Source organism: Melopsittacus undulatus, chromosome 7 (assembly GCF_012275295.1).
Source record: "Melopsittacus undulatus isolate bMelUnd1 chromosome 7, bMelUnd1.mat.Z, whole genome shotgun sequence".
Classification (NCBI taxonomy): domain Eukaryota; kingdom Metazoa; phylum Chordata; class Aves; order Psittaciformes; family Psittaculidae; genus Melopsittacus; species Melopsittacus undulatus.
Window position 1 is genome coordinate 26,843,616 of NC_047533.1, and position 569,006 is coordinate 27,412,621.

General features: G+C 39.4%; 10 protein-coding genes across 19 annotated transcripts; 3 read left to right on the forward strand and 7 right to left on the reverse strand.

Annotated features, from left to right (window-relative positions):
• Window positions 1-1,078: 1,078 nt before the first annotated feature.
• On the reverse strand, window positions 1,079-39,787 carry GABRA4 (gamma-aminobutyric acid type A receptor subunit alpha4). Of its 2 annotated transcripts, none has more exons than XM_034064573.1 (9): window positions 39,759-39,787; window positions 39,487-39,605; window positions 30,118-30,185; window positions 27,499-27,719; window positions 27,314-27,396; window positions 25,408-25,551; window positions 23,866-24,018; window positions 20,507-20,766; window positions 1,079-1,612 (listed from the first exon to the last, which is right to left on the reverse strand). In XM_034064573.1, the coding sequence occupies exons 1-9, from the start codon at window positions 39,785-39,787 to the stop codon at window positions 1,079-1,081; spliced, it is 1,611 nt and encodes a 536-aa protein (XP_033920464.1). The 2 variants fall into 2 exon arrangements, with proteins under 2 accessions (XP_033920464.1, XP_033920463.1); XM_034064572.1 differs by having other exon boundaries at window positions 39,697-39,779.
• An 18,269-nt stretch (window positions 39,788-58,056) lies between these two features.
• GABRB1 (gamma-aminobutyric acid type A receptor subunit beta1) lies at window positions 58,057-184,816 on the forward strand. Its single transcript, XM_034064574.1, has 9 exons — window positions 58,057-58,168; window positions 58,251-58,342; window positions 58,425-58,492; window positions 125,040-125,260; window positions 155,407-155,489; window positions 175,483-175,620; window positions 175,725-175,877; window positions 177,188-177,438; window positions 184,469-184,816. Exons 1-9 carry the CDS (start codon window positions 58,083-58,085, stop codon window positions 184,814-184,816), a joined length of 1,440 nt encoding a protein of 479 aa, XP_033920465.1. The 5' UTR covers window positions 58,057-58,082.
• Window positions 184,817-191,508: 6,692 nt separating this feature from the next.
• COMMD8 (COMM domain containing 8) lies at window positions 191,509-205,529 on the reverse strand. Of its 2 annotated transcripts, XM_031048895.2 has the most exons (6): window positions 205,503-205,529; window positions 202,537-202,563; window positions 197,917-198,332; window positions 196,760-196,915; window positions 195,665-195,817; window positions 191,964-193,979 (listed from the first exon to the last, which is right to left on the reverse strand). In XM_031048895.2, exons 3-6 carry the CDS (start codon window positions 197,959-197,961, stop codon window positions 193,791-193,793), a joined length of 543 nt encoding a protein of 180 aa, XP_030904755.2. In that variant the 5' UTR covers window positions 197,962-198,332; window positions 202,537-202,563; window positions 205,503-205,529; the 3' UTR covers window positions 191,964-193,790. The 2 variants fall into 2 exon arrangements, with proteins under 2 accessions (XP_012984492.3, XP_030904755.2); XM_013129038.3 differs by lacking the exons at window positions 202,537-202,563; window positions 205,503-205,529 and adding an exon at window positions 191,509-191,954 and having other exon boundaries at window positions 193,824-193,979; window positions 197,917-198,127.
• A 3,506-nt stretch (window positions 205,530-209,035) lies between these two features.
• Window positions 209,036-261,037, forward strand: ATP10D (ATPase phospholipid transporting 10D (putative)). 4 transcript variants are annotated; one of them, XM_013129037.3, is made up of 24 exons: window positions 209,036-209,109; window positions 220,427-220,735; window positions 221,496-221,690; window positions 227,028-227,232; window positions 228,761-228,846; window positions 229,901-230,007; window positions 230,733-230,864; window positions 231,694-231,821; window positions 231,963-232,215; window positions 235,675-235,910; window positions 236,474-236,659; window positions 238,645-239,260; window positions 240,710-240,816; window positions 241,229-241,355; window positions 243,531-243,715; window positions 247,339-247,645; window positions 248,273-248,349; window positions 248,882-249,007; window positions 249,472-249,672; window positions 252,446-252,526; window positions 252,995-253,099; window positions 254,477-254,664; window positions 255,158-255,336; window positions 258,926-261,037. In XM_013129037.3, exons 2-24 carry the CDS (start codon window positions 220,467-220,469, stop codon window positions 259,009-259,011), a joined length of 4,182 nt encoding a protein of 1,393 aa, XP_012984491.3. In that variant the 5' UTR covers window positions 209,036-209,109; window positions 220,427-220,466; the 3' UTR covers window positions 259,012-261,037. The 4 variants fall into 4 exon arrangements, with proteins under 4 accessions (XP_012984491.3, XP_030904753.2, XP_030904751.2 ...); XM_031048893.2 differs by having other exon boundaries at window positions 247,450-247,645; XM_031048891.2 differs by having other exon boundaries at window positions 232,032-232,215.
• Window positions 260,938-397,767, reverse strand: CORIN (corin, serine peptidase). Its single transcript, XM_034064575.1, is given in 25 exon segments — window positions 260,938-263,025; window positions 263,608-263,741; window positions 264,907-265,178; window positions 267,297-267,471; window positions 269,007-269,056; window positions 270,941-271,063; window positions 284,454-284,583; window positions 286,457-286,567; window positions 288,724-288,837; window positions 293,152-293,259; window positions 296,468-296,613; window positions 303,708-303,939; window positions 310,175-310,276; window positions 312,395-312,511; window positions 313,363-313,461; window positions 313,464-313,472; window positions 315,050-315,157; window positions 324,188-324,248; window positions 324,250-324,279; window positions 324,281-324,303; window positions 334,330-334,511; window positions 348,802-349,012; window positions 368,872-369,324; window positions 380,299-380,443; window positions 397,615-397,767. Coding segments are annotated over 25 exon segments (3,393 nt in total). The 5' UTR covers window positions 397,690-397,767; the 3' UTR covers window positions 260,938-262,842.
• Window positions 397,768-400,697: 2,930 nt separating this feature from the next.
• NFXL1 (nuclear transcription factor, X-box binding like 1) lies at window positions 400,698-447,367 on the reverse strand. The gene is made up of 22 exons (XM_005149096.3): window positions 447,066-447,367; window positions 445,565-445,735; window positions 445,109-445,218; window positions 442,710-442,840; window positions 440,561-440,739; window positions 440,232-440,393; window positions 440,026-440,126; window positions 438,739-438,853; window positions 438,222-438,346; window positions 437,147-437,269; window positions 435,112-435,202; window positions 432,259-432,379; window positions 431,499-431,655; window positions 430,704-430,795; window positions 429,585-429,606; window positions 423,421-423,561; window positions 420,859-421,025; window positions 420,041-420,110; window positions 411,697-411,801; window positions 410,372-410,458; window positions 407,769-407,822; window positions 400,698-403,705 (listed from the first exon to the last, which is right to left on the reverse strand). Exons 1-22 carry the CDS (start codon window positions 447,223-447,225, stop codon window positions 403,532-403,534), a joined length of 2,658 nt encoding a protein of 885 aa, XP_005149153.1. The 5' UTR covers window positions 447,226-447,367; the 3' UTR covers window positions 400,698-403,531.
• Window positions 447,368-450,359: 2,992 nt separating this feature from the next.
• On the reverse strand, window positions 450,360-454,897 carry CNGA1 (cyclic nucleotide gated channel subunit alpha 1). The gene is made up of 7 exons (XM_005149175.2): window positions 454,786-454,897; window positions 454,425-454,491; window positions 454,018-454,050; window positions 453,812-453,913; window positions 452,820-452,927; window positions 452,567-452,673; window positions 450,360-451,783 (listed from the first exon to the last, which is right to left on the reverse strand). The coding sequence occupies exons 1-7, from the start codon at window positions 454,895-454,897 to the stop codon at window positions 450,360-450,362; spliced, it is 1,953 nt and encodes a 650-aa protein (XP_005149232.2).
• An 11,589-nt stretch (window positions 454,898-466,486) lies between these two features.
• Window positions 466,487-478,204, forward strand: NIPAL1 (NIPA like domain containing 1). The gene is made up of 6 exons (XM_034064785.1): window positions 466,487-466,575; window positions 470,426-470,692; window positions 471,831-471,887; window positions 472,342-472,432; window positions 474,105-474,265; window positions 474,400-478,204. Exons 1-6 carry the CDS (start codon window positions 466,530-466,532, stop codon window positions 475,002-475,004), a joined length of 1,227 nt encoding a protein of 408 aa, XP_033920676.1. The 5' UTR covers window positions 466,487-466,529; the 3' UTR covers window positions 475,005-478,204.
• Window positions 478,205-480,145: 1,941 nt separating this feature from the next.
• On the reverse strand, window positions 480,146-500,785 carry TXK (TXK tyrosine kinase). Of its 2 annotated transcripts, XM_005149173.2 has the most exons (15): window positions 500,755-500,785; window positions 495,606-495,660; window positions 495,281-495,383; window positions 494,262-494,467; window positions 493,403-493,468; window positions 492,658-492,712; window positions 491,752-491,831; window positions 490,704-490,831; window positions 489,435-489,509; window positions 488,311-488,482; window positions 486,821-487,037; window positions 485,821-485,885; window positions 483,902-484,020; window positions 483,295-483,452; window positions 480,146-481,354 (listed from the first exon to the last, which is right to left on the reverse strand). In XM_005149173.2, exons 1-15 carry the CDS (start codon window positions 500,768-500,770, stop codon window positions 481,286-481,288), a joined length of 1,584 nt encoding a protein of 527 aa, XP_005149230.1. In that variant the 5' UTR covers window positions 500,771-500,785; the 3' UTR covers window positions 480,146-481,285. The 2 variants fall into 2 exon arrangements, with proteins under 2 accessions (XP_005149230.1, XP_030904790.1); XM_031048930.1 differs by lacking the exon at window positions 500,755-500,785 and having other exon boundaries at window positions 495,606-495,685.
• A 908-nt stretch (window positions 500,786-501,693) lies between these two features.
• On the reverse strand, window positions 501,694-552,458 carry TEC (tec protein tyrosine kinase). Of its 4 annotated transcripts, none has more exons than XM_031048929.1 (19): window positions 552,290-552,457; window positions 537,400-537,519; window positions 533,890-534,070; window positions 520,270-520,371; window positions 519,200-519,281; window positions 517,749-517,877; window positions 516,226-516,266; window positions 515,660-515,838; window positions 514,700-514,765; window positions 512,930-512,984; window positions 512,690-512,769; window positions 512,040-512,173; window positions 510,718-510,792; window positions 509,776-509,947; window positions 509,401-509,617; window positions 508,823-508,887; window positions 507,787-507,905; window positions 507,269-507,426; window positions 501,694-502,789 (listed from the first exon to the last, which is right to left on the reverse strand). In XM_031048929.1, the coding sequence occupies exons 3-19, from the start codon at window positions 534,025-534,027 to the stop codon at window positions 502,712-502,714; spliced, it is 1,890 nt and encodes a 629-aa protein (XP_030904789.1). In that variant the 5' UTR covers window positions 534,028-534,070; window positions 537,400-537,519; window positions 552,290-552,457; the 3' UTR covers window positions 501,694-502,711. The 4 variants fall into 4 exon arrangements, with proteins under 4 accessions (XP_030904789.1, XP_030904787.1, XP_005149151.1 ...); XM_031048927.2 differs by lacking the exon at window positions 552,290-552,457 and adding an exon at window positions 538,600-538,648 and having other exon boundaries at window positions 502,593-502,789; XM_005149094.3 differs by lacking the exon at window positions 537,400-537,519 and having other exon boundaries at window positions 502,593-502,789; window positions 552,290-552,458.
• Window positions 552,459-569,006: the final 16,548 nt, after the last annotated feature.

Here is a 569,006-nt window from a genome sequence, read left to right on the forward strand (position 1 = left end):
CTCTCATTCACTCAAAGATGTGCCATGGGCACGCTCATCAAAGCATAGGAAAATCTGTTTTGCTCGATTTTGAAGCCACTTTTATAAACTGTTTTGAAAATTTAACTTGACACAAATATATATAAAGTGGGGGGCGGGGGGAAGTGAGGGAAGGAATATGTGTTCAAAGGAAATCAGAGGAAAGTAATTGAAAAATGGGGAGGGGGGTGTGATCCTAAACCCCAAAGCATCCAAAGATAGAACAAAAAATTCAAATAAAAAGTTGAACATTGTGGGCCTGGTCTTCATCTACCACAACTGATGTAATTTAGGAATAAAGCCACTCAAGCTGATCAACCAGGTCAAAGAAGAATCAACACTTAAGATTACCTTACCAAACCAAAGCTTCCAATTTTGAAAATTACACCAGATTTCAGATTTTACAAGGTTCACTCATTCTTATTTTGGGTGAGAATTTCCCAGGTTGCAATGCAAAATAATGCTTAGTAAAAATATACGGAGCTCTACAACTCCTTTGCATAACTTCTCTGGAGTTGCACTCTCCCAGGCTGGACTCTCTTTTCTTTTTCCACTGTTCATTTTCTTCCCCCCAGTCTGCCAATTTTAATCTAGCAGGGAAAGTCCTTTTTCTATCAAGCACTGTCAAAATATTCAGGACATGGACCTTGCACTCCAAGAATGCAATGCTCTGTCCATACAGCAGTGCTGGGTGCCTCAGGGATCTGAAATAATCAACATGCATATTTCTAGCAGTCAAGATGTGTTCCACTGCACACCTGTGCACCTCTGCCTTTGATTTGTTCCAGGTGCATGCTCCTCCCAAAGGCAAGTTTTGTGTAGCCAGAGTAGTCTGAAGAGAGTGATGGTTCACTGCTGGCTGAAGGGAGGAAGATAAATCTGTTACCCGTTACCCTGGTAGGAGTCAACTAATTATCCCCAATAACTCCAGCCTTTACAATGGGAAAGTAGCACACAGCTTTTATAAATAAGAATTATTGACCTTCTTTTAATAGTTTCAAAAGAAGAAACTCTGCATCAAATGTGAGTATAATTTAGGAACTACTACATAGCAGCAAAACTACATTAGACTTTCCGATTTTTCCATGGTATCCTTGGATAGATACACCACCCAGTAGACCATGTTAAATGCTCCGAAGGTAACAGGAAATAAAATGCGTGCATATTTGTCTATCTTACTCGTGCCAGAATGGGAGGCGGGGGGAGCAGGTGGTGTGACAGCAGATGGCTTTGCAGATCCTCCTAATGTATTAGGTGTGGTGGTCTGAATCTGCTCCAGTCTAGATCCAAGCAAGCGCTGAATGGAAGGGGATCCAGCTGTGGCATGCTGGGATACAAATCCAGTTAAAATTGGGGTAGAAGGAGGAGCTGGAGGGGTAGCTCTTGCAGAAGATAATGTCTCTGATGCATTGATCCGTGTGAAAGGGTTGGGACTTGATGCAGAAAGGGAATGGGGTGTAATGTCAGAAGACCCCTGAGCTACAGAGGGAGGCTGGATGGAGCTATGCCTTGTGTCAATTCGGCTCCCACCATCAGCTTCGGACTGTACTGTGGCATTTGTTCTTTTCCTCACATTTGAGTTGGCATCTGTACTCTGCAAAGTCAAAAAAAATACAACATACTAGTCATTCTTAAAATAAACACACAGAACCAAAGGAAACTTTATAATCAAGCACTATCAGAATAATACTCACAAATATAACCAATAGCTCCATCCTGAAGCACAAAGATACCATGTGGTCATGAAAATAGATTTATTAGCATATAAAGTGATAAAAAAGAGTTTCTTTTACCTGTGGCTGAATACCAGGGTGAACACACCCAATGCATCATATGCCATGTGATGTGGTACCTATGTAAATTCAGTATCATGAAGCTAAGGATTCTTGCACTAGAGTCCAGGTTTGGTTTTTTTCTTATTTCCAGGCTTATTCTCAGAACAAAATTCTCTGATGTTTACCTATTTTCTCATGATATAAAAATATTCTAGAGGCAATTTACCACCATGATGGTTTAGTTATGGCTTATATCTCCAGAAAAGTAACTACCATATATAAGGAACTCTAGCCTGTGTTCTAGAGTAGATGCTATTAAAATGCAAATATTTATAAGACCAAGTTACCACGCTGCAGCTCTTTCAGAAATAAAGACAGTGCTTTTTCACATCAAACACAGGCAACAAATTCTCCAGCTGTAATTGCTATAGTGAGTAAACCAGTCTTTCATCAACTACACCTTTCCATTAATTAAACTAAGAAAAGTGGTAAATTCTCCATCACTTGATGTCTTCAGGCAAGTCTGGATGTCTTCTGAAAAATACATTTAAGCCAAATAGTACTTATTAGGCTGGATGAGAAACTGAAAGACAGACAATAAGTACAGATGGAAAATCCAGCAGAGTAATATTTTACTGACTTCTGAGAGTGGAACTCCAGCTCTGCCATTCTTCTCTGTATCTAAGAGAAAGCCTAACATCTCTTGAACCTCCTTTTGGAAGGGTACCTGAAGACCACTCTTTTGAACCTTCAGCCCTGCAAGTAAACTATTATATAATACATATTATATTTTAAATATAATACTTGAATATATTTTGTGCAAAGACTCACTGCTTTCCAAAACACAAAGATATAATGCAGGTAGAGTACTGTCCAGGTTCAGCTTTAACCATGACTGGTACATATACACAATAGCAGCAATACAGGTCTAAATACAGGGAGAACCAAATAATCACTTGTTATAGATCACAAAAAAAAATCACATTTTGCACCTCTCTAATGATACTGTTCCCAAGTATTGCTCTGCAACACAAGTACTGTGCCTTTGGCTCTCCTTCCTTTCACCCCTACCAGAGAACCCTGACAAAGCTCACAGCACAAGGAAAAGGGAGAGGAAGTGGGCAATGATTTCTTTCTCTCCTTCATCCAACAGCAATTCTCTCCAGCTAAGTGCCAGAGCAGTAATGGAGAACAGCCCAGGTGTTACTCAAGGTACTAACACCATGAGAAGTGAGTAGTGAGATGAGTAACAATCAGGTCTGTTTGCTGCATCAGTTGTGCTTAGCTGCTTTGATCAAAGAAACAGAGAGATGGAGCTGAGAAAAAAAATTGAAAAAAAAAAAATTAAAAAAAAAAATCAAATCACTGGACATCTCCAGTACTCCCACCATGGTCAGAATGCTGGTCCCACATCCTGTTAATTGCAGTACAAATCAGTCATTGGCAATACTGCTGGCCTGAATTTATCTGAAGCTGTCATAGCTATATGCCAGTTCATGGCTGATGTATTTGTCAGCTCATGGTTGATAGATGAAAGAATTCCTCTTAAGTTTCACTTAGCTTTCCTTCCTGCATAGAAGCATGTCAATCCCTTTTATTTATTTTTCTGCATCTGCAATCCAAAGAAGCAAAGGACTGGAATAAATGCCAGAGGAAACTGGATTTCCTGAAAGAAACACTAATTGTACTGTCTGAAAGAGAAGCCTGAGTCACTCTTGGGGAAGTGCAGAAGTACACACAGGTGTGCAATTTGGATACTTTCACACTAGGGTTGTTCCACACTAGGTTTCAAAACTGCTACATTGAAATTATAAAGCACAATCAGGACAGGAGTGAACTTATTCGAGACTTGGTAATACCTAGCAGAGTATTATGTGTTACTTGAAGGCTTGCAAAGCTAAGCAGGTGCAAGTCATTAATGTTCACTGTCCAAAACAATAGTTCTGTGCTATGGAGAAGCTGGTACTGGAGTCACTGACAGGAGAAGAGTTTTACCTTTTACATGCATCTCCTTGTTCAACTGGCTTTGCTCAGGTAAGATTCTCCCATCATAAAGTTCTCAAGCAGTGCCTGGTGAGCAAAAGTCCTTGAGCTGGAACAGGGATTGCAAAGTCGATCTGCACTGGAACTAAGACATGTCTCACTTCACTCCTGGTCTCTGCCTACATTAGCTTAGAGGTAGTGCCATTGCAGAAAAGTACCACACCTTCAGACACTCCAAGCCCATCCATAAAAGAGTGGTCCCAAGAACAGAACAGAGAACTGAATGAAGTTCTCAGATGCACCAATTCAATGCTCCTGCTCACTTGTACTGCAACCTGTTTTCAACAACCATCTCAGTGCATCATCAACCACAGACACTGGTAAGACAGACAGGTAACAGCCATGCTCATTCTCTCTTCACAGTCATCTTCATTTCTTTAGTGGAAACTTTTTTCCCCATTGATAAGTTTGCATAACATTTCCTCTTCCCCACTTCGGCCGTCTTCTAAGTGCCCAAATGAGACCTGTTGCTATATTTAATCCACTACTGATATCCCATTACAGTGCTTATTCTAAAATAAAATTGTATATATACACACATACACATATATATATATCACATCAAATGGTCAAAACATATAACTGCCTAGAACTCCACAGGGCATTCTCTTTCTTTCCACTGATACACAAAGCTTCCAATATTTCAGGTACCTTAAGATTAGAGAGAAACCCAGTTTCCTCGTAAGTATTACAATGTACACATAAAGCCCAAACAGATAACGTTGTAAGATAACACAACATACCACTGCATAACATGCCCTAAAAATATGGGTACTTACTTTTTTAATTCTCTTGAAACCACCTTTCATGTGCTCAGAACATGGAAATTAGAAATGTTATTTCTACCCCTACGTTGGAGATATTCAAGGCCTGCCTGGATGAGTTCCTGTGTGATGTACTCTAGGTTACCCTGCTCTTGCAGGGGGGTTGGATTAGATGATCTTTCACAGTCCCTTCCAACCCTTGAGATTCTGTGATTCTGTAATTCTAATGTGCTCTACAGAGAACATATCACTGCAACCTGTTTTTTCTTGCATAATGTAATTGTAATACCGTGGTTTTGTGTTCTTGAACTGAACCTTGCCCTTGAAACATACTGAAACATATACTGGAAAAAGCACATTCCATACAGAGATGCTACATTACACATAGAAAGGCAGGAGCTTTTGGCCAGTACTAGAGTAGCCCTGTTTACCATTAATACTCACTCTAACAGTGCTGGGAGCAACTTTAATATTGGACATAGAAAATCTCCTGGGTTGGTATTCAGTTTCAATACTTTACACACTCCACAAGGCCCTGCCTAAGGGGAACACATTCAAACTCCCATCCCCAGTGAGTTTTGCAGAATCAGCATGCAGCAGCAAATCAAGAGGCAGTCAGCCTGCCTCACTGCTTCCTTTTTTAACACAGCAGCTGTACTGTTCCCACTGTGAATAGTGAGTACCCAGCTCTGTGCCCTGTCAAACTGAGCAGAATGCACCCTCACTGCCAGGATGGATTCTCCAGCATATTGCCCACCACCTACCTTCCCTCATATAGCCTTTTCTTGCTCTTGCCTCATTCAAGCCTATATCATGACAATAGCTCACTCTCTGCCTTTGGGTGTCTCTCTTTTAGGTTTGTCTAGTGGAAAAGTTTCTAGCAAAAATTTTTGTTGGTGGCTGTATTCATACAATTCCTATATATTCCCCTAGTCCTCTTTTATAAATATAACTAATTTCTTCCTACATTAGTCTATTCCTTCTCTGTACTAATGCTATTGCACAACTCTACATCATCTGAAGATCAGTGCCAAGGTCACTAACAAAAAATATTAAACAAGTCTGATTCCACGGCCAAGCCTAAACAAACCAAATTCTATTGATATCAGCAGACATCAGGTTAAACAGTACATTGCAAAACATAACATTCAGTTTGTAATAAGCAAAACATTCCACACACACTTCAGCAATGCTGCATACCCCTAGCAAAAGGTTATTGTGATAATGGCAATCTGACCAACAAAATTATATACATATTTAAAGCATTTGCTGCCTTTGCAAAATTATTTTATTTAGTTTTTTTAAAACAACAGCAAGAAACACAAACCTACTGTCTATCAGCAGCTTTTAGTTGGGAGGCACTGTATTGGGTTTGCGTGGCAAGGTTTTGGTAGCAAGGGGGTACAGGGTTGGCTTCTGTGAGAAGCTGCTACAAGCTTCCCCAATGTCCAACAGAGCCAATACCAGCTGGCTACAAGACGCACTGCTGGCCAAAGCTGTGCCCATCATCAACAGTGGTAGTGTCTCTGGGATAATGTATTTAAAATAGGGAAAAACTGACTGCACAAGAGCAACTTCAGTCATATAGAGGAGTGAGAATGTGTGAGAGGAACAGCTCTGCAGACACCAGGGTCAGTGCAGAAGGAGGGGAGGAGGTGCTCCAAGCACCGGAGCAGATTCCCCCGCAGCCCATGGTGCAGACCATGGTGAGTCAGGCTGTGCCCCTGCAGCCATGGAGGTCCATGGTGGAGCAGAAACCCACCTGCAGGCCATGAAGGACACCATGCCAGAGCAGGGTAATACCCAAAGGAAGCTGTAATCTCATGAGAAACCCACACTGATGCAGGTTTGCTTCTGGACTTGTGACACCGCAGAGGACCCACTCTGGAGCAGTCTGTTCCTAAAGGACTGCATCCCATGGGAGGGATCCCATGCTGGAGCAGGGAAAGAATGTAAGGAGTCCTCCTCCTGAGGAGGACGAGATAATGTGTGATGAACTGAACAACCCCCATTCCCCACCCCCCTGCACTGTTGGCAGGTAGAAGGTATCAAACATCAGGTGTAAAGTTAAGCCTCGGAAGAAGGGAGGGGTGGGGGAAGATGTTTTAAGATTTGCTTTTATTTGTGTGATTGCCCTGCCCTGATTTGATTGGTAACAAATTAAACTAATTTCCCCAAGTTGAGACTGTTTTACCCATGATGGTAATTGGTGACTGATCTCTCCCTGTACTTATCCTGACTCATAAGCTTTTCAGTGTATTTTCTCTCCCCTGTCCAACTGAGGAGGACAGTGATAGAGTGGCTTTGGTGGGCTCCTGGCATCCAGCCAGGGTCAACACACCATAGGCACAAAACCAAGTAATAAAACATTAAAATCAAGTGGCAGTCAAATTATAGTGCAACCCAAGAAATGAAGGGATTATCCAACTAAAGATTCCTTTCTGAGTACAAGTCAGGAAACCACTCAATTATTCTGAGCTGACAGAGAGCTGCTGTGCTAGTCCAGATGGGACTCCACAGGAAGTACTGAGTCCATGTTTTTTTACATTCTCACTCTAGATTGAGAAAGAATCTGATTTTCTGGAGGCATTTCAGTGAGATTTTTGGGAGACATTTAGAATGGTGTAGCTCAGGAATGCAAAATGGGAACCTGGAAGTTACCATAAAACACAGCATATTCCAGCATGCAATGCCAGCCTTAATATATTTGGTAAAGATTGCCTTTCTATAAATACAACAACTTGCTGCTTACGTAAATGACGCCTCACCCTTCCTTTGAAGTATTTATCATTCTGACTTGGTCCAACCAACTCCACACTTCACAACCACTATGAAACCAGAAGCTGCAAGTACTTTGCTTTGCTTTACTCTCCTTCTAGTGGAAACCTTGCTATTCATTCTGCTAGGAGACTTCAGCCTCTGAACATTAACTGGCAGAAATACTATGGACAAAAGTTTCAAAATCCTGGGCAACCTGATGGCACAATTCCTGTCCATATATAGACAAAGTTCTCCAGAGCTCTGATAATAATTTAAGAATATATTCTTTACTTTAACTGTAGGACATCTTCATCAGATAAAGCTCTGTGGTTTGCTGGGATATATTAATACCAAGAGCGTACAGCACTGATCTCCTATTTGATTTTTAACAGCCAAAATTTGCAACAATGAAAGTTAAGTTTCAGCCTCCATGGGACTTCAAACATTTATCACCAAGATTTAGGGACACTAAAAGGTACAATATGCCAGAGGTAGATAGGTGAGTGCACTAAGAAAGCCAGTGAATTGATCAAACATTGAGAAATGCAGGCCCCAGTCTTTTCCAGAAGAGGTTGATAATCTCTCCTTCTTTCTATTCAAATGAATATTTCATTAGTCCATATAACTAAAAACCAAAACAAAACTCAAAAGTGAGTACAAGAGATGTAGAAAGCTCTCATCCTATGCACACTTTACTACAGAGGCAGAGGGGGGCATAGGATAGGAGGTTCAAATTCTGTCACATAAATTCCATCATACAGCATGCCCTATACAAAAGAGCTTTTGAAATATTTACTGTATTACAAAGTATAGAGATCTTTGTTAATTTTTGCATGGGTTTTAGCTTTAGAAGAACAGAAATAGAGAAAGATACATTCAGTACAAATTCTTCTTATTTAAAAAGTCATGATGTAAGACGCCCTTTTGCTAGTCCCAGAGCAGAATGTCCATTTTATTTGGCATGAAGATAGGATAACTAAACCAAACTCTTTGCAGGCATATGTAAAACATAGTAATTAACGATGTATCCTTCCCTTGACAAGTGGATTCACTTTTGCAATTGATCATGTGCAACTGACCACGAATAATATAATGAACGATGCTGTTAGTATACTTCAGGATAAATCTACATGATTTATTATCAAATACTGTGGCAGATTTGTGAAGCAAGTCTGATGGTCAACTTCTGTGATAGAATGTACAGAACAGAAAAACCTCTACAATTATCCTATTGCCAAAAATCAATTTATAGATCATATGCTTTTCCATTTAAGCTCAACTTTGATAGATACAGTTGTTTACTACTGCACTAAAATGATACACAAATATGATTCAATCTAAACTTTTCAATATTTAACAAGGTTTGCACACTATAAACAGCTGCTCACATAATGTGGAAATTCTGAAACTTTCTATAAGCCTATATAAGCCTTGGCTTGAGAAAAAAAAATAAAGAACTGGATTGTTTTGTATGTATTACCAGTTTTTGACAAGCAAGCCAATTTTGCACTTCAATGAAGTCAAGATTGCAAATTTAGCATGAACTGAAGTACTGTGCAGCAGCTGAGCTGAGATTCAGGGGAAAGGGATCATCAGCACAGCAATATACAATACTGAACTTACAAAGTCAGTCATCTCGTTACAGAACAGAGAGCTGGTAACAATCACAGTGCATATTCCCTATGATAAGGCCAACATGTAGTATGCCAAGTCCTGGGGAGAATGCAGCAATGATAAAAGTGATTACCAGGCGTCAGGTAGCTTCATCTTTAGGACTGTAATTTAAGAACGTAAGTACAGGGAACACTGCAAGCTGTGAGAAATTCTTGTGTTGGTACAGCCCTGCAGCACTCAAGAACATCTTTCTATAGCCTGTTAGTGCTCGACATAACAGCTTTAAATCAGTCTCTGCAATTTTAAATTGCTTCATAGTTAGGGATGTAATTCAAAATAAGTGGTTCCTACTGCCTAAGCTAACAGACAGTAACACTCAGCACTGAAAATCCCCTTCATAAGCTTTCTGGCCACTAGGAAGCTCAGCCATCATCAACTGCTGATAAACAGGTATACATTAAAACTAGAACCATGTATCCGCAATGTAATTCAGAGGCATTCTTCTAATCCGCCTCAGCACTCTTTGAAAAATAGTTTGCCAGTCCTGAGATTGGATATATAGAGGGTTCTAAAGACCTACACCAGTCTCATCTTCCAACAGACCTTTGCAGCAACATTGTGCAAGGTCCAAAGGCTTCTTTTGCACCATTTGTTTACTTAAACAGAGAGTTCATTGCTGCAAGTCAGTAGGTTTTCTAGGTCCTTAGCAGATCTTTGACACAGGATAATCACTAGTGCTATCTCTCTCTGGGACAGAGGCAGTACAATATTTAAAGCAGTAGCTTCTATTTTCTCAGGATAAATTCAAAGCAGAACTTACAAGTCACAACACCACCATCTGGTATCAGTCTCAGCGAAAGAGAACTAATGCTTGGACATTCAGCATGCAGCTGTCAAAGCTGGAGACACATGTCCTGGGCAGGATCACAGCATAAATTACACGCCTTTGCAGGAAGAGCCATCCGACTGTACCCAGCACTTTCAGCACTGAGCTTTTTCCTGAAGCTAGACAGCTAAGTCACACTTTAGAAAGACACAAAAAGACTTTGTCAGTGACCAGGATGGGAACATTGGTTTGGTGATAGAAGACCTCTTCTGAAACCTGCCCTGTCACAGGGGTATCAACAGAGGCCTCCCACATCTTATGCACTTTCCCACCAGGCTACTGGATATTCTACAACAAGTGGTTCTCATTCCTTGTCATAGATGTTGCAATCTGCCCATTTCAATCTCTCCCTCCCACTGCAGCACATGTACAGACAAGCCAGCTCCAAAATCCACTCCTTTCCTTCTCACTGTCCCATATAAATTATTTAATAAGAGCAGCTTCAACAGGAGCTTAAAGTCCCACAGACTACCTAGTAGTCTGATTACGAATACAATTCTACAAGACGGAAGTGTCAGGACTCAAGCCTGCTCAGACACCCCCATAGGGTTTGTGGGAGGCTGTATCCAATAGCCATGCTGGCCATTCAGATGAAACAGCAAAAGTATTTCTCCACCTAAGATGTATGGCAAACACTTTGGAAGCAGCAATTCTGTTCTGTACATGCCTACCCAAGGAAATGTAGTAATCATGCTTTTTAGGTGCCTAATCACCATTTTGGATACTTAACCTTCTTGGGAAGAAAAAAAAAAAAAGAAAGAAATGAAAACACAACCAGCCAAAAAACACAACCAACCAAACCTGAAAAGGGTAGGGTACCACAAAGCAGTTTAATAACTGCATAGAACAATTTTAATTGTTTACTAGAATAATCAAGCATATAACAAAGAGGTGTTACTATAATGAAATGAAAACGAAACAGTAAATAAAAATCTGTATGCTTCAATGTTAATTTTGCAAGACTAAGATTAGAGCTTTCCATAATAGCACCATTAAACCTTCAGCAAGTCACAAGTTAGTACACAGGAAGGCCAGTGATGTGCTGTATGAAAGCATAGGTTTCTTAAACTGAGAGATCTCAACTAATTCAAACAAAAAATCATGCAAAAATTGGAAGGCTTAAAGCTATCAAAAGTCTGGCATTACTTACTGTTTAGCAGCAACATGAAAATTGTTTGTGTGGTAATCTAGTAATATTTTCCTATTAAATTCTACCATAGCGGTTTTTGTCCTTACCATTCCTTCCGCAGAAAACAGTCTGTTCTTCTGGGAGGACATTAGATAGTCTGCCAAATTCACACCATATGACATTTACCAGGGAAGTAGCATGTTGTCATCAGTGTAAATAATGCTGTTTGTCCCAAATCCCACTGAGTCACCATATTGCCGTGCTGCTACCAAATGCACAAGCTGGAAGAGAAATCTACCATGGTTTACTATTACGCTGTAAAGCCAGTCAATCAAAATCTTACTGCAATAGTACTAGAGATTTTGTTTTGCTTTACAGAGCCCTGGAATATGACCAAGTAAAAGCTCCACCTGCCACAAAATACAGTGAATTCTAGTTCATGGCTTTAGCAGTGCAAAGAGCAATGCAGATTATTTGAAGAGAAAGAAATGAGGGGACAGAAACTATGAGAGCCAGTGCACCATCTGTGCTGCTCATACTGCAATCTGAATCATGCAATAGGAGGTAAGAGCAGCACTCCATTATATGTTTTACTATTTAACACTTTTATTGGTGACACGGACAGTGGGATTGAGTGCATCCGCAGCAAGTTTGTCAAAGACACCAAGGTGTATGGTGTTGTTGACATGCTGGAGTGAAGGGATGCCATCTAGAGGGACCTTTACATGCTTGAGAGGTGGGCCAATGCCAACCTCATGAAGTTCAACAAGGCCAAGTGCAAAGTCCTACAGGTGGGTTGGGGCACTCTCAATCACAGATACAGGCTGGGCACAGAATGGATTAAGAGTGGTCCTGAGGAGAAGGACCTGGGGGTATAGGTCAATGAGAAACTGAGCATGAGCCAGCAGTGTGCACTCACAGCCCAGAAAGCCAACCATATCCTGGGCTGCATCAAAAGACGGGTGACCAGCAGGTTGAAGGAGGTGATCCTGCCCCTCTACTCTGCTCTCGTGAGACGTCACTTGGAGTATTGTGTGCAGTTCTGGTGCCCTCCACATAAAAAGGACATGGAACTGTTGGAACAAGTCCAGAGGAGGGCCACGAAGATGACAGAGGGCTGGAGCATCTCTCCCATGAAGACAGGCTGAGAGAGATGGGCTTGTTCAGCCTGGAGAAGAGAAGGCTCTGGGGAGACCTTAGAGCAGCTTCCAGTGCCTAAAGGGGACCTACAGGAAATCCGGAGAGGAACTTTTTACAAGGATATGTAGTGACAGGACAAGGGGGAATGGCTTTAGGCTGAAAGAGGGTAGATACAGGTTAGATATTAGGAATAAATTCTTTACTGTTAGCGTGCTAAGGCACTGCAACAGATTGTCCAGAGAAGCTGTGGTTGTCCCACCCATGGAAGTGTTCCCAGGTTGGATGAGGAGCTATGTGGTCTAGTAGAAGGTGTCATTGTCAATGGCAGGGGGATTGGAACTAGGTGATCTTTAAGGCCCTTTCCAACCAAGTAACATTCTATGATTCTCTGACAGGCCAAAAAGTATATGACATGAAAGACAAGTGAATTCAAGGTTATTCAAGAGACATAATTAGAAGTACCATTTTTTGAAAACTGGATGCCAAATAAACCTATCCACCTGTATGATGCTTAAGAGCCATATACATGTATAGGGTTCTTAAGCACTGGCGTGCACAATTCTTGGAGATTTATTTATATCATGACAACAATGAAAGAGCTGAAAGCAACATTGGGAGAATAAATCTATTAGGAGAGGTCATGTGATAATCAGCTGTGGAGGTGCTCTGTTTAACATCTATGAAAGGAAGAAGAACAGCTGATCAGGGACAAAAACCCTTCATTATTTTCTGTATCTTTCAATTTTTGGTGACCTTAAAGCTGAGTTAAATTTGCTTCAGTGGTTTACTGAAAATGCCTTGAACACTCATTGCCTCATAGATTTTCCCAAGCCTCTCAACATTTATTTCTTCTGACTCCGATCTTCACAGTGTAAAAATGAAATCAGCTAGAAATCTCACACACAGCTGTGAAACTCAATTGCAATTTGGTGTCATTGGGTTCACTAGTACTGAAAACTCTGTATGGAGGGGAAACAAAACTGAAATCTGAATATAAATACAGAAAAAGGCTTAAACAGAAAATATGAAGAGCCTCGTACTCAAATGCATCTTTTCAGACTAATGATCATAGGGAAAACTATGAATTCCCTGACAACTGTAAGGGATGCTGAGAAATCTGAAAATCTTACCCCTGTCACCATTCAGGTTTGTTCTGACGTGGTGTTTCTGAACTGCTGCCACATATGTTTTGAGTCCTTAACATTTGCCTCTTTAGAAAAAAAAAAATATATATAAATAGATCCATAGCCCTATCTTAAACCTTGCTACTGACATTAGTATGAAAATAGCAAGAACATGTATTGTTTAAGGACAAAACCATAAGGAATACATTTTTTTTGGAGCATGGCTGAGGTTTTTTTCCAGTAGACCAGCACAACAGCACAGAATGGCATTTAAGAATATATTTAGAATTAAAGACAATAGAGTTTAGTATTTTCTAGAATAACCACTTGAAAGACTGACATGACTGAGCTTTGGTCTCCAAAATGAGAGCCTTATCCTAGTACAATTTAAATTAAGTCTTCTAGCAACTATAGTAATCACTGTCAGCTATTTGAGCATGAGACGAATAACAGCCAAGCATATCCCTCATATTCCCTTGCCTACTATTGTGGTAGTTCATTATGATACTTATAGAAAATTGAAGAGTGAGCAATTACCACACTTCCTAGCAAGGGTTGGGGGAAATAGCAGGATTTTTTGTTTAGTTATAAATCAGGTGTTGAAAATAAACTTCTGCGGTTTTATGCATATTAAAAAACCCCAACAAACAAACCAACACCCCAACAGACAAAGAAAAACCCTCATTCCCCAACTTTGAACTGCAACACTTTTGTTCATCTTATCAACAGTCAGCCATTTTTTACCTTCATTATAACTGAATTCTGGAATTCAGTGTATTTTATAACATGGTTGAGTCAGACTCTAATCCCAAACCTAATACTATGTTGTATACTTCCAGTAATTACTCTGCTCACTTTGCAGTAGGCAAATGTTTCTACTTCCAGTATAAATTTATTCCACCACTCAGCCATGTTAAAGGTAGAGCAATATTGGGTTCTTGGAAAGAGACCAATTTTTTTAATATAGCACTTTAATTTGTGCTATTTAGAAAGACATACAATGTGAAATATTAAGAAAACCATTGTAAATTGTACACCACACATTTATGCTTCAATTGTATTGTTTGAGCACATATTTAGCTTTATACACTGTGAGTTGTGTCACTTGCTGGGTGGGACTGCCTAAGTCTAGAGAACTAAGTTAAAAAAAAACAACAACAAAAAAGAAGCAATCAGAAGGAAAAATAATATGGGGTATGGGGAGGAAACAACACAAAACGTTGTACCTGGGCATCGTAGTTAATAAGATATTTTAAGAACCAGTTTGTATTTATTCTATCTTCGGGTATGCAAAAATTCAAAGTTCCCACTAAGTCAATGCCACCTTACCCTAGGTAGCTATTAGCTCCCATCTTTCAAATAGCATTCGGTATGAAATGTTCTGGTTGCTTATGACTTGCATCCACTCCCATCCTACCTAACATGATGCTAGCATATTACGACAGTAAATAATTGATAGCAAAAATGCTGACTAACAGAACAAGAGTGACAGAAAATTGTTCATATATCAAAGAAATGATTCATATGGCACAGCAGTCTCCCTTTGTATGGTCCTGTCCTTACATCTGCATGAACTCTATAAGCATTTCTTGAATCTGAAGTCCTTCATTAGGATCTGAGTTTTAAATGTCACTGCCTTTAAAAAAACTGAACCATAACACCCAAGGCAGTGACAAAGCAGTGAAGCAGCAAAAAATGATTATTATATTTAAAAACTGAAATGCTGTTCCAACAGCAGGACTACTCAAGTCACATAGAGGAGGTAGGCTATGCATCCATACAAGTTCAGTAAGCAGATCATCACCTTGTGGTCCAAGTACCACCATTAAGATCTAGATGCTTTACAGGTAACTCCCTCCACATATGAGGGAAGTGGGCTTAGCTCCACTTCTCTATTTGCTGGGACAGAGAAAGCTGTTGTTTTACCAGTCCCAAGGTAGAAGCAAAGAAAAAAAAAATTGCACTGCTCTAGATCTGGTACATTTATGTACCTCTCCATTACAGAATATGTCTACATGGTCAAAAAGAAGTTTTGGTTGAAAGGTTAATATTTCCACTTTCACTTACAGTCTAAGCCTTAGACACAAGAGTGTATCTGCTGCTGTTTCAGCATTAATCAACTCTAGGGAGTAAGAATAACAAAAAAAAAAAAAGCCCAGCATACACATGCACTAAGAGAAGTATCCAGCCTATAGCCTCTGGATTGTACCCAGCCCATCAGAGCTATCCAGAGCTGAACCGTGCTCTGGAAGTCAGGAGATGAGGCAGAGAGCTGGGCACGAGCTAGATTAATTTCTCCAGACAAATTACTCTAGACATCTGCTCACCAAAAGCTGCCAAAGGATCCCCACTTTCCTCCCACCCCCCATTATATCACTTGAGCTCTGTCCACCACATGACCACAAAGGAAGCCACAGAAAATACATCTTGACCACGTATAAAAGCACATATGCACGTTGCCCACATGAAAATGTTTCTTGTAAACTTGTCAAGTACATGCCAATCACATATCATCCTACTAAGGAGAGGAGTGCACACCTACATGGCAGTGAGGTTTGACCCTCCAGCTCCTCCATTAGATGCTATGTGGCTCACTCAAGACAACATGACACTTAACTGTCTTCAGAAAGTAGGAGAGAAATTTGAAAGTTACAATCTACTTGTGATTGAGTTTAATGAAAATATTCCATTCAAAAGGGTCTTCTGAGTCTGACCTGTTTTTTCCCAAGTTTCACACCCTTTTAACAGACAGCTGAGGTTGAAGCTCATGTTAACAGTGTTTAGGAGACTGTTTTTTGAAGACTACCTTTCAGTAGCATTCTTCATCTCCAAAATTGGGTAGGTATTAACTCCAGCCCAGACGAAACCAGGACATCTTTAAAAATAAACTTCATAGGAATACAGTGAGAAGGAAATAGTGCAGAAGCATAAAAATAGACTCAGAAGTCCAATAACAAACTATAAATCATTAATTTCCATCACACATTGACTTGCATGACATTTCTGCTCTTACTAAAGAAAGTAGTTCAGAACATTAGGGACAGGTTTACAGAATCACTAGGGTGGAAGGGAGCTCTGGAGATCATCTAGTCCAACCCCCCTGCTAAGGCAGGGTCACCAAGAGCAGGTTAAACAGGAAAGTGTCCAGAAGGCTGTTGAATGTCTCCAGAGAGGAAGACTCCACAACCTCCCTGGGCAGCCTGTTCCAGTGCTCTGCCACCCTCAATGCAAAGAAATTCCTTCTAACCTGAAAGCATTTTAACTTGTTCCAAAGACAACAAAATCACATGAGACCATGGTGTAAGTCATCTGTCTTGGCTTAGACAGATTCCAGTATGGTCTCACTGTGTGTGAAAGAAGGGATGAGTGAGGCTGTCCAAGTTCCTTGTGAACTCAAGGTAGACCTAAAGCAAGCTTGGACCCTACTCATGGGATATCTATTGCAGAACTGCACTCTTTATGGGGACACATTGAGTTTGTAGCAGAAAGTTATAGGCAACAAGAAGAAAGAGTTGAAATGAGGCAGAGAGAGGAGGAGGGTAAAGAGAGATTTAATAAGACCATGGCTAAAACCAAATCAAGTGATAGAGGACACCTGCATCTGCAGGCACTACAGGCTCACTCCTGCCACCCCAACCCACTAATTTTTTGTTGGAGTTAATACAATTCAGGTTACTTAGCTAGCCTCCAAAATTCATTTAATGCTTACTGTAATCAATACATTGATCCATCACCCACCATGAGGGTTCAAAAAATTAAATACGATTACACTAATTAATAACCTAGAAAAGAATATAATCCACATTTGCTACAGTAAAGATGTACTGGTTGTAGTGAATATATAATATGAATTAATACTCCCCAAATCATTTGATCATAACAAGAAGAGCTGTCTTTGATCTCAAACAACTGGAAAAGTGTTCCTGATCAAAAAAAAAAAAACCACCAGCACACCACCAAGAATTCTAATTAACGTAATATATGAACTGATTAGTATAGAAAAGCCACTTTAATTCTATGGTCAGAAATCAGTCACATACATGTTAAAAAAGGACTTCCAATTATGTGCAATTTATCTTTATTTTACCAAAATGTACTATTAATATACCTAATTTCTAGTACTATTGCATAGTAAAATCCCCATGTTCTATAGGGAACCCAGTTTCACAGACAAGCATGCTCCATCCCAGAAGCCCTCTAGGACAATCCAACCCTGTTACTTGAGGGGAAAAAAAAAAATTACAAATCAAGTGCATGTAACCACCCAGTGAATAATGCAGAAACTACAGCCCACAAAATTAAGCCCTTTAAAAGTATACTTTCACCTTGTTTGGTTTCCTTAACAGCTTCAAGTGCTTTGGATGTTTTATGTTTTCAGGGCACCTACACAGATGGGACCTCAACCATGAAAAGCCAGTGCAACCTTCTCTATGCCAGCTCAAGGCAGGCAAAAGTACAGGACTACAAGGTGCAAGAGAGGGAGTTCTCCCCCTCCAATTTTAGAAGATCCAAACCAGGTTGCAAATGGCGAGATATGCACCAGAAAAAAAAAAAACAAACGAGTATGGCCTAGGTATTTGGGCAACTTTTTTCCCCAATTTACACACCTTTCCCCCGTGGGCCAAGTAAAAATTTTTAATTTTGGAATACTGACAAATTTACCAGACTAGTCGAAGTCTCTCTGAAAAGTTTTGAGTTTAATCTAAAACTTTCCCTTGAGCTCTGTCAATTGTATTGCTAACAACAGAGTTGCTCATACAATAGTGACAATGTAGTGCAGACTGTTTTTTAAACATAAAATGGGTTAAGATATCAAACCCTATCATTTAGCTATGGAGATGAAACTTGTAAGAAACAATGCTCACAGATTACATGCTACAGGCAGGCTATTGTCCTATACTCTTTTGCAGGATGTCAGAAATAGCTGAAGGATACCCAATCAATGGAGAAACACACCATTATGGGGTAATAATGAAAATGGCTGTCAGGAAAAAGCCATCCATGTTTATGGGTTGCCCAGGGAGGTTGTGAATGCTCCATCCCTGGCAGTGTTCAAGGCCAGGTTGGATGAAGCCTTGGGGGATATGGTTTAGTGTGAGGTGTCCCTGCTCATGGCAGGGGGGTTGGAACTAGATGATCTTCAGGTCCTTTCCAACCCTAAGTACTCTATGATTCTATGATTCTTTGCACCACAAACCCACAGGAAAACTGAGATTCTGTTACCTCTGATAAATCAGCACAGATTAGACAGTATATGTGCAGGGCGGGGGGGGGGGAAGTCAGATTCATAATAAGGCATAAGAAAATTCTAGATTAGTTTTTCATAGGCAAAACTAAACATTTTAAGGAAAGGACTATATTATATGTTAGGTTGAAAAGCAAAGTCTAACACCCATATAAGCTTCTAACAAATTAGAACAAATTAGTTTCTGTTCTGTGCAGCGGGAGACCAGACCAGAAGTTATTTTTTACTTATGGAAAGGACTGCATGGTAGCTAAGTCATTATAACAGTACCCGTGATCTCACCATGTACTCCTGTCCTGGAAGAGCAAAGACTCAAGTCTTAGCATAGGTGTAATTGGAGAAAAAGCCATTAAAAAAGCCCAACAAACAAACCAGAACAAACCAACCAGCAAACACGCACAAGCATTCAACATACAATCAACATTATTACTCACTCACATGCTCATAACATTAATGCGTAACCCTTCAAAAAGTAGATTTTTCCCTTGAGGGCTTTCAAAATCCCCAAATCTGTAAGCACACGACTACTTTTATCACAGAATAATTAATGAAGCAGTGGAATGGAACTATTCACTTCTCATTTTACCAAGCTCTCAATTTGGATGTATTCTGTTAAACAAAAAGGGGGGGGGGGGACGGGGGGGGAGAGGAGGTTGGTAGAAGAAGAAATAGAAAGAAGAGTTTTTCCAAAACATGTGTACAAGTGGCTAAACATGACACAAGACTGACACATCAGTTCTGACCATGAATCAAAACAATTCTGTTAAGCCTCCATAGTTGCTACCTGAGAAAACTATTTTTTCCCTTTGTTTTACTCAAATCTTATAAATAAACCTAGGATGAAACTGTTCTTGTGCAATTTATATTCCTATGGACCCACATGAAACCTGACTATCACCAAAAGCAGTTTTTATTAACCCTCCTCAGGAGTGCATGAGATATGAAACTGCACGCTGTACAATCGAGAAGCTTAACATAAACTAATAGCATTAACAGCTCTTTGTACATGGCCAACTCCACACTACCATAAACGTACTTTTTCTTGTTCCCAGAGTGATGAGTAACACACTCTTCAGGAGGCCATCTATGCAGAAATGGGAGCTAACAGAACAACACAGCCAGGAGATTGAAAGCAGTAGCACTCTATGGTAGGACAGGAAAGAAGAGAAAGAAAAATGGAAGTGGGAGGACAGCAGCTGAGCAGCAATAACAAATGGAAGGGGTGGGAAGGCAAAAAAAAGAGCAGATAAATAGGAAGGGAGACAAATGAGATATGAAAGAGACAGAAGACAAAATTACCAAGAGTCAGTCTAAAACAGCAGTTCTTAAATTATGGCTCAGCCAAAGGAAACTACAAAGTCAGCCTGACAGGAAGAGTAAATTACATTGCTGCCCTCAGCATCTTCTTGAGTGGTGTTGCCAGGAGTCAGCCATGGCTTGGAATTACTGGCCTGCCATATGTCAGTGCAGGTGCTGCAATGACTTTGTTAGCTAGGTGTCTCATGAAGAAAGAAAACTCTGAATATGCACTACATGCAATGAAAGGAGAACTGTGATATCTAAGGAAGTGCACCAAGGTATTACTGCAGTGCCTTAGCCTATTTTAATTCAAGACATTAGCTACATAAGATATCATGCTTTCCTTAAAATATGTAATACCTTGGTCTATATAATCAGTCCAATCAAAATCAATGTGCAAAGGAAAAGGAAGTTTTCTCAAGATGCCCATTCTAACTGACCTTTGCCAAAACACAAGTAAATAACAGAAGAGACTGCAAGTATGGATGAACACAACCTTCTTCTCTCCCGAGTTAATCTAATAATGCAAGCAAGAATTAAGTCATGTTTTACAAGTTTTCATCATTTAATATAGTGTAGCATTAGCCTTCCATTAGGCTGACTTACTGCATCATTAGCTCAGAGGAAACCTGGAAGGAAGTTAAAGGCCTGTTTTTACCAAGAAACTGTGCCAAAAAGATAAAAAAGTTAACGTACACTGAAAACCTACCGTGAGTGTCTCTTCTGTACTTCTTTTTCTTTGTAGTGGAGCAACTGGAAATTCAAGAAGGGATTTTACCGTCTTCCTTTTGGCTTTTTCCATTTGAATATTAGTAAAATAGTTGACAGCAGCAAACTCAATAAGAGCAGAGAACACAAAGGCAAAGCAGACTGCTATGAACCAGTCCATGGCAGTAGCATAGGATACTTTTGGCAGTGAATGTCTTGCACTGATGCTCAGTGTCGTCATTGTCAACACTGTAGTTATTCCTTCAAAGAAATAAAGCAAAAGCATTGCTGAATATGAGTAAAACAAAGTGAGAATAGGCAAGCAGCTTCAAACACTTTTAAATTGCTCAGAAATCTCTCTGCTGCTTGTGAACAGTTCATTAGATTTAAGTCATGGCAATAATTATCTATCTCTAAGCAGCTATGCATACAAAACAGTTAACCAGATTTTTACAGGAGCCATGGAAAGCCATGACTTCAGCAGATGATGTACAGTTCAAATGAAGAAAATGTGGAAGCCTTCATTTCACATTCTTTTTGTGTCAAATTCAGTAGAATTTCCTAAAACAAGTTATCTCTTAAAACAAATTATTTTATAAACATCTGAACATAATTTAAGTTGTTAAATCATGTCTGTGCTCCTCAGACTGCAACAAAACTATGATTTTTCCTGTAATCGGTTCAGAATGCCAACTATTAGCCTGTGTCTGTTCCTATGATCTCATTTATAATCTAGGTGCCATTAAGTCATGGCAAATTATTTTGGTGCTAAGGAAAACTAGAATATTATGTTAATAACTCTGTTAATTAAGAAACTATCACCTTATTTTTTAAACCCTTCTGCTACTACTCAACCAATGAAATTTAATTAGAATTTAATCTCCCCAAAAGAAAAACTTTTTAATTAAAGTATACAGGCATGAATACTGAACTCAAAATATGCCCACTTCATGGGAATACTTCAAGTACAAATACATGCTGTATAAAACCAAGGTATGAGGTGGGATTTTTTTTTTCCTTTTTCATCCAAATTATCCCATATCATGCAAACGTAATACCAAGAATATAGTGAACACTGCATAAGTCCTACTATGATAATGGCAAGAAAGACTGACTACAAATGGAGATGTCTTTACTCTTATGAAAAGAATATTGTATCCATTTTAATTCAAGATGGAATGCATATATTCAGAAGAATTAAAAATAATTAAGAGCATAGTTTCCAACAGGATCTTCACATGCCCTGTTCCTTAAGCAGTGGTATTGCATATGGGTAATCTAATATGAAAAAGTTTCACCTAGACACTGCCATACAGAGAACTGGACACAAAAAAAAACCCCAGTCCTTCCTACTGAAGAATTAAAAAAAAAGGAAAAAGTAATAGCCAGTTTGTGAAAGCACAAAGAATATCTCAGAGCAAACTCAGCGGGATAAAAACACAGATGCAAGCTCACAAAACCTTCTTCAGTGGGAAGGTGTTGAAAAACACATCACTAAAAATATTTAAGTCTGAGTTAAAAAAAAAAAATATGGAAAGTTATTTTTTTTCCTGGAAGAGACCCATTCCTGATTAGCCCTATCCTTACTCCTCCTACCTTTGTCCACTAAGCAAACAGATTGTCTGAATTTTTTTTTAAGACATTTGTTTAATAGATGTAATAGGATGAAGTGATTTGACTGGACAACCATTCTCCAAATAGAAGGAGAAGCAGGCAGGCCATAACAGTATCACAGTTTATTGCCATAGTCTTTATCAGTTGATGATTAAATCATTCTTCTGGGAGACTTACAGTCGCCACTGCAATTGCTCTTTAATACGTGACACAGGGTTTTACAGGGTAGGAAATCAGGTTCTGGTAAAAAAAGATACTATATATACACATGAACTGCACATATTCAGAGCTAAATACTTGCAAGCGTCTGCAGTGTCCAATGGAAAGATCTTTTTTTGGATAGCCTCTTCTCACAGTTCCACTAGAAAGCTGGTACTATAGCAGGTGTTCTGGCTTCATTCCTATCTCTTGCCTATCTTTTCTTCTAAGAAAACCTTTAGAAAACAAGGTCCCTGTTGGAATTTATCAGAAAACTCAAAGATACTTTTTAGCCATACTTTAAGCCATTTGCTTTCAAAGGCATTTTAGAGAATTATCCGTAACTTAGTGGATATCCAAACATTATTAACAGTATTTGTTTTCAATGTGACATATGGATATAATGATACATATTACATCTATTGCTCTATAATTTTCAATTATCATATTTTGTCTGTAAATACAGATGCTACCTTTCCAGTTCATTGTAATACTCCCTTCACAAAAAGTTCCATTATTCAACATCCCTGCAAAGGCATGTGAAGTGATATACTACTTTGCCTAATATAATGCTTGAGTTCTGAGCTAGTATGGTTCTTATTAGGTTTGCAGGTTATTTCTCCTATAACTAATCATTAACGTTGTTAATTTGTGATACTGAGCAGTGTTCTGACTCCACTTACGTTGTTTGAGCTGGCTGTCACGTAGAAACATTAATTCCCATCACTCCTGCCAGCATCTATCTATCTATAGAAAGGCTTTTGTAGAACATTCTCTTCCTGATTAGTCCTGCTTTAGACTACAGTACATTATAAAGTCAAGACATTGCTCTATAAAGAGTCCTTTTAAAAATGTTTTTATCCTACTTCATTGTTAGGAACAGTATTTCCATTTAATGTCTTCTGCTTTGTCTTCCATCGAAGCTTTTTTGTTTTCATTTTCAGAGTCACTGTACCATCTCATTCAAGCTGCATTTTGATGAAGGCAATTTTAATATCTTGCTATCATTTTGCTTTTTTAATTCATTTCCATAATGGCAGTGGCAGAAAGGAGAGAAAAGCATTAAACACGAAATTACAGGAACAGGATCTAAGCCTTACTGATAGCAAGCTTTCACTAATGACACAGACATAACAAGACATTGGTACCTCTCACACACTCCCAATCAAATTGTTTTAAAATAAGTAATTACACTACTGTCCACTGAAGGACAAAATTGTTCTGGATGTGGACTAAGGACTTGACCATATTACTCAGCTCTTCACAGTTTTCTGGAATTCTACCCAAGCTGGTAGAACCCCCTGAGATATACAGCCATTTGCATGGGCAACCATGACACCCTTCAGGTTATATATTCCAAGTTTCTCTTCAATTCCAAGGATTCACAGAGCAACATTCTTCATACATTGACAGAAAAAAATCTCTGAATTTATATGATCCCTTGTTTCTGCACTAGTATGGAGGCAGTATATCCCGATGCACTAAAAAGGCTTATTCTAGTGAAAGTCCATAAAGCAGTACAAGACAAAGGAAAAAAGAAATAATTACCAAACACAGTTCTAGCTGGAACAGATTCCTTATTTATCCAAAATGAAACTTGAGAAAGGATCACGGTCATAATACATGGGATATAGGTCTGAATCATAAAATAACCCATTTTCCGTCTGAGGTGGAAGTAAACTGTCATAACAACATATTCACCTAGAAAAAATATGTAAGTAAAAGAAAATATTTTTCTGACTGTGCCAAAAATTTGTGTTCAGAATAACTGTTTCAGATTATCAACTAGTATTGTTTAAGGTGATGCTATTCATACCACTTAACATGTATAGAAAAATATGTTCCTTAAAGTCAAGAATGAAAGTTTTAAACAAATATCCTGGAAGTAGTAAATCCTAACAGTAGGATTCAGAAGCTGATATCCAAAATACTATAAATGTACAGCTAATATTGGATGACATTTTATAGCATTAGCATGATTTTAAAAATTCTCTTAGCAGCTGTGCATGAAAAGAGCCCAAAGACACAAGCTACCTACCCATCATAGCATCCCTAATATTGTGGTACCTATCCACCAAATAAACAACAACAATGAGACACATTAAATGTTATGGAAGCATCTTAGTTTTTTCACTAATATTCTATGTCAGCACCAGTATAATAATGAAACAAATGCAAAAATCACTGATAAGAATTAAAAATACTGTAACTTTATCTAAAATGTTAACATTTGTATTAAACAAAAAATAATTGCTGATTCACCATAAACTGAACAAACTGTCTAAATAAAGCACTACAGAACAAGCATTTTGGGAACAGTAAGGAAATTCTGTTGTTAACGTATAATAATCAATATGTTGAGAAGTAAACTGCTAGTGTATTGCAAAATGCTATTTTATCTTTGAGAAAAACATCCATAGAGCAATACACCAAATATATTTATCTGCTTCATTTTGACCATTTCACAACACCCAAACTTGCTGATGCTTAGGAAATTATTCAAAATTTTAAAAACATTTTTGGAATATGCTTGTTTATCACCATACTACTCATCAGTGATACTTTGCTTATTTCAGATGCCTGTAGTTGCCACTGCTTTACTTCTTACAGCACAAATCGGCAGAAGTATCTATTGTGACTAATGCATTTGTGCCTATCCTTATCTGACTAGAGGGTTTTTATGGCTTTAATAACCCATTCTGTATGCTGTACTTCTATCTTGAGCTGTTTGCACCACCAAACAAAGGAAGTCTTTTGCACATAATGTGGATACAGTACTGAGAAATTACTTCCTTACCCAGGCATCCTCTTGACTCTTCAAACTGCATTTTAAGCAGTGATTAAATGCTTATTTTGTCTCTTGGAGTAATGATCTCATTCTAGCTTTCTGAAAGACCATAGCAATCTACTGTAATGAATCTGCAAATGTAAATCTGAAGGGCAGAAACTTAATCCAGATTTATGCCCTCAGCCCTTCATCTATACCCTATGACATTCAGTAGAACACATTACAAGAAGGAAAGAAAGATTTTGGACAATGTTACAGGGTTAGTTTTACCTCAAGATGATTTTTACTGACGAGATTCCTACCTGTAATAGATTTAATGGTTTCAGTGGATACCGTATGCCCAAGAAGGTCATACTGAACTAAACTGGAAGACTCCTCAGGAACTTCCACTGACTTCTCAGGTCCTTTTGTCCACGTATAAATCATTTCACTCTTTGGATAAGCATCTACAACACAGCATCAGTTTGTTTAAATAGGAAACTTCTTCTCACACCTTACAAAAAGCCCAACCCGAACCTACTGAAACCAAACAGTTAAGGCTCTCACTAACAACTTTCAAAGATACCTTTCTTATTAAGTTAGCCCCAAAAGCCACCCTCAGAGGAGAATAAATAGCATCTAAAGTCATACGTCAAGTGTCACACACAAATTCACTGTGAATGTGAAGTCTAAACATGAGTTCTTTCTGGGTTAGCCTTTATCAGGCATGTAAAGTTTATCATTAAATTACTTTGAAATTTTTATCATTAAAATATATTCTTTATAAATAGAATATGTATCAGGAGCATATATTGTGGAGACTAGGTGCACGTTTCTTTACAGAAAAAAAATTATTATACTAAAAATTATAGTATAATATACTATATACTAAAAATACAGTATACTAAAAACTTTAATATTTTAAACTTGTGTTTAAAATATTTGCCAGAACTGAAGCTCAGTAAAAAAAAAAAAAAAAATCACAATAGCCCAAAAATAAGTACACCCAAAGAAACATTTTACATTTAATACAAAAGACATAACTTAGGGCTAGTATTCAATCCATACACAGCCTAAACTCCTGTTACAATTAAATTTAATCAGTCTTGCTTTGAAATGGCTACATCTTATTTCATGTGTGACTGAGGAAAATACCAGGTTAGTGCCAAGCACAATTTCTGCTGGCTGGTGATTCTGCCTGAAGAAATATGCCTGTGGGGAAGCCCCCGCTACTAAAGCTCCTGCATAGAACATCTGATACCAAGCCAGACCTGGCAGTGCCTGGTCTCCAGTCTCACCATAAAAGGGATGAAAAACCTTATCAGAGCAGTGTCTTTAAAACACTTTTTTGGTTGACTACCCAGCTGTGTAAGTTAAATTTATGCTAAGGAAATACTATGAGCAGCTTCCAGCCATTTCTAACCTTACCATTCTGGGGTCAAAGAAAACAGGCTAATATCGAGGCACTGACCATACTCTAGCGTAAAGCAGATGTCCGTGACTGAGGAGGCTTAGAAGAGTGACCAGATAGTTAATGTAGTGCACTAACCATCCCCAGGAAGTCTCAAAGGCCTCTGCTGTGAATTCAAATTGGCGAATCATATCTACCTCAGTTGTTAAGCAGTATGTCCCAAAATGTTCCTGCTAGTCAAAGTTTGGAGATTATCCAAAAATCTCTGTCAGTCTTCAAAGCAGAAAAGGAAAGTTACCTGTGCTAAGATTCTTCTCACCAGTCTAAAAATTATCTAGTCTAAACTTGCCATGCAGAATCCTGTTACAGGCCAGGAGTAAAGATCAAATCTCTGCACATAACCTATATATCTACCATAGGATGTCAATGTGCCTCCACTAACTGCAGAGAAAATCAAATAACCTCCTTCCCTAGGTGCCTTTCACCTGGCTGTTGTAAATTGAGATGGATCCACCCTCATTTTCTTCTCCAGAAATCTCACACTTCACTGAATATCTCCCTAAGAAGCAAGAACAATTAGGTATTTCAAGAAGCTGTGTAGCCAGAATAGTGGGGTAGTAGCTGAATCACTGCCCAGTTTTCAATTCTCTGCCTGGAATTAATTTTTGAGGCCCTAAATAAAATTCCCAAGGAAATTAACAGGAGTTTTGTCTGCATAAGGATTGTGTATCAATATTCAGAAAGTTTAGTAATTGCTCAAAATCTACTTCTACTATTTAAACTCTGTAGTTACAAGAAATTTCATAATTGCAACTTACAACTCCCAAATTTGAGAGGACAAGCATGACCATCCATGGGAAAATCCACTAATCTCATGGGACACTCTGCACTTATTGTAAGCCTATAATGGAACAAATTAAATAGTCTCTGGTTGCCATTTTGTCTAGGCAGCATAACTTTTGCATACAATAATTGTAAGAAGCCAAACAAACAAATGAAATACCTCATTGTGTACAGGATGGTGCCATTTCTCATTATTCTGAAGAGTTTATTTGGGGCTGTCATGTTATGTGCAACAGACTTTTTCCCATTCCTGAAGAAAGTGTCAGGAGTCCACACCTTTGAAACCATCAAGTTGTTAAGTCTTAAAATTTCAATAGGGCCATCATATTTTAATCTTTTGTCTACCCATGTCTGACGGAAGAAGACATCCATTGTATATTCCTGTATTAAATTTGCAGAAAAACAAAAGATCACATTTGCTTGTATTTCCTGTAAATAAAGAAATCCCTCAGAAGCAAAGAAATCAGTAGTAAAGAAAATGCTAAGCCCACCATACAAACTTATTTACACCGATTAAGGTGTGTTATGTACTCCTTAATAGCTTAATTTTCCACATTAGTCGTATCAATAAATTGCTACACATATTTAACCATTAGGGAATCATTAATCTAATTAGGTTGCAGGAAGAGGGCAACTAAATTTGTAGTCGAGCATATAACCAGAAACAAAATGATGTCTGACAATAAGTGTCAATAAATTCTTAAAGAAAAGGCATCCATGGATTTTCTGCTGCTGGCTAAATTAAAAATATCATGACAAAAAAATAATTCCATTTTAAATTTAGGAAAGAAAATTTAATTTCAACTCATAGAAAGCAAGTTTTTAACTGAGGAAAGCTAAATATTTCTTTTGCCATGCTCACAAAACATGGATAATAAATCATATATACTCTTACATATATACACATTTGGCTTTAACTACGTAAGTATCCCAGTAAATTCCTCAGAAAAGCTCTAAAGAAAACATGCAAACAACAACTACAGAACTGCAGACAAAGGCACATCATGGGAAATCATATGTGAATGAATGGACAAAGGAATGCATTTCTCACCTTGGAAGCTAAAGCATGTCACAGAAAAAGTAATCATGTAGCATAGAAAAACCTTTAACTCCTTTCTAACTTACAGCTGTGATTTTGTTGTTAAGTCAGTGTTTTCTCACTTAATTTGAAAATCTTCAGCATGACATTACCTTTGAAACTACTTGCATGACCATATCTGTTCTCACTATCAAGGAGGAATGCCTACTAATGTAGTGCATCTCAGAATTATGTCTGTCTTCCATGGCTGCATCCCCCACTTTGGTTTATACTTAATCTATAAAAAGTCTTATCTAGTGTAATTTCTTGCTGGTGTAGCTCATAAGTAGCAGTTTCTGTTATTAGCTTCTACGTGACAAATTTTGTAATATAAGATTTCATAATATAACATTTAAACTGTTTTCATTACACTGGGTACCAAAGTAACCCAGCTCCAAAAAGACATTCTGATCATCCCCTGTACCAAGACTGCCACTCTTCACTGTTTCAACAAGCTTCATGAATGCCGCCACATTCAGATCACATTGGGTCACTAATGGATACATTAACTAAATTACTCTATGATTCTATGATTCCAAAGCCAGTTCCTGTATCCCTGACTAGCCTCGGCTGTAGTTTCCTTTTTCCACCTTCTCACTGACCTTCAGCCCATGTTCTCACTTCTGCGTTCTCCAATATAACTAATAATTTCCCATGCAGCACCATGTCAAATACTTCAATAAAACCTGAGATGCTGTGCAGCCTCCATTTTAGATTTGAGGCACACATTACTGGATTTTACTGGGACCAGATTCTTGTACCCCTTGTCACACCGAACAGTATCATACTGTACGTGACAACCACCAAAGAAGTAAGATGCATTTCAACATGAGACTGCTGTCATGAATGTAGCCCTTGAAAAAAAATCTCTTGCTATCACATATCTTTCCACATGATAGAACCAGATCAGTTCCACCACAAAGTGCACGGCAGTACTGTATGGCAAGAAAGTTACTGTCTCAAAACTGCTTTTCCCTTAAAGAAGTTCTGTTCAGCAGATATGGCTATGTTACTTCCATGGGATTTCTTGGATATTCATAGAAAGAGAAACTACTGTATGATTAAAGGTTATACCACTGGATTACAGAAGCTGACGAGCATTCTGCTGGATTTGACCTCAAATGAATGCAGATGTTATTCAGGCACAAAAATCAGTACATGGAAATGTAAAATTTCTCTTCTGTGACTATTTCATGCATGTCACTTTGATGTTTAATTCCTGCAGACATTTATGAAAACTCTTATCAGTCAAACATTTGCTGAAAGCGATGCTAAAAGGGGCACAAAGATCAGCAAAGAGTATTCATCTGAAGTGAAAATATCAAGAAGTATTTGTGAAATGGTGTCATTATTATTCCCCTGAGAATAACACAAGCTTCAGAAAGGTAAACCAATTTCAAAGATATTACACACTTTCCCCACAGTAGACTGACTTAGATGCTCCCCATAAGGCCTGATTCTGCCTCTACACCAGTCAGTTTTAAATCCTATGATCTGAATTCTTTAAGCCACCAAAAGCCAGTGAAAGTGTGACCAGAATCAGGCCTGATTTATCTAATTATAACCTGTAAATTAAGCTGTTACTAATCTTGCCTACTTTGCATGATTGACAGAACAGTACAGATGAAGCATCCCCCCCTTTAGTGCAGTTAATGGTTTCTCAGAACCAGGAAATGGCATTTTAATCCCAGAAATACATACCATTTCTACATCAGAAACAGGTCCAAAACTGGTGACATATATATCTGTTTTGACTTCAGTAACAGGACCTAATGTATGAAAAGGAAGTGAGCAAGAAAATTTGAATTTTGCAGGTCAACAATTCCCATAAAGGATCCTGATGTGTGAACAGTTACTGCTTTGAGGGTTCTGTGGACAAGCAAGAGCAAAATGCAAACACAAGTCATTTCAGATAAGTCTCTAATAACAAGTGCTGCTCAATTACCACATAAGTAAATCAAAAGCAGAATTTCCATGCAAATCCCCATCCAGAAAACCAGTATTGACTCAATGGATAAGAAAACAGATGGCAAAGAATTAAAAGGCTCACTGAAAACACCACACTAATTAACAACAAGCACTGAATTCAGGAAATCCAGATTCTCAAAGGCATTTATTACTAACATTTGGTCCTGCTGGTAATAATGGGACTACAGGTATTAGCATGCCATGCACTGGGTAATTCAGTAATGCAGGATCAAGAATGGCACCCATATACTAAGATGTCCTTAAGTGCTTTAATATTAAATATTATAAATATTTATACAAATAAAAACATATATAGGTATATATAAAATATATATAAAAATAAAAATATAAATAAAAAATTGATATCTAAGCTTTTTTGAGGGTCTGAACCTAAGTACACATGCTATTACAAAGCCTGTCATGAAAGAACTGGTGATAACCTCAGACACTGTTAAAAAGAGTGCTCTGAGCAGTGGCCTTGCTTTCACAGCTGGATATGGCATGGCAAACATCAGAGAAAGCAGATTCATTTTAACGTATCATTTTGTTTACTACAGGACAAAACACCTTGAAATTTCAGATGGACATTCACTCTACAGTCCCCCTTAAGCCAAAAAACACATGCACAAACTAATTTCACTGGAATTTAGGTCTGTTCCCAATGTAAAAGGCTAGAAAGCTACTAATCATTACCAGTTATTACGATAACTCTGCAATCAAAGCATTAGCTAATGGTTTAGTTCAGATAATTAACTCACATCATAAACACATCTGTTTGGGAAAAAAAAACAACCCGTGATATACAAATTCATAACCACAGATTCTAAACCCTACAGCTCAAATTTCTACAGAGAATAATTGGCTTGAGTCTCCTAATTCAGGCATTATCATAGTATTTGCGATCTAAAAATGAAAGAATGACTTAAAGACTGTTAGTAGCTGTTTCTCTCAAAGAAAAACAATATTAAAATACTGTTGACAGATGTCACCAAATCAAACGGTAAAGGAAAAAAAGAAATAAGCAACTGGAAAACAGGGAACCCATGCTTCTTGCACCTAGAACAAGTGTTAAACTGTGAAAAAAAAAGTAAAATAAAGACATGTAAAATTATTTCAGTGAAAAGTTTGCAAGTTTCATAGAGAAGAACAGCTATGAATTTTTAAGCTAAATGTCAAAAACCAACTTTGCTGGAAGTTAACAGCTTCACAGAAGGACATTTTTATGAGATAAAATCTGAAGGAAATTTACCCACAAGAGTTGATGGCTCAGTGGTACCTGGAAAGTCATACAGTTTGGCATGACTGTCTTGAAGAGCCTTTAAGAAGAAACTCCCAAGTTCCAGATAACAGACTTTCATACTGTGCTGTTTGTTTTGCAATGGGTTGCTCTCTAAACACGTCAAGCAGAAGCTGTGCTCCTTCTACAAATAATGTTCATCAGGTCAGGGAAATCCATGAGTGTTTAGACCACTCATTTTACTGATAACATAGTCCAGTGACATCTCCTGAATATAATTATTTCTGGAGAGCAGAAGAGCTCCAAGAGATTGGAAAAACTCATAGTAGAGCTGTCAAGATACCAAAAGTGAAGACATTCTTCTGTATCATTAGAAAACAGGCAAGAAAAGTCTAATCATACTTGTACATAGAGACAGAAAAGATCTAATAATATCTGACCTCCCATAATCACAACTGTAATTTATCTAGGGTTGGTTTAAATATATAAATATTTATTTCATCTGAACTTAAAATATTTATGAAGTCAAAGTTCTAGAAAAACTAAAAAGTTATTTTCCCATGTAGCTCTAATAAGAAAATGCAGGAATATTGCACTCAGTGCCTGAATTTCTTTCAGAAACTGCTTTGTTAGTTCTAGGAAACTAAATATGAATATTCCTCAAACCTTTAACTGTCTTCCTCTGGCAATGCCTTATTTTCTTTAGCTCAGAGAATACTGTGATTTTATAATCATATCAAATTGAGCAATGGGACAGATTTTCCCCACAGGCATGAGCTGCCTCTCCTCAGGCATTAATTTCTTTTGTTTTATTAAATGATTGCAGCTTCACAAGCAATAAATGTTCAGAGGCTTTTTGCAAGTTCATTTTTTGGAGTTTCTCAGAAAGAAGGGGAGAGCTAAGATCAAGAAGTTAATTTCCAAACCAGCAAGTCAGTAACTTAAATATATCAGAAAGCCTGTAGCAGGAGCACAGGACTAAAACTATGTTTGAGTTCATTCTTCAGTTAACTGCTATTCTGCTCTCAAACCTTTAGTTATTAGTAGGTCCCATGAGAAAGAAGGAAGCAGGAATTCTCAGAGAATAATGAAACCACAAAATAAGGTGGAAATTAAAGTTTACTTTGGTTGCTTGCCTGACATGATGGCAGTACAATGACAAAATAAATGTTAAAATCACATTTTAGGCCTCTAGAAAATGGCAGATGAATGAAGATCTAGAAATATTTTGGACATCGTAACAGTTATCCACCTAGTACTGACATGCAAATCCTCACTTTGCATTCAAAACCTTGGTCAAACACTAAAATGGTTGGTAGAAGTGATGACAGCAGTAAGGGACAGTGAAGCTGATTATCTCCCTAAATCTTTTTCTCCAACTGCAGCCCAGTTGTGCTCCACATCTTCCACCTGCATTGTCAGTTCATCACTGTTAAGGCCAAATCTTGTATTTTCTAGCACATCCAAGTACTTAATGCCAACTCAGGAGTACCTATGGCAACACCAAAACCTACCCCTTATCTTCTTGTTCTAGAAGAAAACATAACTCCAGTTGGTAACAATAGTGGGGGTACAAATAGTGAGTCATGCTTCTTATTCTTTATCCTTTTTTTAACTATTATTAATTGTGGGAATTCCTGTCAATGAGGAGGCGATCTGCAGTCACCTAACCTACTTTTACTGGTGATTTAAACAGCCCTCCAAAAGGAATGTGTTGCACCACTTAATCAACCCAGGCTCTGCAAGTAGAAGATCCTATTAGAATCCTTAACACTATGTTATTGGCAGTAAAATGCAGTGAGTTGTAAGAAGGCCAATTAACTTTAAATATGACCATTTGGGCTTCATCCCTCAGTGGATGTTCAGAAAGTACCTATCAACCATAAATCTTCAGGAATGCTGAACAACTATTTATAACATACTGGTGTGTATTTTTATGTCAATGAAATAGGAGGAGAGTCCTACACACTGCAGTGGGAACAGTTAAGTCTGAATCACTGCTTGCAAGATAATACACTTTAAAGAAGATCGGGCAGGATTAAAAGCAACCCCTGCAAAAAGCCAGAATAGTTCAGTGTTAGAGATGTTACATGTGGGCTGAAGAAGTGATGCCAGGCCCTAACCCTGTGAAGAGGTACCTAAGACAGCTCTCCCATGCATTTTATGCCAACATATGGGTTGAACTGCGGCACAGCTCCCAGTGAAAGACTTTGGGCTCCATTATCCCTGCGTCTCCATAGGCAACTGTCACTGCAGAAATCTCCACTGTATGTAAACAGTCAAATCCTGCACAGGCTTTCTCTGTATTGCAAATTTTGCCATCAAGAGTCACACAACCAATCAGGAACATTAGCAAACAAGCCTATACAAAGCTTTCAACACATGAAATACAATTTAAATGCTAAGTGCAGTTATTTCTGTTATTATGAGATCAGTCCCAGGATACATAAACTATATGAAATTATATTACATCAGTTCTTACAGCCACATCTAAAAAAAAAGGGTATTTGCTATAGATTTATTTTTTAAATATAACTACATGTGACAGATTTGGTGTTTCCTTTTCCAGATCCTTGCTGCCTGGACAGGATTAATCTCTTTTTTTTTTTTTTTTAATTTTTTCTTTTGTTTCACTTAAAGCCATCATACGAAGTGTGTTCTCATTTCATTCTATCAGAAAGAACAGCTGAGGACACACACTATATGTAAGACTTCTGTTAGGAAGCCAAAACAACTAGATGGGGCATTTTAAAAAAATGAATTCAAACACGTGAAATTCAAACACGTGGGCTACATTCCCTACCAAAAGAGAAACACAGCAGCACAAAATAGCCTTTGTCTCTACATATGTTCATCCATCAGCATGTATGAACCCTGAAAAGAAAGAAAACATACTTCTAGAAATGAGATTACTGTTCCTTTGACTGCTCATCATCAATAATCTCTGCTAAAAGAGCCAAGAAGCTTGATACTGGTGCCAGTTTTCATGATGTGGACACCTGTCTACTAAGAATTGGACTAAGAATATCACCAAGTTTTATATAGGTCACTGCACAACAGACAGATGGTAATGACTTCAAGCATTACTAACCTGGGCCAAATTCAAATCAGCCAACTACAGGTATCTAATACCATATCCTGTTAAGCCTGAGTCATCTACTCTCACCAACTGAGGAAGACTGGACAACTGACTGAAAAAAAGAAACAATGAGCTTCACTTTACAATCCTCACTTCAAGTCCATTTGTAATCTAAAAACAACCACAAATAAATGACAATATCTATTATGCTGAGCAATGGAACCTTGAAGGTCCACATGCATTGCTAATAAGAGCATGACATAGATATTTTTATTTTCTCTAAAAACAGAAAATTGCCTTTGCTCTCCAAATTTATTCTGTGTTTATTTTCTGACTAAAGTCACTCCTCCTGTAGTGACAGGAAATGAAACTCTTCAGAAATGTTGTTCGTCAGCTGAACGTCACACAGCCCAGAAGGGGCAGAGAAGTCCTCTCCTTCCCTTCTTAGGGGAGACAATGGGCAACATATCTAATTCTAACAAGTACTCAGCTACATTTTCACAAGATCCTGAGAAAGAATATGAAAAGAGAAAGAAGAAGGAAAATGGATTAACACAGTCCTGTTCCTTCTAATTCACAAGCCAGTGTACGTGACAATTTCCAAACAGAAAGCCATGGAGCTATCCCATTTCACTACCTGATAGTGAGCTCATATCAGACTCTAGCTCACACAAATAAACAGAACTCAAAAGGAGAGAGAGCTCCAGCTTTCACCCACTGATGGACAACCACACCACAAACAGTAACATGCTGTGGGTGATACTGTCTGCTTCATCAGAGCTGCCAGCGGGTTTTGCAGTCAATCTAAGAGTATTGGGCAGGAGGGCAGTCACACACCACCTTCTTTTTTTGGTCTGGCCATACAACTGGGCATTAAAAGCAAGATGCCAGAGATGAGATGTTCTCAAAAAGGCACAGCTCACTGAAATTAGCACACGATGATGCTGCCCTCACCAGCTTCAGTCCCCCCCATTCCTTCTTACTTCCCTTAGTGCAGGCTGAAGTGTGATGAGTTACTGTATCATGAAAGTTTCACAGACACCACTACATTTTTTCAAACTACAAAGATGCACAAGTTTGAATCACATCTCACAGGCCCTTCTTTACGTCAAGAGCTAGCTGCACAGGTAAAGTCTGAACCCATGCAAGTGTTTAAAATGGCAAATCATACCCAGGCCCTTTCACTTAAAGTAAATAATGCTAATTTTTATAAGTCTCTGGACTTCTACCATCGATTTGACACTAATCAGCAGGAGAAAGGTAAATATTTTCAGGGAAAATACAGGTTTTTGCAACTTCCCATAATTTTCCTTTGCATCATACTCAAAATTTTTAACGCAGATGAAAACTGGAGCCAAGGTATAACTAGAAATGCTTTTACCTCAAAATTTTACAGCTGAATCAAAACAGCACTGCAGTAACACTCTTGAAGTTTTCCAGCAGGTAATGCTTTTAGTTAATTACTGAATCATTTAGGTTGGGAAAAAACCTTTTAAGATCATCCAGTCCAATTGTAAACCACTCTAAATCCCACTACAAGTGGCTTCTGTAAACACCCCATTCTTACAAAGTGGTTTAGACCAGTAAACCAACATACATTACAAATTGCATTCTGAAATCCAGGATAAAGACACAATGGGGCATACAAGTGCAGGAAATGGAACTGACTTCATTTCCACCACACTAATTTTCAAACATCTTACATTATTACTTTATACATTAGTCCCTAAGTTCCTTCCCCCTACTGAAATTCAAAACTTTTGCATTTAATGTCTTCCTGACAGCAGCGAAGTTGTTTGTTTGGGGTTTTTGGGGTTTGGGTTTTTTTTTCTTTCCTACAGGAAAGTGCCTGTTCTGCTTTATTTCATCAAATTTCTAGGTGAAATTTCTTCGTTTCTCTCTTGCTTCTTTAGATTCCCTCTTCACCTGCCCAAACTTAAGTGGTCTTTAATAACCTTTTTCCTAAACCTTCTGGATTTGTTTGTTAGACTACCAAAGCTTACAGTGCTTACTAACTGTCAGCAAGTTCTTAGATTTTCTCAAGTCCGTTTAATAAAGTGAGTTTGCAATGCAAGGTGTCAATCCAAGGACACAGAGAACTCAATTCTTGTATTAACCCTCAATATATGCCATGTTTCTGCATGAAAAGTACTTAGACAAGCTTCTGCTGAGGTTCAAAACCCTCCTGAGAGGCTATTCCCATATTTGTAAGCATGCTCAGGTGATTTAACTTCTCTTCAGTAACCACCCAAAATTGTGCTAATTCACAATTCATGGTGAATTTGGATCCAGTTGTAGGAAATCTCCAAAATCTTCCAAAGTCTTATACTTCACTCTGCATGTAAAAAACCTTCATAAATTATTATTTGTGGAAACTCTGTAAGATGCCAGCAAAATTCAGAATTTGGCTACTTCCCCAAGTCTGATTTTAAACATCATTTGTGCCAGAATTGGAAATGTTTTCATTAATTTGAAGTTTAAAATCAGCATCAGTCAGACCTCTATGCAGCCTTTTGTTCTTAAAATAAAACCTTCATTTCATTTCGAGCCACGTGAAAACTAGATGGTGAATCAGCCTCAAGAATAAAACAAAAATAAATATTCTGCTCTTCATCAGAAAGTGATGCAGTTTTAACATTACCAAAACACACTATACTTTCCACTTCTAAATATTCCCATCCCCTCAGACATTTTGTTTCCTATACTATAAACTAGTGAGTGACCCACTTTTAAGATAGAAGTCCCATTTGTCATTAAGGTTTATCAGGAAAAAATACAGAAAACTTGATTTGGATAGTGTATATTTTAATAACTAATCCATAGTTATTACTCTGAGGTATGCCAAAAAATCAAATCAACTGCAGAAATGTCTTTCTTTGGTTGATTTTGGTTTGCTGTCTTTAAAAGTTGCTCTTGACAAATCAGGTGAAGGTAACTTTTGTGGTAAAGAGTTAGGGAGGCAAGCATCTTCAAAAATAAAGCATTTTCCCCTATGTTTTACTTAGAAGTTATAAACTCAAAGATGAGTGGAAGAAGCAAGAAATAACAAAATATTAATTTTGTGAGATATTCACCCAAAATTGTTTTTCCCAGGCTGAAATCTGATTTTTTTTTTCTTTCTCTACCATTTACTTCAATGTTCTCATTATGAAAGTTCAAGGAGATATAATGAACTTTTTCTCCTTGTTAGCATTTTGCTGAAAGCCTGCAACGCTTCTCGGGAAAAAGATCTTCTCTTGCAAAATATCCTGCAAAAAACAACTTTATTAAAATAAAAATCAACATAAACTGTAAATCATATTACATATTTAGTAGTAGTTTAATTTTGGAAATCTGATAATGCTCATAAAGCATCTTTGCTAGATGACTAATTAGTTGGCATTCAACCTAAAATAATGCCAAACATAGCACATCTCTTGTACGCTTGCAGAAGTGTCTGTAACCTCTTCACAGGGACTAAATTGCAAAAGGCTACCAGTTCCCAATGATTCCTCTGGGTGCTAATAAATTTAGCTCCCTTCTCACTTAAAGTGTTAGCTAACTTCTAGAAGGCCTCATACATTCTGTACACTCAAAATAATAAAGAAGGTGATCACCATTGTCAGGTGTTGTCCTTTAACAATCACGATCATGCATGTGAGAACTGTATATGGCATGGGGGAACATGTTGGCACTCATGACAGTGTAGATGGATCACGTGTATCAAGAAGGTACTTTCAGAGAAGGAAGAAAGTACACAGAAGCATAAACCCACACAAGGATCTCATTCAGTCCTGCATAGGAAGCAGTCTATAAAACTATAAAACACTTCATGCATCATAAGACGGGTTGTAGCATTTCTGTTTAAATCTTAAAAAAAAACAACCAAAAAACCTAAAACCTAAAACAAAAAAAAAACAACCCAACCTCCCTCCCAAAACCCACTTTTATTTCTGCATGTTTAATATCTCTATTACAGATTAGAAAATAAACTTTTATTTTGTCTAAATCTTAATGGCTTTTAGTTTCAAGTCCCTACGCAACAACATCAAATCCAATAAAGAACTTCAAGTCTGGCTGCTTCTTCAGCAGCACAAAACTGCATGTTAACAGCCTGGGGCATGAAAAGGGGCTCACCTTCCCACCCCCCCACGCGGAGCACAACTAAAGGCAAACTCAAGACTCCTCCGTTTCTAATACGGCAAGTAGGTTTACTACGTCTAAATCAAAGAATCCGAGCAACTGCGGTAAAGACTGGTGTGCTCACGCACCTGATCTCTGGTTTTCCCTTACTAGTAGAACAGAACCCATCAAAGACCTGACCTTTTAGGCTGATAAAAGTACGTTTGTTTCTACTAGGACCCGGTCCGTGGCATTCAGGGGTCAAAACTCTACGGTTCTATGAATTGGGATGTTAGACAGGTTCCTCCATCTCCGTCAAGCCAACGCGCACCGGCTCCAGGGTTTTCCTCCCCCCCCGCCAGCGCGGCAGCCGTAGCCGCCCGAGCCCGGGCTGTGGGCAGCACAGCGGAGAGGGGGCTGAGCCCAGGACCGCCCCTGCGCGGCCCCCACAGCCGGGGCTGCTCAACCTTCCCCCGCGCCTTCGGGGCCAGGAGCTGTACCGCTGCCGACCCTTCCCTGCTCGCAGGCTGGGACCCCGGAAGCGGGGAACGGGACATGGGCGACAGGGGCGACGACACACACGTTTTCGGTCGGCAATGGATCGGTACGAGCGGCGAGTGCTGCACTCCCCCGACCCTGCCAGGCGCACCCCCCCTCCTCCGCCGGCACCGCACCGCCACCGTACCCCCGAATCCCGGTCGCAGCCGGTTGTCATAGCCATCCAGGAGGCTGTTCAGGATGCTGGTGAAATTCTCCGGCCACAATTTCTCCTCTTTTTTGATCTGCCCTGGTGGCCCGGTGAGACTGCGAGGCAAAGAGAGAGCGGGTGAGAGGAGCAGTCGGGACCCCTAGTACCGGCCGGCCCGGGCCCCCCGCCGCTGTCCGGGGTACTCACCACGTCGCCAGGCACAGGTAGTGCAGGAGGGCGATGGAGAGACCCGAGGACATGGCGATGACTGGCTCCTTGGCAGAAACCATCTTTGCATGCCATACTTCACGCCTGGGCACGTTAAACGCCTTGTCCGGGGCGGGGAAGGGGACGCGGGGGCCCGGTGGGGGTGGGCGGTGGCAGCCCCCGGCGGCCCTACATGCGCGGCGCCCCGGTTGCCAGGCGCCCGGCACGGGCGGAGGAGAGGCGCGTTCCCCCGCTCCGTTAACTCTCTCGGGGCAACAGGCGCCCGTCCCCGCTCCGCCCCGCCCGCGGCCCAGCGCTCCGCCCCGTGGCGGAGGGCGCCCTCCGGGGCGCAAGACCCGCCCGTCCGAGGGCTGCCGGCGGAGCGGTGACCGCGATGGACACGTCTTCGTTTGTGCCCGTCATGTCTGCTCCCCGAGATGGGGATAATCGCACCAGGGAGGGGGTGCGATTGATGCCCCAGCGAGAGGGGTTCGGGAGCAGGAGGGTCCTTGTGCATCGGTGTGAGAGGAGCTGCGGGCAGAGGGAGGGGACAGGGAAAAGAGAGTAAGAGGGAGAGAAGGGAGAGGAAATGGAGAAGGAAAGAAAAAGGGAAAGGGAGAAAAGAGGAAAAGGAGAGGGAAAAAACAAGGATAAGAGACGGGAAGAAAAGGAAAGGGAAGGGAGAGGGGAGGAGAGGAAGAGGGAGAGAGGGAAAAGAAAAGAAGAAAAGAGGACAGGGAGAACAGACGATAAAGAGAGGAAAGGAGAGGAGAGGGAAAGGGAGAGAAAAGGAAGAGGGAGGGGGGATGAGAGGAGGAGGGAGAGAAGTGGGAAAGGATTTGAAGAGGGGTGAGGGAGCTCCAATTTCAAGGTTAAAACACAGCGCACCCAAAATGGATGGGAATGAGTAGATTATCCCAGGTTTCTAAAAACTAAAATGCCAGAATAAGGGAATGGTTTCACATTATAGATCTTCGTGGGTTTTTTTTTCTTTTCTTTTTTTTTTTCCTTTTCATTCCTATAATTAGGAAGCAAGATTTGGTGACCCAAATAATTCCCATTATGCAAGGTCCAAGGGATTCTGCAACAGTTACAGTAGTGTTCCTAGTCTGTCACAGGCTGTTGGGATGGTTGGGTGGAGCAGTGAAGAAGGGAAAAAGAGGAGAAGGGGGAAAATCCCACACACTATAGGCATTAGCAGTAAACAACTTATTCTTCTCATCGAGAGTGCTTTAAGTACAATTGTTTAGGGTTGCAAATCAATGTGCACATCAGTTTTAATGAGGATGGTGAAGTTCATTGTGCGGGAACACATATAGCTGGTATTGTAATTGACTCCAAGAATACAGTACTGTCAATGCTGACACAAAAAGGCTTTATTCATTACTTGCTACAGTATCACCAAGCATGAAAATGCCTGATTATCTCCCAAACTACTATACACTTGAAATCTTCCTAATTGTACTTCAGAGCTTGTTCCAGCTAGGGTGACCTTTGCTGCTGGTTCCTTTGAAAAACAATTAAAGCTGTGCTTGAAATCCATTTAGCTTGCTGATGCTGTTTATCTTTCAAAAACTTTGTCTATGCAGTAAGTTCTGCATCCGATTTTAAAAGCCCTATTAAGGCCTCTGCAGATTACTAGCCTGCTTCCTGAGTTTTGACAGGATCCTCATCTCCCAACTGCCTTACTGGAATGATAAATGCTCTGCTGAAACCTCATGGAGCAGGCAGTCTGTCTACAGACATCATCCACGGTCCATGCACTATTTGCAAGCCTTCACAATGCAGACAGTAGGACATCACACCAAGGTCACTTCAGCTTTTGTGATAAGGCTCTGTGAGCAGCCTCTTTAACTCCACACACAGGTGAAAGCCAGCATGCCAGGGAGACACCGCTGCCCTGGCTCCATTAGCAGTCTGATCAGGAGCAAAAGAAGGATGGATCAGTAGCTCTCCAGGAGTCTAATTTCACCACATCAGATAAGTTTGCCTGGGTTAATCAGCCACTTTTGATCTTCTATAACATGATGTAATTTGTTTTTCTGGACCAGTCTTCTGCTATAGCATGGACTATGCCAACACGATACTGTCCTCCAATTCTACAAGTCTCTAGTTCTTCTGTCCCTTTCAAGAAAAAGAGTAATACCTTGTTGCAGAACATTGAAAATATTTCTAAGTGAGGTTATCTGATCTAGGGATACCTCAGAAAAATTTTGCTGGCAGAAGCGAAACTCACATAACTAAAGTGAGGGGAATAAATGGCAAGTGAGAACTCAGAAGAATCCTGCTGGCTACTCACAGACACAGAGCAAACTGTGGCTCTACAGAACTGCTACTTCTGACAGCTGCTGTGGAAGAAAGCCAACAGCACTCTGGCAGAGCCAGGAACACCTTTCAGTGTAGGTTGTTTTGTTACCTTCTCCATATGTATAGATACCTGCACAAACTGAAATAGAAAAGTCGGGGGGTGTTCACCAGTACTGATCTACCCACATGAATGTCCTGTGTGTTATTACTTGAGCCCCTCTCAAATCCATGCCTGGAGTCAGAAGGAACATGGATGTCATAGGCCCATTTGCTCTGCTACAGGTAGAAGTCAGATAAACTCAGCCTCCTTCCAGCAATTTTAGGAACGATTCCTGGATTCTTTAGAAGAATAATATTATTGATACCTCTTGTCTCTTCAGTGCAGGTACATCAGTAAAGGTAACATCAGGTTACCTAAGAAGATATTTGTGTTGTTTTTAATAAGAAAAAGTAGACATAGTTCCCCTCTGTCACACCCTCCCTGATGTAGGTTGTATTGGTGTAGGGTCCAGGTTCCATCTGTGTGCATTTACTCCCTACGGTGCTAAAACTAAGTGAGAAATCACTTTTTCTAAATCTAGAAAATGAACTCAAACACTTCTCAAAATTATCAGTGGTTAATATCTCCCTTAGATCCAGCAGTGACTATCAATAACTCTGTAAGGTTAATACCAAAACCAGAGATTATCATCCCGAAAAACTGTGTCATTTGTATATTGCTCAAACTTTTACACAACTAAGCTTGAAAGAAACATAAACCAGTTAAAAAAAAAGTTAACCATATTGAAAGTCAGATATATCACCTCTGACTACTTGTTTATACCTTCTGACATGTGCATTGCCCTGGCTAATTTCAACATTTTTTGGAATTACAACTTAAGAGATATTCTGTTCCTTTTGTAATGTATTTGTAGCATGGACATATACAGAAACTCCCAGGGTGCTTCTATGTCACCAGCAGATACATGCTGATTTTAAATATACTGCTTCATTGGCCTTTGATCACTTCAAAGAATTTCTGGGTTATATCTCTAAAAGAGCCTGATGACTCTAAGAGGGATTTAGTGGTCACAGGCTGGATTGATGGTCCCTAAAAATGTTTGCTGAATTCAGCAGTTTCTCAGCTTCTCCAGCTTTTACCACCAATTCTTTCAAGATTTCTCTGAAGAAATCTCACCCATCGTGAACTATTGTAAGAAGGGGACTATTTTTGCCCAGCTCCATATGCTCAGAAAACACTTGAATACTTTAAATAGATTTTCTAATTTCTTTTTTTTTACTGCCCCTATGCTGGTGTATCCTCCTAATGATTTTTGATGAAGGAGACATTCTGGCCATGCCTCAAAAGCAGTTTTACCCAAAGCTATGGATTTTCAAGGATAGCTTGATCATTTTTTATTTATCACAACACACAAGCAGAAATTTTTTCATCATTCTTTTCATTTCCACTTTACCATCAGATTAAGGCAAGAGAAGAAGGAGGTTGGTACCTTTCTTGTGGAAGGCATTATCTAACTTTTCCAGTTCTTTTTTGTAAACTATAGGGTCCACCAACATTACAGTTTATATGGGTAAATTACATGTTACATCCTTTTCCCCAGCACATTTCATTATTTAGCTGATTTTCACCCAAGTTACTCCTAGCAACAAATTCATGAAGTCAGCCAAGCTTATATGGAAAAGACTGGGAATATCTTTAATGCCCAACTATATATTGCATAGTTAAAAGGCTCTAACACTTAGAAAAGAGGAGATAAAACTGGGGTCACTGCCAAGCATCTAATAATGTTTCTTTATGTGACTAGCTAAGTCATTGATTTCTTGGACTCTTTATGGTTTCTGCCAATATGAACAGAATTTCTTGGAGTCCTGATCAGATGGCTTGTCTTCACATATATCCTTTTTAAAGGTCAGGGGTTGAATATTCATTCTTTGGAAAATGTATAACTCAATCCTATTCTGGGTTGATGACCAAGAAAATATATGAATACCTTTTCTGAACAGCTAAATAGAAGGTCTTTCACTCCCTTCCTTGCAGCCCCTCAAGGGTGCAAGGGGTCTTTTGCTCCCTTCCTGCATCCACACACAATAAAGAATGGTGGGAACCTATTAAAAACACCACACCTGCCATTGGCTTTATCAAGACTTTGATCTGGAGCTCAGAAGAAGCCTGAACTACCTGTTCAGGGAAGAGTTTTGATCAGTGAGGATGCCAGGATACTGTGGGCCTTGACTGAACCTCTAGCAATGTGCTTATGTTTAAGGAGTATAGATTTTGATCTACTGATTGCAGTCTCTCTAGCAGCAGTAAGATAAATGCTTAAGCTCTTTCTGACTCTTCTTCCAGTCCAGCTTTCCCCTCCCGCTGTAGTTCCAGTAGTTTTCTTTCCAGCTTCTTATTTCAATATCTGATTACAAAGTTGTTTACCTCCAGGATCCAATTGCATTGACTGAAGCAAATATGTTACCAGACACACTTCCTTCTTTCAAGAGCTTAGAGACTAGATAGACTAACTAAGGACTGAATGCAAGAAGAGTACTATTATTTCTGGGTTGCTGGGAATTCATGCAAAAAGCTGAAGTGGCAATACAACACCATAAAACCATGTAAGAAATTTACAGCCCAACAGGAGTTTAATTCCAGGCTGCTGTTTCCCAGATCAGTTCTCTAATCACCCCCTTAGCTGTCAGTTCAAAGCTCAGCATAAGCTCTGTGTAAAACTGAACCTTCAGCTGGCCCAGCTTTGCTTCACTTCCATGTCTGGAACTCCTACGAAACTGCAGGAACTGAAGCCGACATGCATTTAGCCGTGTATTTTTTCCTCTGACATATGGTATTTACAAGACTGTCCTACAGTACCATGGTTATTTTAACACACATGTCATTGATTGCTTGAAATAAGATTAGAAAATCCTTTGAGTACCAAATATATATACATGCACACACATACATATTGCTATTACTGATTGCAATAGTATTCATGTGGATTCTTCTAGTGATTGACACATGGATGTTTAAGGAGGTAAACTGTGAGCTTCATATTTAAGGGGCCCTCGACACACTGCAACGGAAACGTGTCTGTGGAAGCACTCATTGCAGAAACTGCCAGTCTGGGGCAAAAACTGTTTTTAGCAAGAAAGCCATAGAGAATTCCTATGCCTCCATGTCTCATTTCTCATCTAACTCTACCACTTCTCCAGCACACAAACTCATATAATCAGGCACACCACTGACCGATATCACACCTGCAGCAGGAGCCTTGTTGGGATGCAAGGGCCATCAGGGCAGGTCACAGTCGCTTCCTCGCTAGCAGAATAGGAAATAAAGCAGATCTTCTGATTTCTGTCTCTAAAATGGGCATCCCCAGAAAAATACTATAAAATCCCTTCATGCAGGGGGAAATAGAGATTTTTCTAAAAGCACTACAAGGCTATTTCTGTTTCATTGAGGTGAAGGACATGGAAGCTGGGGTTTTGAGGAAGAATCTGGGAAACCAGCACCCTTGTTCCTTGCCTTCCCCTATCAGGATCCCAAATTTAATGCAAAATGTATCAAAAACTTTGGCTGTCTTTGAGCAACAGTAGCAAACCACCTGCAGCTTTCAGAGAAGGCCCACAAGGTGGAGAGAAGGGCAGGGGACTGAGGCAGGGGCAGTTTGTGGGGGCTGCCGTGGCTCAGAAGGAGGGAGGAAGGCTGGGTGTTCCCATTTGTGGTCTCCTTCAGGTTCCTGATTTTGGGCATGCTCCTGCTCTGCCACCTCATTTTAAGACAGCTGCATCCCACTGCTGGCCCCTGGTCTCAGAGGGAACAAGAGAGGAGAAGTACCAACAAATTGCCTCCCTGAAAGGCTTCATGTTCCTGATCATTACATATCTGTTAATCCCAGAAGTATATGAGTCATGGGCAGATGCTGCAGAATGAGTTAAATATGTCATGGGAGCCATAGGTCTGGCTCCTAAAGCACACTGAAGCCGTTGGTATCAGCTCCAGTGATTTTCTGCCTGCTTTCATGATGCTTGGCTTGCCCAGGTCTCTCAAAGGCAGGAGGAACTTTATTTTTCTCTAAAAGGAGAGTAAGAATTGGAAAGTATCTGGATTGTACAGTGGAGGAGGAAAAAGCTGACCAATTGATTTTACAAGGTACTGCATACAGAGCCCAATATCATGCAGGCAGCTAAGCAAAACTGAGAGTTCTGAATTTCATGACCCCTGTGGGTTTGACTGTTGATTCTCAAAAGTCTGGTACTAGCAGTACTGATGAGGCTTTGTTTATGCAGTTCTAACCTCATATTGCTGTGCTGGGGGGATTGGTGAGCCATGTTCAGCACCACCTCTGCACTTACAATAATGTTAGGAAGAGACACTTAGCTTTGATTTGGTTCACTTCCCATCACTGCTCTCTTTGCTGGTGTCAAGCACACACATCAACAGAGAAGCCTTCCTTTCTGCCTTGGAAGAGATATATCCTTTATGTCATGACATTTAAGAAATACTAGGGCTCCAGAAGGAGGAAGGCATCCAGTCACCTAAAGGTGTTCTGCATCTACATTTACAAGGCATAGCTTGTATAGTTGTACACAAACTGTAGTAAAAAACCTTCTTTATAATGATAACATCTCTGTATTAAATATTAATACCAGCATTTATGTGTTATGTAGAAAATATTACTATTAAAACATTTTAGGGTAAAACCAAACAGACTTATTTTATATGCAAATAGAGGTGCCAAGCAGACTTTTACAGCAGCCCGGGGTCTGTAAACAGCTCAACAAATTGGCATTTAGATCTGTACTTGTACACTCTGCTTGAGAAGACAAAATTTGCCATTGTGATTATACACTTTCTCTACAAAAGACACACAACCAGTCTGCTCTTCATTACCATCTGGTGGTTGTTGGATGGAGTGGCATTACTCACATCTCAGAAATGGGGAATTTTCATATGGTCTACAGAAAGGAAAGGGTGCTGTAGCAGCAGTGGGCAGCACAAGGGGGCTGGTTTTGTCTTACAGGCATTAATAAAGAAGCATCAGGCCCAGAAAACACTGCCAAAATGAGCAGGTAGAAAGAGAAAATGAAGAAGCATCTGATGGTACTTTAGCATTTCATCAAGTAATTTAAGGCGTACCTGAATATCATTTGCAAGGAGCTGAGAACTGCTTGGAAGCATAGTGCAGTGTTCCCTCCCACCGACAGCAATGGCAGCTGAGACCATTTGGCAAGATATGCCATTAACCACTGCTAATAACTAGTTCCCAGATCTCCCTTACTACCTACCCAGAGAGTCATCTTACAAGGGATATCCGAGCAGGGGCCCTGTGTCCTTGGTGGTAAGCAAGATAATCCCTTTCTACGCTATATAGATAACTAGGTCTCCTCTCACTCTGTTCACGCTCTTCACTTTATAGTCTCTTCCCCTTCCCACCAAATGGTTTCATAAAAGGGAAACCATGTGGTGTGATTCAGCTTGGAAGGAACTTTTAGAAATCATTGATCCAAGCTCCTGCTGAAAGCACAGTCAGCCTCAAAGTTGGATCTGGTAGCTCAAGGCCTCTGAGGAGATCCTTACCCTTTTCAATCATCTTGGAGTATTTTTAATGAAGGAAAGGTAGCCTGCTCTTATACCAAGTGAAAGAAGTATAACTGATGCAGTACAATACCCTTTTCCTTTCACCTAAGTGTATGGATCAACAGATAACTGTTATACAGTGTCAAGTCCACTCTTAAGTATTTTGCAATAGAAATACAATCTCCTGGCCACAGTCACAGAGGGTGCTAGTCTGGATACACCATGTATCCAGGTTAATCAAGTACAGCTACAATCATAGTGCATAAGACAATCTCCTGTCTTATGTACTAGATTGAATTTTTCAAGTATAGCATGAAATAAAATAAATTAATTATTGCAATTAAAATATTCAAAAACCATAACAGACTTAAAAACAGAAATAGTTTTACATCTCAGTTGCTTTTTACCTTGACAGAAGATATACTCTTCAGTTCCTTTCCCAGCTCAGCCACTGCTTTCTATGACTTTGGATAAGTCATTTAGGTCGAATCTTCTCAACAAGTGTAGCTAATACTAAGTGCATGAACATATATGAAGGCTTTTATATGTAAGCGTGACACAGATCTTCTGGAGGTCAAATGCCCAAATCTACATTTAAAATTTTGCTCTCCAGACCTCTGTGATCTATATATGATGCAGGGATATTTGAAGGTATTAATTAGTTCAAATGCACACAGTGCCTTAAAAATGTAGAGTATATAATTACTATTACTATCAAATAGGCCAGTATTTAACCAATACTCATGTCCTTGTTAGCTTACACATTTTGTTGATTTTGTGTCTCATTTTGGATATTTAATACATACTCAGCTTTCTAAACATTTCTCTGCTGGACACAGGCATTGGAGTACATGAGATTAATGCTATCTGAGAAATAAACCCTCCTTAGCCAATACACTGTCTAATGCACAGGCCTCCATAGTCACCTCTTTGACCTCTTAGCCCATTTAAACACAAGAAATTAAGGACTTCCACTGCTGATGGTGAAAATGGATGGTGGAAAACCCAGGGGACAAAAAGAAAGCTGAATATTTTACAGAGACAAATACACAATTGCAGAAGGCAGACTTCACAAGATTAATGGTTTTAACAGGATGGATGAGGTCTGCACTCACAAGTGCTCTTTCTTATCTTGTGGAAAACCATCTCTACCTTCCCTGTCTTATTACTCCAGAGGAATACATGCTCTTTTCCCTGCCGCATGGTTCAGCTCACAGCCCAAAAAGATAAAGTACAAATCTACCCTGACTTAGGTATGATTTAGACACCAGGGTCATTTATGTCCTGTTCCAAAACTCACTGAAGTAAACTAAAAACCTGCCACTCAAGTCAGGTATTCTGGATCAGAACCAGACAGCATTTTTCACTCTAAGTTCCTGACTTACTCTGTTACGGTTTTCTCTAGATTTATATTTTGTTTTCTTATAGTTTCATTGTTGCAGTTCGTTTTTTTTTTTAAATCCTATTATGTTCTACTTCCTCACCACATTATAGACAGGCATGCAATATTTTGCATTCATCAAAGGGTGATGGACAGGAATTTGACTTGGCTGGCACTCTTGTGGCTGGCCCCTCAGACTGGTCTAACACAGAGACAATACTGAAACACATTTTGCAGACTTCTTTAAATTAAAACCTTGATAATGTCCAGAAGCTGAAGTAAAATTTAAGCCCTAATGTGCTAGGTGAAAGGAGAGAAACTCTCTGATCCAAGGAACAAGTCACTTAAGGAGACACTTGGCAAAATGACAGGGAAATGCTTCCAAATTATAAAATTATGTATATTTTTTATATTTCTTCTTTTGGCCTCTTCTGCCTATGAAACTAAATCTTCTTTCTACCTCTTTCACTTCTGTCCAGAGCTGGTATTAGAAAATATCTGAAGCTAATACTACTAACCACATAAATGCTTGCCGCTGCCAAGGGGAGCAAGAGGATACTCCTTCATTCTTTATCTCACCTTTTACTGCTTCCTGAGCTTTCTAGTTCTGCTGATTGCCCTAAAAGAGGAGGCAAGATGGTTTTGCCCTCTGGAGTGGGTTTGAAGGCAGCCACAAACAGTGCAGTCTTTTCCACAGTGCATTAACAGTGAATAAACCAATACCTCCTGTTGTCCAACAATCCCTCCTGCTGGCTTCTCAGAGCAGTCATCTCCTGAGACAGCCTCTGTGCCCCTGTGCCACTGCAGTGGCAAGAGATACCGACAGGGGCTAAAAAACTAGTAGCATCCCAGTTTTGTGATCTGGCTGAGGAACCTCTATCTCTATCTCATGTATTTACCAGTTATCTTTCTCTGTGCTCAATTTCTTTCTCTTCCAATTCTTATCTTTGCACTTATATTCTGGGTTGCCTCAAAAGAAGCGTGACCAGCAGGTCAAAGGAGGTGATCCTGCCCCTGTACCGTGCTCTTGTGAGGCCTCCCTTGGAGTATTGTGTGCAGTTCTGGTGCCCTCAACATAAAACAGACATGGAACTGTTGGAACAAGTCCAGAGGAGGGCCACGAGGATGATCAGGGGACTGGAGCACCTCCCATATGAAGACAGGCTGAGAAAGTTGGGGCTGTTCAGCCTGGAGAAGAGAAGGCTGCGTGGAGACCTCATAGCAGCCTTCCAGTATCTGAAGGGGGCCTATAGGGTTGCTGGTGAAGGACTATTCATTAGGGACTGTAGTGATAGGACAAGGGGTAATGGGTTGAAATTTAAACAGCAGAGGTTTAGATTGGATATAAGGAAGAAATTCTTTACTGTGAGGGTGGTGAGGCACTGGAATGGGTTGCCCAGGGAGGTTGTGAATGCTCCATCCCTGGCAGTGTTCAAGGCCAGGTTCGATGAAGCCTTGGGTGATGTGGTTTAGTGTGAGGTGTCCCTGCCCATGACAGGGGGGTTGGAACTGGATGATCTTAAGGTGAAACTTAATAATAAAATTTCACTTAATAATTAAACTTTCCAACCCTAACTATTCTCTGATGCTACGATTTTAGCCTTTATTTTAGGGCTCTTCAACTATCTAAAACCAGCACAAATGATAGGGCACAATCTATTTCTCAGTTTATGGACTGCTTTCAGTGACTTGCTGCCAGCCCACACAACATACATATATCATGGATTTTAGACCTGGAGCCCTGCAAAGAGATAAGTAAAATTACTTGTTGTCTTACACCTCCCTGTTGACAAAGTGACTCCCAGCTGAAGAGATTCACATGTGCTCTTTATTTCAGCAAGCAAGAAACATCCATCTCACTCTTCAAATGTGCTCCTGAGACAAGAAAAGGAGTGTGCAAGCAGCTGTTGTGTAGGACTATTCAATTTGTTAAAATCATGCCCACTTTGTTTTCTCCTAGTGTAGGTATGACTCTACATGGTTATACATATCTAATGCTGTCATTTTCATGGCTGTAAATCTACTCAACAGAATTCCAGAGGAAATTGCCATCAGCAAAGAAATCAGCCTGGAAAATTTCAGTCTGGCAGCTGTTATTGTTATATTTTGCTTGTTTTCTAATAATCACTTTCAAATGTGAGAGATGAAATATTTTGTAAACATATTCTTGAAATACAACACAAAATTTCCTCCTTGTCACCTTTGTCCCTGGAGGCAGCAGACAACCTTGATAATGAGTGGAAATACAATATGCCTACCCTTCCTAAGCCAGATACAACAAAAGGATAAAGAACCATGTCTATAATTGATGACCCTTCTTGGCTCTGTTCTAGATTTTTCTCTTTAGGGCCTTACCATAAACAGACACAACCTCTTAACACCATATGCAGTCACAACCTCTTAAAAAACAAATACTACCCAATCTTCACCAAAACATCTGTTTCTTTTCTTACTGAACCTAACACTTTGAGAAATATGTGATTTGGAAGCTGCGTCTCCAGTGCACTGAGGATACTTTCAATTTGATGTCATTTTAAAACTGGAAGTACCTGCCAATGGGAAAGGCTCACATTCAGCAGTAGTTTTTATCCTAAATCTGACCTAAATCAAATCCCCAAAACTTTTAATACAAAACTAGTTTTGAGGAAAAACTAATTAGGACCTTCAATCTCCCCAGCAATGTAATACAGAATATAAGCAGGGGCTACTGTAAATTACAGTCTCCATGGAAGAACTGCAAATCATAAGTAGGGGCAGAAAGTGATGCTACCACCCTTTAGAGTAACAAGATCACAAAATAATTAAAATTGGAAGGAGATGTTATCTAGCCTACCTCCTGCTCAACTGCAGAGCTGAGTTCCACTCCAGCTCTGAGTTGCACTAACCTCAAAGCTAGATCAGGTTGCTCAGGGCTTTGAAAGAAGTATCTCAATTCTAAATTTCTTGAGAGTAAATAATGCAGAAATCTATCTTTTCTCAAAGAAAAGTTCATTTTGACTGAGCATTTTCCTTCTTCTTCCTGACGACAGAACACTTTAATCAACATGCTTATATGCAACTATACCGAGAAGTTGCTTTTGTGACTGAATTCAGCCATTCTCTGTTGCTAGAAGTGAACAAGCTAGGCTCTTCTTTGACTCACAGCTCTGTAAGTGTACGTAGCGAGCGCATCCCATCACTGAAATGGGACAAAGAGACACATTGCATTCTAGTGGCTCAGTGTGGTAAAATAATTCTAAGTATGAGCATACTACTTGTATTTCTCTAGTCACTACTTTTAAAAGGACTTATTTAACCTGACAATAGGGTTTTGTAGTGAGCTGCTTCAGAAAATAATGAAAAGGCAAGGCTGCAGAAAATGAACTCCATTTATCAGAAAAATAATTTTCTGGGACATTCTAGTAACAGTATTTCATTTCTTAGGCCAAAAAAAAACCCAAAACCAAACAACCACACAAAGACAGGACCAGGTTTAAAAAGCATAGAAGCAAAGGTCTCAATCCTGTAAATACATATACAATTTGCCATGGTATGCATCAGCCTGTTCAAATCAAGGGAGCTGCTTGCAATGGAAAGGTATATTTGTGCTCAATTTCTACACAATACATCAGGTATTAAATCTTTCTAGCCTGCTTCTGACATCCCACCAGCACTGACAAACCTGAGTTGTTTGGAACTATATAAAAGGAAATACCTGAAATATCTTTTAATGGGAATCATAACAATATCACACTTAATGTCTCTGTTCTTTAACTATCTCCTTAAAAGTAGCCTCTGCAGTGTTGTCTACAACTGCCTTAATTTTTTCAGCAACATGTAAGACTACAGAATCCTTGTAGTTAATATGCGTACTATATAAATGCATGCAAACGAAATGCTGTCTTCACCTTCTTCATGTCTGTCCCAGCACTTGTTCCTAACTTATCCTGGATGGTTTGTTCTCTAAAGCCAGTACTGTCTTTTTGACAATCTGGCACAAAGACATTAATCTTTAACCTCTTGAGCTAGCATGAGAGGGAGAAGGTGCTTGTGAGTCTCCCAAACCTGGGTTGAAGAACTCATAAGATCAGCAGAGTTGCTTCCCACAGGTAGTGAGGAGGGGGGCAAAGAAAATCTGCTGCTGGGGACTGTCTCTCATTAGTCATGCAGTGCTGGACTCACATGCCTTGAGAGATAGCAAATTCTGTAATGCTAAGAAAGGATGTTGGATAAGTGGTGTAGACAGAAGGCTGGGAGATACAAAAAGGGATTTCAAATGGGTGATACAGATGTTTGTCTGACAGGATTACAGACTCACTAAATTATTCTGGCTGCAGATATAGGATAAAAAGAATCCCATAGCTCTTATAATATATTCTAACTTTGATTATTACAGGTGATAACTTCAACTCACAGTTTTGATATTTAGTTAATTCTTTAAAAGCACTGTCCTAAGTGGTTTACAGGCTCTTAAAAGAAGCTAGAACCTGCACTAAGATCTTAATTGACAGCATAAAAAAGAGGGATAAAAATGGGGCACAAGGGCATGAGTTTTGAAGTGTACTTTTTTTTATTTCCTGCAGGATGGGTGAGGGTGTTGAGGCTTACTGAGAAACCTTATGGAAAGCAAAATGGCTGGGAGGATAAAATAATCTGAGTGTGGGACAGCATCATGCTGCCTACAGATCCCAGGGTAAAGCATACATTCAGTGTGTCACTCCACAGCTCTCTAGATCGCTTTTGCAGCTTGCCCACTGTGCTGAAATCCCATAAGCACAGTGTATCTCCAACTTGCTATTTTCTGCTATCCAAGAAGACTGCTTACAAGCAGTAAGGGATTACTGTAGGTATAAAATGATCATAGCATCATCACTAAGTAGATGAAATATGCTACCTATTTCTTTACCTGCCTCTTTTCTGTAAGTATAAATATTAACAGGGTTTGGTTTTTACCTGCACAAGTAATTTCACAGTTCCTAGTTTTCATTTCATAGCTTTCAAACTCAAATCATTTATCTTAATTTTTAAAAATTTGAAAATTTGATCTAAAATTTCAAATATATCTTATTAGTACAGTTATTGCAAATTGTCACCTGCTCATTGCCAAGTAAGAAAAAATATATACCCATCCTAATTCTCCTTTTTTATATTTCCTGGGGTGTATGCAGTATAAAAACTCACACAGCCAAGAAACCAGTGGGGCCCAGATACCTGACAACAAGTAATCCAAAGATCCCAAGCCTGGTTTCCTGTTCTATTTTCTATGCACACTGTTACACTATAATGGAATTTCACTAATTAATGATGCTGCTTTCACACTTAATATCAGTCCTGCTTCTGGCCTGTGGCTGGGGAACCTGTTCCCACAGTAGTTCTCCCCAGTGACTGGAAAACTGCAATTACAGTTGGACACTTGGATTAGGAGTATCCTGGGTCTGCAAGTCCCTATTTCAAATTACTCAAAGAAGTCAGTAATACAAATATCAGCATTTTCAGTCATCCCCTCCACATACAAAGTGCAGAGTGTGAAACACACAGCTCTCCTTCTCTAAGCATAATCACAAAGACATACCTTCCCCCACTCTACATTTAAGAAAGCACAAAGTATCACTAGAGAAAGTCTGCAGTCACCACTTTCGCATTTTTCCCCCTAGCGACATTAAAATTTGTTGCCTTCCCTCCCACAGGTCCTATCCAATGGAAAACAGGAATTCCCCCCCCCCCTTTTTTTTCAGTGATCTTGCATTCTTTTTAATCATTCAATATTGTCTGGGCAGGACATTATCTTTGTGCACTTTCTGATTCCAAATGAAAATGAGCACTATGAAAAAGATCTTTAATAAACTGGAAACATTTTTTTTTGTGTAAGAAAAAAAGGTTCCCTCCAGAAATTTTATGCATAATGAAGGTGAAAAATTAATATGGAACTGGTCCAGATGGTTTCATGCATCATGCTGTGAGATTGTATTATATGTCTTGCTTCTTGCTTTTCTAATATGAAAAAAAAAAAGCAAAAAAAAGAATTCATGTCTACTATGTTGGAACCAGTGAATTTCAATTGCTTTAGTTTACTAGTTCTTATATATGTTTACTCAAGATGAAAATATTTCCAACCCAAAAGGTCTGACTTCCCTAAGACAGCCCAGAAAAAATATTTTTATAATCCTATTAATAAGATATATGCCTATCTCATAGACCCTATAAATACTAAACCCAGCATAGAAATGAGAGGGAAAAGAATTTGGCATGATGATTAGCAATGTTTTCAAGAAGAGAGACTACGGAATAAGATATATAAGAAAATAACCACAAGAAAAGAGAGTAAGAGCAAAAATTGAAGCCACCACAGTGTCTGGTTGTCTTTAAAAATACTGCAAACTAGTGGCAAAAATATCCAGATTAACCTTCTAGGCTTTTAGGCACAAAGCACCCTGACACCCAAAAGTACAAAACAGCACATCTACTTATGTGCCTAAATTCTGGGGTGCTCAGCAAGTCCCAACATGCCTAAAAGTCATGTTGGGTAGCCATCAGGTTTCATTCAGCCTGAGTGAGTGAGCAAACACCACTGGAGTGGATAGAAAGACACACTGCTGTATTTTTAATCAAGTTTATTGACTGCAGGAGAAACTGCAGTTTGAACCACATTTGTAAATCACACCACCAGTTGTCTTCACCAACTGTAAAAACTTCTAGAGAATGTTTATGCGCAATGGTGGTAATATCATGGCTTTGAAAGTTTGCTTCTGCCATGGTCACTCATTTTGGACATCACCTGTTCTTTGTAAAAGGGGTTGTTAAAGAGTTGCCAAAGCAAGAATTGTGTCACAAGGGTTATTTTTATCAAAATTATGAAAAGATTCTTCTGCATTGGTTGCCTGGAAAAGTATGCTCTATTTTCCTATAAACAGATCTTCTGCAAAGAAAGCAGAACTTGAATTTCTTGAACTTCAGATAAAAATATTGATCATTTTAGTTGGTAACATGTGGGAAAGTGGAAGCCCTGCTGGTAATAAGTTATCTTTTTTAGTCCTAGAAGCAACAGAAAACAGGTCCCAGATATGTTTCCACCATCCACCCAATGGAGCAAAAAGGAACCTTACCACCCCTGCTGTAGCAGTGTAATGTCATGCAGCTCCTCCTTTGTTGGAATACTACAGTACCGCATAAACCTCTTTGTTTCCAGGCCACAGCTACTGAGGGACCTTTACAGTATTGTCTCGACACAGCAGGATACTTGCTGTTTCAAGACCCTAGCTTAGAGCCCAGATCTCCCTAGTGCTCAAGATGAACAAAATTGAGTTGAATTTCCACAGTGTGCCACTGGGGAAAGAGCTATGGCTCAGTAGTCGCATTTTTAGGATGCTCAGTGAAGGAAGCTTGACACTGGTCTGCAGAAGACAGGACAGCTCAGCTGGTAGAGCTCTCAGAGGAACCTGTTTGCTGAGGAGAACATCCTCACCCTCTGTGGAAGTACATGTGTTGGGCTGAAGCACCCTGAAGAGCAGGAGACTGGCAGGGCAGGTTTAGCTCATGCCTCTTCCAATCACATGACAAGCTCCGGAAATGCACAACGTACCAGACTATACATAGTCTAAACTAAAGCTACCCTGAAATTTACAGAGAATGATGAATTCATATAGAATAAACCCTTGCAATTATGCCTTAAGACAGACTTTGGCAAGCCATGATAGCAGTCTCCCTTCCACACAGGCATATCTGACTTTCACATGGATTATGACAAAACTAGAATTACCTATAATGATATAATGCTGCATGCCACTAAAACCCAAAAGGGACTCACCCCATAGAATATTCCCATGCATCAGAGGAGCCTGGCAACTTTATTACGGCTATGCTTTCTTAAGTGCTACACCATATTATAATTGAAGACTACTAAAATACGTTAATCACAATTAGCAAATTTTAAAAACTTCCCAAACAGCAATGCTGAAGTACCATTAGTTGACCTGGGAGATCACATTTGTCAGCAACTAAGGACTAAAATAGGAAGAAATCAAAGATTTGTTCACTATAAAAATCTTCAAACCAACTGAAAATATTTATTACACTGCTACAAACCATCAATAAAAGAATTCTTTTTATAAATTTGTACTATCATGGTTACAGGAAGTAGCTGTTAAGTTGAAAGACTCCTGCAGGAGTGTGCTCCTTCTCCAAGAGGAACAAATTTACATAGAAACATGCATTGTTAAAATGACAAAAAATATCATTAGAATTTGTGTCACAAAATATCTGTTTCAATACTCCTGCACTTTTCAAATATGATGGCATATTTCAATCACAGAAGCACCCCCAGAAGTCTGCATGACACTGTAGGAGCCTCAAAACCATCAAATATGTATCCCAAGGTCACTGCACTCAGGAGTGTATAGCACAGATGAAATGCGTTGAATTTGAAAGGGATAAATGTTACCTGTGCTGAGCTACTGTGCTGGGAAACAGACCAGCACCATCAACGTCATAAATTGCTCAAGGGGCCCCAGGTAGTCAGGGTGTAATACTGCTCAGAGGAGTCAGTCATGGGAAACATGAGGTCAAGCTACATTAGGGCACCAATTCTTAGTCTTTAAAATAAAAAAGTCCCCGTCTAAATGCAAGACCAACTACTTTATTAAACAGCAACTAAAAAATCTGTTGCTGTCCCCTGCGTGTGCCACAGTAGGTATTTGTGGGGCTGCCGCAGCGACAAACCTGCTCAAGCAGCAGCGCTCAGGTCGGTGTGTTAATGTATGAATGGTTGATGGATGGAGGGATGCGCCGTTAAACCTTCACAGCTGGACAAAGCATCAAAACGTGCAATTGCTTTCCACTTTGCCAATTCCCCTTCACATTATCGGTAACATCAGAGCCCGTGTATGTGAATTTTCACAGAGAAGTGTTCTCAACGATTATTTCCTCTCGAGGAGAAGTTCGCGCCCTGGCGGCAGTGGCAGCCCCGGGCTTCGCTGCCCGCTGCGGCCCTGCCCTCAAAGCCCGGTCGGGCCCGATCCTGCCGGTGTCACCATACACGGTCCGCGGCGGGCAGAGGTGCGCTCCACTCCGCGCATGCGTTCCGCAGTAGGGAATTGTTGCTCTGCTCCTCACCAAGTTCAGTCCGCGGCGCTGCCCCCGTGAGGCGGCGGCGGGATGGGGTGCGCGGTGGCGGCGAGACGGGATGGCTCGCGCGCCCTGTTGCTGCCGCTGGTACTGGCTGTGGCGTGCGCGGCGCGCAGGTGAGTGCCGCCGGGCCGCGGTGGGGCGCAGGAATGGGGTTGCCCGGCCGCCTCCCTCACCTGCCTGTGCTCCTTCCGGCAGCGCCGACGGGCCCAGCAACATGTCCTACGTGAAGGAGACGGTGGACAGGCAGCTTCAGGGCTACGACATCCGCCTCCGGCCCGACTTCGGAGGTGAGGCGCCCGCGCTGCCCGGACCCCCACCCAGACCCCCGAGCGCGTCCCTCCGCTTAACGCCGCCCCGCTCCCCCCGCAGGTCCGCCCGTGGATGTGGGCATGCGGATAGAGATCGCCAGCATCGACGTGGTCTCCGAAGTCAACATGGTGAGTGCTGCCCGCAGCGGCGGAGCCCGCCGCGCCACAGCGCCGCCTGTCGGCCCCTCTGTCCCGCCCCTGAGGTGAGCGCCCCCGTGGGTGCGCCCAGCCCCGCCGGCAGCACAGTCCCGCGGGGACCGGCTGCAGAGGGGAAGCGAGCATCGAGAGCGAACACCGTGACATAGCCAAGGACATCGCGGTTGCTAGGAAAAGTTAGTTGAATTGTTGAGATAATGCTTGCATGCCTGAATGGGCACTCCAGAAGTGCTCCCTGCCTTCCTGATCAAAATACCTGCTGCAGGTCTGAGGTTTGGGTGCTGCTAGCAGTGGTTTGCCCTCTGTGTAATCTACAGCTGTCTTCAGAAATGGAGTTTCTTGACCTGTAGGAGCAGATGGACAGGTGTGCTTTTCTTTCTGTTGAATGATTTAAAGAGTTAGACACTTTGCAAACTAGTGGTGTTGAGTAAAAGGTGCAAAAAGAAAAGAAGAAAAAGCTTCTAGAAAATACTCATTCTTATAGAAGGAAAAAACCCCAACACTGCAGATTAAGTCCATGAGGACGTTGCCTATCCAGCTGTCAAAATTAGAAAAGTCTCCTAGCTACAGGTGTGAAACATAGCTGCAGTTGATGCCAGTTCTGCTGCTGGAAGGAATACAGACATACAAGCTTAAAGAGAAAATATATATCAGTATAGTGCTTGCCTCGTTTGACAGCCTTTTCCCAGAAGAAAATAAAAAAAAAAAAAAACCAGGTACAAGTTTGAATATTTACAAAGTCATCTTGAATTAGAATGCACCATGGGTATTTTGCCCTCACTCTCTTACACTTGGTGTCATGAAAATCTAAGATGCTTTCTTTCCATAGGGGAACACCTGTTTAGTTAAAAGTTAGTTAAAAGACGCTAGAAACCTTACATTTCCATCCCGATCACTTTATTTCATTCAAAACGAAAGTGGTATTTGCCCATACAAAGTAATTTACTCCAGAGTGGGGATTTTTCCGTGGTATATTAGTAGTCATTAAAACAATCTCATCAGAGATTGTTCCATCTTTATTTTTTTTTCTGTTTGTTATCTATACACAGAGTTCCTGTTTGTGTGTAACAGTTATATTTGCTTATAAATATGCTTGGCAGAATGGGGAGGAAAGGAGATCTGTAACACTCCTGTAGACACCAGGCTCTGCAGAGTGTTAATACCACACAAAGACAACATTTTTTGTTTCAGCTCCTGAAGTTCTTGTTACTGTATTGTACTTTCAGGGAGGATTATGGCAGGGACTGTGCATATGAGACAAAGAAAACAGAACATTAGACCTTTTCAGAACAGTCAAAGAACAAACCTCTTCCAACTCCAACCAGTTTCTGCCATCCTGTAATGGGATTGCTGTTTCTACAAAGCGATACACCCTGGGAAAGCCAAACACAGGAAACACTACCACAAAAATACCTGCCCTGAAATGTCCAGAACTTACCTTGTAAAGTCTCAACACCTGAAACACTGTTAATTTGAAGGAAATGGATGTGGCAGTTTCCAATGGCAGTGTCACTGCAGGGCATTAACTCCACTGCACCAGCTCACAGCATTTCTGCTTATCTGATGGATCTAGCATGTGAAATCCCTCCTCCATTCCAGTGCTTACACAGCCACTTGGAAACTGTAATTTGAACTTTATGGTTTTTAATCAAGGGAATTTACAATTTACGTGCTAGATGGATTATTTGACTAATCTCCACTTGCAAGGGGCAGCTTGACTAAGACTGGCAAAAAATGTGTTTTCATTTCATAAAATGTCACATCTCTCACGGGAAGAAAGCAACTATTCCCAGGTACAGGCAATTGAAAAAACAGTCCCCATTCCGAATCAGTCTGAAAGGAGCTTTCCCATATTGCAGGTGTTTAGCTGTACATACCCATGTCTAGAGTGGTTTTTGTTGCAAGGTCTTTATTGTGTTGCTGAAGACTGTTACATAGTCTTTTGGACAACAAACAATCATTTCATCTGTCTTTGCAGAAAGGAGGGGACTGATACCTCATCTTAAGAAAAAAAAAAATCCCTAGTAAAATAATGCTTTATTCTGGCATTTTTTTTTTCTGAGAATCACAGCCTTGAAATGCTTAATATTGCAGCAACCTGTGAATCATTCACCTTCTCTCATTTTAAACTGGTAGTTGTAAATTACTTTTTGTTTAGTAAAAGCTACCATTCTGTGGCTTCAGAGCCAGAAATGTTTACAAAAAGATGCTGGTGTATAGCTTCTGTTTTCTATAGGGCAGTTTTGCTGCTGAAGGAACCGGTAACATGAGCAGAGAGAGCAACACCTTCGTACTGGGAGCTCCTCCTGGCAAGAATCTGGTTGGACTCCACCAGAGCTCTGTTCAGTCAGTCTCACCCCAGCAGTATTGGAGTGAGTTGTCTCATCCCTCGGCTGTCCTCAGGCACATGAAACCTTATTTCCAGAATGACAGAGGCAGCTATTCCGAATCCTGGTACCCAGAGACAGGATTAAATTTTCTATTCCCATCTCAGTGCTTAAACAAGAGCAAATATTAAAATAATTACACACATATATATATACACACGCTATATATATATGTATATATAATACACCTAGCCTATGAAGGAGGTGTACCTCTTTGGTGTATTAGCTGAGAATTTGTAATGTAGGCTGTCTGCCAAATCAACAGGCTGATCTCTACGTCCAAGTAAATCCAGTTGAAGTATAGACAGCAAAGCTATTGTGAATTCTGTGAACACCATCAGTAATAACTGCTCACACAGCTTGTCTAGTTGTAGTGGCTTCTTCAAATATAGTTAAATGTTGTGAAATACTTTACTAGTAGATGAATCAAGACTTGCACAGCCTTGAAGTCAACCTTTCTGTTATTTCTCCTGAGTACTTGGCCCTCATCTGTTCAGCTCTTTATTGTTTTATAGCTGCCTGGTAGTTCTATTGAACTATTATACTGTAGTGAGTGGCTATAGCAACTTTTACAGAAGGATTATTTGAAGCTCTCATTATTGTAACGCTCTCATTTGGCATCAGATATATTGTCATATATTGATTTTTGCAGGTAATAAGCTGAAGAGCTTGTCAGACATCAAACAAGCAGAAGTAGAATGTAAAAGCCCTAATGACCGTTGCCTGGTTTTTACTGTACTTTCTTCTGAATACCATAAGTTTTGATCTGTTTCCGTGAGATATTTCCATTCTTGCTATACTGACTGCAAGCATTCACTTCCAGAAGTACAAGATGACCCTTTGCTTTATCTTAGTTAATGGTTGTTCAGCTGCTTTCATCCATGACAGATTTCCTTAGAAGTATATCAGACATTTACATGAATACAGAGAGTTCGTTAAGAACCATGCTACAGTTCTTAAGCTGCTGTGATGTGAATTACCTGGTTTACTCCGATACCTTTACATGGTTAACAGAAGGTGCTGCTCGTACATCAAAAATAAAGAATATTCATGATTCATGAAAAAGCATGATTCATGGTAACTACTGTCAAACTTCAGGGCAAGCAAAAAAATAGCATGATGGTGCATCTACTAGGAGACAATCAAGAAGTAGCTGGACTCTGCAAAGAAAATTCACATGCAGTACATGACATAATTTTCTCGAAAATGCTCCTCCTGAGCAGGTGGTCAAACCTTCATACTAGGCAAAAGATAGATGTACATGTTCTAAAATTTTGAAAACTAGTGTACATGATAAAAAAACCTCTTAAAATGTAGTTAAAAGAGACACCAATTTTTTTTTTTTTAAATCCCATTATTGTAGAGTGGGAGCCGTGTTCCTAACCTACCATACTGATTACACTGATGATTTGTTTTATATGATAGCACATTGAAAGCTCTGTGTCACAGCAAAAAAAGAGGGTAAAGAAAACACAATATGTAATTCTTCTGTTTCTGTGCACCCCAATTACTTTTACTCGAGGCTCTTACATTTATCTGATCTCACAAATAAGTCACAAATCTTCCAGAGAAGCAGGATCTCATCTGTTTCCTACTGTTCAAAACTCACTAGTTGGTTCTCAAGATCTCTCCTTAAGTAGTTTCTTTTATGCTGCCAACATCCCAACCTGTTGGGTAACATCTTTTGGCACCAGAAAAAAAAAAATAGTTTAGCTTAAGGGACTTACTTTCTCTGTCTTTTTGAGAAAACAGATAATTAAACCAGCTGCATAGATTTTTTTTTTTATTTTCTTCCATTTCACATGATAACACCCTCTCAGATTCTGTCTCAGTCCTTCTAACCCATATGATTATATGTAAGGAATTGGACACAGAGACAGCCATCGTCTTCTGGTGCATCTTTGACACCATGGCTTATGCTGAATGATGAAGTCGTGTTTGAAGCACAGAGTAGAGCTGCATGTTACGTTTGATCCTTTACTCTGTCATAACTGCAGATGATTATTAGTTTGGAGAATGAAATTTCTCCCACAGTGCTTAAAGCTCCACTGCCTATGTTATCAGAGACCTTTTTCAACTACACCTGTTTATGATTCCCTGGAAGCAATATAGTATTTCTTTTTTTTCCTTTTTTCTTGCTTTAGGGCTTCTCCCAGGCCTGCTGCTGAAACACTGGCTTACATTACAGATTGAATCCAAGAGAAATGCGTTTTCTGGTATACTAGAAGTTACAGATATGTTACTTTATAGGCTTATAAACAGTTCCATATCTGAAGGCTTGACTATATTAGTTAGTTCAGAGCATCTTTCTTTGTTCAGTTTGGGTAGTGAACAGTTCTGTGTGTGGAAAAATTAAGAGCAAACCTGTGTTTTCACACCACATGATCCCTAGAAGGAATTTTACTGATTTTCAGAGTGTGTCTTTCTCGGATACTTCGTGCTATGTCTGAATTTTTACAGAATAATTTTGCATACAAAAGTGTTGATGTATTTTACTTCTTTTAGGATCTGCACAGGTTTGCTGTATTTACTGTTTATCACTAGTCTAACTGTTCAGTTTCCTTTAAAAACTGACTGAAATCAACAGAATATGTTCCAAACAGTCTGAACATTAGAACCAAGCCAAATGTATAAGCAGTCTCTGTCTGAGCAAATACCACTCTGCAGGTTGAAACAGAGGATTAGACTTTTGTTGAGTTGTATAAACAGTAATAAAGAAGAACGTCTGCATTCACAGCTGCATGAACAGGAGCACAGCCAGTAGGCTGAGCGAACTGGTTATCTCTGTTTAGGACTTGCTAGGTGACATATAGGTTCTGTGTACTAGAGAGAAGCAGAATGCCCAGGGAGACTTCTACAGTCTCTATCCTTGGAGGTCTGCAAGACCTGATTGGATCAAGCTGTGAGCAACCTGGTCTGCCTTCATAGCCACATTTTTATATTTTATAAAATAATAATTGGTTAACACATTCAGGAGGCAGAACTCCCCTTAACATTAATAAACACTCACTGATAGTTCACTGTGCCTACTCTCAAGAGTTCTGAGACAGTCACACAAGGTGAATTTGACAGAATTAATACACACACAGAAAAGTTTTCAAATTTACCTATAAATCCAAAGCAAGGATATAGATGCCTTCAGGGCCTAAAGGAATGGAAGGGTTTCACCTTACTTTAGGACTGATGCCAGCCCAGGTGACTCTGCACTGACTCCTGCACCGGTAGGTTTCTAGTGGAAAAGTTAAATCTGTGGGTTTAAACATTCAGGCTAAGTAAGGCTTAGAACCAAGGCACTGAAAGTTTGCCCATTAATCCTGGCAGGCCAGTGCTCATCCACATTGGACTCCAATGTTATGAATGATAGACTTTCATGTATGGGTGCAGGTTACCTTAAGGCACTTTCTGTAGGCTGAGGGAGGCTTAAGATTTGTTTATAGACATAGTTTCACATTCGTTTTGTTCTTTTTCCGTGGTTGAGAATTTAGCATGGTGGCTGTTGTGAAACTCAGTGTAGGAAACAGTCTACGCTAGGGAACCAAGTCAGCATTATGAACCCCATCTTGTACCCCTTTGCATCAGAGCAGCCAAGTCCATTTTTTTAAATCTTGAGTCTCGTTCCTGAAGAACTGAAAACTGCTTCAGCTCAGCCAGTGAGGCAATAAAAGTGATCAGGGTAGTCACAATGACAATGAATAGTCCTTAGTCTAAATGTATTTGCCTGAATATATTCATACAGATTAAAGTGATTTTTAAAAGTGACATAAAGCTCAATAATTGTTAATAAAAATTTGCTTAGCTGTAGTGCAGAAGAAATTAGTACTTTTCTGTTACATGGCAACTCTTCTGAAGAGCATGAAGGACATGCAAAAGTCCTTGAATATTAATAAGAATGTTCAGCAACTGATTTTACTTTTTTTTCCAGCAAATACAGAAAAACTAATCAAGCAGTAAAACATAAAGGTCAGATCATTTCATCATTGTCTATTCCAAACAGGAGTAATTATATTAAAGAGTGAAACATGGAATGAATGTATAAATAGGCAGCTTGAGGTTAAATGATTGGATTGCTGTTACTGGATGTTTTCTTGGGTTTTTTCAAATTGACTTCATGAATCAGTGGCTCTTCAACAAAATTAACAGGTAGGCAAAAAGGACAAAGCAATAAATGTTGTTTGATGTAATTCAGAAAATGGATATATCTCGATTTTTCAAAAGTTAAAATAAACTGAAACTAGCTTCAGCGTTGATACAAGCTGTAGTCCAGGTCATCCTTTTAGCCTGACGGGTACACCACTTCCCTGATTTCAAGGTTTAAACAAGCTAGGTATGAGTGCCCTTCATAAAAAAGAGGTACCATTCTTTTATCTAATGTTAAACTCACAGTTTCCTACAAGGGCAAGCTAACTCCCTCAATTATTTCTCTTTCTAGCCACTGCAGGTGGCTTACCTTCAATTTCCAGCTTCTCTCAAGAGCTGATAACCTCAGTTCTGACCTATGTACTTTACCTTTTAGCCCAGATTTTACACCTGACACCACTGGCCATCCTGACACATCTGTAGTCCAGCCATATAATATAACTTGTGCAGAGTTTACATTTCTGAAGACAAAAAATAAAGTGGTCATGCTTCCCATTTGTTTAAAATATTTTATGAGAATAGCATAACAAAGGACAGAAAATTAAGACTCATTTTAATTTTTAACATAGTTTCTTTTTTTGGTAAGCTGCTGCTTACCCTCCTGTTTCTCCTAAGCATGGAGTCAAGAATCCAAAACAACTGCAGGTCTGACATATGATGGTATTACTGTGATGAACTGTCAAAAATCTGTTCCACTGGAGTGACTACCAGCAAAGGAAAAGACCATGTTTTCTTAACCATGCCTTAAACCACTTCTCCAGCCAGGTCTGTCACCTTCCCTGTTTAGTGGAAGCTTTAAGCACCCAGTTTGGGGTGTCTGGGGATTCACTTAAATAAGGAGCATACCTGTAGTGAGATACTCTTTTCTGTTAGGTGGATGAGGAAATCCAGGGTTTTCCCCAGCTCTGCCTTCTTGTGGACTGGCATCAAACAATATCAACTACTCTGTCACTACCTTAAACTTGCAGCTTCTGGTCTTCTAATGTGCACAAACCCCACGGTTCAATGGCACGAACCTTTTGAAACATTCAGGGTCCGAAATGATTCTTCAATAATGGAAAAGTCAATGATTCAAACAAAAGACCCGTTCCCCCAAATTAACTGCTTTCAAAATCTATAAAATAAAATTTTAAGTTCTTCTAGGAACATGAAAGATGTTCCTTTTCTTGCGTGTGACAGGGGAAGGGCTTAATTAAAAGCTTTCTTTTTCATTTTCTCCTGTTGTATTGCCTTTTTACTTCTGATTCTGGACAGGAGAGAATATCAGAATTTTCCAAACTAAGCATTTTTCTTTATAAAGAAGTTTAAGGGACACATTTCAAGTGCCTGCAAAACTTAGTTGGGTTTTCTTTTTCTGTTCTTTTTGATTTTATTTTTCTTTAATCAGCTTTACTTTGTACTCTATAGCCTGAAAAGTATTCCTTAACTCCCCTAGGCTGTGTTTATAAATTCTTTACCAACTGCAGCTCAGTACCGACTAGGAGGTGAAGCTGTGCAACCAAGAGATGCAACAGTCACACCACCAGTTCTCCTTGTAGTGGGAAAAGATCCCAGCCTCAGGGGAGCAACAGTAACAAGCTCCTAAGCTAGTACCAGAAAGACTTGTTCCTATTCACAGGATGCTAAGTACTCTGGGACAACAGCTGAAACTGTTAAAACAAATCCAGAGATTGCCATTATTCAGAAGTATCTCTAGCTGATGTGTTTTACTGATCACTGTATGCCAAACAGCAGCTGCCTGGAAGAGTTCTCTGGGGTCTCATCCTCTATCCATCTAAGTGTGCTGTATTTTAAAGCATCAGTAAAGCCTGAAAAAAAACCAACTATAAGGGCTTCTAGCAGGTGATAAAAGAGTCCAAGGTGGCTACCAGAAAGATTTTGTACTTTAATGCTCTTTGAGATTCCTTTTTTTCTTGTAAAAAAAAATAAAAAATCAGGATTTCAAGGTACACACCACCATTCTTCTAGAATTCCTCTTCCCTCATATACAATACTGCCTGTAAGTCTGGCAGTGCTCCAGAAAGCATATTGAAATGAATTTTTTTCCACCCCAAAGGCTACACTATTGCAGGTATGTTCACAAGGAAATCTGTAGTAGCATTCACTGCATAATCTAGCTTAATAACACCAGATAATGCAGTTTGGTTTATTTTTTTTCTTGAAGCAGTAGCTCTGTATTAAGATTTACATGGGCTGAAGAAGGTAGATTAAATTACGTGCCTATCAACATTTATGATGACCTCTTAAGATTAAAACACTGCTTTTGGCCAAAGCAGTGTCACACGGAGGTTTCCTCCATCCTCTGCTGGGGTAAATCCTTAAATGTTTTGTGTTATGTCATGAACAAAGGAAAGGTAATTTAAAATGTACAAAGACAGCTCCTAGAAAGCTGCATTATCACACACACATCCATCCTGTAGTGAGATTGAGTTGTAAAGCTTTAAGTCTTCATAATAGAGTGCATAGTTTCAAAGCAAAAATTAATGATTTTAGACTGCCAAACTTAATTAAAGGTTGGAATAAATGTTCTCCATTAAAATTCATCAATCCATTTGGCTGAGATGGAAGAATTTCAGTCATGTCTTTTTTAATTGCCTGTAGAAAGAACAAGAGATAGCAAAGTTAAAACTGTTGTAACAGATACATGCTGTCTAAATATTATTCAGGAACTTAATCATATTAAAAGAGGAGTGAAATTTATTCCCCAGCATATTTTTAACCTGAAGAGACTTAAGTTTAGCTGAAGTAACATGAGTAGCAGTCAGCTGCAGGTAGATACATTTCTTCCTGTATTTTGGGAACTTCTACGCAATATTAATACCACAAAGTGCTGCGGACTCTGGTCCCATGCAAGCAGACTAGATGCTGATAGTTCAGTTGGTTTCAATGAGTATGCTCATGGATTAAGTTTCTCAAGAGTAAAATTAAGTACATATTAGCTTTACCAGCTCAACAGTTTACTCAGCACTTTGCAGAAGCCGTCCAGCTCTGCGGTTTGCATCAATTTTAAGGCACTGTTTCCTGATAATTTTCTGTGTCATTACTCTCCAGCATGACAGAATAACCAAGGCTGGGGTGATACCCTCCCAACCTTCCATGATGATTTATCCTTTTTTTAACCATTTTTTTTTAAACTGTTCACTGCTCAAAATACACTGGTCCAGGAGAGAAATGGATGCGCTTCAGAGGCTTCATACATATACTGTATTTCACAAGCAGTGCAGCATTGTCACCAGTTTCTTGTGGAGGAAACAAAACATGGAATTAACAGCCACCTGTAAATTCTGGGTTTATTTTGTCTACTGTGCCAGGAACAACTAGGGGAAAAAAAAGTAAACTGCAAAACTTCAATAACATGTTGAGAATCAGATCTGCCATGGCAGACTTCACAGCTTGTTCAATGCTCCATGGATTCCTAAACTAAGGGGGAGCAAATACAGTGTCATTATGCTGTCAATTGGAAATGAATCCTGAACTTAGATCTTTTCAGTCCTTACTCTCAAGAGAAATTAGTTTGTTTTCTAGAAGCCCAGTGGGGATATGAATTTCTGAGATCTTGAGGAACATTTATATTCCAGATATCCCATTATTTTAATTACTCCTAGTAGAAACTCAGAGTAAGCACAGAGCAGAGAATTAGAAGAACTAGCATTATTTCAAGAAAATGTAAAGATAAACATAATAAAATAGTAACCATATAACTCACAGAAGTCATCCTGGTGCTTCTCAACAATGTGACATGGTCTAATGGAGAAGGTTGCTCTTTGAGGAAGTTCTTGACCTGGATCAATTCAGTGAGCCAATTTCAAATAGCAAGCTAAAAATTCTAGAGTGAGACCTCATTCTGGAGCATCTCATCCAATGAACATTTTATCATGCCAATACTGAAAATATACTGTAATGCAAAGCTTTCACTGTTCTTTCCCAGAAACTTACAATTCTAAATGCAGTTTAAACTGTTCTGCCCTTTAGATAACATCAGGGAAATACTGCCAGTGACAAAATAGGGAAATGTGGTCCGTGACCAGTCCAGCCACTGTCACCCTCTGGATTTGGTCTCCTCAATCTCTTGCTTGAACATGGATGTTTTGAATCATAGCAGCCCTCCAGTATCTGAAGGGGCCCTATAAGGATGCTGGGGAGGGGCTATTCATTAGGGACTGTTGTGGTAGGGCAAGGGTTAATGGGTTTAAACTTAAACAGCGGAAGTTCAGGTTAGATATAGGGAAGAAATTCTTTATTGTGAGGGTGGTGTGTACTGGAATGGGTTGCCCAAGGAAGTTGTGAATGCTCCATCCCTGGCAGTGTTCAAGGCTGCATTGAACAGAGCCTTGGGTGACACAGTTAGTGTGAGGTGTCCCTGTCCATGGCAGGGAATTGGAACTAGATGATCTTAAGGTCCTTTCCAGCCCTAACTATTCTATGATTCTGTACCATCATTGTTGGTCTCTGGCCATTTTACAGTGTGGCATTGGTACAATATCATTAAACCACTCACTATGAAACACCATGGTTTTTAATTTAGTTTAGTGCCTTCAAAGTACTTATAAGTGCTCCAGTTAGTTAAAGAACAGATGTTAAATACATACCATAAATTACTTATTATGGGATATTAATAAATATTAATTCTTCATCTCATCATTAAGAGTGAGTGCAGCACTGGCAAAGAACAGCAGAGCCACCAGTAGAGGCCTCAGTGTCAGGTGTTTACTTTTCACATCTGCAGAAGTCAGAAGCAATTAAAATTATAGGTCAACTCCTGAACTGCTTCCTTCTCTCAGAGAGTAACACAGAACAAAGGACCATCCAGAAACACTGCTGATTAAGTTGTCCAATTTAAAGGTTGTTTTTCTTTCTCAAAAGGAAAGAGAAAATTGACTTCTTTTTGTTTTGTTTTAATTGGTTTACAAGTCACTTTTTCTCTCAAGCTAATAACACTCCTGTTTATACCTACTTTTCTCCTGCGGCAAGGTAGCTGCTAAGCTACTATCTTATAGGGAAACAAATACATTTTTTTTAAAGATTAAATATTAATCTGCAGATGATTCAAACATGTATTATTCAGGCAAGTTTATTACATTAATTTATTGTAGGACCTGATGGTTTCAATGTCTTTTGCACAGCTTGTATTCAGAAATCCAGGCAACAGTGGTGCGCCAGATCATAAAGACCAGGCACAAGGGGAGCTGCTGACAAGAACCTATTGTTTCAGGGAGCAAAGTTAGCACCTGACTCTGCAGGAGAGTACTGCTGGCTCAGCAGGGACCCCACTGATCTCACTGCTACTCTGCAGGGCCCATCAGGTCAAGCTGCTGTCATGACAAATGGCTAATTCTTATCATCATATTTAAAGCAGGCATACTGTGGTTTAGATAAGTTTTTATAGGACTACACAAAACCTTTTACAGTGCAGTCAACATTTTTTCTAAGTTTCAAGATTGCTGTATTTCCAAAGATGTTTGATGGGCTAGAAGGGAACTTGAACTAAAGCAGGTAGATCTATATTCCTTACTTGTGGATTTTTTTTCTAATCCCCGTGATTACAGTGATGGAGAGTTCAGCAGAACATTGAGGGAAAGGGATTAAAAAGTATGGAGCTCTGTACTTAAAACATTATGAATCCAATATGCTGATTACAATGCATAATACTGCACTTATTAGTATTTATATGCCTTTCAGTTACAGAAGTGATCACTATAACACATCGTAATATTCAAGAACTCTGGAGCACAAATCTGGACAAACTTTAGGCAAAAGTAAGCCAAACCCCATTTGGAACCAATACACTTCGATTGGAATACTTTAGTCTGCTAATACTTAGCTATATCCATGTGCTCCTGAGTCATAGAATCATAGAAATTCTGTAGAAAAAAAAAAACGTATCTGAAACCTAGATAGGGTAAAAAGTGTTCCCATTTATTAGTTGTTCTTCCAATGAATATCAGCTTCAAAGGGCTCTTTTGGAGTACATGGAGCACAGAAGTGCTCATCCCACGTTGTCCTTTGGTTAGGTTCCACTGAAAACAGTGAGGATGAATGAATCAAACCAAACTTACTGAAGCTGATTGTTCTTTCCTGCAGTAATTGCATTTTCTTGCAAAATGATACCTGTAACATTAATAAAATCAAAGCAAACCAAACTGTCCTTAACACACAGAGACATCAAGGAAAATCTTTTCAAAATGCTAAAGTTTTATGCTAGAGCTTTTGAGATTTCAGTAGCAAATGCAAACAAATAAAAATGAGCAAGTGAAAAAAAAAAACAAGAAGCCTGTTACCCTCACAGGAATATATTCTCTCTTATTTCAGTCTTGGCTTGCAGACAACTTGGTTTTTCTTACAAGCTTTTCTACAATTTCCCTGCCACTATATTCACCCATCCTACCCTAACGTTTAAATGTTGATATAAAAAGCTATCAGTCTTTCTGACAGTAATCTGAGATCTCAGTCTCCTTAGTCTACATTGAGCCAGCCTCAGTGGAAACAAAATGAAGAGCTACCTATGGATCTTCTTTTTTATTATTTGCACCCACAGCTACATTATCAGAATGGATATGAGAATTAATCACTTCTGTGCTCTGTAGGTATGAGTGTTCAGCTACCTTTGATGTTATTTGTATATTTGTCTTTCAATTAAGAAATCAGAATAGGTCCATAATAGGAACTTAAAGTTTTATGCTGAATTGAGGAAATATGTGGGTGTTAACACTTCTTCCTCACAGCAATCATGACACTCATTGTAGTGGCAGAACAAACCTGCAAGGGGAAGTCCCTATTCCAAAGGAAAAGGCAGTGATTCAGCTGGCTTGGAGCAAGATCAGAAAGTGTTTTGGAGGTGGGTACAGAAACCTTAGATTTCACTCTATTCAGTGGGAGATAAGTTCCTGAGGCAGTTCTATATTGTTGCATTATAGAAATTAAAACAAGTCTCAGGGGAGAGATCTGAGGTGGAACCAAGGGGTCAGTTTCTGTTCCTTAAACAAATTTGTTCTTTTTTCTGCATGACTGTAGACACACAGCAATTCCTTCGGCCCTCAGTTTCTCCTGTGTTATGATTCCTACTAGACAGGATATTATGAGAATTAGTTGCATTGAATGAGTGTTCATTTGGACAGTGGGCAAATTTCTGCACACTCCGGTGGACAGAAACGGCATAGAGCCTGTAGCTAAAAAAGAATATATCCCCTGTGACCAGTAATTTCAACAGAGCATCATGGCTTATGACCCAGCTAGTCTGTTCCTACATCTCTACAACAGTATTCCTACAGTACTGACAGGAATTTATTTCTTCCTTATCTAGTGAGAAATCCCAAGACAGCACAAGATGTTGCATGGTAATTACATTTTCCTCAGTGGGATTACTGAATGACATACTGTGATATATCAAGAGGCAACTGTGAATTTAACTTGAGTCAGCACAGTAGATTTTCCCCAGTACAGTAGGTTTCAAGATGAACATAGTGTGACTGTAAGAATAAAGGGAAGTTTCTGAATACCTCATAGCGTCATGCACACTCTTGTCAGCATTAGCTTTCAAAACACACATGGTTCTGGGCTGGCTTGGGAAAATTTAATGTATTCATTATTTACTCAGCTTACACATTCACTTTACTATTTAAGAACGTATTGTTTGCAGAATGAATTCATAGCAGAAGATAACAGTGATATTCATTTGTCAGAAGAATCAGTCATGTCAAAATCAAAACTTACTTTTACTTTCTGTTTACTCTCTGATGACACTAAATGCCTATTTCTTGAGAGTAACAGAACAGGTAAGCAACATGCATGACTACTCTGTAAACAGGCTATTTAGTCTCATTAAATTCTAGATCATTATCTGCCCAGTTTTTGGAACGTGAGAACAACATGCAGCAGCAGATTGGCTCTGCCAGTTGTTAAAGAGATGGGCAGATTTTCACTTGTATCCCTCCATGGTTGCATTGTCTTCTGCAAGAAATGGTACTTGGGGAGGAAGAAGTGATAGGGACTGACACAAATTCTGTTCTTTGTCTCACATATCTACCAAGGCAGTTAACATGAACAGAAATTCCGTTCTGTGGAAAAATTTTCTGTGGAAGATAATTTTTTTTTTAATTTGGGTATTTGTGGAAGACTTTTAGTGCACCATAACAACCCGTAACCTTCATGCAAAGTGTGCGACTTATCAAGTGGAAGAAGTCTTCCCTGACTGGCCATTCCCATTTCTGGAATGGACACCTACTTCACCGAGTTCTCTGTCAGTGCCATACCCAGTATGCTCTTTAAAAAAAATAAAATAAAATAATTGTCCGTAGCAACTCTGCATTGGAGTTTCAGCTCTTTGGCCTCTCGGTTATGTTTTGTGGTGGGAGCAACACTTTTAAAGTCAGTCATCCCTGCAGGGCACAAGAAGACCATACTCAGCTTTAGTTCCTGGGTAGATGAGCAAGTCAAGTACTTCAATTCCAAAACAGTGCTGTTGATGTGCTGTAATGAAGGCTGGGTATGGTAGTGGCGTGCATCTTCAGATGCTATCAGTCTGCTCACCAGGGAGGTAATGCAGGTTGCTTAAAGTACCACAGAGGGAAGTTTCCCTCTATCCTCTAAATACTTTGGTTGAGGAATCCTACTCTCTCTATCCATTAATGCTATCGTACATAGTCTATGCAGATATTCCCCAAGATATTCCAGATATTCCCCAGATATTCCAGACAGGCAGTATGAAGACCTTGATAAAGATTTTCTTTTTTTTTTTTTTTTTTAGTTCTTGATTTATAAACTGTTACTCCTTAAATTCAAAACAAGGAGCACTTTTTCCCCCAGAAATCCTTAACCTCTTGCTTCAAGCATTATCAGACCAGTTACACAAAATAATTTAGAGACACCTAAAAATGTTATGGTGTGGTTTGGAAGGTAAAATTTCTCCTCTCTTGGCCATGTCTTTGCCGTAAAGACCTGTCAAAGGCAACAGAAAGTAATAGGGCTGGTGTGTGCCAACTAGAAATTTCCACGCACTTGGCAGTAATTCCCTGGATAACTGGGTAAACTGGTGTTATAGCTATATAAAAATATTGCATAAGTAACAAGACCTAAGCAAGGACAAGATATTTAGATCCATTACAAAAACTGCTACATTTGTTAGGAGGACAGTGTAGAAATTAGCATGAAATGAGAGAAGTTACTTTACCTATTTCATCCATTTGAGTGAGGAGAATCCTACCCTGTATTGTGTATTTTCTATGCTTACATCATGAGCAGTCCTTCCGTGTCTCGGTCAGGGTGTTCCACTTGTACATTATTTCTCCTGTATTCACTTTATTACTTTATATCCCACTTCCTTTTCACATAAAGAAAAGTTATTTTGTGTCTTTTTGTTTTGCATCTCAATCCTTCTTTTTTTCCTCCAGGTTTCCTCTCATATAATACCCTTAAACTCAAATAAGCCTTCTCACAGAGGTCACTTAATGGAAACACTGGCACATCCCATCAATAACCAAGCTTTGTATTACTTCCAGGATACTCTACATCTTGCAAAGTTATGCCATAAATAGCTGTTGAACAACAGTTAAGGGAAGAACAGTAAATAGAATCATAGAATAGTTAGGATTGGAAAGGACCTCAAGATCATCTAGTTCCAACCCCCCTGCTAAATTCCTCTGTGAAAGAGCTAGGAGTAAACAGCTTCAAGATGCTTTATCACACAAGATGCTTTGTTAGCATAAATTATTTCTAATCAAGTTCTTAGATACTCAACCTGAGGCAAGTTTTCAACCAGTCATTGAGATAAGGCTTAAGATACAAGGCTTTGACCACTCAGCCTGGGCATTATTACAGACCTGAAACAAACAAACTCCCAGAGAGGTGGTGTATTTCCCACAGTATGACTTCTAGTAGATAGGCAACTCCTGTGTTGCTTTCCATATAAGTGCCACAAATGAATTTTCATGCAGGACTGAACAAAAATGTTACAAGATGAGTAAATTCACATTTTCTAATGTTTTCCATCCAGCTCATTTTTTCAGGGTTAGATTTTCCATTGAATGTGCTGCAGTAGGCAATCACCAAATTTATTTTTTTTTTCAGATTCAGAATCTTTTGACACATGAGATGTACATGATGGGGCAGCAAGCTGAGGGTTCACTGGGTATCTGATACATTATCATGGAGGTCAGCAAACCAAGCACCTGCATGGCAGATGAGAAGGAACACTTCTGGCAGACAGTAGGAGGATGCCCAGCTGGAATTTAGTTATAGAATCATATAATAGTTAGGGTTGGAAAGGACCTTAAGATCATCTAGTTCCAACCCCCCTGTCATGGGCAGGGACACCTCACAGTAAACCATATCACCCAAGGCTTCATCAAACCTGGCCTTGAACACTGCCAGGGATGGAGCATTCACAACTTCCCTGGGCAACACATTCCAGTGCCTCACCACCCTCACAGTAAAGAATTTCTTCCTTATATCAAGCCTAAACCTCCCCTGTTTAAGTTTTAACCCATTACCCCTTGGTCCTGTCACTACAGTCCCTAATGAATAGTCCCTCACCAGCATTCCTATAGGCCCCCTTCAGATACTGGGAGGCGGCTATGAGGTGTCCATGCAGCCTTCTCCAGGCTGAACAGCCCCAACTTTCTCAGCCTGTCTTCATATGGGAGATGGTCCACTCCCCTGATCATCATAGTGGCCCCACTCTGGACTTGTTCTAACAGTTCCATGTTCTTTTTATGTTGAGGACACCAGAACTGCACACAGTACTCCACGTGAGGTCTCACGAGAGCAGAGTAGAGGGGCAGGATCACCTCCTTTGAGGTCCTTGCAAAATGCAGGATCAACTTCTGTTAAAAAAATAATTCTAATTTAAATTAGTTTTCTTTCCTCTTGACTTCAAGTTGTTTTTACTTTATGAAATGGTTTACTGTCTAATGTTTAGCTGAATGGGAAAGGGTTGGCCATGAAAATTTCCCTTTCAAAAGAGGACACTCCACTGTTACATGGCTTCCATCTCTGCTGTATCAGCAAATGATAAAAAGCCAGAACTAGTGTTTAAAAAACTAGTACTGAGGCATTCAGCTCAGGTAGCTTCATAGCCAGGAGGATTTCATTAGAAGTATAGTTACGAAAACACCATACCAAAAAATACTGCATATATTCATTTATTTATTTAGGGGTGAGCAGCAACGTAAAAGGTCAACAAAAGGCTTAAGTTATTCTGAGGACTGGGGAATGGAATGGGATAATCTAAAGCATCGGTTTATTCTCTATTATTAAATAGATATGGGAAAAGCAAAACTCACAAAAATTGTGCCAGAGATGAAAACCAACCCTGTAGCGCTCTGCCATGATTGTGAACAGATGTTAGCTTTGGAACTGAAACAGATTCACAACTCTACTCTAGAGCTTTCTTGCTCTAGGAAATGTTTTATAAACAAGCAGTTACCACTTCTTGTTTTGTAAACCAGAAGGACCAACAACTGAACATGATATTAAGCAGTGTTACAAGAACTACTCTTGGCTTTGCTACTATTTCTACATACAGATACAAGATTCAAAAATAAATGTAAGAGTGACACTAATCAAAGTACTGCGATTCAGTTTCTATCTAATCAAAATACTGTGAACTCAACTTTTGTCTCCTTTTGCAGTGTTCCGTGGCAAAAACCAATGGGATTCCCGCTGTGGGCTAAATAGCAAATGATGAAGTAATACAGTATGGAAATCCAAGTTTTGTCCTGCAGGTTTTATATACCACTCTTTTGTACCTGTTTCTTTAGCATGGTTTGAAATGGCTATTATTAGTTCTGTCGTAGGATCCTCTGAAGCCTTCTTCACTTGGAATTTCCTGCTTACAAATTGTCAGTGTATGAAAATCTGTTGCAAAAAATACTCCAAAACCTGCGAATCTATCCCTTGCCTCCCACAATAGCTATTTGCAAATGTAAGAATACAACAGTTGACCAGCAGCAGGAAAACTGAGAATGTATTGCACAGAATTCCCCAAGCAACAGAAACCAAGAACAAAAGGTCTTGAAAAAAATTCACTGCCAAAAGAGCTAAGAATGGCTGGCCACATTATTTAAACATTTGCTTAGACAGAATGATGGGTCAGGCAGAGAAATGATAGATCAGAATAAGAAACTGCACAGGACAGCAATCAAGCTGAAAGTTTAGATATTAGGAAAAAATTCTTCACTCTGAGGGTGGTGAGGCACTGGCACAGGTTCCCCAGAGAAGTTGTGAGTGCCCCATCCCTGGAAGTATTCAACACCAGGCTGGATGGGGCTTGAAGCAACCCGGTCTAACAGAAGATGTCCCTGCCCATGGCAGAGGGGTTGAAACTAGATGATCTTTAACATCTCTTCCGATCAAAGCATTCTAGGATTCTATTATATGTAAAGTTATTAGGGACGTTTTAAAAATCAGTATTGTTTTTCCTTGAACCAGCTTCAGAATTATTCATTTCTCTGTGGGACATATTTCTACCTCTGTTTATGTTTTGTTAAGTGACTGATTTTCTTCTGGTATTTTCAAGTCATGGAAGAGCTTTTTGGCTTATCATTCAAGTTACCAGTCACTTGAGAATTCATTTTTGTTCAAACAGTTGGAGGAAAAAAAAAAGAAAAAATGGTTAAAAGGATTATTTTATGAAGGAAAAACACCTAATAAAAGATGCATTTTTTCCATAAAAATTTTCTTCTGTCCAGTTGACTATAAGCCTAAGAGAATTATGTTAACAGTGTTTACTGGACTTGCACACATGAGCAAAAATGTTCTTGATTTTTATGGAGCCTTCAAGTCTCTGAATGTTTTGTCTTTTCTCTGAAGTTTATGGAATCTGTAAACCAATTACAGAACAGTAAGAAAAAAGTAGGGTTTTTTGTTTTTACTGAGGCTGGCAGGTTTGTCAAACCAGTGATATCATTTGCTTCTGTGGTAGACTGCAGAGGCAACTGTTTTTTATTTTCTTTCCATTCACCATCCACTCTGGAATGAAACCAACTGGAAGCAATAGCAAATTAAAAATGCCTCCTCAATTAGACCAAGGGAAGGCTGTCCAATGTAGGCAGAGAAGAGCAAGATCTGTTGGTAAAGCATTTAGTTACACTGTTGTCTTGCATTTACTGTTCAGTAGGCCATTTCGTTTAGCAAGTTCTTCCTGTGTAGACTATTATTTGGTCACTTCAGAACATTACAAAGTACGGAATGATGAAAACCTGGAGGGAAGGGCATGAAAGGGATTCAGAATTGCTTATAATTAGTGTAATTTTGGTCATTTCAGAAACACAGGGCCTCCCTATCTCTACATTGGTGTATATCTATTTCTCCCCCCTCCCCTTTTTATGTTGTTCTTTGTCAAACAGTAGAAAAGGTTTCATCCACTATTTTTGCCCACCTTATGAAAAGCTCTGCCTCTCTATTACAGTGGTATTGGAAGGTTAGTTGTAAAGAAGAAACACAAAGGGTGTTTTTAACTCTTCAGTAGTCCACTACATGCATAAATATTGCTATAACTTCATTTCTCAGGGACATCAAGGTGATGTATCTGACAGACAAACATATATAGCTCACCAAGAAAATAAATGGTGGCCATCTTATGGGGTGCATGTCTTTAAGATCAGACAGAGAGATTAAACTTTCCATAAAAATAGAAGCCTGGTTTTCACCACTGTGTTGAAGGAGCCATGTGTCAGGTTCTCCAGATGCATCATGGTCTCAGGGATGTTCACCTGTGACTGGTGGTTCTTTGCTGTGCAGGATATCATCTGTCGGTAATCATTCCAGAGTGCAGTCATTAGGTTCAATGTTTGTTTTGTGTTCATATCTAAGGAAATAGGTTATTGTCCATAAATTTGCCACTGGGGAAGGAGCACAGAACGTATTTTTCAGTATCTGTACAGATCTTCTGAAAACATGTAATCCACCTGCATCAAGTCTTCTGGCAAGCAACACACAAGTACAGTTCTACATTAAAGCCATCAGCATCTTTTAATACCTTTGATGATCAAAGATGGGATTATTAAAAGGTGGCAGTGATCCTTTTCAGTAACTAAACTTGTGTTAAAAGGTGACAAGGAGCGTTTGCTCATGTCTTACCAGCATTGCTTTGGGGGTGTGTAGAAGGAACTGCTTTCTTCTCTGTTCAGTGTGCTATTTTAAAATAACTAAAAATTTAGCACAAATAGGTGAGAAATGGAAGGACACTGCTTTCTCAACCAGTTCAGAGTCTCTGTCACTCACATAGTGTTTGGACTATAGCCCAGACAGAGGGTAGCAACAGCAAAGAATGGATCACAAACAGAAGGAACTATAATCCTATTCCCAGTCCCATTCCAGTGTTAACAACATCAGCAGGGCTTAATTCTTACACATAAATCAACAATAACTCCGCTTATACCAGGGAGTTATACCAAAAACAGAGTAATTCGAATCAGGCTTAAATGCTGTAGTGATAGAATACTGGCTTCTGTAGCATTCTGAGGTCATACAGAGTGCTGATGCTATTGTGATGTTGCTGTTTTATCAATACAGCTATTAAATGCCAGGAAGAAATGAATAAACTACTTGATAAGCTTGGGACACAGCTATTCTTTTATTGAAAAGACTTCTAAAGAAGCTATAGAACAGGATCAGTGCTTTAAAATTCATAGCCCAGTTACAATGGCATGACTTAAAGTATTAATTTATCTACACCCCCAAAACAGTGATTTCAGGTATATTTCTTAAACCTCAAAAATGTCCTTTGTTAAAAAGAGGATTTTTTTTAATTAATCACATTAATCATTCAACTGCATTTATGAAAACCATTAGAGACTTTAAACAGAAATTTTACGACTGAATGAAAAATAATTTCATACTGCCTTGAATATAGAGAAAGCAGGCAAAAAAAAAAGGGAGTGATTAGAGGCTGAAATTTATATTTCAAGTTTTAGTTGGATGGTTGTATTGTAAACGCCTCAGATTCATTATGTTCACACTGCCAAGAATTACTCTAATGTAGTAGATTAGAATTGCTCTAATCTATTACTGTTGGCTGCCAGCAGTAATTCTATTAATTCAAAGAGCTAATGACATTTACTAGTATTGCCATGCTGTTTTATTGCATCTTTGAAAATAGATGGGAATACTCAATGGTGTGTCATTCTAAACAGGCTAAATTTAGAGCCTTGTTCTGCACTCTTTCCAGTCTATTTTGTGAGACCAGTTTGAATAGCAGCTCTTTCGGTCTAATTTGCAGTGGTGCAGTTGAGTAGGTGAATGGCACCTGCACTCCTGAATTACATGCTTTGCATCATATGTGGAGAATGTGAGGTGTCCGAGATGATACTCCATCACAGGATGAGCCGTAAGCTAATCATCAAGCTAATACCCTTCCAGGTTTCCCTTTTCATACCATGAAGATACTGGTTTAAATCTAGAAGCAGGGAAGCTGGATCTTTCAGCGCTGTGCCCAAAATAATTAGTCCAGACCCAGTAGGAATGACTAATTTGGGCTTGGCATCCACAAATACAGCTGTACCATTTCTATTTCAGAACATCCATGGGTCAGAAGCAGTTTAAGTTGCCCACACCAAGACCTGCAGCAAGACACACATGCACCAAATTAAAGCACGAGGTCGGCCCACTAAACAGAATCAGCCTAACCTTGTCAGATAGAAGTCGTCATCCTAACTCTGAATGCTCACAGTGTCAGCATCCAAGGAAGATGTTTTTCACAGAAGAGAAAGGCACAGTACTGTTTGCCTTTCACTTGACTGCCTATGGGCTTTTCAGCGGTCATGCAAAATAGTTTCCCTGTTCCAGAGTAACTAATTTCACACCTTCTTGAGGAGCAGTCGGAACAAGGCTACCGTGGTGTGAGGCTAAGTTGCTTCTGAAGAAGCTGTTGCATGTTTTTGAGTAAGAAAACATGAGGGGAAACTTATCTGGGGTCCAGCCCTACCTTAGTAAATGCCTAATATTATATACACTGTTTTCAGACAAAAGTATTTGCATGTGTAGCACTAGTGGGAATTCTCTTTCCCTAGGAGTTAGACAGAAATCCAGGGAAGTTAGAAAATAGTAATATATGAAAACTCAAAGTTTAAAAGGTCTGTCTTTACCTCAGCAAGAAACAAGGACAGGACTGACGCTTCTTCCCCTATCTAGAAATCTTACATAGGTCTATGCACATACCTGTATTACTAATTCTCAGTACAAAGCATTTACAGGGCCACATTTCCAACAAAGGCAAGAGTAACAAAGAAACTAAATTAAGATTTCTTAAAATATATATATATATAAAATAATATATTTCTCATCGGGAATCCATACAGTGAACTTTTAAGCCCTCGCTAGAAAGACAAACCTGATTACAGGATTGTTTGGGTAGCTGAAATCCCTCTTTACCAAATGTGCACAGACAGGCTTTGTTTTTCAGACAACTGATCTCTTAATATGAAGTCCATCCTCAAACAAAAGTGCTAAAATCTAACAGCAATACAGCAGTAGCCACCAGGAATGTAGACAGGAACATGTCTGGCAGTAACAAACTTGTTACCTTTCTCCAGTCTTGTAGCAGATTCATCACTGAAATACACAGCATCTGTAATTCCAGCTGAAATACACACTCAGCAACTCTGCATGAGCTGGCTGTACTGAGAATTATAGGCTGGAGCACCTGCAGCATCCTGCTCCTTTGTGGCTGCATTTGCTAAAAAAAGAGTGGAAACAGGAAGTTAGTAACTCCCTCCAAGTCAGGATTCCTTATAAACTGCAACAGGAAATTATTCCCAAGTGTTGGTGCTACGAATGGGAGAATAGCCTTTACTCTGTACTGGCTTGTAGTCCCAAAACAGTGTAGATTAAAAGAGTTTTGAGGGCTACAGTCAGTGATGGTGAAGGCACAAGCAAAATAAGAGATTACCTAAAGTAAGTGAGTGCTGGACACAGCCAATGTGTAGGAGTAAGCACAGGAGGTAAATCCTTTTGGTCTCATGACAGTGACCCCAGCTCTGTGCTAGGTTCAGGCTGTCTCTTTAAGGCAGCTCATTCAGGTGCCTTGCTCACGCACCTCTGAATGCGAGTGCTTATTGCAACACATCCCAGTGCTTGTGCTGAAGGAAAAAGCTGCACATGTAAAGCTGTTTTGGTGGGCAGAATGGGGGGATGCAGAGGCAGCTGGCTACCTTCTCACCTTCCAACAGACAGTGGGACAAGGGCTATCTACACAAGCTCAGTATTAGCAAGGGAAGCAGCAGCTTTATATACAACTGAATACACAGACAGAGCACCAGGAAAGGGAGCTCCTTCAGCCTTTGCTCCCAGCCCACATAGGTAGATGGTTCCTGACAGAGCAACGCTCTTGTGGCTGTGAAACTGAATTTTGTCAAAATGAGGACGTTATTTTATCTTCTCCTCAAGGCAGTAATATTTAATTGTGCTTGCACAGATACAAAACCTGCAGCCAACTCAATATGTGGGCAGATGCAAAACAGCTCATGATGCATCTTCCATGTACTTTTCACAGCAGAAGGCTACAGATCTTGACACAGCATGCATTGCCACAAGGAGAATCTGTTTGCTGTGTCAAACATTTCCTCTATAATTAACAAGACGTGACTTCACGGTACTGAACATGTAAGACCAAGGAGCAGTTATGTATCAGATACACTTAAATATCCTATGCTTAAATTTCCCTACAGCCTACCCTGTAACTCCAGAGGTCTTCTCACACACTGATTTTGGCTGGTATAAGGGTTAGCCCTGAAGGAACAAGAAGCCTGTACAAATACTCTCAAATCCATCCTAGAATAACTTCAGTCTCCTAAACAGAACATTGCAAGAGAATCAAGAACATGAACTGATCTTGCTGTCTGCTACCCCAGGAAAGCATCATCTCACTGCAGGGTTAGGCTTTGTTTCCAAAAGAGAATTTGATGCAGCTATTAATGATGTAAAACTAGCTTTATTTTTTAAATAAGTTATTTTTCATTTTTCTGCTACCTGACAAAACCCTTTCAGATTATCAAAAGGAAATCATGAAGTCCAAAGATGTATAAACAAAACTACTCACCCACTGTGAGTGTTGTTTGCGTTCTACCAAGGTGGAGATTTTCAGGCCAAAGCACAGCCCCCTAGCTGTTAGGAATCTGGTCCAAAACAGTGATCTGAGATCACTTGTACTGTCATCAGAGAAAGACATGCCTTACGAGCAGGTTATCAGTTAATTCATCCCTATTCTAAAGTGTGTAAGATGGCTGTAAAAGTTGTGATGAAAGGTTCTCCTACTGCAAGTGAAATGATAGCTCACATAAAATAAAAAGTGATTTAGTGGGGGGGGCGGGGAGGGGGGGAATTTACATGAGATAATGAGCAAGGGAAAGAAAATTAAGTGGAGAATCTACAACAGAAAGTCTCAACAAGCCAAGGTAGTTCAAGCAGTCTCAAATACTATGTGACATTTTTTCCCCACTCCCAACTTAAAGCCTATTTGGAGATCCTCTCCAGTTCCGCACTTGTCACCTTGAAATGGCGTGACAGAAACACACTGATGTGCATTTAAACACACACCCACATGCAGAGTGGTCCCACTTACATAACAGTGTAAAGCAGTTAAAGCCTCTTGTAAAGAAATAGTGTTATGTATTTCAGATCATAGAATCATAGAATAGTTAGGATTGTAAAGGACCTCAAGATTATCTAGTTCCAACCCCCCTGCAATGGGCAGGGACAATTTCATGGCTCCTTGTGCACATCAATAAAACATCACTAAAGCCATCTTTCTTGTGGAGTTTAAAATATGTTCATATGAATGTAATTAAAATGGACAACATGAGCTTTAGAACAGTTACTGGTGGTATAAAGAGGGTATAAAGATGAACGACCGTCCGGGGTTTTTCCTCATGTGTTAATGCTGACTATATGAAATGCTTGAGCTGCCCATATAAAAGCCAATGAATTAATTACCATTTTTACTACAATGAGCACAGAAGAATTGTTGCCAAGCAGATCATTTTCAATAGACATTAGTTCATTACAGCATGATGGAGCTTACTTCAGATTTCAGTGAACTGTGTTTTCTAAAAGAGATAGGGGAAAAGAGGAGGACAGAGCAATTCTCCCCAGCCCTCAACATGTTGAAAATGTTACTATTCATTATTAGCTTCTTTATTATCTCTCTTCTATTTATACCCATCCCTCACATCCCTCCTTACAGCCTCAGCCTCAGTGTGCCCAGCCAGACCCATCCTTGTGGTGGGAGGGGGCATTTCATCCCAGGGCTTCAAGTCCCTGTGAACACATCACTGAAGCCAGGGGATGGGCAGGAGCGCAACGTGGTTTCTCCCTGCCCTTGGTGCAGGGAGTGCTTTGCATGCAGTTGATTTCTCAAGCATGAAAACAGTAAAAGGAAGATGGAACAAATCCCACTCATTTCAGGTGTTGTCATGCTTAATTTGTAGACTTTATTTGCGTAATTAAGTCATAGAAGCACTAGGTCTTAAGGGCACCTGGTGCTGTCAGACTTGCTCTGCTGAGTAAAGAGAAACATAAATCCTGTGTGCATTTCAAATTAAAATTACTGTCAGCTGAAGAAAACTTTGTCACTCAAAGCTTATGGGGCTGAAATTTGAAGGAATGGTTTCAGTTAAGAGATCCATCATAGCATGGCTTACAAAAAAGCAGAAACAACTTTATGTAAAAAATAAAATTGCTTATGTCACACAAAAAAGGATTATATTAATGGCATTATATTTGATAGGCAAAAATGCGCTTTGGTGCCCTCTATACTTAAGTAAGTGTTAATGATGCAAGTGGTAACACTTCATTTTTGTTGATAAGCTTCAAAACAAGGAGGTATGTCCATTTCTGCTTGAAAAAGTCTGATTCTACAAGTCAAGCCTCTGGCTGGATTGAATAGACTGTGTGTATATGTGTTGTCACAGGGGGTTCTTTAAAATAGTTTAATCAATGAATGAAGCAGTTTCTAGAGAGAGAACAATAAAATTTCCATGTAAGAAACATACCATTTGCTCCAAGCTTGTTTTCTTCTATGTTACCCAGGACTTCATCATGGATTTTACTAGAACTAATACTATTCCAAGAATCTTCTTTAGGTCCATACATCTGACAGGTCTCTCTCCTTTTTCTGTCAAGATCCTCTGGTTGCTCAGCAATTAGTGTTCCTAAGTCACTTTTTAAGGTTTTTGCTCTCTTTCAGTATAGTTCACTGGGCCAAAGGAAGCATTTCTAACTAGTTTATCCCTCTCCTGTGAATGAGAGCAGCTTCCCCAGTATGATCATATGTTGTAATCTAACCCTTAGCTAGCACTGAGGTCACTCTGCCCAAACTGTTTTATCTTGGATCCAGCTTCTGTCCTCATGTGGAGCAACAACCACTGATACATGATTCACTAAAGAAAATCAGATGGCAAACCAGGTGTATCCAACTCAAAACAAGTGGGTTCAACATTTAAAGTCTTCAACTGATGAGCAATGGCTTCAGCCCCCTTCCCAGCTTCTTAAAGACTTAATTTTTCTTCCACCATTGCTATGATCCCTCTATCTTCTTTTTCTACTATGCCCTCTTTTTTCCCCACTATGATGTCCCTTCACAGACAGCTTGGCATCTTGATTCATCTGCACAGTGGCTGGCTGACCAGTATGCTGAATAGCACAGTGTGCATCATAAGCAGCTGGCTGCTTTCATATGCCATATATTGTGCATAACATTGCTTAAAAGATAAGATTTATTAAAAGTTTAACTGGAAATCAGACAATCAATTAATCAAACTCTGCCATTCAGAGCCATTTCCAGAATGAGTGCTGTACTCACTTCTTGCCAAGTACTTGACCTGATTAATTGACTTGACTGACTAATTAAACTGATCCACTGTCTTAGGTACTCTGATCAAGTGAAAGGCAAGGGAGAAAGTACCAAAGAGAGACCACAGCCTTCTTTACAGAGCAAAAACGCATGTGCAAGACATAAATCAAACAGTAGGTGGAAGCTCTGACTCAAAGACATTAGATCACAAGACTTAGTATTTGGATAAAGGAAAAAGTGAGCCAAAAGAAAAGTGTGTGGGAATCCATCTTGTATGAAAGAACAGGGTTTTTTTCTGCCAAGTCCCCATCATTCTAGGTACACAATTTAAAATGAGTGGTCTTGATGACAATTTACCACCTGCCATGGCCAGATTGAAAGACTATGTGTCATCATAAAGGGGTTGAAGAAATTATCTATAGGAAGTTAGAAGAGGTAATAGAATAAAGGGGAAGGAGGGAGTGAGATGACCCCAAAAACAAGATGTCAGCTAAGGATGGCCCTGCAGCTCTGGTAACAGAGGCATATTTGAATTGTGGAGATCATTCTGTGTGTATTTAGGACCCTTTCTTCATATGTTATTGTAAGCTTTTAATGCTGGGATGTTAGGAATTGGCATGGATAGATATTTGGTAATTTAAAATAAAAGTATCCAAAAAATATGTTATCTTTCTTCCTGCCTCTTATCAAGTACTATCCTAACAATAAGATAATGCTGCTATGCATATTGACACAATCCTAGAGGAGCCTAAGAAGGTCACATAATTTCTTTGGATGCTGTAAGTCAGGGTTAGTGGTGGTGAAATGCCTGTAACACACATTCACCTAGTATTTGCCTTCACTTAGAAACTGCCAGTGGCTGATTCCCTGTAACATCCTGAAGCAACTGATGCAAAACAAAACCAAACAAAACAAAAATGTACCCTTAGTATTAGAAAAGTTTTCCCCTTACTGAAATCTACCTTGCTGCAGTCTAAGTACATCATGTCTTGACTTCACCACTGAAGTCAGAAGCAGCCTTTCATGTATTTGATTTGACTGATGCCACACCCCACCTATGTCTTCTGTATACCATGTTAGATACAAGATATTGCAGGTTCTCTTTCTCTTTACACGTCCCCAGTACACATAAGACCTTTTTTTCCATTCTGCAGCAGACCTGACATTAGCCCACATTCATTTTGTGAACCACACACCCTTTTGTTCAGAGCTGTTGTCTATTACCTGTCCCATATTTTCACTTTCAATATTCCTGTTGTGTACAGAAAGGAATTTGAATGCATTCTTAGCTGAATCACATCCCACTTTTTCAGACTGTTTCTTGAGTTTATCAAGATCTCAACATAAAGACAGGGCAGCTAAAGGAAGAAGACAGAAATCACTTTCCTTGAAGTAACATACTTTCAACATTGCATGGTCAGGGTAGTTATCCACCATTTGCCTACTCAAATAAAACAGCAACACATATGCTCAGAGCCAATATACTCAGAATAATTCCACTGATTAAATTGGGAGAAAAAGAATACAACATGTACTTGTCAAAATAGGTTTGAAATCCTTTTTACTGGCTTCCGTAGCTTGAGCTGCTTGAAACACAGGCTGAAGTCTGCATGGAACCAAGAAAGGCAACTCACCATAACTGTCCAGATCATCTGTTTTGGGAAGGACAACTTAACATAATAATTACCTCTCATGATACGAATTCAAAAATGATGATTTATATGCAACCCAGAGTACTGGTCTGGTTTAAACTTCTCAGTCAAGGGGCAGCCTGCAAAATGCATTAATAGTGTATCTTTCCTGTCCTTACAGTCATTGCTGTAAAAAGATTACAGTTCTTCATCACAAAACATGTTTAAGGTAGAATTCACTGCTATTGTGACAGACTTGTGTGTCACCTTCTCCATACAACCTTCTTACAGAAGGTGACAATTCCTAGTTAAATTTTCTCTCATAGAAAAAATGCTGAGAACCCACCAAAAAAAAAAGCACCAGAATAGGACCTCAGTCTTCTCATGGTCTCTGATACTCAGTTTACAAGTTCCAGTTAATATCAAGTCACTTAAGCATGAGCAACTCACAGATCAGAATGTTTTACTGCCACAGCTGGCGACTTCAAAATGCAAAATTCTTTTTTGAATGGCATCTTCTTTGGGGATGTGATGTCTGTCAGCTTCTATAGGGAAAGCTTAGCTTGTTGAATTACTTGAACTATAACAGAACCCAGAGTCCAGGTCATAGTACATCAAATCGAACTACTTACTGAAGAAAGAGATGCCACACTCCATCGGCTTATAATAGAATGAATGGAAAGCAATTAAAATGGTAATGCAGGAATGAGCACAGATTTTTTTTCCATATAGTATTTAGGATAATCATAGAATCACAGAATAGTTTGAGTTGGAAAAGACCTTAAGATCATCCAGTTCCAACCCCCTGCCATGGGCATGGACATCTCACACTAGACCAGGTTGCTCAAAGCCCTGTCCAGCCTGGCCTTGAACACTGCCAGGGATGCAGCATTTACCACTTCTCTGGGCAACCTGTTCCAGTGCTCACCACCCTCATGTCCAACTCCCTTTTTACAGTACTACAGTGTACACATCTCTGTCCACAATCAAATCCCATGTCTGAGAACTGTATAGAGGTATAGGAAGGCAGCATTTGTCTGAAATTGAGATTATCTCCACTTACTAATTTTGCTACTGAGCCTGAGTAAAGGTTCTTCACCTTAAGACGGTGAAGTTACAGCTCATAATCATCTCTTGAAACAAAAGATGGAAAGCAGCTTATAGGTATGGGAATATATGCGTATCATTGTCCATTCCTTCTCAACCTATGCAAGAAAGAAGGAGGAAGGTTGAGTAACAGCTGCCGCAGATGCTTCTCCATAGAATTATAGAATTATAGAATAGTTAGGATTGGAAAGGACCTCAAGATCATCCAGTTCCAACCCCCCTGCCATGGGCAGGGACACCTCACACTAAACCATGCCACCCAAGGCTTCATCCAACCTGGTCTTGAACACTGCCAGTGATGGAGCATTCACTACCTCCCTGGGAAACCCATTCCGGTACCTCACCACCCTCACAGGAAAGAATTTCTTCCTTATAGCCAGTCTAAACCTCGGCTGTTTAAGTTTCAACCCATTACCCCTTGTCCTATCACTACAGTCCCTAATGAATAGTCCCTTCCCAGCATCCCTGTAGGCCCCCTTCAGATACTGGAAGGCTGCTATGAGGTCTCCACACAGCCTTCTCTTCTCCAGGCTGAACAGCCCCAACTTTCTCAGCCTGTCTTCATATGGGAGGTGCTCCAGTCCTCTGATCATCCTTGTGGCCCTCCTCTGGACTTGTTCTAACAGTTCCATGTCCTTTTTATGTTGAGGACACCAGAACTGCACACAATACTTCAAGTGAGGTCTCACGAGAGCAGAGTAGAGGGGCAGGATTACCTCCTTTGACCTGCTGGTCACGCTCCTCTTGATGCAGCCCAGGATACAGTTGGCTTTCTAGGCTGTGAGTGCACACTGCTGGCTCATGTTCATTTTCTCATTGACTAACACCCCCAAGTCCTTCTCCGCAGGACTACCATGAATTTCCTTTTTGCCCAACCTGTAGTTGTGCCTGGGATTGTTCCCACCCAGGTGTAGGACCTTGCACTTGGCATGGTTAAACTTCATGAGGTTGGCATCAGCCCACCTCACAAGTGTGTCAAGGTCCCTCTGAATGGCATTCCTTCCCTCCAGCGTATTAACAGAACCACACAGCTTGGTGTCATCGGCAAACTTGCTGAGGGCACACTCAATTCCATTGTCCATGTCAGCGACAAAAATATTAAACAAGACTGGTCCCAACACCGATCCCTGAGGGACACCACTTGTTACTGGTCTCCAACTGGACATTGAACCGTTGACCACAATGCTTTGAGTGCGGCCATCCAGCCAGTTCTTTATCCACCGAGTGGTCCACCTATCAAATTGATGTATCTCCAATTTAGAGACAAGGATGTCATGTGGGACAGTGTCGAACGCTTTGCACAAATCCAGGTAGATGACGTCAACTGCTCCACCCCTGTCCATCACTTTTGTAGCCCCGTCATAGAAGGCCACCAAATTGGTCAGGCAGGATTTCCCCTTACTGAAGCCATGCTGGCTGTCACCAAGCACATTTCTCTTTTTCATGTGCCCTAGCATGCCTTCCAAGAGAATCTGCTCCAAGGTTTTGCCAGGCACGGAGGTGAGACTGACTGGTCTGTAATTCCCTGGTTCATCCATTTTCCCCTTCTTGAAAATGGGGGTTATATTTCCCTTTTTCCAGTCATCAGGAACTTCACCTGTCTGCCATGATTTTTCAAATATGATGGCCAGTGGCTTTGCAACTTCATTCACCAGCTCCTTCAGGACCCGTGGATGGATTTCATCAGGTCCCATGGACTTGTGTACATTCAGGTTCTTAAGATGCTCTTGAACCAGATCCTCATGTACAGTGGGCCCAAGGTCTAGGTTTTCACAGTCCCTGTGTCTGCCTTCCAAGACTCGGGTGCTGCGGTCAGAGCCTTTGCCAGTGAAGACCGAGGCAAAGAAGCCATTCAGAACCTCAGCCTTCTCCAAGTCCTGTGTAGCCAGTTCTCCTGAAAGTTTCCGGAGGGGGCCTACATTGTCCTTAGTCTGTTTTTTAGCCACTACGTACCTATAAAATCCCTTCCTATTATCTTTAACATCCCTTGCCAAGTTCAGCTCCAATTGGGCCTTAGCTTTCCTAACTTGGTCCCTAACTACCCTGACAACATCCTTGTATTCATCCCAGGCCTCCTGCCCTTGCTTCCACCTTTTATAAGCCTCTTTTTTCTTGTGAATTTTTCTCAGCAGCTCCTTATCCATCCAAGGAGGTCTCCTGGCCCTCCTGCTGCACTTCCTTCTGGTCGGGATGCAACACTCCTGAGCTTGTAGCAGGTGATCCTTGAATATTAACCAAGAGTCTTGGGCCCCCTTGCCCTCTAGGGCTATATCCCATGGAACCCTGCTAAGCAGGTTCCTGAAGAGCCCAAAGTCTGCTCTCTTGAAGTCCAGGTCAGTGAGCCCATCTCAGAATCCAAGCAGGTTGGTAACAACACAAAGAACTAATCCACTGTCCTTGCCTTGCTGTGCAAGCAGGTAGGGCAAGAATAATCTGGGCTGTCATGATTTAATATCTGCCAAGGATACTACTGCTCAGAATATACATTTGCAGTACTGCCCAGTGCAAAATTTGTGAAGACCAACCATGGTGTATACATGACATCCATGACAGGATGGATTTATAAAAGACAGCTCTGAAAAATTGCTAGGTAACAGTGTCTTGTCCCCACCACTGCTGAGCAGTGATGATCTGTTCTCATGATGCAATGCTGCAGCCTAATGCCCTTGCTCAAAATTTCAGTGTATATAGGGTTTAAACTGAAAAAAAATATATGAGCTGATCACTCTAATTTACAGAATGTCTCCTTTGCCAGCTTTCTAACAGTCTGCCTGATCCATCACTCTTATACCGAACACAGCTGTTCACATTTCTGGGAAATCACAGCCTGTTTCTGAATGTCCACTCTTTGTGTGCAACCACAAAGGAGATTTTACAGCAGAAAGCTCACCCCTCTGCCCAACTCCATTAAGAGAAGACATGACATACAATCTTGCATTCAATGTATCCATTCAGTCTGGTGTCAGCTCCCAGTCAAAATAAGTATTACAGCAGCAGATATAGGAAAGTAACTTTGAAGTTTATGGACCATCTGAGAAAAATCTCTGCAACAGAGCTCTCAGAAGACCTGAAACAGCCCAGAGGGAAAAAAAAGGTGGTAGCACCAAACCAGATCCAACTAAAAGGCAAATTCCCGACAGCCCACCATAAATAATAGAAAACATCTGCTGCAGACATAACATCACTGGAGTCTGTATGATTGACTATGACAGCCAGGGAACTCTGACATTGACAACTGGGCTTTGTTTTTTCTTAAGCATGTTAACATGGCTTACCCACTGGCTTGCTTCATTTCACTGTGGCATTTTGTCCTTCCTCTTGTTTTTAAAAGTAGAGTAAGCAATACATTATGTATCATTGTCTTCCCAAGTGAGAATTTCAAGGCTAAGAAGTTACCCTCTGGGGAGTGAACTGCTACAGGAGCTCCCAGGGCCCTTATGTCTGGGGTTGAAACAAGGTCTCTAAAGAAGCAGCTCAGCTGCCCCATTGTTCACTGTAATGCTTTATTCTCCAACAGGGCAGGCAAAAGCTATGAAAAACTGTTTGCAAGAGCCAGGGGAAAAGAAATAGCCCTAACTTACTATGCAGAGAACTCTTACAAGCCACATATCTTCAGTCAGATCCATTCTAGTGGGAAACAAAACTGTATCTCAGGTTGATACTTAGAGTGATCCAAACTGCTCGACACTGGTGTCAGCATCCTGCTAGTAGCAGTTTCAATCTGTTCCAGACAGAAAAGTTATTAGCTTAATAAATTCTGTTCAGCCAGAAGCCAAGTATTCTCAGAAAACATAGCTTTTTGGAAGTAACCACCCCAATTTTCTGCTGGTATTGCCCTAAGCATTTGTTGTACTATCTAGCTGTAATGGCTCCACACTGAAGATTCTCTAAAGGCCAGCAAAGAGTTTTCAGTTACCTTAGACCCTTTGCAGCAAGTGCTGCAATTCACATGCATCTGAAACCTCCCTCATTTGTCTTACAAGCACTCTCCAATGGCAACTTGATTTTCACCAAGATAAAAGCTTCACAGCCATTAGTTGCCAGGATTTCATAGAAGCACTCCTCCACCCAGGACACACTGTGCCTGAACCTCTCAAGCCAGAGCCTTGCAGCTCTACCAGGATTATCCTGCTCAGGTAATTCATCACATCCTAATGCTGCTTTGGGAACCTGGTTTATTAAAATTTCTTCATAACAAAGTTACATAGTAAATGAAGTAAAAGGCAATGGCATGTCTGACAGCTACTAAACCATAGTATTTCCTTGAAATTTTTAAGTTCAACTTCTTTCAGGCATGAAATGGATTCAGTGACTGGCTAGCCCCTTCCCCCCTGCAAATTCTCTTTTCAGTGCAGTGAATTTCAGCATCTTTCCAAACACACCCAGACTTTCATAAATACTCTCTTTACCATGGGATCTTTCCAGTTCTTCAGAGTACACAAGAGTTTTCAACTTTACCAAATGCTGCTTCCTTGGGTGTCAGATCTTTAGTCAGCAGCACCCAGTCAAAGTCTTTCAGGACATGCTGAGCTGTTCCTTCACTGCATTATTGTAGCATCATTAACCTGCATAGCACATTCCCCCATTCCAGCGATCAATACCTTGGTCATCTGTCCACCAAGCATTTGCACACCAACCACATCTTTGCCTCCTAGATGAAATGTAATATTTTTTAAAAGCTGTTGTTACATGGTTTAGAAATCTCCCGTCTCTGATGGTGCATGAATCTGTTCCTTCTAGCTACAAAGGCTCCTGTCTTGACTGAAAAAATACCCTGGACAGATTTTTCTATCTGAACCTTTTTCAGGGGTGATATTAGAGGCAAAAGGAAGAGTTCAAAGAGAGCAGGGACTTCTCTTATATCCATCACAGCTGTAGATTTCCTGTGATTCTTGCTGCTGCCATAGTGCTCTTTTTTCGTTATTGTATTACATGGTCTGTCATCAGCTGCCACTCTTGGGTCAGGTTCAGCTGTTGAGCTATTTGAGACACTAGTCTTGAAATAACCTGTATGTAACCAGGTATTTCACTTAACACAGCTGCACACTGTACTATGCAATTCTCTGTTTCTCTTTTGAAAGCTATTCTGTAGACATTTCAAATCCAAAAGAAAATTCCTATATTTCCTACTGTTCACTAAATGGTACACATTAAAGCCTTCTTTCAGTGACCACTACTGGCATCTCTAGACTTTTCTCACTTCACAAAAGGTGATTAAGTAACATCACTTCGACATGACTTGCTTGATTAGTACTAGATTTATTCTTCCTTGCACTCATTTCAATTTTAGACTACTCAGTACAGTTCTTTATTACCACAGATCTTTAACCATTAGCCTTGCTAGAAAGCACCACAGACCCAACACTTCAGAATATAAATCATTTGTCTTGTGTATTAACATATTCCACATGGAAAAAAAAATGCTGCTCATTTCATAATTTTTAATCTGTTTGAAATAAAAGTGATGTCTATGATTTTTAAGTAAATAGAAAAATCTAATTAAGCTCCCTTTCCGTATGAGTTTAATTCCTATCATACTACTGTTTAGAGCTGTTCATCTCTGTATCAAATACACTTCAGAATGAATCACCCAAAGGCTTCCTGGACACATACATAAATGCTTATTTTTAAACAGCCTGTGTTCCAAGGCACAACAACAGAGCATTATTTTCAACATCCATCAATACCAGAAACAAAATTACTATGCAGATTGCCATCATTTTCCCTGAACCACGGAGGTCAAACCAAAGAGTTCGGAACTCTAAGAGCTGCCTTGGCTAGTGAAGCTTCTCACATGCCCAGTGTGTTCCCTTCAGTGAATGTCTCTGCCACTGAAATTCTGAACTAGAGTCTTCATAAAGTGCAAAAGTGTATCTGGGGTGGGAGAGGGGCAGAGGTGAAGGCAAGTCTCACAGGTAGAAATTTCACTGAAGTTAAACAAACAAAAACATTTGCAAAATAAGGTTTCAGGATTTTCCTGTTCTAAACAACGCATGCCTGAAATTTCCCTTGGTCATAATAGACTCCTGTTAATATCCTATGTGAGATTGAAGTCCCCAGAGCAGGTCACATTCTTGTTCATTTGCCTGCTTTTGTCACTTCCCAGCAGGCTGTGATACGAAGGAAAAGGGTGTATGGATTATTACTGTTCACAAAATGTTTCTGCTTTATCCCTTCTCTTTTAAAGCTGGTTGTTAGTTCACACATTAACACTAATTGCAGCAGCAGAGGTAGCAGCAGAGGTATCAGATGTGGAAAGCCAATTCTCTACAATAACCAAGTCCCAAAACATTTAGAGCTTTATAGGGTAATAAGGCAGAAAGCAGCTAATGCAGCATGCAGTGTGCTCACAGAATGTGTGAAGCAGTAGAGCTTAGATGAACCCATTCAAACCTAATTCACCTTTTGGGTGAGCTCAGTAAATGGTTCCATCTACTGCATAAATATGTATTGCTGAAGGGTGATTATGTAAGTTTGAAAGGCCAAATTCTCCTCAGCAGTCAATGTAGCTGCACAAACATACAGGATTTAAACCACTTAAAAACTGCAGACTTCTAATAGACTATACACTAATAAAAATAACAGAATTGTTGGGGTTGGAAGGCACCTCTAGAGGTTATCTAGTCCAGCCTCTCTGCTCAAGCAGGGCCACTGAAAGCACTCTGTGCAGGATTGTGCCCAGATGGCTTGCAGATCTCTCCAAGGATGAAGTCTCTGTGACCTCTTGACAATCTGTATGAGTAAAAAAAGTGTTTCTTGTTGTTCATGAGGAGCCTTCTGTGTTTCAGTTTGTGCCCATTGACTCTTTTCCTGTCACTGGGCACCATTGAAAAGAGCCTGTGTCCATCCTCTTTGCACCTTGTCTTCAGATATTTATATCCATTGATGAGATCCACCTGAGTCTTCTCCAGCCTAAACAGTCTCAGCTGTCATGGTCTTTCCCCACAGGAGAGAGGGCCTGTCCCTTTGTCATCTTTGTGGCCCTTTAGATGAACTCTTTCCAGTAGCACTATGTACATCTTCTACTGAGGAGCCTAGAAGAGAACACAAGACTCCAGTTATGGTCTCACTAGTGCTGATTAGAGGGGAAGGCTCATCTCCCTCAACCTGCTGTCAATACTTTGTCTAACCGCCCAAGATACTGTTTGCTGCCTTTACAGCAAGGACACATTGCTGGCTCATGTTCAGCTTAATGTCGACCAGGACACTCAGGTCTTATTCTACCAATCTGCTATTCAGTTGAGTGTCCCCCAGTTTATACTGGTGCAGGGGGTTAATCCTCCCAGGTGAAGGTCTTTGCACTTCTCACAGAAGTTAATGAGGTTGCTGTTGGCTCAATTCTCCTCATCCATACAATGCTTCACCACTTTCTCTGTGAGGATCTTAAGGAAGAATGTCAAAAGTTTTACTGAAGTCCAGGTAGACAGTATCTACTTCACTTCTCTTGTGCTTATTCCCATATTTCCAATTCCTTCTATGCCAATCTGAGAGCAAAGCATAGACTATCCCCCTTAGCTATAAGATAGCTGAACAAAGCCCACAAAAATAATGATGTAGTCATCACCCAGGGGGTCTACCTGATCACAGTCTTCCAACAGCCTTGTCTAGATTTTCCTTTTGTTACAGTGCAATATGGTACCTCTACATTTTTAGAATTCCTAACACCTTTTTCCTGTTGGCCTCTTGGAATAATGAGCATCCAGGCTTTTCAGACCTTGGACAACACATCCTCCTTCTATAGAGGCATTCATCAGTTCAAACCGAAGGGTGTCACTGTGAGTTATCAAAACACATTTATGTGCATATATATATTTCCTTCTGTGATTTACATTAAGGAACAGCAAATTCCTTAACCAAATGTTGATCCCTACTGCAGGGTAGCTGCAGGGAGTGTTTTAAGTAAAAGATACTAATTGAGAGTAACTGCTATATCCAAACTACATCAAAGGATGAAAGCAATCAAAAAAATTGCTTGAGATTGCAAGTGTACCAGAAATCCAAGTAGAAATGTACTAAAACCCTGTGAGCCTTCAGAGAAGCCACATGCTTGCAGATCCCCAGGCAATGACAAAGGGAGTTTGTTAAAAAAAAAAAAACCCAAAACAAACCCAGACCAAAACCAAGCCTTTCAGAAAAGGTAGTGAATACAAAGACACCATTTCTAGTACCAAGAGCTATAGCTTTCCAAAGGATTCATCTGGCATATCATAAGTAGGTGGCAGATTATCAGGATGCCTTCAGTATTTGAGTCCCAGTCCCTCATTTCTAGGCTGAGGATGCTGTGCCGTCTTTTGTTTTATCTCTGGTTGGCAAAGTCTACACATTTCTACTTGAAACAAGTCTTGCAAAATTAGCAGGAAAGGAAACATACTGATTTTTTTTTTTCATTTCTATTCCTTTCTGCTTCTCAAATTACTCCTGCAAAGGTAAAAACACTTTCAAGAGACGTATCCCTTCTCACATATAGTCATTTCTTACACCAATTACTGTGTGACATCTTATATATCACAGTATAATAACTATAGTTCTTTAAAGAGTGCAATTAATTAAGCCTCGGAAGAGCCATGTGAAATAGCCAAGATATATAATTTTACAGGTGAGTGAACTGAGGCATAGAAAAGGTAGGATCAAGAAGAAACATGAGAAATACTTAGTATAAGCACAACACAAATACTGTAAATTTCCACTTCTTGATTCCAACAGCTTATTGACTTGCAAGAAGATATTCAAAATGTGTAATAGGACCAGTTTTGAATAGTCTGTTATAATACCCCAAGACCCCTGCCCATTCACCTTTTTCTCCTCCCTTCAGAGCTTAATATATAGCTTGAAAGTCTGGATTTTTTAGCATCTGAAGACACCCGGTATGGATGGCTTCTGAATGAAGGTCATTCAGACCTAAATATAACTAAGAATATATTCAAGACATTTCCTTAAGTGCTTCAATAGGTAACAATATTTTTGTTAGCAAGTCCCCAAAATTCTGCTGTTCTTGAAATGCTATCACTGGGTTGTCAAGTGCCTCCTTGGTTGTTATCTCATGCCTGTGGTCCTTTAAAGGACTCACACACAAGATGTTCCCCATTGTTTTGAAAGTTTGGGTGGCATGTGTCACACCAAACCTCCCTGACAGCTTGAAAGAAGAAATCTGAATCAAGCCTCTAGTATAAGAGATGTTGATTAACAGGTGTGTACACAATTGAGCACAAACTATAGGCCTGTGCACATCCCAAAAAATGGTAACCAGATTGTTCAGAAACAGACTCTAAGGGTTGCCCAACAGGTAAGGTGGAATGGGCAGGTAATTTAGTTTCAAGGCCACCTCACTACAGATATAGAGAGGCAGCTCCCAATCAGGAGTCATCGTCATCACTCAACTGGCCTCACAGTACGTACAAAGATGGCTTAATGAGAAAGGTACAGAGGGTGTCTGTCTATGGGCTCTCCACAAGCTCATTAAATCCTCTCCCCCCCAGCTCTCTATTGTACACACTCTTCAGTCTTAACAAAGCTCAGCCTCTGTGCTAGGGAGCTACAATGCTAAGCCTATGAACACCAAAGCACCCAGACAGCAGAGGGTCACCTGAAGAGACTGTTTAGAGAGTTTGTCTTCCTTTATGCATCTTGCCACTGTTCTTACAGAAGACGACACCCTGGCAGCACTGACTGCTCTCAGCACATCTATCTAATTACTGTGGCTGAGTCACCCTTTCTTAGGCCAAGTCCCAAATTAAATTACATGCAGTGATTATATAAAACAAAGTAAGGGAGCTTAAATGGAGACTTATTTCTTGCTAAAACTTTTACAGAGTCTTTTAAATCGCAATGAAACAACTTCAGATTCCCCCATGTTCTGTTCTCTATTGAAACAGATTCACGATTTTTCAAAAAGTTCTAGAACCCACAGATCTGCTTTTTAGGACTGTTTCAGTACCTGGCAGGTATCAGGATCTGTGTCTGGCTTTTAAACTCCTGGGTGGAATTGTAGAATCATTAATGGTCCATGGAATTAAGGCAAAAATAGCTGATATATAGTAAAAGTCTGCACAAAGCCCCATAGTATGTCAATGAAAAGACACTCAAAGAAAACAGATCTCTGTCAGGACATTTTTGAGGGATTATTTTTCTACTTTCCCTTTCCAAACCACAGAAGCCTTAGAGAATTTATCCCAGAAGAGATGGTTGGTATTGTGTTAGATTCCTGATGTGATTGCCCAGAGTTTTGCTCTGAAAAGACTCCTTTGTAGAAAGAAATAATGACATCAGGATAACTGGACTGAATCTAAACTAAAAATGCCTGTCTCAGTTGTATGCTAATCAAAGGAGTAGCAACATCATATTCTGCAAAATAGCCAAATTAAGTGTTCATACTTACAGTGTGCAATTTAGTTTTTGTGTATCTTTTTAATTTCCTACTTTTCTGAAAACTATTTCCCCATGTCCTTGGCACAATGGTTATGAGCCCATTCCAAAGACAGTTATCACAGGGATTTGACTCAAATCTCTGTAGACAGCTTTTAGTGCAGAGTTCAGTTACAAAACATTTGTTTTAACATCTGCCACCATTCAGATGAGGCTGTTGTAAAAGTCTTACAGTGCCATGCAGGCCTTTTAGACTTTGTCATCTAGTTTTATAGGTGGTCCTTTCTAAACTCCTTTCTATTTGTGTACTTGTTCATTATAGGGCTGAAGTTCATTCTTTCAATGAAGCTACCAGGAGTTTGGACAGCATGAGTATAAACCCAAGATTTAGTGAAGAGGAATATCCCCTAAATCAGCTAATAGTCATTGAAACCTCACCAATGAAGTCCTTGGTGAGTCTGTTTCTTTCCAGTAAGCATGTTCATGAAGAATAGCTTACTACGAGATGAAGTGTACATGTGGTAACACACAGTTCTGATGCCCTTATGTCTTGGTTTCCCAAGAGGACCACACAGCATCTGTCACTGCTACAGGCACGTGGAAGGGCAAATCTCATGAGTGATGGGGAAAGGACCACCTGTAGATTAACAGTAATTTCTCCCATTTCTCCTGGAGTTGTAAAGAACTGTAGAGAGATGATAAAGTGATCCTTCCATACCAGTCATTGGACCGTAAACAACGTGTAAGGTTAATATGCTGAATCTTCTACAGATTGTTCTCACAGGAACTCAGTAACAGACAGGGCTTCTACTTATTTGTTTGTGGCACAGCTGTTTCTTAAAGGCATGCTTCATCTCAGATGGCTGCATACTCTCTTATCTCAGGCCTGCTTCCCTCACTTACATAGATATATGATTTTAATCAGGCTGTAGACAAGCAAGTGACCAAAACTTGTCTTTTGTTTGGTGGGTTGTTGAAAATATACATGAGACAGAAAAACACAGAAATCTCAAGCCATATAGTTGAAGAGGCAATTTGTCCTACCAGTGCCAGAGGCTGAAGTTAATTAAATGCAAACTAAAGACAATAAATCAAGCTGATATGTACTGAACACAAATGAAAAAGCAATTTGCCATAATAAGCCTTATTATACTTTTAGACTTTAATATAAAAAAAATTAAATTACAACTACTTCTGTAACAATCAGTATCAACACAAGATGGTTTTAATTTTTTAAAGTTCCAGAAAAAGTGTGTACTCCTCTCCCTGAATCTCAGAAAGCATTTGCTGCCCAGCACCACCCCAGCATCCATTGGGATCAAAGTGAAGGAGCAATTCCCATAACACTTCTGCAGCTTCCAGACAGCCAACCAAGAAGTCCCTGAAGGAGCACACCAAGAAATAGCTCAGTATAAACTCAACAAGAGCAACTGGAAGAAACATGGTACAGAGGTAGGGCTAGATATCTTGGGCATGTATTTATAAATTGTATTCAGCAGAGAAAGAGTAAGCGTGGAGATGTGGAAGTGGTAAAAGCATGATAAAAGAAAAAGTCAACATTTACTACTTTTTCAGCTTATGACTGGATTTTTTCTTAAATTATGGTATTTAAAAAGAAAATGTTACCCACAAAATAATTCGTGTGTTGTCAAAGAAAAGTAGAACCCTTACCCAAACCTCTGAAACATTACCAAACAACTACACGATTTGGACTCCTCAAATACCATAGAGAACCTAAAAAACATGAAAACGGTGACTTGTTTCCTCCAGGAAACCACAAAGCTGTTCAGTTCAAATAATCTGCTTCCATTATTTATGGTATTCATCAAATATAGATATGTTTGCTCATCTCTGTTGATCAAAATATACAAAAATACTCAAGACTACTCACAAAATGAAGTCCAAGCCTGAAGCTGCTCCCCTCACCGTGACAAAGAGGGGACTTCGGGGTGTGCTAGCAAAACAGGTCCCTGTACCAAGGGCTATTCCCAGAGTAACCCTTCCTATAGCACACTCACCAACAGATCACAGATGTGCCAGTGAGTTGAACAGACCTGCCTGAGGGGCACAGGCACCCTGTTCCTCACCCTGCTTTCCAGACCACAAATGGGCTGCAAGAAGATCACAATGACCCACCATTTCTCCAGCTCACATGGGCTTCCTCTCAAAGCTTATGGATGTAGATAAATGAAAGTCACTGTCTGTTTCAGTAGATCCTATGGCTGGGATGACTGGTAGACCAGGACTAATGAGAGGACAGCAGAAAACACCTGCTTTGTGTAGGATGAACCAGAGACAGTGCGGCACAAGAAGGCAAAATTTCAGGTCCCTGCCCATTAGGGGTCTGGAGACGAGTACTTGCTCCTCCAGTTTCACCTACAAGACCACTGGGAACCAGGGCACTGGCTGTGGACTCCATTATGCATATCCATAATAATGTTTCCCATTAAGATGATGCTGAAATTAAATTAGCATAAAAAGCAGGGCTAAACATGACATCAATTTGATTTAAGGCAAAATTGATGGAAATAAGGCATTTTCTACTTTCATACTCAAGAAAAATTACAATTATCCAATAAAGCAAACACTGCTAAAGTATGTTAGATTCAGAGGGGAAAAGTGAGTTAGGATCATAAATTGGAAACCTCATTTCCTTGAATTCCATAAGCTGTTGTGTATTAAAAAAACTAAAACAGTATGTTAGAGTACTCTTCATATTTTAAAGGTCCAATCATGTGTTCACTGATGGGAAAGAAATCCTTTGTCAAGCTGATCTGGAAGTTTTTGGGTTCAGTGAAGCTTTCTTCAGGGGAGGATTAGCTGAATAGCAAAATACTTGACCTTCTGCTCAATAGAACAAAATAATATTCCTTATCTATTCATTTTAAATGAAGTTAACTTTGACCAGCACTTCTCTGTAGGATTACTTTTTCCTTCATCTTCTAAAATAGCTACTATCAAGTCTGTTGCAAAACAAATTGTATAAATGGATTTGTCACAACCTGGATTTTCACACTGATCATTTCTGTAGCCAGTAGACAATAATGTTTATGATAAAGGAAACTTTTTATATCAACATAGTAAAAGGGTGAAAATGGAAGAAAAAGACTATAAGAGAGGAATTTAGGAAAAAATAAGTGAAATTAAAAAAAGGAATTCCGAAGAAATGAAATTCTTAGAGTCAAAAAGGATAAAAAACCTTTATTTTGGTAGTAATCCTACTACTCCTCACTGCAGAAATATCTGTGGCAAGCATAGAATGTATTGAGAAAACATTGAGAATTCTCTTTTTCTTCATGTGTGATACACTCTTAAAGGACATTTTTAGTATTTGTACTATGCTTTAGGATAAAATACTATACCATAGTGGAACTGATAAGGTAAGCTATTGTGGGGTGGGGGAGAAATACCATTTTACTCCAAAGCAGAGCTCTTCTGAATACTATCTTTGTAAACACATTCCCATGATGGAAGTTATTTTGAAGTTCCCCTTCCTAAGATAACAGCAGATCCTTCTAGTCTGTTCAGAACTAGTCTGTTCACAAGTGAACTTCATTACATAAAAGGCATCAGTAAATTCCAGAAATTCAGGCCAATTGTTTCAAAATTCATGTGATCAGAACAGTCAAAGCAGTATGCACAGGCTTTTTAATTTACCAGAAATACAGCAAAAGAAACATCAAGAGTATTTCTCTGAATTCTATACAATTCTCCTATTTCCTTTAAAGGTCCTTATTGGGCATAAGTCTGTGCTTACCTAACACAATTTATCCGGAACAAAGCATTCAGGAAATTTTTCTTCTTTCTTTTCTGTACATACAAATTATAACTTTTCTTGATAGGATCATTATTCAGTAGTTCTTGGTAACTCGTGAACCTGGACTAATCGCTTTAGAGTGGGCTAATTAACTCTGCTTTGATTGCAAAGTAGGGTTTTGAAAGTTCAATATGCACAAAAAGGCTTAGCAAACAAACATGTATTTAACTTGCTAGACAAACAGAAGCACAAAGCTCACAACAATGATCAGGTGGCTAACTTGCATAATCAACAAGATTTAGTGTTGAATTCTCCAACAATATCCCCCAAAGTAGACTTACTTGTGTCTCTCAGCAGGCATTTTCAAAATTGCCTCCTTACTATAGAACAAAGAGCTGCATATGGCCACACGCAGTTGAAAGTGGCAGCTAAAGGAAGGATTATAGGTTCCCTTAATTAAAACATTGATCCAGTCTGGCATCAAAAGCCAAATTTTAGATTTCGGCATCTGTGAGATGTAAGAGTTGTCTTTATTAGATCAGGAAGGTTGCCTAGAACTGATATCACCAGCCATTATATATTAATGTATTTGTCAGAAAATAGCATTGATTTCCAAAGGCAGTCACCACCTGACCTTCCCAGTTTTTCTGTGGAAAGCTGGTACGCTGCTTAAGGATCTGTGTGAATCCCATGTTAAGTCTCTTATACTAATAATTTTCTGGTTTTACTGCTGGCTATATTACATAAATCTTTCCTCTAAACTGCAGATGTTTGCAGACCCCCACAGAGTGGATAAGACAGAGCTAGCTAGCCCAGTTCTGCTGGGCATAGCAAAGTTCATAGTTACTTGCTCATCAGAAATAGTAACGTGTCAAGAAAAGGGCCTGGATGTAAGTCATGCTGAGTCAAAATTAGGTTAAGGAAAGAAAGGAACAACTTGGCTTATGATTGAGTGGCAGCAGACAAATGCTTTGCTCTATATGAAGGCTAAATATTCCTCCAGACAGCAGAGAGTAAAATCAAAAAGAAAGTTACAGACAGTACCTGAAGAAACTCATGGCAAAGTTCAGTAGATCAAAATATGTGTTCTTGTGAATGTCCCTGGAGTGCACATTAGAGCTTGCGAAGCTCTAACAGAGCAATTCACTATTTTAGACTAACAACGTATAAAAACCAAGAGGCTCAGAAAAAATTCTTGTAAGACACTGACACCTTCCTAAATTTACAATTCTTCTGATGTTTCTCCTTTAATTTCTTCTTCCAGATTTTCCCAGGACTGAAATAAGATCTTCCCTTTTTTTCTGCAATACCGTCTTCCTCTTTCCCAGCATCTCCATGAGCAGTTTTGCTTCCAATTTCAGTTTTCTCTTTGTCCCCATACAAATGTTATATTGCCTTAACCAACAAACTCTTCTGTAGCCTTTGTCTGCAATCTAATTGTAGAAGCTCTATAAGCCTGTGCAAAAGGTAAGCTGCCCATTGACCTAACTGAAGCAGTGTTTGTAGACAAATTCAAGAGGCAGGATGCATTGTATTCAGAATTTGTACAGGTTCCAATTTTACTCCAATTCTTTTAGTGGCTTTACAGCATACGTTCAGGAGATGAAGAGAGCTGAGCTTGAATAGAAAGTATCTTATTAGTCATAGCTAAGCTAAACAACCACGTCAAAGTAAAAAATTATATTAAAGAATATTGGCAAAAAGATGAGAAAGTAATGCAAACAGTATCTTAGTCCCTGTGGTTTCTATAAGGAACCTTTATCGTAATATCAGACTGTCATCTACTACCGAAATGTGTCCTCTTCATTAAAGAAATACGATACACCTTATACAGAGAAAAGAAAGGGAAATGAGCTAGTATTCCAAAATCAAATGTCAGATCTTCCCCTATCTAAGCTTGCAGATGATTATGAAAAGCTTACCTGGAAGGCAGTTCTTACACCAGGATATATACTGAAATATTCCTACAGACTTACTTGAGCTACACTTTTACTTCTGTGGTATATACCTGAACACTGGCAAGAAAGAAATATTATTTGCAAGCACCAGTTAAATAAAATGCTGAATACATTCTTAGATCTCAGTAAGCAGGTAGGTACAAAACTTGAGTCCAAACATTTCTTTGCTAGAAGCATACTGGCAAAGGATGTTTTTCCTTCCTTCCCCTCCTCTACCCCCCCCTTTCCTCCCCAGTTTTCTTCACACTTGGGAATATGACGAGAATCTAAACCAAATTAAAATATGTCTGACTTTTAACAGCTGTTATTCAAAGTGACTCAAAGCTTTCACTATTATTTGCTTGAGAACTTAATCACAGTAAAATGTTCTAAATTAATTCTTTGTGAGGTCTATTCCTGTCATTCGTCTGCTGAGACATAACAGCATTTCATGGTGAAAGAAATTAATCTTCAATATTATTTCCCAACACACCTTAAGGAAAAAAAGAAAAAATATCAGAAATACATACATGCTATTACTAGAACATTACAAGGTAAACTGACAGGGGAGATTTAAATTAGACATTAAAAAGAAATTCTTTACTGTGCTGTTGTGGTTTAAACCAAATCCTCACAGTACTCTCACTCACTCCCCCCCTTGCTCCCCCAACTCCCAGAGAGTTAGGAAGGAGAATCCAAAGAATGTAGCCCCCACGGGTTGAGACAAGAACGATTTAATTGCTAAGGCACAACCCAAATCACTACTGCCATTACTACTACAAATAATAATGATAAAGCCAATAACAAGCGAAAAGAATACAACACCCCACCAGCCACCGACCCATAACTCACTCCACCCTGCCCAGCCGAGCACCGCGTGCTCCCTCCTCCATTTTCCTCTCGAGCTACACCCCTCCAGCTCTCTCTCTCCCAGTTGCATCCTGGGCATGACGTGCTATGCTATGGAATACCTCATTGGCTAGCCTGGGTCAGGTGTCCTGTCTCTCCTTCCTCCCGGCCTCCCCTCCTCCCCAGCAGAGCACGTGCTCAGAAAAGGCCTTGAACAAAAACACCCTCAAAACATGCTCGCTATCAAGCAACTGTTCCCAGCCCAGAAGTCAAAACACAGAACTGCACCAGCTACAAGAAGGAGAAAAAATGACTGCTACTGCTCAACCCATGACATGTGGGGTGGGCCCAGAGAAGGCGCCCATCCCTGGCAGTGTTCAAGGACAGGTTGGATGGTGCTTCAGCAACCTGATCTAGTGGAAGGTGTCCCAGCTCATGTCTGAGGGGTTGGAACTGGATTAGCTTTACAGTCCCTTCTAACCCAAACCATTCTGTGATTCTATGAAAATAATTCAGGGGATTACCTCAGAAAAATACCTTATGTGAATGAAACTAATTTTCTGGGTTACCTTTACATGAATGGGATGCAGATGTTCCCTACCAGCTGAGGGTTTAAAACCACTGACCCAACCCATGTCTGTGAGACCTTTCTCTTCCCCTGTAGGTGAAGATTTAGGAAATCGCAAAAAGCCTTCTGATATACATATTTAAAGGTAAGCATTTTAGACAAAATTTCAAGTATAAACTCAGTGGAGCCAAAGATATTTTAGAGATAATTACAAGACACTTGAAACGTTTAACCGCAGGTTGTCTTACAGTCACATATAATTCTACTTTAACAGGATCTAAACACTGACAAATTTCCTGCTCAAAAAAGAATGTTAAAACATCAAGCATAAATATATAAAAAGAAATTAAAAGTCAGTATCATTATGTAGTATCTTTAACAATCAGCTCTAATGAAGTTTTCAATTCAGTACATATGAGCTTTTTGTATTTAACTTACACAGGTCATGGAGATAGGATAAGAGACAGGGAGCACACACTGGTACGTGAGAAATGCTGAGAATGTAAGGATAAAGATTTTCCCTGTGGGGGTGATGAAGCAACAGAATAAGTTGCCCAGGGAGATTGTGGAGTTTCTATCCTTGGACATATTTAAAACTTAACTGGAATAGGCTCCACGAAACCTGATGTAGCTGGACAGTCTGTCAGCTGGAGGTCTGAGCTTGCCTCCAACCTGCATGATTCTGTTATTCATATATAAAACCTGCAGGCATAGCTTAGAAAGAGACTGAACACCCGCATGCTTTGAATCATTTAGGTGAAACTCTGGGAAGGTCTCTTGGAACAGAAACATTTAAAAACATTAGAAACATTTTAAAAGATATTATGTTATGAATTCTCATGTTTACGAGATCCTCAACCTCCCTAGTATATAATATACTGCATCAACTGCCTGACAGATTGATTTTTGAGACTATATTTTAAAGTATGTTCTTCTATAGTTATGATAAAATTGTTAAAAAAAATGTGAGGTGTAATTTGCTTAGAAACATTTTAGAGGAATTTTCATTTCGTCAAGAAAATTGAAGGGTTTAGGTTAACAAAACAATAAAAACCAAGCAAACCCCATTCTTCCTTTTGATGCTTTCCAGTTCTCTCCCCCCACATGCTGCACAGTGAGCAGCTATATGGGGCTTAGTTCCCAGCTGGGGTTAAACCACAAAACTGTTCTTGCACCAATTTCCATCTTCTAACCAATTTAAATTGTGCGATCAAAGATGTTCTGACGAGCAGCAGATAGTTGCCATCCACATTTCTTTTATCTAGCAAATCAGTTATCAGAGAATAAATAAGAAGTGACATGGTGTGCTGTTGCTGAGCACATGTTGCATTTTATTGCATCACCAGCTGTTTCTATTTCTGTTCCTTGAGGTCTTAGAAAAAGAAAAAAAAAACAATTATCATCATTCTTAAGGTTCCTCTGAGCAAAGCAAAGCAAAAATCTACAGGGCAAACAACAAAGTAGTTAACAATTACTCATCTCAGGCCTCAGATACAAATTAAGCTTCATCTTAAAACAATATATCCTTTTGAACATCCTCTATCTAAAAAAGTAGCAGCAGCTGGTTCCTAGTTCATACAGCAAAACAAAACAACCCCAAACAAACAAAAAATACCATGGTAAACACGTACCAGCTGCTTGAGATACAGTTGACTTACAGTTATAATGTTCAAAGTCTTCCTCTCTGGAGAAAATTCTACATCCCTTATTATATTTATTATATTTGGGGAAAAGAAAAAAAGAAAATACAACAAAACAAACATCCTAATTATGAGTCATAAAATGGAAGGTTACTTACAATAAAACATTATAAGACTGAAATTTCCTCAGATCCAAAAAAATTAATATCAAAAGAAAAAATAATCATATATCTTTTGGGAAAATGTGGTCTGCTGTTGACAGCTGTAACACAGAAGACATTGCAAAGGGATTTGCTTAAAGATTTGATTAAAAATTCTAGTTCTCCATTTCATTAAGAAAAAAAAATCTAGAAAATAGGTATTACAGGATAATGAGTCCTTCAAGATTAGCAAGTAGTGCCATTCTGAGAATGCAATAAAGAAACACATTGTCACATTTTCTGATACAGTTACTTGATCTGCACTAGTTGTTATACTCATGTTTGAAATTCATTTTCTGGGAAGCTCTAAGCCACCTTTTCCAATTCATTAAGCTTAAAGGCAAACCTATACAACTATGTATTGACATGAAATCTGAAATGATCCAGATTAGATAGTCCCCATCCAGATTTACTCCTGTGCTTGAGCCACAGCTAGAAGAGACATGTGCCAGTATAAAAGCATTATTTGTTCAGATTTTTCCTATTAGATTTGCCCCTGAACAGAACCCCAGTACTGCTCTAACAGCACACAGGCAACTATGTTCCTCTAAACAGCTTCCATTTCAGCAAGAACAGTGGCATTTGAAATCAGCCACAAAATTAAATGAATTACCAATCATGGCAGGACCAGTAAAAATCAGTATTGTTTCCAGCCCCACATAGGTTCAGTAGGTTGAAACAATGGACAATCAAGCACAGATCTGCATTCCGATTTCAGTGCCATGAGAAACTTAAGCCTAAATCTAATTTTGCACACAAGCCACCCTCTTAGAGTCAATTAGTATACTTCATGTTATACAATGGCTGGACATCTCAGCAAATCTCCCAGCACTATTCTGGTCTTGGGTTGTTAATTTGGCTTATGGATGCATACCTGTCTACTAGAGAGAACTGTGGTAAGTCAGCAATTTTCCGCCTTCCATAAGCAATTGGTTTGTATTACTTGCTAACTGGGGTGAGAAACCTTAATACAGGAAATACCAACTGTCTGAGCCAACTCTCTGCTGTAGGTTTATGAAACTCTGGTGCTTCGTAATGTTCATAGCTCTCAATCTAAAAATGGCCCACAATGATATTTGCAGCTGGGAATGAACCAAGCTTCAATCACTTCTTTTGGCTGACAGTGTTGACACAGACTGCTAACCAGGTGGTAATTAAATCTTAGATTTCTGACTTTGAAAACGCAAGAGTGCTTTGAGCTCTGTTTTAAACTAGTGTGTACTCTTTCACTTCTTATGTAAGCAACCAATTTATAATAGCAGACCACTGTCTTACAGGCAAAGCTTTGCAATGGGATTATCTAAAACTGTCAATGTCACTTAACAGTTGCAAACATGATCCCAAATGTCTATAATGTAAATATATATTAAATATATATTATGCTACAAGCAGGATGACTTACATCTTGGACTCATGTTATGACCAGGTGCTGTAACTATAGTGATTTCCCCTTCAGCTGCTAGACTTCCACTTGCCATAAAATGCAGAAGGAAAAGCACTGGGGAGAGATTTAGACATTTCACCCAGTACTGAACTGACACCTACTGCTGAACATACACTGATGTTGTAGAAAATAAGCATGTTTATGACAAGCAATCTTTGCCTACAGAATTTGAAGAACGAATACAGTTAAAAAAAAAAGAAAAACCAAACAAAACTGACTGAGGGTTAAAGAACTGGAATTGTTCCGGTGAATAAAAAAAAGAGAAAACTAAAAGCAGTCTTCCCACACAGAGCACTTATCTTCCGCCTAACAGATACCTCATCACAGAAAAGCTTTTCCCAAGCACCAGGCTGGTGATATAGGAGAGGGTATATGATAAAAAAAACCCAAGTGCTGGGGAGGGATTAAGCTTTCTTAGCTGTCCCCCTGAGATGAGACATAAAAGAGTATTATCCATGCCACAAAACAGTGGCAGCTACCCTTACAGCCAGCAGCATACAATACTCGACTAAGCCTACCAAATTTCATTTTGCTACAGCCAAAACAAAGCTCTTCTCCCATCCTGCCCCTACACATTCTCAGTAAGATTACATATGCTGAAATAACTATATCCCTGTTTCTTGCAGAAGGTCCAGAGTGCTCTCTCATCTGCAGCTATTTTACTGCTAGATACAGACGTATGTGTGCTTGTTTTGTCACATCTGTAATCCAGGAGAGACCTGAGAGTTAACATTCATCTGGTTGCCTTAGAGCAACAGAGCTGTCATGCTGCCAAAGACTCGAGGTCCATTTAGACTCTTAACTCCAGTGATGACCAACATCAGATACTACATAAAGAGACACAAGAATCCTCCAGTACACAGAAGTGGAATAATCTCCCCACAGCATTATTTTCCATTCTGACCCACAAGAGGGAAGTTATTTTACCCTGAATCATGTTAGTTTATATTCCTCCCAAGATTTATTTACAACACAGTTTCCTAAGCCTGTTTTCACACATGCAAATTAGGTGTCAGCTTCACTTCTATCATTAAAAATAGCAAACTGAAAAGTATACCAGGAAAATAATCAATTTCACTCATTTTAATCTATGAGAAACTACAGGAGATCTCTCTCCCCAGGAGCACTTCAGTGGTGGAGTGAGACCTGCTCCTGATCCTGTGGGGTTCAGAGTAGCTGGGAAAGGAGACAGGACTATCCATTTCTGATGATCTGCTAACACAAATTCCTAGAGCAAGCTGCTCAAGTCCCAGAGTCACTATCTGATTTCCTGTTCCGAAGAAAATGGATTACTGCATCTGGCAAGTTTGCTGTAGGGTGTGTCAGAAAGCCAGTCTGGTGAAAGGAATAAAATACAAGGGTGAGAGTTAGCAAAGAGAGGCAGAGCTGTCCCTAGTTATTTCCTAAAAACCATTCTCCACTCCATTCATTTGCTTTATGATGACTGTGAAGAGTCAATCTCCAGGGAACAGATGCTCATATTATCCTGAGGTACCTAGAGATTTGTAATCAGATGAAAGCAAGCAAGAAGATAAATTATTTGGTAGTTCAGTCAGTTTATTACTGTAACAAATACAAAAGCCATTCCTGCTACAAATAAATGAAAAACTAAACTTCCACTCAGATACAACTGATGTGTCTGGAAAGCCCTGTGACTAGCCAGGATTTTTCTCTCTACACATTCAGCTTCTACTGAGGCAAACCTATTAATTCTGTATGTATTTAATCGAGGTTTATGTGACTGGATAAGGCAAATAACAGGCAATATATGGAAGAGGTTCATTCCACTAAAGCCATTCTTCATTACATCTACACTACAGAACCATGAACCTTAATTGAAGCCATTTGTCATATTGCTTCAAAGTTGCTGCATGTCATGGAGCCATATCCTATTTTGTGCTGGAACATGACATCACCTGTAAGGGCCTGTCCTGGTTCAACAGTAGCAGTCATTTTTTCTCCTTCTTGGTAGCTGGTGCAGTGCTGTGTTTTGACTTTTGGGCTGAGAACGGTTGCTGATAGCAAGTATGTTTTGAGTTACTGCTCAAATGTTTGGTTTGTCCAAGGCCTTTTCTGAGCCTCATGCTCTGCCAGGGAGGAGGGGAGTCCGGGAGGAAGGAGAGACGGGACACCTGACCCAGGCTAGCCAAAGAGGTATTCCATACCATAGCACGTCATACCCAGGATGTAACCGGGAGAGACCCGGAAGGGCTGGAGCTCTGGGGGGATGGAGGAGGTATCGGTTGGTGCTCGGTCGGGCAGGGTGGGGTGAGTTATGGGTCAGTGGCTGGTGAGGTGTTGTATTCTCTTCACTTGTTATTGGCTTTATCATTATTATTTGTAGTAGTAGTAGCAGTAGTGATCTGTGTTATGCCTTAGCTATTAAACTGTGCTTATCTCAACCCATGGGGGCTACATTCTTTGGATTCTCCTTCCTAACTCTCCGGTAGTTGGGGGAGTGAGAGGGGGGGGGAATGAACGAGCTGTGTGGACTTGGTTTAAACCATGACAGGGCCTTATCCCTGAGTAGAAGTCACCAGGTAGAGCCATTTAATCATACTGAAGAGCAGTGAGACTGACCACCATCACCACAAAGAAAAAAAACCTCCCCTTCATCTCAATCATTGTGTTCATGCCATGAACAACAGCATTAGTCACCTCTGCCATACACCAGAATTTCCAAACAGCTGGTCTCCTGTCACAGTTCAGTTTCTTACTGTCATTCCCTCCTTGCCAAAAACCATCTTTGTAGGTAGCAGGAGAAGAGCTACATCTGTCCCATAAGAAGTGCTGCTTCACTGGTATTGGTTTCCATTCATGTCCACAAACACCTAATTTATCAGTGTTATTTTCAGAAAAGCCAAGCACCTCTGGACCTCTACATTTCATTCTCCTCTGACACTAGTGTCCTGCATTGGCTCTGTAATAAGTTAAGCAATAAATCCTATAAAAAACATATGTGGAATTTTATTGTTTTTTAGCTTTAAACAGTAGTGGAACAGACCTAGGCTTCACATAGTTTGGCCAGCAGCATGTGGAACATTTCTGATTAAACATAAGTGTGTTTTAGTGGAAAATGAGCCATTCTACTCAGTGGAGCTATTAAGGAAAAGTGGCCATATTTTAGAAGAAGGAATAAATGCACAGGCACAATCTGAAATGCTTGTTTCACTCCTGAAAACACACTGAATTTCTATTCCTCTATGGGATGGAAATTATCTGATTTGCAAAGCAGTGAAAACTTACCAGTAACAAGCAGTTGTTTGCTTTTTTATTCAATAAAAAAAAATCATGAGGACTTTTAGCTGACATGATTAAGACACTGCAATGACTCCAGAAATTAAGGCCCCAGAAGAGAACACGTGGGGCCAACAAAACCCATGGATTCAAGATCCCTCAACCGTCAGTAGCCCCTCTAGCCTACATCATGTTAGCCACTATAAATTAGAGACACACCAACCTATATGCCTTATGTGTCATTGATCATTACATACGGGTCAGTGTGAGATATTTTAACTTCACCCTTCATACTGTGACACAGCTGCCCCTAAAGAACACCAACAGAAGTGATGTGCAAGAGTGCTGCTACGTTTACTTCTGCTGACATCTCAGGATGGACCAAGAAAACAAATATTTTAGAAGAGGGGAGGGAAAAAACAAACAAAAGACCCAACAAACCAACACCACACTTCTCTCAGTAAGGCTTTCAGTCTGCTCTTCTCAAAGGTCAAGCTTCTCAACAGTGCCTCAGTGTTCAGTAGTAAGCTACAGCAAGCAAAGAACAGCTGAAGGGTCATAGTGGCTTTCCTTGTCTTCTCAAATATTTTGGATACTATTTTTTTCTTTTTTTTTTTCTCCTCAATTAATAAACAAGAGCAAAGAAAGGCAATATAATACTGAAACAGCTGACTGGCTGCTGAGCTCTTGCAGTATCTCAGTGCTGTGAGAACACTAATAAACTTACATAGCCAATGTAAGATAGCAGGTAGGCCACTAGATACCAACCCACAGACCTTGTGTCACTATCATTTGACAAGTGTTGGTGGACTCCCAGCAACAGAGTCATAGAATCATAGAATAGTTACGGTTGGAAAGGACCTTCAGATCATCCAGTTCCAACCCCCCTGCCATGGGCAGGGACACCTCACACTAAACCATGCCAACCAAGGCTTCATCCAACCTGGCCTTGAACACCACCAGGGATGGAGCATTCACAACTTCCCTGGGCAACCCATTCCAGTGCCTCACCACCCTAACAGTAAAGAACTTCTTCCTTATATCTAAGTTTTAACCCATTACCCTTTGTGCTATGACTACAGTCCCTAATGAGTCCCTCACCAGCATCCCTGTAGGCCCCCTTCAGATACTGGAAGGCTGCCATGAGGTCTCCATGCAGCCTTCTCTTCTCCAGGCTGAACAGCTCCAACTTTCTCAGCCTGTCTTCATATGGGAGGTGCTCCAGTCCCCTGATTATCCTCATGGCCCTCCTCTGGACTTGTTCTAACAGTTCCATGTCCTTTTTATGTTGAGGACACCAGAACTGTAGATCTGAGCTGCTTCTTGTCAATCTGACCTGAAGCTGTAGAACAGTTTTACACACCTAATAAACCAGGTCTCTGCTGTATTGCATAAATGGTACCACACTGCAAACTCATTCTGGTTCATTCTGGCCTTCCACAACTAGCAAATATGAAAAATGCAATGGCATTTGCAATGGTCAAGAATGGTGGTAAGTGTGCTCTATGGAAGTCTTAAGAGCTTTCAGAAGTCCTTAAGTTTTTCTTTCCTATCCTTTCCTGCCCCAGCTTAAGTAGACATGGTGGGTATGGGATCAGGGAATTTATCTACATCCAAAACCACCACACCAAAATAGTAATGGGTAGGGTTCATTCCTAACCCAGATCAATTCCCTTCCTATTTATTCAAATGTGTGCTGGCACACAGGAAGGGATGGAAGAGGTAGCTGTCTTGGACTTCAGTGAGGTGAAAGCCTTCCGAAACTTTAGTCCCAGAGAGAGGTTTTATTGCCATAAGCATTACAGAAAACCAATTTGTGGGACTGCTTAATTTAAAATGTCATTGGCAAGAACATACTTTCCCAGATTTTCAGTATATTGGTGCCAATCTCAACTTTCTGCACTAAGCTGCTCAGTTCTCCAAATAATTACTATTTTTATAGTCTCCTCTCCCTAGTTACATATTTTGTAGGAAGGAGAGGCTGGACTTCCATATCCCAGTCAGTCCTCACAAGTATCATTCACATGCCTTCAAACTGATGATTTGCTCTTGCTTTGTTTTTTTTTTCATCGCCCATAAAATGCTTACACATACTATAAAATGTTTTGAAATGTGAATTCCCACGAAACTGGCAATGGCACTGGATTTGTAGGCTTCTAATCAGATTAATCGTTTAAAATTGGCAAACTCAATTAGTTATCTAATTGGTTATGGTAATAGTAGGATAAAAATAAAACAGGGTCCTTTATTATCAGCACTCTAAAAATACCCTGGATTCTGGTCTAAGGATTTAGAGTCAATGATCATGAACACGCATCTAAAGGCAATCTGATTCCCCTGAAAAGCCAAAAGCAAGCTTTCCACAGAAAATTTGCATCAGTGCTGTAAATTCATCAACTACGTTAGACTGCCATGTAAGCAGCTTAATATTTAAATTATGCAGCTCATGAGAATTCACACAGGGAAGCTTTTTCTCCAGCTGCCTTTTGTAGAAATATCCAGATGCAAAGCAGGTATTCACAGCATGCTTGGTTTGCAACGACCACAAGATGACAGAATTCAGGATCTGGAGAACAGCTATGAAGGTGAGCAGCAGAGTTAGAACTCTTGGGCTTTAGGATAGTAGAATTTAGTGGAAAGGGACCTGGGGGTGCTGACTGACAGATGATTGAATATGAAGCAGCAGTGTGCCCAGGTGGCCAAGGCAGCCAGCAGCATCCTGGCTTTTATCAGCAATAGTTTGGCCAGCAGGGCCAGGGCAGTGATCATCCCCCTCTACTGGGCACTGGTGAAGCCACATCTCAAATACTGTGTTTAGTTCTGGACCCCTCACTGCAAGAAAGTTATTGAGGTGCTGCAGCAGATTGGTTAAGCAGCAGCTAAATTCAAGCCACCACGTGCACTCTCATCATATTTAAACTTCGTGCTAACTTACACTGGCAGGAGTGTGGTCAGCACAGAAGGAAGTTATTGACCTCTTATATTCTGTAATGGTATGGCTGCACTTAAAACAGTGTCCTGTATTTCTTTCCTCCCCCTCTTCAAGAGAGATACTGAGAAACTGGAAATAGTCTAGTTGAGAGTTATCAAGTCCAGGGCTTAAAGCATGGAACCTATCAGGAGAGACAAGGGAGCTTGCTTTGCTTAGCCTGTCATACAGAAGACGCAAGAGAAAACCCCATTGTAGCCTACACCTGCCTGAAGGGAAGATGGCAGTCAGACCACTCTCAGTAGTGGCAGATGATACAATGAAAGGCAACAACTACTAATTGCACCTTGGGAGGTTCAGGGTGGATGCCAAGACAGACTTTTTCCACCAGAAAGGCAGTGCAGCACTGGAAGAGGCTGACCATAGTGGCTGTGGAATTCCCATCCTTGAGGGTCTTTCAAGGTTTGCCAGAGAAAGTGATGTCTGACTCAAGACAGTGTTGATGACAGTCCTCCTTCAAACAGGAAACTGGGTTGGAAATTCCCGGAAGGCCTTCCAACCCACATGTCAATAGTTTATCACACTATGACAATGTCACTAATGCCCTTAGTGTTATTAGCTCCAAGTGCAAAATAATTCCAGTTTGTGCGTTATTATAAAGCAGAAATACCATGGTGCTCCTGTGTTCCCAGTTTCCAGATACAGCACAAAACCTTATCATCCTTCACCTGAAAGTACCAATGAGACAGCTTAGCTTTGTGATTTATGGGTTAGAATTGTGTGAAACAGTCGACAAAAATTCCAATATGGTAAGAATATTTCCAGCCATGTAGTAGTCTTCAGTATCATCACCGTTTTACACAATGCAATTGAAGCATAAGCATCATGAACAATGAAACATAGTCCTGAGCAATTCAGAAACAAACAAAAAAACCCAACACAAACCAAACCCTCCCCCTCCAAAACCAACACAAAAACACAAACACCACTCAAAACATCCAAACAAAAAACCCCAAACATGAAACAGTAGTTACATGCAAAGAAAAAATCAACCAACAAAAGTACCAAATCACAGACAAACAAAAAGTTAAGAAACCCCCAGTGAGGTACATACTGGTCTAAAGATCTTGCAGCTAAGTTGTTACTATTTCTATTCCAGGGAGAACCAATGACTCACTGCATGTCACTTTGATCTCCATTCGCTTCTCTTGAAACTAAAGAAAACTGATGCAGTAGAGTGACATCTGAGAGCTAGGCAGAAGGAATCAAATAGATCTCAATCACCAAACCCACAGAAACTCCTACCTAATCTGTAGTAAATTGTTAAGAAATATATTACATATATATGTATGTTAAGGCATGAAAAAATAATAAAATTAGTTAGCCTCACCTCATATGAAGATATATGTAACTTCCCTCCTACATTTTTGAGCATCTTCTCAAACAGAGACTGGCCATAGCTTGCTATCTGATTTCTGACTCATAAGGTTTGCTTAACACAAGTGCCTGCACAACACAAAGTTAAGGGTTGTGGGCCTTTTTCTTTTACTGTACATGCTCAGCTAGCTTGTCCTGCAACTCCAATTCATTTTTATACTGCTGACATTCTTGTGCTGGTATTCTCTTCAACTTTATGCCCAGTGCTTCTATCTTCCTGATACTGTTATCACTTACACAATAGCATTCAAGACAAAATGCAGCAAACTTATAGAATCATAGAATCAACCAGGTTGGAAAAGACCTTTAAGATCATCCAGTCCAACTATTCCCCCAGTACTGCCAAGACCACCACTAACCCATGGCACTGAGGGCCTTGTCTACATGGTGTGTGAACACTTGCAGGGACAGAGACTCCAGCACTGCCCTGGCCAGCCTGTTCCAGTGCCTGATCTCCCTCTGGGGAAGGAATTGTTCCTCATCTCCATCTAAACCTCCTCTGGTGTAGCTTGAGGCCATTTCCTCTTGTCCTGTCCCTTGTTCCTTGGGAGCAGAGACCAGCCTCCTCCTGGCTCCATTTTCCTGTCAGGCAGTTGTAGGGAGTGATAAGGTTCCCCTTGAGCCTTCTCTTCTCCTGAATAAATCCTCCCAGGTCCAAGTTCTCCCATCTGCTCCTAAGCTAGCAATTGGTTCAGCTTCACCTGCAGCACTGTGTACTGACACCATGAGGAATTCTTCTGAGATCTTAGCACTGTGTTGTTCTCCTTAGACATTCAGTGCACTTCATAATGGTCTCAAAGTTACCCCTGCTGAACTAGCTGGGAATTACAAAGTTCAAAAAAGGAAATAATCAAGTGCTTCAGAAACAACCATTATTAGCAAAAAAGGCTGATTTCCAATTCCCTTGCTTATAGGTTGCAAGGGAAGTGTGGTTTATTTAATTCTCTGCTCTTCCACAGTGTTTTGCCTTCACAGGAACTTTCAAGTGCTGTGTCCTTCCAATATATCTTTTTTTCTAGTTTACTTTACTTCTGACATCACATTCAATGTGGTAGACCCTCAGACCTGATCTATGCCCACCTCATTAGGATTCAGTCCTCTAGTCAGTGAGGAGCCATCTCCATGTAGCCCATGCAAGAACCTGGGAAGTAGTTTTCTCCCAGATGCCCAGTCCCAGTCCTGTGTATTGGTGCTTCCAGTCCAAAATGGTTGAAGTGTTTTGAAACATAAGTTAAAGCCTGAAGTTTCTTTTCCTTGGAGTGCTTGCTCCACATGCTTTACAGAGAGCATGAGAACAGCACTACTTGGGCACACTATCACAGTACTTAAGTGTCATCCCACCATTCCCTTTCAGACCTGCATATGATCAGACAAGTTTTTTGCACAACTCGTAAAAGGAGAAACCTAGAACATTCTTGACTTTTGCACAAAGCGGCATATAATACCTAGAATACCTTTGCACTGTAGCTGCTAATACCTGGACATGAACACTAACTGGAGTCCTCAGATACAGACAAACAGGTACGGACCACCTGGACAGCTTGGGTTTGGTTGGATTTTTTGTCAAAAATTTGCTTTCAGCTGCTTCACGGGGAGAAATGTCTAAAGAGAAAACATGTTTGTCTCATTGCTGTCTACATTTGTTCTTAAAAGATGTATCAAGACATGAATTAACATATATTAGTCTGTAGGTTACTTGCCAGTGAGAAGCTTTTTTGTTCCTTTGTTTTCCCTTCAGTTACTCTTTAATCAACCCCAGGTACTCTTACTGAAGCCAAAATATAAAGGATGGTTACTTACTGCCTGTAAAAAATATACACACATTGACCACAGTTACCCTACATACCAGTACATTTGTATTTGTTTACTCCAGCATTCCTTACAATGTCATCTTAAACACATGCCATATTTTTCCTGTTCTCCACTCCTCCCCTCAAGCATCTTTATGGCACTATTACCATCTATACTGAAAAGATAACCAGCTTCAAAAGCAAAATAGAATAGCATGGGAAGGAATAGTTGTCATTCTTGTTTCCTACGGGTACAAAAAGCAGTTTACGGATCTTTCATGGAATATGAATCATACCATGGACATGTTCTGATTCTTACATTGGCAATTAGCATAGCATTACACCAGACAATAGTATTAACTTGCACTGTGAGCAATGTTAACACTGGTGTATCCCATTGCTACCCCAGACTGTGGGTTATGTGGCTGGAATTTTTGAGTGCAGCTGGAAATGCTACAGTGGTTTTCAAGCTTTCTTAAAGGACTTTCTAGCATGCAGTGAGAATAACAACAACATATCCATAAGGCTACCTCATCTGCTACCTTCCTTTCCTGCTAAGTAAGACCACTCCTAATCAAAGCAATCCATGCTAGTATTTAGTATGTTGATATTTAGCAATATCATTTCTTTTCTTCCTATACAAGGAACAAGTGGCACATTGAGGCCTCACAGGTTAGCAAGGCTCAAGAGAGGGAAAAAAAAACAGAGGGCAACACAATGCAATATTGATCCAAAGCTCAGAAGTCCTTACTCTTCCTCTCCCAAAGAGGCAAAGTTAAGGATAAAACACAAGATAAAATTGAGGTTTTTCCCACCTCTGTGTTAAAGGACACTAAGTCAAAGAAACAAAATTATTGTAACCCATTTAAGAGTCAGAAGCAGTAATAAATACTTCTTCTAAACATAATTACTAAAACACCAAACAAGATGCAACGAAATACATAGTTTGATGTTGTAACTGAGAAATGTTTTGCCTTTTGGTTTGTTTTTTCAGTAATGATTGAAGACATTGGATGTAATTCTAATCCCATTGCAGTTAAGGGGACTTCTGCCTTGACTGCAAAGAGTAATATTAGATCCCAATACAGTAATGATGAGTTCCTTCATTTCCAAAATGCTACTCTCATAATGAGTCTAATCTTGTTCCTGGCTGTGCTTTGAGCAATAAATAGCGACCTCAATACAGCTATGCAGGCTCCTGCCAGATCTCTGCTTCTTTCTGTAAGACACAACTGTGATGCCACATAATTGTGAAGTTATAAATGCCAGCAAAGTTTATGAAACATTTCTCTAGAGAATTGTCAGCACATTTCAAAAACAGAAATGCGAGGCACTTCAATAGCAACTACAGTGACCAACTGGATCAAACAAAATAATAATACCTTGCACAACTTTTTTTCCTACAGAAATCTCAGATCTACAAATTATTTGCAATTTACTGACAGAAAACATGATTTCTGCAAAACTGAAGCTTGCTGTGGGTAAATTTTGTTTCCCCTGACAGAAGTGTAGTTCATGAGAACCACAGCCTCCTGTGAATCAGGGCAGTGCACTGAAAAATTTGAGCCCCTCTGCCTGCCACTATTACACACTGAAGAGGGGAACTGGAGAGCATATGCTGCATCAGTCTTCACTGAAAACAAAACCAAAATGAACACTGAGCTGTATCCATAGAAAGGAAGGCAAATACAGTTCATCCACTAGTGTGCATGTCGCTAACTCTCTGGCTTCCTTGTCTGGCTGGACCACAGACTTAGGAAAGAGATATAGCTGCCCTGACATTTTTATAGAAGAGCATAAACAGAACCACTATTTTTTTCCTCCTTAACTTCAGTTACAATATTTTCTCCTGATTTCTGTGCAGTATCTCAAATCCAGCATCAACTGTGTATTTGAAATTACAAAGGATTAAAAAAACAAACAAAAAAACCAAACAAAAATACCCAAAACCAAACCCCAACAACAAAACCCATGAAAAACAAAATCCCACAAGCCACAAACAACCAATCAAAAAGAACCCAAAATACACCAAAACCCATGATCTCATACTCAAAAAAAACCCCACATCACCAATTGTATTCTCTTATCCTAAAATTACTCTTTTGCAGGTGAGGATACAGATCTTCCCAAGAAGTACCAGATAGGACAGCTAACTCGCTAAACAAATGCTAACAGCTTCTTCTGATGTATTAGCATGCTTACAACATATGAAGAGGTATTCATCTTTACAATTTCCAAATTCAGCATTTACCATTGTCTCAAAACTCTGCTCTTCCTGTTCTTGTTAGGATCACATAAACACAGAAAATTAATGTTGCCCAATTAATAACAACTTGCAGTTAGAGCAGGATTTATATGTATTGCTGTTCTACATTTATGGCCTTATTACAGTTGATATTAATATTTGCTCCATATTTAATTTTAAATTGCAATTTCAGTTATGTTTGCCTTGATTCAGTTATACTCTGTTTGAATTGCAGTGTATCTCATTTTCTGCAGTGCTGCCAGATATTTGATTATTGGATGGTTCCCAAGGATATAATTTTAATTTAAGATCTTTTGGGTATACAGTATGCATCCCACAACTATCAATATACACTGTTGTCTATTAGAAGTATGCTGTGTTTCACCTATTTGTTTTGCTGCACAGTGCCTTCATGCACAAACTCATCTAGAGATCTAACATTTGACAATGACTTGACCTAGAACAGCTAAATAGTCATAAAATACTCTTCCATTTACTAACTTGTTAAGGAGTGCATACATAGGGTTAATTTTTAGGTGGTTGAGACTTCTGGCGTGTGCTTTGACATTTGGTTATTACTTAAATATATCACAATGTGCTAAACTGTTTTCAGTGCAGTGATAGCAGAACTTAGGTTGAGGCCATCCTGGAATAATTTTTACATTTCTAGCTTGATACAAAGAAGTAAGAAATTTGCACAATTACTAAGAAGGGAAAAAAAAACCCCAACATCTCATGCTAACAAATCAGAATTAATCACATTAAAAACGGAAACAAACAGAAAACAAATCATGCACACAAACCCAAATTTATCAGTGGTGCCCAGACATTTAACACTAGGAAGGTTGACTACTCTCTGGAAAAACAGGGAGGCACATGTAGAAAACCTAGAAAGCTCAATTAAATCTACTGAAATATCATGATTCTTCAGCAGCATTACAGCTTTTTTATCATAGGAAGTACAGTTCAGCAAGAAATATTCAGTGTGCTTCTAAAAAAAAGTGAAATATTTTTAAAACAACGCATTTAAAAGAACAGTTACCTGCAGAAACAGATTCTCTTTCTTAATTTTACACTGGGCCCTCATCTTTTAAGCTCATGATCAGAGATTCTTAAGCAAAAAAGTGAAACAGTCTGCTTTTTTGTTCATATCTAGACTAATGCTTGAGACCTTGGGAAACTGCCATAAAAAGCTAAAAATATTCTGTAGCCAATAACTCCTGTAGATATGAAAGATTATTCGTATACTCTAAAGCTTGAAACTAGAAAATCCCCAGCAGATTTTACAGGATTAAAGGCAAGTAGTCATTAAATCTCCATTTCACTCACACCACTGTAAAATATAAACAATATAGTACAGAACCCTCCAATATGAGACTAGCCATATGGTTTGCTGATATCTCATTCTTCACTGATGAAATGTAAGAAAGGTAAGGCTGTACTCTTTTAAAAAAGATTCTAAAAATGTGTAACTGTATAATTTGGATTATTATAGCTTAGATACATTTGTTTTTCATTAAAATAACCTTTAACTATGCTTTTTAAAATAAGAATTTACAGCAACAGGGACTCTCATAATTATGACACACTCTTCATTTGCCTCATTAAAATATTGGGTGAGTAACTCCCCCATGTTCTGGGGAATGGGAGAAAATAGATAATTTTCTGAGTTAAGAAACACTAAGATTCCTTTGAATGAAACTCAGGTTTTTTTCTCCCCATCACACTTGTTGGTTTGCCACATAATTCTACATGCTATAGCACAACTGCAAGGAAGGAGATCTCTGTACCACAGCATTACCAACAGCAGTGTTCTGTATATAACACAACTGGATGAAGTAAAATTTCTTGTGCAAACTACAATGCTAAAAATAGCAACTCATTTTTTTTCTAGTAAGCATATCGAACAGACAGAGTTTCTTTTTCTTTCACTTGATCGCATCCTCTAAGATCTCCTGTAGCTTTCCTTGCCTAATCTTTAAGAACCATCACATAGGCACTGCTCTCAATTTTTAGCTTTTTTCCAGGACAACATGACAGTTCTACAAAAGCAGCTCTAAGACCTAATGAAAATACAAAAGAAAGCAGGAAGGAAAAAAGATAATTATATATAATTGGAATTTCTATTCCATCTGTGCAGCAGACAGCATAGGCTCTGCTGAATCAGGTGGATGACGTAGAAGATACCAAGTTAAGCACTGAGGATTTAACTTGTATGAGCCATGTATGAAAGCTTTTCTATCTGAAGTTGCTTGAAATAAGGCAAGCTAGGAAATAGATACAACATATGAAAACTGCACCAGAATAGCATTGTTTTAGTTTGGTTTTAATTTTTATTTTTTCCTCATTCAAATCCCATCTGGTCTCTGAGTCTGTATACGCATAAAAGGAATAAAGGACAGGGATTTAATTTCTCTCTAAGTGTCTGCTTCTAACTCAGCTCTATTCAAATTGTACATTCAAAGGCTTTTCTCCTTGGGTTCATGATTCTCCATACTGTTATTTTTAATTATAAATCACCTATTCCGCAGAGCACAGAATATACCCCATTGCAACACTTAAAAGTTCCATGCTTCACCAGCATGGTCTGAAAAGCAAAAGAAGTTGACCTGATCTTCTCCTAGTTACTTGGGTCAGGAAAAAAAACACCAACAAAAACTTATGCCTTTGGCATGCCACCTCCTGGCTCTGTCGTTTGTAACCATCTTCTTTCAGGCCTGGAAAATGATGTATATATGAAAACCTTGAAAACCCGTTCTCACAATGGACATAACTGTCCTATTGTATGTGACCACTGATCAAGTAATGGAATTACCTCCATGCAAAACAACCACTGCAGGTCCAGTATTTTCATTAACTTCTTTTACCAATAACTGTAGAGCTTATAACTCTGCCAGATGCAACATTTCAGACAGAAAGTCTTTTTGAAAGGTAACAACTCTGCTTTGATTTCATGGGAACAATTAAGTCTTAAGAGACCACTGAAGATGAAGAGAGCAAATTATGTCGGGCAGCTTTTATGCTCTCTATTTCTTCACAAATTACGGTCCAGGCTAGGATTGCTGAGGCTGATTGATGCAAGGCTTTCTCTCACATAAAAGAAAATCTTAACCCTAACTAATTTTTTGAATAATACCTATAATTTTGCTGCACTTACACTCTAAAAAACATGTGACAAAATGACCTGCCACTTGAAAAGAAGGCCATGGGAGGACATGGGAAAGAGAAAACTGTCTGTGTACATTCCAGTCATCTCTTAAAAAGTCCATCAGCTACAAAGTACATGGGCTTTTCCACTTTAAAAAGAACTGACTACCTTTAGAAATCATCGAATTCCCAGAAAGACAGACGTAAGAGAGTAAATCAGGCCAGAAGCCTTTTAGAAAAAATTATTTTCAGACTAAGTGAAAGCTGAAGGACTGCACAAATTGTACTTTACCTGAGCTACAGAGTGATAGTCAAGAGAAGAGGTTCATTTTCTATTTGGTAACACCTGATTGCTAAGGACAGAGAACACCATGTTCCCTGGTCTCAGGTGAAATGTGTCTCACTATCTAAGGTCATTACATCTGGCAACTCCAGCAGATGCAGAATGGGAAGTTGTCTGTTATACATTGTGAGGTCTGATTTGCTCTGCCTCAGGAGGCTGCTGGCCTTTCTGGATTGTGTGGGGAAACTTTCAGGATGAAGAGAGGAAACATCAAAAGAAAGTCCTCAGTATATGCAATGGTATTTGGCAGATGTCAGATAAGCCCTACTTTTTTCAAATAAAATTAAAAATCAGACACCCACAATGATGCGAATGTGATCTACAGACTGGAGACCCAAATGCACCATGCACTCCCTCTGACTCAAGAGGTTTTGAAAGCCTGTGACAGTCTCCAATTGGCAATAGTGTGAAGTTTGACATTAACATGAACAGGCCAAGACTTACAGTCATGGTTAATGACAACAATATCTTAATGACCTTTAAACCTCCTATTGCTACTGATACTTAGTGACCGAGTGTTACCTAAACATAAACTTTTGTTAAGCTAATCATTATGCAAAATCCAAAAAGTCACTCTTATTTCTTCCTTAGGACTACACCCTCACCATGTACTTCCAGCAGTCCTGGAGGGATAAAAGACTTTCTTACTCTGGAATACCTTTGAACCTAACTCTGGACAACAGAGTGGCTGACCAGCTCTGGGTTCCGGACACGTATTTCCAAAACGACAAGAAGTCATTTGTCCATGGGGTGACAGTGAAAAACCGAATGATTCGACTCCATCCAGATGGGACAGTCCTTTATGGCCTACGGTATGTTGTGTTTTTTAATCAGCTGTGTGGCTGTCCTGGCAGAATGCACGTTGTTATTGGTAAGCTCAGGTAGTACCAATGCTGCTCTCTTCTCCTTTTTCCTAGTTTCTGAGTGCAGCTTAATGAGTCAGCACATACTCTATCCAGACTGCCACAATACACTCAAGAATTTTCCTCAGAGCATCAAAACTACGTTTGGTAACTAGCAAAGCCCAATACTTCTGTTTCTTTCAGTTCTTTTGAGCATGTTAACACTACTGATGAGTTCTTTGTTATGGTTCTTACCTAGTAATTGATCACAGCCTAGAGAAACATTCCTTCCTTCTGAATTTCTCCAGCAGTTCTTTAGAACAATATAAAATGTAAAACTGGGAGTCACCTGAAGAAATGTGACCAACATTTGGTAGGGAGTAAAAAGAAGGCATTTGTAAGTTTACATGAATTATTTAAATATTACCTATATGCCTGGGTACAGGTTCTTTAATCTGCCTTGGTTTATCATTGCCTCTTCATGCCACAACTGCTTCTTCATACAATGCAACCTATATTCACCCCTGTAGATAAAAATATGTTCTAAAATCTGAACAGTCACAACCTAATGATAAGGTCCAGAAGTGTGAAATTAAAACTAGACCAAGATATTTGTTATATTGAGATTGCTGCCGAGCCTGAGCAGGCTTTCCATTATTTCTTAAAAACTTAAGGTAGTTCTGCTTAGGGGAAAAAAAAAATAATAAAAACCCAATCCCCTGAAACAACCTTTGATCACTGTCAACAATGCAAATAATGTCCAGAGAGCATAAACCTGAATGCATACTTCAGTTAAACAGAAGAAAGAAAAAGTAATAAAGCAGAAAACCTAACTGAAATACTTCAAAATCGTACCTAAGATAGGGTTGGAAAAAAACAAAACTGCTGCAGCAATTCAAAATGAAAACAAAGATTGGAGAAAGTCAGAGCTTGCTGAAAACAGAACTTTGAAATGACCTCTTGGCCTATAAAAATATAACCTTTATAACACAACACTATCCATGCACTCAAAGCCTTCCAACCCATAAATTCAAGCTTGACAAGACACAAAAAATAATATAAAAATTATTATTTTGGTTCATCATGCTTTCCTTTGAACTTTTTAGACTTGCTGGTAATGCATCAATTGCTACCAATGATCACACAGGAACTTTGATACAGCTAGATATGTACTGGTGCAGAAAAACTGCTGCTTCAGTTGTGAAGAATAAAACAGAGAACCCATGAGGAAATAGCTGATAGACTACAGGTTGTCATTATCATCTGCTAGAAAGAGCATTTGAAAAATACATCTTTCCCATTGCCTTCAGACCTTCGATACTTCCTTTCAATCAAACTGACTCCTGAAAATCAACTTAGCAGAGCAGTTATCATTAGAGGATTTTGGGGCATGAAAAGTTTTAGAACTTAAAAGAAAATATATATATATATATTTTTTTTTTTTCTTGCTGCCAGGAACCAAATTTATTTACATTCCAGGATTTGCGTAGTGGCAACAACATGTGTTAGAGCCAAGCAGTCCCACACAGGCAGTTGTAAACAACATAAACTACACCTAGAAATGTACATCACACAAGTGCTTCCATGCACATGCCATACATCTGTTATTAATACTGTTCTTCTGAAAAAATATCAAAAGAAGCTGGGACACACCTGGTGACTCTGCTGCAGGTCCTCTCATGTGCTTCATCGACAAAGCAGCAGCTTGGCTGGCAACATTGCCCAAGCATAATGCCTTTGCTCTTCCTTTCAGAGGTGGTCAGGAAAACCTCCAATGCAACAGAAAAGATGGTTACCTTCAAATAACGAGGTTGCTAGATCATATGATTAAATAACCATTCACACTTGAATTGGATAAGCAGGAGCCATGCAACTGCAACAGCTGCAGCTATTCAACTTAATACCCCATCCAATACCTCACCGCTTTCAGTAGGAAAACCAAGCAAAACCAAAACCCAAACAAAAAAGCACCCCACACTAAAATAAAATGCAATCTATATTCCACACACTTGCAGTCTAGTACTGCAGTGGAGAAGCTAACAAACAAGCAGAAGAAAAATGAACGTAAGGGATGCCGAAGCAGGTTTCATAGAGCAGACCACAATTATTGCACTAAGTCAGTGGTCACTTTCCTCACAGTAATAAATGTGTTTCTGTCACCTTACAGATTACCTTTAGATCATACAAACAACAATTTCTTCATATACCAGGTAACACATACAGCTCATAAGAAATAAAACATGAGAAAACACAGCATAAAATGTTCTCAGGTAAAATTCCGCATTGCCTGTTAGAAATTTTACAACAGCTCCAATCTTAGTCTAAAAAGTAGAGAAGAAACTGCAAAAGATCAGCTTGTGTTTAGCCTCTGTGCAGCAGAGAGCATGAAAACAGCATAACCAAACATCTCTTTTTCGCTTTCAGTACTGAAGACAGAGCATTGACCTGGCACTACTTGAGCAAGACAGACAGCACCAATTATGCTGCAGAACAGTATGTGAGCTCCTAGCAAAATAGGCAGGGCCTTAAACCATCTCTCAAGGATGATTTAAATGCTTGCTTTCCTCAATGCCTTTAATTCCCCACACATTTTTCTATTTTCATTCCAGACTTAATGCTTCCTTTCAGGCTCAGATATGAAATTTTACTGGCATCTTTAAACACAAATTGAAACAATCACAGCAGTTCTAAATAACTTACTTTGCTTGTATCCATGTACTCGGCAGTTTGGCATTAATGCAATGTTCAGTCTCAGAACCGAAGAAAAATAAACCAAGGTCAATCTTCTGGCTTTACAGATGAATAAACAAGAGAAACTTACAGTGAATATGGTGGACTGGTTTTAGATCATATAACAAAGCATTATCACACTTCAGAATGTCTCCATCCTGATATTTCTATAATGAAATAACCAGTCCCTTTAGCTATTTTTTTCCAGTAACTTTCAGCTGCTGTATCCACACAGTTTAAAGAATGATGTGTGCATAAACTTGTGCAGACACAGAATACTCCTAAACCTTCTGGCTTCTAAAATAGTGCATTGCTGTCATGTCTTATTGAAAATGCTACTTCTCTTAATTATTCACAGTAGTGAATAACGCATAGCATTACTAAGCAACTCTTTCATCCTATTGCCCAAGCAACTAAACATGTTTAACTCCACATTAATATTTCCATTTAACTCCATTTCAAATATGCCAGGAAAGTTGAGTGTCACTGTTAAGTATTACGGACTTGTGATTTAACCCCAGCCAGCAACTGAGTCCTACTCAGCCACTCACACACCTACCCAGTGGGATGGGGCAGAGAACTGGTAGGGTAAAAGTGAGGAAACTCCTGGTCTGAGGTAAATACAGTTTAATAGAGACAGCAAAAGATGTGCATTCAAGCAAAGCAAAACAAGGAATTCATTCACCACTCCCCATCAGCCATTTCAGGAAGAGTAGTGCTCTGTCACGTGTAACAGTTAGGAAGGCATGCCATCTCCAAATGTCCTCTTCTCCCTTCTTCTTCCCCCCAGTTTTATATGCTGAGCATGATGCTCTATGGTATGGAATATTCCTGTGGTCAGGTGGGGTCAGCTCTGCTGGCTGCGCTCCCTTCCAGCTTCTTGTGCACCTCCTACCTCACTGGCACAACATGAGAAACTAAAAAGGCCTTGACTTTGAGTAAGCACTGCTTAGCAACAAATAAAACATCAGTGTGTTATCAACATTATTCTCAGAATAAAGCTGAAACACAGCACTGTACCAGCTACTAGGGAAGAAAACTAACTATCTCAGCCAAAACCAGGACAGCTACCATTATTTTCTGTGGTGTAGCCACCAGCTTCCTAAGAGAAAAAAAATGCCTTCAAGTCAATATGCGAACACACAGCACTATAAGGCTGGTGTCTGAGACAGCTCTAGCTTGGTCCCAGTACAGCTGGCAGAATACTGTATTCTTTGTTATTCTTCCCCCTATTTTTAATAAGTCATTAAATCCCATTAGCTATAACCCTTTTGGCACTAACAGTGTGTCTAATGCCTCATTATTTTCATTGCTTTTTCAGGTAAGATTCTCTAGAATATCTCCCAAAGATCTAGATTCTCAAACCAACACATGTTGCTCTTTCTTTTGCTTGTCTTTTGTCCCTCTTTCCCAGGTAAGATGCTAGACATGTAATTTGTCTTTAAGATATTTAAGGAAAATTTAATAATTTATTGTACTGAATTACATATTAAAATTCTTATGATGCTGAGAATGGAAGTTCTGATTTAAATAATCCTTTCCTAGTATTTTTCTGCTGTGTCTTAATTCTTCTGATCATTTCATTAGCAGAACAATGACAACTTGTTGCTTCTTAAGTGTCTGTTCTGTTTATTTTGAAGCAATGTCATGATAATATCAGCAGAAATTAATCTGGTTTTGGTAAAGGAAGCAGATCTTCAAAAGGATTAGTTGTTAGGAAGTGCAACATGCCTTTAGTGATACCTTTACATAGATTTCCCTCCTTTCCAATGTTCACACACAAACCCATCTTTTATCAGAGCAGGTGTTCATTTATTTAAAAGCAGGGAGTAATATCATGACAAGGAGTGAAGATCTGGTTTGAAGCATGGAAAATTTGGTTTTAGCAAGACCACACATTTTTAGACCCCTGTAGCAGAGGATGCTACTTTTCAAGGGGACAGGGGACAGAATGATCTTTGCCTCCAACATAAGGACTTAGTTCACTTACATAAAGAAGGTGTTCTGTGGCATACATTGTCAGACAACATTGTCAGACACACCCATCTCCCACAAACCAATTCAAAAACATAAATTGAGCCATACAACGTTTGATTTACTAAATACTTATTCACATGATATCCATTTTCCATTAAAGTGGAATACAAGCAAGCATATATTTAAATGCAGAATGCTTTGGTTTTAAATATAATCTTAAGAGTAAATTTGAGTGCAGACTTCCCTTCCTGACTCTCTTTCAGTGATATATCTGAGTATTAATAAAGGAATTTGATAGCTACCAGTTTACATCTTTTAGTGCAGTGAAAATTTACTGCTTTATGGATTGGTTTTGTATTGCCATGATTTGGGGCTATGAAGTTTTAGGTTTCCTCCAAACACCTTAATGGATTTTATTAAAGAGTTGAAGTATTTTGAGGACATCCCATCGTGGCAATAAGCAGCTTGCTTACACTGGTACTTAAAAGATTGCCCTCACCTGTGTTACTAAACAGATCCAGCCAAAAAAAGCAAAATAACAGAAATTGCAGTCATACTAAGTGATAAAACCCCATCTCATCTAACTGAAATATAAAGCTACTTTTTATTTCACTCTACAGACAAATACAGAACAATTTATAAAGCATTCTTTCATCAAGCATAGAGCAGTTTTGGAAATGATACAAAAAAGCTATTTCTTCCATGTTAACAATGCTGAAAGATGTAGCAGCAGGCATCTTAAATGTAGTAGTGTCATGCTGGAGTAAAACATCCAAGGAGGGGCAAGACACTAGATAACAACTGACACAGAAGATACTACTTTTTCTACTTGTTATTTTCATATGTGGTTATATGTGAACCACATTGTGGTATTAAGGCTACAAGAACCAATTTGAGACTTCCTTTATGTTTTTGAAACCTGAAGATATACAAGAACTTTGCAAAAGCAAGTCAATCAAATATCTGTCATTTTTCTATGTCCCAAAAGATTTGTGTCTCTGAGGGTCAGTTTTCAGGATTCACAGGCAAATGAATACATTCCTCAATGTACAGCTAATGAGAGGTACAGATGGGGTAAGCATTTCACATGTGCATTGTGCATGCCAGTTCAGCCTGCCACAGGTCACACTGGACCTGCTGCAAACTTTTTCCCAGTAGACTATGTTTAAACAAGCAATCACACCTAATGGGCAGCCAGCATGGTCCTCATCACAGGAGATGCACTGCTAGGACCACTTCTTTAATCAGAACAGAAAAAAAAAAAGAGGACACAGAAAATTGATCCTGAGGCTGATGGATTTTCCTTTTAGTTCTTCCTGCTGCTTGCAGACCGAATTGTCTGTAGCACTCCGTCAGTCCTACTGTCATCTCCTCTTCCTACTTCATAGCCTTGGGCATAGATGGCTGATGCAAGATCATAGAATCATTTAGAGGGGAAAAGACCTTAAAGATAATTGAGTCCAAGCATTAACCCAGCACTGCCAGTCCACCACTAAACCATGACCCTCAGCACTTTATCTACACATCTTTTTTCAATACCTCCAGGGATGGTGACTCAGCCACATCTCCAGGCGTCTGTTCCGATGCCTGACAACGAAAGGTTGTGAAGAAGGGGGTTGTTGTGACTTAAGTGTAGGGCCCCACACTGGGCCTTGTTGTACCTCATACAATTGGCCTTAGCTCATCAATCCAGGCTGTCCAGATCCCTCTGTAAAGCCTTCCTACCCCCCAACAGGTCAAAACTCCTACGCAGTTTGGCATCATCTGCAGACTTACTGAGGTTGCACTTGATCCTCTGGTCCAGGTCATTGATAAAGATATTAAACAGACCTAGTCCCAGTACTGAGCCCTGGGCAGCACCACCTGTGACCAGCTGCCAGCTGGATGTAACTCCATTCATCACCACCCTTGGGGCTCTGCCATCCAGCCAGTTTTTACCCAGTGAAGAGCACACCATGAGTAGCCAGTTTGTCCTGGAGAATGCTACGGGAAACAGTGTCAAAGGCTTTACTAAAGTCTAGGTAGACAACATCCATGGCCTTTCCCTCACCCACTAAGTAGATCACCTTGTCACAGAAGGAGATTAGGTTAGTCAAGCAGAGCCTGCTTCTAGAAAAACCCATGCTGACTGGGCACGGTCACCAGGTTGTCCTGCACGCGCTGCGTAATGGCACTCAAGATGATCTGCTCCATAAGCTTCCCCTGCACCAAGGTCAGACTGACAGGCCTGTAGTTCCACAGACCCTCCTTTAAGTCCTTCCTAGATGAGTGAGCAATGACCACTACCTTAATTCACGGGGAGAAGGAAGTTGGTAATAATAGTCTATGCATGGAAGATGGTATGTGTGGCCAAAATACAGTTGCATTTATTAACCGTGCTTCAGTAGCTGTAGAGAAAGGGCTATTTGTTACCCTTAGCAATTACCAGAGGGGAAAAAAGAAGAAAAGTTCACTTATGCTCATGCTTGAACAAGGACTCCTCCAGCCTCCATGTTTATGAAGTCAAAACAGAGAACATCTGTATTTACCTGACTGATGCAGCACCCTTAATATCTGGTGTTGCCATAAGCAGAAATGCATTTCCAGGATTGTTCTTAACATGTGCAAAACCAATTAATTTGACAGTCCATCTCATGTCATTTCCCACACACTGCAGTTAATTTGACAGAGATTGCAATCTGGTTTGTATAATACATCCTGAGAAAATAAAGAAATATGTAATGTCAATACAGCTACATTCTGGAATTTATTGCATGAGGAACAGTAGCACTCAAGCAGGCACTGGCATACCAAGATGCAGCTTATTTGTCACACAGAAGATGAGGGATGGGCTTCTCTAAATAATGCTGAAAGCTCAAGGAGACAGTACAGGTGTAGTCTGTCTCGTAACTCTGTGCAAGAACAGTGAAGGAGCGCCAGGGGGTGAGACACTCTCACCATTACTCATTTTTACTGAATGAGTGAGAAAATTAACTGAAGAACAGATATATGCTCTATCTGAGGGGGGAAAGTGTGGAACAGAAGAGAACCCTGCAAAAATTAAATTTGCTTGCTTTGTTTTACAGATGTAAAGAAAGGTGTATTTATATTCAGGCATCAAACAAAAATAGCAAAAATAAAGAAAATTTAACCATCCACTCCTAAGCTCACGAAAACAACACTGCAGTCCTGTAGTCCAAATAGGAAGTACTCTGTGATTTACTGTTTTTAATGGTTGTCTCCTTCCCAGGCTGGGTCTCCCGTGCAGCTGTCTCACTTGCTAACAGCAAGAAACACAGCAGAAGCAGCACAAAGCTTTACTTCCCCACTGGGCCTATTGCATTTCAGAAACATTTCTCCAGGTCCAGCCAGACTTTTCTGCAGCATAGATGTTGAAGCCCATGTTTACACTCCGTGAGCTCCTCTCCAGGTGTGAACATTTCTCCCCAAACCTGACTCCTCTAACTCCTCCTAGGGCTCTTCATGCCCAGCCTGTACACCTAATGTACTAATATTGGAAAGGACAGAGTGCTACAGGGTGTTAAGGATGATAAATCAGTGGGAGACCAGCACATTTAGTCCATTTGCTGCATGAAGCTCAATTCATCATTGTTTTACTTCTCTAGTATTTAAGTTGAGCACTAATGGGAAACTATGTACCAAGTTGCTCTATACCCATCCCTGGAGGCAGCTGTGCACTGATTAATGCCAGAGGTGGAAATCAGATACAGCCTCAGTTCAACCTCCTCATTCTGGAGTGGATGGATTTGTAACCTTTTTGCTATGTCCACGTAATGCTGTATATACAGTGAAATGCAAATTACTTTACTCACACACCTGTTACACACAATGTAACATACCAGTCAATACAGGGTTTTATAATTTCTTTAACATCATTTGATGAAGAATACACAGACTAAGATGATTGTAGTAATTTATAACTGAAAGCACACAGACAAAACTGAGGAAATTTAAGTGAATAAAGCTCTTAAACATATGGGGTATCATTTCTGTATACCTTTATTACCACAGGTAAACCAGAAAACCTGCAGCTGTTTATAGGCTTCTATGTGCAAACAAAAAAATGCTGCTTCTGAAATACTCTGGTTTTACTCAGTGTCAAGCACAAAATGGAGCATCCCAGGCTTGATAACATGAAGTGGTAAATTGGTAGTTAATAAATAGCACAAATGGAAAAGAAAGAAAACTATAAAACCAAAAATGAAAAAAGGTCCTCTCTGGCTGCCAGGGCAGGTTAAGACATCCTAGGTGTAACTCAGAGACAGGCTTGCTGTCTTCCTTTAGTATGAATGACCTCAAACAGCCAGGAGGAAGGCACCAGCTGCTCATCCCAAAGAGAGATGCTGTCCTCATCACTGACAGCATGCAAACAGAAATCACTTCAGTAGCATGCACTGCAAATCTCCCCTACCTCTTACCACCAGAAAACAGCAGATGTGGCAGAAACACCCAACTCTGCAGGAAACAACTTTTCATAAACTCCTACTGAATTGTCATATAATTCTCTGTATTTGATTTGGAACTTCTTCCTCCAATTGCAGCCAACGTATTTTTTATTACATTATCACACAGTATTTTTTTTTATATTAAAATAATCTACAGAAGGTGGGGAAAAACTGCAGGTTGAATGAGTCCTATACAGAAAGCATAAAAATACCCCAACAAACACATAAGTACTTAACATGGACTCAGCTTTAAATATGCGAGCAGTAGCTCTTTAATCCATAGTTAAGTACATAAGCAGTCTGATAGAATCAGAACTGGGCTTGAATTTGAACACAAACTTTAGATGCTGCAACTGGTTATAGCTATCAAACATAGCATTTTGAAGAACTGAATTATAAGCATTTTGTAGAGCAAAGCTTACTAGGCTTTATTCGAAGACCACTTAATCAAGCAGATTCTAGATCAAACTTAGATTACTGAAATTATGTCACCTGTTTAAATATCTTATTGTTAAAATACTACTTCACCACATCAATACTATCCAAAGAACAATACAAAAAAAATTAGACAACTTTTAACAAACAATTTTAAAGTTGAAGGACACTGACAAGTATGGATTATGTATTTTCCATGCAGCACGTCATCTCTTACTGTTTTGGTTTAAATTGGTTTTGGATCAGTTTCTTCACTGTTACACAGACTATGCTCTGCCTACAAAATCTGAGCAAGCTGTCCCTCTCATATTAGAAGCAGAATTTTTTTCCAACAGCTCTGTAACTGTCAACCTAATCTGTACCAAAAATGTACTTCTAAATATAACTGCCTTTTAAAAATAAGTAAATAGTAAAAAAAAAAATTAAAGAACTCCACTCCCACCAAAGCTCATCTTTAGTGCATTTAAACAATTCTATTGCTTATAGTTGCCTCAAATACACTGGGAGACAGAAATTAAGTAAATATAAATATAATGGCAGAGATTAATACTAAAGTACATTTGATCAAGAAGAATTTCAAATAAATTTACATACAATCTTCGAATCACTTCAATCAATAACAGCGTGGGCAATTTTTTAAGAGTATGTCTTTCTTTAGTTGCCTTTGGAGGGTTGGTATCAGATGGGAAAGGAGCTTTTGTATGTTTACCATCTCAGCTTTCTCCTCTCACAAGCCATAAAAGCTCATGCCTGATAACTTGTTAGGTGCACAGATGTCTTATACTTGAACAATAAGAAAGAAAATCCAAGCTTTTCACAAGTGACCTATGTGACTCCTACTCTATCAGCGTGGCCAGTTGCATACTGACCACTGCAATACCACATATTTTATCTTCATACTCCAGAAGTTAGTGCTTAAGTTTGAATAACTTCATAATATTTGTTTTTTCTCTGAAATGCTAGTTTCTTAACACATTTCTTGCTGTTTACATTTGGGCAAGAAGCACCAAGTGGATATAAAAGTTGCACCGCTTCCGTTTTGGAAATAAAAAGGCAAAAGCTTTTCTAAAAAACACTGCAATTTAACTTACAGAGCTGGTATGTATTGTTAGCAGTACAGATTATTTAGTACATGCTTTTATATAATGCTATGTACAGGTACATAACAGTACAGATCCATGCTGAATCCACGCTGATAAGCTAATATATTTTAGTACATTTCATGTCAGCATATGTACATACCACAGTTTGTGTGTTTTCCAGGTCTGGAAGTTCATTAAAAAGCCATTTAATAAAAAGCAAATCCATTTCTTTCTAATAATAAAAGATTCAAAGGGACAGTAATTAAAGCTGTACTTTGCTGCAGATTTCCAATTTGCATGCTATTAATTTTGAGCATGCTGAGAATAATTATGATTGAGGGAGAAAGTGTAAGTTCATAGCTGATGAAAACCAACCTCACATTTAATTTATATTGATGCTGGCTTGTGACACAGGTGAAGTACCTGTTCAACCAAAATCAGAGGGGCTATCGGTGGGGAGTAAGTCTGTACTTTTTATACAGTAAAAGCATCAGGCATTTAAATTAAGGTCCTAAAGGAGGCTATATTTTACCAGACCTGCACCAAATTGATGAATGCATTTAGATCCACAAGGGGGGGGGGAAGAGAGGAGAGTGTCTTAATGTTAGTATTCTCTCTAAGAAACAGGAACTGTTCTAATGAACACTACCGTAACGCCGCTAAAATCCTGAACAAATACTGGGACAGCCCATTCAATTAATGACCCTCAAACTGGAAAAGGAAAATTAATAAAAGGTGCCAGACTGTGGGGGCTGCTGCTTCTCAAACACAACCCCTTGGCTCACTAAACTCAGTTTATCAGGCCATACCTGCTCTCTGCCACACCATATAAAATGCTGGCTTGTACCATATCAAGTACTTAAAGGTATCAGCATCAAGAATAACCCCTCCTTGATTAATTCACTAAAGCAGTCAAATACAGTGGTTTTAAGTAATTTTAAGACAGATTAAGAACTGGGGTTTGAGTACAATGTTAAGATGCAAATTATCATGCATTTTAAAGAAAATGTTTTCAGGCAATGTATTTTCTCCTTAACCCTTGGTCTTCTACAAATATCTCCACTTAAAAAGAAGATTAGCCTTATTTTCTCAAATATCATTGGCCTACATTAGAAGTAGCAATCTAGAAAATAGCCAAGCCTTTGAGTATAATAAAATGTAAAATTAACTACTCTATAAAATACAACAGTACATTCCTTTATTTGGCAGCTTTGCTGTATATCAGCATACACGGTCTCATAACTGCTAGGCCAAAATAACCTCATTTTAAGAGGCAAGAGGTATGACAACTATAACATTTTCATTTAAAAAGCTATTAATAAGGTGAGATTACCAAATATTGCTATAGCATTGGTAATACAATCCCACCTGAAACTGCAGGTCTGACTTCATGTTAGACTAAGAAGTCAACCTGAGCAGACATGAGGAGGTAGGTACTTCAAATACAAATTTTGTAGTTTTAGATGGTACATGCGATTGGATTACAAATGCACAGACAAAAAAACCAACCAAACAAACAAATGCACAAAAAAAACAAACCAACCAAACAAAAAACCCACACACAGATCCTTCCTAGAGTGAGGTCAGTAAGAATGTGCACTTCTCTTTGAAAAGACAGCTACAGACAAATCAAAACAGGTACAAATTATATGAACTTATTTTTTACAAAACTGCATTTTCCACATATAAAAACTCTCCAGTTTTTCACAGTCATGAAAAAATGAATTTTTCAAACCCAAATGCATAACAATAGGCTTGATCCAACAAGACACCAGACATATTCTGAAAAGATACACATACATCCTCTTATATTACCATAATTTCTACAGATCAGTCAGAAAATTTTATCATCTGAGAAGGTAAGTTACATCCAAAGGGTAAGCTGACATCTCCCATGCACCATGCCACAGGCAGAAGAAATCTGGGGATATTTAGACCCCTTGGCTTTTCTCGGACTGAGAAATTTAAGTGCCTGATGCATGCCGCTGATGTCTCTTTTAGCAGAGCCACTCTAGCCACCTCTGAGAGCATGGTCACAAGAGACTGCAACTGCAGCATTTTTCATAATCCTTAGATAGATGGACTTGTAAACTACAAAAGACAGTGTGATCAAGTGGTTCTATTGGAAACATAAATCTAGTTACAGTCCTGTTCCTAATATATTTGTGTAAATGAAGAACCCAGAAAGTAATTCTGGGATAGAATTCTTAATATTTTTTATTTTATTAGGTGATGAGGGATGTTTTAAACTTGCTTTCAGGTTTTATGACAAACATTTTTACAAAGGAAAGGCCATATCTCTTAAGGTTATCTTTTTTTGGTAAAATGAGAGACAGTATTAAAGAGCTTTTAAAAGGCCTCACAGTTTTCCATATAAATCGCCCCTATGTCCATAGTGCTGCATTTATTAGTTTTAGTATGTGCTGATCAAGGGACAGAAAGAAAAACATTGCACAGGTTTATTTTATTGGTAAGGACTTTGTTCATATAATGTCTTAACCCATTTCCCATTATTTTCTTTTGTCAGAAAATGTCTGTGGAACACATCTGTGGAGTCCAATTAAAAAAAAAAAAAAAAGGCAAAAATAATGCCCCAAACCTCAGTTTGTGTTTTATTAGCTCATAAGCTGTTCTACAAGAGATATTTCATTACTTGAAGAAATGTAGAATGTTTCTGAAGAAATACTTTTGATGATTCTCTACTTGCATAGTTTAGAAATTGGAGGAAAGGATAAAAAAATGTCAAATTCTTTCCTAAGAAATACTCCATTGACCCCAGCTAGGTTTGTTTGAAATACAGTTGCTAATGACTGACTTGTCTCCAACTGTTGAGTTTTTCACGGCAAGAAATAAAATAACACTAATTTTATAGCTGGTTTGTATATTTTTAGGGCAGGTTTCTAGGATGGTATATCAATTTTGCAATTTTTAAATTACATGGGACTGATAATTCTGCTCTTAATAATACAATTAATGCTGCCTCTTCTTGATACAGGATACACAATCTGTTTGTAGAACATTACTAAAATGCATAAGGATTTCAAGCTCCTTCTTGGATGTTAGATGGTGTTAATTGGCACAAGACCTATAGCAACCAGATTTGTGAAAGATCCAAGGCAAAAAATTCAGCTTTTTACCATCTACCTTTGGATCCAAGGAATAGCAATTCCCACTGAAACACACTAAGATGAGCCAAAAGATTTTAGCAACTAAAATATTCCTTAAATATAATGCTTAAGAAAAAAAAACAACTCTAAATAGTAATTAATCTCAAATTCTAGCAAGTTTTAATGCACACAGCTATCATCGAAGTGTGGGCAACTGGTGCACATTGAATAATAAAGATTTCTCAGTGTTACCTGGGAGCCCCCTGCTGGGACTGCCTGTAGGAAAGAAGCAAAGAGAAGATGCTTTGGAGGTATGTCACAGGTGTTTTAGTAATTACTCTACATATGGTATATTACTGTCCTTAAAGTGACTGAATGCTTAATTTCTCATAAGAAGATCACTACAAGGGAGAATTTTTTTTCTCTGCATAACAAATGCTTGCATTAATTAAATTCTTAAAATATTTTAAAATATTCCTAATTCTGGGAAATGCATGAAAATTCGAGAAGACAGCCTGTGTACTATATATAAAGGTGCTAAACCAGCAGGTAATCTGTGTGGCTGTCATTAATGATGCCATAAACAAAATTAGATTTATACAGTTTGATTAACAAAAACAACCCCAACAGACAACAACAGCCAAGACAGAACAAAACCAAATCAAAACTTACTAAAAGACTTTCAGGAGTGCAGGAAAAGAAAAAAAGCCAAAATTAATCTATTTTATGGAAGAATAACATTTTTATTGCACCATCTAATTTAACTGCAAAAAATAAGATAAGCTTTCAGGAAAGTTTTCAGGCACAAAAGCTCCCGTTCAGGTCAAAACAAAACAAGAAATTTCAGGTAAGGTACATTTTAGAACAAGTACTCTGAACTCACAGATCCATCAGAATGTTCGTTCCTGACAAAAACCATATAAAATATTTCACCCGTACTGTAGTTGCTACCTCCTCTGTTCCATCAAGTACAGACTTGAACCAAGTTCAGATCTCTGGCAATTAAACTACCTGAGGTTATAAGCAGCAGCTTTATTCACAGGTATTTTGTACCCATATAATTTTGTTCTTCCCATTATGAATGGTACAGCCACAAAGCTTAGTTTCCAGATACATCTTTGAGGATGTTTTGTAGATCTCCCATAAGCTCAAGATTGAGATGTCAGTGGTGGAGTGCCTGCTTCACTGTAAATGCTTTCTCAATGGCAATGGGAGTTTCTGTCTTTTGTGAGCACTGAGCTGATGGCTGTTTGATATATATATGAGCTTTCATTCACTAGTGATCTTTTATTCCATTTCTAATTCCTTTTTTCCATTATTTCTTAATGGTAAAATGTCAGGTTTATTTTGAAGAATCCAGTGAAAATATCAAGGCATTTTCTTGAAAAAAAAAATCAAAGGTCTACATGCCCACAAGATTATATGTAAAGCTCCCTGAATACTGCACAGCGCTGTCCATGAATTTTCACCCACATGGGGAATAAGTCAATTTTCTGCTATACTCAGTCACCTGCATGAAATTTTATCAGTATAAGCAAGGTATTGTTTGCCAAATTGAAGAGCTATTAGCATACTCAAAAAGACAGCCCTGGCCATAGCAAAAGGAGTTGAAAGATCAAAAGAAAAAAAAAAAAAACTTATTATAGTTCTTCCCACTATGCCAGGCATGCACTGATTTTGTGTAAATGTGACAAAAAGTGAAATCTGTATGTAAATAATCTTCCTCCCAAAACAGCCTTAAATTAGACCCAGGAAAATGTATTAAACTAGTAGAAGCTGCAATATATAGAGTTTAAAATACAGTATTTCCAAACCCATTTTTGAATCCCTCTCCTGGAAAGGTTGTCAGTTCCTTCCTTCAATACAAAAATAAAGTGTCCGTTCAAGGAAAAGAAATCATTTTATGAAATCACTGAGTAACTGGTATGGAATTTGAATGCAGTGTGATAGCTCCTATAGTGAACCATTTACAGCCCACAGGAGAAGACAAAAAAAAGGGCAAGCAGCATTAAGCCTGTCCACCCACAGAACTCACACTCAAATGACTTTGAAACAAAAATAAAAGGAATAAACCCAAGGTCCATTTTTTTCCTCCCTATAAATTACATAATTATTTTGCAACTGGATCTGCTGGGGGTAAGAGAGGAACCACTGATCTCTGAAGTAAGCCATCTTGCTATTTGGAAGTCTAGAGTTCATGATAATCCCGTAAGCAGTCATCAAAGCTGTAGATTATTAGAGCACCTTTCTTGAGGCTTGTCCAAACATTAAGCCTTAGCAATAACATGTTATTTAGCTACTAAACATGCGAATACTACCAAAAATTTTATAGAGGATGGAAATTAGAAGAATGAGTTTCAAAACATTACAGGTTGACATGATGTCTTCCATGCTTTCAACATTTTCATTAGCATCTTGATGAAAAAATGCCCACGTGATTTATTATGGCTTCCGTCATTAAAACATTTCAGGGAAAAGCTTCTGAACTATGAAATCCAGAAGAAAATACAACTGAGGACTCAAGCAGCAGTATCTTACTCTATTTCACTTCTGTCTCACAATAAAAAAGCAACCAAAAAAAAAAACCAAGTAAAATTACCCAACCACTTCTTGGAGCTCCAAGAAGCCATGCAACACAGCAAGGTTCTGACAAAACAGCCCAAAGTGAGAATTAAACATCCTAAATAACCTGATTTTATCAGAAAATTCTCCTTAATGAGTCAGACAACTTGAGCAGAAAATAAATCTGCTTGTATAAGCTTCAATCTCAATTCAGTATTTTAACATTATGGTACAAAACATCTCTGTCATTTAAGGAGATTTTTGCTTATTCTGTCCTCATGAGCACTGCATAAATAAAGGCACAGAAGCATTAAACAGAGTCATGCCGTGCTCTTAAAGCCAAAGATGGAAGAAACAAGCACAATAACAGATACTGACTGTGATGAATTATTTGTCAACTATTTGCAGAAATAAATGCAGATGTGTTTCTTGGAGAGAACAAAGGCCTACAGACTCCAAGCTTGCAGAACATTAAATACACTTACTTTGTTTATTTCATCAAGGCTTTTATGATCTCTGCAGGAAGAGCCAATAGTTAATACATCCCCACATTCATATAACATCCAGCTTCCTTACATTTCGTAAGTGCATGTGAAATTCATCTTGCCAAAAGTATTTGCACCACCATTCAGAACACAGGTGACATTTGTGATTTTAGTGAAAAATCGCCTGTTGTCTAGCCAGCCTTTCTATACAAGTATCCTAAATGCAGTTCTACAGTCAAAATGAGTATGTAGGATATTATGAGATGCCATTCATACCTCTTCCTGAATTTCAGATACAAATTAGCACAGTCTTCATTACAACCTCCGAGCCCTATAAAATGCTAACTATCAAACAACATGTCTATACTGTATGTTAAGGCATGGAATGGGCAACCTGAACTTTAAGTACTTACTTGGAGGTTTTACTCTCCTACATAAACAAGTCCACCTCTCCATGTCTCTTGTATTGCATCCATTTGAAAAATGTGCTCTGCCAAGGAGAAATCAGAATAACTAGTGGATTTGAATACCTAACTTGGGTGACCAGACAATCTTATTGTGAAACTTTTAAAAGTAATGTGCAAGCTTTGGAATAAAAAATAAAATTTAAATAATTAGGGGAAAAAAGTCAAATAGACAAAATATGGTGTTCCAATATATGGAGAAAGCATTTATAGAAGAATATCATCTACAGGACATACACATTTCTTTAAATTATGAAATATATATTTAATTCATTAAATAACACTCTATAACAAGCCATGTGCTCTGTTTATGAGGGATGTTCAGGTTACAGAGGAGCAGTGACAGATGAACATTCAAGATGCTATACAACTATACATCAGTCTGCTGGATCACTGGTGCACACAGCATTCAGTGAATATGAGACAGCACTAAGTATTATTTACAAATAAAAAGACATTTAATTTTTAATATAAATGAAGTCTAAAAACAACCTAGGACAAAGCATTAATGGAGCAAGTTGTTCTATTAAAATACAAATAGAGTTAAACAAGCAAATATATGTATACTGCTCTAGAACAGCTTACAATTTTTATGCCTTTTTCTTTCCCATAAAACATTTTGGCATACACAACTGCTACCCGCCTTGTAAAACAACTACTGCTACTGAAAGACAAAAACACTGAAGACATTCCCTCTCCACTACTACCACATTCAAATACAAAATATCCATACCACACCAGTTCAAAATTATCAATATTGGGTTTAGTTATCAGATCTTTTAGGACAAAAGCATCTCTTTGGCACAAACCCAATTTTCTTTTCCAAGAAATCTGCTTATGACTCATCAGTGCTGGCAATCAGGAGAAACTAAATGCTCTAAGTGTAATTAAGTTTCTCACTGGAGCTTGTCAATGTGCTCTATCTTATGCAAGCCCAGCTGAACTGGGTGAAAAGGACAAGCTCAAATTAAATTCACACAGATAAGCCCACATACGTACACTTACATTCTCTCCTAAACTAAACTGTGCTGTTTTAAGATCTCTCACAATCTACTCCCATCACCATTTCTCTGCTAGAGATTACAGCTCTCTCATAGATGCTAACTAAGGTTACTTTGGTGAACACTTCCTAACCTATTTTGGTCACTATGAGCTAGTTATCACCTTACCCAGTTTAACTGCCAGCTAACAAAAATAGATTCACAAAGACTATTCAAGGTATTTCCACACCAGCAGCTCTGTTGATAGATAATAATGCATTTTAATTTTCAGGGAATGGGGATAAACTAGAAGATGGTAACCTCTTCATTTAGTGCTAATGCAGCTGGGAAAGGACATGTGTCTACTCTACAAGAACAGAGAATTTTTTTTTCACCCAGCAAAAGAAATACTGAAGGGAGATGCACTTGTCCAGAAAGGGAAAAACATTAGAGGAAAGTGCTGTTTAAGCTGCAGGACAATACTATCTCAATAGCACAGGGGTACACACCAGCCATAAAACAATTCAGACTGCAAATCAGAGGAGTAACTATCAGAAAAATGTGGTTCCCAAAAACTTGCTATATCTTGCCCTATTACTCTCAAGTACTTTAAGAAACATGTTGATCAGAAAGAAACATTATGAGGCAGTAGTTACAGTAGTACAAACAACCCAAAGATCCTTTCTTTCCCACTGTGTCCCAAATCTTGTTTTCCAATTAAAATGAATGACGGGGTATAACTTTTACTGCTATGTTTAACTGAAGCAGCAGTGCAATTCACAAAGAAAAATAAGGCATAAGTACTACAGAAAAGCTGCATTGGAATAAAACTGGGGACAGCAGAATGTTTCTGTTATTTCAATGTTATAATTAATTTATGCTCATTCAAAAAGTTATGGGAATTAATAAGATGTTGTAACTAGAAATCTCTTTGAAGTAATGCATGCCTTAAACTGATTCACTGTCACAGAATCAGTCTTGGGCCTCATGCTATGAAAGCATTAATTTCTTCTCAGATTTATCTTGTTTTCCAATTAAGATCCAGTGAAAGGGCATAATCATCAACCAGTTTCCTACACAAAAATCACATCAACATTCCTTCCAAGTCATGGGTGTGCAAAAATGCAATCTAATTTCTTCGTTCATGCTTTACTCTGCCATTAGGGTCAATATTTTGGCAAAGATCCTCTCATTAAGGTCCTACTGCAAAAGTTTCAATTTACTTCCAGTTCTCCACTAAAATTAGTCATTGTATATGGTAGATTAATCAAGCTCAGCTTCAGACGCACTCACATTTCCTCACAACATATGTTTCAAGATATAATTATGCTGCCAACTTCACTAACTGGAATTATTAGCTTTCACATTCAACAACCTATTTGGAACAAATGGGGTGTGCTTACTCTCTGGTCAGGATGGGAGAACATGGGAAAACACTAAATACAAGAGACCTAAGAAAAACCTTCAGAAATCAATCACACTTTAGAATAAGAATTGCTTGGATGGTCTGTAAAGCCTTTATAATTTAAGATTTTCTCTGTATGTGGTAAAATCATATTTTAGTGAGTATGAGATCTTAGAGTCAGTGACAAACATGAAGGATTACAATGCCATATTTTAAGAAGCCATTTCATCCTGCTATTACAATCTTTCCTACGTGATACATGTCATTAATAGATTTTGTAGGTGAGCCCATTATAAAGAAATGTGACCATAAAACTAACCACAGATTCAAGGGGAAGCCTCTTTTCCTTTGCATCACAGTTCCTCCTGTCTCTTACCTATCATTCTTGTCTCCACAGGATGCCCTATAGAAAATGCTGCTTTCCCTCTCTGTTGCACACTCTTAGGAGCAGGGACTATAGTTTCAAACAACATAGAAACATGAAGTCCTAAAAATCTTAAGTCAAATTTTGCTGTAATTAATCAGTTATTATATTTCTCTTCCTTGTTCCTTCCTCCCAAATAGACACTTGGACTGGCCAGGCATGCATTTCCTCAAAAAACACAGAAGTTCACCACTTATCTACCTTCTCTGCTGTATTTTTCCAAGCCAGCATCCCTTTCAGTTCTTGGTTCCAGAAGGAGATAGACATGGAGCCAAACACAACCAACAAAAAGAGACAAACACCTCCCCAGGTGCTCCCAGTTACTCTCTCAGAGCCCTGCCCTCTCTGCTGGCCTGGACAGGTGTTGATCAGTAATAGTAGCAGCATAACAGAGAGTCAGAGGACGTATCAGTTCAAAACAGTTCTGTTTCTCACATGTGCTTTGCAAAATCAAAACAAGATTAAGCTTCTCAACTATGAAGGAGTTTCTATGTCACCCATGAAAGCTTATAACACCTCATTTCTCTTCATCTAAAACCACTAGATCTCTATGTCTCTCAGCCAAGTTTATTTATTGGAAAACCCAACAGGCCAGGCATCAGAAGAAGGCAAGAAATATGGAAGCAAGAAATCATTTTGATCCTTGCTTCCCTCCTGTGACTGCAGGCTTCTGTTTGAGATGCACTGATATAGGTAATGTTGATATGTAGTAGCTACATGAGAAAACCCAGTTCCTGAAGAGCCACACAGCGCCTACAGGGAAATAACAGCACTCTCTTCCAGCCTCACTCCTGCTTCCAAAATCCAGAAAGATCTTCCTTGGTGTCTTGGTTTAAACCCAGTCAGCAACCCAGAAAAATCACGCAGCCGCTAGCTCACTGCCCTCCACTAGTCCCCCCTGCTCCCAGAGGGATGGGGAGGAGAATCAAAAGAATGTAATTCCCACAGGCTGAGATAAGAACAGTCCAGTAATTAAGATGTAACACAAATCACTGCTGCTACCACCAATAATAATAATGGTAAGGGAAATAACAAGGGAAGAGAATACTACCAGTCACCATCTGCTGACTGATACCCATCCTGACCCCAGCAGTGAGCTAACTCTTCTGGGTAACTGCCCCCAGTTTATATAGTGGGCATGATGTGCTGTGGTATGGAATACCTCTTCGGCTAGTTTGGGTCAGGTATCCTGTCTCTGCTTCCTCCCACCTTCCCCTCCTCCCTGGTAGAGCATGAGACTCAGAAAGTCCTTGGTCAGACTAAACATTACTGAGCAGTAACTAAAAACATCAGTGTTATCAGCGCTGTTCCCAGGCTGAAAGTCAAAACCACAGCACTGCACCAGCTACTAAGACAGAGAAAAAACTACTGCTACTGCTGAACCCAGGACACTTAGTTACAAGAAAGATAGATAGCAATGGGTCAATATGAAGCATGTCTGATCCCAGAAACAATCTGTTCTTCAACAGTTATTTTGACCAAGCACATCCCAAAGCCTTCCAATTACAAACCAGGCTGGGTGTGGATGATGCTGCCTAGATTCTTTTTCTTTCAAAAAAGGGGAGACCTTTGAACATGCACATGTCTTTCTTTTGCACACACACAACACATAGCTTCGTGTCTGGTTTGGTTTTATTTTGGAATAAACAATAACAAAGCAAACAACTCAAAAGATGAAGATACCAAATGATACTATCATCACTACTACCATCTAGCAAAACTCAATTCCCTCCTGAGTAGGATATTTCAGTCTGTAGATATTACTTCCATCTAGGAATTTCAGTAGTAACATCAGTCTTCCTATATTTAGTAACTTTTAGAAGGTTTGTATAGAGATACTAAAAGAGTTACAAATTTAGCACCATTTTTTTAATTTTAAAACCCGGTCAGTTATCTGACTTTACTTCCCTCTTGGACCTTCCTTTATGCTAAGCTCATCCCATCTAGCTCACGCTTTTTCTTTTGGCTTGCAACATACTTGCACTGTCAAGCTAAATTATTTTTTGCAGTAAACTTCAGCTCCAGCTCTCAGGCACTTTTTATTGAAGCATCTTGTTTGCCCTGGTATAGTTATAGTTCTCTTTGGATTTATATTATAAAATTTATTTTCATGGGTTCATAGCTGTACAGTAAAAATTCTCATTGCAATGAAATTTGGCTTACAAGCACCAAAGAAAGAGAGCTTTTTTGCTAATATTTAAGAAGTTACATTAGAACATTTTAGTGATTTTTTTTCTATTTCTAGATCTTTACAAGTGGATGTTATTGTGTTAGGTTTTGCTTTGCAGTGTTAGGCACTTTTCATGTCTCTTCATTCAAAGATTGGGTTCATTGTGAACCCGCTCATGTTCAGGGATAAATATAAAATCATAGAATCATAAAATAGTTTGGGTTGGAAGGGACCTTCAAAGGTCATCTAGTCCAACTCCCAATATCCCAATACCCATTAAGAGTTTAATATAGTGTTTTTAATATACACAACTTTCTTTTACTGACTTAACAACTTATCTTCATATCACCAGCTGCTAGCCCAAGTCAAATTTTAAAATACACTGAGCATGAGAGTGTAGTGATAGATTTCAATGGGGATCACCAAATAAACTCGAAATTAACATAATGCAGGCAGTGAAGGAGTGTAATGAACCCTTCCCATCAAGTTCTCACCTTGACACCTGACATGCCATAGCCTGGCCCACCCACACCAACCAAAAATTTCTGAACCTGGGATCCTTAAAGGAAGACCGCAAGTGACCTTTTCCAGCAAACAGACCTTCATCATCATAAACCAAAATAAATAAAAAGACCAAATACAATAAATACAGCCTGTAAGAGGGTAAAAAGGAATGAACAGCAGATGGATAACAAGTTTCAAACTCCAAGTCAGTTCAGTTCAGCAAAAGAATATTTACACTTAAATAAATGGTAGCACAAAGCTGAATCTCATACTGTAGTCTTTAATAGTTCACTCAGCCTGAAAGTCTGGAATTTCCAGAGATAAAGATACAGCGCTGCAGCTCTTGTGATTTGTAGCATGCATTAGTTATTTACACCTGCTCCAACTCAGCACAAAATGCCAGTGACTCAGCCTCACACCATCATAAGCTTGCTTACAAAGGCATAAATGAATCTACAATGCACAAGTCCAAGAGCTCTCCTTTTTAATTTTGCACGTCTTGCCATTGTGTATATCTAAAAAAGAACTAAGTTTTGAATTTTTTTTTTTTTTAGGTATTTTGTAACTATGACCACATCTCATCTGTCTACATGATCCAGTGACTCAGGCTTTTTAAAAAAATCAGTACCATACACACTAAAGATGTTACAATGCACTGCACCCACTTCTGCTTGCCCTTTAAAACTTCAGGTCACGGGTAACTCAGCAGAAACACTCATAACTAGAGCTCTAAACACCCAACAGTGCCACGATTTCTGCACAGGTGCAACAGACCAGATCAAGTATTCAGAATAGAAAACATTTCCACCCATTTTCTAGAGTGTATTAGATCATGTGAAGGAAGTTAGACCTTGCTTCCCTGAGAAACACTACCCCAAACTCATTTATTGCACATGCAGGCTATGCATATAAATGTGCTGGGTGAGTTGGAAAGAAAGGATTCAGTGAATGACAAGTAGCCTGAGACGGACTACAAAGTGGTGAAGGGTAGGCCTCCACTTAAGTTGTTAACTTGGTCACAGGTCATAACATTAAAAATTCTAACAAAAGGCCAAACCTAAAGCCCATTAGCCTGTTTTCTTGTCCCCAACAATGAATAAGGGCAGGTATCTTGGGAAGAGTTTAAGATTATTTCTGATTTCTTGCTTTACCTTGCCCTCACCACCAAACTACTAGGTATTCTTAGAGAGCTCATAATTTTTATTAAGTGAAAAAGACACCGTTCACTGCATAGCTTTGTAGGCAGAAAAAACAATGTAAGAAACTAGTGCCTGGATTATGTTAAAGAATATTAATTGAAGCAAACCGAAATTGCAAGACTATGTGCATGCTTACTGTAAACCAATATCCTCTGCATCAGACCTGGTAACTGTCTGGACATATAAAAACCCACTTGCAAATCATTCTTTCTCTCAGATGGATGTCACACTGTGCATTAAATTAGTGGTTTGCCCTTGCCTAAGACATATTGAGCATACCCCACAGGATTAGGCTGTACTACCATGATTGACGGGAAAGATTATTTAATAATAGCATTTTGACTCTTCCAGGACTTCTGTCTGAAACAAAGCTCAAGCAGCTTACCAGCAATGGGTTGACCTTGGCAATTCACTGATGCATAACACTGACAATGGAATAACATGACAAAATTCACTGTGTGTGAGCACTGCCTTCATCAGTCCTTCATCATCAATACTCTCTTCAGACATCGTACCATCTTTGGGGCTCAGCAGTGAGCATAATCGATTAAATGATCCATGTTAAACCAACTTGACACATTTTTACTGTCCTCATCTTTGTGTGACTTAACAGGTCACTTTACCCAATATAAGAGAGGTTGTTGGGCCTTCCTTGAGCAAGACCTGGTTCTCAGCTGCTTACAGCTTTATCTCTTTGAATGTTATATTTCTCTGTACACATCTTACTCAACACACTTTTTATTTTTTCATGTTTATGCAATGCTACTGTTTCTCTGAGCAACATTAAAGGGAAATGTGTGTCATACTTGCTAACCTAAATCCATACAAAAGCTCTCCTTGTAAACTTGAGTGTTATCTCAAAATATGTAGTCCACAGCAGTGACCTAGGTGTTGACAGCTTGCCTCCCTAGAGTCAAAGATATAAAAAAGCGCCCCAAATTAAAAAGTAGCCAAAATATAATTGACAGATTCTAATAATTTCCAATCTAAGAAAAATTGTTTTCTACATGCTGATGTACTCATATCTAAAACTAAGTATCTACATTTTTTTACTGTATCTAGCTCAGGACACAATATTCCATTTTTCTCTCAATTTCTAATCAGATCTGTGAAAATATTATTTATTCACCTGTTGGCCCTTCCCAATTTTACTTGTAACTTCTTTTTAATAGGGTTTGACCAGACAAGCAATAGTCAAACATAGATTTTCCAAGTACACATGACATTATATAATATATACACTACCAACACAAATAATGCTAATGCTCAAATGTACATCCTGTAAATCGTCTCTTTCAAGCACTACAAGTTGCGCATGTTTGCAGATTCAGAGCTGACATTTTCTGCCAGGGTCAATCATTCAGGCTTTGCTTGGAAATTTACAGTCTTAACAGGCCTGACAAGTGTAAACTTCGTACATGGCATGGACAGAATAAAAAAAATGCCAGTAGAATGCACTGTTTTTTTCTGCCATCAAATGTACATTTCTTCTGCCTTCCTCTGTTCCTTCAATAACTCTCCCTAAAAGACATCCCATTAAATCTTAAACATTAAAGTTCTTCCCAGTTCCAGAAAAATTATGCAGATTACACCAGGGATATGGTACTGGGTTCTGATGTCAAACAGTTGCTATGGGATTAAGTTCCCTGATACCACTGAAGTTAAATTAACACTGATTTCATAAAATCAATGTTTTACCTGGGATATGAAAGCCTATTTCCAGTGTGTACTGTAGTTCCAGCCATGCAGTGGTTAAGAGAAGCATGGCAATTCTTTATTTGATTTCAAGATTTTATTTTGCTTTAAAGAAAAAAAAATAGTCCATCCCTTTTCATAACTTCATATACATTTATAATTTATGCTCTGTTGACTGAGAGAAGAAAGAATGAACATATTAAAATTTGAAACCTGTCCTCCAAATGAAGGAAACATTTCACAACAGAATTTGCATTGTTTAGCTCTGATCATCTCCACATTTTGTTGTCATTGCTGTCTTAAACATTGCTTCTATTTCTACTTCAAGAATTGAGACACAGTTTTTTTACAGCATTTTGATGAAGTGCTCTTGGTACTGAACCGTAACTCCACTTCCTGTATTCATTCTGAACTTACTTTAGCTGCTCACTGAGGACTTAACCCAAAATATTCTTCACTATTCATTCCTACAAGACTTGCTGCCCTGCAGAGAAACCTTTGACAGTATTACCTAAGGAAGTCAGTTTTGTACATACTGGACATCACTGCTTTCTTTCGTATAATTTTTGGCTAAAAATAACTTGACTATACTGTAAGAAGACAGTATTCAGAGAGTCAGACATCAAAATGATAGCTAAGCAGTGGATCAAATAACTTGAACTCAAAGCCAAATAAAACAAAAAAACAAACACCAAAACCAGTTAATTTTGCTTTTTTTTTTGCAAATGTTATTTATCCTGCCTGTTAGTAATGCAGACTTCATTTCAGTGTGTCTGAGTACTGACATGAAGCAAATGAAGTACCATAATGATATATTTCCACCAAACTGCTTGTCTTCTTTGTATTCCCATTTTTTATCATTTGATTATATTTTTTTCAGCTTTTGTAAATTATATGTTACATTCAAAAGAATCTTAAGAATGTAGAGATCACAGGGTAAAAGGCGCTGTACAGACAAAACAAATTAGCTGCAATACTGGAACTTAAAACATATTTTAAGAATGGAAAGCCTGGAAGAAGCATATCCTACTCTGAGATATAAATAGCTCTGCTTCAAGTGTCAGATTAGTCCTCCACTTAAACTTTTACAGAGCCTCATGATATTTCACCATTTCCACAAGCTACTTGTGCCCAGGGACTTTCAGGACTAATCCTCCTGAACACAGATTTATTGCAGCTTTGCCCTATCTTCAGACTATTCCATTCCCCTTCCTGCCATTACAGCCTTTGATGTATTCTGCATTTGAATGTCTTCATTTTTAAGCTTCTGGTGCATGTGCAAGCCATCAGTTATTGTCTGCACTGAGAGTGCAGCCAGTAACAGGTTTGGGATTTTATTCTACTTATAATAAAAGACCTGATTTATTTTTTTTAATTGAGACAGCAATCTGAGTTTAATTTATGTCCTTAAACAAGTTTTGTGGTTATCCAGACCATAACGCCACTAAAAATTTTACACAGCTGAGATCAATTATGAGGGAGAAAGATATGCTGAAATGCAGATTTATGAACTACAGGTAATGAATGTTGATGGATCCTAGAGCACTCCTACTGCAATTACAAGTAGCTGTTTTCCAGAAAGACGAAGGTTCCCAAGAAAGTTTAAGTGCTTCCAGCTTTAGGAGGCATCATACTGTGTTAGTAGGTTGGTGACTCCCTCTCCTTCCTCCTGCCTTTTTGCATTCACACTGGACACAGGTCAGGCCCAGCTGGCTCTGGAAAAATCCTTGGGCAAATGCTGCTCATCATCCCCCCTGCCTGGGACACTGTACTGGTTCCACAGTTGTGGGTCTACAAGTGAAGCAGGATCCTTTCTCCCGCTGCTGGAAACCATATCCAAGCATCTTGAGAGCCACACTCCACTGCCTGCTAGACAATAGTCTCCAGTTGTCCAGTTGTCCTTCCCATCTCGTGTTGTGCAGCTTTCATCTCTGCAAAATTCAGCTAAAACCCTGTCATTCCCCTCTTCCCTGGAAGCAACTGCTTGCTCTTGCAGTAGAGAGCCGCAGTAGCTACTAAGGGGTTAAAAGAGTCATGAGACTGCTCACCGCCACCACCTTTGACTTTCCCCAAGGTATGTAGACTGGTATAGGGACTGCCTTACAGGCCCTATAGGAAATGCAAAGCAGAGCTGGTGGAAGCAGAGAACATAGATCAAGTGCTTCTGTTTTACCTTTCCTTGTAGCATAGAGACAATGAGTGATTAACAAGGATGAAAGATGAGAAATTACCAATCTACAAACTAGTAGATTTGTATCACTTACTGCAACCAGAAATCAGTACTAGAGGTTTTATTATCTTTCTTCTGCATACTACAAATACTTCCAGACCTCAACACCAATTAGCAATGCAGTGTCTTAATCATACATACATTCATTTTTGTTCTTAGATTATAGTAGTGATGAGTCACACCAAACTAACCGGTGCACCAAAATGTGCACAAATTGAGAGAAGACAATACAATTGTCAGAATTACAGGAAAAAATATGTAGAATATGTAGATCTCAGGTATGCAACAATTGCATAATTTACTGCTGCACAAATAATTTGCACTGATGTTATAAAGTGCAATAAATTACCATTTCTTATGTAGCTTATGTGGGATATGCAAAACTGCAGAAGTAAGCAATACAGATATGCTGGCTTTTAGGAAATAGCTGGCCACTGTAACTCCATGGTCTAGGAAATACTATGTCAGTTTCTACTTCTGGATACACATGAAAAAATCTGGTTGATATAGATGAACTAAATTACCATAAAGGCCAACTTATTAATTGGGAACAAAACACTGTTCTATGAAACCTTCATTTAAAAGCATTTAACTGTAACTAATGTTATTATACTGTTATGTGTGATCTTAAGCACTCCTAAGTAGCCATCTGACAAATGATTATTGCACATCTTCTCAGTAAGGTATATTTAGTACATGGCTGAACTAAATGAGGTCCTACGTCTGCTGACGCCCCTGACCTTTTCTATGACAAATGCAAAACCTGTTAAGAAACATGCAAATCAGCCTAAGGAAAAGGATAAATATACCGTATATATATATATATATATATATATATATATGTATATATACTTTACAGTATTCTAGAGTAATTGCATGGACTTGCTAGATGTTCGTTATATGCAGCTAGAGTGATGGATTTTGTAGACTTAGGATAATTTGAGGAATGTCATAGTAATGAAGCATGTGGCATTTTTTTTTTCTTTTAATAATGTCAATTCTGTGACAGCAAACATGATGACACAAATACAGATGTAAGTGTGCTTGGCTTTTAGTACATCAAAAGTAAAATTTCCAGATGCATTCCTGTGGCATTAATTGACAAGGAACTGGAGGACCAGGACCAAATCCAGATCAAGAAAATAGGTTATTTGCCCTCCTCAGGTGGGAATTGCTGGGGGAGAGGGAGAACAATAAAGTTGCAAGCCAAGTTTGCCCATCCACAAGTACAGAAGTTTTATAAGGGTTTAAGAACACTTCTATCGCAAAAAAAAAAAAAAAAAAAAGGTAAATGCAGGTGATAACTTACTGGTCTGAGTCTGAAAGCACCACTGTGTCTTTCTTAAATGGATATTTAAAAGAATCTATAATTTGACCATTGTCCTCACATAGTCACTTAACCTTTCTCCCAAGGGTTATGGGCTTAACAGCAAGTATTTGCTTAGATGCTCTGTAATTTGCAATGCAACAGGAGGAGAGGAACAGACTTGTAAGAAGGCTTAGGCTATGAAGAATATCTTCAGGGACCGAATATAAGCTCACATGCCTTCTAGAAGGAGCAAAGATCTGGAAGATCTCAATGCTACTCTCAATGTTCATCAAGTAACCACCATATAATATTGTATTCCATAAGTGATAGCATCCTGCCATTTTTAAGAGGTAATGTACAACAATCTTGTGAATTAACTTGTCTAACAGTTAATGATAAACTGTTTATGAAACCATAAAAATAATCAGATATTCCCAATATTTCCACAGCATGAATGAAAATGTACATACCTACCAAACAAAATTAAAACAGCAGTAGGTGACAACAAAATGAACAAAGAAAATTGTCAGCTGTCCAAGTTATAAATAAAATATTTTGCAAAACAGTTTGAAGATGTCTGAATTAAGGGCATTAAAAATAGGATGTCCAAGTAGAAATTTCACTAAATGTTCTTCAAAACACTGAATGCTTTAGCACATGAAGTTTGCAGTCAAGATTCTGTTCTACGATATTTAGCATATAACAGGATGCTTTATACCGTAACCAGTATCTTGTGCAGTGTAAATTATTTAACCATGTTTTACAAGATATGTAAAGCCTGTGTGCCAGGAATCCATGTGCAGAACCATTCTGTATTTAAACAAACAGAAAAGCCACTATACAAAATTTTACCTTCTTAAAGAAGTAAAATGTGGTTTCAAAACTGAATATTTTTTTCACCCTCCTCTTTCAGAATCACAACAACAGCTGCTTGCATGATGGATCTACGCAGATATCCTCTGGATGAACAAAATTGCACACTAGAAATTGAAAGCTGTAAGTTACTGGAGGGAGAGGGTTGGCCAAATGACAGCTGTGGATTGAAAGACATTCACAGTTTAGGCAAAACAGGAACAAGTTGTTCAAATACTGTGTGTCCAGTGAGCTTGCACACTGAACATATCTAATATATTTCCATAATACATAAGCCAAAATATCTTTAATTCACAACACTGGTTAATCCAAGATTGCAAGATGTCTTTCAAAATCTCTTGTCAATGAAGGGGGAAGAGTATTTCTTGATGATTAGATCAGAGGACAGCAACTGAGCACTGTCTATCTTCAGTGCATAATCACCACAGAACTTGAATTAATTGCTTCACCTCAGTGCATTCAAATCTAACATCAAGATTAACAACTACTCCACATAGTGGCGGCAGGATGGATCAATGGCTTTTACCAAACACCTGAAAGTTATAAAAGGAAACAAGTTGCTCTTTCAGCACCAAGGTCAGTGACAGCTTTGTCAGCGTCTTCCATGAGCACAGGAGCAAGGTGCCATTGTCTTTGTATTTTTTATAATGCTAGCATTTAGAGAAATGCCTGTCTACGTTTTTTAAAGAATTTTGACTGTGTCATTGGTCAAACCAGCTGCTGCCACTGATCACAGAGCACTGTCTGAGCAATCTGATTAAGACTACGTAAAGTCCAAGGCAAAATAATGCATCATTTTTCTAAGAATTCCAATTTTTCACATTACAACTGTTGCACTGTCAGAGCTAAGCAATATTTTATTGTCATAATACTTCTCTCCAAAGTATGAGGTTTTAGGAAGGATTAACAGATTTCCCCAAATACAGAAGCTTGGTTCAATTGACTGATGAGTGAGAAAAAAAATCTTAGTATTTGAACTTCTGCTTTGATGGATAGTTTGGAGTGTTAAACAAACAGAGAACCGATCTAATCCAGGATTAACCCAAATAATTTCCTAATACTTATGTCATCAACAGAAGTGATGTTTTCATTGTTTGTAGCACATCCCATTCAAGGAACTGAAAGTTTTCTCACAAGCCCAGTAAGTACAGTTTTCATTCTGCAGAAACTCGTAAGATTTTGCTGTGGATCAAAAAGAGGTTAAATTCCTCATAACCCAACTGCATCAATATTCAAAAGCATTCCATTAATCTTCAGTTGCTTAGATTTGACAAAAATATTTTCACAGTGTCGAAACAGTGGAATATTCATGTATAAGACATTTAATAGCATTGCAACACAAGCATAAAATAAACAAGTCTAAGCCAAAGCCGAAGTCACTTTAAGTCTTAGAAAATGTAGCTGGGAAACAAATCAGTTTATTCTGGAGTGCAGAGGTTTTCATCCCTTGTTTATACATAAATGTAATATATCTCAAAGTATCTATGAGATAGCGACTATCAGGCACTGAGAAAAGCATATAGTCAGTCTAGAGCACTGATGAGACACAAGATGGGCTCTTAGCCCAGTGTTTATACTTGTTTATAATTTATATTTGATGGCAGCAGAAAGATGCCTTATTTAAAGCATACCTTCAAAATTACTTTGCATAATGAAGTATTTTTTGCTTTTGTAAGTGCATAACCAATATCAGCCTTAACATAAGTCAGTGGAGATTCAGCTTTTCACTTAGATTTTAAATTGTTTGGTAAGAACCTTAAAATGTTTTCTCAAAAATCATTTGCTTTTCCTCCTTTTCCTGGGATGTCATTTTATAGTGATTTCAGAGGTTCTTTGCCAGGTTGAGAACAACAAACCTTTTATTTCACCAGCAAAAGATTTCAATCAAGTAAACATTCACAGCAGGCTTAATGAAAATTTATTTTAGAGAACATTGTCTGAACAGAACCTGCCTATTTATTTTTTTAGAGATTCAAAAATAATGGGGTTTAAGTTTAAAATCCTAGTGTTTTGGCACTGCAGGCAGACATCTCGGAAAGAGAAGCAGAGAGACAGTGTTGTCAAAGTTCCCTGTGAAGCACTTCAATAGCTGCAGTCCTGAGTCACCACAATAACTTATTCTCTCTTCACTATTCAACACGCACATGGATGTCTCTGGAAGGACATACTGGTTATGCACCATATTAAACCCCCTCAACAGATGCGGTAGCATGGCAAGCTAGGCCAAGTCGATATACATGTAATGAATACTTTGTGTTAGGGCAAAATGCATTAAATTTCCTTGTGCACCTCCTTTCAGTTAGCCTGTCCATATCCACATTGCTCTGAGTGACTGAAGCACCCCAAACCCACACCCCTGTGTATGAACACATTTTCTTCTCATTCCTGAGAAGCAGAAGCAGTAGGCAATTGTAACTTCCCTTTTCAGTGCTTCCCATCACATTACTGATCTCCCCAGTTACTTTCTACTAGTGCAAAACTCTCAGTCTCATAGTCCATCACCTCACAGGACCTACAGAGATGCTCCTTAAGCTGCATGGCTGTCATACTCACCCTAGGGCTTTGCAGTTCCCTGACGTTTCTGGCACAAATCAGTTTTCTTGATGTTGCCTCCTGCTGCTTGGCTCATCTTACGGCTTAAACTTATTAAGATGTGCAATAGATCCATTTGGAGAATGAGTCATATTTTGATTTTCAAAATAAAGGTGCATAACACACCTCTTAACTAACTTTTCTATCCAATCAGCAGAAGAAATTAATATACATACAGTACTACCGTAATCAAAATGGAAGACTTCATACTGAAGTTGCCTTCATACTGAATTCATACCTGAATTTATTTGCTGGGAGATAGTTGATTTGAAGTCTTCAGTCCAGTCATGACTAAAGCTGATCAAAGTACATGAGCTTTTATCAGCTAGCAGCCCAAATAATGAAACCAGACTGACACTTTTCTGGCTCATACCTCTTTTCCATAAATGAAGCTTTGTAGGGATGAATGCTCAATGGGAATGGACTTAGTAATATCACTTAGGCCTCATCAAGAATCAAAATTAGCATCTGACAGAATAAGCAATTAAAATGGTAACACAATCAGGGATGAGAGAACACAATGTCACCCATGTAGCCAGTCACACATCTCCAGAAGAAAATTGCTTTTCAGATCTTTTGAACACTTGCTATGAATAATTCATGTCTGTAAAGATATATATGTCAATATATTAATCCTTAGTAAGTCGATCCAAAGAAACCAATAAAATATTTATTCACAGTTTGCCAAGAGGTCAAAATTGGCAGAGTTTAGTACTACTAAATACTATCAGTATTTAGATCAGTTCTATTAACAACTGAATGATTTTCCAAAAGGATTAATATACTAAGCTGCTACCTAGCTCTCAACAGCACATAACCTAGCATAGACATAACAGGTCTGATCTTCAGCTAGTGAAAATTGGCATGGCTCCATTTTTGTCAATTAAGCCACCAGAACTCACACTGAGAATCTTCTCTATCTGCTTTTTTATTAGGTGTTTTGAATGTTTGTTCCAAGTGGATGGCTCTTTCCTCAGCCCACCCTTTAAATTAGATCTGATCAGCAGAAACACAGTAAATTAACTCAGAAATCAAGATACATGTTCATGAGGAGTGTTCAATGTCTGTAGAAAGTGCACACAATTTGGATTGTGAGCAAAAGACAAAGGGTGAATAACAAAACAAGTCAAAGTATGTATGGGCATGTAAAATATCTATCCTGCATTTAAACAGGAGTAGTTACTAAAATTATATCCACTCTCCTGCAGATTTAAATGCATATACCTGCAGGTGCAATCACAAGCAGTGTGATTGTGCAATAGAAATAGCAAGCAAAAGCCGAACAGCTAAACCAATACTGAGACACTAGACCATGACAAAGATAAATCATATGATTTTTACACCATTGTTAAAGTCCCCTAAAAAAATGAACTTTATGAGCTTTATGTTTTTCTAATCCCATGCACAAGGACACTAGGGCTGCTGAGGGGTTCCCTGAATAGCATCCTTTGGAAAGCACGTTGGTTAACAGAATTTACACACGGGTTCACAAGTACTATATGCTATGCCATTCTGTCTTCTTGTCTTTGAAGCCCTGTATACTTCCTCAAGGCAGTCTCGCTCATTTACCCAGGGTCAGCTGGACTGTGCATGGATGTGAGCTCAGAAGGCTGCTGCAAATACAGCCCACTCTCCCTCCTCAGCTCCCCCTCAAGGTGAGAGCTGCAGGACCTCCATCCCTAAGGGGTGGCAGGAAGGTGGCATCAGAGTGAGTCCTCTCCCAGTTCCAGGGTGCTTCCTCACCTCTAAACCAAGCAAGCTGGAGAAACATTTTCCTCTTCAAAAGCTCAGTTCTCCCCAGTGCATCCACAACTGCCCTGTGGCACTGTCAGAGCTCACCAATACTGTAGCACATATAACCTGGCCCTCTTTGAGTTCCCCAGTGCTTTTAAGGGAAACTTATTCTACTGCAGAAGGGGCATGCTTCAAAGGAACCAGCAGTCCCACAGGTGAATTGCTCTTAAGCTACTCAAAGAACAGATGAATGAACATAGCACTACTTGTAAACAGAAAGGCAGTGAGTCATTATACCTTTCAGGGATGCTGTGGAAATTAGCCAAAGAAAATCCCTGAAAATCTAAAGTGATAAGAATTGTTCCTTAATAATATTTACCAGTGAACAATCTAAGGTATTGCAAATAGCAGCAAAATAACTGTGCTACACAGGAATGGGAAAAGAGCACAATGAATCAAACACTGCCCTATTATCAAACTTCTCCAGCAGAACAGCCAATGCAGGGATAATACATGCCTATACTGAGCCAGCAGATTGTTTTCATTAAAAAATTACATTTCCAGCTTTTCTGAAGCTATTTTACCTGACTGCAGCAGCTATGTATGCACTGCTGACAGCCAGAGAAATGTATACATTTAGGAGGGGGAGAGAATTTTGGCTGCACGTGTTCCTTCACATGCATTTTCACAGCTTTGCTCAAGCAGTTCACCTCATTTCAAATTCTGCAAATTGGGAGACCATATCAGAAACCTTACACCTGTTTCAGTGTCTAATACCATGATAGCTACTGGAAACTTCCGTGTATAATATCAAGGGATTTTATAACCAGAACTGCTTCATCAGCAGAGCTGGGATCTGTAACAATCCATTTCTCACAGATTAGCACATACTGGGACAAAGACTTAATACTTGGCTGAAGGTTACCCAGATTGCTTGGCACTCTCACGTGAGCTCTGATGGACGTCAGCTTGGCAATTTAAGGTGTTAAATCCCCCAGCTGTTAGTTCTGCTGTACCACGTAGCCTCTGGCAAGGCATAAAACTGCTACAGCAATTCACAACCCAGTGCCTTGGCACAAGCTCACTGTCCCTGGCAGCAGCTGCTGTAGGCTCTGGCCCAGCATGGGTATGATGCAGACACAGACCTAAGCTGATAAAGGAGCAGACAGGAGGAGGAGACAAACATCCAGGAACAGTAGAGTCAAACTGCTACAGCTAATTCACTAAGTGCTTGTCTGTCAAAGACTTCTGACTGCACACAGCTGCCCCACTCTAACATCCTTCATTACAAATACAAGTGCTGGTCTCACCACATCACCTAGAAGATAAGACGGGATATTGTTATTACTCTAATACTCTTTGTCTCTTTTAAATCACCAATATCACAATCATGGCATGATCTTGTGGACTAAGATTACACCTAGCTTTTACTCAGAGGAAAAAAAAAAAATATGTTTTGACAGCACCACTTTGACAATAAATTAAGTCCCCATTTGGGGTTTCTCTTCCAGCACCCTCCAAGCTTAAGTGAAATATGTTTCACTGTCACAGAAGTCACAGGGAGGGCCAGGCTGAGCTCCAATTTGGCAAAATTATTTACTTATTGTCAAGCTACTATGTGTTTTAAAACAGGTCTGAGCAGATTATCAGAACTGTCCCTTTGGTCTCAAAAATCTGTATCTCTATGACAACCGTAATACTGCAGCATGAATCAGAGATCAACAATGCAACACTGAACCATGCCTTAGCCTTGTCAACAGCAGTCTTAGAAACCACTTCACTTGTGTGGGTGAGCTGAACAAGTCAAAGGAAACTTAAACAGGGTGAGATGGGGAAAAGAAGAAGATTTATTTAGTCAGCTACAGTATAGAAAATGGCAATTCTGCCTTGAATCCTTTGGGTTTTTGTCTGTCCCTGCTTCAAATAGAAATAGACCTAACAATAAATGTATGTAATGCTTTGATGAAAGTGCAACCAACTTTAAGTGATATTACAGTGAATCAATAAAATACTCCACTTGAACCTCCACATAGTTTGTTGCCAGAAATAACAACAACTGTGTTCATACCTAAACATTCATTATCACCTCTGTTGGCACAGAGTGGTCTGACAGAATTAGATTTGAACAGATTTATCACAGCTCCCTGCTTGAGACAAGATTGCATTGATCCATGGTATGATTGCATTTGAACTACTGAGGATGTAAGAACCTACACTTCAAACAAAAAGGGATATTTTTTTAGGGATGAAAAACCTGTCTTAAATCCAAGCTTTCCCAGACAGCTTTTTCTTTTCCTGTCTGCAGGCACCAGATATCTAGTAATTTATTCATGCTTGACGATAAAAATTCACTAATGATTACCACTGTGCTGGTATCTGAGGCAGCAGGAGCTTTAAGCTAGATTCACCCATGTCTTTTCCCTAAGTATCCAAACCTACTAAAAGGGCATTTTTTCTCATCCTGCTTCTTCTCACCAGGCATATCACATTGCTTCCAGAAAGCATAATTTCTCCCCTCCTAAAGGAGTTCATCACTCAGAATATTCTAAAAACTAGTCGTAAGGCTGCTTTCAGATAAAACCAAAAAGGCAGGAAGGACACTCAACTCTATGACTTTTTTTAGGAGGTACCATCTTTCTGATGCACCTAATGAAGGCTGCTCTCACCCCTCACAGTTGCTTAGGCTCTGCCACATCTGCAAATGAAGAGCTTCTCTGACTCACCCCCTGTCAGACTCCTTCTGCTTCCCTAGGAGATATGTCAGCCATAAAGTCATGTCCCAGCATGTGCCACTTCCCACAAGCCCTGCAAACCCAGGGTGGGGGGAACCTCATTTTCTGCACTTTGTCTTGTCTCTGGTTATTACAGGGTAGCACTGGGAATAAGAGCTCTCTTCTGCTTTCAGCCAGTCCCTTTAATTGCTCTAAAATACATACTCAGCCTTAAAATTCTTTCAAACTTGGTGGGCCATGAAGAGAGACAGCAAGGTATCCATTCCAAAACTCAGATCACTCAGTGGGATCTTTCTGAGATCATTAACCACCTGAATGCAAAAGGCAGTAAAGTTCCTGGCAGCCCATTCTGACTTAATCTACCATTTTTACCAGTTATATGATACAAGGTTCTTAGCATTTCATCCAATGCACAGCATCCACAATTCACCAGTGTGCAGGTAGATCTCCATCCATGCCTTCTGTACTCCCATTGCTTTCCACTCTATGACATGCAGGAAATGCCTTATTTCATAAGGGCTCCACCATGGATCAAATGCCATATTCAAGCAGCTAGATTCCACAAATCCTAGCAAAAAACAGTTAACACCTGAAAAACAGGAAATCACACAATATCACAGCACACTCACAGGACAAGCAAGACAGCACCACTGGAAATATCCCAGCAGGTGCAGGAATGGAGATCAGCATACATAGGCTGCTGGTGTGATCCCATATACTGCCCACTGAGACAGCAAAGTGACTTTTCTCTGGACCACACATTTTGCAGTTTGAAACACACTTTAATCATTTCTAAAGCCACTCAGATAATACATCCTAGGTCACTCCATATAGCCTAAGAAGAATACATACACTGAGCTTGTAGCACTGCAAATTCACTCTCAGAAGCATCACCCCTGGAGACTCTGCAGGCACACAGCAATCTGTAGATGCACGTTAACTTCTGACATAGCTGAAATGCCATCCTTCTGAGCTGCACAGAACATGCTGGCAAGCAAAACAGGAATGGCTTTAAAGTTACAGCATGAGCATCTACAGAAGCAGATTTAAACATCACAGGGATAGAAAGACTACCACAGAGCTATAAAGCTGAGCAAGATTTCAGATACTTTGAGAGGCAGATTCACAAATAGCTTGTTGATACTGAAACTGAGAAATTAGCCAAGTATGTTTCTTTCTTTTTTCCACAACAAAATTTAAAATGTATTTTTGGCTCAGTTTAAGTCATTCCTTACCACTCATATTTTAAGTCAGTCACTAAGCTAAAATAATTCATTCTTCACAGTACACTAGTGCTAAGCCATAGCTACTGCTCTGTTTCCACACTTTGGAAAGATTTCTTTCCACAGAAGACTATACACCAGTTATTTTACTTTCACAATGTATTTTTACACTGCATACAAATTTAGAAATTACTCAGATGCTGACAGTATAGTCTATATGAATTTCCCTTTTTAGTTTCAAAAAGATGGATAGTTTGTCTCTATATGGATGCATTAATTTTAATAGTAAATACTTGACACTTGAACACAGGAAGTTAGCCAAGTCACCTATCTGCTGTATCTTAAGCACTCTTCTCTTCCACAAAGAGGAATGCAGAGTTATACTTGCCGACTTCTCCTTTTAGTGCCACCTCAGTAGCCTCAGAGGCATCAATACAGAATTCAGGCTGTCCCCAGGTGACAGCAAGAGGCAGGAAAGCTGGGGCTGAGCCCCTTCCCAGCACAGCCTCATCAGGTCTCAGCCTCCAGCCTCTGTCAGTCCCTGGGTGAGGGGAACAGCAAAAGGAGATGCTGGGCTTGCTCTTCAAATCAGGATTCTTTTAGAGGAGAGGCTGATGTCTCTGGAGACAGCTGTGCTCTTAAATCAGTATGCATTTCTGCAGACAGAACAGCAGGAAAAATAATCTGTGCACCTGGTAACATCACATTTCTGAAAGAGTTGGCATATAATGTTTTGAGAAAATGCAGTTGTCCTAGGACATTACAGCTGTAAGTGCAGTTTATGTATATTTTTGTCTTCTAACAAGGTGTAGATTACTGCATAAAATATTCATGCAGAAAAGGCATAATGCACGCACAATACATGTGCATTGTAAATATATTTTCTAAAAAGAGTTGACTAAAAAGATTTTTCTAAAAAGAGTTTGACTTTCAAAAGTCAAAATCATTGGTATTTTTGCTCAAAATTAATTTTGTTTAGAAAAACACTTTTTTAAATTCAATTATTCTTAATTTGGCATGAATTTGGCCTGAATTAAAATGTTCATGTAGCTCAATATACCTTTAAATCTTTCTACAGTTGTTAATGAATTGAAAATTCAGCTGTTTACAAAGTCAGAACAGTGAGTGACACCACCATGAACACCTCGTTCTCATAGTTTTTCTAAAAAGCCCAAATACAGTGGCCCTGTAGTTGTCTCCATATTTACCTCTGAAAAATTTACACTCCTAAATTAAGTAATTAGAATTCTAAAAGGGAACATCTCAGACAAGGGAATATAAAATTGCAAAGAAGTATGAGGTGTACTTGCATAAGCCATACCAGCGTAAGTAAGAAACACATGATGTCCTGATTCATCTGCAGGCTGAGACCTGTTGAAAGCAGAGACCCTATTGCCTTAAATGAGAGCAGGTTTTGGCCTGACAGGCTGCAGTACAAACCAGATGGACCTGGATTTCAAACGCCTTTTTCACCAGCTACAACAGCTGCATCTAAAACTGGGGGAGTCTGCCTGGCAACAAAATTGGAGCACTTAGGAGTAGATCTTCATTAGTGAAATGAAATAAGTGCTCAAGGGCAAGATGTGTTTACAATATGAGCAGACAAAACTATGTACCATGCAATATTGACTGAACTAAATTAATTGAATGCTAAGCAGCTGGACCTCTGTTGCTGATGTTTACATAATGTGCTTATAAATAGCGTTGTTATCTTTTTAACTTTGTAAAGCAACTCAAGTCAGAAAAAACATTGAGGACTATGTCTCAGACTGGGATAGCCATCTATTGTACAGCACCTCCAGATGAGAAAGAAGGGGAAAATGGATGACACCCCCATTTTCAAGAAGGGGAAAAAGGATGACCCAGGGAATTACAGACCAGTCAGTCTCACCTCCGTGCCTGGCAAAACCTTGGAGCAGATTCTCCTGGAAGGCATGCTGGGGCACATGAAAAACACCAAGGTGCTTGGTGACAGCCAGCATGGCTTCACTAAGGGGAAATCCTGCCTGACCAATTTGGTGGCCTTCTATGATGGGGCTACAGAACTGATGGACAGGGGTAGAGCAGTTGACGTCATCTACCTGGACTTGTGCAAAGCGTTCGACACTGTCCCACACAACATCCTTGTCTCTAAATTGGAGATACATCAATTTGATAGGTGGACCACTCGGTGAAATAAAGAACTGGCTGGATGGTTGCACTCAAAGCATTGTAGTCAATGATTCAACGTCCAGCTGGAGACCAGTAACGAGTGGTGTCCCTCAGGGATCGGTGTTGGGACCGGTCTTGTTCAACATCTTTGTCGCTGACATGGACAGTGGGATTGAGTGCACCCTCAGCAAGTTTGCCGATGACACCAAGCTGTGTGGTTCTGTTGATACGCTGGAGGGAAGGAATGCCATTCAGAGGGACCTTGACACACTTGTGAGGTGGGCTGATGCCAACCTCATGAAGTTTAACCATGATAAGTGCAAGGTCCTGCACCTGGGTTGGGGCAATCCCAGGCACAGCTACAGGTTGGGCAAAAAGGAAATTCAGAGCAGCCCTGCAGAGAAGGACTTGGGGGTGTTGGTCAATGAGAAAATGAACATGAGACAGCTTCAGTGTGTGCTTGCAGCCCAGAAAGCCAACCGTATTCTGGGCTGCATCAAAAGCAGCGTGACCAGCAGGTCGAAGGAGGTGATCCTGCCCCTCTACTCTGCTCTTGTGAGACCTCACTTGGAGCATTGTGTGCAGTTCTGGTGTCCTCCACATAAAAAGGACATGGAACTGTTGGAACAAGTCCAGAGGAGGGCCACGAGGATGATCAGGGGACTGGAGCACCTCCCATATGAAGACAGGCTGAGAAAGTTGGGGCTGTTCAGCCTGGAGAAGAGAAGGCTGCGTGGAGACCTCATAGCAGCCTTCCAGTATCTGAAGGGGGCCTATAAAGATGCTGGTGAGGGACTATTCATTAGGGACTGTAGTGATAGGACAAGGGGTAATGGGTTCAAACTTAAACAGCAGAGGTTTAGATTGGATATAAGGAAGAAATTCTTTACTGTTAGGGTGGTGAGGTGCTGGAATGGGCTTCCCAGGGAGGTTGTGAATGCTCCATCCCTGGCAGTGTTCAAGGCCAGGTAGGATGAAGTCTTGGGTGATATGGTTTAGTGTGAGGTGTCCCTGCCCATGGCAGGGGGCTTGGAACTGGATGATCTTAAGGTCCTTTCCAACCCTGACTATTCTATGATTCTATGATTCTAAGATTAAACTCTACATAAAATGTGCTTCCAACAGCACTGCAGGCAAGTTACCTTGGTCTGGATCATGTGAAGGTGCGAAAGTCCTTTAAGTTAGCAAAGGGAGTAAGGGACTGCAACACTGGGCTTCCAGTAGAGATCAGGTCTTGACACACAGAGGTCTCTTATTCTGAGCCAGGCACTCCCACTGTGCTGCCAGGACTAGAATAGAAAGGGTTTGTGGTCTGCATTTTGCTGCCCCTGAAAACTGATGCTTTCCCCTTCTCATCAAAACAGAGGGGAATGAAGGTTAGAAGGCAAAGGGGGGGGGGGGGGGGGGGGGGGTTAGGGTTAGGGTTTCTCACTTGCTACTGAAAAGAAACAACCCCCTGTTCCCAGCTCTGAATTCTCAAGGACAGTCTAGTACCAGCAACCAGAGAACCTGAATGTAAGGCAAGGAACTATTCGGGTTAATCTTCTCATGCATAGCCTCTGTTCTGAGTGATGTTGACTAGCCTTTAGACAAAACCATGATGGTGTCACTTCAGAACTTGCTGGTTTTAACCCCACAAGAGAAGGGGGTTCAAGCAAGGAAGCAAGAAATACAGAAGCAGTTCAACAAACAGATCCTCAGCAGTTGCAACTGAAGTAACTAAAGTACCATTTTAAAACTTCATGCTTCAGAGCCACTCAAATTAGATAATGAGAAACTAACTGCAGGTCTGTAGAATTTGATGTATGATGGCTGTACTCATCAGGGCTCGTCTGTTAATAGCTGCTTTGCATCTTGTATACATGTTCCAATTACGCAAGAATCTAGTTTACACAAGAAGACACTGATCAGGAGCACATGCTCAACACTTGATTTGTTAAAATGTTAAAAAGCAGTATCATTGCTGTTTATTTTGAGAGAATAGGTCATGAAAATGTCTCAGGTCCAAAGTTAAATCACTGGCACTGCTCACCACTGAGTTGCTATGGCCAGGTTGCTTAGTACTACTCAAAATATGTGGGCATGAACAAGGTTTTCTAATCCCAATTTAATTTACATTAATTACTCAAAGATGGGTAGAGTCAGAGGCTCTCAACATCAGGCTAAAAATCATCACTCCAACGATGAAATAAAAATATGAGTTGTAAAGGTGAAAGACATGAGATGGCACAGTCAGGCTGCTGTGGAATGTGTCAGACCCTTTACTGCTGTACTGTCTCAAAACAAATATCTACCTCGCCCATCATCTTGTCTCTCACAGTGGCCAGAAGCACATAGCTATGAAACCAGAACAAAGCATAAGATATACATGCTGCTATTTCCCCAGTATACTCCTCCAATAAGTGTTCTGCACTTTGCTACCTCAAGTCAGAAATTGTATCACTGTGTTTAATAACCTGGATAGATTTTTATTCTGTGAATATAGGATTCTACATACACAGATTTACGCTTCTGAACAAGCAAAAAATTCTGACACATCACCTTGTGCAATGAGTTCTGCAGTTTATCTGTACATTGTATTCCCTTTTGTTTCTTTCAAACTAGCCACTAGACATATAATTTGTTACCTCCATGGTCTGGAAGCATGAGGGATTGTGAATAAGTCACGTCCTGTTCAAGCTCACCATGCTAACTTAGCATCTTCGAGGCTTTTATCACAACATTCCCTCAGCCTCCTTACCTCCGGACTGAAGAATCCTGTCTCAGTCAGTCCTTCCTTCAATGGAAGCAAATCTACCCTTAATCCTTTATCTCTGTGGCTGTTCTATGTAGCCTACTCAGTACGGTTATTTTGGGGAAAGAAAGAAGACTGCAAATAAAAGTCAAGAAATAGCCATTAGTTGTAGAGCACATGAAAATGCAAGCAAATAATTTTGTGTTTGCCTTCCTTTCTTTTCCTAATAATTCCTTGGTTTGTTTTTTTTTTCCTAGTTAATGAGAATAAAACTCTCACTACTGAACAGAAAAAAAATTAAAATATCAGTATGCTTTGTAAGAGCTACTCTTGCACATGAAAGCTATGCAAGATAAAATATATTAATGTGTATTTCTGGTTGTGCACTGTGTTATATCTATTTTAGGCTCATTAGGTCCTTTGACATGGCTGGCATAATCCAGTAGAAAGAGACAAAAAAAACCAGCAAGGCATTTTCAGTACAAGTCTGACTACTTACCCACAAACCTTTCAACATTTCCATCCATTGAGACTACAGTGATACTGAGAAGTCCTGCTGTGTTAGTCATTAAAGAGATATTAAGCAAAACAAAACAACTCCTTTCCCAAAGGACTTTCAACCTGCTATCAAGTCTCACTGGCAAATGAGATTTAAAAAGTTAAAGGGACAAAAAATTATAACAATGATAACAGGTAACAATGCACTGATATTAAAAGTGTTTGCACAGTAAGGCAAGGCTATAATTCACTCTCTGAACAAGATTAGTATGTTGCAAGAATGACTTTATGCTGTAATAACATTTATTTTCTGCTTCTAATGGGTAGGAAATGATGTCTCCAACTGGGATGAAACAGATTGCCCCATATGTTAAATTTATTTTTATTTGAAAAACCTTCTTAAGTAACTGACAATTTGTAGTACTCCAGCAGTCTAACCAAGTTGTCATTTGGGTCAGTATTGCTTAGGCTAAATCTGACTCATATCCCCAGTTACAATTTGCCATCTGCCTATAGAAATTTTTTCTCAGTTGAAAACAAAAGTAACTTAGAAAAACAAACACCCACTCAAACACGGGAGACGGGGAGACTTTTCAAGCAATTCTGTCACCTTAATGTTAACTGGTGACATTGCTTTCCAAAACATCTTCAGATCTGCTGTGCCCCAGTCACGTGTTGGGTTTAAGTTGAAATAGTACTATAGATTTACCACTGTGTGGACCCCCTTGGTTGTGTGCAGGGGAAATGCGTTAGGTTCCTGTTTGAATACAGCCATAGGAATGACAACAAGAAAACTTATATTGCAAGAATACACTTAGCAATGAAGACTAAGTTGTTAGGAAAGGGATGATCCAGTAGTAATGGAAAAGGTTGAGTTGTAGCCTCATGTCCTTACACATGGCCAAATGATTTGGGGCACACACAGTGGAAATATTCTTTTGAAATGTCCTATTTACACCCAGATCCCTAAGGCAGAGACCCTGTTACGGGGTGTTTCAGAGCTGCCTACCCTGGAGAATCAGAAGGAAAATGTGGCTTCATTTGGACCTCTCTGTGGAATTTGGTAATAGTGGTAGAACCATGACTTTTCTTGTTAAGTGAATGTGATACAGATCTTTATTTATCCCAGAGGTGTTTGAGATGGTAAGTGCTGAAGTGAAAAAGAAAACAGCCTGGTGACATTAACATCTAATGCACTGTTAACCTCAGCTATAGCACAATGTCAGCAACATTTCTAAAATATCTTTTTTTCTGGGAACAGAAAGCTTTATACATAACCTATTTCTTGCCATGTTTGAATCTAGTTACTTTATAAATCTGTGGTATTTCTGCATGTGTTCTCACTTAAACTCCCAGCTGCTGGTCTAGAAGGAAAACAAAGTGTTGGCACATCAAGGGATGTATTATCATTTCTAGACATTATTTTCTAGGAAGCAGAAGTTTAATATCTCATGCTGGGCAATTAAACCTATTTTAGAATTACAAAATTACTTAAGTTGGAAAAGACCTTTAAATCATCAAATTCAACCATTACCCCAGGACTGCCAAGACCACCACTAAACCATCTCAATGAGGGCCTCATCCATACAGGTTTTGAAGACTTCCAGGGATGGTGATTCCACCACTTTCCTGGGCAGCCTGTTCCAATGCCTGATCACCCTCTGGTGAAGAAATTTTCCCTAATGATAAATATAACCCCTCACCCCATACCCCCACCCTCCCCCCGGTGCAGCTTGAGGCCATTTTCTGTTGTCTTATTGCTTGTTACCTGGGAGAAGAGACCAACCCCACCTCACTACAACCTCCTGTCAGGCAGTTGTAGAGAGCGATAAGGTCCCCCCTGAGCTTTCTCTTCTCCAGACTAAACACCCCCAGTTCCCTCAGCTGTTCCTCATCACACTTGTGCTCCAGGCCCTTCACCAGCTCCATTGCCCTTCTCTGGACCTGCTCCAGCACCTCAATGTCTTTCTTATAGTGAAGGGCCCAGAACTGAACACAGGATTTGAGATGTGGCCTCACCAGTGCCCAGTGCAAGGGGATGATCACTGCCCTGGCCCTGCTGACTACGCTGTTGTTGATACAGGCCAGGATGCCATTGGCTTTCTTGGCTGCCTGGGCACAAGCTGGATCATGTTCAGCCACTGTCAGTCAGCACCCCCAGGTCCTTTTCTGCTGAGCAGCTTCCCAGCCACTCTTCCCCAAGACTGGAGCATTGTATGGGGTTGTTGTGACCCAAATGCAGGACCTGGCACTTTGCCCCATTGAACCTCATACCGGTGGCCGCTGGCCAGAGGCCACAGGTTTCGAAGATGGAAAAGAACATACCAAGCAGATAATGGCTTAAATAGATCAAATAATTTTCATGGGACCTTTATTAATAAATAAATAAATAAATAATCACTTATTATTTAGGTCAACAAAATCACATGCAGAAATCCTGGGAAAATTATTTGATTAAGTGAGCTAGCCTGCTAGGGATGACAGCCCAGCAACCAGGCCACGTTTGCTCCAGACGTATTGAGCATTTAATAATCCCAATGCACCCTCCACATGAAGCCTAGCTGTTAAACTCCACCGTTTACACCGAGGGGCTCCGCTCCCACCACCACCGCCCCGCCCCTAATCCCGGCTCTCCGCTAACGCGTGCTAGTCGCTGTCCTGCCCAGATTAGGCGAGCGGCAGAACCCCCGGCGTCCAGGTGGCACGTATGGGGCCGGGAGAGCCCCGTGCCGAGGCTCCAAGGGACAGGCGAGCAGCGCTAGGGCCAGACCCGGCGGCGGAGCGCGGGGGCCCCCCGGTGGCCGTCGAGGGTGAGGACAGTGACAGGCGGGGCTGGGGAGGCCTAACGCCTCTCCCCGTGCTCCCTCCGAGTCGCCGGTGCGGCCGCGGAGAGCGGCGCTGGAGCTCGGCCGCAGGCGACTCCCGCTCTGAGAGGGTGGTTTTTAGGGAAGGGGAATAACTGAATCAGATAAACTCATGCTGTTAAATCAGTTAAATGTTATTAGTGGAAATCATTCTAGACTTTGCCGCTGGAGTTGAGACCATTCCTGACAGCTGTTATAAACATTATTGGAATATTTCAGGTTCCCAATATCTGACTTCTATGAAATCTGTGCTGAGACATCACTGCCCAGTTGTAAATACTGATACTTCTGTAACAACAGCAAAAATATTCCCTTAGAGCAGTGACATGGAAATATATGTAGAGGTAAAAGGATCACATGGAAAAAAAAGCTGTTGAAGGAACACCTGGTCAGTATACATAAGTCCAGGCAACAAATCAGCATATTAGCACTGGCCACTGCACAGACCACTGCACAGACCACATCCACTTTCTCTATCACTGAAATAGCTTTCTGCCATTGTAAATGTTAAGGCATATGCTGTCAGAAACTAGGGCTTATCATTGCCTGCTGGCCAGAAGGTAGTGCTGCTCCACACTGAATGTGTCTTCATTTATATCACTGTCACTCCGCACTTGAAGGCACTGTTCACTTCAAATAGGAGTGATCTGTCCTCTGCTAACTGTGCAGAGCTGAGATCAGCTCCAGTCTTTAAACTGCAGCCACTGCCTTCCTCTCAAGTGTGCTAGTTTGGAAAGCAAAAGGCAATGTCAACACTTTTGGAACACGAGGGCCTCCAAGCTCTGCACCTGTAAGTCACCATCAGATGTGAGACCAACACCTCTCACACACAACTACAGCAATGTGCAAAGCACATAATGAAGGGCATCACACAACAAAAATGGTATGCCAGCAGGAAATGGACTGCCTGGGGAGAGTTTACACCTTGTTAATATCTGGCAGAGTTATTACAATGACTGTCAAGGAACTCATGATTGTACTGAGGTTCTCTCTATACAAAATCACAGGAAGATATTCCATCTCAATTACTCTTCTAAAAACAGAGCTAATAAAGTGAATGCTCCTGATTGATTGAAAAACATCATTATCCCTTTTTCACCATTTCCCCCACGTTTAACTGGAGTAAATTCAAGTAACTAATCAGCATATTAGAAAGAATAGGAGTTCACGCTAGTTCTATTTTTTGTTGTATTTGGAAGTCTTTCTTAAACTTGTAAAGGTTAAAGGCATGTCCTGCCAGCCATGATAGCTTGTCATCAACTGAAATCTTCCACTTGCTTTTGATCAAGTGACTTTGTAACCTTGTAGTTCTATTTTTCATTTAGTAGCCAAAGTCATAGAAGCCTTTCCAAGACTAGTGAAAAGCACACTTGCCTACACTACAAAACTCCCTTAGTTCGCTTTTGTGAGGGCCCAGCATCACCACACACTGCACCAATCACATGCTACAATCGTTCTGCAGGAAGTTGTGCCCTTTTTCTCTCTGGAATCTGCCCTGTGATATCCCAGGTGTTGATTTGGTACCACTGTGGTTTTAACAACTAAATCTACAATAATTCACCTTTGGGGAAGGGAATTTTATCTGCAATAAGGTGCCCAAACCACTCCCTCTTTCATCAAGAAGGCAGAGGGACTGCAGAGTGGCTGGCAGGGGCTGCCTGAAGAGACAGCAAATAAAGTCAGTATCTGCAAGCTAGTACAGCAAGTATCTGTGTAGCATCTAGTTAGTGCTGCACCTTTTTTATTCTAGACTCTAAAGATAAAATAGCTATGAGTGTTACCTCACATAGAGATTATCTGTGTGCCTACACGTACAGAATCAATACCATTTCTGTATGACAGTTTACCATTTCCTATGGTTTGATCTATCTTTTTTAGAAAGAGAAAAGATTCAAGAGAGATGTTTTATAATACAGGTTCGAAAAAAACGAAGTTAACACTTCCCTGACAATCTTAGTCTTGTCCCTTTAAACAGCCTTAGCAGTCACCATTCCTTCCTTCAATCATTCTGCATTACACCCTACATGTTGGCCTCTGTGGTTTGTCTGTGATGCCTTTAAAGCAGCAGCTGAAATCCCACTACCAAGAAGCTACCTTGACCTTTTGCAGTGGAAAGCTTTTGGCTTCTACCTGGAAGGAATGAAAAACAGTCATGCAGAGAGCCCTGTGTGACAGCCCTGGGATGGTTCATTTCAAACAACTCAGTATACATATTGGGAAGCACAATTTTAAGCAAACAGTAGTGATCCATATTAAACAGGCTACTGTGGTTTTGGGAGCAATTCTGATAGTTAGCAAACCATGGCACTGAGCAGCTCACAAATTAGCTATGTGAACAGTTAACCTTGTGCAGCCCATCACTGTGTGTTTGCATCAAAAGATAGCTGTTCAATAACTGTAGACTTTCCAAGCAGTCCCTTGAACCTGGCAGCAAGTTCTAAAAGCTTCTCTGATTGTCACCAGGAAAACTATGCATCTGTTCTGCATGTGGTCAACCTTCCAGAGATGAGTTGTTACCAGGCATTACCATAGGCAAAGGCATCTCAAGACTCATTTCCCTTCCTAAAAAGTGCATTATTGGTGCATCTGAAAGGATAAGTTCCCAACTCTGTAGAGGCTTCTGATGGCAAAACTACTGCCAAGTTTTTTAAAGCTTTGGGTTCAAACACGGTTTTATTTGATCTGTGTTATATGATTTAAACCTGAATAAATCTAACACCTGAAGGAAAAGTCTAAAAATAGATGCGATGTTGTTCTCTCATTTGGTAGATAACTGGAGAAGGTAGTAAACTGCAATATACTTGAATCAGTTTAAATATTAGTTCTAAGACATCATCAATTGTGAGGCATTTTTTTTAACTCATTCATTCTTGAGTTTAATCTAGGTTTTCAAAAATGGTAACATTGCCAGTGATAGAATGGGAAAATAATTTTTAATTACATAATTATGATGATATATGATAATAGAATTATAAACGTCACTGATAAAAGGAAAAAGAAAGGTGCTAGCTTTGAAGTCAGTAAAAAATAGTTCTGTAATAACAGAAGATCAATGATGCCACAGTCTAATTAAAAAATAAAATGTTGCATGAATATCAAAGGGACATCTACAGCTCTGACAGACATTGTCAGGTATTAGTACAGGCACTCGAGTTCTTCTAGAATCCTCTTTGTCCCCACTGCCTCCAAACTCTGTATTTTGTCACAGTGTTCATAGGAAATCAAATGCAAAGCTGGGAACTGAAACTAGTTTTACTGTCAGAGCTCTTCCTAGAGATTTCAAAAGTTTTGCTGATGATATACCAGTTTGTTGGTAAACTGAGCAACTCAAGCCTGAATGAAAAGTAGTAGTATTAGAGATAGATAAAAACTGACTTTTAATCTTATATTCTGTCCCTGTTTTCTGTCTCCTCCTTTTCCACACCTAGAAGCTTCCCCTGAGTACAGAGGAGGCTATGTACAACAGAAATGTTACACAGCAGGAGGCTGAATTCCTGATTAACAACAGCTCCTTCCAACTTTAACCACAACTATTTAAACCAAGAGATAAAAAGAAGAATCAATAATCCAATTGTACTTCTGTTGCAGATGGATACACTACTGATGATATTGAATTTTACTGGAATGGAGGAGAGTCAGCAGTAACAGGAGTTGATAACATTGAACTCCCACAATTTTCTATCGTTGATTACAAGATGGTATCAAAGAGAGTGGAATTTACAACAGGTGAGAACTGGCTAGTTAAACAAGCTTCCCCCTCTTCCCCAGCCCAGAAATATTAGTGTCTAACTTCATTATGCATTAGTCATTACATGACTTCTTTCTTTTAGGAGCATATCCTCGATTATCACTGAGCTTCCAGCTTAAAAGAAATATTGGATACTTCATTTTGCAAACCTATATGCCTTCCACACTCATTACAATTCTGTCGTGGGTATCTTTTTGGATCAATTACGATGCCTCTGCAGCCAGAGTTGCTCTAGGTAACTTCAAAATCACTGAACTACATAGATACTTTTTGAATACAGTACCACGAAATCCAGACAGCTGATAGCAGCAGCATTAATTGTGATCTTACACATGCAGCACAGGGTCTTCATTGTCAGGAAGGTGTCACCTTGCCTACATCTGAAGTTCTTGCTTTGTAGTTAGGATGGGATCCTGACTGATTTCCAGTTGCCATAATGGTCTTCAGATCAGGCTAAAAGTATCTTGCTTTCAAACTGAAGCATAAAGGTCTAATTCAGGTATTTATGCCATGGTGCATCAACATATCATTGATGTTAGAAAGCATCCTTTCAGGCCAAATGTGTGGCTGGAATGAACAAACAAGATCTTACTGAAGTGAGTGAAGATATACTGGGTTACAACAAATAAGCCTGGTTTACCTACGTAGTTGGTTCTTTCCCATACCATGTTTCTTCCTACAAGTTTCCTTAATAACAAAGACCTTAGAATCATAAAATCATAGAATAATAGAATAGTTAGGGTTGGAAAGGATCTTAAGATCACCTAGTTCTTCTGCCATTATCTGCTCTTTAAGGCAGATAGGCTTTTCAAATGATAATGCCAGAAAGCCATTTTGTCCCACCTCGATTTCCACCTCTCTGTAAATTCAGCTCATTACACCTGTGCCTACAGCTGTTGCCTAGATGCATTAATGACGTAGAAAGAATCATGCAATAGTGGATAACACAGTGATATGGAAATTATTTACTTTACTTCAAAGCACCTCTTTAACAGGAAGAGCTGTTTTGATACAAGCATATATATCACTTTCTCTTCATCAAAGACCATCACTTTATCATAAAGCTTCCCTTTCTCCTTTCAATCCTCTGTTTTCAGTCAAAGGCTAGATACTTATTCAAGTTCCCCAGAGCAATGCAAGCCACCCTATGGGGTCATGCAGGGCTATTGTTTTAAGTAAAGTGAGAAGCATTTCCTCAGATAGAAAGAACAGTGATCAACTCTGCTATTCAGGTCAGGTAATACCACATTCCCTAGCACAGTTATTGTAAAAATTAAGACAAGATGTACCAAGATAGCTTGGGTTTTTGAAGGCTATTTCATTCACCCTTCATTGCATGGAAATCCAAAGAAGGTGATAATAGCAGGCCTGCAAGGATATCTTCATTTCCAGTCCTGCAAAATACATTCCCTTGGCTGTTTAGAATCTGATCATGTCAGCCTTAGAAGAGCATGAGAAGTGCACAGCAGGGGGCAATGCTGCCATTACACCTTTCATACTCACTTCCCATTCTTATTAGTCAATGTCTTTTTCCTCCTTTCACAGGAATCACAACTGTGCTGACCATGACCACCATCAGCACTCACCTCAGGGAGACCTTGCCAAAGATTCCCTACGTAAAGGCAATAGATATTTACCTGATGGGATGCTTTGTGTTTGTCTTCCTGGCCTTGCTGGAATATGCCTTTGTAAACTACATATTCTTTGGGAAAGGACCCCACCATCAAAAAAAGGCAGGAAGGAGAGCAGAACATGCTACAGGCAAGAAGAGCAGACTGGAAACAAATAGAATCCAGGTAAAAAGTTTAAGCTAATTTTTCAAACATTATTTCTGCTGTGACAATGTTGATGTATATGATAGTAGAGATAGATGGAATTTAAACACATATGTAAAAGCACTTAAAATTGTCTAGAGAAAAACGCCATTTTAAGGAGATTACACCAACATATGGTTTATTCCCTCTTCAACTGAAAACAGGGTAAGAAACTCCAGAAAATGCAAACAGATACTCAGAACAAGCATTTCTTTGCAGCACGGGAGAAATACAAGGGGTACAAAGAAGTTAAATATTTACAATTTCAACTCTATATTTCTTTGCTGTAGAAGGTGGTATAGAAGAAATGTTTATTATATAGTCCCTCTTTACACACAGAAACTTCAACAAAAAGTAGGAAACAAAGACAGACACTGTTGCTTCAGTGAGTCTTGATTGAAGCCCACACCACTGAGCTTCCAGAAACATAAGGAGGATGCTGCTAGGTTCTAACAGGTTTCACAGATGTCAGAATTTTTCCCTCAGGCTAAATTCAAGCAGGCCACAACTACCTCCAATTAAAAAGCAAGCCAGATGAACTCCAGGAAGTAATATTATGGACAGTATTTTTATCTAAGAAAATTTACCAGTACATCACTGAGCACTTGCAAACTTCTATAAAACTGTTCAATTTTTTCCCCAGTTTTTCAGAAATAAACACTTCCCTCGGGTGTATTTTGCCCAGTCTGACTCAGAAGAAACTGCATCCCCTAATGAGCCTAAAATTTGCTTCTGTTCTCTGCTTTTCTTACAATACATTACATCCAAGTATGAATGAGATCTTACCCAAGCTGTCCTATAAACTCCTCTATCGTTGTGGCCTGAGGCAACAACATTTGGACAAAACTATATTGAACCTTGTGTTCAGCTTGAAGAACGAGACTGACACATAAAACTCTGACTAAAGGTAAGACTTCAGCTTGATGGATGTTTGCAATTTCACATACATGCCAGGAAGTGCATTTCAGAAACTGATATTTTATTAATTTTAGGGTTGTGTTCTTCGTGTCCCAGCAGCCACACCACTACAACTAAGCGTCACTAACTGAGTCATCATGTCCTCAGTGTCAGTGAACTCATGAGTCCATTAAAAGCCCTTTCCTGCATTCGCCTCTTGTCCCAGTGTGTAGGAGATGCTTTATTACAGTGGGTACATGAATTCAGTTCAGGCTTGAAGCAGTCTTCAAGGTCCCACAAAGTATTGTCCTCCACAGAGCAGAGGAGATAAGCCACCCTGTTATGGGTTGTTGTGTTCAGATATTATCTATCCATTTCTGTGGAAGTTAAGGAAGGGAAAAAAACAGCAAAACACACGAACTCTAACCAGACACCTCAACAGCTCTGGAGATAACCCAGCCTAGGTGAGAAGAAGCACAGCAAGGATTCATGATGAAGCAACATTTCTTCAGAGGTCAGCCTTGGCTACATGAGCCCTAGTGCACAGAACTAAGGATGAGAAAATGTAAAGGATAAGATGCAGGTAAGCTCTTTTTCCTACATATTTGGAGACCTAACTAAAAAAAAAGTCTTAACTCATGACTAAAAGCTTCTGTCTAAATGCTACACTGACGAAGATTATGCTGAGACCAGTACTCAGAATGGGACGGAAAGTATCTACAACCACACTTTAACTTTTCAGAGTACCACATGCACGCATCAGCATTTTTCTGACAGAAAACAGAAGGCATACACGCTTTGTACCAGGACTTGTAAGGGTTCACACTTCAGACTTAAATTCCATTCTGAGGCTGTGAATGCTTTAAATGAACTGCTTTTTGCCTGTACAGTGCAAGCTTGTGATTTTAGATACGCATATATATGCACATGGGCACACGCATGTGAATGGATATCAATAGATTTTGCTATCCCACTGGAGATAACTGGTGTGGGACCCAGTGAGTATTCATTTTACTCAGCATGGAAGTGCAGATGTCCAACAGCTGTATTTCTGTCTTCAGCAGGAAGAATGCATATGACCAGAGCAGTGGGACATGGTAAGGTTATGAGACTTCTAATGAACACAGCTCCCAGCCCCCTTCCTTCATGTTTTGAGAATTTTCACTGGTGATACGATACCTGTACTGGAACACGGGAAAGATTTTTTTGAGCAGAAAGGAAGTACAGGCATAAGTACATACAGCTATAGGGTAACTTTTTCCTTTTACTCTTGATCCATACTACTTATCCTTTCAGGCACCTCTAAGCAATAGAAGATATGTAACAGTGCTTCTTCTCCTTGTGCCAGGTGAAGATATTTCTTGTTGCCATCTGACATATGTGACTAAAAGAATTCAGATTCCTTCGTCAAATAACAAAAGCCTCAGATGTGAGCAACACTCTGCAAACTGACTGTGATACTAACACAGTATAGAGAAGACCAGGTGGAAAAGGAAACCACACTGCTGTTTCACATGTGGCTGTTCTTGCTTTACAGTCTGAAGAAGGTGGAAATAAAGCCTCTCCCATTTCCTAATTTATGCCATTTTAATTTTTAATATGAAAAAAAATAGTTTGTAGTAAACAAGCTTTGTTTCTCTGAATAAAGCATAAAGACTGTTTATATCTCCTTGTCCATTTTTCAAAACTAGGTATCACTGAGGAAACTTAGCCAGCAAGAAAATGTTTTGATAGTCTATGTATATAACCACTACTGTTTCCCCAATTATAATGCAAATAATCATTACACAGAAGATGTCTCTTCAGCATGAGAAAGAGAGAGTATGCAATCATAATGCGAGTGAGAAAGGGACTGAGACATCAAGGGGTTCATAAACGGCAACACAAGGCAAATGATTGATGGTCTCTTCTTCCCCAGTTCTGCAGAGCATCACACCTTCCTTTCAACCTTTTGTGAACCACAAAACACCTGGAATGGAAAGCAGAGACGAGCCACTGGCTCCAAGGAAAACATGCGAACTTCCAGTATGGTGGCTACTACTGTTTTCTCCTACTGAAAGGAGAAAAAGGAATGAGCATATAATCACACAGCCAGCTCAACCTTCAAGTAAATCCACACCTGAATAAGTACACCCCTGCTGAGCATAACCTGTTTCTTTGCAGATCAGATTGTGATAATGCTACTGCATATGTTCCAACGAGACAGCTCGTATGAGTAACATGACCCTGGATCTTTCGTATTAAAATAAAGGATGTTTTTGTATTGAGACTAAAGAAAAGTTCTTAACCTTTTATCTCCCACCAGTTAACATAAAAAAAAGTAGAAAGTAGGTAGGTAAAAACCCATTCTAGACAGCACTAAGTATTTGGGGCTCATCCTCTGTCATGGAATGCCAACATGATTTTACCCTAAGGCTGACTGACTACTTTTTATATGGTCAACACATGACTATCGGGTTAGGATTATTTTATTACTTTAATTATTTTATGCTTACAATATCAACTGATGCTCCTAATCAGGAATTGCATTTTCTAAGTAAACATGCAAGGCACATTATTATTACTTTTTATGATTTTTCCCGAGCACACATCAAAGCTTTTCCATCACTGATAAAGATTAATATCTGTGCTGATTTAGGCTTTAGGTAGGTTCACTGCAGCTGAAGAATTAAAAATCTACAAACTCAATAGGGCTACAAACATCATTACAAGAAGCACCACCACATAAATGCATCTGAAGAATATTTAAACTATGATAATTATAGCAGATGACTAGCATGTCAGCTTTAGGTGCTTTAAAATCCACCTTACATATTCTTCATGATATGTTAAAAAGACAGAAAAAAAGCCCAAAAAAACAGTTCTTCAGCTTTCTACAACTTTAGGCAAAATTTATTCATTGTACAAAGAAGGCAAAATGTATACATATGTTCATGTCTACCCACATTTATTCTCTGAATATCTGTTAAGCAAGAAATCCTGTTTTCATCTGAGCAATGGTCAGTTTATGTAATAAAATTTAGGACATTCCAGTTAAAGAACAATAAGGTGATATTTGAAAGAATAAATGCATTGTATCTGAGCAAGGAAAAAATACTCTGGGTTTGACATGGCCCATCTTTCCTACCTATAAGTGAGACTGAGATACCCTACTCCCAAGCAGACAACCAGCTAGGGAGCCAGAAAATGGGTAGACATTCCATCCAACACAAATGTGTCAAAGACTGTGTAGAACGGCAGTACATTTCTGATGTGGGGAAAGAGCCTCATCATGGTGACATGGAGTGGAATGAGTTAAAGCCTGCTGGCTGTTTCTGATGCACAGAACCTACAGCAAGACCCAGGTAACCTCATATTAAGTAAGGGCAGAAAGATTTTAAGACAGCAAATTTACAGCTTTTACTGTGTGCATATTTGCTGTTATTTCATTCTAGCATTAACATAAAGACATGTAGTAGCAAATCTCTTTTGTGTATCCCTTAGCAATTTGTACATTTTCCAGATTCCAGACATGGAAACTGTTAGAATTCCTATGCTTCAGTAACAAAACCTCAGCTGCACAAGTTTTAAGAATATTTTGGAGAGAACCTCAATGAGTTCTGAAAGGGTTTTTAATAATGTGGGAAATTAACTATTAGTCCAATTTCATGTTGCAGAAGCAGAGAATTTGACCCAGGTATGTAAGAAGAGCCTCTATATTTTTCTGAGCTAATTTATTCAAGATCAGTGAAAGGTTCTTTGCTCTGAATTGCAATGACTGCAATTCAAACACTGGATTGCTTCATGATGTATACAAATCATCCTGCCTAAAATGATTTAAATAAAACTCATTCTAAAATATATTAAGTTCATTCATAAGACTTAAAGTGGGAATTCATACACTGCTTGGCTTACAATAAACTGTCAGGGCATATTAGTTTAAGAAACAGCCCCACGAATTTAGATTATAGGCAGTTATGAGTTGTCTTCACAAAAGAGAAGCCATAATAACTGTTTAATGATGCTTGCACTGCTGCTACTATTATAACACTAAGGTCAATTAGATTAAACATTAGGTTATATAATCAAAGACAGCTCAAAGAGCCAGGGAAAAAAAAATGGGAAAATACTGGAAAACATTGACCTACCAAAACTTCTGAGGATTAAAAAAATATCTCTTTTTACATGGAGATTGTGCTTTTTCCACAGAAAATGTCAGAACTTATGAGTAACGAACAGTCCCATAGTTATGGCAGTCCTCTGGAGAGTAGGAAACCCTAGCTTAGATCTTCCTTCTGCTTAAATTTGAATTTATTTTTTTTTTCTCAAGTAAAGATTGCAAACACCATGCTGATTTATGACCAGCTGGCCTCTCTAACCCAGAATATGCAAGCTTTTTCTACAGAAACAGTGGTGGGAAAAGGGATGTCCCCACTGAATGCTTATCACAACATAAACAGAACAAATTGCTAAACCAGACTAGTGCATTTTCTATCTGTGGTGATTTATTACTCCATTTAGAAGACTTTTTTTTTTGTCTCACAGTTCTCCTGTGTGGCTTTTGTACAAATAGCCCCTTCACTTCTTTGTTTTCAGTTAGTAAGTGCTCAGCCTGGCACAGTGTAAATACACAAGCAGTCATCATGCAACATTTTCTCCTTCTGGCAATGGGAAGGAACAACTTCCATGCTGCCAGGTGGAACCAAGGCTTCTCTGGCTTCCAGCTTTCCTCTGCAGCAATCCCCAAAGACTGGATTTCCCCATGTGCTCTGCTTGGAGTTTTTTCTTGAACATACTTCAGACCTACTGTAGATTATTACACAATTTCCTAGCTCTGCTATGACTTACTATAAATTTAGAGCTCAGTGTGAACAAAGTATTGCTTATCACTGGTGCTTCACAAGATTCTACATTGTCAGGAATTACTTTTTCCTTGGTATAAAGCCATTGCCAGACAGCCATAGCATAGACTGTAATATGTAATATGTAATATGTAATAAATAGACCTTAATGTAGGTCCAACACCACAGTTTACAACAAACAACTTTAATACTCTAGTCTCAAGTCAGAGTCTTTGAAATTTCACTTAAAAGGTCTGTGCCCTAATGTGTATTTCCCTCATATGAGCTACAGTGGACATTTAAATATCTGGGAATTTGAAACATCTAGGAAGTCTCTATTGGAGAAATCAGGAGTCATTCTGGGAACACCAAAAACACTTTCTAAAAGGTTTTACTACAGATAAGCAAAAAACTAAAGATGAGTGAAAAGTAAACACTTCGTAGTAATGTAACTATTAATGGTTAATTACATGCATATGTGAAAAATGCAATGATATTAAAATATTGTTTCTATATGTCTATATGTCATTGTACTGGACATGTATAGACTTGTTGCAGTTTTCAGTTCCTTGCATAAAACAGTGCCCTGAATAACTAACAGCACAAATGGAGTGATAAGAATATTTGAAACAACTGCTTCTGGTACCGACATACAAAAATGCAACTGAATATAATATTTCATTGGGTAAAACGGATTATTCTATCTGCATATGGGCAAGTTAATGGTGTGCTATTGCGAGCAGTGATTTCCATCTCTGTAGTATAGCAAACCTCCAAAATTCATTCTCATCAGAAGCATTTTACTGATAAAATGCACATGTACCTACATGCTCTTCATACAATGAACCCATTGTTACACAGCAGGTTTTGAAACTAACCTACAGCACTAAAACTGCATAGTTTTAGGGACGAGACAGCAACATTTGATTTTTACCTTGAGTATTTGAAACCTTCAGGTCACCAGACGTTAAAAAAAAATCAGTATTTCATAAAGACCATGATCTAACTTAAAGATAAAATTAGAAAAGTCTTACTTTATAGGGGATGAGATAAAAGGTCCCAGTCCAAGGAACCAGGTCAGGATGGAAGGCATTTAGATGTGTAATAGCTAATTTCACACTAGTCAAGAAAGCATATTTAGTATCTTTCCACCTTTGCCAACACTGTACAAAACACAAATGTCACTACAGCCCCAGGAGCACCTCAGCAGTAGAGCCAGAAGGTACCTGTCAGCCTGGGAAACACCTTAGGCTGACTGAGGAACCTGACTAATTCACATTCCTTCCTTGACACAGGTTGATCCCTATGGAAGCATGCTTCTTAACCCACCTGAAAAACGAAATGACATCAGCTGCTCAGACGTGTCCACGAGCCTCCATGACATCCACACCACCACGTACACATACGACAGTGCCAACCTGCAGTACAGAAGAGCCACTTCCAGCAGAGACCTCTACAGTAGGAGTGCTCTGGATAGGCACAGGCTTCATAAGAAAGGACACTTACGAAGGAGGGCATCCCAGATCAAAGTCAAAATCCCTGATTTGACTGATGTTAACTTGATAGACAAGTGGTCCAGAATGGTCTTTCCCATCACATTTATTCTTTTCAATGTTGTTTACTGGCTGTATTACATACACTAATTTATGCATTACCACAGACTACATAATTAGACTTATTGGACTTGTTACTTTTCTTTCTCAACTTTATTAATTGAAGAACTGCAGGAGCCGTAATGTTACATGCTCAAGGTAAGACCCAGCTATTGAATACTAAATTCAAGCTTTAAAAAACATAACAAAAACAACATACAACCCAAATCCAGCCATCCAGCCTCATCACATTCAGAATAGTGTACATCTTCAGCCAGAGCACTATACCTCGACATTTCCAAAGTGTCTACACATCAGCTTTGATCTTTCTGTACCCACTTTCATCTATTTAAGTGGATTAAAAATTAGTCTTACTATATTTCTTATCACATATTGGCAGCCCACAGCAGCACGCTTCCAAACAACACTGTAAAGCAACTCAAAGAAGTAGTTATGTCAGTCTTTCAGCATTTAATGCACAGAAATTTGAGGAAATAACTGTTTGAAGGATTATAACTGTTACATAATACATGATTTCAAAGTTAATAGTTACATTGGGAAGAATTTCCATAGCATCTGAGAAGTATCACTCAAGGAGGAGTTAATTAATATATTCAGAGAGGTGAGGATCTTCAAAAGAAAGAGTAGCAGAGACAAATCTCACAGTTTCCAGCTTAGGAATCAGCTGACTATATCTAACTGGAATTTTGTTATTTCCACGAAGTAGCTGAGTTGAAACTGATGAGAACAATTGTGCTATCTGTAATTTTGTGTTAAAAAGTAAAAAACAAATGTGTTCATTTCTAGAAGCAACTACTGAGGGATACCACAGGCCAAGAGTGGCCACTTTTCCTATGGCTGGCAATTGCAACATATTCTCCCAAAAGTTGGCAGATGTCTGGGAAGAACTGAGGAGATTTCTGCATACCATTTCCTACAGATTTCCTTACATTGCTGAGAAACACAGAGATATATCTGAGCCTTACAGCATGCTGGTGATGCTGGGTGCACTGCTCTTGTGGAGCTGCCTCTCCCAACCCAACTGCTTATCACTTGACAACTCCAGCCAAGGAGCCCCAGGCAAAGTATTAGCAAAGTCCATGCAACTGAGAACCAATAGGTCAATCACCTCCTACCTGTATCAAATCCCTTTCTCTATTGCCAGCTTTTTCCTAATAGAGTTTACACTATGTTGCCTAACATAACAATTTATCAAAGCATAACTATTAACAGTTACATTTTGTTTTGAAGTGTTTCATACTTGTAGGAAAGTGGAGATATACAAGCCAACAGTCTATGTAACTATCAAGCTGATTGTTATCAATACCACCTAGTACAGAAAGAAACATTGATGAGGACAGCAGGCAGCAATACACAAAGTTAGGACTTAATAGGGAATACAAACAAGTGATGTGGAAAGCTTCTTCATCGGTTCCCCATTGCCTGGCAGTAAGGTCAACAGATGACCTTATCCAGCTGACACTGCAACTTTTTAATCAGAATGTAATAATAAATGAAACATCCCTACATGTTAATGTTCATCATATCCTGCAAGACCTAGACCTCTTAACAGTTCAGGACCTGTCATCCCTGACCTTTGTGCAGCAGCCTTCCGCAGAAACAGTCTGGAATGATAAATCACCAGATAAGAAAGGGTTTAAATTGTTCATTATAAGGTCCCTTCCAACCCTAACCATTCTATGATTACAAACAATATAAGGCTGCAAAACAGGCATTTGACATTGCTAATCTAGGGGGGTCCTTGAGACTATCAGTTTTATTTGTGGGCTCGAAAGTCTCAGTCTCATCCCAAGCTCAGTGGAGTAGTGGACTCCTAGCATCTGCATACACATAGTTTTTTAGTTTATGGATCATCCAGCCACTTTGTTCACAAATGTTAGGCAGGTGGGCTAAAAGCACCTATCTTGTACCATTTCAAGCAAAAAAAAAAAAGGGGGGGGGGATATGGGGCAGACAAAGGGCCCTTAACAAACCTAGAGCAGTGCAAATGCAAAATTCCACAAAGAACAGCGTGCTCCAAAATAGCAGGGTCTACCCCTGTGCATCAAGAGTCCTTCAACACATGCCACTGATACAAACCCCAGCCACGCTGCTAGTTTTGAACGGCACACACCAAGCCCTGGCTGCACCAAGAGCTGGAAGTCATGCTCTTGGGTCAGGAAACAGCTGCCAGCTCTTGGCATGAAGTTTTGCAGCATGGGCTAATAACCCAACCACATAATGAGATAAGAGAGAGCCCCTTAATGCAGGCTGGCAATACCTTAGCCCAGAGCCAGTATCTTCTGTATCCTGCTGAGCTCCTATCCACACACTTAACCACTAGCTCTTGTAAAGAAAACAGAATTTGGCATACAAGCTTGCAAGGCACACTGGATTGAAACTAAACCCGCTTTCAAAGCCTCAAAAGGGAATTAGAACCAAAACTTGTGAACAGGGTATATGATCATAACTAGCACATAATCCCTCTTTAAACTACTTTCAGAGAAAAAGCAGAAAACATTTCTCACTTGAGAGCAATAACTTGGCAGCAAGGAAAAGGCAGTGGTTATTAGAGGCACAGGATGAAAAAATGCACCTATTTATGTAGATTGCCATCTGGAGCTAGAAATTAGTGAGTACTAAAGAAACACAACCTCTTCTCATCAACATATTGGAGTGATTTGGCTGGCTTTTAGCAAGAAAGGCGAAATACACAGTAATGCTAAGCTCTGCCACTGTTGTACTTTAGTAGTTAGTTTGCCTGCCCTTAGAAACCACACTTCATGATTAACACAGATAAGGTCCTACTGCTAATTAGGTTTTTGCTAAACCTGCTTACAATCTATGTAGCTGCCTCATGCAATTTGCACTCGGCATCCTTCTTAGCTAGGTTTTCCCAAGGATACGAGCTTCTACTGTCCTAGGCTGCATACACTTGTCTCCCAAGGGTACTTGAATCCCTTGGCAATTTCAACCAAAAGGTAACAGAATAGGAAGGATCTGCAAGATGCTACATTCTTACAAGTTTCAACAAAGCAGCTAGCTGAGCAAAGGACAGAGCTCAGGTTAATCCAACCCTCTTGTGTGGCAGAAAGGGACTTGAACGGCAACCTCATTAGTCACAAAAAATATTTTAAATATCACAGAAACATTTCTGACAACATTCCTGTGCTTTATGCTACCACCAAACAGCACAGAAATTGCCACTTTGGAGTTACCCTGTTCACCGTTATACAAAATGTTTCAGCCCCTTGTACAGCAAGTGAAGGATTTCTTGAGATGAACAATGAGGAAAATCATCCAGGGCTGGGGCCACATTCCACCAGCTGCTTGTTTCCCATCACTGATGAACCTCTGTCCCTTCTCATGAATTCCCATGTACTGAGGATATGATCCTAAAATTGCCTTTAGTCAAAAAAGGGCTGTGTTTTACCTGTTGTGTACAAAAGTGTTTTAAAATTGTTTTGGCATTACAAAGCATAAAACCCCCACAGCTACGATTGCACAAGTATATTTCTTCCTGCCCCCATGGGCAACCATCCCGTAGCCCAAAGAAGAGAGATCATAGAATATTGAATTTCAGAATGTAATAATACCAAAATGTACATGCACAGAGTGAAAGAATTAAGAGACAAATGAGAAATATGGCATTTCTTAGAGGAAGAGCAGGTGACTTTGGTCTACTTATGGTCCTGGACTGCAGAGTGATCTCTAATTATATTGTCTGCTCCTTGGTGTGATTATTTCTTTACAACTTTGTAAGCAATTTTGAGTCTGAAAGTTTTATAAAAACATCACCTCTTGTCTTGTGCTGGTACCAATCTAAGAAATGGCCTGGTAGTTACACATTTTTATTCTTAGCAAACCACAATTGCATTTGAGTATCAGTACCAACAAGGACCTAAAATAATTACATGACAGCAGAAGCACATCACCTCTCTGGAGATGGTCTCTGACCAATAATGTCTTTTAACTCATCACTAGCTATCTGGAAAGTCTCCCACGAAAGTATAAAATACCAATCACACCGCCAAAAATGCTCAGAAAGATGGTTCCTTTGGTAGACGATGCATTTCAGTGAGAACATCAGCAACCTTGTTTGCACCTGTGAACATACCAGTTTCCTTGTTCCCATCTCTGAATCGTCATTTGCTGTTTTGATCTAGCTGACAACATATTACTTGATTTTTTTAGATTTTCAGAGGCAACTAACTTTGAATATTGTGTGCTGCAGCAAACAGCAGCTTTACAAATCAAAGCCAGCAAATCATCGTTTCAAGAAAGAGCAGAACAAGACTTTGGCATAAGTAAAGAATTCAGGATTGGATTTTTACAAAGGCAGTTAACAGCAGTTCTTGTCAACACTTGTTCCGGCTCCCATTTAAATCAGTACCAACAGAAATATGGGAGATCACAGGGGAAAAAAAAAAAAACCAACAAAAAAAGAAACATTATTTGATCTCTATAATGCTAGAAATCCTTCCCCAAAGACAGTCTATCACCAAAGCAGTCCCTGTGGACCTGTAGTAGGTCCCACTTAGAAAAACCCGCACACCTTCCAGTGCCTTTCGTTACTGTATTAGTTGAACTAACTAACTAACCTGATGCTAAAGAATTGCCAAAGCCTTCTCTACATTGGACTTCCATGGGAGCAAGGGCATATAAAGAGTACTTTTGAGTAAATTTCCCAAACATAGACAATGTGAAGGGTTGAACACCTTCTATAAAGCAACTAGACCTAGAGGAAAGGGAAAAGTAGCATCAAGACAAATATGTCTATGAATAAAATAAATACACCTGACCAATTCATTCCTTACACTACTAAAAAATAGCATGCTCCTGAACTCACCACTGGACAAGCAGCAGTAACTCTTTCCAGAAATTTTATAAAGCTAAAATCAATTCCAACCTGAATATTTTAGCTTGAATTTTGTAACACTTATGTAAGGTCTTCAGCTGTTATCAGATCCATTATCAAATTCTAGTTGTTTATGTATATTCAAGATGATGATCAATCCCTGTTAAAGATTGCAGTCTTTTCAGTGCAACACATTTTCCAGTCTTCCATTCTTACGCCTCTTTACTCCCTTTTTCTGATCTTGAATTGCTGCCACTGAATAAGATGCGCATCTCGCTAAACGTACCAGTATGAAATAAAATGGAAACAGACTATATTTAATACACACACATTTTTTTTAAAATGTTCTGACCAATAAAACTTCTGTCCTAGTTTTAATATTAGGAACATATATTTAGGTTTCCTATCCCTGAAGCCTGTTAAAATCTTTTTAATAGATGCCTTTCTACAACCAAGCTTCTTGTCCTCCTTCTGTTCTCTGAAGTCCAACTTTTGTAGGGACATATTTTACACTTTGCTTACATGAAAACCTATGTCACAACAAAATACAGTGGAAGGAACTCAAGACCTGGATTTCAGAACTATGGAGAAGTCATCAATACTTTGCCTTTTTTATACATATAAGGCATGCATAAAATACACACACATGAAGTGTGCATTTTACACTTGATGAGAAGCACAATTAGTATTCATGTAAACATTACAGATAAATTGATTTTTACATATGCAATAACAGTTCAACAAATAGTAAAAACCGTAAAATTTCTGGTGTATTCTTCTTGTGTTACAGATTCTAACTTTTATTACATACTACAACCAAAACTCAATCTCATTTCAGAAAAGTTTAGACTAGGATTTACCAGTTATCTGCTGTATTAAATAGGCTGGGAATAGCCTTTTCACAGTTTACATAGGTCAGCTCCTCTCCAGCACTGCACCGCCTTTTGAAAACACTAACTTATTGTCATGGTTTAAGCCCAGCCAGTAACTCAGAAAACATAGCCACTTGCTCACTTCCCCTTCCTCTTCCTACCCCTACTCCTGGAGGAACCGGGAGGAGAATCAAAGTACTGCAATTCCCACGGGTTGAGATAAGAACAGTCTAATAACTAAAGTATAACACAAAACCATTGCTGCTACCACCAAAAATACAAATAATAAGGGGAATAACAAGGGGAGAGAATACTACCCGTCACCACCCGCCAACCGATACCCAGCCTGACCCAAGCAGCGATCTAGCCCTTCCAGGTAACTGTCCCCCAGTTTATATACTGGGCATGACGTGCTGTGGTATGGAATACCCCTTTGGCCAGTTTGGGTCAGGTGTCCTGTCTCTGCTTCCTCTCAGCTTCCCCTCATCCCTGGTAGAGCATGAAATTCAAAAGTCCTTGGTCAGAGTAAACATTACTGAGTAACAACTAAAAAAATTCAGTGTTACCAGCGCTGTTCCCAGGCTGAAATTCAAAAACACAGCACTGCACCAGCTACTAAGAAGGAAAAAAATGACTGCTACTGCTGAACCCAGGACATATTTAAGTGAACAGCCATCAACTAAGATTAAAAAAAAAATACAAAAACTAAGCCCCAAACATTACTTTTGAGCAAAGCCCCCATTGCTTTTTACACAACTTCTGGGCACTGAAGAGGTTGCCTAGAGATTTTGTGGTGTCTCCATCCTTGGGAGATATTCAAAAGCCACCTGGTCTTGTGCAGCCTGCTCTAGGGGACCCTGCCTGAGCTGGGGAGTTGAACAAGATAACCTCCAGAGGTCCTTTCTGACCTCAACTAATCTGTGATTCTATACAGCTTTGGTTTGTAAAGCTGATTTTTCCCAGCATCTAAGAAGATTCAGTTCAGTGATTAACAAATCAAGAAACAACTGCAATTATCCATACAAAATCAAGTGTTTATTTACTATTTACAAGTATAAACAGATTAATGCTACAAGTACTCTGTGATGTTCTTCATCATCATGGCACCTTAGATAAGGACAACATACGCAAGTAAGCCTTGGTTTTATCAGGCACCTGTACATGGCACATCATAAGTGATGCTTTCTCATACTTCTAGACATCTTTAGTACTAAAGGCAATTGAACATTGGATTTTTCTATTTTTGGTCAAACAGATACAAGATTCTATTATTTTTATCAAAAGATTAGTTGCTTATTTGGGCACAAGTCATAACCTTCTCACTTCAGTATTTTACAGTATCAACAACTTCTGGCTTTGCAGAGAACATTTACCTCCTCCCCCCCAAAGTCAGTCGGGGAACCATCGCCATCAGATACTGTGAACAAGCTGAAGTCCATCATTTCAGTTGCAAGACAGCCTTCAAAAAGAAGAAATAAGATTAAAGTTGGATGAGACCAGAACTTAAGCAGTTTAGGAAACACAGCTTTGTGCTTTCTGTTACAGAAGACATTGCAACTGTATAAACATGTCTTTCCTCTGGAAAATACACCATCCCTCTCTCAGCTGTCTTTTACAATCTCACACAACTCTCACTTCCAACAACCTTCTTTAGCATTTAATGTATGCAAATCATTCCTCAGCTCCCTGTAACCAAAAAGCAGAACGGTAATTTCCAGGTCCAGTGAGATTCCTTCCACACAAAGTAGAACCGAGGGACCATTCCTAGAGTGAATTCCTCCCTGTGTGCACGTAAAACTGAATAAGGAGATTACAACATCCCACAGTTTCCATACAGACCTTCAAGCAGAACAGAAGTCATGCGGAGACTGAAGTTTGTCCCAGAAGAATCTCTGTTTGCATAGTGCAGAGTTCACAAGCTACTGATTTTGTTTAGTTTTGGAAAAAAAAAATCCAGTGGAAAGAAAGCTGTTAGCTCTCATTCCACAATACCCATCACCTATATCTAGACTAATACATTTATCTTACTAGGAATTGTGTAGTTAGTCAGAGGTCTCTTATCAGCCTCATTAAAGCAACAGATAGACATAATTTTAGTGTATTTTGTAATTCAAAATATTAACAGTGCTATTGTAACTTAGTTTTAACTTTATGAGCTATAAAACTATTATTTTCAGTTGTCACATACTGACAGTTTTTCCTAAATGTTCTACAGATTCCAGCTATAACATCACATTACATAAAACATCTAAATAAACCCCTTACTTGCTAAATGTCATGAAGCAACTAGAAGCTGCTAATTTCTAGAACATGTTGATACACTTCCACATCCATCCTGCAACATGTCAGAGAATTCCATCTCTCAGATAATACACAATAAATATTTAAGAGATTTTCAGATTTAAAAAAAAAAAAAAAAAAACCACCCCAATTTTCCTTTTTAACAGAGCCAGAATTAATACTGACAGGTAACTGAACAAGGAGGGGCTCCAAGATTCAGTTATCACCAGGGTGCGAGTCAGGTGACACTTCCCCCAACAATTTTTCTTCAAATTATCACTTATTTTAGTCTTTTCTACTAAGAAATCCAAAACACTCCAATAAAAGTTTCAAATTATTTTTCTTCTTGGGTTACTGTAGTGGAATCTTTGTAGCTTTCCCCGATTTACTATGCCATGGAAATTAAAGCACACTGTTTCAACCAAACAACTCTCCCATATACATTCCCAGCCACTGAAATTTTGTGACACTGGGTGAACTCTGGAGCTCTCTCCAATCATTCAAAATCAACTCTCATCTGAGATTTGTCATTTCATTTTCTTCTCCTCCTATTCTCCCAAGACTTTAAGGTGGTCTGAACAAGTCTACAATGCTTACCAGGATTCTAATTACATCTTTAAAAAAAAAAAAAACCCTGTCGTAAATTATCACTGAAGTCTACCCAAGACAGCCTTCCTTGTGTGTGGCTTTCTGTAACTCTATCATTTTGCCAATGTTGGGTTCATGTCGGGTTTTCATCAAGATACCCAGAACAAATAATGCGGCTGGTATCTGCTACAGGCCACCTTATCAAGGGAAGCCTATTGACAAAGTCTGTTTATTCCAGCTACAGGAGGCATCACCCCATCCCTGGACACATTCAAGGTCAGCTGGATCAGGCTCTGAGCCACCTGATCTAGTTGAAGATGTCCCTGCTCACTGCAGAGGGACTGGACTAGATGACCATTAAAGGTCCCTTCCAACTCAAATTGTTCTATCATCCTATGAATTTCAGTTAAACTCAGTACATGAGAAGTCAGGAAGAAAAGATGGTATCAGTAAAAACTACCTTGTTAGCAGCTTCCAGTGAGTTTATTAGGTTCTGCAACTCCTCCTTATTCATCTCTATAGACACTGGTTTAATTTCACCATTTTCTCTCACATCCAAATCAAGATTGAGAAGTGGCATCTGAAGCATGGAGATCTTATCACTGGAAAGAGCAAGCTACGCATATTGATGAAACAACAATAACAACATGTAAGGTGGAACCATTCAGCTTTCAGTCTTTCACAGCATCACATCTGCACTTTGTATTGAATGTGTACTACCAGAAAGAACAAACATCAGCATGATAAAATTAACTTTTCATAAGTCACCTCTGCAGGTTTTGGTTTTGTGGTTTTGTCATGTATCTTCACCCCCTCCCCAGCTGGGAATTTTGATTGTTTATACCAACAACACACTGAAATACTAAACCCCCTCTTCATAGCAATACATTTGTCAAAATGATTTGTTAAAAGTATTGGTCTGCTATATTTTTGCATTCCAGGTGAAAAGAGAGGATACATTTGATCATGGCTCTTTAAAAATTAAGTATATGAATTCTGAAGTCATTGTATTCAAATAGTTCCGGTAATCAACAAGTAGGAAGAGTCTTACAGAAGGGGCAGTTGGGAGAAAGAGGACACCTTTGTGCATTTTTCAACTCTCTCTACAGCTGATAAAATACTTTGTCAAATATTCTATTGGACAAGCACTGATGAAGAGGATTACATACCAACAGTGCTTTCTTTATTTGTTTACTATGATACTCTAGTATAACTAAGGCTTATTAAATATATTAAAATCAAAGATTACTTGGTAATACAGTAGATATTCTACACACCCATCTTATTTATTTGAGATCAGAATGTGATACAGCAGAGGAGACAAGGAGACAATGCCCTTGGTAGGATTCAACTATTGTAAGCTAAAAAATCCCCAGTGATTTAATGCAAAATTAATAGTTTGGACATGTAACAGAAGTCTCCATTACAAAATAGAGATTTAATTAAAAAAAAAAAAGAAAAAAAAAAGAAAAATCTTTCAGAAGACAAAGCTAAGTGAAACACAACCCCTACCCAAGGGTTCACGTAAGTCTACTCTCTATTTCTGTCAGCACAAAATTCAGGTAGTAAGAACAACCCCCTAATAACAGTTCATCTGAAACACACTAAATGCCATATTTGCTCTTGCAAAATCTTGTCTATTGTAGGCATTGCTCTTTCATTTCCAAAGCTGTTTCCTGCACAAATTGTTTTACACTCTTGTTGAAATGGGAAAGCATTTAACAGCTCTACAAATCTGTTTCACAGCTCTCATGGACTAACTAAAAATATGAACAGTATGTAATGTTGTTAAGTCTTTGATACAATTTAATTTAAAGCAGCTGTCTTCATAAACCCAAATTGTAGACAACACAGTCATCATTGGTTTATTATCAAAGTAAGTCTAATGATAAATAATTTCAAACTAATTAATTGTTTATTGCAGGAATCTAAAAATATGAAAAAGTCAGGGAAGCACATCCTGAATCAGTGCTCTACTCCTGAAATTAAATAAATATTTCTTCTTCCTTTGACTAAAAATACTGTCTTTTGAGGCCTCAGAACCAAAACTTTCAGGTGTTCCTGAATAATGCTCAATTTCCTTTTAGGAAAGAGATTGGTATTGCAGCTTTGAAAGAAGGGGGGCAGAATTTTACAGTTTATACAAATTTCAGGCAGATATTCAATGTGTTACCATGAACATGTTTTTCTGATACCTAAGAAAATTTAACTATTCTCCAAAATAAGCAGGCCTAAGGGGTCTGTATCAACATTTATTTTCTTGTAGAACACTTCTTTCAAATATCAAGGCAACACTCTCACCTTTAACTGCCAGTCAAAATCCTGCAGCTGGGCAGAAGAGATTGCATTTACTCTTTCCACTAGTGCATTCCTGATTTCTTCCTTTCTGCCTCTTAGACATTTTGTGATTGCTTCTTGATAGCTTGAATTTAATTCATTTATCTGCTGAGCAGCCTACAAAAATAAAAATTGTGATTGCTTAAACTATGAACCACAGAAATACCATGTATCAGCTGTAACAGCTGTGCTCCATAGATACCAAAGCTTCTACCCAAAGAGCTGTTATACTGGACTCCATAGTCTCATCTTTCTTATAATCTCCTCAGTGACTGCTCTGTCTTTGATATTTAAGAGTTGGTATTTACCACAGCAAGGTATAAATAAAGTTATTTTCTTGTCATCTACATTATGAAAGACTAAAGAATGGAGGCCTGAATGGCCTTCTTAGATGCCACCCTAAAAATAAAACAAAACAAAAATGACACAAACAATGCATATTCAGCTCTGAAGGTTTCTGAAAAATCATAGTGGAGACAAAATACATTCGCTTAGCTGGAAAAGACATAATTATGTACAGATTTTCCAGTGGCTACACAAGTATTTTTCTTTGATCTAGCTACTATCAGGCAGCCAAAACAAGAACAACACACAAAAGACGGGAATTAAGATTTTTGATAATGGAACAAGTTTTTCCAAAGCTTTTACACACTGGAATGCCCTGAATATAGTCCCTGTCCTACATGGTGCTCCATTCACAGTCTAGATTTTTTTACTATTATTTTCATACAGTCAATACTTTAAAACACTTCAATGCAGTAGTAATGAACCAATAAAGCCAAAAAGAGTGTGAATGGGTTTTATTACTGATGAACAGCAATGACAGGTTATAAATTTTAAGGAAAACAGATTCGGTGACACTTGAGAAATCAATGTCAATTTAGTTTTTTCTTTTAAGTCTTTGCAGTGTATCTCTACAGGCAGCTCACCTACCTACCTGAGTCTGCTGCTATTCAAATGCTACACAATAAAAATACCTTAGGACTAAATAAACTACAAGACTAATCACTCCAGCATTCTGTCTCTCAAAGTGAAGCCCAATCAGTTATGAGCCCTTACCTCTTCATCAGATATGTTTTTGCCAACCGCAGTTTTGAAATACGTCCCTGTTTCTTCTAAAACCTCCATCCACTCCAACAAGCTCCAGATATTGCCATAATCTTGGTATCGAGGATACGCACGGCCACATATGCCATCAACTACTTTATGAAGAAACTGAAACAATGTGATATATAACTTAAGAACATAATTTTATCACTGATAACCTACACCAGATATAAGACTTGATCAGGAAATTCACTTATAATTCCTCCCTTGGCTGGGTATCGTCTCAACGCCTGAGCACAGCCAGTGCACATTCTATAGTCATAAAGAGGTTGTCCCAGAATATTAAGTGTCCTCCTCTCACAAGGTTTGGTAATATAAATCACAACGTGATTCAGATTCACCCTGGACTTAATAGTTTTGTGTACAACTATAAGGTACTGCTGAGCAGCAGTGCTGCCACACCAAAGGGCACCTCAGTCATCTCCCCACTGGCACTGTTGGGATGAAAAACACAACTCAAAAGCTCTGAGCTCTAAGCTTGTGCCTGCGGATCTCTCTAGTCTCCCAAGCCAGTGTCCTCTAGCATAAGGCTCTTCTACACGCCTACCTTCCTGGCCTGCTATAGTAATCTTTCTTTGCGCACAGCAGAGAGGCAAACGCAGCCGGCCACAGCCCCACTGGAGAGACCGGAGCTCCCGCACACGGGCCATACCCCTCAGCGCCTGTGCTCGGACGGCGGAAACCCTACGCCGTAAAGAGCTCAAGGGTATGTTTAATCACCTAACAGCAAAGCGAGAGCAGGAACACCCGCTGGGTGCATGTCCGGCACGTTTCTAGCCTGTACTTTCGCAGTCGCTTTGCAGAGGCCACCGCGGGAGGGAGCGCGGTGGCGGCCCCGAGGCGCCCTAAAAGGGGAGTTCCCTGTCTGCAGGCCCAGCCTCCCTCTAAGGTCCGGGAGAGGCTCCTCTGCCCCCGACCACCGCCCTCCCCAGCCTCGGCGACAGTTACCGGGATGCACGCGCCTGCTCCCGCCGAGCCCCACCCTCTTCCCAAGTTCGCTTCACGACAGGAACCGCCCGAGGGCCCCTACTTAACGGTCAGCAGCCGCCCTGCTGGGGGGGGAGGCGCTGGGGCCCGCCGCTGCCCGCCCGGGGTCGTGGGGAACCCACCTTGAGGGCCTGTCCCGGCGGCAGCTTCTCCAGCAACCGAAGCATCTCCCGGACTTCCCGGACTGCCCCACGCGGGGCACGTGACCGGACCGCGATCACGCTCTTCCTCTTCGGCGGTGGCGCGCTTGCGCAAGGGCAAAGCTCGTCTTCCTCTGCATAGTGTGCAGGTTCGAGACTCAGTCCTGGCGCCGCGGGGGTCACTTGAGGGGTTAGTGAGGGAAGTGGCAGTTCTGTCCAACCTTCAGTTACATGGCGAATGAAGTCTTACCCCTCAAAATGTCACCATCTGTTATATGTGCTATAAACTGTTTTTATATTCTGCCTGCTTTGCAGCTTTGCCTTTTTGTTCTCAACAAGGTAACCTTCCTACTGGTGTCACGGGAGGAAGTTCAAGGCTACAGCAGGTGACACATTCTCTGACATTAAATGAAATTGAGGACATTAGGGGAAATACTAGCTACAGAGTCCATGCTGCTGGTACAGTGTCTACTGCAAATAACTCGTTTCTCCTTTGCCAAAGGGGGGTTCAGTGCTAACCACCCTTTGGAGGAGGCTTATGGAAGAGGTTTTAGCATTAGCAATGACCTTGCCATACCTTAAAATGAATTGAATGTGAATGTGAAGAAAGAAAAATTTCTTGACCACTGGTACAAGAAAATCTATAAATTCAAGTCCCAACAAGAAACTGATATACCTGTAGGCAGATCTTATTTCACTGAAATCCATAGGCTAATTCACAATTATGTATGTAAGTAGAAGATTGTGACATAAGAATATGAAGGCAGCTACAAGTCTTTACTTGTGGAAATAAGATCTGAGGGAAACCCCAGTGTGGTTAAGTCAGTTTGCAGCACTTGATCTCCAAAGACAGGTATGTGGCCTTGTAGGAGCAGTGTGGCATGGGGGAGTTTTGGAGAAGAAGCAAGTAGGGAAGAACTGATTTCGTGGTTTGCTGACTGTAAACTTTCAGATCCGCCTGATTTCTCTCATGGTTTGCTATGGTTAGTAGATTCGATTCTTAATAAAGACTTTGGAAAATGTATTAAATTTTATTATGGTGAAACTACATTAAGCTACTGTTAAATTCATTAGTAGCTGAAAATGTAAATAAAAACTATATTCTTTTCAATAATAATTTCCTGCAATTTCCTAGAATTGGTTTTCTCAGATAATTGGAAACCTAACCAGTTTCTTATCATCGTACTATGTTGCATACTGCAAAATACAGCACCAGGGGGAGCTTCTGCTCCAAACAAAACAAACCCAAAGACAGGAGAAATTTAAAGACCATCCAGACTTAGAAATAAATAATTTACAGGGAATAAGGAGAAAGGTAACAACTCTACTCGCTTGTTTGATCCCTTCGAAGGGATCAAACAAGTGACAAATGCAAGTGAGCAAACACATGGAAGACAGGAACACATAAAAGGACCACATTCTCTCTGACACGATCTCAGTGGACACTTTCAAAGCAGCTTAATTTTTGCAGGTCTGAAGAACAAAAGACTTTAATTTTTCATAGCTGTGTAGTTTAGAATAATACTTTGGATTCAGTCTAATTATATAAGAAAAGCAAAACCAGACTGTGAAAGGAAACCACGGCTGAGTAACCTAAGCCCATGTTTTAGAGCCCATGTACAACTACGAAGTAGAACATACAAAGCAGGCCTTTAGCAGTTCAGAGTTTGTTTGGACTTGCATTGTTTGGATCCACCATCAAGTCGTATGTCTTAAAAATACCTGCTCTTCTTGCTTCTGTACCACAGACGCAATAAGCCACTCCACCCCTCTGAAGCTAAGCTACCAAATAACCACAAAAGATAGAGACAAGGAGGGAAACTTTTACAACAGTTAAGTAGGTAGGCAAGAAACTCCAGAGCAGCAAAAAAAGAAGCAGCTTTATGAAAGAGAAAAGTGGAGCGAATGTTGTATTATATTCTTCACATTGCTGCTGACTTAGAGAAGTTTTTACTTGCTTTTACAGATGACCCGCAAACTAAACTGCACTAATTAAACCCATTTTAAAAGAAATCCTTTTCTTGTACTTGGTTTTGGAAGAATGGCAATAATTAACAACTGGGAAGTAATTTAATAATCAGAGGTTCTTAATATTAAAGGTGTTTTACTTTGCTCTAAATATCTGCAGCTGGGGAGAGCAGCTGAGTACTAGTATAACTCTGTTCCCCCCAGGAACTATAAAATTAGCATGTCAATATAAAGAATAGATAGCTGTGTATTTTACCAACCTGGAGGGAGCAGTAAGTGGGCTTTTTAAATGCAGATGAAACATGAGGTTGCAGTTCAGATTATGGTGAGCTAAATGCAGGTTGCCATGGAAAAGGGAGATCTCACTGGTCCTCTAAACCCTATTGCCAGCTCTGCTTCCTCTCACCATCCCTCACACCAGCACTAGGGTGCCTGGGCTGCAGGATGAAACTGCAACTGATATGGCCGAAAACTAATTGTTATTTCTGCACAGATTTTTTTTTTTTTCCATGGGTTAGATTTCAGCCAGGTTGGAACAGAGCACCACTTCTGACAGAAAACACCTTTGTTGCTGAGACCGAGGGAAGGACAAAACTACCCCTTCTGGCAACCCACACTTAGGTGAGATGAAAGATTAAATTGGTGCTGAAACTACAGCTTGACATGAGTATCAATCAGTGAAACACTTTCATTATTAAACCAGGAATCTTGAAAGCTTTTGTAGAAGCTTACACATAAACATGTTCACAGTGATATGCTACAGCTGAAGGAGATTGAAAATACTGTATGTCTACTTTTTACAATCTGAGCAGCCAGTGAAGTTCATAGTAAGACTGGATGAACAACATGACACTCATGTGCAGAACATATTTTATCAGCTATTTCCTGAACGAGAAATCAGGGTTTTAAATAATTTTACTTGTAAAATTTAAGCATATAAAAGCATGACAAGTTTTGGTTCTTACCTCCCCTGTTTTGTAAATATAATACTCATGTATTCACTCTATGAGACATGAAAAATACTGTATGTCATACACAGTGGATACAGTCTATGTCCATAGCTTTAGACTTTTATTTATCTTCTCTGTCTTTTTCTAGTAAAGAGATGTAACAAGAAGGATTACCTTAAATGTTCTTGGTTTCTCACTCTGAAATTTCCAAATCATCTTGTTGCTTTCTGTAGTAGTTCTACCCTTCCTACAGATTGCACTGAAGACCTAGCAATAGTTGTGAGGCACACGCACGGGGTTCAACATCACCTTAGAGACACACAATTTATATACTGAACTCTGTACTGCCTTTCATAGACAAGAACATACTAAAGAGATCATTCAAAAGAGCTCTGCCACACTGCAAGAATTTCAGTGAGGAACTGCTATTGGCAGAGACTCTCAGAGCATATTTTGAAGCATCAGAGGGGAAAAAAAATCTTGTTTATATTCTAAATAAAACAAGTTAATATTAAAGGGATTTTTAAATATCTGTACTGTATTGTCGTGGTTTAAAAACCAATCTGCACAGCTCGTTCACTCACTCCCCCTCTTGCTCCCCCAACTCCTGGAGAGTTAGGAAGGAGAATCCAAAGAATGTAGCCCCCATGGGTTAAGATAAGAACAGTTTAATAGCTAAGGTATAACATAAATCACTACTGCTACTACTACTACAAATAATAATGATAAACAAATAACAAATGAAGAGAATACAACACCTCACCAACCACTGACCCATAACTCACCCCACCCTGCCCGACCGAGCACTCCATCCCCCCAGAGCTCCAGCCCTTCCAGGTATCTCTACCAGTTACATCCTGGGTATGACATGCTATGGTATGGAATACCTCTTTGGCTAGCTTGGGTCAGATGTCCTGTCTCTCCTTCCTCCCGGCTTCCCCTCCTCCCTGACAGAGCGTGAGGCTCCGAAAAGCCCTTGGACAAACCAAACATTTGAGCAGTAACTCAAAACATACTTGCTATCAGCAACCGTTCCCAGCCCGAAAGTCAAAACACAGCACTGCACCAGCTACCAAGAAGGAGAAAAATGACTGCTACTGCTGAACCCAGGACATGTATACATCTTGACACCTGCCTAGCTGAGATAGTGGAAGGGCCAGGAGCTGGTATCACACCTAGTACTTTGCAGGACAGAGGCAGGGGAATAGCCTGGACTAGAAGAATCTGTAGTTGGCTTGAGCCATATACCCACAAAAGTAACATCTCATAATTCAAGACAAACTGGTGTCAGTAACTGGGACTCTATGCTCATGAGGATACTGGTCACCGTCTCCTGTCCACAGCTGGGCAGGCACAGGTTTTGTCTTTCCTCTCCTGTCCCCAAGACACACTCCTTTGCATGAGCTTCTTCGACAGGACTAGGATGAGCCTCCATCTCCCATCCTCCGGAGTCTCTATGAATATTCTCCCAACTCTCCTTTCCCACAATTCCAGCTCATTATTTTATCCTGTGCTCAGGGAACATACAGAGAGTTCATTTTCATCCAATATTTTGCTACAATTTTATAAGGAAAAATCTGTTGTTACCATTTCTATTCCTCTACGTTTCTATTCCTTTCTTCATGCTTAAGAGTTCTAGGTAAACTAAATATCAGGTACACATCAGGGCTGGAATTTTACTCACCATATGCAGGTCTAATGATTGTAATGGCTGGAATGCAAAAAGGCAACAACAACAGAAAATTAATAATCCCTTTTAGGGCAGATGCAGTAAAACTGAAAACCAAATATTCCTTCTCTAAGCCTAACTTTAATATTTTAATATAAATAGTAAATGATGAGAGTATGTTGGTGCTTTGCAAAATTTTTTTTACATCATAAAGATAAAAGAAAATGCCCTCTGGGTAGATTATGGTGACTCTTAGCCTGGCTAGTAAACAACAATTTGCAGGCACTGGAATATGTTGCATAGCAAGTTGCACCACACATCATAATAGCAGTGGGGAGAAAGTATTCCTAAAATAGTAAACACACTACCAGGGACATCTCCCATCATTCACACAAGGAATTCATAGACTGTATTTATTAAACTACTTTGACTTGAGAGCTACTATGATAGCTACTACAGATTTTATTTTTATCACATAGTACTTTAAGATAATGAAAACAGCTGTTGGTCAAATAGTTACTCTGGCAAAACTGGTTAGTTTTTTTTCTGACAGAGGCTGTTTCAAACAAATGCATATAAAGAGAAGGTAATTTTAACAGACTAAGAAAAAGCATTGTTTGTTTATACAGCTATGTCCATGTTAAGAGTACCTTTGACAGTATGGCACAGCAGTGCTTTTTTACCACTTGAATACCTTCCAGGACAAATACAGCCAACTTGCTTTCAAGGCAAATGGCCTTGGGATTTACAAGTCTTTCTCAGTCTGTCCAGTTTGGCAGCATATCATACTGCCCAGAAAGCCTGGAATTCTTTGGGGTCTCTAAATAACAGATAAGCAGCAGCTTTTCACATCTACCTCCTACTTCTGCCCTTCTCTTTTCCATGGAAAATAGCAATCAAACAGACTTCACTGAAGATGTTCCGCTCCCATTGAAGAATAAATCCCATCTCTCCATGCCTGTATCCAACTCAGGAAGGTGGAGTCAGTTAGTACACTTTCGATATGATACTAGGCTTGCTAAAATTAGATTAACTATCTTATGAAAAAACAACCATGGATTTTCCCTTGTGGAAAATACCCAAGAGAATTGAAAGTTCAAGTGGCATCTTCATATCTATCTGCTGAATTATTTTTATTTGTTAAAGAAATTGATGTAATAGATATAAGCAACTATGTTAAAATAGTGACAAATTTTGTTTGGCAAGCTGGAGTAATCTGTTAATCAGAAATTATGAGTTAGAAAAAATGTAAAAGAAAAGTGAAAAAAAAAGTCCTTGAGGAAAATTGCAACCCAGACAATAAGTTTTTACAAGCAAAGAGAAAAAGCAACATTTACAAAATAGCTCATTTCATAACACTGACTCAGCTCATTTTACAAGCCAATAGAGTGGTTTGGTTAAAAAAGATTCAGAATTAAAGTTGTTTTATGGACCAGATAAAATCAACAAGTCAACTTGTTTATATATACAATGGAAAGGAAGACACAGAAGTACATATCATGAAAGTGTATCAAAAGTGTTCTGATGCACAATAAAACTGTAGCAGTGTAAACAAGCTAATAACAAGTTTACAGCTGTAGATAAGATAAGGCTGAAGATTAGCCATGGGAAATTGCCACACCACAGTAAACAGAAAAAGAAAGGATAAAGTAATTTATTCAAGTGCATCAAAGCTGCCTATGTGAAATTCCACTTGGCTACTACTACTTTCCAACCATACACACTTTCCCATCATCCCAGAAGTAGCAGATTATGTTCCTCTTTAGAGTTACAGGTTTTTTTCTTCTTATTCAATAGGCCCATGTTAGTTCAGCAGAACAGTGAACCTCGGTTAATAGAGGCTGGAGTCTCACTACAGATTACCAAGTCAGCTTCCTTCGTGTAGAAAGTTCTAATGCCAAGTAGTAAATTCCTGCTTCATTAGGAGCTGCAGTAAGATGATGATCATAGAATCATAGAATAGTTAGGGTTGGAAAGGACCTTAAGATCATCTAGTTCCAACCCCCCTGCCATGGGCAGGGACACCTCACACTAAAACGTATCACCCAAGGCTTCATCCAACCTGGTCTTGAACACTGCCAGGGATTCATTTAAGATAATTTTCTGCTTTTCCTGGTAATTAGAGCCCCTTAAAAGTGCTCTTTCATATTCTTTAATTCCAGTTGATAGTTACTTTCTGCAGAATGGGCCACAGAATGAAAATCCCTAGAACAACAGAAAGTTTCATCATCTTAGTGGATGGAAGTTCCATCCAACTGTTACAAAGTAGTTCCATCAACTAAGACTTTCAGGATGGAAGTTCCTAATACACTTGATGGCTAAAACTCAGTGAGTGGTATATCAGTAAATGCTACATCAATAATAATAACGACTACTGACTGCTACGAATTGTCCTCAAGAATGTGGATATAAAACAAGCTTCCTGATGCCTGGCATTCTGCAATTGGCTAAACGTAATGGTATAAACCATAGGCAAAGCATGAGGACTGCATGAATGAATACTACAGTTACTCCCTTAAAACTTGTCTACACAAGCTACGTCATGGCAACTTATCCAACATTAACTGAATGGATTTGTTAAACTACACTACACCTTTACTTTTATTCAGAATTTAGTTAGCCTTCATTTGGTTTGATATAAGTCATTCTTATCTGGTTTACTTTAACAAAACAAAGGTGGATGGATAAACACCAGGAACAAAAAAGAACTCTTTAAACCATTGAAACAGTGATCACTACTAGTATAAGAGCAAATGGTATGAGATTGGGTTTAGAAGCTAATTTCTAACCCTCACAGCAACCATACTCTGGAGCAGTTTTCTAATGCAGTAATATGAGCAAAAGACCTAATTATTACTTTAAAGATAAAGCTCAGTCAATTTATGAACCAGATTACATGGCATGCTTGCAATAACAAGGGAATAGAATCAATGACCCAGAAGGTGCCTTTCAGAAAAGTTCCCGTGATAATATTTACATACCTATTCCTCTCAAGATCTGCCAGAAGTACATAATTTACACAGAACATATCTTGCCCTGTAAAAATAGAAAAAGAAGTTAGCTCTTTCAAACTGAGCAGGTAGTCTCAGAATCACTAGCAAACACTTTCACATTGTGGTGTTCCTTCTCCCTTGTTTTATATTTTTTTCATTTGTAACATGGAAGTAGCAATACTTTCTGGTCTCACAGGAAACTGTGAAGGAATATTAATGAATATTTATAAAATACTTAGTCAAGTGATGATCAGAATTTCCTCATGAGGAAAGCAAAACAAACGTAGATGGTGTACAGTAAATAAAGGTTATAGCCACACACAGAGTCGAACAAATAAACAGCTGCCTCATTCACTATTCATCCATCATCCTGTAAACTGAGTCAGACTGGAGTCCCATCAGGAAACACATCTGAGGATCCTATAGTGAGAGACTACCTTAGTACAAATGCACAACAGACAGCTTTAATTTGCACTGTCAAAATATTGGATTTCTCATATAACATTGGTTAGGACTTTAAAAGCATCATTTAGCCAATGACCTTTTAAACAATAACACAATGTAATCTAAAATTTAAGGGTTTTTGGTGAAATCTCTGCTACAGTTAAATTATCTGGGTTTACTGCAGGGCTAAGGAGGAAAAAGACAATCAAATTACTGGGTGATAATCAAGACCCTTTCTGGCTACAAATTATGACTAATAAGCTACCACATCTTCAAAGATATTTAAAGCAAAGTGCATATCATAGTATATCACTATTTACCTGTATGCAGGTACTTCACTGACCTGATATGAATGCACTGTTATTCACTAAGCTGATTCAAGAGCATTCAGGCTGCAATAATGATAATCATCTATGTCTACAAACACAAATCCCTCCTGGCACTGCTATTTATGTGGATTTGACACTGAAATGTCTGGGGAATCATACCCAGATCCTTATTATCTTGATCCTTCATTATCTTGAGGTACTCTGGGAAATGTTTCATGGCATGCTGTGACAAATTTCCCTCTTCCTTCCAGGTGTCTGTGGGAAAGTTTTCAGTCTGCAAGCATATTTAGTTGACAGTTCCCATGATATAGTTCCTCTCTTTCATTTGTCCCAATCAATGCCAATGTGAACACAGCTGGAAGAGCTGCTCATGCTTGTACTTGCAGGGTTATTGCAGCCATGAACAGATTGAGAGTTTCAAGAACACAGGAGACTAAAGAGCTCTCCAATTGTTCCCATCAGTGTCTCTCACATACCCATAATTCTCCCTTTTCATGTGGCAGTTCAGGAGCTAATATGAAAGACACTTGCAGACCTCTCTAGCAAAAAAACGATATATACTTGTGGATGACACTCAGTGTTATTACCTCCACACAGAAAAGCTATCAGTGAGATTTCTCTATCAAGCATTATCTCTGGTGACTATCTTCTTTGTAGTTACTCTTCCATAGGATACTCAGTGACAGTTTAATTACACTTTAGACATGCTGGATGATTTGCATGCTTGGGATCAAGACCATTTATACTGGACAGGACAAAATAATAAAAGTAGTACAAAAGAATAAAAGTGAAAATATGTGTGTGTGATGGCTAAGCAAGAACCAGTAAGGCCTCTCACCCACCCAATCAGACCTACCTCTTCGAACAGCTCACATACCCTGCTTCAACACATCGAATTAAATTGCACAGCGCTGCACTAAGGCAGCTATGCTCTTTCTGGTAGCCAAGCCACCTCATTTATGGTTTGGTATTTTTGCAGCACACTGAGGTGCAGGCCTAATCAAGGCAACTATTACTGTTACAACTGGCAAACAAGGAAAACAAAACTAGGCCTTCTGTAGCTGCAAGCTTATAGAATGGACCAACATGCATAAAAAATAGGAAATGTGGGACTCTGCATACAAATTATTTACACCTCTGATATAGTAACAGAAAAGGTAGCTATTTTGTTAAAAGCTGTGTGGTCTTTTTCCTAACCTGGAAGTTCCGATAAATCAATATGTTAACCTATGAAATATTAAAGTAACTTTTCTGACAGGCCTATTATCACCTTGTGTCTTGCAGCAGCTTCCTCTACCCTACCCAGAGTTGCATCTTCTTTCCTACAGCACCTGAGCCAGCAAAGGTGGTAGATCCTGCAAAGAGACAGAACTCCGTATCTTTTCCTGCCCAGAAGAATGAACATACTTAATTTCAAGGCAGCAGTTACAGACTTTCTTCATGTAGGTGTATTTTTATTCCACCAATATGCTCAAAATTCCTGCTAGGCATACAGGCACTTGAAAGAACAGCCCATCAGCTGCTGTTCACTGAAACATAACCAAAGCATTTTCAGTGTTTGGCCATGGGTGCAGGGCATGCTAAAATACAGGACAACAGTGGAAAACAACATCATATACATGTGAAGGAGAGTGCAAGCAACTACAGCAGCTCAGCATAGCCCTCCTGGTAATCTGTTAGGAGCTCATTGGTGATACTGGACAAGTACCTGTTAACTCCAGTCCACCTCAATAGGGACCAAGGGGTCTGCAAGTAACTGTTTGTTTACGTCTTGTTTTGGAGGTTTTGTTTTTCATTCTTTTTCAACAGAAGATGATCTTTGAGTAGGAATCTTCTCACTTTTGTGTAAAACTCCACCCTATTTAATCGGAAGGAGCAGCCTTCAAGAGTACTCCCGGAGGCAGTAAAAATGACAGTGTGAGGCTTTAAAAGGGCTATTGATGAAGTAACTCACACGATGGCAGTGATTTGTTTAAGATAATTTGGGCAGTTTCTCGATAGCCTGAGGCTTACATCCTAGAAAGCATGAGAGACTGTTCGCTAACCTTGATTAGCCCAGTGGCTAGAAAACTTGATGTTTAGACAGGCTGAGCTGCCTTCAGTGCCAGACTGTCCTGGCAAAATATCAAGAACATCAATTCCCTTGACAAGCTGTCGAGAGTGTCAGGTTCTGTCATAGCCGCACTCCTGCCACAGCCTCCATCTGCTGAGGCCTCAAGGAAAAGAAAACACACAAAAAGCCTTTAAACAATAACTATCCTTTTGATGGGCAAGTGCTGCGGTCGACAGAGACTGCAAAAGCAACTCAGCTCCTGAGCCTGGCAGGAGTAAAACTGCTGATGCCTGGCCATTGGGGCATCCTGCCTGCCTTCAGCCAGCCGTGTTTGCCCCCGGCTCCAGGAACGGGCTCCCGTGGCAGTACCTGACCTCGCCTCCCGAACTGCCAACCAAAGGCCCTTACAGCAACGAGGAAAGCTTCCTCTCCTTCACCTGGAGCCGCAGGCTGCTGGAAGGGTCCTCCGCGCAGTCCGGCGCGGGGGGTCCCGCCTCAGTCACTCCCCAGGAGAGAAAGACCCTAGCGGGAGAGCCGACAAGAGCGGCAAAATGCCGGCAGGTACGAGCCGAGGTGCGTTAAGACTCAGAGCGATGCCGGGGAAAGGAGGAGGAAGGCGGAGGCGGGCCGAGCCCGCGGAGGGGCGCGGCGCAGCGCAGCGCGGGAGGGCGGGCAGGCAGGCAGCACCGGTGGGGCGGGGCGGCAGCAGAGACCGGACGGGAGCGGTGGGGGACGCGGCCATTGCCCTGGGATGTGCAGAGTACCACCGGTAAGCCCGCCAGGGCGGGTAGGGGTCAGGTAGGCAGGTTGGCTGCGGGGCCGGGTTCGCGGCTGGTGAGGTGGGAGGACACCAGTACCAGGCTCCTGGGCCGAGACCTTACGAGCGGGAAACGTGGAAGCGCAGGGCGTGGAGGAGTGCACTCACGAGGAGGCTGCGGCGGAGCCACCCGCGTTGCCGTACGCCCGTGGGGACAAACGAGCCCGCAGCAAAATAGGGCTGCCGCCGGCTGATGGGAAGGTCGTCACCGCCGCCTGCCTGCGGGAGTCGCAGCCGGCCCCGACTCCAAGGGCAGTCAGGAGCCCCCAGGACGGAGCTGAGGCGCGAGGGCCGGGTTACTGCTGCCGGGCAGGTGCCGTTTCTCGGCCTGAAGCGGGTGTGGAGCAGGTGGTCAGAGGCCCGGAAAGGCAATGTCGTCCCCGGCGACCTGCCTGTTCTCTCCTCCAGACGTGGAAGGAGGTCCTCTCTTGCTCACGGCGGGTGGCGTTTTGAAGGCATCAGGGGGCTCAGCCGGGGAAGGGCTGTGAAGGCCGAAACGCCCCCAGCAAAACCCGGCGGCGGCTTCGCGTCCGTCCCCTCGGCGGCTGAAGCTCGGTGTTACCGCGGCCGTTGTGAGTAGTGGAAGAAGGTGGTTTATGCTATTATGCTTTTAAATGCCCCTTCCCCTACTCCCCCCTCCCCCGTGTATGGTAATCTCATCGACTAAGTTGCTCTGGAAGTAGATCAGAAAGAAAAGGTAAGTAAGACCTTGAGTCTGGTAACAGAAGCCTTTGTTTTAATAGTTCATGGCAGTGATTGAGAGAAAGAGTGTAAGATTGTACATATTTACAGATTTATGTCAAGGAAGTAGACTTACGTCCATCTAAGTCACAGGGAAATGCCTGAAGCTTCGGGAAAATTTGGAGGAGTGCATGGTGCACATGGTCAGTTACGCGATTAGGCCTCAATAACAATTACTAGGCTTAGTGATGAAAAAATGTTTGCAAGGATGAGAATGAAAAATCAAATTCGCTAAAAGGAAATTATTTTTCTTTAAGAAGTAAAGTTGCTAAAGTAAAATGTACTTTTAATATAAAAATTACTAATATTTTCATACTAAAGTAATAGGGTATTCATGTCTTGCCAATGACCATAGTATTGAGAAACCTCGTATTTATAAAACATATTTATCTTCATATCATCATTAAGAGATAACAAAATTGTCATTATTCCTCTTTTCAAAGTGATGGAATGCAGCAGTGATATGGTTTAACCCCAGCCTGCAATGAAGTACCAGGCAGCTATTTGTTCATTTCCCCACTGTGATGGGGAGGAGAATTGGAAAAAAGGTAATACATGTGGACTGAGATACAAACAGGTTAATTAAAATAAAGTAAAATATAAAAATAATAATTGTAATGAAAGGGAGAGAGACGAGTAAAACCCAAGAAAACCAAGCGATGCACAATACAATTGCTCATCATCCACTGACTGATACCCAGCCTGACGTAAGCAATGATAAGGCCTTCCAGGTAATTCTCCTCAGTTTATACACTGGGCATGACATGCTGTGGTATGGAATACCCCTTTGGCTAGTTTGGATCAGGTGTCCTGTCTCTGCTTCTTCCTGGCTTCTTGTGCCCCTCCTCACTTGATAGAGCTTGACAGATTGAAAAGTCCTTGATCAGGGTAACCATTTTAGCTACAACTAAAACATCAGTCTTGTTATCAACCTTACTCTCATCCTAAATCCAAAACACAGCACTAGGAAGAAAATTAACTCTATCCCAGCTGAAGCTAAGACAAGCAGAGAGGCATTAAATGCTTTCCCCAAGGTCAGAGCAGAATTTTATTCTCTTGACTTCTTTACATAGCCCAAAAGCTGGTCTAAAGACATTGTTTTAGACTGGATATTTACTGTGGGCAGTGACTATTCACAGGAGCAAAAGCTAGGACTGACAGACAAGGATCACATTTATTTGTTAACCACCACTACTGCGGGTGATCTGGATTTCAAAAGCAATAGCCACAGCTGATACATATTTCTAACTGAAACTAGACCAAAATCAGGACTGAGTGTTCTACATAAGTACTGGGAGACACTCACTCCAATCTGATATTTCTGTTCCACTATCCTGTGCCAACATCGTTACTTTCACAGCTTCAAACTGAATCAGGAAATCAAACAATGTTATTGTCTTTTGAGTTAGTAAAAGGTCTTGCAGATCAGTGAGTTGAACCATGTTCAGTAAGTACCAGATAAATTACGAAGGATGGAACAAAGCCAGGAGCAGGAGGTAGGAGATGCAAGAGCAACTCCTTTCAGTGCTAGCTTTTAATTCAGTTCAGCTACTCTCAGCACTGCTTCTTTAGTGTCTCACAGTTTTCAGGTTACTAGAGTCAGAATTTGAGCATTCTTAACCCCTGCTTTTTTTTTCTTCTTTTTCTCCTCCCTAGGCTCCTCTGTATTTTGACTTCATGTATAATAATTGCAGTTTTAAAGGTTTAATTTATAGTTGAGCCATGATTTTCTGTAGGATACTTCTCTCAAGCCTGAATATCTTCTCAGAGGCACATTCTGTAGTAGTGCAGAAACTTTCTAGTCCTTAAAGTGGATTCATGGGTTATTCCTGTCAAAATATCCCCAAGCAGTAGTTAAGTTTTATTTTTCCATAACAAATACCTGATTGTGTTCCTGAGGTTATAGAAGAGTGAATTCTGTCCAAAATTCACTGCAGTGTTGGAAAATTATGTTCACTGCTGTCTTGAATTCTATTGAACAGTGTTGTGGCTGATGACCACCTGTATCACACCTAATTTAAGAGATACTACAGAAACCACAAAAGCCCTGTCTTGTCCATATAAAGCCAGAAACCATCAATATATGCCGATACGCTATTTAAAATGCATATAAATACCAGTATAGTTTCTGCTGTCACATTAATAAAATGAAAATATGTTTATGTATTTAAGTATAGTGGCAATGCACAGTTGGACAGGAGTTGAAATCAGTGTTAAGAAATAAGTGAAGTCTGCAAAATCTGAGCATAGTTTTACATCTGAGTATAATAAACAGTACAGGAAGAGAACTAAAAAGACAGGGAGCATGAAGATGATTGAGAAGGGCAAGGACAGAAACAGCAATACTAAATGTCAGAAAGGAATTTATGAGGCTGAAATGAAAACTGGACACCTGCATAGTTTGCGTCTGACCATCAGAACTGCCTCTGAAGGGATCTCCTGCTGAAAATCTTGAAATGCCAAAGGAAAATGTGATGCACAGCTTATGTTCTAAAACTGCGCTGTCATTTGCAGCTGGACTGCCTGTGAGGAAATTGCTTTACTGGTAGAAAGTAAGAGCTGTTCTTATGGACAGCAGTTGTTGCTGAAGCTAGAATAGAAATACACTGGATCAGCACAGCAGCATTGACAATCAAGGTGCTGCAGCATTACCATCCCTTTCAAATACACAGGTACCTCACATCTGTTGTAGCTATTGTTGCAGCTTCTTGAAAATCAGAAGACTGTGTGTAAATTGTTCATATTTAAGTACACTTTTGGTAGGTATGATTGCAATATGCTTAAGGAAAGTTTAATCTGTTTTGCTAGAAAACAGTGAAGCTGCACAGTTACAGACCTTGACATGAGCCATCTAATTCTGCAGAGTACTTGAAGACCTTCATGGGAATTTGTACTTTTGTGGCTTAACTGCTGTTAGTTATCTAGATATTAAGTAGCTCATGCCCACATGTGTAGCATCCACATTTCTGGCTTCCAATGTTGTCAAAAAAGTCTGATAAAACCAGAAAGTCTTTAAGATAAAATCAAATCTAGTACATTCATTTAAAATAAGCTATGGAGAGTTGGTTTTTTATTATTGGAGTTGTGTTTTTTCTGTCACCATACATATAACTTAATTTCCCGGAGCCTTTGAAGATCTCTAGCGCATTAAGCCTGGAAGCCTCTCTGGATGCCTTGGGAGTTTCTGGAACCGTTGAAGAGCTAGCTGATAATGTAGGTGCCTTAGAAAGCCAGAAGAATAGGACCTAGTATTCTAGGAACTTAAGTACATTTTCTTTCTGTAACAGGAACTTCAGTGTAAATTTCAATGACTAACCTAGACCTTGTCTACACAACAAAGTTCTGACCCTTTAAAGAAATCACCATAGTTACAACCCAGTAATACTGCCAATATGGATCCATTTCCTTTAAAACTACTTACTGCAACTTAGGCAGCATACACTTGACTACAAAAACAATCACATCCTATTGCACCATATGAACACCAGTATAAATTTGTTAACATGGCCCACACCTTAGTCTTACTGTGAAATTAATGTGAATTCCACATGTATCAAAGCCTCTGCAGCGATTAAATGCTGCATGACCATAAGCTAAACTGGTGAGAAAAGATGGTCATAAAAGTGTAAGACAGCCTGGAAGGTTTTAGTTTACAGTTCTGAAAGACCACTGTTGCCTATGATAATGGGGCATAAATGAATAGAGAAGAGGATATAAAATATTTGCACAAATCATAGCTCTCCAGCAGTCTTCACTTTTATTTTGAAACCAGTTACCTGTAGCAGAAATACATGATTCATGTGAGTTTTAAACCTAAAATTTGGTAGTGTATGGTTCATTGTGCCTGTAGGTACAAGACTTGATTGACATCGAAAATAGCTTTACCCAAGATGGAGATTTACTGCTCCCATGCTGTAGGACATTAACCAGTACTACTGCATGTATGGTTTATTATTAAATTAACTTGGGACTGACCTTGTGTCAGGACCTTGACATTTAGTGGGTTTAAATGCAGCCTGCTGATTGTTTTTTAGTTGTGAAGAGCTGCCAGTGGCTAGCTTAATGTACTCACAACCAACAAAACAACAAAAGACATTTTCAAGAATAAAAAATGTCAAGGCTTTCAGGTTTTCAGCCTTGCTCATGCCAAGTCAGACTTTGTAGGTAGGAGTGCATGGGAAAGCACTGCCGTAGTATTTCACTTTTCATAGTAACATCTGCCTTCCAGTTTAAAACCAAGAGTCCTTAACATTCCCTTTGTGAATATAACTCATAATACATGGTTGCAAATAACCACTTTTTTTTTTTAGAATCGAAATTTTGATTCTTGCAGGTTTTTGGCTGTTTGTCCCATAAATTGGCAGCACAAGTCTCTTATCCAGATCTATTTAGCGTATTAGGGTGTCTCTGCAGATTTCATATTGACTTGCAAAGACATGTTCCAAATTTGTGAAACTGCATGTTACAGAGAAAGTAGCAAACCTTAGGAGACAAGAAATATTTGTTCTTCACAGTGTTAATCTTTAGGCCATGGCTCCCTTAAACTACTTCATTATCTAATAGCTTCTGAGTTTTCAAAAATGATTAAGAGGTGTTTTTAACATTTAGTCTGGATAGTTCTGTCAGTGTACTCCAGTTGTAATGTAGCAATGCAAGTGTTAGTAAGCCTGTGCAGTAACACTTGCCAAGAGATTTAAATGTGGCTTTCTCTGGATCAGGGTTAGTCTGCTCTTTAATAGCTTGGCATAGCATCACTTCCATCTGGGTTAGCATTTTTTATCTTCTCTGATCACCCCAGAACCTCAGACCTGCAGAATATCCTGAAATATTCAGGAAGAGAAGTAAGAAAAGGGGTATTCCTGGAGAGATGCACTGTTTGAATTGCTTCCCTTTTAGGTGCTCTAGACATTTTTTCAGGTAAGCTAATGCAATTTTTTTGGTTGCATTTCTGTTTGCCAAGAATTGAGTTATAACTTTTTACTGGTAACAGCCCAGATGACACAGAAGGCCTCCTGCACATTGTGTCCAAAGACTGTTACTGAGGAGGAACATGGTAGAAACATGTACCATACATATGCATGTGCCAGTGGTCTGAGGAACATTCTTGTGAAATATATAATTTACTAAGTGTATTTAACAGAGAAATTTCTGAAAGAAGTATGAGGACTAACTATTTTGAGATCACAGGAAAAGAGAAGGATGTTGTCAGAAGGGAGGAAGTGGTCAAGAGAAGCTGGGGTAAATGGTAGGGCATTTCACATGACATGTGAGCAAATGACCACAGTGTAATAATAAGGTAGAGTTCCAGAGCAGTATAAACATTGGCTAAATTATCTACATATCTGTTTTACAGTCAGTCTCAAGAAAGAAAACTGAAGGCTACTGACTAGCACCAAAAGCTACTGAATAATATAATTGGAACTAAGAGATTTTAAGTCAGCTGCATCTTCTTTCAGGAAAGCTAGGAGCAAAGGCTTTCATGCAGGTGTGAAGGTGGCACTTCATGGAATTGGGAGCTGATAAAGTTTACAAGAGCCAATGAAAGGCAAGTGATGGGAAAAGAAAAAGACTTTTCAACATGAAATGTACATAGAAGAGAATGCTTATACTGGTCTTTATGATGAAATACCCTTCATTCAGTATGTGGACTATTTAACCTGAGAGTTTTCTTGGCACTGCCACTAGCAGAGAGTTATTAAAGGTTTTTTTTTTTTTTTATTGTGGTATAGGATGTTCAAACGTGGATAGTGTAAAGTGTTGAGCTGTCCTGTGGTAAAAATGACACTGTTGTGCCTTGCTTTTACAAAGATTTGACAACCAGCTATTGCACATTAACCGTATCCAGTCCTTGCAGTTTTCCGTATCTTAAAGTGCTTTATAAGCAGTTTAAAGAATTGGAGTACACGAGGGAACCTGAGGTGAAGAGAAAGCAAATATGTCCAGTGTCAGATAATTCTCTTCCACATTTCATCATGATCATGTGACATTAGTGAGGTTTCTGCAATATCTTGCGTTTTTTCATGTAAGTCATCCAGATTATCTCTGTATCAGATATTGCCATCTAACAAGATGAACTAGTATTCACTTGAATGTGTAATGCAAAATGAGAACAGCCTAGCTTGTGTCATGCTATCCTCAAGACTTAGTGTGTGATCATTTAGGGTTCCTGTATTCACATACATGAACATTATTCTTGGGGTTTTGTTAAGCATAAAGGTCTTTATTGTTTTTGTTTGGTGTTTGGGTATTTTTCAGATAAACCTTTAAAATACTGCTTCAAAGTAATTCATCTCATGGGTGTTTTCCAGTGTTTAAAGAAACATCTGCCATTTTTTATTACTTTGAATTCATGTAAGCTGGAGAACTCAAGAATTTACTATGAAAAATGACATGGCAAGAGGGTAAAATAATGTTTTAGGAGAAGGGATTTAATAGAAAAAATGCTTAAACCAGCTTTTATTTGATCTTTGGCAACTTCATGCTTTACAATATCTAGCATGAAATTGATGAATCACCTTTTGTCCTCCTTCTAGCTAACCAAAGAAAAGGTGCTCATTACTTTATGATCCAAGTTTAAGAGGAAGAAGAAAAATTCTCAAAAGATGAAAAAAAAACCCAAAAAAGGTTTCTAAAGTTTGCAAACTTATGAAATGCTATTTTAAAATGGAAGTGCAAATGATTAAAACAACGACAAAAAAACCCAAACTTTTTTAAATGGTAGTTCAGTCAAATCCCAGGTGAGTCAGAGGGTGTTGTGGCAGAGTATGAGATCCATGTATTTTCTTTCCAAGATGCTGGTTAATTGCCTGATTCACTGTTTTGACCATAGCAGATCATTTGTTTCTTCTCATAAAGCGATTTCAGTACAGTGCAGTTGCAGTGGTTTTATGTTACTTATATCTTGTCCATACAGTCTTCTTCAGAGTTTTCTTAAAAGTTGTTAAAATAAAATGCTGGGGCTAATGGCAGAAATACACAGTGCACACAACTGAACCCAATGTTTCCTGTTCCTTTTTAAGCTGTGATTCTCTGAAGGAGGGTGAGGAAGGGTGGGGCAGAGTTTTTGGAGCTGTGTCAGGAGTCAGGGATGTATATGCAGTGAGAGGTGACTGCTCTTCAGCAGCACTGCTTATGCAGTTTGAATCTTCAGCTCCAGTGGTGAGGAATTTTGTCTTAGCATGCTGTCATGCTAAATGTTCAGTACTCTCCCCATATTCCATTAAAGTGGTCACCAGGTATCAAATGCTATAGAAGGTAATAGATTATGAAACCAAAAAGAGTTAGAATTTAGAAGGTCTTGAAATTTGTCAGCTTTTCATTTTTGTTCTTCTTGATTCTCAGCTCTCTTTTCCCATCTTTATTTGCATGTTACTGATAACATAATTCTTAAGCTTTTAAAGTTGGTTTAGCTTTAGTAGGTTATTTTGCCTACATAATTTTCACTGAGTGAACAGGATCTACCATTTAAAGCCTTTGCATTCCCATTAGCCCTAGGAGTTTGCTTTGAGAAAGTGTTTCCTTACTTCTGCTGCTGCTTCTGGTCACAGAAGTCACCAGTATCAGATGTTTGTTTGATGGTCTTATGAAAACCAGCATGATTTTCTCTACAAGTCAAACCTATCAAGTGCATGGTTCATGGCATCTAGAAATATTTTGGGGTGTTTACTTACTTAAGTTTTCTACAGGATATTGCACATTGTAACAGCATGTAGAGATAGGTTGATTTACTGCACTTGGGCAAAGAATTACTGTTTCAAGCAAAAGTGTGGGTAGTTATCACACCCTGTATGATTCATGCTAAAGGTGGAAGCTGGAAAGGGATAAATTTAACAGAACAAAGAAGAAATCTTGTTAAAAATCTCCCTGATAATCCAGCATATTGTTAATTAAAGCAAGCCATTCTTTAAAAGGCTTCTTATTGCCTAAGATCTATTTGTGAAGTTACTGATTTGTCACAGTATAGAGACAGTTAAGTGGTGTTTCCTCAAAATGGTTAAATCTTAGGGATGTCATCGAAAATCTAGAAATTTAGGTTGGTGGGGTGTTTTTTTTTCACAGCTCAACTGCTAAAATTCATTATTGTGAAAGAAGAGAGTTCTTCTTTTCAGCCAGTCAGCTTTTCAAATGCTGTTTAATATTTAATACTAATATTTAATATCTTAATATGAAGGTCTTTGTTGTTTGTTTCAGTCCTGACTCATGTAGATGTGTTGGTTTGATTTTTTAGGAGCCCTAGGTGTATTGGAGAGCTCTGCATAGCCAGGTATGAATTCCACTAGCAGCACATTCTGCAGTTCCTGAACATTTTTAAGACCTGGCTACCTTCCAAGCTTTAGACTTGTTCTCAGACTCAGTGCAAAAGAATTGAAGCATCTCATTCACATGTATACAGATCAATATTCGCATGTCAGATTTCTACTATATGGTAGCAATACCTTAAAAGTATCCTGTTGTTATGAAACAGCTGCTTGCCAAGGTCAGAGTTTGCATCTCTGGAGGAAAGACTGACCCTGATTAAAATGGGGTAGTAGCCTCTATCCAGAGGGCAGTCCCTTTCGGTACTGTACCCCAGGCAGTACAATTAGAGAGAACAAAGACACGAAGATGTCACATTTTGTGAAAATAAAGAGAATGCCTTATATTCTGGAAAATCTTCATAACCTCCTCCTTGTTTCTCTGAGAAGTCCCAGACTTAACTGCCTTTCTGTGCAGCAGTTGCTTGCCTTTGGAAGTCTGGTGTTTATTGGGACCACAAGGTTTAGCACTGAGAATAAAGGGAAGTCTCTTTTTCGCAAACTGGTCTCATATCACCTGGGGAAATGCTACAGAAGAGCCTTGGGAAAGCAGTAATTCATGTGGGAACCACTAGGGGATGCTTAGAGGAGGTGCTATATAGAGGTTTGTTTTCCTTTCCTTGTTCCTCTTCTCCCTTCACATGCAGATCTTGGTTTCTAAAAAAGAACAAGAGTTTCTTGTATGTGGTGACAGTCTTCAAAGCCATTAAGATTGTAACAGGCAGTAACTATTCATATCTAATGATGATAGGACAAAAATATACCATCTTAATTTGGTCAGAGGGAGAGACCAGTTAGACATTAACAGAAAGCTTTCTAAGCAAAAGGGTAGTGAGACAGTGGACCAGGCATTTTAGGAAGTTTGCAGAACCTTCTTTTTAAGGACAGTGGGTTGATGTAGATGTATTAATAGTAGCTCAATGCTAAAGGACTTGCTGAGGACGTTGTGCCTGTGTTTCAAGATTTCTGCAGTTGTAATAGAAGAAAGGAAAAATCAAGGAAGATGTATGTAAGAGAAGATATGATAATGTGAATTTGATAGTTCAAAAAATTACTTTTTAAAGCAACATTTTGGTGGAATTTGAGCAACAGAGGGGCATTTGTCACTTCCAAGATACATGTGGATATAAGCGGGACGTGACTGAAGCCAAAATCAGGAGTAGTTTGACTAATCAGATAGTCTTTACGAAGGTAATCTGTAGAAAAGAAATTTTGTTTAGAAAAACGCAGCAAGTGTTAGAGGCAGCATTTGGTGGGGGAATTTAGGAAGAACATTATAGTGAAAAGATAATATATGCGGATAGTAAGATCCCAGATGGAAGGAAAGTAATCTGCAGTCGGAAGTAGCTGTACTGATGATTCAGGCCTCACACAGGTTATAGTTTTAAACAATTATGAGACGAGCTGTTCTATGGAAGAATTACTATAAAAAGTGCAGTAACTGTTGTTTGTAAAAACTTGTAAATTATAAAAAACAGAAATTTTGGCCTTCTGTTAAAACATAGTTTGTGTGTGTAAAAGTCCTTGTCCCTTTCTAACTGCACTGGGTGGTTTGGTAAAGTGAGCATCATCTCTGCCTATGAATTTTAGCTTTCTTTAGGAAAACAAATTCCTGGGTAGATTGCTGGAGCTTAGTAAGGTGAAGGAGGAGAAGCATTGGCATGAAGTTTATTCATCCTTTCTCAGCTGGTAAAAATCCTCAAAACTGTTTCTAATTCAATAAAGAGAGGGGTTTTGTTCATACTGCTTAGTGCCTGTCACTGGCAATTCCTTGCTTCATACCTAAAACTGTATTCAGGTGCCTATTGTTGTATCATTGACTCCTGAGTTTAATAAAGGTTGTTAACCATCAGCAAGGATTGCAGTGTTTGAGATAAGGATTCCTTCAAAAATGCTGTTCTCTGCAGAATTAGCAGCTTGTCTATTTCCTTCACCATACTGCATCACAAGAAACTGGTGGGTGGGCTGCTTGCAGGAGGTGCTATTACAAAAATACTGTGCATTTTAACAGAGTAATCAAACTCTAAGATCCTGAAAGGATGGATGAAATTCAGATAAATTCAACCTTTGAAGCAGGGGTTCCTGACCTCACATAAGCTATTAATTATCTGTTTGCAGATTTTTATGTAAATGATTTTTTTCCTAGTCTTGTTCAAAACTGTAACTGTGCCTTTTTAGTAGAAAAACCGTTATAGAATTATCATGTAACTTGCTGTCTTCTATCATGCTTCTAGATAGAGGACATTCCTTGGATTGTAAAGCATTCCAGGCACAATGGCAGATCCCATCCGCTGGGCCCGATACCGTTGGCAACGACTGATATCTACAGAGGGCAGAGAAGGTAGCAGACCCAGCAATTCAAGTAACAAGTACCATCAGTCATCAAAAGCCATTGGCAAACATAGGATAGTAATACCCTGTTTGGGACATTTTAAGGAAGAGTATGAAAAAGTATCAAAACTGTACATGAACAACAAAATACGGACTACTAAGTACACATTATTAAATTTTTTACCACGGAATTTGTTTGAACAATTTCACAGGTAATGAACTCCTTTTTCATTGTGGTCATTCTTCTGAAGTGGAATCCTTTTATTTAAATGTGTTGCTTTATAGACAGGTGTTAAAACTTATTCTTCCTCCTGACCTGCTTGTCACTCCTGATCTGTGTTGTTTGGCCAAGTCTCTTGAGTATCATCAGTGTTGGGCTAATCCTTTTCTCCATAGCTTATGTAATTTCTGCTAATTTTGTCCTTCAGGTTATTGAAATGTTTCTTACTCTTGGAGCACTGCCACACAGCAATCTGCAGTAGAATTTTCAGCTCATTTCCTGCAAATGTATTTTTCTCCTTCCTCATGTCTTTGTTGCCAGTTTTTTTCACCCTCCTTCTGCTTGGAGGACTGCTGATTTGTAAAGTCATACAGGGAGGTTGTAGGATGGCTTCCTTTTAAAAACATGTTATCTCCCCCGGAGATGATAAATTTAAAAGACCTGGAAATTTGAGAGAGTGCAAGTTCACCAGAGTATCACTAGAAGGCACATGCCTGGAGCACAAGTTTGAAAATACATAAAAATTCTTGTTTTCTGCATCTTTTGATCATGCATATTAAGCAACTGTGCAGCTAAGTAATCTATTGACCAGAGAGTTAAAACTAAGTTCTGGATACTTAGTTCTTAAATTACACTTGGGCTGAAGAAAAGATAAAGCCCTGCTAACTTAAGTGTCTGTATAGCATGGAGTTGGAAAATAAGGACAACTGTCTGCTAGCACAGCTAACTCCTATATTTTCTTCTTGTTTCAGAGTTGCCAATTTATATTTCCTATTCCTAGTTGTTCTAAATTGGGTTCCTCTGGTGGAAGCCTTCCAAAAAGAAATTGCGATGCTACCTCTGGTAGCAGTTCTGACAATTATTGCAGTGAAAGATGGTCTGGAAGATTACTCCAAGTACAAAATGGATAAACAGATAAACAACTTACTAACCAAAGTATATAGCAGGTAAGAGGCAACAGTCTTTCTGGTTCATTGCTATTATTTGATTATATGTGGAAAAGACTGTGAAAAAGTCTAGTCCAACCCCCTGCTCAGAGCAGGTCTCATTAGATCAGGTTGCTCAGGGACTAGTCTAGTTGAGTTTTATCACCAGTTTTGCTAAATGGATATCGAATTAGTATAAAATTTGCTGAAAAAAATTTTTTGGTTGAGACAGGTGTTCATGCGTGAGTTCATACTGTATTAACCATGGTAGTTTGACTAGTTAAGCATTGTTGTGTATAGCATTTGTTTTGAAAGGTATATTTTTAATTCCTCTATAATCACTGTAAGCATCATGGAAATAAAAAGGCAGGAACACAAACTGATCATATTGGAAATTAAGAGGCAAAAAATTATTTTAGTACACATCAGTGCTGCCCACATCATTTTCTTTTATATCTTTCAAGAGGATATTCTAAGACTCATTCAAAGCCTGTAAAATACAAAAATGAAAGGAGTATGGTCATGTAGGCAAACAGCTGTTTTGAAAAACACCTTGTGTTTTTGTAGTTTCACTTGTAGGAGAGGATTGATTAGTATTTAGACACTAGCAAATTCAGTAAGGTCCAAGCAATAGCAGACACAGTACACATTTAAAGGTTCCTCTTTTCATTAAAGACACACTTTTTCCTAGTGGAAGCACTACACTGAAAACAAACTTTTCTAAAATATTAATGTGCTAGCTTTTTATGCCAAACCCTAAACCCTGTAGTATAGGCATGGCCTTAACTGGCCTGTGCAGCAGGTTTGCAATCTGGTACTACATAACTACTGTTAAATGTATTGTGATATTACTCAGAGGATGGAATTTCCATCTTTCTGGCATTTGCCATACTCTACTACTATTTTAAGAGCTAGCATATAACCATGGAAAAAGTCTGGAATATCATTTTATATCATCAAAGGAAGAACAAGCAACTTTTTGTTCTGCAACCATGAATAAATATAGCAGTTTTCCCAGAATTGTTCTATTCAACCTGTTGAAGCAAGTAGTTGGACTATTAGGGGAGATAAACATTTTCTTTCTTTTTCATGTCTGCAGAGAAGACTTAACGGAGAAACTGGATTGTTTCTGCTATGAATAGCCATGTACCCTGAAAGAATTCATTACCAGAATGCTGAAGCATTCAATATCCATATCCCTAAAACCTTTGTGTTACTTGCAATCACACAAAAATGTCAATAAGCAGAATTAATTTCTTATCCCTTCTGGCTGGATTTGTTCCTCATTACCAAAAATGTGTAATAATCAGTGGCCATATTAGTCATCTGTAAAAATTCCTTCTTGTACTTCTAAGTATTTAGGTTTTGTAACTTTTTTTTAAATTCTTTAATTTCTTTATATTTCTTTTATATTTTATATAGTATAATCTGGCTTTAAAAATAAGTTTGGAGGCATGGTTTAGGATGATTAAATCTTACTGGTCCAAAAATGATCAGTCACTACATGTGAGCTGATTTATCTTGGACTTCCATTAATCTCACATTAGGATTCAGAATTTCTTAACTTGTCTAATAAGAATCCCTTAGAAATTGTAGTGACTCTTCCAGCGCATGCATTAAATAAAGTATGGTCATAAATTGTAAACATGATGAACTAGCTAATGTTGAACACAGTTTCCAGGGGTTGTTTACTGTGCATTTGTTCATCTGGAGAGGTTGTATGCATTGTACATGCTGTCTATGTAAGTTTACGTGTACGTTAGATACTGATAACCTACATGGCTGCTGAGAAGTGCCCAACATAATGGCTTCTCTTGCTATCTCAAAATTTAACTAAGCAGTAGTTGTCATGCTTGAAAGCTGGAAGGCTTCCTGTTGGTATCTGAAGATAATATGCATTATTATTAGACCAGTCATCCTGAAATTGAACTCTTGTGAGGCTTCCTTTTGTGCAAAGTGGTGTTCATAATAGAAACTTGTTGTGCTGTGGTCTCTTATCCCTGACAAAATGTGCCAGTTTCAGTGCCTTGATGAATCTATCTGAGTGACTAGATGTTCATTTCTGTGTGCTAATTTTTCCAGGAAAGCTTATTTCTGTCTTGAAAATTTGATAAAACAAGGGTTGCTTAAAATGTTTGGGTTTTTTTTCCTGCTAATCTCTCTCTTGTGGAGTAATAGAACGTATCAATAAACAATAAGATGTACTAATGTGCAATTTAATTTGGGTTTCAATTGCTGCTAGGATGTTAAATACTTAGTTATCAGTCCTTGTACATTTTGAGTAAGTTCGAGTAGTTGGATCTTATTAAAATAGCCATGAATCACAAAGTATGAAGGCACTTCTGTTTGAGCATCTATTAAAATCAGCAGCTCGTCATTTCAGTGGAACTGTGGTGCGGTGATCATGGTGGAAAAATCCATTTATTCCTCTGCTGACCTGCTACTAATGACAGTTTAATTTTTTTGTCTGACTTTGTGCTGAACTGAATAAGGAATATGTGCATAATTCATCCGCTGCATCAGCAGTAGGGCATATAACGTTGCTGTCTGATACATTTTTATTTTCTTATTTCCCTCTTCTGCAGACCTCTCAAGTATATTTCTTCTTCATTCCAGGCCTTGCATGTAGGTGCAGGTACATCAATTAGAAAGAAGCATCATATACTTTCAGTACTTCATTTATTAAATAGCAAATACTTCTCTTTTAAATCACTACCTATCTCCTGAGGGCTTATCTCAACACTGGTGGGACAGACAAATAGGTTTTCATAATTTTTCAATAAATACCCGGTAGTTAGAAAGAATATGGGGAAGTGAGAGTGCCAGTGCTTTTCTTCTTTTTTTTTTGTGTTGGTTTTTTTTTTTCAGTCTCCAGTGTATAATTACTTCAAGGATAAATCTGAGGGTTGCTTTGTCACTAAATCATTATTTTCCAGATATTTTTGTGGTTTTGCAAACTCCAGTTCATTTTGAAAACTTCCTGTAGAAATCAGTGGCAGAAATTGGCAACATTTCTACCTGGTATTTTTATCTTGCTACATGTATATAATACAGTGATGCCATTGCTTTCTTCTCTTATGAGGTTGTTTTGCCTTGTTTACCTTTCTGTTTCCATCCTTTCTCTAACTTTTCTAGATAAAAACTGGCTGTGGAAATAATCTTCTCCCACTACCCTCCTGGTTCTCAAATCCTTTCCATCCTGTTTGGAGGGTGAGGTAAAAGGGTGCTGTTTTGGGGTGGCCAGGGGATTCTGCTCCAGTTGGTACTATGCCCTAATTGGACTCACTGGGCCTTCATAGCAGGATAAATTGGCCTACACAAACAGTTATGCTGATAGTTATGCTGATGTAGTTTTCAGTACCTGAGGAGTAGTTCTTAAAAATCACTAGTTTTCAGCTCACTATGTCTCCCAAATACATTTACTTTATCAGCACCTTTGCAGCTATCAAAGCTAAAGTTGTATCTTCAGTATCTGAGAGTGGCATCCTGTTTCAGCGACTCTTACTTCCCTTTTCCTGTTTACCTCTATTATTAGTTGGGTTTTGTTAATTTACTTTAAAAATTTTTCATTCAAGTCTTTTTGTTGGTTTTTTGTTAGTTTCTTTGTTTTACCCCCTCAATCTATTTCTTTGTTTTCAAGAGAAAATATTTGTATATACCATGTACTGGTATGAAAAGTTAACAAAGTTAATTCCTAAAGTAGTTTTTTTTTTTTTTAGTCCATCCATCTTGTAATAGGTTTGGCTGTAGCTTTAAGTTTTACATGCTTTCCATTGTGCCATTTTCTGTATTGAAAACTAGTGAATGTGCATCTTAAGGAGAAAACAGATGTGCCTTTTATCACTTTCATTTTATGTCAGCTTTTGTTGCTTCCTGGTTTTGATTTCTTTGCACTTAACTGTTAAATAACATAACCAGCTTCACTTTATCTTTACTGGAGAAACTGTCATCAGTACACTGATTAATTGGGCAGGCTTTGTGCCTTCTGTTTATAGGCAGGCATTTCCAAAAGGGTACTGTCCGATAATGCAGGTCTGAAAGATATGGCTGCAAAGTTTCATGCAAGAAATATTTTTCTGATTTTTTTTTTTTGGTCATTAGAAGTGTCTGTTTCAGTATTTATCAGAAGCACTTCGGTTAAAGCTAGTAGGTATGTGCCAGTCAAGACACAACAGCCATGTCACGAAGCATCTTAGCTCATTTCTACACTGTAGAAGGTAGGTGCACTTCCCAACTCCCCAGTGGGAATGTGCTTCTTAGCTTAGAATGAGATTCAGGGAAGGAAACACAACATGCAAAACAACCGTAGCACAGCCCACACTATATCACAGTCTGAGTAACTGCAACATAAGGAGTGTGGAGCATACGTGCTCCTCTCCTTAAACGTAGCTCTAGGGTTAGACTGTGCAAGGCAGAAAAATCAGGGAGTCACTGTGGGCAGTAGTAGCTTGTACACACATGTGCTGCATCCAGACTTGTGTAGTTTGTAACAGCAGCTGTAATTGTGTTTCATCACCTGTGTTGCAGTACCCTACTACTGTGTGCCTCCAGCTAGCTCATCATACATTCTTTGTTGCTTGTTACCTTGCATCCTATTCACCACTCTAAACCTGGGTTTGCAATAAACTGCTGTGATTATATTAAAGGAAGATTCTTCATCTCAACTGAGGACAGTACAGCAGCTATAAATAGAAAATTGAAAACAGTTCAAACTTACATATGTCATGCCTGGATATTTCTAATTAATAAAGAATTTCAACTCACTTGACAGGCCTGAGCTTTCCCTGACTGAGTATTATAGAGTCTTGGTACCTTACATTAAAAATAAATAGTAAAGGTATAAAAAAAAAGCTATATATTTTATGAAGATATAAAAGCCTGTAAATACAAGTATTTCTATTGAGAGCATCAGTGAAGGGATTGCTGGATATTCTTGGCTTACTGGTAAACATTCATCATCTTGGGAGACAGACATTTTTGAAAGGCATTATCAGAAGTGAAAAAGATTTGCTAGTTTTAGTTGCATAATTGCAATAAAAAGTGGTGACCCACAGAGAAATCCTGAAAACACTGTTTGCTCTCTTGGAATAATGAAAACACAGAAAACAAGTGGGCTGAATTTTAAATAGAGCTAAAATAATTCTGGGAGGGTATCTGGAATGTAATTTCCAGAAAAACAGGGCTTGGACCACAGAGCTGATTCTTTGTAATTTATATTCACATTGAGCTAATAGACTACCTCAACAGAGATTTTTTAATGACTTTGAAGCATAAACTGTTAATTTTCTAGTTGCAGTGCATTTGAGCTTTCACTTTATGCATTTGTAAAAGAAATTACTGTTTCTGTGTGTATTTCAGGAAGGAGAAGAAATACATAGATGAGTGCTGGAAGAATGTCAATGTTGGGGACTTCATCCGGCTTTCACGTAATGAAATCATTCCTGCTGACATGGTGCTGTTATATTCTAGTGACCTGGATGGGATCTGCTACATTGAAACGGCAAGCCTTGATGGAGAAACCAATCTAAAGCAGAGGCAGGTGGTGAGAGGATATTCAGAGCAGGTGATTAGTTGTGCATTTGTAGTGGTATAAGAAAGTTGACATGACAGATAGTCAACCCAAAAAAACCCCAAACTGCACAGCCCTCTAGATTACCAAATTCTTGATAGCTCAGCAACCTCCATCTGAAAACAAGATAACTAAGTAAAGCAGTTCTAATTTGTTACTTGAATTATTCTGGGGCAAATCTTTGTGTTCTCTTAACCCAGAGTAAGAAAGATCTATTTCAAGTAATGCTAGCCAGTAGAAATAACTATTCAGGTAGAGTCAAGAAATAATTTATGGGTGTGTGTCATGTCATGGGTGGAATTTCGTAGAAGGGGGTTCTGTGCTGTATAAAGACCTAGAGAGAGAAGCACATGCTATCTTCTCTTTTTCACTGTTTTTTCATATTGCAAACATATTTTTACCTCCATAAAACACTTAGTATTATACCTAGCAGACAAAATGCTGAAGGCTAGCAGAAAGAAAGTGATATCAAATGAACAAAGAATCCTGGCATTAGTGCAACCCTCAGCACACCTGGTGCTGAGTCCTGCTGCTGAAACATCATGCAAAACAACAGCAGGGAGCCTTTGTGCTGTTGATAATAACAGACTGTTTAGTCCTCTGGAGATAAAATTACCTGAACTGCCTCTGAATTGTCAGCAGTTGCAAGGAAGTGAGAAGTACTACCTTGTGAGCATTAAAACTCCCCTGCTACTTAGCAACTATGGTAATGCCAAAGGCATGATGTGATATCCATAAGCAAAGCTGATAGCATACCAGCTCCTGCTGTGAGATCTGATTTCAGTCTCACTCAAGAAAGAGATTGTTTTATCTGTTTCCAGAAAAAGGCGTATCAAAATGCTAGGAAGAGTCATACTGTCCAAAAAAATTTACAGTTCCTTTACTGTTCAAGACTGTTAATTTTGTCCTCAAATAAAAACAAACAAAAAGTCATTGTAGAGTCTTCTTGTCAGAACTGCATTGTTTCTGCATGTAGAACCATGGTCTGCTTTACAGACCTCTAGTGTCCTGCCAACTGAGTTTCAGCTAGCGGCTATGTCCTTGTAAACTCAGGCTGAGTAAGGCTGGCAGTGCTGCATAAGAGGCATTACCCCAGATAGCATCCTGGTCATGGTATCAGGGACAATGGCAATGGCTGTTTGGAAGAATTTCTGGTTGCAGAGAAAACAGTGTCTCTTCTTTTTCCTTATCATGAAAAAACCCCTATGGGAAATGTCCGCATTTCAGATGTTCGTGCAGTTTTTTTTTTCTTTTTTCTCATTCTTCCATTCTCTCCTCTCCAGTGTTCTCAAAATATCAGCAATTCAACTGATACTTTCCAGGGTTAGATATTTAGTAGTAAGTCCTTCCATGCTGTGTAAGTCTGATTTATGGTGAGTAGCAAGCAGAGCATCCACAACACCAGCAACTTACAATTTCAAAGCTAAATTGTTAAATAGTTAAATTTATATGAATTTATAATGTTTTTAAGTTACATCACATTTTGTCTGAGTTCTCTCTTTGTTTGGGTTTATGGCTTTAGGTCTCTGAAATTGATCCAGAAAAATTCTCTAGTAGAATAGAGTGTGAAAGTCCTAACAATGACCTTGGTCGCTTCCGAGGCTTTGTGTAAGTAGACTCGTGGCTCTTGAACTATTGTCATTTGCTTTGGTGCTTTTAGTAATTTTCAGAGAGCTTGTAATGTTTGCTTAAAAAATCAATGACAATATGCACAGAAGTCAGCTTACACCACTACATTTCTGAGTATGGCCCAACAGAGAGCGTTCCAGAAGGGCTTTCTAACAGCAGATTGTGAACTGGGCAAGACCGCTAGTGCTTTTTATTTTGAATTGAATGCTTTAAACATCTGAATTCAGGCTATTTTGGAATTGTGTAGTCCATATTTGAAACAGCTGTTTCAAGTCTGCTCTTAATAACATGTGTTACATACAATATTTGATCTGGACCATGGCCTGGCTGCATTGCTCAGAAATGGAAATTGGAAGGAATGGCTTCCTCTCTTAATCTGATTTGTTTTGTGTAACCATCAGTGACCTGATCAAGCTCCTTTTGACTGATGTGCCTATCCGTGTCTTTTCTTCCTATAAGTTTATGTTTTTTGGTAGACAGTAGGAATACAAAATACTATTTCATGGGGTGACTTATTTTCAGGTTTTAAGAGTTATAATGTCAATATTCTTCCATGTGGGCACTGACAAATTAGAAAAATTAAAAGAAAAATAAATACATATGAATCTTAGTCTCTGAGAAAAGACTTTGACAAAGAGTGGGCCTACCTTTACTGAAAGTATGCTACAGGAGTAATGATGCTCACAGTATATTTAAAATGAGATTTTATATGTTGTTGAATTTTTTTTCTGATATTGACAGTACAAGTAGAAGTCTTAGGCTTTCCGACTTCCAGTGTTTGTTTTTAGCTCTTTTCAATAGTGTTGCCTACTTATGCTTGTAAACACAAGAAAATTTTAATACAGTGCCTGCATGCCTGGATTTTCAAAGGTGATCTGCATGCATGTTATCCCATTCTTTTGAAAAGTCCAATTGGAAATGTCGGAATGGCTGTCAGAAATTAGAAGCTTCTCTGGGAAATCTGCTCCCTAATGGCTTTGTAAAACCTGAGTGGTGATTGCTAGAGCTGAAATAATGTACTTTTGTTTTTTAGTGAGCATTCAAACAAGGATCGAGTGGGCCTCAGCAAGGAAAACTTACTGCTCCGAGGATGCACAGTAAGAAACACAGAAGCTGTTGTAGGCATAGTGGTATATGCAGGTTAGTGAATCACACTGGCTTTCACAGGCTGCCTTGCAGACAAGATAGAGTTATGTGCCCTAAGATACAGTATTGCACAGATAGGAATTGAGAGTGTCAAGCCTAAGTCCAGCCAAAAGCAGCCTAGCTAGAAATGTTAAGAATGCATATCTGGATTAAGTTTGTTTCTATTTTAACAATATAAATAACTGATACATCTGATGATTCATGGAATGGCAGCTCTGTTCTTTGTGAACAGGCTCTTGTCCTCAACTGTTAGTTGCAGTGGTAAAGCCAGATTTTGAAATGGGGATGGAGATGAGTGGCTTGCTTAGGTTTTTTTTTTTTTTTTCTGGTCCAAATCTGAAGCTAATGCTCATCTTCAGTGTTCTGTATTAAAGGGTAGGGTTTTTCAACTAATCAATAAGATGTATCCAGATATTTTCTACAAAATCCTGCACCTGTATTAAACATTTCTTATATTGTTTATAATAGTCAAGAATGAGATAATTTTTATAGGAAGGAATATTATAGACAGTATAAACTTTAAATGTGTATGTGACAGATTTTGTTTTAGCTTCAGGTTTTTTTAGGACAGAATTCATATATTGTAGGAGCAGTTAGTTTGCTCATATTTACAATATTGGTCTATAGAAATGTCTCATTTCTCAGACTTTTACAAATAGAAAGAACTTGTGGTTCTGATACCTGCTATTAGAAAATTTCAACCTGTGTTATGGTTACAGGTCATGAAACCAAAGCCATGCTTAATAACAGTGGCCCTTATTACAAGCGCAGTAAATTGGAAAGAAAAGTGAACACTGATATCCTTTGGTGTGTTCTGCTTCTAATTTTGATGTGTTTAACTGGTGCAATAGGTAAGTAAGACTCAGCAAACTCATGTTTTCCTCGCACAGCCTTTAACGCTTGGTGTTTATTTGGGGGCTGGTTAATTTTAACAGCACATCTCAGAAGCTGCCTTTATTCAAGCATTATTCTCCAGCAGCTGGGGATGCTGCCAGGTTTTAGTTCATGTTGTCATGTTTGATCTGGAGTGTGGTGTGAATTTGGGAGTTTGGAACTTGTTCCTCCAATTGATGTCTTTTTTTCTCTGGTTGATTTGTCTTTTCTGTCAGTAATTGCTCAGCAAAACTCCTACTTTCTTTTAGGATTTTTCAGTTAACATGAAATGCATGTACAGCATTGTGGAGAGGCCTAGTGTGACTTGAGCTGTAAGGACTTGGTATTCTAGGGATTGATTAAATAGTGAGCTTGAGTAAATGTAAACAGACTAACTTTATGACAAATCAAAAAGGTGTTTAAACATGTCTAAAAAACTTCTTCAGACTACACTTAATGATGATGTGTTCACATGTTAACTAAAACCTGGACAGGCAAGGATAATACAATTAATTGTCAGAGGTTTTTCTGCAGAAAAAAAAGGTGTTTATCAAGTGTAGTTAGTATTCCTCTAATTCTGAGATATACTGTATAGATGTCCTGTTGATAGAAATGCATGTAAAGTATTTATTCAGATGTGCATTGATACTTACTTAATTTTAATGGGGTTCCTGCTGAAGAAAAAATCAGGAGATAAAATGGTATTTTAAAAACAAAGTAAGAATTGCAGAATATAACACCTACCACTATGACCCTGAATTGTAATACAGTTTACATACAACTGACTCACTTTATCTTGTTTTTAAGGCCATGGAATTTGGTTAAGTAGGTATTCAGAAATATCTTTTTTTACCATCCCTGAGCCAGATGGGAAATTGATTCCTCCAACATTAGCAGCATTCAATGTGTTCTGGACAATGATCATCTTATTACAGGTAATTTTGGTCTGCTTGTTGGTCATATTCTGATCTCATTCATATCCTTGATGTAACTCTTCAGCTTCAGTAGAGCTGCTTCATGTTTGTAACTCACCAAAGAGTTTGGTTTTATTTAATCCCCATATTTTGTTTTGGTAGGTCTTGATCCCAATTTCTCTCTATGTTTCAATTGAAATTGTCAAATTGGGACAAATTTATTTAATACAGAATGACATTGATTTCTACCATGAGAAAACAGACTCAACAATTCAGTGTCGAGCACTGAATATTGCTGAAGACCTTGGCCAGATTCAGTATATCTTCTCTGACAAGACTGGAACCCTCACTGAAAATAAGATGGTTTTTCGGAGATGCAGCATTGCAGGACAAGAGTATTGCCATGAGGAAAATGGTAAGACACTAGGCCTGTGTTCACAATGGGTCATTTTTTTCTTCTGAGAAGCTGAAAGTTTTGATAGGGGTCCAGTGGACTTTATGAGGTTTACATGGCACTACACACTCACAGAAAATAAGAATTTAGACTGATCCTACTAATAGCCATGCAGCTTTTCCCATTTTTTAGGTCCCTTCATATGTAGTGTGTTCCAAGATTTGAAGGCTGGATATAATTGTTGCTTTACAGCCAGTTTCAGTGTATTTGATACCACAAACAACATTCTTTACTCACTGTGAAAGAAGTCATGCGTACTGTGTTTTGCTTCTCTCCTTGCAATATTCAGAACCCAGAACATTGGAAAATACCCATCTAGTCTTTCCCTCCAATTTTTTTTTTTTTTTGTTAACTAGAATGCCAATGCTTGCCTAACATTTTAAGGTTCAGATATCTGTTGGCTGCCACAGATACACAACCTTTGTATAGTGTATCTTAAGGCTCCTGTTTAACATACTGTTGTCCTTTAAGATACAGTAATGCAAATAAAATACATGAAAAGTTAGAGCTTTAACAATAACGTTTAAACACAAGTCAAGCAAATAAGTGTACATGTGTTCAATACCTCCGTCAAAAATAATGACTGTTGCATTCTTACTTACATCTCAAACAGCTGTTTCTTGTTAGGCAAAAAGCTAGCAAGCAGTGTTGTGGGATAGATGCTTCCTTATTGTCTCATAGTGTAGCATTTTCATTATACATTTCATGAGAGCCCACTTAAAACTTTCTACTAGCCCAGAGAAGATACGAAAAGTCAAAAGAGAAAATTGAGCAGAGTGACATGAAGTCTTTGATTACATTATCTATTTTGTTAATTAGATAGAACCACAAAGTTTCTATTGCTTTTACTGTATATAAGTATTGTGGCTATGGACATTTACTATTTTGCTGGTGGCCAATGTAAGTATTCCATAGGAGATCAAAAGTGAGGTGCTGCCACAGGCAGCCACACGCAGCAGAGCTGTGTATTAAGCTCCCCCTTGGGGTTTTGGTGGTTTTGCTACTAGATAGAGCTCCTCACAACTGCGAGCAAAAGGCACACCCTGCTGGCCACAGTATGAGTCAGTTCAACTCTTCTGTTGTGTCCCAGGAGCCGATGGTTCCAGACCATTTTGCAGTAATTTCTGCACATACTTTGAAAATCTTAAGGTCAGCATGTGCAGGTGCTTCTTTAGTTTTGCATAATTGTACTGGGAAGGATGACAACAACAAAGTGAGAAGAAATATTTTTGAGTTTTGAACTTGGTGAATGAGCAACTTAAATAAAAAGTAGAATATATTTTCAGAGCTCTGTCTTTTACCTGGAAGGTAAGCATGTGCTTCTTTCTAACAACAGAGAAATTATGTGGGCCCTGAAAATCAGTTTGAAAAATGTTGGAGGTCCTGTGTTTCAGTTCTGTTTAACATTTGTTCAGTTGCAGAAAGCTGCTGTTTGGAAAGCTCCTGCTACATATGGTAAGAGTTGCACTGCAAGACAGTACAGTCTTTTGTATACAAGCCACTTAAACTTTATATATATTTTTTGTATTGATATCTCTATTGCCCAAGGTAAAGCAGTGCACATCAGGGAAGTACACAACAGCAATAACTGTGAGTCACTATAATCCTCCAAATAAGTGACCCCAGGCAGTTCTGTGTAATGTAACGTGTACCTCTTGGACCATGGCAGCAGAGCAGCATGCTGTTATATTAAGAGGTCCGCAAATGTTACTTCAGACAGAGCATGCAGGCTTTTCAACAGCCTGGAAAGAAAGCAGAATGGGCATGTGTTGTCCAAAGCTGCCTCTACAAACACTAAGTCACTGTTGCTGCTTTCTGATAAAAGATATCAATAGCACACGTGCCATATTGTATTTGGTAGTTGTCAAGAGCCAGTTTGTTACGTTCCCACCTATTTTTTTAATAAAAGATATTAAATTCATGTTGACATGTCCCCTGAGGGACATGGCCTGCCAAGGAAACTCTGGTCTTCCTGCTTTCCTGGACTCATCAGAATAGCAGTGCCATGGTTTAAGCCAAACCCAGAACAAGCAGGATGAGGGACAGGAGGCTTTCATTTATGTTCCAGAAACAGAATAAAGCAGGAAATAAAGGGAACTTAACAGGCTAGAAAACCTAATAGCTCATTTCCTGAATATAGTTGAGCTCCTGGGCTTTGGCTGGGAGGGAAAGGACTCGTGAGCGATATAATAAACCTATTTCCATCTCATTTTGAGCACTAGAGCTGGAGACAACTGTGAATAGGTTTCCTATTCGCATAAAAGAGAATATTATCCCACTGTTCACTTCTTTCATGTAAAGTAGCTGTCACATTAAATAAGAGAAAAATAGGGAATTAGTGTTGTTGCAGATGTCTGTATGTTAATACTGTTTTTTCCTAAGATGCCATTGTTTATAATCACACTTTAATGAAATATATAGGCAATGCACACCATTTCTTTCATGTGGTCCAGCACTGTCCCAGAACTGCAGTGCAAACACTTGAGTATGTTGTTAACAAGCACATGATAGCGTAGGCAATGTTTCCATTTGGTACAGAGGTTCTTTATACCACTGATCTTCCTAGCTAGATTTGTGAGGCACAGAACTGTATTTGTATCTTTGGTGCAAAGGTGTTAAACATATCAATATGAAGTTTTATTGTTTAAGCCTTCTTTTCAGTTAAATACTCAGGAAATGTGTGTGTGTGCGAGGGGATGTCCAATACAGAAATTACTGTTTCAGTGTGTTACTTTTAGCAGCTGTACATACCAAACCAATGGCATACAATCATGATCAATCTTCAAATAAATTGGAAAACTTATCAGGAGGTACCTGGTCCCATTTCTCTGGGCTAAGGCAGAGTTGTTGCTATTATTCTTTATGAATTTTTTTGTTTGTTTGTTCCTTCAGAACCTCCGGTGAAGTCCTGCTCAGTGCTTTCTCAGGCATTCTGTTCTAGTATGTCACATCAGACATCTAGAATGTCTTCTCAGACAGAGTTTCGCTGATACCTGCGCTGAGTCTGTCACAATCTAGGGCCATTATTATCCACAGCCTGTATAAAAAACAGGCTATTTCCTTTTCTCTTGCAATTGCCCTTCTTGTACTTGAAGACTATTATTTGGCTCCCATCAATGTGCCCTTCTGGAGGCAATGTAACTCCAGCTTATTTTACTGTTTCCATGCCGATTGTGTTGTCTAGAACCCTGATCATTCTTGCTCCCTCTTCTGGGTTCACGCTAGAATCCAGAAAAATGGCTCTTGTAGTGCAGTGTCTCAAACAGAAAGTCAGCCTGGTGGTTTATTATGGGGTGGGGTTTTTTCATAAATAACTGTATACTAATCTCTTACTTAAATTTGTTTCCTGAACCTCCAAGCAGTGTTTTAGACAAGTTTCTTCTTGCTCGTGGAACAATAATTTTGTTTCCCTTTCCATAGCAAAAAGGCTGGAATCCTATCAAGAGATGGATTCAGAGGATGGAGATTCAGCTGATCATCAGTGTGGCTCTTCGATGCATATATCAAAATGGGAGGGGGATGACTGTAGAGCTGTGAATGAACCTTTGAACAGAAAGTCTGTGAATCTGTTGTCTGGTAGTCATTCTGCATTGGGAAGGGAAGATGGAGCAGGTGATGCTCCCCATTCAGGACACGTTGCTTTCAGCAGTCCCATTGTAAGTAAAACCTGTAGGTTTTGATGCTATATTTCTGAAGTAAGTCGTGAAGGTATATCTTTTTGCCATTTAAGAAATCCTTTCCCTCTTGATAAAAACCAGAGCCTCCCATGGTTGCTTGGCAGCATCCTATTTGCACAGATGTTTGTTGGGTCATGAAGATGTATGCTTTAGTTCTTGCTGCTGTGAGTGCATAATTATTCCAGCTAAAATGACCAGCTTCATCTTAAAAACAGTTTTTAATTTAAGAGATTTCTAACATTATCTGGTTTTAATGGGAAATACCTGGATGAACAATATTTATTGGAAGTTTTAGAGGTAAAAACTCAGCTTCTCTACCTGAAGATGTCTAATTAGCATTCATCATACTTAGTCTCTGGAGGTTAAATCAGTTACAGATGAAATAGAGTAACACTCTGGTGTCTTCACTGCCTTCTGTTAGCCCACTGAAAATTGTAAGCTTCATGCCCAGATAGGTAAACAGTAAAGCCACAGTTCACAGACACATCAACTCAGATTAAGTTTATAACCTAACGGACATGTTTTGTTCACTTCATCAATAGGAAACAGATGTTATACCAGACACACAATTGTTGAAGAAGTTCGGTCAAATTTCTTCTCATTCCTGTGATCAGTCAGAAGCTAGCAGCAAGTTATCTTTGGAGACAATGTACATCACTGACTTCTTTCTTGCTCTGGCAATCTGTAATACTGTGGTAGTTTCAGTCCCCAGTCAGCCACGTCAGAAGGTAACAAGGTCTTATTTTCGGCTATTTTGCTATATTCATAAAGAAATTGGCTTCTTTTGGGTTGATGACAAAAGGAAAAAACAATTATCTGATATTTAAAAAATTACTCTTTTCTCTTCTATTGTTTTTTTCTCTTAGAAAGACTGGAATTACTGTAAACCCACAAAGTGCTATCAGTTAATATGTAATATAATGCTGGTAGCATTTTTCAGAAGCAGAAAAACTTGGCTTCAATGTTTTTGCTTCTGCATATAGACAGTTCATAACTTTTACAAGACAAATTTTGAGATTAAATTGAAGTGGTGTTTTTTTTTCTATGTTCTAGTTATGTTTTTCTAGAGATGTGCACAGCTTCCTTTTGGGGTACCCCAACACTCAGGTTACCTTTACAAATAGGTTATTATTGGCTGAAAGCTGAGAATAATCAGAAGACTCCCATAGTATTGAAATTGATAACGGTCTTATCCATTCCCTGACTATTCAATTAGAGTTTCAGCAAAAGTATGGAAGGTCAAGTTTCATATATGTAATAATCTGAAATAAAAATGCTTTGCAATATGGCATAAAGTGGTCTCATTGTGAGTATATGGTGCATTTGCTAGACTGTGCTGGTTCAGTGGTCTGGGATGTGTTTAAGTATTCTGAGACCTTTTGTTTTCAGAGCACACAACCTAACAGTTTTTTACAGGCATGAATATCTTTTTCAAATCCTCTCTTTTTTTTTTTATGGGTTGTTTGGTTTTTTTTTTGTGGGTTTTTTTTCCCCCATCCCCTGGTTATTTCCATTAATTGACTTCGATTTTGGTGTCCATCTAGGCAGTGAACATCTCCATGGCTGGTGATATTCCCAAAAGGTATCCTGTGGAGTATAAAATACCTCCTATGTATAAGAGAGGCTGGTATTTTAATGTGCTTCCAGGCATTCCCAGAAACAGGCAGCCTACAGGTCCATGTATGGAATGGGCAGCTGTGTTTCATAGTTACTAATCAGTCATTCCTTAAGGATGATACAGAAAAAATAAGGCGAGGTTCTTGGTTTTTTGAGAATTATATTTCTGGATGAGTTGCTAGCAGGGGAGATGATCTCCAGGTAGTAGTAGGTAGGTTGGGAGGGGCAATTTGGCATGAAGTTTCTGAGTTCATGGGAAATGACATTAAAGAGATCAAGGCAGTCGAAGTTTTCAGTGTTTCCTTAGGAAGAGGGAATGAAAGGATGTTCCTAGTCTCTATTTCCATGATGCTGGATACAGACACGTTACAAATTGTGTGCAGCTGTGGTAGAACTGAAGCCAGAGTCTGTCCTTGCTTTATGCTTTTCAGTGGCAAAGGAGAGCATGCATCCTGATGACAATTCAGTCTTAACTCTTACCCAGTAACGAGATTTTAATAACAAGCTTCCATGCCTTGTTCTTTGTTTCTGAGCTGTTAACTGCCTGACTGTTCTGAGAAACAGTAAACCAATTGTTTTTTAACATTGATGAGAGAGGAACTGTCTTTTGTTTTAAATTCAGATATTAAAGAAGTATTGATATGAGGTATTGTATTTTTTTTTAGCTAGTTACTGTGGGAGGTATGGAATTGCTTTATTCTTCACAAATATCTTGCTAATTCAGAGCAAGAATTAAAAAGTGTTTATTTCCATTTGCCACAAGTTTTAAAAGTTATGTTATACTAATGCTTTCATTACTGAAATACTTCTAAAGAGGAGTCACGAAGCAAACTTTGAATGCATACAGTTTTCAGATCTGAAGGATTTTATAATTCTTTTGGTTGGAATAATTAAGCTCTTCCAGAACTGTTTAGTGTACTCACATGGTTATATGTTTAATTGGGCTGGCCATCTTCAATACAAACAATCAAACTCATGGTAAATTTTAAAATACTACATTCCTTAAGAAACATACATGGTTTGTAAGCTGTCCTTCTTCAATTTAGTAAAATACAAGCAATTTAACATAAATGCTTTCTCTAACTGTTTGTTCCAGATGAGACTATCTTCGCTGGGTAGGATGCCTATTAAATCACTTGAGGAAATCCGGCAGATGTTCCAGAGGTTGTCGATCCGGAGACTAAGTTCTTCCCCGCTTCCAAATGTGAAGGAGTCATCATCTGAAAGCCCTAGTAGTTTTGTGAGCAAACTATCTGTTTTCAGAATGAAAATGGCTTCACCTGCTTTGGATGAAACTGCTCAAAGGGCTGCTGAGCTTCACAATATGGACAGCCCAGAAAATTCCCATGTGCCTCAAGAGTTAGATATGGTGAATGTAGCTGCTTGCTGTGAACACAACAGTGCTACATCATCTATTGAATTGTCTCCCTTACCTAAACTTTGTTATGAAGCTGAGAGTCCAGATGAAGCTGCCTTAGTTCATGCTGCTAGGGCTTATAGATGTATTTTACAGTCTAGGACTCCAGATCAAGTAACTGTGGACTTTGCAGGTCTGGGATCTTTAACTTTTCAGGTTTTGCATATCCTGCCTTTTGATTCGGTGCGGAAAAGGATGTCAGTTGTGGTTCGGCATCCAGTCTCCAACAAAGTGGTGGTGTATACAAAAGGTGCAGACTCAGTCATGATGGGTTTATTGAGAACTGCATCTGAAGGTACGTACAGAACTTTTAATGATTTTCTCACCTTTATCTTTCTTCAGTACAGTTGAACAGATGGCCAGGTTCATGAGAAGAGACAAGTAGCCAAGCAGAGCTATTTTCTGTGAATAGTTCCTTATAGGGAACCCAGAAAGGTCTTATTGCTTGTCACCTAGGTATGTCTGTGCTGTGTGCTGGTGTGGAGACTAAGAAGAGAGAAACAGCTGTTATTCAAATAATTTAGTTTGTCTAAGCAGATCCTTTGGGCAGGTCTGAAGTATTTCCAGTTACAAAGTAAGGCCACCTGCTCAAATAGGTGGCATCTGCTGCCCAGCAGGAGGTGTTTATTAGAGTAAAATACTTCCTAGTCTTTGCCCGTGTTAGTGTTTCTGAGCTGTTTGAGAGAGGTATCAGTAGCAGGTGTCATCAATCAGTGCTTTTTGAGCCTTTTTTTTTCCCTTTGATTACTATTTCTGTGTTTCTAGGTGTAATGATAATACCTGCAAATGGTGTGGTGCCTCCTCATGGGCCCTGTTTTTAGGGGGCAAACGTGTTTTGAATGAGCTACTGGAGGGATGCACCATGTTTAAGCACTAACTGATTTGCTCATACACTAGTGAACAGTCATTGATTTCTAAAAAGAAAGCATTATTTGTGTATCTTAGAAATAAATACCTAAATATACTTAAGTTCCTAAGATGTTCCAGGTGTTTGGGGATTTTTTTTTATGGTTTGGAAATTAACATAAAGGAATTAATTTTTAAAGGCTTGCTTTTTTGCGAAAGGGAGTTTGGTTTGTATGTTCCGTGGCTGGCTGATCTCAGTAAGGAAGAGGGGTATATCCAGTTCCAAGGGTGGATTTTAACTCAGCCAACATTAGCCTTTTAAATACTAGACAAAAAGCTGCTGTAGGCCAGGGGGCAGAAATGGTACCTCTAAAATCTGTCATCTTATTAGGGGGGTAATTTTTATGTCTTGAGATGCCTTTCCTTACTTACATTCTCAAGGTAAACTTGGAACCTAACTTCTACATGTCTGAAGTTAGGCGAGTTGAATGCCTGTCTGAATAACCCACTCCTTAAGAGGTATTTTTAAAAAAGCTTTTCTATGACCGCCCTTTTAGCTCCCTGCCACTAGACCAGTGACAGTAAAGCTGTTTGGGTGTCTGTGACCCCCTTCATTTTAGAAAATGATCTTATATTAGAAAAACATTTTGACATATACTACTGGCATCCAAAGATGTATCAGTACCAGATAGATTGTCCATCACTGCTGGTGCCAGCTGCTCTCTACGGATACAGCCACAGTACGTTGTGCAAAGGTGAAGTTACTTTCATAGGTAAAATAAAATCTGTTAATAGTTTGGTTTTTTAAAAACTTATGTAGACCTTCAACATTTTTTGCTTAATTTAGCATAAGAATGCATATTTCGAGTTGCTTTCTCTGCTTTTTGTGTGGTAATAGATACTAATAATTCAGAAGTGGAACAAATGAAGATTAAAGAGAGAACTCAGAAGCATTTGGATGACTATGCCAGAAAAGGACTTCGCACTCTGTGTATTGCTAAGAAGGTAATCCTTTTAATACATATTTTTAGGAATGTCTGTGACCAATCTGAGTGGTCCAGTGGAACAGACACTGTTTCTAAGCAAATGCTTCCATTGCCACACTTTGTTTATCCTTATGTTCTATATAGGAGGAATTTGTAAGTTGACCCAAATCAATTCCTGACTTCTGTTAGCTTGTCATAGCTGTTGTCAGCTTAGGATGCCAAGCAGCTTAATATCTTAATTCTAAGGCAGGTTGTCAAATAGTTTGGTTTTAATTCCAGAGTCCTGAATGAAACTTGCCCTGGTTGGAATTCCAGACACAGAAAACAAATAAAGTCATACCTGGTTTATTTTGTTTCACAAATAGTTTGTAGTATTATAAGCTCAGGATGCAAAACTTAGGTCATGCTATATGTTTTCTCTCCCTCTGCAGGTGATGAGTGATGCAGAATATGCAGAGTGGTTAAATCACCATTTTTTAGCAGAAACCAGTATTGACAATAGGGAGGAGCTGCTGCTTGAATCTGCCATCAGGCTTGAGACCAAACTAACTTTGCTCGGTAGGTAGAGAATGCTGGTAACTCCCAGGAAACTGCTTATGGTATTCATAACTGGAATTACTTGCTAGCCTCAATTAGCTTTCTACGGGCCTAGAATTTATTGTCATTCCTAAATTTCCATAAATCTTCCTGGTAACTTTGTACGAGTTGTAAAACGCACTGAAGATGGCAAGTGTTCTGTTATTTGTAAAGGGTGAAGTTTTATTAATTGTTGTTTGGGGTTTTTTTTTTAATTTGGTTTCTTTTTTTTGTGCTTATCAGATTTTTTTAAGTGTCATCATAATAAGCACAAGAAATGATAGAAACAAACCAGAGGCCTGCCTGGGCAAACATACGCAGGGTTCCCACTTTGGGCATGTTTTCCATCACTGTTGCATTTCTGGCTTAGCAGGTATGCTTGTGCTGTGTTCTCGCTAGTAATAACATGGAGATAAGAAATCAGAAATGCTTCTTCAGGAACCATTCCTCTGGTGGTCATTCAGCTGTACAGAAATGCGGAGGCCAAGATAAAATGAAAAGCGTTTGGTTTAGATGTGTAAATGGTAAACTGGAGGCAGTATTGGATAATAGCTCCACAGGACTGCCCAGCAAATAACATTTGGAAAACAAAATGCAAAGATCTGACTGACTGACTGGGATGGTAAAGGCAGCTCATGCTAGAAGCTGAAGAAAGATAGATTCTATTGTGTGGAAAGCTGTTACTCCATTCTGTGCTACATCTGCTCAGTGCAGATGCCATAAATGTCTTAGTATGAAAAGGAAGGGAGAGTTAAGTGTATAAACTGCCCAAGTTAAAATAACATTTTTCTTTCCTTCCCCAATGCTTGACAGTGCCTCTCGAAGCAGTTTGCATCAAATAGACCCCAGCTTCTTCTTTTCTGTCACTTTTGTTTACTTGCATCAAAATGCAAGTAGAGCAGAGATCAAGGACCTGGTGGTTTTTGTCTTCCCAGTGACCTGAGGCCATGAGCTCTGTGCAATGCTGGGAGCTACTTAAAGAAGAAATTACTATAGCATCAGAAATTTGGTTGACCTTTTGGCTCTTACCCATCCTCATATGACAGTGCTTTGTATTCAAATTGCTGGCTACAGGCCCGCACTAGAAACATGGCAGGAGGGAAAACTTTGCTTTGATTTTTTTTATTGTTTGTCTTTCAGAATGAGCCTAGCTGCAACTGTCTGAAGTTTCTTTTTGAGAAACTCTCTTAGCCTGAGAATCCCACAAGACAAAGTATGTCTTCTGGTTATGATTTAGTACCATTTGTGTTGTGAAAAAGCAATAAAAATGTCCTGTACAATAGTAAATCACTGGCACTGCAGCTTTTCAAAGTTGGTTCTGGTTTGTGCTCATGTTGTGTTACCCATTTTTACCAGAACAGAAGATTTTGTTGAGCTGGTTTCAGGGACACAGTTCTGCCTGCTGTGCACAGCAGAGAAAAGGACATCTTTCTTAAAGTGTCTGTATTTTTTTTGTTGAAAGTCTTTCTTTAACCTGTAATGGTTGTGTATTAGAGCAGGTGTTTCCTCCCTGTGGAAGAACATGGCAAGGCTGGCAGTGCAGGCAGGAGGAAAGGCAAACCCAGAGCTTAGTACTATTAATTGAAAGAACCTGTGACAGCAGGTACTTGCAGCAACGAGTAGGGAAACCTGATGATGAATGTAAGGTCTTTGCAGCAGTGTGCGAAAACATGACATAAGAAAAGGGGATTTTGGTGTGGAAAAGGTGAGGTATTGGGACAAGAGGTACACAGAATTCAGCTTGGGGAGCAGAGTTGAGGATAAGGAAGAGAAGTGGGGTGATAAATGAAAGAAGGTTTGGGGTAGTCTGGGGTGGGAGAAACTGAGAAAAATTGAGTATATTTTTCATGAGAATTGTGGGAGTCTGCATCTCACAGCCACTGGGGAATGTAACAATTGTGAGAACAAGAAAAGCTGGCGTAAAAGGGTCTTCTGAAGAGTTGGAGGTCCCCAAGGCTGTAACCAGTGTGTGTGTCAACAGCCTCACATGTGATGAGCTCTGGGACAGAAAGATGTGAAAGGGAGAAATTCCCAAGCATATCCCAGCAGGGTGTCTGTTTTGGGATGTGAGTACACACAGGGGACCATCTTGTCCTGTCACTCTGCAAGTACTTTGGTTTTGGAAATACAGTAGCACTAATCTTTGTCTAAATTAAGGTGCCACTGGCATTGAAGATCGCCTGCAGGAGGGTGTTCCCGACACAATACAAGCCTTACGAAAAGCAGGAATAAAAATATGGATGCTGACAGGTGACAAGAGAGAGACAGCTGTCAACATTGCCTATGCTTGTAAACTGCTGGAACCAGATGACAGAATCTTTACTCTCAAATCACAGAATAAGGTGAGTAGAAAATTACACTTTTCTTCATGTTATGTGTCGTTTTGGGGTTTTTTCTCCACTGAAAAATTCAGCCAGGCTTTATCACAGGGCAGTACAGAAAAATAAAATGTTCTCTGCTTTCCCAACCAACTGAAGACAGCATGATTTCCTGGAAGATGAAAATACTGGAAAGCCGGCAGTTTGCTGCCTTGCGGGTAAAATATTAAATTCTTTATATGTATGTATCATTGGTTTCTTTGTATACAGTCCCTAAATTATGCTTAACTATTTTAATTGAATAAACAGCTTCCTTTCTTTTTGTAGGTGGGTTAGAAAGTTGACATGACCTCAAGTTGCATCAGGGGAGGTTTAGTTTGGATATTAGGAAAAATTGCTTCACTGGAAGGTTGGTCAAGCGTTGGAATAGGCTGCCCAGGGATGTGGCTGAGACACCATCCCTGGAGGTGTTTAAAAAACATGTAGATATGGTGCTTATGGACGTGGTTTAGTGGTGGACTTCACAGTGCTGGCTTAGTAGTTGGACTCCATGATCTTCAAGGTTTTCTTCCTACCTAAGTGATTCTACTGCTCTCTGTAACTAGAGATTTCAGGTGACTGTGACTTACAGCATATTAACAATGTAAGAATTATGGTCATATAAATTCTATTGTATTAAATTTCATGTTGCTTTGTGTAGAATATTCCCTCAGTCCTGCTTGTCTTCCGTGAATGTACAAAGAATTGTCCCATGAAACCACATTTAAGAAAGATAATCTGCCAAGAATTTTATCAGAGAGAAAGTTGCCTTCTCCCCACCACCCAGTAGTTCAGTCATTGACAGAGTAGTTAAAACTGCTGCTCTTTTGGGAGGCAAGATTTAATCCTATTTGATTGTTGTGTCCTCTTGTGGATGCTTATAATCAGCAATTTTTCAAATCTTGATTTTTATCAGTTTGAGGGTTCTTAAGAGAGAAATTACTAACTGTAACAGGTAATCCAAGGAATGAAATGTCCAGTCTCAGAGCAGAGACATGAAATCTGAGACTTCTCTAAAGGACTGGTGGAATCTCACTTGTGAGCTACAGTGACTGTGCTTGGTACCCTCATGGGGATAATAATCCTTTTCCTTGGAGACACTGGACTTGCTGTTTTGTGTGAGTGCAGTGACTAAGCAAACTGGTACTAGTCTATAGAAATATCTGGAGGTATTCATGCTGGATCTCCTGAGGGAACTGTAATGGGTCTGGATGGAATACACCCATGGGTGCTGAGGGAGCTGGCAGAGGTCATTGCTAGGCCGCTCTCCATCATCTTTGGTAAGTCGTGGGAAACGGAAGAGGTGCCTGAGGATTGGAGGATGGCAAATGTCACACCAGTCTATAAGAAGGGCAAGAAGGAGGACCTGGGTTATTATAGACTGGTCAGCCTTACCTCCGTCCCTGGAAAGGTGATGGAACAACTTATTCTTGATGCCATCTCTAGACATATCAAGGATGAGGTGGTCATTAAGAACAGCCAACATGGTTTTACCAGGGGGAAGTCATGTTTGACCAACCTTATAGCCTTCTATGAGGAAGTAACTAGGTGGAGGGATGATGGTAGAGAGGTAGATGTGGTTTTTCTTGATTTCAGTAAGGCATTTGATACTGTCTCCCACAGCATCCTTATAGATAAGCTAAGGAAGTGTGGGCTTGATGATCAGGTAGTGAGGTGGATCAAGAACTGGTTGAAAGGAAGAAGGCAGAGAGTTGTGGTCAATGGCACAGAATCTAGCTGGAGGTCTGTGACTAGTGGAGTCCCTCAGGGGTCGGTGTTTGGACCAGTGCTCTTTAATATTTTCATCAATGACCTGGATGAGGGAACTGAGTGTACCCTCAGCAGGTTCGCTGATGACACTAAACTGGGAGGAGTGGCTGACACACCAGAAGGCTGTGTTGCCATTCAGCGAGACCTGGACAGGCTGGAGAGTTGGGCGGGGAGAAACTTGATGAAATTCAACAAGGGCAAGTGTAGAGTCTTGCATCTGGGGAAGAACAACCCCATGTACCAGTACAGGTTGGGGGTTGACCTGCTGGAAAGGAGTGAAGGGGAAAGGGACCTGGGGGTCCTGGTGGATAGGAGGATGACCATGAGCCAGCAATGTGCCCTTGTGGCCAAGAAGGCAAATGGCATCGTAGGGTGCATTAGAAAGGGTGTGGTTAGTAGGTCAAGAGAGGTTCTCCTCCCCCTCTACTCTGCCTTGGTGAGGCCGCATCTGGAATATTGTGTCCAGTTCGGGGCCCCTCAGTTCAAGAAGGACAGGGAATTGCTTGAAAGAGTCCAGCGCAGAGCCACAAAGATGATGAAGGGAGTGGAATACCTCCCTTATGAGGAGAGGCTGAGGGAGCTGGGTCTCTTTAGCTTGGAGAAGAGGAGACTGAGGGGTGACCTCATCAGTGTTCACAAATATGTAAAGGGTGGGTGTCAGGATGATGGAGCTAGGCTTTTTTCAGTGATATCCAGTAATAGGACAAGGGACAATGGGTGTAAACTGGAGCATAGGAGGTTCCATGTGAACATCAGGAGGAACTTCTTTACTGTAAGAGTGACAGAGCCCTGGAACAGGTTGCCCAGGGGGGTTGTGGAGTCTCCTACGTTGGAGATATTCAAGGCCCGCCTGGACAAGTTCCTGTGTGATGTACTCTAGGTTACCCTGCTCTTGCAGGGGGGTTGGACTAGATGATCTTTTGAGGTCCCTTCAAACCCTTGGGATTCTGTGATTCTGTAACTGGCAGATTCTTCCAAGACCTTTCGTATTTTGTTTTTTTCCTGCTTATATGTTACTTTAGAAATTCAGTTTGTACCTGCCATAAAAGGTAGTGTGACAAGTGGCAACTGTGGGGAAAATAAAGTGAAAAAGAAAGGATTTTTAGTCCAGTTCTGTTTGGTGAAAGCTTGATTTTTGCTAACACTTCTTTCTTCCATTTTTCCTACAGGGGAATGAGTGTCTTACTTAACAGTAAGAACTGAGTCCCTTTTGCAGAAGTGCTCATCCTCCCTCTAACTAAGCTTTGAAATAAAAATAGGCAGTATTCGATACTGTTGCATTTCAAAGGAAAATAAGAAGATTTAAGAACATGTATTTTCTTCTATGTAGCATGCACATTACATATATTGATACCAAGAATTTTTTTGCTATCTTACATTGATTCTGATGAAGTAAAAAATTCAACAAGGCCAGTTCTTCAGTAATTCATTGCAGCTCACCTATAATGTGATTTGAAAGGCACTTTTGGCTTTGCATGCCAGACAAAAGAAGTGTGGAGAGCAAAGCTGTATTTATTTTACAGAATCCTTATTTTTTTTCTTTTTTCTGCTAGTCTTATGAACATTTTCTGATTTGCTTCAGTTTTTTCCCTTCTAGTACAATACCCAATGCAACCTACTTAGCAAAGTTAAATCACAGGCCCTTTTATTAACAACAGACTGCATCCTTTGTGATTTTAAAGAGTTCTTCAGCTCGTGTCTGACCCTTTCTATATTCAAGTGAAATGCTACACAAGGGCGGCATCTGACTTTTTCTCCATATGTATTTCATAAACTGGGAAGGGAGCCAGAACCCAAGCAGTATTTTAGTAAGTTGCCTTACTCTGGTCTTTAATTAGGATGCCTGTGCCTTGATGATGAGCAAGATTTTAGAAGGCATCCAGAAGAATACTTCTAAAAAACAACCTGGTCACAAACTTGGGAATGTCTCTGCAACTCTCTCCACCCAGTCTCCAGGGTTCAGTGCAGGCCTTGTTATTGATGGAAGGACTTTGGAGCATGTACTTCATGACAGCCTACAGAATATTTTCTTGGAACTCACAGAAAAATGTCGGGCTGTAGTCTGCTGCAGAGCCACACCACTGCAGAAGAGTGTCCTGGTCAGACTGGTGCGAAATAAGCTAAAGGCAATGACATTAGCTGTAGGTGAGTCCTGTGGTTATTGCTTATCTTCTTTTCTCTGAAAAGTAGAAACTAATTTCTTCTCTCCTGTTTTTTTTTTTTTAATGTCTGTCACAAAATTTACTTTACAGAGGATAATCCTTTGAATTGTAGTTGTCTCTGGTGAAAGATTATGTAGTATTCTGAAGTAGCAAATTTAGTCCATAAACATTCTCATGGTAACCCAAAGCAACAAGAACAGCAGCAGTCCTCAGTGTTATGTAGCATGTGCAAAGGAGCAAATAAGGGTTTTTTTCTTGTCATTCTTCATCACAGCTCCCCAGGAAGGGAGAGGGGAGATGCCTGGCTGAGATTTTAAATACCCATATTTTCTGTTCCAGCATACCAACTACATTCTAACAAAATGAACAGCTAATATCCATTTGGAAAATATAGCTCGTTTCAGTGAGTTCTTCCCCTTACTTATCCTGTTTTCTGTAGGGTTTTCCCTAGGCTGCACTTTTGGCCATAAAAATGCTTTTCTCTGAGCTCTCTGGTCGTGTATATTTGTCTTTTCCTGCCACCCCCATAGTGATGCAGTAGCCAGCAAAGCTGCCTTCAGATTGCATTCCAAATAAGAGAGTTTATAGTTTTTTGTTCTTTTCTCTGTAGGTGATGGTGCCAACGATGTCAGTATGATCCAGGTGGCTGACACTGGTGTGGGAATATTTGGCCAAGAAGGCATGCAGGTAGTATATACAAAGACAGCTGCAAATGACATCAGATTCCATTTTAAATTCTTTCAGAGTTTACCCTGGAGGCCCAGTGGCTCCACAGCCCATTACTGAACACAGGCAAGATTTTGCAGCCTGAGCTCACACCCAAGCCTTAGCACTCTTCCAGCAGTGCTCGAAAGCTGAGTGCTTCAGGGATTCAAACTCCAAACAACAGAGCTTGCTGAGTATCACCAAACTCCCTATTACTTGTGTTCTGCCAGGAAACAAGCAGCCTAAGCGTCAGGGATTTCTGTGCAGTTGTGTGGTAATAATAAAGACAGCCGCGTTCCTCCCTGTGTTGTTGGGCTGAGCAGTTTGTATTAGTGTAAAATGTATGGAGGGGCTCAGATCTGAGCGAGGGTAAGACTGTAAGCACTATGCATTAAAACCCCCCCCCCATAGAATACGACTTTCCATCAGCAGCTAAGTTGCTCATTTGGCAGTGTCTGAAGCTTATCTTTAACACCCTGGAAATGACATATCCTTCCCTTCATGTGCGTTGCAGGCTGTGATGGCAAGTGACTTTGCAGTCTGTCAGTTCAGACACCTCAAAAAGCTGCTGCTTGTCCATGGTCATTGGTGTTATACCAGACTTACCAACATGGTGCTTTACTTCTTCTACAAGAATGTGGTATGTAGCGGTCCCATCCCAGGGAAATCGCATTTTGTGTATTTGAGACCACTGAAGGTTTAGTGGGGCTTTATAGTCTTTTTTATTTTGTTACTGTGAGCAGTTTCAAAGTGTCAAACAACTCATTTTCCAATTTATGTCTAGAGAGACCAGAAACCCTTATTCCTTGGACTGAATTTCTTACTCAAGTTATCTGATTAAACAGCGGATAATGGGTGTTACCAGTGTAGTGGTAGCATGAGTATTTAAACAAGTCATGTCCAAGTGTGAAATGTAAAGCTGTGACAAGTTTGAAATGTGTGCTAATTAAATATAATCTTGAAGTGTAGGATTGGAATGAACTCCATAGTATTTATAATTCTTTTTCCACAGAATACTGTGGAAAAGATCTGCCTGTTTTCCTCCTGGCTTTTAAAACCCTTGTCTATGGGTAACATTTTGTCATGCCGTCTTTGACTTTCCAGGCCTATGTGAACCTCCTGTTCTGGTACCAGTTCTTCTGTGGGTTTTCAGGCACGTCAATGACTGACTACTGGATCTTGATTCTTTTCAATCTTCTTTTTACGTCGGTGCCACCTATCATTTATGGTGTCTTGGACAAAGATGTGTCTGCAGAGGTACTTCTGCAACTCCCACAACTGTATATGATGAGCCAGAAATCTTTGGTAGGTTAAAGAATGCTTGATCTGAAGCAAATTGGAATAGTCAGCATTTGAGCCTTTTCTGTCTGTCTTTCCTTCATGGTTCACATCAGGCAAACATGAAGTTTAAAACCACTTTATTAGAAAGAAACATCTAGGCTTGTGCACATAAAACAAAAGCTGTGTTTTCAAAAGTTTTTATAGGCTCTTTTCAGCCATATACACCTGATCTTATAAAATATTTGATGATAAATTACAGACTTCAGGGGAAGCTTTGTACTAGATAAACATTGTTATCAGCTTGTTCAATTTGATCACTGTCTCAGCTGTCAAAATTCTTCCTCAAAATGCATTTCTTCTGAGAATTTGGGCTTACTTTCAAAGAGAAGGGCCCTAGATACAGTTTTTTTCACTGTCATTTAAAGGTCTCATCTGCCACACTATTGAGGCTGGAGGTGCACAAGAAATTGGGAGGGGGGACATAGCCGAGGCAGCTGACCCCCACTTGACCACATGGATATGCCATATCATATCACATGCTGAGCATCATGCTCAGCATATAAAGCTGGGGGAAGAAGGAAAGGGGACACATATACACACACACACATTTGAAGTGATGGTGTTTGTCTTCCCAAGTAACTGTTACTCATGATGCAGCCCTGATTTACTGGAGATGGCTGAACACCTGCCTGCCCATGGGAAACTGTGAATGAATTCCTTGGGTTGCTTTGCTCACTCACATGTGGCCTTTGCTTTCCCTCTTAAAACTGTCTTTATCTCAACCCAGGAGTTTTCTTTTATTCTTCTGATTCCCTCCTCATCCCACTGTGGGGGGAATAAGGAAGTGGCTGTGTGGGGCTTAGTTGACAGCTGCAGTTAAACTGCAACAAATGCTTAATTAAAATCATATTTTTATAACAATTGAAAGCAATGGCATACTGAGCCTGAGACAGAATAGATAATGGTATCCTAGAGAGAGGAAACACTTGAGCATATGAGTCCTATAAAACTCACCATTTTCTTTATGATCATAGCTTTTCAGTGATAGACTTGACATTAAGAATCATTTCTTTACAGAGAGTGGTCAAACAGAGAAACATGCTTTCTAGAGAGGTGGTCCATGTCCCAGGCCTGTCAGTGTTTGAGGCATTTGAACAATGCCCTTCATAACATGCTCTAAATTTGTCAGCCCTGAAGTGGTCAGGCAGTTGTAGATCTCTTCCAAATGAAATACGCTGTGCTGTTCTATTCTGTTCTAACAAATGGGACTAAAAAAATGAGCTATGACATGCAGTTTCATCTGCATAATCTGGCAGAAGTCTAGGTCTGGTTTACAAGGGACAAAAAGATAAACAGTGAGGAAACAATTTGTTCTGTTTGTTTGTGGACCTTTAAATTTCTTTTTACATATCCTTAAGTACTTTATGTTGCTTGGTTTATGATATTTTTGCTAAACAAAGTTGTCTTTTGGTACAAATCTGAGTCCCTGCAGAGTGGCTGAGGCATATCTGTGCTTTGTCAATCAAAGAGAGTTTTGACTAAGTAAAGGTTACAAGGCCTCAAATTTGGTCCTTTTTTGTCTTCAGGATATGTACAGTGAAGTGAGCTGAAGGTTTTAAGGTAGCATAATCACAATTACTGCATTACTGAAGTTCCCCCCCCCCTTTTTTTTTTTCCCTTTCATCAGTTTTTCTCTTTAGTCCATCATTGCCTTGCTCTGTGGAGTTGTTAAGTAGCAAATCAGATCATTTCTTGCATGGAAGCACAATGAAATAATTGCTTTTATTAAATGCAGTATAGAAAAGCAAGTGCAGTATAGAAGAAATAAATGCTTTTAAAATGTAGTATCACAGTATTGCACCATGATATCACAAGTGCACAGATCTGTACAAGCTATAAAAATGGACAGTAACTTGGATTCATGTTCAGTATTTTAAAGCACTTCCCTGACAGGCCGTAAATAAGGTAAATTTTCCACACCACCTCCAGAGGGCAGTTCAGTTCTCGAAAGAGCTGGATTGCCTTTGGAGAAACACATCCCTCTCCACTAGTTGTAGACAAAGTTCTGGGTGACTAGGTTGCTCACCTATGTGTCTCAATCTAGGGCCTGAAGGAATGGGATATACTTTAGTCAGGGCAGATGCAACTACATGGTTTCATAAGTGGTTGAGCTGTCGCAGCAATTTGCTGCCACTAAGTGAGGAAGGCTTGTTCCTTCTCCTCCCTTCTTTTGTTTCCATTCCCTGTTTTCACCCACATAGTTAAACTACATTCCTTTTACCAGCTTGATTGTCCCATGAGATCTTCTAGGAGCTGATTTAGCTCACCAAAACAGCAGTGTGGTATTCCAGCAGAAAAGCAAATTAGTTTCTCATATTCCAGTGAGTTAGGTTATCTCAGAGGAGTCCAGTCTGCCCAGAGAAGTCAGCCAGCACAAATTAAGAGGCAGAAGCACATGTACTGAAAAAGAAGGGGGTGGAGATAGAAGAAAGTGGGATTTGGTGTTCAGTGATGGTAAGCTGCTAGGGTAATTCACTGCACCCTGTCCTCCCTGCCTTAGTACTCAGGTGAAGGCTCTGGTAGGTCTGTTCTGGCAGAAACAGCTGTAAGAACAGTTAGCTGCTTGTGTGGAGTGAGATCTTTATTCTATTACCATAACACAGAAGATTCCTCTTCATTGAGAAACTATCTGGAATTATTTCTGAAGGTAATCTTTCCTCAGATCCAGATTAATGCTAGTTAAGGATGCAGCAGTTTGTTCAATTTGTTTATCTGCCATTATCTGTTTTTCTTACAGGCTTACTTGCCTTCAACATTCTGGATAACCTTGCTGGATGCTTTTTACCAAAGTATTGTTTGCTTTTTTGTGCCTTATTTTGTAAGTGTTGGACACGAGACACATTTATACATTTTGATATACTAAAACCCCGGACAAATTAGAGAACAAAATCATTTAATTTTACTTCTTAATATATAAATGTGTACTAACAGGATCATCATTGGAATTGAGCTGAACTGCTGACAGAGGGGAGATTTAGATTAGACATTAAAAAAAAATTTTTCATTGTGAGGTTGGTGAGGTGCTGGCACAGGTTGCCCAGAGAAGCTGTGGCTACTCCATCCCTGGAAGTGTCCAAGGCCAGGTTGGACAACCTGGTCTTTGGGCAACCTCATTTACTGGAAGGTGCCCTGCCTATGGGAAGGGGGTTGGAACTAGATGATCCTTAAGGTCTCTTCCAACCCAAACCATTCTATGATTGTGTGGTATTGAAAGTGTTCTTGCCACTTTAAGTGTTAGAACTATATGTAAAGAATGTATTATGCTGACCACTGGCTTCCTTTACAGACTTACTATGGCTCAGACATAGACATTTTTTCTTTTGGAAACCCTATAAACACAGCAGCGCTCTTCATAATACTGTTTCACCTTCTTATTGAATGCAAATCTGTGGTGAGTACTTTGTTTCTGAAAGAGTATATTCCTAACAGAGAATGTGCATACAGCTTTCATTAAAATTAACAGAAGAAAAAGCTTCATATACAAAACAAAATAACTATAAAAGTGCCAAAACCTAAACCAAACATCTCATATATGTGACCATGCAAGCATTCCTAATGCATCTGCCATTGGAGCCAATAGGATTACCCATATTAGTAAAGTTAACAAAATTTGGGCTCAGAATTATTTGTCAATAGTGAAAGGATCCTGCCTTGTTAGGATACAGTGGTTTTGAAAGTGTCAGTTTTACAGATAGTAAAACCAGCCAGCAATTTGCTGAGCCTTCATTAGTTCCCAAAGCTTGTATCTCAGTGTGAACTGTTGATACTGAATGCTTGGAACTGATGATCTGCTTTGTGTCCAGGATAAACAAGTCAAAGGTGTGTTTTGGTACCAGAACTAGAGAACCAATACACTACAGAAATGCTATTCCAGTTTTTAATAGTCTGTGCAAGCTAAAGCATCTGCTTTAAGTGTTAAAGCATCTGCTTTACCTTGGCTAAATTTACAGCCCTTAAAAGGGTAATACTTGGCTTTCTTGCATAATTTTTAAGAAAATAAATACAATAATATTTACAGTCCATTAATATTTAGGATATAGAGTAATGGGGTTTATTTTTTCTTTTTCTTTTTTAATATATATATATTTTAGGATTGTTTCATAATGGATGAAATTTCAAGTTGGGATTCAGTCTTTCCTTTGTTCTTTTTGAGAGCATGGCAGCAGTGATAAAATGCCTTTATTGAGACTATATGGGTAACGTGTGTCCACACTTAGAATAGAAAACTAGTATTTAAATTAGTTTTATTTGACATTTTTCAATGTTGGCAAGCTGTCAGATCAATGACAGTGTTGGTTCCATAGGAACTGTTACAGCAGTTTAGGTACAAAATTACAGAAAACTCAAATGTAGAACTAATCACTGTCTCAAGCAAGATACAGAAGGCTGGTGTCATGGAAAGATCTCACCTCCATTTGCTGGAGAAGGCTTTCTCTGCTGCCGGTGGATGAGGCGGTCATCTAAGACAGATGGCACAAAAAATGTCTTTCCCAAAAGTATCAAAAGCTATCTGTGGGGTAGAATAAAAAAAAAAACCTAAATGGCTGGGTCACTGATATGCTGTAGGAAGAAGGCTCCATTCTTCCTGGAATGTTTTTAATAAAATTGGGAATATTTCATGAACAGATCTATCCTCTGTTACATTAAGCAGCTATCCTTGGAGGAAGAACGTATGCTTGTTTATGCATGCATGTGTACACACTAACACATGTTACAGGTCTTTCCATTTGCAGCTTAAATCTGATTTCTTTCCTTTTCTGAATTGCAGACTTGGATACATACAGTAGTTGTAGTTGGCAGCATCTTGTTTTACTTTGTCTTCACTCTGGCCTTTGGGGCAACCTGCAAAACTCACAATCCATCATCAAATCCTTATTGGATTATGGAACAGCACATGACAGACCCAGTATTTTACTTAGTTTGCCTCCTGACTACTTGTGTTGCTCTGCTGCCAAGGTGCGTTTCTGTTTTGTAATGCCAGATTGCTGTTGTTAGCAAAATTAGTTTTCTTTGAGTCAATGATGCTATAAATCCCTCTGGCTAGAGGTCTTCCTCTCCACCCCCAATATAAAGAAAATTTCACAACTTGACCGAGCCATATGACCTAATATGCAGAAAGCTTCACTTCCAGTGTAGTTGTGACCTCAGCCGTTCACTGAAGTTGCAAGTGCGCAGTGCTGCAGTAACATCTGTAGGAGAACAGCATTCAGGACAGAAAAGTGGAAGCCCTGAAATCAATATCTGTCTGTAAAAATGCCACTTTTCAAACATGTTATGGTGCTGTTGCTGGTCTTACACTTTATGCTCACAAAACAGCACCTGCTAGAACTTTTAGAGGCTGCTGCAGCCTCATGGTTGCTTGAATGGTATTTGTTTTTCTTTAGTGTTGCTGGAAACTGTTTTGAGTGTGCTTCTAAACAGTTTGTTTGAAACTGTGTTCCTTTTGTAGGTATTTGCTGAGAGTTCTCCAAGGAACATTGTTTCCATCTCCAGTCTTGAGAGCCAAGCACCTTGACAGATTGACCCCAGAGGAGCAGAGGGAAGCAATTAAGAGATGGAGAGATGACTCTGTTGTAAACTGTAGAGTGGAACTCCACACTATTTCTGGGTCTTCTAGCTCAGTCACAGGTGCTGTGTGAGAAGAGGAAAGCATTGCCAGTGTTTTGCCAACATCTAAAACACTGTTATAGGCCTGTTCAAGAGATGAGTTAGTAGAGGACACCTCCTTCTTACCAGACATTCAGGATGAGTCTGGGAACACAAATGGCTTGAACTCTGAGAAGATGGAATTCCTTAATTAATCAAAGGAAACTAATTCAGACTCATTTGGCAGTAATAACTCATGTGCCAAAGTCTCTGTGTGTGATTCTGAAGGGGGCAGCAGTGCTGTTTCTGTAGCATAAATCAGGTTTGAATTCTTTTGTATGAAGAAAATGCTTCAGTGTATTTTACAGGGTTGGAATGCTAACTATTTTAAAACTCAAGAGTAATAACTGCTGATTTATGCTTCATTGTGGTTTTGTTTTCTTCAGCCAGAGATGATGCACACATATCCTTAAAAGCATTTTTGTTTATAAAGATTTTCTGTAATTTATTTAGATGTTCAAGATCTAAGCGGCTTGGTTGCTTTTTATATTTTTTCAGTCAATAGACTTTGCATACTGCTTATTTCTTGTATGCAAGATTGCACAATACCTCATGGTGTTCTGGACAGGATGTTGCAGGTAGGCCAGCCTGTTGCCTTGCATTGCTAAGCCTACAATCCTAGCATTCCCTGGGACTCACCGCTTTATGTATGTATGATGTAAGCAGAGGGGCTGCCATAGCAGGGGGGTTGGAACTAGATGATCTTAAGTCCTTTCCAACCCTAACTATTCTATTATTCTATGATTTTATGATGTAAAGTTACTGGTTGGCTTGTTGAAAGACTCCTGCAATATAGTAATTTTATAGTAATTACTGTAATACAGACAGTGTTTTAACCACTGGGGTCCAGTTTGTTTCCCAGGCTGTTGCACAGGCCATCTCAGTGCTGGCCAGACATGATTTTAACCATCAAAAGGGCAGCCCAGATGAGGCATATGTGTCATGCACCTCCCTCACTTTCCTCTTCCACAAAAAAACCCAAATCCTAGTGCATCCTTTTGTTCTCTGTGACAGTTCATACTCCTGCTGCATCCCTCCTTTTATCTCCATTGTGCTGTTTCATGCAGTCTGCCACTGACTGGACTTCTTTTCTGCCTCATCCAGTTCAGATGCTGGTTGCCTGACTTTTCTCTAAACTCTACCTCATGCCTACACTGTAAAATTGTCTGCCAGCGGCAGTGGGTAGCTCCAGTCTGCCTTCAGGTCTTTAGAAATAGCAGCTTCTACCTGATGACATTACCCTCTTCACTCTCAGGTGTTTTACATTCCTCCAGGCTTTTATAATGCACAGCTGAAGTATCTTTAGAGGCTGTTAGGAAGAAGGTATAACTCATTACATGTCCCAACTTTGAGCTCTGTTGCTCATCTCTCTTGCAGATGTCCTGCCCCTACCAGTTCCCACTGCTCTGCACACTGCATAAAAGCTGGCTGAAGTGCATGTGGAGTCTGGGTTCCAGACCAACACATTGCCTCCTTATTACTCCTTTATCAAAAAGTTACATGGCCAATTTATGGAGGAACTTAGGAAACTGTTTGGATCTACTAGCACCTGTTGAAATAAACAGTTTCTTCTAACTATAGCTGCTAATGAATTCTTAGTATTGAGCCCATTTTTTGGTTCTGTTTCATTCTAAAGCTTTCTGCTTTCAAACTGCCAAGATTTGTGTGTTTAGGCACTGTGTTTGGGGCAAGGGCACTGCTTTTTAATTGAACCATGAGCTTTCCATGTTAATGATCAACGTTAAATATTCCACATCCTTTAAGATCTTGGAAAGAATTTAAACAAACGCTGTGAGGTCTGAGACAGCTGCTGCTATGCAGGGCAGATACTGCAGGCATGCTAAGTTCATTCAAATGAAGGTCACCACATGTTACCAAACGTTGAAAATGGTTCTGTTTTCAAAAGGTAGAGTGTAATTAGGGCTGACTCCATCCCTAGTGTTAGTGAACAGAAAAATACCCTTTTGTTTAGCCTATAGAAGGAAAACAGTGAAAGGAGCCAGTGATGGCGGCCATTTCTGCAAATACATAGATATATATATATATTTTTTAATTTGGTTCAACATATGACAAAATATTTTTTGTAATGTGCAGCAGAAGGTTAGTGGGGACTTTTGAAGTGATGGCAGGCATTCAGATTCTAAGATCATGTGGAGCTTGTTGGTTTGCAGTTATGATTTTCAGATGTTTGTCTGTAGCCTCCTCCTTGCTGTGGGGGCACTGTGCCAGGAGTGGGCTCCAGGTGTCCCATGTGAAACATCTTGGCTTGCTCTGCAAGCCATGGGGACTTGTGAGGTGTCCAAGAGGAAGATGCAAAATGGTCAGCAGGTTGTGCAGGGAGATCAGACAGTACGAGGGCAGAATCACACACAGACTCAGTGAAGTCATCTGCTCTGCTCCACAGCCCCACGCAGGCTCAGCTTTGCCATTATTGTTCCCGGCGGATATTCTCCTGTTGTAAAGAGCTCTGGAGAAGCAGGCCAGGCCAGTGCTCTCCTGTCCTCAAAGTCAAATACTGGTTTTGTTTCTGTTGCCTCACCTGCATGCTTTTATTGTGCCTTAAATCTATGGGCTTTCTTCACCTGTGGCCACAGAGAAGGGGTTATTCTATTCTGTGGTTTTACAAGTCTGTAACTGAGGCATGCTGAGCTCTCAAGGAGTAGCTCAGGGACTTGCAGTGAGATGAGGGAGCACAGGGCTCCACTTCTCCACCTGCCACTGTAAAAAGGAGTGTGGGGTACAATACTGGCCTGTGACTGTTTCTGCTGCAGGAGCAGAACCTGCCAGTGGATTTGGCAGGTATCTGATTGTTTAGCCTCGGGAGGTTGCATGTGTGTCACACAAGAAGTGTAAGCATTGCAAGTACCATCTTCCAGAATCTTCTGTGAGTGTAAGCCATGGCATTTAAATACCTGCCCAAGAAACGTGACAGTCACCTGTTGCACATGGGGCTGGCTGCATGGTATCTCTGGGACGCTTGGCTTGCTATTCTGTGGCTTCTACAAGCCCAGTCACCCCCTGCTCACTGCTCGGTGTTGTGGAGCTATTGCAATGGGTTCTGGAATTGGATGAGGATCATTCCATCTGCATGTTGAACATGCAAGACCCTGCAGGTTGCCTTGAAACTTCAAGTCCAACCTGTGCTGAGTTTATAAGTACGTACTCTGGTACCACTTGAGGTGGTCCAAGATAACATGCACACATTCCATTTTTTCTGGTTGTATTGTTTCATTGATGGTGTGTGTTGCTTAAAATTGTCTGCTACAGGTTGTGTTCCTTTAGAGGACTTTGACAAACAGTCTAAGTGCTGACATTATCTGCTGTGTAAAACCCAGTCCTTTTTTTTTTCCCTTTTTTGTTTGTGTGGACAAACAGCAGAAATCTCTAACACAGAATCTCTGCTGTGATCTCTTGCTGTTTTTCACTGAAAGGAAGATGGGGGTAGCGAGTCTTTAGTGAAAGCTTCATGATGTTAACTGACCATATCCAAAGGGTCAAATTAAGGGTGCAGACAGATCACTCTTTCTTTGCTTCTCAGCAGCTGAATGTTGTTTCCTTTATTTCTTTTTAGCATTGGAGACAAGAGGCTCCCCTGCTGGCTTCTGCACTTTGGCACAGCATGACCTGACTTTTCCATTTCGAAAACAGGCTTTTTAAGATCATCTCACAGGTGCCTTCCAGATGTGAAAGAAAGTACAGCATTTACACTTCTGTCAGCTTAAAATAAACCAAACAATCATGTTCAGCTCTGCCAAACCTTGTAGCTACACCTATAACAGCTTTAACTCATTTTTTGATGCAATATTTGATTTACAGAATGATTTTTTTTACTATTTTTTTTCACATCAGCCACTCCATTTGCAGGTGGCAGGAAGCCACCACCTTTATAGAGCAAGTGTCTTTGCAGCACAGTGAGCTTTGGTCTATACCTGGGGGGTAGATGGAGCTGAATGTTTAAGCCAACTGTGTCTTTCCCCTCAGCCCCAAGGGCCAAGCATGGGGCTGAGGACCAGCCAGTGTGGATAAGCCACTCCTCCTGCTGGACCTGGCTCTGACACTGGCCAGCCCAGCCCTCCTCTCTGTACAGGCCAGTGGCCAAGTTCTGAATGTGACGATGTTAAGAACATTCTCATAGCTGAATTTCAGTATGGGTTTTGTATTATTTGTTCCTGGCTGATTCTGGTTATGTTACTCTTACCCTCCTGGTTCTGGATGCCTTACTGTTGACCGCAGTGAAAAGGCAAATTTTAACTATTGTAAGTTTCTGGGTGCTTAGTATTTTGAGTTCAGCATGTGCCCTTAAAATGGTGGATCCCAGTTAAAACAAGATGGTTATTTCAAACGAATTGTATTCCTGAGGAAGGCCATACAACAAAATGTGTTCAGAGAAATTTGACTGCATTTTTAGTTTTATTTTAGATTTTTCAATCCAGAGTAGTTGTTGGCAGCAGTATTATTGATAATGCTCTGTATTAGAAGCATACATGCAGAAGAAACTAGAAGTCGTATAGTGGTGGTAGTGCCAGAACCTCCACAAGTCTTGCAGTGCCAATAGGGCTGTCAGGGCTGCTTAAAAGAGCTAGATAAGGGCATGCAAATAACTTTTAAAGACTATTTGTAGGCACTGTTGCACAACTCTGTATGGGTGTTGAGTCTCCCTCTTGATTGAAACACACTTTCAACAGAGAAGGTTTTTGGAAAACTACCATAAATTTTTATTAGTACAGCTAGAAAAAACCCCACATCTGCTTGACTGTGACATTGTGTGATAAAAGTAAAGCAAACAGTTGTTAACTTACAGTGAGGCTACACTTACTTAGAAGAGAAACAGCATAGTTGTGATGATAGCCATCAAGTCAGCACACAGGGAAGGACTTGGTACAGCAGAAGGAGGGCTATGCCTATTTTGTGTGCACACATAAAAAAAAGCAGTATAAAAATACCTTTATAAAATTACAAATTTATTCTTTACATGGAATGTTGTGTCAGAGACAGTTGTGGGGAAGGACAAAACCCAACTGCTCCCTCCTAAAACCATTTGCGATGGGTCTTCAGACTGATCCTTTACCAGGAGGGGGCTGGACTATAGGTGGAAGTGGTCTCATTTTCTGGGGGACACTGCTTGGAAAGTGAAGGCAGGCCAAACCCAGTCAATAAAAATGTGTAATTACATATTATCATTTGGTAGCACTCATGTCTACATGAAATGGTGAGATGGATTCAGTGCTTTGCTTCACAGGATTCAAAGTTGCTAACCATGTCAGCTGGTAGAGAGCTGTCGGCTGGGCTGTCCATTTCACAGAAGCATCTCTTTGTTTTCTGGAAAACAGACCTTGCTGAAACCTGTCAGGAGACACATCAGATGGTAATGGACAGGCTGGCTCTGACAGCCTCTGGGCAACCTCTCCTGGTACCTCTCAGTAACTGGCTCTGGGACATTGATCAGTGCTTCCCTACAGCTGCAGAGGTCCTGCCCCAGAGAAAAGCTGAAGTGGGGACTGAGAGCTCCAGCTTCCATGTCCTTGAGGAAAGGGTGTCAATAATCTGTTTCATCTGTAATCTACTTGCATTGGAAAAACATGGTCATAGCTTCCTTCTCTCATTTACAGCTGGGGGAAAAGATCATTTATATATTATAGTAAAAACGAAGTCCTTAATATATAATAAAAAAGACCCAAACCTAGCGCAAAGCCTGGAAGGGTTTTCTTTCTGAGCATGAAACAGTGATACAATAGTCACTTAAAAAGAGGTTCAGAATCCATAACATAGTTACTGAATATTAATGTTGTCTAGTCTGTCTAACGTTAAGCATGTTAAAGGAGAAGATAGATCTATCAGTTGTAACATGATTAATGGTGCCTGAAATGTCTGTTACTGAGCTCTTTTAATGCATGTTTCCACATACGGCAGTCATGGTATTGATAAGTTCCCATCATGCTTTCATGGGGGTGTGCCAGAGGTAGCAGAGAGAGTGGTTTCATGCCTTTGTCAGGATTCACAGCACTGAAAACACAGTTTTTAAACATACCAGTCCTGGTGGAATTTACCCTGTAATCCTGGGTCCTGGCTCCTCCTGCTCTGCTTTCTCAAAAGCTGAGTGCTGTGCAGGACAGCACCTACAGCAGATGGTAAGATGCTTCCTCACTAGCACCATTAAGAGGTGCCAAGCTCCGTTTAAACGTTTTTGAACCAGACTCTCTTGGAGTCAAGGCACAGCCTCTTACCTACCACAGAGTGCCCCACTATCTGGCTGCCAAGCATGTGAGCTGATGTGCTTTGCTTAGTGTCTAATATTCATTTGACCAGAAGCTGCAATCCAAGTCTTCTGTCATTCAGATTTTTTTTCCCTTCTAATTGTTTAGTCTTGCTAAGCAAAATGAAACTTTCAATGCAAGATACTATAAGAGACCTATCAAAAATTACCCAGTTTCCCAGTACCTGGGGTACTGTTCACACTGCATCTTTTGCTGTACTGAAAGCTGCATTTCCTGTATTGCACCAGGTGTTCAAACTAGCTTACTGTAGGAGGGGAAACCATTGCAGTGGCATTGGTTTTAAAGGGCTGGAGATAGTCAATGCACGCTTTGAACCCTGAACACATGATACAAAATGAAGGAAAAAACAAGTGGGGCACAGGTCTGACAAAGGTGTCGTGCTGTCAAGACATCAGTGGTTCTCGGACATGTCAAGACATTGGAAGCATCAGAAAATGAAATGGTAGAAACTGTCCCAGGAGTCTGAAGAGCTGAATTGTGGTCTTAGGTGCCTCAAGTGGTAGTTACAGGTCTGTTGTACTGGTCCCTCTGTTGCCGTGCAGATGCTCAGGCTGGCTCTGGGAACAGAAGCTGTGCATCAAGATGGTGCAGGGTTATGTCCATACACATTAGCTGCGCTGAGGGACAGAATGCTTTAGCTCAGGCACACCATGAACACATGGCTACACATCTGTGGAGACTGGCACGTGTACCTTGATGTGTCTGTGCCACGTGGATTCACAAACTTGTCGACCTCTTCCATACTCTCCAGCATATGGCATGGCCATGATCAGTGTGGCCCTTGTGAATAAGTGTCCCATCTGAATGCACAGAGTTTATTCATCATGACAAGTGAGTGAAAACGCATATGCTACTTGAATAGTATTAAAATAGGTTATTTAAAAAGGTTTTTCTACTCTGTGCTACTGCTTAGTTTGAATAGCTGAAAGGCAGAAAGTGGCTGATTCTTTTCTTTTAAGCCTTTTGCTGTGTTTGGAATAGCACCACAACACAGTTAAAAGAGAAGTCAAAAGGATTATTAATTCTACTCCAGATTATATTCACCAGCAGAGGGTTTACCATTAATATACACTGTGTATTCCATACTTCCACATCAAGAATAGATAGAACTTGAAACTCTGTTTCATGAGTTTCTGGACTGCAAACTCTTCAGTGTTGAAGTGCTGATTCCTGTTTTTCTTTTGTCTGTCAGCACAATCCTTACCATCTGGAGTTAGTTTAGCAGAAAGGTGTGGATGTATATTTGTCTTTCAATCCACTCAATAAAATGTGACACATTACTGTAAACTCCAGGTCCCAAAACTTTGGAAAAGCAGACAGAACCCCAGGATGTTAAACCAAACAAAGTCCAGCGCCCTGCGGGTTGCTCACACACAAGTGGTCCTCCGCTGTCACCCTGCAACGTGAAAGAAAAATAAAGTCTACAGAGGCTACACGTGGCCAGCAGTCGTGGTTAAAGCTCTCTTGGTTCCCACAGCGATTTGCCTTCAGTAAGTACCTCAGCTGAAAAAACTGTCTGCTCTGCTGGACAGTCTTGGGCAATACTGTCTAGTGAGACATCCCTGCCCATGGCAGGGGGCTTGGAACTAGATGATCCTAAGGTCCTTTCCAACCCTAACTATTCTATGATACTGTGATTTTCTGTGATACCAACAGCACACAGTGATACCAGTATTTATTCCCTGTTGTATTTGTACAAAAAATTACCTACAGAAGGCTCATTAAAATAACATAAAATAAATTAAAATAAAAACTTAGTATAATAGTTAAGGAATACAGATAAACCTTCAAGAGTCATCAAGCAGCATTTCATTATCATAAACTGAAGCTGACAACTATACCAATAATAATGAAAGTTGGGTTAAAATATGTAAATAGGCACTTGTGATTCCTGTAGTAGCTGAAGTATGCTATACCTAGTAAACATCACAGTACTTTGATTTCTAAAAGCAATTTTTTGGCTGTTAGTTTCTCCTACCATGCAAGAGTCCACAGTGCCAGACTCATAGCCAGCACACAGCATCCTGCTGGTGATGGTTTTCATGTCGAAGTATGACTGGCATTGTTCTAAGGAAATGATGCGAACCTCTCCTTCTTGAAGCTTGAAAGGCACTGGAGAAACAGTTAGGCATTAAACTATACCCACATAAACACACAAATACTTAGTTATGATGCATCTTTGAGATATCTGTTATGTTTGTGTAAATTTGACCTAGTACACCAGGGAATCAGAATTCAAAGGTCATTGATAATAGCACACTCAGGAGACAGTAAATTGACTTCTTCGGGGTGTAAACAGCTGACAGAACTCGAATTCTAAGGAAAGTTGTTCTACTTACAGCATGAAACACTAAATGCTGTGTAGCCATCTACTTTTAGACAGGTGGAACTGCTAGTAAATGGCCTATCCCTCACATGTGCAATTTAATTTTTGCCATATGTCTGGCCTGGCTACTTGAAGTGAAGTCCCACCTGAAGCAATTCTGAAAGGAAAATTTCCTTCTTCAGTGTGCAGAGCAACAACCTTCCCTTGTAGTTACTATAATGGTGAAGGGAGAAACTCAACAGCTAAAGCATTAATAGGGCTGCGACCAGGATGATTTAAACATGATTCATGCAGAAATATTCTGTCTAAATAAGCAACTTGATCTAGTGGAAGATGTCCCTGCCCATGGCAAGGGGGTTGGAACTGGATAAGCTTTAAAGTCCCTTCCAACCCAAACCAGTCAGTGATTCCGTAATAACATCCGTTCTTGTAATGGGACCAATGACTGCAGTGGGCACAGAACAAGAAAGCACACTAATGTTCTGATTGGAGAGACAAAACCAGCACTTGTGATTATGCCTTTTGATTCAAGAAGTTCATTCAGCCTGTATGCCAGTGTTTCCAGTGCATTCCACTTTCACTGAAGTAAGAATGTCCTCCCCCCTCCAGAATATCTAATACCTTCTCAGTACAGTTCTGAATACAACCTAAACCAGTAAAATAACCTATTCAGGTGACTTTCTTGCTATGAGTTTCTAGAGCCTCAGTGTTTTTTAAAATCAATCCACTTGTCTCAGTAAGGATTAAAGAGCATAAATTCAAGATGCTGATTTGAAAAAGCTAGGCTCTAGTCACAGCTAGATCCCTTCATGAGTAGCTACAGTTCCCTAGTATTTAATAAGGCCCAGTAATAATATACATGGATAAAGCTTTCTAAGAGGATTGCTTATTTGGTTAACTCAGTAGAAGGTTAACATATTTTTCCAAGGGTCCCAGAAATATTCAACTTACTTTTGTTGCCCATGTGTCCCCAGCCTGTGATGTAGCAGTAGGTATCTGGCCGAACCAGCTGGTCCTTGCTGGGCAGACAGACAGGTCTTACATAGCTTGTCTCGTTGACATCCTCATCTAGTTCCACAATGCTGATATCGTAGTCTACCACTGCTCGGTTGTAGCGTGGATGGAGGATAATGGTCTTCACTAGTCGGGTCTGCATGAAGGCTGATGGGTGATCAAGATTGCTAATCCCAAACACTACTTTCCAAACAGCTGCATTTTCTCTCCTTTGAAAAAAAAAAAAAAAAGGAAAACTTGGGGAATTGCAATCAAACAAGAGCATTCTTTTAAACTAAAATACCCAAGAATTTTTTCTCCCTGACATTTTGCAATTACACTTTGTAAACAATTATACAAAAAATGCTACAAGAAAAAACAAATCCTTAGGCATCATTACTTACAGCTAAAATCTGAGCAACAAAATGCAATGCTTTCCATTTCCTTCCTGTCTGTTATCAAACAAATTAAAGCTCATACCTTCAGAAAACATATGACCACCAATTACTTGGTGTATTACATGCCAAAGGCTCTCAAAATCGTTTCTTGGAGCTTGCCCAGGTCTTTGATGCTCCCATACTCATGGCTAGGCATGTACAAGTTTCACTGGGGCAACAGCACTGTTCAGTAGTGAGCTGCTGATAGCCATGAGTTTCACTGGAATCCCAAAGAGTCTCAAAGAAGCAGTGCTATTACAAAAATTACCTCTTTTACAATAGCCGTGGGAAAAGTCCCTTATTTATTGGGCATTCAATCTGTGCCAAGCATACTTCCTATGCCTTACATCAAAGGTTGCTTTGACTCCTACAACTCTTAAGACTTTTGCTGAACGTATAAGATCACAAAAAAATGATGCACATGATGCCAAGTGGGAAGTCTGAACAAGTGTCTGTTGAGATACACAAGAAAAACATAGACCTTATGAAAGGCTTTGGGGGTGTAATCTCATGATCATAACTGGTCACAGGATAAATCACAGGTTCCTGATTAATCTGTGATTCTAAACTCCCCCCCAAGTCAGCATTTTTCACACCTGATGAAATACAGTTCCATGTAACTAAGCTCCTTTGACAAGATGAACACTTCCTCAAAGCAGTGTAAATCAAAGCATGCGAAATTTCAGCTTTTCACAGTACTCAGCAGGACTGTAATTTCTGTAACTTGTAGAGAGATTTGACTGCTAAAAAGGGTATTTTTGCAGTATCTTAAGAGTTGCATGAAAATTCTGGTATTTCAGACTAAAATGATCATTTCACCATCATGATCAGTTTGTGAGTTTTTCCCTAAAGTTCCAAGACTAAGTGCTAAAAATATTCACTTATTCCTGCATTGTGAACACCATAAAAATGTGTTAAAAAAAATAAATAGCAAAGAGCTCAGTGTCTTAGAAACACAAATATAAAACTGAAATTATTTCTGAAAAGGGGGATGATTAATATTTTAAAGAAATACCAGTCATGAGACACTTGCTTACCACAGAATGGCTGCTGGCTTGAGCAGGAGTAAAGGTGTTTAGTGTAGTCTAACATAATTTCCAATGAGCAAGTACCAGTTTAAAGCAGGATTAAGCACTGATGACAACCACCTAGCAGAGAACTACTTGCTAACTACAGCAGAAAACACACATTTCGGCTATGTTTAGAAACCCAACTGAGTATAGGACAAAAGAAAGGAGGTAATAAACTTAACTCCAAAATCTGTAGTTCATTAAAATTAAATGTTTATCAGCACTGAAAAGGTGTCAATGACCAAGACAATTCCCAAGACACCGGAACTTGCTCTGCACTCCAGACTGTCCATCTACCAGACAAACTCAGATACCAGGAGGTACTGAATAGTTAATACGGACTTTTTAATGATAGCACCCCTAATAGAGGAATGGAGTCTTTATAATTAGAAAAGGCAGTGACTTCAATATGTCAGTTGCACTGTAAGTAAATATCCAGTTTCTAACTAGTGGCCACAGCATTTTCCCAGGGTTATTTCTATATATATTTCTGGTGTCCAGAATTACTTTCTTAATCTATAGCAGTTGTATGAGAGCTATAGGATTAATGTTTTGCTCTTCATTTTCCTGTTTCCTGATGAAAGTCAGAGCATCTTCATTTAGCTTTCATTAGTAGAGGTGCCAGCAATGAATAATAAAGCACATGAAAACTTAAGCTGATGCTGGTTTATAGCATTCACTTTCTTGTTTTAGTCTCCTAAAACCAGGCCTCTGTGATTTGCCTGACTGTCATTCTATAAAGGTCGCTACCTACCCCAGTGTGTTTGGTAGAGGAGGGAAAACTTGGTTAATTCATATGTGCAAATTTATATGAACCGCAAAACTCTCTGAGCCCTCTCACCCTTCAAAGCAGTGTGCTACTGTCAAGACCCATCTCTTCGCAATCAACACACAGCCACATATGTGTCCGCTTGGCTCACTCTGCAGGGAGCATTGCCATGGCCATCGGCCTGGGCGACTGGTCCTACCACCAAGGATCCTCTTGTTCATGCGAGCAGCTGGGCGACGGCCACAGTCTAGTGAGGAACAGATGCAGAAGGGAGTTACCACAGTGTTACTATTGCTGTCACGAAGGCAGCATGTACAAGACCTTCTACAAGGAAAATGTCGACAGAATTATATTAACAGTCATGAAATTACACTGAATAACAGAGAACATTAAATCCTGAACAACCACACAATAATATCACAGAATCATAAAACAGTTTGGGTTGGAAGAGACCTTCAATATCATCCAGTTCCAACCCCTGCCATGGGCTGTGACACCCTCCACTAGACAACGTTGCTCAAAGCCCCATCCATCCCGTCTGGCCTTGAACACTGCCAGGGATGGGGCAGCCACAGCTTCTTTAGGCAACCTGTGCCAGTGTCTCACCACCCTCACAGGGAAGAATTTCTTCATAATACCTAATTTAAACCTACCCTCTCAGTTTAAATCCATTCCCCCATGTCCTATCCCTACATGCCCTTGTGTGAAGTCCCTCTCCCACTTCCTATCAAACACACTGAGCCATTTTTATCCTTCCTTTATATCAAAGGATTTTCTCTCCTGATACTAATTTAACCAGCTCAGCCTGAAATATTAACCAAGCTAAGCTTGGGATCCTGACTTCCCTTCTGTCAGGGATTACCAGGCTGCCCTTAGGAAGGTGTCCTGGGTTTATGTACTTGTCATTCTGTCAGCTAGCAGCATGTCTGAGCTACTTTGTACTATCCATAAGAACTGATTCTGGAAAACTTGCTCAGCAATAATAAGGCTTTTCTTAAGCAAGGTGTCAGGTGAATGTCACACTGTTTACTCAGCTACATGGCAGCAATCTTGCTTGGCCTATGGAAATTACTAAGGGAAGAGATTTGAAAATTTGAAGACATTCCAGTATGGTGTTCATTCTACTCTATAAGCCACTTCCACTGGAAATTACTCCAGATTGCCATCTGCCAGGCAGTTACTTTTCTGAAATAGTTAGCCCTCCTCTTTTGTTTCACTTTTGTATCCTGGATTTGTAAAACAGCAGACATTATTTATCCTGTTTATACTAGGTCTGATTTAGAGATCCAAAGAACACCACCCGTTTCTGCAATCAGCCTCCCAAGGGAGGAGCAATAGTTATTTGTAACCTATAATTCTTACTGTGTCCACTTAACTTCAGAGGGCAATGGGTTTTAAATATACTTAAAGCAACATATGTCAGAAGCAAACACCTGTGACAGGCTCATATAAGAGCTGGGGCTTTTTCTGATCAAAGTAGTAAATGTTTTGATTAGTTTCCCATATTTAGGTCATGTTTTGTCATTAATTTTCCCTGTGTCAAGCTAATTCATAATTTAAGTGTTCTTCAACAAAGCTCTCACAGGACAGGTAGCCTTGTAGTCAAAGAAGAAGAAAAGATGATGAAACTTAATAGCATAAAGGGGGAAAAACACTGCAAAACTGGATGTTGCAGAAGTCTAGTCAAATTTCAGAATGATTCCACACTAAACATTTGCATTTGTTAATGTAATGTAGCACATCTCAGAAAATATCTTTGTATTATACGCACTTCTCTCTTACCTGCTTTAGTGCAGAAGAGAGCCACTTTGCTTCTGCTCCGACACATCTGTCTAAATATTAAAACAAAAAAACAGTGGAAATTTCAATTAATGGATGTAATTTTTGTCAATTTGAACATCAGCACAGGTACTCACTGCTGTGAACCAGCTGTGGAAAACCATACAAACTGTAAAAAGAAACATAAAGAGATTCTTATACCAGATCATCTGTGATTTCCAGTGTCTTCCTGGAGGTAATGCAAAGTATTAGTTCAGCTTTATGATGCATTTTGTGAGTGGGTGCTACATGTTCTGTTTTGTACTTTGGTGACTAAACAGACTATGACTGTGGACCTGCCTTTGCATTTGCTAATGTGTTTATTCTTGAATTATCCTGGAGAAAAGCATTTAGATACCATTAGGCTAGCGGAAAAAGTGAGAAAGGAAAGGAGTTAAAAAGATTTCCAGGTATTATGCACCATCCTGTAATTGTCTTCTTCTAGATGAAGAAATAAAAAGTAATTTAAATGAATCATAAAATCACAGAATCATAGAACCGTTAGGGTTGGAAAGGACCTTAAGATCATCCAGTTCCAACCCCCCTACCATGAGCAGGGACACCTCACACTCAACCACATGACCCAAGGCTTTATCCAACCTGGCCTTGAACACTGTCAGGGATGGAGCATTCACAGCCTCCCTGGACAACCACTTCCAGTGCCTCACCAACCTCATAGTAAAGAATTTCTTCCTTATATCCAATCTAAACTTCCCCTGTTTAAGTCTGAACCCGTTACCCCTTGTCCTATCACTACAGTCCCTAATGAATAGTCCCTCCCCAGCATCCCTGTAGGCCCCCTTCAGATACTGGAAGGCTGCTATGAGATCTCCATGCAGCCTTCTCTTCCCCAGGCTGAACAGCCCCAACTTTCTCAGCCTGTCTTCATATGGGAGGTGCTCCAGTCCCCTGATCATCCTTGTGGCCCTCCTCTGGACTTGTTCTAACAGTTCCATGTCCTTTTTATGTTGAGGACACCAGAACTGCACACAATACTCCACGTGAGGTCTCACAAGAGCAGAGTAGAGGGGGAGGATCACCTCCTTTGATCTGCTGGTCACGCTGCTTTTGATGCAGCCCAGAATACGGTTGGCTTTCTGGACTGTGAGCACACACTGAAGCCGGCTCATGTTGAGTTTCTCATCAACCAACACCCCCAAGTCCTTCTCCACAGGGCTGCTCTGAATCTCTCCTCTGCCCAACCTGTAGCTGTGCCTGGGATTGCTCTGACCCAGGTGTAGGACCTTGCACTTGGCATGGTTAAACTTCATGAGGTTGGCATCAGCCCACCTCACAAGCATGTCAAGGTCCCTCTGGATGGCATTCCTTCCCTCTAGCGTATCAACAGAACCACACAGCTTGGTGTGATCAGCAAACTTGCTGAGGGCACACTCAATTCCATTGTCCATGTCAGCGACAAAGATATTAAACAAGACCGGTCCCAACACCGATCCCTGAGGGACACCACTCGTTACTGGTCTCCAGCCAGACATTGAGCCATTGACCACAACTCTTTGAGTGCAACCATCAGCCAGTTCTTTATCCACTGAGTGGTCCATCTATCAAATTGATGTTTCTCCAATTTAGAGACAAGGATGTCATGTGGGACAGTGTCAAATGCTTTGCACAAGTCCAGGTAGATGACGTCAACTGCTCTACCCCTGTCCATCAGTTCCATATCCCCATCATAGAAGGACATGAAATTGGTCATGCAGTGTTTCCCCTTACTGAAGCCATGTTGGCTGTCACCAAGCACCTTGTTTCTATGATTCTATGTGGTGGCATTTATACATGGATACCTTGGAAAAATAAAGAGCTTGTCAAAGGGAGCTTATCATCCTCCACTGATAACTGATTACCCACAGCAGTGAAACCAATCTCATTTATCTGTTACTTACCCATTCACTAGAAGAGCATGTAAAGTTGATGCATTTTTTTTCTTCCAGTCTGAGTGCAGGCTCAGCCATTTTTGATTCTGCATTTCCTCATTCTCTATTACAATTTCTGTTTTGGATGGTCCCCTGAAACAAATGAAAGACACTCATAAATCTTCCAGTAGGCTTCTATGTTACACTAATGAAGGTGAAGAGGCCCTAATGCCTCCTGTTTACTCTAAAGATATACAGCTGAATGTTACGTCAAAGCCACTTGTGGCAGAGTCATAATTAGGGGAATGAAATCACCCCAAGAAGCCAGGCCAGCTAACATATTACTGTCAGTTGTGCTGTGTTTTTTGACGAGAACCAGAACTGGAATCAGAAACACTAAGAGCCTTTACTGTAACACATACATTGTCATACTGTTTCCAGCTTCTTGTCTCCAAACAGACAAAAAGGAATACAATTTTACATGTATATTCATATTTTCTTACATTCCTATCTTTGCAAATCCATTAAAATTCAACAGTATGGAGCAGTCTGGGTCTTGTTAATAATATTTGACAATATCTCTAAGTCCAAGTTGTTTGCTTTGCAAAATAGAACAAATCATGGATGACAATGTCAAACCTATCCTTCTGCAACAAATTAACAGAAATATGAAAATAAGTTAGAATGCTTCACCAGGAAATGTTTTCATATATCCACTTCCTCAGTTTAGTTATTGACTGATACACTCAAGCCACTGAAGAAATTGCTGTTTTAGTAAATCTCAAATACAAAATGGGAAAAAGAGTATTTTTTAAATGGCTTTACAAGTCATGCAGCTTTCCAGCACAGAAGCATCCATGATCAATCTCTGTTGATGATAAGGACTTTCAAGGGGTGCTTTTCTAAACCCTGGTCAAAGGCCAAATTCTAAATCCTAGTTCATCAAAAAGAGAATGAGAAAGGTTCAGAAAAACTGAGATGAGTCCCAGCACTTGCCTCTGAACCCTATATCTCAGGGCAGTAGCTAGAAATGCCAGCCAGGTTATGAGCTTGTTTTTATTTCCAATTTCAGTCTTAACTGTTTTTCTTTTTAAATATTTACAAAAGTGCAGCAACCTTTACTCACTTCATTGTATAAATTAACAAAGATCAAAGAATTCTCTTATGCTAAAGTTGTCAGTGAAACCACATGGAAATGTTTTCAGCAGGGCTGGCAGAACTGACTAGATCCTGCCTGTAACATGACTTATTTTTCAGAACCTTCTCTGGGCATATTAAACAAAACTTATTCCATGATCTGCTACTGAGAATGTGCAGGCAGATATAACAAGCACTTTTAAAGACTGCATTTTTTCCTCATTTAGAGAAAGCTGTTTGCTGCAAAAAGAGCAGCACTTTCTTCCTTAGTGCCTGCTTACAGCAAACACATAAAATTCTCCTTTCTTCTTTTCCAGCATTTGCTTATTTCTCACTCTCTTCCCACCAAACATACACAAACCTTTTCTTCTTAAGATGACATGCTGCCTTATGATCATCTGGGAACAATTATGTTTACCATTTCATAATTGTGTGCAGTCATATTTCATGTAGATGTAAAAAGTGCCTGATCTACAAAATGTGTAACTCAAAAAATGTGCTAAAAGCTGCAAACATTATGCCATCTGATGGATCCAAATTCTACATTATCCCACATATCAAATTATTTTGCTGAAACCTGCAGTTCTGAATTACAGTGTGTGATGCTATAATCATCATTAAGCAGACATGTACTTCCAAACCAGGGCAACAATATAAAAGACACTTAACCCTGTATGAGGTTTTATAATTATTAATACAAGCTATTGTACTTAGTAAAATTATAGCTATGCCTTTTCTCCTTGGCAGTCACAGCTTGATGTAATACGCTTAAAATCCGTAGCTAATTTACATTTTAAGAACACTCTCTGTAAACATTTATAGAGCATTCCCCCCCTTGATGATTTTTATTCATGGTTTTCTTTTAAATAGGCAAGGGCCACCGCTTCTAATTAGCAACAGGAAGAATAAAAGGGACCTAAGAATCTCATTTCTAGCTAAAGAAAGTTGGAGTCAATAGCTAACATCTGTAGAGAGACCAGAGCATTCTGGCAGTTGCCAGAGAGTGAGAGAACACAAGTTAAATATGTTAGAGGAGAAGGACATGGGCTGGTCTGAGATTCTGATTCTAAGACAGCATCCAGCAAGGGGCTGGTATGCCAAGTGCATATGTTACACCAGGGACTGTAAAGCACTCAGAGAAAAGGAGGTATATATAGAGTACCAAGGACTCATTTTAGCTAGACCCTGTGCTGCAGAAATGCAGCAGGTTCTACACAGCCCCTCCTGGAGCTGTAGCACACAATTTCTTCTGTGGACACACTCTAAGGAAAGGGAAGAAGGATCTTTCAATGGGCAGAGGCACATCAACTCATGGTGTATAATTTCTTCATAAGAGTATTTTGCTTTACTGAGTTTCTTACAGACAGGGCTATAGCTGCCAACTGAGATACCAATCTACTATTTGAGTTCAAATTTAGCTCTCTTGCCAAGTTTTTTTCTTTTTTAGTGGCCTGACAAGGTTGACCTGGATGAAGTCATTCTGCATAAAAGTCTTGTGCGTGGCCATATGTAATATCTTTCACAGTTTCAGGCAAGCAAAATAAAGAACCTTTTTTACTAAACACTTTCAGAAAGCTTTGCAGCTACTTGAAGAGGAGTTAAAATGTGGTGGAATTAAGCTTCTCTCAGTAGTCCTGCAGGGTAAAACAAGGGGAAATGGTATAGAGTTGCAGCTCTGGACATTCTTATCAGATGAAAAATAAATCTTTTTTCACTAGGAAGGTGGAGTAGCCCTGGACAGAGAGATTGTGGAGTCTCAATCCACCAAGGTTCTCAAGACTTGGCTAAACAGCAGTGGCTGAGCCTATCTCGTTTTGCCAACAGTCATGCTTCATGTGGGAGAAGGACTGGATGTTCTCCACATGTCTGTTACAATGGGGACTTTATGATTCTGTTCCTCAGTACAAATACTCTATACTGACCAGTACCTATGCTGAAGAGCTTAATCTTAAAAAAAATCTAACAGTTACTTGAAGAGGTTTTTTTTGTACATAAGAGCATCTTTTGACACTACAATACAGTCACTGAAATATCTGTATCACTTCAGTACATTTGTTAGTTATATCTACAAACATAAGACATCCATGACACAGTAACAATAATTCATGCCTTATGAGTGATCATCTTTAGACGAGGTCTTCCACCATGCTTTTAAGATAAATTACAAATCTACCTGAATCCACATGACTTTGTAACATCTTGTGGTGCTATCTGGGTGGAACCATTTGAGTACTGAAATATTATTTTAAAACCAGTGGGATTATAAGAATCTATTATTGAATAGACCACATAAATGTAACTGTCTCATATGTGTCACATTATATATGCACAGTAAATCTTTATATCCAGAAGAATGATAGAGCTCCTGAATTCAAACCACTCAAAATACTCAACGAGTATTTAGGGTGCCTATAATCTCAGTCTATGGACCTCTCCAAGATCATACCAAAAAGTGACATAGTTCAGTAAGTTTACAATAGACACGCAACCAACAGCAATGTTTTATCCTTCCGCACACACTCACATTTGATATGACAGAAATATCAACCTTAGAGGTGAAAGATAATTTGTTTTTCACCTAGATTTTCACTAGATCCTCTGCAGTGTTATCAGGAATAAAACAGGACTAGGACCTATGAAAAAAATCCTTCCACAAGGCTTTCTTTCACTCAGCAGCTAACCAAAACAGTTAACTATCAGAAAACTCAGATGAAAGAACTCTTATGAGGCCATCTGATCCATTCCCCTAATCCAAAATGAGATCAACTGTATCTAAATTCTTCCTGACAAATATCTGTCTGCCCTATTTGTAAAAATCTCTAGTGATGGAGAGAATTCTCAGCATTTCCAGGCAAGATATGCCAGGATTTAGAGTTAGCAATTTTTTTTCTCGTGTTTGTTCTAAATCTTCCTATCATTTTAAGCTCATTATTTTGTTCTTATTTCCTCCAAAAACAGAGAAGAGTTTATTCCTTACATCTCTGCATCAATATTTTACATGTTTGAAGGTTCCTATACTTCCTGACCCCTGACTGACCACCCAGACTTTTCAACTTTTCTTCATGGACCACGCTTTCTAGGCCTCTGGTCATTCCTGCTGACTTATTCTGAACTCTCCCCATCTAATCAAAATCTAACACAAGCTGAATACGCCAGAGGGATAACTCATAAACACTCTTGGCTAATTCAGGCCATTTCTCCCATCTGTCAAAAAAATGGTTAATTTCTTATCCTGTCCTCCAAAACGCTTTCAGATCCTCCCAGCTTGATGCTGAATGAGAAATTATTAAGCATGGTCTCCACTCTACCATCTGAATGACTCATGGCAACACTGAATATCATCCTAAATCCACTGCGATGTGTTGAGCCCTCCACCAATATATCTTTATGTTTTGAAAATGAATCAGCAGTCTTGTATCATTTAATCTCTGTTCACATCTCCTTACTTATGTCAAAAGTCATTTCACATAGCAAGAAAGTGAAAAATATATCACATTTACTGTTTGTTCCCTATCCACGATGTCTCTGCCTTTTCAAGGAATAAATTAAGGGAATCTGACATGACTTGTTATTGATAAATATATTCTGCTGTCATTAAGATCCTATACTTCTGTAATTATTAGTTAACAATTGAAATTAGGTAACTAGCTTGTAAATCTCTGCATATTCTTTGTCCCTTTTTAATGAAATATGGCATACCTAAGAGTTCTCAGCCTTAGGCAGCTGGTCACCACAACTTCTCAAAACTACTGGCTATCGCTATTGGCAGCCATAATTGAGATCTGCCATAGCCATAGATCTTAAAAGCTCTTGGACAAATTTCAGCAGAAATAACTACTTTGAAGAGCAATGTACAACCTATCATTTTCTTACTTTAGCCCTAATTCTTAAGTCTTTGCCATCTTAGAAACTGTAACTTCGAACTACATCTCCACTCTCACTGGAACACCGCTTCCAGCTTCAGGTCACTGTATAGCTTCTGCCTCAGCCAAGTTAGTTTTGTTGCTAAATCTAGCATGTCTGCTAGACCTGATGAAAATCAAAGGGCACGTATAATTCTAACATTTCTAATTTCTTTAATCTAAGAAGTTCCCTTTAGTCTAAAGCAATTTCAAAAGAAGTTACTCAATGATTCTACAAAATCAGTCACACAAAATCAGAAAGGCAGGACATTTTAATTTGCTGCAGCACTTATGTCTACCTGAATGGGAAATCTAACTTAGATTTTTGCTAACTTTGCAAATTTCAACTTTAAAATTAGAATATTCCTTTAATACATTCCTTTAAAACTATGGATTCCCTTCTGTGTGTTTAAGAAGGGGATTTTTAGAATTAAAAAAACAAATGAAACCAAATTTGTCTTCTACATTACAAATGTGCTCACAATAGGGCAAAGTAATGTTTAGGGCAATTTCATTATACAAGTTGTGCAATGGAAATATAAAAGAAACAGTTTTCAAAGCATTCTAGCCTGTTATCTGCTGATCACTCTGCACAACATTCAAAGTTTATAGTATAGTTTATAGTGGAACACAAGCAGCATACTTAACCGTAATGAAAAAAAGAACACCAAAACCAAAAAGACCAAAATAGAAGGGAGAGACTAATTTTAGGTTATGAAGTTAATATTCTGTTTATCACTAAAACTAACATAATTTGGGATACATATGTACAGCAATGGGGTTTTGTTATACCTCATTCTCCCTGGTTCATTGTGGAAAAGTCTTACACGTATTAAATTGCAAGTCCAGAATAACGTATAATTCATAAGCTGGATTCCTTCTCCCTTCAAGGTAACAGTAATATTCCTCTGTGCAGCTTCTGTAATTTGATTGTTTTAAGCCTCATCTGACAGCAGGCTTGAAAAAGGAAGCCTTGTGTTCTGCCAGAAAGTAATGAATAATGTGTGTATGGGCACTAATATAAAACAAATCAGGCCTATTTCAGAGCTGGAACAGCATCTTTTTCCTGCCTGTATTTACTTACTGTTTGAGATGTTTCTTGGTCTTGAGCAGAATTCTATGAAGCTGTCGTGGTTTAAACCAAGTCCCCCAACTCCCGGAGAGTTAGGAAGGAGAATCCAAAGAATGTAGCCCCCACGGATTGAGATAAGAACGGTTTAATTGCTAAGGCATAACACAAAACCCCTACTGCCATTTACTACTACAAATAATAATGATACAGCAAACAGCAAGTGAAAAGAATACAACACCCCACCAGCCACCGACCCATAACTCACTCCACCCTGCCCGGCCGAGCACCATGTGCTCCCTCCTCCATTTTTTCTCCAGAGCTCTCCCCTCCAGCCTTCTCTTTCCCAGTATGCATCCTGGGCATCACGTGCTATGGTATGGAATACCTCATTGACTAGCCTGGGTCAGGTGTCCTGTCCCTCCTTCCTCCCGGCCTCCCCCTGGCTGGAAAAAAAACCTTGAACAAAAACACCCTCAAAACATGCTCAAACCATGACATTATCCACCCCTTATTCCATACCATTCACGTCATGCCCAGATCCCACATTTTCAATACACCATCACTCTTAAGTCCACCCCTCGATCATGAGACATCTCTAAGTTGCATCTCTGGACTAATAGCCTGAAGTATCTGGGCCCACCAAAATCATTCACCGTCCCCTTCAGCAGTTCTACAGCTTGCTGCTGGGGACTCCATACAGCTGCCTTCCACCTCCAATGCTTCCAAAGCACTGGAGGGGCCCAGTGGATCAGATACCCGGCTATACTGTCCCACATGCCCTGCCACTCATGACTGTCCAGACTTGGGGACAGTCTCCTGGTGCTCCTATATACTTGTCTAAACTTAGACAAGACCCAGACCTGACTCTGCTTAACTTTTGGGATCAGACAAAATGGTTGTGGATGGAACACACTCTGTGTATGGGCCACCATGCCGAAAACCATCACAATCAGCAGGCAGGTCCCAAGGGCACGCAAAAGCCATTCATAACCGTCAGAACTCTCAGATGATGCTGCTGCACTTGTCACTGGGGCTGATGTAGCTGCCCTGCTTGCCAGTTCTCCCACTATCAGCTTCTCTTCTCCCGAGTCTGGATCCTCCTCCTCTGCCTTGCTGGGAAGTGCCACGTGGTCTCCTGCATCCTGCTGGGGCTCGGCGGGTGACTCCCGGGGAATATTCTCGGCCGCTGCGGGGTTCGGAACGGCGGCAGGACTCGGTTCCTCCTCTGCCTTGCTGGGAAGTGCTGCGTAGTCTCCTGCATCCTGCTGGGAGTCGGCGGGCGACTTCCGGGGGACACTCTCGGCCGTCGGAGGGTCGGGAACGGCCGCAGGACTCACCCTCCCCACAGCCTGATCCCCCTGCTCAGCTACCGCCCTGCTCCGCTCCTCCCCCGCCTGCTCCCGCTGCTGTGCCACAGCCGTTTGGCTCCCCGTGCCGCTCTCCCTGGCAGCCTCAGCTGCCGGCAGCTCCCGGGGCCGCTCCTTCCTGGCTTCACGCAGCTCCACACAGACGACGACGAGGATAAGGACAAGGACGGCGAAGAGCAGCGGGACGGCCTGGTACAAGTCCAAGTCCACGGCCACGTCCATCCCCCCCTGCTGCCGGAGCCCCACCGTATTACAAGCCTCCGACACAAACACAAACACATCCAATCCATACACCAAGTACCCGGTAAAATCCCGAAACAGCGAGATCCAGAGAAAAACCTCTAAGAGCCAATAAATCAGCATTGTGACAAGAGACCATAAATCCGCTCAGATCTGTTCTTATCTCAAACCCTCGGGCCCCACGTTGGGCGCCAAAAATGTCGTGGTTTAAACCAAGTCCCCCAACTCCCGGAGAGTTAGGAAGGAGAATCCAAAGAATGTAGCCCCCACGGATTGAGATAAGAACGGTTTAATTGCTAAGGCATAACACAAAACCCCTGCTGCCATTTACTACTACAAATAATAATGATACAGCAAACAGCAAGTGAAAAGAATACAACACCCCACCAGCCACCGACCCATAACTCACTCCACCCTGCCCGGCCGAGCACCATGTGCTCCCTCCTCCATTTTTCTCCAGAGCTCTCCCCTCCAGCCTTCTCTTTCCCAGTATGCATCCTGGGCATCACGTGCTATGGTATGGAATACCTCATTGACTAGCCTGGGTCAGGTGTCCTGTCCCTCCTTCCTCCCGGCCTCCCCCTGGCTGGAAAAAAAACCTTGAACAAAAACACCCTCAAAACATGCTCAAACCATGACAGAAGCCATGGCTGTGCCATAGAATATGGAGGAAAACATCAAATTGATTGAAATCAGAGAAGTTTGAAATCTTAATATGAAGACATATGAAAATGGAGATTAAAAAATTTCAGAGCATCAACACAACATTAAAATGGCATGATTAAATAGTTCTTTATATATTTAGTGGAAAGCAGGTAATCTGTGTGATATTTCCAGGTTTCAAAATGTCTACTGCCTTATGTCCTAACTGATAGACTACTTGAGGCTATCAAGAATGAGTTAATATGTTATTATGCTGAAAAAAAAATTGCTTGCTTTTTCACTGTGTGCTGGTTTTGGCTGGAATGGAGTTAATTTCCTTCATAGTAGCTGGTATGGAGCTATGTTTGGAAATTGTGCTGGAAACTGTTGATAACACAGGGATGTTTTAGTTACTGCTAAGCAGTACTTACACATCCTGAAGGCTATTTCAGCTCCTCATCCCACCCCACAGCACACAGGCTAGGGGTGCACAAGCTGTTGGGACAGTTAATCCCAAATGACCAAAGGGATAAGCAATACTATATGGCATCATGCTCATCGCATAAAGCTGGGAGAAGAAGGAGGAGATGGGAGGATGTTTAGAGTAATGGTGTTTGTCTTCCCAAGTGACCATTACACATGATGGAGCCCTGCTGTCCTGGAGATGGCTGAACACCTGCCTGCAATGGGAAGTAGAGAATTTCTTGTTTTGCTCTGCTTGCACACGTGGCTTTTGCTTTCCTTATTAAACTGTAGTATCTCAATCCAGGAGTTTTCTCACTTTTCTGATTCTGTCCCCCATCCCACTGTGGGGGTAGTGAGTGAGTGGCTGCTCACTTACTTGGGATCAGCTGCTGACTGTGTTTAAACCACAACACTGTCATTTGAGTCTCTGTAAGTTATAAGATTCAAGTAGCTAAACTTATAAAAAGAACATTCTGGGCCACTTAAATTGAAAACTTCAAATAAAATATAGATTTTATTAGAGGGAAGTCTTAATTCAATTTCAAATGAAACGCAAAGTTAAAGAAGTTAATTAGCAGTTAATTTTAAAAACATGGGCACTTTTTGTTTTTAACTAAAACAAGAAGTGTTTCATTTTAAAATCTTCAGAACAAAATAACTTGATTTCTCAGACTTTTTTCCCTGCTGAAACTATTCACTGAATTTGCATAAAATCTGCTGTTATTTTTGTTCAACATTTTCCTTTAAAGAATTATTATTCACTAAGAAATGTTCCCATAGTTGTTCTGGTCATAACATATTAGTCTGAAAAAAGCAATTCAGCTTGAAGATTCCAGAATGAATTTTCAGGACCGACAGATGTAATATCTGCTTAGAGCTACACTGAATAAATTTGACTTGGAAGCCCCTTTTGGAATAATAAAAAAAGGGGTTCATAATGCCATTTGTACAAGCTGTGATGTAAAAGAGTTTGAAAAAAGGACTTGTGATCAGCTACTACAATAAGAACATTTCTTTGGGTTGGCAGTATTCATGCATCTTTCTATTTCTTTTAGTCAATAACAGAATGATTGAGGTTGAAAGGGACCTCTGAAGGTCATCTGGTCTAACCCCTTTAGTCAAGCAGAACAACCTACACCCAGTTGCCCAGGAGCACGTTCAGAAAGGTCCAAGGTTGCTGGAGATATTAAATGACTAATAATAATTATCTTTTTATTTAAAGAAATAAAAACTAGCCAGTCATGGAGCTAGAAAGTATTACATGAGGTAAGTGACCATACACTTAATTACTATTTGAAGCAATTGCTACAATTTGTAAGGAAATACTAGGTTGAAAATTCTTTGAAAAAAGCCTTATCCAAATAATAATTTTTTTAAATTATATATGTACATGAAAGATGAGACATACTCTATCAGATTTAAGCTAATACAACTCTCATACACTCATTAAAGTATATGTAATTTAATACTGGTTTACGGTTGCTCAAAATTACTAAAACAGTCTTCCACAGCTTGTAATGTCATTTTCAGTAAATTTCGATTGCTATTTTGCTGCTGTTCTCAAAAAAAAACCCAAAAAAACCCAAAACCCAAAACCAAAAAACATGTAATCAGAAGAACTTGCTATTTTACTAAATCCTCTAAAGATTTAATAGAACACACTGCAGCCACGGACAATGTGTACGTATTCAAGGTAAGTCAAGCAGATTTTACATCTGGTTGAGTGGGTCTAGATATCCACATGGAATTTATGAGTTCAAATACTTCATTTTGGCACAGAATTTGATTTACTAAATGACATTTTTATTCTTGGAGGAAATAAAGTAGGTTAAATTCAGAAGTTCAAATTTCTATGGTGGGTAGGACAGAAGTATTTAATTTTTCGTTTCTGTGATGTTTTTAAACAAATAAGACATTAAACTGAATTTCCATTATTTCTGTTGTAGAATTAGAAAGTAATTAGCAGAATAATTAATGTGAGAACAAAAAGTTATTGGTGTAGCAGCTTGACTGCTTAGTTGGCAAATATTATTAAAGAATGCTGTACCAAAGAAAGAGTGCGGAATATATTCAGAACGGCAAAAGGCCAGGCAGCATAAAGAAATTAGCCTTTCCCATTCACAAACATACACACAGTAGGTGCTCTGGCACAGGATACAAGGAAAAGGAGCTACCTGTTTTACTGGATCACCAATGGCACAGCCTACAAGAAAGGGAGCAACAACAGCAGGAGAACGTAGCAGAGCTACGAAGTTACAAGTAATTTGGTGAACAGCTGTGATTTCATGCTAGACCAGAACAAGATCACCTCAGATTCCTCTGTACTGTGCTGAGTACAAGCTGATGAAGCTTATCACTATTACATTTGTTATCTCATTGTATGCAGGAAAGAATGAAACCATTACACTAACAGAACAACTCTGCTGGTTTTGTCAAAATTCAGACCTTAGCAGACCCTGGTTTTATGATGACCATTCCATTAAAAAAAATGGGGACTTCAGAATATATGAAAGTGGTTTTCCTCAACTACACATCAAGACAAATCTACAGTCTTCTAACATAACATTTTCAACCTGCATAGTATGCCCATCCTCAACAGCATACCCTCTGCAGCACACACTAGGATATAGCTGTCCTTTATTTGAGACACTGATGGTGATTGCTGTTCAGTTCTCTGCCTGTGTTAGCAGGAAGCCTAATTGCCAGATGTTTTACTGTATTTAAATTTGGGACTCAAATAGAGGTCTCTGAACAAAATGTTCTGTCCTGAGATGAACAGGCATTCATATCAAGTGATATGATTGCCTCCTCTGGCCATAAACCAAGAAAGCTAAGACTTGAACAAAGAGCTTCCATTAGGCTCTCAGTATATAGACAAAAGTTTACTTCATTTTTAACATTCTTTTTGCACTAGAGGAAAACATAAGAACTGTTAAGGACACACACTGCATAACTTGACCAACAGCCACCATTAGGCCAAAGCCTTTCAGACAATGCTTAGAACTCTCATGGCTGCATCACACAAAATATTGCATACATTATGCTGTGAAACACTGGAGAAATACGTATCTGTGGAATTAAGAGTTGAACAACAGCCAGGAAAATAGTTCGAATTTCATGAAATAGGCAGAGCAGAATTACTTTTGATGTTGCTTCAGGCACAATGCTTATACCTCCCAAATAAACAGACTTATACTCTGTAAAATGTGTTACCACTGTCAGCTGAACTAACCTAGCTTTAAGCACATTGTTTAATTATCTTCATTTTTTCCAGATTAATTTAGGCTGAAAAATTAAAAAATATCTACAAGCTGTTAGAAACACACTGCTTTCATATTTTAAACATTTCCACATTATTGGGTGTTGTCATTTGGGAAAACACCAGACATGGTTATGAAAAATAGTCTTTTACAAAAAATAAAAATACCATATGCTACCAATCCCTGTAACTCCTGGTCTAAGGTACTGAGAAGTCTCAATTTTGATATATCATGCTCCTACTCATGCTAATTTCAGTCTAGGCACACCTCTGAAAAAAGGAAGCAGTCGGAGGTCTTGTTATACTTTAATACCTTTTTCACTTTCCTAGCAGCAAGCACTACAGGAAAGTTAAGCAAATCTTAGGTTAGGACTATGAGACTGAAATATTAAGAATAAAATATTTTTAATGTTAAGACCATCAGTTTGTTCTTAGACAACAAAATAGTCATTAAAGCAATAGCTATTTTGGAAGGTATCAAAGGAGTTTAAGCTTATTAGGATGTTACAGAAGTTAGAGCATAAAGACAATGTCAACATTACTTATACTAAACCAGCTAAAGGAGTAAGGAATTGTTGGGTGTTAGAAGTGCAGGCAGTCCATTCAGTACAGCTGGTCTTGGATTCAGGGGATGTGTTAGAACTGATGTCAAGCATCCATGCAGTGCAAGGTAATACAGGGCAGGTTAAGTACAGACGCTAACCCAGAGTCGTTACCTTTCTGTGGTTTTAACACAGGTACAAAGAACAAGATTGCACGTCAGTATATGTAGTGGTAAAAAGCAGAAAGTTTGGGGTTCAGACACAGACAAAAGATACCTTCTATGCCATCTGGCTGTCTTCCCTATTAGGAGAGAGCTTTGGATATCAGAGCACTTGGGGTTTATCCCACAGTTACATTTTGCATCAACTATTCCATAAAACAGCTATTAGTTTAGTGTGAATGCAACAACAAAGATGCATAGAGACTTTTTTTTTTTTCTCAGTTCCACACAGAGAGCTTTAACATTTCATTTTGTAAAGATACCCAAGTCAAACGTACCTGCTGGCCAAGCTCACAGTACTTATTGCAGAATAAAAAGGGATGCAGAGGAATTTTCCTGTGTTTCCTAAGACAAGTCCACTTTCATTCTTTAGGAAGACACAGTCTATCACATTGCCAAACAATTATGAGCTTCAGCAATAACAGCAAGTTCAGATATCAAGGTCTGGCAAGACCACAGGATCTTTCCAACACACTCTTTTAATATCAATCAAGTTATAATTATAAACTGGTGAAAGTCCCTAGATTTTAGTGAGCTTTTGTTCCTGACATAGTTCACAAAATTTCATTTCCTCTTTTCTCTATGAAAATTTCCATACTAGGTATAGTATTGCAGCCATCAACAGCCATTTACATTTAACTCCAGCACTCTGATTGTCCTAAGAAATTCATCAATGCTACAAACTACTGACCTTACCCTAAACCCATCTGATCGCAGGCCAGTTGGCTTAAATTTTCTTGCCACTCATCAGCACAAACATGGTTAGCAGCAGCTGACCTGTGAATGGTCAGGAACATCAAGGAATTCATGTTTTTAGACAGGGTAACTGCAAAGAAAAAGAACAACTTCACTATTATTTCACATAGTTTTATAAATGGCATACTGAAAACATACATTTAAAAGAGTTTTCCAAGATGCTGGCACTTTTGTTGATTTTTTATGTTCAACAGCTATGTAATTTAAAACCAAGGCAACCATTGTTATTAGAACCTTGCTAACACTGAGCAGCATGAGGCACTAGGCAACAAAAGCATCTTGAAGATTAGAATAAAACAGAATACTCTTGACTCACCAGCACAGGTTTACATGGGTTTCTGATAGCCTTAATGTTGTTAAATGTTTTACCCCACAAATAGTCCAACTAAAATCACTAAAGTAATTTGTGAGGTGAATTCTGATTGACATATGGGTGATACCATCATTTGACTCTCAGTAATATGCACTATTCCTGCTGTAACAATATGTGGGTGTGATGAGAGAAAGAAAAAACAACTACTGTTTACAAGAAAGATCATGACCATTGCTTCTCTGTTAATCTGTTTATAAAAGTGTGTGAACTGCATTTATTACACACATAATGCTTCTTAAAATGGTCCAAAATTGAAGTTTACATCCCTCCCTTTCTGGGATTCCTTAGAAGAGGTTGGCTTGTGCATATCTTCCCCTCATATATACCGGTTTTAGTTGAACTGTTCCTGATTTTTGCTTTGGTAGTAGCAACCGTAACACTTTCGTTACACATTTTTCTGATATGCTGAAAATGCTCTGCTGCTCTCCACATGAAAAAGGTACATATTAATCTAGATTACTCATTTTCAAACATGCATCTCTAGACTAGTTCTTCTCTGTTGCATAGGTTTTATTAATTCTGTTGTCATTTAATATTCACAGAATCATAGACTAGTTAGGGTTGGAAAGGACCTTAAGATCAAGTTCCAACCCCCCTGCCATGGGCAGGGACATCTCACACCCAAGACTCCATCCAACCTGGCCTTGAACACTGCCAGGGATGGAGCATTCACAACTTCCTTGGGAAACCCATTCCGGTGCCTCAGCACCCTCACAGTAAAGAACTTCTTCCTTATATCCAATCTAAACTTCCTCTGTTCATACAATGTTAAGTGTTTTAAAATATTTATAAAATCTACTTCAATATGAATACAAAATATTTGCTTCTGTAAGCCACAGTATACCTTTTTCCTGTATTTAAAATTACACACAAAGCATCTCAAAACTTAGTAGTATAAACTACTGTCATGTACAGAAATACACATTAGCTCAGTGAAATCTCAAGAGGACATACTACCACTTTCTAAACTGCTTCTTTTCAGTGCAATATTTTTGAAGTCTATCTTTATTTTTATTTAAAGATTTAATTAATACTTCAAGAGCATTATTTTAACAACAGATAAAATCATGAGGCCTGATCTGATTGTATATAGCAATAGCAGGTTGCATCACTCTGCTGGTCTTTAGCCAGTGCAAAGGGGACATAGTAGGACTATCTTCTTCTCATAAGCTCTGAACCTGCACCATTTGAGTTAGTGGGAATTTCACAGTTTTCACAAGTACAGAATCAGGGCTTAGAAGTTTTGCCGACATGAATTCTACATCTGAACATCCTTCTACTCCTTCTTCTATACACAACACTTCAGATTTTACACACCATCTACAGATTCTGCAAGTTCCCTGCCAACTCATTTTTCTTGTGTCTTTGTACTGTGACACTTTACACTGAGGCTTTACTTTCCCTTTTGCCAACTTTCTTGCACACCTTCCCAACCTCAACCTAGACTCCCTTTGGTAACGAAGGGAGCCTCTCTCCACTACTGCAACTGCATTCTAAATGAAATCACCAGTGAGCACTACCATCACCCAAACACAGCTTCCAGGCAGAGAGCACCGTGGTGGAAACTTACCACAGTCCCATTCATCTGAGCTGTCACTGCAGTCTGCTTGCCCATCACACCAGAGCTCACGTGGCACACATTCATGGTTGGCACATTCAAGTTCGCTGTCTTCACAAAATGCTGCAAGGACATGTTTTATACTGAGAAAGAAATCGTCAATGTGAAGTTTACACTGAGAACGAAAGAATGAGGAGGGTAAAGGTAGGCACAGATCAGATCTATGGAGCAAGACAGTGAGACAGATTTGCAACAAAATTCAGGACAGACATCACTGAGACAGAAGGTGGTTGCTGCCACACTGTGGCAGAGGACACCACAATGCAAAGGGAAGGAAGACTGATATTGCAAGATCTGTGATTACTCTGTATCACTTGAAGTCTTGTCGCATGAAACATGTCTAAGCCTCTCAGAAGCTTTAAATGAAAATACTGATAAATGCTTTTGAGGAGACTTCTTCATGTTCCTGGAAAAGTATTTTACTTTTGTGCGTATGTATTTCCTCTCATCCACAGCAAATCTATACTCACTTTTGGATCCCCCTTTGCTATATAAAATGACAGAATAATTTTTATCTCCTCTTTAGAGATGGGAAACTGCTGTACAGATAGACATGTTCCAGTTTACAGCTGGTTGCCAGTTGGCAGCATTAGACAGGGATTTCCTGAGCTTCTTTCCAATGCAGGAACCAAAGAGCATCTACAGTATCTATACTGCCATACAAACCAAAGATTTATTTGCAACACTAGTGCAAAAAAGGTACTCCACAGTGAAAACCATAGAGAGAGAGAGGGCAGTGCTGCCTACTCTTGACACCAGTGACCTGCCTGGCTCTGGAGCAAAGTGCTCAAAACTAGAAAAAGCTCTCTAACTCTGCCTCCCAGAGAAAGCATATTTCAAAAGCAGGAAGCCTTTAGCTGGAAAAACTTCTGCCATTTTGGAATATTCAAAGCCTGACACAAAATCAGAGAGGAAATCCAGCCTGATAATTACAGACTAGCTTAACATGAGCACTCATCAAATTTTTTTCTCTGACATGATCTTAGTGTGTGATCATGAGCAAATCACTTTAATACCACCTGCCCTTGTTTAGGTTACAGTACACAGACTGACAGGAAATCAGATGGTATAACCTTCACACTGAAAAGCAGATTAAGAAATGTTCTGTGAGCTGCCTCTTCCCTAGGTTAGATCTAGGGATATATGCAGGCTGGCAGTTGTTTCAACAAATATATTCATATGCTCTACGTAGCACATAAAATGTGTCTACCATCTTGTCCCTGCCAACAGAACTCCAGAGGCTTGGAATGATTTTTTTTTTTTAATTGTAAAATTACATCCTACTGTCCCAGCAAAACTGCAGAAATATGGGGATTGCCCAGAGAACTGAAATTTCAGCTTTCAAACAAATTTACCAAGCATCTCTTTTGTGCAGGCTGTTACCCAGTATGTCTCTGCTAATTCCTTGTCCTGGGAACATGCCCACACACCAGGTTTCCTCAAAAGAGAAGTCAGTATACCACTAATATATTAATGAAAGTGAAGGTAACATCTCACAGCATCAACTCCCAGCTTCACAGGTAGGGTAGGAGCTTGCAAAGCAGCTGCCTGCCATTTGCAGCTCCTTCCAGATCCTCCCAACCCACTGGTCAGCTGCAAAAACACTGGTCAGAAACAGAACACAGGGCAGCTCCCACAGTGGACCAGCAGGCCTACCGCACACTGTTAGCACTTTGCGCCAACTCACACTGTGCACATGGACAATATGTTCATACCATTGGTGTAACATACTAAATTTTGTATCTCTGATATTTATCATGGTTTGGGTTGCAGAAGCCAAGATTCTGTCCTGTGGAGCTAAGTGGGGAGACATAAAATTTACTGAAGAACAGATCAGAGCAAAAATCAAGATGAAATCAAGGAAAAAAGCAGTGAGCAGTTATACCTACATGAAACAAAGTTGAAAAAAAAATGGGAAAGGAAGTCAGCTTACAAGGAATGAAGAATCACAGACACAAGAAAGAGGAAGGAGAGGGAGAAAAAGAAGAGAGGACCAAAGCGATCAAGGGCACAGAAAGGATCCAAGGATGTGAACAACAGATGACACAAGATGAGGAAAGAGATACATTGGTTCCATAGAAAAACTGAAAAGGAAACTGAAGGAATAACTAAGCCTTTCTGTCGGTAGAAAACCTTTTTACTTTCATTTATTTTGCACCCAAAGATCCCCAGAACGTGATCAGTGCTTTATGGGACTAACGAACTGCGCAAGCCCTTACAGCAGTTCTTTTCATCCATCATGTCAGGGCAGTCTGGGAAACCATCACAGATCATGGAGTGCTTGATGCACAGCTTCTTCAAAGGACACTCCCAAAGACCCCTTTCTATACAACCTAGAGGCAGAGAAGCACAACTTTGAAACACTTGCATGGATATATCAAATCAATTGTTTTCTTCTTCCTTAATAATCCTGAAACACCCAAAACGTTTTTACTTCCTGTATAAACTTTAAATGGTACCAAGAACAGTTATTAATAAAGAAACTGAAATAATATTGTCACAGTTTGCACTTAATAAATGGGTATAAATTGTATAACACTTCATAATCCTTCAGTGCTTTTAAAATATTACGCTACACATGTCTATAAGTAACAGTTTAGGCATTAGCTCAATTAGCTCAAAACCCATATACCAGTACTCTTGAAACAGATTTACTAGTAATATATAAACTTTTGTCATCCTGGTCTATAGAGTTTTCTTTAAGCTATTGACCATAAAAGATTTCCTGGTTCCATTATCTCAGACCAAACCAGTTTGAAAAGATTAGAGACTTAATGGCTGTATGTATCTTCAAAAGGGTTCATCATTACACAGGAATTATTGTCTCTACATTATTGTCTTTACAAAATCCTGCTAACCAGCCTGATTTCAAGAGGCTTCTCATGTTTTATTTCACTATTTATTGCCATCAACTAATACAGCACTTAATTATGATGTCAGTTTAAATACTTTGATGTCCTAATACTAATATATTAATGTCCTGCATATCTGACATTCTGGTTTTATAGGAAGCCATAAAACCAATGTGCTCACTTGACTGAACCAGATGGCTTGAATTCCTTCTTTGCTTGTTCTATAGATGATTATACCAGTTTTCTTTTTAATCCAAGCTCTAATTCAGGTGACAACCCTGATGTCCCCAAATGCAAATAGTTAAGATATAAACTCCCAAGACTACATTTGAAGCAGCACCTCTGTTAGCCTGAACTTGGAATTACAGCAGCACACAAGCAGTTCAATTACTAAGCAGATTATGTTGTTTCCAAGAAGTGTTATTTTAGAAGTATTTTAAAAACATGAACCAGAGAATCACTACTACCTCATATGATTCCTGGGAAAACCTACTCATGTTTTAGCTGGACCTGGATGTGTGGAGTGGTTGATTTTGCTTAGATTCAAAAAGCCATGTCAATAAATGCTACAGCCCAGAGAAGTAAATAGCCTTGATATTTAGCAAGTTTAAGTTTTTTAATGAATTAAACCCACATGATCAAGAACTTTCTTGGGTATCACCACTTCCAGGTCTTTCTACTGACAAAATTTGTGATAACTATTAATGGAAAATTAATTGAAACCAAACAAAACCTTTACCTCAATAAAGAACAAAGCATGTCAGTCATATTAGGAATTTCATATGAAAATACAATAAAAAGCTCAAAAATATATAATTTGTGAACTTTGCATTTTTTTAGCCGTGTTTATAATTAATTAAATACATGTTTACTTTTCCCCTTCAACACACATTACAGCGTTACACTGTGAAGTGTACCGTGACTCTTCAAAATTTATCTTTGAGTACAATATAAGCAAATATAGAGACAGTTCCTTAGGAAAAGATCCCTTTTACTGAATTCAGTGTTCAAATATACTGGGGTTTTGGTAGAAGCTATCTGCTCTTTGGTGTGTTTATATTTCTTCTTTTAATATTTGTGTGACATATATTTTTAAATCAATGACAAATTGATGTGAAAATTGAGGTAGGAAAACTTATGTCCATATTTACATTACCCCCATCTGAAACATATTTTCTGGCAAGAGACAGAGATTCATATATGATCTTACCTTCATCCTTCTTCAAAATGTGAAGCAAGTTACCACTTGTTATTCATATATGTATTCCCCATGCAATTATTATTGCCATTAAGACCACCAGGTTTTTCTCTTAACTAAAATACCATAGTCAGAACTCACTGCAGAAAATAGTAAAGGACAATATTGGTTTTGAATGTTATGTCCTCAATTTCTTCAGTACTCCTCCAGAGCCCTATTCTCCACCAGAGGCACTGTGCAGTAGTCAGTAAATTAAGATCAACTATAATCAAGCATATTTAATACCACAAACTCTTTAGACATCTATCAGTTTTCAGAAATTATCTTCCTCAGACTTTACTGAAATTCACTTAGAAGTCTCACATTCAGAAACATGGGTCAAATTTCTCCCCAGATCCTAGTTTAAATGGTACTAAAGTCTTAGGAGTTTGCTGCAATTGCATGGGTGAAATTTCCCTCACAAAGATCAAGTGAAAGTATGACAGGGATTCTTAACAGGAAGAGACAGTAGGTGCTGAATACAGCTGTATGCTGCATGGGTAGAGTACACTTTAGATTCTTTGGGCTGCTCTACCTCATATTTTTGGCCAGAGTAGCTTGAGCCTCCAAGAGCTGTAGTTAGTCTTTTCCAGCCCCTCTTTTCCAGGCCAGTTTTTTCCATGCCTGTGATTTAAGGCACTTCAAATATATGGGTTTCCGTTTAAATACTGGCAGACATTTAATAGTATAAAACCAATTTCAAAGGATAAATCTAATAAAATGTAAGCTAGCCATTTACACATTGAAAGATCATCAAGTTTTGATTTTGTCCTGCACACATGGAATATGAATGAGTCTGAGACAGCTACTTCTGGATCTCTACAAGGACATTCTGTTCTTCAGCAAGAGTGTTACCCCTGGTCAATGTAATGTCACTCTGACAGAGGTGATTGCCTAGCAGATACAGTCCTCTATATTTATAGAACTGATAAGAATTCTTCTGATTGCTAGTGACATTCTGTCTAGACTGTAGAGACAAGGAGCGATCCACTCGAGAAATTAATGTTATATATTAGAAGAATATTTCATATGCTAATGTGTAGGAGAATAAAATTATCCTAAAAGACACCTAGCAATTACTGTTCTAAGGAGTGAAGAACAGGTAGCAATGAAGAATATTTGGCAGGAAGGACAATTGAGACAATTGATTCCAAGGTAAAGAGATGACAGGCTGATCACTGTGATCATCAGCTCTGCCTTTCCTTTACAACCCAAGCAAGGGAATGACCTAATACCAGATCTTCCTTCAGTGAGCATACTTTTTGGTTTTTCTTTTTTGCTTTCTTTTTGCAGGGGGATGGGAATGGGGCAGAAAGAGGACACAGAATACAAGTGTGATTTGAAAACTCCCAGATATTGAGAATACATTGTACCTTAGGGATAAGGAACCCCTTGGTTACTCCAATCATAGAAACAAGATGCTTTTTTAAAAACTAAGCATTTCATGGAGCTGTCAAGCTTGAATTTTAGCCTCACTTCAGCTTTCAGGTGTTGGATCTCATTTTATTTTTGTGCAGCTGAGTCAAATCTTTTATTGCCATACTTTTGCTGCTCACAAACTGCTTTCATCTTTGCCTGCTCTCTGTTTAAAAATAAACCACAGGTTGTTCACTCTGCTGGAAAGTTTTGCAGTCCTTTTCTCACATTCATACCTCTTGTCTAAACCCTTAGTGATTTATAAGTATTCTCTTGGTCCCTCGGAATACCAGGCCATCATGCAGAACTGTAAAGAGGCTACACCTCAGTCACCTAAAGACAGTATAAACTTCCTTCTCAAAACAATCCTGCCAGCATATACAAGGATAAATAGTGACCAGATTTGTTTTTCTCAGGTGCAACACATCTCTTTGAGTTAAAAGTCAAAAGCATTTCCACCATAAGTAAATTCAGAAATATTTTGGAAAATAAACTTCGTGGTTGTCACTTTATCCTTGTACCTATGGCTTGAGCTTGATCGATCTGAAAAAAACACGTAATTCTTGACTTTTGCAGTACAGAATCCACTTCAGCAACACAGATATTTTGTTAACACATAATAATGAGAACATTACTGGGTCAAAATTTAAAATCATATTAAAATTATAATTAAAATTATATTTATGATTTCAAAATTTAAACTGCCAGGAAGCTACCCTTTAGTTCAGTAGAACCTCCAACAATATCAAAAGAATTAAATCTGCGGCACTTTTTATCTTGCTTACTAAAGGAATACTAAAACATCTTGGAATACAGTTGGCAGAACCTAAGTGATCAAATATCATGAGTTGTGTTGGCATTAAGTAAGAAGGATGCTTGGTGAAGTATTTGTACTGCCTCCATTTAAAAAAAGAAAAACAACAACAACAAAAAAAAACCCCGCAGAAACAAACAAAAAATCCCCCAATTTAAAAAAAAAAACCAAAACCAAACAAAAACCCTGCACTTTCAAAACCATTTTTTCTTACAGAAAAAAGGGCTTATCCTCTGAACTGTTAAATAACTGAAGTGAAAATAAAACTCATCTTCCAATGCTGCAAGTACTCTTCATTTAAAAGATCCACCTCATCAAATTTATTTACCACAGCTATCCTCATCACTATCATCCTCACAGTCAGCTTGACCATCACATCTTCTGGATGCCAGGACACACCTCCCAGAACGGCACTTAAAGTGACTGGGTGAGCATTCTGTCAATGACAAAGAACAGGGAGAAACAAGAGTTCATAAACTACAAGCTAGATCACCACGTGGGTACTTATTTATCACCGTGTCTGTTTCGCAAGGGTAAAAGACAGGAATAGAAAGTTTGTGCAACACTAAACTAGAACCATGTAGCAGGCAACACTCAACAATTGCACTCCATACTGGGTGAAACAATATTTTGCAAAGCTCTCCTTCACATGTTACCCTCTGTTGAATTTCAAAGCTTTGCCAAATAATTGTTGTACAATGTTACAACTGTGGGCATGGATCTTGCAGCTACTTTTCTCACAGTCATGGTCTTGTCTGAAGCAGATGATGTGATGTGTTGAAATGTGTATAAGAGATCCCCAGGACAAATATATGTATGTATACATATATATATATATATATATATATGTATACATACTGGCAATTGTGTGGCTATTTGAATTAATAAAACCACCTGTAAATGTCCACTAAATTAATTAACCATTGCTTCTGCCTCACCTTACAGGGTACAATTTTGAGAAAGCTTTACTTAGATGGCTTTGAAAAACACGCTCTTTTTATCACAATGTACATGTGTCCTGGGTTCAGCAGTAGCAGTCATTTTTCTCCTTCTTAGTGGCTGGTGCAGTGCTGTGGTTTTGACTTTCAGCCTGGGAACAATGCTGGTAACACTGATGTTTTCAGTTGCTGCTCAGTAATGTTTACGCTGACCAAGGACTTTCTGAGTCTCATGCTCTGCCAGGGAGGAGGGGAAGTCGGGAGGAAGCAGAGACAGGACACCTGACCCAAACTAGCCAAAGAGGTATTCCATACCACAGCACATCATGCCCACTATATGAACTGGGGGCAGTTACCTGGAAGAGCTAGATCACTCTTTGGTCAGGCTGGGTATCAGTCAGTGGGTGGTGAGCGGTTGTATTCTCTTCCCTTGTTATTTCCCTTATCATTATTATTATTGGTGGTAGCAGTAGTGGTTTGTGTTACGCCTTATTTACTGGACTGTTCTTATCTCAACCTGTGGGAGTTACATTCTTTTGATTCTCCTCCCCATCCCTCCAGGAGGTGGGGGCAGAGGAAGGGGGGCAATTGAGCAAGTGGCTGCGTGGTTCTGAGTTACCAGCTGGGCTTAAACCACGATGACATGTCACTGATTTTGATGTACAACCGCCATCATATGTTCCTTTTTTTCTCCTTATGACAAAATCTCTCAGATATTTCATACCATGTGGTTTCTTGGGTAAATTTTATCATTCAATAAAGAATTGTACCAAAAATATCAATGAACTGAGAAGCCTTAGAAAAAAATCCAATCTAATAATAAAAGGCATGTGAACTATTCTGCTAACACTTAAGAGTAATTCATTATGAAAATAACTGAGTTGACAATTCATACTCTCTTGGCCAGCAGTGTTCTTAGATTCAGCATGGATTGGAAGTAATTCAGCACATTGTAAAAACTCTGGTGATTAAACCTTAAGCTGCAAAATCACTTATATTTTGTAATCATAAACATTTTTGTAATCATAAACATTTTAACTGCTTGTGTGAGTTGATTTCTTTGCTGTTTTGGGTTGGTTTGGGATTGTTTGTTTTTTTCCAGCAATATTTAGGTAAGATTCTAAACTTTCCAAGGCAGAATTTCTAGGCAACACTGGTAGTCACTGGGAATCTGAATGTATCAACATTAAGTTCTTGCAGTAAGTAAACCCAAAAAGCCTCTTGTAAGACCCCTTAATGAGTTACAGTTTCTAAAAGAATACCACCCACTTCCTTTTATTTTTATTTATTTCTTTTCCAGAAATATCTATTTCAGTGCTAAAATAACGAATGAGCAGTGGATCAGCCTACCAGTAAGAATCCCTCTAATTAAAGTGAGATTTTTGTAAGTGGCCAGAATTTGTCTCAAGAAATGGAACACACTTGTCCCATATGCAATAGTATATTTAAAATGTAACCATTCTGTGTTGTATTTCAAAGCCAAATGATCTAACAACACAGAGAGGAAGGGCAAAAGACATTTGATACCTGAGAAAATTAATTCACATCATTCTTCTTTTATTCACCTTGTTGTGCCACAATCTTACTGTTCCTTTCCTACACAGTGCTGTGTAACAATGGATAAATCCTTTCACTCAGCTCGCTGCTGTGGAGGGAAGTTATCTCCTTGTCTCTCAAAAGCGCCACAACAGAGGATTTCATTACTATGTTATTACACCTCTTTATAAAATCCTCACAGTGATATCTGTGCAAATGGACTTTGCTTGAGGAAATAGTACTGACTGCTATATATGCTTCACTGTTTTTTTTCACAATTCCTTCACTATATCCACAGCACTACATCTTAACTAAAAGAACTGTAGACAAAGCAGCTTTTACCCATTTGCTTTCTCTGAGCAAGATCAAGGCTGTTGAAATACCATCATCATCATGTAGGTGAGCAGAAGAGTTAGAACTGAAGAATATCAGTGCATTGCAGGCACTGTAGCACACCCCATCTCACTACATACCCAGCTGTTTTACTGTCATTTTGGAAATAAATAGAAAAGACATGTCAGAACCACCACAGATACCACATCTGATGAAAACTGCAGAAGGAAAAGCTGCACAGCTTCTCTCTTCATACATATAAACAATATCTAGAAGCACTTAAGGAAATTTCATTCTTTTGTTCCATGTTTGCATCCACCCACAATGATTAATATTATGGTTGAATGCAAACCCCATAATTTGTCAGTTGCTACTGAAGCTGGGTTAGAACAATTTTACAGAACTTCCCCCAAAGAAAAACAAAGAATAGCTGGCAAAGACACTAATATTACAATATCTTTCTCAGAGCTGTCACAGGGCTTAGCTTTTTAAAATTGCCAAGAGTCTGCCTCCTGGTTAGAAAAGCATTATTAGAACATCTAAATAGGCAAAAATGTGAAGTATAAACACAAGCAAGTACTACGTGTGGTGTTAGTAACAAATCTCAAACCCTGACTTTCACAGATTGAGGGCAATTGATCCCTCCTTCAAACAAACTTCTTATGAGAACTTCCTCCTGTGCAAACTGTAAGTATCCAAATTCCCTGAAACCTGGTTTGGAATAATTTCCACAGTTTAAATACCATAATTTAAAAGAAGAGGTATGTAAAGAAATCAGTGGCTTGGGGAACCTAATTAAATGTTTAATTTCCTGCTTTATGTATTTATAGGAGTTACCTTCTACACCTTCATCTGGTGTTAGACAAGTTTCATTGTCTGAGTTTTCATCTGGAAACTGAGTGCAGTCAGTATCTTCTGGCCACTGCAGACCTACTATCCCAAGCACAGACTCACAGCGTTCCTTAGACTGTACACATAAAGTCCTGAGGAGACAAAGTGGAATAGAACAGAGTAACTGAGTTAAAGTCTTACAAATTCCCAGCTACTGGAAGTTAATTATCCTAGCCAAAGTTAAAGATGAAGATCAAGGAAAAATCAGTTTATCAGATTTCTTTAAATGTAAAAAAAAAAATCAAATGTTAGAAATATAGAATCACAGAATAGTTAGGGCTGGAAAGGACCCTAAGATCACCTAGTTCCAACCCCCCTGCCATGGGCAGAGACACCTCACACTCAACCACATCACCCAAGGCTTCATCTAACCTGGCCTTGAATACCGCCATTCACAACTTCCCCAGGCAACCCATTCCAGTACCTCACCACCCTCACAGTAAAGAATTTCTTCCTTATAGCCAATCTAAACCTCTGCTGTTTAAGTTTTAACCCATTACCCCTTGTCCTATCACTACAGTCCCTAATGAAGAGTCCCTCCCCAGCATCCCTGTAGGCCCCCTTCAGATACTGGGAGGCTGCTATGAGGTCTCCACGCAGCCTTCTCTTCTCCAGGCTGAACAGCCCCAACTTTCTCAGCCTGTCTTCATATGAAAGGTGCTCCAGTCCCCTGATCATCCTTGTGGACCTCCTCTGGACTTGTTCCAAAAGTTCCGTGTCCTTTCTATGTTGAGGACACCAGAACTGCACACAATACTCCACGTGAGGTCTCACAAGAGCAGAGTAGAGGGGCAGGATCACCTCCTTCGACCTGCTGACCATGCTGCTTTTGATGCAGCCCAGGATATGGTTGGCTTTCTGTAAAATGTTGCTACTGTTAAATCATTATTTAAGTTACTGTATGCAGACTATTACCTGAGTTATAATAGCTAAATACAAACACTTACAAACATCCACTCATCTGTAAGGGAAGGCAGACAACTTTTTTTAAGAAGCATTAACTGCTCTCCTTCAAGAAAAAATCTGAATACATTTCATACCACTGAAACGGTACCTCTTCTGATGATGCTACCTCAGAAAACAAGTGGGTTCAGAAGGACAAAATATTTAAGCCAGCAAACTATAGAGCACGGAACTCCCCAGCGAATTCAATAAAATTAAAAGTCTGGGGCAAATCAAAGCACAGGTCAACCTAGTCTTAGTTTGCTCTCAGTTAGAGCAACAGAAGCTTGTACCATACCTGGAGAAAGGCATGAATATAGAACTCCTGCTGCTGACCATAGAAAGTTAGTTCACTTAATCTAGATTAATATCCTGTTTCCCAAAAGAGCCACTGTCAAAAGTTTCAAAAATACAAAGAGTATTTTGCATAATAATCCCCTATTATTTTAAACATTATTTAAAATATTTAGCAACTGCTTTTGCCTGAAATCATAGCTGATGTGCTGTTCAATAGAGTAGTCTTTTATCTGTGGTATTTTTTAATCCCTGGTTTTTTCAACTTCCTTTTCTTTTTTAATTTTTGTGGAATATTAAGTAGGCAGTACAGGATTAGGAACCTCAACATACTTTTCATCTTTTCCTCCAAACAAAAACACATGTCATGCTTAACAGATATGCATCTAAGCTGCTCTTAAAAACTCTTCAGTTGGTATGATTTCATATACCATCTCGTCATTCATTCTCATACACAGGTATCTATTATTTTCCTTCTCTCTGACCTATAGCTCTGCTGATGTATTTTAAATCCATTGCTTCCTGGTTAACCTCAGTGAACATGGTGAACAATCTCTTTCCTCAAGGAAACTCATCTTCACCTATTTGAAGTGTTAGATGTCTCCCCAAGCTGTCTCCTGTATCTAGACTCAGCAACTCATTTAGTTGCACATTTTAGATCACATTTTCTAAATCAATAATAATTTGGACTTCCTCCTACCATTTCAAAGAAAATTCTCTTTTCTTCTTATGCACTAAAAACTATTCAAGAATAGTATCCCAACCATTTCTACATATATGTTTGGTTTTTTTTTTTCAGTTTCCTCCATGTTGTTTTAAATCTGCCTTTTTTTTTAGTTTGTTGATTTTTTCCAGATCTTTCTTTTGGAAACAGACTCTTCTTTCATGGAAGGCATTTTATTCCACCCATTTTCCTTTGATCTTTTGACAAATGGACCATTTTCTTTTTCCTGCAATAAGCTTGGAGAAATACAGTGACCAAAACCAGGCAAAAATGTCCATTTAGTATGAATTATTTTATGTTCTTTTGAGAAAACAATACATTATTAATCTCCCCAAATTTAATTTTGCTTTGGGGGACTTAATGAAAAACATTCAATTGGGTTTTTTGCACCAAACAATTCACCATTGAGTGGAGCGCTGGAAGGAATGGATGACTGGATTGACATTGGTTAACCATGCTGAAAGTACTGATTCTTTCCTTTTAGACTTTCCTGAATATCAAAAAGTTTTACTCTCACCAGTTTGTAACCTGAGCTTTCTGAATGATACAAATTTTTATTTACCTATGGCAAAAACCCAACAACAATATGATTCTATGATTCTATTGTAAAACAGCTAGGAAACTGTAAGAGCAATTGGCACTTCCCCCTCCCCCCAGTCTTTTCCCCATTTGCATAGTGAGTCTCAGCTGGGCTTTCAGAATACCTTGGTAACAGACTTCCTTATTTACTTCTCAGTCAAATCTCATCTGTGGTAGTCTACAAATTAACCTAACAAGTTAACAGCTAACAAGAGTACACATCACAAAGCAGAAAAATCTCTCCCTTCCTGGTATGAAAAAGAAATTAAGGTTAGCAAAAAAATGTGCCAACACATAAGGGACATGAGATTTGACCAAGATTATTCTTCATACGCATCTGAAACAGTTTTGAAACAACACCAAAGTCAGCTGGAGACTCCTTACATACACAGATATCATCATCTCCATGACATTGTAGGTGAACATGACTAAGAAGGCATTTACTGCTCCCAAAATAAGGGACATTGATAAACTTTTATTTATATTGATATATTAAATGTATTTAATTTTTTTCTACAGATCTGTTTTACATTTATCAGTTAACTCAAGTTTATTGGTATAAGGCTATACGTGTTTTCATTTCTAGAACATTTTTACATTTTTACATCATATCTGTGTCTGAAATTCTTCCCAAAATATTATTTTAAAGCAAACACTATAGATCTCAGTGGAACCCTCCAAGGTATCCCTTATTAATAAAATCACTCTCTACTTGGAATCTAACATAAAAGCAAAACCTGAAAACAGTTACAGAAGTAGAGCTTTGAATCCTGGGATGTAAAATTTTATCTTGCATATTCAATCTGATCTAAATATGATGTTACCCTGTTTTGAGGAGGAGGTTGATCAGATGACTTTCAGAGGTCCTCTTCAAACTAAATAATTCTATGGCTTCTACAAGTTGCTCTTTGTCTATTTAATACCTTAAATTTGAAAACCATGCAACTATATTATGATACTTCTTAAAATCTGTTAGCTAGGTATGCAGTTGATGAAGCAAAGAACCTATACTTTATCTTTTATCCCTGTACATTAGAATAAGCTAGCCAAATTTTCATAGAATCAGAATGATTAGGATTGGAAGGGACCTTACAGCTCATCTACTCATTCTTATAAAAAAGTCCCTCACCAGCTTTCTTGTAGGTACACTTTAGGTACTACAAGGCTGCTATAAAGGCTCCCTGGAGCCTTTTCTTCTCCAGGCTGAAGAAGCCCAAACCTCTCAGCCTGTCTTCATAGCAGAGGTGCTCCAGTCTCTGATCATTTTGTGGCCTTTCTCTGGATTCACTCCAACAGGTCCATGTCCCTCTCATGTTGAGGGGCCCAGAGCTAAGTGCAGTATTCCAAGTGGGGTCTCATGAAAGTAAAGTAGAGGGCAGGATCACCTCCTTCGACCTGCTGGTCACGCTCCTTTTGATGTAGCCCAGGAAACGGTTGGCTTTCTGGGCTGCAAGCGCACACTGAAGCTGGCTCATGTCCAGTTTCTCATTGACCAACACCCCCAAGTCTTTATCCTCAGGACTGCTCTGAATCCATTCTCTGCCCTGCCTGTAGTTGTGCTTGGGATTGCCCTGACCAAGGCAAGTCAACCAGGTCTTGCAGTTGGCCTTGTTGAACTTCAAGAGATTTGCACCTGTAAAGGTCCCTCTGGACGGCATCCCTTCCCTCCAGTTTGTTGACCATACCACACAGCTTGACGTCATCAGCAAGTGTGCTGAGGGTGCACTCAATCCCACCATCCATGTTACCAACAAAGATACAGAATAGTGCCAGTCCTAACACCTGCCCCTTTGAATCACCATTCCTCATTGGTCTCCATGTGGGCATCGAGCCATTGACCACAAGTCTTTGAGTAGGACCATCCAGACAATTTCTTATCCACTGAGTAGTCCACCTGTCAAATCTATGCCTCTCCAGTTTAGAGACAAAGATGCTGTGCAGGACAGTGCCTTGAGGAAGTTCAGGTAGATGACATCAGTGGTTCTTCCCTTATCCACCAACGCCATACCCTGTCGTAGGAGTCCATCAGATTTGCAGGCACTATTTGCCCTTAGTGAAGCCGTGTTGGCTGTCACCAATAATCACTGATGTATCTTAGCAGAGTTTCCAGGAAGATCTGCTCCATCATCTTGCTGGGCTCTGAGGTGAGACTCACTGGCCTGTAGTTCCCATCTTCACTTTCCCCCTGTTTAAAAATTTGGGTTATTTTTCCCCTTTTCCAGTCAGTGGAACTTCACCAGACTGCCATAGCTTCTCAGTTGCTGCTCAGTAATGTTTACGCTGACCAAGGACTTTCTGAGTCTCATGCTCTGCCAGGGAGGAGGGGAAGTCGGGAGGAAGCAGAGACAGGACACCTGACCCAAACTAGCCAAAGAGGTATTCCATACCACAGCACATCATGCCCACTATATGAACTGGGGGCAGTTACCTGGAAGAGCTAGATCACTCTTTGGTCAGGCTGGGTATCAGTCAGTGGGTGGTGAGCGGTTGTATTCTCTTCCCTTGTTATTTCCCTTATCATTATTATTATTGGTGGTAGCAGTAGTGGTTTGTGTTACGCCTTATTTACTGGACTGTTCTTATCTCAACCTGTGGGAGTTACATTCTTTTGATTCTCCTCCCCATCCCTCCAGGAGGTGGGGGCAGAGGAAGGGGGGCAATTGAGCAAGTGGCTGCGTGGTTCTGAGTTACCAGCTGGGCTTAAACCACAACAGTAATGTTATCTATTTGTCAACAATGTCACATGGTAGGAAACCTTAGGACATGTATTGCAAATTGCAATGCACTTTTCTGTCAAGACAGTAGATGTTAATTGATCAATATCATCAAGGTAGGCCCATTAAAAGATACAGAAATACAGTACGAGAAGGCTTTAGCAGCCATTTGCTCAAAGAGCTCCTCCTGCTGATCAGATTTATTAGCTCTCCTAATCTGCAACAACTGCTGCTACCAAAGTGACAAGATTTACAGAACATAGTCTCTTTTGAACATAACCCTGAAAAGTACAATCATATGAATTGATAAGGATTGTAGAAAAGTTAATCTGATGAGTAGAAAGCCTAAGTTAGTCTGTAATTCAGAATGATGCAGTACTCTTCTAACTTAGAAAGGTAAGCATGCATTAAAATTTCAAGTTTTGTTAATGGTATTTGGATAGGGCTTTGCATAGTTGAAGTGAAATACAATTGCAAAAAAACTATTAAAAAATGCTGATGTTCCATATTAAATTAGTTGATTCTGTGTTTAAATACCCTTTATAGTGGTGCAACTCTAATCAAACACAGAAATGGACAGTACTTTGTACAAAGCTTACAGCAACCTTCTGGACATGTTGTCCAACTGTGAGGTGGGTGGGTTGAACAACTGACTAAAGAGCAGAACTTAAAGGGTTGTAGCGAATGGGGCTACATCTGGCTGGTGACTGGTAATCAGCAATGTTCCTCATGGTTCAATTCTAGGGCCAGTTTGGTTCACTGAATTTATCAATCACTTGGATGTAGGAGTTGAATGGAGCAAGTTTGCTGATGATACCAAACTGGGAGGTGCTGTTGACACTCTTGAGAGACAAAATGTCTTGCAGAGGGCTTTAGATAGATTGCACTATTGGGCAACGATTAATGGGATGAAATTTAACAAGCTCAAATGCCATATTCTGCACTTAGGACAGAGTAATACCAGGCACAAGTATAAACTGGGCAAGTAGTGGGTGGAGAGCAGCCATGGAGGAAAAGATCTGGTGCTGCTGGTCAACAACAGGCTTGATACAATTCAGTGGTGTTCCCTGGCAGCCAAGAAAGCAAACTGCACCCTGAGGTGCATCAAACACAGTATAACCAGCCAGCCAAAAGATGTCATTATCCCACTGTATTCAGCATTGTAGGGCCTCAACTTGAGTGCTGTGTCAAGTTCTGGAACCCAGTTTAAGAAGGATGTGAAGGTCCTTGAATGAGTTCAAAGGCAGCAAAGCTGGTGAAAGGGCTGGAAGGAATGTCCTGTGAGGAGCAGCTAAGGACTCTGGGCTTGTCTAGTTTGGAGAATAGAATGCTGAAGAGCAACCTTATTGTTCTCTACAGTTTCCTGAGGAGAGGAAGCAGAGAGAAGGTGCTGATCTCTTCTCCCTGGTACCCAGTGACAGGACACGTGGCAGTGGTTCAAAGTTGAACCAGGGGAGGTTTACACTGGAGATTAGGAAGCGTTTCTTGACAGAGAGGGTTGTCAAACACTGGAACAGGCTTCCTAGAGAGGCAGTTGATGCCCAAGACCTGCCAGTATTTAAGAGGCTTTTGGAAAATGCCCTTAATAATATGCTTTAACTTGGTGAGCCCTGAATTGGTCAGGGAGTTGGACTAGATGATTATTGTAGGTCCCTTCCAAATGAAAGTCTGTTTTATTCAATATATATACTTTGAAAATTATTGAACTGCTATTCCTCTCCTTGTTTTGAGTACTTCAGATACTAATCAAATCACTAATACACAAGTGTAATGAACTGAATTTAATGACCTTTTAAAATATGGTTTCCTACCTTTTGCTATGGAATTGAATTGCATACCAAAATTTCTGCATTCTGAATAGTAACAGAAAATTGGGAAAGACTAACATGACGGACAATGTCAGTCAAGAATTAAATGAAGTATAGTGTAGTACCTGCAAGGTGGGATCCGCTGATTTGTATGGGGGTCACATTTTGGTACTAAGATTGTACAGGCAAAAAACATAAGGTACTTGTAGCAGTTGGTCTGAACCAAGGCTGGGAAAAGAGAAGACTCCCAGCTGATAGAAGCTTCCTTCTGCGTCCTGTGTCCCAGGTAGTTTGGGTAATAAGTATAGTTGTAAGGCAAGTTCATACAGAGCTCCAGAGTAATTGATTCACACTGACCTTTCACAGAAAGAAAACAAAACAAAACAAAAAGAAAACAAAACAAAAACAAACAAACAAAAAAAGAAACACAAATGGTGTGAGATGAAATGAAATACAGAAGAAATAATTTAACAAATTTATCAGTCAGGTGATTTCCTCAAAGGCTTGAGAAACTTCAAAGTTTCAAAGCTCAAGACCCCATATAAGTAAAGAAAGGTGGGTTTGACTTCTGACTGCCTAATAACCTATTCAGAGACTTACATTCCCTCACCAATATGCATTAACTTCCTGAGTAACATCTTAAATTTAACATGGTACAATAAACCATTCTTTAAAAACAGATTTATTCTTTTCAAATTAAATTTCTGATAATTTTCAAGAGTTCCTATACCGTAAAACAATAAACCCATAACACAACTCATACTGGCAGGACAACTGTCAAAATTGGAAAGGGTCTCAGGAGGTCTCTAGTCCAATGTCCCGCTCAAAGCTTTGTCAATTCTGAGGACTGATCAGGTTTCTCAAAGCTGTGTTTAATTGGGTCTTGAAAAATCTCTAATGACAGAAACTCCACAATTTCTCCTTATAGAAAGCAGAAGGCAAGTTTTTTTATTTTTTGCATCCCAAGATCTGAAGGAAAAATGAGGACAATTATGTACTGCAAAAACACTGAGTAAGAGATAGTCTACATGCTAATAATTAAATTCAGATAAGGTGTAATTGATAATAAAGAGAATGATAAGCAAGAACAAACTAAATGTAACAGCTACAAGTCCATATGATCACACTGACTATAGCTATATAGTCATTCAGCTTTTAGGGAGTTCATCACAACACATACTAAACTGACCAAGTATTTTAGATTTAAAATATCTTATAGCTCTTGTATTTCTTTTTAAGCTGGTAGTCAGAAATAGCTACTTTTTAATTTTCCACCACAACAGAAAACTTTTGATGAAAAAGTGCTAAAAAAGTACAACAAAAAAGTAATTTGCTACCAAAAGACTGCAAGTATATTTGCCTGTTCTGAAAGCAAATGTGTCTTAACATGATTAATATTGTCTACCAGCTAGTTGTAGCAACTGTGTGATTCTATAGCTGCACCTTTGGGAGGAAGAAGACCCACCAGTCAGTTAATCAGCTGATCAGCTGAACTGTCATTCTTGGACTGGCGTTCCCTGTTATAACCTCTTTTAGTATTTACTTGTAATCTGAAGATTATGAATTTCATTTTATATACAACTTTTCCTCTCTGCTAAATCCTTGCATACTGCACATACTTCTGTCATCTCAAACCACTTAGTCCCAGCTTTGGAGTATATGAGGTTCAAAGACTACAAAAATCCTCATCACACTACAGTGATTTCCTGTTCCTTTTGAACTCTTCCTTGTCCTCTGTCATGGGTTCAGCAGTAGCTCATGCTCTGCCAGGGCAGGGAGGAGGGAGAGATAGGGCTCCTGGTCTGGGCTAGTCGGGGAGGTATTCCATACCACAGCACGTCCTGCTCGGGGAGGGGACTGGAAGCTGGCCAGGAGGGGAGGGGTTAGCTCTCTCCTCCGGGCTGGGCTCGGAGAGGGAACGGGAAGGTGGCCAGGGGGGTAGGGGTTAGCTCTTTTCCGGGCTGGCCTCGTGGCGGCGAGTGGTATCGTATTCTCTCTCCCTGTTTGTCTCCTCTAACATTGATTTGTTATTGGTAACGGTAGTGATTTGTGTTATACCTTAATTGCTGGACTGATTTTACCTCAATCCGTGGGAGTTGTATTCCTCTGGCTCCCTCCGGGAGTGGGAAGGTGGGGGGGGGGGGGAGGGGAAACTGTGCAGATTTAGTTTAAACCACGACATCCTCCCACACTTCAGTTGCCCAGATCAGTTTGGTTTTGTCTTTTTATTTTTCCCCAGTAAGCATCTTTTCTTGATGTGTACAGAACATTACATGCTCAACAGTATTTCATGATGAAACCCAAGTAAATGGACCCAAAAGCATGTGCAGAATTTTAAGTGTTTGTATAACATAACATTTGAAACTAAATGGCAGAAATGCTCATGTTTCATTCTCTCATTTGTTATGACTCGTATTTATAGGCATTTAGGTGAATTCCAGGAGAAAATCTAGTCCACTGTAATGCCTTTGCAGGATACAGGTTTTCACTTTACATGTTTTTAATATGATTACAACTCCTTTTTTCACTGCGTTTAGAAAGCTTCTATTGCATTATATGCAAAGATGTCATTGTAGGTTTGAAAATAGTAACCTTTTACTTTTACAGCCAAGTAACAAACAGAATATACATTCCAGGGGAACACCTGATGGAATTCAAGTAACCCAAATGTTAATCTTTCCTTCTTATATCTGTCCTACAGTTTATCTTGCTGCTCCCTTATTTATAGTACATATAAGTACAAGCTAGTGAGTAGGAAACAAGCAATAAAATTCATTGCATCTTATTCTAAAGAAAAAAAAAGCAAATAACAAAAAACTTCACACTAAAAAAAAAAGAAATCAACCCAAAAACAAACCCCAAGAAACCCCAAACAAACCCACACAAAAAAAAACCAAACAAAACCCCACAACCAAAAAAAAAAAACTCATAAACCATCAAATTATGCCTGCATTTAATATCTTCATGTATTAACTTGCTCTACCTACTATACAGAAGTTAGTTCCAAACATAGTAACAGAAGTGAATGGGGTATTTCACAGAACTGTAGAAGGGCTGAAGTTGGAAGAAACCTCTGGAGATCATCTGGCCCAATCCCCCTGCAAGCCACGGCCACCTAGAGCAGGTTGTGCAGAACCATGCCCAAACAGCTTCTGACTGTCTAGGGAGTCTCTACAACCTCTTCCAGACAACCTGTGTTCAATCACCCTGCCAGTAAAACAAGTGTTTTGTTATATTCAGTTATCCTTATGCTCCCATGTTTCAGTTTGTGCCTATTGCTTTCAGTTCTGTCACAGAGCACCAAAACAACAAAATAGCCTGCCTCTGTTGCCTCAACACTCTCCATTCAGATATTTGTTCTGTTATACTAAGTATATTATTACTGCTTTATAATGCCAGCTTAAACTGATCAGACATTATCACTCATGCAGAATGTCCACTTTAACCAATACTGCGAAATGTGGCCTATGCTTTGGAATTTTCCAACTACAGTGTTATTTGGGTGAGAAAATACTTCTTTGTCAACACTGACATTTTTCAGGGGAATTCTCATGTCTCACCAAAGATGAAATATCTCCGATCAAAATATGAACAGCAAAAATAACATGAAAAAAGACAACATTACTTCCAGATGTTACGCAAGAAAAACCTCTCCCAAACTCTCTTGCTGTTCCATTGTGTATAAACAATTAAATATTCACTGGACCAGAATGGGAGAGAGATGATCTGCAAATCTAATTCAGATTATGTGTTACTCCTGTTGAGAACTATGGGCTGTTGCCCATAATATGCCAAGGAAGTATCTTCACTAAAAAGCTCTTGGGCTTCTTATGACATGGAATAGAAACATTGTTTTAGAACTCAAATATCACACATCAAAAAAAGTTTTTTGCTGTCTTGTAAAATAGTGCCAGGCACTCAAACATTTTCCAAAATTACTTTCCAACACATACAACGGATACAAAAATTTGCATTTTTCAGAAAAGATTTTGGACAAACTGTTCTGTACCGCAGTCATTCTCATACTGATTTATCCACAAGAAAGATGAGTCCAAGAAAGAAAGTACACTTTCAGATCTCTCCTTTTGTGACAGTAACTGAATGGAGTCACACTGCTTGAAAGACTGTTGCCTTTTAGAGGGCTGTAGCTGCTCGTTATGAAAGGTAATCTGCTTAAGAGAGAACTGCTCTCTGAGGAGGTAAGAACAAGAGGCTGCTGCAGGTATTTCTATATTTTTGTATTTGTTGGGTAAGGCTGCTGCTGGTGCCTTTTGCCACCGAGAAGACCTGTCTTATGGACAACTGGTGACTACACAGCCATCAGCTGTGAATCCCATGCTGTTTCTGTCACAATATATCAGATACATTTTACATGGTCTTTACTAAGCAGTTTAAGTATTTAAAAATAAATACAATTACAAAATACTGTCTTTTTTGACCTGAGTAAATATAAAGTTACTACTTTATATTTATATTTATATTTAATATATAAAGTTACTACTTATATATTTAATATATAAAGTTACTACTTTATATTTATATTTATATTTAATATATATATTACTTTATACTACCACTCTAAACATATAAACCAAGGTTTAGTGTAATGACTGTTAACTTTTGGAAGCATTATGAGTAAAACTCTGAAACAATAAATAGAAGTATGGAAGCCCCATTCCTGGGCAAATCACAGCTTTCTGGCAATGTCAGTAATGTTCAAATAAAAAGCTGATCTTCAAATGGAGAAACTGAGAAGCAACACCTGTTCTTAAAGGCTCAGGATGCTAAAGCTGATGCTTCTTCTGCAGACAGAGAGATCTGAGACTAAATATCCTTCACTCCCTTGAGCATTCAGCCTTATCACACTGATTTAAATTTGTGACTAGCTAAAGTGGAGTTATTCAAGTCAGCAATTATATCACAATCAATACCTGTGTATTCTGACCTTAAAAGATCAGGAAAATATGACCTTCAAGTCTCACCAAAGGTAAGGAAAGATTACTTGAAGTACTGTTTTCTGTGGAGATGCCAGAAACCTACAGTTTCAAGGGGTTTCAGCAGGAACTGCACATGTGGTCAACAACCAAAGTAATTTGATCTGTTGTGATAACTCATGTTTCATTTCTCATTTTTTTTTAGTGTATGTATCCCATGTATATTGCTTCCCTTTCACCAGGAGAGGGATAACCTCTCACAGGAGACAATATTGCAAGACACAGATGAGAAAATGACTATGATAATTCAATGAAGACACCTGAGATTTCAACAACAACAAAAAAATATTTAAAAAATTAAGATTTTAATACAAGGGTATTTTTTTTTAAAAAAGTGTATTTTTGTTAGCTTTGTGTTATTTGGATGCTTTCCTTCCCATTTCATAACCTTTTCTAAATATTTCCTGGGGTTTGATTCACAACAGGCAAGTGAAAAACCCCAACACCTACTACTCCAATCACCTTAGAAGGCTGCTTCTCACCTGAATAGTTTGATTATGGATTAAAGGCCAGATTTACACAGGTGATGTACATGACAGACATCTTCTGCAGACCACCTTTAACAAAAAGAGGAGGTAGATGAGCCCTTCTTGAGAGTTGAGGGTACCTCCTGATTGCAGGCCTGGTACTTATGAGAATTTTATTCGTGTTGATATCTGCTTGAAGGACAGCAAGTTGGTCTTAATGCAGAGCCTCCTTAGAGCACAGGAGTCCATTCTAATGCAAAACAAGTCAAGATGATTCTATGATTCTAAGTGCGCTATAAGAACACCTTGGCTGAATGTGATTCTCCTGACCAAGCTCAAACACAAAAAAATACACAGAAGACATAAGAGGGGATGCAGCACTGAAGTGGAACATGGAGAAATTTCCCAAGCAAGAATGGAGTTAGAAAAGCCAAAGCTCAGATAGAGTTGAAACTACTGGACAATGTAAAGGGCAAGAAGAAATGCTCTTGTAAGTATACTGGCAGCAAAAGGAAAAAAAAAAGTGGGTCTGCTGCTCATTATGGCAGTGGAGCTAGTTACAAGATAAACAGAAAAGGTAAAGGTACTCTGTGTTTTTTTAGCCTCAGTTTCCAGTGAGGAATATCACTGGAAGGCTGCTTTATATCATATATCATACAATATGTATTGATCAGAAGAATAAGTAATTTTGCCAGTTTGAATATCAAAATTACTCCTTCATAAAAGGGCTAAAAGTTCTCCAACCTACTAAACACATCTCATGTTTTCTTATATATTGAAATTAAACCAGTAGCTTCTGCTTTACACTTACACTGTGTTGTTACTTCATGTAAACACTGAATGTCAGTAGATGTTAAGAAGCACAACTGTAGATAGCCTTTAAGAACGTATCAAAAATTCACAGAAGGGAAAATATCTCAATGTCAAATGTTATTAGGATCTCTAAATACATCAATAATAAAAAGTTATGATGGAAATTCTGTTTTGACTTTGCCCTTTTCAATACTTAATCATTACGCATGTGTATTAGATAGTAAATTAAAGTATTATTTACCATGTCCTACCCTGCATCCTCATTATACTCTAAACCACCCTAAAACAGTGACAGTGCAAAGCATGTGACCTACTTACTCTGCAGTTTTGTCTGGCTGTTTCTCATCTCACAGAGAGAAGTTCCACAGGATTCAGGACAGGAAGTACATCTCTGGTCTCCCTCCTGACAGAGGGTTTGACCTGAGGAAAATAGAAATTTACTATTCTAATTATTTACCAGACTAATAAAAATTACTGAAGTGTAGCAATGAGAAAAATGCAGAGTTTTTACATTACAATTAAGTATTTACTTTACATAATTAAGAACCCATACAGCATTTCAAGTGCAGCAAGTAAATGTTATAAGCAAGGAAAGCCTGCAGGAGTGTCCAGATGTCACTTTTCTTTACCCGTATACTTAACATAAGAATTTATATCCCAGTTTCCGATTGAGAGGTATGGATCTCTGAAAGCCATTTACCACAATTCTGCGGAAAAGTATGAAAAGTCATATAAATCAGATTTTGGAGGGAACAATAGGTTCTAGTTGAAAGAGAATATTTTCTGGGAATCATTCCTCAGGGCCATTCAGTTGATCTTCTTCTCATTTTATGATTGTTTTGGTGGACAATAAAATCTTCCTGAAGAAAGGTCATCAAAGCTGAAGTGCCATTGTCCTTCTTTGGCTGGTTAAAACACAAAACAACAAGAAACCCCAAAAGGCTACGGTCCTAAAAATGGAATTCAGAGCAACTAAAACCAGCATTTCATCGGAACATTTCTGAACGTATTACCTGGGTAGTTAGTTTCTCTGACAAATCCATGGACTTTTCTGTGTGTTACAATGGTGATAGCTCCTTTCCAAACCACTAAATTCTCTCTTCAATGTGACTTTTGCAAAAGCATTCATTTAATTTACTATTTGGTACACAGAGACTGAACAGTTTGGATTTCATCATCTCATCTTCTTTAAAATGGGTTATTACAACTACTACTTAGTGTTTGTATTGCACTACACAACTGATTATTATTGAATATTAATCATTCAGTCATGGCGTCCTTATATTGGGGTAGGTACAGAAGATGTTTAAAAACATCTTGGTTTCAGTGATCTTGACAACAGCCTCATCCCAAAGAACTGACAGTGCAGTAATGTGGATTTACTTCCCTTCATACATGTTATATATTGAAGCAATAGAGGTACTTTCTTAGCTGTAGCAATTGATTGTCTTATTTAACAGGTGCAGCTGATTGCAAAATTGAACTTTAAAAATAGGGGAAAACTTCTTAAATTCTAAACTTATTACAAATAATTACATTAAAATTAATTTTTAAGTTTGCTCCAACTCTTTCTTATCCCACAGGAGAAGAGCTTCTCAACTCGCTGCAATGTAGATTCCTTTGATCTGAGCACAGTCAATGCTGAATTTTCTATAAGCACTCTTTACTCTCTCTTTTGAAGGGACCACAGAACCAGCTGTGTATTTATCTTATGATAACAGGTGTGTTCTACTCTAATAACTTTTGAATAGGTTATCTTATTACCACCACATCTGACAACACTAGGGTTTTCTATATAAATTTAACCAATTTCTTTAAAAATTAAATTTGAAAGAGTATGTCATTAATAATTCTCACATTGAAGGGAAGGCTGCTATCTGAACCTACCTTACCATAATCAAGAGAATTACATGTAAAAAATATCCTCAAATATTGTGAAATTTTCACAACATTACAGCATTTCTTTCCGAGTGTCACAATGTACCCACAGGACACAAGTCTTTGGGGAAACATGTTCTGGGGCTCAAGAAAATGCCTGGTTTCCTTTGTTTCATATAAACCATAATGAGCCAGCTATCAAGTAGATGTGAAAACTCACATTTTCATACTTTTTTCCTTAGTCACACTAAATCATTAATTTGTTTAGGAAAACATCCTTTCTCTGATTCCCAAGTACTGAAGAAAAATAATTTTCATGAGAAAAGTCCTTCTCAAATGGCACCAGTTCCTGTGATGGTAGCTTATAATTGCTGCAGGACAATGGTGAATATATATCAATTATATAGTAAGAGCTCATCATGTCAGATAACCAAAACCTAAACTAAATATCACCTCCATTTCATTAATTTTTTATATTTTTAAGAACTAATAAAGCTCTGCTTACAGATCCTTGTGTGAAAGCAGACACCAGAGAACATTAGCAAGTGTTATTTACAAAGGAATGAAAGTAAATGTCAGACAGCTTTAACTAAAGACACTTCAGAACAAAGCAGTCAAAGGTAGGTTCAGTAAGAACAGTAAAATGGGGTATACCCTTACTTTCACTGCAGTTTTCTTCATCACTTCCATCTTTACAGTCATTATCTCCATCACACTGGAATGCACTAGGAATGCACTGCCCATTTCTGCACTCCACTAGACCCTGACTGTGACACGCTAGAGAGAAAAAACATGATGATACACTGGTTAACTTAGATTAATGAAGGTCAATTATTTTTGAATGTTATCTAGAAGTTATTTCAGGAGGAGCTAATAACGCTGCTTAGCACTCAAAGTCACTAGAAGACATTTTTCATTGTATGTAGGCTATGCTTTCAATAGCTTACAGATACAACAAACCAATAAAAGCATAATTTTTACTCAACCAGAAATTCTCATCTTTTCTTTGCCCGCTTACTTTCATTCTTTAATTCAGAATAGATTCTTAGGTTTCAGGGAAAATTCTAGGATAGTGGTTGTGAGGTCAAGCACCGAATGGCAGCAAGAATCAAAGCAGTATAAGCATATCTCTTATGACAACTTTAATCACATTAAAACATATGCTAGTTCCCCAAGGACTGATTTTACAGTCTTGGCACTATACTAGGGTAGTTGTTTTGCAGCTATATACCATTATCATTGGAGAAGAGAGAAGTCCAGACTCTGACAAGCTTTGATAGGTTGCATACAGACACATGAGAAAGCTGTCACAAACTCAGAATGCCTACAGTTTAAAGAGATTATATATATTCATTCATTATTCTTTAAGGGGAGCATCACAGTTAACAAAAAGGTAATTCTGTAATTAAGCTGAAACACAAGGCAATGCTGGGAGTTCTCAACAATGGCAACAAATGTTTAATTTGCTGCAGCTGTCTTCCAGTATGGACGTTTATCAAGTGCAGACTTTGCAAACCAAATAAACTTGTAGTTGTGCCTTACAAGTAGTAAGTAAATATACTACTTATCTTACATTATTTTTCATTTTTAAAGAAATAAAAGCTGATTTAGAAATTAAAGGAACTTACAGCAATTGATTTCATCTGATTTGTCTATACAATCATGGTCACCATCACATACCCAATCAGCAGTTATACATCTCCCATCTCCACATTGATGATGTGTCACGGATTACAATCTAATTAAAATTCAAATGTGAGGAAGAAAAAAAAAGGATCAAGTTACAATTTGTGTATTTTGTGATTTTGATGAATTGTCCTCTGCCTATAAGCTAATCATTCTTACCAATGAGCCATTTTGAAGTTGTAAAATACAAAAGAGATTTTTCTGTTCCTGGAGATTTGTTTTGGCAGATTTTAGTTACATATAGTTCTGAATTCCATTGCCTATATAGATAGTGATGCACTTTCTCCTTCTCTCAGGTGCACAGTTGTTTCAATTTGCAAATAAACACATTTCTAATATTGTTGAGCAGATTAAAGATCTTCTGTATTCCCATAATGAAATGCCGTTCAGTTAGCCAACATTTCCAGTTGCCATCAGGGAAAGTCATTCCCTACATTTATCTTTTACTATGAAGTAAAAAAAAAAAAGTTTCATTTGCCATTTTTGGCACTTAATCAGAAATTTTTTTTGCATACACTCAGAATTTTTCATAAGAATGATCTACAAGGAAACTATTCCAATCTTCATCTTACTTTTCCTACCTAAGTTCTTCCACAAATAAATAAAAGCATTCTTTTGAGCAGTCTGATCTTACACCAAATTAACAGTGTAGACAGTCTGATATGAGACCTACTTATAACCTGTACAAAAAGATAGATCTTAAATTTTCTATATTAAAAAAAAAACCCTATCTCAATATAACAATGGTAGGAGTTAGATAAACAGTCAGAAAAGTCTTGAATCAAGATGATTTATGAAAAACAAACAAACAAACAAAACCAACCAAACAAACAGAAATGAACAACCAGAACTGACAAAAAGTAGTGAAAGATCTTGGAGTCTTAGATTAATTTGGAGGAAGAAACATTAAAAAAACTATCAGAAAAAAATGTGTATTGATTTTTAATTTTGAAATTTCCTGTGATTTTCCTTAGAAAAGCAAAAGAAAAAAGTGAGATATAATATTTTAAACTCCCATTTTAGAGCACTTAATTTGTCTTAGGTGTAGCACCAGGAGCAAAAGTTAAAAAAAACAAAGTTCTCAAAGTTTTGTAATATTTACATGTGCTAACTATTCTTTTTCATGGCAAAAATTTCATCTTTTTCCCTATGAAATTCATGTGTAGGTAGAAAGACAATATAAGAAGGCAGAACATACAAAGCTGACTGAAAGCAGAATTTGAAAGAAACATAATTTGATCATCAAAATATGCAAGTTCACTCTGAAGCTTATGTAAAAACAGTTCAGCTATGAAACAGTTGCCATCACCAGTGTGTAAACTCTTACGGTTTCCTTTAATGTCAGTTAATTCAGCCATGTTAGCAGGAAAGCAAACATAACATCTTGAATTAGTTTAAAAGAAATTACGAATCGCAGTATTTCTTCAAAATACCACTACCTTCAAAATTTTGATTGACCCACAACTCTCCTTTAAAACTTTACAAATGGCACATAAAATTTGTGAGCTGTTTTACTTTGCCCAAAGCGAGTAACAGCAGGGTATATTCCTCTTTCAATAGTTTAAGTAAAAAGATTGCTGATTTAGGCAGTACTGGTGTCTTAAAGACTTTAGAAAAGCTTTCACTTACCACAATTCTGTTCATCGCTAAGGTCTCCACAGTCATCATATCCATCACAAACAAACGTGTAATTTAGGCATTTTCCTGTCTCGCAGCGAAATACATCATCACTGCAGTCTACAAAACAAATTTTTGTAAAATGTTAACATGACTTTGGAACATTCATATAAGCCATGAATGTATTGACTAAATCAAAATTAGCTAAAGATACACCCCAATTTACAGGTATGCATTAGTAGCCAATGTGTATCAGTTTATTGGAAACTAATATGGAAGAACAAGAAAGATGAAGAGCAATTTTTAGACATTTTTATTACCAATTGCTTTTTTGATCAATGCCCTGAGGAAAAAGCACTCTGTTTACACATATGGACCAAAATGTTTGATTATATTTATACACATACAGTTCTCGAGTAAGGTTGTGGGTTTAATCAGTTAGATTACTAGGACAGACTTCAGAACCTGATGTAACTATTATGTGAAGCTGAAGCTTCTATCAGCAAAATCAACATCCCCAGACCATGCTTTTTAGCCTACCTTTGATCTTGCAATAGTTTCAAATGAGTTTTATGCCTTATGCAGACTTTGGCCTAATGCTGTCTGATCAAAGAATTCTTCGGACTGTCAGCCGTAGGTGGGTTTAGCCTTTCTTTCCATTGCTGAGTCCTTCCATAAAGCCCTGATAAATTATTCTCTGAGAATATCCAGAATGTTTGATAGAAACATGGAATCTAACTTGTAGTAGTTAACAAAGGGGAGAGAAAACAGGGTTGGCAGTGTCTGGTCCATTAGCAACAACTTTTTAACTCTAGGCTTTTTCTTCACATCTGGCTTTTCCAGGGAGAATACCAGGGTACAGAATAGGTATCTGGACCACCCTTTCTTCCTTTTGAAGCTACGCCAGTGGAACCAAGGAAGTTCTTTGTGCCCTTTCTTACTGGGATAAGTGGGCATTTTTAAATGAGCTCTTTCCTGGAAAACATATAGAGAGAGCTCTGAGAGCAGGCAGTGGAACAAGGCTCAAATCCTTCCCCTCAGCTGAGATGCTCCATCACTAAACAACAAAAGCATACCGTTTGTTTTTCTCCTCTTGGCATGTGACTCCTGTGTTCAAGATTGCACAGTGGTCTCACTTTGAAAGATGGGTGTCCTTCCAAGTATATTACACACTGTAAGGTGCAGCATTCTCTCAGAAGGTGCAGTGGGGTTTCTATCCCTCCAGATCAATGTCAGCCAAGTGTTCCACCTCCTAGGTGAGTGCTCTAAGTTTTGCAAGGTTTTACAACTCTCAATTCTAGAACTTGAACATTAATCACTTCCTCCACTCCCCCACAGAAGCATTTGTGCTTTCTATGAGTTTCACGTCATCTTAGAATGTACAAACAAAAATTACAGCACAACGCAAAGGACAATGTTTTCAGGGCATAATGTAAAATAATATGGCTAAACCATGAGCTTTGTAGTCAATAGTAATTTAACTTTACAAGAACAAAAGGCATAGAACAGTAAATACCAAAAACCCCAAACTAAATGCAAATATTGAAGTTCTAGTTTCAGAACAGAACATTTTCAGTGGAACAGCCTGCTGGAAGCAGAATTTTAAGCATTACTTGTTTTGAGTTTGCAATGGCATGAAGTACTCTGGCAATCTTTATCCTTACCAATCAGTTTGTAACTGACAATTTCTGTGTCTGTATTGCTCCTCATGCAAATGAAACAAAGCTGTCTTTTTCTATGTTGTTTCCTCTGGGTAAGTTTATTGTTTAATTTCTATCCATACCCTCATTCCCATTTACATTCATTCTTAGGCAGCTGCACAGTGTCCTTTAGGGTATGGCAGCTCTCCTGCCCACACTGACAGGGTAAACAAAAAGAATACAAACTTTCTTGAAGGAAATAAGATTCACTTGATGAAAATCTAAGTCTTCACATACATTTCCTTCAAGATATTAGTAATAATATATTGTATGGGGTAGCTAGTTATTTCATCAGAATAAGGCGGACACATTGCAGCTGCCATTTGTAAAAGATGATGATGGTACAAGCTCAGTTTTCATACAGTTAAATACTAATTCCTATTGTATACTCACAAAACCACAAATAAACCCCTGGTCAAACCTTTGTGCTCTGCAACTCTTCGATCTCTACTCACGCATACCCTGTTTTCACCACTTTCACTATTGCATCATGTTGTCCTTCTGACCATGAATCATCTCAGCTGAACACTCACGATTTTACATTAAAAGATGTAAGGATTTTAAATTTTAAAGCTGTATGTTTAAAGACATATGTGCAGACTCAATGTACATTTTGTGCCACTTCAAGGATTAAATAAGACCTTAATTAAACAAGATGTTCTACCCTGGGGTGTGGCATGCAGTGGCCCCATGTGTGTAAACAGCTTCATTTGTATTTTATTACCAAAATGGTCTTCATCTTGTTCACCCTTGGTGAAAGAGAAGTATGATTGAGAAGTCACAAGGGAAGAGGAAGCAAGTGTATGTATTAAGAAAGTGTGCATCTAAGTGCAAGCCAGAAGGATGTAAGCGAGCCTGTTGCATTTGGTACATTACATGTAAACTTGTTCATCAGGATCCTTCTGATAGAACCAAGTTTTGGCACTGATAATTTATGCATTTGTAGATCTTTGTTACAGCTTCTTTCCTGTTCAGATTCTGTGTGAATCAGCTTCCTGGCTGAGCTGAATTCCAGTTACTCAGCTGGCAACCTACATTGCACAAAGTCACAGACAAAATGGTAAAGGAAACGTGGTGAAACCCTAAATACCAGTTTTCGGCTGCAGCTGTGAAAGTAGTGACACAGCTAAGTAAATTAAAATATACTTTCAAAAAGAGCCATGGATTCTTCTAAAGCCTAACTATTGCCTGCATACTTATTATAGCCCATCAATGGGAAGAAGAGAAAAATACAAGTCAAGAGCTAGGAAAAGACTGTATCATGTGATCGGTTTCTCAATGCCAGAATCCTGAAAGGAGATTCTAGCAAGAATTATTAATACATATGAAAAAGATTAAAAAACAGAGACCTTCTACATTCCATAATGCAGATAATTTTCAACATTAAAACTAAGGAGGCACAGCTGTAAGATTCACCTATGTAACGTTAGACATCTATAATCATTTGGTTTCTAAAGCACACAGGCCATCTAAATTATCTGCTTCAAATCAGACAAGTCACGCATCAAAAGTGTCTGTTTCCCTTGACTGATTTTTCATACAGCTAATTTTAGACATTTAGCTCAGATAAAAGTCACCTGTAACAGGGACAGACAACTCTGTCCCTCATATATGTCATCTCATAACTAAAAACCAAGGACATCTCTCCAATATAGTAATATCTAAAACAAATATAAGAAGTCCTGTATTTTGGGACTGCAGTTGCAGGAAGCTTTGACAGGAACCTGGACAGCCAGGAGAATGCCTCTAGATACATTTTTTTTAATCTTGAACTATGAACCAAACCTGATTGAGTAGTGCCTTCAAGACCAATGATACTGAGGTGAATGGGCTTCATCTCTTGTCATCTCGTCCTGCATCTTAGGAGATGAACAAAGCATTGCACCCAACAGGTTATGGAATTGACACTGATGCAGCAGACAAAGCAAGCTCCTCTGCTATTACTGCAGATGTCTTTTCGTAACAAAAATGAGGGAATAAACTTAGAGATGAATTAAAAAAAATGACCTTAGTATTAAATAGGAAAGGAAATATATGTGTGCATGAAGGTGTCAGAAGCAAGAGCACAACAGGATTTAAAGGAATGATATCTGTTACTTGCTACAGAACACTGTAAGTGTGATTTCATTTAAATAATCATTCAGCAAGAAGATGAACAACCTGACACAAGATAAAGCAACAAGAATACAAATAGAATCATTTAGGTTGGAAAAGACCCCTAAAATCATTGAGTACAACTGTTAGCACTGCTAAGTGCACCACTAGATCACATCCCTAAGCACCACACTCACATGCCTTATAAATACCCCCAGGTATGGTGACACAATCACTTCCCTGGGCAGCCTGTTCCAATTCTTGACAACTCTTTTGGTGAAGAAATCTTTCCTAATATCCAATCTAAACCTCCCCTGGACAACTTGAGGCTGTTTCCTCTTGTCTTGGCTTGCTCCTTAGGAGAAGAGACCAGCCCCACCTCACTAGAACCTTCTGTCAGGTAGTTGTAAGAGATCAGTGAGGTCCCCCTGAGCTTTCTCTTCTCCAGACTAAACACCCCCAGTTGCCTCAGCTGTTCCTCATCACACTTGTGCTCCAGACCCTTCACCAGCTCCATTCCCCTTTTCTGGATCCATTCCAGCACCTCAATGCCTCTCTTGTAGTGAGGAGCCCAGAACTGAACACAGGATTTGAGGTGCAGCCTCACCTGTGCCAAAACAGGCAGGTGATCACTGCCCTGACCCTCCTGCTATGCTATTGCTGATACAGGCCACGATGCTGTTGCCCTTCTTGGCTGCCTGGGCACAAGCTGACTCATGCCCAGCAGATGTTGACCGACATCCCCAGGTCCTTTCCCATGGGGCAGCTTTCCCCAGCCTGTAGCACTGCATGGGGTTGTTGTAACCCAAGTGCGGGACCCAGCATGTAGCCTTGAGGAATTTTACACAATTGGCCTCAGCCCATCAATCCAGCCCATCAGTCCAGATCTCTCTATGAAGCCTTCCTACCCTCAAGCAGATTAACACTGCCACCCAATTTGGTGTCATCTGCAATTGACCTAAGGTGCAGTCACCCAAAGATCAACAACAACCCAGGTGATACAGGGTTGTTAGGACTGTAAAATGTTTGTCATAAGAGTAAACTGCTGCTGCCAAACAAAACATTATGAGGACACAAAAGTCTAGTGGGTTTTGCTGTCAGACAAGTGATTCTGGCCAGATCACTTGTGCATATACTAGGGGTGAGACAATTAAACCAATGAGATTGAGTGCAAATGAGTAAAACAAGTTTTTTAGGATACATACGGCCTTTCTTCTTACTGAGGTTACCCATTCAGTTTTGTTACATTCCTTTCCTACAGAAACAATGATTAATTTGAATTGTTTGATTTCAAGCAAAGCATGAAGCTAAATAATTTATATCAGATTGTTGTACATATTATATTGCAATTCGTAAAGTTCATGCCTCTGCTACTCTCTAGGCCCAACCATTCATTCAGTTTTCAATCCGCCTCAATTTTCAACTGCTCTCATTAACATGTATCAGAGTGAATTATTGTAACTCAAATACAGTGTGCAGCTATTTCTGCCCCCAAATTATCAGCACCATTATTGTCATCCCCGAGAAACTTACCGGTTTGCATGCAATTCTATATTATGTTACAGCATTTACAGAGTAGAGAAGGCAGAGCAAGAGTTCAACCAGTAAACCTAAAGCACATCAGAGACTGAAACAAAGCTGGAAAGAACAGGAAATAAACACATGGACAGGGCTCCACTGTGATAAAGAGATTTACCAAGGGAAAAAAATCCAGAACCAAATATGCTGAGAAAAAGGAAGTTCCTGAGTTGACTGAAACCAAGCCCAAAGACCCAACCTTCTAGGCCACAGGCAGCAAAGGCAGTTTTGCCTGCGTATCCATTTCTATTCTGCCTTATCAAGATTCTTTCAGTTTTCTTTTGTAAAGGATTTTCCTTTTTTTTCCTCTTAGAGGGTTATTTTTTTTCTTCGATGTTCTAATAAATCTTGGCCTTTTAAGGGTAAGAGCCTTTTAATCTCATTGGGAAGTAACTGTAACAAGAAGATTCTCCTCGCCATACTGGCCAACATGAAGAGTCTCATGTGGTCCCTTTACAAGACTCAAGCAGCAGAAATACTTGCCTTTCTGTGTAATTTTTGGTCTTAAACTGCCTATTGCTATGTAAGTTTGTTTGCTAGAACAGAGTCCAAATATTTTTCTCCACCTATATTACCCCATAGTCTTTGTTTCATGCAGACAAAACAGCTCCCAGCAACAGATGGAGCAGAAATTAGTCTAGAAGTGAGCCATATGTTTATATCTAGTTATCTTCTTCAGTGTATTCATGTTGCTTACTCTAAGCTAAATCTGCTGCTTTTGTTTCATATGTTCTATATTACACCCATCCTCATGGCTAACAACAAAATCTAAAAAAAAATTAATTCCACACTAGGTAAAACTTTCCTATAAGCAAATACAGTTTGGACTTCATAAGAACTACTTTTCTGTGTGTGTTGCTCTGAATCCCACTAAACACTGGCAAGCTGTGTGTAAGAACTAACAGTCACAATTCAGTTTATACAAAATAGAACAAAGCCTAAAAATTCAAAATTCTGTTTTCTTTCTCAGATATTGCCAACTGTTTAATAATTAAAAGGTGAATAGCAACTACATTCTGTGGAGTACTGAATATTCTCATTATTACAGAAATGTCAGTCACTGCTAAAGTTGTTGAACTATCTTCAAACTGAACTGAAATACCTTATGAATAAACCTAGGATAAGAATTAAATTTGACGGCCTATACTTTGATTGAAGGACAAGTGTTTTAAGAATTAAAAAAATAATAATTTAATAAAATTAATTATGAATTCATTATAACCTTCAGTTATTTATAATGATTCCTATAGGAATTATAGAATTATTAGAGTTGGAAAGGATCATCTAGTTCCAACCCCCATTCACAGGCAGGGACACCTTCCACTAGACCAGGTGCTTAACAACCTGTCCAGCCTGGCCTTGAACATTGCCAAGGATGACAGACTCCCCTAACTACTCATACACTTATAACTTGCATACACTGTCTGGACCTGAAGGAAATTTATTTTTAGGGTTAATAGTAACTTTTGCCATGTATTTTTTATTAATGGAAGTTTAGTAATTGTGCTTTTTTTTTCCTCAGTGGAAGAAGAAACCTCTTAATTCCAATGAGACCAAGAACATAGCTGCCTTCCCACGTGGCTGTGCCCTTTGCCATAAAAGGGGATATGAACTGCCAGGGTGCTCAAAAGTCTCTTCTCTGTAGCACTCTGAAGAGGGAAGATAATGAAAACCAAACCAAATATCCCAAATAATGCACCTTTAAAAGCGTGTTTAATTTAAACCAGGAATAAAACACTGCTGTGCCAAAAACATTTTAGGATTATTACTTGGCAACAAAACAACCAGCACAGTGTAACAGCAAAGATGCTGTTCTGAGCATCTTAATGGTGTATTTCCATGCCTTAAGAAGTTTTGGTACAAATGTGCCTCTAACTGTGGTCAGTCACTGAGATGAGCTGCTCCAGAGCTGGCCTGATCCACAGTGGAGTGGTAGATCTTGGCACACAGGGAGGTTTCCTGAGGCAGAGAAACACCAGGGAAGCAGAGACCTGCCAGGAGCCAGCAGCTCTCGCGGGAGATGCTGACTGACGCCTGAGCATTGCCAGAGAAAGCACAGGCAACCCCACACCTATAAAAAGCAGCCTAGGGCGCACGAGTGACCAAGAGTGCTGCAACCAGAGCATAGAATCATACGTTAGGGCTGGAAGAGATCTTCAAAGGTCATCTAGTACAACCCCCTAGTTTTCTACAGTGAGAGTTGTAAAATACTGGAACAGGTTGCCCAGAGAGGTGGTAGATATGCCACCCCTGGAGACATTCAAGGCCAGGCTGGACATTGTTCTGGGCAACCTGATCTAGTTGAAGACACCTGTGTTTATTGCAGGGGATGGATTAGAGGACTCCTAAAGGTCCCTTCTAACCTAAACTATTCTGTGGAGTAACTCAAGAATTTAAGAAGGGCAAGGGCTGATGGAAACACAGCATCTTTTATCAGACAAGATTTCAGGCAAATAAGCCGTCCTTCAGTTTTGCTATTTCTGCTGTGTAATTCAAGAAGGTCTTATTTGACCTCCACCCCCTCTCACCAACTACTGATAAAAGACATCCTCTGCCTATAAACCCTGTATCATTTAACACACAGGCTTTCTTTTAGAGGTAATCTTAACTTATGAAATTTCTAATGCTTGTAATACTTTTGTTGTTATATTACCAAATTTTTCTTTTCCCATTTCTAATGGAACTCAAGAGACATAGTCTCATAGGCACTTTTTACTCTTTCAGCTTACATTAAAAACTTGAAAGGAAAAATTCAGGTAAAAATATACCATCTTTCTTATGTAATCAAAATTATATCAACCTCCATTAAATAAATTGTAGGCTATTAAAGATAAAGCAAGCTCTAGACTTACTCATATTGAGATCGGGAGGAAATTGCAGCCACCATTTATTCCTTGGAGTATTACAGATAAAATCTATCAGCAACTTCCAGATTTGTGAGTCTTGGAATGCCCAGGCTCTTAAATCACCAATATGAACAAATCTTTTGGGGACAGTCTAAACTGCAGAGTCTGGAACTCAACCCAGGTCTGACATTTTCCAAAGTCTGAGTGCACAGTGCTGTTTTGCACCATCATGTCCTACTATAGTCCCTATTTAGTCATTGTTCCACATTTTCCTTTTTTAATTTTCTTTTCTTTTTTTTTCCCTTTTCCTTGTTTTCCTACTGTACATTTGATGAGCTTTTCCAAAGGTAGTAGTCCAAGGATGTTTTTGTCAACACAGAAAAATGCATAGGAGCTCCAAAGATACACAGTACCACAGGGAAATAAATAAGAAATTGAGGTACTAAGCATGTATTTTCATTTTTCTTTTCTACTGCACCATATACTGGGATTTGTTTAAATAAACCACATCCAGGGTTGAGACCAAGATAACTTTCTAAACAGATGATTATGCATCTGCTCCAAAATCAATGCCAAGGACTGGGAAAAAGATACAATAGACAGTCTTCACTTTCTCATCAGAAGTGCTCTTCTGATACATATTTTGATCCATCTAAAAAAAAAAAAAAAGCCCCAAATACTCCCTAATTTTCTCATGGCTTTTTGCAGAAATCTTAGAATCTCCTATCAGGCATAAGATTTGTTAGATCAAAAAAGCATGCTGTGACTAGAGTGAGCAAAGGTAAACACATCCAATGGCAACTGAGAGTCTAAATACAGTTGTGCTCAAATACTATGCAAAGCTCCCATTCTGTACCAAGAGAAACAGCTTCTAGGTTTCCCTGAAGGAATTCAGTGCTTCAGTGGAATAGTGCAAGGTTTAAGAAACTTACTGCAATGGACCTCATCACTCCAATCATCACAGTCATTATAGCCATTACACTGCAGTTTTCCCTGGGATGCAGATTCCACTGGCACATAAGAAAACTCTCCTCTCCTCCACACAGTGCTGCAAAAGAGAAGAAAATAAAGAATGTGTGTTAAAACTTCTCAGGGTAAGCAGAAATAAGCAGAAAGAAAGATGGCTAGAACAGTGAGTCTTAATCAAGGCTCTTAAGAAACAAACCCCAAATTAATCAAAATTCAAGCAAGTGCAAACTGGGATTTTCATCTGATTTTTGATATTTCAAAAATAGCTATCTAGGCTGAGTTAATCAGTGAGGTTCAATCTACCATTACCTCTAAAAAGCTGCTGTACAGAGTAACTGTTAAAAAGTGACCACAGGATGAGATTAAAGAACCTCTGCGTTTGGTTTTGGTTTGTTTTTTTCTTTTTTTTTTTTAATTAAATAGATGCACCAGATTAAATATCCAACTACAGTAAAAAAACCCCAAATCCAATAATTTTACTCGAAGCGTACATACCTGAAATGAGAAACAGCTTTTAGAGATGGAGGAAAAAAATCCCGTCACTTTGACAATGTAAAGTTAGTAAATATCTCCATGTGTGAGAACAGCAAGTTCAAACAACAAAATCTCATGGAAGCTCAAAATTCTACTCATAGAAATTTCATTGTAATTCAAACTTTGTATCTGAGTATTCCAAGGACAGTAAAAATTTCTAATTGTAGCTTTCAAACTTGACCACGATGCAAATTACAAGTATGAAAAACCATCATTTTCAGCAGCCAGTATAGAATCACTTCCTCCATTAAAGTAATTTTGCACCTGACCACAACATAACTCCAATTTTCCTATTTTAAAATGCCTACATTTGTATTTTCCTATTCCTATAGGAGAATTTGGTTCATATTCTTCCTCCCTTTGTTCTCTGAACCTGAGGCTTAACAAAGTCTGGAAAGCATAATTATAATCTACATGTCAAAACTAAAAAATGAATATTGAGTATTCTCATCATAATTGTGTATTCCTCATAACATGTCTACCAACATGCATATTCATGCAGAATACAGTTTAAAATTAAGGAAAAATTGCCAAATATATAATTACAGAATTTTTAGTAGCATTAGCTTTTATGACCTCAATTTGGCACTGCAGTAAATGATAGCACAAAGGTAACACACTCCATAAATTTCAGATTAAGCCATTAATAAGTCAATGACTATGATGATATTTGTGTCAACATTTTACTTGGTGCTGTACTGAGTAGAATTCATAGTATAAGGACTTATCCTTTACAGTGAAGTAGTATTCACAATAAAGTGTTGATTAAGCACATTCTTGGGAAAACAAAAACAGAGCTTAAGTTAAAGATCAGTCCTAAACTAACACACTGCTAACATTCCATTTAATTTTCTGGAGGCAGCATTTCACTTACAAAAGGAGCGAAAGTTCTTTTTAATCTCTTCCAACAGAACAGCCTGTTGTGAAGTAACCCAGAGCATACAAGTAATGTCATTTTATACGTCTTCAGAAGAATAGAATTATAAAGATGGTGAAAATCAGAACAATGAGTGCACCAATAAGCCCTGAATGGCTTTGAATGACCCCCTCACCTGGGGCCTCCACCAACACTCTCACTCAAGCCCTGCCTGACCACTACTGTAGACACAGCCTTACAGCTCCAGCTCCTGATAGATATTTCATATATACCCTGTAGCTGGCCTGCAGCCCTAACTTTGGCCCTGGTTCCTAAGCAGGCTTGGAGTCACGTTGGAACCTTGTCACCAGTCCTGTCTCTGGCCCTGTCTCTTGACTAGGTTCTCTGATAAGATCCCAGACCTGGATTGTCACTTTGCTGTGTCTGGGGCCAGCTCTGCTACAAACACATATTTTATACAAGAATGTGTGTGTCAGTTGACTAAGTCTAAGATTTCCATTTCTTTGGATGATAAAATAGTATTTCAGGCTTAAAAATGCACATATATGTGTTGAAAAGCAATAATCCCCTGCTACCAAAACTTAAGGTGCTGAGAGAGAGTGTGTGTGTGTGTCCATTGCCATAGGGCAATAGAAATGACTGCTATGCTAGGACCACACGTAAAATTGGAAATCTGAATAACTAATTGCACATGTGGTCAGTGCAGACTGGAGCTATTTGTCACTTTTGAAAAACACACTCTGCATGTTTAAGCATATCCAGTGCTCACTGGTACATCATAGCATCAGTGCACCAAGAGAGTCTGTAAATTGTGAAGAATATCACATTGCTATACTGAAGAAAGATTGTGACGAGAAATTATACTTTTTGTAGGTCCGTTAAGGGCTGCTTCTTTAGTCCCAAGGACAGATTTAACAGGTGTCATAGTCTTTTTTCCTGGAGAGTAAAGACTCTAGTGGTATTTTACATGTCCAAAGAATAGCTCCTATTACCTTTGCTTGTAGCCGCAAGAGCACATTTCAATTACAAATAAATAGCAGCAATACAAATTAAGAGCCCAGTTAACTGAAAGCATGCAAACAACAGTTGAGAAAATATTTATTCCAGTGCCTTGCTCAACATTACAGTTCTCTGCAACAGTGACAGTGAAAGAATCTCATTCTATAATATAACATCATGTTTTCTTTACTATGAGCTGATATTTTTGTTTCTTCAGTTCAGTCTTAGGCATTGCATTTTCCAATTGCTACAATCAGCAAGCCCTACAGGAGGCCCTAACAAAAATAGCCTCCTCAGTATGGGCTCTAGTTCCCTGTAGACCAGCATTTATCCCACAGACAATGATGTCAGGTAAAAATAGAATGTGATAACATAATCAGAAGATTGTAATTCATCATACAAGAAAGGCTCTTTGAGATTGGAAAGGCAACTTTTAACTGACTTGGAAATCTTATATTCTTCTAACTTGGGCTTCTATACAATTTCCTGCATGTTTGGAAAAGAAAACAGCATAAATAGATCAAAAAGAAACATTAAAGGAACAATCTTGATTTGTTTACAGATCTCCATCACTACAGATCTTCACTGGTACTAAGAGAACAACTGTAAGAGACTTCTACCTTCCAGACCTAAATATGCCAACTTGGCCTGAGAGAACAAAGGTAAAAAAACGGGAAAGGTATTTTATCTGACCATTTTTCCTATAGATCAGAAAACCAAAGATTCCAGGGTCCCATATTAATTTTTGGGCTGTGAACAAAAGTATGTTCAAGCATTTACAAACCATTCTGACTCTCCTTTCCTAATACATCTCTATCCTATTTTTATCCTCATGAAGTTTAACCATGACAAGTGCAAGGTCCTACACCTGGGTTGGAGCAATCCCAGGCACAGCTACAGGTTGGGCAAAAAGGAAATTCATGGTAGTCCTGCGGAGAAAGACTTGGGGATGTTAGTCAATGAGAAAATGAACATGAGCCAGCTTCAGTGTGCACTCACAGCCCAGAAAGCCAACCGTATCCTGGGCTGCATCAAAAGGAGCGTGACCAACAGGTCAAAGGAGGTGATCCTGCCCCTCTACTCTGCTCTCGTGAGACCTCACTTGGAGTATTGTGTGCAGTTCTGGTGTCCTCAACATAAGCAGGACATGGTAACTGTTAGGAACAAGTCCAGAGGAGGGCCACGAGGATGATCAGGGAACTGGAGCACCTCCTGTATGAAGACAGGCTGAGAAGTTGGGGCTGTTCAGCCTGGAGAAGAGAAGGCTGCGTGGAGACCTCATAGCAGCCTTCCACTATCTGAAGGGGGCCTATAGGGATGCTGGGGAGGGACTCTTCATTAGGGACTGTAGTGATAGGACAAGGGGTAACGGGTTGAAAACTTAAAGCAGCAGAGGTTTAGATTGGATATAAGGAAGAAATTATTTACTGTGAGGGTGGTGAGGCACTGGAATGGGTTGCCCAGGGAGGTAGTGAATGCTCCATCCCTGGCAGTGTTCAAGACCAGGTTGGATGAAGCCTTGGGTGATATGGTTTAGTGTGAGGTGTCCCTGCCCATGGTAGGGGGGTTGGAACTAGATGATCTTGAGGTCCTTTCCAGCCCTAACATTCTATGATTCTATTCTGCTCCTATCCATTCTGATTCCATCCCAATCTACTTCTCCATTTCTTCTTAAAGTGAGCATCTTTCTACTTATCTTGTGTGTTCTATGCAAACAAGAGAAAGAATTAGATCAGTTTTCTTTCTCTCAGTTTTCACACCCAGCAGAAATCATTAGGAATTTTAAGAAAAAATTAAAAATTGAAATTGAGCAGCTGGGGATCATGTTACGGAAGCTAAAGCCCTGACAGTATTAAATCTGTCTGGGGATGTCCCAGGCAACAAGAAAAACTTCTGCAGGTACCCTGGGGATAAAAGGAAGATAAGGGAAAATGTGGGCCCACTCTGTAAGGAAACAGAAGACCTGGTCACCCAGGACATGGAGAAGACCAAGGCATTCAGTAGCTTTTCTGTGTTTGGTTTTCACTGGCAGGAGCTCTAGCCACACTGCCCAAGGCAGGCACTTGGAGAATGAGCAACTGCCTGCCGTAGGAGATCAGGTTTGAGATCATCTCAGGAACTTGAAGGTACAGAAGTCCATGGGACCCGATGAGATGCATCAGCATGTCCTGTAGAACTGGTGGATAAATGTGACAAGCCATTATCCATCATATTTGAGAGGATGTGGCAGTCTGGTGAAGTTCCCATTGACTGGAAAAGGGGAAAAATAACCCCCATTTTTTAAAAGGGCTAAAATGAAAACATGGGGAGCTACAGGCCAGTGAGTCTCACCTCAGAGCCCAGCAAGATGATGGAGCACTTTCCTCTTGGAAACTATGCTAAGATACATGGAAAATAAGGAGATTACTGGTGACAGCCAACATGGCTTCACTAAGGGCAAATTGTGCCTGACAAATTTGCTGGCCTTCTATGGCAGGTGACAGCATTGGTGGATAGGGGTAGAGCCACCAATGTATCTACATAGACTTGTGCAAGGCATCTGACACTGTCCTGCACAGCATTCTAGGGACATGGATTTGACTGGTGGACCACTCGGTGGATAACAAATTTGCTGGATGGTCACAATCGAAAAATTGTGGTCAATGTGTCCTGCATTCCACGTAATGCAGTGGAAAGAAGAGAGAGCTTACCAGTGTATGTGAACATTGATAATGATCAGCTTCAAAACCAGAAATAGTGGAGTAATTTTTTGCAGGAGACAAAATCTTTTTCAGGATTGTGGTTGTGGTTCATATGAGAAAATGGTCAAGAGTTGAAAAAACTATTTCCCCCAAGCACTCATTCTTAATGAATAACTATTTTATAATGTCCCTTAATTTTGTGTTTCCTCCCATTCTGCTTCCCCCACCCTTTATCTCTGCCTGCTTTCTGATTCTTGGCCTGTTTCTTTTCTAGCTTGGAGTTTCCCTTGTGTCCTTCTTAGGAACCTTAACTTAATGGAAGTGAAAGGTTTTTTGTGTTCTTTCTCCCACAGGGTATTGCATCATAAGGAAATAGAGAAATTGAAAGTTTCCTGGTGGGGAGGAGTTGCCAACTTTCCTAATTCTCTGATTGTGATCCTAGTATAAGAACTGTTCAGAATTGACAGCTACAAGATGCATATACTGTACCACAGAGTACATAGGGTATAGGGAGCAGGTGATGAAAATCCACAGGCAAGAGAATACAGGAATTCCTCCATGTCCCACTGTGCTACTGTGGTTGTGTTGAATCACATGAAAAGTCCTATCTATCTCGTAATGCTGCCTCCAGAAACTGCTAAAATCAGATGCCAAGTGAGGAATAGACCAGGGCAAGGCTATGCCACAATACTTATCCAAAATACTCCTGCCTTTTCCACCTGAGAGTCAAAGACTTGCTGTAGTTTGTGATCAACCATAGATCTTCTGTTAATGTGTCATTTTGTTTCTTGGATCTATGTATATTTTAGCATGTTACGAAGTGTTACACCTCACCTATGCACTGTATGAAGAGTACCACGTTTTGGTTGTTCGAAAGACAATTTTATTTGATACCTCCTAGTTCTTTCATAGTGTTAGACAGAGACTGTCTTTACTTAAAAAAATTAGTAGCACTTTTCATGGTCATTTTCAGAGATATACAGTTTTTTATCTCTTGCTATATATTGAAATGCAACTGGAAGTCAATCTTGAGGATGGTAGAATAATATGTTTATTTCAGACTGTGCTACCTAGGGCTTTCTAGAGACCTGGCTGCATCATGCTGCAGAATGCCATTCTGTAGATGGCATTCCAGTAATCTAGCTGGGGAGTACAGCACATGGATATGGACAGCAGCCCCCAGGAAGGTTTCTGAGATTTATCCCCCTAAAATGAATTACTGGATACATGTAGAATGAATGACTGATGATGCTTCTTCCTCACTCTTTTACATGCTCACAACTAATTGGAACTGTGAAACCAGTTCAACCATCTATCAAATCTCAACAGATGGATTCCTACAACTGTGTTCAGAGTAGCTGATTTTCTTACCTACTGGGTATTCACTTGTCACATGTGAAAGGATATTAACCTGACTGATGCAGCCCTGTTTACAAAACTGTACCTTTTTCTCTGTGACTCATTTTGTACACTCAGATGGTTTTACTATAATGCACATGGCTTAGATTTTCCAGTACATTCAGTACATCTGTGGTCGCATCAGGAATGCACACCATAATAGTTTCTCCATAGTGGGAATGTGCACTTGGTTTGCAGTGCCTTTGGAGCAAAAATCTAGACAAAGAGATAAATACCAGCAGTGACACATGAACAAGCACATATCCACTAGATAATCCCAATTCTAACTAATTCTAATATTTTTCAGGAAAGCTGGTAATTGTCTCCAGGATAAATGCTCTGGAATCATCACTCAAGCACACATTACAAGGAGTCACATGGAAAAGATGAGTTACCCCTGCAGACATTCCAACTGGACACAAGAGGAAAATTTTTCAAAATGAGAACAATCAGCCATTAGAATAATCTCTTCAGATGGTGGATTCCTAAACATTGGAGACTTTTAAGATTCATCTGGAGAGGGAGCTGGGACATCTAGGTCATGCCTTCCCTAGAAAGGTTGGACCAGATGATCTGTGAGGTCCCTTCCAACCTGCTATTCTGATTCTCCAACAGAGCTTGGAAAGGCATGTGAAGTTCAAGGATTTTTTTTAGTAGTAATAATTTTCTATTCAGAAAATGTGGAAGATAGGGAGTATTTAGTTACAATTGGAAAAAAATAATCAAGAGAAAAAGTTTCTTTTTGATTCAGTGGCACTGTGCTAAAACAAACAGGCACAGCAGCGAGACCTTATCTTCAATAAATAAAAGAAATAACTACAAGCCCTTGTCCAACTAAAGCCCAACTAAAATCATCGGTGTGTTAGCAGCATTGTTCTCAGACTAAAGTCAAAAAGACAGCACTGCACCAGCTACTAAGAAGGAGAATAACTGTTACAGAATAACCCAGGACAGCCCTAAAAAAAGATAATCACATCATAAAACAAAACAAATTATATGCCAGGCACATGTGGGCAGGGAGGAGTTCACTGCATGTAATCTGGATGCATTCTCTCCAGTAGAAATCACAAAGTTGAGACATAAGCAGCTATATGCCAAGGACATACTCTTGAAATTTCCAAGAACTAAGCCCTGAGAAGAGTGTGAAGAGTGCTTTGGGCTGTGTACTAGGTAAAAAGGGATTGGAACAGTGAACTGACCCCTGCTGTTTGGTTCTACTGTGTTCAGAGAAGTAATTTTTTCAAATATACAAGCTGCAGAGAAATATTCAACCACAACATAATTTATTTCTGTACGAGAAACAGCCTCTCGAATCTGGACTCTCACATTTTTCTGTCATAAAGGAGCCATTCTTTTAAATAATTCTTTTAAATTAAAAAAGTAGAAATATTATCTACAGCTTATGTTTCCACATGAAAACTATTCACATCCAAACATCACACACTATAGTTCATGAAAAAATTAATTAAAATTACTTTTGCTTTATACGCCAGGATGTCGAAACTGCCAATAAAAGGTCTGGGTCTCCATAGTCTGCCAAGTAGGAGCAGTGAATGTCACAACTGGATTTAGATTATTTTTCCCTAGTGAGAAATAACAAGCTTCCACTGTGTACTTTTGTGTCATTTATGCAGTTCACTACCAGACAGAAACAAATCCTACCATACAGATTAAGGAAGAATCATCAACCATGCACTAATCTAACAAACTTCTTCTCTAGGAATATTAAATATATGATTTTAGCTGGAAGATATTCTGAAACTTCAAAGTTTCAGAAGTCAGCAATCTCTTCTGGCTTGACCTTAGAGTTCAGCTCTCTAGATCTGGTGGGGCTTTTGAACACTTTGACCAGCTGTAATCTGTCAGAATTTAACATGTACATTTATATGATACCTAGAATTCAGTCAGTGTATCACATATTCATGGAACTCAGGTTTCTAATATGCTGTTGCTCTTTCAGAATAATTCTGTGCCCAGTATCAGCACATCCAGCACTAGTCACTCTCATTGTCCAATGTACAATTCCTTACCACACTTACATATTTATGCTACAGCCTCTTTGTCATTTGAACCTGCCATGAAGACAAAATTGTTGTAGTCCTGATTCCTATAATGTTCGTCCTGTGCCAGCATCCTGGCCTGTATCAGCAATAGCATAGCCAGCAGAGCAAGGGCAGTGATCATCCCCCTGTACTCGGCACTGGTGAGGCTGCACCTCAAGTACTGTGCTCAGTGCTGGGCCCCTCACTACAAGAAAGACATTGAGGTGCTGGAGCAAGTCCAGAGAAGGACAATGAAGCTGGTGAAGGGTCTGGAGCACAGGTCTGATGAGGAATGGTTGAGGGAACTCGGGTTGCTTAGCCTGGAGAAAATGAGGCTTAGGGGAGAACTCACTGCTCTCTATAGCTACCTGGCAGGAGGTTGTAGCAAGGTGGGGGCTGGTCTCTTCCCCCAAGTAACAAGCAATAGGATAAGAGGAAACAGCCTCAAGTTGTGCCAGGGGAGGTTTAGATTGGATATTAGGAAAAATTTCTTCACCAAAAGGGTTGTCAAGAATTGGAACAGGCTGACCAAGGATGCGGTTAAGTCACCATTCCTGGAGGTATGTAAAAGACATGTAGATGTGATTAGGGAAATGGTTTAATGGTGGACATGGCAGTGCTGGGTTAATGACTGGACTCAATCTTACCGGTATTTTCCAGCCTAAGTGATTCCATGACTGGAGGTATACAAACCACAATTTTTTAAAAATTTACATCTCAAACAGCTCTGGACTCATTTTCATAGCAAGAGAAAAGGAATACACTTGAAATTTGGGCTGTGTATAAGATTCCTGCTCCAAATAACAATCCCATATTTACTAGAGCTTAACAAAGAAAAAGTCAGCAGAACATTTTAAAAGAGCACGTTACTCTTCTCCTACCTTTTTTTACTTTAAACAGCTCAGAATTTTTGATGCAAAGCAAAAAAAGCCTCAAATCAATACAAGTCTGAAAAAAAAATCATAGAATCATAGAATAGTTAGGGTTGGAAAGGACCTCAAGATCATCCAGTTCCAACCCCCCTACCATGGGCTGGGACACCTCACACTAAACTATGTCACCCAAGCCTCTGACCAACCTAGCCTGCCTGGAACATCACCAGGGATGGAGCATTCACAACTTCCCTGGGCAACCCATTCCAGTACCTCACCACCCTCACAGTAAAGGATTTCTTCCTTATAGCCAATCTAAACTTCCCCTGTTTAAGTTTGAACCCATTACCCCTTGTCCTATCACTACAGTCCCTAATGAAGAGTCCCTCCCAAGCATCCCTGTAGGCCCCCTTCAGATACTGGAAGGCTGCTATGAGGTCTCCACGCAGCCTTCTCTTCTCCAGGCTGAACAGCCCCAGCTTTCTCAGCCTGTCAAAAAAAAAAAGAAACAAGCCTAAAAAAATTAAAGCACAGCAAAACCATAACCAGCTGATAACCTGACATTATCACAGTAATGTGAAAGAGCATAGTAACAGAACTAGAAATAATAATTTCATCCCAGAGTTTTTCCTACACAAAAAAAAATACATTATTAAATAGAAGCTCATGAACACAGGGTAATCATTATGAATGGAAACATACACTGCTTTCCTTTTTCTTGGTGTGGTGAGAAGCATACCCTTGTAGTCGTGTCATTTTCAGTTTTGTTTTGGAATTGAGAGCACTTCAGGAACTCTGGCCAAGAAGCATTTACCATACCAAGGACTGGTTCACAGCCTTCTTTTGCTTCCTCACAAAATGTCCTGCAGGGCAAAAGACCTTGACTGGAGAAAAGAGACAGAGAACAAAAATATAAAGATTATTACTCTTGTAGATTGTGAAAACTCTTTTAAAAAGTGAAAAGTAAAAATAAACATTCCTGAGTAACTTTATGTTCTACAAAGTTACAGAAAACAGTGCCAAATCTTCATTATTCATTGAAACCTCTGGCTTTCAGGTTAAATTTAAGCCCAAATAAAGCTCAGACCAGCTTCTGAGTTCAACTGTGCTCAAGGTGAAGCTGAGACTTCATCAAGAGTTGAACAAATACAATGCTGTAGTGACACCACGCAGGAGAACACTTGCCTCTTCACCCTTTCCTTCTTCCCCACACTTGTGCAGACCTTCTCTCTCTGACTTTAGCAAACACTTTCATGAGCTTATTAAGAAAATCATTAACTTGGAAAAAAACTTTTCATGTTTTTGCCTGGGTAAGCCTTCTGACCTGGAGCAGGTTTGCTGGCAGGACTTGTGACCCTGCGGGAGGACCCACACTAGAGCAGATTGTGGAGAATTGCAGCCTGTGGTAAGGACTTACGCTGGAGAAGTTCATGGAGAACTGTCTCCCATGGAAGGGATCCCACGATGAAGCAGAGGAAGAGTGTGAGGAATCCTTCCCCTGAGGAAGACGGAGCAGCAGATATAACCACAACCCCATTCCCTGTCACCCTGCACTGCTCACAGGGTAGGAGATAAAAAAATTGGGAGTAAAGTTAAGCCTTGGAAGAAGGGAACAGTGGGGGAAGGTGTTTTAAGACTTGGCTTTAATTTTCTCATTATCCTGCTCTGATTTGATTGGCAATAAATGAATTTTCCCCAAGTAGGGTTTGGTTTGTCCATGATGGTAATTGGTGTGCTATCTCCCCCTGCCCCTGTCTCAGCTTTCAAGCTTTTTGTTGTATTTTCTGTCCCCTATCCAGCTGAGGAGGGGAGTGACAGAGGAGCTTTGGTGGGCACCTGGCCTCCAGCCAGTCAAACCACCACAGATATATATACAGAACAGTAGTAACTTAGAAATTACTAGACTTCTAAAAAGCAACTGCATAGTGATTAAATAAGACAAGCAGACCTTGCAGTCTCTAAAGAAGCTCTGACAAACCAGAAAACATAGGATTATCCAGTAATTACTACAATATTTGGCCCAGTTTCAATGTTCAGTCATGTGTGCTCCATAAATTATTTCTGGATAATGATCAAGTTTAGTATGGATCTATTGCTTAATCTACTGAAGGATGAAAGGTGATTAAAAAACTCCATCTTGATTAGTCTTATTTACAGCTACTTAGAGACCAAACATTTTAAAAATAAACTAGCAACCTTACCATAATTTATTTGGCACCAGTGGCAGGCACAGAAACAGGTTATTACATATTAGGGTGCAATTCTGGTCTTCAGGATATGATGTTTGATGAAAGAACAGATATGTGACATATTTTTAACCCTGTGATTGCTTTCCCACATTTAAAAGTTCATACTTCAGTTATTTCAGCTTGGGCACAGATCTTGATACCAGCAGTATATGCAGCTCTTGCTTCCAAATGTCTAGATCCGTTTCTGTGCTGCTCTCAGTTTTGTAATAGTTGTTAGTAGGCTGTATATTAAGACAGGTCAAGTAGCTGATTCAGCTGAAAAGTAATGTGACCAAAAAAAAGTATTCTTTTTTCTCATCTGACAACTGAATTGTCCCCTCCAAATGGATACAGGCAAAGCAGGAATAAGATGTCAGGAAACAGAAAGGTAGAAATCAAGAAAGGTAGAAATCACTGAAGCTGACAAAGGCATTAAATATATATATATATAAAACTAATCATTTATGCAGAGACCTCCCCTGCTACCAATTCTATTATGTAATTCTATAATATATCTAGTGCTCATTATTTGTTGTGTCATTTCATTGTGTCCTGACAGTAGCATTCTCCACTAGTAAAAGCACTGCCATAGCCATGTCCTATTGAGAAATTCATTACTGCAGTCTTACAGATTAAGACAACAGAGTGTAAATGACTTGCAGAAGGTTATAAATAAAGCTGGTATGCCAGAGCTGAAAATACAGCATGAAGATCACTCTTAGAACACACAACTGTTGACTGTACTGCTCTGGCTAAAGGTCACAGTTGCAGTTCAGTAGACAACCTGACTGAAGGCAGATTGATGAACATTTTCAGCTACTGCTGGTCCTCATTACTGTTCTTTCCGCAGATCCATCCCTTCAGTTATCCCAGGATAACTGTTCCTGTGGCCACACAGTAAGCTGTATTCATGTATTGAGCCAAGGTAACCCTAGGGTATTTGGCTGGATTATTTTTTCAGCCAAATCTGTTTAAGGAAAAGTTTAAACTGGCATGGCTACAAGAGGAAATATGAATCATACTACAGCCATGCTATAAAGCACTGCGGAGTAATTCACTTATCGTTTATAGGCACACAGGCTAAGAATGCTGATAGATCCAAGGTCTGAAGCAGAATAAAGGATTAATAAAACAGTTGTGAGAGAGTGCTGGGGAGAGGGGGAATTACACAGAAAACTCAGTGGCAGAAGACACAAGACAAACTGAAAACCAGGGAAACATGATAAAATCATGTAAAGAAGAAAACTGAGTTTACCTTTCATGTTTCTACAATCCTGAAATAAAACAAGTTGAAGTGACAAGCTGACACAGCAACCAGATAGTTCTAATTGTCATTAATATTTTTCAGGATTTTCTAACAATAAGGACTTCCACAGAATATAAATGTCACAGAAGTTTCTACAATAGAGGAAACACCCACAGCCAAGATTACAGCTTTTTAGAGTGATTGTTCTTGTGAAAAATTCCTCTGTACCCTAACATAGCATGCCAACATGCAGAGCAGCATATTGAGTCACTGAACAGAGAGCTGTATGAGGCAAGCTCATAAAAATCTCAACGTTACTTTTTTGATTCATAGATTTGTAAATAAATGGGCTTTTTAAGGTTTCATTTTCACTTAATCAAGAAAATAATATACTTCCATCTTCCATTGTTTAGTTTTGATCCTTATCTTGCAAGTTATTTGTAAAGAATGCAATTTTTTTTCTCTATTTTTTCTCCAGATATAGGTTGAAACCTGAAATTTGCTGCATTACATAGTAATAAAATCTGAAAAGAAAGCAGGATTATTTTAGATTCTTGTGGTTATTTCACTTGACAAAATTATATTGAATCCATATAGCAACATCCAAGGAAGAAGCCTCAACTCCATGCAGTGCTTTGTAGTACTGGATGCAGAGCTAGCTGCACATATGTTTTGACTTCCCATCTTGTTTTTAGCTCATATGCATGTACTGTTTTCTTGAAGCAGGTTCCTGTGTGTGTAAGTACAATGATACATAATTAATGCATAAAAGGACAATATAGGACCCAAAGGCTGAACAATATTTTACATCTTAACGGAGAAAAAAGGCCTGAGAGGTGATCCTGGCAGAAGGCAGCAGCAGCTGCTCAGTTCCCCAGAGGTAAGGACTACTATTAATTGGCTGAATTGATGGGCACTTGCAAAAGCCTTAGAACAAATCACTGATATCCAAAAGAACCATACTGAACAAAGAGCTCACACAGAACTCCAAAGGCTTTTCAGACAGAGGAAGGAAATATAAATTCCTGATTTCAGTGACAGTGGAACTGGGAACAAATCCAAAAGGTACTACTAAAACATTACTCTTACCCATACAGAAATTAGTTAAGGAGGCAGCAGCTGCTGCTGAATTTCACATCTCCTACACCTCCTGCTATTGAATTTAGCATTTTCTACATCAGCTGCTGTTGAATTTAACATCTCTTTCAGGCCCATTGGACAATGTGGCCAAACTCAGCTGGTATCTGTAAGGATGGACACATACAGTCTCTACAATGCAGGTTAGAATTTGTAATCAGTTTAATCAATTATTTTGCAGACAAAACCTAGGTAAATTAACCAAAATAAGGATTTATTTCTATCTGGAATCAGCAACCACTAGAAGTTCAGAAATCCACTCTGATTCTGCTGTCACTTTCTGGACATGACAGCACCGTAAGTCACAGCTGATCTAATACCATAACAATCAAAACCACCTAATGTATAGGTTACGATGTATAGCAGAAGCACTTTATCTGTTCTACCACACTTAGAAAAGTGCTACATAAATTTTGCCTTATAGCACTGAAATTATTACCACAAAAAAAAGCTAGCAAAATGATTTAATGTGCTTTGTATGACAGCCATAGCCAGCAAAGAGGATCTTCCAGATTTCTCTTACTGATCCCATCACTTGATTCAAACATGCCAGTGAAAATGTGAAAGATGTAATAAATGAATTAATGACAGCTATAGTTCAGACAGGAAACCATTTAAATAAATGTTATTTAAAATATTGCTACAATTATGCTACATTTTAACAATCTTGCACCGTCTGCCAAAACTTCTCCTAAATGAAGTTTCTGAAAATTTTCACCTGATATTCATCATGCAAGTGCTGAAAACACTGTTGATTTAATTTACTCTATAGAAATATCTCTTCAAAAAAAGAAGCTTCTAATATGTCTGAGAATCCAGGCTGTGAGGTCTTTAGATGTTGGCAAACAAAATTTGCACTTGGCAAAGACAAGCTGTCACAGTGAAATGGAAGTCCTCTGAATCAGACAAAGTTATTCCAACAGAATATTTCTGCTATAGAAATTCTGAAATAACAGTAAATCATACACAGCACATAACCATTTGCACAATCAGCATAATAAGGGCACCCCAAACAACATTGTACCTAAAGGACAGCCTCCCATTTCCAGAGATCACTGTGATCGGTACCATTAATTTCACATAGCTTTCCAAAACTCATGCTTCCCTGTGCGCTTCAGAGCACCATGAAAAGGAAGGCCTCAAGAATCAGCCTAAGTTAAAACTTTCTGTACCACATCAGGAATCCTAAGGAATCAGACTCCTATAACTCATTTACACTCTAGGGTCCTCCTTGTCAAGTGGAAATTCATTGCAATCTATTATCATGCTGCTTCCTCACAAAGTTGTTTTATAAACACTTCATGCTGTCAGGAACAGATGTCATCAAAAGAAACCTGTCCTACCCCCTTCTCAGCCTGGCTCCCAAACCTCTTCCCACCTCTCTTTGTGCCAACATGATGCATCATGCTGTTACACAATGAATCAGATCAGTCACTCCTAATTTAATTCAGATTGGTTTCTGGATCCAACATGTCATGGAGCTAAACAAATACTCCTGCCAGGACATGGAAAGGGCACTAATGAGCTGGGGAATAACAAGCAGGGAAACAGGGTAAGACTGATTCTTTCAGCAGCACTACAAAATTACACAAACTTAAAATTTACCATGAAACAGTTATCTGGAGCATGTTCTCCAGAGAGGCTGTGGAACGTCCACCCTTAGAGGTACTCAAAATTCAATTGGAAGTAGCTGTGAGCAATCTCATCCATCTTTAAAACTGGCCCTGACCTGAACAAGGGGGTGGACTAGAGGAGCTCCAGAGATCCCTTCCCACCTGCACAATCCAATGATACCAACTTGCCTATCCTGCTCAGGATGGTGTTTACTGCTACAGTCTCCACTGGGGCTACAGAAACTTCTCACTGTAGAGATAAATGTATAAAACATTAGTATGTCTCACTAACTGAACTCTGACTCATTTTTAACTGCAGGGGCTTTAAAAGTTATTTTTTAATAAGCTGAGCATTACAATGAAGCTAAAAATGAGCTGAAAATCATATGAATTAGTGGAGAATCCTTTAACCACTATTCAAAAACCTTTGTTTATTAAACTCTGCACAAGACAGTGTACTCATATCTACTAGAGAAGTTTTGCTCTAGTAAGATAAAATGTTCCCTCATATATATGTTTTTGGTTTTGAGTCCAGGTGCACAAGTCTGATAGTTTTCTATCCATTAATGCTCCCTGTTTGTGAAAATGCAAACTTTTACTGGCAGCTCCTGTCCTATCATTATTGCAATTTATTAAATTAAATAAATCCCATTTTGTGAAAATAAAGTGTGTGTTTTCTGGCAGATATATTAAGTTTCCAAGCACTAACAAAAAGCCATGTCTGGTTTATGATTTGTTGCAAACAATTATTTCAATTACTCAAGTGATCAGTATTTGTTTATAAGTAGTAACACACTGCATGTGTAGGAGGATGACCTGTGATCCCTAGGTAACATAGCAACCTAGAAACCAGAAACCATTGCTTATAATAGGTAACACACACATCAAACCATTATAACAACGGGGCTGGAGGCAATCAAGCAGTAAAATACACATTTATAAAATAACCAGTCCTCCTGATTTTCTTTTATGCCTCCTTCCCTTAACTCCTCTGAGCAGTATTGTGAAATATGTTTTCAAAGGAACATTCCCATACCCAGATTGTTCTCAAACATATTTCTCTGCTTGATAACCTTTCAACTCCGGTCTATTCATAATTCCTCCCAACACGCACGCTTTCAAAAAAGATTCTTTTGTGGCTTGGAAAAGTTTTTGTGGTTAATACATTAGATCACTGGAGAGGGTGAAACAACGCATGTAAGTTCGATGTTGCCTGCTAGAGTAAGCAAAGATTTTCACACCCACTGGACCACAGACGTAATTCCGGCCAATGTAGGATGCCATTGCCTATATCTCTATACCACTTTTCTAGCTTTTTTTAAATTATTATTATTATTAATAATAATTTCTTAAGCAATCACTTTCTTCTGTACACTGACTTCTTTACACATTATACATGCCAGCAGTTGTAAACAGTGTCTATTTGTCGGTGGGGAATGGACAGTTCTCCGATGGGGAAAACACATTCTCTCCAGCATCTAATTGCTTTGCCCTGCTTTCTCCTTATTTTGTCCCTGGTCTGCCCTTCCCCTACACTGCATCTGCCATCTACTGGCACATTACTGTAAAAGAGTTTGGTATCAGAGACTTAATTTCATGCCTTTTTATGTAAGGGCTTGCACTAGCTCCAGTGCCAGCCCCAGCTGTTGGGAGAGTCTTTCTTAGGCCAACTCGCACCAGCAGAGCCATAACATCGACAGAGAAGCTTTCACAAACCATGATTTCTTAGAGATATGTAAACCAAAGTCTGGGGGTTAATTTCTGTAGGTATAGCCATAGGTAAATATATTTAAGACACAGAAGTTCCCCTAAAGTAAACACATTTTCTCATCTACTTCACTTACCTTCCTAGCTTCCAACAGCCATTATAAAGATCTTACCACTTACTAGAGCAGCCTCCCTGACAAATTTCAAGTTCCATTGCTCAAATACATAGAGATACGGGGAGCTACTGATGATTACAGGATCACCTTTTCACAAGCAACCCATTTTTTTTTCTTTCTGTTTTTGCCTAGGCATAAAAAATTTAAATTGTGCTTCCTTCCCCAACCCCCCCAAAAAAAAAAATAAATTATATACATCTGAAGAAAGGGTCCAATAAGACAACATGCTAATCAACTTTAAACACAGGCATTTTAGCCAATGCCACAACATTGCCTATACTTTCCTTAGCATTCCTTGGAAAAAACAAACTTTGTATTTGTTACCTTTATACTGTCTCAGGTTGGAACCAAGTAGTAATGGCTCCTAAGGTGATAACTTCCTTTTAATGGTGCTCTGAAGTGCACAGGGAAGCATGAATTCTGGAAAGCTATGTGAAATTAACGGTATTGATCACCGTGATCTCTGGAAATGGGAGGCTGTCCTTTAGACACAGTAACTTCTGACTAAGTTGGCTAATGGCTCCTAAGGTGATAACATGCTGACTTCAAGGTCTGAGTTCTGAGGAACAGTGCAAAATATAATCTTCTCATTAGAAACTTTTTTTCTGCCTTGTAAGTAATAGTTCCACAATACTAATAAAATAACTCCTGAAGTATGAAACTATTTATAATACAGCATGCACTGAAGAAAAAGAGATCTTCATAAATGCTACTTCCCAAATGCTGTTTCTTAAAGTTTCTTCCTTTGTGTCTCAGCAAGATGGGCAGTGCCAATGTTTCAGAAATATGTGAGCATTCCTTTCTTTGAAGTCAGATGTAAACCAGCTGTTTCTTAACATTTCACTTGTATCTTATAAAGAACATGTTCTAGTCTTAGAACAGCAGAAATAAAGCTTTGTTTCTTGAAAAATTATTTTTCCTCAGAGACATAGCTGGCATTAGAGGGTTTGTTTTCCTCTAATTCCTTTCTCCGTGCAAATATTCCATCACTTTCTGAATCTGCTATTGTAGATGTTCTTTGTTTGATATGTACCTATTCATTATTTATTCAGTTTTCTGATTGAACTATCTCCAATTTGATTCCCTATCCCTTTAACTGGGGAAGGAACTCAAGTATGTTCAGCACCTTCACTGAAACGTGGTTTCAATCATGACCTTCCCTATGAGACCTGTTATTGTACACAAATATTTCCAAAAGTACACAGGAACATTTTAGTGCTATTTCACAGATATCACAAGCTGACAGGTATTTTTTGCTACTTTGAATCTCTACCCTGTGCATTACAACCATTTCACTTTCTCATTGCTGCAAATCAGTCCTATTTCACCTTGAACTAGTGCACTAGCAATTTGAGGGTAGACTGAAGCTGAAAATTATCATTTACATTGTGCAGAAAACACTTTACTAAATGTTTCTCATGATCTGTTGACTGCCATTAGCAATTCTATCCTCAATGTTTTATTTCTGAAAAAATTAAGACTATGCAACTACTACTATTACAACTAGTGATGAAATTACAGGTGTGGGAAGGCATACTGACTGTGACAAAGGGCACAATGAAAGGAAAACAAAACGTTCATTTGCTCTGCTGATCTGGGCTTTCTCCAGTTACACACACCCTGTGTGTCTCTCATTGTCTGCTAAACAATAACAATGGTATAAATTTCCTTTGTCGAATGCTTTAAGTCAACAACAAAAGACACAAAAATGAGGAACACTGACAGAGCATGCTATTTGTGTCAGCAAGTATTCACAACCTCATCACACTATCGTCCTCTCAAATTTGTGCTTGCTTTTGACAGCATTTGACTATACATGTTTTTCATCAGCTGGGTGTCTGACACTGTGGTTCAAGTCACAGTCATGCTCACAGGAACCACAACTAGACTTAAAAGCTGAAGACTGTATTATGACTATTACATATTCACAGATAGATTTTACAACAGTGTATTTCTGTACATAATCAGTTTAATGGATTCCTAAGGGCCTGATGCCAAGATATGGCAACACTTAAACCAAAACACATGTGATTTCAAACATTGTAGATATAAAGCACTTCATCCACTGAACATCACCTATGCTTTATTCATGATGAAATAGCTGAAGTTTATGACCTTCTGTTTCAAGGCTGATGAATAAAATAAATGGATCTTCTTAAGAGACAATCATTGCCAAAATTCCAGCTGGAATAACCTGTTTGAATCACGTTAACTTCATTGGTAAAAGGGGCTCCACCAAAAAGAAAGCGTATTAAAGGATGAAGCCACTCCCACAGGGTGTGAAAAGGCAGACTGCAAACTCAGGAAACAACTGAAAGCCACTATGCAAACATCTGAAAACAGTCTACATCCCATGTGCTTGGGTCATGGCAAGAAATACACTGGGTGGAATCATAAGAACAACCTAGAAGGACAAGGCGAGTGTGGGGCGGGGGGGAGGTGGAGAGAAAATCATCCCACCTTCTTCCTCAGAAGACAGTTGACTGATCATCACCAATGCTGTAGCTTAACTTTTTTAATCAGGTAGTGACAATTCTTAATGAAGCCACCACAGATAGGATACTATGACAGGGGATTCTAAATGTCCTTCCAGGCAGGCTTCTCAATACAGTTACTTCAAAAATTATTCTGAAACTGTAACTTCACATGCATGTAAAACATAAAGATTTCTTAAAACCTGCAGAATGGCAAAGTTCTCTGTAAAACTATAGGTTTATAGGATTGAGTGTGCCCTCAGCAAGTTTGCCAATGACACCAAGCTGTGTGGTTCGGTTGATAAGCTAGAGGGAAGGAATGCCATCCAGAAGGACCTCAGCACACTTGTGAGATGGGCTGACACCAGCCTCATGGAGTTTAACCATGACAAATGCAAGGTCCTACACCTGAGTCAGAGCAATCCCAGGCACAGCTACAGGTTGGGCAGAGAAGAGATTCAGAGCAGCCCTGCGGAGAAGGACTTGGGGGTGTTGGTCAATGAGAAAATGAACATGAGCCAGCTTCAGTGTGCACTTACAGCCCAGAAAGCCAACCGTATTCTGGGCTGCAGCAAGAGGAGCGTGACCAGCAGGTCAAAGGAGGTGATCCTGCCCCTCTACTCTGCTCTCGTGAGACCTCACTTGGAGTATTGTGTGCAGTTCTGGTGTCCTCAGCATAAAAAGGACATGGAACTGTTGGAACAAGTCCAGAGGAGGGACACAAGGATGATCAGGGGACTGGAGCACCTCCCATATGAAGACAGGCTGAGAAAGTTGGGGCTGTTCAGCCTGGAGAAGAAAAGGTTGTGTGGAGATCTCATAGCAGCCTTCCAGTATCTGAAGGGGGCTTATAGGGATGCTAGGGAGGGACTATTCATTAGGGACTGGAGTGACAGGGCAAGGGGTAACGGGTTCAAACTTAAACACGGGAAGTTTAGATTGGCTATAAGGAAGAAGTTCTTTACTGTTAGGGTGGTGAGGTATTGGAATGGGTTGCCCAGGGAAGTTGTGAATGCTCCATCCCTGGTGATGTTCCAGGCTAGGTTGGACAGAGGCTTGGGTGACATAGTTTAGTGTGAGGTGTCCCAGCCCATGGCAGGGGGGTTGGAACTGGATGATCTTAAGGTCCAGCATCAATATAGTGAGCCCCGGGGAGCTGTGGCACGCCAGGTTGACTAAGGTGGGGGGAGGGGGGGGGAGTGGTGAGAGGGTGATTGTGGTTGGGTTTTAAACCACAACACTAACCCTGACTATTCTATAATTCTATTTGATGATTCTATGATCTTGCTCAGTCTTGGCTTCCCTAGCTATTAATGTGACAGTATTAAGTGTTAAGACAAGTTTTTAAAATCTGATTTTGAAGTTATATTGGAAAGATCTCACCCATTCACCCCAGAAGGAAGTAGTTTCATAATGCCTTAAAAAAAGTGTCTTTGCTATCCAAATTATGAGCAAGCAATAAGCAAGCATAAGGTCTCACTGTACTTTAACTTTCCACATTCCATTCTCAGAGGTTTTAGCTGTATTTTCAATTTTCACATTTGTTGAAATTTATATTTTAAAGGTATTGTTGCATAATTCCTTAAAAGAGCAGGGCTGCCTGAGTGTACATCCAGTTGCCAGAATGAAATATAACTTTTAAAATTAATGTATTTTTACTGTCACGCATGATTTCCACTGCAGTAAGATACCGAAGAACAATTTTTAGAGCAACAGTATTGTGGCAGCCTTCAGAAATCCCAGTACCTAACTACACTTGGTGTTACACAAGCACTGAAGATACTCTGCTTGGAAACGTAATCTTTTTCAAGTGTTAATGAATACAATGTTTATAAACACATAAAAGATAAATGTGAAACAGACACAAGTTTAAACATCAGAGAAAAGCTATTTAATAACAACACACTGGATGCCAAGGATTAGTGTTTGTAACTTTCCTTCTTGTTATGCATTGTTATAATTACTGCTCCTATGGCTGCAGCTGCCAACACAGTTGCCTTTGACAATACTTAAGAATAGACATCTGAGCATCACAAGTTTCATTTTTTCTTTACTGTGTAGCAGCATTTACCAAATTGTACTTTAGCTAAATTTGAAATAATTGCTCTATAAAATAAGGCAGTATCAAAAGATGAAAAATAATGATCAAAGATGAACTGGCGATTAGAATGAAACAGCTGTAATTGACTGGAGGAACTAGTGACAATGTCAGTAACAGCTGTTCTCCATACTGGTGTACGTTTTGTAATACTGTATGTTAAAACCAAACACAGTCCCCCAAAAGGCCTACAGCATACGGTCATACCCCCATTCATTAACATCAGAGTGTTTCCACTGTGGCTTTTCTTCTCTAGTGTGTTTCTACCTCCCAGATTCAGATTCCCCTACTCTCTAAAACAGGCCAGTCTCTTCCACTTTCACATCTGCACTCAACATATACAAAGTAACCAAGAGCTTTTCATACCAACAAAGAGTTTTCTTCAGATCTCACTCAGGTTGGGAGGGGGGAAGGAGGAAGAGGAGGAAGGTGTTAAACAACTGCTTTTTGCAGATACGATACTTCTGAAAAATCATTATTCTCGGGTTTGAAATACATCTCTTTGCCTGAAAAAAATCGATTCTACAAGAAAAACAGTAATCATGAAAATCACTCAGTTGCCTACAGGAAAATGTTTTCCCTTTAAAGAAGAAAGCAGAAGTAAAACTAGGACAACTCAGGTTTAGCAAACTCGACTTAACAAACTAGCACTTCATCAATCCACCCTTATAGTGGCTGCTACTCAGTCTACATTTTCAGCATCCCCCATGACACACTCTGAAGACATGGAATTACTGAAAGTGAATTCAGATTCTAACATAATCCTGCACCATTCGCAGTCTCACTTTGGGCTTTCTTCCCAGTTGGCCTGCAGGGGCTGGGATAGTTGCCACAAAAAAAAAAAAAAAATAACACATTGTAAAGTAAGAACTGAGGGAGGCATTTTGACCTCCAGAACGTTAAACCAGAACAGGGGAATTCAGTTCCAGCTTTGGCATTAAAAACTAAAGGGACAAGGTCACTGTTGGTGAGATGGGGGTGACGAAAAACAACACATACAAAAAACCCTCTCTCCTGAATCTGAAATTTTTTGGTTGTCACTCAAAACCAGACCAAAACCTGCATGTTTCAAACATTAGTTTAACTTCTATCCTTTTTAAGTTAGCAAAGTAGTTGTCATAATGTAAGCCCTGCAAGAAAATTTCTTCAGGAAAAAAGTGCAAAAGGAAAGGCAAAAATCTTACCCTTTCACAACTTTGATCGTTTGATGAGCTTTGCACTTTTGACACACACCACTCACTCAAAAAGTTTGTGAAAGTCAAATTCCAAACAAGACCAAGTAAGTGAAGCAAACAAGAAATGGTCTCTTCTGTTGCTGAACACTAAAATGCATTGATTTATTACGTGAACTCACTTTTCTTGTTTGTTCTATAATTTCGAGAAACAGCAGGTAGCTTAAGGCTGTATGTTACCAGTTTCTTTAACTGGAACAATTTTAATACTGAATTAGAGCAGGGGGGCTATAATTAATCATGCACTGAATTAAACAGAGTTAATTGAAAATAGTTTTTGGTAGTCTAACAAAGATACGCACACAGGTGCATTTGGATTAAACAGCTCAGCCAATCTAACAGTCAGCCTCATTCCATCATTACCCTCTAGTGGAATGGCAGGCATATATGGCCTCGAGTGGGACTGTCATTCTCATTGGCAACTATATTTTAGACCTCATAGAACATTTTTCGTAAGCATCATGTCCTTTCTAAACTGCACAGCTTCCAGCATCTTGGTTCTTGCTATATTAATGGAATCACTTATTCAATTGCCTTATTCCCTTCCACTGAATTTCACAGTGAAGAAATTGCAAATAAGGAGAAAGAAATCTACTGTCTCTCTTTTCCCCTCCAGAAACATCAGATCATGTACATACAAAAAACTCCCTTTTTTCCTTTTTGGGCCATATTTTGACTTTAGCTCTGTTAAATTGTCTGATCTTTTCCCCAAATTAAGCTCAATGAAAAAAGTGCATGCATATGATAGTAATGCTGTGTAATTACATAAATGGAGAAATAGAGACATGCTTAAGCTTCCAAAACAATTTATGTCACTCTGAATACATCCTACTAAAATCTAGTATCATAGAACATATTTTTAGTATTAACTTTTCTGAAGGAAAAGACTAAAAAAAATTGAAGTTAATTAACTGCCACCACACTTTATGCAAATGTTATAAATATCTAATGTTGTTACAAAGCATTCCATTTCGACTCACACAGATTGGAGCAGTGAGGTACAAGGATTCTGGATAGCCTTTTTTAAGAAAATAGGCCTGACTGCCCTAATACTGCTGTTTTATTCGGTACAGTGGCATTTTTTCTAAGATAACTCTATTGCAGTTGGCTTATCATGGCAGAAATGTTGTGACACGTCTGAGAGACAGGAGTTTTGCAATGAGAAGGTCATAGACTTAGTTTGGATCTTCCCTTGTCTGATTAGACAGAGAGTATTTTACCACACTTGGCTCTAGTCACTGACTGATTTTCATTCCCAAATACCTGTCATCACCGTCACTGATGCATTCAGGAAGAGCAAGACTACAGCCAAACAGCATGATGTGTTGATAGCAGCTGAGACGACCGAGATAACTGAAGAACTTCAGGAACTTTTCCATTTCAATACTTTTGACAATGGAAAGAACTGAAGTTATAGTGGTGTAGTTATATGGCAGCATTTGGCACTGACTGTTGGTGATATTTATGCAGGCACCTGTGAAATCAAAACAATATATTTAGAACAAAAGGATCACCAATTAATAGGTGGTTCAAAGCACATACTGAATTGACTAGTCATCACATATACTATATAACCAATGCCTGTACCTCACAGACAAGATTACATTCCATAATGATGATATAATACTGTCCAAAAATAAGTATCTAAGAAAAAAAAAAAAAGGAATCTGGAGAAATGCTGTAGCTTAGTTTGGAAAACCAAATAATCACAATCCTCTCACTATCTACAAAAATGTACTAGAAAAGACATAACACAAAACTAATTCTTTGATACAGATTGGACAAATACACCACAAGAATACCCTGGATGCAGCCAGCTTTGTCTGAAACTAAGAATGGAAGTCATAAAAAAAAATAAGGCTAATCAGCTGCTCTGATTTCAGTGCTCCCATAAAGTTTTTCTTTTTGCTACCATTCTACTTTACAGCTGGCTTTCCTGCCAAAATCATTAGCTTGCTTACCTGTTCTTCCACCAGGGTGATGGTTTTGCCTCCACAGTCTTTCTTGTCTATCTTTCCAACATAAAATTATCTGATTTTACAGGTTGAACACCAACATCTGTCCTAAACTGTTGTTCCACTCTTGCCCTACCAGAGAAGCCTTTCTCTGCTAATGCCTATGTGCAGTAGGCTCTCTCAGCTCTGTGTGATCAGCAGCTTAACTTACTGCACGAAGTTCTTGAGGGAGTTTCACAAGCCATAAATCAAATTCAGAATTGTCATCAAGAACAAATGATTAAAATCTAATATTTATGACAGCTCCCTACTTCATGAAGGTCTTTCCAGGCTCTCTAGTCAAGCTCCAGCAGAATTTTTTTCGCACTCTGAGCATATCCACAATCTACAATAAGCAGGAACGTCAGCTCATTTGCAAGACCAGACTCCGCTACTAATCATACTGTAAAACTCATGCTAAACAACTACCCCAACTCTAGCCTTCTGAAGGTTGAAAACTCTTAAGTACATTCAAGCCTTAGCATTCCTATTACTATCTGAGCAAACCAGACACAGGTAGCACCAAATGAGGTAGATTCTTTCCATCATCAGACATTTTGGGACTGGCTTCTCCCAAGAACTGTGCGGGTCATTTACAAGGGTTCAGCAGGTCTGTCTTTTCCTCACCTTTCAGTCTAGGCAGAGTCGTCACTGCCTAAATGCACTAGTGGCAAATTCTGATATCTATGGACTAATACAACCTCACATAAGAGTAGGGAAAGAAAGCATAATTAAAAAAAATTTCATTAGAGCTTTTCCAAGACACAATATCCTTGAAGGGATAGACAATAAAAAGTGGATTTGAAATTTTGTCTAGACATGGTAAAAAATAATCCCTATTTTTTTCAGTGCCCGATGAGTATATTCGAAGTTCCTCCCCTTTGTCTTCTCCCTTTCCCAAAATCTCAACAGAAATTAGGGAATTTAATCTTGCACCACTAAAATAATAGCAATTCTCTCATGCTAATCAAGCTCAGACTACATCCACAAGTCTCCATGTTAAGATTCCCCCGTCTGCCACCACTGCCAACAAGAAACCTTAACAACCAGCAGCACCTATTTTCTGCTACAATCTCTTTTCACTCATACACCACAGTGATTAATGGATTTGCTCACATTCTTCCATATAATTCAGGGACAAATTCTTCATTTAGAGTTAAAAGTAAACGCCAGGAGATCAGCGTAAGAGTGGTGAGCCTCAAAATTAAGAAAGCTTTCAAACCCACAGAGTGCAGTTTTCAGGAGTGACTATCAGCTTGTACCTCATGCCAACGATTTTCAGTGCAAATTCTGCTCTGAAGTTGTGCAGCTGTTTTTGAAAAATACCACAGGATGATCACCAGATCTACCTGTTAGGCTGTAAGACTGGTGATACTAGAATAGATTTTCAGAGGAAAGGAAAAAAAGGTGGAAGGAAGGGAAGAAAAGGAAATTCGCTTCAGAATCACAAAGCTTTCTTTTAAAAGATGTCATCTCTTTAACAGTGGCTTTTTCACAGTAGCTTGACCTGCTATTAAAAAGTGAAGTCCCCCTCCATTTTTTGCATTACATTTGGTACTTGAACAAACTCGTTACCATTTATTTGTACTGCAAAGACTTCACCTTTTTTTTTTTTTAAACAACACCTTTATTACTGGGGAAAGTTAACAAGAAAATACAAAAGTCCTGACTTAAAGATTAAAAATGTTGAGGCTTTTAGAGCAGAAATTATTTAAACTGCTAGCCTCTCCATAATTATCTCTTGCCTATGTTATTTTGCTGATGCAGGGACTATATATTCATAAACTATTTTGATAAGGGAATATGATAGCCACACAAAATTCTGGGTCTCCCATATGCAAAAAAAAAAAAAAAAAAAAACCTCCACACTAAAATTATTTAAAGAAATCAAATTATCCTAAACTGGGGGATGGGGAGGAAAGGGGGACACACAGGGCTTACACAAGCAGAATTTCAACAAAATGATTCACAAAATAATCGCGTGTCTCCTGAGGCCAATTGCAAAATAGTCCCTGCCATAGCACGTGTGTGGGCTCCTTTAGACCTTTCAAGATCCACGCAATCCTGACAAAGAAGGGCTGCAGTTCCCCAGAGCTAACTGATCTTTTAGGAGTGCCAGACCTCTCCAAAGATGCACATGGACCTCTAACCCAGCAGCAGGCAGACATATCCATACCACTTTGCCCAGGACCTCTCAAGTTCCACACAACCACAAAAGTTGGTCATACTTCGAATAACAAAATATCAGAGCAAGGTTGTTTTACCTAAACTGAGATAAGGAGAAAACTCAGAGATTCCCCATGCCAATCATTTGCACAAAATAAGTCCCTCCATTAATTTTTGCATCAAGCCAAATAGCTTGGGACAGGCAGAACATACCTTTCAGACAGGCAAGTCTGCTCAGTGTCAAATGGCTCTTTATACAGGCAAACAGTCAAAACCCAGCTCACATTCCCTATTAGTGGGTGAACAATCCAACAGTTGGTGAATTCTGCCTCACAATAACAGGAAGAGCCGACATCAAAGGATCAAAAAGCAACGTTGCTGTGAATGTTTGGCTGCCACAAGCCAATTATCCCTGTGGTAACTTTACTTACACTTCCTGCTGAGAACCCAAAAAGCCAGAAGGATCACGAGGCCCTGCTCTCATGGTCTGTATTCATACTGAAAATCAAGATCAAGTGAGCTTTTGCTCTTCTGCTCCGCGGGAGGTTTCCATCCTCCCTGAGCTCACCTTAGGACACCTGTGTTACGCTTTGACAGGTGGTACCGCCCCATTCAAACTCCCCACCTGCAGCTGTCCCTAGAGCGGGTCGTGCCCGGCATGCGTGGGGCGCTTGGTGCCAGAAGCAAGAGCCCCCCTCAGGGCTCGCCCCCCCCGCCTCGTCGTGTAAGTGAAGAAACGATCAGAGCAGTGGTTTCACTAACAGCTGGGAAGTTGTCAGGTGGGCTGTCCCGGGCTGCTGAGTGCGCACCTGACCTCCCACTTATCCTACTCCTCTCATGTCTCTTCGTGAGACAGGTTAGTTTTACCCTACTGATGTTGCGTTGTTGCAATAGTAATCCTGCTCAGTACGAGAGGAACCGCAGGTTCAGATCCCTGCTGCGTGCGCTTGGCTGAGGAGCCACTGGCATGAGGCTACCATCTGCAGGCTTACGACTGAACGCCTCTAAGTCAGAATCCCACCTAGACGTAACGATACCGCAGCACCACTGGCACCTTAGTGGGCTCACAATAGCAGTTGCTTGAGATTGACCCAGGACATGACAGTCTTGCTCAGAAAACAGGAGAAGGAAAACTCCTATCTTCAAACCCGGGCTGATGGAGCTCGTCCAGCCTTGTATGGTCTGTGATCAAAGGGAAGGACACTCTTACAAAACCTACGACCTGTAGACTCTACTGTCGCTGTCCTAGCTCGCTAGGCCTGGCAGTTAAACCTCAGGTGTAAAGGGTGGGGCCTCACCTAAACAATGCACTGTGCAGGCTGGAAGGACTTGCTCTCACTTGTCAGTATGGACGAGTGAGGGTCGAATCAGTAGGTGACAAGGTGCATGGGAAGCTGCAGATCCATCCTTGCATGTGGGCAGACCAGCGCATGGGTAGCTCAAGATTGCTCAGGAGATGGCAGTCCTGGTCGGACACTCCCTGATTGCCCAAGCACCCCTTTTCCAACAAGATTTACATATCCCACTCACCCTTGGTCACTGTGCTTGTAGTAAGAGTGGTTAAAGCCCTTCCCAAAATCTTCGCTCTCAAAGCCAAGCCATCAATAGGCAAACAGGGATACAGACACAGCACTCAGAACAAGGCAAGTAGGAGAAAAATAAGCAAAAGAAACTGCTTCTTTAATGAGCAGTAGTTAATAAAAAAAAAAAAGAGAGAGAGATTATGTAAAAATATATTTCAGTATGAATAAGGGTATTTTTTTGCCCAAAATAAAGAGAATAACTGAGTAATTACACTCAAAACCTGACACAGATATAATAAAAGAAAGCAGTAAACCTCAAAATGCATAACTATTCTACCAAATAACTAAATTCTGCTCTATATGTCATTTTGGAACTATGTGGCCCTTCAGTGCCAGAATACTAATCTGACTGATGGCATAACATACTAGTACTAAACATTTTTCAAACCAAGCAGGAAACAGCCCAGTGAAGATGGTAAATGCCAAATCCACATAGAAGAGCCTCAACTTCTTTTCTCTAGTAACAATTCATTAAATATAAACTAGTCTTGGCAATACCTGTAAGGTGGGAGCAGCAAATGGGAATAACGTGAAAAAAGCTGTTGCTCAGAACAGCATGGCTCCTAATTATGTTTTTTTTTCTGTCATTCATGTAAATAGTGAGATTTGCGTTTATCACACTCTACCAACATGGAATGAAATCTATCTTTAATCCTAAAATGCCTTAAAAATTTTTAAAAATCCCATTAAAAAGAGCAAAACCAAACCAAACTCTCCCATTCTAACTTAGAAAGTTGCCTGCTGCCTAGCAATTTGCAGACTTCTTAATGTGGAAATAACCTTCAGCAAATTAATTTTGTCCAAATTCCAAGTTGCCATGTTCTCCTGACCTTAAAAGAATCTTGTGATTCTGCTTGATTTCACAATCTCCTATGTGAGTCATATGAAGATACAGAACACCTTTTTTATCTCCTCTGTCCTGTTGCCATTGAATATCTGGATTACCATGGACTTCAGCTCCAGATCAAACAAGCACGGCATTCCACTTAGCACCTAGTCTTTTCAGCAAAACGTCTTTCCAAAACTCATTACTGTCTGCAAAAATGTTAATATCCCTTTTAATTTGCTATGACATCTTGGTACATTTTTTATTTTAATTAAAACAGAAGATGGGCAGATTTCCTTGGCCTCCCTCCAGCTACGAAGTTCTCATGTACAGTCCACTTGGGACTGAACATCTGATATTGCATTTCAGATGTTTTCTCCATAACTTTGGGAAAGTGCCCCTCTAAGTAATTTTCTTCTGACACACTTCCAATAAATGCCAGGAACTAGGCTCTATCCTTCAGAATCCATCCAGCAGGCAACTCTACGAACTCTTTCCTCAGTTCAAGTATGAGGATTTAAAACCAGCTATTTTACAACAAAAGTGTAGTCTGCAACTTTTTCACATTAATGGTAGCTTGAAAACATGATTTCCACAACTCCGTGTCCTGATGTGAGGGACAGCTTGGCTGCCGAGCGTGTACACTATGTGACTGGTCCCTTCCAAACACATTCTCAGCCCCTTCCACTCATTGTTTCCACACTTTACTGCTAGAAAGGTCACCCTAGCAGGGACTCAACACTGAGGCAATACATGCAATTAATTGGCAATACATGCAATCAATTTTCCTCAAGTCAAGTCTATCTTGTCCCTGATGGCAATTGGTAAGTGATCTCCCCATCTTTGACTCAAACCAAGAGATTTCTGATCTTGTTTTCTCCCCCCACTGTCCTGTTGACATGAGGGAGTATCTGGATGGGTAGCTGGCAGCCTGCTAAGGGCAACACACCATAGTCTAATAAAAATATTCTTTCGTCACAAACTCAAGTAGAATGAAAGAATAATTGAAAGCACTGAAACAATTCTACAAAGGAGACATAGTTTCATCTCATGCTTTGTTGCTCTGTCTTTTTTAATCATTCCTTTATCTAGCCTAGCTTCCACTTAACCACAGCATATTTGGATAATTTTTATGTGCTTCTCACTGCATAAAGGTGCCTGTGACAGCAAAGATAAACCCCATGCCAACAAAGCAGAACTTAAATAGAGACACTGGACTCAGTGTCTTGTGGAAAAAATTCAGTGGAGTTGTGAGAGGAAGCCCAAGAGAAAGGGAAACTAGATCATCTTTCTGCATGGAAGGCTAGATAGAAGCAAGGAAGAGACTGGGACACATCAAAGATGCAGTAACAGAATCAGTTCCTTTGGGTAGTTCCTCCTACAGGATAAAATCCTGATGAGTGTCTGTGTCAGGCTACATTGAATATAAGAGTATAAATTGGAGGAAGATGTAACATGAACAGAAAACTGAAATTAAGCTGTGGAAGGAAAAGGCTTTAAGAAAACTTGAGATTTTCAATTCTTTTCAAGTCTGATCAACATCTCTGGATCATTTGTACGATTTCCTTCAGTATAAAATTCTCAGTTCTTCCAAATAGTACTCTGTTGGTCATTCTGCAGCTGTTTGTGTCAGGACAGATTTTGAATCATAGCTTGGAATTAATAAAGAAACTTCACAGACAGTTTGGCCATAGTGCTCAAAATACACTAGTCAAACTAAGTTTTTTTCATACTCTCAGGTTGGATCCACTTACTTGGCTTTGTTTTTAAATCAGCCAGTTAAAGATTTTTTTTAATTTTTATTTATTTCTTTTTCTGCTTTGCCCTTCAAGACTCCTGAAAATTCTTGTCTTTCAAACATCTGTCCTAAATTTGCCATTGTAAATAGCAAGACAATGCATTTAATTTCTCCAACTATTTCAAGCTCTTCAGCATCTGAATGATTCTTCCCATCTGCTGGAGACCCCTGCTGTCCTCTCCCCAGAATCTCTCTTATTCTGGATGCAGTGGAAAGTATTTTTTATATGACTTAACTGCCCATGTAATTACATTTTCTTTCATTTTCCATCTGTACCTCCCCTTCACTTTCTGTACTACAATGTCAGATTCATCTGTAATTTCTACAATCTTGTGTTTTCAGATGAAGCTTGTATGTCCTTGTTCATATACTTTTCTCCCCATCCAACACATAACAATCATTACTTACAAGTGCATATTGCATTTCAATAATGAGTGCAATTATAATAAGTGCAATTTTCCTTTCAACACATCCCACCTTGCTGGTGTTTCTTTGTTATTTTCTTCCACTTGGATTTCAACCAACTTTTCTGCACTGAAAGGCTTATGGTTTAGATAAGATTTGTAAGCAATTGTTTACACAAGAATTTTAAAAGTACTTATGAAGGCGTAAGCTATTCAGAAAGAAATCATTTGTGCCTATTTTAAAATTTATTGTAACTGGTATGTGTGCATGTTAAACTATTACCTTAGACCTAAAGAACCATTATTCTTCTATGTCACTTTACTTCTCAGTTCCAAATTTTCCCTCTTGGAATGCTGAAACACTTAAAAATGCATATTCAATATTTGTATTCTATCTAAATAACATGCTAAACAGTTGATGTAACCAGGGTATGCAGTCATCCTTCCAAAACTGCACCTATCTAAATGAGAGGATAGCATTTGCTTTATAAGAAGTTCAAAATCATGTATGTTAATAAAAACATTACGAATAATAAGAGTGTTCCTAAATTTATTTGCCTATATATTGCAAGCACTAAACTGAATATTTAAGACTGCCATGTCAAAATTTAACCTATCTCACTGGATATCCAAAATGAGACATGCAGTTCTGAAAGGCATTGAACAGGAGGAGGAAGAAGCAGTAAACTAGAGCTTTCATGGACTAACCACAATCCCAACCCCTCTGCTGCTCACAGCAGGGAGGAGGTAGAGGAACAGGGAATGGAGTGAAGTTGAGTCTAGGAAGAAGGACAGGGTGGAGGGAAGAGGTTTTAGTTTTTGTCTTTGTTGCTCACCATCCAAATCTATTTTTAATTGTCGATACAACATGCAATTAATTTTCCCCAAGTCGAGTCTGTTTTGCTTGTGATGGTAATTGGTAAGTGATCTCCCCTGTCTTTACCTCATCCCATGAGCTCTTCCATCCCATTTTCTCCCTCTGTCCTGTTGAGGAAGGGCAGTGAGAAAGTGCCTGGGTGGGCATCTACAGCAAGCCAAGGTCAATCCACAGCAATATTGCCCAGTTAGCTTAAATATCTACTTTGAGAATAAAACCGTTCGGGTTTTCTATGTTAAGTAGAATGAACACGTAAAACTAATAATTACCCAGAAATTACATAGTAGAAAGTGCTAGATAACTTAGATTTAAAGACTTTTTTTGTCACTGGTAGGTAAGTAAATCCTCCATATCTGTGCTGAAATGTACCAAAGCTTTAATGTGTATAACAGCTCAGAAAAATACAGAACAAGATGGCTCATTCTATCTATGTATAGCATGTATATCAGTCAAGGGCTGGGACAGCTCAAGCTACCTTTAAAGCTACTAGGTTTGTAAGATATTTTGCTCAGTATGAGAAGACTCCTTTTTAAACAGCTGAAAGAAGTCTTACTTGCATTTAAGTCTGTTTTGTTAAATAATTGCGTTGGGCTGGACTCCATTAAAAAATGCTAAATATGCCACAACCAAAACTGGCAACATACACTTTAAATTCCTGATGCCTCTGAAAATCAAAATCAAAGTCAAGCTAAATAAGCTTGTTCAGCACATCTTTTATTTTATAAAAACTTGCTTTTAGAATAACTAACCTATGGTTAATTCCATTTTAGCATACAAAGCTTTGATTCATCTAAAACATTTTGAAAGCCAAATTTCACATAAAAGAAAATTCCACAAATTTTGTAACATCAACATTGATTTGATCTAAAAAGAAGCTTTTGCTTTTCTAGAACTGCCACAAACCAAAACAGATTAATTCCCAGCTAGCATAGGAACAAGGACATCAGTGATAGAATCATCACTTCCATGACACTTTGCACTTCCTTTGCAGCTGACAAACTATTTAGTTGCACAATGGAAATAGGAAGCTCACACCTACAAACATCCATTAAACACTCAGGAAGTGAAGGAAAAGACAATGGGAATACTCAATTCCTCACTGTTGTGAAAGTGCATTATTACAAACTATTGACAGCAGCGCCCCCATTTCTAACACAGTCTCTCTTGACAAGACTAAAATGTCCTTGAGGAGCTGAGAAATGTTTCTCTGAAGACTGCTACCACAGTCAATAAATTTTTGGTAAACACTGTGTCTGTAGCCAGTGTAAAAGAAAGTGTTTGCAAACAGCAATACCTCTAGTACCAAAATGCAAGAATTACGATAGGATGGAGAAACAATGTAAAAAAAAGCTTCCCTTCAATCTGTGAAAAATAAATATTTTCCTTTGCTAGAACTGAGATCCTCTATAGTACACTGCGAAATGGAAACAAGAATTAAGATTCACTTGAGGAAAAGCACAGCTTTTATTTTAGGTGATTATGGACATAATTTGTCCTGCTGATTTTCAGAAATTTAGTTTATCAAAAGCACTTTACCCATGAAACGTAATGTCTTAATCCCTAAAGAAAGGCTTAACAGGAGCATCTTTATACAGTTCCAGTACAGCACAAAGACATAACCTCAAGAGGAATAGTACTAAGCTGGTTACATTTACACTTGGGTAGACATTTGACACACATCTACTGCAGGCTCTCATGCTTCAGTAACAGCTATGGTAGCCTCAAGATACAAACAAGTTACTGTCAGAATAAGCTTCTTACAGAAGGTCATGACTTTTCTTAGGTCAACCAACAAGAGTCAGAAAAACATTTCACAAGACAACTGAACTGATGCAATAGAAAAATACTGCTTCCTCTCAACCATGTACGCTTGCCATTTCCTTTAAAACAACTTTGGTGCCAAACCAGCCAAGAGCTAACTTAGGCAGTGTTAGAGCTGAGTTTGCTCATCAATGAGACAGCAAATATCAGTGCATGGCTCTGAGCAAAGGGAATGTGGACACCTCCTTAGCACCCCTATGCAGGAAAGACGAAAACAAGCTTTTGTACAGCAAACCCCATCTGCAGATCTGAAATAGAAGTCAGGCTCCAAGACTAGCTGAGAACAACTGTTTGCATTTAACTTTGTTCAGCTAATGAATTGTACGATTTGAAAGCAACGAATGATTCTCAGCTCCCCCTGTGCTCCACAGGCACCAAAAGGAGGGGTGATAAGGCTACTGACCACCTGCAGTAGAGAGAAAAACAATTCATTATCTCTCAGGTCACAGACTGGGGATTAGCCAAGAGGGAAATATAACTCTTATTTTAGAACAGAGTTGAAGTGTTATCATATTTTTTTAATGCAATATGTACCAGCTGTTGTGCAGTGGAACACCACATCCAGTCTGCACCAGACATTTTTTGCTCAGAGCTTAATGCAGTCATAAATTCTATCTCAGTTATTCTCCTGACCAAAGGCAAGACTCTTCATTAAGCCACCTCATTTTTGGAGCCCCACTTCCTTCACCAAGGTTCTTCTTTAATCCTTAGGCAGGAACAGCTGAGAGCAGGTAAGCTCATTAGCTGAAGCTGAGTCTGAACACCTATTCCCCATGAGGTGTGAGCTGACCTGTATTCCACATCTGGTATTTTGATTAGTCATTTTCTAATTACAGGATTCTTTAGTGAAATTAGAGACGTATTTCTAAGAACCTACCATTAAAAAAACAAAAGGTACAAAATTAAATAAATTTTAGGATTACAGTTATCCTTGGAGACTACTTTCTATAGCATATGAGGTTGGACAGGATTTTGATATTGTTTTAAAACATATGCATGACTTTTGTCCTCTTGATAGGCTTCGTAAAAACAAACAACTAAAAATCCACAACGCAATAGAAAAATGGTAGCTTCCACAGGACCTAGGCAGACATCCAGATGGTTTTGGTTGGCTTTTATTGTGTTTGGGGGGTTAACAAATGTGTTTCCAATAAATGAAAATGACTGCTAGCTTGATTGATAACAGTTAAATATGCACCAATACTGTTATGTTCAAATCAAAACAAAACAAAAAAAAACAAACATAGTGCTTTATAAAAGACAATAGTTGAGATACTCAACATAGTCAGCATAGGTATAGGCTGTAACTATATGTCTGTTCAGTTTGCATTTAAGTCTTTAGAGTGATACTTGCAAGCTGCTTGTGCAAACAGATTTTTTAAATCCTCATACTTCAATTGCTCTTTCCCAAATGGAAATACCATTTACTTCTTTCACATATTTCCATTAATGAATACAGAAAGGTTCCTTTAATGCTCTCCTATAGCTTATTGTTTAATTGCCTGTGTCTGAGAGAAACAAGTTTCCCCATTAAACTTAAGACAAAATTATTTCAGATACTGTTAGACAAAGGGTTAAACCTTTTTCAACCATGCAAAATGTTCATTGTTTACTCCCTAAGTGCAAATATTTTTTTATACCTTAGCATCATAAAAATACTGGATGAAGGAATCATCTGGAGGTCTCTAGCCAACTTGCTGTTCCAAGTGAGTCTGCCACCAGCACAGTGTCATCCATGACTTCGGCCAAGCCTTAGAAACACCCAAGGATAGGAATCCCAGAGCCACTGTGAGCAATAGGTTCTACTGCTGCACCACCAGTGAAAAAGCTACTCCTTATTTCTATTCTGAATTTCTGCTATTTTATTTTATTATAGAGTATCATTAGGATTTTTTTTTTTAATTACCACTAATAATAAGCAGGGGAAGGCAGATTTTATGCATGGATTAGTAGCTAAATTAACCTTTAACTTTTTTGGGCTATTTATTACTTTCTAAAATTCCCACCCCTGTAATGATTTTAAATTATGGTACTCATTATGTTGCTCTTGAATTTCATATGAATAAAAAAATTACAGCGACTGTAAATCCCTTTCTGTTGTACCAATTCTTTGACCTTCCAGATTTTGGACAAAAGTTTCTATCTTTCCATTTTATATTAATGATGGCTCTATACCCACACCTGGCTGCACTCTATTATATAGACCATGTAGAAGCATAAAGCAGATCAACTTTAATAAAACGTAAAAATCACATGTTGCTACCAGATGCAAGATGTACCTTTGGAAACAAAGTGATCCATCACAACATAGAATAAAACATGTTTTAACATCATCTTATTGTTGACATAACCACATGAATAATTTAATAGTTTCAGACAAGCTGATGGGTTTGGAAAAGAAGTCAGTGACTGCAATTCTCAGCCAATTATCTTAAGACATGCCTTGCTTCATTGTTCCTGTTCTTGAAAGCTTCATGCAAGGCTGAACATATGACATCTTGCTTAGCTTCTTGGTCAGTTCATGGTTCAATTTTGACAGCAACCATCTGTTTAAACTACAAGCAACAAGATGTAAAAAAACATAATGGATGCATAAAAGGCGTAAAGCTGAAAAATCCTTCTGCTCTTTGAAGTTTTGAAGGTATACACATGCATAACCCCAGAAGCACACACACATCATTTAAAGACTAAACCAAAGCTGAATCTGTAGTTATTTCCAAGGAGGGAATTGTAGAATCATAGAATAGTTAGGGTTGGAAAGGACCTTAAGATCATCCAGTTCCAACCCCCTGCCATAGGCTGGGACACCACACACTAACCTATGTCACCCAAAGCTCTGTCCAACCTAGCCTGGAACACCACCAGGGATGGAGCATTCACAACTTCCCTGGGCAACCCATTCCACTGCCTCACCAACCTAACAGTAAAGAACTTCTTCCTTATATCCAATCTAAACTTCCCCTGTTTAAGTTTGAACCCATTACCCCTTGTCCTATCACTATAGACCCTAAAGAAGAGTGGAATCTCCCACTCTAAAGTAAACCACACTGCTGAAAGGCCAAAGAGTAAAGATAGATGGATGTGCAAGGGTAGTGTGATAGTTACTCATAGTACTCATTACAGTATTAATGCCAACAGATATCTGAGGTCTGTTATATACCCTATACAGATTGCATTTGGGCAGATGATAATCTACACACAGAATAGCTGCAATATTCCTTTCATGACTCCATCATGAATTTACTAAAGGAAATTGAAATCGCAAGTTTAGCAAGAGGTAAGTCTATGCAAATGTTAGCAACCTCATTACAATTCCCACATAAGTATTTGAAGTTTTTTTGCAAACTTAGTTACCTAAGAGCAGCAATGCACCAGTTGATAAAAGCTAGCAAGCTTTTTCTTCCATATAAACTTCAGTTATATTGGAAAATCTCTCTTATATTCTTGTCCTGGTTATAGAGCCATCATTACTCTCTATAAACCATGACAGTTCTACATAGAGAGTAATGACTTTTAAGAATCTTTTGTATTTCAGATAATGCATCTTATATGTCAGAAACTTAATGGTTTCCTTATCAAGCTATGCCCATGCACCCATATGAAATGGCAATGGTAGAACAAGCAAACTGACGAAAGCCAGGCTCTTTATTGGATTTAGTGAAAATTCACCATGTGTTTTCTCTTCTAAGTCACTAATTCTGCCATGTCAACTGCAAATTCAATTTAAAATTTCTGCTAGACAAGAAAGCCAGAATGGCTCTAGTGATTATTTTTTAATAAGAACTGCATTGCCAGAATTTTAGGAGACACTCTTTCCCTTTGTTTATTTAATTTTGAGAGAAAATGTAGGCATAGGTGAGGTAAAGAAACAGAAGCTATTACTAGAAAACACTCTCAAGCATGAACTCAAGCACCAACAAATTTAATAGTTACCATACTGGTGTACTCATGCTTGCATTTGCATAGAAAACCATAGCTGAGTAGCTAAATTCCTAGCCTGGGACTTAGGAGACCACTGTTTATGTTCTTCTATGTTAATATGAAAAACCAAAACCATTTTCCCCTTCAGAAGAAAATCCTGTTTTAACATTGTGAATTTTTATTTTCTTCTTTTTAGAACAAGAATACCCATAAAGATCTACCATGGGTCTACCGCTACTATTCCTTCACATATACTTGGGTCTATTCCAACTTGTATGAGTAATTAAACATAAACTGAGCTAGAAGACAAAGTGATTTATTAGGTCACTGCTTGAAATACTGGGGACTAGGGAGATGCAAGCCTATGGTCTGACTTGGAATGCAGTTACTGGATACCTTAGCTTCTGCAGAGAAAAAAAAGAAAGTCTTTACTAAGAGCAGCACTAGCCAGGGAATTTCTTGCTTCTGTGCCACATGCGACATATCCCATCCAGCTATCCCCACAGTGGTTCTCATACTGCTCTTTTCTACTAAACAGAAAACTGGGCCAGATTATTTCGTTGTAGATTATAGTAGTGGCAGAGCACCAAATACAAAGTAAGAAATGCGGGGTAGAGACAAAGAGGTTATTTTATGTTTGAATTAAACATAGCCAAATTGACAGAGAGGACTGGGATAACCTCTAGGCTGATCAAGGGATTGCTCTGTTTCAAAGGTGCGTATGAAATGCAAACAGACCCAGGGGTCCTCCGCATAATACTTGCTATTTATGAAGAAAGTAAAAGACAAAACAAGCAAACATAAATCATATGCTTTTTGAAACATCAAATAAGTCCTCTGATGCTGGGAGGAACCGAACAGGAACCAAACCCACGCTCATTCAGAATGTGTGCCTTTTCTAGCACTCTGTAAAGTACATTCAGAATAACCCGCAACTGGAAAAAAACATGTGCCTTACATCTATATCTACCTTGCTCCTTACTCAGCTCTTTCCTAATGAAAGGTCTATAGGCCCAGTGCTGTCCCCTCACTTCCCCACATGATGCCAAGTGCAGAAAGGTACTGCAGAAGATGATCGAGCTCACTCATGTTCCTTTTCATATTAAGTTTGGAGCACTGTCACAGATCTCCACTGAAACTTTCTTTGTGAAATTGCAAGGGGCTTGGAGAGAAGTATGAGAGACTTGGCACAAAAGAAAAGGGATATTAAATATACATATGCATACACAGCAGTGAGTGAAAGAAACAAAATCAGATGCCAATACCTCTTGTCCCAGTGCATATTCCATTAGTTTACAGAATGTTTTTCTAGGAAGAATATCAGCCTTCACTCTGTCTCCTTCTTCCTGTCTCCTCAAATCAGCAGTACTACAAAACAGGGAGTCTGCTTCATTTGAAATGAAAACATCCCACTCAGTCTCATGCACTCCCCTGGTCAGTCTCCCACTTTACTGCTTAACTGCAGACTACTTCGGTTTCAAAGATCAGAAAAGTGCCAATAAAATTGTACTGATATTTATCTTGACAAAACATCCTCTATTCTTTAATGTAATTATTATTTAGTGTATGTCCCTTTCCTGTTAAGCACTGATTGACAGATGAACAGAATATTACTGCACATTTCTTAATTCCGTGAATATATACTACTGAACCTATCAGTTCACCTAAGACTCCCTTCCTGATGTTTTTGCTATCAGAAAACTCTCCCATGAATGATCCTAGTGACTTAGGACCATGGCTTATGCCTTCAGAAAACATTTCAGCATGAAGTCATGCAAACTCAAGTCCCTCAACAGGAAAAACATATTCCTTCACTTGCTTTCTAACAGGGAGGATGCATTTATCTCGGAAGCTGGCTTTTGGTAGGGGCCAGCATTAGAATTTAGGGCAAGTATAAAGAACAACCACCGAGGAATATAACAACTGCTGGCAACCTAAAATCTCGAGTTTTCACAAGTCACTGGACTATTGTGTTTAAAAGGCCTCAATAGACCAAAGCCCTCATCAAGTTCTCCAGGCATTTTCATACTTTCTGGTTTTCTCATCATCCCATGGCAATGAGTTCTACATTGTCTCTTTTTTGTGTTAATGTACTGTCCAATAACCAGTAACAAAAAAACCCCACAAAACCACCAAAAACCAACCAAATAAAAAGCACCTACTGATACAATTAAACCCAGTGACAAATTGTTCCCTGTTCCATTTCACCAGGACACTCAAAATGGTATGGGTAATTGCCACAACGCTCACTCTTTAGCCAGATGTTTTCCAGGAGGAAAACATTATCTTCCTCCTATTAGTGTCTCCTTACTAAGAAATTCCATGCCTCCACAGGTCTCGTTGCCTGCAATGTGCCTTTCGTAATTTTGCTATTATCTTTCTGACCTTAGAGACTGATGTAATGACATTTTCTGGATTATTCTTCCCAGAGTTCAGGACAATACTCAACACCCTCTTTGCCTTCTTGACAGCCATAGAGCCAGACTGCTCTCACAGCAAACCATCAGGTCATTGTTTATTTGGTGGCAAAGCTAGCTGAGAGTCCAGCATTGTGCTGCATAGAGTTAGGGTTGCTCCCCACCCTCCAGCATTCTTTTGCGCCTATTGGCACCATCATCTAAATATTTTATCAGTCACTCTCTTCACTATGAGACTTTAATGTGATTCCCAGCTATTCATTATAAGACAGTTAATTCTGTATTAGCAGATAGGTTGTTGAGTATTCACCATTTTTCCAGATCAGAAAACCCTATAAGACTCCATCAGTGATCTTCTTGACTGGGAAGCCTAACCATTCATTCTTATTTTTCCTTTTGTTTTTTAATAAGCAATTGGCCTTTGGGAAGAATGGCTTTCAGCCTTCTCAGTGAAGACCCTCATTAACAGCGTTTTGAAAAGCCAAGTATGTTGTATTAACCAGCATTTTCAATGACTCTTTCAACGAACTCTCTTAACAGAGTTGCAAGACATCACTTCCCCTAGTGAAATGAAAAGAAACTTCTTTGTCCCTTACTGTATCATGCATTTCCATTTACCCATTAATCTATTCTGTACTAGAATTTCTGCCAAAGAACTTCCTTCTGCTTCAAGGACTTTTTAAATAATTGATGTCATATGTGCCAAATTTCATTCCTCTCCAGTAAGTAACTCAGCAATCTCTTACTTGCATTATTTTAAAGTCTAGAGTGAATACCATATGGTCAGAATGTTTATAATTTCTCTTGTTAATGTGTTCTGATGTCTTTTATTGAAGCTGTGGTTCACCTGCAAAGCAAATTTAGTACAAAGGATACTAACACCAGACCAAAAACATTACAGCTACATGAATGCCAACTGAAACATATTGAGAGAATTTTGTCTGGTTTGTTTTGCATTGGCAGTCTCTATGCTGTATGACATATCATTTGTCTTTTAACACCCTGCACAAAACCAGCATAAAGTCCAAGTTATGCATGCTCACTAAATCAACAGAAATGCATTCACCTCCCCATACTTGAACCAGATAAAATTTGTACTGATGGGTAATTTGCTAGTATGCCTTGATGATGGAACATCAGCCTCACACTTCATTCAGAGATTAATTTCCTTCTAAGATACACCTTAAAAGCTCAAACCATTTTACGTGGGTTCAAAAGTGATTACATAAGTTCATGGGAAAATGCTCATCCAAACTCATGGCAGATAACTGGAATCTGCTACTATATAATGCTGATGTGTCTGTGTATGCTAGCCCTTGTTTACTTTAAGTATATGCTGGTGGTTGAAGCTGGATCCAGACACTAAGCAAGAGATTTAATTTGATCTACTACCACCATTCACATGTGGTCATTAGGCTTTACTTGTCCCAAAAAAAAAAAATCCTTCTTACTCTAAAAAGCTATTCCAAAGTTTATTTTAATCTCATCTCCCAGTTATTCCCTATCTCCCTCCACATTCGAACACCTAAGAAGTTTGTGTGGACACTAGACCATGTTCTCTGTTTCCTCAGAGTTCTCTCCAAGAAGCAAAGCTTAGTTGGAAAGATCAAAGAGACTGACAATGAGCACTGATTTGCAAAGGCCAGGACAAACAACACAGTGAGGAGCTCTATGTACTAGTCAAATTCCCCTGCTTTCTAGTCCTCCATGCCTTGCACAGCCATGGGAACACAGCTATTCTGAGACCAAATTCTTCTGAATCCCCAAAACATATTTATTTATTTATTGTATCCACACACAGAATTAAGGCAAGGTCTACAATACAGAGAAGCAAAACACCTGAATCTTGCACAGTATCTATACTGTATCTACCCAGTTACTAAGACTGCAGCGCAAAGACACAATCTGCTAGAACAGGAGCAGCCACACACCACAACACATCAAATACAACCTAGTAAGAAAAACAGGCAGAATATTGCCCTACAGTCATCATGCCACTAACTTTGAGGTGTCCTCTGCTACAGTAATTATGGAAAACCCTATGGATTGGAAGTATCTGTAGCATAGTAGCACACTACAGTTGTTCTCTGTTCCTTGGCATGGTAATAATAAAACAAGTTACTAAAAGAGGTAAATAAATTAATTACTAATAGGATATATGGGTGCATTTATATACACTCAGTCTGAGTCTGGGGCGCAGGGGGGCGTAATAAGAGAAATCTGTATATGAAAAATTATTTAGCAAACAGAACCTACAGAAAGCCTGTGGAGCCTCTATGGTCTACAGGACAGAGAAGATACTGACAAGTCACTGATTCATAGTAAGTTACTATTTCTGAAAGCTAATTTTTGAGTAAAAGTATATCACTGAAATGCCCTCAAAGGAAAATCTCTTCTGTATACCAGGGGGTTGTTTTCTTTTTAATAAGGTCTTATCCAAAGGTTTTCCCTACTTTTACTTCAGTCCAGGAAGAACAAGATGATGTTACAGCTGTTTACCAATTTTTATCTGCCTGTTTAATGATGGGATGGGTGGAACACAGAATCCAACAGAGGATGCTCCACAGACCTGCTCCTCAAAATAAGATGTAATGGCCTTGCAGAAGTGATCACCACTGTCAGATACCATCTCTTCAATGTCTTTTCATAGAAACTAAAAAAATACACTTACTAGAGTGCGCCACTTCTAGATCAGTGGCTACCTCATCTATTTCTGATATCTCTGACCTGGAATAAGTTTTCCTTTGTGCTCTGCTGGGATCAAGAGCAAAAAGGATGCTCTTTGCAGTTGATAGGCAGTATGGTGAAACTGCAAAATGATACGGAGTTTAAGAGAAAAAAATTCATTTTAGTATGGTAATTTCAGTTGTTTGTAAAACAATATCAGGGAATCTTTCACTATCTGATGAATCAATAGAATTACCACAGTACTAATGAAAATTTAATACTCAAAAAATTTAAAAAAAAACCAGCAAAACAAACAAACAAAAAAAACCCAAGCAAAACAAAAACACCAAACTGATCACATTTAATATTATTCTCTTATTCTCTCTACACATTTTGATTATAATCCTCAGAAACATCTCTGGAACTTCTTTGCTACATAGAGAAACTGCTTCAAATTCGAGAAGAATTTAGCCATTAACATTGAAAAAGTTATAACTGCAATTACATCTCAAGTTCAGGAAGGTACTTGTCACATACCTAATTTTCAAAAAACATAGCAAATTCGCTTCACAAACTGAAAGCTATCTATCATAACTCATTTCAGCCTTGGTACGTGTGCACAACTACACCAATTGAAGAACATATTGTAAATATTCATACCTGAAAGAATTTACTGCATCTTCCTCAACAGGGTCGATCAAATGTTCTGATAAGAAACCAGTTGCTTGCACACGACAAAATAAATTATCAGAATGGACACATTCCTTAGAACTCATGGGAACACATTAGGAAGCATGCCAACACTATGTTCTGGATTTTTTGAGTCAGAATTAGGGAGCCAAATAAAACATAAACTTACTTTTTTTCTGATCCACTTTTTGTGACACAGATGAATAGGTAGGATTTAATACTGGGAGACTGGTCATCCCCGCAGTGTCGTTAAAGGGTGTATCTGTAGACCACAAACTCGCCTCCTTGACAGTGGCAAACAGCTGGGTGCTGTCTTCAGAACCCCCTGCCAAAGCAGCATCATATGTAGGTTGAGGGCTGAGCACTGTGGCTTGAGTTGCAAGAGCAAAAGTATTTTCCTGGAAAGTCTCTCTAGATATATTTGAGTTCTTGTTCATTTGGTCAACATGGGATAAAGGCATGGAGGTCCAGAAAGAAGGCTGTGTGCTGAGATCCATTGTGGGATCAGTCTTGGAACTGTTTTCAGCCATGTTTACCAAAAGATCACCAGATGTTTCAATGTCACCACTAACTGTGAGGACCTCACTTCCATTTGAATAAAAGCATGTTTTTTCTAACACACCTGGAAGAAAGGAAAAAAGCACTGGAATTACCATCACCTAGAAGGACATGTGTTAGCAAGGTGTTTTGGAAAAGTAATAATAAATATAATGGCACAGATTTAAAAAGCAATATTTATTTTAATGTTAAAATTAAAGAGAACTGAAGATTTTAAATATATTGTATATTCACTAAATTTTAAAATGGAAAGAGGTATTGTACTCTCTGCATAGGATTATAAAGGACATGGAACTGTTGGAACAAGTCCAGAGGAGGGCCATGAGGATGATCAGGGGACTGGAGCACCTCCCGTATGAAGACAGGCTGAGAAAGTTGGGGCTGTTCAGCCTGGAGAAGAGAAGGCTGCGTGGAGACCTCATAGCAGCCTTCCAGTATCTGAAGGGGGCCTACAAGGGATGCTAGGGAGGGACTCTTCATTAGGGACTGTAGTGATAGGACAAGGGGTAATGGGTTCAAACTTAAGCAGCAGAGGTTTAGATTGGATATAAGGTAGAAATCCTTTACTGTGAGGTTGGTGAGGCAGTGGAATGGGTTGCCCAGGGAAGTTGTGAATGCTCCATCCCTGGTGGTGTTCAAGGCCAGGTTGGACAGATTCTTGGATGATATGGTTTAGTGTGAAGTGCCCGTGCCCATGGCAGGGGGGTTGGTACTAGATGATCTTGAGGTCCTTTCCAACCCTGACTATTCTATAATTATGTAATTTAACTACCGCTGCTAAATATAGGTCCATGACTTCTTTGTCATTTTTCTCTGATAGCAGATTTTAAATATATAGTTGTATCCAAAATTTTAGGCATTTGCTGTATTTTTTATTGTTGTTCATTTATTTTATCACAAAGACTTTGCATAATTGTATGTATTGTAAGTTGTAAGTATTACAGTTGTAAGTAATCATAGTTCACAAATCAAAACAGCTGTGTAACACTAAAGAGATTGCATCAGGGCATTCAAACTAAATAGAAAGAGAATGTACTTTCAATCTCTATTACTGAAATATTCAATGAGTTCTAATAAAAAAGAAGGCATCTCAAAAGTATATGACATATAACTTTGTTACCTATAACAGAAACTAAATATATTAACTCAAGTTTTTTTTTAACCAAATGTATTAAAGTCGTATTTAATGTTGGAAAAAAAAGCACCACTTCGTATCACAATTAAAAATTTTTGTTAAATACCAGAAATTATTTTTGCCAATAGCTAGTCATGTGAAAGAGTTTAGCAACCATAATACAGTTCAGTTAGACAACAATCACAGAAAATTGAAAGGAAACCCTCAAAAACACAAAATTTCCCAATTGTTTCTACATAGCCTGGCAACAATTGATTATTTTAACAGCTTTTCTTGTTGTCCATTACTGATATTTAAGCATTCATCTCACATTGTTTTAAGACAATACAGTAAGAACAAGGGACTGAAGATTTGTCCTTTCAACCATGGGAGACTCATAGAGCAGCTTTTCTTTACACAAATTTCAAAGAAAAGGCCTAAAAAACTACTTCCTCCAGCTGGACTCCATGTGGAAAGTTTTCTACTTATCCTTTCAATTCCTTTTCTTCTCTCTCACCCCTACTACTACTAGCTACAGCCCCTCAAGTCAAAAAAGTAGTCACACCTGAAGCCCATTAGCAAGAATTCACCTCCTGTTGCTCTCTCTGCAAACCATCTGAACTTAAGGCAAATGGCACAGATTTTTCTTTCCACTCTTATGTGTAAAATCCTTCATTAGCTGCTTGGTACAGATGACTCTTGAGTCCACACAACACCCATGATCCTCTCTCCTGAATTTCATTAGGAGAACTCATTACTGAGTTTACCAAAATGGCATGATCACCTCTCAGTCAGATATCATTCACTCACCACCATTCTAGACTCTCCCTAGCCAAACCCACTGCTCTGCTAACTCTAGGCACCATATGCAGTCCATACTCAGAATATCTGAGTCCCTTTCCACTGCTGTTACTCAGTTCCACTTCTCACCCTCTATGTGCTCTGCAGCTAGACTAAATCAGCTAACTGGCCTGAAATTCTAGGACTGAGCAGGAGGAAATCTTTGTTAACCACATCTACAAATAACAAAAAATGCCAGAAGAATCCAACCTCCATTTACAATCTAAAGTGACTTTGCATTGCAAAGCTTTATAAGTAAGAATAAAATAATTAGAATGAGCAATTCTTGACATTTTCTTTTTCATTCAGTAACTTTAATTACAGTAACTGGAACCAGAAAAAAAAACCAACAGAAAAACAAACAAAAAAAAAAAAGAAAAAAAAACCAACTTAGAAGGTTTCTAAAACATAACAGGGTTCAATGAAAGAGTTACCATTTGAGATTTACTATATCCTCGTTTATCCAGCCTGGGTTGTTTTGGCTCCAGTGTCACTAACTGTAAGTAAAATAAATCTTTATGTCTAACTTTTACTGGAAGAACGCAGGAGAACTTTATATATATACATGTTAAGGTTTCTGTTTTTCCACCAGCAAATATTCATAATTCATTGGGATTTTGAGGACTTTACTGCATGTGTTTTACTGAAGCAACTAAAAATCTCCCACCTGCAAACTATTTCAGCAGCAATTTCTTTTTCTTTGAGTCCTCTGGTTAGGCCACATGGGAAGAATGAATATGTTATTTTTTCACAAATGAGGACCAGTAGTAATATGACTGTGACTGATCATGCTCAGATATTGTGCTCACTTACAGCTTTACTTGGATGCTTTTATTCCAAATATAGCTTTGAATCTGAATATTTTTTAATGATTCAGAAGACTACTTTGTTTCAAGTTTCGAACTTCAGTAGATTTATTTTTTCTGTAGTTTTCAAAAAGTTAAAATTAACTTTTCTTTCTTTTTTCCCCTCCCTTGGAAAAGTGAATAATTTTCTTCCATAACTCAAGAATAACTGAGGGATTGTTTTCACATTCTCTCTCCTACTCCCTAGGCTTGTCTCTTCTGCTCCACTCAACACAGAAACAGAAAAAGCCTGGAAAATATTGGTCCCAAAGAGCCATGAATAACGATTTTAAATTAAAGTAAAAATTATTAGCTATTTCTGTATCACTCAGCAGAATATCAAGCAATACATTACAAAACAGGTAAACTCTTGAAATAAGTTTTAAAAAGCCTTTTGGTTCAATAGAGTGGACCAATAAATACTGTTTTGGAAAATATTGAAGTTACCCACTAGATTCTAACCCCTGCCCACTCAGCCTTACCTCATTCTTTTTCTGGAATTACAAATAATAGCTAGGGCTGTCACTATACATAAGGTCATTGACTTCTTTCACCAACATCCTTAAATGCTACTTTGCTTCTTCAATGCATCTTTCCGACAATATCATTTTTTGCTTTGGTTTCACTGTTTCCTAGTGCTAACAGCTCCCCTTAGCTTCTAGACAGGCGTACCATACAACAAACCTCTTCTACACAAAAGGCTTCCCAATTGTATCATCTCAGCTGACAATGAGTAGTATTAAAATTCTTTTTAACAGGTTTTTTCCCCACAAAATAACACAAGCCTGGGCTCTGGGGCATATGCCCTTGAGGAAGGCAGGCGTAGACCTCTGGCTAGTTCTAGATGACAACTCTGTCTCCGCTTAGTATGTGAGGGTTTTGGACAACCTTTCTGAGTCACCTTGTTCTCTCTCACCTCTCATCTTTCTCTCATCTTCTCTTCCTCTCACCTTCCCAAGGCATGGTAAAGAATTCAAGCACTTAATTCCAGTTACAGAGTCCACCCTCTGAGTTAGGCTCCCATATATTTGATTCTTATCCTTTTCCCTCCTAAAAATATTACTGTAAATCTTCAATCTTAAATTAAGCTGCCTGGAAATTTTTCATCATCCAAGAGTCTTAAAGGAACTATTTAAATTATAAGATACCTAAGAAAACACTGTGATGTTTTAAAATAATCAATTCTTTTTTAACCTCTTGAGTAATGAGGACTGAATTACTCTCTACCAATGTCTGCTAACAGCCATACAACACACATGGAACATGCATTTTATTCATGTATACATGCAAACTATATCCAACTAGTCTTCAGATTTGAGTTCATACAGAGCTGTAGACAGTAGATCACAGGCCAGTCAGTTAATTTGTTGAGAAATAGTTGCAACAATTTTGGATTTGTCTCCAGCTACAGCTGGACATGTCCAAATGTCAGAAACATAGAGCATCCTGGCCTTCATTGTGTTTGGTACAAAACCAAAGGATTGGCACCAGGCCTGTTCAGTTAGAAGTGATGCTGTGCCAACGATTTTATTGATCATTTTCCAGTTGCTGTTCACTACTGAGGAATTAATGCTTTACTTAAAGATCTGAAATGGACAGTTATGAGATCTAAGAAATAGTCACACTGTTCAAGCTATTAAATTGAGATTTTGGCAGTGTATGCTGTGGGTGATTTCTAGCAGTTCACAGCAGGAAATCTCCCAAAGACCAAGTTTATTTAAGAAGCTAATGAAACAGAGCAAAGCAGCCTAGCAAGTATGTGTAATGAATGAGGTGGTTACACAGGTAATAATACACTATTTCACTACTATCCAGCACACACCCACTGTGATTTCTTCTGCAGAGTCTGTTCCTGTGGCCAAGTGCTCTGAAAAGTGGGCATATGACTGATAATATGAAGGTCCCATAGCATACCAAACCACTGCGCATCAGTACAGCTGCAGTCATAAACTATATCCTGCTCCTCCTGTCAAGTAAAGACATTACCCTAAACTGCTTACTAGCTGCCCAAAAGGCCAACGTGAGGTCAGCTGTAATTACTTTTTTCCAGCTTAACGGGTAACTTACACAAAGAATGAATCAGTTCCCAGATCAAACAGAGCTCAAAGTAGACTTGATGGAAGGCATCTTTTAAAGAAGCTGCAGAACAAACCCAGGCTCCTAAGGTGATGCACAGAAAGGAGAGATTTTGCCTCTCATCAGCTTCTGGCTTCCAGGTAACAACGTTGCAGCAGCAAAAATACCTGAATCATACTAAAGTGCTGGAGGAGAAGACAGCAGCTACCTTTCGTTTTAACAGCTGTTGCTGCCTGAAAGTTCCCAGTTACAGTCGTAACACTGCAGTGTAATACAAAATCTTATCCGGTGTCTTTCTTTACTCCTGTCTCTTGAGCACTATGTAACTAGAAATTTTTATCTGTAAAGTTTTTCTTAACCTAAGAAATGAGATGTAACATACACATAATGGCTCTATTGCAATTCAGAAACCAATCCTGAACCTCATGCCTTGTTACTCATTCTGCACTGGCTGATGAAGAAAGATCCATGTGCTCCTTGATAATCAGCTATGCCCTGCCAAAATCCATGCTTCAGTCATGGTGACTGACATATAGGCTGCCATGGGATACAGTCCTTTGGAGATTCTCCATAATACACCCGTGTTGGCAAAGTTAAATTAAAGAATTGGCAGATCATTTAGCTGATGATTACCATCTTCCATCAGAAAAACTCCCAGGACCAAGTGGCTTATAAATATGCTAGTGTTAAACTCCTAAACTTAGACACCTGTCTTACAGCAAATACTGCCATTGATTGACAATGGAATTGTTTATATTTCATGTTGCTTTCACAATTACAACTTTTGGATGTCCATGCCATTAGTCACTTTAGATTTTGAGGACGTGTCACATGCCTCAAGGCTTGGTTTGACTTGGAAAACTACCAAATGATCAGGGATCAAGATCCTTTTATTCTAGAGCGTAACTGTAACTCCCTGTGACTTTAACTTTCTTTTTGTGGTGAAAAATTCCTTTTGGGCCAGTACAGTTGGGTTCCCAAATTGATGCAGGAATCTTGACACATGTGTATTACTTTATGACTGTCCAATAGCCATAAAACTAAGCCTAACAATTTTACTATAATGTACTTTTCTTGATGTTTATTCTGTGAAGAAGACACAGATATTTCTGTGTTCTTGGGAAAGGAAGGGAAAGGAGAAGACAGGTCTCATATAATTTAACAGTAAAGATCACTGTTCAACCAGTGACATGCAAAAACACTGACAGCATCAGTCAGGTGGACAGAATCTTGCTACAGATTTCCCAAACAACAGAATGTTTTCAGAACTACCCAGGTTGGTTCATACTTACACAAGGATAACAGACATTCAGCTATTGGAGTGAGCTTTGTTTGTAAGGAGAGTTAACATGAAAATGCTAAACACACCACATCACACGTAACACTTGTAATAATTCTCACCGAGAACCAAAATTAATCTCAAGATACACATCAGAGTCAAAATACAAACACTGCATGCTGATAATGCAAGGACGGTGAGAGAATCAAACCCTCAATTATTTGCATATCCATAGTCAACAGTGCATCTTGAAGACTTTAGTTGTAACCCTCATTCCCACCAGTGCTGACAGACTAACAGACTTTTTAAATTTATTTTGCAAAATGCATGAATGCCTATAAGAGGATATGCTGCTTGCCTGAAAAGCAAAAGTATTGATGTGGTCCTGCATAGTGATCATATGCCCAAAAATTACATCTGGATTGTAAAAGTCTGACACACATTAAACCATTCCTTATGTATGTCACAAGGCTTGTTCTGAATTCTACAGAAAACAATAGACAAAGCATTAGCTGGGGATGGCTGTTAACAGGAGGTGGTGGAAAACCACATGAGTTGAGGATACTGATGTAAAGGAATGGGAGGAATGGGACATCTACCATGGAGTGCATTTATCACTATTAAATTAAATTAATAGAATTGATTTTCCTCCATGGAATTGTAAGTACAAAACATTTCATCTTTCCAGATAAATAACTGCAATGGTAAGCAATCAGGGTTCATTAAAAAAAAAATTAATTTGATATAATGCTCACCAGCCATGAAGGACTTTTTGAGAACAATGTTTCACGTGGTTTATAACAATTCCTCTCAGCAAGGAAAAGAATGAACATGGCCAGGGATTTTCATTCTTACAAACATGCTAGTTCTCACTGTTGTAATGTTTGCACACTATTCATTACTTCAGGATTTTTTTCAGTGTAAGCAAACTGGAACATAGAGTACAGACTCTACGACAAGTTGAAGGTGATCTTAGATGTCTCCATTTTAAAGAAAGATTTAGCTATTCACAGAATCACAGAATGGTTTAGATCGGAAGGAACCTTAAAGATCATATAGTTCCAACACCCCTGCCACGGACTTGAAAAATCATTTCAAATTGTGTCATGCACACTTGATTGTTAACACTTCTCAAGAGGGAAATCGCTTGCCATTTGGTATTCCAACCATGGATTCAGTTATTGTTTGTTAGTATGGTAAATTTTCATCACTTTCCAGATAAAGTATAATCCCCAGGAAAAAAAAAAAAAAAAAAAAGATCAGTCTTATTTGAAGGTTCTTGATGTCCATAGGGGCCAGATGAAATTGTAAGGCATCAGTAATTTAAGTCATGCATAATCTAGCCTTCCCCCTTCCTTCAAATTCATAGTGCTAAGTTAGATCTTCATGATCAAGGTCTCGCATGTTAGGTCTTTGGCAGTCCAGAGCAAGCACCATTCATAAGCCTTCCTGTTCTGTGGAGACAGTGTTCTCACAGGAGAATGGATATTTGGTACATGAACTCTGAATAACTCTGAAAGATACAGCAAGGCCATGAGAGGCCCGAGGAAGCCTAAGCAAGCAAGATAAGAAGAACCTGGAATTCATTGAGTTATGAGAACTGTGGACTGTTGGCAAGCTTTCGAGGTCAAGTTCTCACACCTGTGCTTAACGAATTATATGTTAGTCACTAAGGGTCTTCAAGACAAGTATCCGATCATGATATGCCAAATTGCTGTAGGTGTGTGTAAGCAATAGTATATAAGGAGTTAATGCTTTGCAATAAATGGCTTTTTGTCTGATCATACTGATCTCTGAGACATTCCGCAGTGTTCTCTGATATAACACAGGCAATCAACAAATTAGTATGGTCATGCTCTAAAGGCTAGACTTCCTTCATAACAACTGGTACTGCCTCTACTTCAATGGGTGAAACAACACTCATTCATTACAGTTTTCTTCTGCAGGTTGACACATATACTATACTCCTGGTGAGAGACAGAGGAGTATGCAGAGCCAGAGTGATATTTTCTTCTATGAACCATAAGTCTCTTGTATCTACAGTCAAAATAATGTGTATCTCTACTGATAATTTTCTTTGTCCTTTCTAACTTCAAACAGTTCTAATAAAATAACATTTTTCAAGGGCATCTTGAATACTTTGATGGTAAATAATTTTTGAAAGGTTGATTTATGACACATTCTGAAAGCAGCCCCCCATGACATACCTCGTATAGGATATTCTCTATTACCTATACTGTAACTCTACTGCTCTGTCTCCTTCCACCCATACCAACTTCTCAGTTTCTTCAACATCAGAACTTGCAATGATGTGCAGGCAACAAAACAGATGTAAGGAAAGTGAATAGGAAAGTTCTAAGCTGCATGCACACTTTTTTGTGTGTATATACCTCATTTAATTAAAAAACATTACAGAAGGAAAAGAATAATTACCTACATATTTACCATGGGACACAAAATACTTTCTTGTAAAATAGAAAAGGCCTAATTTTCTGATGAGTTTGTTACCAAAGTAACAAAACAAATCAAAAAGCTCATAAGGTTCTAAATCATAGAATCATAGAATAGTTACGGTTGGAAAGGACCTCAAGATCATCCAGTTCCAACCCCCTGCTGTGGGCAGGAACACCTCACACTAAACCATATCACCCAAGGCTTCATCCAACCTGGCCTTGAGCACTACCAGGGATGGAGCATTCACAACCTCCCTGGGAAACCCATTCCAGCACCTCACCATCCTAACAGTAAAAAATTTCTTCCTTATATCCAATCTAAACCTCTGCTGTTTAAGTTTGAACCCGTTACCCCTTGTCCTATCACTACAGTCCCTAATGAAGAGTCCCTCGAAGCTACCTATTTATGTTCTAAGCACCACTGAAAGATACTAAAATGACAACCACGGAATTTAACTCCTCTATCTCATGATAAATAAGAACAGAATTTCCTATATATAGAATAAGTTGCATTAGCCAGTCACAGAATTGTTGGTGTTGGAAGGGACCTCTAGAGATCATGTAGTCCAACCACCAGACAATCTAGTCCAGCCCCCAGGACTGTCAACGCATTTCTCACATAGTAATTCATCAAAATAGACTGTAACATAATTCAGTTATTGATCTGAAATGAAATGTGTATCAACTACTATATTCTCAATAAATAGAACAGACTATATTATATTGCCCACAGAACTTGTTCATTTAATTCCAGACATCAATACGTTTGTTTCTAGGCTATCAATGTGCATAAAATGAAAGCTGCTGAGAAGAATGCTAAACTATAATTGTGCTAATTCAAAAGATGCTGAAGGGAGCTTTGCCAGTTTTAGACTTGGGTAATACCATCATGTCTTATTCTTCACCCTACAGAAATAACCTTTATTTAAGAGGATACAGTCCTAACTTTTGCTGTGTAAGTAGGATCAGAACAGGTCCCATTTCCCCAGAGGATTTCATACATTTTAATGAGTGCTATGTCGACACATGCCTCAGGAGGAGACTGAGTAGAGCTGATGTAAATACACCTGCTTTTTTATCTGCTTTCTCACCAAAGATTGAAAATCTAGGGCAGAGGATATGAAGGATACAAATGGAATGCTGAACATAAGGAAAGTAAATTGAATGGCGTCATATTTCCTAATTGCCAGACTTATTTGATCTTAATCCACTTCAGGCTGTTCTTAGTCTAAAGACAAATCCCAAAACTGACTTGTCAATCATGACATTGACTAGCTTTGGGTTTTTTTCTTACTTCCCTAATTGAAGCTAAATGAAAAGAACAGGCCTAAAACATTTTGTTGCAAATCCTTTACAGACTGAACTGAGAAAACAGATTTAAATTGTCTTGATTTTGACAGTGCTGAAGGTGATACTGAGACATGCTTTTTTTCTTCCCATGCTTGGTAACTGTTTGACCGTATGATATGCACTGTTGGGGGTTTAAAATTGGAAAATAGATTATATCTATATAGCTCATATATTACCCCCCTTTTTACAGATGTGCTTCTGACTTAAAGTGGCTTAACTAGAAAATATTCTCATTACAAAAAAATAAAACAAGTAAAAATCCCAGCAGCCCTCGGCATTGAAAGTAGCTGATTTTTTTACTTTTTTTTATGTCTGAAGAATTAACGTTTTAACCTAGCATTACTGTCTTGCTCATGTTGTAGTCGAAACAATGTTAATAACAAGGTATGTCAGCTTCTCTACAGGCAACAAAGGGAAGGCTTAAAAAAAAAAATTCTAATAAATGATTACCTGTCACTTCTGTAACAGACACAAAGTTAGCTAACAGACTAAGCCATTATGAAAGCTAATATCCCTGGAACAAGTTTCCACAAAATATACTTGGGGTTCTGCATTGATACATATTCCATATTCAGAAGAAATTAACATTTTTCCCTTAAATAGTAATATTTTGTAGGCTGTTCAGAAAGATTTTTATAGTTAAGATGTTCAGAAAGACTATTTATAAATCAAATTTCACCTGAAAATAAAAATCAGATTTACACATTAGTGTGTATCATAAAGTGATAAACATTCAATTCCACTGACAGTGATCTAAAGTTCTAACATAAATATCTTTTTGTATTTGTAAAATGACTGCTGAAACCCACCTACATACTACATGCTCAAGGTAGCATACTCTTCAAAAATCTACTTTAGGAAATTCAGAAAAGGTTTCTTCTTCAGCACCTTGAATACGTTTTAAATGTATAAATCTGAATAGTACATTTATTTCTCTACAGAAACTTTATTAGGTCACTACGTAGATTAGTTAAGTAGGTAGATGTGCTAAGATATATCTTTAATGTCCACAATTACATTAGCACTTGAGAATGGAGTCTCAGTTTTAGTCTCCGTGTCAATTTACTCGATTAGCACTCACCTACAAAGGTAAGCAGGATCACCAACAAAAGGATAAGGGCACAAATGCATGGAATCAGTATTAGGAGCAAAAGTCGAAGGAACTTGGCAGAAGCCAGTTTCTGAGAGCAACCATCCCCCATATTATCTTCATCTGCTCCTAAGACCTGAAAAACAAAAGAGCACATTTCTATCATTCTGGTGTCAGTCAATAACTCAGTAGCAATCTTCCCCATTACATCAAACAGCTATATGATTTAAATATATGCTATAAATAGCTTTTAGATTCTTCATTAAAAGTTGTATGTAAGCTCTCTTTTTGGTGGACAACGCAGTGTAATCCATAGAATTTAGTTCACCAAATACCCACAGACTTACAGCTTCATTGATATTTGGGAACATTTCTGATGAGCTAGAAGCTGGATAGGTGTTTCATTGGGAAAAAAAAAGATAAATAAAGTCAAACAACAAGGCTAAACACAGCTTATTTCATAACTAAAAATAAACCACTAATAATTATTCAGAGCTCCATGTTCTTACGGGGTTTTTTTTTTAAGGAACCAAGGAACTATTATAATCTTTTTTTTTATGTGACAATAGAAGTGATAAGGACTGTTCCACTTATGCACAATAATGCTATCTCATTTTTAAGTACTTTACAAAATTATAACTTATCACAGTATTCTGTAGAGTTTGCAACTAATATTTTCTGTTCTATAAATGAAATTTAGAATAATGGAGAAAAATTCTTTCTGTGCCTTTCTGTGAAGAACAGGTTACCAGACCAACAGGCACAAATGGAAGTTGAATTATTTCTTAAGGAATTGCTGCACAGAGACCAGATTTACACCCCACACATACCCTCACTGACTTCACTGAGAAGCCTGCAAGCATAATGGGATTTATAGCATTATTTTCCATCATTCCACAATGTCTCTTGTTCCAGCATGGCACAAAGACTATTTGTAAGGAAAACTTCCTTGCTCATAGTATTAGAATTATCATCTATTTCTGAAAACCCTGGTTACTAGACATTGCAGACACCGTACAGACAGAAGTTAATGAAATTGCATTTGTGCAGTTGTATGTACCTTTTTTAATACTGCTAAGTATCACATGTTATCTGACCTCCTTGGGACACATCCACTGCAGTGTCCCATATCAATTTTTCTACTTCTGCTGTTCAAAGTAAAGATCAGATAACACTGCAAATGCATATGGTACCAGCATGGTGTGAGGGGCTAACAGTATCTCACTTGATAAATTTCTTCCCATTCCAGTGGTTCAGTCTCAACACCACCCTACTACTGGGCTTATCTAGCAAGCAGGACGTAAATTGATGGTCATCTTCAAGATGATAGAATTATCTGAACATCTGAAACAGTCAGCTCAAGGTCAGAGCAGTAAGAGTGGTAGCTCTGTACATTGAAAAGTTACAGCTAGGGTGACTTGACAAGGTCAGTAACATGATCATCACCATTTCCCACCACAAGAGAAAAGTAAAGAATGTTGCACAGAGTTATTTGGTTGTCAGAAGTGTCAATCTTAACTAATGGCTTATTCAGAAGCTGCAAAAATCTGAAGATTTGAGGATATTTCAGCTAAATTACTGTCTTTAGCAGCAAGTAACACCTCAAATATCTAGGCATAGATAATAAGGATTTAGGTTCCTAAAAGTCACCTAAAGCAACATTTACACAATCCTGGCTTGAGTATGTAACTTCCTGCAGTCCATATTTGCCTACATTTTCATGTTAAAGTCTTCAAAGTCTGCCTGAAGTTTTGCTTGTGGCCATGCTGGAACACAGCAGCTTAGCAGCTACTCAAGGCAGGCTTCCCTGAATTCCATGACCTTGGTTTGAACAGCCTGTATTAGGTCCCCTTGGGAGGGCTGAGTGCAGGTAACAGAGGAGTAACACAGCTCTGTCATGAATACAGATCTCTCGAGCACAGCTGCCATAGCTGCTTTTGAAAGCGTAGCCAAAAACAAAAAAGGCATAAAATTGTTCTTTCTAACAGTGCAGTGGTCACAGTGCTCCCACAGGAAATGGGGCTGTTGAGTTCAATTCCCTCTTCAGCCTAAAGCGACTAAAAATTAGATCTACAACTCAGCAGAGTACCACAACCACCTGAGCATAAACTCCTGAATCAGTGCACACTATCCCTTGAAGTCATGATATTCTGTAAAAAATACAGTTCTGCTGGGCCTGGTAATAGTGAGCAGGACCTTCGCTACACAGCCCAGTGATGAGGGCACTCAGGAGCTGACTCTTAGTTTCTTCACAACAAACAAATACAAGATCCAGATCCTTTTTCTAAAGGAACAATTCCAAACCAAGATACACTTCTTGCAAACCCCAGGCAAAAGTGCCCAACTCTACCCAATGCAATACAAGGTAAATGCTGATCCATGACTCCATCTAGAGTGTTCAATCTAGAAAAAAAAAAAACTTATCAATAAACAAGAAAATTATATTCTCAAAGAATTGAGAAAACACACAGAAACAGTATTCATTATCAATGGTCTTGACTGTTCTTGTGAGGAGGCGATATTGAACATTTTGGTGTTCAAGACCAGGTTGGATGAAGCCTTGGGGGATATGGTTTAGTGTGAGGTGTCCCTGCCCATGGCAGGGAGGTTGGAACTAGACGATCTTAAGGTCTTTTCCAACCCTAACTATTCTATGATTCTATAATTCTATGACATGGGATTTATTCATCCCAAGCAAAACTGTGTAACTGAGAGCAGAGTTACCACTGTTGTACAAATGCCTCAGAATTAACCTAGGAGAAACATTACTTGTGTGCCAATGCAAACAGCAAGCTTCTCATGTTCCTTTTCCTGTGAGAATTTCTTTCTTAAGTCTATTGGCACTGTACAGATACTACTTTTTGTTCATATTAAAGGAGAACTACAAACATTTTCTTTCTTGTCAACTCCTGAAAGCAGGAGTTTTTGCACTGACAGCTTACCACCACAGGTTTTAAAAGGGACTGTTGTACCCAAATTTGCTTTCAGTGACTGCTCAAGAAAAGAATGTTGGATTGTGGAAGACATGCTTCTCCAAACACCATGAATTGCCAGTTTCGTATAATAACAAAGTAAATATTTATAGGCAACTGAACAGCACGTTTTATTTTTCCCTTCTACAGGAAAAGACCTCAGGAAACACTATAAACCTTTTTAAAATTACCACCATCTACTTAGCAAACATAATTTTTGCCAGTTTTGTCAGTTTTCCATCAGTAGAACACCTACATGAGTTTTTTTCCATTGGTTTCTGGGGTGAATATGAAATAAAACTAGAGGTAGTGCTAATGGTTCCTATATCATTAATGAGAATTTAATAAAATCATCTATAGATAAAAATAAATGCATTATATATACTTATATATTTCCTGGTACTGATACTTCTCTTGCCACCAAATACTGTAATACACAAAAAGAAATGCTCCAGTTACAAATGCTTTAGTATGCCAACGATACCCACATAAACTTCATATATGCTCCATCCTCTCAATTATAATAAATAATGGAATTGAGGGATAAATAATGGAATCTTCGGGAAAAAAACAGATGTGTAGAAGGAGATACGGGTGCTGCATGCTTATTCACTGCCTCACTTCCAGAGGTTAGTGGCCAAGATAAGAAACAACTTCCCTCAACTCTCTGTAGTCGAGGGTTCCTCTGAATTATTCTCCAAGTCTGTAAGACTGAGGTGCCTTGTAGACACATGTTTATCTCCCTTTCCAAGAGAAGGGCAAGAAGACAGAAGCAGAATCCTTGGGGGCAGACTGAAAGAAACCAAGCTTAACTGCTGGAGATTTTGGCATAAACCAGATTTAGTACAGCACTGGACCAAACCATATTCTCAGTACTTGAAGAATACTGGTGCAAGTTCCCTTCCTACAACTGTTGTTAGAAAAGTCAATTCAAAAAGGACTTTTTCTAATTAAATACTGTGTGCACCATAGTTAGAATATCTGTGTTTGGTTTTTAAGTCATTTGCAATCACATTTTGTATTGAACAAATGTATAGTCAGAGTGCAGGATGCTCAAAAACATCTGCTAATTTCTCCTAACAGCTAAAAAATTCTATCCCTAATGAAATGCCTAAACTCACTGCTTACCTGAGCGCCATTCTTTCAGCAATGACTGCAATAAAGGAAATAGATCGTGAAGTAACTCTGAGCTAATTTCTGTGCAGATTTTCTAAAAATCCTAGCCTTATCTAGGACTGCTGGATTCGATGGCTCATAGCTGCTTTTCTGAAACCACAGAGGCAGAAAAAAGATGGGGGGGGAGGGGGGAGGGGGAAATACAGTTCCATCTGAGTACAGAAAGACTAAAAATTCATTAGACCAAAATTCATAGCTTATCTTGTGCAAGATGTGGGGAGAATGTGATCTCATGGGTGTCATTTTAATTACATGCTTGTCATATTAAAGCACAGAAATGACAGATTAAGATTTATGGGTGAAAAGCCTATGGTAGCATACAATTTTCTTTTTAGACACAAAAAAGTATCTAAGTTACTAGTCTATAAAACAGCCTGAATCACAGTATAAGCATTTGACAAAAATATCTCCTGCTGTTGTCACCACAAGACTAACAGACTTTCTCCTGGTAAGGAAATACCATTAGGGCTAACAGCCTGCTATCAGTATCATCTATGCATGATGGGTTTCTACAAAAAAACGTAGAAGACAACCGCTGGATCAGAAGTATCAAAACATCTTGAAGAAGGCATACACCAAAGTATTATGTAGCGTGTATGCTGGAAAGAAGTAGAAAGAAAACAAGAAACTACTACCATGAAATGGCAGGAAGAATGTCATTAGAGGGCAGTGAACAGGTGGCTTTGTAGATGTTCTCACAGTGCCATTAAAGAATCTGCCACCAAGCCAAGGCAATAGCTTGTGTATAGAAAGTATGTTAATTTATGAAAACTATCTGCAGTTTCCATATCCTTGATGTTGTTCCTCCTCTCATGCTGAAGCAGCGCCCTGTTGTCAGCTCCTGTGATTTTATCAGCTTTCATAATGCTGGTCTTAAAAGTATAGATACTGGATTCACAGTGACCATGCCAGGCATTACATCTTTCCTTTCCCTTTAAGGGAAGATGGTTCCCAGTTACCCAATATCCAAATGCCTGAGAGTAACAGAAGCTACAGATGTTCTACATTTTTTATCAGTTCTCTCTTGTTCACATGAAAATTTGGAAGTCAGCAATGTGCTTCTATTTGACTACTTTATCATCCAAAAAATATAACACCATGCTTTAACAGTCACTATAACAAGTAGAAAGTGTAAGATGAATCCTCCAAAGGTACAGGCAAAATCACAGGCTAAAAACAGGAACAAGCAAAAAGTCACTGGCAACAAGGTTTTGCACAGTCTTTCATTTTCAGTGTTACAGGAATCAGAGAGCCAAACTGAAATGGAACAACTGATGAATGACTGTTAATGCAGCATAAGAAATGGGATACTAAACAGCTTCTGTCTGCAGATACAAGTAATATTCAAATTACAGTGTCCATGAATTGAGACCAAAAGTGCTGCAGTTATTCTAAAAGAAAATATTGTAATTTAGGGATTAAAAAAAAGCAAGCAAACAATCAAAACCCAAACCACAACCCTTTCATACAGCAAGGCAGCAAACATGAGAAGCATCACATGAATTGTTAGCTGCACAATGAAGTGCACTCGTTTTTGTGATAGTTCAAGTTCACTGTAATCCTGTAACTTTCCCCAGGAAATTCCATTTCCTCAGACAAATTTCAAATTGTTGACACAATTCATTCAAAGTTCATTTTGATGACCAGACCTCCTTTCCCATTCATTAAATAAAATACTCTGATTTAGCCCTATTTTAACCGCTGAAATATAAATATACTGAAGCATCATACCAATCTGAAATACACGGTGATCCAGTAAGGGAGATGTCATATAAAGACAGGCACGCCTCTCCGAATGAAATACTTGGTGCTAGACACCATTTCCAGGCAGATTCTTTTGGCTGAAGCAGAAACCTGAAACATGTTTCTGACTTAACATTTTCACTTAAAGTAAGCAATCTGTAACTGCATTGGTGATGTTTCTTCTGTGTACAGAAGATACGATGTGTGGAGTGATTTTGTTGTTTTTCAGACTACCACAGAGAACCACTAGCCACTTTCTGTTCAGGTGACCTTTTAAGCATCAATAGAGCATGAGACACAGTGTGGTAAAAATCCAAACCAGGTCTCACCAGAAGTTACCAATTCAGACTAACGAATGTTGATGTGGTATTCTTCAATTATTTCACACAAATTTGGGGATCTTAACTCCTGACAATTAATTTCAGCAGTTTTGTGAGCCACTGAGATGACTTTGGAACTGAGAAATTGTGGAGATACACTTGAGAAGCTCAAAGGGACAAGGTGAGAGTCAGGTATGTCTCACTCAGGTATGTGACAATACAGCTGCTCCAGCTTCAGTCTGAGACAGAGGCAGCGCTAAGTTTGCTGAGACAAAATCCAAACACAACCATGGTGTTCCACTTATCTGTGTGTTTGAGACCCTGCACTGCTGCCTGCCAAGCTAGATCTCCTTTGCAGTATGCCTACAGTGCTGTCCAAACAGTGTGACTGCAGACCTCTCAGACATAACCCACTCTTGCTTTGCACTTTTTAGCTGAGGTATAACCAGCTATCTGAGCCACTGACACACTGAGTTACAAGTCTGTTTTTATCTGGAATGATAGATGAATGTCATGTTGCCACTGGTGTTACCATTAAGTAATAGTTCAGTTGGTGGCAAACTTACCGAAGTTCTGAGCTCTCCTTTATTATTAACAGCTGATAGCAAGGATGTATGATGCTGCCTTTCCTCATAAGCTGTCACGGTTTAAGTCCAGCTGGTAACCCAGCACCATACAGCCGCTCACTCAATCTCCCCTTCGCCCCTGCTCCCAGCGGGATGGGGAGGAGAATCGAAAGAATGTAACTCCCACTGGTTGAGATAAGAATAGCCCAGTAACTGAAGTATAACACAAACCACTGCTGCTACCACCAATAATAATAATGGTAAGGGAAATAACAAGGGAAGAGAATACAACTGTTCACCACCCGCCAAACGATACCCAGCCTGACCCAAGCAGTGATCTAGCCCTTCTGGGTAACTGCCCCCAGTTTATGTACTGGGCATGACATGCTGTGGTATGGAATACCTCTTTGGCTAGTTTGGGTCAGGTGTCCTGTCTCTGCTTCCTCCTGGCTTCCCTTGCCACTCCTCCCTGCAGAGCGTGAGACTGAAAAGTCCTTGATCAGAGTAAGTACTTCTTAGCAACAACTAATACCACTGGTGTGTTATCAGCATTGTTCTTAGACTAAAGCCTAAAACACAGCACTGCACCAGCTATTAGGAAGGAGAAAACTGTTACAGCTGAGCCCAGGACAGTATCCACTCCTTATTCGACAGCATTCATGTTATACTCAGATCTCACATTTTCCAATACACCATTGCTTTTCATCTCATATACATACACACACACACACAAACACAAAGAGACAGCTATCATTTCTTAGTCCATTGACCATCCCTATAAAGTTCACTGAGTTCATTCAGTCCATGTCAGGCTCTACGAGTCTTTCAGAGCAGTAGAGACAGTGTGCAGTGTTGGATCATTGCCTGATGACAACACCACTGAGTTTTTCTGGTCACTGCTGAGCTCCTCTGGTTTCGTCAAAGTTCATTCTTTGTTGGAATGATGGTTGGAGGGAAGTCAGGGCCAGTCACTGGTGATTTGAGGACAGTACTGGGAGACTCCACTGCTGCTGCTGGCTTTTCCCATGACTTTATTCTCTGCTGATGCTCATGATAGCATGTATCCTCTTTTCAAAACCCAGAGTGGCAGAGCTGAGCATCTAGCTTATGGGCTGTAGAAGTGTTATATAGCAGCAACAGCATCTAACTAAGTTCATTGGCTGTTTTCACCCAAAATTAACCTCCCTTGAGGTACACATCGGACTTCCCCATCTTCCCACATTACCCATCAAATACACCAAGGTCCCCATGCAAACGCAATCCCACAAGTGGACTTGCCTTTACCTGAAGCAGGAATAACCCAGACTGTCTTCCCCAGCAGATTCTTTATATGCACCCCAGGGACTTTGTCCCCCTCTACAGTATGCAAAAGTTCTTACTGGGGTGGGCCAGCCCTGTTGGCAGATCCTCTCATGTTGACCAACCAGGTGTTTTGTGGAATGAGTCTCTCCCAATGTTTGAAATCTTTGGGGTTAATTAGTTTCCTTTAAGTTTCTAGGGCTTTTAAGAACTACTAATGAAAGTTTCAACAGTGGCATGCTGCTCTTCTGAAAACACCCAGAGACCACTCTAACGCCATCCTGACTACCCAGATGTTCACTGCATTGAGGCTTACTAAGCAAGTAGAGCAGCAATGGAAAACCTCTGTCTATATGTTGCTGAGATTTACATCTCAACAGGCAGTGGAGTAACACAATACTTGCTTCAGGTTCCTGCTTTGCTGGAAATTCAATAAGCAGATGCCTGCAAAAGACCTATTAGCACCAGAAAGTAAAATCGAAAACCCTAAAAAGGTATAGTCTAGGGGAAAAAAATCTTATTGACGTGATTTGTGACAATACAAAGATTTTGAAAAAAAAAAAAAACTAAAACATTTTGAGGGCATGAAGGGAGACAGTCAGAGGAAAACCTCCTCTTAGAAACAGCCTCAACCCTGGAAAACTAAAATGGAGAAAAAGAAATACTGTCTGCCCTGCGACTCCCACTCAGTGTATTATTTATTGCCTGTGTAGAAGCCCCATTAGAAGGCACATCTTACACAGGGCAACCAGACCTCGTAATTTGGCAAACATTTTTTTTCTCTATTCATGCCTGATCAGTAGGTTTAGCCTTCTGAACTTGAAGGTGACCAGTATATCATGTGTGCCATGCACATTACTGATTATATGATTACTTAACCTATTTAAAAACAGAGACTTTCAGTGACATGAACTGAATGACAACTGGAATGAAACCTAAACAAATGGCAAGAATCTTCTTGGAAACATTTGTCTCCTTATGTTTCATGCATTTCTTCTTTTCTCTTTTTTTTTTTAATGTATAGATTATTCTTACACTAGATTATTTCTTCCTAGAAGAAATTAAAACTTTGAATTTGAATGTGTACTGTTAACTTTAGTGACATTTTTACAAATTGTGAACAAAAAGATACTAACCCTTGGACCCAAGATAAGAGCAGCAGCAATATTTATCAAAGGAAAGGACATGATTTAGAGTCAAAGCAAAGCTTCATCTGTTCAGCATAGCTTGATATTTATTTGTCCTCTTCCCAAAGATGAAAACAGACTTACACAATGTCTCACAGATCTATAACCTACTACCTATAAAATGTAGAGGTGACTCATTCATTTTTCAGTAGCGTATCTCTTTGTTCAGAAATATGTTATCTCTGAACATTTGATTCAGTAGGAGAAAATAAAGAAAGAGAAGGCTATTTTTTGAAACTACCAGGGTATCTTGACAGAAATAACTGAAGAGGGGAATGGAGATTAAACCTATTAATTACTGTCAAAGTTACAAAACAAGACAATACAGAAAACTCAATATTAAGTGAGTTAACATGGCACTGACATTGGTGTACATGTTTGACTATGATCAAAGGTTTATGGATCACATAAGGATTTTAGGATAAAAACTTGCAACTAAGTCACTGAAACAATAAGAATTTGGCAAATTATTTTGTAAAAGAAGAAAAATACAGCTGTATTTATAGCTAGGATTACTTGATACAGTTGTCTTCCCTAGAACAGATGCCAGTTTTCCTCCAATTCACATTTTCTTTGGAAATACCCAAAAGTCACATAATTACCCTATCTATCATGAGGAAAAGGCAAGTGGAAACCATCTGGGTTCTTAGCCCTTCCAGAGCACTAATAACACTACTGCATATACTCTGACTTCACAGGGAGAAGGAGAATTGCTAACAACTTCTAAGCAAATTGAATCATTTCAGACTTCTTATCCAGCCTTGTCCACATGCACAACAAATTATTTAAATAGCTACTGACTCTACAGTTCCTGATCCTCTTTCAGATATATTATCCACTTTGACAATATTTGTACATGCACAGAACTAGCATGTTCAAACAATAAGCTGTCTCTCAGCAATGTCTGTCCCTGAACACTGTGAAGACAGAAAAACACAGGCTGTTACAGAAAGGTGGGCTCAGCCATCCGTGTTTCTTCCTGAAGATGCAAAAATGCAGGAGGTTAGGGAAAGCCTGACAACTATAGCATGTTCTGCTTCTATAATCTGCAGATCCCATTCATTCTGGGACAACTCTAACACAGACAAATAATCCTCCCAGCACATCTGACACTGGAAGCAGGAGCAATGGAAGAAATCTCCATGTCACATCACGGTCCAGGGAAGTCCAGAGCAGACGTAACTGTGTATTACAGATATATGCTGTATTATTGAACGCAAAGCTGTAGGTCTGACAGACCTGGGATGGAAAGCTCCTCAGTGCTACCAGGGTTTTTATTTCCAAGGGAATGCCCTGACTACTTTCTGAAATCTAATGACATGAACAGTGCAAGGAGCATAGAAGTAATTTCTTACTGCTTCATTCAGAAGCAGCAAGCGTAAAAAAATGCTCTCTTTTCCCAGGAAATGCTCCCCAAGTTTGAGACACTCTCAAGTAACTTACACAAATATGGATGTGACAGTATAGGCTATTTGGAAACTAGGAGCTCTTAAGGTGACAAGCAATGGCAATTGCTCTGGACAACTACTATTACTGTTAAATCACTGTTAAATCTCCCTAGTATCTAGCACAGCAGACATGGAAAATTCTAGCAAACTTGTTTTTAAAACACTAGGTTCTTTATAGGGCAGAACTGAGTGTTACAGGTTTGAGGAAGAGAAGAAGGGAAAGACAGACTTTGACAACCACTGACCAGCTGGACCCAAATCACAAGCACCATCCACTGAGCATTGATCTTGAACTCTCTCTGAACTATGACACATGACTTGGAACAGATGAGTCTGATGCAGTTTCAAAGAAGAAAACTCATGTCTACCTTCACTTTCTTTCCCATAAGGACTAGGTGCAGATGACTTCAATGTTCAATATAGAAAGTGCTTCTTTTGCAAGAAAAAGTGAGCCCTGGCCTACAGCAAGAGCAGTAGCCCACAGAAGCATGTGCAATAAGTCACCTGGAGGTCTTCTTTCCCACAGATTTACAGGAGCTGTCCCCCATGGGCTATTCTACAAGGAAAAGATTTTAAAATTGCCTCAATTTCAGTGTCCTCCCTGAAAAAAATAAAAAAAAAAGTAATGTGTATTAATTTAACACATATGCAAAGGACAGAGTCCCAGAGAATGCATATTCTTGTGAAAAACATGCTTTGTAACAAGGGGCAGGGCTCGAATAATCAAAGCATAAACGTCACTATTCCAAAGCAGCACTGACAGCATCTGATTTTCAGCCTCTTTCCACTTTCTACTGGGCAATGCACTAAAAACTACCTTACACTGGCAACAACACCAAAAAACAGATAAACTGTGTGCCACTCGAAGAAGCAGATGCTGTAGGGGTTCCACTCTAATGACAGAGATGATGAAAAGGAACTGAAGGATGGCTGGATTCATTTAATTTCCTTCAGGATGTGGGGATCAGGGAAGATGGACAGGAGAACAGGCAACCACAGAAGTCAGGTATGAGCAAGCATACTTCCCCAAGCTGATGTTATAATGAGGTGGCCACCACTTCACTGATTATATGGACATCTATACTGGGTGTAGGTGGCAAGCTGCTGGCAATGGGGGAACTGCAGGCATGGCCCCCATGAGAAGAGAACAGGGGCTGTCCATGGCCAGTTGCAGCTGGCTCCACAGCACAAGACACAGCTGAGCCCATCAGCAAAGCTGGCAGTGCCTCTGTAAAAATGTATTTAAGAAAGGGCAAAAAACACTACACAGGCAGAGAAGTGGGAAAATAGTGAGAAACAGCAGTGAAAACACCAATGTCAGAGGAGAAACGTGTGCTCCATGGTGAAGTAGATATTCTCAAAAGGACTGAAGCCCATGAAGGATCCACACCAGAGTAGAGGAAGACTGAGAAGGAAGGTGCAGCAGAGAACCACAGTCCTCCCCTGCACAACTCATTGCCTCATTGAAGGGCCACAGTGCTTCCTGCAGCAATAAAAAGATGGAAGAAGAGGAAGTTAAACCTGGAAATAGCAGAGGAGACATGTTGTCCACAAGTGTTTTAATGCTTGCTTCTTTTGGTTTTGTTTCAGAATGTTTAAATCAGTAATTAAGGATTTATATTAACCATCAATAACCTCATTTCCTCCACAACATTAACTGGTCAGTGATCTCCCAGCCTTTACCTTGACCCAGGAGCTTTCTTTCCCTGGTTCTCCATACTTTTTCCTAGGTCCCACAGGACAGAGTGGGGTGAGTGAGCAGTTGTGCAGGTGCTTGGCCATGAGCCGAGGCCACCTCACCACATCAGAGCAGGCCCTGAGGGCTCCTAGGAACCACATACTTCAGCAGGAGAAGGCATAGTAGAAGACAGACACTTTCTGCTACCTATGCTGCCTTTAACCTCCAGATATTCAGATTTCACAGGTAAAACAACAAAAAATAGCAGCATATGCATAATTGAACAATTATGAGCATTGTTTTACATTATAGTGGCTTGAAACCACAGTTGAGGAGAATCTATCGCTTCAGGGGAGCCATCTTCCACACAAGGCAGGCACAGGATGGAATCTAATTCAGATTTCAGGGGCAGCAAGATTTTCATCTCTGTTTGAAATGGCAAGCTCTTGCTTGATTGTTGTCTCATTATTGGTTTTATATTTAGGATATTAAACCATTATCCCTAACTCGTGTTTGCTGATTAGAAAGACAAGTGGAAATTAAAATCCCTGCGTGGAAGGGAACAATCTATTCCTTAGCAGAACAGCAGAAATGAACTATGCTTCCGTCCGACAGTTAAGAAAGGAGGAAAGGGTTGGTTTAATACCATCAGGGTATTAAAGCGCACATCGATTTGGATGCGGCCAGGTCTCGGTCACGCCGGGAGCCGTTAGCGTAAGGGCAGCGGTAGGCGCCGGGGCCGCGGCAGCACCGACACCCCGGGCCGGGCGCTAGGACCCGCCGGAGGGGCTCCCCGCAGGCTCTATTTTTACTACGGTATTTTCTGCATTCAGACTTTCCACTGCAGGCGGCCCGGGTCAGGGGATCCGCTCTGCCGCGGGAATCTGACGGGTCAGCCCAGCAGCAGTTATTTATAGAGGGGCGGGGGGCAGAGGGAGGGGATGCGAGCGGCATCATGTTCTTATGCCGCGGGGCTGCACAGACAGGGGCACCCACGGACAAGCTCCACCGCGCCCGTCCCTCAGCACAGCCGGACAAGGCGGCTAAGACGGGAGAGCTCCAGGCGCCGCTCCCCGGTCACGGACGGGCTCGGGAGAGGGGCCAGCCCAGGCCGGCCGGAGGACACAGTGGCGGCGAGCCAAGGAGGAAGTCACCAGGTAAAGCCCAGGCTCTCTTCCTTCCCTCTTTTCCCCCCATATTTCCTCATGCAGCCTGTCGGAGAGTGAGGACTCACCTCACGCATGTACTAACAGCCCCAATACAAATCCCTGCAAGGGGATGGGGACTTTCATGCCCTCTCACCCTGGCTGAAGTTCATAACAGTTCCAGATGAAAATGCACACCCTCAGATGACAAAAAAATGACCCTGGAGGGTTAACTAGGATTAAAAGCACAGAGGCAGTGAGGGCAGTCAAGCTGGAGCCTATCTGGCCATGTCTTCAGAGGTTGTTCTGGGTGCAAAGTCCTTCCTATGGAGGATTTAACCTTTCCTTGTCCTACTGTGACATCTGCCACTTCATGAGGAGTTATTATCCACCTTTCTCCCCTAGCGCTAAGGAACTGTACATACGCAGCCTGCCATTTATGAGGTCCATTTGTTTTTTGTAGGGAAGAAACTTGAAAGAATAGAAACATCAGCGTTTTAAACTGTAATCAGACTGCCCCCTCAAGTGCTGGTGCTTAGCTGCTTCATCCTGAAGGTGTATTAAACTCGGGAGGGTCAGGCTATGACATTCTAACAGGCCTAGGCTGCTTTTGCAAGTCTAGAATTGCCCTGCTGCAAGCAGCCTGACATCTGCCCCTGCCAAACCCTTGCTGGCACTCGGAAACAGGACATTCATCTGGCCTTATCAGCGCTGGCCACGGATACCCGACACCCTGACAGGATTCGACTCTTCCCACACAATGTAGCAGTAGCCAACATCTTTAAAAACCTTATCTCAGCAGGAGATTGTGCCACTGTGTTTAACTGCCTCATGGCACATGCTGTTCAGCCTGGAAGCAGGTGACTTGGTATCCATGGCCTCTTGGTGCAGGTGGGGCTCTCATCTCTTAAGGAAGTATCTGTAGTGCTCCTATTGTGTCTGCTGTATTGGGGTGGCCTCAGTGTGGCAAAGACTCACAGCACCCAGCCACTAGGCCACAATGATGGAAGCACCATCTTCCCATTCCTGTAGAGGAGCTTACTCAGAGTTTGGCATCAGTTGGTTAGAACAGTTGAGTAGCAATAAGAGCAGGAGACACAGGGTTTCCTCACCAGGTGCAACCATCCCACCATTCCCTTGCCTCTTCTGCCTTCTCTTGGAAGGTTCCCCAGTTCCCCTGCTAGTAAATGAGATTTCTGTCTGGGTGCTTACCCACCACAGCCTCTGCCCATGCTTGTCTGGCCACACAAATAATGACAAGAAATTATGTGTCTGGCAATACAAGGACTTTGTGTAACAACAGGACAGTGATGTTCCTCAAGAGAGCAGAGTGCTAAGACCTAAACACGTACATCGACTTAGCAAAAAAAAAAAAAAAAAAAAGAAAAAAAAAAAAAACAAAAAAAAGCAGCTCCTACATTCAAGTAAGCCTTTTTATATAATTACTGGCACTGCTAACAGTCCTGGCTTTCATTTGGATCTGCAGGCATCATCTAATACATAACTAAGAGCTAAACGATAATACAGATACATGAAATTGCCTTGTGTGCATCGCGCGTTTTACAGAACACCTCCAATCGTGACACATTTCAAACATCTTATACTCTTAATTCATTGTACACTCAAGTTATCTACCACAGGCACACAGTCAAATGCCAGCAAAAATATCTGGAGGGGAAGCAAACACTTTCTTCAGTGTTTTATAGTCCCAACTCCAAAAGATGGAGGAAAAACCTTGTTTTGTCCTGACAGTCCCATCAGACACCAATGGGACACCACCAGAGCACAAGCTGTGATGCGGGCAAGTGAGCTGTGCTGCATGGCTCACCACCCTGAAAGCCCCCTCAAGTGTAACAAGTGCTGGCGTCTTCCTTGAAAACACATGCTGAGAGACAATTTCATGTGAAGCTGAAGGGCCCAGCTGGCCCACTGGCTGAAAAACCTGGCTGTCAGGCGCTCCAAAAACAGCTGATGGGGAATGGAAAGGAAGTCAGGAGCATTTCCTTCTAAAGGAGGTTTGGACATTGCTGGGGATTCTCCTGCCCCACCCCCCCAAGGAGCCCCCAGCTTCCTATGGAACCTCAATGTCCAAGACACTCAGGAGATGTCACCAGGTTTTACAGAGACACTAATTCTAGAGTGGTTCTAGTATTCCTTGTGTTACTCCTGTATTGTGTGGATCACCTCAGTGATGCACCAATTCAGCACTGTGTCACAGTACCCGAGGACCTCAGAACAGATATCTACAGCTAAGGCATCCATTACAGAAATAAGACTGAAGAATTACGTTTTAGTTCTGCTGACGGGTCCATCTTTTAGGAGCACAGGAAGGGTGTAAGTGGCCATATGGAAAAATCCATTCCCACACTTGTACCGCTGAAAGCTAAGCCTTCCCAAGAGATGCCGGGAATGCATTAAAAGCTCTTGATCTCGCTTAAGAGTTTCACCATTTCAGCCAGACTGCTAACAATTTAAAATAACGGTTAATTAATTAATCGTCTGCCATGAAACGCGTCCAAGGAAGCTGCATTTTAAATCTAAGTGAAGCAACGGTACTGCTGGAGTGTGCTGCCGTATTTACAGCCTTGTGAATCCCGCTGCTGTGACATTACAGACCGGTGTGACGGCGCGGGAAGCTTCGCCGCCCTCTGCCCCGGAGCCACGCACCGAGCTCAGCAGCATCCCTGCGCTCCCACCGCCCCTCCGGCTCTGCCCGCGGGCGGAGGGGGACAGCCAGCACGGGGCTGAGGGGCTCCGCGCCGGCACCGCCGCAGAGAGCACCTGCGGCTCCGCTGTGCTTCCCCCCCTGACAGCGGCGACACCGGGCAGGCACTGCTCCCCCGGCAGACAGGGTGTGTGCTGGGACACTGGGAACACCCGAGCTATCCTCTGCAAGGTTTAACGACCCGCTCTGTGACCTCCCGTGAGTGGCTGCCAGCGGTAGCACCCGCGGGACAGCCGTGGGAAGGCGTCTCTCCACCCGCCCGCAGCGTGCATCCTAGGTGAAGATAAAGACAAGACCTCGCTGCTGCCAGGGGCAGCTACCTCGCTGAGGACGAGGTGACAGCGTTTCGGTCCCCGGTGGGTCTGCCACGGCCGTCCTGCCGGAGGTCGAGCTCAAACTTTGCTCTTGCAAATCGTGGCCGGACCTGTTGCTGGCGGGGTCGGCGCAACTCCCCTCCGCTTCTTTCAGCGCCCGAGCATTAACAGGCACACCAGACCCTCTGATCTTTGCTGACTTCGTGAGAGAACAGGAGCGAGGGAGCTGAGAAGCGCTGACAGCCACCAGTTGTTATCTGCATCTAACCTACATCCTGTGCCTCTGAGCTCGACCGTCCGCTGCGCTCCGCCAGCACAGCCGCGCAGGTTTCCACACGGGAGCACCCCGGGACGCCTCCACCGCGGCTGGTTGGGCGCGGGCAGTAACTTGCTCTCCAGGCCGTGCCGCCCGGGGCCCTGGCACCGTCCGTACCTGCGAGCCGCGGGCCCACTCTCGGTTCAGCGGAGCTCAGGGCTCGCCGCTTCTCCGCCTGCCCAACCAACCTGCCGCTCAGCCCCGCCGTGGCCGCGCAGGCTCTGCGCAGCGCGCAGGGGTTGCCCGCCCGCCCGCCGGCCGCACTCACCGCCTCCCGCCGGCTGCCGCGGCACCCAGCGGGGCTGTCCCCTGGGCACGCTGCCCCACACACACACCGCGGGGTTCCCTCGCCAGCCGCCAGACTCACAGCCCCCCGGAGGCTCCACTAGCAGAGGGAGCTCCCACGGGCTCGCCTTACCCGGTTGGCGGCGAGGACCTGCCGGTAGCGCTCTTCCTCCGCAGGCAGGGCAGGGAACTGTTGCATGGAGAGCATGCCCTGGCTGCCGCTGAGCCCTCTCCACTGTGGTAGCCCCCCAACCCGTCTCTACCTCTGCCTTTGAGGAACCGCAGCCGTCCGCTTCCCGCACAGACACACTTGCGGGGCGGAGGGGCTCCGCATTTTGTGTGCTCGCAGATTCCCCCTCCCCCCTCCTCCACCCAATAATAATAAACCTCCGCGAGAAAGCCGCCACTTCCCCACCCCTTTTGCACACAAGGCTCTACCCCTTGGGGACAAGCTGAGAGACAGCCCACTTGCTAATTTCGCCCTTTTAGCCATCCCCCAGGGAGGACGGATGAAGGGGCATAGCCTTTCACCCTCCTGATAAAGGGCGTCCTATGAAGGGCCTTCAGCTTCATGACTCTATGAAGGGCCTCAGGTACCAAGACCAGCCTCAGCCAGGGATGACGCTCGGGGCAGAGACCCGCTGGGCTCGCCTCTCGCACCCTTCCTTTGGCCCGCCGGGGCTGGGCCCGGGCTGTCCACGCCGCGCTGCCTGCGAGCAGCGAGCTCCAGCCCACCCGGATGCGCACTTTCGGCTGCGGCGACCCGAGGCCAGCCCAGCGTACGGACCTGGCGCGTTCCGGGCCCCCCAGCCGGAGCGAGAGCTCACAGCGTGGATAGCGAGTCCACCCGTCCGCGGTTCCCGGGAGCACGGCTTCTGCCTCTGGATGCGCTAAAACGTTACGGTCACGCAAAGGCTTTCGTTGCACCCCAGCGATAGAAAGTTTCACGGGTACAGGGATGCAACGCTTTCTTGCGTAGCACAGCGCTTGCCTTGCCCCAGCCGATCGTCCCCACCTGCACAAAGAAGGCTGAAAGCGGCGCCAAGGGCTGCCTCCGGCGCAGCAGGAGCGGAGGGGAAAAGGCTCCGGTTCGGCCCCTCGCGGGCCAAGCCCGTCGCGCCCCGTCCCTCCCTTGCGAGGAAACACCTGCCCCTCCCCCCATCGTCGATCCTGGCCGCGACCGAGCGATCCGCGGAGAGGGGAAAGGTGTTGCAAAGCAAAGCTCCCGCGCCAAGCGACAAGTGCCACTTGGAGCCAAGAATGACAGAGCAAATCCCCCCCCCCCCCCCCACGGGCCACTCTTTTGAAAGGCCATTTAGCTGCATTTATTCCCTCTTCCTTGTATCTGCACCCAAAGATGTCCGGTCTGACTAGAGTCCGGGTGTGTGTACATCACCAAGCACGATCCAGTCAGCACAACAAGCATGGCTGGGTGGAACAGAAGCAGTTCAGGGCCCTTCCAGGAGCCACAGAGAGCTGTCACTGGCACCACAACTGAGTTCTGCAATGACATTTGTAAAACAGGCTTGTGGTTTTTGCTGTGTATGGTTTAATGCTTCTGAAATGATAAAATGTGAGGCAGAAAATACCCCAAAAATACATACCCCACTCCCAGCTATCAGTGGGGACGATAGCCCTTGTCTACAGTTTGTTTATGTATGACTCTGACAAATACTTAAAAGATAGCTTTTTTCCAGCTATCTTTATTTCCATACCTTCAGATTTAGGCTCTGTTGTGTGCAGACTTTTAAGAGGCAGACGCTGGGTGCTCTGTGCTCCTGAAGTGCCACTGTACGTTAAGTAACTCATGCTCCTGGTAATTCAGCCCTGCCTTTTTTACCCAACCCAGCAAAGTCCCCTCTGGAGGAAAGCAGGGGTTTTGTTCTAAAAAAAGAACTGCACAAACAATAGGAAATGCATGGAAAGAGGCAGAAGCAAGAGCATTTATACAAATCTTCAAATTGCTTAATATAAACCAACAAATATTGTGCTGTAGTGCTGATAAAAAGAGGAATCAAACTATAATGCCTCAGTTATTAAGGTATTTTACAGAGATTTGTTAATCCTGTCAAAAATTATAGCAAGAACAACTGAAAACTGGAAGCCAAAAGAGGCAGTGCATGGCTCAGATGGCAAAGCCAGCCCGGCCTTGCAAGGAGGATGTCTTCTCATCAGCAGTGGAATCATCAATTCCAACCGCCAAGCCAATCTTGACTTCTAAACTCACACAAATTTCCTCACTGTGGGAGCCATTCAAATTGCAGTTTCTCCAACTACAAGAGTCAGCCTCAGCATACAGCACACAAAGCCTCAATTGAGCTCTGGTATTGTTGGCAATTTTATGGAAATCCCTGTGTAAGAAACAATGATTTAGATTAAATAATACTTGTTGAATAAAGCTATCAGAGTATGACTGATTTCCACACAGCTGCCATTTAGCCTACCTTGTGACTGACTTTAATACATCCCAGAGCTCATATTGCTGCACTGTCCATACCAGAAACTTGTTCTCTGGTAGCATGGCATATAAACATTGTAGTGCAGAGTCCAAAAATTCATTAACATGTAACCATTAGTGGAAAGAAGCAAGCACATCTCCCTGTCTCACAATTAATTTGATTTGATTTTTTTCTCTTTTACCTTGCATTTCCCTTCCTAGTTAATACAGACTGCTACAGTATCTTTGTTTTGTGATTTTCTAGAGTGATTGATTTAACTGAATGATAAGGGCAGACACAAATACAAATTTACATTCATGAAGCAACAAAAAGGAGTGACTTAAGTACCCATAGGTAACAACTGCAATCAAAGCAGAAGAGGAATATCTGAACTGAATGAAAATGAGGACAGGCCCCCCCATGGGCTGTCCACACTCCACCCTAAAGCACACACAGGAGAGCAGCTACCACACATCAAGCTTCCACTGTCTGTTTAATAAATCAGCTATATTTCCCCATTTGAGGCCAAAAACTTAATCTACTAAATCCATTCCTATTTGTTTCATCTTAATCTACTTCCCCAAACTATTCTTGCAATTTTGTAAGAGCAGTAACATAAAGGTACATGATCATGTAATTCCAGCATAAACCTGAGCATTAATAACTGTCACTGCCAGAGAAACATTCCTGAAACTTACGCTGCAGTTATGTCGGTTACTATTACCCAGAAGTCTGCTGCTTTACTACACCAGCCTTCAAGAACAAACAAATTTCCAACTTGGTTTTGATGCCTTTATTGTCCGACTTGCTTTTTACATTAACTTAACACACGCAATGGCTTTGTCATTGTTACAGGGAACAAAATTGTCCAAGGAAGTTCCATTCCAAAACTTAATGACTACCTGTAAGCACCTCAGTCCAGCAGAAGGATGAATGTTCACCAGAATGCATTCAGGATCAGGAAAAGCATCCCTAGCTTTTTTCATTTTACACATAGCTGAATATTAATCACATTAAATATCCTCATCATAGAATCGTTTAGGTTGGAAAGGACCTTTAAGATCATAGAGTCCAACCATTAATCCATCAGGTTTCTCTCTCAATAGTTCCCCCTACCATAGCAGGTCAGATTATATAATTTGTTTTGCTTATCAAGAAGTATTGTTTGTATAAAATGTTAACGTTCAAAATATTTGCTCAATACTGAATGAATAACAGGTGATTTTGTCTGTACCTTTTACTTCCAAAGGTTGTCATGCTTGCAACATGCAGCTCCAACCAAAAAAGGCAAAATATTAGCTGTAAAAGTAATCTAGAAAACCAGATAGGAATCAGTGATTTATTAAGCTGCAGATTGCTTGAACCCCCATATTTTTTTATGCCAAGAAAAAAATATCTGGTTCAGCAGGCAGACCAACAGAGTGCAGATGACTCAGATGGCTGGAGAGGATACACAGAACTGTTTTGAATAACATTTCAAAAATAGGTATGTCTCCCATGTGCGAGCTTCAGGCAATGCAAATCCTTTAAGGGTACATGCCTACTCATACACACATTCATGTGAATGAGATGAATTCTTAAAGACTGGTGTGCTTTCTTACTACAATAAAGATTTTCAATGAGAAGCAAGTCTTCTCTCCAATATTTCACAGAAATACTGCAAAATATGTAGAAAAGAACACTAAGAGCTATTTCAAACGTATAACTCAAGTGCAGTTCAGTTTTATAGCTCTGTAGGGAGGGATTTCTTCTCTTTGCTGTAGAGTCAAGGATAAACTTTCCATTGTACTGCTTTTAAGGAAAAAGCTAGCAGTAAACAGAAAAAGGAGTTACATATGGAATTGTCTTCTAGGCATTAATATTACAGAAAATAAAGTAATAGGAAGGAAAACAGTTTATTCTTTATCTTAGAACATAACAGAATTTAACAGAGATGCAACTGTGATTGCAATCTCAATTAATTCTACAACTTTACATACTAATGGCCTGACACATCATGACAGAAATACCCATTTCTAAAGTCAACTAAAAAACCCCCATGAAGCTATCAGATAGCACTAATCCATGCTACATACTGTCAACTTTTCCTCATTTCTTTCCTCTTTCACCAAACTTAAGTGAAAAATTGAAAAGAAACTGATTTTCCCCCCATTTTGTCAATCTAAAAGCTACTGCCTTCTGCAGCTTTTTTTTTTTCTCCTGCTGCTGCTGCACCACAATTAGAATTGAATATCAGGTCAAATCAATAGCAGGTCGCCATTCAAGTGGGCCCAAATCAACCAAGCAAGGTTTCAAACAAGCTGCAATCTTATCTACTCATTCCCACAAACAGTTCCATTGCTTTCGCAGAATTTACAATGAAATTATGTGTCTGAATTACAAGGGCAGCCTAATGCCCTTTGGCTTTCACAGGATCTGGTAAGCAGTTTCCAGTTAACCGCAATGCTCAAGTCTCAGCATGTAATTTCCATCAAAGGTTTAAAAATTCCATTTTCTGATCTCTTCCCACTTTCCTCCCCCCCTGAATTTAACTTGCAGTCCCTCAGCTGACGCAATATAGCTTCTCTAACAGTCTTGAAGCTGTGTAAACCTTTCAGTTCTACCAACCAACACTGAGAGCCCAAAGTGAAGTATTCTAAACTGTCAGTAAGAAAATACTTGAATATTTAAAAGATTAGCCAGATAGTTTATACATTAGCAAGCACCATCCAGATGGCTTCAGAATGACACAATCATATTGTTACACTAGGCAATTACAGTTTTGCACACCTATGAAAACATCCAAATGCGATATTTATCTATACAACTAGTCAAGTGATACTCTGAAGTTCAATTTCAGATTGTTTCTTTGCTGTTGGTGATGGGGGTAGTGACGAGAATGCACCCCGGTACCTGAAACTACATCACATCCATGTTCAGCATATTCATCTCTTCACTAAATGAAGTTTTAAATTTTTTTCTTTGTAGTTTGATTTTAAGGAAATAAGGACAGTGGTGGGGGGTGGACATGACACAACCATAAAACAAACCCCACAGTCCATAAGGGAGCCCATTTTATTGTTTGTGATACAGCTGACTTCAAAGACAGTTCCCATTCCTTTCTCTGAACAAAGTTCTGTCATGAGGCCCCAGAATATTCAAGCCTAAGTGATATAAAGTTCCCCATTAGCTGTTATAACTAAAACTTACCTGAAGGACAGAAATTGTGTGATACAACATTAAGACTAGTATAAGAATACTAATCTTCAACACTGATTTTAGAGAAAACAGATGTTCAATAAAGCTTTTTATACTAACCTATTTCTAATATTATGGTGTCAAGGAAAAGTAACCCAATATATAAATAGAAGAGATGTTAACGGATATCAGTCAGACAAACTACATCAGCACTTCAGTGTAGACTAAAATCTACTATTACTTTCAGTGTCTAATTTCAGTTTTGTGCTGTGAATATAACACAAAAGGTGACATTTCCTCCCTCCTCTGCACTTGGCAAATAGTGTACATACATAATCTATGCATATTAAGTTCTGTTACACATAGACTAACGTTCTAGGATTAATAGCTACCCTAAAGCCCAACCGAGATACATTAAATATTGAGTTGGCTGTTTTAGTCATTGTAGACCATGAGCCATGCAACCATCACAACAGCAACTCCAAACATCGGCAGCATAATGAGGTTCTTGTATTTCTGCCATGATGACTGTTCAACCTCTACTTCATCCTTTCTTCTCTTATTCTTTCTTCGCCCTTTTAATCTGTTTTCAAAAGCTTCCAGTTCAGCCTAGATGAAGAAAACCAGAAGCAGTTAACATTTGTGTCATAATTAAAAAGTGAAGAATATGCAGGTTTTAAATACCATTCCCCAAAGACACTTTATAATAACTGCCAATGGAAGTTACACAATTTACACACCTCTTACAGATGAGATGCTAGCACTAATCCTATGGTTACAACACATTTCGCTTCCAAGTATTAAGCCACTATTTTCCCATAAAAAACACTGCCAAAATACAGCCAACTGAAGTTTTACATTAGATGCTTAACTTCAACCGAATGTTAAGCCAAAAATAGATTGTTATTTCCATTAAATGTGCTAACAATACATTATTTTACATTAAAAAAGCACTCATATTTAAACTATTACAATTATGTGTCTGAAAGCATAGGCTGAAATCTTCAAAGACCTCCCCTGCATAATAAGGATACACTGCTAAAATAAATAAAAAGAATATAAATAAATAAAAATCTCTCCTCTTTCTTCCACTTACATTTTGTACGCTCAGCGGAATTTTAGATTAATATCTACAATCTTAGACATGCACAAAAAATATGCCATTTGTTAAAGTGTTATAACAACACCTAGTCACTCATATATGACAGTAGTTGGTATATAGTGTCCTTCAAAAGAAAGCCCATTCCCATAGGCCCAAAAATGAAGCAAAGCCACTGGAAAAATCAGAAGAATGCCAAGCTTCCACCCAGAACAGCAGTTTCAGGGTGATGCTTGGAATGAACAGTAAAATCCTCTAATCCCTGTTCCTCATCCCCCTCCACACTCTTTATTAAGCCCAGCTGGCAACCAAGTACTGGGCTTGGTGGGATGGGAAGCAGAATCAGGAAAAGGTAAAACCTGTGGGTTAAGATAAGAACAGTTTAACAATTGAAATAAAGTCAAATATACTACTGCTACAAATACCAACAGTAATGAAAAGGGAGATAACAAAGAGAAAGAGAATAGTAAAACCCAAGAAAACCAAGTGATGCACAATACAATTGTTCACCAACAACCAATCAATAGCCAGCCCAACCAGAGCAGCGATCTGCCCTTCTGGGTTTATATACTGGGCATGATGTGCTGTGCTATGGAATATCCCCTTGGCTAGTTTGGGTCAGGTGTCCTGTCTATGAAAAGACACCTAATTGCTATGAAAATCAGAAAATACGCTCTAAAACAGACTAAAACCAGAAAACATCTGATGATTGTCTGAATTTTAAGTAAAGTTCTCAGCTACTAAAGAAAATATGGGCCAAGGAGCTAGGGAGCAGAAAAACTAAAACTGGAAGAGAGAAGGGAGACAGGAGCAGCAGAGTGCAGCAAGCCAGGACTGGCTGGGCAAAAGGCACAAGATTAAGCTGAAGCAGAGGAAACGTGGACAGTGAACAGAGACCAAGCCTGGCCATGAGAGGAGATAAATCTACATGACTACTACTGCAGTGCTGACAGGAAGAGAGGGACTAAGACAATAAGGTGGGTGCATTAAAGAAACAAGAATAAGCCTGTTTCGGGAAATGGACGGAGAAGTAGTCCAGTAAATATAATTTTCCTTTGGAATTCAAAACTGCCTGATGTCTGGTCTTCCTCTGCTGACAGCAAACAGTTGTTAGATTTTCACAAAGGAGATCTTACTTTCTTTCTTGTGCTAGATATCACTATTAGCAGGAGAAAAGCATCCATTCTGATGTCTATTCCTCTGTACGTAATAAAGGCAGAAACTGTGGGCAGTTTTGTGACAATATAGGGGAAAAGTTCAAACAAAGTTCCACACCCTGCTATGTGAATCAAGATTGATTTCAACTGGCTAATCCTCCTTTAGAAAAGCAAAGTATTTTAATGGTACAGTTTTTCAAAATCCAAAGTGTGGAGGAAGTACAGAGTTCTTGAGGTCTAATAGATAATATGGCAGTATTTCATCTTACATAGATGCTAAATAAAACTGTGGGCTTCTACAGTTACCCTATACTTGTGATCTCTTAAGTTTTAAAAGCAGAGTGCTTCATGAATTGCAGTAATCTGAATTAAAATACAGGCCTTGAACAATTATATAACAAGTATTGAATTGCTTTCCTAGTCATCTTTATAAAACCCCAGCTAAAAATAGATACATCATAAAAAACAAAACACAGAATGAGAAAAGGTTCGTGGGCACAGAATACGAGAAAAAAAAAAAGACATCACTATCCTTGAAAAGCTACCTACAGATTTTACGTAACTGTCATCGTTCCTAAAGTGTCTCTTCAATGATCTCTGAACAATAAAGCAATGGTTGTGCCCAGTCTTCAAGCTACTTTAATTTTTCAAGCTAACCAAGCTCTAGGCAGGGGCCATGTTTGACTTCTGTAACCTCTAAGGAGCTGTTAATTTTTTTTTCTTTCGAAGAAAACAAAAAGAAAAAAAAATTTTCTTACAACTCATTAATCAGATTTCAGGTTTGAGACCTTGACTTTCAGTACTGAAATTCTTGACTATTACCAGCTAGCTCAAAAATTTAACCAAATCTTTTGCACTAGACTGCAATGCAGAGACAGATTGGTCTCAATTGTTAAATAAGAAAGCACTGATCTTTTTTTCCACCTCTACCAATTGTGAAAATCCTGGCCTCACAGGGTGCCTGTGAATTAGAAGCAGAAAGTTTGGCTGCTAGGGCCAAGATGAAAAGCCTAACTAAGCCATCTCCTTTCCACTAGGAAACAAATTAGTCCATCTGTAAATTGTATTAGCAGAAGCAGCTATCAAATACAGCAAGTACCAACATATAAATGTGCTAGATATTTAAATCTGCTATACAATTACTAGAGCACTACCTAGTTTGTATATAGAAGAGTTAATAAAGTATTAACCAATGTAGGTCTGAAGAACCTGTAACTAACAGATAAAGTGTGTATATAAAAATGTGCTAATGAGATCAGGAAAGTGGTACAACATGCAAACTTTTGTCAGAAGGAATTATACTCAGTAAATCTACACTCTTAATGTGACCCAACACCCTATGATAGTGACTGTCCTCCACATCACCAGATGTCAGATTAAGAGATCAAACTGGAAGGTAATCAATTTTAGATAAAAGGCTGCAGTAGCCAGTACTTGTGTGCAATTTTTGAGCCTATTTATTAGTTACTGTTATCCTACTTTATTTTACCTTTTTTTTTGCAGGTTTGTCCTGTTTTTTACTGTTGTGGTCCTACTATTTGCTATTGTGCTATATCACTCAATCAACCTTTTAAAAGACTCCTACCCCTGAAGTTTAATCCTACCCCTGAAGTTTAATCCATCACAAGACATATATGCAAAAGCAGTTCCATATACAGCATAAGGGTACTGCTGGACTGTAACTGTGGGTCTTCAGTGAACATACAAGCAGAAAGCAACTATGGGGAGAAATAATCACTGCTTGAACCAAGACAAAAATAATGTTGCACACTGTACTGGTGGAGTGAACCTGCAACAGTTACAGAGAAACCACATTACTGAGGCTTTACTAGAGGGGCTGTAAATTAAGTGAATGCATGAGAACAGAATCAGAGCAATACAAACACCAGCAACTTTGCATTTCTAGTTCACAGAAGTTTCTTGGATTACAAGGCTGACAATATGCTCACCAACAACAGCAGTTACAGTAATACACCTTCGCCTCTCCTTCATGCCCCCTCAGAGACCATGAAGGATGAAGACTCATTTAGGCTTCCTCATTCTTTCATGATAAAAGAAAGGGGGGAAGCTTCACCTGACATTTACATCTTTATGGACGCTATTCAGCAATTCTGTAGGCTTTATGCATTCGAAAGTGTTTAATTAAAATCAGCAGTACTTAGTATTTAAAAAATAAACTATTCACAGTTACAGTAATGCAAGATTAAACTGATCAATATAAAATTATGAAAATTGTTTGGGAAAACACGTGGGCTCTTAACCACTGCAATTCACAGCACACATCTTGGAGCAAGGTAACAGCTGACAGGAATAACTGTCACATTAAAAACTACACATCTTTAGCTGCATGTAAATGAAATGATTTACTAACAAGAACAAAGTGGGGAGGAAGTGGGTGAAGAAGAAAAGTTGATACCTGCTGTCTTCGTTTCTCTTCTTCAATAGCAGCTTTGGCTTCTGCCTCTTTTATCTGTCCAGGCATATAAAATGATAAGCATCTGTTTTAAACAGCACCTAAAATTATTTTCTTACATAGTCATAATTACTCCTTTGGAACTGTTCTCAGCAAAAATGAGCAAAACATCCATCAAGTGAGCTCTTAACTTACTGAGATTACAAAAAAAATCTTAGAAAAAGCTGCTGGGTCTCACATTTGGAAAACATGGAACATACAACAGATGCTCCAAGGTTATAAATTGAACTTCTGACTTCAACTTGACAAGCTGAACTGACAAATATAATGAAGCCTTGGGTGATATGGTTTAGTCTGAGGTGTCCCTGCCCATGGCAGGGGGGTTGGAACTAGATGATCTTGAGGTCCTTTTCAATCCTAACTATTCTATGATTCTAAAAAGAATAATTTGTTCACTAACAAGCAGAAAAATTCCTGAAGACAGTTATTCTAAATTTTCAGCAACTTTATCCCGATTCAGTACTTTACCCATACAGATACCTATATATGTATAAATGCATATAATTTACACACACATATTTCATTCCAAGTATTTTAAATGTTCCCTGACTACTAGAGCAAAAGGAAACCTCAATATTTGTACCTAATACAACATATATTGCAAAATGCACAACCAAACTGCTTTAAAGCTCTTGGTGTAATTCAAGCCAAATGAAATTAAAAATATTCCACCATCACCAATTTATAATTCCATAGAAACATTTTGCAGTGTTCAAGAAAGCAGGTTAAATGCTAGAAATCATAAAGAACAGTACAGGAAAAAAAAGTCAATATGTAAATACACAACGCACTTAGCTCCTCCATTCAGTTGTGGTCCTGCAACAAGAATGTAAAGCCTGAAAACATGCAAAAGACAATAGGATGGAATGACTTTCATCTAAATTGATGTATAGCTAGGGTTCATCAGGTGACTAACAAGGCACACATTCCTGAAGAGTGGGAAGATGCCAAATAGGGATAAACCACCAGTAATTATTTTTCATAATACAAAAGCAAAGGCATAAAATGACATTACCAGAAGGCTGGTTCAAAACAGAGGGAAGTATTCTACTCCCACGGAGTATTTGGCTAAATCTAGAAATTCAGTGCTACAGGACATTTGTAGATGCCAAAAGTTTGTCAACTGAAAAAACAATTAGGTGTGCTAACAGGAGATAAATCCAGAGGCCATTAAACAGAAAGACATCAGCTCAATCTCTAAAATTGCCATAGTCACAGTAGCAACAAGAAGAGTATACTGGGGAAATATATCTAATTTATGAAAGTTAAATGTAAAAATATAATTAATAACTTGAAAACAAACACAGTCTTGATCCTCATAACTGCACAATTTGCAATGACAATAACTTAATAAATATAGCTTGTGCAGGTGAAATTTGTTCTAAACAATCTGCAATTCAAGAGCTTTTGATGACTAAGGAGAAAGCACACTAGCCTGTGTTTGAGGTACAGTGTGCACTGAGGACAGGGTCAATAGAACAATCCTATTCACAGGTTTTCAAACATGTTTTTTAATTGCTAAACAATGTATCACATAAAAGCATTATTGAGAATTTCATGAATCTAGAGACAATGACAGTCTCTCTTTAGAAAAGAGCTTTTCAGCTGTGCACATCTGAAATGGGAAAGTCTTGTGTAGAAAAGACTGCACAACCAGCTTCCTGACATTTCACTGCCATCTAATTGGCAGAACTTCAGCTCCAAATGAAAAAGTGACCCACAAATGTGGGAAAAAAAGGAAAAAAAATGCTCCTTTTTACATTGGTGTGATCATATTTGTATAAGATACATAGGTATAATACACATAGGTAGAGTGAAGTTTAACTATTATACCACAGTTTGGAAAAACATTTCTGGAACTATTTCTTTAATAAAAAGTACATTAAAAGATACATTCAGTTCTTCAGAAGTGCATAATCTCTAAGCGCTATACATGCAGAGATTTATTAAGAGTTAACACACAAAGGTTTTAGAAACTGATGGTTATTTTGCAACTATCAAAACAAAGCTATCTTTGTAAATGTCTGCAGTTTTTAACAGACTTCTTCCAGTCCATATCCTGTGTCTCTGGGTGACTGCATGAGCGAACTCCCCATTCTTCTGACCCAGGGTAACTAATACAGTGTGACAGGACTACACTCTTCATGCTAGACAAGTTGAGCACTCATGGGCTATAAAAATCTGCCTTGGAAGAGCAGATCTAACAGGTGAAGTGGCCTAGCCCAAATCCTACAGCAATCATCATCAACAGTAATGATTTTATCACTGATCATCACTTGCTCTCAATGGAAGAGGAAAAAAACATTTCTAACAAATTAAATAACAATACTGTTTTAAGATAGTATTTCACCCAGTTAACACTGTCTACAAACACTGTTCTCCCCACTAAGCCAAACACAATTTTGAAAAAGTAGCTGCTACTGAACTGCACATCTACGTATGTTATATTTTTTGCTGGTATTGCCTTGAAAAATAATGCCGTATTCTTTTTCCCCTACTTTTCTTGAAGCACTGAGAGGAAATAACAGCTACAACGGATACATTACCTCAGATGCTTTCCGTTTCATTTCCTTGCATAATGCATCACATTCCAGTGGAACTCTGCTTTCTTGTATCTTGCTGCACTGTATTTCCTGTTATGTATAATTTGAGTATTTTATAATCATTTCCCTATATAAAGTTTTTAGTTACAATGTTAATTTCTTTATGAAAATAATTATAAAACATTTTAATTTAATAAAACATTGGTTACACAGAAAATAAAGCTAATGATGAAAATGTTATCTGAACCTCTAATTCTGTATTAAATTGTCCTTTTTTCCTTCCTTTTGGTAAAATAAGCTGAAAGTAAGAATAAATCAAATATTCAGTTTCATATATTCTCTCTCCTCTTTTCTCACCTGTTTGCCCAAGACAAAGTAAGACGACCTTCTGAACTCTGGCAGAAAGAGCTGGCATTCAGAGCCTCAGTAATTTCACTTACATGCTCTTAACTGGCTGAGATTACAGGGCAAGGTGTAGTCATGGGAGGAGGAGGGGAATAATTCTCATTCACACTTCCTCCCCCAATAGTGAAGGGAAAAACTGGTTATCTGTAAGCAGAGACTGTAAAATCTGTACAATCTGAAGCACTTGTTCTGTACATATCATCCTTTCTCCTGCTGAACACCCCACCTGCAAGATTCCTGGTTGCACAAAACACTTCTCAGAGAAGCTGAGAACTCTGGGGTACCACAGCCTGTTTGAAAGGCTAGGAAGCTAACAGGGTCCCAATAAATAATTTAAGCACCTTTTAATGAAGCCAGATAATTATTTTTCATTAAGTCATTATTATTTGCCAAGACTTCACAGCAATTTCTGTTCTTCCCCTCACAATACTATGTAGCTATAATACACTTGTTACATTACTTTGTCCCTTATCTTTGTTAGAAGCTAGGCATTGCTGATGTCTGTACTTGCTTCTAGGTTTGCAAACAACCTTAACTAATTACATTAATTGGGATTCATATTATCTGTGCTTTTCCCAACTCACATAATTATAAACGTCCCCAGTATAGCCAGAAAAATGTATTTTTTCTTCTCAAATCACTCCAGGTCATCTGACTGTTCTCCCATTGAAGCTACAGAAATATAAGTGTGCTTGAAGATAAAACTATTTTAAGTCATGCAGGGAACATGGTTTAGAACTAACAGGATTTTATATTCTTCAGTGAATCTTTTGATATTGCAACCCAGATCTTCAGCTGATGTGAACTGCTATACTAGAATAACTGGACCTACTCTAACCTGCACCAGAGCCAATCCATCCACACAAGTCCAGGAACATGCAAAGAAAATGCATCATTCTTAAAACTGTGACTTAGAAATGTACCTTTTTCAGTCTCTTGCAGGGACATCGGAGTTTAACCTTCTGGCTGCAGTTCAGAGGACAGCTACCTGAATGGCAAACCTCTTTACACCGGTGACCACAGGGCAACTATAAAGAACAAAACACAGAAATAAAAAACCCACACCAGTAAAAGATCGTAAAATTACAAAGAATCTATGAACATAGCAGCTTAACAGAAAAGTCATTCAGTTCATCAGGTTTTCCACTTGTGAATTACTTTTGCTGCTGTTGTAGCTTTTGGTAAATGTTTGGTTGTTACTTTATTTCAGCTCCTGCAGAATGATTCATCTTTTATTGGCACAGCTTGATTAAAAACCAATTCATCCTTTCGAATGTTTCAGGCACAGTCATCCCCCCAGTAATTCATACAACAATTGCCCTAGTTATCCATACACTGGCGAAATGTGAGTAGATAAGGTAAAAAGAAACAAAACTGAAGTTAAGTGTACAATAGCAACTTGCAGATCAGACAGAGTCAACAAGATGGAAGAATCAGAAGCGAAAAATACCACAAAAACAAATTTTGCATGCAAGAATCTTCTGAGCTATACAAAAGTCAAACACAGGACACCAATATTCTTATCCAAAACAATTTCACAAAACCCCAAATTTCTGCATTTGTCAGATTTCTGCTATCTCAGAGATACTTTTTTACTGTGAGTGCAATCTTCAACATTTTAACATTTATAATGAAATATTGTAATTCATGTACTGTGTTAACAACTGAGATACTAATTTATATATGCTGTTAGGAATGTAGCAGTGCTCCCAGCATTATAAAGATACAAGAAAGCAAACAGATTTTTTCAGTTACTGTTAGAACTTGACTGAAAACATCCCTTGCTCATACACATACCTGTAAGAAATCTTAGCAATAATGATTTCTCATTTTCAATTACATAACCCAATACTGTTAATAACTGAAGGTGGCATCTCACATAAGACATCTAATCAATTTAGCGGCAGATTTAAATCCCCAAACTATTTAAAACGGCACTGGATAGTGATCTTTATTAAAAATGAAATTTCACCTCTTCACTTTCATCAAGAGATTAACACAACTTGGAAAATGCTGCATGAAACATTTTTTATAGTTACTAAGAATTGAAAATGCATGCATACTACATGACTTCATCCACAAGAATGAGGATACTTCAGATAATTATAAACCCCAGGTGTATACTCCTCTTGTTGATAATAAATTGGGATTCACAGAAGTTCACTCACTGAAGCTGGCTCAGCATCTAAGCAAGTATGAAACACATACCCAAACAAAACACAGAGTTTTCTAACTAAAAATTACATAACAGACAGACAGCTTTTCAACCACTATTACACAGACAGATACGTTGCAGTTTAGGCTTGGGGTTTTTTAATCACTGTTTCAGAACATTTCACTCTGGACTAGAACGAACCTCTAAGTCACCACATTCAGTCCTGAAGGCAGGACAACTTCACTTCCTATGATCCCTCTAGGACTGGTTGAAGTCTTACCAGGAAGACAATCCTCCATTCTTTCTCCTTTCTATTGTTTCACTAAGGGGACTGTTCCAGGAGCCCACTACAAGATGCAAGAGCTTTTTTGAATTCCCTACATTTACTCTAGCTAGTCTAAACCCTTAGTTCCTATCCTCACATTGAAATATTCCTCTACTGTCCTCCATAAAAGGTTCTTTATTCACATAATATTCCCTTCACTTAATTTCAACCAGCTTAACACAATGTTTCTTGAATATGGTAGCCACAACTGCATGTAATATTCTAAATGACATCTCAGCAGAAAGGACTTTGTACAATGCCTTAACTGCACCTCACTGTTAATAGAATACCTTCCCCAATACATCTTCAGCTCTCATTTGCATTTCTCTGTAGCTAATCATGTTGTAATAATAAGTATTTCTGCTGTTTCCCAGGAGCTTATTCACACGCATGGTCATAATGTTCTTTTCTGTATCTAACAACATGCCCCTAATAATATGTTATGGAAATGCATTTCTCAGTACATTACATGCAATTGTCATGGCTTGGCAACAGTCTACAGATTTTTATTAGAAAATTCCAATGTTTTTTGTAGCCACGGTCATTAGTGAAAACAACGTAAGGTCAGGCATCAATCCAGTCAAAGAAACAATTCAAAGAAACAATTTAGATTTGTTCAGGCACAAATGAGCATCAGCAAATCTATTTTGCATTTTGAGAAGATGAGGGGAGAAACTTGTCTTTAAGCCCACTGAGATCAGGCTACCAGCCATAACATGGAACCCAGTGGTTAAGTCTGCTCACTAGTGACCACGACCTTTGCAAAACCAATTTGCTACTGCATCATCTTTGCGCAGTAAGACAGTCCTTCTCCTGGCTCCCTATGCAAAAGCATAATACACAATAACACAATATAGTCTAACCTCCAAGTCACCACATGCTGGCCAGAACAATCCATGGCTAGAACTGTTACTTCCAGTTTACTCTTCCATACTAATGAAACCATTTCCATTTATAGCATCAAAGAAAACAGTCTTACATGTCAGAGCTGCAAATTCAAGACAGTAACCCTCACCTCAACTTTCACATGCAGCTGCAGTGAAATTCTTAACCAGTGCAGCAGAATTTGCACAGCACAGAGATACGCTTAAACCAATACTGAACCCCATATTTACGCATTTAGTTCTCTGCATAGACCTGTACAGTTCACATCCACAGGCATGCAGGACAAGAATGAAGCAGGCAGTGTGACTTTCTTTTTACTCCCTCTGATGCAAAACTAACGTTAAAAAAAAAAACAGAAAAATCAAGAGGAGCAGTGGAATGAGTTTTCTGATCTCAGAAAACAAAAACAATGCTACTGCTGCTTCTGCTCGATTCAGGACATAGTGGGAAAGGATTCTTTTGCTTAAGTGTCCGTGATGAGCTCCTTGGCAGTAAGCCAGAAACCCCATTAGATCCTTTTCACCATATAAAATCTCTTGTCTTTAGACCAAAGACCAAATTGAGTAGGCTTTATGTTTGGCATGGAAAGGACTTTAAAAGAAAGGGTTTTAATCTACAGCTCTGAAAACAAATCCTACAAGTATTTTCCCATGAATTTAGATGTTGACATTATGTGTGATGATGATAAAATTCATCAACATTTATGGAGGTTTAACTGATCACCACCAAAAGGTAATAGACAACCTATTAATACACATCTGATAATAAAGAAAATAACCTGTTCATAAAAAAAACTTTTGAGCAACAGTCCTGTCATGACTTAAGCCCAGCTGGTAATTCAGTACCACACAGTCTCTCTCTCACTCCTGCCCCTTCCTCCCCCTGCCAATCCTGCAGGGATGGAGAGGAGAATCAAAAGAATATAACTCCCATGGGTTGAAATAAGAACAGTCCAGTAACTAAGGTATAACACAAATCACTGCTGCTACCACCAATAATAATAATGATAAGGGAAATAACAAGGGAAGAGAATACAAACACTCACCACCCACCAACCGATACCCAGCCTGACCCGAGCAGCGATCCAGCCCTTCTGGGTAACTGCCCAAATTTATGTAGTGGGCATGAAATGCTGTGGGGGTAACTGCCCCCAGTTTATGTAGTGGCCATGACATGCTGTGGTATGGAATACCTCCTTGGTTAGTTTGGGTCAGATGTCCTGCCTCTGCTTCCTCCCAGCTTCCCCTCTTCCCTGGCAGAGCATGAGACTGAAAATCCTTAGTCAGAGTAAACATTACTGAGCAGCAACTAAAAACATTGGTGTTATCAGTGCTGTTCCTAGGCTGAAAGTCAAAACCACAGCACTGCGCCAGCTACTAAGAAGCAGGAAAATTACTCCTACTGCTGAAACCAGGACAAGTCACAAAAACTAAGTACTGAGATATATTTATCACTTCTAAACAAAGGGGCAGACACTTCAGTTTAAAGGGTGGCCCTGCTTCCAGAGGTCTTATGAAAATCATCACTGCATAAGCCAGACACTGAGGAAAACCCTCTCCATATGGACCAAAGCTGCGCATTTGCCTTTCAAAATTAAATTTTTGCAACCCACGCCTATTTTTAAGATAGGTTTACAGAATTCCATTATATTTCCTGAATGTATAATTAATTTCACTTCTTAAAAAGAGATATGCTGCTCTCAACATGTATGATATTGCCTCCACTACATTATCATGTTAAAATGAATCTATCACAATCATGTCCCATATTTCACATCAAGACAGTAGAAGAGTGCACAGTAAAAGTACACGGTATGGTTATTTTGTCAAAAAAAACAAACAAACAAAAAAAAAACTAGTTACACAGAATAAATGTATGGTATAGAATCATAGAATAGAATCACAGAATAGTTAGGGTTGGAAAGGACCTCAAGATCATCTAGTTCCAACCCCCCTGCCATGGGCTGGGACACCCCACACTAAACTATGTCACCCAAGGCTTCGTCCAACCTGGCCTTGAACACTGCCAGGGATGGAGTATTCACAGCTTCCCTGGGCAACCCATTCCAGTACCTCACCAACCTAACAGGAAAGAATTTCTTCCTTATATCCAGTCTAAACCTCTGCTGTTTAAGTTTCAACCTGTTACCCCTTGTCCTATCACTACAGTCCCTAATGAATAGTCCCTCACCAACACCCTTATATGTCCCCTTCAGATACTGGGACAATGCTACGAGGTCTCCATGCAGCCTTCTCTTCTCCAGGCTGAATAGCCCCAACTTTCTCAGCTTGTCTTCATATGGGAGGTGCTCCAGTCCCTTGATCATCCTCGTGGCCCTCCTCTGGACTTGTTTCAACAGTTCTGTGTTCTTTTTATGTTGAGGACACCAGAACTGCACACAATACTCCAAGTGAGGTCTCACAAGAGCAGAGTAGAGGGGCAGGATCACCTCCTTTGATCCGCTGGTCATGCTCCTTTTGATGCAGCCCAGGATACTGTTGGCTTTCTGGGCTGTAAGTGCACACTGCTGGCTCATGTTCATTTTCTCATTGACCAACACCCCCAAGTCCTTCTCTGCAGGGCTTCTCTGAATTTCTTCTTTGTCCAACCTGTAGCTGTGCCTGGGATTGCTCCGACCCAAGTGTAGGACCTTGCACTTGTCATGGTTAAATTTCATGAGGTTGGCATCAGCCCACCTCACAAGTGTGCCAAGGTCCCTCTGGATGGCATTAAGTTTTAAACAATCACAAATACTGATATTAATACATAAAAGATGGAAACTGACAGTTTAGCTTCTATGTAAGAACTGCCCCGAAACATCTGCAAAGATGATCATAAGAATTTAATCACTCCTGCTTAAAAAAAAAAGTTATATTTCCTTCAACAGGATATTTTGGTTTTGCTACCAAGAAAGAGAAAGAACTTTTTAATGAAAGCATCTCATCCAACAGCTGTGGCAATATAAAGACTTTGCTTCCCTGAAGCAGAAAGGAAATGTGAGCTGTACTGTATAACACTAGAAGTAATTTTTGGTGTTTAATACTCTAGCAAAACAAAAGCATGAAACTTTTCAAGCCTTTCAAGTTCCTGTTGTATTTTCTCAAGGCATTTGACAATGTAATTGATTTTCATAATCCCCAAATGTACATGTAAAATACTCTACTGTAAAATGTAAATGTAATGTAAAATACTGTACTGCACTGAACCTAAGTCACACTATGCCAAGTTTGGTGGAATGACACTGCATACTCATTTTTAGCAAACAACAACTTCACTGAACTCTGCTAATGACCGTCCAAGGTCAGCTTCTAAAACTTCCACAGAACACTAATTTGAAACTTACTTGAGGCAGTCAGGACTACACACAAAATATTTCAAATTTAGTTTCGGTGACACATACTTGTAAACGTATCCATCTTTTGGCCACGCTGTCTGCAAGTTCTTGTCTTCTCTTCTCAATGGACTTAATTTATATTTGCTGAGAAGAGATGGTGGTGACAGTGGCAGGGTGATGCCCGATAAAGCTGTTCCTTCAAATTGTGTTTATCAATGATTCCTTTAAAGGAGAACTATAGTACAATTTCTGTGATGATACAGCTAGTGGATTTTCCCAAAGTTGCCGTGTATTTTTAAAAGAGAGAAAATATCCCCAGCACTGGTCAGTATTCACAGAAAGGGGAACAAAATTTTTCTGAACAAAAAAACCACCACCACACCAATATATGAACTACCTGAAGCAGGGCTGTACTAATACTTCTATGCTTCATAAAAACCAGTAAGAGCTAGAATCATAGGAAGGGAAGAGCATGTATTTTTACATCATTAATTACACTTCAAAGATTCCCTGAATAGGAGAAGCTGCATAAAACCTCAAGGTTTTCAAGGCATCTCTAAGAATGAGAATTTTAGAGTTAAACGAAAGCTTTATAAAACTGAAGCAGCCTCTGTTGTCCTACGCTTTTTTCACATCCCACTGAATTAAGTGAAAAAAGACACCTGTGGAACAGGGAAATTCTGAACTGCAAGCTGGAATTCAAGAGCACTACTAGATGAATTTTAAATCCCAGACTGAGTCTTGCGAATATGTCCAGAAAAAACACAATAGTTACATTAATGAAGACAAAGATGAGATATGGGAGGGAGAGGGAAATCTTTGAAGAGAAGCTGAAGTACAGGAACACACAGTTCATGTTAAGGGATTATGACAGCTCTTGAAAATAAAGACAAAGAAGTCTCAGAGCAAATAACCCAAAGTAACGAAGAGGGAAAAGAAAGGACAAAATTAAGAGGTAAATGGACAATGAAATGATATCTAAAAGTATTCCCCTACCAGAAGAAAGCTTTCAGACATCCAGATGAGAAAATGGTGATGGGCATATTTTCTTACAGAAAAAAAGTCATCAGAAAGGAAACTACAAGGGCAAAAAGCAGAGGATACAAGTAGACACAGCCTTCTTGTTGGGGTCAACACAATCTGAAAAACAAATGAACAGAGACAGAAACAAGCAGGAATCCTGTGAACTTTTGCATTTGCCCAAAACAAAGTTTTCTAATAAAGGCAAGGATTCAAATTCAATGCTTCTGACACTGGAAAATGATGAACCAAAAGAAAAGCTTTGAGACTACATTTATTAGGTGCAGGCAGAATTCAGAACTACAAGTCATGAATGAAGTAAGAAGCCAAATCTCAGACTAGAGGACATCATAGGTTAACCTGTATAAGGGAACTGAGTGGAATCAGGGAATCAAATTATGAGTGCCAGCTAAATATTACATGAGATAAAGAGACTCAGCTACACAGTAAAAGGCCAAACCAGAACAAAACAGTAACTCATTATGGGATATTTCTCTTTAGTGCAAACATCTTTATCTCTCAGAAATCCTGAGTTTAGCAGTAGAAACATTTTCCAAAAATATTTCTGACTATTTCTTGTTTTCCACTTCATAAATTTTCTAACCCTGCGGTGTGGAACGGAGTGAAGAAACAGATACCACTCTGACCACGACTAAAGAACAAACATACAATAATGACTGACATCTGGATTTCTGAAAGCATGCAAGCAACATATGACAATAGTCCTGGGAGGGACAAGGAAGTAGTCATTTCACCCATCCTTCATATCCAGTCATGGATAATACTGTTGTCAGACAAATCCTGAAACATGTCTAAACTCTTACTGATGAAAATTTGGTAGCTTTTCCAACCAGTTCCTCTCCAGCTCAAAAAACTTTATCACTCAGAAGCTATATTTAACATGAATCTTCCTTACTGATGCCTACATACACTGGTCCATAGTCTAAGCATCATGCAGTAAGGATAATTCTTCTCTTTTACAGCAACCCTTTAGATATACCCAGATATAATAGAAAAATTACCTGGCTTGTCTATTTCATGCTCTTTATCATAGATTTCATTAATGCAACAGGGCATTATTAACTCATCTCACTCATTAATTATAAAATTTGCCCTCCCCAAACTGTTGCACAGATAGGGATTACCAGACCTGCACTCAAACATGAAAAATAAGAAGCAAAATTCTCAGTATTTTTTGTAATCAAACAGCATCCCATTATTTTGAAGACATAAATTCAAGACCAGTTTTTAAGCACATTACAGGACACATTCTTCCACATTTAACCTCATCTGCATGCTTAAAACATTCAAGCCACTAACGCCTTGGAGACAAATCCCTGATCATTCAACACAGCCTTCTAATTTGACAGCAAGACATTAATAACTGTTCTCTTGAGTACAGTTCATCAACCACCTGCGCATCTATCATGCAGCATATTCATTTAGACTAAGCTTCTCTAACTTGTTTGGCATATGAAACTGTATCAAAAGCCTTACAAAATTCCACACTCCCATCAAATCAAGTATTTCTTTCTTAATATGGCTTACCTCTTTTGGACACTGATTTTTGCAGGAAATAAGAAGTTCCTTTTCTATTAAATCAGCACTTGTTAGTTTTCTGTAAAAGGAAAGACGTATTTGTGATAAATTCCAAATTAAAACCAACAAAAGTCAATATGATTGGGGCATTTTTAAAGTATATCTCACTGTAAAGGAAAGTGCTTTCATCTGTCCATAGTCTGTGGGACTAATATAAACTACACCATTTCACAGACAAAACCACATGAATTTAGAGGATTTGAGGTACCTTAAAGAAAAGGCACAAAGAAGAACATACATGCATGAGATCAATGTTTTCAGAGCAATACACAAAGGATAATGCTTAAATCCACAAGCCTTGTACTTAGTAAAACCTAGCTCACCTTCTAGCCACACACAATTAAAAAGGAATACAAATGATTACTAACATATTTTCCAATTAAAATAACTACAGTTTGAAGTGCACCAGTTGTAAAGACTCTGTACACTGACTACATTAATTCTAATTCTTGATATAAAATTCTTTATTTACTGTAAAAGAACCACACATAGCTCAAACATTATGTAGATTACTATATATTTGCATAATTCAAAATATTGTAAAAATAGTTCTACTCATGAGACTCTATACATTTGTCATTTTAGCAGTAACACCAAATAAAACATTGACAAATTTTAAATAGAAAAAGACCCATCAAATTACAAATTATAACTTTAAGGAGAAATTTTATAAGTTGCCATGAAAGTATCTCCCATCCCCAGACATTTCATACGGTTTCCAGTTAGTACCATTCAAATGAAAAGTTAGATGCAGTTCTGACACTTACAAGCATTCAATATACAGTATTGACAGTTTGCAGTGGCACTTTATTTTAAGCATCTGGAGACATGACGGGCAATCCCCAGGGTGACAAGGCAAAACACATCGATGAGGGCAGCCTGGTGGCCGGGGCTTGGTACACTCCTCTTCACACTGCAAACATTCTGGACCTGCCTAACAAATTAAAGGAAAAAAAAATCCCTAAAGTAAGTGCCAAACCTTTGTTTGCTAGCTGCCATCAACAAGCTTTTATGAAGAAGAAAGAGTTGGTGTGGTTTTGCTAAGGGAACATAGCTATTCAGTAAGAAAAAAAAATATTAAAATATGCTTTTAAAATAAAAGCAGAAATGCCAGTGCTTGTCAGTCACAGAAAGAGTTCCATTTTGCTTCCTGGGCATAAAAGGACCTTTTAATATTAGTGCTTTGGAAAACTGCCATTAACTCTGTTTATTCTCTATGGCAAATTGTTAGAAGTAATTTCATGTTCAGAACTAACTTTTCCCACCTACCATGTCATTGTAATACTTCCGTAATGACACACTGCTCTGTAATACAGGGGTGGGAGATTTGTTTGCTTGCTTTTAAGAAGCAAGCTTTCAGACACTCTGTTTCCATAGCGGTGCAATATTTTATATGATCTTCCATATAGCATTAGCTTAGATATATGCTGGGAGCTGCTGAGGTGTTGCTTCTGCTCCATACACTAAGTCTACAAGAGCTGAGGTGTCATCTGCATTCCAGGTGGATGCAATCAACATCAACATGGTAAATCAAGCTCAATTTCTATTTGTATTCTTTTCTTAATAACTTTTCCAGAACCCCAGTCTGCAAATACATACAAACAGATCAATCATGATGATTTACCTACTGAACCTACTACATAGCACAGCATTTAAGGCCCACCACCACATTTAAAAGCTCAGTTTCACATAAGTTAAAGACAACTTATCCAAGACTGAAGCTACACCAGGCTTCCCCAAAAAGGGCTAATTCCATGCAAACATTTCACTTTATGCTGTTCAAAATAAGGGCATAAGTACATAAGCTTTTAATAGTTTCCCCCCATTTTCTTCCAGTCTCCTTTTCTTCTGCTTCCACAGTTAAACAATTTTTGCTGAAATTTAAAAATGAACTTTTGTACAGTGAGCATTTACAAAACCTAACCCCTGAAAATTCACATCTAGGACAATAGCAACTGAAAGCAACTACAAAAGTAACAGTAGGTAAAAGCAAACACCTGGCCTTTCTGCAACATTTTCTAACAACATGCAGAGCAAACCAAAATTCCAGACAGAAAATCACTACTCAGACGTACAAGCAAGGAATTTAATCAGCCCTTTTTTGACTACAACTGCAATTTAGTCTATCAAAACAACAGAACAAAAGCTCTAAAGGTCAAAACCAACTTGAGTCTATAAAAAAGTCACAGAACATTGAGGCATTAGATTTACCAATACTTCAAATGTACACAGATTCCATTTTTTTGAGAGCCTATTGTCTCATTCAAATGGAGCTAGGAATAATCCTGGCCCATTCACATATTAATTGGCTTAACTGAAGCAGTAGGCAGACAGCCTTTTATAACTGGAGATGCTTAAACAACTGTCACTCTCAGAATTTACTGATGTTCCTCTATTGCTGCAAGTTATTGTTCCACAATTGCACTAACAGCTCATACTCCTCAGACAAAAGTTCCACATATACCTACATTATATCCAACTATTAGATGACAGTACTATTTCTGTGATTGGATTATACAGGGATATCATCCTATTTAAGTTAAAAATGTAACAGTAAGTTAAAATATATTTGTTTTGTACCCAGCTGAATGCTTGCTCAGTTTTCTAAGTACCCAGAGACTTGTAACATTTTCTTTGAGTAATGCTTTGAAAACTTAAAAACTCTTTTCCTCCAAACCATGACTCTCTCAAACCACAAGCTATGTGCTTTTTGACTACTCAAACCTAAAACAATTTTCAGCTTTGTAGTTACATTTTTTTGTTTCATATTATCTTCAGCAACTTACCCCTACATCACCTTAATTGCATAAATGACACTTTCTAATAGACACTGTTAAACATGAGTATCTTTAAGAAGTCTTCACCTATTCTGCAACATTTTCAAACTGCTCCCCTAAAGATTTGCTGGCCTCCTCAATCCATTTAAAGCTCTCCTCAGTAAATAGATTGCAAGTGCTTTTGTCTATAGGCATTATCAGTAGTTCAGTTAATCTTGACAGTTAAAAAAATGACTTCAGAAAGACTTGTCAAGGATGTTAAATAAGGTTTTGGTGAAAACAAAGTAATGTGTTAATGTTACGTTAAAGTATGTTAATATAAACCAAAAAAGGGCTTAGTATTTGCAAAATATATAATATTGTCTCAGTTTTATAGTCTAAAGAAGTACAGGTTAGCTATACATCACAGCATCAATGGGAACAGAACACAGGCAAGTTTCCCATTGGAATGTGGAATAGATCCTGTGCTTTCCAGCCTATTTATTTTCCAGTTAAAACTGAAAACAATTTATAAAATACATAAAAACAAAAGCAAAAAGGAAATCAACCTACCTTCTTTCCATCTGCACTACCATTCAATTTAGTAACATGATGACATTCTCTCATACAGGTATGATTCTGACAAGCCAGAAGCCGCCCACAAAATCTTTTACATGAGTAGGGATTTGCAGAGTGACACGGGAATGGACTAACCTAAAAGTTAAAAAATACATATATTAAAAAAATAAATTTATATAGATAGTGCACATATACACATATGCTACACATGTACTGTGTGTGATGCATATATCTACACACAGAACTTTCACAGGGCTAATTATGTTATGGTCATCATAAACCCAAATCATTTTACAATTCTACAAACAGAAAACAACCTGGAAGCAAGGAATTCTATAAGGCAAATACCAACTATATCAAATATGACTCCCAGGAATGGGAAAGGGAAGAAGAAATGATTCTATGACAGGACTAGGATTTATGTCTTATGATATATTTGCACTTTTTAATTTGATGTTAATGCTCCAGTTAACAGAGCTTTGCAGTACTATTTAGAGGAACTATTTAGAAGCTTTTAATCTTCATTGCTACTCAGAGTGAAAACTCCTAACTTGGTTAATTAAGTTACTTCCCTAAAGTTGAACAAGTCCCTCCATATTGCAAGTATGAGAAGAAACTGGCTGTTCCCATTTTCCAAACATTACATAATATTCACATGAAAAGAATTAGTTTCTGTGATGCTGTAAAAAAAAAAAAAATCTATCATAATCACAGACAAAATCTGAAATTATTTATGATGTTATTACACAATAGGCTAATGTGACATAACCCACTGTGACTAGACTAAGGGTGTGATTTTGTGTTACAGCTTAAGATGACAGAACAGATTTGCACTGTACCCCTCCCTTTTCTCTCTTCCAAATCTACAGTCTTAACTGCACACTCCTACCACTTACTTTGAACAAGTCCTACTACACATTTGTCTTTAGAGCAAGACAACTCAATCAAAATGGAAGAAATCAATAGGAAAAGCTTCCTTGTGTTTTGCTAGGTTTGGTCGTACAATCAGGTGAGCACTGGAACTGTAATGAGAGAAGAGAGAATGGTCCCCCACAGGACACAGTGAGCGACAATCTCTTTTCATCACTGTCCATGTTGATTTCCTTCAACCCTAAAGCAAAAATATACAAAGCTGGATTTTAATCCACTTGCCTGTAAAAACGCTTTCTAGCCTTCACCCAGAAAAAAAGACTGTATTCCACATCAAATCACTGCAAAATCCAATTAATTTCACAAGACTTCTGAACTCCTCATCCTGAGTCACCAAGATTCCATGATTAGGAGTCTGCGTGCCATGCTTAAGACCAGCATTGAATACACAGGAGAAAACCTTGAAGCTATCAGGTTCAAATACTCTCACATCCCTATGTCAGAGCTGAAGCCATAGCAAGTAACCTGAGTGTTCAGTTCATACAACAGCCTGCAAACATCCTACAACTCAGTCTCTGATGGCTTATGCTCCTGGTGACCAAGGAGCAAAAGCCAGTAACAGGCCGAATAAAAAGTGTCTGAAGCAGAGAATATACTATACCCAGTGAACACATTCCAATTACCAAAGCTTTTATTGTTCCTAATATCCTACCCTTTCTCCTCCTCCTCCATCTCCTTCCTCTGCCTTCCTGAGAGTCACAACTTTCTTTAAGTAGCAACAGAAGTAGCTACACGATGCTGGGAGTTAAGAGAATGAAAGAAAAGTTGTACTAAACCTGAAGATCTGCCACTGACCACTTACTTAGCTTGCCCTGCTTCCCCACTACCGTTCCCTTTTTGTTATGACTACTGCTTTTGGTGTGCCTCAGGCAGTGACAGCAGATGAGGGGAATAACAGTAGATTAGACCTACGGTTGCACAGTTCAGTCATGGTGATGAGGAGTCAAGTCTTCTATCAGATATGGACACAACCACTAGTGCCAGTTAAAGTGAATTAGCAGAAGCAAATAATGCCTTCTAGTGGCATCCCTCAAGTACACTGGATGAGATGCAATGTTGAACAAAGCCAGGGTCAGTGGAGCATGCAAGCCAGCAAGGCAACAGTGCCAGCTTTCAGACGGCCAGCTGTGGAGAGCATCCCAACCCTCTAGCTGTGCAGCACAGCTTCAGCTTGCCACTCTCACTGACTTTCCTGAGTCTTGATACCAATAAATGGTAAGAGTCTTCTGGAACCAATTGACATTGTAGCAACAAATAAAAGAATTTCAACTAATTTAAACCTATATTACATTTTCAAATCCAACAAAGCAGAAAAAAGGCTTTGGAATGCACTTATGAAATAGCTAAAAGGAGGTTGCTACACTTCCTACAAAGACAAGTATCACAGAAGCCACAAACTCCAGGAGGCTGATGAGCTGAAGCATAACAAAAATGCAGATGACAACTTGGAAGTATTTTATAAAATCCAACTGGAAAAAGAAAGAAAATAATGAGGCATCATTATAAGAACACAGGTCTTGCACAGGATAAGGAAAAGCAGACAAGAAAGAAGGACAAGAAAACCTTCAGAGGCTTTCCAGCACATCTCCCAGATGCTTAAAAGCAACTAACAGATATATCAACCAGAGTATGAAAACAAAATCAAGTACAATTGGGCAGGGTAATTTTGGAAACATCTGTAAGCTACTTAGCCATAAAAATGAATCTCATCAAGTTTTATGTAATATTTTACCTAAAGACAGAGTAATGATCTTCCTTCTATAAATGAAACACTAAAAAAAGAAAAAAAAGCTTTTCAAAAACCTAGAATAATAAAATAATAAAATAGCATTTAATGTTCCTACCCAAACAACCCCAAACAATCCCTACTCACCCCACCAAAAAAAAAAAATTAAAAACCAAGAAGAAGAAAGAGTTCTATCTGCCAGGGTACAGCGAGACTGATATTACAGGATATTCAAAATAGTCATCAAGGAAACAAAATCAGAACATTTTCCTTCCCCTACAATGTTAATGAAATGAAGCAACTTCAAAATTATTAAATACAGCAGATGAACTAATACTATCTCCAGTTAAGATTTCCCTGCTTGTCCTCGTTTACCTTGCACAGGGTTTAATTAATATTTTCCCATAAAACCAGATTTTGAACATAAACATTAACTCTCATAATCTAAAAGACTACATGTATGCTACTGCTATAAAATGCCAATGCTCAGAGCAGTTCAAAGTAAACCATGAAATTTTCATTTTGGGATGGCAGCAACTGTTGATGAGAGGTGATTTTTCTGACTGACAACCTGAAACAAAATTGAGAGCTACTTTTAAGCACCTACAAATCCAAGAACAAACAGTTATTAATTTTTCTAAATATCCGTAAAAACAACCAAAACTTACACAGAAAAAAAACATTTAAAAGAAGGCTGTACACTGTAGCTAAAAGAAATCCTAGCTTAAATTAAACATCATGTAGAATCATACCTCTACTGAACACACATTTTATACAATTACATCGTCTGAAAAGTAGTTTTAAGTCTTTTGTTTCAAGTGATAAATTGCTTGTTCTAAATACCCAAAGACATGTAAGAGCTCAAATGAAATCAATCTCCTAAAAAATAAACTAAATGCCAAACTGAAATTTAAAAAAAAAAGCTAAACAAACCCCCCTCCCCCACCACCACGCATAAATCCCAACAAAACAGCCAACTCCAATGCTGACATAAATCAAAATTATTGCTCAAGTAAAAATATAAACACAGTAAATTTGCTTATTATACAAGTCCTGAAGTATCTGCTTTTATTCTCTCTCCTACTCATCACCTGCAGAGATTCTGGTAAAATACAAGATGACTATAACTTGCTTCATTCCTAGATCTTACTTTTATACCTCCTCCATTATAGAATATACAACAACAGTCCAATATAAGTAGTAACATAGCACAACTATCATCCCCTCTTCACAGCAAAACCTTGCTTGAGAAAATTGCTACTTTCATCGCTTGTGAAAAGTCCACATTTCCCAGTGAAAACCCCCTCAGGGGCTGAAGCCTACTATAGAAGGGAAGTGTTCATAAATACACACAAGTGTTTTCTCTTGTTAACAAAATTAAATTAACTTAAACAGGGGAAGTTTAGATTGGATATAAAGAAGTTCTTTACTGTTAGGATGGTGAGGCACTGGAATGGGTTGCCAACGGAAGTTGTGAATGCTCCATCCCTAGTGGTGGTCAAGGCCAAGTTGGACAGAGCCTTTGGTGACATGGTTTAGTGTGAGGTGTCCCTGCCTATGGCAGGGGGGTTGGAACTTGATGATCTTAAGGTCTTTTCAAACCCTAACTATTCTATGATTCTATGATTGGCTTTTAAAAGTGATCTTGCCTCAAACTAATGTAGCAGTAAAACACTGAACAGACTAAGATTTTTTTATTTCCAGAGATCTCAGTACAACATAAAAAAGTACAATGCACATAAAATACACTGTAAACACTCCCTCACACATAAACAAATCTTTTTGTTGACTATTGTGAAAATCTCAGATATTAGCACATCTAATTCTATGCCAGAAACTGCTAAACTTCAGCAGGAAGGAAGCACTGCACTCTTGTGGCCAAGAGAAGGAACATTTAATCTAGAATATTTAACATCAATAATTTAAATAATTAAAGTCAGGCATAGACTAAGGGATTTTTCCTTATTTTCTGTACTGAGCCATAAAGAAAACATGACCCAAAGCCATTGATTGATTCTGCCAAGACCAACATGCAACAGAAAAGGGATTTTTCTTATGAATTCTGAAATAAGTACTTATAAATATGTAGTAATTGGAACCATTTTCTAATAAGAACCACCATACTGTTCTCTGTTATGGAGAAGGGCATAAACTTCACAACAACATACATCTGAATAGTACCAAATCAGTAACATTGTCTAAAGTAATTTATATATTGGGTCAATTGACCAGAAGCTATGTTTTGTTTATACATAAATTCATGAGAATTAGGATGAGATTCAATTATGTTCTGTCAGAAAACATGTCACTGACTCAATAAAACACTGGCTGATACACCTGCAAGTTTCACTGTGGAAAACAAAACCAAAACCCAGTTGTTTCAAGAACAAATAAGCACACTTGTTCTCTTCATCCATTTTGAGTGCACATTCTTCTTTAGCAACCAACAAGGTGTCAAAATAGCTATATAGAAGCTGTACTCATGGCTTTGCTGAATTAATAAATGTCCTGTACAAACAGACTGTGGACACATAAACTTTGTTAACAGCATTTGTAGATGTTGCCACCACATAACGGAGCCACCATTGCAACACATACGAAAAGATTATTAAATAAAAAAGGGAAGGGTGTCTTTAAATATTTTTAAGTGTTTACTGTTCTCTAGAATTTTTACTAGCTTAAAATGCAATTAGGTTTGTTAATGGTATTATTAGCTACCATTTGATAGTGTATTTTATTCACTTGAATAGTAGATTTTATGCCAGACTTAATAGTAGACAAAGCCATAATAGCAATAGGGATTTTTTAAAGATTAGTTTACCAAAACAGAGAAAAATTAGTTGATATTAGATTTCATAACTTTTAGAAATTACTGTGAATAATGATGATGGTTATTTAGCTTCAAGTGTCACTTGGATTTTCTTCTCATGTAAGCCAAAACAGACAATGACTTAATCCAAAACTGGAGAAGGCTGCACACCAAGACAAACTAACAGGTAACACTAAAGAAAGTTTCCACTACATACATTGTCTGATTTCATCCATGCATGCTTAGATCCAAGTCACATGAGAATTTTCATTTACCGCACTATGTTCCTTATCCTTTTATAATAAACATAGCAGTTTCTAGGGCTGAGGAAAGTGCATTACAAGGACAGAATAATAACTATAGAATGAAGGGAGAAAAAAACAAACAGAACTATACACTGAAAAGAGCTCTCAAAAAATTTTAAACACTATTTAAACTATTTTAAAACTGCAAGAATACACAAACAGCTTCATAAATCTTGAGTTTAAGTTTCTGTCCAAGAGTTAAAAAAAGTCAAGTAGTTACATATTCTCCAAAAAGGAACTAAAATACTTTCCCATATGTAAGCCCTTGTGATAAGGTACTTCATTGGTTTTAAAATATTAAAAAGCATATATTTCTCTTTAAGCCTCTTTTTTTTCAAACTAAGATGTCCTTCATATTCCATTTTATAAGGCAGTTTCCATGACTCACCTCATGTTGCCCAAGACACTCCCTGTTGAAGAGAGAAAAATCAGATTTAGAAAACACGTATATCTTTCATAAGGGACTTAAACAGTGACAGGGCTTTTCACACAAAAATAATGCAATCTATTTCTAAAAAGTGCAAACTAAGAGAAGATTATCTACCTATGCAAATCAATGCCTTATCATTTTCAACAGGTGCTTGGATTACTGTATGATGGCAATCCTTAAACAGTGTTTCACATGCAGATTAATTATAGTTGTATATAAAATTAATAATTTTTATTTTAGAAAATTACCCAAATTGCTTCCAAATATCTTCTCCTTTGTGTCAGAATTAGAACAATCTAGTATTCTTATGTTTATCTTTTTAGAATGGTCTACCATTCCTTGAAAGAACTGCACACTGATCAGAATTTTGAAGGTATTAACTGCTGACTCATTCAAACACTAAATCAATCTTTTGCCCTTCATTTTGAAAAATCATCATTTTCTTTTTACCTCTGATTTCACATCTGTCATCTTCTTCCCAAGTATTATTCCTGACAACTTCTCTAACATAAAGCTACAGATGGCCTTTAGGGCAGCAGGATATTAACAAGAGCTATCAGTCTTCCACCCAGTACGAGAAGCAGATGTAGCACAGGGCCCTGTTCTTCACTCTACACAGCCGAATTAGCTTTCCAACATAATCTTCCCATATCCAAGCTAATTTGTCTTTTAGGACCTCTGCATTCCACTGCAGAATGTTTCTGCTCCACTACAAGAAGAAACTGCTCACTTAGCCTAACTGCTTCTGCCATGTAACTACTAAATCTATGGATGACAGATTTCCCATAGCAACTTTGCATTCAAGTTGAGAAGTAATGGTGTCAGATGAACTACTAGATGCATGAAAAACTGGCTGGACAATATCAGCACTTTCATACAGTGAGCACGCACTACAAAATCACCTATTAAACAACAACCAGTGCTCCCAGTTTTATGAGAATGACATTCACATAGGCTTTCTGCATCTGAAGAGAAAAATACGGTTATTTTCATGTCTACCTCTATAAGAAGATAAAAAGAGAAAAATATCTTTCCATACCAAAACTTTCTTTTATTTGTCTTCTTTTTGATACTTACACTGGTATAGGAACCTCACAAGGAGGGCATGGTAATGCAGTTTGAATAAAAGCTGGCTCAGATGGCTGTTCCCAAGGACCTGCAGACTGATGCTGAGAACAAAAGACAACAGTAGTTGAATACAAAACACAAATCAAACTACCTGTTCGACCATAAATGAACCTGTCATCTGAAGAAATCCCAGTTCTAACAAATCCACATACACAACATTGTAATTTCATCCTTAGCACTGTTAAGGATAGGAAAACAAAGGCCTGTGGTCCTGCTGCTAAAAGTCAAACACAAAGTCACACATCAAAAAACCCCAGCAAAATAATTCTAAGCATTTAATAGAGGTAAAAAAAAATAAAAATATCCAATTACTGAACAGGTTCAACTATCATCATGCAGTGCATAAGTCATGTTTATTGATGCCAAACAATGTCTCATTTGTAACTCGTGCAAATTTTGATAATTTAGTAAATAGAAGTTAAAATTGATTTTTTATTCTTATGTTAAAAGTAATTGCTTACATTTGAAATTAAACATTTGCAACAAAACTCTGACAAAAATCAACTCCTGAGTAACTATAACTGCTGCAAACTGCACATTCAATTATATATATTGCAAAATTAATCAGATTACAACAAAGGAGCTAGAATCACTTAGTTTCTCAGTTAAGCAGTATGCATACCTCTGTGCTTAATTATTTATTTACTCTGCACTTCATAAGCCTCCAACATAAGATTAAGGTCAAACAACTGTTGCTCATGCTTTAGAGCACAAATAACACACCATTTTTCACTGTTTACTTACTGAACCCCTCTGCTTCACAAGTGCTTCATCATGACAAGAAACGGGGCACAAATGGCCACACGTTAATGTTTTCTGGCATGACTGACGACATGGAGGACATCGACCAAAGTGACAGTAGTGTTTCTCCTGGGTAAGGTGGTGACAGGTAGGTGGTCGACTGAAGTAAAATCAAAGAATGAATCAATATGACAGCAAGAAATATTGCAGCAAGCAAGTTACAGTCACTGGACAACTGTGTTCAAAATAAAAAGAATTGAGATGAACAAGTTATTGTTTTTAAAATTAGTTTACTTATCACCTTCAGCTGTGGTTAATATTACAGTATAATTATACAGCAGTTCTAAATTAAATTAAAGTCAAAGTTGGGTTTGCCTATTCAAACAGCTATTTCAATCCTACTTCTACTCCGTGCTAAGTAATCTGGCTACACCCTAACAGAAAATACTCTTTTTCCTTTTGCTAGCCAAGTTTTCTAGGCAAACTGCCCCACAGAGGTACTTCAGAATATACCAGAGATGACTTGAAGAAGTGAGTGGGACTGACCCTTCCCCTTGACAGATGCTCATGAAACCACAGCATCAAAGAGGTATCTGACAGTAAGGATTATTGCTAACCTTCATCTGCACAGTCAAAAATAGTACTTCTCAGTTTTCTGTATCTGTAACCAACTAAGGAATAATTTTTGCCCTTTAATGTTATATTTTACTATTTCCTTTAAGGACACTGAAGAACTAGAAACACACACACTTTCAATACTGACCTGCACAGCTGTTTGCATTTGGGAGGTTTGATGGTGCGCTCTCTACCACAGGGCACTTTAATGATGGTTTTTCCACAATTGCATTTCACATCTACAGTCTCTGGACATGGATTACAGCTACCTAAAAATAAATACATTAACAATATGATAACCTGAATAAGCTACTGACTATAAAAAAAAATGGTAACTAAATTAACTCTGAATATGCACATTGTATAATTGTTCTATAACAGATAGCTGTTATTTTTTTATTTCTGCTTGGTTTCAACTCCCTCCTGGGAAAGAGAATTTCACCATTCTTACAGAACAGTAATACTAATAATCTAGGTTATGCTACAGATGTTGACTGGTATCAAGTTATAAATAATCTATCTCTCACATTTTAAAAAGGAAGCCCAGTAATTTGGATTACACAACATTTAAGATTTGCTAATTATCTTGCAGCTTTACAAACATACGAAGACATATCAAAAGATAGAAGAGAGACATTGAAAAACTGGTACAATAAGGTTTTGCAGATTTTGTATGATATTAAAGAAATATTTAGCCTGTGTATAATTAATTCTTTTTGAAAAGATCCTGCCCTCCTTTATGAAGTTACTTATGCTACTAACCTGATACTTTTTTAAAGAGATCTCTAAAAGCTGTGAAATTTTTTTATTTATAGCTCTCCCACACTATCTCTTCATAAAGTGCTAACTGCTAAGTTTTATTATTATATAATTGACAGTAAGGATATATATCTTCTAAAAAAGCAAATTTAGACATGGGGTTTGGGCTTAATAATCATGATGCATTCTGAAACATTAAAGAAAACAATGCTTTGAAAGTGTTAACAATAGCACAACTTCTTAAGCAATTCTGACTCGTTAGCAGGATCTGAGAAACAGATCTCTCAATGACAAAAAGCTGCTGAAGAAAAAAGGATGGAAGGATACAGTCTATATTGCAAAGTAAATTAAATTATAACACATTATCAGCACAGCTACTTTTAAAAAGTAAACTAAAGCTGTACTGCCAGAGAAGCCAATATGTGTACAATTTATTTAAACATTTTATTAATGAAGACAACTGCCTACATTCTCAAAAAGATGGAAGGGCAGAGATCACACATAAACCTCAGTCAAAGCCAGAAAACACTGTTATCAAATCAGGTGTTTGTTACAATGTGTTACAGTAGGAAACAAAATGTTTCTATTCCCTGGCAACACATTATAAATTTCAGCAAGAATGATTAGTTATTAAAAAGACAGGTAAGTATTAGTCACGAACAGAATAGACTAAGTTACCTTTCATCCTGGGTTCAGCTGCACCTTTTTACAGGGACCCTTGCTAAAGGCCAAGTGCTTATTATCAGGAACCTCTAATAATAATGAGATCAGGTAACTTTTAAAGGACCTGATCAGGCTACCTCTTCTCTAGGAGAAATACTATTTCCTTTAAAATCAGTGGTCACAGAGACCTGGCAGCTCATTGTAAAATTATCCTGACCTAGTAGAACATACTAACGATAAAATCATCAATCAATCAAACCACAGCTCTTAGAATCCTGGTGTATAAGAAAAAATGCAAGAATAGAAATCTTTTGAAATTAAAATCATTGCTTTCATTAGGAATATTTTCAAACATTCTGACAAGATATTACAGATTGTACTAGACTGTAATTTGTTAAAGCACACAGACGTTACCTTCTAAATTTATTGTCTGATATCATACTTACCAGCCTCATTAGATTCAACTTTTGGCACCTAAATATTGACAATTGTACTGTTTTGATGTATTACATACACTTTAAAGGATATTCTATGATTTCGTTATCAACTGAGCTAATGCAGAAAAACAATGTTACCAGTTTTCTTCTAACAGTTCAAGAAACCCCAACATGTATTTCCAAGATTTTGGGGGGTATGGGGAAGACAGAAGAAAGGAAGGGGAAGAAGAGAAGGGGCCCAGTTAACAGAGGGAAAACCAAAACACTAGTTTGTGGTGACAAACTTACTAGCAGGCTGACTGGGACAACTATCACATTTACCTGCCCTGTCCTCTTAAGAATCACCGCCTCAAAAGTAAGATTGGCTGAACAAGTTGTGAATTATTTCCCGAGTTGTTGCAATTTATATAGTCTAGAATACCAAGGGAAATTACACAGGCTACTCAGCTGCTGTTTCAGCAGAGCAGCAGCCTCTGTGGAGAAAATTGCTGAGAGGGCAGCCACTTTTTCACTCAGTCCAATTTAATCCCCTACCAAGTGAATGTCAAAGCAATTGGCCAGGATAAAAACAGCCAAGTAATTTTGACCATTTTCAGCATCTTTTTAACTGAGGTCACTGGACCCAGAAGTAAACTTTTGTTATCCTTCATATAGTCAGTAACAAAGTCTTTTCTCTTTTACCAGTAGGATACTGATAGACATTCAAATTCCATCAACTTTTTTATCATTATTATTTTGTTTTAAACCCACCTGTGTCACGTGTTTTATTACAGGATTTTTTAAAAAGCATGAAGACTTGACCATTTCTACATATAGCTGGACTTTGTTATGCATATTCAGTAAATGGAAATATTTGGGAAAAAGTCAAGCTATGGATTTTGAATTAAAGAGCTGGAAATGGGACAGCACATTTTCAGAGGAACAATGCTAAGCAAAATTACCAGGTAAAATCTTAGGTTGCATTATGTAAATTCTTAAGCTCTAACCAGCACTAAAATCCTTTCAAACACACTGCCCCCACAAAAAGCCCACATGAAACAAGGGAGAGAATTCATTAAGCACCACATGGAGTCATGCAAGGATGAAGTTTGGCAAAAATAAAGAATATTCTATCACTATGGGGATCCTTCACTTATTCTTACCTCTGTGGCAGCCTGAAGGACATTTGTGATTTCTGCAGCCTAGAGTCCGTCCGCAGACTTGATCACAAGGTGGACAGTTTCCAGAACAGCACTATTCAAGAAAACAAATATACTTTATATAACTTGAAAACTTGCATTATTTCTGGTATAAATTTGCTGCCTTCTACTATCTCATTTTTTCAGTACTTAAAAAAAAATTATGCAATTTAATCAAGTCTCCTCAAATTCTTGACAGGTATAAAAAAGAGGTCATCTGCAAAGTTGTCTTAAATAATTCAAATTATAAAATACAAGAAAACAGACATTTGGAAGCATCATTTCAACACACTAACAAGGCAAAGGGCTTCTGAAAAGCATAAAAACAATTTAAAAGTTCAAATTCTTATAATATTTTAATCCCAAAAAAATCAGGAAATTACATGTAGGATATCCAACAGCTTGCCCCCTTACTCTTCAATTTCTTTCACTTTATACTGTATCATCCTTGGCAAAAAAGTATTGCTAAACATCTTTTAACTTAGTAGCAAAGTCCAAATAACATCAGGATCAGTTATCTACTTTCTGTTCTTATACAAAATAGTGACATGGAAGAACATATCACAACACCATTACAGTTGGTGGATGTCAGCAGAGAGCCCCATCTTTTCTATTAACTTGAAAAGTGCCCATCTTCCAAACTCTATAAGGAAGAATGGCAACTAGGAAGAGAAACCTGGATTTTATAGCATAAATTAAAGATGTCAAGACTGCATGTACTTCTTCTGTTACATATTCACATAAAGGAAATTCACTGTAGTAATAATAATAATAATACTCAAAAAAACTGAAGAATAAACCTGTACTTCTTCATGCCTCTTTGTGGTAAGAAGTCAACTTCTGTAATATCTTAATTAACACCTAGCAAGCAACTTTCAGGTCTTCTTGAATCATTAAACTGAAAAGATAAGTCTGAGGTATCAATCATTACTACGATTTCAAATAAGTAGGGAAACAAAATTCAAATTCCAAATTGTCAGACCACTGCTGTTTGCAGCAATGCATATTACAAGTGGCTGTGGAATACTGGTTTGTCAAAAATTAGAGTATGCTCCTTACAAAGCCAAGAGAAATTTCCAGCTCTTCCCACAAATGAAATAAATTTATTTAACTACTCCAGAATGCATAAAGCATCAGTAACTACTTAAGTATTATAAGCTTAAATTGTAGGTTTAAACTAACAATAGTGTGTGTCTATAAACCAATACAGCAGAATACAGCAAACTGTTCCAGCTTTCTAACACATAGCGAGAAAGGTATGTTTGGCTGACTGGGGAAGGAATATTATGAGACTGATAACTAAGAAGACAGTAAATAAGACCAAGGATGCCAGCCTTTAAGATAGCAGTGGCGCCCAACATGGAGCGAGACTGGAACAGAACAGAAACAAGGACATAACAACTGCTAACTTAGCACTAGGACCTTGCGAGCATATGCAAGCACCGAGGTCATCCAGTAAATACAGTGAGCAGGAGCCAGAGAGCCCCCCCCACTCAGCAAGAAAGCCCATGTGTAATTAGAATGCAAGTATTATAATTAGTTCCTTGAAACACTATGAATATACATGAGTATGATAAATACATATACCCACTGTCAGCAAGTTATCAGGCGTGCTCACCTTTGTGAAACTATTTGCATGTGTGCCCAGTGCTGCAATAAAGAATGCCTGCTTTCTAAAACTCCAAACCGAGTCTTAGAGAGTTTCTCTGACTGACTTTTATGGTATCTGAAAGTAGAATTGCCTTCTGAAAGAGAGAAGTTGTAAAAACCCCCTCCCAGTTTTTGAGGCCACAGAGTTTTCCTTGGTGACATGCTGTTCAGAGAATTCTAGTACACTGCAAACTAATTTGACTGATGTTGAAGAAAACTCTTCTCTCATTGTAACATGAGGAGGACCAACAGATTGATATGATTTATACATAATATAAAACACTGTATCTAAAGAAAAGCAAAGTTACCTAAACAATATGTTTGAGAAAGATCATCTCTGGATGCTTACCTTTCTCCTGCATTGGTGCTTTTGGCAATCACGAATTTTAGTACACTTTGTTTCACACAGATATGGCTTATGACACGGCATGCGTTTAGTGTGCTTTCCACAGCGGCACTGTTTTTCAACTTCCTGGGCAGCAAGACAGGGGGAAAAAGCAAGGTATCTTTAACACCAAAAAAAAAAAAGAGTGGAAAATAAAATGTTTTTCTACCAGCTGTAAAGAAAATTTCATGGGAACAAAACATTACAGTGCTTTATCACGACAGGAAGCGTATCAAAATGCTCTGAGCAGATAACCTCTCTGTGAAATAACTACTTGGGGACCTTGTGTCAGTATTGCAAACACTGTGCTCTGGACAGGACCTCACTGTGACTTTGGTCTCACTGAGGGGAAAGCCATTTCAAGAGAACTACTCAAGTGTGTAGTAAATGCAGAAAAAAAATCATACAAAAAAGTACCCTTCCTGCATAGTAAAACAGACGGATTCATCGTGTATACAGATAATTTAAGAAGTAGCAGATTTACCTGACCCTTACCTCAGCTATAATGTGCTAACTATATTCACCATAGACTCTATAGTAAAGCTGGTTCAGGAACAGACAAACAAGAGCAGAGAGAGCAACAGCTTTATAGGCCAGACCACAGAAGCTCCATAAACCCAGACCAGGTAAAATATTATTTTCTTACTAGTAATGAAATAATGCTTTGTTACAGCATCTTCCATTTCACTAATGAAGAAATAGCATAAGACAAAGCATTAAGGAAGGTAGAAGAGCTGAGGAAAAAAGTGTCTTTCAGACCACAATTAATAAAAAAAACCCAAACATCAAAAAACCAAGCCAAAACAATAAAAAACTTATCTATGTATTATTTCAGATAACATAAAACCCAACTATTATTTCAGAATTGTGTTGGAGCAGGAGGGGAAAAGGGGAAAAAAAACATGTTACTTTTAACAAACAGAAAGTCATAGACTTTGTGATAGATACACTTTCATTTTCCCCAGGAGACTTGCACTGTTCCAGGTATACAGAGTTTAAAAGCCCTAACAAAATGTGAACCTGCTAGAGTAAGACTAACCTGTCTGCATATTTCACAGGGACCTCGATGACAGCGCTGTGAACATTTATGGATGCCACATTCCAGAACTTTGTCACAACTATCACCACAGGTGGGCACATCTTCTGTACAAGGCAATGTAAACTCTAGATAACGAGAGAGAAGTATGAGCAAACATTTAAGGAAAAAAAAATATTTAGAAAAAGAAAAATGGACTGTGTAGTAGGAGTTCAAAGGCCAATTCTCTCACTTTTTTTTAAAGCTTTTCTAGAATTTCTCAGTTATTTACATCATCAATTAAACCCCTGGTACTAAATAAAACTTTGAAAGAATTAAGCAAGAGTTAATAAAAGCTGTCAGAGTTCACTGTTTGTAAAATCTTTTTATGGCTTATGCCCTGCACAATTAATCTGAACTACTCACAGTCAAAGACTGGATAACTTTTGTTTTCTTATTTTAGATTTTGAAGGAGAAGGAAAACAAACATATATTTAAAAAACAAACAAAAAAAAACCCACAAAAACCAAGAGCCGCTTACTTGATTTTCCACAAGGACAGGACCTTTTCCCAGAACGAGGACAGTCTCCACAGGGACCAGCATGACAAACTTGTTCACATGTGTGATTACCACAAGGCAAGCGTTTCCCACACACCTGGAAAACTCAGAGAAATCAAGTGAATGGGATGTAACAGAATTATATATCAAGACAATGCAACCCAAAGGGATAAAAACTAGGGGTGAAAGATGCCTTTTTCTTAATTAACAACTCTTATATTCACTGAGTTCATCAAATAATTGATCCTGACTGGAAGTCCCCTGTATATTGAGTAATCACATAACAGTTAACATGAGTAGTCCCAGGCCTGTCCTGTGCTGCACATACAGCTTGTCCTTCAGGCCCATTTTCCTCAGCCACAGGATAAACTTACTGTAGCAAAGGGAGATTGGAGGCAGCTTCCACTTGGTAGCTGTGATTATACCATCTGCATGTCCCTGCCCTTATCTAAAAAGTGCAGCAAGAAGTTCTCATCTGAACATCCTGTCTGACAGTAGAAATGATAAACAGAGTTGCCTTCTTGTAACAAAAGCCTTCAACAGCTTCAATGACCAAAATGTGGTAACCTTTTCTACAGATGGGGTCTGCACTGCACCCTGCACCTGGATCAGATGCCCATCCAATGCTAAACAGCTTGGGCCTCCTAGTATCTAAAGGGCTATGCTATAGTTTATATTATGCTCCCTTTTTCTGTAGTGTTAGCTGAGATAAACTGCATTTTAATTGATACTCTACTGAGGCTGAGTGCCTTTCTTACTGGGATTATAATGACCAAGTATCTCCTGGTGCTATCTCACCCCTGTCACTCAATTTTGTTTTTAAATTATTTTTCAGTCTGTCAATCCATTGCCTTGGTCCTAAGAATGAGCTGTAAATACACTTCAAAGAAAGAATCAAAGCTTTCATTCTGTTACAGTAACTAGAAGTAAGCATGAAACTCTACAAAGTTGTGGTTTCATGCTAATTTTTCAAGGCAGCAATCAAAATTTCACCCTCAAGTATGAGAGAACAGAATATTAAAGATCAAATTCAATGCTACCAGCAGCACAATTATAGAACAGTGGCATTTTGACTACTGTCAGAAATTAACCTGGCCACCAAATAAATCCATTCCCAAACAATGTTGCTACATTTCTGACTGCACTTTCAAAACCTAAAAAAATTAATTTTATTTTCTTACTGAATGAGTTTTTCCAATCCTCAATACACTGAGTAATAAAATTTTACATAAGACGAGAAATAAGCTTAAAAGGATAGCTTCAACACACCTGGTCACACTGCCACTGAGGACTTGCACAAAGTCTCTCTCCTGTCTGTCTTCCACAGATACACCATTGTTTACTGACTCGTGGACAAGGCTGACAATCTCCTGTGTGTAATTACAAAGTGACATGGAGAGTAGGAATTGCAGAAGAATGATGTATCTTAAGAATTCAAACAGCTATTCCTCTGAAGCTTAAGAGGGCAGGTATACCTGCATGACAGGGATTCTCACAGGTGTGCTGTCCACACAGCAGTGTTCGTCCACACAGCAGGCGACATGACCATTCCTTGGCACTGCACCTTCGAGGCACTGGTTTAGCTTTCTTACAGTGACAGGTTGTTGTAACCATCTTTGGGCAAGGTGGACAGGGTCCTAAGTACAGGAAAAAGAACACCTCACTAATGGCTATTTAAGTGAAGGTAGCCTAGAACACATCTGGTTTATTCTGAGAATTTTAAATATAGTTAGCAATTTTACACCAAACTATGTAATAGCTGCATAAATGCAGGTCCTACAACTAAGAGACTCAAAGGATTTACCTGGATGACAAAGCAGCAAACATTTATGACCACAAGGAGGTTTGAATTCCCTCTCACATATCTGACCACAGGAGTGAGGTACCAGCCATGGGTCCAGTGTTGGATTCTCCACTTTTCCACAGTAACAGTAATACCTACTGGGAGTTTCAGACCGTTTGTATTCAAACCTGCATTTTGGACTACAACAAATGGAAAAGGGAGTGAATAGAAAAGGAATTTTAGTAAAATTTTTTCAAAAAGAAATGCAGTTTTTATTTTTTCAGTTTCCCAAGATTGTACCAGGCTACCAATTAACATTTTTACAACAAATGTAACCAATAACATAACTAAATTTATAATATATCATAACGGTCTTGCTATAGGTCAGATCTTACAATACATTCATTAGAATGTCTCAGGCATTGTCCTATCACTGCAATCCTCTTTCCCAGTGTAGGAAGCATACAGAACAATTTTTATGTCAAGTAATACCAAAGGAATGTATGCAAGAAAAAGTTAACCTTCTTTAAGAGAACCAATCAAAAGAGATAAAAACCAGGGGTTTACCAGTGGCAATTTATAAGCTATGTAAACCAAGAGTTAGTGATGCTAACTGAACTATGCATAATATTTTAAATTTTATCTGAAAGATTTTAGATTTTATCAGGTCAGCATATTAGCAATTATAAGATGCACATCTTTATTTGTTATCCTTGAAGGTATCACATAGTAAAAAATACATTATTCCTAAGCGTAGATAGACTCCAATTGTTAGTGACACAGGTTTTAAAGGATCTCTGGTGCAAGCCATGGATAAGGAATGCAATACAAGGAAGAAGAAACAAAGCACCTCCCATTTCTGGCTACAACAGGAGAAGACAACAGACAAGCAGCTCCTCCTCAGAGAAGAATAGAAGCTTTGAAAGACCTATGTATTTATTTTTATCAAATAGAATGTCAATTTGCCCCTATATAATACATTACAGGCCACACACCACTCATGCATCATGACTGCACAGTTTTATCATGTGCTTAAAAGTTGAAAAAAAATCGCATTTCCTTGAAACTGTTCTCATTATAAACATTTTGCTTAAACACAAAGCTAGTAGTAGAACTGCAGTAAAACAGGCATTATCAACCTGGACACTGCCAACCAAAAACCTTGTATCTTATTTCCTGTTCTCGGAGACCCCACATGAACAGAGCTTTTGAATCCACCAGGCCCTTGCAGCCAAATCTGACAGAGGACTCTGTCTCACAGATGTAAGTTTCCACATGAAAGTAAGTGCACAAATAAAGCATAGAACAAACATGCACAAAGAAACTTTGAATGAACTTTCAGACACAAAACTACTGAGAAAGCAAACTTCATTATTCATACAGCAACAATACTACCTTCTTCTTTATACAATCCCACAAAAAGCTGCAAGACTGGCTTTAGTGCCCGAGTTATACAGAAACTAAAAAAAAATAATAAATCTCTAAATTTTGCTATTTTAGTGTGGGATTCTTTAAGAGCCAAGGCCATGTAGTGAGCGATTCCAATACCCTGAACCTTAAGATTTTTGGCAAGCATAAGCAAGGTCAGTTGCCTTGTTATGCCTCTGTAATTTTCCACTGAAAACGTGCAGAGAATGATCTCTACCAAGGTTGCAGTTTCCCACTGTATTTTTAGAGTAAGGTATTTAATCGCAATTATAACAAGTTATAAACATAAGCTCTGTAAACAGTAGTAACCTCTAGACTAACCAATAAGAGCTCAGTATCCAAGGCTGTTACATAAGGGAGTAAGGGTATAAGAAGAGCACTGTATCTAATAAAGTTTGGCAATCGTTTGATCACATTGATCATCTCTGTGTTGTCTGTAACTCCTGCGTCAACATTTTAGAACCGTTGGGGTTTTTTTGTTTTGTTTAGTTTATTTATTTATTTCACAGTGACAACTTTAAAAGTAACAGACAAATATGGAAAGCAATTCAGAAACAAGTATTAGAAGCTCAGATACATGCAAAATAAGTTACCTTCTCAGAAACAACTCTGATTTAGCAGGTTTTTAATACGTCTTGAAATACTCCTGAATCATCTTAATGAAAACTTAAAAATAATTCAAAAAAAAAAGCAAAGCCAGTCTAAGCAAAGTATCTCTTTAAGTGTACCATGAAAATCTCACCATGGCCAGGGATAATCCTTTTTCCCAAAATCATCATCTGTCACAGAAGACACAAGAAAAAGGCTGTCCTTGGCCCACTTCTGGATACACACAAGGTGAAATATACAAAAGCATCCACAACAGCTCCAGACCTAAAGAGCAGATAAAAGTGTCAACTGCTTTATATTGTATTTATTTTTGTTTCTGTTATGAACATCTGCAGTATCTAAGAAATATAAGATTGCTATTTTTCCATTTAAAAAATTGGTTTCCAATGATAGAATATATTTATTGTTAGATTAATACAGGCAGTTTTACTGTTCCTGATTCATACCTCTAATCTGTTTCCTTGTTCCTCTGGGATATTTTTGCCATGGCATACAGAGACGAAAATACTCACGATCATAGAAATATTGATTTAAAACACACTACTGGTGATCATGTAGCACAACCTCATGCTCAAAGTAAGGCTGTTGCCAACTTAGCTCACTCACAGCTTTGCCTAGCAAAGTTGGAAAATTTTTCAAGGATGGGGATTCCACAACCAACCATCCTGTGCAACTTACTCCAAGTGTCACGCTCCCTTCCTAGCACCCAGTCTACACTTCCCAAACCCCAGTTTGTGCCATTGTCCCTTTTTACACTCCTGTCACCATAAAGATGACTTTGGCCTTAGCCACCTTCACAACTACAACTGAACAGAGGCTGCAACTGTATCATAGAATAGTTAGAGTTGGAAAGAATATTAAGATCATCTAGTTCCAACCCCTTGCCATGGGCAAGGACACCTCACACTAAACCATGTCACCGAAGACTCCATCCAACCTGGCCTTGAACACCACAAGGGATGGAGCAATCACAACATCCTTGGACAACATCCCATTGCCTCCTCTCTGCCAGACTAAACAAGCTCAGCTCTCCCCATCCCATACACTGGGTCTCTAAATATCTTGGCAGCAGAAGTACTAATAAGATTTTATCCCCCTTTCAAACTTCAGAATTTACATACAATGGTGGTAAGAAAAAGTTCTGATTGGAAGTGTGCTTTCAGCCTAGTGTCTTTTGTTCAAAGAGCAAGAGAGGTACAAAATAGAACAGAATTAAAAGCAAATCTGCTCAAGAGATTTGATTTTGCCAGTATCCTGCATCCATCACTAAGCATTTATGTTGCTGTTCCCAGTGTACCTCTCTGTCAGTTCTGGAGTGAAATCACCGTACTTCCCTAAGAGCCTGCTGCTGAAAAGCTATTTAAATAACAAAAATGCAGTTTTATGACTTGAAGACTTTACACATATCGATATTTGGTAAGAAAAAAGCAGCAAAAAAAGAACAGTTCTCATTTCTTTATTTTTTTAATAACTTGTGACACTACTATGTATATTTCACAGTATAAATTATACTGGGAAAACAAGGAGAATTTCCCCATAACTTATAGAGGACAAAGGCAATGATGTAAGTTTGTAAAGGTATGTATGTAACTCCCCCAAAACTAAAGCTAAACAGGAGACATTAAGAAAATAAACACACTTGACTGAAATGTTATAGATTCAAGATAACTAACAAACCACTTAATTATAAAATCAGCTCACTTCTGCTGAGATAAGATTAACTCTCAAGAGACACAGAACTTAAAAATAAACATATACATTAAGGTCTGAAGAAATATGGATTAAGTATGCTAAAATTCACACAAAACATTGTATTTCTTTCTAAAAAAAATTAATTACTACATTTTCATTGCATATACTTGTAGTCCATGTACATCTAGCATAATAAGTTCAAGATTTTCTGCACTTTTTCTTTTAATGTCAAACATACAGCTGCAAACACAACTGATTCAAGTAACAAACAGGAACAGTGTTGGGCCTTTGAACATCAAAGGGACATTGATACATAACAATGAAAGTGAAAAAGATTTGTCCTGAAATCTCTCCCACAAAAAACTTAACTATATTAAGTAAGTCAACCTTCTCAGATACACCACCTTTCTCTTTCACCTGATTAGCATTTGGAGCAGCAAATTTTACCTTGGGTCCCCTGCTATAAATCCTGCAATAATATTTCCTAGCTTCCTGTTTCTTGCCTTGGTATTTGCTACAACATAGCTTACTGAATATACCATTGCAAGAACTGGCCTTCAAGTACTTCACTTTTTCATTTGCTACTCTCTTTAATTTAGAAATAACTATTTTACATTAGGATAGCAAATATGTCAAAAATTCCACATTCTGATTACAAGCTATATATATTTAAGCACTTATTTCTTCACACATTTGAAAAATCTAAAGATGCTGAATGCTGCATTCAGTACTCAATCAATTTAAAAACATCAATACCAAAAATCACTTTAGTAATGTAATTAAACACAAATTACTCAGTTATATCGGCTTTATTCTAAAAGACTACTGAAAAATACTTACAGCTTGGTTCCTTTTAACTGAGGCAATGCAGATCAGACATGTCATAGCCCCTGACTGAAAAGCTTCATTCATGTACTGTCTTGTACGTTCCAGTTCACTTGCATCTCCATCTTTAATGTATAAAGATTTTTAAAGCAATCAGTAATGTTTGATCTGCTATTCTATACATGTTGAGACTGCTGTAAAAATGTTTTTCCTTGAACAGAAGCCAGTCATATATTAGTACAAAGCTAGATTATTAGAGGTACTTAAGACAGTTTCAAAACTATACTATTGATTCTGCAAAAGAAGGCAAGAAGTACTGCCAGCATGCATCACTGGAAACAAGGTTTTTGAATACAAGACATAAGAATAAAGTGCTTTCCCTTCAATTATGGAAAAATTTTAGTACACAGCCAGTAATACAGTATTGTTTAAGCTTTCACACTGAAAGAAAAGTCAATGAAAAAAAATTACCAGTTTGACTGGTGTAAATGGTAAATGTTTTGGCCAAAATCTTTCCTTGTTTTACTTCAGCATCTTCATCATCCTCTTCAGACGAGGAGCTAAACTGGTCTTCAACTAGCTTTTTTGCTGCAGCCTGATTAGCCTTCTTAATTTCATCAAATTTCTTCTGTGAAGATAATTCTGTTAAGAGAACAGATTAATACCATAACAGTTACTCATAACACCACATTCAGGTCTACATACTCTCAACTGTCCTTTTCCTTAAAGAGTTTGATGATTTTATGCTTTTAAGGGCACTATGTTGCTACATTTTCGATACCACACAAGAAGAGATAAATTGTATTTCCTTCTTTAATGTGAATTATCCATAAAATTCACAGGAGGAATTATTATCTGTCAATTACTGCTGACAAATCCAGCCAGACAGACTGAAATATATGCATCTATAATGCCCCTTTGTGAAAGGGATACTTTAAAAAAACCACAACACACATCTCACACAGACACAACTTTCATAGCATGAGGAAGGAAAAAAAAAACTGATAAAAACAAACAAAACTCCACAAACAATCACACACACACAAAAAAAGGTCCCAGGCAATTCTCGACAAGTGCAATTGTTGTAATTTGCCTACAGGTGCCTCTCCCAGCATCTGGGATTTTTTAAATTATTACTTTTATTGATCTCCCTCCACCCAACAACTCTAATGTACTTCACAGTACTTTACAGATGGAAACACTGAACAAGACACGGTATTACCAGCTTTTGTTGAAGGTATTGCATGTGAAATAGAGAAAGATTCTCGCATGAAAAAAAAGTAACTTAACAGAGCTCATAATAGAAAAGTGCCTTTAAGATAACATATCACAGAAATATAAAGGTCTTCAGCACATCACAAGACTCATAGTTTTCCGTATTAGACTCCTGCACCCAATGTATTTACTGGGGTTGCGTCAAGTCTAGTTTTAGGGCTTTCCTTAAGAACCTGGGATGCCACTTAGAAGAGGTCACTATTTGGCACTTCTCCACCTGCAAAGTATTAACTTGCACCCGCAGCACGCCCATGCACAAGGCAGCGCGCACCGTGTCTGACCAGAGTACCTCACGCTTGTCCCTAGTGGGCAGCGCTCTCCCGAGTATTTCCAACCGCACTGGAAAACAGCTGGTCCATTACTTTAGACTTCTTCTTCAGCTTGGAGGGCTCTAACCCTGCACCCGGGGAGGATACAGCCCCGCATTCCCTCCGTGGTACCCACAGGCAGTGGCGGCACATGGCGAACACCATGGCTCCCTGCCACCGAGCGGCAACGAGACGCGCCGGGCCCGCCGGCCACACAAGCGTCCCCAGCCCTTCCTCTTCCCTCCACAAGACGCCGCGGAGAGCCCCGACCTGGGCATTCGGGGGGTCTCCCCGAGGCCCGGCTGCGCTACAGGCCACAGCCAACTCCCCAGCCAGGCGCCCTGCAGCCTCCGGACGGACACGGCTCAGGGGGAGAACACGACACTCACCGCTGGCCGCCTCACCGCTACTCCCCGCGGCCGTAGCGCAGGCACCGCCGCGGGCCCTGGCAGCCGGGAGCCGGGCAGCTGCCCCTGCACGGGCAGCGAGCCCTTCTCCGGGCCTGGCACGGCCGCGGCCCCGGCCGCCCTGACGCCAGGGCGCCTCCATCTCTCTGTCGCCAGTGAGCGAGAAAAGGCGGAGGGAGGCTGAACCCTCCTCACGCCCGCAGCTGAAGCCGGCCCAAGACGAACTCTGCACGCCAGCCCCTCCGTCAGGGTGTGACAACGGAGGCGGCACAACCCCCGTGAGCTCCGCGGCACCGCGACTACAGCTCCCAGCGTGCACCGCGCGGGCGGGGTGAGGGGACTTCAACACCCAGTGTGCAGCGGGGCGCCACGCGACCCCAGTCCTTTCTGGGCCGGAGCTCGAAGTCACCTGAGGGGATGGTTGTACCGGAGTGCCCGGTGGTCGGTACGTGTGTGACAGCGCACGGGCCGTGGGACTCTGTTACCTGGTGCTTGGGTTTCTTTTTGCCTGCTTCTCTGGCCACAGAAGTAATGGCTTCAGATGTCTGTCACTGAATTGTTAGGTTGGAAAAGACCTTTAAGGTCATTGGGTCCAACCAATGACCCAGCATTGCCAAGTCCACCATTAAGCCATGTCCCTAAGTACATCGATATAATCTTTTAAACATCTCCAGGGATGGTGACTCCACCACCTCTGTGGGCAGCATGGTCCAATGCCTGACAACCCTTCTGGTGAAGAATTTATCCCAATATCCTCTGTAAGCCTCCCCTGGCACAACTTCAGCCTATTTTATAGAATCATAGAATCATAGAATAGTCAGGGTTAGAAAGGACCTTAAGATCATCCAGTTCCAACCCTCCTGCCATGGGCAGGGACACCTCACACTAAACCATATCACCCAAGGCTCTGTCCAACCTGGCCTTGAACACTGCCAGGGATGGAACATTTCCTCTTGTCCTATCACTTGTTGCCTGGGAGAAGACTCTGGCACACAGCTCACTACAACCTCCTTTCAGGTAGTTGTAGAGAGCAAAAAACTGTCCCCTGAGCCTCCTTGTATCCAAGTAAATTTCTGGCAGCTGTCTGTAGGGTGCAGCTCTTGCCCATGTTTTCTTCATAGCCCTTCTTCTGAGCACATGAGGTAAAAATCAGCCACAAAGCATGTTTAGAAACCTCACTGAAGCATATCCAGGTTTTACTACACAAAAATACATATTGAGGTACCTGTGTGCCTCCTGAAGAGATCTGACAAGTAGGAGCCAGTTGAAATATGTTAAATTTTATAAAACATGAATATAAATACTTGTAATGCTTACATAGCACTTACAGCACTTCTGTTCTGCCTTGTGCCAGGAGGAACTGCATTTAGCAGGGTCTGGGGAGGAGGGGAGAGAGTTGGTGGTGTGCAGGGTTTTTTCAGCAAATATGTGGTTATACAAGTGAAATAATAACAGATTTCCAATCATGAAGAGTCTGAAAATAGTAAGTAAACTACTGGAGCTCAATTCTGGTTTTCTCTTTTATTTTGTAGTGTTTAGACTTGTTTTTATTCCCAAGAATGGGGCAGCTAGTGACTGCAACTCATGTCAGACTGAAGTATCAATAAAAGAAAAAAATAAGAACAGTAGATCTCTGCCTTTATTAGTTAAAACTTATCACACATTTCTCTAAATACAAAGTCTGAAACTTCAACGAAGGAGAGAAATGCTTCCTAAGTGCGTAGTGAAATATGACAGCCCTACAGGATGCTGCTGCCATAGAGATTGCAAATTATATTCAAGACCTGAATTAGAAGAATGCTTATTGCAAACTCCAGCATTCACAATATAGTTAAATGCCAGCACAACAATTGTTTTTGTGTGCAAAGGTAGAGTATTTAATGAAATAATGGCAAAGAATTCATTGTACAAAAGATCCCATTTATAATGTCTCCATCTTAGTAAGGAAAAGAATGAAAGTATAGAGATATTATCAAGTATAGTATACTTATATATAATAGTAATATTTACATACATATTTATGAAGAGTGGAAATACAATTGCCCAGGATAATCAGATTGCCCTAAACACAGAATTATCCCTTGAAATCCCTTTCTTCACTCTCTGTCATCAAACTTCTCCAACATTAAGTGGCTATGATCAAAGTCTACTGAAAATACCCAGCTGAGACCACAGCTAATAAAGCCAATTTTTGCCAATGGAAAAATACATAAATTAGGGGGGAAAAAATCCAAGGAGATAATGCTTTTAAAGCAGTTGAAAATCTATCTGACAAATGAAGCAATATATTTTACTGTGTTAGGAGTAGTTACGAAGAAAGAAATATCCTATCAATCAATGAAAAAAAAAACTCTTTAGTCGTGCTCTTTCCCCAGCAGCAGCTATAGAAGATGACATAAGGAGAGTTTGGCCTCTTTCTGTCATGTCTGCTCCTTGCATTCTGCCAGTGTCCACAACTGCTACACTAGGGACATAAAAATTTTTAAGCACAGATCTTAAAAACTTGATAGTCCATGTTCAGTAGCCGTATGATTACATGGAGTAGAACAGTCTTCAACACTATGAATTTGTTATTATTGTGGAAAGAACAGCTAGATTTTGAGCCATCCATATTTTTCAGAATGATGCTTGCAAGGAGTTGTATTTTCTTCATTCTCTATTCCAGCCTTCGCATGTATTACCCCAAAAAGGGTTCATTTAGAACTGCCCACTTACATTTCAAGAAATCAGCCAAGGTGGACCCAATGAAATAACAATATTTTCCAAATCTTACAGCCTTCAGTACTCATATATCCCATACTTAATTCATCTTATGTTAATCAATATGTATTAAAATGTATTTGTTTATACACAAATTTAATATCATGGTTCATGCCTATATTGACTTCAAACAATATAATTGTAAGCAAACTTCTTTCCATAAGTAGACATAAAGAAATTCTTTTAAAATAGTCAGCAAAACTTTTAATATTGACAGGATATTACCGTACATAGATTGAAAGCATTTGCTATAGAGCAGTTTCATAAAGAGTACATAATGCATTAGCAAATAATACCACCTGTTTCTGCAAGACCGAAGTGTTACCTTATGTTCTCGTTCTCAATTCTTTTTCTTCTCACAACCTGCCAAACATGTGCTGTTTGTAGGAAATTAGTGACATTACCTCAAAAAATATTTTTTCCTAATTAACAGTCAGATCCTATAAAGATAAGAAATGAATGTATTCAGCCCCATGCAGGACTTGACCCTAAGTCTTATTGGCAACTTTCAGTGGTTTATTCTGCTTTTGACAATCCAGGCTTCTCTGTGGATGCATCTGCTTCTTGCAGATCCAAGTCTGCAAATTCTTGCTCTATAACTGGCTTCAATATTTTCTCGATTTGTGTAAGTCTTTTTTTCAGTTTCTGTTGTGCAGCGTCATACTCAGCCAACAATCTGGCAAACTTTGTTTGTAACCTGTCCATTGCTCCTTCCATGTAGGTGACTTTCTCTTCCAGATCTTTAGGATCACTTCCTAAGTTTGCAACTTCAATGTCCAGCAATCCATCTTTCATTAGGATTTGCTTTCCTTTTTCTTCCAGCATAGCCTTGGCATCTGGGTATTCTGTTAAAGCCTCCATGAGATCATCTTTAGACAGACAAAACAAGTCAGAGTATCCGATACTTTTAATATTGGCTGTTCTTCGGTTGCCAGCTTTGCTACCTTTGATATTAAGAATGCTGATTTCTCCAAAATAGCTGCCATCACTTAGGACCACAAATTGAGTAATTCCATCATCAGCAACTACTGCCAGCTTGCCTTCTTTGATAATGTACATCTCTCGTCCAATATCTCCTTTTCTGCAAATATAATCTCCAGGACTGTATACCTGTGGCTGGAGTTTCAAAACCAGTTCAACCAACAGACCAGCTTCACAGTCTGCAAAAATACGAACTTTTTTTAGTGTTTCCAGGTGAACATTGATTGCAATCTCTGCTCTTAATTTATCTGGCAGATACTTCAAGACTTCCCTTTCATCCACAGCCTTCTTGTTTGTCCACAGGTAGTCAAACCACTTTATAACTCTTTTTTCCATGTCTTTACTCACATTCCGAAAGTGCATATACTGCTTGATGGCATCAATCCTTGCTTGAAACTCTGCTCTAGCAGCATTCATGTTGGAGATCATGGAGCCCACATTACCAACAATTGTAGCAAAAATCAATACTCCAACCAAGAAGTCGACGACCACAAAGAAATACTCAGAATCTCTTACAGGAGGGGGTGTTTCACCGATAGTAGTCAGGGTCAGTGTTGACCAGTAGAGACTGTAGACATACTTTCTAATGAGACGGGCAAATTCAGGATCAGAGGTGTTGGGGTAGACCCATGTGTCAGCCCCAAATCCAATGGCTTTCGAGATCGAGTAGTACACACAAGCATTCCAATGAATAATAATCACAATGTACATGACAAGGTTAGAGATCCTGAAGATATTTGGGTAGTTTGTCCTTGTTTCTGTTCGCTGGAAGAATTCAAACATCCGAGCTACTCTGAGTAGCCTGTTTATTCTCAATTCTGGGTAATTCAGTCCTAACTTAAAGTATAAGATATCAGTTGGTATGATTGACAGAAAATCTAATTTGAATTGAAAAGATGCCTTATATTTTTCTCGAAGCTTTTGTTCTTCTTTCACCAGAAGACCTTGCTCCAGGTAACCTAAAATCAAATTGTAATTAAAAAAAAGTGTTACAACCTCAACTGTATTGTGTTTAATGTTAATCCAAATATACTTCAAAAAATATTTTAAGTGCAAATTCCAGATGGTACATAACTTTTCTTACCTTTTAATAAAAAAATTCTTATTTCAAAATATTCAACTTTGTTCTATATGGTTCAACTTAAGCTAAATTATAGTTTGAAAATTAAACTTTTCTAGCACTGATTTTTTTTCCCTCCACTTTTCCATTATGGTGAATATCTGAAAAAGAAAATGCAACCCTCAAAAAAACTCCACAGGGAAAGTATTTGAACATGGGAATTCCAGTTCCATATTTAGTTTATCTACTCAGTAGCTCTGGAGGTAGGATAAGATTTTAAAAGAAACAGTTGCAGCTGAAGCAAATTGCATGTCTTGTTTGCACAGTAGTCTTGAAAATCAAGAAAACATTTCAATCTCCTTAAATACAGAATCCAGATATAGGTGCTAGTTCTTCAGAACCCTTGATTTTCACTTAGCTACATCACACGTTAACTTTGTCTTGCTGAGGCAGCTGCAGGCAGAACAGCTTGCATCTAGCTTACCTCAGGCTTTATGTATACATGTTTCTCCTATTTTTATAGGTCAGAGATTACAGTCTTTCAGAGATCTCTCTCAGTATCTTTTTTACTATCACACCTCCTCAAGGATACCCAGGTAATAAGGGTAGTAGTATTCTAAATATTTGAACCCACATGGCATAAATAGGTGAAGAGGAATAATTAATAATTGAGTATACTTACCTGTTCTTGTCCGTACAAACATGTCAGCAATGTAGATGACATCAGAAACATAGTCAACAATAAACCATACCGCTAAGTAGTCGTGCTGAAGCTCATCAAAACAGGCTCTGAATAGGAAAAGACAAAATTAAATTACCATGAATTGAAAATAAAATATTTGCATGAAGTCACTAATAAGTAAAATATTTTTAATCTATTTAGGGACAATATAATTTGCCAGAAGTTTTATGTAGTCATTAAAACAGTACATCACCTAGCAATAATCATGGTCCAGTTGTACATGACAGGCATTGTGATGCAAAACAACCAATTGTAATACATATTTCCTGCTGGATCAATAATGAAAATCTCTTTCTTCTCCCTAAGTGATAGTCAGGCAAAAATAAAACAACAAACAAACAAAAGGAAATGTAATGAGAGACATAAAATACAGATAACAATTTTTGAGGAATGAAGTATTCCAGAAATTGGTATTGTAAAATAAATAGCCTTTATTAAAGTTAAGTTTCCTTGCTTGAATACACAGAGAACATGAAGCTGCTTGTTAGGTGTGACTTAGGATACAAGTTTTAGAGCAAAATCATATTGGCAATCCCACTTCAGTTTACACTGGCACATGTAATTTCAATCTTTTAAAGTTACTTTTAATGGTTTCCTACCCAGTTAACTATCTTATCTGATAACTGACTTAATCATATTTCAAAAAATAAAAGGATTATGTGGCTACTACTCATGTTTAAAGAAGTGAGAAAAATTATTACTTTCTCATTGGGAAAACTCTAGCTCTGAGAGAGATGAAACATTGGCATAGTTTACATAAAGAAATCAAATAACATGAAATCATACAACAGAATTTCCTGCTGCTTTATTTTAAGTTTCTCTTCCCTGGCCAGAAAATTTTGAGTTCACCAAACAAAAGATAAAGCAAGAGTTTACTTGATGCATGTACCCTTATGTGTGGAAGAGATTGCTTTACACTGGCACATCTTTTGCTTCAGGGTGTTATCCAAAAATATTTGATAATCACAATACAAAGGAGAATTTTCTTGATTTTTTTTCAGACCAATTCCACACATGCATATATCTATTGTCCACTTATGAAGTTAAATCAAAACAGATCTGCTCTAGGGAGAACAGGAGTCTGAACACTCATTCACAAGCACAGAATGTCCATGAATGGATTTGATTTTACATAAAAAGCTGTTTTGTTAGACTAACAGGAGGACTTGAATGAAAAATACTTACTCATCTTTATTTTCTTTGTTCTTGGACTTATCTTTATTTTTGTTTTTCTCCTTTTTGTCCTTGTTCTTCTTTGTTTCTCCATCCTTTTTTCTTTCTGACTTGCTAAGAGATAGATTTACATTTTCAGTTGTTACAGCCTAAGTTAAAACATATTTGGAAAGAGATTAATATCTTAGAAATAGTAGCAGTATTAGTCTTTGTCTTACCTCTTCTTTTCTTTTTTCTTTTTCTTCTCCTCCCTAAGGAAAAGAAAAATATGATAGGGTCATGGGATGCACATACCTCTTGCTTCCACATTTGTTTGAGTCATCTGAATTCAGTAAGGATAACATTATACTTGGGTGTTCGACCTTCAGAATTGTTTTGCTTACTGTATTCACATAGCACTACTTGTATTTAAAATTAGTAGATGTAATACCAATAACTTTAGTATTGAGAATGATCATCGTAATTGATGTGCATTAAATTAAAATGTACGTGCGATCTCTTTTGGGATTACTTGACTGTCATAACTTTACAAAGAACTTATTAAATATATATCAATCTTCTTCATTGCTGCTTAAACAAACAATATTGCAGTACTCTCATTTTATGAAATGGCAAAGATACTTACTCGCCTTTATTACTATTGTTGTTAATATTGTACTGTGCAAATGCACTGGGTAGATACCACTGCCTGGGGAATAGCAAAACAACAGAGTTACATGATATCTGCTGAAATACAAAAAAACAAAAACATTTAATCTATATTGTCACAGACTGTTTCTCACCATTTTAATCATGGGCTAAGGTATCTAAGGAAATTGCAAGAACCCAGATTTTAATCCCCTAAATATTTACAGTAAATAATATATCATGATCTTAAAAAATTAGAGGGTAAAAAAAATTAGATGATGGCAAGTGCCTGTGCTTAGTTAATCCTATTCAAATTATCACAGAATAAACCCCAAAGAGACATAAAATAGTATATTTAACATACCTGTTTTCCCTTTTCTCTATCGGTTTAGGATCGTCACTGGTGTCTTGCACTACCACACTGGGAACAACTGAATGGGAGTAATGGGTCTCAATCACTCCTACCCTCATGGTGAAGTTTGTCTTACCTTGGGTAATTGAAGAAGACTAATTAAAAAAAAAAAAAAAGAATCAAGTAATTTCAGAACTAGCACAAGTAACAAGCAAATTTTTTCCTATAGATGAATCCTTTATATCCTTTCTTCCCCTAAACCCAGCAACAGTATTTTCAGTTTCCTTTCTCCCATAACATTCCCAAAAGACAAGAAAGGGCACTGTGTGCTTTAGTGTGTTGAAGCACAGGCAACTACTGCTAAAGAGAATGTAAAACACATCTTTCTCTTAGAGGAAGCATTCATTTAAGTCTTTCTCTTTAGTCTGAACACATAGTTTGAAAATATTTAGACAACTGTGTTTGAAAGGTCTACTGCCATTTCATTTGGTTTTGAACCAAAAGTCGAACACTGTATCAAGATGGATAAACAGGTTAATGCAGAGGTGACATCCTGAAAACTAGACTAGAAAACATCCACTGTTTTTATGTCCAAAGAAACGTCAGGATATCTGATACCTGACATTTGTACTCTGTTGAGAGCAAAGAGTACTTTCTGTAACTAGAAAGTTGACTTGTGTAGTAGAGTCTCCTTACTCATAAAACACATAGTATATAAATAAGTAAATAGAAATGCTAGTGGCTGTTCATGTCTGTTTTGTTCATCTCAGTATTCAAAAACTGAAAATATTATGGAATACATAACTAATGTAGTACATTCAAATGCACAGTCTTTCTATCACTGGAGTAATTAACTTCTGCTCTCCCTTTTTGGTACTTTTCTTACAATTTTGTCAGTTATATCTTCTCGTCAATGAGACTGTCAACTCTGCAGGCATGAATCGTGTCAACAAGTGTGATCTGCTTTTGACAGGGCAATTTAGATGGAATTATGAAACAAATGCTATCCATGGTAGAAACAATATCCTTGTGCATGTGAAATCAGAGTATAGGGATGTATGTAAGCCACAAACTGTCAAATGAGTGGCTGTACCCATGATAAGTGAAGTCAAATGCCATAGAATGAATCAGCCTTAAAGAAGGTACTTACATTCTGTGGTCAAGCATACTGCAAAAGAGAAGCAGGATGATACAGCTGCTGTATTACTGCCAGACTTACCTGACTTTTCCTAATTAGTCAATGAAATAAAAAATATTCCTCTACAGGAATAGGAGAGGAAAACCCATGTTCCCAGCAGTCATCCAGCAGCCATTGGTTATGAATGATGGATGCCCCCACCCTGGAAGTGTTCAAAGCCACATTGGATAGGGATTTAAGCAACCTGGTCTAGTGGAAGGTGTCTCTCCCCATGGCAGGGAGTTGGAACTAGATGGTCTTTAAGGTCCCTTTCAACCCAAACCAGTCTATGATTCTATGATAATATGCAATGTTCTACAAAACAGAAAGATAAAGATTGAAGATTAAGATGTGTTTTTCCACAAATAGCTCTAAATGTACTCCAGAATTGCTGGTCAGTCTTCAAATGCTTAAGAGCAAGGAGCAGGTTTAAGATGTTGCATAAAAAGATTCAAAGTTTCTAAGACATAGTGAACATTAGGCTAGGCTTACCAGGAGCCTAAAAGCTGTAACAGGGTTTCCACAGACTTACTCCAAGGATAAATTGTGTTTGAAAATGTGAAGACTTATAGTATGCCAGGTTGAATTAAGCAGCTTTAAATCTGCTTACAGGTGTTCTGAAAGCTTTGCTAATGCTGGCACACAAAATTCTATCCTGCTTTAAGCCATATCCTCGACAGAGCCATACTGGAGTCTGCAGAGCTCACAAATAATGGTGCAAAATAAAGCCACGTCCAGCCACTTCCAATCAAGCAGCACCAGACAAATGTAAATGTATTTGTCTCAAGGGAAATAATTCCTCCAGCAGAGTAGGCTCTAAACCAGTCAGTTCACATTAGGACTCCCAGTACCATTATTTCTATATAGGCACTCATTTTTCATGTTTATCTTTGCTGTTTGAATCTTCTTTAGTTTCAAGAGCAAAAAGAAAAAAAGTCTTTGACTTTGTGCTATCCAGACACAGTGATTTGCTGATGTACCAGAGGTTAAAGATGATGAGAAGTATGGTAAAACAGGACATGTCTACAAATTCACACCCATCCAGAGTATGTAGCCAGGAGGCTGAGGAAAAATCTTTATCCTCTACATTTTCCTGTTCTTCAGGCAAAGAGGATTTTCTGTACATTTTTGCAAATAAACAGATTCCCCTGCCTCCATTACTGTCTGTTGTAAGTGGAAGCACAGTGAGGTGCTTTGTGTCCTGCTGATGGAGCTGTGGCAGCCATCTTTGTAGCTGTCCTTGTAGGACTTGCTGGGAAAGAGAAGGTGCCATCTGGGCAAGACTGGAAACTTCGTCTTACTGAGGCACTGGAAGCATCAAGTGAAATTGGAAGTATTTACTACTCTGTTGCTCTCAAAATACTAAATTTTAATGTCAGGCTCAGGTGACTGCTGCACTGGGCTGTTTCCCTCATCAGTGAGTCAGGATATGTAGCACAAGAATATCTTCAAATTCCATTAGTCTCAAAGCAAATTGTGGAGGGTTTACAAATTTTTGAGTCTAAGACACAGAAATGTTAATGTGGCACATGCCTGATGCAACATACACAGTATTTACGGCTGGTTTGGGGACTGCAGTTACCTTATTACAGCCTTTGTGTGACAAAACCCTGACACTGAGAAAGGGGCCAAAATGTCCTGTTAAACTCAGCAGGTCCAGAACTCACCTTAATGCATTTTTAAATTGCATTACAGAAGGTTTTCAAACAGTATTCAGATGGTTTTTACTAAATTGGATCACTACCATGTTTCCTATTCTGCAGTCACACACATTTTTCTTAAACTGATACAACAAATTGTTATTACAGCTTTTATTGTAGTAGTCCAATGTTTATTTTCACATTATCAAATTTAGGTAGTAAGTTTGAAGGGTAATAAAAATAAATGTCTACTTTAGAGGTATTTTAGGTTTTTACCATATTGTTTTTACTGTTTCATCACAGTAAAAACTTCCTTTTACCATCTTGGATTTTTAAATGTGACTACTATGATAAACAACTGAGTTTTCCAACATTATGACCTAAAACCTAACTATATTCATTACTATACATCAAAATCGTTAGGTGTGCAAGAAAATAAAAGCACTATTAACCTTTTACAGTATTGTAGTGAATGGAAGATCAGCTTCCATCTCTTCTTCTCTTTTTATTTTAGCTATTTCTCACATTCTTACTGTCCCACCATATTTACTTCTCTGGTCATTATTTCTGGAGAGAAAATGCTTTAAATAAGGATATCCAAGAACAGAATTTTGTACCATATAGAGAACTAGGGTTTTCTTCACAAAAAGCAGCAAAAAAAAACACATTATTAATATTAAAATCTGCAATGTGTTACAGCAAAATCTCTCTTCCTAACATGCAAAGAGTCCTTAGCAGTTCTACTATGAGCAGTTCCATCAGTGTGCATGCTTACCTTGGGAATGTAATCTGTTGCTTCTAACAGCAGTTTCAGTCCTTTATATCAGCCACATTTCCTTACTACATAAGCAGAGCCACCACGAAAAGCTAAATATGATCAACATTTCATAAATCAATCCCTTATTGATGGATTTCTCAAACAGCCAGCCCCATGTGCAGTTCTCTCAGTTATTCCAAGGAAGGACATGGCTGTTAGAGGAAGATTTCCTCTACCTAGTGATGGATTTTGAGATTTAGAGAGAGATGAAAGTGACAGTGGTAGTCAGTATTATCCCTCACTGGAGCAGAAGCTTACTAGCCCCATCAGCAGGCACAAAAAGTGACAAATGATGAAACATATTCTGTGCTAGACTGTCTTAAACAAACAAAAAATAAGAAAAAAATATTCTTGTAAATTACTATATATTAAGTATTGTCTGCTGGCCCATTTTCTTAATATTGCAGATGCTTTTTTACAGCAGTAACAGGTCTTTTCTATAATAGATAATACAACACAAATAGGAATTTTCTGTTTATTTTAATATATTTATCATACTGATGAATAATAGAAATACCATTTTAAACTACTGGAAGTTCTTAAGTAATTTAACATAACTTTTACATTACTATTTTGGTGGTTTTAAAAGCCCATGGATTGTGAATATGTATTTAGTGGAAAATGCCATGATGAAGAAGTTTTAAGACACTGAACTGATCTTCACATTTGGTATGGATTATGACTGTGCATAATGGTTTGCAAAGTAGCTGCAGTCCTTCTGCATTACAAATGTGCAAGGGTTCATCTGTCTGGCCACAGTGTCAAAAAAATCCCCAAGAGGATCCCAGTGTACTGAGAAAGGAATTTGCATACCTCAGCATTCGCTTCTGGATATGTAAAAACAAGGAAAATCGATCTCTCAGGAGCTTGAGTGACTGATTTTTTAATCTGGCATGTTTTACATGGCCCATTTTGGGGGACTGGTGGAAAAAAACGCAAACAAACAACAAAAACCACATTGCTGAGGATGAAACCCAGTAGCTAAAAATTTTAAGTATCAAAAGGAGTACATGTTCAAATTTGAAACTGTATTTTTGTCAACTGAGACACAGCTAAGATTACTGAAGTAGTTTTTTAACTTTGCTTCACAACAGACAGTAACCAGGAAAGCAGTCCAGTTCCTGGAACCCAACGATCAAGACATGTTTGTTTCAGTAACTAAAAGCAATGCCATTAGCATTCATATGAACCAACTTCAGTCTTGCAGCCCAGATGCCTGGGTGGTCATTCATAAGTGGATTGACACATGGATTTAATCACAAACCCAAAGTGATGTTCAATATCACAAGTCAGCCTTCTAACCACAGAAACAAATTAGACACACCTGCTGCTATGACTTTCCAACCATGAAGACAGTTCATTTTCTACACATTTGAATGCACATTTGAAACATAAAGAATAAAAAATATTTTTAAAAAGACAGTAATGGGCAATGAGGACATGCATTACATTATGCCCAGTCGCAGCCAGGTATACAAATGTACACTAAGGTATCCAACATAACAAATAGACAGATAAGTGAATGACCTAAATCCTGGCATATGGTTTCACTGTTGTCTTTGAAGGGCTGAAATACAGCTTCCATCCTAGCATCATAGATATGGAAGGAAGCTTGGAAGATAGAATCATAGAATCATAGAATAGTTAGGGTTGGAAAGGACCTCAAGATCATCTAGTTCCAACCCCCCTGCCATGGGCAGGGACACTTCACACTAAACCATGCCACCCAAGGCTTCATCCAACCTGGTCTGGAACACTGCCAGGGATGGAGCATTCACAGACTCCCTGGGCAACCCATTCCAGTGCCTCACCAACCTCACAGTAAATAATTTCTTCCTTATTTCCAGTCTAAACTTCCCCTGTTTAAGTCTGAACCCATCACCCCTTGTCCTATCACTACAGTCCCTAATGAATAGTCCCTCACCACCATCCCTGTAGGCCCCCTTCAGATACTGGGAGGCTGCTATGAGGTCTCCACGCAGCCTTCTCTTCTCCAGGCTGAACAGCCCCAACTTTCTCAGCCTGTCTTCATACAAGAGGTGCTGCAGTCCCCTGATCATCCTCGTGGCCCTTCTCTGGACTTGTTCTAACAGTTCCATGTCCTTTTTATGTTGAGGACACCAGAACTGCACACAATACTCCAAGTGAGGTCTCACGAGAGCAGAGTAGAGGGGGAGGATCACCTCCTTTGACCTGCTGGTCACGCTGCTTTTGATGCAGCCCAGAATACGGTTGGCTTTCTGGGCTGTAAGTGCACACTGAAGCTGGCTCATGTTCATTTTCTCATTGACCAACACCCCCAAGTCCTTCTCTGCAGGGCTGCCCTGAATTTTCTTTTTGCCCAACCTGTAGCTGTGCCTGGGATTGCTCTGACCCAGGTGTAGAACCTTGCACTTGGCATGGTTAAACTTCATGAGGTTGGCATCAGCCCACCTCACAAGCACGTCAAGGTCCCTCTGAATGGCATTCCTTCCCTCTAGCATATCAACAGAACCACACAGCTTGGTGTCATCGGCAAACTTGCTGAGGGCACACTCAATTCCATTGTCCATGTCAGCGACAAAGATGTTAAACAAGACTGGTCCCAACACCGATCCCTGAGGGACACCACTCGTTACTGGTCTCCAGCCAGACATTGAACCGTTGAACACAACACTTTGAGTGCGACAATCATGCCAGTTCTTTATCCACCGAGTGGTCCACCTATCAAATTGATGTCTCTCCAATTTAGAGACAAGGATGTCATGTGGGACAGTGTTGAATGCTTTGCAAAAGTCCAGGTAGATGACATCAACTGCTCCACCCCTGTCCATCAGTTCTGTAGCCCCATCATAGAAGGCCACCAAATTAGTCAGGCAGGATTTCCCCTTAGTGAAGCCATGCTGGCTGTCACCAAGCACCTTGTTGTTTTCATGTGCCTTAGCATGCCTTCCAGGAGAATCTGCTCCAAGATTTTGCCAGGCACAGAGGTGAGACTGCATCCAACTCAAGATCACTGCATCCAACTTTATTGAATCAGAATCAGTTTTACTTCTGTCACTCTCATGGATTTTTGCCTGGTTTGCAGTCTTAAACTCCTAGATTGGGTGGATACCTTTGTCTGAAAGCTTTAGATAACCAGCCAAGCCAGGCAAGTCTACCTCGTGTCTCTCAACCTAGTACAAGCTGCAATGGAGTTGATACACCTCTTGATGCTGGTGGAGAACAGTTAGTTTTCTTTTAAAATAAGCCAGCCTGTAAAGCAACTCTAACTTATTTTTTATTATTTGATTTACTGTGGAATTTTTCAAAGAAGTTCTCAGAGGAAGATGACTGCTACTGGGCCAGAACACGTTCCTTGTCTGACAGAGGCCAGGATCTCATTTTGCAAGAAGTTTACAGGACAAATTCTGGGTGAGCTCAACACAGTGGTCTTAATTCTACCCCCCTTTAAAATGTAAAAAAAAAAAATTACATAGTTGTCATTGACTTCACTGATAATTACATTAGTTTAGCATCAATATCTTTTTCTCGGATATTTTTCCTGTCATTCCATATTCCAGTGAAGTAACCTTGACTGATGGAAGAATGACCGCCCTAGTGGATTATTGTTTACTAGGCCAGCTTTAATCTTATTTCTGTATCTTGCTTTGTCATCATCTGTAATTCTTCTCAATCCTATTAAAACTACCTTTAGTTTCAGACACCTGTAACAAAACCACTAGATACATTATGCATATGTATTTATTTATAAAAAATCAGGTTTTAATGTACAACATTGCCTTTCAGTTACTGTGTTGTAGCTGTGTACATAGATGAGTATTTGGATTGGGACCGCAGTTTTGGCAGGCTTATTTTCTGCAAATACTATTCTGTCTTTTCTAGTGCTGGTGTGATTTCTGCGGTGAATGTCATGTTGGAAGTGCTGTAGCTGAGAAGGCTCCAGGGCTTCTGGCCTATTTAATGCTCTTTTGGGTAGACTGGTGTTATGGGGAATTTAGTGTCATGAAGCACAATCTGTCTCGATGAGGCCTGGTGACTGGAAAACCATTAGTGCAAACAGTATTTCTACCAGTAGGTGGTACTGTATTTTCACTTTATTGTAAAATGGATCTGCCCTGGGAAAGCACATTGAAGCATTTCTTAGCTCACCAACAATCCTCATGGATGTTTCACTTTAATCTGGAACTTTCCCTACATGTATATTTAGTCAGACATAATTTTTCAGAAGTCCAATTCACAAAGCAGTAAAGAGATTGATGAAAATGTCAGTGAAAATCAAAATATTCTTCATGTCACATCCAGATAACATGCTCTTTCAGTACTTTCTAGGACTAGATTTGAAATGTGAAGCTGTCAAAAAAAATAAATTAATATCACACTGTACATGAATATGTATTTAACTTTTGGGGAGAAACTCAGGTAATGAACGTATTAATTTTTAAATCTTAGATTCAAATAAATACTGAACTAGGGGGAACACTATATATCTTTATCTCAAAATGGGTGCTTGATGGAGAGGGAAGAAGCAATTCAAGATGTGTGCTGGTGTGTTAGATTCCCATATGCAGACAAGACTGGAACTGGAAAGTAGTGGATAGACTTCAAGCCTTCTTTGGTCATGAGTGCTATCTGGCACACAGTGCAGCACCACACAGCGTACTAAAAGACTATGTCATAGACTTTTAACAGCAACTTCCAGTTTTTGCATGACTGCTCTGAAAAGGGATTAGCACTCCTGAAATGTCTGTGGACAGGACAAGTGCTGTGTGTAGTCATACCCAGCAGTTACGTGTGTGCGCTGAGCTGAACACGCAATGAGGCTGTCCTTGTGCTACACAGATTGGGGTAGCTTCAGATGTCTCTTCTCCTCCTAATCTGGAATCTGGAAGGAGCAGGGGGACTGGCCCACTAGAAAACTATGGAAAAAAAAATGGAACTTCATTCAATAATATAATTGAGATAACGAATAATTGTGGTGTCCCTGCTGGAGTGCCAGCAGTTCTGAGCTAGTTAGGATTTCTGTTTAGCAGAATTTTATTTCAAGCTAAAATAACATAGGAAATCTGACTTGGCTACACACAGCAATGGTACTGAAATGTTTACATTTACAAAAGGTGATTCAACTGAGATTAGTTCTACTAAAAAGAAAATCATCAATATATGATATTGTCACTGATAACTGTGGTAGAAAATGCATTGTAGTTAAAATAGGTTTGATATATCTAGCCTTGCTTGTCTTTCATTCATTGAAGTAAAGTAGGAGTTAAGGTGGCACTATCTGGGCATTTTTAAGGCAAAAAGTATAGGACTAATCTCTTCACAGAGAGCACAGCAATCTAATCATAACTGCAATACGAGGCACCCTTTTTTGCCTTAGTTGCTCCTGCAGGTCTAGACTAAATCACCAGCGTTTGGGGCAGGTGGTGTTCCTCTGGTCAGCGCTTCACTCTCAAATCTAGCTCAGTAATTTTCGTGTGGCTGCGTGCCAGCACAGGTAATAAACCCATCTGTAGCTGCTCTATTGAACGGAGCTCATGTTTGGACCTTGTTGGGTAGCAGCGACTGCAGGCAGAGAAGAGTAGTGCAGAACAGGGAAGTTGAGCAATGGTCACAGGACTTCAGAATGTTGTAAGCAACTTTCCTAACTAATAAATAGCTCTTTCTTCATGTCTGCATGTGGACTAGCTGCATGGTGAACAGTTTTTCTCACTGTGATGAATCATCATCTTTATTATTTAAAATTATATTATTAAATACTGCATAATAAGATATAAGGAACTCAATATATACGTGTGTAAGAGACACCCCCCTCCTCCCCTAAATTAAAGAATTTATTACAAAGCCAAGAAGTCACACAAACTTTAAGTAAGTCATTCATGGCTAACACAGAGAGAAGATGGGTTTTATTAACATATAAAAATGTGGTTTCCAATTACTATACTATATATCAATGTAAAAGTATAAAGTTGGCTAGATATGCAGTGCTTCTGTTGTTGTTGAAAACCAATTATTAAAGTCAGTGCTTGCTTAACAGTTTTAGCAAATCTTTCATTCATTGCATAAGTAACAGAATTATAACATCTCTTGCATTTTCCGCATGTGATGGAAAACAAAAATATTACAATAACAAAAAAAGGCATAGTAGGGTTTTGTAACATCCTTATTTCTCTTTTGGCAAAACGAGAACTGCCACAAAATCACTTTGTTATCGCTTGCATACTGTTACTTCATATACAAAAGGCTGATCTGTACTTAGCCATAGCTGGCATGTCTCTCCTGAAATAAATGGAGCTGTGCTGATTTGCATTAACTGATGACTCAGGCATTACTCGAAATCAGTCAGAGCTGCTGCTTTGAATGGTAAACTAACATATTTTTTATGTCAGATGATAAGATTGTGTATCAGGACTTTATTTTCTTTCCCATTTGTCCTTTACATATCATCCAAATTAAAGTATATCAATGTTGATAAATTACTTTGATGTAGTTTTATTCTTCCTAGCATTGTCTCAAAGCTCTTTAAAACAAGTTGAGTATGAAAAGTACTAATCATCAATAAAGTATACATGTGAAGTATACCCACTACCTTCTGTAATTATATCTTGCACATCCTTTATGCTTGTTGATTGACTTGGATTGTTAGCTACAAGTTTTTTTGTGATTTCATATTTTTTCTCGTAAAAAAAAGAGTTTTTTCATAATGTTTTCACAGTTTATTGCAGATTTAAAAACACAATGTACAAAATATGTGTAAAGAATTTCAACCAAGAAACAAGTAAGTGCATAGAATCATTTATGTTGGAAAAGACCCTTAAGATCATTGAGTCCAACCATTAACCTAGCACTACCCAGTCCAATACTAAACCACATCCCTAAGCACCACATGTACACATCTTTTAAACACCTCCAGCAATGGTGATTCCACCACTTCCCTGGGCAGCCTGTTCCAGCGCTCATATTCAGCCAGCTGTCTATCAATCTGTATCTTTCATTAAATATTTTATTCATTAATAAAAAATACTTTGATGTCCATGGTCTGCTAAAGGAGATAGCCTTACAGTGCAGAAGTGTTAACTGTGTTGTGTCTCTGCACTGTTGTTCTGGGTAGCACATGGCAGTGAAGCCCTGACCAGGTCAGCAAGAGTTCTTGGTTTAACCCCAGGACTGCAAAGTCAAGAATGCCTAAGGCAGGGAAACCCAAGTTATTTTGCTGACACTGACAGTGTATTTCACCAGTCTGCACCAGAGCGAAAACTTTTCTGAAACAAAGGTGATTAATTTAGGTGCTGCACTACAAAGCATGGTTACAGCTCTGCTGGTCTCAAGACGGCTTGGCCTTGTGGTGCACTGGGGAGGTGTTTTAAATCTGCAGCTTGGTTTGGCTTCAGTTTGGGAAGCTCTTCTGCATGCCAAAAGTCTACTATCTCAGGAAGTTTGCTGGGCAACCCTAGGTTAGCATGTAATTTTTTATTAAGCCATATATTTTGTACATGTATTTCACTTAACCATGCTAAAACAAGTTCGACTTCTACCTTGAAACTATGGATTGGGTAATAAAGATAATTGTTTCTTTTGACACCCCAGAGCCTGTTCAACGTCAGGGAGTTATCCCAAGGTTCTGCAAAGCTGGGCCAACCTGGTCGAGGGTGTCCCTGCCTGCCTGCAGAGACAGCAGTCAAGGCTAGTGCAGGCAGCCCATCACACATGGATGGGGCTGGGCGCTAAAACTGCTCACCTCTTCGCCCAGGTGTTAAGGGGAGGAAAATTAAATCCATAGAAACTTACAATAGTCTCAAATAATGACTCAATATCCCAGCAGACAGCACCCTCCTTTGGATTCAGTATTCAGGTGGGATTGGCATTACATAAATCCCCGGGTGAGAGCTGGGACCTTACAAGGCTTCATACGAAGCAAAGTCTGTTCGGAGTCACTCCCGGAGCCCTGCGTGCCCGTGTTGTGCCTGGACGCGCCCGCAGACGCGCTGGGGATGCCACCCCCACCTCCGGCCGCCGCGCCGGGGGCCGCGGGGCGGGGAGCGGGGCGCGCCCAGGTGCGGCCCGGGCTCGGGCGGGCGGAGCCGCTGCCGACACCGCCTGCGCCGCTGCGGAGCCCGCGGACGAGGCGCCCCGCAGCCATGGGGCAGGGAGAGGCGCTGCCCGCCCGGCCGGCCTGCCGCACGGGTCAGTGTCTGATCGGGAGCGCTGAGGGGAGGGGGGTGCGCGGGGCTGCGGGAGGGCGCGCTGGGGACGCTGGGTGCTGCGGGTGGAGATGGGGACGCGGTACCTCGGGAGCGCCTGCATACGTCATGCATACATAAGACAGCTCCGTCATGACGTCACTGTTGTTGTCTTTACTGTGAGGGTGCTGAGGCGCTGGCACAGGGTGCCCAGAGAAGCTGTGGCTGCCCCATCCCTGGCAGTGTTTAAGGCCAGGCTGTGATGGGACTGGGTCTATGGGAGATGTACCCTGCCCATGGCAGGGGGGAGGTGGAACTGAGTGGTCTAAAGGTCCTTTCCAACCCAAACAGTCCTAGGATTCTATGATTCTACGAGCATGGCACTGCTGGTGCTGGGGAGACTCCTGCACTGCTTATCCCAAGGCTGGCTCGTGCCTAGACCCTCTTCTCAGCAGCGTTTGTGCGTTTTTGTGAATGGGGGCTTGCCAGGGAACAAATCCTTACTGCTTCTCCATACACCCACTTTTGGCCCCAGTAGCCAGGCCTTGGCAAAACCGACCTTGGTATTTCCTGGGTGACAGAGAAAGTCTTTTCGTGTTCCTACCAGGTGTGAGCTGACTCCTGAGTGCAATAAAAATGGTCATATTACATGTGTAATCAAAGCAAATAGTTTTCCAAATGACTTAGGACCAATATCTTTAGTAGCAAGATAACCAAGCTGGCTCTCACTAGCAAACCACAGGGTACATTAGTCCTAGGCTTTTGCAGGACTGCAGAACAACAGCAGGTTAAACTTTCTATAAAAAACATGTGGTAGCAGGGTGGCCAAGCTGTCCGAGTCAGAGAATATTTATGTGTTTGAGAAAATAAGGTGTTTGATTCTGAAAATGAGGAATCATTTTCAGAATCATAAAAACGTTTCAGAAGTTACAACAGTGGCCAACTGAACTCAGTCTGGTTTCCTGTTGCCCTCAGCCTTGAGTCAGAGCTGGGAGTTTATTTCAGCAAGGAGGAGTTTTGCTGGCAGGTTCATGTTTGTTGACGTTGGAAGTGGGAGGTGAAACTAGCTTAGCTACAGAAACTGGGTGCTGAGCAAGCCAGGCAGTCTCAGAGATTTGTCACCTTCCTCAGTGTTTCCAGGTATCTTCAGATTGTTCACAGTGGGTAATAAGGTAACATTAATTCCCAGATCAGTCTCCTCTTCCCAGCCCTCGGGTGGTTCTTTGATCAGTGAGGTGACATACCACTTAACATGTGAGTTGAACAAAAGACACGCTTTTTAGAGCTAGAGAATGCTTCTCAGCACAATAAACAGAGATCACAACCGTTCAGAATGACTCTTCTCAGCGGGCAGACGGAACAGGTAGCAGAGCCAATGTCTCCTTGTAAATGTGAGCAAAGCCCGTATTTCATGAAGGACAGAAACATCCAGTGGCAGTCACTGAGTGACTTACTACAGATGGCATGATTAAATTTTCATTATTTGGTGGCATAATGTCTGCTGGGAAATGAAAAACTTAACAGTCAGTGAAATAAATAGTAGTAGTGTCATGTGGAAGGGAATAAGCCTCCCATTTATCTCCAGCTCAATGGAAGTACCCCATTCACAAGAAAAGGGAGAAGAGTGTTATTTTCTTCTGTGTAAAAACCCAACATACTGACTGAAAGCTGCCTAACCACCTACCACTACAGGTAGCTAAAAAAATCATACTTACCAGGAGGTTTTTGTCTTCATGCTTTCTTTTAATTAAAGGAAATAATTGTGCTGCTTCTCACATAAAGCCTGTAGTAGCTGCGTAGTGGTGGTACAACTGTCACCAGTCCAGTTTAGCATCATTATAAGGTATTGAGAGCTAAGGGATTTAATTCACTGGTAACTTCTCTGCTTTTTTGAATTGCCCTGATACGTGTTAGCTAAGAGAAACATCTATGCTTAAAGTACTTCTCTGCAATTTTCTTTTCTGATTTTATCTTTAATAATTATGTCAAAACTTAAGTATATTCAAAATTATCTTCTTCTAAGACATTGCTAATACTTTAGAATTTGAACATGCTTTCAGATACAGATGCAAATTCCATTTCTTTTACATTATCCAACTGCAGCTTCTAGTAATAACAAGATGGCAGAATACTTCTACATACAATGCAAAAGTAATTTCATGTAACTATTAAATTCTGTAAGATCTTCAGCTGCAGGATATGGATGTACCCATCTTGTGGGACCATTTTTGCAAAGTCTGGCAATACAAAACTACTCCTTTTACATAGAAACCCTCTTAGCAAATAAGGAAATGTGACTGCACAGCCTGAAATTCAAATGGTAACTTCCTTTAGTATGTTGTACAGTATGGCACAGGAAGACTGGGAGCAGATACTTGTTCTAGTTCTTTACTTGTAAACGGTGTTATCTCCCGTTGTTAAAATCAGCATTGTCAGCTGCAAAAAAAAAAAGATATGCTGTCAAATTTCATACTTGTTTTAATACTCTTGATATTTTAAGCATTTCTTCCTAAACTGCATTTGGTGAATTATCCAAGGCTGCTTATAATTGTTCAGTGAAGTCAGAATATTAAAATTTCCAAAGTTTAGGTATGAACAGACACAGAGGTGCATCCTTTTCTACCAAATCGCCATGTTTTTTTTTCAGTTGAAAGAAAGAAGCGAGTGTATTACTGGTGGTGTCACTCAGCAGGATGACTCTTTCATGTGTCATTTTAATTACAGGGGAAACATGGAAAGCAAAATTAATTGTTGATATGAATCACAATGCACTGAGCTTTTGTACTTCTGCATCAGCTGTTTCATATGTTAACAGGTCTTCACAATAAAACCTTTCTGTCCAAAAATGTTGTTCTACACTAGGTTGTCTGATCCACGCTGTTTTCACGATGCAATTTACTGTGAGAAACTGAAGCACAAGCCTAGGATAGTAAGCCCTGTTTGCAGCATTGCTGCCTGTCCCCTGCTTCCTCATGCAAGACAATGACTCCTTTTGTTCTTAGAAATGCAATACCTCTTCTTCCTTTAAAAAACATGTCTATGCTGATGGCAATGATGTCATTCCCACAGGCTGTCATTGTGTTGATGCTGGTCAGGCTTCGCTGTTTGGGAGTAGCTTCAGCCTTAGTTAAGGATCAACCAACTCTGCAGCTGTGTGGCAGGGATAGCCAGGGGGACTGTCCCTTGCAGGCTGTGGTCTTGCCCCATCCAGGAGCTCTTGAGGTTAGATGAAAATGACTGTGAGGTATGATGAAGCCTCCACCTCAAAATTTTATGAGTTGTTAAAGAAGATCTGGCTCCCATGTAGACAATGAATTACAATGAAGCACATCAGTGCCCATGTGCAGCAAGAGTTTGCTCCCTATATAGGTTTTCCTTCTCTTTTCCAAATCTCAGCTACAAATGTAAAAGCTGCAGAAGCCTGGAATAATAGCAGGCAAAGTCTGAAATAATGGATTGGCTGTATGTTTATGTTTTGAGGATGTGGTCTCTGCACAACACAAAACAACCCTTTCATCTTGAGGTTTCAGGTTAGCTTTTAAGATTTTAAGTTGAATTTTACATCAGAGATAATGTTTTATTGTTGCATTCCTTCATATTGCTCTAATTGCTTGACTGAGCCAATTCAGTGGAAATATATATAAAAAGTAATGTAGGCACCTGTTAATTAAAGAAGCAGGTAATGGCCTGGGGCAGCATTTTGTATGTTATCTATGTTTTCTGAGTTATTTGAATGGTCAGAAATGACAATGCTCAGGGAAGACATGGAAAGGAGTGAGGCAGGGCAAGGATGGGACTCCTCCAGAGCTGTACCTGGCTCATGGGTCACTTGTCCTTCTTTTTTCTCCTTCCAGGTGCTGTGCTCTCTCTTGCTTGCCATAACTCATGCCTAGCATGGTGCCAGATCATAAACGTGTCTGAATCGCGTTCTTCTCTCCTTGCCTCTATGGATGGGACTGTCAATGAAACAAACCAGAGCATTTCCATGCTTGCTGAAAGCAGATACCATCTCTATGTTGGCTTGGCTCTGGCACTAGGCTCCAGTGCTTTTAATGGTTCTAGTTTCATACTGAAGAAGAAAGGACTTTTGAAACTGGCAGACAGAGGAGTCCTCCGAGCTGGTAAGCAATGGTGTTGCCTTGCTCATGCTGGGGACACAAATGTCTCTTACAACTTGGCAAAAGCAAGGCTTGAGTCACAGGTCACATGTTTAAATCTGTTGTAGTTGAAAGCTGTCATACTTCAACAGTGATCAGAAGTCCTGGTGAAGGTGCAGTATTATTTCTCTGTGTGTGATTACAGGGACTGGGATTTCAGAACTCTATAGTTATGAGAGCAGTGGTGGGTGTTAAATCCAGTGTTATTTCCTCCCTGACTGGGGTTAGATACCAAATAGAAGTCTCCACTCATCTTATGTTTCAAAAAGCCTTTGTCTTTTTCCCATCTTATTTTTACTGCTCATTTGAGACATTTGAAAGTCTTAAGACGGTAACTAGGTTTAGGTTTTGTGGAAAGCTGTGGGGAGGATACTTAGTACAACTATTCTTTTATCAAAGTCAACAGATGAAGAGACAGAAAAAGACCTATTGAACTAATTTCAAAATTCCCTTTGTATGAATTTAAATGTATAGCATTAGCAGTTTTTCTTTTGTTTATTGTGTTTATTGTAATGTAGTTCCAGAGGATTTGGTTATTTGAAAAAACTGTTACTGAATATTCAACATACTTATATTTTATATCATAAAAGTCAGTGTGTGCAGTGTAATTTTTCTTTCCAATTTGTCTCAATTTAAAGTATAAACAGAGTCAAACTGCAGCTGACTATGTATGGGAAAGCACTTTGAAGCATTTCTTAACCTCACCAACAATCTTCATGGACATTTTACTTTTACTTGGAATTTTCCATCCATGTATATTTAGTTAAATAAAATTTTTCAGAAGCACAGCTGACTGTGTACGGGAAAGCACATTGAAGCATTTCTTAGCTCACCAACAATCCTCATGGATGTTTCACTTTAATCTGGAACTTTCCCTACATGTATATTTAGTCAGACATAATTTTTCAGAAGTCCAATTCACAAAGCAGTAAAGAGATTGATGAAAATGTCAGTGAAAATCAAAATATTCTTCATGTCACATCCAGATAACATGCTCTTTCAGTACTTTCTAGGACTAGACAGAAATGTGAAGCTGTAGTTTTGTTCATTATAATAAGGTGTTCTCTTTCTTCGAAAATGATATTATTTTTTTCACTTTTAGGCCAAGGTGGATATTCTTATTTGAAGGAATGGCTTTGGTGGGCAGGATTGCTATCAAGTATGTCACCTTCTTCCTCTCAATCTATATGTAAATGCTACATTAAGTAGATTGCTTTAAATGGATTTGTTTCCTGATTTTTCACTCCGTTCACTTTAAAGAAATGTCTGTGAAATGGCCTTTAAGACAGAAGCTGTTCTGATATCCCATCTCTCAAATCTGTGTTTGCTCTTTGGAGCAATTTACAGAATAACAACTTTCTCTTTAATATTGCATTAAAAGAGATGGGATTGAATCTGTCTAGCTCCTAAGAGTACTCAGGGGAGAAGTATTTAACTTGCTTCAGCCTGTATCATGTCCAGAGGGGGTTATGCAGATAATTTGGAAAGGAAAACTTGCATATATAGCGTAGAAAAAAGATTTTGGTTTGCATTTGCTATCATACAAAATATTTATAATATTATGTCTTTTATCCCCACTCTTCAACCTGATCCAAATGTTCTTTCTTCTGCAGTGGGATTAGGAGAAGCTGCAAACTTTGCTGCCTATGCCTTTGCACCTGCAACCTTAGTTACTCCCTTGGGTGCACTGAGTGTTCTCATAAGGTTAGTACGAACTGGAAGCAAACCTTGACAAATGAACCATTCACTGCATCAGGAAAAAAATACTGTCTTTGGCTGAAAGAGAATTTTAATAGGAAAACTGAAAAGTAATATATGAACAAAAAAATTCTTTTTGTTCCTTGGTGGAAAGATCCCTTGCTTATTTAGAACTGAATTTTCTGGGTAGAGGGAGTGAGAAGTCTTATTCCAAAGACCACTGTATGCTTTCCCAATAGCCTTCCACCTATATTATAAACTATTTCTTATCAGCATGTACCAATTATACTGCTGATGCACAGTGGTAGAAAGCTGCAGTTTATCTCTTCCTAGAGAACTGAAGCTTTCTTTAAAAGTCGTATCATGTTGCAATGGAATTTTAAAAGAAAATACAGTATTTCCCACTAAAATATTTTCAAAACCATTTCTCTTTTATAGGAGCGTAATTTCATATTAAGGTACACTTACTAAGCATTTTGGGTTTGTTTGGTCTTTTCCAAGCCCTTCTGAAAAGAAAGCAAAGAAAATTTTAGCTCTTTTAACATCAACAGTTAAAATTTGTGGTTCTTTTGAAATATGAGTGCTGTTCAAACAATCATTATTTCCTGTGTATGAAGAAACAAATGATTTCCAAGTACTTAAGCACATACATTAATATGGATAGCATAGAAACTGAAAAGACATGGATTATGCTCACAACAAATTTTCTGGGAAATAAGTTATTAGCGAAATGGAGTTATAGAATTTTAAATGTAAAATTCTATTTTTTAGGACCTGAGTATACTATATGAAATATGTGTTTAAAACCAACCTGGGCCAGGTTTTATTGTTTTGATTTGGTTTGAGTTTGTTTTTTAAAGATGCTTGCAGTAATTTAACTGCTAAAAATGCAGCCATTCTATCGTAGCAAAACCTGTGCAACTCAGTCACCTATAGATGTGCTAGGTTGTGAGGTTGTGAGAACTTTGTGTCAGTGAGCTTGCCTCCCTTGTGTGGAAAAAATGGCTTTAATTTGGTCAATGGGTTGAGAAACAGTTTGTGAGCACAGCCAGATACCATTAAACCTGTGTCTGTGCCTAAGGTTGTGCTCTAGCTGGCTAATTGTGTGCCCTGTGAGGTAGCCTCATCTGGGCCATACTACTGTCCTTAGGTTAAATCTTAAGAAGGGTGCTTTTGGAGAGCCTGATGTCAGTCCTCTTCAAAGGGGAAGATGTGCCTTCTCTGTGTTTTCAGGGGAGTCCTGGCAAGGCAGGCAGAAATAGTGCCTCGGTGGGAGAGCCTGGGGACGGATGAGGAACAGTTTCCAAAATGTGAGTGCATTGGTTCTAATGGCAAGTCAAGTGCTTTAAACCATTTTTGGAAGAAAGTAGCAGTTCCTGTTATTAGTAAGTGGGTAAGAGTGCATACCCCTGACTCAGGCAGTCAGTAATGAGAAGTTCCTTAAGCAATCTGAACCCTTTACAACCTGGAGGGGAGGCTGGATAACCCTCCTAAAACGTGACCTTCTGGGTCCTGATCAACCTTCTTGCAAAACTCCTAAAAATTTTCTTGTTTCTGGTTTCCCATATATCCAAATTCGAAAGAGGTTTTGAACTATACTCTTATGTTACACAGACAGATCTTGAATGTCTCATGTGGCTATTGGATTTGAACCTTTTATTTGTATTTTACTTAACAGTGCTATATTGTCATCCTATCTTTTGAATGAGAAGCTGAATATTCATGGAAAGCTGGGCTGTGTACTGAGCATTTTGGGGTCAACAGTCATGGTTATTCATGCACCTGAGGAGGAGGAGGTCACCTCACTAGATGAGATGGAAAGAAAGCTGCAAGATCCAGGTCTGTACACAATTTCAATGAATGCGTGCTACAGTTCATAGAGAAGTGATCAGGACGCTAAATAAATTTAGCGTGTACTTGGACGTAGTCTAGTATTTTATCTTATGTACATTACTCTTTCCTCTTTCTTACAGCATTTGTTACATTTGCTGTTCTACTAACAGTTGTTGCCCTCGTGCTGATTTTTATCGTGGCTCCAAAGAGAGGCCAAACAAATATTCTGATCTACATTTTAATTTGCTCACTCATTGGTGCCTTCTCTGTCTCATCTGTGAAAGGCCTGGGCATTGCCATTAAGCAAATGCTGGAGCAGAAGCCAGTTTATCGACATCCGTTGGTTTATATTTTGGTGGGCATCTTAGTGCTCTCAGTCAGCACCCAGATCAACTATCTCAACAAAGCATTAGATGTGTTCAATACATCTGTAGTGACACCTATTTATTACGTGTGTTTCACCACAACGGTTGTGACATGCTCCATTATCCTGTTCAAGGAGTGGAGTAGTATGGACCTGGGTGATATCATTGGAACCCTAAGTGGTTTCTGCACTATCCTCATTGGCATTTTTCTACTTCATGCTTTCAAAAATACTAACATCACCTGGAGTCAGTTGATGTCCACTGTTGGGAAAGAACCATCATTAGCACACCAAGAATATGAAACCTGTCACACCTTACTGGAGAGCATGGAAGACCCTGCTTTGGCATATGAGGAGGACAATGTTTTATTCAGTCAATGAAACTCTGAAGTGGTGTTCATCATTGAAGTATCATGAATTGCAGACTCAGCCCAACTGTGTCTACCAGAATGCTGCTCTTTTCTGCAGTACCCTGGAAAACCATCTGTAAAGCCAGTTAAGTGTGGGCTGCTCCTCTGTGTGCCCACTGTTGGTAGTAGTGAATACAAGTGTTCAGTAATTAACATGACAGAAACCTGATGGTGGTTGTATATTAGGCAATGAAAAACCTTGTCCTTTTTTTTTGGTGCAGCATCTCCTATTGGAGAATTTTAGCAGAAAAGGATGGTCTTTGTAAGCTATGTTTACAAAGTGCAAGTTTCCCATCATGATAAGAGAGAAATCTGTGCTGAAGTGACAAGCACTTTGTTATTGATAGCCTTAATATTTCAGGCTTTCTTTATATTTTTGTACTTTATTGGCAAGCAAATTTGTAGATGCTTTACACAAAGAATATTCATTGGAGATACAATACGAAGAAAACAGTGTTTAACCCTTTCAGCTTTGATTATACTATTATGCAATATTTTTTCACTTTTGATCACTTACCAATGAGTCTTGAATAGATGGCACAAAAAAAAATTATGTAATACAGTTCTTGGTAACCAGTCTCCTTAACTCGATTTTTAATGGCAAAGTTTTAGCTCTTCTACCTCAGGAATCCTGAATGGTTTGCAAATCCCTGAACACCTTTTTTTTTAAAAACTGTAACCAAGTTTCATTTTAAGAAAAAGCCAATTCATTAGAGACCTGAAAACAGTTTCTGTTGGCTTAAAAAATACTTAAGATTAAAGAATAAGCAGAAGAAAACCATAATGTGCAATTAAATATTTCCACTTTGTTTTACCCTACTTTGAGGCTTAAGAAAGGACTTCCCTTATTTACATACTTCTTCCTAACACAGCTATCTATTAATCAAAACTCATTTAAGCTTTTCAACGTTTTTTTCTCATTCTCAGCAAAACAATACTGTTATATATTCTGTTGTAAAAGCAAAATCCATTTTCCAATCCATGCCCTATTTCTAAAAATACTGGGTAAAGGAAGGGCTGTAAACAAGGGTTGAGAAACATCAAAACATCTTTTGTTTTAGTTTGGCCTTTTCATCTTTTTTAAAAATGAGTATTTACTTCTGTTAGATATTTTAGCTATTAATCCACTGTAGGCCTTGAAGATTCGTATCTTAATCACAGTATAATCTTCAGTTGTGGTCTCTGATCTTTACCTTACAAAAACCAACTTCCACAGTCCATGGTTTACTCATTACAGTACCTTCTGTTGCTACTTTGTGAGCAAGAAAGTAGTTTCATCAATCAGATGTGGGGTCATGCCGAGCTCATCAGAAAGGTAGTATTTTCAGTTCCTGGGTTTTTAAGTGTGAGTCCAAAATGTTTGCCAGAGAATGCTAGCATTTCAGCAATTAAAAACTGATTTTAATCAGCTGATGTCACTTTGCCAAGCAGAACCTCCTCATGAAGCAGCCTGTATATTCTCTAATGGTCAAAGAGTACAGTAAAAGCGGACACTTTGGATTAATAGCAAATCGTTCTGCAAAAAAAACCTCATACCTAGCTGTAAGAACAAAAGGGGTGCTGCTGATAATCTCGTCCATGTGTTTTGCAGAATTTCAGTCCTTCTTTCTGAAAGACTTTAATAAAATACCTCATTTGTTAATTATTTTTAATGCCACATTACAAACTACAAAAAACTGGAAAATAACACCATGGATAGTAGCTTTAAGTTAAACTCCGAGTTGCTTTTTTGTTTTCTCACTTGTCTAGGTTTGTAGTTGACCTACCTATAGGAAGAGGTAGAAACTGTATCAATCACCCGCACCTGTTTCTAAACCCTCATTTTTACAATGAAGGGCAAATCTGAAAAATGTGACTGAAAAGCATGTCTGGTTCTTCTGCTCACAGTACCTTATAAAATATTGGAGGTGATCTTGCTGATGTAGAGAGAAGACCAGGGTATGTCATTAGGCAAAGGGTATTAAGGTTATCAGCTGCGATTACCTAATTTGAGAAGTACATTCAACAGTGCAGGAGGTGGCAGCAGTGTTACCCCAGCAATAGAGACATTTTCACAACAAAGGTACATGCCTTGAAAGCATAATGACAATGTATACAGCTTTATTTCAGCTTCCCAGGGGATAAGACTTGCAGCAATTCTTTACTGATAAAATGCATGTGTTAAAAAGGCTTCAAAGAAAAAAAAAATCTAAATGGGGTTTCGTTACTTCTTCATTAATGTAGAGGATATTTTGGCTGTATTGGACAGATTCAAACTACAAAATCTTTATATTTAAAAACAGGTAACACAAATAATAAAAACAGTAAAGATGGGGTTTTCCTTTCAATTTGCCTTCTAACAAAAATTTGCATTACTTTTGACTGTGAAATTCTCATGTCATTTAAAGAATAAGTGAACAAAATAGTGATTGACCCTGAAAAGAGAAATTGTTTGGCATAGGTCATGGTGCCTTTATTTGCTTATACAGTCATCACTATGGTGTGGCAGAATGGGTTATTTGTACAAAAAAAGCAACGAGTCCAATTCTTGAATGGATGTGCGTTGGCATTTTTTTAAGGTATGTAGTAATTCTTTGAGAAGAGTCTGTCCTTTTTTATGCCAGGTCTGGACTCCTTTTATAACAATTCCTGGCAGTCAATTACCTCGTACCAAGCAGAATTTCTGTATTTTCTATTGGTCCTGTATATCTTCTTTTATACATAAATAAAATTAACTAGAAATATAGTTCTTTTCTTGCGATGTCAGAAAACCAAGCTAATGCTTATTTTTCATGGTGTACAGGAAGTCTGTCATGTTAAAAAGTAAATTATTAATTATTGTTTTGTATAAAAAATTTCCTATAAGAGATTTTACTTTTGAAAAGGTTTACATTTAGTTATTAATTTGGAATAACTTTAATTCTTAGTGAAATTATGCTACTGTTTCTCTTGTAATAAATTATTCATGGATTACATACTAAAATGACTTGTGTTTTTAAAACAAGGAATAAAAAGGAGTGTAGTTCGTATTTCTGCTAAACATGTAAACATTATGTATTTGACAGATCCAGAGAGAATAGTCTTTATTTTAGCAACTGGTCCTATGCACATGTAAGTGGATTCTAGAGGAAGGTCTGGCTGATGTCATAGAATCACTGAATGGTTTGGGTTGGAAAGGACCTTAAGATCATCCAGTTCCAACCCCCTGCCATGGGCAGGGACACCTTCCACTAGACCAGGTTCCTCAAAGGCCCATCCAACCTGGCCTTGGGCACTGCCAAGCATGGAGCAACCACAGCTTCTCTGGGTAACCTATGCCAGTGTCTCACCACCCTCACAGTAAAGAACTTCTTCCTTATATCTAACCTGAACCTACCTCTTTCAGTTTAAAGCCCTTCCCCCTTGTCCTGTCCTTACCTGCACCTTATAGCGTGTCAGGGCCTCCCTAGTTGTGAAATCTGGGGAGAGCGAAAGTTTGTCTGAAAACCAAATAGCACTGGAAACAAATGGCACCAGACCTGTACACACAGGTAACTGGCTTGAATTGCCCATCATGTGTGCTTTTGACCAGAGAAGTCCTTTCACTTTCTGAAAATACATTCCAGGTTGCCAACAGTGTGGTTTTGGTTTTTGTTTTTTCTTGTTTGTTTTTTTTTTTCATAGAAAAGAGATACATCCTAAGCAGCTGGCACACAGAAACTGGGAATTATGTCTTTTTTCCACCCATCCACAATACTGACTTGCTGCAAGTGTTGTGATGTTTGATCAGGAACCGTCACCTGCATTTTACAAATGTTAGTCATGCATGCAGCCTTTGGCCAGACATTCCCCATATGGAGGTATTACAGTGTCTCCTTCAACCCTTTACTGCTCTTCCAGGTCTCTCTTTTATCACACAAAAGGGTATTTTTAAACAGGTAACAAACATCCATTTGCCCATACGTACCTCTTTATGGTCAGCAACATGGGTGGCATTCACTGTTCACTTGTATAAGTACTTATGGTTTTGTCTGTTTTGAGTATGGTTAGCGTTTGAGTTAAGAGCAGAGATACTGTGAGGACTAAGGTGGCCTACTTAGTCTTTAGCTATGGGTGTAGCTGTTCTGGTAAGTAAATACTGTGTAGATACCTGACCTTTGCTCTGTAGACCTTTCTTGGTGCTGATTAAGCAGGTTAAGCACTGGTTTCACTGACTCAAGCATGTTCCAGTGATTTTTTGTTCATTTATGATCATCCTGATGATAGCAGCTGTTAAATTTATCTGTGTCACAGTGTTAATAACAGACTACTTAAAATTTTCCCAAAGCAGCCTACAGAAAGATTATATTGAGAAGCTGAAACCTGACAAGCAAGCATCATTGGCTCTGTGTATTAGACCAAAACATTTCAAGGATGAATGCATATTCACCATGGGGCAACTCAACAAAATGAGTATGAGAGGGATGCTTTGTGTACATAAACTTAATGGAACTGCTTTTTACTGCAAAATATCGTAGTGTATTACATATTAACTTGTAGCAATAAATGTGGCAAAACCAGTTATACAAGAGCTATTAAAAAAGATGCCTCATACATTATTCATATTCCCCATGTACTTTTACATTGCAGAGATCGTTTGAATTTAGCAGCTGTAGTGTATCATCTGCTGAAAAGTCTTGTACTTGTGTGGCCTGGGCATAAATCGTGGTGAGCTTATTGTTTGTACTGTGTTGTATATATCTGTGTTTAGTCATAGGTCTGATGAGGAATTGAATGGTCATAAGTAAATCAATTATAAGAGTAAACAGTGACATCAGTTGGTGGCAATTCTTGTATCAGTTTATATGAAACAATAGGGTTATCATGCTTCACTCAAACTAGAAATGCTTTGGAAGTGTGTTTGAAGGTTCTCCCAACTGTTCAAACAATAGGATTAACTTCCTTTCCCATGGGATGATAACTGTCAAAATACTATTGCAGTAAAGATGAATGATTGATGCCAGGAGGGAGTCTGACCAAGAAATGCTTTCATCATCTTCTGGAAATTCAAAACTTTGGATGTTTGATATATTTAATTTTGCTACAGTTATTTTTTAAATTTGAACATGAAAAATGAAATAGTGCAGAACTCAGTAATTTTTTAGCTAGCATTTTATGTATTTTGTCTACAGAGTTCTATAAAACTAAATATAACGTATTTATCTGTAAATAATTAAAAATTCAATCATATTTTGAAGAACCTATTTATTTGTAATGATCTACCTATTTTATTGTAAACAATTATGAACTTCATCTGCCTTTTCTTCTCTATATTTCTATTGACCACAATTAAGATTTAAAATTAAGAGTGATTAATAATATAAGAAGTAGGGTTACAGACATTGTCCATGTCTAGTACCACAGAACCCATCTGAACTAGGCTAATTCAAAGCATTTTACTATCAGATTCCAGCTTTAAATTGCCCATTAACCATTCTGGGTCCTTGCAAGGGAAGGACTAAGGCAAGTGTGGGCATGTGAGTAGGCAGCAGGAGGCAAGGAATGGGAAACAATACTGGAAAACTGTGGGAAAGATTTCAATAAAATAATCCTTACTCTCCTCCTTTTATAAAGAATTGGTAGAGAAGACACCTTGAAATGCTTCCTTGATGCTCCATCTTTGCAGCTGCTCAGATGTGATGTGGGAGCTGCTAAATGATGACTGCTTCCTTTTTTCCCTTTGTCTGCCTTTATCTGCAGCAGTGGGTATGGGCACACAAGTGGATGCTGCTCTGGCATTTGGTCAGTTAGCTTGCTGCCCCTTCTGAAACACTGCTCCATTTCTTCAGTTCTGGATGCTTTGCAGCATAAAAGGGCTTGCCTTTAGCCATGACCTAGCTAGAGCTTTATCAAAGTTTCTTCCATCCCTTTTTCTGCTAACAATCAGTATTCCCTAGTAAAGGAGCCATATTAAGTACCAAATAATTTAATAATGTTGTTACAGGAAGTAGTGTAGCTCTGACCAAAGGAATAAATAAAAAGGCCTATAAGGTGAGTAAGCTTGGTTGGCTCTTTCAGACATGAGGTTTTTCTCCCTGATCATGAAAACAAAGCCTTGAGAGTCCTGAACCAGTCTCCTGAGGTATCTCTCAAAAGAGTAAAAATTAAGGCCAAGCCCAAACAGCTACTTCAATATACAACATACTGATGATTTAAGTAGAGACGGCTGCAAAAGGATGATGTTTTCTGTACCAGATACATTATTGACATGCTTGATGCTAACTTTTCAGTAAATATATGGGTGAAAATCTCTGATTATCTTATCTCTCTTATATCTTTGAGGGTCTCTTTTAACTCTGCAAAAGGAGGACGTCCTTCAGGTTTCTGAAAAGAAAAGCAGAGGATAAACTTGTATTAGCAGATTAGTTAATTATAGTATCAGACTTTAGCAGATGGTTACAAGTGCGTATGAGCTACCACTTTAGAATCACAGAAGAAAAGATCAAGTTTATGATTTGAGGGAAAAAAAATCATCTGTCCTTCATGACACCAGTGGCATGAACGCAGTCACTTTTCCAAGCATTCCTAAAATTTATTTATTTCAATTCTGGACCAGAATTCCTATAGGATTTCTCTCATGCACCAGGACACTGGAAAGCCCTGCCTCTCAGGAAACCATGGTACTTAGTAATGTTTTCTGGGTTGTTGCAAAAGGATCTTCCCTGCTTTCTCATTTGATGTACTGAAGCTCGGTATGGAACAAAGCCCTGGCTAATGACAGCCATCCTCTGCTGGCTGGCATCCTGACAGATGTTTGCAGTACACAAGCAAGCTATAGGCAGTTTAGATTTCAGCCTCTTAAGCTTTCTTTAGTCAGGATCCACAGATTTTATATAGAGTTAAAAGATGGGCAAGAAAGGAGAGACAGGACAAAGGAGACAATGGTAGCAACAAGGTTCCTTGGCTACTCTAAGTGTATACCTGCCTGTTTAGATGAAAGCATTGCACACAAAGCAATTTAAAATTGAAGATATATTTCCTGTAGACATTACAGAAGGAGGGATCTTAGGGGATTACTCTGATGGTGAAGTAGATAAGTGTTTTGATACCAATATAGAAAGAAATAGATGCTGCAGAATCATAGAATAGTTAGGATTGGAAAGGACCTTAAGATCATCCAGTTCCAAGCCCCCTGCCATGGCCAGGGACACCCCACACTAAACCATGTCACCCATTCATCCAACCTGGTCTTGAACACTGCCAGGGATGGAGCATTCACAGACTCCCTGGGAAACCCATTCCAGTGCCTCACCAACCTCACAGTGAGGAACTTCTTCCTTATATCCAATCTAAACTTCCCCTGTTTAAGTCTGAACCCATCACCCCTTGTCCTATCACTACAGTCCCTAACGAATACTCCATCCCCAGCATCCCTATAGGCCCCCTTCAGATACTTGGAAGGCTGCTATGAGGTCTCCATGCAGCCTTCTCTTCTCCAGGCTGAACAGCCCCAACTTTCTCAGCCTGTCTTCATATGGGAGGTGCTCCAGTCCCCTGATCATCCTCGTGGCCCTCCTCTGGACTTGTTCCAACAGTTCCATGTCCTTTTTATGTTGAGGACACCAGAACTGCACACAATACTCCACGTGAGGTCTCACAAGAGCAGAATAGAGGGGCAGGATCACCTCCTTCCACCTGCTGGTCACTCTTCTTTTGATGCAGCCCAGAATACGGTTGGCTTTCTGGGCTGTAAGTGCACACTGAAGCTGGCTCATGTTCATTTTCTCATTGACCAACACCTGCAAGTCCTTCTCTGCAGGGCTGTTCTGAATCTCCGAAATGGAGAAAGAGCATCAAATACTAATTCAGAGTGGAGAGGGTGAAGGAGACACAGCCTGGGAGCTGTAGTGATGTACAGAGGTACTTACGTACACATGAAAAAAAAGTGGGCATGCTTACATTGTATATTAATGTGTTAAGGTTATCATTCATAGCACAGCTAAAAAAAGCAAAGCATGATAGAGATGTGGAAAAGGTATTACCTTTGATGCAGCAGAGAAGCAAGACGATAGTGGCATATTCAAAATGAGGCATGGTCTAGATCAATTGTACTGATGATGTGCTTTATGTCTCTTAGGTGCAACAGTCAAAGAAACAGAGGCTTGTAACCCTAAGTGTTATTTGTGAAAACACAGTAAGAGATACTGAGGATGCCACAAATGTGAAATAAAGATTTAATGCCCCACTTTTTTTTAAAGATAGTTTTTAGATCCACATTACAAATTAATAATAAAGTAATACCACAGGTAAAAAGGGCAACAAACCTCATGCCAACAGCTGTACATGACTCTGTACACAGCATGTGATGCCAAATGTGGTCGATAAAGACGGTGACCCTGAGAAATCTCACGAACAACTTCAGAATTTGACTTACTTTCAAAAGGCATTTTGCCTTCTGTGAAAACTTCCCACATCAGTACACCTGTAAGTGAACCAAAGTATTTAGGACAAAACAGAAACCCCAAACCCACAAGCTATTTAACACCGCTAGAAGAACAAAAACCACTCTTGATTTTTTGTGTATTGAAAATGCACGAAAATATCATCGACCTGAACTAAATTATGAGAGCAATCAAAACCATTTTCAAATAATATAATTCTGCTCTCTTTTAAGTCAGCTGAGGGTGGTCCATGAAACAGATGAATATACATTTGACTAATGGAGACTCACCAAGAATGCACATTTCAGTCAAAATCTAACTTTAAGTCATAGAACCTTTCTATTGAGAAACATACTTGTCCAATATAGACAAGACTTGGAAAATGGGAATAACTAAAGCTCAAGGTAGGAAGCATGAGTAAGAAGTTACACTTTCATAAATCACATCAGTAGTTTTAGGGAAGAATGGTATGTTCACCTAATCAACTCACCAAATGACCAGACATCTGATTTGCTGCTATATTTTTTGAAATGAAAAACTTCAGGAGATGACCACTTGACTGGAAACTTGGCCCCTGAAGAGCTGATATATTCATCATCGATGACATACCTGAAGAGTAACAGGAGACAGCATATAGTCATATAGTTGAATGATAGCTAAAGTGCAAGAAGCTCCAGTAATGTCTCCTTACATGGTTTAGAATCCCAAAATTACAGTGTCAATTTAGAATCAAGTAAATGGTATCACTGTAACAGTACTTGTTGCACCCAAACAGTAGTGGTAGAGAACTACACTTCATAACTGCCAAACTTCACAGATGTAATACGTGACATATTGTTACAGAAGCATCACAGAAAGAAACTGGATCCCCTTTGTTCCTGGTGACCACAATGAGAACAATCAACCATTGGAATAACCTCCACAGGGAAGTAGTGGACTCCCTGACATTGAATACTTCTAGGGTTCTAAGATTCTTTGCACAAGCTTATAGGAACTGACCTCCCAGATCAGATGTGCCTAACACAGGCATTTATAGGGCAGCATTTTAAAAGGCTATTATGCACAGTTTTCCAAAATTAATGTTCCTAAGCAGACAGCAGATGTGCACTACACATTTGTTCTCATGGAAGACATAATGCATTGGCATCCTGTAAAGCCCTTTTTCAAGGAGTTCACATTGACAGAAATCATATATTTATCTCCCTTTTTTATTTCGGTGGAGGCAGAGAAAGATGAGAGGTTATTGGATAAGAAGCATACGAAGTAACAATACAAAATAACCAGTAGTGGCAGCTGTGTGAGCTCTGAAAAATTTGTATTCCCATCACCTCTCAATGGTCTTCCCAGGAGAGTGAGTGCCTGCCCTAGAGCCACACACACCACTGGTTTCCACTTTTTGGCAGCAGTGAGCCATTGCAGTCCATTATTCTCAGACTGGACCCTGACAGACTCCTTGGTCTCTTGCTGCATTTTCTGATGCATTTGGATGAGCCCAGACCCTTGATACTGACCTTACCCTTTTGAGGAGCAGTGCAACCAGGGGGCACTGCCACAGTATAGGACAGCCTTTTGAAAAACAGGTATTTAGTTATGAACTGCTAGGGTGTTGTAAACTTAGGTTAGAAATAGGAGGTAAAACCAAAGAGACAGGTAAGCAGCACAAAAGTGAATGTTACATCCTGCTCAGACCCACCCACTGCCTTTCAAACTCATCTGCCTCCAAAGTGAGCCAGCTCAGTCTACTAATCTAGAACAAAAAACAACCAGTAAAACACAGAAGTGGAGAGCTTTGTGCTGGGCTTGGAAAGGGAATGAAGGAAGGAATGGGACAACCTCTTTGGGTAGCAGTCATTCACTTGTCAGCTCAGCTATAAAATATAGCACATACTGTGAGGGAAGCCTGTGAGGGCAGAGCTGAGTTACTCTATCCTGTGCTCGTAAGAGTTCATCGTGCTTTCTTTGCCCATTTTGGCTGGTCCTCTCAGGAAGCAGAAAAACCACTTCCCTGCTAGAGCAGCACATATCACACTTCCTGCCTGCCTCCTGCCTAACCTACTCAACACGGCAGCCTCTAAAGGCCAGCACCAGCACCCAGATCTGTCCCTAGGGAGTTTCTGTCCCCCTCAGTGCTCAGAAGAGTTGGGAAACCTGTTTCTGACAACCCTGTGCACTGTGGGCATTTTTCTGTCCATAAATGCTTCTGAAGTTTACCTGGCACTTTGTTTACTTGTCTTAAACTCAGCAGTAGCAAGAGGAAGACACTATATCGGGTTCATGGTACAACAGCTTAACAGCAGTATAATTTTCACCAGAATTCAAAAATTGACCACAGTGGGATTCCCCAGATCAGCCAAGCAAGCAGCTGACTGAGAATATGTACACACAAAACCTGTGTCAATGGCCTCATACCTCGCCATGCCAAAGTCAGATACTTTAACGATGTGCTCTGCGCTGACTAAACAGTTTCTTGCAGCCTGGAGAAAATGAGAGAAACATAACTGAAATCTGTGCTAAAGCATTTTATGAGAAATACATCAGCTGACTAGTTTTGTTTCAGCTTATACTGTTGATATTCTGAAAGGAGATGAGTGTCTTGCTCAAAAACACAAGTGAATTTCTATCTGAGTGAACATATGTCACTACTCTTTAGTTACATGTACTTAGCATATAATCTGCTTATGTGCTTGTAGTATGAGTTGCAATGCTTCTGCACAGTAAAAGAAATTTTAGTGTGCAGAGCTTAGTTATCCAAGGTGGTATTTTCCTAAGCATTAGGACACTCAATGTGAGCATTTAAAAACCTGGTTTGTGACTTTTTCAATACAGAAATTAAGAACTCCTTGGAAACTTTCAAGATTTTGTATTTCTTTAGGCAGCTAGAGAGGAGCACTGGAAGATTTACACTCTGCAACCAAATGAGAGCATTGAAAAGAAAGCAGAGAGTAAAGAAACAAGCTCCTCTCTTATGATGCACTCTCTATGAGGGGTAAGGTATAAAAGCCGCCTATATATTCCAGCATCAAAGTGAGGTAGCAGGGAGCAGAAAAAAAAATGTAGATAGAAAAAGATTTTGTTAAAAAAGAAAAATCCTCATTGTTACTGACCATTTGTACTGCTGTGATTTTGGTTGCGTTATGATCACTGCGTAACACCCTTGTGCTGGAATGTCCTAACACCAGCCTGCTCCATGCTATTATCCCAACTTTCTCTGACCTCTCAAGTAGTTTTTCCAGCTGTCCATGATCAAAAGAACAGCTGAAAGGTTTTGGTTAGCCAGGAAAACACCACTGGATTGTTAGATCCCGCAGGGCTGAAGTCTTAGAGGACACATCAGTGTCCCATAAAATGCCGCTGCACGTTCTGTACTGCCAATATTTGTCAAGAACCTCAGAAAACCTATTGCACCTACTAAGTCACGGTGAATAAAACTGTTTCTTTCCAGGTATTCCATCCCTTCGCACACATCCTGGCACATGCTCAGCAGCATGTCTCTGCCGAGTTTCCCTCGTCGTTGCCGAAGGTAATTGAGCAGGCAGCCGTTTTCCAGGAATTCAGTCACAACGTAGAGAGGCTTGCGATGTGTGCACACTCCGTAAAGCTGGACCAGCTTTGGGTGGGAGAGTTTCCTGTTTAAGATTGAATATTAGACAGGCTAGCATTTGTCCTTGGCAGGTAGCTAGACCTTTGATTCTCATGATGGTTCTGAAAACTATTTGCAGTGTTTGATAAACAGTATTCAATTCAACTGGCCTCAGAGTTGTCCCGCTATCTAACACATGTCTGCCTACAATTTCCTCCAAAAAAGTGAATTCTTTTAGTTCATAATGGTTCATTAGTTCATAAAAGCAGTGAATGCAAAGCTTGATTTGGACTATGTGAAATGGAAAGGTCTAGTTACGCCTGGCTTCCAGGCAGGGGACATGATGCTGCAATGGTGGTTTGCTTCCAGGATGGGCCAAGACCTGATCTGAATACTTCCCTAATTTGCAAAATTAGGAGAGATGGTAATGTAGTTTTTCTCAAAAGCTTTAGTTAGGTTTGAGCTCTGCCAGTGGTCCTAGAAGCACTGAATTATGGATGAAAGAATAGTTTTAGAAACACATTTATTTGCCATTACATTTGCTCCCCATTGAGTTCCACAGCACAAAGCAGTTCACACTCTAATGAAATAGTTTGGCAATGGGAACAGTAAACATCTGCATTGGCATGATTCAGAACTTTTTCTCAGCCTTTCTGTCCTGCTGTGCTGGTTTTGGCTGGGTTAGAGTTAATTTTCTTCATAGTAGCTGGTATGGGGTGATGTTTTTGATTTGTGCTGGAAACTGTTAATAACAGAGATGTTTCAGTTACTGCTGAGCAGTGCTTACACAGAGTCAAGGCCTTTTATGCTCCTCATACCACCCCACAGAGAGTTGGATGGGGGTACACAAGGATTTGGAAGGGGACACAGCTGGGACAGCTGACCTCAACTGATCAAAAGGATACTCCATATCATATAGCATCATGCTCAGCATATAAAGTTGGGGGAACAAGGAGGAAGTGGGGGGACACACTTGGAGTCATGGTGTTTGTCTTCCCAAGTAATGACATGTGATGGAGCTCTGCAGTCCCAGAGATGGCTGAGCACCTGCCTGCTAATAGGAAGTGGTGAATTAATTCCTTGTTTTGCTTTGCTTGCATGTGTGGCTTTTGCTTTCCCTATTTAACTGTCTTTATCTCAACACATGGGTTTTCTCTTTTACTCTTCTGGTTCTCTCCCCCATCCCACTAGGGCGGGGGAGTGAGCAAATAGCTGTATGGGGCTTGGTTGTCAGGTGGGCATAAATCACGACACCTGCACATCCATCATTATCGGTCACCTCAATATCAACTGCCAGATATAATAGCTTTTCTACTCACATCATCACTTTGGCCTCCTCAATAAAATCATCTTCAGACATTGCTCCTTCATTGATTGTTTTGATGGCAACCTTGATGGTTGCTTTCCATTTACCAAGCTGAACAACTCCAAACTGCCCACGCCCAAGTTCTTTCATGAACTTCAGTTCAGATGGGTTTAATTCCCACTCCTCTATAAAAGCAACGCAATATGTTACAATAATCAGGCCATCTTTCCTGAACCATGCCCTTGCTATTTGCAGCTAATGCACACAAAGAAACATCACAATTGTTCCTTGGCTATAGTATGAGTTTTAAATATCTGAAAACTTCCACGTGCTCATATACATTTATATATGAATATTACAGCTTGTAGAATGTGATTAGCATTTAAACTGCTTAATGTAGGAATGTCTGAGGCTTGAAGATAAGCCAAGTGTTTAGTTTTAATTACATACAAGAACTTTTTTGGCATTATACTATATGATATTTATAACTGAACCAGTTCTGGATGGGTAATATAGCCACAGAAGCAGTTACTGACTGCCTCTATTGTAATAACCACAATAGTTTCACCCTTTAGAAATATTAAGCCTTGAGATTTATGGGAACATGAAAGGTACTCAGTTTTGGAGGTTCCGATTATCAGCCAGATGATATGAAATTCCTGATCTATATACACAAAACTGGCATTTATTGCTTGGTTTTTATAACTTTATATAAGAATTCATTCTTACTTCTAAAACTTGCAGAGCTTACACAGAAAAATCTTCCCATAAATACTATGGATTTCAATTTCCTAAGCATTTAAGTAAATCAAATAGCCTTTGAAAAGCTACTAAATGTATATTTGAGTTTTAGGTCTGCTTAGAAAAGTCCAGATGGCTCTGAAATGCACTGGTGATTGTAACAGAGGCACAACAGTTGCCAAACAGGACTACTCATTTCAGGTGTCTCATTTGGTAATGATACCTTAAGAGGAAATGAGTGTCTGTTTCTGATGAATACACAGTTCTTTGTGTGTTTCTTGTTACCAGGAAATTTCACAGATGTGACTTAATTATTAGCTAGGTGAATCTAAAGCAATCTTAATTCTTGCCTAGGCAAATACCTAAATCTCCACCAAAAGAAGATAAAACTTTTACCATAATTCCACCCTGCTGCTGCTGGTGAAGAGTATCCAGCTGATCCAACTGGATGTCGGAGACGAGTGATAAGACCTGTAGGGGACAAAGCAACAATATTCTGTTGACCAATTATTCCATTTTAAGGTACTCTATATTGTATCTCTTCCCAAACAAAAATATTTAGAATCTGATGTACATTTCTTGAGGTTACTTTTGCTTACAGCTTGTTTGGATAAAACACCACAGTGAGAAGAAATGGAAGAAGACTATTCAATAGAGTCCTGACTACAAATGTATCTATCCCTTCATATAACAAAACGTGATACTCTTGCTTCTTTGTATGATACTAGTGGTCTTAGATAAATAAGTACTGAAATACTACATCAGCCACCTAAGTGGTCTCTTCCAGCAAGATTTCTCAGGATTGTTTCCCATTGCAAGACATGTTTTTGTGTCTGTCATTCATTTTCTTTGAAGTAATGAACCAACAGTACCAGTTAGTTCATCCCTTGCCAAGGACTCCCTGCATTCATTCTTCTCAGTGCTACTTTCAGGTCCTTTTCGGCTTCATGTATTTCCTACAATCCTCCTCCATCCAGCAAAAGGCTGTGTCTATTCAAATATCTTCCTTCTGTGCTAGTGCAAGGAAACTCTGTGTATTTTGCAATCTCCACTCATTTAGGGTAAAAACATTTTATATTGCATTAAAATGATGGGCAGAAACAAGATGAAGCGTATTTTTTAATGCTAAAAATGTTCAAAGGCTGCTTTCAGTCAAAAATCAGAGATGGTAACTCTGGTAGGGTGCAAAGCAGTATTAGAGTCCTTGTGCTCCCCAATTCTGTCTTGGAGTATGTGGGGTGGGGTTGACTTTTTTGCCTAAATCAGTGGAATGCTGCCTGCTGATACACAGTATAACTCCTGGTTGCATAAATGCAAGTTCTTGTAGACAAGGAAAGAATTATGATCCAATTTCAAGCAAGCACCACTCAGTCAAATATGAACCAAGAGAATACAGAATAGGTAAATGGATTAGGCTTCTAACTTTGTAACATCTGTTTAATACATGTGGATGCGTTTGTTAGTTTCACTTCCCCCATGGTATATGCACACCACAGCTATGACTCTGGCAGAAAGAATCATAGTATATTTAAATTTGTTAGCAACAGCAAAACTTGTGCATCTTTTTATAAGGAAAGTGTCATAGAAGAGTGATTTCCAATCTCTCAAAGTCCTGAGGAGCTTCAAATAATCAGTTGTAAATCCTTATCATCTCGCATGCATTACCTGCAGCATTGTGTTGATGATACTCGATGAGTTCAGGAACAGATGAAAATAGATATTTTTCAGCTACATAATAGTGTCCCAAGTGGTTTTTCTTAATTTGATAATGTCGAATATCTTCACTGTGACTTCTGAAATCAACAAAGGGTTATAATTTTCAGTCAAAATAATTTATACTATAAATCTGATTAAATTTCACTTTCAAAGAAAGCACAGAAAAATCTGAAAACTTGGGATAGAATTCCTGACTTAAAATGGCTGTGGGTAGCTGGGATACTGCTTCAGGAAAAAAAAAAAAACCAAAACCTCCTTGAATGATCTCTCTCCCAGCTTTGTGAGATATTGCACAATGATTTTTATTGCACAATGATTTAGCCTTGTATCGTTGCATCCACAAGAAATAGCCATAGTATTCCTCCTGATTCAGCACTTATTTGAATTTAAGCTTTTAAAATTAATATGCTCATTACCTGATTTTTTCCCCAAAAATTAAAAACATATTCATATATATATATCTAAATTACTATTTTTCCTCCAGTCTTTTGGCAGTCCTCTGGCAAAAGAAGTAAGACTGCACAGTGAGGAGGTGAGATGATTTTAGGAAAAAAAACACAGAAGTTTGGGGACAGCAGAATCTGAGATGAATTTACAGGGCACAGAGCCTTTAGAGATCAAAAGCATTTCAGTGCAGTGGCTGAAGACTGTGGCAGTGTGGTGTGGTATTTATGGTGCTTCATGTAGAAAGAGAGGCAGGAAGATGCAAACATAAGGTCTTACTGCCTGCATTATATGGTTGGGGTGCACAACTTTCATAGGAGATTATTTAAGGATCTCAATGAGTGCACTTCATCTTGTCTTAGCAGGACATTTTCACCCTGACTCCCAGACCCACTGCCCACTGTCATCTCTTCTGCACACAAGGTAATTAGCTCTGCATGAACAGCACCCCTCCTGTTGTGCACTGCATGTCCAACCTGCCTGCTTATCCTGACAAATTTGGGGGAAGCTCTTCCATCACCTCTTGATTCAAATTCTGTTAGGAGCAACTCACCCTTTAGGCCGTGAATACATGGACAGTGTAAGAAGCCCCTGTTGGCTTGAATCTCTGACAACAAATGCACCTTCTTTGGACTGAAAAGAAATCCAAGTAGAGTTATTTTCTACTTTTGAGCTTGAACAATCCTCCCTTCAGATAGGACTTGCAGTTGATTACCAAATTCTGTGGAATACCTATGACTATTTGAGAAGGGAATAAAGTGGTGGACAGTGGGAATTGTACATAACAGGCACATAGCAGAATAAAATTATCCAAGGAAAAATAATAAGTGCCAGGCAATTAAATACTGATTTAATTTAGGTGAATTATTAAATAATTTAGGTGAATTATACTTTTCAGTGTGAGGTAATGAAAATAATTTATTAAATCAATTGTACAAATCACTAGAAAAAACTATTGTAAAAAAAAATTCTATGTGAGATGTCCTTCTCTTGTCTGCCTTGTCCAAGCCCTGTGTTAGTCCTCAAGCAAAGTCCTAATGAGTTTAACTAGTTAGGCACTTTGGTAACTGATAGGTGGTAGAAGGCAATATGGATTGTTCACTCTACATGTAAGAAAGACACAAGGGTTTTTTTTAAGCTCTGCTAACCTCACTAATTTACTTACTACATGATTTCGGTCTTCAACCTTTCATACAAAAGACATGCACTGTAAACCGCATGTAATTCAATTTATCTGGTATGGAAAATCTACACAGAATTTGCTGGGGCTACAACTCAAAGCTCTGTGAAGTCTGGGTAATCTGCACCATATGCTTCACCCAGAAAGCCTTTCTATTTTAAAGTACTTTCTCTCTTACTGCACACCAAGCAGATTTGGATTTGACTGTGGTAACCATCTTGATGCTTGCACTGATAGATCTTTCTAAATATCGTTAGTTCTATGTTTAAGCCGAGTTACCTTCTGGCGCAAAAGAAGTTCTGCCTGGCTTCTGTTTATGTTTTTGCAGTACCACCTGCAACAAGAAGATAATCTCAGACAGTAAAAATCAATGCTTCTCTGTTTCACAAAACTAATACATCTTAATAGCCCAGTCCAAAAACCTGAACAGAACCATTGTTGTACATAAACATCTCTTAATTGGGAATGACTTTATTAGACCATTGTAAATGTGACAGCTTTTTCCCCCATTCACTGTGGTTAAATATGAGCTCAAATAAAAGAAAGTCCAGGAAAGAGTTACACCAATCTGTGATGAAATTTGCAGTCCTGGACTCTGCATCAAGCCTCTCTTCTTTAGAATTTTGCATAATTTTACTTTTCTCTCCAGTAAATTAGGTTGAAGTAACTGGAATTATCTTCTAGTCAATTGATTACATGCTCACAACAGAAAGAGATCAGAATACAGAAACATTACATAGCGAGCCTACAGGAATAGGAAACATCTGTATTCTGACATTATGGTTTATGAAAAGGAATGCTGCTGAAGTCCTCAGTGTTTGTAACTCCACATTTCATTCTCTGACAAAATAGTTACAAATCAAAATTGTTAACTCATTCCAAGAGTAATGTTTTGTAACAAAAAAAAGCTGTTGATATACACTTGATCGTGTCTAATAAAGACTGCAGGATCAAGCACTAAAATGTATTGACACAATCCATTTTTAGAACAAAAAGCACAAACGTAATTTTCAAGGATACTCACTCGTATATTTCTAAATTACTTTTCTTGTTCTCAGTAACATAGTTGCTGGGAACTAGACCTTCATTCCTGAAACAAGATATTGGGGATAATGTTACAGTATGGTGTAAAACGTTAATAGGATTAAGATATGCATTTTCCTTTTATTAAATTACAAAGGTTCCTTATGCTATTGGCTATCCTGCTAGATACAGAATCTCAACACAGAAATTGAAGTCAGAGTCCTTTCATCCTAGGCACAAACTTTCTGCCCCGCAACTGTGGATGGCTACTGAAAGGAAAAAAAATCACCTGGGATGGGTTCTGAGAGTAGTATTCCAAACATCAGAGTTCAGGATACACTGAAGAAAATGCAAAGGAGAAAGGGGAATGACGAAACAAACGTAACTTCAGTTAGGGTCCTTCCCATGTTTATCTAGCTCTCTAAAGCTTCCAGGAATTCCAGATCAGGGATTTTTTTTCAGGCACATATCTTAGTAATCTCTATGGTCTTTAAGAACTGTTTACATAAATACATTGCACTGTAAAGCACTTGAAGTATGGAAAGCTGGATTTGCACGTGTCCCGGAGCCCAGTGATACACATGGTCCTCAAATGCCCTTATGTTGCTCAGGAAATTGCTGAGCCTAGGACTTAACTCTGAATTCTGAGCAGATTTTAGATTCCCTGCCCACTTCTGGGGCACCAGACATTGCTGAAAGTCTGCCTGGTCAATCCATGTGCCTCAGACATAGCCAGACATGTTCAAACCTGCCTCTAAATTGTCACATATGTCTAATTCTATGTGCCTGCTTCCACAGGAGGTGCTGTAGGTTTTCTTCTTTCTTTGAAGGGAGATTGAAACAGATGCCCACTCTCTTACCCATGTTTGTCTCTTGCCTTCCACCAGTGGGGGTCATACTGTTCGAGGATAATGTATTCTTCTGACTTCTTGAGCGGCAAATCTGAGGGTCCTCTAGCAAAAAAGTCATAGAGTGCAATAACCCTGGGTTTTTCTGTGTAGTCTTCCAAGGCCTCAGCAGGTAGAGGAGGTAAGGGCTTGTTCTTTAACTTCAGTTGCCTCTTATGCTAGTAAAAGAGAAGTGTCTTTCTTAATTATTCTTTTCTCCCAACTACTGCTTGCTTAATTTCCCTGCTACTATACTGTCTCAGTAACTAAAAGGAACTCATCATGGTCATTACTTCCCCTTGTAAAGCCCTATCACATTGTCACTCATAAAACAGTAAGACATTTGAGTAGTTCAGTGTAGAAGACGAAATACCACTGGAAACTACAGTTAGTAATAAACTAAACAAACCATCTACCTAATTGGGTGACTTCTACATGGTTTGAATGCTGGGGCAGCTCCTCAGCTGGTGTAAAAGCAGAACAGCATTGAAATTGGTGCTGTTACAATGTCTGGAAATTGGGTCATTTATCTGGAGAATTAATACAGATGGCACTATAGACTTAGCAAATCAGCATGAACATCATAATTTGCTTTTGCATCAGGTTAGGTTCTAGCTTTGCACTTAGTTTTCCGTAGAAAACTCAGATTGATTCAATCTAGATTTAGCAAAATTGATGTGGATGTTTCACATGCCAGCTGAGCAAGGTGATCTTACAACTGCTCAACAGGGACATTCCGCTCTTCCCATCTCCATCACCCAAACCCAAAAGTGGGAGAAGGAACTGCCTTGTCTGTGACAGCTTGCAGACAAAACAATCCTGTGACCCTGTTTACATCAGCATGAATCATCAGATACCTTTACGCTATAATTTCTATGCAACAAAGAACCTTACATGCTCAAGAGTTAGTTACTGTTCTGCTTGTTCGGGTACTAAGCCACCATATGCCACATCACCTCAATTCTTTTTTCACCTGCCAAAATGTTACTTACCCTGCACTTCCAAGTGGGTGTATAGGAAACATCTGGTTGTGAGGCTGAATATCGGGTCACCAGGCCAGTATCAGGGTCCAGGTTCAGTTTTGTTCTCATTGCTCTGATTTTGAAAAACATGAAGTGTTTTTGTGAACATGGATCTATAAATATTCACATAAAAATATTCATGGACATATATGCCTTCATTAGGGATATGCAGGGTAGCATGTTGTTAAACTTCAGTATAATTAGCAGTTCTACTGAAAATAGAAGGATTTTAAGAAGTCCTCTATGTGTAGATATTTTGATCCTAGTTGCTGAAAAGCTGAAGTATTTCATGTACCTTTTTTGTACGGTGCAGCAGCAGCAGCAGCAGAAAACAGACTGGATGGTGTGATCTGTGAATGAGAACATTTTCCACATTTGAAGTTTTCCTGGGTTTTTGGTTTGGGTTTTTTTTGGGGGGGGGGGGTCCACAAAACTTAAAGACTTAAGGACTATGGTATGCGGTTAGCCCCATTATTAGCTCTGTCTTGCTGTGGAATATCTAGCAAATCATTAAGTCAGAACTTGCATCCACCAAAGACAGCAAAGCCTTCCTACCCACCTTACTTATCTGTTCCCACTGTCTCCCTTACAATGCCTTCACAATTACAAGGTCATGTGATGAGTTATATCAGCTCACTAAATCAGAAGTCAGGAGACCTAGTTAGCCAGATCAGTACTGATCCGACTGATACACTGGCCCATATAAGCTCTAACCAGTGCAGCGAAGGGCATGAGAACATCATCAGGAACAGGAGACGGAGAAATACCCCCTTCAGTACTGGAATAATTTTTAGATCATTCTAGCTAAATCCAAAACCAAATGTGCCTGACAAGCTGTTGCTGTGAGGTTTATTAAAGGAGACACATTACATGCAATTCTTTGAATTAATATGTTTTTCCCATTTCTGTTTCAGCCACTGGTATAATATATGATTTACCCCAGGCTTAAAGTATTAGCAAAAGATGTGCTGTACATTTATGTGCCAAATGGTTGATAATCCTGAGAAAAATCCATTGGACACATCTTCACATCATACATTTAGACAGAAATCAATTCAATATATATTGTATAAGGAACAGAGTGGGTATGGCATTAAATAGGTCAGAAGACATTAAGATTCAAAGGAGGCAATTAAATGGCTGACATCCACTCTAGTACACTTCTACTCAGGCTGAGACCTACTTTCCCCAATTTGTGTTCCCTAGGCAGTTTGAGCCAAGCTGTGGCAGCTATGGTCCTGTGCCCTTTCCCACTGCACTGCTGTTCATCCTACCTCCAGCTGAGCAAGATGGGATGCTAAAATGGCAGAGAATCCCTCTCTGTTGGGTCGGCTCCCTGAACCATCTTCCCTGTCCTGCATCAGCAGCAGGGGGATGGGCTTGGGTTCTAATGTACTATGTACAGTCTCTTAGGAAGCATAAGAACCAGCTATGTATAGGCAAGGCTCCCCTCATATATAGCTGCAGAACAGAAAATCAACTTTATATTCCACTCCAGTATGTCCCACTTTTCTCTGGCACAGAGGTCAGAGTATGAAAAGAGCCCTCAGAATTTATATGAAATATCCTAACATCTCAGGATTTTGCTGCTTTATATTTCACATGCTATTTCTTTGTAGGGTCCCACCAGTGCCTTCCACTTTGTTCTTCCCCCTTGTCCCAATTTTGATCCCAATGATGGAGACCAGCCTGGAATAAACAGGATGTCCTTTGTGGTGTCCAGTGAGATTTTTTGCCAATGCCTGTTACTGACCTTTCAGCCAAGTGTGCTGAAAGTATGCTTTGTATACTCAAAGCATTAAGCAACCTTACTACGTGATGAAAATGTAATTATTTTCTCTATCAAAGTACATAATTTAGCAAATCTTGTGCTAATAAAAGAAAGGAGAGTGTCAGATACCAGAAAGATAAGACCAAAACTAGTTCTTAGTTGGAAGAGGAAGAGACCTGTCTCATAAGGGCTTTGGTTAGACTGTTTACCTTGAAAGTCATGGGGCAATCTCCCTTAGACTGTTACATGCTGAGAAGGATCTATTGTGTGGGAAGCTGGTGAACCTATAGTAATCAGAAGACACTATCAACTGATAAAAGTTTCCACTGATGGCTATGCAAAATACAAACAGGCAATTACAAACACCTAAGCCAGCTGACACTGATACTTTTCTTTAGGAAACAAGGTAAAAAGGTATGAGCAATGCAATTTATTTGCTGCATAATTTCCCAGGGAACATTGAACCGTTCCTCACCTGTTTAAAATTGTTTCATAAACAGTGAACACCATGGTGAAACGAATTCTTGAGTTTCTTTTACTTGATCCAGTGCCAGGAAGTTCAATTGGTGTTTATAGTATAGTTAGAGATTTGGAATATGACAGTGAAAAGAATATGACATTTGAAAGCTTGTCTGTTTCTTCTGATTAAATCAACTAAGTCTATTTAATTCCTCATAGATAACTTGCAGTCCTTATAGAGCACTTAGCAGAAATATTTTGAAGCAGCACTGTAGAGATTCAATGTAATGCTAGAATGATCTTCTAATGAGATTTTAAAGATGTGACTGTTACCATGAAAATCAGAGGTTCAGACTGGTGTTATGAACATGTAATTGTCTTGCTTTTCTTTATGAGCCCAGCAATTTGAATAAATGTGTAGCATAAACTCAGGAATCCTTTCTGCCTTCAGTGAATCTAATACTTGCTCCATTAATGGACACTTTTAGTGTTTGACCTCCACTTTACTGTGCTAAAAATAAATGTGATATGTTTTCAAAAATACCTCAATATTAAATATTTAGTCATTACAGAAAGACCCAAAGCTACTCTGTGATGCTGTTTTAGAAGGACTTGGCCAATGCTACAAATGGTGAAAGCTTTGAAACACTAGATGAATAACTTGGTTCACATCTTGACCTTCTCCAAGCAGCCGAGGAAGATGCCTACACTGAGGGCTGCCTCCAGGTGCCACAGTAATGTTCACTGCAGAGCTACAGGAAACCTGCATTTCCTGCCTGAAGCTGCTCACAGCTACACACACCCTTCCTGTGACTTGGGCTCTTCCTTCCTTTCTCTTTTCTTCTATTCAACAGCCATCAGATGAGCTAAGAAATCATAATAATAACTTGTATTTTAATACAAAAAAGCACTATATTTTAAAGTGCAAAAAAAATAGTGAAAATAGATTCTTAGAATTTACTTGTTGGTTTAAATATTTCTTCTTGATTTTCCTTTCTGCTATGCCCTAACTCAAGCGACTTATACCAATGGAACTATTCTGCCTGATTTCCTTCAGTTTTGGAACAAGGACCTTTTCTTAAGCAAAACACTGGGTTTGTCAAAAGGTATTATAATCATATATAGTATTAGAAGGCCTTGACCCTAATTCAAGTAACCACATTGAAGAGTTCGCAAATTAAAGATTAAAGATTTATCAGTGAGAATTGTGCTTCAGCAAGGAAATCACACTTTGGATTCTGTATTTTGAAGAGAACGTAAACAACAATGAGATTTACCATGTTATGAATAACAGGCCATCTCGACAGGACACAGAAAAGAAACACAGGCCGACAGAAAGATCTGATCCATATTTTTTAAATAGTAAAATTATTTTGATGTTTGTTAAAATAAAGTACTTGTGAACCTGTGATTATTTCCAAGTCCCACTTTTCTGTTTCCTACCTAACAAAAGACTTTCCCAAAAATTGGTATCTTGATTCTTTTAAATTCACAAGAAGGAAGGTTTTTCCAGCATCCACAGCCCCACTAAACCTTTCAGGCCACATTTCCTTGAGTTCTGTCAAAATATAAGCTACACATTTCACTTTGGTCCTCAGGGTAGGTAACTGCGGTTTATAAGCTACTAAAATTAGTAGCTTATAAACCAGATTTAAAAAAACAAGATGAGTATTTGAGCTGCTGAATCTAGAATTTGACAGATTCCTTCTTCAGCTGCATGGAAAATGTAGTTTCTCCCATTTCGCATGAAAGCTCTCAACTTCAGGCAAAGTTCAGCCAATTCTACAAATACTTTAACACAAACAAAAAACAGAGCCCATGTCACTGCTCATGTCTGTCTTTCTGGAAATGACTATATTAGGAGGAAGACACTTGGTTTTAAAACTGTGCCACGTTATCTCCTGGGTGAGAGGTTAGCAAATATGAATCCCAACACTAGCACAAGGCCCTAGTTAAGCATGATGTCCAAAAATCAGACCTTTTATCATGCACAGTTCTGAAACAAGAGATCAGGGGAAGAGAAACATGTGGATGAAGTGGAAGTACTAGGAAACAGGTGTTGAAGCTAGCCTGATGAATACTCAGCCTAAAATTTGCAACTGACAATTTGATAACCAACTTGAGGCCTGAAAACAAATTCATCTGTGCACAACAGAGCAGATGGAATGTTAGAGGAAGAAGAATAAGATTGCTCATTTGTCACGAACAGCCATTTGCTTGAGAAGCTGATAGTCCCACAAAAACAAAGACAACATAGTGAAAACACTCAAGTCCTTTGAGATGGTCTGTTACTGACAATAACTGGCCTGATAAAGTTCCACAATACCCAGCAGCAAGCTTTAGTTTGGTAAATGTCTGTATAGGTGGCCAATTAACCCACCTTTTCATGTGCGATGTTCCTCCTATCTTCTGTTATAACTCACTCTAATTTGCAGTCTCGTAGAAGTAAAGTTAAAAGCAACAAGCTCAAAATTTTTATAACTTGCATTTTCTCATTTTATTATTTCATAGATTTCTTGGCTTGGTTTTGTTTTCCAATCCACCTTTTCTCAAAGCACTACTAATTTTGAAAGCACTGTAGTCCATGTCTAAGATTCAGTCTTCTAGCATGTTCTGCAAGCAGTTCTTGCTCTTGCAGTGGGGCAGCAGGTTTACTGTGTGCAACACTGCAAACTCAGCTTCACCAATGAAACACAGATCTTTACTGTAATACATGGTATGCCTCCTAATCTGGTATGTTTCTCAGTTTTCAACAGCATTAGGAAAAAATGATAATATAGTAGAAAGCCATGCTATAATTTACTTCTAAAAACACTTGAAAAAAAACAAGCTTTCAGGTTTTTCCACATCTAAGCTAAGGCTTATTGTCTTTCCTGTGAGCTTACTCTGCTCTGGAGAAAAGACAGCTCTAGTTCTACTTAACTTTTTATTTTATGTCTATGCTGCATAGGCTTTTAAGGACAGTACATAGGACTCTCTCCCTACCTGTATGTAAAAGTAAGTGCATTGCCAAGTCCATCGTACAATGGATTCATATTTCTGCAACAGTTTTGAAAGACAAGATGAGAAGTTTGAACAGAGATCAGCTGCGCAGCAAAGAGAAAGCTGGTCGGTATGTTTATGGCAATATTTAAATAGCTCACTTGCTAAGTACACCTCTGTTACACAAAACAAAACTGCAAAAAAACCAAAATACACAGCCCAGTTTACTTACAGGTAGAAAGAATCATGTTTGGTTGTCCACTTATATTCAAATAAAAATGCAAACCTCTCTTCACCAGCTGTGCCAGTAAAACAGCCCTGAGCGCCTCGCTCTGATATAAAACATGGTAAACCACAAATACTGCTTGACCCCGCCTACTTACTCTTATTAAAATAAAAACCAAAAAGCTCCAGCCTAGAATGTGAAAAGGTGCCTGCTTCCTGGGGTTCAGCACATTTTACACAACAAAGTTCTTAAACTGCAATCAGGAGGGCTGAGTATTACATTTTTAAAAAGGGGGGGGGGAAATACAGCAGAAGTAAAACACAGCATTTGGTTCTCCAAATTGCCAAAACTGACTACAGAAACACTCAAATGCAACTTCGATAGAAGGTATTAAGCTAACTGCAGTTACCTTTATTAGTTTGATTAGAAGCAAACTTCACCATACTTCTCCCTCCCTACTTGCAAAAGAAAAAAAAAAACAACCAAAACCACAGTTTTGCAAAGTGTATTTTCTATTATACATGGTACAAGAGCATAAGTAACAAAAGAAAAAGAAAATATGTAATAGACTTACTCAAGAGGTGGCTGCAGCAAAACTGAAGTGCAAATACTCCTCATATCCCCTGGTACAAAGTTAGATTAATCGAAGCAGGCTTCAGCAAGACTGTGGAGGCATAAGTCTGTAGCAGAGGGAACAGGGTACATTACATACAGGGTTATGTACCTACAGGGTATGTTACTTCTAGAGAGAGTTCAGGCATTTCTCCACTGAACGCTTTATCATGGCCAAATTAATTCAAATATATATTTATACTTCCACATACATATTTAATATAGAGCGTACATACACACACATATGTAAATGGACTACCAAAACACCATATTCACATAAACGATGAGTGTGACTTATGATGCACTAACAGCAAATGATTGGCAGCACATCAGTTGGTTCCAAACATTCATTTTATTTATATACACATGTAGTATGACATTTTCTGTTAAGAACAAAAAGGCTATATCACTGTATGTACATGACAGACAGAAAGAAGAGACCTTCTTAAATACAGCTGAAAGTTTACTTTCTTTCATTTACAATCTCACATATTTAGTTGGGCATGTTAGTGAAGGCAAGACAAACTTGTGCTTGAAAATTTCAAGAGAAAAAAAACACTTTACATAAATAAAGGCATGGAGTTTATATATTTACATACATACAGCATATAAATTACTTTATAATTAATGTAAAACAAGGTACTATGGCACACTGACAGCCAGTTTTGCTGAATCTTGGACTTACTTTTCATGAGTAACATCAAGACTAACCACAGGTCTCTGGTTGACCAAACAGCCTAGAATGGCAAGGGGCACATCACAGCTTTATCCTGAAGCAAAGTTTTTTTGAGTGTTCAACTAAACTGAAGACTATGCTTTTAACAGCCTACTGTGCAAATGAAAGAGGCACATTTTGTGTTTTTGATGTGACATAAACCACCTATCAACCAAGAAAAATAATGTTTCTGGAGAATCTCTGGAAACATTTCAATGTCAGTAAATAGCCATTTATAGATGCCTTCAATTTTTAAGCATGCAAATCACTATTAATACTACTGCCTGTGCAAAGAGAAACTCAAACGTGGATTGTATGTACACAAACCCAACTAAATGCAAATTAGGCTCCTGGGCTTTGGCCACATTCTCTCTCTTCCTCCATAAAGAGCTCAACTTTCCAGCTATGCGACTTTCCAGAGAAAATAGAGACTACTATTACTGCTGAAGAGACTTTGCTTATTTCCCAACGTCACGTAAAATTCTCATTGTACTGGAGTGGATCAGATGCTCAAGATTCTCCACACTATTTAGCAGCATTCAGCAGCTCACAGGATCAAGCCTTCAAAAAGAAATGGTGAAGCCACATCTCTGGAAAGTAGCTTCTTTCCTGTACTTGTGGTGCTGCTGTGTTTTTTCAGAAAGCATCTTCACCCTCTGCAATGTCAATGATTGTGTGAAGCAACTCTTCAAAAGTTGGGCGTCCCTCTGGTTTCTAAAAATAAAAAGCACGCACAGATGTAATCACCAAACAAAAAAGTTGTGTGGATTTTGCTAAGTTATTGGTCTTGATATCAATCCTGTGGCAATTAATATACTGTTTGTTAAATGTGACAAGCAAAAATATCTCCTTGTGTTGATTATGGATGTGTCACTATCACACTTTTTTTTATGCTCTGAAAAAGCATAAATAGGCGTTGCTGGGCTGCACCCTCCACATACTTCGTCATTTTGCACAGGGCAATGATTTTGCATTTTTCTTCTCTATCCCCACCTCCCCCAATGAACTGCTCCAATCTTTCATTATGTAAGTTGTTCATGCTGCCAAGGATTCTGAGTGTCAGTCTCTGAAGCCTCTTTTACTTCAACATTATTTCTTTTAGCTCTGAAAGGAAACTGTAATAAACTTATGCAACAGCATCCTTCATCTACTTCATTTTCACAGAGTTCCTTATCTGTTATAACATCTTGTTTGTTTTGTTTAATTACAGCAATACTCTTAGTCTCTTCGTTGACCTTGCTGAAACAGTCATCCTCTGAATATCCAGGTAACTTGCACTTTTCCTCCATTTATCAACCTCTTTATATTTGTATCACCTTCTGAATTTTGAAACCTGAGTATTCACTTCCCTCTACATTAATAAATTTGTTAAATGAAGACTGATGTACCTACAGTTAATAATATTTTATGACAATGACTGACATTTTGTTGCCATGCCTTGTACCCTGTTCGTGATTCACAAAGGTTCTTTCTCTCCCATGTGATGACTGCTTCAGATTTAGACTGCCAATGACACCAAACTGTGGTTTGCTTGATGCTGGAGGGAAGAAATATGTCCTGGGTTCAGCAGTAGCAGTCATTTTTTCTGCTTCTTGGTAGCTGGTGCAGCACTGTGTTGTGACTTTCGGGCAGGGAACAGTGATGATAGCAAGTATGTTTTGAGTTATTGCTCAAATGTTTGGTTTGTCCAAGGACTTTCTGAGCCTCATGCTCTGCCAAGGAGGAGAAGGGAAGGCTGGGAGGAAGGAGAGACAGGACACCTGACCCAGGCTAGCCAAAGAGGTATTCCATACGATAGCATGTCATGCCCAGGATGTAACAGGGAGTTACATGGAAGGGCTAGGATTCTGGAGGTTGGAGGAGGTAGCGGTTGGTGCTTGGTCGGGTAGGGTGGGGTGAATTATGGGTCCGTGGCTGGTGAGGTGTTGTATTCACTTCACTTGTTATTTCCTTTATCATTATTAGTAGTAGTAGTAGTAGCAGTAGTGATTTGTGTTATACCTTAGTTATTAAACCATTCTTATCTCAACCCATGGGAGCTACATTCTTAGGATTCTCCTTTCCAGCTCTCTGGGAGTGGGGGGAGTGAGGCAATGAGCTGTGTGATTCAGGTTTAAACCATGACAAAATGACATTCAGAAGGACCCTGACACACTTGGAAGGTGGCTAATGCCAATATCATGAAGTCACACCAAGTGCAAGGTCCTACACCTGGGTTGGAGCAATCCCAGGCACAGCTACAGGTTGGGCAAAGAAGGATTCAGAGCAGCCCTGCGGAGAAGGACTTGGGGGTGTTGGTCAATGAGAAAATGAACATGAGCTGGCTTCAGTGTGAGCTTGCAGCCCAGAAAGCCAACTGTACTCTGGGCTGCATCAAAAAGAGTGTGACCAGCAGGTCAAAGGAGGTGATCCTGCCCCTCTATTCTGCTCTTGTGAGACCTCACTTGGAGTATTGTGTGCAGTTCTGGTGTCCTCAACATAGAAAGGACATGGAACTGTTAGAACAAGTCCAGAGGAGGGTCACAAGGGTGATCAGGGGACTGGAGCACCTCTTGTATGAAGACAGGCTGAGAAAGTTGGGGCTGTTCAGCCCGGAGAAGAAAACGCTGTGTAGAGACCTGTCCTGGTTTGAGCAGTAGCAGTCATTTTTTCTGCTTCTTGGTGGCTGGTGCAATGCTGTGTTTTGACTTCTCGGCTGGGAACGGTTGCTGATAGCAAGTATGTTTTGAGTTACTGCTCAAATGTTTGGTTTGTCCAAGGACTTTCTGAGCCTCATGCTCTGCCAGGGAGGTGGGGAGGAGGGGAGGCCGGGAGGAAGGAGAGACAGGACACCTGACCCAGGCTAGCCAAAGAGGTATTCCATACCATAGCACGTCATGTCCAGGATGTAACCGGGAGAGAGCCGGAAGGGCTGGAGCTCTGGGGGGATGGAGGAGGTATTGGTCGGTGCTTAGTCGGGCAGGGTGGGGTGAGTTATGAGTCAGTGGCTGGTGAGGTGTTGTATTCTCTTCACTTGTTATTGGCTTTATCATTATTATTTGTAGTAGTAGTGGCAGTAGTGATTTATGTTATACCTTAGCTATTAAACTGTACTTATCTCAACCCGTGGGGGCTACATTCTTTGGATTCTCCTTCCTAACTCTCCGGGAGGTGGGGGAGCAAAGGGGGGGAGTGAGTGAACGAGATGTGTGCAGTTTGGTTTTAAACCATGACAAGACCTCATAGCAGCCTTCCAGTATGTGAAGGGGGCCTATAGGGATGCTGGGGAGAGACTTTTTATTAGGGACTGTAGTGACAGGACAAGGGGTAATGGGTTCAAACTTAAACAGGGAAAGTTTAGATATAAGGAAGAAGTTCGTTACTGTGAGGGTGGTGAGGCACTGGAAGTGACTGCCCATAGAAGCATTAAATGCTCCATCACTGGCAGTACAAAAGTCTGGGCTGCACAGAGCCTTGGGCAACATGATCTAATGCGAGGTGCTCCTGCCCATGGCAGCAGGTTTGGAACTAACCAAGCTTTAAGGTCCCTTCTAACCCAAACCATTCTATGATTTTATTGTTAATAACCCTTAATGAAATCAGTACTTTTTTAATCAAGCCATTGATGTTTATATAAGTCCTGTAAATACATATTAATATTCAAAAAGCATTAATAAATAGCTTATTATCTTTCAGGTAATTTATTATTCCATTTTTATCACTATTTCAAGCTGGTTACCAAGTACAGAAAAAAAAAATATATATATATATATAAATTTAATTATCTGTAGTTTCCTGTCTCATGTGAACAGCTTTTTGGAACTAGATATGTCATTTCATGGCCCTGGTTTGTAACTTTGAGATCTCCACCAGGTGGTTTGATGACTAATTGCTCTTTGTTTCAGCACCTTTGAGGAGAAGACAAAGGTCAGCCAGTATGTCAGGTTTATTACAGGAAAAGAGCAGTTCTTCCCCAGCACCCCTGTTGTGGTTTAAACTAAATCTGCACACTCCTTTGTTTCCCCTCCCCCCCTCCACCTTCCCACTCCCGAAGGGATGGGAAGGAGAGCCGGAGGAATACAACTCCCACTGAGTGAGGTAAAATCAGTCCAACAATTAAGGTATAACACAAATCACTACTGCTACAACTAACAAATCGATGTTAGAGGAAATAAACAGGGAGAGAGAATACGATACCACCCACTGACACGAACACAGCCCGGAAGAGAGAGCTCACCCCTCCCCTCCTGGCCAACTTCCAGTTGCCTCCCCCAGCCCAGCCTGGAGTGTTAACCCCTTCCCTCCCGGCCAGCTTCCAGTCCCCTCCCCGAGCAGGACGTGCTGTGGTATGGAATACCTCCCCGACTAGCCCAGACCAGCCGCCCTATCTCTCCCTCCTCCCTGGCAGAGCATGAGCTACTGCTGAACCCATGACAACCCCTCTGACAAAGACTAACTAGAAATAAGGTTTTGTAGCTCTTTCCATTCTTGGTTTCCTCAACTGCTCTCTCAAAAGCAGAGGCACCTCATTAAATGTACCTATGCTCTTAGACCTGCAAATCCAAATTTAATACTTGATCAACTAAATCAGCATAAAATTTTTGTATAAAAGCAAAAAAGTCTGAGAGGTCTGACCTCTGAAAACTGTACAGCGAGTATCATTTCAAGTTAGGACCATTAATAGGATTATAAGTACAGTATATTTTTATCTTCCTTTATAGATTTGGGGATTTGTATCTAGAGTCAACTGCAAGTCTGTCTTTATTTCCTATATAATTTATGACCAGGTAATAAAGTATTCCTTTGAAAATATTTTCAGTCATTCTGGCATGTTTCTGTAATGATTTATAAACTAAAGCAGTATAAAAATCAGATTCTCCACTTCTGGACTGTTGACTGATTTTTTTTGCTAGCAGAATTCTTATGCAAATATAAACATGACTAGCACAGATTTAGCAATTATTTCATTTTGTTTCTAAATCCTTTTGCACACTTAATCTGACAGTCCATTTATTTCATATAGATTTCCTTGGTTGTTTTTGTTTTTGCAGCTCTAGTTCAGTTGCAAACCAGGAGGAGATCTTTGTCTTAGCAATAAACACATGAACAGCTGAGAGAGCATGGATATAGTCAGAATGCTGCAGTAGAGATTAGCTTCTCTCTTTAGATTAGCCTTTTTTCAATTCAAAGACAAATAAATAAGAAAGTACATACCTCCTGCCAGCACATCATCATCATTTCATACACCTGCTTACAGGCTAGCTTAGGACGATACAAACGATGTCCTTGGCTAACCATTGTTACTACTTCATAGTTAGAGCTTTTTTCAAAGGGCATTTTTCCTTCTGTAAATACTTCCCACATTAAAACACCTAAAACCAGGAAAATTAAAAAAAAAAAAATCACAGCAATAAGTAAATATCTTCTTAGAAAGATATGTTTATTTTGAGCTTGGGGCTCAGGATTTCTAATAGGTAAACAGCCTGAGGTCATTATTTTATAAAGTGTTCACATGTATCACTGCTGAAAAAAAAATCTTTATTCTAGTAGCATGGATTTTAGTAAATGACAGTTGGAAAAGGTCCCTGCAGAGCTTTATGCAAGCATGCAACCATGACAAATGGTTTCTCTGAGCTGCTTCTCAGCTGTCTGAATCTTTCCCAATAACTGGAGCTTAACTGCTACTGATAAAACATTGAAATAGTGCTTTCTTTCACTGATGAATGTCTTACCGAATGACCAGACATCCGATTTGCTGCTGAATCGGCTGTAATTAAAAACTTCTGGGGGGCACCATTTCACAGGAAATTTAGCCCCCGAGGAACTTGTGTATTGATCATCAAGGACATACCTGGAAAAAAAATATATATCCTTCAGTCGGCCTCCAAGCCTGCAAATTGCAGTTTAGATTTGGATATTAGAAGCTCCTACTGCCACCTACTGGCCATAACTGGTTACATCCCACAACAAATAACTTCTCTGGGGCAGTACTAAGGTTTCAGTCAAGACCCGGTTAATTTTTCTTATAACCTCAGAGTTTTCTCTTGTGATTATTAGCTATACAACACAGGCCACCTGTAAGTTGTATTACAACAGTATGTCTGTATTACAAGAGAAAATAACACAAAAGCATTAATTTCTTGCTCTGCTTTTCACTGGCCAGTCTGAATTCAGATGTCAGGGGTCATGCAACTCAGCAGCACAGAAAGGTGGCAAAAGCCCAGAAGATGCTGAGATCATGGTGCCTAACATCTTTGTAATACCTGCTTCTCACTCCCTGCCTCATCCACATATCATCCACCTGATGCAGCACCCTTTGGTGCTACCAAGGGCAGGAAATTAACTCCTCACCAGATCTCAGCATCTCCCACTACAGCATGAGCTCTGCTGTCCAAGAAACAAGCTCTAATATGCTTTCTGCATCACTGCAAGATTAATATTTGTAAGGTTTCCACAGATGCTAATAGAAAGTTCGTACAGAAGACCAATCAGACCATAGAGCAAGTTCAAAGACAGGCCTCTTTATGGTAAGCACTAGACACACTTACTCTCTAGAGAACAAACTGACAGTCTTGATTTTCAAGAATTAAAATTAGTAAGGAAATTAACACATAACAACAGAACAAACAGGCTTTAAAGGCACTGGAAAATGTGACCAAAGGATGTTCCCTAGAGAGGTCAAAAAAGGTAATTTTTCCATGTAATTTTGCTGGGCACATGTTGCCTTATGGCTAAGTACGTTTCCCAAATTCCCACATCCAGCCATACCTTGTCATTCCAAAATCCGACACTTTGACCACTCCTGAGTCACTCACCAAGCAGTTCCTGGCAGCCTGCAAGCAGAATGTTTAGTTGGATGAAAAACTTGCAGTCTCTTGCAGACAAATTACTACAGTCTAATAAGTGCTTTGTCCTCATTGCTTAGCAAGTTCATTATTTTACCAAGTTCAGTGCTGTATTCTCATTATAAAAGGTGATACTGTTTTGAGAACTAAACCATTTTGTGAAATATCACCCAAAAAACATATCAAGGGATTCATGAGTGGTGAAAATGGCACCAATACATAACAGAGGTATGCTATTATATCAATGCAAAGAGCTATTATCTCTTTATAAAAATTTCAGAGAGGTTTTATTCCATTTTTTTTGGGAGAGAGAAACCTCTTATCATTGTCTGTACACAGCAGTTTTAGAGACTTGATTAGACCCTGAAGAGCCCACTTCAATTATATATAGTTTTCTGCAAGAACAAAAGCAGTTATTTACAAATAGGCTGTTTCAAAGAAGGAATGGCTAAGTCAAAAAATCAGAATTTCAAAGGATTGTATTGCTTAACAGGATGTTACCAGGTCTCTGTGGATAAAACTGTTTCTCTCCAGGTACTCCATTCCCTCACATACATCTTGGCACATAGTGAGAAGGACATCTTTACTCAAAACTCCCCGTTTTTTCCTCAAGTAATTGAGAAGGCAGCCATGCTCCATGAACTCTGTCACGATGTAAATAGGTCTCTGTTGCGTGCACACGCCATACAGCTGAACTAATTTAGGATGTGTTAGCTTCCTGAAAAGATTGAGATCACGTTGACATTGTTTCCTCCACCCAGTTCTCCACCCCACAAAACTGCAAGAACACCACCTGCCCTAAGTGTTTAATTTATAATCAGTATATGGCATCAGAGGCCTAGAACTGGAAACTGAAGTGCCAAGCACACAACTCACATCATTACTTTCGCTTCTTCAATGAAATCCTCTTCATACATCGCACCTTCCCGAATTGCCTTGATGGCCACTTTATACTGCGCCCTCCATTTCCCCAGGCGCACTACACCAAACAGACCACTCCCCAGTTCTCTCATGAACGTCAGTTCCGAGGGGTTAATTTCCCATTTTTCTGTAAAACAAACCAAACGGGAGTCCATGACTCCCGTATTAAGGAACCAACTGAACTGGTAGGTGATAAGAAAGAGGGAAGGGAAACTGGATTACTAGCAACCTAGGGAATTTAGGGAGAAAATGTCTTAGAATTAGCTTAAAAACTAAACCCTGCTATACCTCAAGAATCAAAAAACCTTTAGGCAGACATGACCTTTAAGTAGCTTCTGAGCAACACGGAACGCAAAGCTCGAGCTTTCCTGAGGTCAGCAACTACATACTGGTATTACCAGTCTTGACTTCAACAAGCTGCCATCATAGAAAGTTGTGCCAATGCATAGAAGCTGCTCACATCACCTGACTGCCAATGCTTAAAACAGGCTATTCCAAATTTATGTATAGAAAAAAGTAACCTCTCCACAAAGATCAAAAGGCCAAGACTGAGGCAGAAGTCTGGAGGCTTATGAAGGAGCCAAAGGCAGAGCTCAAGGTGACCACAAAAGCATGGAAGAAGATGCCAAATTCCCCTGAAGCACCAATGACATGTTATGCATCTCCTCACTTCTGCCTTTGGCACCACATGCATACAACCAGCCATGTTGTCTTGGCATGCCAATCCTCTTTTCAAGGGTCTCAAATGGACCAAATGGACTTGGACCCATGTAAGTTCGCATAGCAAATCACAGTACAAAAGTAAGTCTTCAAAAGTTTTGAGAAAATATTGTGGCATCTTAACATACAGAAAATCATTAGAAAATATACATGTACATGAATGTAACATGCCATTACCATAGCTGAATCCTGCTGTTGTTGGTGCTGTCATCTTCTTTGGGGTCACTGGGTAACGCAGCCTGGTAACAAGACCTGAGATTCAATGATAATTCAAGTATTAACTTCTGAAATAGCACCAAACAGCAAATCAGCCACTTGCTCACTGCAAAGTTCAACAATAATTAACAATAAGCTTATTATATATATAGCTTTGACCATATTTTCTGCTATTATTTTGACTATTCAAAGTTGCTATGAGAGGTACATAGGAACACTCACTGCATCTAGCTTGTTACATCTTCCTTACTGGTGAGAGGGATACAGATACATGCATACATACTTGTGCTTTACAGTTACGCTTAGTTATGCTCAGCCCACTAAAGGCTGAGGACCCCCTTCATAAATCAGATCAGAGAGATTATCTAGAAGTCACACTGCTACTTTTGGTCATTTCTGTTTCACACATATAAATCCCACCAACTTCACACAGGGATTTCATATCTATAAAGAAATGCTGCATGCTATATTCATGCATGAATATTCTCCTAAGTACTTGTCAGAACTTGATATGACAAAAGGAATGAAACAGTTAAAAATAAGTAGTCAAATCAGCTAAAAGAAATGAAAAGCAGAATTATGGTTTTGGAGTATATTTTCTATAAAGGCATTTGCCAGCATATCAACAGGAAATGCTAGGTCATAATAATTTGATATAAAGATCTGGAAACTACAGCTCACAAAGGAAATTTATGTACAGACTGGACTTTAAGAAAAAAATACTGTACTAGTATCTGTGCCTTGAACCCAGTTCCTAAATTCTCCCCATTGTACAGCAGGCAGACACCAGCATCAGCCATAGATCCAAAGTGTCTAACCTTTACAAAGACCCATATGTAGGGATTTACTGAACACTACATTACTGTTCTCCTCATCTGTTTGCTCACTGGGAAGGTTGTATCACTTCAAGCAGTGGTGATCGGTAGGTAAAAAGCTAGTGCTCGCAGACTATTCTGGGGAAGTACCTATCGCACTATGTGGAGATTAATGAATGCTTTTTCCCCTCACTTGATACTGTCCCACAGTAACAGAATAATAGTTGTAACATACATTTTTATATATACATATATATATATACATATATACACACACACAAAACATTTCTGTTTAAAAAAAAAAACCTGCCTATATTGAAAAAAGTGTGAAAATGCAGTGTCTCATGACTTTCCTGAGAAAATATCTATAAAATTCATTTTTAGGATTTTATTCCATTAAAACCCTAAAACAGGTCACACCCCTTTTCAAATCAACCCTAAGTAACAGAAAAAATCCAAGTCGTCTACCTGCTGCATTATGTTTATGATAATCAATTATTTCTGGAATGGAGTTAAAGAGGTGTTTTTCTGCGAGGTAGTATTGCTTTGGTGACGTCACCGTTTCTTTTATGTGGTAGTGTCTTATTCCTGATGAACCTTCTCTGGAAAAATAGTAACAACAATAACAATTAGTAATAGCCCAACGCTATTTGTTGAGAATTTAAGAGAGGTGCACGAAACTACAAGGGCCAGCGTTGGGTGCCCAATGCCTCACACTTCAGCTTGAATATCAGAGAACCCAAGCACTGGTGATTCGCCTTCATCTCAGTGCTCAAAGTTGAAGATTAACCCATAAAAGGTTCATTTTCAGCCTGACAAGCTCCCTGATCCAACTCACCACACGCCAATGCAAATATGTGGGCTGGCAGAAGGGAAGAAACTGCACAGGGTAGGAGAGCAGGACCTTCTTGGGGTGAAGGTTCTGGTCTACCCTAGGTTAAACCCAACTTGATCTAACCACGAAATCAAGAAGCTCACTGTAGTTATCCATCACTTCTATCACACTTTGTTCCTTTATTGAGCAATCTCCAGGGCTTTACCCCCAGCCCATAGATTTGGATACAGATGCAAATGGATTCAGACAAGATAAGGTGCACAGAGCAGTCACAGAAACTCACCCTCCAAATTTTGTATAAAGGGAAACTGTATACAGGCCAGGCTGACTTGAGTCTCTCACCACAAAACCACCTTCTTTATCCTATAATGTAAGCATAGGAAGTTTTGTACAAGTTGTTTCCAGTTGCATGTCTCTTCTACTCGTTCTGTGATTTGCACATGCCAAAATAAGCCTCTAATTTCATACAAGAAGCCACTGCATGTGAATTTCATGGTTAACACTGCAAGGCTGCTGAGCTCACCTCGTTTCTGAGGAGCTGCTCTGCTTTGCTTCTGTTCAAGTTTCTGCTGTACCACCTGAAACACAACATCAGTAACCAAAACTTCTTAAGGTGCATGATTTACCTAAAACGCTTGAAGCAAAATATCACAAAGCAACAGATTCAATAGTTTTATGATAAGTGAAGGTCTAGAACCGAACTTTGATCATTTGTTACTGTGCAAAAGGATCCGTCTCTCATACACTGCACAGTTATCCCATAAAAATGCCCTGAAACAAATCCAGTGAAAGCCCACAGAAGGCAATAAAGCTCAGGTAATTGGCAAAAACTCAAAGCCATGCAGGCTGATGGCAATATTTGCTCTGAACAGCAGCCCAAGGGCAGGTAAGCAGCTGTCTGCACACCAGTTGAGCCACTTGCAGAGCTGCCTGCCAGTAGACTACTACTTCATTCAATACCTTCATGGTTCTGGTTCTCCAGGGACAACCCACCCAGCAAAGAGGAGGTGGAAAGTGAAATAAATGTCACAGCTGGACATCCCTAAGCAGTACAAACTGCATGGGCAGGTTAAAGCACTGACATTTCAACCAGCTGCAGCAAATAATATAAAAAGGAAAAAAAAAAAAACACTGCTTGCAAATGACATGATGCAATGGTTTGGGGCTATGCTGTCAAGGTGGTAACCAAGCAGGGAAGTGGCACAGCTGCCTCTAATCAAGTTCTGCTGTTCCAGAGCTAGTGGTTTCTTGCAGTTAGTAGATAACCTGCAGTGATGCTCACTGGACTGTGCAGTGACTCAGAATTACAGCCTCAAGGTGGTAAGCACAAAGTGGCTGGACCAGATAAGGCAGCTCAGTTCCTTCCTTCCTTCCCTTTCTGCCAGCCCTGCAGCCCAGCCCAGAGCAGGGCAGGGCAGGACTCTTAGCCAGAGCCTCTAAGATGAGAAAGCAACAAAGAACAAGGAATTCCCTCTAGTAAAGCTGAGGGCAAAATCCCACATGAAATTCTACCTTCTATCAAAACACAACAGTAGGAGCCATATGTGGATGAGAGTAGAGTTTTAAAGCTATGAATGTGGGTTTGTAAACTGGTTTTAATTATTATTTCCTTACAGCTCCATTTTTCTTTTATCTAAGTCATGAAATATGTTCTAAGCTCTGAGGCACAACAATCTATGCTGCACTGAAATTTGAATATCAGGAACTGACTTGGAGACTACCTTGTTAAATTTTATCCTGATGCCCTAAAATAGCTACTTTTTTTAAAAATAATTTTTAATAACTGATAACTCATATGCATACATACACTGAGACTTAAACTGCACTGAATGATACTTTTCCTTGAAAACTGGAACTACCTTCCAAAGTCTCTGATCTGTTATGTTTATTTTGAATGATTGCCATTGTTTCTATTCTACTATCTTACTGCCATACACTTTGGCTTAACATGTCACTTTAATATAAAGAAACCCAACGTTCAACACACTTAATGGTTTAATTTCCTTTAAAGTTCCCCTTTATCTATCAGAGTATTAGGAGGGGCTTTTTGCTTTAATAACAGCAAAAAAATACATGCCTGATGGCCACCTCACTTATATGTCTTTAGATTATAAATCACAGCAAAATCAGTGAGAATTAGAACAAGTATATGCCCATTTCAAATAGTTTTGTATCTGAGAAAACTGCTGTCATATGTAAATAATTGCTTTCAGAACTTCAAAACACACTGTCATTCTTAAAGCACAGGTTCCATTTTATGGCCTTCCAGATTTTAATTCAGGTATTCACTTACTCATATTGATCAAGATTGTTGGACTTCTTCCCTGTTACATAGTTGCTTGGAATATATCCTTGTTTCCTAAAAATAAATAAATATTCATTTATTTATATATATATAATGATAAAACATGTAAAATTGCATGACAAGCAGAGGTCTCCTGCTGTAATTCATTATTGACCCACCCACTCTATGACTGAATATACAGAAACTAACTCTCCACATCAGCATTGCCACATTAACTTTCAGTGTGCTTAGAAGCAGCAGAAGTGCCCAAGAAAACCAAACAGAAGGATGAAAAAGAGTAACCCTCTGCTGCTCTGCCACTTCTGCTTAGAGGTCCCAGTAAGTCACTGGGAATATGTTTGGAGCCTGCCACAGCCTGGTAACCTGCAATTACACCCAACATTTTGCAACAGGGACCTGAGAAATATTGAAGCTTCCACCTTTAAAACCACAGGAAAAAAAAATCTTAATCTAGGGAATGTAAAGTTGTAGTCATTAAAGCATCTCACTGCAACTCTCTCTCAACTCATCTAAAGATTGTCCCTAATGATCCAGCTATTAAATAAAATTATGATTATTCAAGTCTGGAAGTTAGTCTGCTGAGCTGAGTGTTAACCATCCTGCTCCCTAATGAGCCATTCCCCAGGGAAGTGGGAGTACTGTACTAGTCTAGCAAGGTTTTGCAGGCTGGCTAATGCTTTAATTGGGAAACCATAAAGCCTGACAAGAAATATAATGGGGAAAGCTTTCAGGTCCGCAACAGTCTTTGCACATAGGCCCCATAATCTCTCAAGAACCACACTATTTTAAATTGGTTTCTATGTGGGATACAGATACAGATGAGATTTCAGGGCTAGGATCTAACACGGGGTCTAATACCATTCTATATTGACTATATGCCAACAAAAATATACAAAGTGGAGACAGCCTTATAAACTTTATGATGAAAAATAAGGAACTCATGTTTACCCATATTTGTCTCTTGCCTTCCACCAGTGAAGATCATTCTTCTCAATCACTGTGTATTCTTCACCTTTCTCTAACCTTAAATCATGGTGTTCTGTAGGCTCAAAGTCATACATTGCTACCACTATCTCCTCCTCTTCATTCCCATTTTCCTCTGGAGGAGCAGGTGGTGGAGGCCGTCGCTGGAAACAATCCAACACTGTTATGATCCCACTCATCTCCATTATTCCACCCCACCACTCTTACCATCACACCAGTGCAAACCAGCAGACAATCACCTCAGTGCCATCCATGGGGCTGGCTCACACTGCAGCCCCACAGCTGCCAGTAAAGGGCAACACCAGCTGGCATTTGCTTTCTGACTACTTCTCCAACCAGCAGTACAGATACAACTAATAGGTGCGCAGTTAAATTTCAATGGGATCTTTTCCCCCCTGAGATGGAACATGATGCCCATTGACATATGCAGAAAGACTTCTGCTCCAGAATACTGAGAAAAACTCAGGAAATTCAAACTCCATCTCAAAAAGCAGCAGTTACTTATTCAACATTTTAAAGATTCTACTTACCACGCTTTTTTCTGGCTTTGGAGAGGGCAACCTCATTACACCTAGAAACAAAGCACAGGAAAGGATTTGTACCTATTGATTCAGCTATAAACTTAAAAATAAGTAAAAGGTGTAAAATTCAGATAAGGTTTTAATAACTTAACTAGCCTTCAGGGTCATAGAATCATAGAATGGTTAGGGTTGGAAAGGACCTTAACTAGCCTTCACAATAACTTAGTAAGTCAGAAAGCAAAGAAACCTCCAATTAAGCATTGGGAAAACACTGATTAAATATTCTTGAGAAAACATCTTAAATCAGCCAGCAGGCTACATTTACCACGGATTTTGCAAAGTCTGCCACACACGAGAATGTTCCACAGAGATCCCTGAACCAACCCTCAGATGCAGAAATACATGAGAAATAAAAAAGGGAGAGAAAAAAAAAAGGTATATAAAATGGAAGCAGCGCTCTTGTCACCATGACAATCTCAAGCTGTGCTCCCTTTAACATCTGCTCTTCTAAAAAGCTAATACTCTCCTGATCCTCGCTTTGCTAAATAAGCAGTAAAAGTTGTATGTATATTTTTATTACCTCTCTCAGACCCAGAAGTATTTTTTAGTCCTGCACTGTTTTTTTACCCCACACTTAAAACATGACATACAGCTTGACTTTTTATGTCTGCTGAATAAGGCCAGCAATGGCCACTGTTTATTCTTCAAGTCTTTTAATGCAACTAAATCCACAAGTCCCCACCATTGCTTTTTAAGCTGTGGGGACAGGAAATCATCTGGACATTGTCATTTTCACTAGGAGGTAAGCAATGGCTGAATTTCTTTTCCTATTATGGAATTTTCCTTAAATTAGGGCTGAATAATTACTTTATCCTTATGTAGGACAATACTGCAAGTGAGGGTCACCCTGCATGTTACAGCATCCACTGCTGAAAAAGCAGAGCTTGTGATCTGAATGCTGAAAGATACATGAGCCATGACTTCCATAGGAATATCAAGTTTCAGCATATGACATTTACAAACATCTAAGAAAATTCAGTCCTGTGTCTGTAAATACCTTAAGCATTCTTGTATCATTTTTACACTAATGTAAGAACACTGAATAGTAACACCCTGTAGTAACACAATTGTTATTCTTTTTCATAAGTATCTATAAATTATTTATTACAACTGAGGAGCTGGCAAGGATTTCTAGCTGACTCTTTTTCACCATGAGGTTTTACCTTCAGTTTGTGGTAAATACTTGGTTTGTCACACTAGAAAAACAGACCAAGTGAAATTCAGCAAACTCAATCCTTTCAGCTTTCTGTGAACATTTCCACAGGATAATTTACTGAATTTTGTATTTTTGTTTTTACAAAATGCTTGGGAATGAAACAAACGTTTTGATTTACCTTAGGCACAGTATTAGTGATCCACGCTGCTCTGTAAATTTGCCTAATTATCTAGGGCATTCAGGTGTGGTGATGGGATCATATAAAAAAGGAGAAAAATATGCCAAAACAACTTCCTATGAAAACATATGTACTTACTGTTCTCAAAAAGATTGTATTTTTCACAGCCAGGTGCTAATTTTTCTGTCTGCCTGCAGCACTGATAAATCCCCTCTGTCCAGAATTTGGGGTGGTATTTTATCATTATATTGCTGTTGTTCTTTATTTCTGCAAGAATAAAAAGAGCACATATTAAAAGATTTAAAAAGCCACAAATCAATTGGCAAGAGAACCATTTTTAATAAATATTACAATATCTTTGGCATGAGGCATAATCTTCACTTGTCCTTACTTCAGCATTGCTTCTTCCCAGGACCTTCTTGCAAGTTTACGTGAAGGTGATACAACGACAGTGGATGACATTTTTAGGATAACACATGACTTAATGGCAGAAGAGCATGCTATACTCCCTGCCTAAACCAGCCAACCCAGCAGGGGCTTGATACAGCCATGAACGGAGATGCAAGCAGCCACCTGCACTGTGCAAACCAGTCAGGCACCTGTGAAGGTCCTAAGAGCTCTGCCTGCTCCTTTTCTTTTTATTACTGCTTCAAATGACTCAATTTCCTTTTCAAATAGTGTTCTGAGGAGAAAGATGGCTGATATTTATCGTTGTTCCATGACACAATGCCCAAGCTTGATCCAAAAATCTCATTTCCCCCACCCTTGATGAGTTTCAGAGGTTATTCCTTGCCCTGTGGTCCCTAGCCCAGAAATTATTTCTTATCACTTTGCAGAAAACCTTCAATTAATGTGAGCATTTGATGGTTGCAGAAAGCCTTAAGAGGCTCTTGGAAAAACAAGATAAAGATCTTCACTCACTGTGATAGCACTAATCAAACTGCATCTCAGTGGAGATGCCTCCTGACATTTTACACCAGTTTAAGGTCCTCCATGTTGTCTATCTACATTTAAATAAAACTTCTGAGTGATGCCAGCACCTAAGCACCCACACAACCTCTCACCCACTTCCCCCACCCCACAGGACAGAGGAAACAATATTAAGACCAAGAGGAAAAAACATGTGGCTTGAGATAAAGACAGCTTAATAACCAAAAGAAAGGGGAAAAAATTACCCCAAAGTAGTATAAAGGCAATCACTCACTATCTCCCACAAGCATACCAACACCCAGTCAGTCCCTGAACAACCATAGCCCACACAGGTGCCAAAATCCCAACCCCCATCTTCCTCTACCCCAGTGTTTATTGGCGAGCACCAGGTTACACGGTCTGGAACATCCCTTTGGTCAGTCCAGGTCCCTCTGTCCTGGCTGTGTCTCCCCCCAGACTACTCATTGCTTGGGCAGAGGAGCAAAAGAGCAAAGCCTCCACACTGTGCAAGCACTGCTCAGCAGCAGCTAAAACACTGGTGTGTTTTCAACACTGTTTTGGCTACAAATCCAAAACACAGTACCAACTCCAAGCCAGCCAGACTGCTCAAGTAAGGTATCTATATATGTCAGATGTTACGTGTGAGCAATTTTCATTACCTTCTTTCAGATTCCTCACCCACTGATCCCGGCTTTGTGCACTTGGAGCAAAAATATAAAGTGTGTTAGCATCATATACAACCTGTAGGAGGGGAAAGAAATAATCAAAATACATTCACCTGGTAGTGTTTGTTTATTTATTTATTCTGCAGGAAACAGAACAAGACAAATTACTGTTACATTTGGTAAAATTAGCATCCTTGGGAACAAAATGAAGAAACTGGAAAAAGATTATTAGGGTTTATTATTCCTACATGATGCTTTCTGTAGAATGAGTATTTTCTAATGGTACACTATTTTGAGAGAATTCCTTAAAATGTTTGCTTCACACTTTGCTTTGTTCATTCTTCATCATGTGTTTTCTAGAAACAGTTCAATTTCACAGCGAAAGCTATTTCATAATCAGACATCCTTTCTTCCTGGCCATTTTGTAACTCCTTATTATTCTGTACTGCTCTGGGGTGATTTTTGCCTTCTGCTTCCTCATTGCTTGTATTGGAGGGAAGCAAGTATTGCCCTGGTAGAAAGGAGCCAGAGTCCCCTCTCCGGCAGCAGAATTTACCCTCGCTCTGACTGTTCCCTCTGCTGTAAGCAGGCATAGCATCAGACTCCCAATATAGTTTTCTCCCCTCTAATCCCTTTGTTTTCTGTGTTTATTTAGTTCACAGTGGAAGAAAATATCACAGATTTCATCTTGTTTTTCTTATTCCTATAGAATTTGATGGTAATTTAATGTGGAAGAATGGTGACAGGGAAAATGGGATTCCAGCTAACCTATTTTGGAGCAAGACCAGAAAAAGGCACTTTCCAGTCAAAATCCAAGCAGAGAGAGTGTGGAAAAGAAAAAGACCAAGTGTAGGAGGCACATCTCCCAAGGAGGAGTACTGCAGAGGGAGCAGAGCTTGCTGGGGATGAATTTTAATCACCGAGCCTGAACCACCACACCAGGGAGCCAGAGAATGGGCTCAGTATTTCAAGGTGACAATAATTTCAAGCAGGTTACATCCAAACAGCTTGGTGCTGTTGACAAGAACACTGTAATTTATATATTTTATATTAAAGGAACATACCTGAAATGGATATTTATTTTGACAGGGAATAATACCATCACTTTTTACAACTTCTACACATTTAATCCTTGAAACATCCACAGATCCTTTTCTGTACTTTTTCTGTGAAAGAAAAGCAAAATGCTACGTAAAATATAACGCATTTATCCAATTTTCTTTATTTTTTTTCCAGCAGATACTTCTTGCTTTCTTTCCCATTCATGATACTGATGTTACTTTAACTGCAGAAAGCAACTGAAAAATGCATGGGAAGAGAAAAGGGAAGAGAGACTAAAGATCTACAATGGTGAAAGCACACAGAGGACAGTAAAATTGCTTAGTAAGAAATACCACTTCTTCCTACAGAAAGTTTCCAATCAGTTTTAATCACAGGTTTCATCTCTTCTTTACAAGAAGTAACGAGTACAGATTAAGGAAGGTTTCCCTTTTGCTAATTCTAATTATAATTAAAACTAGTGAAGAAAATAGGTGCTACTGCATCATCTCACATGCTCCCTTCACCCTGTTGCCAAAGTGCTTCCACCCTGCAGAGAAGGCCTTGAGGGTGTTGGTCGATGAGAAAATGAACATGAGCCAGCTTCAGTGTGTGCTCACAGCCCAGAAAGCCAACCGTATTCTGGGCTGCATCCAAAGAAGCGTGACCAGCAGGTCAAAGGAGGTGATCCTGCCCCTCTACTCTGCTCTCGTGAGACCTCACTTGAAGTATTGTGTGCAGTTCTGGTGTCCTCAACATAAAAAGGACATGGAACTGTTGGAACAAGTCCAGAGGAGGCCACAAGGATGATCAGGGAACTGAAGCACTTCCTATATGAAGATAGGCTGAGAAAGTTGGGGCTTCTCTAAAGAAGGCTGCATGGAGACCTCATAGCAGCCTTCCGGTATCTGAAGGGGAGCTATAAAGCTTCTGGAGATGGATTCTTCATTAGGGACTGTAGTGACAGGACAGGGGGTAACGGGTTGAAACTTAAACAGCAGAGGTTTAGACTGGATATAAGGAAGAAATTCTTTACTGTGAGGGTGATGAGATACTGGAATGAGTTGCCCAGGGAGGCTGTAAATGCTCCATCCCTGGCAGTGTTCAAGTCCAGGTTGGACCAAGCCTTGGGTGATATGGTTTAGTGTGAGGTGTCCCTGCCCATGGCAGGGGGTTGGAACCAGATGATCTTGAGGTCCTTTCCAACCCTAACTATTCTATGATTCTATGATTTTGCAGCTACTGCCATGTTTTGCCAATTTGCCAGAGAAACTGAGATGCTGCACAGGCAACACAAGTTCCTACAGAGGCAGGAAGCGGAAGGTGGGGTGAAACCCATCCCTGGGCCAAGCTGGCATCTGCGTTGAGGGAACTTCTTTGACCAAGGCTAACAGAAACCCAGATGAAGCAAGGTCAAGAGCAGAGAGAAGATTTGGCTCTCCTAAATTAATAACTGTGCAGATTTTAAAGAAGGCAAGGAGTCCCCATGGTGATCAGCAGGTGCTGCCCAAACAAACACTGCATGGAAACACTGTGTAGATCAACACCCTAGAGAGGAAGCTCCTTGGAAGAACAGTCAGTAACTGGAGGTAGAGCATACTGGGCTTTAGTCTAGATGTAAAACCAACAGGTAATGATAGTGAAGCCTGCACACAAGAAGACCTTTTTAAGGAATTTTATGTTCTGAAGGAATTGATCAAACCCATTTTCCTTTACCTGAAGCCAAAGAGGCTAAAAACAAAAGCCCAGCACATAAATTTATAACATTCTGTACTACATGGCAAAGGGAAACACCTGAAAGATACAATTCTCAAAGCAAAATTATGATGGATCTACAGAGACTGTATAGGGTCACCCTCTCACTTTTGGGAGAGTCAACACCCTAATAGGAGAGGGAGTTCCTACTGGAATCCAGAACAAAACAAAACAGGCAACCCCTCATGGCTAGACCTGAACTAACCCACATCCAAAATTCAAACTTGCCAAGCACATAGAATGCATCTAGTCCAGACTACAGCTTATGAAAAAATGGACACTTTTCACACAGTGTGGAAATAAGTAGTAATTAGTGAATAATTCAAGATACTCCAATCCTTACTTGGCTCTTCTCTCTGAGGATGGAAATTTCAGCCCAAACAGCAGAAGTCTGGCACAGTCACAAGCAACTGAAAGCTCAGTCTTACAAACAGAAGCAAAGAACAAATATAGCTGTCACAATTCCACCACCCCAGAAACACAACAGTTACTATACTACTCATGGAAAACATGGAAGTTTCATCAGCATTTAAGGTACATTTAGCACTCTGTCTCTTATGTATATTGTTATGAAAACAAGCAGAGAAAACAAAGAATTCATGCATGTCGTGGTCAGCATCCGGAAGAGTGTCAGGAACCAAGCTCAGATAAAGCTATAACTGTTATTTAATAACAGAAAAAGACAATCCCCCACAAAAAAAACAAAGCACAAAAAAAAGTCTTTTTTTTTTAAAGGGCCAGGAGGGAGAACAGCAAGAAAAAAAGTGAGCCATTCTAATGGACTGCACGACAAAGCTGTATCACGTCATGCTGAAAAATAATCTGCACCAAGTAAGCAACATTTGATTTTTTTAATAAAAAAAAAAAATCACTTTAAGTCTTCAGTTTATTTTATGGCATCCACTTCCTTGAACACTGACTGCCTAAAGTAAAACATACCTTCAAGCAAATGCCTAAAATTGAGTTACTGAAGTCTGCAACACTTGGTGCAGTAGCAGTGTTCGCTTCTCTCTCCCGCTGCCACTGCATGGCATGCCTGGCAGATTCAGGACTGCTCGATGAGCCAAGGCAGAAGAGGAGGATACAAACAAGATGACTTTTTAATGAAGCACAGAATTCAACCCTCAGCATAACTGTGTTGAAGAGACCTCTCCAGATCTTTTTTCCCCCCTGCACAACATACACAGAAGAAGAAACACTTGCCACTGCTGTAATTTATCTACCCAGATTTCTGGGTCCAGCGGGGTACTCGTACATTACTTGGATCCCATCTGCTGTTTAACTGAGGCTGTGGGACAGAGAGATTATATGCTTTGGGATTTTTATCCAGAATGACAGAAATTCCTTAGAGGAACACGCTTTATTACTTTCTCTGAATCTCTTCTCCAAAACTCATTTTCAAGGAGTTCCACACTAATTCTGACATCCAGTGAGTGCTCACTGAGAAGGAGGATATATCTGCCAAGAGGACGAAGGACAGGAGTCCAGCAGGATAAACAATTAACATTTTTTTTTTGGGGGGGGGGGGGAAAGAAAATAAAGCAAACTACTGATATACAGCATATCATCCTAGCAATCCCATTTCCTAAGTCATCCCTTTGTACACTTTCATGATTAAAAGTGGCTTAGATTGCTTCACCATGAGATGCTAAATTAAGCTAACTCAAATTTGACCCTCTTTACAGCTCACTCCAGCAAATTCACACTGATGTCAGAGAGGATTTTTCTATTTTTGCACCTTTTACAGGTTAAGAAGTTAAATACAGATGTACTGCTCCAGACACATTTCAGATTTAATCAGAAGCAACACTTAATGGCCAGCAGCCTTCAAACTGTCATGTGTACAGCTGGGTTTTAGCTCAGCATTTCTCACTACTAAACCATGCGGAGTGACCCAAAAACACTAAACAGGAGCAGGAGTGACTCAGAAATACTAAAAGGACCACTGCAATTCCTCTCTCCTCCCTACTTAGATTATTTTCCTTTATAATAGGACCTCCTGCACACCATCACTGTGTCACATTTATTCTACAAGCCAAATGGCTTGCTCTAGATCCAGACATACAGCATATATGAAACGCAAAATCAAGGAAGAGCTCAAGCCCTGAAGTCATTGGGAAAAAGAGGTGCAGGCATAAGCCAGCCATGGGAAATCCACCCATAACCACTCTTTCCAACAAGCAACCTTTGCTACAAAGAGACAAAATTAGTACAATGACTAATTATGCAATGTCAAACCATAGGATGCAGAGGAACATTTTTCACAGTTGTTTTTGGAGATGGAAGGTGCCTAATGTAATAGAAAAAGGTTAGATTTACTGCAGAACTGGTAGTATTTCAACAGCACATTCACAGATGCTTTCTGAACTGGGCACAAGTATTCACAGATGATTTGGAAAATACTATAGGCCAGCGAACTCAGGGCACCTATTAAACCTGGTCCACCCTTTTCTGAAGATACAACATCTGTAGAGAGAATGTTTAGAGTTCAAACAACAATAAAAGTATAAAAATACTATATACCAATAAGGACAACAAATAGATAAAAATATGAGCTTCAAAGTCATGCTAAAGGTTGGGTTTCATTGTTGTTTTTCTTTTTTTAATGTATCTGCTTGCTGAAAATAACAAATAGTAAAGTCATTCTGAAAATGACTACACAGAAACTACTATACAAAGCTTCTCATAATGCAAAATGCCACCTATATTTCATAATTCCCTATGCTTCAAAAACTTGATTTACTGTTTTATGAAATCTTGCTCCTTGTTCACAATGAGGATGGCCAGTCCGGGCAGTAAGCTGTTTCCATCCAATGCAAAAATAATAAGCTATTCCTCTTATTTCACATATAAGGCAGCAATATGAAGAAATTATAGTACTAGATCCACATTATCAGATACAGAACAAATATACAATTAAAAAATTTCTTTAAAAAATATCTTAGAATACAGGAAGACAAGAAATACACAAGTATAAGGTAAGTATACAATCAAACAGCTCATCCTCTCACTACTTGCAATTACTCCTCTACTGAATATAGTTGCTTTACAGCTTAAGAAACCCATATTCAAACTACCAGATAAAATGTTTTGTGTTTTTCCTCTTTGCTGATGAAAATACTGTTCTGCGTACCCTCAGAAAAGTGTGGATTGGGAGATTAAACAATACTCTTTTTCTATTCAGAAAAACTGCCTCAATAAAAGCATGCAGAAGAAAGCCTGGCCATCAAGAAATAGCTAGAGCTTGTCTTTCCATGCTGTCTCTCTCTCTTTACTGTTCATGCTGTTTCTTTCTCCTATGCTTATCCCCACACAGGAAATCCTAAAACCATCAGCATGTGACCAATGGAATTTGCATTCTCAAAAGTATAGAAGGTCTCAGAATCACTGATGTCCCCTTTTATGGAGCTGCTCTGCAACTTAAAGCCTCCGAAAGGCCTGGCTAATCCAATATCCCCCATAGAGAAGTCTTGTAGAATATGCTCCAGAGCCAAATGTAAGGGTGTTCTTACTTTTGATTTTGTTTTGGCTTCTAAATAGCATTGCCATTTAGCAACAAGAAGCACTGATACTGCTGCAGCTCCCTCTTGAAGCATTTTCAGCCAAGCAATTACTGATTATGCAAATATAATCACTGTAGCTAGGCACTAGATGACCACATTTTCCATCCCCTTATTTTCCAGTATTGGAAAATGCCCTGCCCCCTTTCAATTATGTTTTTCAATTATTATTCTAAGGAAAACAAGCATCAAGCATTTCTTTCACCTTTCCAAAATGGCTAGAATAAAGATAAAAAGCAAGGGGTGATCACTATTCTGATCTAGTCTGATCTGATCCAAGATCTGGCTCTTGGGAAGGATTTCAAGGGGGAAAATTAAGACTTTCACCTTTGCCCTTGTTTGTATTCAACTCCATCCTGCAAAGTAGGAAACCAAGGATCTTTTAGCATGGTCTGGCTGCTCCACAGATGTCAACTACCAGCATTGGAGATACCAAAGAGAGTAAAAATAAACTCTACATAGTACCACTCCTGCAACTTCCTAACCATGACTACAATACATTATCTATAATTTACTTTTCGTCTGCAATTGAGAAGCAGTCAGTCATATGTACACACTTACAGTTATGATACATTGATGCAAACACATATGTCAGCACAAGACATGGAGCTGTTGGAACAAGTCCAGAGGAGGGCCACGAGGATGATCAGGGAACTGGAATGAAGACAGGCTGAGAAAGCTGGGGCTGTTCAGCCTGGAGAAGAGAAAGCTGCGTGGAGACCTCACAGCAGCCTTCCAGTATCTGAAGGGGGCCTACAGGGATGCTGGGGATGGACTATTCATTAGGGACTGTAGTGATAGGACAAGGGGTGATGGGTTCAGACTTAAACAGGGGAAGTTTAGACTGGATATAAGGAAGAAGTTCTTTACTGTGAGGGTGGTGAGGTACTGGAATGGGTTGCCCAGGGAAGTTGTTAATGTTCCATCCCTGACGGTGTTCAAAGCCAGGTTGGACAAAGCCTTGGGTGACATGGTTTACTGTGAGGTGTCCCTGCCCATGACAGGGAGTTTGGAACTTGATGATCTTAAGCCCATTTCCAACCCTAACTATTCTTATTGCAACATAACCAACTTTGTTTATAACTCAAGTTTCTTTATGACTGCTCTTTTCAAGTGAGCATCTATTAAGCTGCCTCCATTCACATGCACAGCTTTAAGTTATTTCTGTAATTTGAACAGCTCTCACTTGCACCTGCTCAAAATTTCCCCAGCTGTGCTTACTGCCATCTACAAAAAAGTACTTTAAAAAAAAAAATTTCCTGAAGCTGGGAGGAGGAGCAGAACAGGAACAAACTAACCAGGAAGAATGGAGCTTCATGGTCCCCAGTGACAACATCGACTGCTTTTTAGTAGATTTTCTAACCCGACTCTCTCCATGAGATTTTTCCTCATTGAATCTCCCAGCTGCTTTACTCCTGACTAACTTTTGCTTCTCCCACAGTTTTTCTGGGGCTTTGCTGCAGAACAGGATCTTTCAACAACTTCAATAGCTCAAAATGCTGAAAAGTTTTAAGTGCAGCTGTATTTTGGACAATTAATTTCTACTGTTTGAACTGTTTGGAAATAATCACTGAATCATAGAATAGTTAGGGTTGGAAAGGACCTTAAGATCATCCATTTCCAACCCCTCTGCCATGGGCAGGGACACCTCACACTAAACCATGTCACCCAAGGCTCTGTCCAACCTGGCCTTGAACACTGCCAGGGATGGAGCATTCACAACTTCCCTGGGCAACCCATTCCAGTACCTCACCACCCTCACAGTGAGGAACTTCTTCCTTATATCCAATATCAACTTCCCCTGCTTAAGTTTGAACCCATTACCCCTTGTCCTATCACTACAGTCCCTGATGAAGAGTCCATCCCCAGCATCCTTATAGGCCCCTTTCAGACACTGGAAGGCTACTGTGAGATCTCCATGCAGCCTTCTCTTCCCCAGTCTGAACAGCCCCAACTTTCTCAGCCTATCGTCTTCACCACCCTCTTCTGGACTTGTTCCAACACTTCCATATATCCACTTTGATTTCCTAGAAGAGAAACAGCAGCCAACTCACATTCCTCTTCCAGGTCTAGCCAGAATAAAGTTATTGTGTAAATGTGCAAGTATTATATTAAAGCCCCAGCATTGTTGCCTATGACCTGGAACAAAAAAAGGCTCTGCTGATCTACTAATTTCAGAAACTATTTATCTTACATTAAAAAACAAGACTTATTAGTGATCAGAAGCATTATAATACTGAATTGTGCTTTCATTTATATAAAGAGTTAAATCACCTATGCAACAACTAAGGAAGAAACTAAGTTAAAAATAATAAAGAATAAGCCATATGAATGAAGTAGAATCAATACATATTAATCTTCTGCTAAAAAAGAAAAGTAACTAGCATAGCTTTTTGGAACTCTATAACGTTGCTATGCTGCAAAGGAAGCATTTGCACAAGATTAGTGTTGCAATAAAGCTACGCAATTTTACCCTGAAACTTGCAGCTTTAGAGTGGGCCTCAAAGCTTTTAAAGTTATTTTTCCTTCCTTAAAATATCACCACGGTAATTTCAGTAGCTTCTGTCTCTATTCAAATTATAAGAGCCAAATACACCTCTTGCAGAAGAACTTTTTTCCTTAGGAAGAGACTTTCAAAATCTGCAACCCCAAGAAAACTCAAGTTTTTGTTGTTTTTCGCACCTATATCCTGGTTGAGTTTTGTTAGTTCTGACAGTTCTCCTGTTTATGCAAGACAGTTTTTTCACAAGTCTGGTCCTGACGGCAAATACCGCTACTGCCAGGGAAGACGAGCACTCTGCACCTCCCAAGATCAGCTCACGGGAAAGTGCCTTCTATTTGACTCCACAAAAGCATACTTACAAATAAAACTCAAACATTTTCCCTCTGCAGCTATTTTTTGCCTTCTTTGTAGAAGGAAATGGCATATTAATAAATAGGCGGGTGCTGTGCCTACCCCCAATATCCTCTGTGAGGTCTCTGCAGAGCCAACGGGTATCGCAGCACAGACTCTCCCCCTGATTTTGTCTTTAACACCACAGACCCCCATTCTCCCAAGCACAAGCAGAGGTAACCATAAGGATCAGGATTTAGTCTATACATTTTGAAAACTCAATATCCAATTTTAATTATGTATTGCTGTAAATGATGATCAATACAGTGAACATGAGCAAACAATAAGAATGCTAAAGCTTAAAATTATTTCACATTCATAAGCTGATAGTCAGCTTTATCCTCTAGGTCACTTCAACCTGCTGTGGGTTGGAAAGTTTAATGAGAGCATGCTATGCCACATGTGGGAGGACAGTGCACTTTCAGACTAAAGAGTGTCACTGCTAAGAAAACAGAAGCAAAGAGAGAGAAATACCATGGTGAAAGGGAACATTCGACAGCTCCAATAGATATGAGGATGCTAACAGTCTGCACATTGACAACAATTCATACAATTATGACCAAATCTGTGCCAGCTTTGTGGGAGCCGTGTGCTCAGGAGAAACATCATTGTGGAACTTTTCAAACCAACAAACAGGCCATCTCACTTGCACAAGCTAGCTCCTTTCAACTGCTGCAGTGATGAGAAGCACCTTAACACCTACATTTATTATCTTGCCTTCATCTCAAGGAATTTCCCTTGCCTAAAATGCCATCCAGAGAAACAAAAACTCTAGTCTGATAACATCTTTAGTTCAGGTGAAATGCTCTGTCAGCATGAGCTGACTGAAACCTGTGTGAAGTACTTTACCTGCTGTCACAGTTATTCTCTAATACAGCAGTAAGCCTGCTCCAGTCAGTGCCAGACTGCCCTAATATCTCCTCCTAGTTCAGACATCTGAGTGATAGTATTTCCAATTTCAGTGATAAGGTGGACTCCCAGACAAACACTAAGGTTTTTTCCAAACCAGTCAGCTAAAAGCCTGAATTCACCACATATTTGGAAACAAACTCCAGAGTATTTTAAGTTGAATATGCAAGATAGAAGGCCATTCTTTACAGAAAATGGCCAAATGTAACTTCACATATGCATGGTGCTAGGTATTTCCACAAATGCCTCCTTGGATTTCAAACTGTGCTCCTTTCAGGATAAAATTGGTAATTTGGAAAAAGTCATACTAAAATTTTAGCTAAATTTTTGCTGGTAAAAAATACAAAACCCCGTTCCAAATGAGTTTGATGTTTTCAGTATTATTACTGCATTAAGCATTTGATTTTCAGACAAGCAGATTTACTTCAAAATTGCTTATTAATTTCCTACAGATTAGTATTTTCTGATTTCCTAGAATAAATTTGTTCAGAAAAACAGACATGTACCTGAGTATGCTGAGCTTTCAAATCATGCAGAATTGGAAAGAGGCTTCCTAATAAAAATATTTCACACTAGTTTCCTCACTAGATCTCTACGTGCCTCTGCTATACAACCAGACTACCTGGAGAAGTTACACTGCAATCAATGACTCCAGCTGACACCAGTAAGCATAGCACAGGAACCCTCAAGAGAAAGGGTCAATTTCAGCAAACAAGCCTACCACCTCCCACTTCCAAGCTGCCATAGTTACTACTCTCTGTGTAAACCTGCGTAAAGCCAGCCCAGTAAGCCTACAATACATATTTGAGAACCCTGTACATAGCTCAAGTCTGACCGTAGCATTTCATAGTACATATCCATATCCAGAACAGAAAGATATTTTACTTCTTGTCTATTTTTATACATTCATGATCAGTACTCTCTGCTTGGACAGTGATTCAGTTATGTCTTACTACAATGAATTTTTGTCTTCATTACAAACAATACATTACATTAAGATCTTGTTAGCCACTACTGCAACATCAAGGAAAAATCACAAAACATATTCTTCCCAACAATTAAGGTGATAAACTTTTAAAGGCTTCATGAAACATACAACATTAACTCAGCCTTTTCTATTGTTATAATTATTGTTAGCCCAATATTGCAGAATAATGCAATAATGGCATTTCCCTAACATTTACACTTAATAATTCACAGAATTCATGCCTCAAAAAGCCAAATCCAGAAGCCATCTCACTTTAAAAACAATATTTGTCTTTTCTGACAACATTCAAAATTAATCTCCAGGATGCTTAAGCCAAGTGAGTTCCTGATGTATCTTTATTTGCAAACTTTTGAATGCCCATCTTTTTAACCAACATTCATACACCTTCTGGATTTTTCTACCAAACAACATAATGCCCAGAAGAAGTTAAGCCATAAAATCCAAGGTTCTATTGGCTTCCTACAAAAGATAAGTTTCCCATGACATTACTTATAATTGTAGAATTTTGCACAGGTGACCTAAACCAGAACTTTCCTTCCTGAGGTTTCTATGCTTTCAAACCAGTCATAAAATGGAGCCTCTTCACTGACTGAGTAGTTCACACACCTCCTCCATGACCTACAGTTCAGCAATATTTCAAAGTGCAGAAGCTACACTTCTCACAGCAGCAGTGCAGCTCCAGCTTCAGTGTAGGTACTTTGTACCATGACAGGGTGCTTGGAAGCACATATAAAGAGATTTAAATAGGTTATAAGCAAGTTTAAACAAGATTTTATGTCATGTTTATTAGATAATTGTGTAATGCTCCAGGTAGGTATGTGGCACTTTGTCAAGACAGGACATATGAAAAAAAAATAAAGAAAAGCACTTTTATAATGTGCAGTTTCTGGTCAAAGAGCAAGCGATCCCCACAGTGCAGCATCAATTACATCCCTCAGCAGAGTTTACAAGAACAACGTTTTCTATGGTTGACTGCTTTCTGTTGTTATAAATGTTTCACTTCTGTCACCAGACACACCAAGTGCCTAATTCTGTCACCTTATTTACAATCCCCACTTGCCCACACTTTGAGAATTGACTAATCTGGTTTATGAGCTTTATTTTAACCTTGTTTTTAAAAAGAAGAGGTAGGATTGTTCACATGATCGTAAACCGGGTTCTTATTGAACCCTCTCTATGGCATTCCCATAGAAGTTAAAAAGGAAAAAAAACCTACAATACAAGACTTCAGTTTGGCCAACAACCACACTGGGAATTATACACTTGCCTAGAGGAGCAGAACACAGCCATCCTTGGCAGACTGCTACCACTGCAGTTACATGATTAATGTGAGGGTGTGGGATCCTCTTGGCTTGGGATTTCCATGTTTATCTTACCAATCTGGACTTTGAGTATTGCCAAACCTGAAACAAGATCAGTCCATGCCTATCCTTTCATCTGTCACATCTTTAAATTGCATCAACATACACAGTAGTTATAGTTATTTCAGCAATAAGCCTCCAACAACCCAGAGGGGCCAGAATAATTTCTATCCCTAACCATTTTTCTTTTTTATATAAATCTACGATAGACAACTGTCTTACTGCAAATACAAATTTACAACCACCATCACTGGCTTAAAAAAGAACACATCCAACCAAATAATAACCAAACAACTGAGGAAACCCGCAAACTTTTTCCATTTCAGTTGCCCAGTGACACAGAGGAATAACTGCTTCTCTGTCACAGAGATCTTAGTCACACAGTACTTTTTTTTCCCAGAGACCAAGTACTGCTGACAGAAATACCCAGTGTGCCCCTCTAAGATCAAAGTTCATTATTTTCAGACAATATTGTTAATATACTAGAATCATAGAATCCTATTAGAATACTGATTAATATTTAAAACAATCTGAAGTGGGACGAACAGTGAACATGAGAAGAGTTTGAGGTTGGAGCCAGTCTAACAACCTTCTGCTGTCAGCAGTCAGAGCATCCTGTCCTCCTCCACCACCTGGCACCAACCCCAGTGCTTGTCAGATCCTGCACCAAGCTACACAGCTTGCTATCCCAGCAGAACACTAATCCAGCCAAAATAAGCCCAATCTTTCTGCCGATTAGCAAGTTTTTCTCAGAGCAGTATGGACTCCAAGTACCAGAACCAATGTAAGTGGATGTGGAAGGCCTGCAAGGCTAGGACATGGAAGAGACAGATGTGTCTATTTCATCAGCAAACTGGTGGGGTAGCATAGGTGTAATGTGTATTTTCACCCCAATTGTCCTTACCTTAGGCTGGAGCATTTTATGAAGTAAACGAACTATGGGCAGCCCTGCTCCATCTCAGTGCCAATAAAACTGAGTTTTAGCCACCTCTCAGACAGATAAACCTCCTTGAAGAGTATTTTAGCTAGAGAACATTACCTGCAGGGGAAAAGGAAAGCTGGAAGCGGTAACTTCTTAAATGCCGACAGCTAGACCTGCAAAACCTGTTAGTGACATTTCTATTTGACCTGAATGTAAGGTGACACAGAATAAGCATGCCAGACATATTTCAGATGCCTTCTTAGTGTCATGCGTGTCCCCCTCCACTCCCCTCTCCTCATTTATTTTCTGGGGGTGAAAAGCATTAAAGGAAGGAAAAAAAACAACCAAACAAACAATAAAAAAAATAACACCAAAAACCCACAAAGAACAAATCCCCACCAGAATTCTAAAATAAATCCATATTTTAACTCCATAGTCAGCATAAATATACAACACTTATTCTAAGGCAGACTGGAAACTGGCTGGACCCAGAGGCTGACAGCCAGTGGCACACAGTCTAGCTGGAGGCCTGTAACTGCCACCCCCATCACTAAAGACCTATCAGGGCACTCTGGGGACAGGTGATTTTGATGAAACTGAGTCTGGAGCTCATTTGAAAAACATGCTGGTCTGAGGACTTGCCCAGTTTACACTACTGACTTCTGGTGTAACTGAACTTACACAGGAAGTGGTAACAGGGACAGGCTGTTTGTACTGTCAAACATAAACTGCTTCCAGCTTCATTTCAATCACTAGGTTGCATGATCCACTCTAATGGATCTCATCTCTAGTGACTTGCTCTGCAATGCACAGCTCTTATCAAATGCTGTCTTCTTTGAATTCAGTTAATGTCTAGATGTGAAAATAATGTCCTTCACAGTAAACATGGACACAAGCAACTACAATTTTAAGTTTTTCTTCCATTTTCCCACTTTGTGATCTCTTATGTCTCTGAGGAGAGAAAGAAATCAGTTTTGATGACCAGCTATAAAGCTGTTTAAACTTATTTCTGGCATCTGGCCATATACTACTACTGATTAAGAACCAGTTGACACTGACTATCAGATCAGTTATATACACATCTGTCAATCTGCATTACAAATAAGAAGGAAGAAACTGCAGTTCATGTTCATTGCAACCCATGGCCATTGCCCCCATCTGCTCCTGGCAGCATGATAAAGAGAAGGAAAAAAGCCAACAGCATACAAAACCAAAAAGGAACAAAAGTCACTCTACAGTATAAACCCGTGTGTCCTACCTCCGCTCGACCTTCATAGTATGTTAGCATAGACTTTGTAAGTACAAAAAGCCTCTCTTTGTAGTTTAAGGGAGAAGTCCTCTTCTTCTGCTGCGATCTTTTAATCAAAATCTCTTGTAGGATAGTAGTCGTATTCATTTCAGCCACTTGTCAACTGTTTCTAGCCATTGAATATCAGTTCCTGTGAAGACAAGAGGAATACATCATTATGATATCTTTGGAGCATCACAGAACTGGAGATTTCTGTAGTAAAGAGAGCTTCTGGTTATAAGTGAAACTACCTGAATGTACAGAAAGCTGGAGCTGACCCTAAGCCGTTCGAAGTTTACAGAAATTAATTATTAGACAAGAAAATTCAGGCTTTGTTCAGCTGAAGGCTGTACTAGCACATTCCCAGGAAGCCAAAAGCTGCACATGACTGGCGTGAAGTAAGGGACACTGCAGCCTACATCACAGAAAATAAGGGTGATAAGTCTGACATGTGCTCTAGGCAAACAGCAGTGTACAACTCCTCACCACTAAGTCTTAACGTGTCTCAAAGTTCTAACTGCTAAGGTCTGTGCATATACAAATGCCATTTGCAACACAGTTCATTATACAGAATTGAACATAAATCAATAAAAGTAATTCTGAAAATTCACCCCAAACATATTAATGAAAATTTTCAGACATAGCTGTTTAGAAGATGTCAATTTGAGAACAGAAAATTAAAGCTAATTTTTCAGAAAGTGCTAGTGTATGCCCTCCACCTTCTATTTAGAAAGGCTTTATGCTGACCATCAACAAGAAGTAATTTACTTCTGGCAGCTCCCATTGCTGAGTAACATCAAGCTGCTGTAAAGTTTTACACCATGATTCATACCTGTAGGACAGACTTAGGAGTACATAAAACAAATGCACCCACAGTTACTTTGTTTGCAAATCTGGCTCCAGCGTCCTGCCAAAGACATTGTCAGGCAACCTCTGTTCTTTGCAATGATGCCAGCTTAAACACAGCTGACCTCCTACTCATATGGTCACTGCCCTCTGCTACTCTGACTTATGTGGGTGCAAGAGTTCCTCCTGTTGGGCTGGAAAGTGGGGCATAGGGAAAGGATCCAACCAGGCATTTCATCATGCAGCACAGATGGTTGCCTGCAGAGACTTAACACATGAAGTGGCACAGAGACAGGAATCAAAGATGTGGGAGAAGTGATGTGGAAGCTCTTCCAGAAACCTTTTTCCCCATCACCTTCCCCTTTGCTATCTTTCTGGCAGACCTGCCAGCCCCTACCTCAAGCAGTGCTCCAAAGCTGGGACACACTGCTGGCACAGACCTGAACCACAGCTCAGGCTAGAGCAGCACAGCTGCAGACTGAAGCCATAGCCTGAAGAAGGAACAGCATCATCTGCTGAAGCACCAGTGACTACAACGACAATCTCACTTGTGTGCATGTGTGGAGGAGATGGAGGCATAATCCCAACCAGAGCCCTACATAATCACTGCAGAGCTGGAACAGACTGCTGAGAAAGGTGGTGGATGCACCCTCATGAAGACATTCCAGGCCAGGTTGGATGTGGTTCTGGGCAACCTATTACACTTGAAGATGTCCCTGCTCATTGCAGGGGGGTTGGATTAGATGACCTTTGAGGGTCCCCTTCCAACTCAAACTATTCTACGATCTCTGTACCTGTAGGGAATTTCCCTCCAACCTATTAAGAAAAAACAAAACAAAGCAAAAACCAAAACAAAAATCCAGACACTTTTTCCATTTCTCACAGGGATCACTTTAGGCACCTAATTACTACTTAAATTATTTCAAAATTTACTGGGGAAATGTACGTACATTTTTTTTTCTCTGAGGAAACACAACTTCAGCAAGGACAAAACAACTGCATGATGCTGTACTGTGCAGGGAAGTTTGAAAAACCATAGGCCTCCTTGCAATATTACCTTACAAAAGTAAAGTTTAAAGAAAATTACATGTAAGCAAATTCACTTTAGTGCCTCTCCTGCTTTGTGCCTAAACATGTCATTATTGGCTGTGGCAGAACATAAAGTGACACTCTTTGCCTTCCAGTCTAGTCCTGATACCACATTTATCTCCCTGTTTTGGCCGAAAGAGCTTTCATATCCCACACTCCTGCCATTTCACACAGCTGGATGTGGTTCTTCACCACTTTAAAATATTACTTTCTTCCCAAGGTATATCTATGAATATGCTATAAAATTAGTCTCTGGTCTACAAAGAACAACAAAATTAGACCAGGTTAGGATGCATAATTCAAAGACTATAATAGGATTGAAAATGGTGATTATTGTGAATAACCTCTTTTTGGTTTTTGTCTTCCTATACATTTTGTTGTTTATCTGTCACACTCTTCCTAGGAAGAAGACATTTTTAACTGGTAAATGTCTTGAGCACATTTTTTAATTACTTAAAGCTGTCTGCTTCTGTTTATTGCCCTTCCAAAAATAAATTGGCAATCTTAAAGGTAACTGCAGAGGAAAGGGTACTGCCATGAACTGAAAATAAAACATAGTATAAAAGTGAATTTTGAGTCAGTATTTAATTGAATTAAAAGTCAGTATTGACTTGACATCACAGGCTCTCCCTCTCAAAACAATCTTTCTGTTCTCTATACTATAAAGTCTCTGTTGACACTTAAGAAAAGCATAATTATTACCAATCTTGAAAACGGCAATCTCAGAGATCCCCAGAGTGCTACACTGGAGAACATGAGAAGGATTCAAAATTAACTGCAATTTCAAATCTCAATGCTAAAATATTTCATTTCCCTACCAGCCCTCTTTTATCACATTAACATTATACAAGAAACAAAACAAAAATCCTTTCGACAAAAATTAGCATTAAAAAATAAAGCCATCAATAACATAATTAGTTCATGTCTGCACCTTGTTGCTACAGTGAATTATCTCTGCTATGGAGATCTCTACAGATTAGAACCAGTTTCCCAGGTTAGAAGATCAGCTTTTGAATTTGCATTTGGTCACAGAAACCAGTTATATTTGTTTGGGTTTTTTTTCAAGCCAGTGGCTCTAACCACATTCCTATTCTCATAAATAAGGTTCAGGATAACTGAACCTTCACCTATTATTCTGAAAGTTCCTTTCCTAAATTGCAGTACTTCACTGAGAAGAACCTGTGGCCACCCTCACCTCCTACCAAACCCGTACATCACTACTTTTTCTTCAGTACAGTTTTAGAGATTTTCTGCACTTTTCCCCTCCTTTCCCTTCCCCCCAGACATTCCACGGTTCCCGGACAGTGTCTCAGAACATGAAGCTGTTTGCATGACACATTGTTATCTTGTTATAAATCACTCTGGGAGGTTCGTGCTGCCACCCATCCAAAAGTTTCAGATCATCACTCCTGCCAAGGGCTTGCCCTGTTCCCTGCCAACCTCACTTACACAGTAACAAATACGACCTAATTTCCAGAGATGCTGAGGACTCAGAATGATGACAGAATTATGATGTATCCCAAAGTAAGAGTTACAGATTCTCACCTTTTTTTAGGGTGGGAAAACATCCTCAACTTGAAGTATCAAAAAGTCTGCATCAGCTCACACTATCCATCTTCACATCATACAAATAATCTCCCTGTATGGCATGAAGTCACCACACACCTTCCACAAAACAAAGGAAAACAACTGTTAAGATAAATCTACTACATCAATATTGGCCAAGGTGTACAAAGTAAGTTTTCACTTGTAAAGACAGCTTCTTATGCAAGTCACCTTTCCCAGTTTTCACTGGGTAAAACTGAGGCATTAAGTGATGAGGTAAGCCCAGCAGTTGCAACACTACCCGTCTATCTCCTGGTTCTCACTCCCAGCTCCTGGATTGTATTTGTTTATTGAAACAATTAGTCACCAGAAACCGGTCATTAAGCATGTGTAACATTCAAACAGTAAATGTACGAAAGTCCCAATGGAAGTTCTAGCAAGCAGAGAAGACAAAGTGTGTTCCACTCTGATCAGGGTTTCTCTGATCCAAATGTGTTTTCACTTACAGCACATAGCTTTGTATCACACATAGTCATGAAGTGGTTCAGAAGAAAAAAGGCATCCTGAAAAACAGACTTATATGCAACAGTCATACAACGAACACCAATAGAAAACATTTGTCTGTGCCTGAAAGAGTAAAATCAAGCTGGAACTCCGTTTTCCAAGTCCTGACACCTTCTTAGTGATGGTAACATTTACCTAAGAATTTAGGTTCTTCAATGCAAGATTTTAAAGCTAAGGTGATGGGCTGACATGCAGGCCAGAGTCCCTCTAAGAAATCAGCATTCTCAGGTTTCTTACTTGGGTTTCATCATGAATCCTGCACAACCACTCTGTTTCAGATTTTGGGCCCATCAATCCAAATTTGTAGCAAGTCCAAGTCTGCATATTTAATATTGAAAACATATTGCCTTGTGCAGTACCTTAAAGTTATGTAATATTCACTAACTCAATTTAAAAAGGAAATCAAAATATCAATTTTAAGTACACAGATGGTACCTTGAATTCTGACTCAAACCTGTATCTCTTCCAGAATATTTTTCCTCCTTTTTTTTGATTAATTCATCTCAATTTGCTGATCAAGTTTATAATGCATCCCTGAAAACAGCTGCAGTGGGGTAAGGGAACAGGCAGCACACTGCAGCTCTGGGCAGAATGCAGAAGCAGTGCAGAAGGAAGAAGAAAAGGAGAACTCCTTACCCTGTTTTTTCTGCTGAAGCTGCTGTTGCTTTACCATGGAACAGCAAACTGAGTTACATGTGAATAGTTACTTACATGAGTAGCCAGCACAAGCTTATTTGAATAATTACTACCCAGCACAAGCAAGGATTGCAAAATCTGCTCGTTCTTCATATGTTAGAAAAGTCTTTTTGCTCCACTTCTAAGGCTGCAGATCCAAACTCAAAAAAATAAACCACAACTGAATAAAAGACAACTGTCATTAATCCCTGTTTGTCCTGGGTTCAGCAGTAGCAGTCATTTTTTCTCCTTCTTGGTAGCTGGTGCAGCACTGTGTTTTGACTTTTGGGCTGGGAACAGTTGCTGATAGCAAGTATGTTTTGAGTTACTGCTCAAATGTTTGGTTTGTCCAAGGACTTTCTGAGCCTCATGCTCTGCCAGGGAGGAGGAGGGGAGGCTGGGAGGAAGGAGAGGCAGGACACCTGACCCAGGCTAGCCAAAGAGGTATTCCATACCATAGCACGTCATGCCTAGGATGTAACTGAGAGTTACCAGGAAGGGCTAGGACTCTGGGGGGGATGGAGGAGGTATCGGTCGGTGCTCGGTTGGGCAGGGTGGGGTGAGTTATGGGTCAGCAGCTGGTGAGGTGTTGTATTCTCTTCACTTGTTATTTCCTTTATCATTATTATTAGTAGTAGCAGTAGTGATTTGTGTTATACCTTAGCTATTAAACTGTTCTTATCTCAACCCGTGGTAGCTACATTCTTTGTATTCTCCTTCCTAACTCTCCGGGAGTTGGGGGAGCAAGGGGGGGAGTGAGTCAACAAGCTGTGCAATTTGGGTTTAAACCACAACACTGTTCAAATGGTAAATTTCACAGAAATACAAATTAATATGCTTTCGCATAACCTGTCATTTTAAAATTGGAATTGAGGGGGAAAATACTATAATGACATCTGAAAAGTACCATGTCAGAAAAAAAGAAAAAAATACTTGGATTTGCTTTTTTTCTGCTTCGCCCCCTCCCCCCCCCGCAGCAGTCTCAGAAACCATTCCTATCATATGCAGATTGCATTGTTTTTAACTGAAAATGCAACTTTTGAATAGATTTCAAAATTATATGCAAAGGCTTGCAACACCTTAGTCTCTGTCTGAAAGTAGCCCAAAGAATAACTGGCTAATTTTATATATAATCAGGCCCTTTGAAAATAAAATTCATATTTGCCTATATGAAGTTTAAGTTAAAAAGTAAACAGACTAAGGAGTGACTTGGCGACAGCTTTGACTGAAGATTCCGAGATAAGCATGTGATGTTGCAAAATATCCTCTGTTCAACTGAAGGCTACTCACATACACACACAGGAGAAGAATTTCATCACAACCAGCACAGGTTTTCCAAAATTCTCAGAAACAGGCTCCCTACATTTTACAACACACAAGCATTTGTTTCCTTGAGGTGTAACTTCGGTAGGTGGGGTAACTGAAGTAAATAATGCTGAAAAAATGTTGATCCCTCTTTGATAGCATCAGCTGGAATCAAGGGGGTTCATCACACCAAACTGGACCATCAACCATCACAGAATAGAAATAGAGCCAAAGTGCACAAAACAGCCAGCAAAAAATGGCAAAAGCAGCAGAAGGATTTCTTTCTCCTTACAATTATGAGTTTAGATTTAGGGGAATGACATGTACATGTCTGCAAATCATTTGTAAACTCACCTATTGCTTGTTATTGTGACCCCCTGGAAGCAATACAACTCAATGACCAAGTTATCCCTTTCACAGCTTTATAGTGCTCCTTCTTCAATTCCCTCATTAATACTTTTCTTTTTTTTAGGAGAGAAACCTCAGCTTTGTGAGACAAGAATTACATCATTACCATCCATGATGTAGAATATACGTTGACATAGGCATTTTTTAATTTCAATGATTTACTGCTAACTTTGAGTTAGCAAGCCTATGGGATACCACACAAAGGACAGACTGATCGATTTGCACTGTCCTTAACAACTTCTTGTGTTTTTATTCATTCCTCTACAGCTGACTATTTGTAGTGTTTCTTATTTGTTCCACATAAAAGTTGTGCAATACCTATAAACTTGCACTGACTATTTTGCCTTCAGTTTATTCAGATCAAAAACCTCTCTAGTATTTGTAATATTCTCTGCTGGAAAAGAATACAGCTGAAACTTAGTTTGGGACACAAGAAAGCAAGGCACAAAAAAGACTTTGAAACATCAGTTAAGGGAACATAATCCAAACATTTTCTCAGCTTACTGACCTCCTGCATGCTCAGTCACCTGAACTTTCTAAAGATAAAAAGCTTTTGAATGTGTCATTGCCTCAAGAAATAGTCTTGGTGATAGAGCAGATGGTCAGCTCTTCCATTGTATGCTGTCCCCAACTTCCTATATTTGTTTTGTTAGTCACAAAGTGTTACGAGTTCATCTTGCGATTTCATCAAAGACTAGAAAGTCATCTTCATTTCGCTACTAGAGATAAGCAAAACCCACTGCCGAAGAGTTGCTAATCTTCCTGAACATGAACTTGTTCCCCTCCTGTATTTAGTGTCTGCAAAGTGATGTTAGTATGGCTTTAACATCTCCAAGACTGTGTTTCTGTCACTCTTTCAGCACTTGTGAAAAGTGTTTGTTGTTCTTCACCATCATTGACATAAAGTTTAACCCCTACCTTCATGCACCTTGTTTTTCTCACACAGATTAAGAAAATAACATGAAAAAAACTATGGTTTACATTGTTGGGGCAGGGGGGGAAAGGTCTTTATATGTGTATGCACATATAGAGAGTAGTTGTAATTCATCATATTGGGAAAGGCAATCAAAAATGTATGCAAAACCACACACAGAAACCCTTCAACAGCAAGATTTCAAACACTCTGCCAGTCTAGTCTTTTTAGGCTTGAGAATTTTAGATACTTCTGTAATCACATACATAATGTGGCATTACCCTCTCTTCAACCCACATACAGCAGTTAATCATTGCTATTATTTCCATAAGAATGCTATTAGCATTAGCTACTATTGTTAAATTCCACTCCAGCATCCAAAGTTACCTCCTTATTTTCTGAAAAGCTTTCAAGGTGGCCTGCCACAACTGAACAGTGATTCCCACAGCAGAAACCCAATTTCAAGTATTCTGCAGACAGAACTGACCTCTTCCACTGAGAATCTATGGGTCTGTGCTCATCAGAAGCTGTATGTCCTCTGACATGAACTAAAACATCCTGTTTATCAGCAAGGTTTATTGCATTCACACAGCTTCCAGGTGAGACCTTAACATATTTGATGATCTTAGCACACAGGCAGACCAAACTTTTACAAGATAAATTTATCCCCAGCTGGGCCTTCTGCCAAAACCTCCTGCAACAGCCACCAAAATCACATGCAAGAGAATTAGGTATATTTTAACTATCACACATTTGAGTCAAGTAAAAGAAAATTAAAATTGGAGAATTAAAAAAAAAAAAACCAACAACAACAAAAGAAAAAGAACCTTCTTTTTCAGAGACTTCTTTCTGAGGGCAGATTTCCAATTTTTGAACAAGGGAAGCAGTGCTATCATATGAATTTACACAGCTGACTGAGGATGCTGTTGCTACCCATATACATTGCCTTACTTACTGCCATTTCCACTATGCCTAATCCACATTGCACATGCAAGGACCAAATCCAAGCCTGACTAACATTTTTATGTCCTGATACTTGATACTAACCCTTAGAAGGGAGATAGCAAGTTTTCCTAGGTCTGAACTTTGTTGCTCAGGTTTATTTTCATTTGCAAATATCACACAAAGTGGGGTGAAAATTGTAAGCTATTTTTTCCTGCTGACATACAGCATCTCTTACCTGCTGTGGTGCCATCACCAGGACTTCAAGATGCTGCAAGGAGTGTTGACTACAGCAGGCCAAATAAGGCAGGGCATAAAGAGATTTGTTTCCTTATTTATAAAGGTCTGGGGAAGAATATTAGTTTGGCTTAATTGCACAGATATAAATGGTACTCAGATGACAGAAAAGAGGAAACATGAACAAAAAGGGAAGATTAAGGTTGGAACTAGGAGAAGGTAGGTGGTATGCTGGTCCTTCTTACCTGTGTATGTACCTTTGAAACAACACAGTCCTCTTAGTTCTGGCAAGTATTTTCTAAGTAATGTTGGAAGAACAACCTCCAAATCAGCATGGCATTGGTTTGGAGGAGCAGAAGCTCAGAGAGAACAGAGTCTATTTATTTCACTTCTACATAGACAAAGGCTACTCCCCCAGTCCCTCTCTGGCGCTGCAGTGCTGGGTGGACATTTGGTAAAGCAGAACTGCTGCCTTAGTCTTGTTTCTAAAAGTCCCCTGCTGGTAACAGATTAAATCAGTAACAACCACTTACTAAAGAGAGAGACAAAGATGAGATTGGCAAAAAAAATGGGCAATGCTTGTGTAAAAGCTTTTCCTACTTCTCCAGGAAGCTGGAGATTTAGAGGGCTGGAAAAACAAACATTCTTTTAAATCAGAGGTTAAACCTAATTCTGTTTAGGAAATCTAAAGCTCACCATTAAGTAGGCTGTCAACTGCTACTGCACACAAACGTGCAAATCTAAGAAAAGCAAATCAAATCTATGGGGAAGAAAGTCTGAAAAAAGGAAGAGAGGTCAACAGTGCCTGAAGCAATCTTTCTTCTTAATTCCAGTAAAGGAGTCGGTTTAATTCCCTTTCTTCACAATCTGAGGTTTTCCAAATGTTATACAGTCTCAGGTGAGTACATGACATATTACACAAAAATAAAGTCAATCTATTTCAGTATTTTATATTGTCTTTTGACATAGTGCAAGTAAAATACTGTAATATATACAAATTATGACTTGCTTTATGCACAGGGAATGACTAATACTTTCTCAGTTACTTCTCTTTCCAAACACTTAGATGAACTTTTTTCCCTAAACAACTACTTCTCCAACTACTAAAAGTTAACTCTTTCTGTTCTACCAGCATACATGCCAAGTAACTGATACCAATACAATGAACCTAACTTTGCACCAACTTGAACACGATCATGGTTTTGTTTTGTACCACTGGGCTATCATACCTTTTAAAATGGAGAATGATAGTAATAAGTCACCTATTGACCACCTGGGACCACCTCTCCTCTGGTCCCAAGCCCATTCATTCCAGAGCTAGAACCACCAGTAACATTTCAACACCTAAAAGCAACACCCAGCCTTCTAGATCATTACCTGTGATCATCTTGAAAGCTATCAAGAAAACTCAACCAGTTGCTGAAGGAAAAGTTTTTCTGGCTTAAACATATTTTGCCAGCAATAAGCAAACCTGAAATAACTTCTAAGGAGCCTGCCTGTTCTCCACACTGAAGAACTGCTGTGTACATCTCTACAGCACAACTGAAGCCACAGAAACCCTAGCTTGGCTCCTGATGGCAGAAAAGCAGTACCAGCACTACCTGGCACTTGCGCTACTAGACAGTACTCTGGAATTACCCATTCTGGTGCAGATTCTGCCTCATCTGCTTGTGATCCTAGCCAGCTTGTTGGTTGCTTCTCTCACCCAAACTCCATAGAAAAATCCCCACAGATAAGCATAAGGATGAACATCTCAAGTCACTCACTCCTGGGTTTGAAACACAATTTTCAAAGAATGCCATGAACTGGATTGGTATTAAATTTCTTAACAGCTTATGAATTAAAAATGTATTTTCCATGTCCCTCAAGAGTTATGTAGAAGTGGTCTGTAGGTACCTCTTACATGAAGGAGAAGCAGGCATCAGCTATAACTTCAACTACTCTCTGTCTCAGACTACCCTTAAATGACCTGATATACCTTGCATATGTAGAAACACAGTGGGTCACAAAGAACCTGTAAATTTCTTCAGTACCTGGAGGAAATCCAGTGATATGGATACACAGGGTTTGAAATCCATCTTCAAAAAGCTAGCCTTCGGTTACAAAAGCTCAGGCTATGCAGTCCATAGAAGCCCTGCTAGAACACATGTAATGATCTCACAGCTACCTGAAAACGTAGCAATTCACCCCTGCAATGTGCCAGCCAATAGTACTATTAGTCAGATGAGTTTATTTGAGCAGCCTGGTCTAATGTAACGTCTAACGTAACTAGCCCATGGCTAGTGGGGGTTGGAACTGGATGATCCTGGTCCCTTCCAACCCAAACCATTCTGTGGTTCAGAGAAGTGTCTCAGAATTGAACTGAATCAAAACAGGTTTTGATTTTAAGACACCCTGCAAACACCAGCTATATATCTGCTATTTTTTGCTAGGGAAGCAATCTATTCACTGAGCAGCCTGTCACCTGCTTTTTGCACTTGTATTTTATTCACAAATAATGTAAAGGAACTTTTTACTTTTCAAAGAAACTGCCATCTCCCAAATTGATAGCAGGGTGTAGCTCTTTATCTGTCTTCCAAGATTATTTCTATCATTTCAATCAAGTAGATTTTAGTTGGATGGAACAGTCTCAACAGAACCCAGGTATCCTTTTATCACTTCTGCAGTGCTCCTCAACATATTCTTTCTTCCCTTTTGCAGCCATATAGAAACTATATTGCTTCCCAAACAAATGGATAAAACTTGTAGCACCTGTAGCATAAAAGCCAGCTGAGTGATTTAGTATCCACAGAATGACAGCTATACATGCATCCTTAAGCCTCACTGCAAAGGGATGGCTTGTGGAAAAAACTGTCCAGACTCATCTGTAATAAACTGGCTACATGCTAGCTAAAGATCATATGGTCATAAGACAAGCATATGGCTGGGAGAAGCTGTAAGGAATCCTGAGGTCAGGCAAAATTTGCAAAAAAGTAGTTGGCTTTCAGGGAATTTGGGAGATTCTCAGGCATGTGGCTTGCAGGAGAGAAATCTATACCTGGATAAGCAGGTTAGAGAGGTTAGAGAGAAGTGATGGGCGCTGAATTGTTCTGCCTTGATATTAATACCAATTTAAGAGAGCCAGACAGAATGGCCCTGAGCCAGCTCCAGGGATGTGCTGCTACTATTTTCCTGGGTTGCTGAAGACCACAGTTTACCCTCCACACTGCTAAAATCATGACCTTCTTTATACCTTTCATCAAGCACCCACCCTTTTAGGTCATTCATGTAGAGCAGGCATGAACCAAGTTTATGTCTGCTCCATAGAAAGAGCTAACAGCCCCACTGTTCTCCCTCTCAAAGGCAGTAAGCTTAATAAAATCATAACCTCTTTTTATGTAGCCTTTCAGTCACTCTTCAGAGGGTCTATGAAGAACATCTTAGCAACAAGCTGTAATACTGACGTTTCACCAAATAGTTAGGTTATCTGAGGCAACAGTTGAACAGCTTTGTGAGCAAAGAGATTATGCATGGCTCCTGCATGCCCTGTACTCTCCACCAGCAGCAATTCTGACATCTGTACACCAGTATTAAGCTTTTAACAAAATCAGGTATGCAAAAGACATTGCCCAGCTAACCATATGCTGTGTGGTAAGATGCTACCAATATATACAAAAGTTTACAAAACATGCCTTCCACCCCCATTATAATAACTGGTTAATTCAAACCAAATACACCAGAAACTATACCATGTTTAAACACATTCATTAGTAGGTACATTAATAAGAAAAATATACACTTATATTAATAACTGGTTTTAAACAGGGACAGAAACAAACACCTGTTAGACTGAAGCTGCACAAGGAAATACTTCAGTAAGACAGGAAAATTTCAGCTTAAGACAAAGCTGCGAAGCTGACTCAGATGATTAACTACTGGTGGCAACTCATGTATTGACTAATATATTGACCCTCAAAGTCTGTATTTTCAAGGAGTATTAGAATGCCATTTTGTTCCTTTATTCTCCTACTGAGTGACTGACTAGCCCCAGATCTCTCTCATACAGAGACTGCAATACATCTAATGCTCCAAGTCAGAACTGCCTTCTGTGCATGAGGAAAAACCCAAGGCAGCAAGTGGGGGACAAGAAATACTGCAAGTTCCTGTTTGTCAAGTTTCCCCTGCATCATTTTCACCAGGATACATCCTCTCTGCTATAAAGCAAGCACAAGAGACTGAACCCAAAATGAGCAACCATTTACATTTCATCTGAGATATCATACTACTTGTTCCCACATCTGGCAATTCAGAGCAACACATACCAAAGCAATGGCATTAGCAAGGTCAGCACTCTTATCTTCTGATCCCAGACTCTCTTACCCTGTTATGCTGGATAGGGTACAAGGAAAATTTAACAAAAGAAAATCAAAATTTCCCCTCATTATACTACACCCTCACCTCACCGAGGTGGCACGACATGACTCTTGGTGAGAGAATTACCACTTGCTGCACTCAAAATTATAGAAGTAATGCTACCAGCCCCAATTTCATGTTCTCACACTTTGTGTAGGCTTAGCTGATATACCCCTTGAAGGACTGTAATTACAGCAGCTTTTGCTTTCTTTAATCAGCTAACAAAGCCTTTCAGTTTCTGTTTTGCCCTGTGCTTCAACCACATGTATGGTACAATAGGGACTAAAAATTAAAAAACAGAGTACCTACGCTGCTAAGTACTGTCTGGACAGATACTTGGAAAAGCAATGCCTATCTTCCTGAAGTTACTGAAGCAGAGCACACAGAGTTCTTCCCTAAAATTATTCGTAGAGTTCTGTCAAATTGGTAAGTTTTTACTTGCATTTTAGCCGCTTACTGATAAAGTCTCTACATAGAAGACTAAAACGCCAAGCTGTGACCTTGAAGAATTTCTTCTTCACATACAGTGCAGCCTAAGCAACAAGGAATACCAAGGGGCTTTGTCAAATGTCAAAATACAAGTGTTGATTCAGGGAAAAAAGTTCTCACTGAGTCAGAAAATAAACACAACTGAGGCAGTGCTGTGGTCCTGTGCTTTTCTTTTCCTGTCACTCCCACAAGGTAGTGAGAATCTCTAGCTAAGCAGCTTGTTATCTCTGTTCTCTTTGATGTCAGTTCTCAGATACTGAGGTACTCCAACTGCTGTAAACTACGCAGGGAATGACAGCACCTGTCAGGTGCCACAAGGCATTTATCATCTTAAGAAACAGCATTCAGGTTAAACTTCCTGAGACATCATGCAATGGTCATTAATGCTTTATATTATCTTGCTTCACTCCCAATATTTATGGTGATACATAAGGATATTACAGAAAGACCATCACCTGAAGTTGGGCTGAGACCATTCAGTCCCACTGAGGTCAAAATAACATGGATTAAAGTTAAGAGACTGGAAAGGTAAGATAAGATAGTCCTTCATGGCTAGGTCTCAAGTTTTCATGTGGAGTGCCTGATTAATACTGACTTTCAGAGTTACTTTCAGTTCAAGAGATGCAGAAAAGTTATGACATCCTGAAAACAGATATTCATGTTCAAGAGATACAGAAAAGAAGAAAAGGACTATTTTTATTTAATAAGCATAAATGGTCAGGAACTGGTCCCAGTCTAACATAAAGGGGACAGTGCTTTCTCCTGCAGGGCATGGCCCTGTGTCCTGCCTGGACTCTGGCTCAGAAGGAAGAACTCCATCCCCTGTACCACCCAAAGGCAGGTTTTTCTGTCCCACATTCAAGTGGAAACAAGAACAAGTGTTCCTATGATTTAATCAGATGCCAGCTGGTAATAAGCACAAGGCTGAACAAAACCTCTCCTAAGAGGAAACTCAGCTGTGACCTGCTTGAGTATACATGAAGTTATACCCTACATGTGACAAAGTGGTACTCATTCATACATCTACTGATCAAAGAAACATGAATAAGGAAAAGGAGTGCCAAGAAAGTGTTTGCCCAGGTACCACATACCTCAGCATGGTGCAATTTAGTTTTTTTTCCTTTTTCCTGCATTTGTTCAATATCACATAGGATTTTTATCTTAACAGCTGAAACAGAGCAGCCCAGTAGCCTGTTGCTTTGCCTCAGAAAAGGAGCTGTGACTATAAATGTGGCCAAACACTTCTCCTTCCCATCCCCAAGAGCTGAGTCCCGTGACTGCCCTTGGCAGATGGGTAAGAGCTCTCGTACCTCAGCCATTGCCTAGGCTCAGGCTCTCCCACAGGAACTGCTCTCTCTGTGGCAAGCTTCCCAAAACCATCTCTCCTGCCCACAGTAGCAAGGGCTGGACAACACCAAGCTACATACAAGCTTTATTGAACCACCCAGAATACAGGACAGTGTCACCCAACCAAGCTGCACCTTTACAGCAATGTCATTTTCCTCCAAAATGTTTGGGTATTGTCAAAACCAAAGACTTCTCCCAGGTCTTTACTTAAGAAAGGTAAACACTGCCTCTGATGGACAGACCTGTTCCCAAGAGAAATACAAAAACCTGCTCCCTGCCTTGTAGAGCACCTCCTACAATGAGACTCATCTCACCACATGTAAAAAAGAAGTCGCTCTGTTTTCAGGGGTTTATCTCACATGGTATTTTCCTTAACTCTGAATCATTGCCTCTGTGTCTGAGCTGGGTCAAGAGATGACTGAGAACTGCCAGAGATGTAATGGTCACGGGGCACTGGTCAATCATAAGCCTCTGCTCCCCAGTTCCCCTTCTGCCACAAAAGACAAAGGGCATTGTGAGTCCTATGGGGGAACACTGGCCTCCCTCACCTACACACCGCTTTCTTTCCTAATGCTTTTTCCTTCAGAAAATACACTTAGAAAACCAGATCAGAAGCAGTACAGCAGAAAGCTCCTCTGCCAGCAGAGGAAACCAGGCAGCTGCCTTTAGAAGGAACACCCTCCCTTAACAAAAATATGTTTCTTGAGACCTGATCATTTGTTAAAATACAAGTGCAATTTCACTAGTTTCTAGAGAGTTGTGCCCCATTGTACCAGTGATATTTCTAATGCCTAGTGCTAGCATGAAGCCCTAGCCAGGAGGATGGGTAAATTTGGCTGATCTCACTGCAGTGAGGAGATCTGTCGGGCTGCAGACTGTGCGAGTCCTTCCCTCACATTTCCTGTAAAAGAGGAAGCTATGGGTACCAGCAGGTCATGTAATGAACATCATCACTCTAACTTCCACAGTACAATCACTGACTGACCATTGCTATCCCTATTTAGCCAAGGTATTGGTAATTCTGTACAAATAGATGCATTTATGTAATGATAAAAATATCTGTACCACAAATCCAAAAATATGACAGATGTCCTCCAGAAGCACATGTGTTCTTTGAACTGTAAGACCCACCACCTCAACCCTCCTTCTCCATGCCAACCTTTACCCTACTCTGAGTACTGCTTTCCATATCTTTTGATTTTTATAGTGATATTTTTCTTATTGTATTTCTGCAGAAGAGCAATTGCAGACTGCTACAACTGATTTTTGGCATACAGTAACTTGCCTTTTTTTAAAGCACAGTTCCAAGTTCAGCAGCAAAAAGCTAATAAGTTATTGAAAAAAGTCAAAACAAGTAGAAAAACATCTTAGAGGTCAATGGTTAAGAGAGGCTAAAGACAATTTTTTCCATGATCTTTGCATCAACAGCAGGAAGCACAGACTTCCATTGTCTAAGAAACAGAAAATATTTTGCATATTTGAGATACAAATATTTGTATGAAACTTACACCATTATGCACCTTATCTTGTGTATCCAGTTTATAAGCTGACACAACACAGAGGCAATTAAACCTACTACAGGTTGCACTTACACTTGGTGGAGGGGAAGACATCTTGACGCTGCCAAGCAATTCTGTGAAAGTAACCACTTCCCAGTTATTTTAACTTTAATTACAGGATACCACACTATCACGGCATTCCTGAATACAATGTTGTTTCAGGGCAAGATGAAATAATACAGAGCTGATATTGTTATCAGCTTGATTTTATTTTTCTCTCTTTTTAACCATTGCAGGCAAGCAGCCAGGTTACTGGATACATTGCAATGCCACATCCACAGTACTGAGCCCACAGCTAAGAACTGAAATGCAAGTTTACTTAGGGTGTAATTCTAGCAGCCTCTTAGTGGTTTTAAGAGATCTAAGGCTGTAAAAACTCTACATTAACCTCCCCATACCCCTCAGTGGTACTTCCATGAATTTTGAAGCACTAACAAAGTCAGCTAAGAACTAGAGCTACTTCAGGATGGAGGTCTAACTGGCAGTATGTTTTAACTAGGTGAACTACAAATCTTTGGGTTTGGTTTTCACACCTATGAGATTTGCTTATTAAATAAATAAGAAGGAGTAAACTTATTTGGTGTTGCCAAATATAATGCCACTGCTCCGTTTCCAGTGGTTTCAGCAGACAAGCTCACACAGAAATCATTTGGTTCAGAATATTTGTACTATTCATTTAGAAGTTCAGCTGAACCCTTTTACTGATGACCAAATGCAAAATAAAAATTTATTATTTCTCAATAAGACAATTTCTCAATAAATAAAAATTTAAAATAAAAGGTAGAGACACATCAAGAGGAGCCTCTGAGAGCAAACAGGCTCTCTCCTGCTTTACAAACCATAGCCGTCAAAAGGCCACCAGGAGCACCCTGCCCACCTACAAGAGCAGTACCCAGGAAACAAGATGAGGATGCCTAAAGGAGCTCTTCTACAGGTGATGTGAGCCAAGCAGCACAACTGGTGCACTGAAAGGGAAGTGGGGCATGTGCAAAATCCCTCCAAGTACTCCCGCAGTGTAACTTTCTGATGGCCCAAAATACCCCCAATGTTTATATAGCAGGTGTAAGTAACAGCTCATCTTTCAGCAACTAGAGAGTTCCAACAAATTAACCAGCAACACTTCACACTACAGCCATGCTATATTAAAGGTGATAGACAGCTGAATTATAAGCAACATTTACTCTAAAATGAAAACAAATGCTCCAGAAGCAAGTACTTGCAAGACATCTTTTTATTTGCATTTCTACTATGGTCAGCTTTTCCATCTATAAAAACTACAAACTCACTTGTCTCATAAAACAACACTAGGTATTTCAGATTAACATGTGTCACAGTGAGATACCCATCTGTCATCCCAAGCAGAGAGCTTATGGCCATGCCTACACTAAAAGCTCAGTTTACAGTTCAAATAATTATCAGCTCCAACTTACAGGGACACAGAAGGGAAGCCTGTGGAAAAGCACCATGCAATTTCACCCACTACATGAACTTCAGGCACACTACATCCCAGCACCAAGCTACACAAAAGCAATCACCGACAAGAAAGGATAAACATGCTGTGGAGCAGATAGCAGGGGTATTATTACCAGAACTAAACTCACACACAAGGCAAATTGTGCCTTGAGACAAGGTGGAACAGTCTTAGTAAGCCACAGCAGTTACAGTGATATAGGGAAGGACACAAGGAGAAAGTCACATCAACATGGAAATATTCAGCAACTGCTTTAAAATGTGTTTGTCAGCCCCGGCTACAACCGCTTGTATTACACAAGTTACAGCAGTTTTAAGCAAAGGCTTAAAATGCACCTTTTGTCATAGCTCCCGCTTACAGACCCGCCTGCCACACGCCGAGAGAGAAATGCCTCGACTCCTGGGCTGTAGCGCACCTCCGAAGTTGCAGCGAGCGGCTGCTATAGGGTGCGCTCCGCCAGCTATCCCGAGCCAGGAGCCACACACCTGGAGCGCGGGGTAGCCCCGGCTGCCCCCGCGGGCACATGAACTCGTCCCGCTCCGTTCGCGGGGACAACCCTGCTGCTCGACAGCCCCGGCTCTCCCTTACCTGGGTGTCCCGGCTGCCGCTGCCGCCGCGCAGCGAGGTACCTTACTGCTCGTCTCCGGCCCGAGGAGGCGGTGGATCAGCGGCACCTCCACTTCCTCCGCCCACCGGCCGCCGCTTACAGCTCCCCGCAGGACAGCGATGGAAGAAGCAGTGGGCCGGCACAGTGCACAGCCCGCTCCGCTTCCCTCCGCTTCCTTCCCCTCCCCGTCCCCGCCCCGTCCCGCCGCTGGGCGGTGGCGAGGCCCTGGGCGCCCTCTGTGCTCGGGGCAGGTGAGGAGCCGAAGGAAGAGGGTGGCCCACATCCAACAGACCTGACAACAGCTGCCGGAAAGCGTTTCCCTGAAGCAGAAGAAAAGGCACATTATACAATTCGGAACAGGCTGTAAACTCTTTTCCAAAATCTGGCTGCACCCCAGGGCTTGGCACCAGCTGGCTTTAAACTGGGTGTAACCAGTGCTTTGGCTCAGGTGTTTCTCGTTCCAAACCGCGGTGAAGACTGAGCACTCACACGGCTATGGGGAAAGGGGGGGTACAGGGCTCCTTGTCCTGAGCAGGCTGGGCAACCTGAGGCTGCTTTTGTGTAACGTCCACTCAGATCTCCTCATGCCCAGGTGGCTTCCTGGGTTGCAGTGTCTTTCTCATACTTAACTGTATGTAATGGTCACACCTAGTCACCCCAGAGCTGAGATACTCATCTATATCCAGAATAAATGAAGGTGTCTTTTTGCACCCATCTGTGTGAACTTCAGGGTCGGTAGTGGGATGTCATGCTGGCTCTGTTCTTTATCTCCTTAGCAAAACCTTACCTGTAGAAACTGCCAACCTGCAAAACCTCATTGAGAGAAAAATTGCTTGTAAAGTTCAGTGGAAATATATCTCTCATGTTTCTAAATGTCAGTCTAGAGAAAGCAAGCCGGGTCTGTGCTGCTTGGAAGCCAATGGTTTTGTTGTGACTAGTGCGTAATAGCTGGATCAACACAGATGTCTTTCTGTTCAGCTTGGAGGAAATGAGTTACAAAGTCTTTGTTTTCACTTGGGGGATTTCCTCCAACTTACACTTTTGGCACTGTGGCCACCTCTCCTGTGCCTGTCACACTGCTGCTGAGCCCAGGGAGCCACAGGGCTGCATCCCTACTGCATAGGGCATCTCCACTGTGAACCACGAGCAGTCTCCATGCAGTCATTTCATGATGACCTGTCCAACCAGCCTGCCCTCTCAGCCCTCCCTCCACTCCATCCCCACATTTGTAGTAGCACACCCTCAGGTGTCCACAGAGCTGTCCTTACCCATGATTAGATCAGTTTTGCAAAGCAGGCAACTTCTGCTTCATTTTTCAAGCAACAGCAGCTACAGCTTTCTTCACCCTGTCTGCTGCTGCTGTGGCAGGAGAAAAAGGCAATAAAACTGAACTGTTGCTTGAGGAGGGACTTGGAATAGCTTCACCCCCTAAAGTGCCATTTCTGAGCTCCAGAAAGAAATGCCATCTCACAGGGAGAGTTATGCTGCAATGTGACTTGACCAGCAACAGCTATATTACTCCTGAGACTACCTCAGAGCTGCAGCTGCAGCAGCAAAGGGGCATCAGAGCACACCTTTATGGTCCAAAGCAGCTACATTACTGCAGCAGCAGCAGCAAAGGGACAGCAGAATACACCTCCATGGTCCAAAGCATGTGGCTATTGCTATGCTGAAGGTGTCACCCTCCTACAACTACGGAGCACTTGATGCTGATTGGTCAGCCAACAAAGCATTTTTGGTGGAGGTGTGGATCACAAGGGTTTTTGTAAGCTATATTAAGCTTGCCAGTTCTCAGTCCTAAAAATGCTCTCTCTTCCCTGCCCACCTTATGCTTATGCCTCTGAGGGACTGAAGAGGGTTGGTCACTGCCTGAAGGCTGGCCTCTGACTGGCTCTGCTTGCCTAGAATCATACCTGCACTGGGCTGGATGGCAGCAGTGAGAGCAAGGAAAAGAGCTTTGCAAGGGCTGGTGGTGAAAGATGAGGATGTGCTTAGCAGTCTTTGGAAAACTCTCCCTTAGATAGACGCTGGGCACATGCTTTGAGGAAAGGCTCAAATGCTCTCAAAATCTTTGGGAAAAATGTTGGGAAAGTTTTCCAAAAGGCCAGGGGAAAAGCATTACCCATCACTCCACATAGCTTCTCACGGCTCGGTGAGCAGGTCAGCACCATGCATCTGGATTTCTGCTGCACTGTTTTGGCTTCTCATGGCCTGTATGCTTTCACTCTTGTTAAAACAGAGCAAGTGGTGTGATTTCAATCTGAGAGACATGGCAATCCCTGCACAGTGTCAGGGTTTGCAGAATTACTGGAGGAAGGAGTATTCATTTTGCAAGGACAGGTTTGTTTTCCTTCTGTACTTCATAAACATCTAAAAGTGCCCATCACTAGGGCTACTAGTATGTCCTGATCCAATGTATTTAAAGAGCAAAACTGCTTTCTAAATATTACATTTCTTTTATACATCTGCATAAATTTCACAGCCAGGAGGAGGCTGAGCTTTCTATTCAGGGGAATAGTTTTGGCTTCAGGATTAAAAGAACCCCAAACAAGAACTTTGCAGAAAAAGCAGCAAGTTGGAACCAGAAATTATTTTATTGCCCTAAAATTTCACATTATGCAAATGTGGAAAATGCAAAAAGGAGGCAATTTTTTGGGGCTTCGGTTCTGTTCTTAGCAGAGCTTGGTGTTACTTGCTGTTTCCAACTTTTCTGTCTTTCCTCTTAGATGCTTAGGACCTTTGTCAAGTGGGGTGAGGTAGCATCAATCCCATCCCTGGGCTGCAGGGATCGGAATGCTTGTTGACTGAATCTTTTCTTTGGTAAGCCCTGGGGACTCAGTGAACTGAAATGTGGGCTTGCTCCCTTTGGACTAAAAGGCACCCAGATCCCAGAGTGGTTGATTTTTGCTCTACTGAAAAGGAAGGAACAATGGTGAAGAGTTCTTGTGGCAAACCACCCCTCTCTAGGAGGAAGTCTCCACTTCAGGAAAGACTTGGGCTTATGAAATTTCAAACCCACATGTAGTGTAAAGTACCAAAGAGAGAAAGAAACATATACAAGGTGGACAGCAACTTTGATAGACTATCTTTTCCAGCAGTTATTCACCTATTTCTGCTTCATCATCTCATGTTCCATGTCGGTTCTGTCTTTGGAGACACTATTGTTTTTTCTAAGTCCAGAAAGTCCCTTCTCTGCAATCTTTCTAGTCAGAAGGAAGCATATCTACCACTCCCCTGGTCACAGAGAGGCTCTTCCTCTGTTTCTTTTTTGTGCCTGTCAAACACTCTTCCAGTATTCAGCCCTTTTCATTGCTCAGAGGCTTGTAGGAGTTCAGTCACTGAGCATTTCCTCTGTTCATTTCTCTTCCCACAATTGCTGTGGGCAGGTCTTCTGGATTAGGCAGCCAGTTTCTCTAAGTGTGAGGTCTCAACTGCCTCTGCTGGGAGTCAGGAAAGGGGAAGGGCCATAACCTACCATGATGATAATCCCCTCTGATCCAGCTGGGATTAACTTTCCAGATGATTTTAATCATGATGACTTTTTATCCTTTCAGTGCTAACTATTGTCAGTTGGTGCCAGATTTTCCTTTGGAATGCACAGTTATGCCACCCAAGATTTGGGATCTTCATATCCACAGTCTAGGCAAGAGTGATAAGCCAATGACCACTAATTCTGTGTAGGAAAAAAACCTGTGAAGATAGATTATCAAACACTCAGATGATTAATATATTGCAAGTAAAATTCACAAGACTCTGGAAGGAACATTAATAGAGTTATTGATTTAAGAATTAAAAGGTAAAAGACATATATCAGGCAAAATTTAAAACTACATTTGGTAAGATCATATAACCACAAACATTTGCCAATTCATTCTTTCTGCTCTCTCTCTGTTATTGTATAACACTGCAGTGTAACTTGCTATAACCCAGGGGATTAGCTATTAAAACTAGGTCCCTACCTTCAGCACACTGCAGCCTGGTTTGAGTCATGGCTTGATATGTTCATGTAATAAGATAGCAGGAAGTAACGTGTGTATATAAGCTGGAAGAGAATGTAAAGGCTCTTCATCTGTTCACAGATTGTACCTCACATACAGTGTCAGCACAGTAGCACTGGGGAGCACATTGAAGTTACTTGCTAGTACTGATTCAAACAATAGATACCTAAAAAGGCAAGGATGTGGACTAGGGTGCTGGGTTGCTTAGCTCTGATGGTTTTCAGCTTGTGATCCTTGGCCCTCTAGATACTTCTCAGAGGACCTACAGGAGGTAACCAAAGAAGGGCCACACTTCATTCAGTAGTATCTTATCTCTAAGGAGCCTTAGACCTGAAAACTACTGCCCTGCCAGCTTAAGAGTGATGTGAAGGCTGTGTGGGCTGTCTGCACCCTGTGGCAGCCCACAGGAGCCCCAGACAAAAATGGTGGCTAGGTGACACTACAGGGGAGCCTCCAACACAATGGTAGCACCATGTCTGGTTTAGAAGCCACACGTGCAGATGCTGAGGAAAGAGAGTAATCCTGCTTCAAGAAGCAACTCTAAAGATCCAAAAGCAAGTTTAGCCTTCAGATACAGCTGTCAGGGCAAAAATTTAATCAATGGGCATGCATGCTACAGTGAAAAGATTCTGAGTTTAGCAAAACTGGAATTTCACAGCTGACTTCAGCATGAAGTTACACCAAATTGAAAGAAAAAACACTGAAGGGAGATTTTGTGTCAGGATGTGGTCTGTTTAGCTAGAATATGCTACTGAAAAGTAGGTGGTCAATGGATAATTTTAGCTTGTACGAAAAGTCTTATGCAACACAAAGCAAAAATGTAAACATAACTTTCTGTCCTGGGTTCAGCAGTAGCAGTCATTTTTCTCCTTCTTTGTAGCTGGTGCAGTGCTGTGGTTTTGACTTTTGGTCTGGGAACATTGATAACACCAGTGCTTTTAGTTGTTGCTAAGTCATGTTTAGTCCAGCCAAGGACTTTCTGAGTCTCATGCTCTGCCAGGGAGGAAGGGAGACCAGGATGAAGCAGAGACAGGACACCTGACCCAAACTAGCCAAAGAGGTATTCCATACCACAGCATGTCATGCCCACTATATAACCTGAGGGCAGTTACCCAGAAGGGCTAGAGCACTGCTTGGGTCAGGCTGGGTATTGGTCGGTGGGTGGTGAGCGGTTGTATTCTCTTCCCTTGTTATTTCCCTTGTCATTATTATTATTGGTGGTAGTAGCAGTGGTTTGTGTTATACCATAGTTACTGGACTGCTCTTATTACAACCTATGGGAATTATATTCTTTCAATTCTCCTCCTCATCCCTCCGGGAGCCAGGGGGGGAGTGAGGGGGAGAGTGAGCAAGTGAGATTGCATAGCTGACTGAGTTTAAACCAGGACACTTTCCTTTCTTCGGAGACAAGAGTATCCGTCCATTTCTAAGAAGTTTGTATGATTGTGTTACTTAACCATGTTACGCTGATTTCGTTAGAAGAAGGTGCTGAACAACTTTCATTAGAAGGCTATCATGCTAAAAAACATAATTCAACAGTACTGTATATACATTCCCAGTAAAATTGTTCTGAATTTACACATAGGTCAGACTGTGGCTTTGTATACGTAGCTTTAGTGTATTTGGGATTTACCTAATGCAATTGCAAACCAGAGAATAAAATACATCATGCATCTGGTTGACTTTGTAAGACTACTTCAACCAGTGCAATCAGTAATATGACAGCAGTTGTAAGTCCAAGCATTTTGCTGCATGACTTTAATTTATCAGGTTGGCACCCCATTAATGACAATTCAGGGTAAATCCACTGTAATAATTACCTACATGAATTTATTCTACAATGAACTTGCCATCCTGCACCCAGCCTAAAAAAGACTTTTCCCATCTTCATTGGCAGCCATTAATGTTATATACTTTCAAAAGTGTTGCAGCAAACAGTGTTTGTGTTGTTATGTAAAGAACTTGTAACTTCATGTTAGAAGGTTTTTTAACTGATGTTCACTATTTAAGTAATATTTACAAGTTTAAAAAAAAGGTAGGGCCATAAAATACAACTTTTTTTTCTAATTCAACCCCTATGAGTTCCATTGTTGTGAGTAAAGCTTAGTGGAAATGAATCTTGCATCCTTTGCAATGTCATGTCCACAGCTATGGTCTTCCTGAAAACAATTCTATGTCTTCACTATTCCAAAACACTCTTAAAATTGAGGTATAGGGGTAGTTAGGGAGCCTCAAGTGATATAAAGTGAGCATTTCTACTTTATCCTTTATTCCTGCTTTCCTGCAATCTCCTTTCATTCAAGACTAAGCTTGATGTTCTGTTTGAAGACCCACTTTCTAATAGTTTTTCAGATCCAACAGGGGTCTGCAAATATGGTGCTTAACATGTATAGCCACAGAGACATGCACACACACACAACTGAATATTGAAAGACAAGTTAAAACAGTTTGGTTCATCACTTTGAACTGCAGAAAAAAGACCATATAAAAACCAGACAATAATCCTACTCTTGCCAAACTAGTATCCCCCTTATGCTTCATTGGATTCTGTCATAAATCCAGTATTTTCAGTGAATTATTTAGTTGTCACTGCTTAGATGCTTAACTCTTGGCAAAAAAAAAATCGTGATGAGCACTAAAAGAATTTTTAAAAAATTATTGTAAAATTCTCTGGAGAAACCTTTATGTTTTTCTCAAAATTTTCTTGCCAAAATGCTTATGAGAAAGGAAGAAGACTGTAAGTCCCTTGCCTTCACATGTTTCTTTGTTCTAATACACAGGCATGTCACTAGTAAGAGATGCCTGTGCCATGACTAGTGGGCTTGACCCATTACTATCTAGCTACACATTTGGCTTATAAACAATAGTAGGAACTGAGCCCATAGAAAATATCTCACTCTTGCCAGCCTGCCACATTGTTTGAGCTGGGAAATTGAGACAAACTGCTACATTCTTGGTTAAAAATAAGAGGCCTTTGAATTTTCTCTCTACTCTGAACTTTCCACTAAGGGTTGACTTTTGTCATTTTGGCACATCTTTTGAAATCTGAATATAGTTTAGGTTTTATGTAGGGCTTTCTGTACTTAAAGAATTGTGTAGCACTGGAACAGGCACAGACATGTTAATAAAGGCAGTGCAAAATCTACCTTACTGCGCCAGATGCCATGCCAGCATCCTACCACACCCTAATGTGGGAGCTGAGATGTGATGGGGGCCAGTGTTACTGCAGGTGCCTTAGTCCAAGACAGCTTCCTACTTCTGGAGGAAGCCTAATCTTGGCTCAGAATTAGCTCTAGAGCACCACTGACTGCAGCCACACCTGGGCTGAATCTGTCCCATCTATTCTCTTGAGTTTCCATCCTCCATAATCCCCCACAATGAGTGACTCAGCCTTTCCACCAAGCAACAAAGACATTTAGAAGGTCACAGCTCACTAGTACACTCCAAAGTTTGTTCCAAGTTGCAAATGATAAAATCAGTTAAATCATGTGTGTACGAAGTACAATACTACAAGGGGCCAACAATATTTACAGAAAAGTATTAATACAGAAGGTAGTTTCTAATAAAATGTCCACGTTGTGTTGAGTTTGTTATTGTCAAGCTCTCAATAAAGGGATTTTCCATGATGGTATCTACATCTTCAGATATTATTTCTTTATTACAATTTGGTAGAGAAATATCACTATTTGAAAGGATTATAAATTTTAGAGTCTACCTGGCAATGAGGTAGAGTATTGCTATTGCTACATTACTTACCATACCTCAGTTTAGCATTTTTAGTGAAGTCAAGTATATATATACTAAACTATGTATATTAAATATATATGTCAGTGGACACCTGCAACATGTTATATGTACTGGCACACTCATAATTATAACACAGATTAACAAAAGACAACACAGAATCTGTAAGTTTGCAACTTACCTGAATTACAAACAGTCCTGAGGGATCCTGATGCTTACAAGCTTTTAATTCCCACCGGTTTAGTAGGAAGTACACTGAGGTCAGGTTTTGTTTATAGTATACATGTATTTTATCTTTATGCACTGAAATATTTACACTATAGTGAGTTAAATTTGGTTTATACAATACAGCAGTATCTTTCCTTCTGTTAAGCTTGTGGGTGTTCCCTTGCCTGAATTTAAATAAGAGGTTCCATTACACATCACTCTTTACTCATGGTTCAGGTTTTCCCCTGAAATCTGAAGATCAGGTGGGACCAATCTGTGTTTAAAGTTAAGCATGTGCACTAATGTACTGCATGTTAGTGTGTGGCTTTCATCAGGAATGTTCAGACTGTGCAGAACTGCAACTTGAATGTGGAAGAAGCTGGAAAACATGGCACTCAGAACTCAAATCCTTCCCACCTGTTACCACAGAAACCTCACAAGCATAAGCCACAAGCAAGGGTAGCGAACTCTAGATGGAAGACAGCTGCTTGTCTCCACCCTCTTCAATAATTAACAATTATTAATAATTATTATTATTATGTAAAAATTATTCCTAATGAACTTGTGTCTATTATCAGTTTAGATTCAGTGGAAGCTAGTTTATGTTCATTTTTTCTCAAGGTAGTATCCTTTGACTTGCATAGCTCTCCCTCCCCAGTTACTCCCTCCACTTGTTACTCTCTGAAACCACACCTGGTGGAGCTAAACAAGACACTTTCTGGCCTATACTGAAAGTATTGGTATTTCCTTGGCTGTTTTAAAGTCCTCTTTCCTGAAGTTCACCCAGCATGTATTTATCTTGCTTCACTGTGGCAGAGCTGTTCTAAATACTCTGCCTTATGCAGATACCTTATGCATCAGCTTCTACAGTTGCATACATATTTCCCTTTAACCTACTGGAAACGCAGCACATCTATACAGATCTTTAGATGTGCTTTGAGTTCTCATGATGGTGTCACATCAATGGTCTTTAGACATCCTGTGATGGACAACTGACTAAACCAGCCAGGCCTTTCTCTTCATCTTTCATCAGCAGCTGATGGACCTGAAGAAATTCTTCCTAGTCTCTAAGTCACTTGCCTTTGTTGCACCAGACTTCCGTTAAAAGAGCCCTTGCCTTATGGCTGTTCAGTCCTACTGTGCATGCCAGATATCTTCTTTCTGTCACCGGTGTATTTCATGAATTGTTTCTATTCTTTGGATGTAAGCATTAGCAAATGATAAATGCAGTCTCCCTAACCCACAGTTACACAACTCATCTCCCTATTGCCTGAGCAGTTTCCTGTAAGTACAGCCATTGCTGTTGCTCTTCCCTCTGATTTCCCCACATCATCACACTGACTTCCACATAAAACCATGTCAATGACTTTATAGAAATTTATGTGGATTTTCTTTACTGTAATTCCATTCTCTAAAATCATTGTGTATCTTGCCAAATTAAAATACCGAGTTAATTTGGCACAATCTATGGTAACTATTTCTCCCATTTTCAGGTATTTCTTTTACAGACTGTTGAGTCCTTCTAGGCAGTTGAGATCATGCTAACACACTTGGGATCATGTTGAAATTTGATCCACAGAAGTGGATTAAAGATCACTACTTAATTTTTCATTTTTTAAATCATATGGTATTTCCATCCATTTTAGTAAATGCCTTAAAACTTTTACCACTGGCTTTATTATCTGAGTTACTGCACCCTTGACAGCTGAGCTCTTTGCCCTTTGGTTTCACCTTGCAGACGACAATTTTTCTTTCCATACCCATTCTCATGAACATCCTTGGTTTTGCCCCTGTGTACTGTGGCATTACCATTACTGATGCTGAGCCAAATACTCAGGTAGTTTGGGGCAGGACCTACATTATGTTTAAGTGCAACCAAATCTATGTTCTACAAGGTATCCACTTCTATTGTTTATATGGCCAAGGTAGCTTTTACAATTTGCTAGAATTTCGTTTGCAGCCTCTACCAAAGTTTGACTTCTGACATTTTCACCTTTCTATATGCCTTTTGGCATGTAGAAATATACCTATATAGAATTCTATGCATTCCTTGTAGGTTCTCTCTTTACACATAGTATTAAGGGTTTCTTAGTTAATTGTGAATGGAGTTATTTGCTGTAATTTTTCTCCTTTAGGATACATACTCAAGTTCTGGAGCGTTGGCTTAAAGAAGTCTAGTTGCCTTCCACTGTTATCTGACTGAACTCTTTTGGCTCAATATGTGCTCACACTGACTATAAATCACTGACTTATAGTGCGTGACTTGCTATTTCGGGATCAGGGTATTTTTCTCTGACTTTGCTGAGAGCCACCTTAAGAGGGCCATTTTCTGCAACCCTTTCTAGGGGACCTCTTGTCCACCGTCCCTGCACAGCTTGCTCTTGTAATCCATTGTGGCTTCTAAACAGGATTTTCCCAATTTGCCTCTCATTCACAAGCCCTATAATATTCTCGCAGTGGGAAATCAAATGATGGCTCTTCTTGTGGACTTCAGCAAGAAGGTATGCACTTTACTAGGCACTGAGAAACATGCTCTGGGAAACAAATGAATTTTAATTTTCTTTTATTTCCCTGCAGGGCCTTTCCTTTTGCTCATCCTTGCTGACAGGCCACAGTGGCTGCTAACTCAGCTCCCCCATGGAGTTAGCTAGTTTAGTTAAGCAGCAGGAGACCACAGAGTGAATGGCACTAGAAAAAGCAGAAATATAAGCAGGAATGTTTTTGGTCGATACTATACATTCTTTGTTGTTTTACCACTGTTGAGTCAAATCAGGCCTCATTTGAAATATTTTTAAAAATTACAATACAAAAATCAGAATGCAAAAAATCATGACACTGTGATAAATCACAGTACTGCTGTTGAAGAGAAGATCAGTAAGTGTGGAGACCTGTTGCATTGTAAGATTTACTGCATGGCACCCTCCATATACAAAGAATTTTTTCCGCCGTGGAATAAGCAGGGGTTCCTCTCCAAGTGCTCCCAAAATCTGGTCAGGGAGTTGTCAGCACAGAGGCTAGAACATGCACATACCTGTGCTACCTCCTCACAGCACAGGTCTGGCGGCAGCTGTGCCACCACAAACTCTGCACACACCTTTGTACCATATCTGGGACACCTCCTCAGGAGTGAGCCCTCAGTCATCAGAGCCGTGACCAAGGTCTGTTGACCTCAAGTCGTCTGGAAAAGCTTGGCAAGAGCCCTGGTGCACAACCTTCTCCCTGGGAACGCTCGAGTGCGTGATTCCGACTCAGGCACAACGCGGTGTCACTAGATGGCGACGGATACCTTTTGGATAGTGCAAAATAGCCATATTTGGTCTACGCTCTCTGTATACATTGTCTCCCCCCTTCAGTTACAAATTTTCATTAAAATCTCACCAAAAAGATGCTTAAAACATACTAACTTTTCCAGTCTGCATGTAAATACAGCATTCCACATTTCCAACATGTTTGGAAGTTGCTCACTTTTCAATTATTTTGCATTCTGAAACATACATTTGGTGCTTTTCCCTGTTAAAAAAGTGCATAGGGAAATCTTTTTAAAGCATTTCTTGAGCACAATGAAATCCTTTTTCTCCCGGCATTGCCAGGAGAGATCTCAGTAAATTTAGAAACGTTTTTTTTGAATGTTAGAGCAGAAGATTGCTTCATAAGGGTGGAGACATACATACAAGGTTTCACTCAGTGTTACCCAAGTGAATGAAATCACTGCAGTCTGGAAATGAAAATAAATCATGAATCTTTTTGGCAACAGAAAATCCTTTCCCAGTGTTCTGAGTCATTTCGGTCTCACCACAGCATTTTAAGTATGTTGAGCTCAGCTGTTTTCTGAAGAGCAATTAAGTTCTTTCCAAGTGATTGATAAACATGAAATACTGGTAGCTAACTCCCTGACAGAACTGAATTTGCATTTGTTAATGAAGTGCACATGCAGATATAAAAAAAAAAATAATAATAAAAAAATTAAAAAAATTGAAGAAGCAAAAGATCCTAAAACTGTTGAAAGTACTCAGATACCACGATGATGAACCTAGTGTGAATATTCAAATATTATGTGGGGTGTCTGCAGTGATCTGGACCCAGAGGGTGATGGTCAATAGCACAAAGCCTAGCTGGAGGCCAGTAACTAGCACTGTACTCCAGGGGTCAATGCTGGGTCCACTCCTGTTCAACTTCATTGATGAGCTGGATGATGGAGCAGAGGGTATCCTCAAGCACATGAGGGTATGGCACCAAACTGGGAGGAGTGGCTGATAACACCAAACGGTCATGCTGCCATCCAGAGAGACCTCAACAGGCTGGAGAAACTGACTGACAGGAACGTCATTAACTTCAGCAAAGACAAATGCAAAGTTCTGCACTTGTGAAGGATCAACCCTGTGCACCAGTGTATGCTGGGAGTCACCCACCTGGAAAGCAGCTTGGTGAACGGTATCCTGGTCTGCATTAGACAAAGAATTGCCAGCAGGTCAATGGAGGTGGTCATTCCCCTCTACTCAGTACTGGTGAGGCCACACCTGGAGTCTTGTGTCCAGGTTTGGGCTCCTCAGAACAAGGCATCCATGGAGAAACTGGAGAGAATTCAGCAAAGGGCCACAAACAGGATAAATGGACAGGAGCATCTCTCCTGTGAGGAGAGGCTGAGAGCTGGGACTATCCAACCTACAGGAGAGAAAGCTCAGGGAGGTTCTTATTAATGTGTATAAAAGCCTGAAGTGAGGATCCAAAGAGGACAGAGCCAGGCTCTTTTCAGCAGTGCCTGGTGACAGAACCAGAGACAATGGACACAAAGGGAAACACAGGAGGCTCTGCCTAAACATCAGGAGACAGGTTTGGTTTTTTTTTACTAATGATGCACTGGCATAGGTTGCTCAAAAGGTAGGGGAGTCTCCATTCTTAGAGATACTCAAAAGCCCCATGCAGTCCTGGGCAACTGTCTCTAGGTGGCCCTGTTTGAGCAGAGGGGTTAGACCAGTTGACCTCCAGAGGCCCTTCCAACCTCAGCTATTCTGCGATTCTGTGATAAGAAGATTTATTACAATGCTCAATTGTGATGATAATCTTTGAAAAAGGTAATCAATAAATCAATTATACAAATAATAAAGACTGAAGTACATACTTATTCATACATTTTCTAGCCACATTGTATGCTGTGAATGCCAGCCTCATCAGGAGATACTGCACACAATATCCGAGAATTGCTCTTGCTCCAGCTTTGAAGCATAAAATAATGTTTAAGGATGGCTGTGGTCAAAATGTTAACATTTTTTCTGTGCAGTAAAGAAGCAGCATATAAATTCATGCCAAAGAACTACATTTTATACTTCATGACACCAAAGATGTACTTTCAATGGCAAAACTTAGCTGGAATCTTGCCTGCCCTTCAGGCAGGCGTGTAACTTTGCAAGAAGACCAGTGTACTGAATGTAGGTCTCTCGCCCATGATAGCATCAGTTGTGAACATCCTTTAAAAAATATTTATAAAGACTTTTAAGTGTATTTATCCATCAATGCCTTTACAAAGTTCACTGCTGCTCACAGTTTCTAGAGGGCAGTTACTGAAGATGTGTGCAGAGACACTGGTTGTATTTTTGAGTTTGCAAATACCGTAAGTCTAATCTAAAGGGATAAATTTGTTGTCTCCCCACTGACAAGGCCAGATATACTCAGAGACTTCTTTTCTAAATAACTGAAGTTGCAACATCAGTTCTTTCAGTAGAACCAGATGAACAGTTTTGAAATTAATTCTGAAAGGGACATATTATGAAAGAGGCATTCTTATTCCACTGTGCACGCAAGGTGTGCACATACAATGCATTGTAATGACAAATTATACTTTCTATTTTGTCAAAGGTTTAGATAAATACTTCCTAACATGAACATGTGTGGGCCTGTTGAACACCTCCTTTGAGAAGTCTGACAGGCAACAACTTTCTGCAAGAAACTAAACAAAACTGCTTATAAGCCAGTCTAGTTTTCCAGGCGTGAAGTTAAGTATTTGCTACAAATGTTAACTTCCCACCAGATGCATCTGCCCATCTTCATGTATTCTTTCCTCTGAGGGATCTTTTGTTCTCCCAGTTGTTTCAGTTTGAAACAATTGAAAGGTTTCAAAGTCAAGATTCCAACAGTTTTGCCGGACGTAAAACCAACAATGAAGCAATTACAGCCATGAGAAACTAACTACATGGTTGTTCTTGCTAAAGAGCTCAAAGGGCCATCAGAACAAGGGTCCTGGTGGCCTTTTTCTCAGGACCCCCTTGTTAGAGGGGTGTGCGGAATCACCTGGGTGATATGGGAGCCTTGCTAAGGCTTCTTTTCTTTTGGAGAGATTTCTTCTCATTTCCTCTCATCACATGAGGTAAGAACCTTCCCCATATCAGAGAAGCAAAGCATCCATGCAGGTACTGAGATCTTGAAAATACTGCTGTGGAAATGGTGCTTTTCCCTTCCTCCTCCGTGTGTATAGAAAAGACAGCATAGGCACCAACTGCAGCCGCTCAGGAAAAAATCTGCAACTGGTCTAATTTCACATTCAGAGGTGAATGCTCTTATGACACAGTGGAAAGATCTCATTTTTGTGGCATTACAATCAATTAATGTTATTTGTGTATAATCACCCAGGGGCCTCTGCTCGGGTGTGGTCTCCAACATCTGGCCAGTGCAAGCTTGGAATCTGATGACTGAGAAGCTCATGAAAGCCCATTATTGACCTGATATTTAATGGGAAACTTCTGGCCCAAGCCTTGCTGCTCCTCAGTTCCCAAAACATGAGAAGAGCACTTGCAGCACAAGCATGAATGAGAAGGCAGGATCATGGCCCTTGCTATTCAACCATAGGCTATGGTGACTATTAACCACTGACTCCCTTTGTTCATCCCAGTCACCTTTACTCTTTGTAAAAAACAGCAGATGATTAAGCAGTTCTCAATCCTTTTTCTCACCCTCCCCCCCCCCATCCTTCCCCATCCCCCTGGATCCACACACTTGCTGGGAGAGTAGCTTGTAGGAAGAAATGATTGCTAGAGCTGCTGGCAGCAAAGTAATGGTGTCAGCAGGGGACAGAAAGTTGGGGTAGAGAATCCAGGAGACAGGCAGACCATAAAAGGAGCTGAGGAAAGAGGTAAAAAGAAGGAAAGGAAGGAGAAGGGAGGGAAGGGAATGGGAGGGCAGGCAAGGCATGATACAGGCTGTGCACATCGGGGGATCTCAGAGGTCATCACAGAGGAAGACTGTAAATATGACATAATTGCCACAAACAGCAGCAGTTTGACTCAGCAGCTCTCAGGAATCAGAGGCTATTTCTAGTCCTGGTCCTTCTCCCTACTCTATGTCTCCTGGCAGAGCCCTTCCTCACAGCCCCACTTCACACTCTGTCACTCCCCCCTCACAAGCCCCATCCTGATCCCAGTAGCTACCGGGTAGAAAGGGCTGATCTTCTGTTGCTATTATAAAATCACAATTAATGCAGGTGACTGAAGGTTTATCATGCCACCAGTGTGTGGACTGAAGATAGCTAAAGAAGAACAAAGAATCTGTATTGTGTGGTCCTACTGATAAATATGCATAGTTGGAATAAAGTTCCCTACGTAGGTTAAGACTGCTATCACACCCAGCAACCACTGAATTATCAGCAGTGTCACTGAATTGTCAGTGCCACACAAGATCCTTATTGTAAAAAACATTTTGTTTTGCTTGCCTTTTGGAGGACTGTAAGTTCTGTTAATAAAGTAATTGCGCTAACAGAATATATCTGGATTCCTTTAAGGCACTTGATACCAAATGATACAGACTTAAGAGAGAATGAGCTGAATCTGCAAACTGGTTTACTGACCAGTCCGCAAGGGTTGCCATTGTTATTAATGTGGTATCAATAAGCAGAGTTCCAAAGGTCTCAGCTCATGAGCCAAAACTATTTAATAGTTTTATAGTTGCCACAATTATACTCAATTTGTGGTAAAGTTTGCTGTTGATTAAAAGTTTGTTTTGCCAGCAGATAATGAAGGCATTACCATAAGAGTAATTTAAATTGCTTTATTGAAAGAGATCAGCCTGGAAGTGTTTTAATACAGTTAAATACTTAAGGTGATATTGGTTTGGAGGAAAAAATGGCATAAACTGTATTTATGGATCAAAGGCCCGGATTCTGGTGAGGACCTAACTACCAGTGGATGACTCCAGCATAAACTCTTCAACAATGCTGTACATAAAGATACAATGTAATTTTCAATGTATAAGGGAAGAATATCTATTCTATGATTCTATAATATTGCATAAGGCAAAGGGGAGAGGATTGCATAAGCTGAGGAAGTGACCCTAGCCTTCTCTCCATACATAATAATGATGTATACTCATGTCTGGCAGCCCCAGCACCCCAACAGTCCATGCCCCATACCTAGCACAACCCAAACAGAGTCGTGTGGCACATGTTGCCCCCAAGCCTTGCACCTTCTCAGCATAGCTCACAGGTCTGAGCACCAGTCTGATTTCCTCTCTTCCCTCTCCGAGCCTAGAAAATGACAGTCATATGCAGGGCCATCTGCTGCAGGCTCCAGTTCTCCTCTAGCCTGTTTGCTGATTAGCTTCCTCTCCCCATCAAATAGAGGCCCGTCTCACACGAGGGCCCATGCCCCTCGTCAGGGCCCCGGACCAGAGGCACACCTCGTACCCTTTAGAGATTTAGAGCACTTTGGGAAAGTATCCCGGGTCCCCTCCGTGTAACCGCTGACTGGGATCTGCAGCCCCTACG

Excerpts from the sequence above, each read along its gene's own strand:
- GABRA4 (XM_034064572.1), bottom strand. The coding sequence starts at position 39,779 with ATGGTTTCTGCCAAGGAGCCAGTCATCGCCATGTCCTCGGGTCTCTCC. Across the intron at positions 30,186-39,486 it reads GCTGCGACCGGGATTCGGGG|GTCCTGTTACTGAAGTCAAA; the intron begins GTACGGTGGCGG and ends TTCATACATTAG. Across the intron at positions 27,397-27,498 it reads ACCATCCTGTACACAATGAG|GCTTACAATAAGTGCAGAGT; the intron begins GTATTTCATTTG and ends GTTCCATTATAG.
- GABRB1 (XM_034064574.1), top strand. The coding sequence starts at position 58,083 with ATGGGGTGCGCGGTGGCGGCGAGACGGGATGGCTCGCGCGCCCTGTTG. Across the intron at positions 58,169-58,250 it reads GTGGCGTGCGCGGCGCGCAG|CGCCGACGGGCCCAGCAACA; the intron begins GTGAGTGCCGCC and ends TCCTTCCGGCAG. Across the intron at positions 175,878-177,187 it reads TGCAGCCAGAGTTGCTCTAG|GAATCACAACTGTGCTGACC; the intron begins GTAACTTCAAAA and ends CTCCTTTCACAG.
- COMMD8 (XM_031048895.2), bottom strand. The coding sequence starts at position 197,961 with ATGCTTCGGTTGCTGGAGAAGCTGCCGCCGGGACAGGCCCTCAAG. Across the intron at positions 195,818-196,759 it reads AAAACATATCTGATGAAGAG|GCTGCTCAGCAGATAAATGA; the intron begins GTAAGGGCTCAT and ends TTATTTTTGTAG. Across the intron at positions 193,980-195,664 it reads ATTTTGACTGGCAGTTAAAG|CTTGCTCTTTCCAGTGATAA; the intron begins GTGAGAGTGTTG and ends CAATATGCGTAG.
- ATP10D (XM_013129037.3), top strand. The coding sequence starts at position 220,467 with ATGGCAGATCCCATCCGCTGGGCCCGATACCGTTGGCAACGACTGATA. Across the intron at positions 239,261-240,709 it reads ATTGAGAACTGCATCTGAAG|ATACTAATAATTCAGAAGTG; the intron begins GTACGTACAGAA and ends GTGTGGTAATAG. Across the intron at positions 248,350-248,881 it reads TTGGCCAAGAAGGCATGCAG|GCTGTGATGGCAAGTGACTT; the intron begins GTAGTATATACA and ends TGTGCGTTGCAG.
- NFXL1 (XM_005149096.3), bottom strand. The coding sequence starts at position 447,225 with ATGGAGGCGCCCTGGCGTCAGGGCGGCCGGGGCCGCGGCCGTGCCAGG. Across the intron at positions 445,219-445,564 it reads CATTTACACCAGTCAAACTG|ATGGAGATGCAAGTGAACTG; the intron begins GTAATTTTTTTT and ends TATACATTAAAG. Across the intron at positions 435,203-437,146 it reads AGCACCAATGCAGGAGAAAG|TGCTGTTCTGGAAACTGTCC; the intron begins GTAAGCATCCAG and ends TTTCTTGAATAG.
- CNGA1 (XM_005149175.2), bottom strand. The coding sequence starts at position 454,897 with ATGAGGGTAGGAGTGATTGAGACCCATTACTCCCATTCAGTTGTTCCC. Across the intron at positions 454,051-454,424 it reads AACAATAGTAATAAAGGCGA|GGAGGAGAAGAAAAAGAAAA; the intron begins GTAAGTATCTTT and ends TCTTTTCCTTAG. Across the intron at positions 453,914-454,017 it reads AAGAAAAAAGAAAAGAAGAG|CAAGTCAGAAAGAAAAAAGG; the intron begins GTAAGACAAAGA and ends TCTATCTCTTAG.
- NIPAL1 (XM_034064785.1), top strand. The coding sequence starts at position 466,530 with ATGGGGCAGGGAGAGGCGCTGCCCGCCCGGCCGGCCTGCCGCACGG. Across the intron at positions 471,888-472,341 it reads GTGGGCAGGATTGCTATCAA|TGGGATTAGGAGAAGCTGCA; the intron begins GTATGTCACCTT and ends TTTCTTCTGCAG. Across the intron at positions 472,433-474,104 it reads GCACTGAGTGTTCTCATAAG|TGCTATATTGTCATCCTATC; the intron begins GTTAGTACGAAC and ends TTTACTTAACAG.
- TXK (XM_031048930.1), bottom strand. The coding sequence starts at position 495,685 with ATGTGGAAAATGTTCTCATTCACAGATCACACCATCCAGTCTGTTTTC. Across the intron at positions 495,384-495,605 it reads TGCTGCACCGTACAAAAAAG|AGCAATGAGAACAAAACTGA; the intron begins GTACATGAAATA and ends TTTCAAAATCAG. Across the intron at positions 484,021-485,820 it reads TCTGACTTTGGCATGGCGAG|GTATGTCATCGATGATGAAT; the intron begins GTATGAGGCCAT and ends GTTACTCTTCAG.
- TEC (XM_031048929.1), bottom strand. The coding sequence starts at position 534,027 with ATGAATACGACTACTATCCTACAAGAGATTTTGATTAAAAGATCGCAG. Across the intron at positions 514,766-515,659 it reads AAGGCAAGAGACAAATATGG|GAAACAAGGATATATTCCAA; the intron begins GTAAACATGAGT and ends ATTTATTTTTAG. Across the intron at positions 510,793-512,039 it reads TCATAAACATAATGCAGCAG|GTCTTGTTACCAGGCTGCGT; the intron begins GTAGACGACTTG and ends ATTGAATCTCAG.